General features: G+C 35.3%; 1 protein-coding gene across 1 annotated transcript; it reads left to right on the top strand.

The window, feature by feature from the left end:
- The first annotated feature begins 124072 nt into the window (after positions 1–124072).
- LOC145679209 (adipokinetic hormone/corazonin-related peptide receptor variant I-like) lies at positions 124073–550907 on the top strand. Its single transcript, XM_081749797.1, has 7 exons — positions 124073–124435; positions 418354–418502; positions 447424–447529; positions 466573–466780; positions 491537–491666; positions 539575–539710; positions 550166–550907. The coding sequence occupies exons 1-7, from the start codon at positions 124073–124075 to the stop codon at positions 550352–550354; spliced, it is 1281 nt and encodes a 426-aa protein (XP_081605923.1). The 3' UTR covers positions 550355–550907.
- Positions 550908–576716: the final 25809 nt, after the last annotated feature.

The following is a 576716-nucleotide window of genomic DNA, read 5'->3' as shown; positions in this document are numbered from 1 at the left end:
AAATGCTTTGATGAATAACAATTTGGTTTATTTTATGAACGTACAGTCAAAGTTCGTGTTGGGCTAAATAATAATAATAATAATAATAATAATAATAATAATAATAATAATAATAATAATAATAATAATAATAATAATACATTTCGAAGCGTGGTATTATTTTAAGAAATGAAAGAAAATTTAGACCGGCACAAAGGAACTTCTATTTAACTTGGTTAGCATCACTGTCATAAGTTCAATAAGAAACCTTTCCTACTTTACCGATATCTCAACAAGGCCTTCTCAGTAAAAGCGATGTATTGTAAAAAATGGTTTGTTGATTGTTCTCCATCCCTAGTCTTCTGAGGAGTGTTAAAAAACACAGCGGTTCATCATTCAGGAAAAGAGTGTGTTTGATTCAAAATATTGTGAATAAAGAATGAAACATTAAGATATTGCAAATAAATTAACTCTGGACATTTCGCAGGACATTTAAAAGAAGAAGGATATTTCTCGATTTCCTAGACATCTTCGCAACACGCAGGACAGCTCTTTGAAAAACAGTACTGTACTGCGAAAATCAGTACGTCTGGTTATAGAACGGGTTAAGATAAGGGCTGCTAGAAGGCCAATCAGTGGTAGAAATGAAGTGAGAGACGTTCCGCGCCAGCCAGTCCTAAGTTGGTTTCGCTGTGTGGCCTGGAGCGGAATCCTGTTGGAAGGTCCACCTTTCTCCATGGAACATGGTAGCAGATAGTGGTTACACTATAGGTGTTAGCACTGTGTTCTGGTATACCTTGGCAGATGTTTTAACACCTTGTTCGCAAAAATACAGCTGGGTTGTGCTTGAGTAGCTCACTCCCCACCAAACCATCACTGAGGCAGCATGATGTGTCGGGTGTCATCCAGAAGTCCTAAACGGCAGAACTCCTAAAAATATAGGCACTAGACCTGAATTTTAGTACTTCTGCAGTTTAGGACTTGTGGCACGGTATGATTTTTAGGATTTCTGCCGTTTAGGACTTGTGCCGCGATATGATTTTTAGGACTTCTGGCGTTTAGGACTTCTGCCTTTTAGGACTTGTGCCGTTTAGGTCTTGTGCCTTTTTCATTCACTTGCTTTAGTTCTGAAATTCGCCACCACCCCACGAAATTGCGACGATGCAGCAACTAGTTGGCAATAATGTCACGAACGTAGCTAATTCCAACAATAACAGCTATATTTGTACTACTAAGATTATTATTATCACTATCTGTTCTGCACTTATACGTGAATTACATAATACAACTTATTTCATTCTAAGAATTAATTACATAATTAGTTAAGAAATTCGTTTCTTTCGAATGGAGATACGAGAATCCCAAGACAAATTCCTAAAACAAAAATAAATAAATAAAAAATTGAAAAAAAATGTTTAAAAAGCATATTTTACCAGACTTCTGAAAGCAAGAAAACATTCAGAATTTCAATATATACTGTGTGGAGCGAATTTTATTAAGAGTAAGACAAAAATCCACCAAAGTTTACTTAATTAAGACAAAAGCTCACTAGACATTTCACAAGTGAACATTAAATACCAACGGTATACATAAAGAACGCAGTAGATTTAAAATTGAACAAAGAACATTTACTATGCAATACATTGGGTGACATTCATAAGTTCTAAACGGCACAAGTCCTAAAAATATAGGCACTAGACCTAAATTTTAGGTCCTGTGCCATTTTTGCAGAAATTACTACATAGTCATTTAGGGTTGTAGCCTGCAATTTTTTCTAGGGGAGCTTGATTTTTATATATTAAAAGCAAATCAAAAGTTTATTTTCAGATTACGAAAGCTTCAATAAGACAATAAATTTATACATATTACACATGTACATAAATACATAATATTATTGTATTTCCAGTTACTTCCTTTTTGAAACCTGGACCTAGACAGAGCGTAAATTTAAAACCACAGCTTGTGGGAAATGTACGAATAAGTTAGTTATAAGAAATCGGAAACTGTTCATGGAAGTCCATTTGTTTGACTGTATTTGTCTTCTGTACTCTTATATAAAAGAGTAAAGATGAGTGATTTTTGGGCATACTGCTACAAGTAGAGTCGATAAATTTTAGTTATAAAATATAATTTTCTTATGAAAGCAGTACATAAGAAAGAATTTTTGGAAATAAGTATCGTAAAAAGGGTGGGGTAAGATTTTTTTAAAGGGTAGTGTATCTCGCAAGTTTCTAAAGCTAGTAAAATAAAACTTGGCATATAAGCTTTCCTATTAAAAAAAAAACTGAAAATTGAAAATTGAAAATTGAACACATAAAAGGGAAAGAGCAAAGGGAGCACATTTTTTTATGTTCGATTTCCCCATTACTTACTCAGAAAATATGTAAATAAATTAAGGAAGGATTTGTTTAAGCTAGATGCGTGAAACTCGGCATTTGAACTTTTAACTAAAAGTAATAAAATACTATATGTTTCAGCGTCTTGGAAATTACACTTCTAAGCGAAAGGAGGGTCAGTTTCTATAATATTAAAATATCCCACTGCTTATGAGATTTGGGCAGAAAACTCTTTTTCCTTTAGGCCTCGGTTCATCCAGTTAAGCAAACGAGAGTACAAAGTGGCTGATTAATTAGGTTCTTTTAATTATTTTAACATGTTGACGTAATTTAGTTCTTTTAAAACTGTATTCTTTCACATTCTATTATAAACATATTTCATTTGCTGTAATTATTAAACACGTTTAATAAACATAAAACAGACTAACCTCCGGTCCCGGCCAGAATATGTTTTTGGTGTTAAGCCATCATTTGCCGTCCGTAACATAACCTTTGATTTAAACTTCACGTACTATCAAGACTCAAGTCTCAGAAATGTAGCATATATGAAATATACTACTTCTACTACTACTACTACTACTAAATATTAATAACAATAATAATAATAATAATAATAATAATAATAATAATAATAATAATAATAATAATAATAATAATAATAATAATAATAATAATAATAATAATAATAATAATAATAATAATAATAATAATAATAATAATAATAATAATAATAATAATATGTACTTCTGAAATACATATGTATCTATGTGTTATTAATTCTTTCATAATCTTGAAAGAAACTTTTGATTTGTTTTTAGTTTGTAAAAATGAAGGCCCTCTAGAAAAACTTGCTGGCTTATTATTCCATTATTATTATTATTATTATTATTATTATTATTATTATTATTATTATTATTATTATTATTATTATTATTATTATTATTATTATTATTATTATTATTATTATAGGACAACAGTGATGGCTTATTGCTTGCAGTGCCTAGTAGTAGTTGTTTCCTTTCATCTTCTCAGTTAGAACTTCAGACTGCAGGTCAAAGTGAGCTTCATGGATCACCTGCAAATGCATCTAAGAAGATAGTGTAGAATCCTTCAGATGATCTCCTGAACATGTATGGTTCTATCCAAAATCTGGAACTAGAAAACTGACAGCTCGGAAAAGGAAGAGATGCTATTCTCACAGACACTCTAGAAAAAAGTACTTTCGAAATGAAAAAGAAGCATCTAAAAGCAACCGAAAACGTAAAATCATCAGCTGAGAAGAATTTATTCTCAAGTCGACTGTTTGGTTTCTGAAGAACCGTACGAAGAACAGGATACAGAAGAAGACTGGGTACAGTGTTTATGTTGTGAGAAGTGGTCTCATTGGTCGTGTTCCGAGAGAAATCCGTACTACATCTGTATAGATTATAGACATTGACTGCCACAGTGAAAATGAGTGAAGCGATGTTCAAGCTGTAGATTTGATAGCATTAAATTTCTGAATCAAGTCCGATTGTTGCAACTTACCCCAGATGATGTTGCAATTTACCCCATGGGTGGGGCAAGTGTCAACAGTCGGACTTAGTTCAAAAAGTGGATGCTATCAAAACTGCCGTTCGATGTTTTGCACTTCTCTTTTTTTGGTATGTAGTTAAGGCATGTACCTTTTAGTACAATCAATATAGTTTTTATATCTTAATAATTTTCGAGTAAAAAAACAGACCTGAAAATTGTTGCAACTAGCCCCATCTTCCCCTACAATCACTTTTTCAAAAAAAAAATGTATAAAGCCAGTAAAGCAATTAACATGTAGGTCTATTTTCGAAGATAATATAGGAATTTTTCGTGCTGCTAATTATTTATTTTTAAAAAAATCAGATGCTGAAACCAATCGATATAGCGCAGTTTAAGCAATTCAGTTTGTTTTATTTAAAAAGAAAACAATCTATTTACAAATTTGATTGTTCCTATATATTAGAGCAGTCTTCGAAAAATCAGTGCCTATTGTATTTCTAAAATATAGCTGGAGCCGCGGTGGGTCAGTGGTAGAGCGTTCACCCCTGGTGCATGGGGTCTCGGGTTCAAACCCTGCTCCCGCCAAGTGAACTTTGTGGTCGATAAACGCCGTGTGCGAGGATATTCTCGGGGTTCTTCCGTTTCCTCCCACTTTCTTCATTCCACCATTTCATTCATTTCTCATAATCACCGTCTCCTTCAGCCTAACCGGCATAACCGTGGGACGTAAAACTCAAAGATTTCATTTCAGTTTCTAAAATATAGCTGTATTGATTTATTGGTATATATTTACCTTCAGTTTGTTTGAGAGAAAATTATTACAAGAACTAAAAAGTGTTTCTCTAGTAAATACGTTTTCATAGTTTAGCTATTTACGTTACTAAACAAATTTGGTTTTTTTAATACATAAAATGGCGCCCGTATATATATAGGGTGTAACTTAATTAATATAACAAACGTCGTTAGGTGATTCCTGACACCGAAATAAAACAAAAACTATACAACAACCTGGGTGTAACACCCGAAAATTTGTCGGAAAAATGTATAAACCGCCATAACTCATGAACAAAACGTCGGATTGAAGTCGGGCAAAAGACTGTCCATTGTTTTTAGTCGTAGATTCGATTAGTGTACAGTGACGATGCAAGGATGACTTCCAAAGAAACTGGAGTATTCCTTTGAGTATTTTATCAAACGTTGAATGAAGAAATGATCAATCAAGTACAAGATTTAACATTAAAAAATAATAGTGCATCGTTCAAGTTAGAAGAACACTCAGAATTCGAAAGAAAGAGAGATACACATGTGTGATTCATCTATTTAGTATCAGTACATAATGACGTCTCGGAAGAAGATTTTAAATGGAACGAAGTCTTTAACGTATCACACTTATATCTTCTAGGCTAATGGTAACGGATGATAAATGAACGGCTTCCTGTCCAAGAGTGTGTGAAAAAGGAAAAATAACTTTGATCCAGATTAGGTTTAAAACGACTGTGCATAGGACAGTCAGGCGGCATGTAAATAAATATAACATCGAAAAATGCAAAGATCATATGTGATGAACGAGTGTACAAGGAATTCTCCACATGACCCAGGGATTCCAAATATTGTGTGAATAGATATGGGGCAAAAGTAAGCTGCATTAAACGGTTTCTTCCTCGTAATATGTAATTCCGTGGAATATGGTACTTCTGTGCACAGAAGCAACAAAAGTGGAGAAACAAGGGATGTTGTACACGTTGCATAACGATACCAAGAAGTGCGCTGGAATAGTATACTTGATTTATCCGTTAGATGAATCTTCTCCCAGGAATACTTTTGATGGCGTTTTCCCCTTCCTTCGAGTTGGCAAACCTCAACTTTTCCCTGAGCTATGAAAAACTTCATTGCTATTGTGAATATACCAAAATACTATGCTAGTGTAGACCACTTACATTTTGATTTTATCATTGCCGGAGAAATTTTCTCAAAGGAAGCTCGTTGAAAGTACATTTTTAAAAAAGGATAGTCTTTTTTCGACATTCTAATGTACATACCTTAGAGCTGTATGGAATACCTACACGGAGGAATACCTACGGAACTATCGTCCCTTGTGTGCCAATTGCGAGTGGCTTACAGAAGGCTGTCTTGAAGTTTTATTGTGGAATGGCTTCAGTTAGCATGGCTGAGTTGTAATAAGCATCTACGCAACTTGTGAGTGATATACATAGTCAGATGCTCTACTGTTACACGTGTAATTGCTGTATAACAGGATGGGAAATGTTGTGTTTAACGGTAGAGGGTTGTGTCCAGGTATTTAAGGTCGTGTAAAAGTGTAGACGTTGGTGTTTAAGTAAAATTGATTGTGTTAACCTGTACACGCCTGCGCGATGGAAGATTACCCTGTCCACGAGCTGGCAGATATGCAACTCATTTATGGAGTAGCAAAGGGCAATAGCCCAGAAGTGAGGCGTTTATATCGTGACCGTCGCCCTCAAAAGAGAGTAACTTTCCTTGTATTTTTCCACGCCTCCATATTCGACTTCGAGAGAGGGGTCCCTTCGGTTTCTCGTACGTGAAATCGGAGGAAATAGCCCCATATGGACAGCTGAACTTGAAGACAGCGTACGTCGAATGATCAAAACCGTCTTGAAACTATCATGTGTATGGCGTAAAAACCCACATGCAACTCTAGTAAACGATCAGCAGCAGAAATTTGGTGTGGTGTGGTGGATAATTTTGTGGTAGGATCTTATTTATTATCGGTCTGCCTGTGTGGGAGTACGTATCTTTTATTTTTACGTAATTTTCTCCCAAAATTGATAGAACATGTGCCCTTGAACATAAGACAGCAGATGTGATTTCAGTATGATAGTACACCTGCACATTTTGACAGGAATATGCAGACTTACCTAAATGAAACATTCCCAGATTGGGAGAGAAAAACCTGTGTTATGACAACCTCGTTCATTCTACCTCACGCTGCTTGATTTTTTATTTCGGGGATACGTATGAAACTCCGGCCACGACAGTCGAAGAACTTGTAGCTCGATGTAATATAGCTGCGGCTATCATCTACGAAATTTCAGATGTGCTTGATCACACGCGGAAAAATTTGCTTCGCCGATGTCATCTTTGCAATGCGGTCAACGGTCGACAATATCAGACTGTGAACTGTTATTCTTCATAGCTGTCTCGTGTACACATACTGCATTGCACAAATACTGTACAAGGTACCTCTGAGTATTTCAGTTATCCTACCTTCTCCGAAACAGAATAAATCGATAATTTGAAATTGTATTTCTTTCTTTCCTTGTGCAACACGCGCAAAACCTTGAGTATCGTCGAGTTTCATTCCTTCTGTACTCGTAGTTATTATCTTCCACGAATTTACGCATTACGGGGAGGAAATCTTTTAATCTAGCTTACTTTGGCTCAAATTATATTCACATAATTTGTGGGAATCACTGTTGTTATGTGAAGAATCCCTTATACTCTAGTTCATCGTACATGATCTTTTGCCCCTGACTGTCTTATGCACAGTCGTTATAAACCTACTCTGGATCAAAGTTATTTTTTTCTCATTTTTACACACTCTTAAGTTGAACAGGAAGCCGTTGATTGATCATCCGTTACCATTGGCATAGAAGTTATAATTATGATAAGCTAAAGACTTCGTTTCATTTAAATTCTTCTTCCGAGTCCAGGAATCACCTCCAGACGTTCATTACATTAATGAAGTTACACACTATATATATAATGATAAAAAATAATACCGATATTAGTGTCGATGAAATAGTGTTTGGAGTCACTCAGACGAACAGTAACACTCCCGATGCAGTTTAAATCCATACTCAGATTCCATTGCCCTTTATGCTCAAAATGAAACTATTCTCCCCGTGCGAAGAACGGGTATTCTGTTAATAATTTATTATTAAACATCACACCATAAAATACAAAGTGTATCACGTAATGTACACGTTATACTGTTACTTGCTTAATGTATAAATGGAGGATGAAGGACTATTATTGGATCAAAAGATCCAATATATTTCAGACAATAAATTTCTTGTAGGCTTTATATCTGGAGAACAACATATAGTGTACCCAAACCTAAACTATGACTGAACTCAGTATGATGTGCTTAGTGCCTGAATAAAACGAAAGCTCGATTTAGGGGACATTCAAAAATTCTGTTGCCCTTGATCCAAAAAATCTAATATATTTCATTCAATAAAAAAAAAATCTTGTACGTCTTATATCTGAAGAACTACATACAGTGCAGCCAAACCAAAACTATCACTTAGCTCAGCATGATGTGCTTATTCCGAAAGTAATACGAAACCTTGATTTAGGGACCGTCCAAACGTTTGTAGCCCCTGATCCAAAAAGTCCAATATATTTCATTCAATCAATAATTTTATTGTATGTCTTATATATGGAGAACTACATATAGTGTAACCCAACCTAAGATATCACTTAACTCAGTGTGATATGCTTATTGCGTAAAAAATATGAAAAGTCGATTTAGGGACCGTCCAAAAATTTTGTGGCCCGTTATAAAAAAAAATCCAAAATATTTAATTAATCGAAATTTTTCTTGTACTCCTTATACCTGGAGAACTACATATCTGGAGAAAACTCGATTTAGAGACCGTTCGAATATTTTATGGTAACTGATCCAAAAATTAATATTAGCCAAGATCATAATACTTTGATCCATTTTTTAGATCATTCCTAAAATTCTTGTTTTTATTCAATCTTTCTTTTAAACAGTATCACTCTCTTTGTTCTCAATTTGAAATTTATCAAGCAATTATAAAGCATTGCTTATTATCCAATTTGTATTCGGTGTAGAGCTTCAATTTTCTCAAAGTTTCAAATAAGATAATAAAATATGATTTACTATCGGAATTCGTGTCAGGTATTATTATTACTTTTATTGGTGTTTTCCTTTCTTTCAATTGTTAAAACAAGAAACTACCTTGCACTGTCATAAAATATGTGCTCTTTTCCAATAGCATAATAAGTGCTCATATAATTTTGAACTTTAAAATTAAGGATTGAATCAGTACAAGAAGTACAATTTGGATAACGAATGACTTATAATTGATGTTTAGTGGCGTACTGAAGTAAAGGGATTAAGGACTTTGAAACCCCCCTTGAGCAAGGTATTATGCAAAATTAAGCACGTTTATCATATTAGCACGTTTATATATATAAACACTTGATATTATATAAACTTGTGTTCCTAAAGTCCCTGAACCCCCTAAACATTTGCGTAGAGTACTGATTGTGTTTCTCTTATTATTTTAACCGTTTTATGCTTTGAACGAAATTTGAAGTGCAGGAACCCTGTGAAGGTGACCACCTTTACTATAAAAATTTCTTTAATGGCTCTTAGTTTTTCTTCAAAACAATCAATAACGAACGAAAAATAAATGATTGAGTTTGATTTTAAATCGAAATTTGAAATACCACCAAAAAGTTGGCCCACCCAACCTTATTTTGTAAATGACACTTAATAATTTTCAAAACAAACTATTTCCTCTTCAAACCAATCAATAAGAAAGGAAAACATGTTATTAGCTTGAGTATTGAATCGATATCTAAAAGCAGAAAAAACAGTATGAAGTTGACCACCAAATGTATCCTGGAAATAGATATATTTTACTGGTTGTTTTGAAACAAGTGATTTTTTCTTCAAAATAAGCAAACCGCCCCGAAACAAATCACCTTCATCAACATTATTTCTTAATTATATTCTTATGTTTTTCGAATCAAATTACTTTTCTTCCAAACAAGCAACAACAAATCCATATCAAACGATTGATTTTGGTCTTGAATCGAAATTTGTAAGTAAAGGAATCAGATTGAATTTGATCACATTCTAAATTTATTTTGTAAATCTCTTTCTCTATTTTTTCGAAACAAGCGATTTGCTCTTAAAAACAACCAATAAGAAACGCTTGGCTTCGGTTTTGATTCGAGACTTTAAAGTGGAGCCAATATGAAATTCCATCACCCATTTCTCTTGAAAAGACTCTTTATGTTTTTCGAAACAGACTATTCTTTTTCAAAATAATTAGTAGCATACGCATATCAAACAATTGATTTTGATTTTCAATCAAAATTTTACGTGGAGGAACAAGGGTAAATTTGGCCATATACCAACTTTATTTTGTAAACATCTCTTTATGTTTTAAGAAAGATACGATTTTTACTATTTTTCTTCAAAAAAGTCAATAACAAACGAAAAACAAACGATTGGCTTCCGATTTCAATTCGAAATTTGAAAGGAGGCAACTTAACATAGGTGCATTGCTTCGCTTAAAAAAAAAAAATCCAAACGCAAATTCTAAGCCTACAGTTTTAAAATTGCAGTTACATGTACATACTTCAACTTAGTATACGTAAAAAATTACAGCATTATAAAAATATCAGACAAATAATATTATTTATTCGGTATTGAAAACCTCGAATCAACTATTGGAGTTATTTAGCGTATTTTTTTTTTAATATCACAAAATTAAAGGTGTATTTATTACGGCATGGATATATTACGCACAATATTTTTATACAATTTATATATATATATATATATATATATATATATATATATATATATATATATATATATAATTTTTTATATCCACAAATTCAAGGTGAGGGATATGCGATATTGATATTTTCAGAAAGTGTTGACCACCCTACAGAATGTCGATCCTGTGCCGTGTCGATCCTGTGCCGTGTCGATCCTATGCCGTTTCGGTCCTGTGCCGTTTCGGTCCTATGCCTGTCGGCCCTGTGCCGTTTCGGTCCTATGCCGTGTCGATCCTACGCCGTTTCGTTCCTATGCCGTTTTGATCGTATGACGGTTCTCTCCTATATATCCTTGAGAAAATAATTGTTACTTAATATTGCGTAATTATAAAATAATGTATTTTTTATTATTTCGATCGTATGAAAGTTCTGCTGTCGATCCTATGCCGTGTCGATCCTGTGCCGTTTCGGTTCTGTGCCGTGTCGATCCTATGCCGTGTCGATCCTACGCCGTATCGATCCTATGCCGTGTCGATCCTACGCCGTGTCGATCCTATGCCGTGTCGATCCTATGCCGTGTCGGTCCTGTGCATGTAAACCGAGATTCAGAGGGTATCATTTAGAGGGATCAGGGAGGAACAGTTATCCCTCCTGGGTTAGAGATTTATATAGAATTTATCAATATAATAGTAGCACATAAGTGAAAGATTGCTATTGAAGGTGACGAAGGAGGGGCAAGCGGAGCGACGGCTCCGGGCACCGAAGAAAGGGGCGCACGATTCGGGAGGGAAAAGAAAAGAAAAGAAGGAAAGAAAAAAGAGGGAATGAAACACATGTGCACATGTGGGCATGTGCACATATATAAAATGAAAGGAAAAAGTAATAAAAGTGCTCAAAATCAAGGAAAAGCAGGGTTTATTTTTTAAAATTTTCTCACCTTTCGCAGCTGGTCTGTGAACCTCACCCATATGTACGGGGGTGCCGTCGTATACTCTCGCCCCAAGCGCTGACTTTCCACGACACGGAACTAACCCTACTGAAGATTTCGTAAACTACACTATTGATGTGTATGCAGTGAAGAAACCAAGGCTAATATACTTGATTTAGAATCAGAAGTGTGAGAAAGAATATTTACTTTTTTTAAGATATTCCTATGTATGTTTGTTTTAGGACAAAAAATATTTAAGTTAATTTAAATCTTTTTTAAAAAACTTCTACATTAGTAACAAACAGGAACTACTGAATATAGGGAAAAAATAACTAAAATAGCTACTGTAAATAGACGTTAAAGTTTAGTCTAAAATATTTTTGCCAGTCTTTATTTAATGTTTTAGATAAAACTAAACGATTGTTTTTTTTTTTAAATATAATCTCACATTGAATATTTATCAGCAATTAGTCTCAATATTAGCTAAGATGTGCATGTGAATGGAATTGTTAAATATGCTGCTTTCTTGCAGAAATACAAAAAAATCCCCCCCCCCCCGAGGAGTTCACAATCCCCCCGAGGGGAAATGTCTGAATTCAACACTGCTGTAATATGAGTGTGTAAAATCAACTTCTCAGTTAATTAGTAATTTTGCGCAAGTGTGTAGGTACCATTTAGTCAAAAATAATATTCCAGTCGATTGATGTTCGTCCCCGAATTCAATTTAGACACTGAGATTTATGTAAATTGGAACATAAAAAAATATTGTTAGGGTTGGAATTTAGCATCCCTTTCAGCATCAAGGGTATATGAGACGTGGATCTATATTTAAAATTGAATCCGAAATCAACGTACCAAGAATGAGCAAAGTGAGTGGATGAAATTTAATCCACGTATGGGTTATACATGGGCGTCGCCAGAATCTTTCGCAGGGGGGTCAAGAACAAACGCTAATAATACACGCAAACACACACACGCACACACACACACACACACACACACACACACACATATATATATATATATATATATATATATATATATATATTAAACAAAATCACAATATTATAATTAGAAAGTCATGCAAGTACATATACTATGTTGACTTTAGAAGAACTTTCCGAAGAGAGAATCGTATGTTCCCTCCTTAATACTTCATAATAATTCTTGTTTTCAACATCTCAAACGTTAGAAGAATTAAGGAGATAGGAAGAGAGAGAGAAAGAATGTATGTTCGTGACTATGTTGCTACCGTATGTGCCTTTGGTGTGGGAGATTCGAGTTAGATTCCCGGTAGAAGTTGAGCTCATGAAGTTTGCATTCCATATGAAGCTTTAGGTCCACATCTCACCCTCGGGACTGTAAGGGACACTAAACTCAGAATAAACCAACCCAAAAAGAGAAAACTTTATAACAGTACTGTGTTTCTTGATGTTTATTTATCAGTCCTTTGCGAAGGCATGCAACAACGAGACTCTCGGGATCTCGATAAATACAAGAAAATATTTTTTGTGCATGAAAATCAGAACCTAATCATTTCACATAAATAGAAATTTTTAAAAAATAACACATGCAAAAATGTATTTACGAAAATATTACGGTTTTACTTTCCAAACAGGAAAAGATCAGATTTTTAAAGATAAAATCGTCGTCATCTTCGTGTTTGTAAATAACTAAGCCACCAGGTAGAAATAATTCCTTGTCTTGTTTCATAAAGTTCACACAAAATGCACAAAATCTTTCTTTCTTCCGTAACCACTTTACAAAACGCAGAACAATCAAATTATATTTATAAAAAAAGCGAACACACAATATAAAGGAAAGTGCACATAAAAAATTCTATATATAGATAAGCATTATTACGTGTCATATAGGTCTACTTCTTGAACAAGAATTGCATACGCCTTGGTTCTTTCCCAAAAGCATCCAACACGTCTGATATGAATTGTGTTTTATTTTTGTTTATAAGTTCCCAATGGAGACACATCATACACAATCCTGTCAATCTTTCCTCAGAGATAGTTGACCTTAACCACGTTTTCACACGTCTTATGGAGCGTTTACACTTAGTCGATTTAGTCGCACGACTAAATCGACTCGCTGCATTTGCCACTAAATCGAAGCAACTAGGCCGAATCAGATTGATGGATGTGTTCAATTATTTCAACCACAGAAAATAGAATGTCTTTTAATTCAGTTGCCAGTCGATTAGTCGCTTTCGATCAACAAGCGATTAAGTTGAATTCCCGTTTACACGGTCGATTAAGTTGAAAGTGACGTCAATTCAACTGAATCGAACGCAAATCGACTAAGTGTAAACGCCCCATTAGGGTGCTAATACTCCTCTCAACACTACACGTTGTAACGAGGAGGGTAACCATTACTTGTATTCCTTGCTTTATTGCCGGATAAAATGTGGCGTGATCCATCAAATCAAAAAGAGAGAGTTTCTTTAAACTGTCTGCATCTAGATTTCTGTGTTTACATAAATCGTACCAGCATTCAGCTTGAGGAAGGAAATTGTCAAATTCATAAATTTCATTTATTTCATCATCATCATCATCTTCATGAATTGTAGTTTAGAGGTGTTTTTTTTTTTTTTTTTTAAATTTACGGGGATGCGGTGTGAAGAGTGAAAAGCCTGGACTATGTTCTTCCGAAAATTTATTATTTAGCGACTGTAACAAAGAATCTATGTACGGTATAAATATGGTTCGCCGATAACATTCTTCCGCATTTGTGTATGGAGGACTAGCACGATGAACTTGTCGAGATGCAAGTCTGGGAACTGACAGCTGAATATTCAGTTCATCAGCAACATGAATACACTTTTCGAAGATCGAATGAAATTTAACTTCAGCTGTATCTATCTCTCTGTTCTTTGAACATACAAATCAACTCCGAAACGTGTGATTTCGCCGCCATTAAGTTCAACTGAACTCCATGCAAAATTTGTGCTACTGGCTCAAGGTACGAGGAATATTGACTGATAACTGACAAAGAAACAACAAAGGCTCCTGTTGTTCCGGCACAAAAAAGACGATAAGCATTGCTTCTAGTTTCAGAAACTTTAGAATTTATTGACAGTTCTTCTAACGCACACACTATTTCTATGAAATGTTCAGAAAATTTTCTGATGCTGCTGTATTTGAAAGTCCAGCGGGTTTCAGAAAGAAGTGGGATATTTGGAATATTTTTTCTTTCTAATGCGCTCTCGCGAAAGAAAATTGGGATTTCTTTGATAGTATCCACTCTGTTTCGTATGTAAGAAACGGAGCATAGCTTATTAACGACAAGATTAAGCTCGTGTGATGCACAATGGTAAAAAAACGCTTTTGAGAATTGTCTGATAATGCTTTGTACACCGTTACTGCATCCAGCCATGGTGGAACAACCATCGAAACCCTGCCCTACAAATTCACACTGAGATTATTCAAGTTCTTCCAATACTTTTAGAGTTACTCTAGCAATATATGCGGCGTTTAACTCTCCTAAAGGAATGAAACGTACGAAATCTTCTTGCATCTGATTTTCAACAGTGTCATAAAACCGAATACATAGAGACAATTGTTCTACACCTCCAACGTCAGCTGTCTCATCTGCAAGCACATTATAATAGTGGGAAGAAACAATTTTAGGCTTTATATACAGTTCATATAAAGTGTTGCCTGCAACTGATATCAATTCATTTTGAACCTGGACAGATAAGTATTTTGCATTTTGAGCAGCAGTTTAAAAGTGATGCTTTAATGTTATATCTCCTGAATCTACTTTAAATTGGAGAAGATCGTAGAAATTGCCAGATTTAGTATTCTTTCATCGTAAAGACAAACCATGTGTCGCACAAAAGACAATTGTCTCAGTGATTGATGACAGTTTTTTTCGGTTTTCCTCAACTTGCTTCCGAGCCGCTTCATCAATTTTCAAATCAACGGGCAAACTTTTCGTAGACATAACATTTGAAAATAACTGAGCACGTTCTGTGGACTCCCGATGCCATTCAGCTTGTTCGTGCTGTCGAGCAAATGAAAAAAAATTGTATTTACTAAACGGTGTTAATATAAAAGACCCTTGCAATCCTCTTTTTACCGGAGATCGAAAAAGAACACACTGCTTGCACAATCCCCCTCGCAACTTCCTAGAATATGCTAGCCACGGAAATTCAACAAACCAGTTATACAAAGAGGGGCGTTTTCCTGGCATAACATCTTGTTTAAAATCATATGTTTCGGTCTTGTGCCACGGCGACATCAATATTTCATATCGACCAGTGGCCGACAAACTTCACTGCAAATTTAAGTCTACATAATTGCCAATGTCTTTTGCGTCACAGGACGTCTCCTCACCTAATAAAGTTGCACAAGGGGACATTTAGGGAGAAGGCACTTTAACGATATTGCCCTCCGGTAACTCTTTTTCTTCGATCAGATTTTCAACACAGAATATCACGTTTGGGTATTCCAATTTTTGAGGACACTTGCTGTTTTAGAAAAACATCGAGTTTCATTTGCTTATGCTTATGTATGATTAATTTTTAAAAAGCAATTCTTTCTAATTCACTCACCTACACATGAAATATTAAATAAATTATAAACTAAGGGGAAAATACCCACTAAACTCTGAAAGAGACCAGAGATCGAAAACTACACACATTTATCACTTTCCGACACTCCCGAGCAACTTTGAAGTTTTGAAAACGAAAACCGCGTATATGACACACCAGAAACAATGATTTCCAATAACTGCGCACAACCAACTATGCAAAACTAAACCTTTCTCTTCTTGAAAAGGGTCAATCTCCATCCTCCCCGCTAAAAATAAGATTGTATTTTTAAACCGCGAGGTCTCATAAGAAAAAAAAGCTCAATTTATTTCTGCTCAGAACGCTACTAAGAACAAGGAAGACAATGTTCAATAGCATTAGAATCATTGTCCCTGCTGCTCCATTTGCAGTTTTGTCTTCTAGACCCCTTCTCTGTAATCCATCAAGATTCTTGGTTTAAAAGGAGGCCGGGTCATTCAGGATCACCTTGCTACAGCCAGAGGGAAAACAGGTGCAGAGGAGTCGGTGACATTATTGCCTTCACAAACAGGATTCTTGGGTTATTTTAAACATCAATATGTGTTAAATGCTCAAACTTTTCCGAATGTTGCAAAGGTCAGACAAATGAGTCAGAGAAACATTTTTATTCTGCTTTACAAAGGAAACCACTGCAGAAGTATTAAAAGATGTGGCTCTTCATTTTCTATGGGAACGATTGAGGATAACTTGCTTGATTCTTTCAACGTTTGAGATTTTGAAAACAAGTATTATAGTGAAGTGCTACGTAGAGAACATACGATCATGTCTCCGGAAACTACTTTTAAATTCAATATATATACTTGATTACTTTAAGATCAAGGTAATATTAACTAGATTTCCAGGGGGTCGACCGACCCCTTCGACCCCCCTGCCGATGTCCATGGTGTTATATGACTATATAGAAACTACTACAATATCACAAGCCGTGGTAAATCAGTTTGATTTGAAGCCTTCACGTGCAGTAATCATAATTTTTATACATCGTGACATCGAATTAAATAAACGTTAAATGTGTTAATGAAGATTCGTCTGCCACGATGTTTGTATGCCAGTCCTCAATATATATTGCCATTGTTTACTGGAGAATCATGACGAACAATATGGTAATGAACTATACTCCATACTGTTTGATGAACAAGAAGCGGAAAACAGTACACTCGTTCAGCCTAGGAGATCAACTCTATAATTCGTAGGCTTGATCATTGCAGAATGGATATGGTCGTGCGCTGTCCTACTGATGTAAGGTTTCCCAAGTTGTCTGAAGGAATGGCATAATGACGACCTTCAGGTTCGCAGTCAGAAAAAATAAATAAATAAATAAATAAAATAAAAAATAAATTTAAAAAAATAAAAAAAATTAAGAATGTGGTATGCAGCACAAATGTGTTAGGTCAGAAATAGGCAGAAGTATTTCGACTAAATATCCGTTAGGTAGAGCTACACCTTTACCAGCTATAGTCCAGATTTTACATTAATCTTCGTAATTCACAGATTTAATTAAAAACCCGCAGTCGTTTTCAACTTGAATAGTTATATCCAAACCTCTGAATCATCCCACACATATTACTAAAAGGACATATATCTATAAGGAGTAACATACAAAATGGTACTAGCCAATACTTAGTGGTAAATTAGGTATAGATATTCTACGTCCATAAATTTACAAGGGTATAAAGATTTAAGCTAAAATCAGCTAATTCCAAAAATCAGACCAAAACATATTAAATTTAATCACTTGTGTTCAAGAAAGAATATATTTAACAAGAATCTTAATTGACATAAATCTTAATTGAAAAGAAGTAAATTTATTTTATCTTGAAACATGTAATAATTGAAAGTGAAAATGACGAGCAGACGAATGAAGGAAAATATGAATCAATTCGAACTTCACAGTATGTACTTGTCAACAAATGTCTGTGGGAAACAGTGTTTCTTCCAGATATGTTTTTTTTTGGGGGGGGGGCATTGCCCGCCCGGAGCTCTGAGAGTGCCCCTCCGGAGAAGACCAAAATAATAGTTTATAATATAATAATAAGTAGAATTGTATTAGCAGTTCCCCCAGAATACCAAGTGTGCCCTCGCGGAAGATTCTTTCTGAGAGAAACACTGGTGGGACAACAGATGGAAATATATAAATATTGGCGAGATATACAGGGTGTCCGGAATAGCACTGACGTTTTTTTAAAGTGTATAGTTTTAATATGGTCAGAGATACAGAAGAAAAAGAAACATTCATACTGAAGGAAAACTCAAAAAGTTTTGATCAGCAAATTTTCATACTTGAACAACTATCGGTGATGGCGCTAGTATCGCCGATAAACAGAAATGACGTCGGCAGTCGTAAAGGAACAATGCGTGTTGTGGTTTGCAGAGACAAAAGTATTGTTCAAGTTCAACGAAACTTGCGACGTGTTTACCGCAAGGATCCTCTATTACGCAACAGTATCCAGGCTTGGGAGGATCAATTTTTATCATCGCGGAGTGTAGTGAAACAACACAGCGGTGCTAAATCGCGTGTGTCAGAGGAAAATGTGGAAGGAATAAGAGAGTGTTTCTCACGTAGCCCGAGGAAGTCAATTCGGTGCAGCGAGCAGGCAATTGCCAATTCCAAAGTCAACAGTGCACGATGTGGTTTGCGCACGTATAAGGTGCAATTGTTGCAAGAAATTAAGCCCAACGATAAGCCACAGAGAACAGCATTTGCTACTGGAATTCTGGAGAGGATTGATTATGACAATAATTTCCTGTTGAACGTTGTTTTCTCTGATGAGGCAACTTTTCACTTGTCTGGCTGTGTTATCAGACACAATGTTAGGATACGGGAATATGAGAATCCGCATGTGTACATAGAACATTCTAGAGACAGTCCCAAATTGAATGTTTGATGTGTTTCAACACATAATGCAGTTGTAGGATCCCTCTTTTTCATAGAGCAAACCATAACAGAAAATGTGTTCTTAAACATGCTTCAACACTTTGCTGTTCCCTAGTTATAACATTTCCAACCTCAATTGATATTCCAATTGGATGGTGCCCCATCACATTGGAGTTTGCAAATGAGAGAGTACCCTGATACTGAATTTCCTGGCAGTTGGATAGGCCGTGATGGGTCAATTAGGCGGAATCCACGGTCTCCTGATGTTAACCCCCTGGATTTCTTCCTGTGAGAGTATGTGAAAGCCTTGTGTATCTTGATGAAAAACTGCATAACTTTGATGAACTGAAGAACCGTATTAGGAATACGATTGCTTCAGTAGCACCTCAGATGTTACAGAATACGTGGAGAGAGATTGAGTTCAGGCTACATATTGTAAGAGTTACAAATGGTGCTCACGTGGAGTTACACTGAGTTAGAATGACTTTAAATAACACAAAATAAACGTTTTGATTTTTCCTTTAAAATGCATGTTTTATTTCTTCTGTATCTCCGACCATATTAAAATTATACACTTTTAAAAACCGTCAGTCCCATTCTGGACACCCTGTATTTCTAGCTTGTTTAATGCACGTGGCGTTCTGCCAAAAAGAAATCTTGCTAGACCAAGTAAATAAAGGATAAATATGAAAACAAAAAAGTTATTACAATAATTATAATTGAATGCTTTTGCACAAAACAGAATCTCATAATTAGCAATTGTTTGTGTAATCAATTTACTTTGAGCTCCACGAATTGTAATGTTTAAACATAAACTAGGTATTTGATTAATCTAACATAAATTGTGAACTTGTGTACATTATTACAAAGATCGTTGATCAATATATTCATTTGATACTATATTAGAAAAAAAGTTTTACAATAATGTTAGCGTATAATGACAAACAGAGTTTAGTCTAGCAATATGACTTATATCAATCGATAGATTTGATTAAGCTGATCAAAATGGAGTAAGTGTAAATCCTTGTGCGTAGAAGTCGAGAAAATGAAGAAATACAAAGTTTTATTTTCCAAACCTGTTCGTGAACTACGCCAGCCTGTACGTTATAAATCGATGCTGTACGTTAACCATCCTATGTTGTACTTTATAAATTGACGCTGTGAGTTAACTTCACCATTCTGTACGTTACAAAGTCATGTTGTTCGTTAATTACTTCATCTTATACGTTACAAATTGATGTTGTACATTAACCCCTTACCGCATGCCGTGCCATATATGGCACATACTCTTTTTTCACTTTAGATTTTTTGTGACTTATCAAAGGCACCAAATGACTGTTTTGTCTGCTGTGTGAGGTATTGTCGTGTATGGATAAGAGATTTTGGTGTCATCTGGCATGTTCATTGTAAGTTGTAAGTGTGTCATATATGACACTTACTTATTTCTCGTCGGAATTAAGTGAAAAATCTAAAATTCAAGTTTTAATTCATTTTTTCAAGTTCCCATATGAGGATTTCCAATACTGATTATTTTGTTTCGCTAAAAAAAACACTCATGCAGAAAGGGGTTAACTACACAATGTTTCACGTTATAAATTGATGCTGAACGTTAACTACGTCATCTGTAAAGATGAAACTGATACTGAAGTATACACTAATCATATTTTTTATATGACATTTGTAATGCAACAATATCAGTATCTTCCATGATATACCGGTAGTCTAAAATTATTATTATATATTAGACTTTAAATTTTCATTGAACTATGATATTATGAAAAGATGAGACGTGTAACAAGCGATAGATCAAGCTGAATAAAATGATATGCTTGAGTTTAAATTCTCATGTGTAGTATCCGAGAAATTCGAGAAAATGCTACTTTTGCGCCGCTGAAGGGTATGTTCTTTGTTGCCAATAACAATTTACAGTTGTTATTCTTCATAACCAGATTAAGAATACTCTACTGTTGTTTATCTTCAACTATTAATAACTCATATATTACTATCAATGGCATACAGTACATACAACTTGTGAAGTTTCCAAAAGTATGTTACAGATGAATATTATCTCTCACAAGACTAATTTTCATCTGCAAAACCACAAAGAAAAAGTAATATAGAGGATTGTGTATAAGACATGTACATACAAGACTCGTATAAACCTTGTTTTGATCTATCCAAACATTGCGTGTAATATCCACGAACTGTCTTCAAAGCGTTTGTCCTATGGATGAAAAAAGACAGCCGTAAATAGAATTGAAAAGCTAGAAATAATACGGTGTTATCCGCGGACATTCGTGCGTTAAAAAAGAAGAAGAAGAAAGAAAGAAAGAAAGAAAACCCCTTCTCAGGAGAGATCGATTACACACGTCAGTGTCTTTCAGAATCCCAGCTTGGAATTGAAACTGTATACTTTTAGTTTGATTCAACATATTTTTCTATAGCCATAATGTAAAAAAAAAAAAAATCCTATTCAATAGTATGTATTTAAAACATGTATATAACCAACAACCAACATGAATAAGCGTTATTAAATCATATTTCCAGTATGATCCATGTTCCCTTCCTCGTAAATCCTCCACGCTGATCTAGTGAATTGGACACATGTCTTTGTCGCGTGGGTTACATTTCATGCTACCCTGGTGCTGACAACGGAGACTGAACTTCAGCAAGAAACAACAACAACCACCCTCTGTAGTAAATAAGATAATTATTAGATATTAAGCAATTCATGCGTATACTGTTTATGCTTTCGATTCGACAGAATTCAAATATTTCCTTAAGATTTTTAAAAGTTTTGGGAGATATTTTCCATTGTTCGCACAAACAAAAATATATATCTGCAAATATTTCTATATTTCTCTTTTCCTTAAAATATTGTCTTACGCCTTTCGTTTACAGCTGATTCTTTATTGGTTCAGTGCTTAAGTATCTGTCCATTTTAGATACTTCATGCCGTGTTTTAAATATTATAACGTTTTAAATATTATTAGGAAGTAATACTTTTATTTGGGAGGTTTTATTATAAGCTTTTTGAGGACATTTGTAACGTCTCTTAAATTAAGATCTGTATGCAATTCAGATTTGTTGGATCGTAAAATAGTAATTATGAAAAAAAAAAGTTATGCCGTTTTTTAACTAAAGGTTCGTGTACGAATCAGGATATTTGTTTGTTAGCAAAATTATGAAGGTGGACGTTGATATCCATAAACGTTAAGGACAACATACAGTACAGTTACAAAAATATTAATAATTAAAGTAGTTACAAGTTCCAAAATGTTATTCTGAATACAAACATTGATTATCGTCTATAAAATGAAATGTTTTAAATTTGAAGTCCATACACAGGACGTGATTGTAATTAAGACCAAACATTTTTTCTTCAATATTTTTTAAAAAGAATTCTCCAAGTTTTTGCACCATCTGTTGTATGAAATTTTCGACAATAGAGCAGTGATTGCATCTCGGAGAACAACTCCATGACTAAATTGCAAACTCCAAACTGAGAAGTTTTCCACTTCACGCTTCAGCTGGAAACTTCGAACTTATTTTCTCTCTCTCTCTCTTTCTTGCTCTCTTCTTCTCGTCCGGAAATCTTCTTTCTATAATGTTAACATTTTGCTTTCTCAAATAATTGTAAATATTGAGGTGTTAAACTCTAGGTTTAACAACCACTTGAATAATTACACTGTAAGTCTACGTCTTATATAGCATCAGTGCTCTAGAGAGGCGTTTAATTTCAACCAACCAACTTACACGTATTTACCTTATATGTAAAGTTTTACTTTAGGAATATATTTCTTCACGGACTCACTTAGATGAAAGAGTAAAGCAATTCGTGAACTTCCGAAACTAAAATGCGGAACCACGATACAAGAAGTGCTTGTTACATATATTGTTTAGTTTACATGCTTTCAAGGACTGTATTATACATAACAAAAATGAATAAATCTTAATTTTAAAGCACAGTGGCTTAGTGGTAGACCGCTTACCTCTGGTGTCATGGAGTCCCTGGTTCGGTCTCTGGCGAAGTAAGTTTGTGGTAGACAACATCGTATTCCTGAGTTTTCTCGGATTATTCCCATTTCCTCCCACTTTGTCATTACACCAATTCTTCCATCATCATTAATTTGCTTTAATCATTGTCTTCTAAAGGATATAATCATGAGGCGTTAAACTCAAAGATTTCATTTTACTTTGTTTTAAATTTTCAAATTAATTTTACAATATTATTAGCATTTAACGAAAAAAAGAAGAGTTTAAAGATGACACATACTCCAATTGATATTTCTTATTGAGCCGAGGAATATGCGAGTGTAAAACCTGATGCGTGGTTTTCGTAAAATTGAAGAGATACGAATTTCTTTGTAAATCTAAAGATTCTAGACTACGCGGGAGAAACAGTATAAGTTAAGAAATACAGGTTTTCAGGAGGTGATTTCTTTATTTTACCAAGCATAACTATGAATTACTTATACGAACAGTACCAAGATGCGATTATTCAACTCACGTTTAGAATTGACTTATACCAAGTTAACCGGAGGTGGAGCATGAAACATAGATCTCAAATTTTGACTTATGTCATTTTGGCCAATTTCTGACTTTTACTGTTTCTCCCACGCAGTCTAGAATTGATGCTGTTTCAGAAATATGGCTCTTACCAGTGTGAAACCGATACTGAAATATACCCTCATTGTGCTCTTCCTTATAATCAGGGTTTGGATTTTTAGGAGTAATTTTCATACTAAAAAGCAAAGGAAAAGATTCTAGAACTAAGCAAAAAAGTGCAACAAAGTGGTATAGCTCTTTACGGTTTTACTATATTATTTACTTTAAAGAAAACTTAATAGAAACTATTTACATCTATATAATGTAATATATGTTCTTCATCTACGTATTGACTAATGTGACGTTGGTAGTAATGGTATTTATTATAATATTAGAAGATGATTACATTAGACAAATGTAATTAAAAAGTTACGTTAATACACGAGGAAGTAACAGAAACACTAGATGTGGATCAAAGTGGAAATGTAGATCTAGAACCATTCTAATATTAGATTCCTCATGTCTGAGAGGAAAAACACTCTTACTTTTCACCTCAATGTGGAAGATAACTCTTTCAAATATACATAGTTATTGGTTTATCGAATATGCTCGTTCGATCCCAGCCCCCGCCAAGTGAACTTTGTGGTGGACAAACACCGTGTGCGTGGGTTTTCTCGGGGTTCTCCCGTTTCCTCCCACTTTCTTCATTCCACCATTTCATTCATTACTCATCATCACCGTCTCCTTTAGCCTAACCGGCATAACCGTGGGACGTAAAACTCAAAGATTTCATTTTGAATATGCTCGTTCGGGAGTATTTGTTTTTCGCCCTAATGGAGTGTGGGGGTCTATAATATTGAATAGTTAGGCCCCAAAGACGCAGGAGCAGGTTCTATTAGCAGTGACTGGATAAGTGTACATATACATACTACATATATTTGAGGTCTTAACCTTCATTGTTAGACGTTAGTATCGTAATGAAACACAATTCTCAACATTATCTCTCTTCTGATATACAAATTAAATGTTTCGCGCAAATGTAAGTAATTTCCTTACTCATTATTCCTTCATTCTGAACTATGCGACTTTACCATCAAACTTCACAGCTCCATATTATCCATTTTCATTGGTTTGCTATTTAAACAACTTTAGTAATTTGAAATCGCATATGCAATTCCAGCTACTGAAGTTTACATTATTAGGTATTGTGTAGCGCATATATTGAAATTGTGTTATGGCAAACACGAATTCAACAAACAATCATAGGTTCTTATTATTCAGACTAAATCTGTAAAAAGTGTGTAATATGTTACTTTTCTTCTATATATTTCCCATGTTCTTAGTATTGTAAGTGTAATAAACGAGAATTACTGTGGTTTCCTCAACTGTGGTATTGTGGTTTTAAATTTCTCTTTGGAACTGATTGTCAGCCTAGGAAGGCACCTGTATTTTATTTCAATTTCTACACAATTTTAACGGAAATATCAGTGCAAATACAGTAGTTTTCACATTTCTAATGAACAGACTCTCCACTTCCTTCTCTACCACCTTTTGCATGCAATAAAACAATAAATGCGCTTATATTGCTCCCTGTGTCGGCCTGTGTCCGCATCCCATTAACTTCCTCTTCTTGAGGAGAAAAAAGTTATCCCTAGAAACACGAGGTTAGATCATGTTCAACCATCCTTTTATATGGTTTCAACAATTAACTTTTCAAATCTCATAAAGTGTTTTTTAAAAATGCAAAATACATTTTTTCTGTATCTCGATCTCCTTCTAAAACAAAATATCACAAATTTCTACTATTTTTGGGGGGCGCACTCTCTTCTTTGTTCCATATACAGATTCACATAGTTGGCATTGCATACCTCAAGGACATTGTTGGGAAGAGACACACTCTAGAAGAAATCATAGACTATTTATATTTTTTTACGTATCTTAGTGAGGAAGGGAGACGGTCCTAGATGGTGATTAAATATTTATGATAAAAATTCTTTGGTGTACATAATTTAAGGAATTAGGGAAAGGGAGTTCATATATATATATATATATATATATATATATATATATATATATATATATATATATATATATATATATATATATATATATGATATTTATTCTAAGCTTTAATCTTTCTATGCTAAGATTTGATGTTTTAGCTAGTCTTATATGATGTTTAAAGCTGAATACTTGTTTGTTTGTTCCATATACAAATCCACGCTGTTAAACTGTTTAAAATGAATTTTGAAACATAGAACATACCTCGAACCTGATCGCAGGCGATTTAGAATCAAACAGAATTTTTATCGTGTCATTTTAATTAAAATGCGTGTTCTAAGAAAAGAATGCATGGAATTTAAGCAAGAAATAGATTATCTCGGGCACTCGTATAAACTCCTCATTCTCATAAAAGTAACATGATTCATGTCAGAGGATTTTCTAAGCTTTCACTTCTAAGAGGCAAAGGGTGACATTGCTCATTCTCTGCACATTAAAATCAACATTGTCTGTCTCGTCAACACGGGAGGTATTATATTCGTTTTCATGTTCCTTATCGAATCTTTGTTTAGATCTGCTCGATTCAGATCAGAAATTTGTACCGAGATTTTGTTTCTGTGAAGATGGACCTTTGTGTATTATTAAACAGATAGATAGTTTTATTACTCAATTCTGAATAACTCATCGAAAACATGCAAAACTATAAATGAAATAGTAAAAATTATGTAAACTTAGATATATAACGTTGTTACGTTTTTACGACAAGAAAGATCCCAAATAAAGTTTTGTTTGAAAGACTGAACGCTTAACACTTGAAAAACTACGATAGTGATGAGCATCATTAACGATTTAAATTAGGTTATTTGGAGTTTAGCACCCCGTCTAGTAGCGAAAGTGTATGAGACCATCATCCACAACTTAAAACATGATTTTGTTAGAATAACTGAATTTTAACACAGGCCAGTAGTTTCAGCATACCTGCCATTTTAGCGTGTTATTTTAGCACCAAGGGGCCGGTGTTGTGAGTAACACATGCCTGGTTTTACTGATTTAATACAGAGATGATGTTGAACGATGTAAAAAAAATAAAGCAGCGGCGTTTCAGAACTACGTGAATGAACGGAGTGTTACGATACTCCACGTCTGAGGCTCTTGGTTCGATTACATGGACAGAACTTTGGATTTGGATTTCATCTACTTCAATGGATTATTGTTATTTTTATAGTAAACTTTGATTATGTATTTTACTATATTAAAGTAAGTGCAATAGCAGATTCCTTCAACCATAATAATATTTCAATATCCTTGCTTATTACTTTCACCTTTGTGCAATCTATTAATTTTCTAGTTGTGTCTGGCTACGTTTCATTCCTTCGCCTTGTCACTATATTGCGTTTGAGGACATTGCTCACGCATCCAGCTTATCTGTAAATATTTTGAACGTCCAGCTAGCACTCCTATAGTTTTCTTAATTGATTTCTTCAGTCTCAAGAAATTGTCACATAACTACCTCTGCGTTTATTTCGAAGTTTTAATTTGTTGATTTCCCCTTTCTGCTGAGGTTTAGCTTCGAACTTGAATTTCCTCAGAAAATTACAACTCAAGATCATTAGGTGATTACTCCAGCTTTTGAGGTCTATGATTCACGAAACGACCTGTCATTCTTTGACGTCACAAACACATTGTTATGAGGAGGTCGGAGTATGATGGGTTTAATATATTTGATATTGAAGAGGACAGGAGGTGTGGTTTGTGTCTCTGTCCGGGGAACAAAACTGGATGCTTGGAGTATGTTGGGGAACGACGATTAGGATTGTCAGAGGAACAACAAAGTTGACAGAGAGGAGAGAATGAAAAGTCATCTATTGAAGAAGGTTAAAGTAAAAAGTCGAAACATATAGTGACAACGCCAGACATCACTATTTTATCTTTTACCTATCATCAACTGCTGCACTTTAAAATATGAAATTTACATCCAAGTATTAATTTTCATTACCTATGAGCTACATTTCCAATATTCATACTTTTGGTAGAATTGAACTTTTTAATGAATATTGCATTCTTAATCCAGCTCTTAAAGCTGGTGGTTTAGATAAGTCCCCTAAGCTGAAAGTCTAGTGGTTACCTAATAACAAAAGAGATAGACTTAATCAAGCAGAACACAACAGCAATCTAGTCATGCTACACGGAAATCTAAGCAGCACCCTTGATCTTTTTATATAAATAATTTGTGTTGTTAGTAATATCACAGTTAACCTGTCCAACGAAGGCCAATGACATACTAAAAATAAAATCAATAACTGTATTGTTCGTCAGTGGTGAGCGAATTTTTTTTATTTCCTGAAAGCAATATTTAGAAAATATATCATCTAAAACTCATGGTATCAGATTGAACTATACTATCACTTAAAGCTTCTATATTGGCTATCATACATATCGAGTAAATTGATTTGTTTTGCTATGAGCGAAGCTTTATATGGTTTATTTAACATTTACACTTAGTAATAAGTATTGTATTTTATTTCTTGCAATTTTCCATGAAAATAGTTTTATGACTATGAATTTTCTAAGAACATGTATGTCGAGTAGAAGTGCTATCATCTGTTATTCCTACGATCTTTATGTTCCTCCTCGTCCCCGACTATATTTCATACTTTGAACTGTTTATGAATAATTAGTGTCATACTTGAATATCCCTCATAAGAGTCATGAACGTTTAATAAGAAAGAAAACACTTTAATAAAATAATTGTTTAGCATTGTATATAAAACAACACTAACGACTCTTCATCATGACATGCCATTCATTTAACGACTGTTATTTTAACAATTTATTGCAAAGTTGAAGTAGCACTAGATTTCTGCCCAAATGTAACGTATAACTTGGGTAACATAGAGTCATTGCGTTGAACTGATATATATATATATATATTATTGTGAATTGGTGAATACCCCGCCCCAAAGGGATGTTTGCTAACCGTACAACCAAGAAGGACCTCAGCTTTAATAAATGGTTCATTCTACTTGACAGTCAAACAAATGTGAATCATATCGATATATTCGTGTCCGGTTATGCTTAAAGCAGTATTCCACTATGCTACGCGTTTTAAAATATTCCTGTACAATACCTTAATTTCAATGGAAGTTAGGTATTTGGATTCAATAAAATACCGGAAATCACATATTTCCGTTCCTTGTCATTTTTTCTATGTGAGTTTGGGATCAGACTGTAGGATGGAAGTGATGGTGATATTACACGTCAATACTTTCACTTGAAAACTGCTGCAGGGTTCCTATTGCTTCCTGTTGAAGGAATGGGAAATACAATAAAGTAAAAAAATAGCCAATAAATATGTTTCAATCCATGGAGCTGTCGTTAAAAGTAGGGTGAGAATGGATACCTCAACCAAGATAGGATTTCATGCTTCCTGTCTTCGGAAGAATCTCAATTTCCGTCACCAGTCCTTTCTACAGGCAACAACTGCGTATGTTGGCAACAACTGCGTTAGATAAAGAAGTGATTGAATTGCCAGCTCAAAATATTCGATCTTCTTTATTTTTTTCTTACAACTCCCTTGGAATATATAAAGATATTCAATACAGTTTCACCGCCTTTTTCCTCTATTTATTCAACTGAGTCTAAGGCATTCATTCATAAGATATTAATAAAAGAACAATAAGATAACACCAACAACTCATTTATACTCTAATCTGATAGTTTGGTTATTGCATTTGTTTGCGAATATGCCATCATTTTAGTGCATTTTTTTGTTTCAGTCCTGGATTTGGTAACAAGTGGGGTTGAAGGTTATGTAAATTATATGTGGGATTCTACATCCACATTTCTGTGTTTAAGAAAAACGTTGAATTCTGAAACCTACACCATTCCTATATCTGATGTTATGATGTAAGGTTGCATTGGATTTCGCATCCGTTGGAACATAGTGCACGTCGCCAAGTTTTTAATTACCTGTGCATTGTTAAATACAGTTGTGATTCCTTTCTGGAGACATTGCCAGGCGCCACTTTTTAAAGGGATAACATATGGCAGCATGTAATAGTCAACCTCCTACATTTCCTAGATGGTCACAATGTTCTACTTCACCTTGGAAGGGCGGGTCAAATATGTTACAGACGTAAGACTTGCTATATCCCAGGATAAGAGCTAAAATAGTATTTCCTCTTTATGATTCGTCGTGTCCCAGCCATTCTGTACGCCCATGTTGAACTTATGCCCTAAACCCGCAAAACGTCTGCTGAACTTTTCCAGTAAATCATATATAGTAGTAAGGATAATCATTTCACACTTGCACCTTAAGCTATGTCTCTCATAGTTGGGAATGGTACCTCTATATGTTGATTCTCCACGTTACAGGGACTCACAATTTAGGCCAAATACTGTTTTCTCATTTGTTTTCATCGTTAACAGCATCATAGAAATGCGTATCCTAAAGGAAAAGAGAAACTTAAAATATTCTCCATGAACGTCATATTCTAGTTCGAAGAATGAAGATTTCATGAGATTGCAAATAAAATAATGACAACTGTGCATGAAGAATATCATGTTGCACATTGGATATATAAGAAGTTAGGATGTTTCTAAATTATGCACAAAATAGAACTAAAGCTATGCTTGTGAAGCAATTTTTACACTTTTTTATATATATCACGGAGTGGAAAATTAGAATCAGCCAGATAATTTGACTTGTAGTGTGTTAGCTAAAGCAATATTATACACGCACAGGATCTATTGACCATACTAAAGTAGTTACAAATATCCCATGTAACATACCTTCCAATAGCCATTTTCAAACGGTGTGTTCAGGCATAATAGTGTACCCTCTGGTATTACTAACCGTCCCATTTCAATTCGACAGTTCGGTTTTAGTATTTGTTATCCGGAGCCCGGTTCATTATTCAGATCAGACGGCTTTTGTTCAGTTCTTGTATTTGCAAGAATTACATTTTATATTTCTAGCTAAAGGTATGCTGATTAGCTAATTGATTTTGCAATTATATAGAAATTTTATATGCATGTGTTACAGAGACTGAAATCTCAATATAATTAATTTTGTGCATCAGCATTTTACTGTTCCACCAAGCAACGCATAAGTAGAATGATTTCAGTAGGATGAAACACGTGGGATGAAATAAGAGAAATAAACTGATGACATTTTAATAAATTTCCATATTTCGATGGCAAGTATTGAATTTTTAGATTATGTAATAAAGAACCAAATAGGTATTTTACTGTTTAAAATTTACTATATGAAGTGTATGATTTTCAAAAATAATTAGTGTTGCCCATGAGACGTTGTCCCATCTCGAATTTCGTCTCGGAAACGAGACGAGAAGTGCATTTTCAGATTCAAGACCAAGTGAAAAATTTCTTGAGTCTCGTATGCGACATTAATTCACCGAAGACTTAGTTCTCAAACATCGTTTACTGTTACATGAATCATACTATATAAACTATAAATTGATGAAGTTTTTGTACGAAAATAGTGAAGATATCAAGTTTAAAGATACACAACTCATTTCACAATATTCTCCAATAAATAAATAAATAAATAAGGTTTCAATGTTGTTATAGCACACTCTTAATTGTTGTTATATTCTTTTCGTGACACAAAAGGATTTTCATACATTTAGAAAATATGAAATTAAATATGAAATTTAGAAAATATCAGGGTATCAATTTCGTATATAAATTTTGTAAACGAGAGAAGACGAGTATTTCTTTTTTGAAAATCGAGATGAATCAGGAAAGAATTCTACAAATATATAAGAGATGAGACGAGAAAGAAGTCTTCGAGAACCGATACGAGGCGAAAGTTCTACAAAATTTACGATATAATTTTTCATCTCGTCTCGTCTTGTGGGCAAAACTGAAAATTTACATATTAAAATCCTAGGTTTGTATGTTTGTGTAAAGTCCTTTCGACAATGAGTTCTCGAAAACCACAAGTGCTAGAAACATACGGTTTTCCCTTGTCGATTCCCAATTTTATGTAGATTGTCCAGCTTTAATTAAATATTTAAAAAAAATATGGCCGTTATTTCTTTATTATATTTTTAGGGGTACACTGGAAGTATGGAAATTTTAAAAAAAATATATATCCTAGGAGTTATACATCCCAACATCACATAGTTGCATACAGTTTTGCATTCTCTCAGGCATTTGTTTCATGTGCAAATTATAATAAAAACTAAGGATAACCATTTCTATAGTCTAAGATGAATCTTCATTGTTTTGTATGTTTGCCTAACGAAACACCATATATCACTGACATTATAATTAACTGTATGTGTAATGTATTTTGCTTATTACATACTGCATGCAAGAATAAAAAAAAAACACTGCATACATGAATTACAAACTAAAAATAGGTTCAAATCTCGGAAACGGTGTAAGATATTGAAAAATCTTCCCTTTATGATGCCCCTTCCCGATTTTTATCAAGATGTGTTTGACTTGTGTCTCTAAAGGAACATGTAAAGATTTTGTGAGGAATGACAAGGAGATTCGTCTGAAATCGAATGTTATTGACAAGCAAACTTTGAAGGCAGTGTGAATGTCTTCCTCATCTTGTTTATCTAGGCAACTTTAACGAAATTGTGACCCTTTTCTCCATTGAGATTTGTGTAAATAGTGCTTGCAAATGATGGCTAAGTTGAATTGTTTTTTCATCAATTACACTTCCCAGTAATGTCTTTACCGATGGAAATCCGATGATGTCAGAACGAAGCAAATGGAGAAGATGAGCAAGACAACCCAAAGATACTATGCTAGAGTTCTTCTGTTTTACTAATTTAAAACCTGCTCTCATATTGGACGTGTTGTCGCCTATGAATAGGGCCTACTAAAAATTTTTCAGGGTTATATTTTTACAGAACTTTCATAATCTCTTCAAACAAGTAATGTGCATCTTGTTTATCTTCTTTCGACAACGAAATCAACAAAAACAGGTTCAGGCTTTGAAATCGCAAAATAAATGATAGATTAATTTCTCAAGTTATTCCAACCATCCCATTGTAAATGTAGGTTTCTTGATTCCTCTAACTTCATTTTAACTTCCCCTTGTATTTCACTGTATTGAGAATCCAAGTAACTCGTAGCCAGGCGATACCTTGGTGGGAAAGCATACGAAGGACGAATTTTCTGTAAAAATTCAATCCACAAAGGGTTATCAACAAGTAACAGGGGACACCCACTAACCAAGATCGCTTTGGCAAGGCTTTCGTTCAACACTTCCTGTAAGACTTCGTTATCGTTCTATACGTCGGTATTTGTTTTAAGAAATATGAACATCAAGATTCTATCAAAAGTCCTAAATAGTAACGTTGAACGTAAGAAGCCATAAAATATTAAGAAAAGTCTGTATTTGATGGAAAATGATGTAATGTTTTTTCTTCATCGTTTTTTTCATATAATAAATGCGACTACACCAAATATATCGAACTCACTTTCTCCTTTCATGATAAAACTACTCTAAAATTTTCTTTTCAGTTCGAAACTAGTAGACATAAGGCACAATCTTTTTCATGTAATTTGAACTCCACAATGTTTGACTCGGAAAGATTTTGATAATTTTGGTCGCTTTTATCCAACTAGTTGTAGCCTCTGATATGTAATGCTTTGGATACATGATCCAGCTTTCGTTTATCTTTTATTTGTGTGTCGGGTGTGTGAATTGTTTTATGAGAATTTTAAAATTTCAAAATTTCACATTTCGGGAAAAATTGTTGAATTGAAGGAGTCTCAAAACATCTGTTCTCAAATGAAAATACACAAAAACTTGATAGGGTTCTTGAAAATCGGTGGCGAATCGAGACTTTACATTTAAAATTGAGGCTGTCTCCTAAAGATTAAAAAGAAAAAAAAACAGGGTTTATATATGATTTCTATGTTTGGACAATCTCAGGCTTGAAGTCATATTACAATTTCTTATTTTTTTAAAGTCTTGGTGAAACTAATTCAAGTTTTAAAACCGTTCACACTAAGGTGGAGAAAGGACATAGGTGGACTAGTAAAATAGCCGCAGATCAATTTTGAAACGACAAGTGGGTGGTAATGTAGGTACCCCGAGGAGACAGTAATCCCTCAAGTTTCAACTCTGACTCTGATTCTCAACTCTGATTTGTTCGTGAGTAATGACGTAAAATCGGAATAGTTAAGTGAATTATTTCTCCCGATTGGCTCTATCGATCTTGTTGAAACTTAGATGTATGTATAGGTGCACACGAGGGCTTCGTCTGAAAATTGTAACAGCTCACCCCCACTATTTCCCCCTTTTCCCATTTCAATATTTTGATCTCATCTTTACCTATGATGATTATCTCCGAGAAAAATTATTTTAAAAAATAGGGTTTAGATGTCTCTTTAACCTAGAATAACATATAATATCCAAAGTTGTACCGCGGGTGCGGCATGGTCAAAGTTGCCTGCAAAACCGCACCGCACCTGAACGGGATCAATTCGTTATTATTTTGCATATTTATAGTGAACGAACGAGAAATCACGCTCGAGAGACCCCCAAAATATAGAAAACCTTCACCGGTATGGTTAACAATTCTTAAAACTTCATAATAGTTGTACTTTCATAAATACACATTTTTGGGTAAGTAAATACAAAAGGGGTAAATACCCGGGTAAATACCGATTTTTTATTTATCTACCCACTGAGTATTTACCCGACCCACATCTCTATTCCATATGAAAGACAGATTGCAGAGCATCTCGCGAAACCTTGAAAATTATCCCTCTGTTGCATTTATTTAATTTGCATCAACCTATATAGAAGCTTAGGAGTCACAGCCACGTGAGAAATTAAAGTCCAAAGACTCGCTGTGTAGTAATACCTGTGAAAAGACATTTGCCTTTCTGTCTACATGTACAGGGTTGCCTATCGTGTTTATTTTAAGTTGGATTTGTAAGTGACAGAAACAGACCGCTATTTCTTCTTATTTGCTTTTATTTTGAACCATCTTTTGAGTTCCCTCTATAAGATGTTAAAATTGTTATAACGTACCCTTGAAGAACATTAATATATATATTTTGTCCCTATGTGTCTCCAACATCAGAATGGGAAAAAGAAAACTTTCCTAACCAAAAGTTGGGATGTATTAGCAATTCTATCACTTCTTTGTTGGCAAGTGCGAAATTCAAGCGATATGATGACGGCTAGCTTTTCTCCCTGTGTTCGTATGTGTGTGTGTGTTTATAAATTATTTTGTTATGTGGTGGTGGTGTTTACACATCTGGTCACTAAATCGGATTTGACAAACCTGATTTTAATTCTGCAGCTTATTTGCTGCATAATAATTTCTCAACGTTGTCCTTTGAGCCAAAACCGAAGCTAAAACGATAAATAAAGATACCACATTTGGTTTGAGCCAACAAGATGTAAACTGCATTCATAAGTTTTGAAATTCATGGTACGGCAAATACGAATGGCTTTGCGGGACTGTGATAGAAGTACTTTCGAGAACAAAGCAAAGAAACCTGCAGCTTCTCAATCCCACATAAGGTGTGCAGGAAGTTTTCCGGGTTGACATAGAGCATGCGTTATCGGAGGGTTTTAGATTGAAAGCAATTAATCACAAGAACTCCTTCCAAAGAACAGACGAATTGTGAGCAGATTAAATGATATTGTTTGCCTTGACTGGGCAAGAATTTCGATTTAGAGATGACAGGGAAGGGTTAAAGTATGTAAATAAAGGGAATTATTTAACAAATTTGGACTAGTTAGCTGTTTAGGATAATTCATGACTGATCACTTAGCGTCTGAAAACATGTTCAAGGGGACTTCTAGGGACATTCAGAATGATTTGATTCAAGTAGTAACGAGTGCAATTTAAGAACACGTAAGAAACGAAATTGAAAGTGTACAGTTTATATCTATTCAGGCAGTAGAAGCAACAGACGCATCAGTTAAGTCTCGAATGACCACAATTTCTCGCTGTTGTCTAAATGACAAGTTGAAGAAAGATTTTAAAGATTTTATGGTGTTTCTGAAGATGAAGCAGCCAGGAACGCACCCATGAGAAGTCCACCGGGTCCAGACCCCCAAAATATCTTAAGTCGACTAACTTCTATAGATTTTCTTAACAAAACTATTCTTGTTTAACAGAAAAATGACTAATGTAGCCTCAATATTTGATTTTACATCTCATCCGTACTTTTTCTTTTCTTATAAAAATAATCTACTTCTATATTTTTTTCTAAAATTATAGATTGCAGTAATTAAGAATTACGTATTGTCTTTATGGATGTAGAATAAGACCGGTTCAATATTATATAGACGTATTGGATCCTCCTGAAAATGTTGGACACCTCCCAACAAACATTTCTTGATGTGCGCCTGAAATAGCTAATAATGCCTTAGCTTCTCTAATTAGTACTCTATTAAGAGATTGGAACATATCGAGGTCAAAACTTATGTCAAACATATAACGGCTAGAGTGTAAGTCCTGTCATGCACGGAGGAGGGGGGAAGGCTATTATTCAAAAATCTTACCCATGAGCTATTTTTAGCTATGCTCATCAATTTAATTCTTCTTCATGCGGCGAAAACAAGTCTTGATTATGTAAATTACATTTAAGATTTTAAAACATGAAGTGTCTTAAGGGTTCCAAGTACCTCATCCATCTCCTACACAGTGGAACTATCATTCACGAACAGTACAGACAATCAAAACGCACTACAGTGAGCTTTGCAATGGATGCAATTGAGCACATTATAACAGCTGATGACTGGTATCCTGAGTCAATTCAATTTGCGATTGGGTTAAACAATATTTTTAAAATTCCACAATTTTTATTCTTGCTTTATTTGCATAGAAAGATCTTCATTTTAGTGGTCTTATATCAATTTGTGCGTAAACGAAAGTTTAACTGAAGTGAGGATCTTAGAATCCTCAAGATGTGATAATACTGTACAGCAAATTGAAAATGAAATTTCTGTTCTTTGCTCAGGAACATGTCTTATCTCAAAATCAAAAGAGAGTTTTATTTAAAATTATTCCCTCAATAAGTGTGCTTACGAAAAACAGATTTGGAAAATATGAAAGTCTGGTCATTGTAGGACTAAAAAATTATAGCAAATTTAGTATGTATCAACAATTTTTTCCACAGGACAAACTGAATGACTTGGTATCCATCTTCCCTAATACTTCTTCCTCAAAACAGCTTAAGAATGAACTTATCAACTTATATTCCGATAGTAACAAACACGTTTCTCTTCCTGAATTCTTGAAATATATTCTCAGTAATGAGCTTCAAAGTTGCTAAATATGGTACTGAGCATTCCGTCAACTTCAGTTTCTTGTGAAAATTCAATGTGCCCTGAAAAGAGTGAAAACGTACTTAACGAACAGCATGACATACAAAAGAAAGACTTTCTAAATTACGGACGGTTAAAATAAAGAACTTGTGAGGAAGGTTTGTAGGATACCTGAATTCAAAGACAGAGCTATTAATATTTTCGCAGGGTATGGAGCTAATTTACAAGACTGTGATGTAAGGTATTTGTTTTTTACTTCCATTTTTAGTTCTGATATTTCGTATTGTATAAACGATGTTGATGTACACCAATCACTACATTAAATAAGATGATCTCTAATAATTCATAAATATGTGTTAATGTTTGAATTTTCAATATTCTTTGCAATATATGTTTACTCTGAATTTCATAATTAGTTAAATTTGGCGTATAGTATGTTTTTTCTTCAGAAATATAGATTCTTGAATGGTACCACATTTGCTAGAAATGGAGGGCATGAGGGCACTACTTCCCCACATCCTCTTCAGATAGACACACATACACACACACACACAGATATATATATATATATATATATATATATATATATATATATATATATATATATATATATATATAAAAGAGAACGCACAAATCCTTTGTGAACTCATCACGCTAATACGGCTGAACCAATTTCTTTCATTTTTGGGGGGTTATTAGGATTTGGACCCTAGATGGTTTTTATCATATCACTTTAATTTTTAATTACCAGTGTCTTGAGATAATTGACCATTCAAGTGTCCATACGTACAAATCCTTTGTTATTAGTTCATCATAGGTAAAAATAAACGTATTTATATGCAACCCGCATGACCATGTGACTCGGCGGGTTAACATAAATGACAGGCGCTATAATTTTAACATTTACTGCAATTTGAAAGCGAAAAAGTAAAAATTATCTAAGTAACAAAGTTTATTGCGTTCCGGGGTGACCGCAGCGAAGCGGGGCGGGTTAACATAAATGACAGGCGATATAATGTTAACATTTACTGCAATCTTCTATGGTTTTTATCATATCACTTGAAAGCGAAAAAGTAAAAATTATCTAAGTAACAAAGTTTATTGCGTTCCGGGGTGACCGCAGCGAAGCGGGGTGAACGCTGCTAGTATATATATATATATATATATATATATATATATATATATATATATATATATATATATATGTGTGTGTGTGTGTGTGTGTATGTGTGTCTATCTGTCCACCCAGGTTTTATGGCACGCTTCGCCACTGATTATAATATTGTTGAAAGATACAACTTCCAAATCAATCCATAGGTCACATTAAACTGAATAAAATGTCGTGATTGAAGCATAAGTTTTAAAAGAAGAAACGATTTTTTTATGTCCATAAAAGTATGTTGTTCCCTGATAAAAATAATTGATAATTATTTTTCTGCAGACACAGCTCATTTATATATTTGTAGTTTTCTACAGTACAATTAAAATAAATAAATTGTTAAATAGCAGACTGTTTCTTTTGTTGTTCTTGCTCTAATGGCGACCCATACTTCTCAGAGTGATATATATTAATAGTTCTAACAGTGACACCTACACTCAATTGTGATAAAACAAACTCCTAACAGTGACACGCATAACCTAATTGTGACACATACACTTAACAGTGACACATAGTCCTAACAGTGACACATATATTCCTAACAGTAGCACACATACATCTACAGTGACACAAACACTTCTAACAGTGACACAGATAGTACACTGCTGTGATATTCATACTGCTAACAATGTGGCATACTCCTAATAGTGACACTCGTATTTCTAACATTGACAAATACTCCTTACAGTAACACATATTTCTTACAGCGTCACACATTCTCCTAACAGTGACACATACTCCTAACTTTAACACATACTTTCCTAACAGTGACACATACAGCTAACAGTGACACATATACCTAACAGTGACACATATACCTAACAATGACATTCATACTTTTAACAGTTGTAAATACTCCCAACAGTGATATACATAAACTTAACAATGACACGCACCTAAAAGTCTCACATATAATCCTAACGGTGACACATACTCCTTACAGTGAGGAGGCGCGGTGGCTCAGTGGTAGAGCGTTCACCTCCAGTGGTTGGGGTCCCTGGTTCGATCCCAGCTCGCACCGTGTGAACTTTGTGGTGGACAAACAACGTGCTCGTGGGATTTCCCGGGGTTCCCCTTTTTCCTCCCCTCTTTCTTCATTCAACAATTTCATTCATTTCTCATCATCTCCGTCTCCTTTAGCCTAACCAGCATAATCGTGGGACGTAAAACTTAAGATTTCATTTTTTCCTTACAGTGACACACACATTCCTAACAATGATGCTCATGCTCCTAGCAATGACAGTCTTAAAAGTGACACACATTCCTAACAGTGACCTATACATCTAATAGTGATACACACTGCTAACAGTGATACACGTGTAACAGTTACACACATAATCAACGAAGCATACTCCTAACATGTGTCATGCTCCTGATCGGGACATACGTACACCTAACAATGACACATACTTATAACTGTGACACATATAGTTCTAATAGTGACACTTACTCCTAAGTGACAAAGATACACCTAACAGTGACACGTACTGTTAGCAGTGACTCATAGTCCTACAGTGATACTTCTCACAGTGACACATATAGTCTTAATAGTGTGACGTACATCTAACAGTGACACTGATACTCATAACAGTGACATATATACTTCCAACAGTGAGACAGTATTAACAATGATAATCAACTCCTAACAGTGACACATATAGTCTTAACAGTGTAGTATACTCCTAACAGTGACACATACACCGAACCTTGACACATACTCCTAAGTGCTACACATATACCTCACAGTGCCACAAACTAATAACTGTGACGGCTATAGTTCTAACATTGACAAAGCTAGTCTTAACAGTGGCAATCATACTCCCGGCAGTGACACATACTGTTAATAGTGATACACATACTCCCAAGAGAGACGCGAATACTACTTGTAAATTGTACATTTTATTTTAATAAATTTTCGAGAAAAAAAATACTCGATCAATGTAGTGTTTGTCCTAATCTTATATTTGAATATTTCATTATTCTAAAGTTACCAGAAGAGTCTTTCTAATTGCTCAACCCCTACTCAAATGTTTATGTTAAAGTTTCGAAATGAATTTTGGTTCTCTTCCGCTATTATAATAGTGTTTAGTTACTAAACGAAAAAAAAATCAAATTTTAAAATTGTCTTAAATTACAAACTAAAGTTAGAGGCGGAAATTCATTAGCAAAATTAAACACAGTTTCCACACCTTTTAATTTATTCTCGCTTTCCTTTTGTTTTGAAAACTCTTCTAATTACTCTCTTTAATTTAAAGAGGATAAAACACGAAGGAAAACAAAAAAGTTCTCAAAACCGGTGATTCCAAACAAAAAACTGTAACTTGTAGTAAAATGATCAGCTTACTTTCTGCCATTGTTTTATCTAGAGGAGAAGTAAAAACAGAGAAGAACTCATGTTTATAGGACTTTCAACATGAACTGAATAACTTTTTCTACTGTCTCATATGCATTAATTTTATTCATTCACCACGTAAAATCCATGAAAGACCTTATATATATATATATATATATATATATATATATATATATATATATATATATATATATGCCTGTGCATGAAACGATACATTTCATTCAATACATGGTCAACAAGAAAGGAAACTTTTGGTTCAGAATGTTTAAAATGAAAATTTATTAAACGGTATTGTTTTCCTTAAATTCTAATATTGCATAAACTCGTTTGAAAATTAGAAAAAGACTTATACAACCCTCGGTAATGTGAAAGAAGGAAACAAGAGAAAACGACGAAGGATGTTTCTCATGACAAACGTACTTGAACATTGTAATTTTATCATTTTTTTCTAATTTATCAATGACGCTTTTCCTATCTTTCTGAAACTAATCTATTTAATCTCATTGAAATTCAGGAAAATTCCAGTACACTAATATTTCCAAGGAAATGAATACCTGGAAAATAGAAGTTATTAGTTTTTGCTTTATCGAACTAGAAAAGTGGAATAAATATGCTTAGGAATACGAAGAATCTCAAAAGAGAAAAGTTTCACTTTTCCTTTCTTAGAAATGCCGAATGTTCTTTTCAACGTTGGAAGAATACATGCAGATTTCTAAGTTTTCTAAGCATCGTCTTCTTCCTTTGATGTCCAAACTTTCACTGGATAAAATAGTGTTGGATCATTATTTACAACGGATAGACATGCATTTACTCGCACCCAGTTGAATGCCATATTTCAGATACTGATAGAAAGGATGTAATATATAAACTTTTTATTAATTCACTTCCTTACTTAAAGTCAAGAAAGGATTGTTATTTTCATAACGGTGAGTATGGGAGGAGTTCTGGGAGACTTTAAACTTTTTTTTAAAAAAATGAATAATATATTTTGATAAAGAAAAGTTTTCATTCAAGTGTATATCGTTTAAGTTATATTAATATAAAGATACAGTACTAGGAATCATTGAATAGTCCGATTAGTAATACTAAGTTCGAAATATGAAATTCTGAGAATACCTACAAACTTTTATAATTAAAATTGAGTAAAGTATTCTGGTATACGAAAATAGCGAAGCTCAGGGATGTATAAACACCTCCTTTATTTAATCATATTAGAGTAAAATTCAATCACAGAACATGAGTCTGCACAAGTTATGCTGATTTAAAAATGAAGATCCTAACCGACTGTATTATGTAGAGTGTAAGTTAATCTAGTGTGTAGAGAGAATGTTACTTGTAGATTGAAGGTCCTTTCACAACAAAACGAGGGACGTTATGTGTGCGTACACGTTAAGTGTGGATCAGGCAGTGTCTGCAATGTCATAACGATGCGACAAGCGACTGCTCATTGTTTCTTAACCAGGTCTCATAATGTGGCTATGACATTCACCCGGATCAGCGGTCCATTGATGGTGTATCCAATGGAAAATAGATAATTGTTATAGTAGATATGCCCGTAGTTGGTATATACCCACAATGCACCAATATGATCCTCGAAATGAGAATTGAGGTTTCACAGAAGTTAAGAAATGTTCTGGATTTTAAACGATAGCTACAATACATTAAAGTCGCCGTTACCTGTGGAGATGTTTCTATACTGTGTTAATTAACTCGGCCGAATACAAGTTCTGTAGCTATCTCTAACGAGAAGTAGAATTTTAAAAGAAATTCTTCCCTTCAAGAGTAATCGTAGAGAGTAACGGACTAACAATACAATCAGCACAAGCTCCATTACGTAGCCCTAATCAATATAAATGAAGATAATGAACTTATTAGTAGAACAAAGAAAATGGAAGGCAACGGGAGAATACCAAAGAAATACACATAGTTACAGTTGTTTACTACATACTTACATGATTTTGGATGAAATCAAAATCTTCAAATCAAGTATGATTAGTTTTACAAGTGTTTGGCGTTCAGCACTCAAATGCCCAAAAAATTTTCAAATACGGAACGGTTCAAAATTATTCGAAACATAAAGCAATAATCAGAAATATGTGCTTTATGAAGCAATGTTGCCAACGGTTCATCTACTTTACTTATGACGTTGTCATGTCGTCAAATTCGTTTTGCTTCAGCATCTTACGGAGGTTCCACATGATATATCGATATATACTATTGTTTGTTTTGTTTTTTATTTTACCTATAGAATAGTATTTTGTCGTCATAGTTGCCAATTTTTTGAACACCCGATATATATATATATATATATATATATATATATATATATATATATATATATATATATATATATATATATATATATATATATATATATATATATACCCTTCGTTGCACGTATATATATATATACGTGCACCTGCCCCCTTCGTTGTAAATATACACTACCTAATGTGAGTACCTATCAGTGAGTTTTGCAAAATCAATAGTTTAAATCGATTTTCTGAAGGTTGAAGGAAAAGAATTCATCGAGAGCAGACACTTAGCATTTCCATAGGAATTCATTATTCACACCACAGATGCCTAAAGGCATTTAGAAAACTCAAATTTAATTCAAATGTACTGGTAGTTATTGGTGCACCCCCTCAGAGAATCCTGGATCCGGCCATATATATATATATATATATATATATATATATATATATATATATATATATATATATATATATATATATGTATGTATGTATATACAGAAAATGGAAACACCTGAACGAAATTGCAACTTATCAGATTAATATGGTGTCGGGCCACCTTTCGCCTTCAGAACAGCATTGATTCGACGTTGGAAGGAGGCATAGAGGTCGTGAATGGTAGCAAGTGGAATTTTACACCATTCCTCGTGCAGGGCATTGGCCAGTTCTGTGAGAGAGGATGGAGGTGGAAATCGTCGCCGGAGTCGTGTTTCCAAGACGGATCACAGATGTTCAATTATGTTGAGATCTGGGGATTGGCCGGGCCAGAGGAGGTGTTGAACTTCATCCCGATGTTCCTCAAACCACGCTGCAACAACGCCAGCTGTGTGAATGAGTGCATTATCATCCTGGAAGATGTCGTCATTGTCCAGGAACAACATCCTGACCATAGGATGCAAGTGGTCTCCTAAAATTGCGATATAATCGTTGGCAGTGATTCGTCCGCTAAGTGTGAACACAGGACCCAATGAAAACCATGATATTACGGCCCACAGCATCACCGAGCCGCCGCCATGTTTCAGAGTTGGGCGGAGACACTACAGATCATAAGCTTCTTTGGGCGTTCTCCACACATAAACACGGCCCGCTGGGAATAGGGTGAAGGATGACTCATCCGACCATATCACACGTTTCCAGTCCTCAACGGTCCAAGTTGCATGGTCGCGGCACCATTTGCGGCGTGCGAAAGCGTTATGGTCCCTGATGAGCGGTTTGGCCAGTGCAACACGACCCCGTAAGTTGATGTCATGTAATTCGCGGCGGACTGTGATTGTCGAAACAGGGTGGGGGAGGTGCTGATTGAGTTCCTCCGTCACTTGCTCCGCAGTGGCACGACGGTTCTGAGTGACAATGTGCTTTAATACCCGGCGTGACCTGTCACTCATGATTTTCTTCCGCCCACTGTTCCGCTTCCCCGATGTGGTTTTCCCGTGTGTTGTGTAGGCCGTCATCACCTTCGACACTGTCCCACGCGACACACCTAACACAGTAGCCACTGCCGTCACACTCACTCCTCATAACCGCGCACCAACAATCTGCCCTCTTTGAAACTCTGAGAGGTCTCCTATTTTACACCACCTCCGTCTGCTGCAGCCACTGGACACTGCTGTTCCACTGCGCCTGACGTAGTATGGAGACCGACCTAACACACCACCACCAGCGGTCCGGCGCTGCAGGCGCCACGTCAACACTGCCAACTCATACATCTGACGTGTTGCCAACTACAGGTGTTTCCATTTTTCTGATCACCATCTGTATATATTACAGTGCTTTCACTTCATTATGAAATATTTCAGGGAGTCGAAAATTGATTTTCCTCCAGAGAACTTTATTTCAGCCGAGCTCAAAAGACAGGCAAATGTATAAGCATCAACAGAGTAAACACCCTTGCGACTGATCTACATATACATGTTCTATTGATGCTTATTTGCTGGAATAATAATGTTTCTGAAGTGATTGAAGTGATGTGAATTCTGTTGCACGAAGTTTAAGTTTTTACAGGGTTACTTAAAATTCATACTAAAGTTAAAAGTTAACAAAAAATCTAGCTGATTCTTTCGTAATATAACTTTGACAAATTCAAGATTCTCCCTAAATGACCATTAAAAGTTTACAAGTAAGTACATTTCAATATCGAAAAGATTTAATTGCTTTTCTTCACGGCTCCTATTTTTATTGGCGGTCATCTCATAGGCGACGAAGATTTCAAGACAAGAATAATAAATTATTCTGTATATTTTAACTGAATACTAATAACTCGAACTTCATCCTTTGTATACACGAAGACAAATTTTGCATTAAGATAGGCAAGAAACTTTGAAATATACTTTCTAATTTGAAAAGGCTTTTATACCGTACACCAAATCAGATTCTTTCCTAATCAAAAAAAAAACTTAAATTCTATTAGCCACTTTATTTTAAATATAACTTTCTACTTTAAATATTTGACACTTTATTTTAACTATTTTAAACATAACTGTGTCAGGCCTTAATTTTTTTCCGATCATATACTACATTGTTATCTCAGTATATATATATATATATATATATATATATATATATATATATATATATATATATATATATATATATATATATATATATATATATATATATATATATATATATAAAGTGTGCAATTGTATGTTGGAGTAATAATTACGTAATTATTATTGTTTTTGTTGCGATAAGAAAATGCATCTTTTCTTTACTTACAGACAGGGATTAATAGTTTGTTTTTCCAAATTTGTGTTTAATATAGGCAAAGGAAGTTACTTAGAATGTGTTTTATAAGAACACACATTTCAGTACTTGGTAACCAGTACAATAGAAATTAGATGAACCTTACATTAAAAAATCGTAATTCAGGCAGACAAGTCACCTTACTTAGAATTTATTTTTTAGAAATTCGTATATTATTTCTCGGTAGCCAGTAAACCAGAAATTGGAAATATATAAAACCCTAAGTATATTATTATTTGTTTACTGCTAATGGATTGATAATTTCTGAAATATTGTAAAGATAGAACCTCCCACTGACATGTTATTTTCCCTTCCATTCTCACAGTAACCAAGCATTATTGAAATTTATTGTCAACCTACAAATTCCTATTTAAATATAAGGTTGCGAGATCTGTCTCTTCTTTTCTTTAATATTCCCACTCAATAAGTTCAATAAAATGAACTAAACTAAAAGATTTTATTACTTACTTTCAATAGTGCTGTTTTCTCCTTAAGATGTCACCATAATGCAGTTAATATTACGTTTTCAAGTATACACTGTAATAGCAGTAGCTCGGATGAGATATTCGAATTTTATTTAAATTTCACAAGGGTGGTCCAAAAGTATGTATACAGTCACGTACTGTATTTTATATAATTTCTTATTGTTATGAAACAGGTAGACCTAGTTTCTTTATTATTTGTTCTAATCGTCTTTTTAGTTATAACTTAAGACCGGAACAGTCGAAACAAATAAATCCATAAACTAGCATGTTATACTTGATCAATGCAGGGGTGTATACCTACTTTTGGGCCACCCTGTATTCTTAGCTTATAAAAGGAAGAAATAAAGATCAAACGTAAGAAAATGAATTAATATGATTGAATTAAAGAATATTATGTGAGTGAGTATAAATCACACAGGCAGTTTGCGAGAATTCTTTTGAAATGTAAACATTAAACGATTTTTTCTGTAAATTTACAACTTAATACTGTATGACAACAACATCACTTATTAATATGACACTGATACTGAAGTATCTCGTCATCAAATTTTTCATTATGTTGCCAGGATTACAATGTGAAGTAGCTTACACTAATAATGTGAAGTAGCTATAGTTAATGTAAAGTAGCTTACAATTACTATTATTTTAGAAATAGGATTAACTTTAATTTTTTAATTAACTATAATGTGCAAATATAAACCATATGACTACGTAAACCAAATTGAGAGTATCGTTTGGTTCCAATAATATTTGATATATTTTCTTCTGCTGCAACAGGATGGTTATTTATGTATTCTATAGTTTGTGTAAACAATATTAAGTAACATATTATATTTATTGTTGTTTCTTATCTTCTAATGCTGATACGTGGGCTTTAATAGTGACACACATAATTCAAAAGCGAATCATATACTATTTGCAATTTAACCTTTTAACTGGCACAGTTTTCGCGAAATGTATGTTCTCAGATGGCAAACATAGTACTACGTCGTAGCCACAAGAACCGTAGAACTATGAAACAATGATGTATGTTTCACACAAACAACAATAGCACACAACAATGAAGAAAAAACGTTACAAATACGTCTCAGTGGCACCAAGACGTTTGCTACTGTTTTGAAGTGCAGTTTCTGCTTCTTTTATTACAGTAGCAGCAATGCTTTTCTTACGAGCAACAATGTTCGTTCGAAGTGTTACCACTTCTTATTTCAAAAGCCAATGTGGTTTGCTCATTATGGGCATTGAGAGCTATCTATCGATCTGTTTGAGATTAAATATAAGGAGAAATTTTTTTAAGAGAGACCTTCGTCATTGCTACTGAACATTAGAGATTTTTAGTTAATACGTAGTACTACGTCGTAGCCGTTTGCACTGCACATATGCCATGACGTAGTACTACGTCATAACGAGTTAACGGACTAAACTCATTGTAACATAATAATTAGATGTTAGATTTTAATAAGTATTTATTTGGTGGAAAATGGTTGTGTTTCTTAGATCTACAATGTATTGTTTCTTATAAAACAAGTATTGACTATTGTGTATCAAGTAACTATCTAAAAGCTAGAAATAGCATTATGCATAGTATCTGAATTCGCATAGCGGATGAATTTAGATTTAAATAGCATCTTGGATGGCACAATTCATCTCAGGTATACCAAATATAATGAATGGAACACGAATATCGGTCGTTAATTATCATTTTTACATGTCCTTCCTTCGCCTCCTTATCAAAAATGTGCTAAGATTTGAAATTAAGTCACGTTTCATCTATGTACCAAAATCTCTTAATATCGGTGCAGCAGTCTAGAAGGAGTTGGTCATCAAACATATACCGGTATTTGATCTCCCTCCTCACCTTCACCAAAAATTTGCTAAAATTCCAAGTTAGCATGGGGCACACTCATGTACCAAAATCATCAAAATCAGTGGAGTGGGATAAGAAGAGTGAGCAAGCAAACATCGTTCCATTTATTTTTAATTATATAGGTTATAAAAGTAACCTGAGTTGATTAGGTTATAATTCAAACCAGTGACAAATTGTTACTATATTTTGCAATAATGTATTTATTGATTTTGGTTGATCTTACAACTTTGAAAACCTTAAATAATTTTACATAATATACTCACTCGTACTGATTACCAAAGATTCTTCAAGGTCCAATACTGAAAACTTCTGCTATAAACTTCATCACATTTTACTGGCGTTAATTCTCAGAATTTGTGAGTTTCAGTTAAGCAAATTTCCGTTTTGACTGTAAATGTTAACTAATCAGGAAGCGCAAGAATAATTACAACAGATTGAAACATTCAAAGTATTTCTGGACAGGGAACACTATGGCCTACGCATAAATACTTTCAATTAATAACGTTTGATCCCATTCCAATCTTGTATCGGGTATTTTAATTTATATTATTTTCCACAATTCTTCTCAACTAAAGCATTTTAGAAACGCCAACTACTACGAACGCGAACATGAACTTAAACCAAAGACGCCTACGCTAATCATACAGATACGAGAGAGTTCTTATGCTTGTTTACATAGGAACTTCTAAACCCTTGCTAATCCATAAATATGAATGGAGTTGTTATTAAATGCCCATGATTAATTGACAATATATATACATCAAATCCTCACATCAAAATAAGAGAAAAAGTTCATGTGGATCTGTGGGGAAAAGTGAATATTTTCAAAGCTAAGGGCTGTCCAAAATCGCGGAAAAAACAAATTTCAAGAGGCCCTATTTTGAATTCGAGAAACTGTGGATGGTGGTCCTTATCAGCGTAAAGGAAGCTATACATACGAAGTCCAAAATTGCTCATTTCATTAATGGTCAATGGATGTACAGAGCAGGGTGAAATTCCCATACATGCTATCAACTGAATGTTGAGATATGCTCTGACTTTATGATTGGTCCAAATTAGGCAAACGATAAGTCTTGATAGCAGTAAACTCGGAACCCTTTGGCGCGATTTCGGAAGTGTTAAGGAGCGTCAGCAGCACGGTCTCTCATACTCGGAAAAATTCATACTACGATGTTTTATTTCATGTTTATAAGTGAAGAAAACGTGAAATATACCGTGACAAAGTACATCACGTCACACGTTATTCTGTACACAAGAAACATAAAGTTGCTTGCTCCTAACACTTCCGACTTTCCTCCGAAGCCTTGGATGTCCACTGTTGTCAAGGCTTATCTCCTGCCTACTTTGGTCCCTCCTTGAAATCAGGGTATATCTGAAAACTCTACTGAGAGCATATCTGAGAATTACACTCTGTAGGTAATATCCTGTACGCCTATTGAAAATTGATGAAATATGCACTTTGGATTGTATATACGTGGCTTCCTTTACGCTGATAAGGATCACCATCCACAGTTTCTGGAATTCGAAATAGGTCCTGTTGAAATTTGTCTTTTTCGCAATTTTGGACAGCCCTAGCTCTGCAACTATGCACTTTTTGCCATAGCTCCATATGAGCTTTTCTCTTATTTTGATGTAAGGAATCGCCTCTTACAGTTTGTCAGTATAACTCATTAATACTTTGTATATACCCCTCTGAATTACTACTATCATAAAGTGCACATTTAAATTAATTTTATTTTTCTGTATATTATTTTCTAGAGAACGACGATATAAATTCTTGAAATCACACAGCATTGTACTTATATATCATGGAATTCAAATGCATATGTTAACGTAATATAGGGAGCTAGCTTTAATGCGAGGCTAAGGAATTCAGAGTTGGTTGACAGATGCCCCACCCACGTCACCACGAAACGGCCACTCGACGGTCCTGGGCAGGGTTGCCAGTTCGTTGTAAAAAAAATCACCTAATACTCACTTAATTCAAAGAGTTCATGCAATCGCTATCGAAAGGTTTTTTTTTTTAACTCATCATTTACAAATTTGCATAAGCAGTTACCGTATTTGGGTACATTTTGCATATTATTCACTTCTATATTTTATAGCCACTCGCTTGGCGGAGTGGTCTAGCATTTTAGTCTTCGATTCCAACATAAAGGGGTCAATTCCACTGGGGACAGCTGAATGGAATGGTTCAAATCCCACTTTATGCAAGAAAAAGTGTAGGTTCTACATTTAGAAGCTTCTAAGCTCGTTTAGAGCGTTAATTCTTATAAATAATTAATAATAATAATAATAATAGTAATTTTAATTCTTATTAATAATAATTATATCTAAGAATATTCCGCTCTTTCGAAGATATTTTGTTGGCTCTAAAAATAGCATTGTCTTTGTATAATATACAGGGGCAGATCCAGGACGGACTTCTGGGGGGGGCGGTCTGTAGTAATACTGCTACTTTTAAGAGCTCCAAACTTTTTATGGATGGGTTTATTTATATATAAAATAAGAAAGTTACCTCTTCTGGGGGGGCGATCGCCCCGATCGCCCCCCTGGATCCGCCCCTGATAATATATCTATTTACAACCTAATCACAGAGCTTATATATAACACTTGAAATAAATAAATTATATACATTCCTATTAACACGTAACAATTTACAAGTGCAATGAAGAATATACCGGTATGTTTTATGTTTACGTTCAATTAATCATTATCACTAGAGACCAGATGTTTAGGCATTAAAAACCTGGAAAATAGGTAGGCAAATAGGCACTTAAAATTTATAAAATAGGCACTAAAATGTAACTCAAAATAATGAAGATACATACTCAATACAATTAAAAAATAAATTCAAGTCATAGATAATGTTCAAAGAATAGGATTTGATAATAGATTTGAAAATAGTTAGGATTTGATAATAAATGTTTCAGTTTTTTCTCCCTCGCTTCTTCGTCGCACTGCACTATGACCTTCCTTATTACTTCCCTAGCTTTGCTGTGTATAGTTTGCCCTCTCTTACGCTGTGAAGCCATTGTCAAATGACTAATAAGCAATAAAACTGCAACCACAACAGCACTCAATAAATAACCAACTCACACGAACTCTTCAGAATGACATTCACGTGACAATTTTCTACCCCTGGCAACGCTGACATATAGAAGGAAGGTAAGGGAGTGTCGCAAGAGTCAGGCAGAAAGCATGTTGGAATTTCCCCCCTCTACCTCAGCCCCCGCTGGTAAACAAGCTAGCTCCCTATAGTACTGACTTCTGAACAATTTTTTACTTAATAATTACTTACCATAACTTTCTTATGATTTTTTTAGGAGTCTACGAAATATAATGCCATCCAGAAAATAGTCCAAAATGTTTGATGCCATATCCATGAACTTGTGCTCAACATACATACCTTTCATTACATTCATTCACATTTGAGGTAAGTGAATTCTACATTATTTTAAATATTCATAACTAATAGTTTATGAGAAATGGAAATAATGGATATCAGTGAGAACTGCGGATGACCCAACGTTTTCAGAAACTACATGCATAGCCTCATTTCTGACACTTAACACTCTCCGGTTATAGTGACATTAAATACTCTAGCTAACAACACTATTCTGTCAATCAATCGAGGAAAGCAATTGAAAATAGTTATTTCTCCAGCACTGTACTATATATATATATATATATATATATATATATATATATATATATATATTAATTTTCTTCAATTAAGTTATAACTAGTACCTTTCTTATTTCGATTTTGAGTTGTAGTTTTCTAAACTATGCTTCGTTTACTTTCTAATAAGTTTTATACCAGTACTTTCGTTTCTTTACTTACAAACCAAATAATACAATTCTTGGCGGTAACTGATTGGGATACTTCAAAGAATGCGTTTCTATGAGTTAAAATGAGATTTTAAAAAACTATTCGTTCCAATAACATTAACTTTATATAATATATTGTGATGAAAGACGATTCTCAACTAAAAATGAAGTTGATTATTTGTTTTGCCTTCAGTCATTGTGTTATTGTTTTGTTATGAAGTTTTTAATCATCTTAGCTACCTCAAAGTTCGGAAAATGGAAATCAACGTAGTTGTAAGTCTTTTTCTTCAGGATAGCTTTTGGGCAAATGTCTATCTATTTTATATGTATATAACCTAAAGAAAGTTTCATAGTATATTCTTCAACTGGTATTACATTAAGAATTTTTCCCCGTTTGGTATAAGATTTTCCTTAGGCGACGCCAAAAGCCACTATCTGTTCTGCATAATAACCCATCTCTTGGATCTTTTTCAATTTCTAGTATATTCTAATTTTTATTTAACGTTAGTAATATACTAAATACTTAAAAGCATTTTGTTCTATGATATATTTTATTTTCAGTACTTTTAGTTTCTCTTCTGAAAAAAAAACAGAAAAAATAAAATGTATTACTTCTTCACGAATTAAAAACCACCATTGATAAAAACATTTTAACATACAATTAAAAGAATACATATTCAACAATTGTAATTCGAAACAATATTACTTACTACCACCATATATTATAAGCATTCAATTCACCCATGTTATCATACAACAAATATTTATATCTGTATATCGAGAGAGTGTAAAAGTACAAACACGAAATTTTCAGATCAAGACCTTAACTTTTTGATCCCGTTGTGTTAGTGGGTTTTGTTGACAATGGATTGTTGTTCATTAATATTTAAAGTACAATCCATTAACGAAACGAGATTTTTTTATAGCGTTGCTCTGAAAATTGTGTGTTTGGACTCGCTCCTCTTCTCCCCAAAACCACATGTATATGTTGTTTAGTTTTCTACTAATTTAAAAGTTGTTGACTGGCTAAAACTTTAATCATTTTTATTCAGATAATTATATTTAACTGGAACAAATAATTGAACAAGTACTAGCTTAGAACTGACTCATGTTTTTTGCCGGTCTAATGATTCTATGATGTGAATTGTTGTGAGACAAGCAATGATAGCAATTACATAGTTTACAAAGTGGAAATTCCTCATTAAGCTTAATAGTAGCTTTGAAATAAGAAAGCCTAATATTTATCAGATCAAAATAATAATTCAATCATTAAACTATTTTTCATGATTTATTTACAATTTATAGAGATCGGATTTTAGGATAAATGAATTATTTTTTGTATCTTGTTCTTAAACATTATGCAGTTCTAAAATAATCTCTTACGATCTCGTTTACATGAACATATACAAAATAAATACATTTATAATATATTGATGAGTAAAGCGTTGAATGACTATAATTTGTTCAAACGTATTGTCCATGTCATTAATGGAGAACAGTAATGAAAATAACAACATGTCATTTGAAGACTTTATGAGCTCACCACTATTGATATGTAACTGGAAATAATTTATTGATTCCAACATATCATTAGATAGTAGAGGGTCTTAAAGGATTTTGGGTACAACATACAGTTCGCTTAGGTTATTCGATACGTATCTTATATTTAATCATTAAAACAGTTTCCGTTATGGTAGTAATAGTAAAATCAAATACAGTACTGATCAGAAAAGATTGGTATCAACCAAAACAGAACAGAAAGAAAAGAATGTATATATTTGAGATATTTAAAATAAGATACGTTGTGCTTAGCGGAAATAATTGGGTACAAACTAACAAATAGAAAGATGTCTCTGTCATGCCCATAGATAGGATCTTCACAAACAACCAATACACTTGAGGAAGAAAGCAAGGTAAAGCATTTAGTAATTGTGTTTATTGGAAGTGCTGAACAAATGAAATATTGGGTATATGTCCTTGAATGAGACCCATGTGAGTCCTCTCGTTTCATAACCTTTCAGTTGTTTTCTCTTCTTTATTTGTTACAGTTGCTTGTTAAAGTTGTTGACAATGAACGTGGTGCTATTATATATAGGTTCGTTCTTCTTTTTTACCAAAATGCTTTTAGTATTGCGCAACCCCATAAAATCATTTTGATAAAACAGTTGAGCGTATCGTCAAGGTTATTTCAACCAGACATTTCTACTGTTTGTCTCACTGCAGCAGCCAGTAGCAGAAAATAGAAGAAATTATTCTTTCAACAGATATTCTCATCAAGTTTTGCATAAGCTACCATATCAGACATTTAAGAATCACTTTTTTTCCTTTGAAAGTCCACCTATAGAATGCATTTTATATGCCGACAGAGATTTTCACAATTTAAATATGAATAAGTATAACCAGACGATAACAATTTTGTTACCGTCCTAATATTTTTAAATCCTGTAATTACTAATCAATGCTTTTAATTTTCGATCACCCTGTATAATGTTGGAAAATATTACTAGTGTTTACGATATTAATTTTCTCTATTCTACATATAAACCTGCATTTTGACCTAAATAATAATATTTTGGGATTATTAGGATTTTGAGGTTCGTAGGTTGATAAAAATAGTTTCCTTTCATTTATTCATTATTACTGCAAAACAGCAAACTTAAGAGGCAAAGTGATTGTAAAAAAGGTTGTATTTTTCGATATTGTGACTTTCTGTTGAATATTTTAGCAATGATAGGCAGTTAACTACTAAAAAGAATGTACCAAGTAGATGTCGAAAATTTCATCTCCTTTTGAATATTAATAGCTTAGAAATAATAAAATTTAAATTTCGCTTTCGTGCTTAAAAGCAATCAGCTAATCTCGAGTGGATTTAGCAGTTAAATATTAGTGATTATTTGAACCATGACGTCAACCCAGTAGTTGCATGCGAGTGTTGGTGATTTATGAGTAAGATATATAGTAGTGCAGTCATCGTGTTAGTACGTTGAACATGCCGGATAGCTTTTCCAATACTAAATTATTATTATTATTATTATTATTCCGTACCCGAAAAAGTAGCTGTAATAAAAGTTAGCCACAAATATTGTTGACATTTTTCAAGTGTAGAAATTTCAAGTCGCGATTCAGTGTAGAAGTTTTGTATATCGGTAACAACTTTTACTATCATCGTAAGCAAATAAATAGTAATGAATTTAATCCCTGAATATGACATAATCAGGTTCCGAAGCATAAACGTGTAGGACTGTTAGTACTCGTATTTCAGTAACGTCAAGTTTGAGCAGTTTCGAATCTTTCGTTGCGTAAGCCAGTACTTAACAAAATTTTACTCAAGGTTTAGAATTTCTAGTCATCTGTTCTTTGGAAGAACGACGATTACAAATTGTAATAAGTAGTTTCGAATACTAAATACTAAAATACAGTGGCGTATGTAAATGAGAAGACATTAATGCGTTAATGCATGAGTGTGTAGATGCATGTGTGTGATGAAGAGTGGTTAAACATTGGCTCGTGGCATCGAAAGTCAGTTTTGAATGTGTTAGGTTTATAGTAGGCTGCGTTTACACAGTGAAGTTTTGATATATCAATGCAACTTCCAGTAAGTAGCGTCGTGAATGAAACTAGTGTGACATATCTTAAATAGAATGACAGTGTACTGGGACCAAGTTTTTTTTTCTTTTCCTTTCGTTCTGCGTATATGCGTAGTTGTCATTAGGTAAATTAGGTAACTGAATGCATATATATGTTAGCAAGTCTTTTGGCTCGACAACATTCACGGTGTAATGTTTATTTATTTATTTAGATAAATGAATACTACAGGTAAAGATACCCACTTACAGTATTCACAAAAACTGATAAACATAACAACAGTAGAATAAACAGGCAAGTGATATCTTTAATGAGTAGTTAATCATCGATTCTGACACTTAAAGAATTTACTACTTTTTAAAGTTTAGTGAGGGACATTTTGAATATATCAATACTTGGGTCAACCACACACAGTTTGTTGTAGAGTTCAAATATGCTCCAAATAGGTGAGCTTTTCATCATATTTGTTCTTAATGTTCTACAGTGAAATAAGCCAGCTTTTGGACGTCTTCTAACATTGGGAACTTTAAATTTCAGAAGTTTAAGTAATTGCGACACTTGGATTTTGTTATTTAAAATTTTATATAGAAGACAGAGTAATCGCACTTTTCTTCTGTTGTCGAGTGATACAATTTTCAGTTGTTTAATTAAACATTGATATGTTTCAAATTTAGGATATATGCCTGTTTCCTTGAAAAGTAAGTACCTTGCGAATTTTGATTGTATCATTTCTATTTTGCAGCTATATTTCTTAGTTGCAGGGTTCCAGGTTTCGGTAGCGTATTCTAGTTTCGATTTAATGATTGTGTTATATATCGATTTTAATGTGTCTTGTTTCCAGAAATCCCTTCCAGTTCTTATCGTATACCCCAGATTTCTATAACTTCGCTCACATTTTTTTACAATGTTGACAACTGTATATTTGGATTACATTAAAGTAAACTCCGGATATTATAGATATTTGCTGAATCGTTGAATGGCTTGAATGGTTGTGCACGATCAACAAGCGACTTACGCACATGGTAGTTTCGGTCGTTTTCTCTCTCAATGTAAAGATATTGATATTGTATACGTATATATGAAGAAGCGTGATACATTTGAACGATGTATCGTTTCAATGTGAGCGATGTGCTTCGTCAGTTTCCCTAGTAAGTTTCCACCCGATTGTGCGTTTTGCTGGTATATTAATGTGCTGCTGATATTTGGGGCGCCTAGTATCAAGAGCCGACAAAACCATTTTTACCGAAATTGAGTTACATATCGCTTGTTATATGTTTGATCTAAAGGAATTCCATGGAAACAGAATTTTGTTTAAAAACTTAATATTTCATAATAAAAAATTAGTTGAAACATGGGACTTTGTACCCGTGTGTATGGAGCTTCACTGCATGTTTTGCGAGATTACTCGAACCTAAGTGAAATGGATGTGGCAGATTTTGATACTAGGCTCCTCATTTGTTGATGAAATGTATAGAGTATACGGCCAGTGTGGAAAAATTTGGATTTTCTTATTTTTGTGACGTATATATGTTTCCGAACACTGTGTACTAACATTTACTAAAAGTATGTTGGGATAAAGTTGGTTAGCAGGTTACCGCGAGATATTTATGAACCTTTTCATAATCAAAATGTTATACTGTATAACCAGTATTCTCAGAAAATAAACCCCCCATCTCCTCAGTTATTACAGAATCTCCTTAATGTGATGGTTTGTCTCTCGTTGGTGTAAACCGAAACTTAAAATGAATATTGAAATAGCAGTGAATTACATTTGATAACGTAGTTGAAACTTCAACAACAACAACAAAAAAAAAAAAAAAAGAAAAGAAAAAGAAATCTACTCGAGGGACTTTTGTGATGATATTTTATTTCCTTAATGCATCTCATCATATAACCGTTCGTCTCTTTAGATCATATTGAAACCTTGTACTATTCGAAGCTCTCAATGATTAAGTTGACAAGTATCTACATCGGCTATTACTCGAGAATTAAATAAATATTTAACCAATTTGGAACTAGAATCCCCGAAAATAGGAAGTGACAATTTGTTTACCTGATGTGTGACTAATTCAGCTATTGTGCTACTTATATTAGTATAAACAAGTACTAGTGTCAATGTTATGATTGCACGAGAATTAAAATAATGAATATACGTATTAAATTAGTGAACTCCAAACTGCACATGGACGCTAGCACTAGAGAGAATGTGAACAAAATATTATATATATATATATATATATATATATATATATATATATATATATATATATATATATATATATATATATATATATATATATATATATATATAAGATAACAGGATCTTCAAGCAAGTTGAACTCGTATAAGATTTTCTGTTTTACTCTGATAGTAACCAGACCATAAAAAGGTCTCGACTTAGTCTCGGTTCAAACGAGCAGGAAAGTCTGCTGCAGGCCCGCAGCAGAAAATTCTGTTGCGGACCCGCGTGAGCCGGAAATACATTGGTTCTTATCATTCATGCCACACGAGCAGACTTTCCCGCGCCCGCAGAAATGGAAAGTAAAAAAACTGAACGTAGAGCTTTTGATTAACGAAATACAAAAATATCCCGAGATGTAGTATTTAAAGTGTGAAAAATATCGAAACAGAAATAAAAAGAGAAAGACATGGAACAAGATGTGTGAGATCAGGCCTATGTGAAAAACTTAATGGAAAAACAAAGAAAAAAAACAGCATTGATATGTATTGTTATTACTTGTTAATGTGAGAATCTAATATTCATGTTGTGTTACAAGTGACATTGTACCACCTTAACACTAGAGGCAAGATATCGTTAAGTCTTAATTGTGTTGTTTTTCATTTGTTTGGTTTTCTTTTTGCTTTTTTTGTTTTTGTTTATTAATCTCTTATCTGTGGTTGTCCTTGACTTTCTCTTCCCTTTCCTTTTTTCTTCCTTTTTCATTTATTTATGAAATAAAGGTCACGAAATTAAAAATAAATAAATAAATATTCCCAATGATGATACCTCGGCGGTTTTGAATGCTCAAGGCACAGGCTGAGTGAATCTAATAATAATAATAATAATAATAATAATAATAATAATAATAATAATAATAATAATAATAATAATAATAATAATAATACATTCATTTAGTATTTACTATCGTTTAGTATCTCGTTTCAACAGCGAGGTTATGAACACTTTATTGTGATATCAACATCAATAGACCACAAATAGGTTTGAAGAACGAGCCTCTATTGATAATGCAGCTTCTTGATGTATTTCTTATATCACTCACTCCAGAATGAATGGCCACTTGTAACACAGTATTATACTTTAGGTCGAGATCATGTATTATATAGCCTCTGTGCTGAAAAGGGACGCTGATGTCCAAAACAACCATCAACATAATAGCAGAACAGAAAAGAAAGAATAAAACATCGTTTTTCTGCCGACAATTTGTCGTCCATTGTTAATATATTTAACACGAAAATTAGTTCAACATCAGGGTATTCATGAGGTAAAAGAAAGCGTGCTGGATGCGTAAGAAAAATATTATTGGTTCTCGTATAATTAATAATATTGTGCACATCGTTGCTATTTTAGAGATAGCAACTGAATGTTTCCATACATAAAGAACAACTTAAGACTTTGACATGAAAGTGTACCTATGTAGCTTCCAAAATAATAAGCCCACCTTTTTCTGTTTTCGTTTGCTGCATTGCCTCCTTGTGATGTGCTAGACATATTGGGGATTTTCTCAAATCCTTTTATAGTTATTCGTAAAATATTTGAGCCACCTTCCCTCTGATGATCGCATTTCAATGAAAGTATAATTACAAAACCCCATTAAGTACTCTATTCCTGCCATAGATTTTGCACTCCCCTGTCCACTTAGACTGTAAATAAATAAGTATAAATTTTGATATTATATAAATAACCGCCCTTCCTCTTTCAGCAGTGCAATATACGAAAGCCTTGAAACATGTTCCATTGCTTTATGTAAGAGTTCATATTTGGAATTCACATCTTTAACTTAAGAGACTCTCATACACGGCACTGTGTGAATAAATAAAGCGAAATATTACAATTATAAGAATATTCCCCTTTTCTCACCTTAGAAGTGGACTATTCGGAAACACTAAATCCAATATTTTTATTTAAGAGTTTACATTCGGAACTTCACATCTCCAATTTAAGCGAATCCTCACATTGAACACTTTCTCAATATATAAAGGGAAATTTCACTACTATAGGAATGAAATGATATCTTTTAGTTTTTACGTCCCACGGTTTTGCCTGGTAGGCTAAAAGAAACGGTGATGATGAGAATGAATGAAATGATAGAATGAAGAAAGTGGGAGGAAACAGGAGAACCCAAGAAAACCCAAACACACGGTGTTTGTCCACCACAAAGAAACTTAACGCGAGCTGGGATCGAACCAGGGACGCCACACGCCAGAGGTGAACGCACTACAACTGAGCCACCGCGACCCCACTACCACAGAAATCCCCCTTTTCCTCTTTAAGAGAAAAAAATCAAAAACGCTGGAACCTGTGCTCCATTATTTTTATTTAGAAGTTTACATTCCGAATTTTACATCTCTAGTCGAAGTGAATTCTCACATTCGGCTCCTTGTGAATAAATAAAGGAAAGTATTACTGTTACTTAAATGCCTCTCTTACCCTCTTAGGAACGGAATATTTGGAAACGCTCAAATAAGTATCTAATTTTTAATTTAAAGTTGACAACAAATACGAAAAATTGTATCATAATTAGTCACGCGGTAATTAAACTACGCTGGTGGACGCTAATAAGAACTGAAAATGTCTATGAATAGGTCCCCATTTTTTTTTTTTTTTTACTTTCTTTATTCATACAAACGATAGTTAGTTAACATTATTATCTTACATTTAATGTAAGAGCTAACACTGGAATTGGTGGTATCAGAAGTCTTATGGCAGTACCTTCTGCTTCAATTTTATCACTTAACTTATTATCGTTAAGAGTTCTTCAAAAGAAGTGCTGAAGTTGCGAAAATAATTTAAAGAACTTCTCTTCGTCATTGCGTAAATCAATAAACATGGAAGATAACTGCAGCTAAAAATAAATAAACTGCTTTCTATGTTGGACTGAAACGCCACCCGAGTTCGCTGCGAGCCTGCAGCAGACTTTCCTGCTCGTCTGAACTCGTTGATCTGTGATACCTGCAGCAGACTTCTCTGCTCGTCTGAGCCGAGCCTTAGTTGTTTTTACTCAAGATTGTGAAAAACAAAACGAGAATTCGTCTTCTTGATCTAAACATTAGATGCTAAAACTCTTTGCTACCTTCAGTAGCTTAATATTCTGATATTGTTGTTTAAAAATCAGTTCTGATATTGTTGAAGTAGAAAATTCTAATAAGCAGATTTCGAATAACTCAAATTGTTAACTTATCACTATAACATAATCACTAAAATTATCACTATAACATAATTAAATGTCTAATAATAACACTGTAATATGTAAATGGAATTAACTTCCTTACTCTCTTTTTCCCTTTGTTACTGATTGTAATAAAAATTTATATAACGTAGTTAGTAAATTTTTCTTCTTAACTATGGTTAACCTAATATAGACCTATATGTATCTATCTTATCTTCGTGTGGAAAGAATGTGTGAATCTGTGGATGATTATAGTTATAAATAGTTTGTTCAAAATTTTGTACAGTTCAGTGACTCACTCAGTAAATGTAGTAGTTTGGATACAATTACTTTATTTACCCGTTTATAGTATATACCCGTTTTTTTACATTATATTCATAGTTTCATGGTCTTTAAAATCATGCTTTTCTCCGGACGCACTAAAGTACAGACATTCTTGGTCTCCGAAGAAACTCCGCACGACTAAAGTAGAATTACACGCGGGACCGGGCATTGTTACCTTCGTATATTTTTTCTTGCTAAAATATAGATTCGTTCCTAAAAATCTTTATATTATGCAGTGAAAATATTACTTCTGAAAAGTTAATACAGTAAATGGAGCGAATTTAATCTGTCGGCAAATTTTGATATATATTGGGATGATAATAGGCAACTAGCCAAATGTATAACATGAATATGCTTAAAAAAAATCCAAGTCGTGGTTTATGATATAGTATTCATAAAACATTACCTTACTGCACACTAATAATAAAGTGTTAACTTTTCTGTAACTACTGAAACCGGAAAGCAAGAACACTTCATGAAAATACAGTAGAGAACAGTCTTCAAAATATAATTAACGTATTTTTGCAATGATAGCAATAAAATTACATTCATTACTACATTTCGGAATAGAAACACTATTCACTCTATGAAACAATATATAAATGTAAATTGCTTACAAATTACAACACTTCCATGAAGAAGTGTGTGTAAACATTAAGAAACAATAGACAATAGTAGATACAAGTGTCTAGTTAACAGTTAGTTTGCTATGTATGAAGTACATAAATAAATAACAATTCTTCAATCAAAACAAAAATTGATTATTATTGTTGGCAACGAACGACATAACTTTCAGCGCCATAAATGTTAATTTTCGTCAATTTTGTCGAAATCAATGGGTGAGAATTCATCCTCAATGTGATTTTATTCACCTTATTTGGAGCTATCAATTGATATATGTATCCTCTTTGGACCATATTTTAGGTAATAGAGATTAAAATTTAAGGGTTAATGACAATTTTAGACTACATTTTATAAACTGTACTCTATGTACTTTCGTCTTGCTAGTGTCATAACAAGAATCGTAATGAGGGCATATTTCAGTATTAGTTTCATATTAATAGGTGGTTTGATTTTCTACGGCACTGATTTTCAGGTTTGAAAGAAATTCATTTTCATTTATTGTTTTCAAATACTACACATGAAGGTTTAATTAGGTGCAATATTCATGAATATTATCTCAAATGGGAGACTAACTTGTCCTATTAGGTAAGGAATTTAGTGGAATCTCAGTAGTACAATTTGAGTCAGTTGGGGCTTGTCTCAAGGTTTCTACCAGAAGAGGGTATTATCTGCTGTTGACTGCCGGTCATACTTCCTACATCAATCACTGGCACGGTAATATAATGAGTACTTCTAGTATAAACTTAGATAGACGGTGGCTAATATTCTGCCGCCCCTCCAGGGAGAATACTATTTACAATCCTAATTCAAAATACCCATCTATGCGCGCCACTGAGTAAGCAAGAAAGCTATGGCCTTAACATGTAAAAGAGAGATAGTACCGCTTTGCGTGGAAGGGTACACCAGTTGGCAAAAGCGTATGAGGGAACCCAAATTACGTTCACTGCGAAAGCAGTCCGATCTACCTCAGTCATCAACTGCAGCAATGTACGGCATATCTTTACCAAAATTAGAATAAGTCCCTATTTCTTAGAAGATCGTACCAAAGAAAGGAAGAAAGAGTAATTACCATTCCCGGAGATAGTAGGATGCCAGTGGGTAAAGGATAAAACCGATCGTAGTGGTGGGTAGCTATCCTCAAGTAACGTTATCTTTCCGATCAATCCCAAATGATGACTTTACATGTACTATTGAATCCACGATGAGACGCGGAAGCATCTCGACGCATTCACTGTACCTCTAAGCAATTGGCAGTGAATTTGAAGGACAGAGGTAAGGAGGCCTGGGATCTGTGACCCTGGTTTCCAGAGGTTCCCAACGATCCCAACACGGAAGATACTGGAAGACTCCTACTTGCTATTGGCGTCTTCTGAATCAATAGGTATAACTGGTAGGTAGGACTTTGATTCTGCCGCAAATGGGCGTATCCTATTACCCTACATTCGTTATATGCAACCCCTTGTTGGCGAGAGATTGCTGTGAATAATGAACTAAAATTGGATTGGTCCCACCAGATATAATCTGGGAGGGAGACTATATGTCTCCCACGAATCAAGCACATCATGATTAATCACCTCCATCTCCCAGTGCTTGAGTTTCAACACGAAGAAATTCAGATGGAATAGTTAACGGAAGAGTAACCAATGGATGGTGGTGATATCATAAGTAATAACCAAAGGTAATAACCAAAGCAGAGGGACAATGCATTTTCACCTCTTCGCAAATCATTTCAAATTTTCACCTATATCAGTCCGTTCAGCTCAATAAGCTCTATCCATTGTAATTTGTCTCATCATTCGACAAACATTATACGGTCAAATGCTGTAGAATTTCAACTACCCGAATTTTTGTAAGTTATTTCCGGAAAATCTAAGAAAAAATGATAACGTAGTAATTATGGCATTGGTAATATTATACGCTAATACATTAAGTAAGTGCGTCTTTAATACATTTGTACTAAAATGTTCATACTTTCGTACTATGGGAAGCTTATATGCTGAGTTTGGATACCAAGTGCCCTAAGCGCAAGAACTGATTTGCAAGTAAGTTCAAGCTTAACTTTGGTATGGGTGCATGAAAAAGTTTACCTGCCCGGTAGTTTCATGTAAAATTGTTTAGAATCTGATTATAATCTTTGAAGGTAGGCAAAGATAGGAATTTCACTACATTTCATGAATTATATCTTTTATGAACCACATTCCTACAGCAATGATGGAAAAACGTATGAAGGTGACGATAAAGTAGTCTTTAAAATTGCTATAAATTAACAGATATGAAATTTGACATTATATATTCTAATTTGCATGAACCCCATTCGCTTATTGCCGTTGCTACGACGTATACAGAAACCTTTCTCCTCAAGAGAAAGAGCTTATCTATCCAATAGAAAAAATATAAGAAGGATTACAGGATCAAACGTTTCTCTAATGTCAAATAATTGGGTTAAAGAAAATTAGGTTATCTGATTTTTCAACTGAAAATTTATCTCAAGGTGGACTAAATAGATTTATTGTTTTTGACGAAGGAAAATTCCTTTTGTTCGAAGTGAAGACAATGCAAAGCGGATTACTTAATAATAATGAGAACATGTCCTTCTTCTTCATTTCAACCTTTCTTTTTATTGGAAGTGTAACCTAGAAAGGAGAAAATAATGCAGATCTTTTTTAATTTCATTTTTAGTGGCATAATACATCAGAACTCACTTAGGATATGAATTTAGGAAGGTCAGAAAGTCAATATAATCTCATGTTCATTCCTTTACATATCGATTATATTAAAAAAATTAAACTTTCAACTGGAAATATTTTGAGAAGTTGAGAAGTTCTAATTGATCTTAGCAACTCATAAAACATACCCAGAAAATAATCAATAGGCATTAGTTCAAAACAATTAATGGTATTTCTGAGTTATAATATAGAAGGTTATCATATATAATGGGAGCTCATTCCGAAGTTTGTTTTGTCCCACCAAATGGAATAAAATTTGATAATAATTGTAGAATTCTAATGGTAACTTATCGTGTTTAGAAAATATACTTCAAATTTTGCTATAATATCCTTTTATAATTCTGAATATTCATTCTTTCTTAATGTATATCCTTACGTTAAACGATATAACGTGGCCGCTTTATTTTTTTACATTAGTGTATTCTTTATTTCTCAAACTACTGATGCCATATTTGATTCACTCCGTCTAACTCAATGTCACGTAAGATTGCTCAGTAGTTACGAGATATCATAATCCCCTCATGATTCGATGCTTCGTATTTCAACTGTCCGTGCACATCAGTATTAAGAAAACACTTTTTCACTACGCAACTGTGCTTCCCTTAAGTTTCTGTTGCTAGAAGGCACACTTGAATAACGGTCCACTTAAAATACCACGCTGTGCACATTCTGCAAATGAGTTACTTTTTTTTAGAGTTTTAATATTAGCAACTAGTCTTGCACAATATCTTTAGTAATCTGGAAATGTATTTGGCTGTCATTTTTTCACAGAATCGACTTTATTATTTGGACCAAATTGAACTATGAAGATGTGTGTAAAATTTACCTGAGATTACTTGAATCAAAGTCCAAATTTGATCCAGGATAAACATCAAACATTGTTATAAAAGTTTAATTTCTAATAAAGCCCTAGATCAATTTCAATCAAAATTAGTTTGGAAGTCAGTTCTGATTTGTTTATGTTTCCAGCAGAATTTGGATGACATCAATCAAGAGCAAAAGCGAAATTTCGTCAAAGATATATCACGATATTTTGAAAATGACCTAAAAGTAGAATCGATATTAGTTAAGAAAACAGAAGGGTTTAATACAGGGATGCAAATAAGCAACAACATTTTACTCGCTCAAGAAAAGGCTACTAGCCCTCATCCCGCAATAGAAATCATTTACTTACCTTCGGTATCATATTAAATATTAGCCCGCACTAATGAACCACTCTACCCGGGCGAGTGGTTATTTGCATCCCTGGCTTAACATCACCAAAGACACAGATTTGTCTAGAGAAGAAATACATGATTACGATCGAAATCCGAAACTAACATGAAGTTTTATTATAGGTATGGCTAGATTGATTTGGACTAAGACTGATATAGGGTCACCATGATCTATTTAAATGACCTTAATCATGCTGATTTTATTTACATGAGTTCAAGCAGTTTGACATAGAAGTATGTAAGTTGATACACGTGCATGCATATATAGTATATAGTATGAATCTTCTGTCAAAATAATTAGTTGAGTTTGACCAATGTGTAGGATATAATCCGATACATACCAAAATTGACTTAGAAATGTAAGATGTCTTAACAGCTATTGTATAGTAGAAAATAATTTAATTCAATATTCTGAAAGCACAGTTGTGCTTACGGAGTCATTTTCTTCCACTACGAGACCGGGGATGTCTCCAAGAGGTATAAATACGGTGTATATATTTAAACTTGATGACGTACGTTCAAACTTATTTATGAAAAGTTTGTGAGATGTGCCAGCTTCAGATTCCAAACTATGGGAATTATTCTCGTTTATACCTCTCTTCATTGCATCCCCGATATAAAAATAGTCCTGGTAAATGAGATATGAATATTTTGAGGGTCATATTCAAATAAAAGTTATGTAATATTTAATCAAGAAATTTTCCGTAAATAATAATACACTTCTTGTGTGGTACTATTACCTTGAATGATCCTTTCTCAAAGTACGAAGTAAAAACGTAATAAACAAATTACGGAAGATTCCTTTCCTTAGTGGAGCTCTTTCAATTAGTGATATCTCATAGGAAAAAAGAGCAACTTATTCTGGAGATTGTTGTTCATTGTACATTTTTACACATGGAAATTTAGCATTATAGAACTCTTTGGACTCTTTAACACCATATCCTCGATCTCAGTATCACTTCCGAGATTGAGACCTCATTATTTGTGGAAGATTCTGCAATATTGCTTTGTTTTGGCATCTTTCGCCACAAAGTATCGAGTGTTTGCTGTACTACATTATGGTGTCGTCCTTGTAATTGGAAATTGCTTAGCTAATCGTTCTAGCATTGTGACTGAGAATTTGCAACCGATTTGGTGTAAGTATTTCAGCAGGAATATTCTCTGCTTAATGGAAAGTTAATTGAAATATAAGAACTGTAGTTTGCCAAAATTGCCTGCTGAATTATGGTTTGCTATTACTTATTATTAGGGCCCGGAAGGTGAGGAGAAATCCTCCTTTTGACGAGTGCCCGAAGATGAGGATTAACATACTATGTGTTTATTTTGGGTCCTTTTGGTAATAAAATGGTGGATTTTATTTGTCCGTTTTTGCCTTTTTCTGTGCTTTTTCCTTTACTTGTCCTTTTAAATCTTTTAATGGGCCTTAACGTCTTTTTTGCACTTCATCGTAGGGCAATAAATTTACTGCCCATTAAATCCCATTAGAATCGCATTAGAACCCTTCTGAACTCTACCTTCTTCTGAAAAATGGCTACTAAATTATTAACATCACTGTAATAAAATGTAAATCATAGGTTAGAACTAGGAAAGGAGCAACAAATCTCTTTCCTCAGGTGAAAATTTATTTCCGTACATCTTGCTGCTCAACGAAGCAATTTTTATCTTTAAATACAATTAAAAGCATAAAATATTTAAATATATATTTTATTACGTGAAACTGATACACAGATCAATTATAATTTCAGAGTATTACAGGCCCATGTTGTGTGCTGGTCTTCTCCAAAAGTGTCGGCTTCTAGCTGTCCTCCAAAAGTGTTCAAATTGTAGGATTTAACTTGGACAACAGAAACAATATAACAAAAATGCAAATTGAACGACGGAGCAAAGTATTTCATTAATAAAGTTTCTTTCAGCTGTATATTATATACTACCAGAAGCTTGTATTACTTGAGCATTATATTCATTAAATATGTAATTCTAAGTAAATTGGGCCTTGTTTTTACGTCCTTTTTTCCAGTTTTAGGTCCTTTTTGTAGATATTTTAGGTCTTTTCATAGGTCACTTTTAGGCGATTTTTAGGCCTTTTCGTAGGTCCTTTTAGGCGATTTTCGGGTCTTTTCGTAGATCCTTTTTAGGCGATTTTTAGGTCTTGAACTTCCGATCCCTACTTATTATCTTTAGGTAACGTAATTGTCAAATGTACTTTTTTAATTAGTTCTGAATCTATTACCTCCATAATACCTTTTGCCTTCTTCCAAATTTCTCACTGTATAATGGTTAATTTTATGGAGAGCTCAATTGCTTGGAAGGCGAAAAAAATAGTAAAATAAAGGAATGTTTAAAACGTGGAGTATTGCGTACCATGTGGACTATCTACTATAACAATGAATGTACTGTTATGTTTATTTTTTTATGAAGTGTTCAGCATATATGCATGATATTTAGTATATTCGACAGAGAATTCTTTCTTTAGAGAATACGAATTCAACTCATTTTCCAAAAGAGGAAAGGAATATTTTATTGAATCACTGAGAGCACATGCACAGTATTCGACTTATCGGGATTTTAATCATTATTATAAACTAGATAGATTTCTTCTCCTTTCCACTTCTTAATAATTTATTTATTTATTTATTTCAGAAAAACAACAGGTGAATGCCTAATTATAATCCATTATATTATCCATCATGATAATATACTTTAAAATATGCATATGATAACATAATAATACAATAGCAAAATACTTTAAAATACATATACCATGATATACACCTTATTTATTTAAAATAAAATTCTGTCTATAAGTAAAAATGTCTATCTCTGGGGGCTCCCTTGTGACATCTTATTATACAATAAACACATTTTTCTGACAGGCAATACATCCAATGCATTAGTCCTTTGCGCTGAGAGATGGAATATGCCATTATAGGATCTCGTTGCTCTATGTGGTACGTGAAGTTTGATTTCTGATAACAAATATTCTGAATCTACCGTTATATGAATTATCTTATGTAAGAAAAATAAAATGAGTCCTCCTGCTTTCAAGTGATTGTAATGAATATTTGTTTCGAAGATTTTCACACTTCTCAAACTTCGGATATATCCGTGTTCCTTTATATGTTAAAAAGTGCACCAATTTATTTTGAATATTTTTGATTTTGTTTATATATTTCTTACTATCAGAACATATTATTGCTGCATATTCCACCTTAGACCTTACATAGGCAATGTATAGTGTTTTGAGAACATTGATGTTAGAGGAATCACCTCCTAATCTCATCACAAAGCCAAGGTTCCTAAAGGGCTCACCAACTACTCGGTTAACATGAATATCGAATGATAGGTTTGACTGCAGAGTGACTCCAAGATCAGTTATATAATTCACTTCTCTCAATTTGTGTTTGATTAAAAGTATACACATTGTGCACATAGTTCATTTTCCTGGTGTGTGATACTAGTTTACAATTTAAAAAAAAATACTTAACAGCAATTTATTTGATTCACACCATTGGAAAATTGAATGTATGTCGCTTTGCAAAGAAATAGCGTCTAATTCCGTGGAGATACTGCGATATGTTTTTAAATCATCAGCAAACAATAGTTTGTGGGAAGATGTTATTACAGGTGGTAAATCATTAACAAATAATATAAATAATACACTTCCTAAGTTCGATCCCTGAGGCACACCAGAGTCTAGGACATATTCCTCAGTTAAAATATTCTTGTCCTGAACCCGATGTTTGCGTTGCCAAAAAATAGAGAAAGGTACAAAACTATGTATATTTCTTCTGAACCATAGAACATACAATATGACATGTGAGGGTTCTCGTAGACAAATATGTAATTTCAGTATATTCCTTTCAATTTATTTTGTACATTCCATTCCGAATAGACAAGGAAGGGAAGCTTTACCGTATATTACACGTCTGTTCTCATTTGGCATGAATACCGAGTCATGAGATTTGAAATTGAGTATTGTTATATCAGGTAATCTAAAAAGTATTGAGTCTTTTGACCATGAGATGGCGTTAGTGTTTCGAATCTCAAGGTCTGAGTCGCACGGGGTAAGGTCTAACGTCATTTGACAGCTGACAGTCGAAGCTAGTAGATGTGCAAAAAATGTTGGTATTTATATAATCAAACCAAGATATTGAATTGTGAATCTATGTGAACTTTCTGCAAAATTGCATTATATTATACAATTTTATTTCTAAAATGAAGTTGTCCTGTAGTGGTTAAGATACGTTATTACATCAAATGTCAAAAAATTGTTCTGTCACTTACGTTCAGGAAAATTCGATGTACAACATGCTCCTCGTAATGGGCGAACAATGACAATTAAAATGGATGAGATTCTGACAAAAATAGAGCACTAACAGCACGTAACCAATCAGGGTCACCAATCACCTGGCCAATCAAACATCGCCAATCACCTAGACATCCGTCACTAAACAATATTAAATCGATTGGAGAAAACTGGAGCAAAAAAAAAAAAAAAATACTTAACATCTGTAACATAATTTGACTCACAAACAATTAGTTGATCGAATTTCTATCTTCGTGTCTCTACTGAAATGTAACAAACTAGAGCCATTTGTGAAGCTGTTGATCACAAGCTAAGAAAAGTTGATAATCTATGACAAGAATGTGAGTAAAAGATCGTACTCAAAGCAAGAAGGAGCTTCACAGTCTGCGGCAAAGCCCACACTGACGCCCAGGAAGGTTATACTGTGTCTTGAGTGGGGTTGGAAGGGCATCCATCATCATGAGGTGCTGCCGCTAGATTCGGATTTGTACTGTCGAGAACTAGTACAAGTACACTTACCAATTCAAAACAAAGTGTTGGAACTAGTCAACAGAAAAGCGTGTCATATATCATGCCGACAACACAAGACCACATACATTTTAACGACCCGTTCAATGATAATCTAACGGTAAGAGAACTTGGCTAGAAGTTTTGCATACATCCACCGCATAGCCCAGGTCTGACACCGTTAGATTATCATTCGTTTCAGTTTTGCAGAACTTCTTGAATGTTAATTAGGTAGTTTAAAAAGAGTCCTGTGAAAACTATCTGTTTTAAGTTTTTGACCGGAAACCATAGCTCTATAGCGACAGATTTATGATGTTAATGGAAAAATATCAGAAGATAATCAAATAAAACGGTGTATACGTGGTTTCATAATGCTTTTTCAATTTATAATAAATGTCAGCCCACTTCATGCCCCAGACCTTTATGCCCCAATACATTTAAGACACCTGGTATAAAATGCACGCGAATAATCCTTCAGCTAAATATTTTTTTTTGAAAAATCTTATCATGAAAGTTTGCAGAAAGATCTAACCTGATTTTCATACGCAGATACAGAGGAGGAATATATACTTTAACTCTGAATTTACGGGAGCCTTCGTGTAAAGGGGGTAGTAAAAAACTTATGCTTAGCTCGACCCGACGAGCTTTTCTAGCTAGAAAACAGGTGTATGTATTTGTTTCAACTTATCTTGTGTCTATTATTTCTTTCCTATTATTTTCAATTTGACGTTAGAATCGCTTTTCTTTTTAAAAAGCCAAGAGATCTTCCTTAATTATTTGTTCAAGAAATAAGCAGATTTTGAATAGAAATTTTTGGTTAAAATCTAATGTAAACGACGACACGCACAGAAAACAAAAATGTAGATCTTAGAAAAGTAAAAGGTGTTAGCGCCTCATTCAATATATAAGGCATAAACCTGCAGTTTAACCTATGATCCGAAGCACACCAGTTCCCACAAGAAATTGAATCCCCGTCTTCCACCACAAAGATGAGTACATAAACCATATAGCTGCAATGGAGCTTCAAAACAATGAAAACTTTTCAAACATGTTTCCAATTATGTACATCCAGTATTTTTTCTAAGAATTAAGACAAAGATAGCTGGCATATTTGTGGTTGAGTTATTATTATGAGAGAACAGGAATATATATATATATCTTATGCAGCAATTAGAAGGGTATTAATGTTTGTAGTAATAGTAGGGTTTAGCAATGAGTCGTATTTTCTACGTTTCTTGACAAAGCTTCAATCATTTCAGCAAGAAGCGTAGATCATATGACATAAATAGTATAGCTGTTTGATTTCAAGAATAATCAACACGCAGCAGGATGAAATCCAACTATTCAGTGGTTGTTCAAAGGTGATCTGCAAAGAGAGGTCATCAATAAAGCATGAACACATATGCTTAATCATCCTACGAAATATAACGAATGCATCCACACAAGATGGAAACAAGTCACTAGTTCATTACTTATTTGCATTTAACCACCTCAAGAGATCGCATACAAGAAAAGATTTTGAAGGTCGTAAAAAAAGAAAAGAAAAGAGAAAGAAAAACCCTTCACCTCAAGGGAAATATACTGAGTGGCATCGGATAGAAGATAATATTTTTATTTATTTATTTGTAGTGTATGTTTATACTGCTGTAGGTAATGAACTCGCTAGAGACGAAGACCTTGGTTATTCATGTATCTCATCTCAAATAACGAATAAAATTTTCAGAGATACAATTTCCCCTTATGCAATGCCGAAAGAAACCGTATAGAGAAACAAACCTCATTAAATTTCTGATGTTTAAATTAGCGGAAAGTTTGAAAACCCAAAGTAATTTACTTACTCGTTGAATTTCTTCCATTCGACAATAAATGAGCATAGACTATCAACCATAAATGTTGATGAGGAACCGAATTAAATCGATGAAGTACTGGTATATGCTCCTTTCCTCTTTTAGTTTTTCACTTTCCAGAAGAAAGTCCTTCACTTGCAAAATAAAGAAAAAAAGGACCTCGAATCCAACATTTATACTTTTTCGTGGTTATTAGTTCCTTTAATATGAACCATCCTTGTGAAAGCAATCCTACAATTGAAACCAAATGTAAAAAAATGTACATTTTTCTTTAAGTATACTCTTGTCTAATTAAAGAACAAGTAATTCTTGATTGAAAGTTTGGTTTATTTTAATTATGAGGATAAATCACCTGTGACTAAAAATCGAAATGTGTTATGGAGTTGAGAATGTAAATAATAATTTTATCAATCATAAGTCAATATATCACTATTTATTCTCTTATATTTCAATGTTCATTCTACTCAAAAAATTAGTCAATCCCTACGATTTTTGTTTCACCTGATAAACATTCTCAAGTGGCCTAAAACCTTAAACAATATCAGCTTATAGGTATAGTCGAGTGAGCAGAAAGAAATCAACACAAAAGCAAAAAATTAAACATCAAGAGTAAGAAAATCGATATAAAACTAATTGCTATAGTATATTAGAAACGTAAATGTAAACATTGTTCTTTTCAAATGTGATGAAAGCAAACACTTTCAGTTGACATTGTGAACCATATATAAATCAAGCAAAAGATATTTCGAAGAATTGTATGTGTGTAATCACTTATAGTATGGCTGTGTTATACCACAGTATATTATGCTGTATTGCAGATTGTAAATGAATATTATCTCTCTGACTTTCAATATATCTGTTGGCTAACACTTGAAGTCTCATTCGGTATTTATGAATTACGAAAGTTTCTTAATTGGTTTCTATATATTTTTCGATCTCCTGTTATATGCAGTACGAACGCGCCTCTGAACAATACGGTTACCTTGTTCGTTATTAAGTCTGTACTACGAATTATTTATTTTACTTTCTGCGTGTTTGTGTTCATGCGTACATGAAGGATCAAAATGTAACATGATCCAAGAGAAGAACTAGTTGCCTGAAATGTGGTGAACAGTTAACTCAAGTACAAGTTTGAAGTGATTATAATTGCCACTCTACCCGACGCGTGACAGCGCCATAAGAATCTATGTAGAAATACAGAGGCCGGTGGGATATACCAGGTTATCATAAAATAAGTATCGCTGTTCAGAGAACTCTGGAGACGTAACCACTTGATAGAATGCAACCAAACTTGGTAGGAGTATATTTAGGAACATACACAAGCGATTGGTGTAGAAAACAAAATTAGTTCCAATTTTCGCCACCAGAGGTAATTGTGGCGCTGCCCAACGCCAAGTAAGTGCAGTACGGGAGAAAAACGACACTAGTGATGCTAACTGAGAAGAAAGGCTGTAATTACCTCTCCTGTGGATCACGTGGCATTGATTATCAATGCTATTAATACAACATGGTCAGAGACGGATTTCAGACTTTTGAGCTGAAGCTCCCCTTTAAATTACGGGTCGAGCATCGGCATCTGCGGGACGCAATTGATGTTTTATTGTTACCTTGTGGGGATACCAATGCAGTACTTTGCGAAGAATTTTCCATACAGTTGCGTAGGGCACGTACAGATGTTTTGACACTGTCTTCGCACTTACCACGCCACTGTTACTCACGGATTCCTCCACGACGACACGGATTTCTCCACGAATATTTTGAACTTCTTTCTGTGTTACACTCTTACGACCTCTTCCTGGTCTCAACCCTAACATGCCGGTCTCCTCAAACTTTCTCACCATTTTTTTTAAATGCGCATTATGTAATGGGACCACGACGTAACCCCTATCATCGGAGATATTCACAAATGGTGCCAGCATTATTGTTCAACGTATAGTAAAGTTTTACTAACAAGGATCTTTCTGGCAACTTCAATACATTGGTTGCTTTCTTGGTACCCCATTCGTAACCAGGTCTTGAGCTACACGACAACTCAGGTGCTTACCCACCCCCGCATGTGTTTCAGTGATACGGGTTCAAACCCCAATATGTACTGTCCTCTGACCTTACTAATGTCCGATGTTTGCTTCTTTTTCTTCCCACACTCTTTGTCTTGTGATCAAGAGGTCCTAGGATCGTTTCCGGTGAAGACACGTGAGTCGGATCCCATGTTAACCTGTAGGTCCCATTCCTTAGAACGTCATCATCATCCCATACGGTACTATTTGCCATGGGTTTTCCTTGCCCAGGGTCCTTCACGTCAAAGACTTGCCTTCAGACAGAATTCCACATCACCATCATCGCCCATAACACATCACTACACCACGGGGTTATTAATAGGAGTTGAAATCAATGCCACGCTTTGCACGGGGGGCATAATTTACTCCTTTCTTTCATTCAACATTAATAATAGCATTTGTCTTCCATATTGCACCTACCGCACTTAACACTGAACAGCAACACAATAACCTCTGGAAGTGAGATTTGACATTAACCTTTTCCTAGAATTTTGTGGGAAGCTTGCAGTTTATGAGCATAGGAAACACTAATATTTGACTTCGTTTCTCTAAGATATCCAAGAATTTTAAGGGAACGCTTCAGCTCAAAAGCCCTCGTAAATCAGTCACTGACCACGTTGTATTATTAGCATTGATAATACCACGAGACCCGCAGGAGAAGAAATTACAGCGTTTCTCATCAGCTAACATCACTAGTGTCGTTTTTCTTTTACACTTCACTCACTTTGCGTTGTACAGCGCCACAATTACCTCTGGTGGCGAAAATTGGAACTAATTTTGTTTTCTATACCAATTGCTTCTGCATATTCCAAAATATACTTCTTCCAGGTTTGGTTGCATTCTGTCAAATGGTTACGTCTCCAGAGTTCTCTGAAGAGTGATACTTATTTTATGATAACCTGGTAGATCTATTATGGATGATTGGAGCGCTTGCGAAAGGGCATGGAATAAAGACAAGAAACCATGGATGTTTTGTATGGCATATTGCAAGCTGTATGTGTATATGGATCAAGTACATGCTTTCGAGGGAGCTGTGGAACATTGTGTCCATAAAAGAAGTATGAAACGTTTCGTTAACCTGTTAAAACTGATTTGGAGGAGGATGTGCAGTAAAGATACCACAACTTCAAACACTTTATCGATGTACCGATGGTTTGTCAAAGAATTGTCTATCCCTAAACGACGCGAGTGAGTAAGGAATATAATTGCATCCTATATCATAACGTCTGACCACAACAGTGTAGCGATGCAGTACACCAGCTTTGCCCCAACTCTTGCCACGGCTCCATCAGACATTCATGATACAATCATGATCCCGCAAAGAGAAATGGAATTCGTCTGAGGAAATTATGTTATGCGATTTAGCTCTTCATTCGTGACACTCACTCCACTATTGAATCAACAGACGAAAAAGGAGCAGCAATGGGCACTGTAGAAATACATTCCACTCCACCAGACGACGCCAAGACTTTAGTGGAGCATTGGTAGTTGCGCATCGCCTGAATTTCTGTGTCAGTGTTTAGGGTCAAGCTCTCATAACATACGCACAAGAATACTGTCCTCTCTGGTCATAGTATGACGCGGCCATTTAGACTGTACAAGTCGTTGTAAATACCTTCCAGTAACATTTTATTTTATGTTTGCGTTCCTGTGGCTGCAGTCAGTCCAATATGAGAACTAAAGTTTGGGGAAAAGTAATAACATCATTCTTCCGCCATGAAAGGAGGAAACCTTTTCAAATCTCTACGATGACAAGGAATTGTTCGACCTCCCTAACAATTAGTCACTCCCACATCCAACCACTACAAAAGTGTGCCTTTCCTATCTACTTGCAGTTGCTATTTCCAGATAGAAGGGGGCGTCAGAGGGATATATTGCTACACATTTAGCTTCGTTGCACTGGAACACATTCTGTATATGTGAGGTCAATATGGTGGCTCCTTCTTAATGTTGCGCTTTTAACGCCAGTAGCGTATAATGTGAGGAAACACGATAAAGTCCTGCAAAATGAAAATATATATATCAGAAACAAATATGGAACAATTAATAAGTTCCTTTTCGCCGATGTGGTGTCGCAGTGACTCTTGTAAGCTGGATACTGTTCCTCACGACACACTCAGCACACTTGCCACCTTCGTCAAGATTGCACCTCTAAACCAAGGGCCAATAATTTGCCCTCTTTGGAAATCAGAGATGCCGCCCATTTGATATCATTATCATCTGCACAGTTCCCTGCACTTTGCCGTTCTACTGCTAACTTCAGATGTCTCCATTAAATTAATGAGATTTGTATGCTCAACACTTTAAATAAATTTAGAAAGTAATTAGTTAATTAAAGATTGAAAAAAGTAATTAGGTAATTGAAGTTAGTTTCTTTTTTATGGATTTCTCTATAAGTGATATTATTTTCATTTTCTCAGAAGTACAAATTGTCTAATATTAAAATAGTAATTTATGACTTTCGCAATAGAAGTAACAACAGTAAAATTTTAAGTAAGATCACAAAATAATAAAAGATTTGCTGAAAGTTACAACATATTTTACACATACACACATACTCATATATATACAAATATCCTCAGGTTATTAAAGTGGTATGGCACCCCAGTTTGCTACACACAATCCTAGAACTTTGTCATAAACGAAAATGATATCGTAAAATACGATGCATCTATGATCATAGTTACTTTAGAAGCTGCAACTTTTTTTTAATAGAAAACAACCACCATTGTGTTTCCTTCATCATAGAATTGTTTTCTTTCTATTTTGAGTATAGTTAAAGGTCAGTGACGAATCCCTTCGAAAATCCAATGTTTCTCTTTGTGTCAGTTAGGCTCTCAAGAAACAGAATCTACTACGAACTATATATCAAATAATCTGGAAACTGTCAATGAAACTGACGACAGAAACCATATCTGCTTCCATACTTTGTTATAACTGCAGCAAAAGTGGCTCAATAAACTTTAGAAATCTAACACCAGAGTTTACTTACTAGATATGGTACTAGATACGGATACTAGATTACTAACTAAAATTTGGGAGTATTTCTTTAAGTTTAACGTCCCACGGTTATGCCGGTTTGTCTAAAGGAGACGGTGATAATGAGAAATGAGTGAAATGGTGGACTGAAGAAAGTGGGAGGAAACGGGAGAACACCGAGAAAACCCACGAGCACGATGTTTGTCCACCACAAAGTCCACAAGGCGCGAGCTGGGATCGAACTAGAGACCCCAAGCACCGGAGGTGAACGCTCTACCACTGAGCCACCGCGCTCCCTATTGGGAGTATTTTCTGTCCTAATTGTTTCATAGTATTGGCTCTCAAATACAATACAATTTTCTGCGCTCTCAGATTGTGCGCTGAAATGATAAGAGAAAATTAATGTTCAGTTTAAATGTTTAAAATAGTAATAACTGTACAGCCTTATTAGCGTTTAACGAAACATAATGTCTTACGACTAAACATTTACCAATAGGTAGGTCTCACTGACAGAAACAATATGATGTGTGTCAGTGTAAAACCTCATGTGTACTTTTGGAGAAAATTAAGAAAAATGAATAATTGTGTAATCCTAAAAATTGATTATGAACAAATCATGCCACCTGTTAAAATGAAACTGGTATTCTCATGAAGCTGTTCATTATGACACAAGAGAAAAGGCAGTGTGAAGTATGGTTAATGAGATAGAGCCCCAAATTATTATTAATTATGAAACTTTATTTATTTCTTTAACTACTAAAACGTTGTTCAATGATAAGACATAAATTAGTTGAAAGATCACATCTACCTAAACAAAATGGCATGCTTAGGTAAACTCTAACGGGTAATTTCTGAGGCAAATTGGCAAAAATGAAATTATAGCTCTGAAATGATGTCGTTCGTTACAAATAATAGTTGATAAATTTGTGGAAATAGATTGTTTATAGATATATTTTTGTACTGTATATATAAAAAATCCGATCGTGTTAAACATCAGATTGTGCCTTCTCCTACAGTGATTCATGCACCCACAGCAGTTATACACATACCCTTAACAGTTACAAACACACTAGTGTAACATCTTGCAAAATTTGGTTATATTAATTCGATTTTCACCAATATTCGTGCATCTTCTAGAAAAATGGAAATCATGAATAAATATTGACAGAGTAATCAAAATTTCGTAATGTAGGTATTGTAATGTTAGTTAGTATTTCGTAGTAGTCACCAGTTTGATTAGTTCTGCAGTACATAGTTTAACAACCAATCTTTTATTTATTAACTTTAAAAATATGACAACATAAATGCGTAAACGGTGTATTAAAATGAATAAACTATTAAAATTATTTCTAGAATATCATTGAAAACAAGAAATTATATAACATGGAATATATAAATTTAAATTACGTTAATAAGACAGATTAACATATTACTTTCAAGATAATATCTCAGGGAGAAAGTTTCATGAAATGAACGTGCTGTTTTACATCAAATATTCAGATTTTGTTTGTTCTGATTATACTGATCACAAAATTTACAATGGATTTTGTGTGAAAATAAGAAATTATATGCTTTACAGTGCATTTTCTGAAAATACTCTGTTCTAATTTCTGAGATGTATTGGAGAAATATGATTTTAGTTATAGATTCTGATTCTCAAGATAAGTTAAGCTTCTAAGAAGGAAGTGTACTTTATATATAATAGCAAAATGCAGCTAACAATTTGGTGCGTTAAAAAGTAAAGGAGAAATCTCGTACTCATCAAACCATCTTCCAGTTAAGCACTCGATGTTCAAAAATGTTATTAGCATTCACCACCACCAACAACAAAAATCCGAAGATGAAACATAACAATCGAAACGTTTCGTTGAGTTGAACAAAATAATGTGACTGAATATAAGTTTAGATGCGTAGTTTTTGAGAAAATCTTGAGAATAAAACCAAGTTTCTTTTTTCGTAAATCTATAAATATGCGTTGTACGACAATCACGCTATTTGTTAAAATGATACTGATCCTGAAATATGCAGTAATCAAGTATTAGAATCCTAGCAGGACAACAGTCTATAGTATGGGAAATGAGATGAAGGCCAGAATTATAATCAACTGTTACCCTTTAATGACTATGATATTGTCCAAACGTAAGAAATATAAATTGGTAAATCACATCGAAATGAATAAAATGACGAGCCTGAATGTGAATTCTCATGCAAAGTTTTTAAAAAAATAAAGTAAAATGAATGATTAAGTCTAATTTTATTTGTTGTCAATCCGACGTTGTTTGCTAGCTCGTATTCTGGTATAATAGTCTCTTTTTATAGCATGTACTATATACAGGGGTAAGTTAAAAATTATCCGCAATGTAAGCTATAACTTTTCGTACATTGTTCATACTGACTTCTGTCCTCGTTTATTTTATTGTTATGCTGTTGTGATCATGCCACGAAAGTTTGATCCTAATTCCTCCATTTATCTTCCTTTCACTGCTCCATTAGAAATTTGCACCGAAGAGGAACCACAAACAGTGATTTGTTTTTTGTGGTCGGAAGGTATACCAGGAACCATTACTAATTTGCAGACGACCTGCGCTATCTTTCATTAGTTTTCCGAAGTCTAGACCAATAAATACACTCTCTTTCAATTTTACTTCTGAAAATCTTGTAAACCTTTCAGTCAAATGTCGAAAATATAATCTCTCTGTTGACAGAGCTCTTATGAAGTTTATGAAGTTTAATGTGAAATGGTGGGAACAGGATTATACTAGTGTCGACTAAGATTTCCCGTATTATATTTTTAACTCCAGGCTTTACGAATGCTGGAGGTGGCAAAACTTTCTGGCCCAGTGTTGAGCTCCATTCCTGCTATCTCATTCGGACAGGAACCATGGATATTTGATGAAAACTGCCTGTGGCCTAGAATCATGTAAATAACTTTTAAATCATCTCTTATCCAGGCACATTACTTTAGGATTAGATAGGTTTTCGTAACTTTCTTTTAGAAACACAAAGGGAGCAACTGGAACTGAGGCGTATCTACTGCGATTATGTAGCAACAATGATTTAATGCTTCTTTTCGAGGAGTCGATGAACATTCTCCAGTCCTTAATCTCACATGGTATAATCAACTTCTCTATCAATCCAGCAACATTGCAACAATATACTAGTCTTCCTTCACAAAAAGTAAGGAATGAAATATCTTTCTCTTTTTCTAAACCAAGAAAACGAAGTACCCGGTGCCAACATATTTTTTCCTTCAGTCGAGAACCCAATAACTCTGCGCATTTCCTTGGTAAGGCCCAAATCCCTGACTAAATTATTAAGTTCTGCCAGTGAAAATTGCTCAGACTCGTTGTTTACTGGAATAACTCGTCTGTATTCTGATCATATTCCTCAGAACTTAAGTTGGTATCCTCTAATGTTTCTGGATAGCATGGAGTAGATATTTCTGAGGAATGCAAACGGGGTGTCTTGCTAAAGGTAGATTTGGATAAACAATGTCCTTTTTTGTTGAACCCTTGTATGTTGCACAAACAAAATAAGTCATCGGTATGATTTCGAGGTCCTCATAGGAAGACCAAAACGAAAAGATTTTTTTATGCCCTTCCACCACCTTCGAAACTTCTGCGCATGGATAACACGCGTTGTGGGGAGCCCCGGATATGTCTCAGTCACCTAGGTTTACACCAAAATAAGTGCAATACACTTTTTGACAAAGTTTGTTATTTTCTGCTGATATTTCTTTACTATATATTCTCCACAAATGTAACAAAACGAATCTGGTGAATTCCGACAATCCATTGGAACCATTTAGAGCACTTCACAAACACTATGGAGAATTTATAGTGCAAAACCAAACAGCATTTACATTCAGACTTAAGTCAATTCACCTAACATGGGTATACTTATAAACAAACTAGAACTAACTGTGAATCCTATCATAAGGAGTGGCCTTCTTTGCCATTACAATGGCACAAAATTTAATTTAATAAAGAGTGGTGCCTGAATTTTGCTTAACAAGTAAATTTAATTAGCAAGAAGTATATTATATTTCCTATACGTTTAACTTGTAAATTTGAAACTAAATTATAGTTAGTCTTTCTGGCATCTAGCGAGATAGTATTTAATATGCTCTCTGCTCTCTACAGATCGTTCAGAGAAAGAGCCAAAACGTATAGCAAGATGTTTGTTTGTGACAAAACCTTACGTGATAGAGTTTTTTCGATTATTCCGTTGAAATCAGCACCACGAAATCTATAATAATCTTTTATTAGTTTCTAAACCCATTTTCCATCGCAGGCTAGTGTTATCAGTCATAGAAAACTACAACTCAGTGTAATATAAGTAAAGTTTTAGAAAGTAGTTGTGTGTGCTTGATGTTCATGTACATGCCTTGTAGCTTGAATACTGAACTACGAATTATGCAATCTTCGTCATGGATGAAAACATTCTAACAATGAGTATTCATATTAATTAACGATAAATTACTAAAGTATCTGGCCCAGTTGATGGTTCTAAATCGTTAGCTTCATCTCCCGTTTCATTCCTTGTGGGAGGTTAGGTGGTTTAAATCCTACTTAAGATGTAGGACCATGTTTTGTAATAACCTCGACGCTGGAAAAAAAAAACGCAAAATTTCGAATCAACTAAACCTTCGTTGACAAAAAATAAAATAAAATAAAATATCTGCATCTAACATTGACACAATAATCTTGACTAAAATCGGAAATCTGTCTTTGACACAAGTTTTCTCAAACGCTAGGCACCAGATTCGTATTTACAGTTTTCATAGCAGCTTGAATTTTTAAAACCCTGACCTAAATCTCTTCATCTCCAGCAAATAACGACAAACGTGTAATAATCGTCAAATTTCTGGTTGTTCCTCGTTTCTTAGAACGAAACTTATATGAAAAGTAAAAATATAAACAAACAAAAAAGGAACTAAGATGTGTTTCTTCGATAATTTTATTATATATATCAAACATCTTCGTACACAAAGTTTCCTGCTTTACAAGCTCTGGCGCAAGAAGGCTGCTCTTTTTTCTTCTACTTTGCATTTAGTTTAATAAATTGGTTCGGCAATACCTCATGGTGGACTTTCGAACATTCATGAAAATTATTAAGGCATTCGAATTCTACATATTGGTTGTTTGATTAAAATTTAATGCGATTTTCAGTACTGGGGCTTCATCATACCCACGTAACTTTCAAAGTAGTTGTTCGGACAGGATTTTTCAGCTCGATTAGTTTTACTTCATTGCTCACAAGGTTAGATTGCAAAAAGTATTCGCTCTTCCACGGAAACAGAAACTATTTTATTCTCGTGTTATTATGGGTGAAGAACATAATACCGCAAACTGTAAAATTTTCCATGTTCACTTCCTAGATTCGATCCGAAGTTCTTTGCCTCAGGAGTTCGCTGTTTAGACCGCTTCACTAAGTTTCACTAGTATGTATCTTGATGGAAAATCGATTTGAAGTGCATGTAGGAAGTGGAGCTCATTGATTGTGGCCGTTCTGAGGCAAACGTTTCCTAAATTCAACTTCGGGTATCTTCGGGAATCTGTAAAGATGCCAGGTTAAAGCTCACAAGCCAGCCTTTGCAATCGAAAAAAAATTCACATGTGTTTTTCTTCTTTTAAGTGCAATATGTTGAAATATTTCTACTGGGTAGAGTGGAGAAACAGTAACATTCATTGTAATACTTAAGGATACAGTATTTCGAAACTACGTATACTTGTGAGCACATGGTGGCTTTATTATTCTATATGTATAAGAACAATTCCAATGAAAGAAAAGACAGTGAACATAGTTTAAGCAACCATAGTAGAATAACAAAAGGAAAAGGAGAAAAAACACAACAGCATATGTAACGGAAATTAATGTCTTGTAAAGTTAATTATATTATCAGGAAAGGGATTGCGAAAGTATTCTTGGTAGCTCAGTAGTAAACCGCGTAAATTGTAATCATACGATCCTGAGGTCAATTCCCGATAGGGTTAACATTTTGGAATTTATCCCTATATTCCTTGAGGTATGAATGCTTATATAAAGTAACTACCACCAATTACTCGCTTTGCTGAGTTAAATTAAGTAAAAGTAGTAATATGCCCTGACAGTTAGTCACTTTTTATGACTAAAATGTTCTCTGATATTGGTTATTTTCGTGGATTTATATACACAGGGCCTTTCAAAACAACACTGACAACTTTCGGGAGGTGATTCCTGACACCAAGATAAGACAAAAAGTATAGACCAACCTGGATGCGGAAACGCTTCCTTTCGGAATTACAGGCTGCCTAAAACATGAAAAATGAATTTTAAAGTCCTATAGCTCCAAAACTATGAGACCTACCGTACTCAGGTGAAGACTTTACTTAGAAACAGGTATGTGCCCTATCCAAATATCCAAGTTTCAGAATCCTGCGGTACTTCCGCAACAATTTTTATAGAGGTAGTTGGTGAGTACTTCAAATTATATGCCCGTAGGAAAACTCCTTCTATAAAAATTGTTGTGTGAGTACCACAGGATTCTGAAACATGAATTTTATGATAGCACACATATTAGTTCTTAAGTGAAGTCTTGACCAGACTACAATAGGTCCCACCGTTTTGGAGCTATGGACCTTTAAATTTCGTTTTTCTATGTTTTTGGCAGCCTATAACTCCGAAAGGAAGAATTTTTGCACTCAGGATTGTCTAAACTTTTCGTCTTATCTTGTTGTCAGGAATCACCTCCCGAACGTTGTTCGTGTTGGTTTGAAACACCCTATATATATATATATATATATATATATATATAGGGTGTATCAGGTCACACGTCTCAGGTATTTTTCTCAGCTCGTAGTGCACGTAGACATTTCAAACAAAAAATTGAATTACCAAATTTTATGTGAAGAATCAAATGGTGAAGCTTCCATTTCCAGTGCAGTAGCGGGAATACTACCACGGGAGTCAACTCCAAAATTTCAAATGAAAGCGGTATCAATTTCGGTTTCTCTGGAAGCAGTATTGAAAAAAAAAAACTTTTACAGGAAACACTTTTCGTTAAATTCTACGGTTTGGCAACTACGTCTTATTTGTTGTAGAATTGCTATTATCAGACCACCCGTCCCACGCATTTTTCTCAGCTCGTAATGCCCGTAGACACTTCAAACACAAACTTGACTTACCAAATCGAATGTGAAGAATCAAATGATGATGATTCCATATTCAGTGGCGTAGCGGGAATACTAGTACGGGGGGTCAACTCCAAAATTTAAAATGGATAGTGGTATCAATTTCGATTTCTCTGGAACCTCTATTAAAAAAGAAACAACTTTTAAAGGAAACACTTTCGTTAAATTCTACGCTTTAGTATCGACATGTGTTACTTGTTCTTGTATTGCAGATACAGAACAAGTTTTATAGTTGGCAATGACTCCAGTAGAGCACTAGACAACACATGTTCTTTCAAATAGTACTGTTTAAAACTCTTTACAGCGTTCAGTATCAAATTTTACGACAGATCTCGTGCACGAATCAACAAACGAGAACAATATAGCAGGACAATACGTAGTTAAAATTCCGGTATCATAACCAATATAAAACAAAAAAACAGAGAAAAACTCTCTTTGGTTTTAAGTAAAACTACGTATGAAACAATTTTGAATGTAAAGTCCCAGCAATAAAGCATCCAAAGAAAACCAAAAGTTTCAAACTCATTGCATTTCGGAACTCATTGCACAAATAATTATTCAAGAAGAGTACAAATAAATAAACTGAAAATAATAAATAAAATAAATAACGTTAACTGCAAGTTCTGAACATTCTTATCAATATATCGCACTTGGACTTAAAAAAATATCAATAGATGTTCAAAGGATCGCCCAGCACTTGCGATACACATGCGAACGTGTACCGTGACATTATTGAGTACTCTTAACACTTCATTCGCACTTGGTCCATGGCACACATTACGGATCCTCTCCATTATGGCGTCCCTTGTAGTAGGACGCCCTTGGTTAGACAAACTCCTTGACACGTCTCCAAAAGAAAAAAAATCGAGCGAAGTCAAGTCTGGAGAACGAGATGTCCAGGAGACCGGTCTACTCTTCCGATCCATCTGTTTGGGAATAAACGAGCAACAGATCGTCTAGCAATTCTCGCAAAATTGGCAGGGCAACCATCTTTATGTAGACACATCATTTCACGAGTTGTTAATGGGACGCCTTCCAAGAACTCACCAAGAACATCTCTCAAAAAAGTTGCGTATCCTACCCCAGTTAATGTACTTTCGAAGAAATGGGGACGGATATTATTTGGCCTCCCACTATACCACACCAGACATATAGATTCCAGATATGTTGATTGTCAACTTCACGTACCCAGTGATGATTCTCGCTGGACCAGTAGTAAGCGATGTGTCTGTTAACATCTCCATTAACGGTCGCCTCATCCGTCCATAGAGTATTCTGGTAAAAACATGGGTTACTGGCGCTCATCCACTGACATAACCCCAGACGGTTATGGAAATCTTGTTCTCGAAGTTCCTGATGCAGATGAACATGGTAAAAATGGAACGCATTATTGTGCTGAAGCCTCCAAACCGTCATGTGGCTAATAGCTGCATCCCTGGCTAATCGTCATGTTGAGATTTGCTGATTCATATACACTGCGACAAGGATGTTGGGAGACAGTTTATCCTGAACACGGCACCTGATCTGCTGACATTTGCTGTGGTGAGGATGGACGTGCCCACTCCTCTGCACACGAAGTGCCAAGAGCCGAAATACTTTTCTCGACTGCCCAGAACGATCGAGGATCTGTTCACCATATAGCCGCGCGCTTGCTATGATTCTGCTGACATTCACCCAACACCATTAACATATCAAAAGATTCGATATTCTAAAATATCGTAATGGTTCCGACAAGCACACGCAATAATAGGCTATAGGACTGAAATCAACTAATATTCAACTGTTTATCTATTAACTACAACAAATATTCAATTGTTTTATATTGGAACTTTTCCGTTTCTTTTTCTATTTGGTCATGTGGCACCAATTAATATGTCTTTTCGCCACTAATGACCATCATACGAAAAATTTCTCCTTTCTCTCTCTCTCTCTCTCTCGTCTTTTTACAGCTTATTTTTTTCTTGATCTGCTTCTTCACCTGTGTCTCATTCTTTTTCTTCTAGACCCCTTCTTAACTTGTGTTTGTTTTAATTCTTCAGACTTCCTTCCATCATTCTTCCTTTTGTGCCTTTTTCTTTCAATTCAATCTCTACTTTTTTCTTCCTTGACTAACTAATTCTTCCATCTCTTCGCCTTCTCTTTTATCTTTACACATCTTTATTGTTCTACTCTCTACTTTTCTGTATTGTTTTCTTTCTATGTTTCTTTCTTTCCTTACTTTATTTTCTACGCTCACCTGCTTACTATTTGCTTTCGACTCCTTCTATTATTAATATTCTGTCCTTTTCTTCTATTATTGTTGACCTCGTAGTTATCTCCGGACTCATATTAAGATGTTTCTTTTCTTCTACCAGGTTGTCGGTGTTGCGTCTACAGACCTGATTCCTCTAGTATCAGTTTTCATGTTCAAGATTTTCGTGTTTTACCTCTGAATTTCTTTTTTCTGGCTGAATTTGATTAATGATCAGTAGGCTTGTTTTCTTCTTTCTATTGGCTACCTGAATTGAGCTTAACATAAAATCTCCATTGAAGTTTTGTTCACCTTCTACATTCGTATTTGCTTCTATGTCATCTAATGTTTCTTGTAATTCAGTAAGGATGAAGGTCTTGCCTTTCATCTGAACGTCTTCATCAGATAATTCATATATTCTTCTTTTGTACCTATTCGTGTCCTTCTTTTGGACAATACTGTGCAAAAGGATTATATTCGTTGCAAATCCTACATTGTGCACCCCTAGCTGGACATTGATATCTAAAATGTTGTTTTCCGCATGTTACACAACCACATTGATAACGTCCATATTTTACATGTGACATTGTTTTTGAACGGACCCTATTGATTTCATGTAGTTTGTCTTGGTACGATTTTTGTATCTTTCGTTGATCTGTTGCAGCATTCACTTGTAGCGAGAAAAAACGCTTTTGTACACTGATTTAACAATGCACATCGCATACATATAGCAAATCAGATAGAATTGATGGAAAAGGAAGTAACCACATTTTATAAATTGGATTCAAGAGTAGAACAAGTGATGCTACAACTCTGACCGCATTATTGACCTTTATTCGGGCCTAATTATCTGTTCCATACTGGCAGCCTGTGGTGAACGGATACAAAAGTTTTGAAAACATGGTCAGGCCTAAACATGGTTGCGCAGTGGCATAACAAGACGGAAGGCGGATGTATGGGGGCATCGCCTCCCCTAATTTCAGGTGGAGAATTTAATGCGCCCAACTTTTTATTTTGTAAAAATTACTACTTACCTGAAGAGTCCAAAGTATTTTCCGAAAGTAAATCTAGCAAGTTAAACATGCGAATAGTAGTTCACATTCTTAGGGCAAAAGAAGTAACCCAAGACAATTTAACACATTCAGCTACCTCTTGGTAATAAGATCTAAAATTGTTCAAAAATAAGCCTGAAATATTTATTTATTTGGAATGTGAACTTTATTAACAAACGGAAGATATCGACATAAATGTAAAAACAATGAAATAAACAAATGACAATACAAATCGCTTGTAATGTGCCATTACAGGTAATTAAATTTTGTTTGGAGGGGTCCAATAATTTTTGAACGCACTGTACTACGTGATTTTTCAAACTTTAACTTCGGTCCGTATAGTGTGTTCACTCGTTCTTTATCCAAACCAAAATTAATATAGGAGCTTTGAATAATTTAGTAGAAATCATATTTTGGGGAATAATATCTTTATTTATACATTATTTTATTATGAATCCCGTATATGGACATTTCAGATGGATAAGCATCGAAATTATCATCTTAATGCGGTACGAAAACATAGGCCCGCTATTGGACAGAAATTCTTGAAATTATCCACCAATCTGATTTTTGGTAGAATAATTTAGACCCCTTCATCCCTCTGAGATGCCCATATCCTACCAAGATCCGGTTTTATTCAGTTTTTGCTATTTTTCATTCGTTTTATAATTTTTCGCCCCCAAAGCACTCTTTTCTGATTGAACTATTTTCTGACGCTCTCATATCAAGGCGCGAGAATTCTCATTTCTAGAACCAGAAACGAACCACGCAACACCAGACTACTTCGGCTCTTGCAAAAAGTGGAATTTGGTGGCATTATTAAGGTAAAATCAGTTTCATTTCACAAATAAACCTGTTGGAAGTAGAAGATAGCCCGAAACAGTAAACTTCAACAGTGAAACAGACTGGAAACTGTAAGATACAGAATCCGACTGAGAGACGAAATGTTGCTGCACGATAGTGAGTGATTTTCAAATGAAGATTTAGTGAACTCAACGTTCAATCTCTTTTTACCTCTCCCAAGAATTCAGTTTAAGATTACGTTTGTCCTAATATAGTTTATATTTGTGTATGTAGTAACTGTGAATTTTATTACTAACAGTGAATATTATTACTAACATGGCGGTACACGATTTCGTGATAGGGTAATTATCATTATGGTAGTGTAAACAAAAGAAAGGGTCTCTCATTTAATCCTAAGTTGATCAAGCTTCCAACCAAAATGGGTTAAACGATTTTTTTTATTAGAGTTCTTTTCCCTTCAGGAAAGGGACCCTCAAAATTAGCAATGTTGATAGATCTTTTCAGTGACATTAATAGTACCTTGGAAAACATGAGTTAGGGTGCAGAAGGGCTACTTGGCCCTGATCATTTCGTCTTCCCTTTCCCAGTTCATAGAGCCGATTGGTGAATTTAGATAATCTTATTTGGTTTATATATATAGTTGAGTGGTATAATAATATATGATATGCACTAGCATGTATAGTTATATGTATCAGTATTTACTTTCTTGGGTATGTGGAATGTAATTTGTGTGTGTTAAGCGAGTTGTGTAGATTTTAGAAGTAAGGTGCGAGTGAAGGTATGAAATATTCATCGTTGGACAGTGTATTGTGGTTTGTTTATTTATCTTTTTGGTCCGTCATATGAAGTAAATTATTCTATAGTAAAGAATTTCGTAATAGTTCGTACCATAATTACCTAATACATGACTTATAATGAATAATAATAGTGCAAAACATGATTAACAGTGCAAAGATTATTCAGTTGTGCACAGATTGTTTTCATATTAGTAGCGCCACCGCGTCTGAATTTAGTATTGCCCCTTGCTAGTGTCCTGTTACTCAAATACTTAGTGATCTGGTCAATACGAAAATGACCCTTTTTTCGCTCTAAATAATAAGTAAATATTAGTTTAAGCCCATAAGAATTGATTTCTACATAACTCATATCGCAAGCTACCTTCCTCGAGAAGCACGATCATATATATATAACTTAGAAATCAAAATATTAATAATAATAATAATAATAATAATAATAATAATAATAATAATAATAATAATAATAATAATAATATTCGCGTTTCCACTTAGCTTGAAGTTGCTCATATAATATTGTTTTTGTTGCCAGCTACATTTACGAACCCTCTTTATCCTTTGCTTGCTGCAAGCAATTGTATTGTTGACATTTTCTGATATATAGTTGCATGCTATTTAGAACATTGAACTTTCATTGCATAGAAAATAAATTTCGAAGCCGTGAAGTGAATTATACCGTAGTTTGTTACGAAAGAAATTCATGTTCAGTGCATATAGGACCACACGTGTTAATTAATGGAGCATGGTAATTGTTGATTTTAATAAAATTAATTAGACTGCTTTGAACAGTCTTGAGCTTAACGAGAAAGTATAGGGTGTGTCAAAAAACCACGTAGTAGAGAAAAGTAAATAAATAAATGAATACGCAAGTAATGGTAATATTATTAGTATATAAATGCGTATAATAAAGAATGTTATTAAATAGCAAGATTAAAGTGTATATGTGCCCAGTGGTAGAGTTTGCTACGAGGTATTGATTATATATCCATATATATATATATATATATATATATATATATATATATATATATATATATATATATATATATATATATATATATATATATATGTGTGTGTGTGTGTGTGTGTATTAAGTTCCGTAGTTCATTAATTTCACTTCAGATTTCTATGTGAGGGTACTGTGATATGTAAAAAACGATGGATGGTACTTTTTAACTTAGTGGCTCGACTTTTCCATAGTAAATCACCGGTTACTTGATCACCCAGCCTGACAATACAAATAATACCAATATGGCAAACGGTCACTGATACCTAGCACTTAATTACATAACAGAATAGCTGTTTGCAGAATTGATGCAGTCTAGATATATGCGTTTAGCTTGTATTTATGATAATACCCGGCAACTTTGAAATTCTTTCCACGTCACCTGACCAAGCTAAGTTTATTATTGTGTGTAGAGGTGACGAAGTGGACAGAATTAAATAATCTAGTAAATCTATTACAGTAGAAACTAGTAATACCGTACTAAGGCGTTAAACTCCAATACGCATGTATTTTCACAACTTTTATTTCTAATATATAGTATTTGAAATTAGTTGACACACCAAGGTGGGCACCCTTGAGGTTTGGAAGCCACTAGTAAAATTTGACAGACAAGTTACTAGTACAAAATTGAATTTATTTAATTTTGTTTTTATTTTTTAGCAAATCCCTGTTTTTTTTCTAGTTATTTACTTTAGTCTAGTTTTCCATACTTTCCTTGGAACTCTTCTCAGTTTCTGAGTGAAAGGATATTTTTTTATTATTTTAGTAATTCCAAATTAGAGACTACACTGACTTCCCGATAGTGGCGGAGTCTCCAAGGTCTCAGTCGAATTACAGCTAGGAGGGGAATTTCCCTAAAGCTTTTCTCTTTTTGAAAATTCCCTTGTGGGCACGAACTTGCTGTTAATTTGCAGATATCCATTTTAGGCTATGCATTTTAGTAGTCCAACCATTTTCTTCATATACAGGTATATTTTTTGTGGATTGTTGTATGTTGAAATTCAACCACTTGTCTTTGTAGTTTTAGTGTCTTAGTTATTCCTTTTTCTCTCCCTCTTTATCTATTCCCCTAATCTCTTCAAGATTTTTTTGAAAAATTTTAACCTTCCCCCCTCCGAGTTTTGAACTTTACAAATATCTACCATTTAATATATAGAATTTAAAAGTGACTTACCAACTGAGACGTCGCGAGACACGATTCGTAGAGGTATTCATTGATGTGAAGTATAAAGTAAATGTTTCCACCATATTGGGAAACAGCAGTAGCGAGCAACTGTCCGGTCTACGATTAAATTTTACTTTCGTTTCCTTGTATCAATATCGGCTTAGAATCTTTGGTCAAGTTATTAGCTATTCCTACGTTTGTTTTCACTGGTAACTCTGAATGTGAAGGTTGTTGTAGTTGTTTGGGCCCAATAGTATTATCGAAATCTTTAACTTTATCCGTATCTATATATTTAGTGTTTACGTGTCTGGCTTGCACATTGAATGTCTACTAATTAAATAGAATATTTGAAAGTATGAATTTTATCTTTATGCGCGGGAAATTAGTTGAATTTATATATATGCGATATATCGGCTTTGAGATGTAAAGTGTCACAACCGCAAAATTCAATTTGTCGGGGTTAATAGTTTGGAATATTGAATAATTAATAAATATAGATATATGTTGAGATATGAATATGTGTTGAATATTAATATAATACTGAAGTAAAATGTATATTGAATTGAGTAAATGAATATAAGTATAAAGGGTCTTGGTACCTTACCCCGAAGAGTTCTTGGTTGCCACGGTCACAGAATATCCGATAAATATAAAAATGTAAATGTTAAAAATAGCGCCGCATGTAGTATATTCTTTTCAAACTGTGGGATGTAAGTATGTTTCTAAAAATAACATGTAAGAACTAGCATTATTAGTACTACACTAACCGCATGTAGCATGGGTTTAATGCAGAACGGCGTAACTATAATTTATTACTAAATCTATCCTCAGACCAGTAAACCGAAATCCTACTGTATGAATTACATTTGATTCCATCCCTCCTGTATAAATCCTAAATCTCAACGAGTGTTTTCACCTTTATAAACGTGTTCTCATCGACGAAGATCCTTCTGAACTCGGAAAATTCTCGTTCTTCTATAAGTTGTACAAATGCAACAATAAATGTGATTATCTAAAAGTATAAGGTGATAGTGACTCAAACCTAGGCAAGGAACTAATAAATCAATCGAAATGACCAAAGAGGTAAATTAGTTGCAGTGATGGTAGAGACGAAACTTTGCCCTTGTTATCCAGAAGTGGGAGAAATGCATTCCTAAGTATATTTACAGACATAATATGTATCGGTTACAATTAGTGACCAAACTTCATGTGTGTATACGAAAAGTAAAGTTAAGGATATGTTTGGACTCCGAAAAAGGTGCTCTGATATTTATTGTAATATTAATGCTCATCGCTAACTACGAGACAGGACTCGTAAATTTACTTAAGATCTTTATATATGAGAAAAGACTCATTTAAATCTTCATATAAAGTTTTTTCGTGTTTTTCCTTCTTTTCCTCTAATCGGCTATGATCTTGTAATATATGTTCCAAAGATTTAAGAGAATATATATATATATATATATATATATATATATATATATATATATATATATATATATATATATGTGTGTGTGTGTGTGTGTGTGTGTCATCAAAGTGCTATTGTTCAAATTCATATGTAGATCGATATATTCATATGTATGTTGATTGCATGTTCATAATAATTTGTGTCTAATTTTAAAATAGATATAATGAATGTTCGCCAAATTGTAGTTCTTTTTCATTATTTTCATCCATGTCGATACGCTGTCTTGTATGTATGTGAGTGTGCGTGAATGAATGATTAACTTAGTTTTTAAGTGGTAGCATTAATATTGATTTAGGATGATAGTATCTGTAGTATATGTCTAATAAGATGTTATATGTATTTCTGCATGACGGAGGTCATGAAGGAATAACTAATTCAAAAGTACTCAAAATCGGTTCTGTGAGAAAAGCCAAAATAAACGGATGAGCCAGACTAATGACAGTCTTCTCAGATATCTCAAAACTTAAAATTGTGAAGATATATACGAAACTTTATTTTTTTTCTTTCCTAGCCGATTCAAATATGTGGTTGATCCCCATTTTGGGAATTCAGATACTAGACACGGGTTATTATTTTTTTACATTTCAAAATTACAGATAAACTAACTAAATTAAACTTTCTCAGTCACCTGGGCTGGGTTAGGGCAACTCCCACTTGTGCATGTCCTGGATTGAGGTCAGGGTCGTATGAGGGAACATGTGTCTCTTCCGGATCACCTCAGCATTGATCATCAAGTAATAGCATTTGTATATGAATTATCTTTTAAAACTATTCGAATTCCTTCACCATATTCTCATATTCATCCAATAATTCCTTCTCCTGTAACTTCCTCTACCTTTCCTCCTACCTTCTTCTTCTTTCTCACTCTTTGTTTTCGTATTCCTAATAAAGCTGAAGAGGAGTCGTGACTGGAAGTTGTCGCTATTGACACGGTCACTAAATTGTTTCGATGTTTCTCTTCGGAAGTACGATTTGAATTAGTAAACCCTAAAACAAGCAACTGAAGCTAGAATATTAAAGCTCATTTAGTTTAATTTTATATTTCGACTAAATTATCAAAATTACAAGAGATTTCAATTCACAAACTAGCGATCGTATTTTCTCTTTATCGATGTGGTAGTTCATTAGCTTCTTGCGACCTTCCTTCGGTAGTTCGTTTGCTGAAGTCACTTTTTTCTTTCAATTTGCGTCTTATATGATGAAGTTATTAGTATCGCACTTCTTTCAATTCTTCTGGTTCGTGACGCTAAACGTGTCTTGCGATTTTCCAGTAGTGATAATAACTGTTCACTAATGGAGAGCTCTTTACTAGTTGATGGACGAGAAGATTCTGATTCCTCGGTCATATGTTGAAAACGTGGATCCACTGCAGACGGCGAAAAGGAAGTAGCCCCCTTTTCCTCAACCACTGCCGAAGTTGAAGGTTGTGGGTCTTCACAGGTAGACCTAGTGTAACATCTTGCAACACAAATCACGTTTGCGGACGGATAGTCGGTGTCTGTGAATATTTGAGGGTTCAGTGAATGTATTGCGGTGCACGCAAAATCATTTGAGAGCCATGTCCATGCGACACATCTTTCGGTATGCCTCTGAAACAAGTTGCACTACATCGTATGTTATCTTTACTCCAGCATTATTGCGCATCCACAATTGTATGCGCCTTTAAACGGTTTTATAAACCAGCTGTCAATGGGTTGAGTCTTATGAGTGGTATGGGGCGGAGTACTGAGCAGTGAATAATGTGACCTCTCCCATATTGAATCATTTTCAGTTCTTTATGGCTGTCATGTTCATAAAGAATTAGCAGAACTGAGTTCTGAGGGAAAGGATGACAGAATTTCATAAGAGTTGCAGAGAAATGATCCCGATGAATGCCTTCAAATTCGGAGCATTTGATGACAATGGAATAAAATATCATTGGTAGCGATCAGTGAAAGAGACGAAATTCTTTGGGTTAAATTCTAACCACTTAATCCCCTATTCTACAACTGATTCAAGTTCGAAAACGTTATTATTTCCCTTGTTTACCTCCGTTTTTAATATTCCAGCGTGCGCGTTCCCTCATTCCTCTCATTTTCATACCTTCATTTTCACCATCTTAATTAATCCGATTGAATAGAAAAACTGATTAACTAACAATATAACCAAACTTATCATCAACACGCCGAACACGTATTGATCTTCTCTGATTTTCAAAACGCTCCTGCGCATAGTATGTCATTACTCGGCACCTTGTATATAATATCATCATTAACAAATAATATATAATAACTTTCCTTAAGTAAAAAGTAAAAATTTCTGACTCTTATTGAAACGTTTGGATTGCGAGCGGAGCGGTCAAGAAAATTTTCAACAAGTCTATTTCTTTCCAAACCTACAACAATACCTATTGATTTAATAGGCCAGCAATACTTTTCCGGGATGCCGCGTTGATTACTCATTTCCAACACTTTTTCTTTCTTTTTGCTTGTTTGACGCCCTCTTGCTTTCAGCGCCGTCCGCTCCGTTCGACCCCTGGCTACGGCTCTGCTCATACTCTCTCTACATATACACCTGTATATTGCAAGAGCCATCAGGGGTCAGGCATAAGAATATTTTCATCTTGGACGTATGGTTTGATGTTATTATTCAAATCAGAAATCTGTTCTCATTAAAACGAATGTGGTATTAACGTTAATAAGAAGTGTTAAAATTCCTCATTTTAGCGTCTTAGTATATAGCCTCCTAAATGATGAACATGGACATGATGGAAATGCGACTGAGCTTTGAAAGGTGACAATCATCTGATTTTGTTTTTTCAAGTACTTCAAAATAGAACTTTGTATTTTAAGAAAGTGTTTCCCTATGTTTAAAGAAAAACTTTCCCCAGCCAAATTCGAACTGCCGTCCTTCGATAGTAGAATTACAAAGCTACTACTAAACCCGCTTGAACACCGAAACAACTTACGAAAGAACACGTTCTAGTTTTGCTAATAGATCACTCCAAGCGCAAGTACACACTTGAATTTTTAAATAGTAATTTTCTCTCTTTTCAGCAATATCAACTGAAGATATTGATTGATTTTGTATATTGAAACTGTGCATGAAGTGTGAAGTGTATGTTGTTCGCATAAATACGTACCGATAGTTTTCTGTTCAATAACTTTACATGTTAGTAAGTGTTCCTAATACCTGTGCACTGTGTCGAATAATTTTTCTCTAATTTCCCCCGGGATATTCTTCGCGTAATTATTTGACAGACTAAGGTTTCATAAGAATAAGGGTCTTTTGCTAATAATTTTCTTATTTTGCTTTATTTTTTCTCCATAATTATAAGTAAGTGTTTATTACTACGCTGCTTTGTTAAGGAAAGCACAAAGAAGTAATAAGATATAAAGAAAACGTAGTTATTAACGAAAATGTGGTAGTTAGAGTATATGCAAACTTTTTTTGCGAAGGACAATACTTGGCATTTTTATCATAAAATGTATCACCTCCAGATCTCTACAGTAAAGTTTCAACATATTTTTTCGAGAAATGTTCGTGCGTATATTGCTGCATATAAATTTAATAACTATGAACAATATTCTCCTACTGATGATGGTCACATTATAGCTATAGTAATTAATAATTAAACATGAATATTAGGTGACACTTCCCATACTAAAGGTGTTTCTTTTACATATATTGCAGATATACGAGAAGATCCTCGATGATATCGTTAAAATTTGCCCAAATAACTTAAGGGAAATTTTACTCTACTGAAACACATCTTGTTGAACTTAATCCATTCATTGTTAGATATAACATCATTTCCTCAACATTTCAGCAATGCTAAACTACCACATCAATGCAGTACTTGAACTTCTTAGTAGTTCTTTCTTGATCTGATTTAATAATATGAGCAATACCATGCCGTGAGGGGGCGAGCGGGGTGACGGTCCCGGACGCCGAAGTAAGGGGCAGCAAAATTCGGAGGAAAGAAAAAAAGGAAAGAAAAAACAGAGAGGAAAAATTACTTGTAATTAAGTAAATACTAATATGTACTTAAATCCTCTTCCTGCTTTAGGAAGTGGTCTTATAATTAGTGATGAGCGCAAGAGTCTTGGTCTTGCAGTTTTTGCAAGAGTCTTGCATGCAAGACCAAGACCAAGACCAAGACCAAGACCACGAATAGCGGTGCAAGACCAAGACCAAGACCAAGGTGTGCAAGAACAAGACCAAGACCAAGACCATACCTGCAAGACCAAGACCAAGACCAAGACTCTTGCGCAAGAGTCTTGCACAAGTACTGGTACTACTTGAATTTTTTTTATACAATATAAAAAAGGAGAAAATTCATTACATCTTTACTTGAATATTTTGAATTCAGTAAAAGTGACACTAGAGTGAATGTGTTCCCGGTAGTATGATGCAATCCGTGTGAGTCGATCTGCCCCTGTAGCATATAGCTACAGTATATCGTTTCCTGAATTGGTTGTTCGCGTTTTCTGTAGATATTGCTCGTTCTCAAGCCACACAGGTGTTATCTTGCGCCATGTAAGCTATTTTAGTGGACAAACATCGTGTGCGTGGGTTTTCTTAGGTTTTTTCCGTTTCCTTCTAGTTTCTTCATTCCACCATTTCAGTCTTTTTTCATCACCACCGTCTCCCTTAGCGTTGGTGCATTACTGTGGGACGTTAAACTAGATACTTCATTTCATTTCAAAGCATACTAGTGGTGTTCTTCTTCCAAAACTGAAGAGAAATGTAGTATTGAACATCGGTAATTCCGTACACCATAGGTGCTGACTACATGAGTATGGCCTTGGCTATGAGACTCAAGCATCCGTTGTAAATTTTTAATGTGTGCTCATAAAATTAATATCGAAATAACATTTTCATGACATTGACAAAAACTTAGTGCATGTGACCGCAAGTTTGATTTCATGGGCAGATGCTTATACGTTGAATAATTGTTTATTCATATAATTTTTAGCCTCCTTAGGTATACGGCACATCGGGGATTGAGCGATATAACATTACACAACAACAGTAAATCTATATTATAAAATTGAAAGTGACTATGCTTGTGACTCCCAATCTCTTGACTCTTGAACCACCAGCTCGAGATCGATCAAATTTTCAATATAGATCAGGTTTGGGCCTGGAATGTTATTTATCAGTTCACTTTGAAGGAGCAACGTATGGGAGGAGGAGGAGGGGGAGGTATACAAAAATCAAAATAAATAAAAATAAAAGTGACTAAGTTTGTGACTTAATAATTCTTGAACCACCAGACCGACCTTAATCAAATTTTTAACATGTATGAGGTGCCTAACTGGAAAGTTTTTTATAGTTTCATTTTGATGGTAGAACCTAGGGGAGAAGGAGGGGAGGGGAGGTATATATAAAAATAAATAAAACTTAATAACTCTTGAAACACCCGACCGATCTCGATCAAATTTTCAACATAGATGAAGCTCAGATCTTTCACGATTTTTATCATTTTACTTTGACGGTGCAACATAGGGGATGGGGAGGAGGGAGATATATGTAAAAAATAAAAGTATAAGTGACTGTATTTGTGACTTCATCACTCTTGAACCAGCCAATCGATCTTAATGAAATTTTCAACATAGATGAGGTTCGGACTTGGGGTGTTTTGTATCATATCACTTTGATAGTAGAACTAAAGATAGGAGGAGGGGAGAGGAAGTGTACAAAAATAAATAAAACTTAATAAGTCTTGAACCACCCAACCGATCTCGATCACATTTTCAACATAGATGAATTTCGGACCTGAGATGGTTTCTGTCATATCACTTTGACGATGGAGCTTAGGGGCCGGGGAGAGGAGAGATATTTAAAAATGATCGAAAATGACCGATATTAGAGTGGAGTCTATAGTTTTCGGGGTCGCTGAGATAAACAATGACACTTCCGATGCTGTTTAAATCCAAATTTAGCCCCTAGCTTGGCGGTGGGAGGAGAGATATCTAAAAATGATCGAAAATTAATATTAGTGTCGAATTCATAGTTTTTGGGGTCACGAAAGTGAACAGTGATACTTCCGATCCCGTTTAAATGCAAAGTCAGCACCGCAACTTGGGGAAGGGGGAAGAAGAAGATATATAAAAATTATTGAAAATGACCATTATTATCAATGTCAAATTCATGGTTTTCGAGGTCATTGAGATGAACAGTGACACTTCCGATGCCGTGCCTTGCAACATGGGGGAGGAGGAGATATATAAATTTATTGAAAATGACCGATATTAGTGCCGAATCCATAGTTTTCGGTGTCTCTAAGATGAAGAGTGATGTTTCTGATGCCGTTTAAACCCAAATTCAGCCCCGCAACTTGGGGAGGAGGGGGAGAGAAATATAAAAATAATCGAAAATGACCGATATCAGAAAGCGCTTAGTAATAATGAAAAGTGACTGATTAACGAAACATATTATTATTATTATTATTATTATTATTATTATTATTATTATTATTATTATTATTATTTAAAATTTAACCCAACGAAGTGGGTAATTGATGCTAGTAATCCATATTCACAAGTGAGACTGATTTTATACAGTTATTTTAAATAACTTGTAGTTTGATGTCGTTATTTTGTATTTCTAATATAGGTCAAAAGTATTTATACAAATTGAGTTTATAGAAAAGACATAGACAGACAGACAGACAGATGAGTCGTTTATAGTTTTCACTTAAATTATTCTAAAATATTAAGTTTTGATTATAATAATTATTTTATTTTTTCTCTCTTTTTTGTCGATATGCTAAACATATCATCATAACCATCACCAAAGCTATTCTGCCATTATCGGCTGGTTGCTTGCTGCAACTGAGAAACCTCGATATACAGTGGTCCTCAGCTAGTCTCTTCGTCTTAATGTAGCAATTTTCTTAATATCTTCCTTCAACTACAATTTCCTTTTCTCTCTCTCTCTCTTTCCTTTCACCATACCCTCTAGCACGTCCTCCACAGCCAATATCCCAACCAGTTCCTCTTTCTCCTCTTATCAATATCTAAAATTCTTCTTTTTTCTCCTACTGCTAACATTTCTAACACCTTCTCATTCGTTTTCCGTTCAACACAGCTAATTCTCTCCATTTTTCTCCATGCCCAGGTTTCGAAAGTCTGTAATTTTTTCCATCGCTTTTGCGTAATGTCCATGTTTCTGCCCCATTGGAATCAGTAAAACAAAATCTCAATATTTAATTATAAGTTTGTTTAACACAAAAATTAGTTAATGTGGTTGAAAAGAAAAATCTGACGCCTTTAGAGTGTAAAAATAATTTTGCATTTCATGGTATTTCAATTATCTGTACCGTTTTGATTTTCTTTCATTCGTCTCAGGGGTAGCCTCCCCAGTTTCGGAACCTGTGGAGTGTTGGATCTGTTAAAAAAATGTAAAAAGATTAGCGAAGCGTGGGCACCCAATAAAAAAATAAAGGTCATCACTTATGTTGTACACTATTATCATACTTACACCAAGATAAAGTATGTTACATTTAAAAACATATATTGTATTTCCGTTACTATTGGAGCATTGTAGAATTTATTATCCCTTATATCCAGAGTAAAATTTACCTATGAAAAACAAGATTTCTTAAAAGCAAAACTTGCAAGACTCTTGCAAGCAAGACCAAGAGTGGGTGTGCAAGACCAAGACCAAGACCAAGACTAGGTATGCAAGACCAAGACCAAGACCAAGACCGAAGGTTCCAGTGCAAGACCAAGACCAAGACTGAGTGTGCAAGACCAAGACCAAGACCAAGACCACCCCGGTCTTGGTCTTGGTCTTGCATTTGCTCATCACTACTTATAATGTTACTCATGTTAGGAAAATGCATGTGCACATATCCAGGGTGTTTCAAAACAACACCGACAATATTTGGGAGGTGATTCCTGACACCAAGATAAGACGAAAAGTATTGATCAACCTGGTTGCACAAATGCTTCCCTTTTGAATTAAAGCCTGCCCAAAACATGAAAAAATAAAGTTTAAAGGTACATAGGTCCAAAACTATGGGACCTACCGTGAAAAGGTAATATGGACACTATTAAAAGATACGTGTTTCAGAATCCTAAGGTACTCATGCAACAATTTTTATAGAGCCAGTTTAGCTACGGGCATATAATTTGATGTACTCACCAACTACCTCTATAAAATTGTTGCGAAAGTACCGCAGGATTCTGAAACATTGATATTTGGATAGGGCTCAAACTATTTCCTAAATAAACCCTTAACCCGACTACGCTGGATCCCATTGTATTGGAGCTATGGACCTTTAAAGTTCATTTTTTAAAAATATTTTTGGCAGCCTATAATTCCGAAAGGAAGCATTTGTGCACCCAGGTTGGTCTTTTCGTCTTATCTTTGTGTCAGAAATCACCTCTCAAACGTTGTTGTGTTGTTTTGAAACACTCTGTATAAAATGGAAGGAAAAAGTAATAAAAAAGTGTTCAAAATCAAGGAAAAGCATAGTTAATTTTTAAAAATTTTCTAAAGCTTCGCGGCAACTATGGTAGCGTTTCGCCTTTGGTCTGTCGACCTCACTCATATGTACTTAGGCGACGTCGTATACTCTCGCCCCGGTTGGTGATTTTCCACGGCACGGCACTCAATATTAGTAATCTTATTTTAAAAACAGATCCACTTGGTTAGTTTTTGTGACACTTGATAAGTGTTCATTAATTTTGCCAGTCGAGGCAAATTTAGCCAATTTTGCCTAAAGATAAATCAATAAAGTTTATCTTAATTGAAATCTGTTTCCATATCTCATTTACGAAACAGAACAATATTTACGATTTCCTTTTGATTTAAAAATGCTGTGAGAAAATACAGAGACATAAAAATTTAACACGCATAAATAAACGATTTCTTTAATACTATGCATTAATAATTCAAACCTAGAGACAAATAATCATTTACTTAATGTATACACGTACTACAAAAGTCGTCAAGGTTACGTGCCTAAAAGTATAAATACAAGAATACGGTAAAATAAACAACAAGAAAAGAAAATACTAGAGGAATTGTAGAGCTTGTGCATATTAAGATAAATGAACCTCATGATAAAACATGTTTTGGTTTCCAGGTCCCACGAGATAGCATCTAACTAGGTAACAGCATTCTGCTTTTAAGTAGTATACACTTTTACTAAGACACTGAATTAGAACAGGAATAATTTGTGGTGTGTGTTAAGTATATACTAGTATATAGAAAGTGACAAAAGTATTGTACGTACACAGAGATAATATTAGCAACTTTGCAGAATTTGCGACTCTTTAGCAAGATGTTCAGTATTTATAAAATGCACCAGGCGTTGTTTGCATGATCATTAAATTCCAAATAATGCAACATATCTAAATGAATATCGATTCTACAATCTTGTAAATAAATAAGTTTCAAAATGCGTAATTCAAGAAGACTGCTATGATGTACACAGAATCATTCAACGTAGTTTTCACACCTATACCAAATTCCAGCATTTGCTTTTCGTCCTGTCCACGCATCTCTTTGTTACTGTCTGTTATATATTAGTAATATATATATATATTACTAATAGATCGAATGTAAAACATAGCTCATCTTATCAACGGATGACGATGGGTATGAGTACATATTCTTATTTGCAAGAATATTCAAGAAGCCAGAATTAAAGTGTAAAAATATGCCCTTTTTTGTTTTAAGACATATTGTAGTGTGCAATATATCGGAATTCAAGATAGTTTCCGTGATGGACACACTCCCAAACAATACAGTTTCACCAATAATACGAATTGCAGCATTTGCTTTTCCTCCGTCTACGCTAGTCGTTATTACTGCCCTGTCCGATTACTTTGACTAACCCTGTATAGATATCCTCATCTAGAAAATGAAATCTTACGTCCCACGATTATGCCTACTAGGCTAAAGAAGATGGTCATAATGAAAAATAAATAAAATGGTGGAATAAAGAAAGTGAGAGAACGGGAGAACCCCGAGAAAACCACGCATGCGATGTTTGTCCACCACAAAGCTCCCGTAGCGCGAACTGGGATAGAACCAAGAACTCCATGCACCAGAAGTGAACGCTCTACCCTGGAACCAATTCACATGTATGCTCTTACAACAAAATTAAACAAGTGTTCACCACAGAATATATTTTCATACTAATAAGCATTTTTATAATTTGATCCAGGGGATGAAAATGGAATACCAGAACAAAGAAGATAGTCATTAATGGATATAGTCTGATGGGTCTCTGTCACAAGAATACAAACACAGGGAGACTAAGGCGCAAACAAATTTTCATGAAGAACCAACTTGCAGAACAAACATCAATCTAACAAAATCACAATTACCATTCATGTTTCCTATTTGTTATTAATAGTCACTGATAATCTTCTTTTGGACACATACTTCAGCTTACTAAAGGGATGTCATCCCCCGTTCTCTTTTTATTTCCATTCTGCTTTGATCTGAGACGTTTTGAACGCTGGATCGTTTTTTACAAGTCTTTCTGTGGGCCTTTTAGGCGGGATCGTTTTAACTTGGGCCTTTCTGTCCTCGCTCTTTGTCCGGGCCCTTCTGAACTAACATCGTATTTTTCATAAACGTTATTCTTCCCTTGCTAGGAATAGAAATTCGGGTAGTGTATTTAATTCACGAAACAATGAGTTTGAACACAGAATAAATGGATATACAGTTGGTAATTATGCAGCCCAGGAATTAAATGATGGTGTTGAAAATTACTTGAAGAATACACTAGTCGAGGTGTCCAATGAAAAGAGCAAGGTTTTTGGATAATATGAGTTTTATGAAAATATATTCGTAAAATTTATATTCTTTTTCTGTTTTTAAGATACTTGTTGATGAAAGTTTGACTTTATTAGAATTACATAAATAATCACACAATCACTCCTAATACCCTTATAACATTAACCCCTTCAGTGCGCAATTTTCAGATGCGAACCGCTGTAAAAAGTATAGTTTTTTTGAGAACTTTGGATGTTGATTCTAAATCTGTTTCAAAAGCACTTACATCAGAATCACTAATTAATAACTCTCCCTCGATGTCAGCATCGTTGAAATATCGTTTTGAAACCATTACTGTGCTGTCTGCTCTCAAACAAAACAAAGAATGAAAACTGTATTTGACGAAGCACAAACTCTATTTTAATTTCTTTCTTTTTCCTCTTCTTCTTTTAATTAAGCAACAATTGAAACCAGCTGAGCGCAAACTCGCTAAATATTGTCGGGATAACATTACTCATACTATGGGCAAGTATATTCGCCCTACGCAATACAAAATAGCCAAAGCAAAATGAAAGCGTATATATACGCCATCCGCACAGCAGGTGCGTTCTGAAGACACGAGTTAACTCGCCACCCACACTGAAGGAGTTAAGACGAAATTGAACTATTTACACGAAGCTCATTATTCCGAGGTCAATTTTTACTAGCGCCCATAAATATATTTTCTTAAAAGTTGACCAAATTGAATGGCCTTTTTGCGCTCAAAATAAGAAAATCTTGGCTTTTCTTGCAAAATATTACATACAATTTTTATCCACTAAATTGGATTTTGTAAAGATATTCTTAAAGTCTTGGAACTTAGGTAAACTGACCTTCTGGTATAGTATACTTATACTGAAAATGTCAAAATACACTATAATGTACAAATTTTGTCTGTCGCTCACTGTTTCAAAAGTAATTTATTATAATAATTGAAAACTTAGTTACAGTTCCCAGTGGCAATCCCCAAACCTCACTCTTAGCGATATAAAGTACTTCTATACCATTACTTAAAGGTAATAATATTGGAGTAATGTATCATTAGAAACTTACAGAGAAGAAAACGGTAATAAACTATAGAAAGTAAGTTATTGAAATCATAAAGGTATTTTCCACAAACTTTATTTTAAACTTTTTTTTTTCGTGCGTATAAACTGTTTTAGCCACAATATTTGTGGTAATTGATATTACTCCCAGAATGAAACTATATACCATCGTCACCACAAAATTAAAAAGAAAATAAACTCTTATTTCGTTTTGAGTTGTGCTTTTGTTTTTGATGGAAAGGCCGTATATCTCGCAAACGAGTGAATGACTTCTGTTCCATAAGATTCTAGGTTTCAATTTCGCTATACGCTACTCTGTTTACCAGCATTTTCTCTGTTCCCTAAATAGGAAATGTTAGAATGGTTCTTTTCCTAAGATTTTTTTTTTTATAGACAATTCGTACATTACAACTCTATCTTAAACCTTGTTACAAAAATTGTTTTAAGGTAGAACAACTCACCGTTTATAAATTTTAGTTTAATTTTTTACTTTGGAAGGTATCTATTAACGAAAATTACAGCATTGAGGAAGTTCGACATAAAGTTTTGAAGAAGCAAAAATAATACCGTAATCGTAAAATGCACTCATACTTAGGTAAACATTTACTTCCTTTTTACAGTAACAATACAAGCATTTCTCGTTAATCTTGTCCTGATGTTTCCGTATTAAAAATAGTCTGTAAAGTTGTGTTTGCCTTTGAAGGAAGTTACAAATTTATCCAAACTTTGAGTCTTCCCTTTCGGTCACTGTTTTCTTCGTTTATGTGGGAAGCTGTTTATTGATTACCTACTGTTTCTAACTTTCTCAATGAAAGTAATGACTCTAGTGCTAATTATAGCTCTCTGGATCGAGTAACTGAAAATTAATCACTAGGTAATTCATTTTGTTAATTGCTTTTCTGAAAGTATTCAAACTATAACCGCTACTTTGATGTTCAAACCAAAAGGCAGCCACCAGTCTTGTGTTATGTGGTTATGTGTTGATTATGTTGCATAACAGAGAACAGACTTTAGTAACCTATACATGTTCTAAAGCTGTTCTTACGCAAACGAAAAATGAAACTTACACGCAATGTTTCTTCAAATTAACAGCAAATCTGCAATATATATATATATATATATACTTGAAGAGTAGCTATGAAAGAGCGCTTATCGTGTAAGTGTTTGTTAAGAATATAATATATAATCTCTTATCTATTTTCTGGCCTTAGAAATCATGAAAGAAATGCCTTGAACAAGACGACATCAAGTTAGGTTGAATAGATTTTAGTGTAAAAGTATTGATATTAAGAAATGTTTTACAAGTTTAATTTTTATTAACAGTTACAAATTTAAATTGCAATAAATGTTAGTTAATTATATTATTTATTACATAAGTGTAAACTTCAACAACTACAATATTACAATAATGTAATTGTGAAGTAACTTTCTAGAAATTACGTCATCCAAAACATGCTGAATTTAATATAGAACACTTAGACAATTACAACTTAGATATTATACAATTAATATAGAAGATACTAACTTTAAAGTAATAAAGAATGGAATATTTTTCTCGGTTTCTCAAAGTGATACATGTCTAACAAACATTAAATGATATACATTTTTATGATTTAGGGTTTATTGTTGACAAATGGAAGACTGACAATATTAAATGCAAGCAATAAGAAAAGACAAGGATAGACATAAAATTATTATTTATACAAAATAGAAACGGAAACCAAGAACCACTGAGAAGTGCGTCTTAGACATAACTGTCCGCGGTTGAGAAAATTATATATATATATATATATATATATATATATATATATATATATATATAATATGTGTGTTTGTGTGTGTGTTTATGAGATGGAAAGAAAATATATTTGTTGATGCAAAGAGTACACATGCAACCTGGCAACTTTCATCATTTTCAATAATTTTAATCAGTTCTTAAGGAATTAAGGCTTACCAGAAATGTTTTTCTATATTTACTTGATCGATGTGTCCCTCCAGAAATAAACACAAACTCGAGAACTACTTGAGTGACCATCATCAATTTTGGATAGAATGCGGAGTTCAAATATGGAAATTTAGTTCTTTGAAGTTTGTGATCGATCCATTTGATATCAATATATGGATGACAAAAATCAGCATCCTGTGTGTTCTAATGGGATTAATATGCATATTATCTCTGCTCGATGGACTATCAGCAATGCTGTTGAGATTAGCTGGCAAGTATAATGTTCAGGATGCAAAATACTAATCAAAATAGTAAAATGCAAAATACTATAAACTTCCCGTGGAATACAACCCTAGAATAATTCTACTCAACAAATATGAAAATACTTAAATATTTTATATTTTCAAATATTCATACATTTTATAGTCTACTCCATTTAATTTGAGGTAAAATGCTACATTCTAGACTGGGCTTGGTAATATTTAGCTTGTTGAGGAATTTCATCAAAACCCGAACCAAACTTCTTCACGTGCTGTACATTGGAACACTATTACTTGTTACATTAAATGTATTTATTATGAAATAATTATCCATAACAATGTTTACTAATATAAATGACAAGACATCTTCATAGCCTGCATAAAAGACTATATTTACGTTATGAAAGAACGAAACCTTTGTTTTGCAATAACTTACTAAATTTTGACGAAATTTATGTTATTTTTCTACTCGAAAAGAGTATGGGTTAAATTGTATTCTCTGACTGAGCGGAACATAATGGTAATATCAACAAGAAGATTATATTGATATTATGTTAATCTTTCCACTACCAGTGGAGTACATGTGTCCCATGAAAATAGTTCAAATGCCACTGAGATTTTTTAAATTCTAAAAAGAAACATTGTTGTCCCATAGGTTCAGATTCGATCATAGGAAGTATATTTTCCAAGACTACGTTCAAATGTCAGGAATTTCACATTATCAAAGGAGTCTTAAATGTATATGTAAAACAATCCACACATGGACAAGAAAACTATACTAGGGCAAGGATTAAGAAACTGCTCTCTTCTGAACGCTACTGTAGTCGAAACGTGTAAATTGTTCTGTAAAAAATATTTTACATATAATTACATTCGTTTTTATAATTGTAAGTGAATATTTCCGGTTTTCATATCAGGGAAGGACGGAGATGGAGGCTATGTGAGGATTCAATACTTAATGTATATATACCAGTTTCGAATTCAATACAAAGCACTCTTGTGATGTTCAGCCCACTTCATAAAAATTAAACATGTAAAAAGAACTTGGTATAACGATTAAAAGGGAGAAGGCTAAACAATGATAGTTTGTTTTGGAAGTTTTCTACTATTTTCATGCCACAAAGACGTTACTGACACTCCGGTAGTCTACTTTGCGAAACGTCTGAGCTTTTAAAGACTTCATATACTATAAGAATAATTAAAGCCTTTCAGACCAGAATATATACACTTACTTATTAAAATTAAAATACAGCGTTACGGTCTCGACGACTTAACGACATTTTCATCAGACACTAACTGAAAGAAATATCTCCAGAACATAGAAATATATATTGAAAAAAGTGAAAGGTCTAACATTCATGGTATGTTTGCGAAGCCACCTGAAGTCACCTGTGTCTCTTTTTCGAGCCTCCACTTGTTGAATCGGTTACTTACCTGGACTTAATTACCCTTCCCTTGTGTCTATCCTTTTCTGCACCTGTTGTTTACAAGTGTCCATCTTCCTCGATAATACCCGAAACCTCCCTTGATGCATATTAGACATAACCTTGAATTGTAACTGTACCAAAAATTTGCTTAAAATATTTTCCGTATAAACGCAAATTCTGCTTTTGTGCATTATGTGACGTTCATCTGAATTTGTACACTTTGTGTGGTGTATGCTTCCCGTTGATTGTGCTACCACCTGGTGGTACCGAAAGTAAGGGAGTAGAGGAAGAGGAAGAAGAAAACAGAGAGAACTGCTGACTTGTAAACCGAAGTTAGTGTAAGTGTGTGTGTGTGAAGCGTGAATCAGCAAGTTTTGCTGATCATAGTATTATCTCGACGCCAAAATTCTTTTTAATGATTTAAATTACGTTATGTTTTAGAAAAACTAGAACTGTCTTCGAAATTCCAAAAATGATCTGTGAGAATAATAATGCAGATACTAGTGTTTTTCGCAGGTGTTGTGTAAGTCATTATTAAAGTAAATCAGCCCCAAGTAGTACTTTATAACAAAGGGGGCGTGATCGAGATTAAGAGTGAAACAAAGGACTCGGCGGGTGGTACTTGAAGACAATGGAGATATAGTAAGCGACTAACACAAAAACTGGTCGAAATAATTCTGTTCTTCAACGGAAATCACCACATAATGCTGTCACTGTGTTCGCTTGGAATGACTGTCTGTTAAATTCTCAATATCGGAAGAAAGGACGGTTTTCGTGAGTGGATTCGACGGATATACAGTTTTTCAACTTAAATTGTGATCACACCTATCGATTAGCCATGGCGGACAGAAAATATTGAAGTGAGTAGTAAAAGTATACTTACGAATTCATTACGAGAATGGGGCGATAAATGTATAGAAAAACTTGTTTATCTCAGGTACGTTTGTTCATTTCCAATAAATAGCACTGCTATACGTAATTTTGTCAGTTTTTCTTTCACAGATTGCATGACGTGACGAGAACGTGATTGTTGGATAACTTGTGTTCAATTCATGAAAGTAGGTGATGCTCTCGTCTATTTTCGTAATACGCCTTAGGTCTTCGCCCAGGTGATCCGTCCGAATCTGGACCGTAACGGTGAGGTGTGTCGCGCCTCCCTCGAACGATCGTCGCGGGAATAAACTTTCCGAGCCCACAAATAAAATGGTGCAAAGCTGTATTATTTGAGGGCGAGGAGTAGAGAGTTCTCCGCGGAGGCCGGTTGAGGATGGTGTGCACCATGCAGCACTATGCTGCTTGAACCCAGAACCGTAATAGAATGGCATTTCCCTCCAGGGACGGATCAATTAATAATAATTCACGTTTTTATTAATTGATTCGTAACGGATGTAGCATCTGGGAGAAGATCTAGGTGTAATATTCGACAGGTTTCATTTCTCATGATATGCTATATGCGCTAACTTGAAGATATTATTGGTGTTTTTTGTGTTTGTATATTTGTAACTGGTAATCATGGCAGAAAGTGAAAATTTGAGTTTGCAAACTTTGCTTGAAGCTATTAATAAAATTAACGCTGCTGTTAACGATACTAAAGAACAAATGCAATCACTTAATGGTAGTGTAAATGACACTAAGCGACAACTCAATGATGTCATTACTCAGTCGAAAACTGAAACTCAAGCTCAGATAGAAAAGTTCTCTAACGACCTTACAGGTAAATTAGAAATGTTAGAACATAGGATGGATGGGCAAATTCAGATACTGTCGACTGAGTTAGTGCAAATGAGAAGTGAAATAGACAGGGTTAGTCGTACTTGTGCGGATAACTTTGAAAAACTGTCAGCACGGTTTCAGGAGAAATTAAATGTGCAAGAAACAAAGGTTGATGAGGTTAAGCTCGCCGTGAAAAATAACGAAGACAAAATACGTTTTGTCAATGCTAAAGCCAATCAGTTAGGAGATCAAGTCAGGGACACTGAGGAACGTATTATAATGATTGGGAACAACGTTAAGGATTTAAGTTCCGATGTCAATTTAGTAAATGATAAAGCTGAGCGAGCGCAGGAAAAAGTGGGAGAGCACGAAAGTAGAATCATGAAGTTAGACCAAAATGTTCGTGAGATTTATGATGTAAGTATTGCAACACGAGAGATAGCTCATCACACTCAAACAATGATAGACGATGTTAAGGGTGAAGTAGAAAGTAAGTTCGAGATAGTGAATCAAGAGGTTAGAAACTTACGCGTGAGTATGATTGAAAGTTAAATTATGTCATCAACTCTCGTGGGAAATGTAAAGTCCGAGGTAGAAATTAAAGAAGAAAAAGTTGATACCAGTGTACGTAAAAACACCAACCCTTTTCTCGACTATGATGTTAGTCCGGTGTTAAGTGAAAGTGATTCTTCGGATTCTCACAGTGATAATAGCTTTGTTGGGGTAAAGACTATCAAACGGAGGAAAAAGCGAGAAAGAAAAGTAGCTATAAAGTTACGAGATTTAGATTCTTTCGAGAAATTCTCTAGTCACGAAAATGAATTGACTGCCACTGCATTCTTACGTAAGTTTGAAGATCAAGCTTCGCTTATGTCAATTTCTCGTAGCCAATATTTAGATATTATCAAATTTTTGTTGACTGGTTCTGCACAAAATTGGTACATAAACAATTGTGGGTTTTTCACTTCTTACGATCGTTTTGCCGAATTGTTCAAATTAGAGTTTGAGAATGAACAGGTTCGTGCTAACAAATTAATGGTACTGCAATACAAACCATATGATGCAAAAGTCGACGGAAGTGTGTACAATTTTGTGTCATATAGATGTAATAAGATTCAAGAAATTAATCCCGACATAAAAGAATCGTTAGCTATTAGTATGATTCTCAATTTGATTCCACCTTATTACCGACGTCAGTTAACAACTTTGTCCACTATGAATTTGTCTTCTGTATTGTCCGTTATACAAAGATTAGAAGCAATTCCCAGGTCTGATAACCGTAATAACAGCAATAATCATAGATTTCTGAAAGTCAACCAGGTGTCTGTTAATAAGAATGGTAAGCGTGAAAGTGATCAGAATAACGTTAATGATTGTGATGAATCAGATCAGGTACATTCGAACGAAAGTTCAAACAATAGAAATAATCGGAAAAGAAAAAATTCCTTTCGTAGAAACAAAAAGAAAAAATGGAATAATAATAGTAGTTCTGACAGGCATGAAGAAAGTGTGTGTTTTTGCAATCATGGTTCAAATGTAAGTAATAGCAATGCTAATGTAAATCAAAATGAAGCCACTAGTGATGTGACTAATAGGCCAGCGAATGGTAATTCCCAAATGAAAAATTCGCCTCAGACCGGTTACAGTAATGGAAATTTTGTACATCCATCGAACTTTGGTAATCCTACTGGCTTTAGGCCACCAAGACCGAATTTTACGAATGTCACTGCAGGTAATTTTGGGTTTCAAAATAGATTTCCTCCCCCAAACTAGAAGCACCCTGCCTGAAGAGTGCTCATAGCAGGGAATTAATTCAAACGTGTAGTAATGAGTTAAATAATGCACTCCTTCCAAATGGTCAGACTGTTTTTGTAAAGCTTGATAAAAATTTAATAAACTTAGTACAGTGGGATGATGTTTTCTCATCTGATGAAGAGGAAAGTAAAGATTTTTGTAAAACTAATGTAAATTCATGTGCCACTGCTGAAATTCTTGTCAAAATCATGAACGAAAATCTGTATGCTCTGTGCGATTCAGGTGCTTCGGCTTGTTTGTTAAGCTACAATGCGTGGAAGAAAATATCTAATATAGTGTCAAAGGCTGTATTACAACCCGCTCCTCAAATTGTTCTGGTAGATTATAGTGGAAAAAGAACGAAATCAGTTAAGGGTGAGGTTACCCTCTGTGTAGAAATTGGACCTGTAACTTGTGATGTTAGATTTATTGTTGTCAGTGACCTTAATTGTAATTGTCTGCTAGGCAGAGATTTCTCATCGCTAGCTAATGCGAAATTAGACTTTGGCGAGAAATCCGTTACTGTAGGTTACGACCCTAACACTTGTAAGGTACCAATGAAAGAGTATGAGCACGGATTTGGTAGTGACCCCCTTCTGAGTAATGAAAGTAATGGTAAAGTAAAAATACTTACTAGAGAGAGTGTTAATAAGGTTGGTTTTCATTTAAATAATGCGAATTGTGTTGACACTAATTCTGCTATTGAAAGCGAAAACGAAGATGTAGTCGAACCTGTGCTAGAGTGTCCAATAGTTAAGAATTTAGAAATGCATAAGAAACAGCTGACGCAGGAATGGATGGATAGTTTAACAGTAAAGCATTTGAACACGTAGATAAGTATACTGTCAACAATGATTTAAATGTAGAGCAAATAAAACAAGCACGTTTGAACGAAGCTGCTGAAGTAAATTTTTTGTATCATTTTTATGGGGAACAAATTCATAAATTGGATGAGGAAATTCTAAAGTCTCATAATAATGTAAAAATAAATCAGGATGTTTGTAATACAAGTAAAATTACTCGTAATACCCAAAGTCACTTTCCTTCTGTTACTGAAATTAGAACAAAAGTTCTTGAAATTGAAAATTTATCTAATGTTCAAAAACAGCAACTATATGATTTATTGTTGAAACATAGATTGGTTTTTAGCGACTTGCCAGGTAAATGTAATAAATTTGAATACACCATCGAAGTTGAAACAGACCAACCGATTGTAAAACGTCAGTACCCATTACCTTTTAAGTACAAAGAAAATATTGAACAGCAAATAGCTGAATGGTTAGAATGTGGCGTAGTGGAAGAATGTATTTCTGTGCATTGTCATCCTTTGTTGTGCGTAGCTAAGAAAAACACTAGTAAACTTCGTACTGTCGTAGATTTAACTCAATTGAACAAATTTGTGAAATTAAAGCAGTTAACAGTTAATAAGTTCAATGTTCAGTTGTTGTTGAAAGAGCTATTGAAATGTGATACATATTTGCAATATTTAAACGATAAGCTAGATTGTCGGTATCGCACTCTTATGTTAGCTTTAAATCATTTGGTGAATCCTAAGCTAAACAGACGTGACGTGTAAAAAAAAAAAAGTCACGGACATAATTATTTCCTAAATGCTAATATGTATGAGAATGTTGTTTATTAGTATTCATATGTAAAGGAAACATAAAAAAAAAGTTTACATGAATAATTGTATTGTCTTGTTGATGCTTTGCGATAAGTTATCAAGACTAACTGTAAGATCTTAAACCACCAAATGTACGAGGTGAATTGTATAGCATTCATGTGTTATTAAGAATGTAAACGATGATATGCTCTGATGTAACCAGAGTGAGAGTAAGTTTTTATGTGTCAGTGGAACACTGTGACACGAGTATTGAATTATGAATGGCAACTCCCCCCCTCATTTATTTTTGACCTTTGGGTTCATTTTTCTATGTTGTTTTATATTCCTACCTCACTAGAAGGTCTTGTTGCCATTCCAAAGGGGTGGGATGATAAGATAAATGTAATGGGGAAGGGAGACTTAAAAATTTAAGTGGATAGGCGCTTATTAGCGTAAAAGTGTGGCAGACTTACTTCTATCCGGCCTCACTCTTGTTGTTACAGTACAAAAGAGTGGTAATAAACTTATTTCATGTAATTATTATGTTTAAGTGATGTGTAATCTTGTATTTTTGAATAACAATTTTGTTTTCATAATTTCTTTGTCAGAATAGCATGAGAAGTGCAAGTATGCTTCGTCATTTATGCAATTTAAGTATAATGTGTGTAGAATAAGCTTGTTCATTTCCTTTTGTGGAATATTGAAATATATTATTCAAATAATATTTGTTTTATCTATTTGTTGAAAAGTTGAGTTGTTCATAATAATTAATTCTTTATGTTTTGTAGTTTTTCGTATAATACCGTAAAGTAAGTAATGTGAATATTTTACCTCTAAATAATGCCATGATTTCGTATAATGTTTGTGTTATTTTAACAATAAGAGCGCATATAGCAATATTGTAATTCGTATATTAAAGGTATATCATGAGAATTATTTGTATATTAATTGTGAGTCATGCACTTATAAATGTTTAACTTAGTAGCAGTGCCGAATGTAAAAAAAAAAAAAAAAAAAAAATTTTAAAGACTTTACATATTAAACTTTTGCATTAAAGACTAAACATATTAAACATATTAAGCCCCATGAAACTTTTATGTAAGCGTACAAATGCCCCTCGCGTATGTTGTTTTTCTACGTTAAATGAAACTTAATGAAACTTTTTCATCTGATGAGGTGTAACTCGACGAAAGTTCTTATAAACTTCCTTGTGAATTAGTGCTCGTCTTCACTTTGAAACAGTGATGATTGTTGAAGTGAAACTACAGTCAGGGTTCTTGAACGTTTACCATTATTCAATGGTGCACGTACATTCCTTTCGACCGCCAATGTAACTGTACCAAAAATTTGCTTAAAATATTTTCCGTATAAACGCAAATTCTGCTTTTGTGCATTATGTGACGTTCATCTGAATTTGTACACTTTGTGTGGTGTATGCTTCCCGTTGATTGTGCTACCACCTGGTGGTACCGAAAGTAAGGGAGTAGAGGAAGAGGAAGAAGAAAACAGAGAGAACTGCTGACTTGTAAACCGAAGTTAGTGTAAGTGTGTGTGTGTGAAGCGTGAATCAGCAAGTTTTGCTGATCATAGTATTATCTCGACGCCAAAATTCTTTTTAATGATTTAAATTACGTTATGTTTTAGAAAAACTAGAACTGTCTTCGAAATTCCAAAAATGATCTGTGAGAATAATAATGCAGATACTAGTGTTTTTCGCAGGTGTTGTGTAAGTCATTATTAAAGTAAATCAGCCCCAAGTAGTACTTTATAACAAAGGGGGCGTGATCGAGATTAAGAGTGAAACAAAGGACTCGGCGGGTGGTACTTGAAGACAATGGAGATATAGTAAGCGACTAACACAAAAACTGGTCGAAATAATTCTGTTCTTCAACGGAAATCACCACATAATGCTGTCACTGTGTTCGCTTGGAATGACTGTCTGTTAAATTCTCAATATCGGAAGAAAGGACGGTTTTCGTGAGTGGATTCGACGGATATACAGTTTTTCAACTTAAATTGTGATCACACCTATCGATTAGCCATGGCGGACAGAAAATATTGAAGTGAGTAGTAAAAGTATACTTACGAATTCATTACGAGAATGGGGCGATAAATGTATAGAAAAACTTGTTTATCTCAGGTACGTTTGTTCATTTCCAATAAATAGCACTGCTATACGTAATTTTGTCAGTTTTTCTTTCACAGATTGCATGACGTGACGAGAACGTGATTGTTGGATAACTTGTGTTCAATTCATGAAAGTAGGTGATGCTCTCGTCTATTTTCGTAATACGCCTTAGGTCTTCGCCCAGGTGATCCGTCCGAATCTGGACCGTAACGGTGAGGTGTGTCGCGCCTCCCTCGAACGATCGTCGCGGGAATAAACTTTCCGAGCCCACAAATAAAATGGTGCAAAGCTGTATTATTTGAGGGCGAGGAGTAGAGAGTTCTCCGCGGAGGCCGGTTGAGGATGGTGTACACCATGCAGCACTATGCTGCTTGAACCCAGAACCGTAATAGAATAAACAAAAATATACTAAATACACTGATACTAAAGCTTACAATATAAAAGTGTATAGAAAAAAGTTAAATATAACATAAAATAAAACTCTATAAAAGAATAACAATATTAAATAAAGATAAATATATGGAAATAAATTACATAGAAATCCTTCTAGTCCTGTTTTCTTTCTTCAATTTGTTCCAACAATTTTACCCATAGTTCATGTATATACAGTCAATTTGTCCAGTTCATTACTTTATTATTTCCTTTTTGCTTTATCATTCATACTCCTTCCATTTTCTTATTATTGTTCTTTTCTTTCTTTCCAGTCGTTTGACACCCTCCCAATCTGTATCATACCACGTTTCTTTAACATCTTTGTATATAGCAATATTTTCTCTCTTAAGCCTAACATAATCCCTATATTGTTTCATTATTTCCTTCAGTTTTTCCCTGTTCCCCAATGTATATCATGTTACAATCCTTACACTCTACTTCATACACTACACGTTCATCTTCTTCACATGTGTCCTTCTTTCTACTTCTTGCCTTCTTATCTACGCCTAGAATTCTCTGTCCTCCTTTTCTGTCCGTCTTTACACCACCTCTTCTTAATAAACTCTTCAGTAGTTCTGTCTTCTCCCCAGTGCTTTCTATCCCGTGCCATTTCTTCTCCTCCTCTTCCTTATTATTTTTCCCATTCTCTTCATTATTTCTTCTATTCTGTTTATCTTTAAATTTTCTATTTTGTACCCGTTCTTTTCTAGAAGGCTCTGAAGCTTTTCTATGATATTTTTCTTGCTCTCTTTTTCACTATCTATTTGTTCTATTCTTTTCTTCATATATCATATGAAGTTTATTTTTGTGCTGTAATCCAAATAACTTATTTCATAACAGTGAATCCCTGCCATGCATTGTTTCCTATACCATCTTGTAGTCAATCATCCATCTATTCTCTCCATAGTCAGGTCTAGTTTATAAATATGCCAGTTTTGTACATAACTGTATCTGGACATGTAAATAATCGTATTTATTATACTAACATCAAGAGATGGTAAATTTACAATTAAAATGATTGTTCTGATGACGTTGAACAGGTGGTATTTACTGCCAGATTAGTCAATTAGAGCATAAAGCAGAAGGAACTAACGCTATTATTCCTAGCAAAATCAAACTTTCCGAGTCTGCGCACAGTTGTTTCACAAATCAGATGATCATTCTATTAGAAATAACTTATGAGCTTTCCAGTACTATCAAAACTCCATAATAGTTTACTATCGCGTATTCTCACTCTCAAATATTAAGTTTGAGTACATTTTTATAATTTCTTCATTTTCTAAAGAGTTCACCCTGTGTAAAGTAAGTTTCGAAGATATCTAGGAACTAAGTGTAAAGAATTGAACTTTCTATATAATAGACATTTTCATTCCATGAATTTCACCGTATATAAATATATATACAGGGAATGGTGGAAAGTGAATAGTTTTAGAGCTAGGGCTGTCCAAAATCGCGAAAAAGCTAAATTTCAATAGGCCTTATTTCGAATTCCTAAAACTGTGGATGGTGGTCCTTAGCAGCATAAGGAAAGCCACGCTTATACAATCTAAAAGTGTATATTTCATCAATTTTCAATAGGTGTAATTCTCAGACATGCTCGCAATAGATTTTCCAGATATACCCTGATTTCAAGTGGGGTCCAAAGTAATCAGGAGGTAAGCCTTGACAAAAATGGACATCCAATGCTTTGGAGGGGAGTAGAAAGTATTAGGAACAGGCAGCTCTATGTTCTTTTGTCTTCAGAATAACGTGTGATGCGATGTATTTCGTCAAGGTATATTTCACGTTTTCTTCACTTATAAGCGTGAAAGAGAACTTCGCATCATGCGTTTTCCCGAGTACAAGAGACAGTGCTGTTGACGATCCTTAACACTTCCGACATCACGCCAAACGATTACGTGTTTACTGCTATCAAGACTTATCGTTTGCCTACTTTGGACCAATCATAATTTCAGAGCATATCTCAAAATTCGGTTGATGGCATGTCTGAGAATTTCACCCTTCAGGGATTACTCTCTACACCCTTGAACATTAATGAAATGTGCCATTTTAGACTGCGTATGAATGACTTCCTTTACGCTGAAAAGGATCACCATCCAGAGTTTCTCGAATACGAAATAGAGCCTCTCGATATTTGGCTATTCCGCGATTTTGGACAGTCCTAGCTCTGAAACTATACACTTTTCCCCACAGATCCATATGATCTTTTTGTTTTATATTAATGTGAGGAATCACCTCTTACAGTTTGTCGATATAGTTCATTAACACCCTATATATATATAGGGTGTTAATAACAACATACGTATATATATATATATATATATATATATATATATATATATATATATATATATATATATATATATATATATATATATATATATATATATATGTATGTTGTTAAAATACATATTTAGCTCAGAAACTAGTAAAATCTTGCCACATACAGAACGGGAAAGGAAAACCTTTATGTAAGACACAATTATATACTTCATATTTTTCTACCTGGTATTCTAAAAGTGAGATCTAAAGGTCACAAGAAAATTATTCTATTGGTGTCAATAAAAGGAATGTACAGTCTTGTACTCCCAGAGCCTTCTTCAGATCAAAAATTGGATAATGTGACAACGTCGCAAAGAAATACTAGGCCATAACATTAATGTATTAATAATTTAAATAATTACACTGATTCTTTCAGGATTGTAGTTAAAATATGTAGATGTTGATATTAACTATTCTATTGCCAATTGTGAAAGTTATGTAAGTGTAGAGAAAGTTATGTTATGTAGAACTAAACACCTGAACCTACTAACAGAGGAGCAAACAAATACATATACACAAACTGCTAAAGATGTGACTTTTTTTGAGCATTACACACATAAACCGTGTTAATTATTAGTGTGATCTCAATCAAAATAATCCACGTGGTAGATTGGTATTTGTTTGGCTACAACAACCATAATGTCTTCATCCATAGAAAGTAGATCCAATTTTGGAATTCATTATAAACTACTAAATACGCTCTTCATTTATTCCTAAATATTAACATTCAAACATTTAAATGGCAGCATTGTCTTCTTACATCATTAGAAGGAAGTAAATTGAAGAGAAATTTCCGCAATCCTGTATTACGTCATTATATATTATTTCATTTCTCATGATGCGCTATCAGATGTGCTATGTGGCAATCAGATTTTAGCGACAACTTGTGGGACCTTCCCGTGTTACTATATACAGTATATTAAACGCTAAATTTTACTTGAGTTGAGTTGATTTTGCGTTTTACGTCTCGTTCAGCAGCGAGGGCTATATGAGACGTGGACCTACTGATTAACGTGGAATCCGAACCACATGAGCTCTCGCCGGGAAGATAAATTTTACGTTGCGGATGATGGTAAAGTATATTTTGTCATAACAGGAATGTATTTCATCTCAAGCACGATCTCTCTCACTTCTTCCTCTTTACTTTCACACGAACTTGTAGAATTTTCAAGAGAAAATTGTGGGAATTTGTCGACAAACCATTGTGAAAGATTCACAACCAAATCCTTGAACTCCTTTTTAAATTCTTAGTTACTCAAAACAATTTCTAGAATAAAAAACAAGCAAGCCATCTGATAGTTGGTAACAAAATTTGAACTAAGTTAATTGAAAGAGTTTTACAATACTTTGGCCATTGACAGCGCCACACAAACCATGACGGTATCCAATTTCAGTTCACACCCGAGCAAGAAATACCAGGGTAATGATGTCAAGCGCTACTATGATTCTTGCTTTGAGCGGCTGGTTAAAACTTTCAACTTTTTGACTGTAAACCTGCTTTTGATGTGAAACCATCAGAAAGTTTGTAGCTCTCGAATGTTTTCTCTTCACCTTTCTGGAAAATAAGCATCTAACGCATACCGCATCTAACGTATACAAAAGCTTGCGCGTAAGTTTCTTTTTTTTTTTTTTTTCATTTTGTTGAACGAGAATCATCTTTAAAGTAGAGGGCTGTATATTCACATATAAGCGGCTTTCTCTAGTTCGGTACGCGTAACATTTTATATGTATACCATAATTCTCTCCCTATTAGAACGCAATATTGTTATTATTATCGGGGGACAAACTTGAGTTGTTTCATTTCCCTATAATTACTCCCATCCTGGCGTTGACTCGGTCGATACAAATCATATGAAGGAATGGCTAAATCAAATAGAAGAGGATGAGGTGTAACGTACATTTACAACAACCTGAACGAACTCCATCGTTTGTAATTTTATCTTATAATATAAAATAAACTAAAACATTTAATTTATGAATGTAAACTCCCTCTTATTAATTTTTCGTTAGTGTTTTCAGGAGGCTCGTTCTCACGACATTTCAAACTATTATGATGTGTATTTGTACTATATTTCTATAAATAATAAAACTTTAGTGCTTATCCCTGAGTTCCTGCGGCAGTTTTTTTTTTTTTTGTGTAATGTATGTAAATGAATATGTGTATGCATATATGTTCTAGGATAACTGGACGCCTGCAGCAATTTCAAACAAACTTGGTACATATATGACTCACAGTCTGGAAAAAAAATACTGTTACATAAGATAGCACCTCATAGAACGCCCTAAGTACGGAATGCAAAATAATCGAAAACGACTCACATTAATGTCGATTTTATAGTTTCTGAAATCATTGAGGTTAATAGTGACACTCCTGAAACCATTTCAATGCAAGTTCATCCCTCAGTGGGTGTAAAATCATCCTTGGTCCTCCTAGAAGGGAGAAGATGACATTTAAAAATAATCGAAAACGACTTTTATGTTGAATTCATAGCTTCTGGGGTCCCTGATAAGAATAATGACACTATCGATGACGTTTAAGTTCCCATTTATCCTGTGTTAAAACCCTAAGGATAGGAAAGGGAAGGCATGAAAAAATCGAAAGCCACGTCATTAATGTTAAACTTTTGATACGACCGAAACAGGCGAGGCATGCAACGATTATTATCGTAGTTTCTCCTTTTTCCTGAAAAAGTCACTATCAGAACATCTTTGAATCTCTTCTGGAACTTAATAGTCTTAACTTGTCACTAACACTTTGACGTTACAAGATAGTTTATTTGAAACTAACATTTGTTACAAGTTCTATTTGGTCTTAGCATTTTACCAGAATTTGTTCAATTTAGCGTAAAAGTATTTCTTTATAAAAGAAACGCCTTCAAACACAATCACAATGAACTTTCTATAATTATTGCCCATTACACTATGATTACTTTCTGCATATACATTCTGGATCTATTTTCTTTTAATATTGATGAATATATTTTGGAGCACAATATATAAAATTTACTACAATAGATAATTAAAATATAAAGACATTATCTAAGTACAATTTGAAAATATATTATCAACTTTCCCAGAGCATTAGGGCTAACTTTCCCAAACGTAAAGGTCATATTGTATAAAATTAGACAAAACAGGGGACAAAGTTAGAAAAAGTTATATCCTAACTATACCGTATATAAAACTACATGACCTGACTTAAATTATTGAGCACTTCTCTAGGGCTACAATGATTACATTTGGCATGATTGTAGCTTTCCGAAACTAACCGACAGGAAAATTGCCAAAAGTGAATATTTTTAATTTTTAGGGAGTATAAACAGGGGATGAAAACTTTCCCCATGTTATTTAAATGGGCCTTTTTTTGGACCTATATTCTGATGTTTTAGGTACTTAGAATGGGAATAAAAACTTGAAATTCGTTAGCACTACCAAAGTAAATCAGTAAAAATTTTAAAAATCCAACTTTAGAGTGGTTTTATAGGGAACTGAAAAATCTTTCCCATGTTATTTATATGGGACATCTTTTACAGCCCCAAATTATTGAGAACTTCCTGTAGGGTTGCAATGATTAAAGTTGACATGATTGTAGCTTTTCGCGACAAACCCACAGAAAAATCGCCAAAAAGTGAATAATTTTAATTTTTAGGGTATCTAAAGATTGGATGAAGAATTTCCACATGTTATTTAAATTGACCTTTTTTGGACCTATAATATCCTGTTTTAGGTACTTAGAATTGGAATAAAAGCTTGAAATTCGGCATGATTCTACCTTTTCATTAGCGTTACCTAAGTGAATCATCAGAAATAAAAATTTCCAATAGTAGAGTGGTTTTATGGGGAACTGAAAAATCTTTCCCATGTTTCCCATTTAAAGGGGATGTCTTCTACACCCCAAAATGTTTAGGTACTTCCGGCATAATTAGAATGCTGAAATTTGGCATGATTGTAGCCTTCCAGGACTAACCGCCAGGAAAATTGCCAAAAGTGAATATTTATAATTTTTTAGGGGTCTAAAGGGAGGTGAAGAAATTCTCATGTTATTTAAACAGGAGTATCCTTGGAATACAAAATCTTATCTTTTAGATAGTTGAAATAGGAAAAGAAACTATAGAATTGTGGGTTCAAGAGGTGCGAGGTCGTAGGCCGAGCAAAGACAGCGTGTGGGGGCGAAGCCCCCGGATGTTAAGATTCACGAAATATGAAGGGCAAGTTCACGAAATTCATTGTTGATGCAAAGGGCGATAGATAAGAAATGCGAGGCCGTAGGCACGGCAAACTCGGGGATACTAGTATATATAAAACTTAACAATCTCTTACCTAAAACAACGTATTTCCAATAATCGCCTCTCAAAAAGAGAAAAAGTATCACTTCTGCTTTCTTCTCTCCCCAGCCACAAAATAATTGACAAGTTTAGAAACAAGAAAGCTCACAATTTCGCGTATTGTTAGACGGTAAGCACCACTTATGTACAACAATTAACTATTGTACCAAAAGTTCTCAGCTTACTGAGTTACACTCTAATCGGACTACAGCTGTGGAAGTGAGAGCGATTGGCCATCTCTCCTGTATAGCCATCTCACCAAGAATTACCCTAACAGAAACGGTAAGAGATGGCAATGAATGAATATTGAATATTACTTCAGTGTCACTAGAAAGAATCCAATCTCAGGCCTTATCTCTGTATTATAACTGTAAGTTATAGATCTCCTACATTCGTTTTTAATTGATTTCGCATAGTTTACAACTCTACCGTATTTTCACAAAGTGAAACAAAAGCTCACTTGCTTTCTTATTCGAAATGTGTTTTGTTCAAAATGCATTATTATGTTATAAACAGTAGCAACTACCAATATGGAGCGAAATATTTTATTTTGGTTGCTTCATGAGATAAGAGCTGTTCCTTTTCCTTATTTCATCATGGTGGAGGTAAGCAAAACACTCAAGACTTTCTGTGATCAATCGCCTGTGGTTTACTTGAAAACAAAATGTCACACAAACAAGAGCCTTCGATACGCCTTATAGTCAGGATTGAGCGTACTTCTCTCTTGTGTGGCTTGGGTAACAGAATACTTTCTTTCGTTTCTCTACAATAGAAAATATACATATATAATAATTCGTTTATAAAACTTCCTCTTGTAGTCTACTATGGGACATTTTAGGTTGGAACAATTAGCAACTTACAACAGTAGGAAAACGAGTGGCAGAAAACAATTCAGGATTTTCTGTCAGGATACCGACTGAGGACCAAGAAAGCTATTTATAAACGTATGAAAATAGAACTTTGTATGGTATTATGGATGCAGAGGATTACACATCTTCAAGTTACCTTAATTATAAAATTTCGCGTCTAGAATATATATATATATATATATATATATATATATATATATATATATATATATATATATATATATATATACGAGAACATATAAGCTAAAATGTTCAACATGCTTTATCTGAAACTATAAATATAACTAAATTAATAAATAAAACAAAATATCAAAACATTGAAAACTGTCTTAACAAAATGCAACTTACCTTCTTAATATGGACCACAATTACCTTTTAATTCAGCTTGTAATTGTGACGAAATTCAAACATATAATTCATCAATCGTCCCCAGATAAATAGTGGACCATTTAGTTGGATCAATGGTGGTGAAGGAGGAAATTAAAAACTATAGTCGATGCTCGAAAAGAGAATTTCGATGTTTAATAATATAAAACCATGTGGATTGAGCGGAGGACCACTGGTTGCAAAAATTCGTCCTCGCGTTCCTCAAAACGCCTATCTGATATGTTTACCCATTATCGATTTCAAGCATTGCAACATTATTAGGGAAAAAGTACGAGTAACTTTAATTGTAATTTTAGCAGTACGAGTTTACCAAGATTGTATAATATTTGGGATGCAGTAAAGTTATTGTAGCTGTATCAGTTCAAATACTGTATCAGCAGTATATAATTATTAGTTACTTTATTTTTACTATATCATTTTAAGTTTTGGAATCAAATGCAATGATATAAAATTGGTGTAATTTGAAGTAACTAATTCTTTTGTTTCTATTGTCTATTTCAGGACTTGTGAACGAAATCGATTAAAATGGAAGTAGCTTTAGAGGAGCACACATTCGTAAATTCCCCTTTGGACTACGAAGTAAGCATAGTGGATGATTCCATGAAGCAAAAGCCAGTTCTTTACTGGAATGAGTCCACCCCCGTGACATTACTAACAGATACCAATTTCACGTATGAATCAACAATGAACATTACAGGTACTCCAGTACTACCCTTGGAAATGACATTTAATGCTAGTCATATGATTGGTATTGCTGGTTATAGCGTCCTTTTTGTCCTGTCTGCGGTGGCCAACTTAACTGTCTTCGTTGTTATTTTAAAGAGAAGAAGGAAGAGTAGGTCAAGAATTAATAATATGTTGCTGCACTTGACCATTGCAGATCTATTGGTAAGTAGATTCATACTATTTATCTTTATTTATAATTCGTTTTTTCAATTGCGTTAAACATTGAAATATGATATCCTTTTCTTACGTCAACGATCTCTCGACTAGTTTAACATATTGTTCTTCTCTTTCCTGAGCTAGGCTTCATTTTATTGTAGTATTTCTTCCCCAGATGTTCTATTATTTATTTCATGTATTTCAGTCACGGCCTTTTTCTATTTATTTTAAATTCTGTCATTCGCCATAGCTAATAGCGTGACTCCTCCATATCTCATAATGTATTCAATTGTTCAATCTTTTTTGAAGCTATCTTTTGCATAATTTTTCTCCCTCCTACAATTCCTGCAATTGTTTGATTTGATACATTGATGGGTCGGAGTCTGCTGGGGGAAGGGGAGGGCAGATCTCGCGTACAGTCTCGCAAATTTTGACAGGTCTTGGTAGGTGGCCATCCTATAGGTAGCATTCTTATATTTTGTAAAAAGTTGGGGGGCAATGCCTTCCCATGCCCCCAGAGCTCCGCCCTAACCCGCGCAGCTCTGCTAGAAGCTCGACTTTACTAGAAGCTTTATACACAAGCTAGAGTTTAAATTCCTCTCGCCCCAGCTAGCGTAGTTGCTAACGCTCTCGCCTTTGGTGGGAGCAGTCCTAAATTCGATACCAGGGTATTTGGTTGGTAAGGTGTAAAATACTTTCTGAAACCAGCCGTTTTGAGTGGGGCTTTTCCTTGGTTTTCCTTGCTCACACCAGGTAAATGTAAGAATGGTACCTCATCTAATGGTCTTAGGCCGCTTTTTTTCTTCCTCATTTCTTTCTTTATTTCTTCTCTAATTCCTCTGGTAGCGTGGTAACCGAGGGATATCATCCATCATACGTGGCGGGCTACAATGGCGAAATATGCCGAAAGCCCAGAAATACAATCCCTATTCCTAGTCCTAATCGTAAGATATATTATTGATTCATTTGATACATTATACTTTTGATCTATTTTTTATTATTCTCCTGTAGTACCGCGTTTCTAAAGCTTCTATTCTCCTCTTTTTCTCTTCTTCTAAAATTAATACTCCACACCCGTACAATGAAACACTCCACACATAGGTATTTATAACCCTTCTGTTCTATATCAATATTTCCTGTCCAGAAGCTTTTGTTCTTCTTCGAATGTCTACTTTTGCTGAGCTATTCTGAATTTTACATCCTGTTTGCATATTACATAACCTAAGTATTCAGTTCTTGGAACGGAAAACAAGAGCATATTCATAGGCGGAACTAGAGAAAGGTTAGGGGTGCCGCCCTCCCCCAGAAGCAAAGCTGGTCCTCCCCAGAATTTTTCTACTGGACGAAAATAATGTTATTAATTTACTTCAATTTATGCATAACAATTTTAGTTATACTTGTGTTCGACATAAGTGTCTATACTCGTCCGCCCATCCATTTTTTTATAAATATGTTCTGGTGCCTGGAAGTAATAAAATCTCTGGACCAATGTGATAGTGGACACTATAGCGACTTCTCAATTTGCACTATATGCGTTTCTTTAATTTGATAGCTTTATTATGTAAATTATTTTTGTATTGACGTAGTAAGTTTTTCTTGTTTACATATGTATGAAAAACCAGTCTGCAGTCTTATTGTTATTATTTTATTTATAGCATAGTAATGTTTGAATAGTTAAGATTCTCAGAGCAAGTTATTAAGGTACACTAAAAAAGAAGCCGAACTCTTGAACTTCTAAACTCAAGCAATTCCTTTGTACATACAAGCATATAATACCCATTCAAAAGTCAGTATTCAATATCGTTTGTTGCTTTTCCTTCTTCTTCTTCTTCTTCTTCTTCTTCTTCTTCTTCTTCTTCTTTATTATTATTATTATTATTATTATTATTATTATTATTATTATTATTATTATTATTATTATTATTATTTATGAATTGAAGTTTGTAGTTACATTCTTAAGGTATAAACTGCAATTAGGCGCGGATCTAAAAAATTTTGTGCAGATGTCGAAAGTTGGGAGGGGTACAATATTATGACACAGACACGACGTTATTTTGCCACCGATCCGAGTAAACCAAGAAGCGGAAGTTGTGCACTCCAAGAAAAACTTTTATATATTGCTTTTGAAAAGGGAGTAACCTATATTTGTGCTATGCTAAAGAAAAGAAATATGTTCATAATAACCTGATATTTTAGTTTCATGCTGTAAAAGTTACATGGGTATCGCAGCAATAGCAAACAGTAGTTTGAGGGAAATTTCCCTAATCTAGAGAAATTTCGTAGGTAAATTTAGCTAAAAGGAAAAAGGGACATTTTTCGATATAACGTGAAAATCCAGGGAAATTCTCGCGCTTATTGATTGGCGAATATAATTTTTTTTTTTGTTCTTCAGAAATAAAACAATAATAATTTCACTGTTAAATCAAGTATAGTTTTATTAAGGAAGTGCATACATGTCTGTCAACTTCCTAAGATTTCATGCGGTCCAAATCGGATGGACTTCTCATGAGTGCTCCCTGATACAGACAAAACACAATCATCTTTTAAGAAATAAGATTTTTTGAAGGTCCGGGTCCGGTAGACCCCTTCTTGGATATCCCCTGCCTGTAATCACATTTCCCGACGGTTGACGCTAACGATGTAACTACAGCAATACGCTAAGAAAGCTCATATGTAATTTAGGAATGTTACAAGAGTTGACATATATTCTCTCTCTTCTTTCTCTCAGTTAAAATGTTGGGATCAACATTATTATCAATCAATTCTGCTGGTTCAATCTTTGTTGTTTTAAATTTTACAATCACTTCTGCTTGTCCATCAGGGCCACTAATCATACATCCTCCCGAAAATTTTAAATTGTAAGGTGTGTAATTTAATATTTCATTGAAAAGGTAATGGGCTCAAGTCCGTCTACAATTCTTCTCCTCCCGTATTGTTGACCTGCTTCTCTTCAATTGTATTTTTTTTTTTAATATTTAAGATTTACGGGAAGTCAGCCAATTATATTTCTCCGATTCGTTAGTTTTATGTACCTTGCTTGTTTTTCTTTTAAGTTAAAAATGTTTTGAGTATAAAAATTGATTTATTCCTTTGTTCGCAAAGATTTGTGTAATTAAGCTGCACCACTAGTAAACGACAACGATTTATTGTGAAAAGATTTTACACTATAAATACAGTGAATAAATATTAGCCCATGACTGATTTTTAAAAAGTTATAAATTTAAATTATGTCATTGCTTGTATTTCTTTGTTTCAATTATATGTAAGAACAGCGGTAAAAGTAAAGGTGAACGCTGGAAGACACCGTTCTCCCACTTCCAAAATTATCTATGGCGTCCCTCCACTTCCTAAAAAAATACAATGGGCAAAGATAGGCACGGGAGACGACGTGACGTCATCCGTCCCCCTACCTTTCAGATCCACCTTTACCCCTGTGTAAAAGTAATTTGAGAGCATGACGGGTAATGTTTACGAATAACGTATTTTCCCTCAGAATTGCACGACGTATATACACACTGTGTGATCAAAAGTATCCGGACATCTGGCTGAAAATGACTTACAAGTTCGTGGCGCCCTCCATCGGGACTGCTGGAATTCAATATGGTGTTGGCCCATCCTTAGCCTTGATGACAGATTCCACTCTCGCAGGCATACTTTCAGTCAAGTGCTGGAAGATTTCTTGGGCAATGGCAGCCCATTCTTTACGGAGTCCTGAACTGAGGAGTGGTATCGATATAGGTCGGTGAGGCCTGGCACGAAGTCGGCGTTCCAAAACATCCCAAAGGTGTTCTATAGGATTCAAGTCAGGACTCTGTGCAGGTTAGTCCATTACAGGGATGTTACAGTCGTGTAACCACTCCGCCACAGGCCCTGCAGTATGATCAGGTGCTCGATCGTGTTGAAAGATGCAATCGCCATCCCCGAATTGCTCTTCAACAGTGGGAGCCAGAAGGTGCTTAAAACTCAAGGTAGGCCTGCGCTGTGAGAGTGCCACGCAAAACAACAAGGGGTGCAAGCCCCCTACAAGAAAAACGACCACTTCATAGCACCACTACCTCCGAATTTTACTGTTGGCACTACACACGCTGACAGATGACGTTCACCGGCCATTCGCCATACCCACATCTTGCCATCGGATCGCCACATTGTGTACCGTGATTCGTCACTCCACACAAAGTATATCCACTGTTCAATCGTTCAATGTTTACGCTCCTTACACCAATCGAGGTGTCGTGTGGCATTTACCTGCGTGATGTGTGGCTTATGAACAGCCGGTCGACCATGAAATCCAAGTTTCCTCACCTCACACCTAACTGTCATAGTACTTGGAGTGGATCCTGATGCAGTTTGGAATTCCATGAGTGATGATGGTGTGATGGTCTGGATAGATGTCCTGCGTATTACACTTTACGACCCTCTTCAACTGTCGGCGGTCTCTGTCAGTCAATAGAGGAAGTCGGCCTGTACGCTTTTTTGCTGTACGTGTCCCTTCACGTTTCCACTTCACTATCTCATGAGACACAGTCGACCTAGGGATGTTTAGGAGTGTGGAAATCTCGCGTACAGACTTCTGACAGAAGTGACACCCAATCAGTTTCCACGTTTGAAGTCCGTGAGTTCCGCGGAGCGCCCCATTCTGCTTTCTCGCGATGTTTAATGACTACTGAGGTCGCTGATAATGAGTACCTGATAGTAGTGGCAGCACAATGCACCTAATATGAAAAACGTATGTTTTTGAATGTGTTCGGATACATTTGATCAAATAGTATATATATATATATATATATATATATATATATATATATATATATATATATATATATATATATATATATATATATATATATATATATCATAACAAGGTCTTCTAAAAAATATTTTTTCCAATTTTCAGAACTAAGGAGCCATGGCTCCTCCTAGGAAGTTATCCTAGTTACGCCTATGAGCATATTGTGTAACAAGGAAAAAAAATTGGTATTATATTTGGGTCGACGGCAAACTAAACCTAGTAATATTTTTCTTTTGAATTTCGTCTGGCCGACCTCTATAGTATCTGTAACTTTATTCAATTTTTGATGAAGGAAGGAAGTCTATTATTTGGACAGAACACTGTGCAGTATTTCTTTTTCACATTTAATATTTTTCTTCGAAATAGATCCTAAAGATCCAAATTTATAGCATATTTACGAGACAAATCTTCTTACTACTTCAGTGAGCATCTGATGAAGAATCATGTTCAGTTGTTGCCCTTCACTTTACAAATTAATTCTTTCTTGGAGATGGAAAGAACTGATATTGAAGAGATTACTCAACGCTGAACATTCCATTATTCCCAATTTATGCTTTTGCTTCAGATAGGAGTGTGTATTTTTTATATTCAATACATCCCACCTATATAGCAAGACCTGTATTCTCTATACACAATAGTTCACATTCACAAAGAGTTTCATTGTTGATCGACCGTAAGGATCAATTTGAGGGATGCATTAATGATACAAAATATACAGAGTCCTCTAGTTTAGCCTTTAGCCACCTTCATTAAAGCACGGAGATACTAAATTCAACTTGTATACAGAGTGTACATTATATATATATATATATATATATATATATATATATATATATATATATATATATATATATATATATATATATATATATATATTTCAAAAAAGTATGTTTCTATGATAATTCCTCAGGGCTTTGGTAATAGTCTTTGGAGTAAAGTCATGAAACACCGCAAAAGCTGACTGTTAATTTGATAATTAACCGACTTCCTTGTGTTTAGGTTCATGAATGATTTCCACATTGGTACACCGATCTTGATGGCCCTCTTTCGTATGAAAGAATATGTTTCTGCAGTTGTCCATGTAAATTTCATGAGAATATAATTGTAGTCTTTGAAGTTTATACATGAAACTCCTCAAAGTATGACAGTGTTAATACTGTAATTGTATTTACGTTCGCATGTAAATTCAACACAGATTAGCATATTTTATTTGTGCGGGTTTGAAATAATATCCTTCCCTACTAATATCATGCAAATAATTTAATAAGGATCTAATGATTATGAATATTTTCAAAGGTTGAAATTACTAATACATTTATTGTGTGTATTCTCACGTACAACACTGTCACATATAAACGGATTTGAAAAACAAAACTAAATTATTTATTCACACATGTTTTGTGTGCATATATATTTCATAGGAACGTTCCTAAAGTCAATGCTTTGTAACACATCTTATCTTGTTAAGATAAATTAATTATTTTCTGCATTTTATCTCTTGTTTATTGTCTTCTGCTCCTTGGCCTTTATATTATTTCTGCTTTTCAGAGCTTATTATATATGTTTGTTTCATCAATACCATATTTCCAGTTATTGGGTGACTAAAAAATCTAAAACAATTTCAATTTATTCATGTTTATTTCAATCAAATTCACAAAGTATATGTGTTTGTGTATGTGTGTGTAGGTGCTCGTGTGTGTTTGTAGCTGTCATTGATATTTACGAAGAAGTTTCTGTTTGTTTAAAACTTCCATTTTGAAGAACAATACTATTCGAGTGAATCCAATGAAGTACAAAACTGAACTTTTATCCGAACTGAAAGTCAGAAAATTTGTCAAACTTTCTTCTCGGGAATAGCGCTAACGTAAATAGCTAAGCAGATACTGTAACTTGAGTAAAATGTCACCCGTTTACAGATCTACGTTTGCAGTTCTTCGTGGCTCAATTTTTAAAATAAAGAGTGTGAAATTCTTGTATTACGTAGATCTGTCAAGGAGGAAGATAAATACCTTACAAAACAGAAACGTTACTGTTGACCAAATCGCATACTTAAATTAAAGTTGAATCCGATGACGGCCTTTTCTTTATAACACAATTCACATATGTTCAATAATAACTTTCTCCTAGCCAAATGGTCAGTGGTCTCACTTTTGGCACTGGAGATACAACTTCGATCCCAGATAAGAGTTTAGGCCCAGGTTAAACTGCAGGTTCACGTTTCATGCAACCTTTGTGAAAAGTTCAGTCAACTTCAGTCAAAATAAACGTAGATAGTATGCTAATGGTACCCATGTTATGTGCATACTAGTAAGAAATTAAAGTCAACTTATTAACCGTTTATCGTCATTCTTAAATGCTAGAAGTAAATATTATGAGGACCATGATTCATTTTTCATCTTTCATCATCACCTACCATTTTCATCAATTTAACACCGAATTTACTGAGATACCAGATAAAGTTTATTAAAGACAGTAAAAAGTTTCAAGCGAAGAAGTTTTAATTTTGTCCGGTACATATTAACTACTGGAGTAGGTTTGCTGCCATCTAGTTGCGGGATGTGTAGCTTCTAGGATTCTACAATTACACATCTTTGTTTCAATAGTAGAAAATGTAATATGGATAGCCACGGTAAAAGCCACCATTTCGCTTGAACTTGTTAACCGATTGTCTCCATTAACGAACTCAGCCAAGATATTCAACCAAGCTAACTATTGCAAAAAAAAAAGGAAAAGAAAAAGAAAAAGTAAGAAAGAAAAAGAAAAGAAAGAAAAAGAAAAGAAAGAAAAAGAAAAGAAAGAAAAAGAAAAGAAAGAAAAGAAAATTGAAAAATTCAATTTTGTCCAAGAGTTATCGTTTAGAATGTTGAACGTTACGTACGTACGTAATAACACGATAATGTAACTAGCTCCACTTGCGTGATCATAACGATTAAACATTATTCAGTGATATACAGGTAGGTAACTGTTTGAAAGTTAGTTAAATATATGAGATGGGAAGATAAAGCCTTTATCTAAGAGGTATAACACCTCAATTGAGATTCTGAAAGAAAATGTGTGTTGAAAAATCAAACATTAAGCATTATTATTATTATTATTATTATTATTATTATTATTATTATTATTATTATTATTATTATTATTATTATTGTGGAAAATTACTGTACTTAGAAGAGAAAATGAGAGTTGGAAATTTGTACTACGCTAGATGAGTACACACGGATTTGAAAGAGAAAAATACAGAGTTCTGGACATTAAGAAAAGTGATACTCGAATGAAGCCCTAAAATTTTGTATCTAATGGCGTTCTGAAGGCTCATAGGGTGGGGGTGTAGTGGGATAAAATGCCGAATATATACGTATGAGGTATTGAATACCGAAATGCAATACCAGATTGATGCCTTGTAATATAAAGATCCTGGGTTCGATTTTGAGTTCAGCCTTTCTGAAGTATTTTCTACTTTCTATTGATTTCGTCAATAGTCTTGTATCTTATTCCTTCACTAATACACAATTTAGATTACAAAGTGCATTTTCGAATTTTTGTCCACAAAACTTAAGCAACCCGAGAGAACGTGGTATAAGTGACGTGTGGGGCCCATTCAACACTGGTTAGTGGCATGCACATACACAGAGACACACAGGCAAGGCGAGCACCCACTCTATCGCATAAGCAGCACCGTTGCAAGCGCGGTGTACATATGCCATGAGGTGTACACCACAGCCCAGTAGTGTCCGAGGCTCCAAGCATTTTTTTTTTTTTAGCAAGCATTGAGTTAGTGGTTCATGTGTGGGGTGCACACACAGCTTGCAATGGCTGGTAGACGACATTTGAGTGACTTTGACGGCGGGCGAACAAATCGGCGGTTGGAATTGGGCCGATCGCAAGTGGAAGTGGCGCAGAAATTCAACGTGAACAAAAGTGTTGTGTCGAGGCTGTGGAGTCGCTTCCAAAATGGAGGTGAAGTCAGTAGACGTCATGGAGGAGACCGTCCGAAGAAGACGTTGGCCGTCGAGGACCGATTTCTCACAATTTCTGCCAAACGTAACCGTCAAGCTTTATGCTCTCAACTGGCCAATGAGTTGTTTCAGGCTACAGGACAAAGTGTGAATCGTGAAACTGTTCGTCGGCGGCTCAATAGAGCAGGACTGAATGCAAGAAGGGCTTTGCTGTGTGTGCCATTGAAACTGGAGCACAAACGTTCGCGTTACACATGGTGCCAGGAACATGTAGCATGGGGGAACACCAGTGGGTGCGTGTCATGTTCTCCGATGAGTCAGATTCAGCCTGTCGTCTGATTCTGGTCGGACATTAGTGCGGAGAGAGCCAGGAACACGCTATCATCCAAACTTCATTGCTGAACGGCCGTCCTATGGCGGAGGTTCCATTATGGTGTGAGGTGGAACTATGCTGAATGGGAAAACGGAACCATATTGTGCAACATGGCACTCTGACAGCACAACGGTACCGGGATGAAATTCTCAATACACATGTGCGCAATTTCCGCGGAGCATTTGGCCCAGACTTCCTGTTCATGGATGACAATGCCCGCCCACACCGTGCATATCTTGTGTCCAAGTATCTGGAGAGCGAAGACATTACGCGTATTGCATGGCGTGCATATTCACCGGACTTGAATCTCATAGAGGATGTGTGGGATGCTCTTGGGCGGCGAATAGCGTAGCGCAGTCCACCAGCGCGCACTCTCCCTCACCCACAAACCGCTCTCCTTGAGGAGTGGTGCCATCTGCCGCAAGACTTGATCAACACTCTGATTTGCAGCATGGAGGCCAGATGTCGTGCCTGTATAGCTGTTCGTGGTGGTCACACGTCATATTGACTGCCTATGCCCTCGCACAATTCAGCTTCATCTGTTGAGGTATCGTTGTGCTGAACTTTTTGGTCACTCTGTACATCCTAACTGTATTGAACGTCTTCACTTGTGTTGCATTGTGCATCTAGACCGTCTGTTTGTTCATTATACTTGGTGCAGTGATCGTGTCGTTTTATTTTCTGACACTTTCTTCGAGTTGCTTAAGTTTTGTGGAGCAGTATATCTATCTATCTATCTATCTATCTATCTATATATATATATATATATATATATATATATATATATATATATATATATATATATATATATATATATATATATATATATATATATATATATATATAATTATATATATATATATATATAGTGTATGCGGCGTGGAGTTGGCAATGCTTTACCTCATTTTACTCGCTTATCCTTTAATAATTTGAAATGTTAGAAAACGGATATAAACGGGAAGAGATAATAATATCAAAATCTCTTTCAGGTGGATTCTATATTTGGATCAAAATACGAAAACTCAAAAACTCAATTTAGGGTCTGTTCAAAACTTTCGTGGCCCCTGATCCAAAAACTAATTATTGATCAAGATCGCAATCTTTTGATCCATTTTAGGTATTGTAAAATTCTTGTTAAAATGTCTTTTATCACATGATGCTAACGTGAAAACTTCCAACACGTGCTCGATTTTATACCCCTATATTCTTTACGTAATTCAAGTTCAATAAGAAGCTCATTTACGGAGATCTCAGGACGCTACGTGTAAGTTTAATTAATGTCGAATATATTTAGGGAGAATAATCGTGCAACAGAAGCAGACAGATGGACAGACAAACAAATGCAAGATGAGCTAAATTCTAGAAGCAAGTTTACGCTCGCTTCAACTGACTGATTCTATAAGGCTAACTATAGCATAAGCGAGAGTAACTGGTGGTTTTCAGTTCGGGGATTTCAGTCCGCTTATCTTTGTCAATTTCAATCCCGACCAACAGCAATAATTTTAATGGATTGAAGAAAACTAGCCTTTGTTTTTTGAAAATTTAATTTACTTCTTTGACAGAAGTTACTGTAAAACATCATCTTAAGTTTGTGGTAACTTGTCTATTAAAGTTAAATCTGTTAATTAGAAGCAATGGAAAGACTGAAAGAAAGAATACGAATTTTTACATGGAAATCAATTAATTGAGGCAAGTTTGGATAAGATAAGATTGCTTTCACATAATATACTGAGTGCACCCTCCACTAATTTCAAGCTCGAACAATAAGTTTCTAATCTCTAATAAAACAGACATTTTGTTTCATTAAAGTTCGATATTTTTTTTACGATTTTTCTTTCGCGCATCAACTTCTTTTAATCAGAGGGTGAGAAATTCACTTCTTCATTACTGAAAGTGGCCGGTGCGAAGAAATATAGAGAAGGGCAAAGTCAATTCAGCGAATGAAATTTCGCTTGTGCTAGTTTCAGGAAATAGAAGGTCAGTCTCGGCGCAGGAGACCTGGATTCTATTCCCATTAAAAGCTCAAGTGGTACAGATTTCACGTTAAGTTGTAGGTCCATGTCTCATATACTCTCGCTGATGAACAGTACGCTAACTTAAACTAAATCTATCAATCTTGAAGACAACCATATTTCAAGAGATATTCTTAAAAATCACTTTCATACCGTAACTGAGAACATTATTTTTCTTAGAATGGTGTAAAAGTTTGGAACGATAGACACATTGAAAATAGTAGATTGTTTAAGACGTTCACTTGTTTCAAATAAGTGTAATGTGACAAGTTCCGATGTGCTTGGACAGAACTTTTCAAGAATACTTTCCTTATTGTAACATCGCGTATCAACGTCATTGATCAACGTGAGTATTTCATTTTAACACAGCGCCAGTGCTCACCTCTAGTGCGAGGAATTACTGCTTCGGTCCAAGTCCATCTGATATTGTGGAGAAGGCCAGTTTCTTATTCTATCAATTACTTTATAACCAGTAACATCCATTAATCACCCATGTCCTTTACCCTAAAGAGCATAGAGTGATTGGGGGGGGGGGGAAGTGACCATAGGTGTGAAGTGAATAGAGTTAAGGTTAATGATATGTGGCAACAAAGCATGATCGGCCCTGACCTTGCAAAGCCCCTGTATGTACAGTATTGAGTCTGAAGCTACGAAGAAGGTAGTATACAGGGGAGAGAAGCGAACTATTGAATGCAGCGAGCACGCAGAGCAAGGTAGGTGAGTAGATTAAGATGGAACAGTAAGAAACTAGACCAATTCTATACTGAAGTAATCGTGTTGTACCCAATATTTCCACAGCAGCCATAAGGCGATTATTAGGTACAAGTGTATATGGATGTACCTCAATTTATTGCGAACATAAAGATACAAAGCATGTTTTAAAAAAGATGACGAGATGGAGTGAAGTGACTAACATATTTTGGGGTGATGTGAATAGTCCTCTTAATCATTCCATGTATACAATATGAACTAAAGAACATATTTACATCTAACTATTTATTGTCTGTTCTCCAAACCACAGCCTCATATAGGAGAAACCTGGGTTTAAGTCCTACTGGGAACTCAAATATTGTGTCGTGACGGGGACATATAGCCTCGTTGCTGACGTCCCCATTAACCCCCATCCATTCATTCATTCATTCAAATATTGTGCTCTTCTTTGTATGGTCAAACAACTCAATGCTCCCGAGACGGTACTTTGGGCACGATCTCGGACTGGTAAGTCTAATTGCTTCTTAAGCATTTCTACAACAATAACTCATGTACCTTTACATCATGTAGGTGTTTCTCGTTAGCGGTATACTCATTATTTAGCAGTTTATATCATGCTATATACATTATGTCAAGGACACTTCTTCTCACCACTTCACCCCATATCTCTATTCACTTCAGCCGCGCGTGTGAGGTGAAGTGAATAATCTACCTTGTACGATTCATTTCTTTCTATACACGTTACTTGATACACGGTATGAACCATACTTGTATTTTCAGAATGCAGAAGGTCTGTCCTATTCATATATAGTTATCAGTTAGCCGTGCTACCATTTCTGTGTAAGACTTTATCACTTTCATGCTTACTATGTTCATTCTAATTTAGTCGTTATTTAAAGATTTTCTGTCATTGCCGTATCCAAAAGCTTTCTTCCTGCTGCTTCTGCACGTCATGTTGCTACCTTGAAAGTTAGCAAATTCGCACCTGAATAATAATAATAATAATAATAATAATAATAATAATAATAATAATAATAATAATAATAATAATAATAATAATAATAATAATGTAATTCTAATACCAGGCTTCATTTAATCATGAATTACTCGTTTTAGTTTGTATGAATTAAAACAAAGCCACTAACAAGGACGTATTTCTGCTAAATGACCAAGCAACTGTATTATTTTGCTTTATATTTTTATTATTCATATTTCTTCCTAATCAGAAGCAGTACTACAATAGCGTTTGTTCTGAAATATTGTGCTTTCTTCAGCTGAGTGTAAATTTTTCAGTGGCATTGTTTTTCATTTTAGTAGAATACAACGTTCCCGATGCAAATGAAGACTTTTGTACTCAGAGTTCCTGACCCGTATATTTCACTATAATAAACACATTTTTCCATTGTTTCTTTGTTATGGCCGACAATGTGATGATATGTTTCAGTTCTATGTAATTGTTTATTTCATATAGCCCCAATACCACGCAGGTAAGCTTTCCAAAGTGAGGAGTAAATAATGAATTGTGGTGGGTGATGTATCTCAAACAATTGTTTAAAGCCGATATAATAGTTTTATGCTGACAATAAGAGAGACCGCAACTGATACAGATAAGTAATGCAGTAATGAATTAACTGACGCAAATAAATCCGAGCTCTGGAAGGGGAGTTTACTAGAAATAAAAGTAATTACTACGATATTTGAAATCAGTATTATCATTTGAACCTTCAGACTGGGGCAAAAATGATCCGCAGTTGACTGCACTAAGAATATTTGAACCAATGACGTCATTTAAGAGTCTGCTTAGGGGTGGGAACAAAGTTCTCTCTTGACATTTTACCTTCATTTTTTCTAGTACACTAATATACAATTGATTAAATTGTTTGTATTCCTCAAGCTTAGGGGAGCAATTGTCCCTTTGGCTTCCCAAAATGATGCTACTGTTGGAAATTCAAGCCGCAATTCAGAAATATTTAAATGACAATTGCAACACACAACAAAATTATTGTTACCTTTGCCTAAAATATCCACCATTAGCTATACACATCTTCTGTTATGTACTGGCTAAGTTTATGGACGGCGCGGCGAGACGTTAAGTCCATATTGAAATGGTAGATATTGAAATGGATCACATACTAGACGTTTCAATTTCGTCCGGAAGATGTCAACTCGTGAAGGATGTTTACCGTCATCTAACAGCGAGATCTGTAACTTCTAATACCTCTGTTTCTGTAGTGGAAAACGGAATATGAATAGCTAACGTTAAAGAAGTCACTGTTAATGGATTAACAACATTAACAAAATTAGCTGAGATGATGATTCTATTCGTGTATATTGAGAAGTTTTAAATGATTATTTCTGGTGAAGAAAAGACAATGGTGACATTTACGCAGGCCGGTAGCCTGCCCTAAAATGTAGAGGGGACCCGATCCATCCATATTATAGTTCATCACCATATTATAGTTCATTTTCAAGTCTATCGAGAAAATTTGTAGGAGGACAAGTAAAAATTTAGGGGACCTGGCCGCCTTTGAGCCCCCGTGGATATGTGCAAGCATCTACGTAGGATTGATACTTGTTAAATAAAGAATATCACACAAATTTATATAAATCTCCATGTCACATGAAAATGGAAGCTTTAATACTAATACAAAATAGTGGTTTCCAAGTGAAAATATAGCATGTGAATGCAATTTTATTCACAAACGTATTGTACGTGAAGCTGAGCCTCATAGTTTCAGTTAATAAGTCGATTATGCTATAAGCCTGTACATCTTTTGCATCATCCTGTACACTGAAAATATTTTTCTCACGACGGTTAATGAAAGTAGAGTTCATCCCACATTTAAATACATTCCTCAATTTATATATATATATATATATATATATATATATATATATATATATATATATATATATATATATATATATATATATATATATATATATATATATGTATATATATATATATATATAACTTACTCACTGATCAAGCAACACCTTCAGTGAGAGATAATGTATGTAGTTTGGATTCTGTTTATATTTAGTTTCATTAGTAAGTATCAAGGGCGTATGCAGGGGATGGTCCCTGGAGGTCCAGAGCATCCTCGAAATCTCATCTTTTCTGTAAATTTAGTCTAATTTTAGGAGATGTTTATAAATTTTAATATATTTATCCTCAAATTGAATTTTTAACTTCTCAGGAAGCACTGCACTCCTGAAAATAAATTACTGTGTACGTTTCTGGTGATTATTATTACCTTCCCCTCCAAATCCAGTTTTATATTATCTTCTAATATTCTCCTTTGTTCCTCATAAGAATTATATAATTCCAGAATGAGTGACATTTTGCATTCAGAATAGAAGTACAGATCTAGGTTTCATTTCTTTGATATTCCCTAATAGATATGAGTTGCATCTAACGTATATTCAATTTCTTGTTTCAAACGTTGGAGTAATTTAGCCGATGTAAATAGAGTTTGCTGTCATTTGACGATAACAATATGCTCTTTTAAGTAACATACACTCAAATATTTGTCTTCAGTTTGAATTTATTGGCGGAAAGGGATCACATAGCCGAGCATTTACTTTTGCAGTTGTATCTAATGGTCATGTTGAAGAAAGCTGATCATGCATCCTATTTTGAAAAGCAATGTATTTTCACTCAGAAACAGATTTGTGCGAAACAAAATGGTAAGCCTCCTTATAACAAAATATTGTGAGTAGGAAACCTTTCAAATAAATGTGTGATCATTGTTTCAACTTACTTTTTAAAAAAATCCACAACGTGAGAATTATTAAAAAAACTAAAAAAAAAACCTCTTATACTGCATATGAGATTTGAAAGTCACTATCCACCATCAATACACAATATCTCTTCCACACTTTACTTTAAATGAATAATCAAACCTCGAGCTTCTAACTAAACAAATTCGTAAACATGAGATTACCTCCATGAACCATAGTTCTGCACATACAGTGAGGAACCTCGCGACCATGCTGAGCGGAGAACATTAGGAATTAAATAGTGAATACAAATCATCAACCACATTGGTTGTTAATACAAAACTGTTTTAACATTTTGACTGCCATTGGTCATTTTTGAGGATTAACCATGGCGCCAACGTCTGTTTACCTTATGGTCACCACCAGGCCACGAAACGTACCCAGAGACCTCAATATTGAATATTCCAGTTTTTTTTTTTTAACCAGATCTGGCTCCTGGCGGGAATAAAAAGCGTAAGACACATGTAGTTCACCGGGCCTCAGAAGAACTTGCATTTCTTTTTGCAATTTTAATGGTATGCAACAATGTATTATTAATAATAAAAAGTGTCAATTTCCTTGTTTTTCATGTGAGCCACACGTGTCATTTGAGTTGAGTCATTTGAGCATGACATTTGAGTCTCTTAATGGTTAGAGCGGTGGTCAACTACGATGTCTGATTGAAAATCATAATGCTTTCAAATTTGTAACACGGATTCTCATGTGCATCACTGAATGCATCGTTCACCTAAGTTCAATCTTCGACAGACTTAGCCTCTTCTTCAACATCAGATACATCGGAATATTTAGTGCTACTACATTCACTCTCCTCTTCCTGCGGAACATAATCTGACGAACAACCCTCCATATTCTACTGCTTTTATAATACAAAATACACAAAAAAAAAACACGTTTCATAAATAGCAGGTGTTCGTACTCTCACCAACAGATGGCATAATTATCGTTTTTTATTTATTGCTTACAAAGGCCACGTGCTCTAATGATGTTTCAGCTACATGTAGACGTCGGTCGTTCCCGACCAGAATCAATCGTACATTTTCGTAGCCATTACCATACAAGAATATTTCCTCTTCAACTGTTGGAAAGACCTACTTACGTTCCGTACACAGTGGTAGGGAATAATACAGGCTCGACCACATACCGGCTGTACATAGTAGTAGTCAAGCGGTTAAACTCACATGAATTACGGAACTCTACTAACCCAAAGTCTCATCTCAATTCAGAGGTTTAAAGAAAATTTCGTTGTATAGATATTCTTGCATTTCTTCACCCTTTTAGTGTCGACTTACTTAATACCTTGTAACGGAACGACTATACATTTTTAGAGTAGGTCACCACTTCTTCACCCTCATCGCCAATATCGAAGACATTTTAAAACAAAAATAGTGAAGGTAGTAAAATATCTATTATCTGATTATGAAAATACTCTATTACTTTCCTCCTTGACGTTACATACAGGGACTCAAAAATAAATCACGTAGACTTAATATTTCCTAAACCACTTGGGCAAAAGTCTTTAAGTATGTGCAAATAAACCAAATATTTCTCGCCTCTAAATCAAACATACTCTTCTTATAGCATCGCGTCTTAAACATTGCGATCTCGAGGATCCCTTAGATATAAATGTGCATTTTGCCAGACCGCTAACAATTTCTTTAAACAATGAAACAAAATATGATTATGTGTATGTTCTATTTATTTTTCTCTTTACAAATTGTTTCTGACTTACTGTGCTTTCAAATCAGATTGCCAAAATCAGCTTTATTAATGATATAAAATGTCATGATTATATTACACAGCGTCATTATTAGACTCATATTTTTCATAATGAAGTACTAGTTTGTCATGAGGGGCCACGACTATCAGGGTTCGTGGGCCAAAGTTTAGGGAGACTGTCTTATATAATATAAATTGGCATCAAAAAGTAAGGTGAATTTTAGATTTACTGAAAAATGTGCTGAGATAAATATCTGAAGCTGTATAATGTTTGACACATGGTATCACACTAACATTGTACAGAGGAACCATTGCTGTCCAAACATGCATTCCAACGTGACATCAAATCGTCCATGCCCTTTGCAAAAGAAATCACTCCAGGTTCATTAACCTTCGTACTTTTTGCCAAACATTACACATGAATAACACCCTGACGGTCCAAAAATGCAGTAGCCATTGCTTTTGGCAATTGTTGTGGTCTTAAATTTTTTGGCCGGCTGTGACTACGGGTGTTTTCATCCCATACTTTGGCGTTTCAGGTGTTCATAGGAGCATTGGGGTTTGATCGCCCGTTATGATGCGATGAAGGATTGAATTTCCGTTGTGGTCATATCGTATGAGGTGGGCGGTAAAATGCCCATTCGAAGGTGTTTTTGGTCCTCATTCAAATGTTTTGCGTACAGCACACACACACACACACACACACCTAACGCCAAGTTAGCCTTGGACAATAATCGTCACTGAACTGTATCAGATTTGTAATTGCATCTGCAATGTCATATAACCTCACTCTTCTACTTTTACGATTGATCGCATCGACTTCACACATATTCTTGTCGATGATGACCTTGCTCGTTTAGCATTTCAGTCATCATCTGTCACAGTCCTCCTATTCTTACAAATGCGATAAAACACAACACAGAAGTTTCTGCAACATAGCTCTCTCTCCACAGACCTTCACCAATTCTTGATGAATGTGAGATGATTTCTGTTACTTAGTTCATTAAAAAAAATAAAAATAAAAAATAACAACCCACACCTCCTCATTATAGCAATGTTCAAGTTGATATGTTATATTTAAATGTTTCTAGGTACCGGACTAATTGAGTTAGAATGTTGTAATTGCCGTCAGACTTCTCTTTTCTTGGTATCTGCAACAAACAAAATAATTACCTTCATAAAACATAATTAGCTAAGGTGAGTTTTAGAGACAAATTCACCTCATTATTTAATGCACCTTGTATACAGTATTGCTCCCTAATCTTCAATGATTCAAAATAATAAAAAAGAAACTTTCACTTACGTCTTCCATATTGAGTTTGTTTCTCATCACACCCAATGTTAGATTCCAATGTTTCAGAAAATTAGTGAGGCACACATATTTATACAGGAGGCATGCATGCATCAAAGTTTAGATATGATATTCTTATGCGGAATAAAAATAAAATAATAGATAGCTTTCAGTTGCTCTATTCCCTGTAGATTAATATTTCCTATTTTTGTTGCCAGTGAATATACTATTTATATTCTACTGGTATGTATATAGAAAAAAATTAACTTTATATCCTTGTTCATATGTTCTGCTTAAAAGCACTTGCTGTTGTATCTAACACATAATAAATGCCCTTTATAAAAAGTGATGTGGTGTAATATACAGAGTAGTTTGGAGAGAAAACTAATTGCGGTGTTACAAGCGGTCTGAAAGGTAATTTAAGTTTCTTTTATTTTAAAATTAAAAGCTATCACTAGGAAACTTTTATTAGGTTATATACTCAGTTTACTTTTGTTTTTAAACGAATGAATATGATTTAATGGAGTTTCAGGCGCCAAACTATTTGTTCCCGTCACGGTAAGAGTAATGGCCAAACACACAAGCTGCACATTAAAAGTTCATTTTTTTAAAGTGTAGTTCAAGTACTGCAAAATAAAATATTAGAACCAAAAATTATAAACATTATAACAGATGTCGTGAAAGGAATATAAAACAGAATAACAGAATTATATATATATATAAGAAGAAAATAGTTGAAACAACAACACCATTAACACCACATAATAAGAGAAAACCCGTTAAGAAACCTCACAACACGAAGGCTATCCCCTATTTCAAGAACAAATTGAAAATGCACTCATTAAAGACCAAATTATCTTCCAGAACCTGACTAAGATTTTGAGGCATTTCTAACCGTTTTCTGAGATCAAGGCATTCTGGCATTCTACATGCATGTGCCGAATACTCAATGGGACGATACAGTCTTTGCAATACAGTTAGTGCCGCGCACTAAATAGGAAGCGTGCGATGTTAATCTCCGATACAAAAGTATGCCAGCATCACTTCATCTTGACGACTGGAACGTGACAGTGTCTGTACCGCGCACAATTACCCAAGAGAGATTTAACCGAATGTAGCTTATTTTCGTTGCCCTAATTTCACTCTGCTTGCAAGTGAGAGCACATTGTTTGTAGGAAATAGCTTCTAAGATCATATCACTGAATATATTGCTCCAGTGCAACATATAGTAATGTGGCATTCTTGGCTTCTGTGTCAGAATATTCGTTCCTCGCCAGCATGTTCTAATACCCAGCAGATAACTGACAGAGTTATTTTGATGAAGTTGATAGTATCTCACAAAAATACCTTAAACTATTTAATGTTTATTAAAGACATTACGTACAGTATGACAGTATGTTTAGTAAAGACAGCTTATACTAACGCTTTGTAAGTCGGCGTAGACAAGGATACGGCGCACAGTGGAGAATTTGACAATAAAACCGTGACAAAAGTCGAAAAAATAAAATTCGAAAAATGTATGAAATAAAGTTTATTTCTTGTTCTTCGATAACTGGCGGATCTTGTAAGCATAAATTCCATTATTTAAATATGAAATGAATGTAAATAATAATTGATGAAGTCATTTAATTTTTCTGGCCATGCGAATTTAAATTAGTGTGGCCGCGCGTACAGTTTTTGAGGTATTAATTTTCGTAATTGTATTAAGGTTATTATCAACAAAAGGTGTATTGTTTTAAAAGGCATTGATAGAAGTTTTAATTTTATATGTTAACATTTTAGCTCTAAGTCTTGGGGGTTATATATGTAATGAAATGTCAAGAACTTTTTGCAGTAAAAATATATATTTTGTCCGAAATTGTCCCATTAAGATAAAAATATATTTTATAAATTATATCTAATTTGGTTTTTACGTGACTTCAGAAGGCCTTACAGCAGTTTCCTGACATAAAACTATGATTTCAATCTTTAATTGATTGAGTTTATACAAAAAAGTAGAATTAATATATTCAAGTACCGTTTCATGCAATTAATTCTATAATGAATGACATTTACTGAAACTTTTAAGTTCATAAACTGCACCATGAATTATGACGCATGGAATTTGTTGTCTGTCCTTTTTTAGATTGTCTGTCCTTCATACAAGAATCAAATTTTTCGAATCAATATTACACTTAGCCTACAAAATCCCTATTAAACGATGGCAAAGGAAATCAGAAGAAGAGAAAACCACAGTTAAAGAGACGAAGAAAAGAAATTCAAACCAGTTTCAGAGAAGAGGTGGGTTTGTTAGTGGACATCCTTAAGCAAGGCTATGGCAATACGAACGATGAGAACACTTCAAGGTTTTTTGTTGATCATGAAATTGCTACCCGAATAACTGGTGTGAATTTAAACTTGATAATAAATTTCAAGATTGTTCTGTAGGCAATTTCTAGTGGCCATGAAATAGATGTGGAGAAATTTTAGAACTTCGCTACTGCCACTACAGAACTTTCTGTGAAACTATATGATTAATACCCAATGACTCTAGCCCTGTATAAGTTTTAATTCATGGCCCAGCAATTATAAAACACGCTATTTTGCCTATTGAGCGACTCTGAGAAGAGACAGCTCAGGCTAGAAACAAACATTTTCGACTTAGAAGACGCAGTTCAGTAATATTTATAATAGTAGCCGTCTTCAATGAACGACATCCTAATCGCGTTCTCCAACCAAAAGAATAATTTCGATTCTTTTCTCTCGAGTTAACATCCCATCCTACCTACAAGAAAAAAAAATGGACACAGTCAGTTTCCGTCCATACAATGCTCACACATAACAAAATTTAAATTTGAAAAATAACATAACCTATCCTAAATTCATTTACACCTTCATAGAAAAATAACTTTACTGTTAGATTTATCTTTGAACGGGGACGTTGTTTAATATGTCACATGACCATATTGTCATTTAAAATAAATAAGTTGATTCCAATATGGCGGCCGCCAAGATGGCGGACGACAACCTTAATCACGTCATAATGTTTCTAGATACCACCAACATTGATCCCAATTGACTTTGGATTGACTACATTTACAGTTTCTTAAATATTTAGCCCGGTCCAGACTTTTCGCCACACCCTGTACAGTATATCTAAAAACAAAGTGTATTGCTGTTTCTATTTTGTTTGTGTTACTTTTTTATTCATTATTTGATGTAGCAAATGTTAATTAATAGCAAAACTAAGAATTTTATGTTAAAATGTTTCAAAGAAGTATTTACCACAGACTGTTTAAAGCAATAAAAAATAATTAATACACAAGATAACATACTGTATTTTTTCTGATTTTCCTGACTGTTCAAAACTGCAGGACCAAGTTTTGGCTATAATGTATCTTTAAAACTGTAGGTAAACACAAATCAATTTAATTTAATCGATTATTTTATGATACTAAATGGTGAATATTTTTGTCTGGGCTTCAAGACTAAATACTCCACTGTGCGGCGTAGCGAAAGCTGAAGAACATGACCAAGGGTAAGCCTAACTCTTGTTTCTTTAGCAATAAATACTGAACACAGGCGATGCAGAGCTGACCTAGTCCCTGACGTAGGTGCAACCAACAGAATTATTACTTTTCGAATCGTCCATATAAAACACATAAAAGCCAGGTTACTGTTTTATTTGTCTGTGAAATTGTGTGTTCTGTAATGTGTGAAGACAATCGAAGGTCAAACCTTGGTAGGATGAACTCCTATGATGGGATAGCACAAACACGTAGCAAACAAGATACAAGGCCACTCAAATTTGTAAGTAATGAGAGTGTTGTAATCTCGAACGTACTATTAGCGAGTAGCTCAAGGATATATTGAATACCGATCGAAATCTGGCCATCACGCAACGGAAAAATGCACCGGAAAACACCAGTTGCTTGCCGACTTCCTAGGTGTTGAACGGTGTCAAATTACTTCAGCAGAGGTAAGCGAACATATGAATGAGCAATACAACGGTAGTCTAATTTGGACCGAAATATAGTACGGCATAATTGCAATAAAACAATTCGATCAGCACTCCAGGTGCAATGGGAAAACATTCGATGCAAGAACATAGCTCAGAAATAAGAGTACTTAAGATTTCAGGGAACCTATGAACAATGGAAAACGGGCAGTGGTGTGTTGATGCTCAAGGGTCATATTTCGAAGACTTTCAGTTTGCTATCCAAAAATGTGTAATACATTTGTTATTCTAAGACCAGTCTTCAAACTTTGAACTTTGTGAACGCACCCTGTATACAATATTTAATTTATGTTTCTCCATGTTATTCCAGATTATATTCCTACATAGACGTTTTTTATTTCCTCTCTTGTATATTATGTTATTTTATTTTATTTTTTTGTTTTGAAGTATTTAACTGTTTTTTAATTATGTAGCATGTTCTTTTTTGGTTGATATACTTTTAATTTGCAATTCTTAATATTTTCTATGTATTTGTGATTTTTCAAAACAATACAATATATGCACCTGGAGTACTCGGAGAAGGCTACAGAGCCTTAACTTCCCCACGTGCAAGAAGTCATAAATAAATGAATATAAATAAATTTCATCAAATAATTACAAGTCATTTAGAATGTGTACGCTGGTGTATAGTTTTGGCAAAAACTGAAGGTGGTTTGTACCTCTGATGTACGATCAAAAATATTCTTTGATTGAAATGCGTAGCACTAACTATTTCAGCATATTCTCCAGAAGCCATATCCAAGCTATTGTATAGTATACTACTTTTAAAGAATCAACACAATGTATCAATTATACATTGTTTATATAGATATTTCTTGCTTGAATACAGTTGCAAGACCTTCTGTAGGTTCAGTTAGTTTTTTAGAGAGTTTTAAGCGAAATTGAAATAACTAAAAGTTTGAAATACCAAACAAAATATTGTTTTTCAGACATGACGTTAGACAGTCCTCGATATACAAATTTCTCTATGTCGTATATATTCAATCAGATTTTTCAAACAGTTTTACTTTTTTGTATTGATAAGTTCTCAATTCAAAGATATAAAGATTTCATAGCTATTCTTTTTAAATGTACAGGAGTACATTACAAAGACATAAAAAAAAAAATTATTTTTCGTATTGGAATTCTTCTGGAGAATACATTCAACTTCTTCTTTTTGACTCCTCTGAAGCTGAAATATTTAAAGAGCATACTTTTTGATCTTTCACTAAAAGTCATAAATCATATGTTGAAGAATTGGTAGAGTCAAACACACACATTCATACATATAATGTCTGATGCTTAATGGAAAGCTGTCATGTGCGATAGATATCTCTTTCAGGTATCAAATTGTCAATAATGAAAACTGTGCGGGAAGGGAGATTTTTACATAAATAAAACAAGATTATTTTTGCTTGTCAACAGAGAGATTATGGTTTGATTAATCTTTTCATACATTGATGTTCGATCATTACTAGAGTTACATTTCCAGCTTCGTTCGGGAAACTGGGTACTCAATTATACTGCCAACAAATAGACACTCTATTTTGTTTTTGTTAATATTTTGTACCTTACAGTCATTTTCCATTTTAATTCTAACAGATCAGATGAATAGACAATACTTTTTACACACATTTTACTTTCTATCTCGTTGGCTAGCTTGAACTTATGAACTTTCCGTATTAAAGTGATCCGATTTGGTTTCTGCATTAGTCTAACGAAGCCACGTCGCTTTCTTGTAACCCTCCGTGCTGGTCTGGCTAGCACGCACCTTTGAACCATGTGGTTCCTGGTTTGATTCTCGCTGATAAATAATTGAAATTTGAAGCATTTTGGTGGCTCGCACTGTACCTTAAGTAGTATGTCCACCTTTCATATAAATTCAGTGCTAAAAATAGATGTTTAGGTTCAATAAAACAAGCATTCTTGCGTCGTTAATGTATGACATTTCAGTTTGAGATACTGGTAATCTCCCAATAGTCTAAGTGCGAATCAAACAACCTCGTGGTTGTATAGCGAGAACATTATCACAAGCCTACAATACTTCTAGAAACATAAATAAAGTTACAGATTAAACTTAATCAGCCTTCTCTTGTAGTTAGCTAGATTCGATACACATACCCAAACAGTTTCATATATTAAGCTTAGATGTTATCTCTTCATAACTTCTTACTTGCTTTGAAAGAAACTAAAGGGGATTTATCTTGTAGTAAGGTGCATTTCGTCAGCCCCCCCCCCACCTTGGAGTTTCGAAAAAAAGCCTATGCCAATCGTTTGTGCTACGTTTGTACCGGAATGTACCGCAAAAATTTTCGTTTGTACCACTTCCGGTACGAAGTTATAATAGTTTTAAAGTGGGGGGCTGGGGAAACGGCAGCCCCCCCACCTTGGAATTTCGAAACGAAACCTATGGCAATCGTTTGTGCTACGTTTGTGCCGGAATGTACCGCAAAAATTTTCGTTTGTACCACTTCCGGTACGAAGTTATAAGGGTTTTAAAGTGGGGGGGCTGGGGAAACAGCAGCCCCCCACCTAGGAATTTCAAAACAAAACCTATGCCAATCGTTTGTGCTACGTTTGTGCCGGAATGTACCGCAAAAATTTTCGTTTGTACCACTTCCGGTACGAAGTTATAAGGGTTTTAAAGTGGGGGGGCTGGAGAAACGGCAGCCTCCAAACTTGGAATTTCGAAACAAAACCTATGCCAATCGTTTGTGCTACGTTTGTGCCGGAATGTACCGCAAAAATTTTCGTTTGTACCACTTCCGGTACGAAGTTATAAGGGTTTTAAAGTGGGGAGGGGGCTGGAGAAACGGAAGCCTCCAACCTTGGAATTTCGAAACAAAAGGTATGCCAATCGTTTGTGCTACGTTTGTGCCGGAATGTACCACAAAAATTTTCGTTTGTACCACTTCCGGTACGAAGTTAAAAGGGTTTTAAAGTGGGGGGCTGGAGAAACGGCAGCCCCCCACCTAGGAATTTCAAAACAAAACCTATGCCAATCGTTTGTGCTACGTTTGTGCCGGAATGTACCGCAAAAATTTTCGTTTGTACCACTTCCGGTATGAAGTTATAAGGTTTTAAAATGGGGGGGCTGGAGAAACGGCAGCCTCCAAACTTGGAATTTCGAAACAAAAACTATGCCAATCGTTTGTGCTACGTTTGTGCCGGAATGTACCGCAAAAATTTTTGTTTGTACCACTTCCGGTATGAAGTTATAAGGTTTTAAAATGGGAGGGCTGGAGAAACGGCAGCCTCCAAACTTGGAATTTTGAAACAAAACCTATGCCAATCGTGTGTGCTACGTTTGTGCCGGAATGTACCGCAAACATTTTCGTTTGTACCACTTCCGGTACGTAGTTATAAGGATTTTAAAGTGGGGGGGGGGGGCTGGAGAAACGGCAGCCTCCAACCTTGGAATTTCGAAACAAAACCTATGCCAATCGTGTGTGCTACGTTTGTGCCGGAATGTACCGCAAAAATTTTCGTTTGTTCCACTTCCGGTACGAAGTTATATGAGTTTTCAAGAGGGGCTGTGGTAACGGCAGCCCCGCACCCAGTAATTTCGAAATGAAACCTATGCCCACTCTTTACACTACTTTTGAACAGGAACGTTTCGCTAAACTCTTTTCTGTACCACTTCCGGTACAAAGATACGAGAGTTTCAAGCTACGGGGCTGCCGTTTTGATGCCCCCTCGGAATTTCGAAACGAGACCTATGCAAATCGTTTAACAACATTTGTGTCGGAATGTATCGCAAACATTTTTGTATGTATCACTTCCAGTACAAAAGTATGACAGTTTTAACTAGGGGGCTGCCGTTTCCAGAACCCCCATCTTGGAATTTCGAGATAAGACTATGTCAATCGTTTGTGGTACGTTTTTACCGGAATGTACCGCAAAAAAAATTACGTGCCTGAAGTTGGCCCCCCACCTCCCCCAAATCACACCAAACGTTGCACATCGTCAATGCATCGTTAGTGCACGTTAGTGCATTTAGAACTAATGTTAGTGCAATCAGCGTTTACGAGATATTGAAGATTTTGGTTTGGGACCTACTTCATATGAAGTTAGCCCCCCACCCATCTTTATGCAGACAGATTTTCACTAAACTTAGCGCATCGTTAGTGCATCGTTAGTGCACTTAAACACACTAAGCACTACCGTAAGTGCTACCATATTTTGGGATTATTCAAGATTTTCGGTGGGGGGGCCAACTTCAGAAATATCAAATTCTATACAAATAGAGGTAGAAACATGGGGTTGACGGTAATCGTTAGTGCATTGTTAGTGCACTTAAACGCAATAAGCACTAACATTAGTGCTACCATATTTTGGGATTTATTCAAGATCTTTGGTGGGGGGGCAACTTCAAAAATATCAAATTTTATACAAATAGAGGTAGAAACATGGAGTTAACGTCAATCGTTAGAGCGTGATTAGTGCACTTAAATGCACTAAGCACTAACGTTAGTGTTACCACATTTTGAAATTTATTCAAAATTTTTGGTGGGGGGTAACTTCAGAAATATCAAATTCCATACAAAGTGTCAGTATTTTCAGGAATCAGTAACGAATGCACTAATTACTTTGGTGGTCAGCGTGAATTTGCGCCCTCTTCAAGCACTAACAAAGATATTTTACTTGTAGCACCTACACTAATTAAGCACTAACGTTAGGGGTTGGTGCACGAAGAAGCACTAACGATGCACTAAGGATTGTACTGGAAATGATCATTAGTGCTTTTTAATTTGGCAGAAATTTGACACAGTGAAAAACTCCCCTTAAATTTCTTATGTGAGTTTTCTGAGATGTAACTGGCCATAACTACACTAATAGTGAAGCACTAACGAAAACAGCTCTAATTTTTTCGTTATTGGTTGAAGTGGGGCGCCAAGTTCATGAAAGCTTCCAAAGGTTTTTTTTACTTGTAGGACCTACATTAATGAAGAACTAACGTTAGGTGTTAATGCACTAAGAAACACTAACGATTTCAGTAGAAGAGGTCATTAGTGCTTTTGATTTTGGCGGAAATTTGACGCAATGAAAAATTCCACATGAATCTCTTATGGGATTTTTGTGGCATATAATTGGCCATATCTACATCAATAGTTAAGCATTAACGGAACTATGAGTGTTTTGCAGAAGCGCTAACAATACATTAACGAATGGACTTATTTTTCGTTACTGCTTGAAGTGGGAACCAAGTTCACGCTGGCCCGCAAAGGTTTCTTACTTGTAGCACCTACACTAATGAAGCACGAAACTTAGGTGTTGGTGCACTAGGAAGCACTAATATTACAAGGAAAGAAAACTTTCGAATTTATCGTGAACTTAGCCCCCACTACAAGCACTAACGAAAAAATTAGTTTTATACGTTAGTGCATTGTTAGTACTTCTAGAAGATACAAGTAGTTTCGTTAGTGTTTCACCATTAGTGTAGAAATGGCCAATTATATGTCTCAAAACTCCCATAAGAAACACATGGGGAATTATTCATTGTATCAAATTCCCATCTCATTCAAAAGCACTAATTACCTCTGTTAGTGCAATTGTTAGTGCATCGTAATTGCTTCTTAGAGCACAAACACCTAACGTTAGTGCTTCATTAGTGTAGGTGTTACAAGTAAAAAAACCTATGGAGAAGTCAGCGTGAATTTCGCACCGACACTTTAAGCATTAACGGAAAAAATAGTCCAATTCGTTAGTGCTTCTATAAAGCACTAACAATTTCGTTAGTGCTTCACTATTAGTGTAGTTATGGTCAATTACATATCACGAGACTCACAAGAAATTTAGGCAAATTTTTCATTGAATCAAATTTCCGCCAAATTCAAAATCACTAATGATCTCTTCTAGAGCGATCGTTAGTGCATTGTTAGTGCTTCTTAGCGCATCTACACCTAAGGTTAGTGCTTCATTAGTAAATGTGCTACAATTAAAATACCTTTTGAGGCCAGAGTGAACTTAGCGCCCCCACTTCAAGCACTAACTAAAACTTAGTGCCATTCGTTAGTGCATTGGTAGTGCTTCTGGAAAACACTAACAATTTAGTTAGAACTTCAATATTAGTTTACTTATGGCCAATTACATGTAACGAAACACATAATAAATTTATGGGAAATTTTTCATTGCGTCAAATTTCCGTCAAATTCAAGAGTACTAATGATCTATTCTAGTGCAATCGTTAGTGCATCGTTAGTGCTTCTAGAAAACACTAACAGTTTCGTTTGTCCTTCAATATTAGTGTAGTTATGGACAATTACATGTCACTAAACTCCTATAAGACATTTATTGGGAATTTTTAATTGCATCAAATTTCCGCCATATTCAAAAGCACTAATGATATCTTCTAGTGCAATTGTTAGTGGTTCTTAGTGCACCAACCCCTAACGTTAGTACTTCATTAGTGTAGGTGCTACAGGTACAATATCTTTGGAGGGCACGGTGAACTTGCGTCAACTTCAATCACTAACAAAAAATTAATGCCATTCATTAGTGTATCGTTAGTGCTTCTAGAAGGCACTAAATGTTTGTATGAAATTTGATATTTCTTAAGTTGGTCCCACCAGAAATCTTGAATAAATCCCAAAATATGGTAATGCTAACCTTAATGCTTAGTGCATTTAAGTGCACTAACGATGCAATAACGATTGTCTTTAACTGCATGTTTCTACCTCTATTTGTATAGAATTTGATATTTCTGAAGTTGGCCCCCATCTAAAATCTTGAATAAATCCCAAAATATTGTAGCACTAACGTCAGTGTTTAGTATTTTAAGTGCACTAACGATGCACTAACGATTGCCGTTAACTCTATGTTCCTATCTCTATTTGTATAGAATTTGAAATTACTGAAGTTGTCCATCCCACCGAAAATCTTGAATGAATTCCAAAATATGGTAGCACCAACGATAGTGCTTAGTACGTTTAAGTGCACTAACGATGCACTAACGTTTGCCATTAACCCCATGTTTCTACCCTATTTGTATAGAATTTGATATTTCTCAAGTTGACCACCCCACCAAATTTTTTGAATAAATCTCAAAATATAGTAGCGCTAACGTTAGTGCTTAGTGCTTATAAGTGCACTACCGATTTCCGTTAACTCAATGTTTCTATCTCTATTTGTATTGAATTTGATGTTTCTGAAGTTTGCCCCCCACTTTAAAACTATTATAACTTCGTACCGGAAGTGGTACAAACAAAAATTTTTGCGGTATATTCCGGCACAAACGTAGCACAAACGATTAGCATAGGTTTTGTTTCGAAATTCCAAGTTTGGAGGCAGCCGTTTCTCCAGCTCCCCACTTTAAAACCCTTATAACTTCGTACCGGAAGTGGTACAAACGTAAATTTTTGCGGTACATTCCGGCACAAACGTAGCGCAAACAATTGGCATAGCTTTTGTTTCGAAATTCCAAGGTTGGAGGCTTCCGTTTCTCCAGCCCCCCCACTTTGAAACCCTTATAACTTCGTACCGGAAGTGGTACAAACGAAATATTTAGCGGTACATTCCGGCACAAACGTAGCACAAACGATTGGCATAGATTTTGTTTTGAAATTCCTAGGTGGGGGGCTGCCCTTTCTCCAGCCCCCCACTTTAAAACCCTTATAACTTCGTACCGGAAGTGGTACAAACGAAGATTTTTGCGGTACATTCCGGCACAAACGTAGCACAAACGATTGGCATAGGTTTTGTTTTGAAATTTCTAGGTGGGGGCTGCCGTTTCCCCAGCCCCCCACTTTAAAACTATAATAACTTCGTACCGGAAGTGGTACAAACGAAAATTTTTGCGGTACATTCCGGCACAAACGTAGCACAAACGATTGGCATAGGTTTTGTTTCGAAACTCCAAGGTGGGGGGGTGGGCTGGCGAAATGCACCTCTTGTAGTACCTAGCGATTACATTCTTACATGTTGAACAGTCAAGTTTCATTGTCTACCTAAAATTTCTTAAATAGAATCTTCCTTATACTAACATTTCAATCATCTCAAATAAATTTCAATAAATTGTTTGAATTATTCCTGAATTTCCTAAACCTATAGAATTGCTAATTTCATAGAAAAAACTCTTTAAATGTTTTCTATTAGAACTTTTCAATAGTTTTCTAGTAGTTGCTCACATATGCATTAGATGGGGCCAGGCAGAGGTGGAATTGGAAATAAATTAGACTACTACTGATATACTCGTATGCATAATTGTGTATATATTTCTAAGTTTTCAAACTTTCTTCTACTTAATACTGAGAGTCACATTATTAAGCACAATAATAGCACGACGGGCACTTTTTAAATATATTTTCTGCAAAAATATGAAAATGAAGTTGATCTACGCACTAAGAATTGGCTGTATGAACTCAGGACAATAGGTGTGTGTTATCCGAGTTGAGTTGAATTTTGACACAAGCTCAGTTCTGCTTCAACTTCAACTCCATTGGACGTTGTAGTTAACTGTTAAATTGGCAGTCGTTAAATCGATTAGCTGACGTGATGACGAGAAATTTTACAAACACGTCATAAATATTGTTTTATATACAGTTGCCAAACAACTACTTATACAGTAACATTTTCTTTCTTATTAAACGGAATGGACTGTTATAAGGGATTTTAAAGTGAGGCATAAATTATTTATAAGTTGCTCGATTAGCAAACTATAGTCGACAACAAAAAGGAGTTAGTGAATATATATTAACAGTAGATGACAGCAGATATATTCACGTAGATGTTGTCAAAAATCAATACTCTTACAAAGCTAGTTTCATGAAAGATTAAAGGAAAATAATACGTAATTGCTTGCTCGGTATAACTGCCAAATATATCGCGTAAAGCATTGCTCATAGTAAGGAATAAAGTCGAATGCGAATTCTCAGTTTCATTACTAGACATTTATTGTATCCTTGGAAGGCATATTCACGTTTCAAATTACTATTAGGTGTATCTTTCTGCTAGCGACAGAATTTTGAGGCAGCTGAGATATTTTTTCTAAGTGACTATCTTTACAAATGATGGGTTTCGCTGACCACTAACAAATAATACAGTTATTGATATTAGTAATCAATGCAGACTTCATCATGCTAGCCAAGATATTACGAACAAAATAAAATATATAATAGAAAGATCACTGCAGTGCTGGTCCTACGTGTTCGTTCCTTCGTTCGTCCACTTAGTTTTGTAACTAAGTCGTGGTTTTATTTTCACATCACTCAACACCGTCTCTGTGTCAAATGAGTAACATTAGATCTGTGTTACTCGCAATACCGGAACCTGAGTGTGAATTAATACATTATAATGGTAACCCTACTGAGACAGTTGGCCTGTGTTAAAATCAAGCTGTCTTCACACTATCATTGTTTTGATATGCAGGTGCAAAATATAAGAAGAAATTACGTATATTATGTTTAGGTTCCCGCATCTCATCCTTATATCTCTCCCCGTGACACAAAGGGTGATATCAATAAAATGGAGAAGTTACTCATTACTCCCAATTTTGCAGTAGTTACTCGCATTGGTATCAATAAAAAGAGAACTGAACACTACTCGTCTCCGCTGACCTCGGAGAAGCCCCTTCCCTTTGGAGTAACCACACCTCTATTCTCGAGCTGAGTTACTACTCCGCGTTTGATATCAATAAAATTCAGAGACTACTCTGTGGTGCGAGTAACTTCTCCAAATTTATGTTCAAAGCTCAGTAGATGACTCCGAGCGAAACATGACAGAGTACATGATTGTTTTGCAGCGTAGGAAAACTTACAAACTGCAAAGAAATGTTGCAGATGGTGATTACAAAACACATTACAGGTTCATGAAAGAAAATGTAGAGTGGTTAGCACAACATTTTTTAGGAGAATCAAAGTGAAACTCAGGGTGGCGCACTAAGTAATGATGAAAAATGTGAGGTTTCTTGCGTTATGTGAGTGGACCGGGATTCCAGGTTGGAGTGTTAGAAGATTCTGCTGTGGCTCAAAGTACTGTGTCTATCACTGTTACAAGTGTAATGGATGTGATTATTGCGAACTCTGAAAACAGGGTTAACTTTCCGGCAAGTGTGCGTAATATGCAAGCAGCAAAAGCAGAGTGGTAAGAATAATATACATTTCCGGATACTATCGGAGCACTTGACTGACACACGTGGCAATGAAGAAACCTAGTATTTTTGTAGACGAATACAGTAATAGGATGGGTATACACGTGTATATGTATTTTGACTGTCAAGGCGAAAGGAGACACGTATGGTGTGGAAAACGCAATCAGATGGACGTGCTTTATGACGTGACTGGCTGGGCTCTTTAAAAAAAAAAAAGGTACCAAGTGTCTGATTTCATTCTTAAAGCCAAACAATCAACAAAGACCTTGGACAACACCTGATATGCGCTGGTCGGGTTAATCTTGATATTGCTGGATTGAAATCAGCATCCATCAGCTCCAATAGGTCGTTCCCAATGTTTGAGTATTGCTTTCTTGTTTCCCGTTTTTTTAAAGTTAGTTGTTTGTTTTATTCTCGCTCGAATATTAAAGATTTTCTTTTGGACTTGTGTCTTAGTCGTTCTTGTATTTGATATTTTGTTGCATTTCATTGTAATTGCTTTGAAAGCTTGGCTTTCCTTCGTTTACTTTCTGATAGCTGTGAGTTTGAAAGTACCATTGGAAACTCTTTTATAATATCTACAAATGCACTTTGATTGAAACTTTCGTTGCCACTGGTCTCTTCCATGCGGTTTAGGATACTGTGCCATAGGTTAACCACAACAAAATGACCTCCCGACAGATGGGAGAAATGAGAAACCACTCCTTTTATTGAGATGACTCACTGCTACGCGCAGAGTAAACGCGAGTAAACGTTCATAAATTTGGAGCAGTCTCGACCTGAGTAGTGGCTTGTTTTATTGATACGAAATTGAGGGACGAGATTACTTCAGGTGTAGTTACTCCGATTCTCGAACAGGACTTCTCAGGAGTAGTTACTCATTTTTATTGACATCACCCAAAGTTAAAATATAAATTTTTAGTGCAAAGAGTTTGACCTGTCTTACTTTTTTCCCTACATATGTTCGTGTAAAAGCTTACATCTTACACTTACGCCTTTTGCAACTTATCACGACTGACCGAAGAAAATAGAAACTGAAATAGCCATATTGAAATGACATGTCTATGTTAGTACCGGTACCATATATTTTGTATAGGTTATGCCACGCTTGTGTCGAATAGACTGGATTGATCAATCTAGTAAAATTTTCGGAAAGATAGGTAACTCCTCCGTATCTACCATCCTCGTACCCCATGGATTCGCGACTATTACACAGAGAAAAAAAACTATCTGGCGTACGTAAAAACGTAGGTTACAATACGTAAATCCGGTAGTTTTTGGGCTTATCGAAAGACTATAGGTATCCTGCAGTAAAAGTATAACTGAAAACGTATGTTTTATAATACTTTCCGTATAAGTGTGCCATTTATACGTACATTCCGTATGAAACAAGAAATATACATAGGTGATCAGGATCTCACAGACAGGTGGGTGTATATAACATATAGCAGAAGTATGTAACGTACGTATACGTATATAATATATAGAAAATTGTTAGATGTCAGACATCCTGCAGAGACATGATGTAACATCTAAGCGGCAAAAAAGGCAGTACCCATGTAGAATATGGATAAGTATGCTTCATACAGATTTCCGTAGTAAACTTATGGATTGCGTATATTTGTGCAATATACCCCTGTCCAGATAACGGATTTTTCTCTGTACTTATATAACTTTAAATAAATTTCTGATATACTAATTGTTCACTGATTTATATTACATAGCAGTGTCCAGTTCAATCACATAAGATTGTAAAGAATCGAAGAAACGGAATCCATCCAAAAGAACTCCTCGTAACAATCAGTAATGTGGAGATCATAAAACTAAAGAGGATAGAGAAAAACAATTTGAAGAGATGAAAATAAAATAAAAAATAAAGGAAGGTGCGACTGTTAGTACGTGACTCGCCAAATGTAATGCAACATCAATGACGAGGGGAGAAGATTGGACTCAGAATATAGACATTATTGCAAAAGTCTTCTGAAATAACCTTGCAATTCTCAGAAGTAAGGGCCACGCTTTCCGTAAAAAATAACATAATCACACCAATGGCGTTTACATAATTACAGTATCCACTGGCGTCTCTGGCATGTAAAATTTGGGGGCACATCAAAGAAAGTGATATACATAGTACTGCCTATCCCAACCTGTTTATTACCTTCCATTCCATTTGTTACCTTTTTGCTTACCTTCACGGACCCTCTGAGGTATACCAAGAACTGTTATAATCGTTTAACGGCCTGAATATTATATTCCAAATATATATAATTATTATTATGTATATGTTATTATGTCGTTAGTAAATAAATTAGAATAAGATGTTGAATATTTTGTACTGCCGTTCCCCCTCGTTTCCCCCGCCAAAGACGCCCATGACAATATCTATAAGCTTATGCAGTAAAATGTTTGATGAACGGACAGCGGTGGGACGTGATAATTTGTCCGTAACAATCGATAACTTAATATTTTGAGAAGCGGTGATACTTGGGAAGCGGTGATATTTTCGCGGTGGCTCAGTGGTAGAGCGTTCACTTCCGGTGTTTGGAGTCCCTGGTTCGATCTCAGTTCGCGCCGTGTGGACTTTGTGATGGATGAACACTGTGCTCGTGGGTTTTCTCGGGGTTCTCCCGTTTCCTCCCACTTTCTTCATTGCACCATTTCATTCATTTCTCATCATCAACGTCTTTTTAGCCTAACCGGCACACCAGGCATGACGTAAAACTCAAAGATTTCATTTCATTTACTTAGGAATTTTGTTCGCATCTTACGAGTAATCAGTATAGATGGTGCCCCTCCTCCCTCTGTTGAAAAGAAACCAAATAACATTGGCTTGCAACCAGTCCAAACACACTAATGTAATTGAAGTTGTAATATGGGGTTTTAAAAAGTCCGTTTCTTAAATACCTTCTTTTTAATGTAATTCGTAAATAAGGTAGAATACACGTCATTAAATATAGTAAGAATTTATTAGTAAGAGAATGTGAACAACAGCTGGTTAAGATTCCCAATATTTCGCCAGAGCAACTTGCAATCCGTCAATTTAAATAACAATTCATTTGCACAACTCAAGATTAAAGTAACAATAGGCTCAAGCGACTGAATTAAATTGGTCTTTAAGTGCGGCAATCCATTCATACGCTATAAGTTTAAGTTTGAAACAACCGAAATGAAATGAAATATTTAATTTTTACATCTCACGGTTATGCCGGCTAGGCTAAAGCAGGCAGTGATGATGAGAAATTAATGAAATGGTGGAATGAAAAAAGCGGGAGAACCCACGCACACGTTGTTTGTCCACCATAAAGTTCACTTGGCGCGAGCTGAGATCGAACCAAGGACCCCATGCACCAGAGGTGATTGCTTTATCTCTGGGCCACCTTGACCCTTAATGTGAATTGAGTTCAGTTGAAATATTTACTGGCAATTTTAATTACTGTAGATTTAGAGGGAGTGCAGAAGTTGTTTATTCAAATTCAATCCAAGTAATTACTACCAATACTTCTTTTAACATGAATAGAAAAAGTACACAACATTTCCATCCAGGAAAGATGGGTAGAGAAAATGTTTACCAACCAACATAAGTCCTTGGGCCTTGTGCAATCCATCGCTTTCATTCTACGTACTACTACGTTAATGCCAAGTTATTACTACAGTATTTTAGTTAAAGTACTAACAATGATCGCTTAGAAAAGAGTTAATATGTTGGTAAATCACTTAATCCTTTTTCAAACATAAATCTATTTCAATTTTAGGACTTGTTTTAATTAGAACATTTAGCTCCACATTCCAAATATTCACATTAGAACAAGTTACAACAAAAAGATCACATCGCACTTTAATTCTAGTTTTAATGCAAAAATCGGTAATTTAAAAAAAAAAATGACACTTTAATCGATTTAGCAATTATCATTTTATTCAAAAACAATAATTCACTTACTCCTATAAACAACCCTTTAACACTATATTTAAACAAGCACAAAGAGAGCATACTCCAATAATTCTTTTGTTCAATTTCGATATTTAATTGAGTTATTTTTATGTTACATTCACTCGAAACAGCGATATAATTAACTTTTTTTTTTTTTTTTTTTTGTTAGTTAAGGAGGAAGAGACATTATAATTACTCTTAGAGAGAATTCGAGTCTGTGGGTAATAGATTTTATCCTCCTGCCGCTCAGAGGGTTACGCCCTCTCTTTGGCATGTGATTCTTATATACAAAAATAGGTGCAATAAAAGGTAGGGGATGGGCTATGAGGTATTCTTTATTATCAGCTGAAGTGGAACATCTATTAAGAGGGTTGTGAACTCGTCATCATTTAATTTCATATCAACATTTTACATTTATTTTTATTAATGCTAATAAACATAATATATATAACTAGAATAACTGTAACAGTACATAATGATATAGTGCAAAAAACATATATATATGATATAGTGCAAGAGAATCAAAGATAAGGAATAGGTGCAACATGTGGCCAGAGAAATTGTAAAGTAATGAAGATGAGAAATGAGATGAAGTGCTAGAACGTCACAAACATAAATGTGTTAATCAGACAGATGCAGGGTTATATCTTCTGTCCCGGGGCGACTCGGGACTGATGAACACAGGTGGAAGCCCTTGTTAATGGTGAGGATCTCTGTGCAATAATGGAAAAAGATGAGGAATATGATCACCAATGAAATAAATGTCGTAGATTTCTCGTTCGTCCGGTGTCAGGTGCGTGTTGTTGATATATATAGATATAAATATATTTAATGGTGAAAGTTTGTACCGAAAGGTGGAGTCGGTGAGAGCGTCGGAGTGAAGGATGTCTAAAAAGAGCGGATGACCTGTGTGTATGCGAGAGTTGACGTATCTAATACGTAGTTCTGCCAGATGTTCAGTAATTTTCGGAAAGGAGATGTATTCATAGGTGAGCCATGTGGGATATGGTAGTTTAAGGCGATAGGCTAGACGGATCACGTGTCTCTCCAGTATGGAGAGCTTTTCGTAATATGAAGCAGAAGCATTGCACCAGGCCGTATGTCCATAAGTGAGGACGGGGCGGAGAAACGCCTTATAGGTGTGAAGCAAGACATCCGCTTTGAGGCCCCAAGTTGTTCCAGTGAGTCGGCGTAAGAGATTCAATCTATTTTTAGCCTTATCTGTTAGTCTCTTCAAATGGGCGTTCCAGGTGAGCTTGGAATCGAAGACCACGCCTAAGTAGGTAACAGTTGATGTAGGATGTATAAGATATCCATCTACGGTGACTCGGAAAAGAGTTGGGTTCCTGTGAATTCTGGAACGTCTTTTAGGTGGCAAGAACACTATTGCTTGTGTTTTTTCTTCGTTGATAGTTAGATGCCACTTCTTACACCAGGTGATGAAATTATTAAGTGTAGTTTGAAGAGCAGTATTAAGTTGATGTACAGTTTTGCCAAGAGCAAGGAAAGCCGTATCGTCCGCATATTGAAAAGTAAATACATTGTGCGGAGTTGGAGGTATGTCGGAAGAATAAAGTATATAAAGTAAGGGGCTAAGAGCTGATCCCTGAGGAACTCCAGTAAACGGAAATATAGGCCAAGAGAGCACATTACCAACAGTGACGTAAGCAATACGATGTGTAAGAAAAGAATGAATGAGCCTCAAATAGCACATAGGAAGGTTGAGTGACTGAAGTTTTTGAATTAGTCCATAATGCCAAACCTTATCAAAAGCCTTTTCTAAATCCATGAGTATAAGACATGATGGGAATGCTTTGTTATACTGGTTTGTGATTATAGTGCTAAGGCGAAGCAATTGGTCATTAATTGAGAAACGTGGTCTGAAGCCTGCTTGATGAATAGGTAGTATGTTGCGTTCTTCCAGATATGAATGAAGCCGGCACACGAGAATTTTCTCTAGTAGCTTACTGAACACTGAAGTAAGTTGGATTGGTCTATATGAGCTGACAGAATGTATAGGCTTATTTGGTTTGTGAAACATGCAGACCTTCGATACTTTCCATTCCAGTGGATAGTAACCAGTTTGTAGGATGAAATTGAAGATTGCAACAAGGAGGACCAGTAATGATTGTGGAGCTTCTTGGATATGACGGTAAGAGATGTTATCTATTCCTGGTGCTGTATTCTTTTTCCTCTTTAGTACGGTGTGAAGTTCAGCAGTGGTGATAGGTGCTGTAAGAGGATGTTCCGGATCTATGACATGCTCTGTGGAGGGCTGCAGAGCAGGGATGCTAGATATATTTATCCGTTCTGAACGTGTGGAAGCGGCAGAGGGAGTAAATACTGACTGTAACTGAGTAGCAAAGGCGTTTGCTTTATCTTGATCCGAAAACAGAGGTGTGCCATGGTCAATGAGAGGATAGGTAGTTTTGGTGTTCTTTCCAGAAAGTTGATTGAAACGCTTCCAATATCGAGAAGGATGTGCATCCTCAGATAAGTTGGTACAGGTTTTAATCCAATTCCTGCGTTTATATGCATCCAGATAGTTCTTAACTGTGCGTTGCCATTGACGGTGGTGCTGAAGAGATTCACGGTTTCCTGTTCGATAATAATCGCGAAGATGTTGTCGCGCCTTCTGTGCAAGTGCGAGGTAGCTTGGAGGCAATTTCGGTTTATAAGGATGAACTTGTTCTATTGGAATGTGATGTTGAGAGCTATGTTGTATTGCAGTAGTTATAGTATTGAGACAAGAAGCGAGGTCGATATCATTCGTAGGTGGTGTTACATTATGAAGAGTATCCTCAATTTCTTGTCGGAATTCAGGCCAATGAGCCTTATCGTATCTCAAGACAGAGCGAGGCGCAATAACAGGACGAGCTGGAAGTCCATATGTTAACGTTAGTTTAACTGGATGATGGTCACTACCAATAGAATCAAGCACTTCAAGCTGGCACTTATTTATGAGATTCAGAGATGTAATGACAACATCTGGTGTAGTTTGGCTTATAGGCCTGGTGTGCTTAGGAAGAACATGCATATAAAGATGATGATCAGTTATATACTGTTGAAATTCATCTTTCTCTCGAGCACTCCGACTGTGGATATTAATATCTGCCATGATAATGATATTGGAAAGGGTATTCGCTATGTATCTTAAATATTCTAACGGTATAGGTTGGCGTGGTCTAATATAGATTGTGCTGAAATTTATGGTTATTGATGGGAAGTATATGGAACAAAGAAGGTATTCCGGGATATTATCGAAAGCTTGTGGGGTATATGTTCTAATCGGATATTTTGGAGAATGTCCTATTGCGACTCCACCTTGGGCACGAGCCATGTGGTCATGATAATCATGACGTAGTAGTAGATATCCAGGAATGCGAGCTAATATATTTGGTTTCAACGCTGTTTCATTGAGTGCAAATACATTGATATGTTCCTCGAGTAACAGAGCTTCTAATAAACGTCTATGTTGAAAGAATGATCGAATATTAACAAAGAGAAAACTAATCTTCATAATGAAAAGTATATATATGAATTTAGACTGCAGTTTCCAGAGATCCAACATGGAAGTGAACATAATTGTTGGAGTAGGTGGCATGAAGATTTATGTGAAAAATTGACTTTGCGGCAGAAATGATATGTTGCGTAATATGGGCTCTCTGGAATGGAAAAATGTTTTGAAGAACTAAACTGGTGAAGCGGAGAAAGTCTTCTACTGTGAGTGGAGGTAATATGGACTGATTGGGTTGAACTGTAGTGTCTGTTGTTTTTAATGGCACAGTTAATTCTGGACGTTCAGGTGCTGGTGCTGGTTTAGCTTTGCAACGGTAGCTGTACGTGGGATGAAGTCCACTACCACATGTGTTGCATTTAGGTGGCCCTTTGAGATTAGGACAAGTTTTGGTGTCATGGAGCCCCGAACAATAGCCACATTTCGGTTGATTAGGACAGTTGGCTGTATTGTGGTCATTGTATATCTGACACTTTTCGCAGCGAATCGGTAATGGTCCGTTAGTCTTAGACGGTTCAACCCGATGGATTCGCTTATATATAGGTGCACCAAAACGAAGAAGGTAATCAATTGTGTCTTGTCGCTGTGACAAAACGCGGACTAGATATGTCGGGCCATTATTATTTCTTATGCGAATGCATTTGTCAACTGAAATGCCTTCTTGTTTAAGTTCCTCCTGAATTTCTGCATCTGTCAGATCGGGTGAAACACCTTTGATCACAACTGATAGAAAAGGCGGTTTTCTAGGTGGCGGAGGCTGCTTCTGTCGTTTGTCCGTTAGTTTTGACAGTTTAGCATTCTTACCAAAGATTTCGTAAGAAGCTTTATTCCGTATAGTTATTCCAAAATTTGGATCCTTCGATTTAAGAATATAGCCATTTTTGGTCTTAACTATTTGAGCTAGGGTGTCTCGTACTCGAGGAACGTACTTCATTATTTGAAGAAAGATCATTTTTGGATTTGTGTATTTAACGTCGTAGTCAGTAAGAAGGAAGTGATGAAGTTCGATATTAGCTTGTGTTGAAACAAGATTTGAAGACACCGCAGTAGTGTTGTGCTGTGGATCGACCTCGATATCCATTGAAGCGAGAGGTGAACGGGACCGTATACGTTTCGCAGATTGTGTAGACTCGTTAGATGGATGCCGATCTTTAGATGCGTTTGGCAAAGGCTCGTTTCCCCACGAGAAATGCCGGGTGCGAGTGGATGGTCCTCGGTATGCCGGTTGTGATAGTGAAGTGCTTGGATTAGTATGAAGAGTTTGAGGTAAGCCAGAATGTCGACCAAGATTCGATTGTCCAAGTGAATTGCCAGAGTCCGCCATAGTGATGATGAATCCTAGGGCCGAAGCCCAAATGAAGATGAAAATGAAAGAAAAGATTATTAATGAGATTCAAAAAGCAAGTTTGCCCTCCGAAAGTGAAAACTTCCGTCAACCCTCTAAGTGTTGTACGTGTGCTGTGCTCACAAATGCGTATGCTACACTTGGTCCTAGCTAGCACATTAACATACACAAGAGAGGTTAGGCTCCTTGGATCAGTATGGGTGTAATTAACTTCAGCAACATTTACGTTTCACAAAACACTTATTTAAAGCACTTGTATTTTTTTTTTTTAAGTAGAAATGTTTCATTATTCCACTCAAACATCGTAACATCCCAGTAGATAGAGCTCTGTCAAAGTAGATACAACCGCTTCTAGTGCTTTCAGAAGAATTCAAGGTTTGTCGGCCTTAAACACTCTTAAAGACCCCCGGCCACTGGTGCTACCACCTATGGAGCGAATTCCAAACTACTTGAGTTATGCACACTATTGTTCTTGGCCTTGCAGATCAAAAGATATTAATCGATTATCAAAACAGTTATACAAACTTAATATTCTTTCATGTTTCTTCCTTTGAAAAGAATTATATTTTTAAAAAAATGGACACAGAAACCAAATCTCTCGAAATTTCTCTTTGTTCAATCCAATACAAGACTTTCAAATACCTAAGGTGTATGTGTGGGGGGGGGGAGGCGTACGTCAAGAAAATGAGAACTATCCATAAGAGAGAGATTAGGGTCTGCTCAAATTTAGGTTACTCGCCAGTCATGCGGTAATTGCATACAGCATTCAGAAAACACATTAGTAACAAATGTAAATATTGCTTAATATCTAATCATTGAACCCAGAATTCAAATTACGAGGGAGAAATCCCTGTCTGTAAAGAAGCAAAAGTAATCCTGTGGAGTGTTTATATGTTCGTGTACTGCTAACTACCAGATTACTACAAGTGACCCGATTCCATAAATTCACAGTAGCTTCATTTTTGGGCATATTGTCACAAAACGTTGCAGACGTGTTGATAAAGTCAAACATTTGTGTGTGTGTGTGTGTGTGTGTGTTGCTGGTTCGCTTCTGATTCCTGATACGAGCATTTATTCAAGATGGTGACAGGCGCAGAGAAAGCTTAAGCTGTGTTTGAGTTTCAGTCCTTAAAGTTCAACCACGCTTCTGAGCGAAGTTCAATAAAGATCCACCAACGGCCAAGTCCATTCGGCGATGGTATGCATGTTTACAGCTTCAGAATGCCTCTCAAATGGTCGGCATACCGCTCCCGATGGATGAAAAACCGATGGTCGATCGTGGTGAGAATTATGATCAGCAATTCCTGTTATGGCCTCCACGTTCTCCGGACCTAATCCCATGTGAATTCTTGTGTGGGGTTATGTGAAAGATACAGTGTTTACGCCTCCTCTACCAACAAACCTAGCAGAACTGAGAGCTCTCATCAGCAGTAATTTCCGCGTGTTGATAATTATATGCTGCCCCACATGTGGGAAGAGTTTGATTATCGAATTGATATTTGCAGAATTGCTATGAGAGCGCAGATAGGGCACTTGTAATATATTACTAAAACACTTTTAGAGCTTTTCAATATATCTGCAAAGTTTCATGATAATACGTCTAATACTAAAGCTACAATGAATTTATGAAATCAGGTCAACCATTTGTAATAACGCTATACTGTATATTGCATATGCAGTATTTGTTTTCTCAAGTGAATGTAATCACTCTGAAAAATCCATTACTTCGCATATTGGCTAGACTTAAAGTAAAAACAACTCTGAAAGTTTTCTAGGATCCCTATTTGAAAGAAATGTGTTGAGAGAAGAAAGAATTTTAACTGCAACTTGCAACTGGTGTGTGTAGTGGTTTACAATGTTGCCAGTGCGTCTTATGAGACACACATTATTTTAAGGAAGAAATGATTTTCTGTCTACTGCACTGTGATTTAGATATACTTATATTAAAGCTGCCGATAATAATGTGTGTACTCAATTCATATGAACTGACAATAAGTATTGTTAGTTATGAGGAGGTTAGTAAAACACTGTTGAGGAGAAAGGGGAAAGATTTCTCGTGGTTCTAACTCAGAATGTCTGTAAAAGGAAGAATTATGTCTCGTAATAATATATATATTTTTAGCGGGACAAAAAGTTGTCAGTATTTATGGGATATCCATTATTGATAGATATTCGAGGTGTCAGTGTTAACTCCCTCAGTGGAGCTGATCTCGGCTAATAAAAGAACGTATAGTAAAATTATCGTAGTTGCACATGCATCCAAAAAGTTCCGTGTTTCCCTCAAAATAAGATACTTGACGATACAAGAAAAGATATTACTACGTTAGTTTTCTACATATATCGCTTCCAGCATAACACACTGATGGAGCCGGTCTTAAGGAGCCCATAGACGATCCACGGTTTCTGCAAACACTATGTTTGCGCAAACATTCGGCTATACACGATTCAACTGTTTGCACAAACTTCCGCTCAATTTTGAGTTTGATCGCGTAAATGTCCACTGAAGCAACTTGTTCAGCGATAATAATTGCTTGTGCTTTGGAAGCGGAAAGACCCGCGAAACCAAAAAGGAAGAAGGTGGTGTGAATACAAGAGTGGTTCAAGAAACCGTCTAGTTTAGTAATCAAAATTTAAGAGCCAAGCATGAGATAACTTCGACTGTGGACTTATTTACGAAAGGATTCAACTACAGTTGATGAAATACTGGAAATGGTTACACCTTTTATTCGAAAACAGGATACAAATATGAGGGATGCGATGCGGAAGTTGTTTGCCACATTGCGTTATCTTGTGTGCGGAAACACGTACGAGCACTTGAAATTTGAAACAGTCATTGCACCCCAGACGCTTGGACAAATTATTATAGAAACATGTGAGGCCACATTTTTCAGATTCTTGTTTTCATAATATTCACTTTTTACCTTCCACAGCAGGGGCTAATCCAGAGGGCGATCGGGCGATCGCCCCCCAGAAGAAGAAACTTTCTTATTTTATATATAAATAAAATCTATCCCAGAGTTTGAAAGTACCTCTTAAAAGTACCTCTAAGTAGCAATACTATAACTCACCATCCCCTCTAGAAGTCCATCCTGGATCAGCCCCTGTTCCACAGTTCAGGTAAATTTCGATAAAGTTCAATAAATTCTCGCCAGAATTCTTGAATCTTATTAATTGACGTCATAGCGCAAGAAATAAGCGTTTGTACACTAGGTCTCCTATTCAGAAATAAACCTCGTGTTCGCACAATAATGTCCATACACGGTCCAAGTGATTGCGTAAACTTCATGTCCGTGTAAACAATTTTCGAACGAGTTCGATGTGAAAAATGTTTGCATAAACGTTTGCGCAAACAGTTCATACAACACCATACACAGTCAAACTATTTATACAAACAGCCTTGTTTCCACACACCGTGGACCGTGAATGGGCCCTATTAGAGAGGAATCTCCGAGGAAAATCATTCATTGGAATGCTTTCAGTAGCGTTCTCACATTCTTTTTTTTTCTTAGATGCATCGATTGTGTTCCTTTATTCGTTGTGATTGTTGAGCACATGGAGCAACGGGCTGTAATCACGTTTTCTGTTAAACGCGGTAAAACAGTAATTAAAATATAGAGAATGATGAAAAACGTGTATGAACATGATTGACTTAGTTAAAGCAATGATCAAGAGCTTTTGTGTTAAATAATGGTCGTGAATCCCTAGAAGATGACTCTTGCGCCAGTAAAATTTTTGCAGAGTCAAAGAGAAAAAGTTTGAACCAGGTACGTGTGGTGATTCACGGTATCCGACGAAAGAGTATCAAAGACATCGCAGGTGAACTCGGTATTGCTCTAGGCATAGCCCACAGCAATTTAATTGTGTATCAGTTTTTTTTTTTTTTTTGTCCAAAGGAAGGATTAGAGTCCCTGAACTCCCCCTTCCACATACCCACCTGATTTGGCTTCAGAGTATTTCATGCTCTTCCGTTAGTTCAAATCTGACCTCAAGGGGGAACATTTTGAGTAAGGACCCCGAGTTTTGAAAATCAGTCGTGATGCTCTCACATTTCACGGAGTGTGCAATACTTCTCAGATTTCGAGACTCGAGGGTAAGAGGCTTGTGTTTGTTTTATTTTCTTCACAGTGGAAAATACTGTATATATTCCTAAATGAGAGTATTCTGTAACCAAGGAGGTACTATAGGGTTCTAACTGCAATATAAGTTCTTGTCACGCAATTCTGAACATCGTCCATTTATTATATAAGAAAACTGAAAAAATTCAGCTGAAAGTAACATGAGAAAACACTGGTTTAATATTTCACTTTAAAAGCACATTCTCAGCGCTACAATTCCGAAATTTTACGTTTTTCCATCCCCGGTAAATTCTACCCAAACTTCATATCCTTCGTTCTATGAAAATATCGGGCTCTATCGTTTAGGAAATATGGTGAAATTTTAGATTTTTCATCTTTTTTCTATCTTATTCTACTTTTAATTCTCTCTTTATATTTTTCTGCTCATTTTATGTGGTTACTGAGTGCACCAACAAGAACTTTAGTGCAGACTTGAACACTGGAACATTTCTGGAGTCGGAGCCATGATTTCCAGTATGTCTATTGAAGTGAATGTGAAATCGATGCTGAATATCATTCCAGTGGATGACTTTCCTAACACGTTCCAAAGGCTATTCAACCGGTCTCGCGAGTTAATGATGCGGGAAAGGATGTATACAGAAGACTAACTTTTTAATATTTTCTTCTGGCACCATTTAATATTTTATTTTGAGGTAGTTCCGGAACTGAAGGCATTGGATATTCAGAAAAAAAATGTATTACGTGGTGCTACAGGTCACAATTTGACAAATTATAGTGCTCCGTGGCCTACAAATTATATTATTACAATACATTGTAATACGTGAACTTCATATCATCCCCGTGAATATTTTTCTTTGAAATCTGGGTTATAGCCGATACAAAGTAATCTCAGTATATTTTGTGACATAACAAGTAATAATAATAATAATAATAATAATAATAATAATAATAATTTGGAAAGTCACCATTCCAAAGTATCATTAGTTGAAATTTTGTCATTATGTCAAGTTCTATCTTCTTCAGTTCATCCTTTATCTTTTGAAAATGAAAATATATATATATATATATATATATGAAGGAATCATGTCTGAAACAAAAAGAAAAATTGTCAAGCGAATAAGAAGGAAATTTGAGGTCATACATTTCGTCTTTTACAAATTGTAGCAATTCAATATATCTTATATCAGCCTGGGAGCAATTTTCAAAACAATTCGTCTAATGTTCGGTATCATTTGTCTTAAATACACTGACAAATAGTGTGACCTATCTACACAATTTGGTTCAAGTGATATCATTCATCAATTGCTAACTTCTATCTTAGTGAATCGTAGCTCGTTGGGAAAGTTGCTGACTGATTGCGCTCTTCTCATTCAAGATTGGGAAAATACATTTATTTTCTTCATCTGAATACAGTCCCTTCGTAGTTTTCGAGTTATTATAATTTAAATTATTATGAACTTTTAACAAAATAGGAACTATTATAACCTTTTACCATATTTGTACTATATGGTTGCGAAGGAAGAACACACGATGAAAGTATCTGAAAAAAAATAATACAATCCTGAGACAATAATATTCGGAACCAGGATGGATGAGAATGGAAAATGACGGAACTTTCACTACAAAATGAAATCTTTCAGTTTTATGTCACACGGTTATGCCGGCTAGGCTAAAGAAGGACGGTGATGATGAGAAATCAATGAAATGGTGGAATGAATAAAGTGGGAGGGAACAGGAGAACCACAAGAAACCTCACGCGCACTCTGACAACCACAAAGTCCACTTGGTGCTAGCTGGTATCCAACCACGGACCCCACGCACCAGAAGTGAACTCTCTACATTAAGCCATTAAGCCACCACAGTCCCTGAAACGAGGAGCTGCATAATTTATACAGTTTACCTAAGATTATTATGCTCATTATATCTAGTAGATTCACGTAGGCAGGTCACATAGTTAGAATGGAGAAAAGTAGAACGCTTTCAAAATTTTAACTGGAAACTCTATATCGGGAAAGGGCAGTTAGGAACACCTAAGTGCAGATGGAAGGCAATATTATGATGAATCTCATACGAATACGAATACGAATACTCAGTACTAACTGGATCCAGCTGGCTATGGGCAGGAGCAATCAAAGCTTTCTGAATACAACATTGAACCTTCAAATTCCATAGACCATAAAATGAGTGAGTGAGTGAGTGAATAGATGTTACACTTTCAGACACATTTTGGTAGTATAGTCTAAGGCTTACACATTTCAGAAATGAGAAGTCACTTCTAACAACTAATAAGAATATACCAACAATCACTAATACTACCAGCTAACTAATAACAATAATATATTGTTGTTTCCATCAGACACATTTTGGTAGTATAGTCTAAGGCTTACACATTTCAGAAATGAGAAGTTACTTCTAACAACTAATAAGAATATACCAACAATCACTAATACTACCAGCAACTAATAACAAAAAACACCTTTTCTAAGGACCAGAATATTATTGGATTTTGGATGTCATTCTCTCATTTTCGGAAATAAAACTGTAGGTTCATAGCACACTTTCATAACATCTATGATGAATACAATGGTGTATTTCCGAAATTATAAATGAGATTAGTAACAATATAGTTTTCTTTGGTTACAATGTATTATTTAAGTTACACATTACTCATATGTTTTATTGTTAATTTGAACGTTATTATAATGTCCAAGTAGTTGTATTTATCTCCAAAATACTATATTAATTGATTTATTTTGCATAAAATCATACGTAACCTATTGATAGAGCCTGCATTAAACACTCACAAATAGTGGCTCATTCCTGCTTAAACTTCGATATCTTTATCAGCCACTACCCACTTTCTCATGCTTTCCCCACATTAAGAAGCTTTCAAGTTCTACAATCCTTATTGTTATTATCTTTATTGTTAAAGCACGTCTGCTTGGTTAATTGTAGTTTGGCGCTCCTTCTCAGCACACAGATTATATAAGAGTTGGAACTAGAGTTTAATATGTAATTCGAAGGATCGTAATAGATTCAAATTTCAGGAGTAGAGGAAGAAACGGGTTCTTCGCCATTGAGCTCGTACCCTTTTCGTCAGTCCCGCCTGAAGCAGAGAACGACTTTCCCAGTGCCGCCTGATACGCGATGTCAGACGACTCAGATACGAGTCGAGAAATTGAGTTCTTTGTTATAGGGATGTATTTGTTCCCTTTTACGTCTCCTTTTTAGAGGTGAAATTCGTTTCATTTTATGAGCACTTTTTTCAACCGCTATTAACATAGCACATATTACATAAGACTATAAACACCTATTTTCGCAACCCCCTATGTATAAAATAGTATGGCCTATTTTAACCACTATTTAACATAGCACAGATTACAACCCCTATGTGACATAGCAGATCTGATAAAAGACAATGAACACATTTTCTACCCGCCTATTTAACATAGCAGAAATTAAGTAAGACTATGTAACATAGCAGAGCTAATAAAAGAGTATGGCTTATTTTTGACCCCTATTTTAACATAGCAAAGATTACATAAGGCTACGAGCACGTAGCAGAGCTAATAAGAGAGTTTGGCTTATTTCTCCACCTCTATTTTAACGTAGCAATAATTATGTAAAACAATGAACACAGAGATTAGAAACGCATATTTTAGCAGCACTCTTATGTAACCTATGAAAGACTACTAACATAAAAGAGAATAATAGGGGGTGTATGACCACTTTATTCAATCCCTTTTTTAACATAGGAGAAATTACACAGAGATTACGAACACCTATTTTTGCAACCCTTTATGAATAAAGAGCATGGCCTATTTTCTAACCACTATTTAGCAGCACAGATTATAACCCTTATTTAATACAGCAGAGAATATGAACCAATAGCAGGAGTGTACTCGTTCCCTTTTATCAACACCAATGTAACATAGAGGAAATTACACAAGCATTCATCTAGTACTGCATATGCCAAAAGTACTGAACATCGAGGCCAAAGTCAAAAATTTAAACCCAAATAAATCGTAAACGAAGAAACATATTGAGGCGCTGTATCCACATTTACTAATAGGTCATCAACTACTACATGTACCGAAAGTACTGACTATCGAGGTCAAAAATAGAACAACACTTAAACGGACTCACATAATGAGGTGCTGTTTCCACATTTAGTAACTGGTCATCAACTACTAGATGTCCCAAAAGTAGTGACCATCGAGGTCAAACGTTAAATATTTAAACCCTAATAACTCGTAAACGGAGCAACCTATTGAGGAACTGTTTCCACATTTAGAAATAACTACTACTTGTCCCAAAAGTACTGATCATCGAGGTCAAAGGTCAAATATTTAAACCCGAATAGCTCGTAAACGGAGCCACATATTGAAGTGGTGTTTCCACATTTAGTAATACGACATTTAGTACATGTTCCGAAAGTACTGACCTTGACCACTTTTAACTGGCTTATAATTCTACACCTTTTGTAATATTTAGACAAATGGAGGAATAACTTTATACCAACAAGAAAAAGCGAAAAATGATCAACTAGCTCAGAATTTATGTACCCTTCGTACTACTCCAGTAAACGAAAGAATAAATTTGGATGTTTCACTTTTACACCTTTTGTATTATTTAAATAAACAAAGGAATAAATTTCTACTGGCCAGAGAAAGTGAAAAAGGACTATTTTAACCAGCTGAGAACTTATGTACCATTTTTCGGCATTTAAAGAAATGAATAAATAAATTCAGGTGTTCTATTTTTTTGGTACCAACGAGAAAAAAACGAAGAAGGACTATTTTCAACTTGCTTAGAATTTTATACCTTTTCTAATATTTAAAGAAACGAAAGGATAAATTTATACCAACCAGAAAAAGCGAAAAAAGCATTTAACTAATATTTTAGGGTGACACCACAATATACAAAATAGTACAAAAAAGTACCACAAAAAATAGAACACTCAAATTTTTTCCTTCGTTTATTTGAATCTACCAGAAAGTTATAAAATGCTGAGCTATTTAAAATGAACCTTTTTGCTTTTCTTCTGATTGCTAGAGAATTGAATAGGTTCCTAAAATTTATTTCTTCGTTTATTTGAGTAGTGCAATATGCTATGAAGTGGTGAGCTAGTTAAAATGGACCTTCTTTGCTTTTCTTCTGATTGGTACAAAAATAAAATAAATCGCGAAAATTTATTTCTTCGTTTATTTGAGTAGAACAAAATGGTACAGAAATATTGCACTAGTCAAAATGGCATTTCTCATTAGTACAAAAATAAATACTCCATCCAAATTCATTTTTTCGCTTATTTAAATAGCTCAAAATGTTAATTCTTTGCTTTTTCTGCTTGCTACAAAACTGAATAGGTCACAGAAATTTATTATTTCGTTTATTTGAGTATTACAAAATGATATAAAATTCTGAGTTAGTTAAAATGAAACTTTTTTGTTTGTTCTGGTTAGTATAATTTATTCCTTTGTTTCTTTAAATAGGACAAAATGGTATAGACATTCTGAGTAAGTTAAAATGGCATTTATCATTGGTACAAAATTGAATAGAGCACTCAATTTATCCCTTTGTTTATTTAAATAATACAAGAAGATTTAAAATACTCAGCTAGTTAATGACATTTCTCGTTAGTATAAAATTGAACAGGTCACTCAAATATATACCTTCGTTTGTTTAAATAGTACAACATCGTCTAGAATTTCTGAGCTAGTTAAAAAATGGCATTTCTCGGTGGTACAAAATTGAATAGACTACTCAAATTTATTGCTTCGTTTGTTTAAGTAGCACAAAAAAGTGCAGCATGCAGAGCTAGTTAAAATGGTCTTTCTTTGCTTTTTCTGGTAAGTACAAATTTATTCTTTTGTTTATTTGTGTAGCACAAAAATTATTAGTTAGATAAATGGTATTTCTTTGCTTTTTCTGTTTGGTACAAATTAATCCCTTTGTTTGTTTAAATATTACAAAAAGGTATAAAATTCTGAGCCAGTTAGAAATGGTCATTCTTCGCTATTTTCTCGTTGGTAAAAAAGGAAATAGGGCACACCAATATATTTATTCAATTTCTTTAAATGCACATTAAGGTATGAAATGCTGAGCTTGTTAAAATGGACCTCCTTTGTTTTTATTCTGATTCGTACAAAAGTAAAACAGACCACTCAAATTTATTCCTTTGATTATTTGAATAGCAGAAAAAGGTATAAAATGATGAATTAGTTAAAGTGATCCTTCTTCGCCTTTTCTGGTAAGTGCAAATTTATTCCTTTGTTTACTTGATTAGTAGAAAATGTTAATTCTTTCCTTCTTTTTGCTTGGTACAGAACTAAATACACCATCTAAATTTATTTCTTCGCTTATTTGAGTATTAAAAAATGATATAAAATTCTGAGTTAGTTACAATGGTCCTTGCTTGCTTTTTCCTTCTTGCTACAAAATTGAAAACCTCACTCAAATTTATCCCTTTGTTTGTTTAAATAGTACAAAATGGTACAGAAATATTGATCTAGTTAAAATGGCATATCTTTGCTTTCTTTCTCGTTAGTACAAAAATAAATACTCCATCCAAATTCATTTTTCGTTTGTTTGAATAACCCAAAAGGTATAGAAATTCTGAGCCATCTGGCCGTCAACAAATCCTCAGGAGATGGTACAGTTGAAACGAGACTCCCATAAATTGAATGTGTTTTGTGCCATATGGCGGAAACTTTATAGGCCTTTCTCGCCTATCGACTAGATGTGTACCGTGTGACGAATGAATCTCACATCGAAACGCTTGTAGCAAAGACTGTTTGAGGTGCTCTTTTACTTGAAGCATTGCTTGTGATTGTACGTAAAGTGTAATAAGTACTATGAAGACTTAAAACCCCGATATTCATTTTGAGACACCCTGCATTTCTCACCAACAGTGTTGGAACTAAGATGTAAAAAGGAGAGAAAATTTTCCTTATAAAGTTATTGTTTACATGAACGATATTATTATTAGTCGAGACTATAACTACAACAACAACACGGATCAGTAGTCAAAGAAACGTAATAAAATATACACTAGGTGGCCCAGATGGCCAAAGTGACACACACGGGTGTGTCACTTTTTTAATTCGTTCCTGTGTGAATACCAACTATGATATCGGGATATCATTCTTGCCAAATATAGTTGGACCATAGTTTAGCATATTAATTTCTTTTTCTTCTGGTGTCGAATTCTTTTCTCAAATTTCACCCCAGTCAAAAATTCGAGAATTTTCTAATTTCGAATTTCATTTATTTCTTTTTTCCTGTAGCTTCCTTCGTTGTAGAAAGACCTCCTTAAGACTTTGCCAGATAGACAGTTCGCATGGATACCTAACTGTTGACATCAATTGGACGGGCCTGCGCGTAGTGTTGCCAATTAGGGAAGTTAAAAGTTCCCTAAATTTGGACGAAAACTTCGAGATTTTTGTTTATAAATCCGTACCTATACGTCCGAGTGCAAGTCAGCTTACTCCAATCGAACATTTGTCCTTACTTAACAAATACAAGTACAGATCGTAACAATTGGGTAATTAGGAGGCGCACGAAAAATTCGTATTTAGGTTCTAACCATTGATTTTTCTAGTTTTTTCCTACTTTTCAGTTTACCGTAATATATTTTTGGTTATTAGAAGCTTTGTTCCTCAAATATCGCCATAATACTTGTAGGATATATTAGTGGTGTACCAATGTTTAATTTAAGATAGTTTGCGTCTGTCTGGTAGCAGTGTTGCCAGCTACAGAAAATTTTAATTCGATTTTAGAGGGAAATTTTGGGAAAATTATTTCCCTTTTCCCCTCTATTATTACCCTCTTGCTGGCTACATTCAAACACTGAAAGCTTCCTCTTTGCCCTACAGTACGCACCTTAAAAAGCTTCAATAGGATAATTAGAGAAGCTGTAGCCCCGGCATATCTGTTGATTTTTGCTTTTGAGGCATAAAAAGTGTCAAAAGTTCATGTGTATGATGACAGAGAATTTTTCTTTCCCTCTTTGAATGAAATCCAGAGACTTCAAGATTTCACTGTACCTTGTCAACACAACAAAGAATTTTTAGGTGACTTGAACCCATATAACAGCAGTGGTGCTAGATGAAAAAAAAACTGTTAGGGATTTTTTTTTTCAATTTTTACCCCTACATTTCCCTCAATAATTTCCCACCCGTTGGGAATACTGCAATGCAACTTACACCAAAAAATAGCCACATCCATTTTCTAAAAAACAAGGTCTTAACCGTATCAATCGAATGAATGGGTTTTGAACAATAAGTCACTAACTGAAAATGTAGGAAAACGCAAAAATGACCAGAGTCCGAAGGAATAATCACACAACTGTGCTCGTATAGATAAAAAGAAACAAACGATTTGTGAGTTACGAGGGCTTCGACTCAAGTTCTGTTGATTATTTCAATAATCTGCAACATAAATCAATAAATAATAGTTGCCAGAAAAACAGACTTTTGAAAAAAAAACATGAAAAAGAACGATGTTTTTTTATTGAAAAAACTAGCACAGAAAAAAAACGTTTTTTACCTCACTAGTTGATAACCTGTTACTAAATGTGGAAACACCACCTCAATATGTACCTCCGTTTACGAGTTATTCGAATTTAAATATTTGACCTTTGGTGTCGATGGTCAGCACTTCTAGGACATGTAGTAATTGATGGCCTATTACTAAATGTGGAAACAGCACCTCAATATGTGACTTCGTTTACGAGTTATTCTGGTTTAAATATTTTACCATTGACGTGGTTGGTGGGTACTCTTCGAACATGTGGTAGTTGGTGACCTATTACTAAATGTGTAAACAGCACCTCAATATGTGACTCCGCTTACGAGTTATTTGGGTTTCGACCTCGACGTTCAGTACTTTTGGGACATGTAGTGGTTGATGACCTGTTACCAAATGAAGAAACGGCACCTCAACACGTTGCTCCGTTTACGAGTTGCTCGAGTTTAAATATTTAACGTTTGACCTCTATGGTCAGTACTTTTAAGACTTGTAGTAGTTGATGACCTGTTACTAAATGTGGAAGCCATATCAATATGTGGCGCCGTTTACAAGTTATTAGACTTTAAATATTTGACCTTTGACCTTGATAGTCAGTACTTTTGGATCATGTAGTAGTTGATAACCTATTACTAAATGTGGAAACAGCGCCTCAATATGTTGCTTCGTTGACGATTTATTTGGATTTAAATTTTTGACTTTGGCCTAGATGTTCAGTACTTTTGGCATATGCAGTACTAGATGAATGCTTGTGTAATTTCCTCTATGTTACATTGGTGTTGATAAAAGGGAACGAGTACACTCCTGCTATTGGTTCATATTCTCTGCTGTATTAAATAAGGGTTATAATCTGTGCTGCTAAATAGTGGTTAAAAAATAGGCCATGCTCTTTATTCATAAAGGGTTGCAAAAATAGGTGTTCGTAATCTCTGTGTAATTTCTCCTATGTTAAAAAAGGGATTGAATAAAGTGGTCATACACCCCCTATTATTCTCTTTTATGTTAGTAGTCTTTCATAGGTTACATAAGAGTGCTGCTAAAATATGCGTTTCTAATCTCTGTGTTCATTGTTTTACATAATTATTGCTACGTTAAAATAGAGGTGGAGAAATAAGCCAAACTCTCTTATTAGCTCTGCTACGTGCTCGTAGCCTTATGTAATCTTTGCTATGTTAAAATAGGGGTTAAAAATAAGCCATACTCTTTTATTAGCTCTGCTATGTTACATAGTCTTATTTAATTTCTGCTATGTTAAATAGGCGGGTAGAAAATGTGTTCATTGTCTTTTATCAGATCTGCTATGTCACATAGGGGTTGTAATCTGTGCTATGTTAAATAGTGGTTAACAATAAGCCGAACTTTTTTATTAGCTCTGCTATGTTACATAGTCTTACTTAATTTCTGCTATGTTAAATAGGCGGTTGGAAAATATGTTCATTGTCTTTTATCAGATCTGCTATGTTACATAGGGGTTGTAATCTGTGCTGTGTTAAATAGTGGTTAAAAATAGGCCATACTATTTTATACATAGGGGGTTGCGAAAATAGCTGTTCATGGTCTAATGTAATATGTGCTATGTTAATAGGGGTTGAAAAAATAATGCTCACAAAATGAAACGAATTTCACCCCATAAATGAGTCTATAAGGGAACGAATGCACCTCTATAACAGAGGACTCAATTTCTCGACTCAACATAGTCTTTGTGTTCATAGTCTCATGTCACATAGGAGTTGAAAAAATAAGTCATATCCTTTTATCAGATCTGCTATGTTAAAATACGGATTGAAAAATATGGTCATAAGAGGGAACGAATACACCCCTATAACGGAGGACTCAACATAGTCTCTGTTCCCGGCGGGAGCTCATGTGGTTCGGATTCCACGTTAATCAGTCGGTCCACGTCTCATATAGCCTCACTGCTGAAAGGGACGCTAAACTAAAATCAACTCTACTCAACTCAACATAGTCTCTGTGTTAATAGGGGTTGAGAAAATAAGTAATATTCTTTTATCAGATCTGCTATGTTAGTAGCCTTTTTGCTATGTTACATACTTGTGTTCGTAGTATCTGTGTTCATAGTCTTATGTTGCATAGGGGTTGAAAAAATGGTCATAAAAGATTAGGAATACACGCCTAAAACAGAGGACTCAATTTCCAGACTCGTACGTGTAATTTCTACTATGTTGATATGGGGTTGGAAAAAGTGCTCATAAAAGAGAACGAATACACCCTTAAAGGAAATGATTTTTACAGGCGATGTTCGATTCTCCATAGCTGGGCAATACGTGCAACATCTTACATAGGTGTTCAAAAATGGGGTCATAAAATGGAACGAATACACTTCTAAAATGGGCTCGTAAAACGGAACGAATACACCCCTATAATGGAGGACTCAATTTCTCGACTCGTACCTGAGTCGTCTGACATCGCTAATCAGGCGGTACTGGGAAAGTTGTTCTCTGCTTCAGGCGGGAGTGACGAAATGGGTACGAGCTCAGTGGCGCAGAAACCCTTTTTTCCTTATACTTCAGGGAAATTGAACATGGACTTCCTTTTACCAGAGTTGCGTTCACTAGCAGTTGTTGAACTAGGATTTTTTTCTTTATGGTATTTACCATTTTTGGCTTCCGTTCTCCTTTCTTGGTATTAATCCCATAATGTTATGTAGCATGTACTTCGCAATGACATTTCTCCTCGAACAGTGCTCCAATTAATAAAAGACAAAATAACTTGCAGTGTCCCATGAACGTTTGGCCTGGTTATATAAAATTGCTGCATTTTTAATTTGAAAGTACAGTACATTTGTTACCTACAGAACCACTCATGCAACGTTAATGAAAAGAAATAAAATAAAAATAAAGTACAAACGATTTGAATAAGGAACAAGTTTGATATGATAAAAAAACATTGAATTGAAATATTGCAATAATTTTGAAACCAATATTAATGATCTTCACATTATCTTAACTTTGACAATCTTTGACGCAAATACATGAGTAAGATATGAAAAAAGGGATAAATATGAAAGCATTAAAGAGAGAAAACAAAATTATTGTTAATAAGGAGCATGTAAGTAACAGGACTCCTATAGCAGTCTACCGTACAAGGAAAAGGAAAACTGGTAACACATCTTTCTTTGAAAAATCAGTTTTAAATGTTATTTAAGGAATTGAGCTCTTTTCCCATAGGTTAAAATATAAAAATGCCTGCAAGTTTGGTTGGGGGGACATATTTTTTATGCTTTTACAATACAGGTGCATTGTCAGGAAATTTTGAACAAAATAGTACGTTGATTATAATACTATATAATGTATTTAAGTTTATCACAGTTTGTTACTTTAATGAATAAATTGTATAATCATGATAATTAAAACTAGTTAAGCCTAATTCATAATTGCACTTTCAACACTATTATTATTAATATTATTTATTATGCTAAAATTTACCCAGTAATTCTGAATTCTTCACCATTCATTTTATCATTCAGTCAGACGTCGGCAGAATAGGGGAGAATTATTACCTAAAAGTGTGTTTTCTTTCCACTTCGTCTTTATAGAGACACTCAGCGGCTTTACAATTGACTAATTGAGTTAACTTTCCCTTTCGAAGAATAGAAAGGAAAACTTACTTTTCATGACGTAATGTATTAAGTATTTAAGAAATATGGGTTAATTAGGGAATGGGTTAACAAAGATAGTTGTTCTTGTTGAATTGGGCGTGAGGCTCTTAACATTCAGACTATGTAAAACGTTAATCTACTGGTTAAAGTAGAATTTGAGATCCTTTGTGGTTAAGCGGTTAGCATATGCCTTTTACGTAGGAGACCCGGGTTCGATTCCAGGTTGGAGCTCATGTGGTCTGCATTCCAAGTTAATCAGTAGGTCCTGTCTCATATTGCCTCTCTTGTGAAACGGACGTTAAAACTCAAAATCAACTCAACTCATTAAAGTAGAATTTAAACCTAACGAGCTTTCTTCAGGGAATGGAGCGCATGTCTTCTGTGACAAAAAGCAAGCACGCTAATCATGTTTGCATGAGGGAGCTCTGAATATTTTTTTCTAAAAAAAAACTCTATCTTTACAATGTATTAAATATTAATTTCAAATCTTCTTTGCATGGTTTTTCTAGGCGTGTTGAAATATTATTGACTAATGCAATATTTGATATGGTTGGTTACAGTTGAGAAATAGTAATGGTCAAAGTTTTAGATGTCATCATTGGTTTGATGGCATACTGGAATCTTGAGAATACTAAATAATAATAATATACCTAAGTATTAGTAAATTTGATTTTTAAAATAAAATTTGGTCTTTAAATTTTACAATTATTTTTAAAGATAATTTCAAAAAGTGAACACAATTATTAGACAAATGACGAAATAAAACTTTGAAGATTGTATCTAATATTGATATAATAATTTTATTTTTTTTTTAAGTTGAAAGGCCAATATCGAAATTTTAATTCACACAATAGTTTGTTGCTGTATTGTAAAAGCTGAGCCTCTGTTGTCCTTTTTGTTGGATACCCGCTATGTCATACCTCAATATGGTATAATGCCTGCGCATGAATCTCCATCCTACATATAGATCACTCCTTTTCTCATACCTCAATGTGTGGCCTCGTGTAGCGCAGTTGCTCTCATCTTTGATGCGAACAGTCTTGTGTTCGATTCTTGGAGGAGACACTCGCTCGAAAAAGTGTAAAAGATTTTTCAGGCCAGCCATTATGGGTGATTTTCCTGGATTTTCCTTATATATCAGGTAAATGCCGGGATGGTACCTAAATACAGGTTCCAGACCGCTTCCTTCCTTCCATTTCTTCGGATAGTATGATCACCGAGTGACGTCATTCCTCATTTGTGACATGATAATAAATGCCGAAAGCCCAGAAATCTAATTCCTAATTCTAATCCATACTTCAATGTGAATTCTTCAAGAAGTTTTAAAAAATTATCTTTGTGTTAAATTATTAAAATACATAACATTTTGCCATAAAATAAATACATGAAGAAAATTATTCGTTTTGTTTGGCCTAATAGTTGAGTAGTGGGTGAACAAATCTATATCTTCATGTATTTATTCTATGTTTACCAGATGGTATCATTTGGTAAACACACTGATACCAAATTAAAACAAAATTAACGAAGAAATGAAGAAATATAAGAATGTGAACCCCGTATCCCTAATTAATACAAAACGGTTTGTTGTGAGTAAGCGTAAGATCGCTCACCTCTGATTTGTGGGGTTTCTGGTTCGATCAAATATCTCGTCAAGTAGGCTTCCGGTGGACAAACACCGGGTGTGTAGATTTTCTCGGGATTCCATACATTTGTTCCTACTTTTTTCACTCCACCATTATCATTCCACAATACCACCAAATTGTCAGTACTTAATAGAAAATTGTTTTTTTTTTATTCAATAGGCACTACGTGAAGTTATTACAAACTTCATATTTGCATGTCTAAAAGAATACAATACTAAATTTATTATTCAGTGTTATCAGCTAAAAATACTACAGTATTACAACATTTTAATATAGAACTCGACTTTAGTAATAACGCAACTGAAATAAACGTGGCAATTCACATTGAAAGGGAATTAGTATTGGATACAATGACCATGATATAATGACAAGGAATTAAAAGTATGGGTTAAAAAAAGAACTTGTAAAGAAAAAGCATTAGGTAGATAACATGTCTGAGTTAATATGGTACCCAAAGACGAAAATTCATAATGCCGTTTATAATACAACTCCCGCTTGGAGCTATAGTCAGCTGCGAAGTTCTCACGGTTACTCAATTTATGAACTAAAGTGATATTCAACCATTTGAAATTCTTCGCTAATTGATTGATGCAGGAAGTTTTGCAGCTGGTCGTACTAAAATTCACGAAGAAGAAAGGAACTGAAAATAATCACTTCAAGACAGTCGCAAAGATTGAGTATGCCAGTCACTATCATCTGTTGCCTAAGTTAAAAGAATGTTTGGCCCGAACCTGCTTCTGCAATGACGAACGAGGTGAAAGACGTGGTTCAATGCTTCGTCAAATACATGACAGCGATCTGATATAACGTGGGTATACCAAACACTTCTAGGGCGCCGACAAAAAAATGCACCTACTGAAATGACGAACGTCCAGAAGCGTAATGGGAACAACGATGAGATGGATGTTGGAAATGAGGAAGTGTGTAGGAAGTAGTAACACAAAAACAAAGATGTTGCTATTACTGTTATGTTGTACGTGTATTTTTATAGTGATGTAATGTTGATACTCATGCGTGGTACTTATATTACTATTTCTGTTTATCTTACGTATGTTGACCACCTGCTATTACATTCTACTGTGCTATGCACTTTTGTTTTCATTACACGATATATACAACCCATGGCGCAGTACTATCTCGCTCTCTGCCTATATGAACGGCGTTTGCATCCTCTCTGTGTGTTCTTTCATCTTCGTGCATTGAGGTGAATCAGCGTCTCTTTCGCATACGGGTGACGTATGAACCCAAAGCAAAAACAGAGCTCCTTCGTGGCTAAGCGGTCAGCATACTCGCCTTTGGCGTGGAAGATCCGGGTTCGATTCCCGGCGGGAGCTCATGTGGTTAGGATTCCACGTTAAACAGTAGGTTCGCGTCTCATATAGCCTCGCTGCTGCACAGGATGTTAAACTAAAATTCAACTCAACCCAAAGGGAAAACACGTATTTTCTGTTTTCGTTCCTTCTTTCTTCCTGCTCCTTACCACCCTTTTTGCTCATTTCTGTAACACATTATGACAATGTTGTACACGTAATTGGTCCATTACCGGATGTACTGCTTCCTTCGCATAGGTGTGTTCTACCTCATTGCCTTGCGTCAAGAATGGGTAGTATTTCGTGCATTTAAACTTTTCCGATACCTCTTCTCGTTATCGCTATATTTCACATAATCTCATTTTGTCCCCATTTTATTCCCCTATTTGAGTGACTCTTTCAATGCGCTTGTTCGCCGATGTAAAAAAATACGTGTCGCTTCTTTTTTGATGATCTTTATGTCTGTGCAATCTTATCACAATCGGTGTTTTACACCAGAGTACCCTGCCTTCTAGGAAGAAATAGGAGATGTTACTTTTTATTACCCTGTTAGCATCAGCTAACCACTTCGCTGGGTTAAATTAAGAAAAAATAGTAATATGTTTCGTTAGTCATATCCCCTCTCCATCCGCATGTTGCGGGCCACGGCACCGGAAGTGTCATTGTTCATCTCAGCGACCCCGAAAAGTATGAATTCGACAATGATATTGGTAATTTTTATTATATATACTGGGGTGGACAAAAAATCTAAAAACACTTCATACAGGACACGTAAGTTTGGCCCTCCATTGTACAACGCCCTCCATATATATATATCCCCCTACCCTCGCACAATTTTCGCGGGACTCCATTTGAATTTAAATGGCATCAGAAGTGTCACTGTACATCTCAACGATCTTAAAAACTATAGATTCGACACTAATATCGGTCACTTTTAATCATATGTAAATGTCTTTCCCCTCCTTTAAGTTACATCATCAAAGTGACATGACGAAAATCATCTCATGTTCGGACTTCATCTAGGTTGAAAATTTGATCGAGATCGGTCCGGTGGTTCAAGAATTATTAAATTTTATTTATTTTTATATATCTCCCCCTCCTACCGTCTCCCCTAAGTTCTATCGTCAAAGTGAATAGATAAATATCATCCCAAGCCCGAACCTCATCTATGTTGGAAATTTGATCGAGATCGGCAGGTGGTTCAAGAGTGAAGTCACATAAACAGTAACTTTTTTAATATTTTTTACATATATCTCCGCCTCCCCTCTCCCTCCCCTAAGTTGCGCCGTCAAAGTGAAATGAACAAAACATCCCAGGCCCGAACCTTATCTATGTTGAAAGTTTAATCGAGATCGGTCGTGTGGTTCAAGAGTTATTAAGTTTTATTTATTTTCATATATTTCCCCTCCTCCCCTCACCCTCCCCTAAGATATACTGTCAAAATGAAATGATAGAAAACTTCCCAGATTTGAAGTTCATATATGTTGAAAATTTGATTGAGATCAATCGGATGGTTCAAAAGTAATTAATTCACGAACACAGTCACTTTTATTTTTATATTTATTGATTTTGAATATCTCTCCACCATCCCCTTCCCTACTTTGCTCCGTCAAAATGAAATGATAGAAATCATCCCAGTTTCGAACCTCATCTACATTGAAATTTTGAACAAGATCGATCGGGTGGTTCAAGAGTTATTAAATTTTAATTTTTTTCTATTTCCCCTCCTCCCCTCTCCTAAGTTGTAACGTCAAAGTAAATAGCTAAAAAACACTCCCAGGTCAGAACCGTATCTACGCTGAAATTTTGATCGAAATCGCTCGGGCGGTTCAAGAGAATAAGAGTCACAAACATAGTCACTTTCAGTTTTATAATACAGATTATAATTATAAAATATGTTGTTTATGCCAAAAATGAAATAATTATAAAATTTATCGTATCGTTATACATAATTCCAAACTGATGATGTGAAAAGGATATGGTAACCCAATGATAAAGTACTCATCCCTATTGCGATGATTTTCTGGTTATGTCCTAGATTATTTGATGTTATGGCGGTTGTGTCATTTCCGAAGTTTTTCTTGAGGTTCTTTCGTTCTCTTTCAGATTCTAACTTCACCAATGCTTTTATGCTTATTCATTTTCATTAATCATCTGTCTCGTTTATCCCTAAAAGGTATATCTCTTAAGACTTAAAACTTATATATGTTATTTTTATTTTATTTTTAAGCAAATGGTAAGTATACAAATATTTTCTGAATGTATAAGTACAATTTTTATATACAAATCCTGAATTTTACATAATGTTCGGAAAACACTGCTCAATATATTATTTCTTCGCTCTAATACTGATTGAACTTCGTAAAAATTTAAAGTGATTAAAATGACATGATAAAGGCATATATTATAAAAGATAATCATAAGAAAATGTTTCTGCACATGATTAAAACCTTCCAAACAAATCGATAAATTACAAATTGTAAGTGAAGTATGCAGAATGTAAGACAGTTCATTTTAAAATGTGTATGACAATTATCACTGAAGTTGAGATTATAATTGTCAAATAAAATTTAAATACGAGTATGTTTCTACTCCGAGACTCAACATACGTTCATTTCAAAAGGTTTTAATGATGGCTGGTATAAGAATATGGATATGTATTAATTTTCTAATAAATATTATTCACTGTTTTGATATTAAGATATATATTACTGTAGGGGATTAATTCAGAATAAAAATATATTTATAGTCTCCTAGCATAAAATTACTAGTAACATGTTTTTCTTTCCTTAAGAGATGTGAAATTTTGGAAGCTGTTTTAAAAAACAGTAAAATTTCTACAGCACAAATTTCTAAGTTTGTTCTTGCTTTATTTATTAACTGGTAAAAGTGACAAAATTAAATTTCAAGTTCAATATCATACGCTTAAGCCTTTTAGGCCAACATAAAACGATGATTTTGGAATTGAATATGAATGCGACAGGAAATGATAAACAAAAGTCAGGGACAGATGTTGTTCCGTGACTTTCTATCATTCCCATAAACTTACATTTCATATGACCATAACTTCATAGGACCTAGGGTTGAGATAGGGGGACCCTTCGCAGTAGGGTTGAGTGTTTTCCCATTGTGCCACATGTCTTCAAAAACTGAAAATACTGTATGTAATGATTACGAAATATATTGTGTTTGCCGTTTAAAGATGTTCTTTCAAACCAAAGAACTAAATTATCCTTCGTTTGCTTGTGAAAACTTTTTTTAAAGCAGTAAATGTCTAGCATTATTGTTGACGACGATTATTACTAAGGTTCGGATGGGAGTTTAAAAAATAATTACTTGAAACATCTTTTACTGTTATATGGTTATGTAAAATGTTATTATGCTCACTTGAGTTTAGTTAGTTATTGAGGTACTTTGTTGTTATCAGCATTTAAGCAAGTGTTCAACAACTTTTACAGTTCAATAAACAAACAATACCACACATTTTTATCTAACATTGAATCTCTATAGTAACAGAAGATTACTTTGAACTCATTTGTTTGCTTATAACAGTAGCAAATAAATAACAAGAGATTTGGTCCTATTGGCTCTAGCAACGTAAAAAAAATGTGGTTTCTATCGTCAGTCAGTTTGCAGATTTGTGATGTTTTCAGATGTGGACAGCTGTGGATATTACCACACAAGAGGAAACATGTTCATTTAAAAAAGGGGGGGAAGAAAACCTGAAATCCAGAAGCATTTCACGATAGTTATTCACCCACACACAAACTGAGTTTTGAACAAATATTTCCGGCTCTATTCCCTTGAATCTATTACAAGACTTTTTAAATACCATTTGCTTTTTTCCGCTTGAGGCTATTGAAAGTGAGATTTGCGCAAATCCCTTTTAACATTTTGAAGTGGATACTTTTCTGAAAGTGAAAATACCACGAAAAAAGACTAAATAATCCTTTGAAAGTGGTGTTGCAAGTAGTAGATTTAAATGAACATGATATATTCGAGACAGTATTTCTAAATGAAAAAAGCATGGCATATTATCTTCCCACACGTTTACATTAAGACTACTAGTTCACCACTCTTCATGATGCTTTGTACTGTGTTTCACAGATATATTTGTTACAGAAATGGTGAGAATTCACATTACTTAACTATTCATAATAGGAAACTTTATATGTAAAATTTTTGCAGCCTTACCTTAGCTTCAGCAATTACATTATATATATATATATATATATATATATATATATATATATATATATATATATATATATATATATATATATATATATATATATATATATATATATATATATATTCAGATTTCAGCTGTATAATGATATGTATAAACAGAAAGCTGTATAATGTTAAGTATAAACAGAAACATTAAAGATAAAATATCCTACTCTCCATATTCTTCAATATTTTTTTAATTCACATATAAATTAATATAAACTGTATGACAATTATGTCGAATTATGCAGTAAATTTTATGTTTTAATATTCACAATATACATATGTGAATAAGAATTATATCATCAAATTATATGTAATTTATGTATATCAACTAGAATAGAAGCAAATAATAACAGACCATAATGTTTGATAGGCCCATTTTTACATGAATAGATACGTATATGTTGCCATTTTTTCCTTTAGAAATATAATAACTTTGCTTTTGAAGTTTAGACTATGTTTGATTCTTCTCCCGCAGTAATATTTTCTCATTTCCGAATAAGCTTAACTAATATGCGACATTATCTTCTTTCTGCTTATTTTGTGATACGTTACGTTTAATAATGCAAATGCAATTAGTAATAAATTTGTTAGATGTATTCGTTTTCCATACGTTTCAGTTTAGCCCAAACAGTCCCAAATTTATAATTTCTGCTTCCCTAAATTGTTCATTACTCCAAATATCCCGATCATTTTTACAACAAGAAGTTAATGTACGAGAGTAAATCAATAAGTAACTCCAATCAATTTTTACCATTTATTACCACGAGTACAATGTTTTTATTAATATAATTTTTCATATAGTCACTTTGCTCTTCAAAGTACCTAGTCACTGATGTGCAAGCTTTCCGATACCCTCTGCAAAAAAGGTTTTTGGATGTGCAGCAAGCCACAAATGAACCGGTTCCTTCACCTGATGATCGGAGTTGAATCGATAATCTCTGAAGGCATTTTTAAATGGATCAAACAGATAGTAATCCGAACAGCAAGATCGGATCTATATGCAGGATGCACCAACACCTCGAAACGTAACGTCTGTAGAGTTTGAACAGTGGACGGTAGTGTGTGGAAGCACATTGTTCTGCAACACAAGAACAGCTTCCGACAATCGACTTCTGAATTTATTACGAATTTCATTCTTCAACTTGCTTACCAGCATATCACTGTACCTTCTACTGTTTATTGTTAATCCTTTTTTCAGGTAATGTTACTGGGTTGGCCCTTGTGAGTCTCAAAGCGCTGTGAGCATCATTTTCCCCTCCAGAAAGTTGACTCTAGAATTACTTCTTCCTGAAAGATCCTATGTGCTTCGATTTCATACTCTGGCGTTTGCTCTCTGGTTTAAAGTGATGAATTCCCTTTTTATCTCCAGTGATGATTCGACTGAGAAATGCATTCATTAGCATAACGGTCTATTAGGTGCTGGCAGAGTTTCCCATGGTTTCGCTTGTGCTCTTCATCGAGTTTCTTCGAACCTATCCTGCACAGGCTTTGTGAAAGTTGACTCTGTCATGCATGATGTCATATGCACCACCATGACTAATCTGAATATGATTTGACACTTTATCAACTGTCACTCGTCTGTTATTCAAAATTAAGACATTGCAACACTGTAATCTACCACATGAGAAGCAAATACCGACACCTTGCGTTTGGCAAGCACACAAGAGTGAACCTGAAAAGAAATAGAAAAATATTGCAGTTCCTTATTGACTTACCCTCGTATTTCATGTGATACTTTAAATCTTACGCTTTTATTAGTCAATGTCACTCAACAGCAGTAGTCTACTCTCTGTCACTCATATTCGGTGATTACTTACCTGGGTAATTCTGATATTTTAAGTAAGAATTGAACAAATTATCATTAATAAATATTTGCCTTTTGCACAGTCTTCCTACCACCGTCAGATCACAGAACTATAAAATGTTATAACTGTAAAAAGACTATATATAGGTCTACTCGTACATGCAAGATTTACACAGTAAATCCAACCATTGTTTGAAATTCGACAACGTGAGCATTTGATTGATCACCATTTGATTTCTCCAGACATCTTCTTCTTCATGTAGCAAAAGAGTAAAATGTCCTAATAGCGATATTTTTAAATGTTTAAAAGCGTTCATAGACTTCACGCAACAACGAAATCCAACAATGGTATATTGCTTCCCAAAGATCTATTTATTACCAAACTTCTCTACCTGCTCTTACTCGTACAGAGTTAAGAAAACTTACCGAAATAGAGCCTATAACGGGTTTTTAATTATGGCTAAACAAGTCTTGAATAATATTACAATTTTCGTGATTTCTCCTCTACATTAACATACGAATGATATACTCTGAGATATGAAGCTGCACTTCAGGTCCTAAAAACCCAGAAAAAACGTTTATCAAGTCAAGATTCCCCTATCTGGTAGTCATAATAAAAGTTATACCAATCGTTAATGCTACGTTAGTAGGAGTTAGTGCTAAAAGCACAATGTTAGTGCTCCTACGTTCAGATACAACGATATGTTGTATATTTTTACTAATAACAATTATTAACTTGTAATTTTGGGCTATAATGTGTTTTAAATATTTTAAATATATACTAGGCAGGTTCTGCTAATAGAAGAAAAGAAAGAAAAAGAAATAATATATTTATAATGTTAATATACAAATATTATTCAAATGTTTTTATGTAATCAAAAATCTCAATGTCGTCGTCATGACAACATAAAATAAATAGAATTGTTGTGAGAGTTAAGCAGACATCTTAAAAATATATATATATATATATATATATATATATATATATATATATATATATATATATGTGTGTGTGTGTGTGTGTGTGTGTGTGTGTGTGTGTTTCAGGCAACTTAGAGTAAAATCATTCCTTTAAAAATCTTGCCTGTGGTCTTTCTAGTTAAGGAAAGGATCTTCATTTCTCAGCCACATGAGTACCCATAAAGTACTACTCGATATCCTGTATGGGAAACATTTGCCAGTTACGTAACTAATCATTTGTACACAAATTCTAGGTTTAGATTGTGCTTAATTCTCAAATATTTAATTTTGAAGTATTGAGTTATAATTTAACCCTAGGAACACAAAGGTATTTTTGGATTACACGGAACATCCATGGGGGCCTCTGAGGTCCACAGTATAAAGGTCATTATTTCTCACGGAAAATAATTTATCTTGCCTGATATGAACTTGGGATATCTGAGACATCATATACTTCTATTCCCTATTATTACTAGGATTCTAAGTACAGTGTTGCCAACTATATATGTGTAATGGTTTAAGTTACCATTTTTATTTGTCAGTAACTATGACGTATTTATTTTATTTATTTCTGTAGAAAAATTATCAAACAGATCAATAGCAGCTTAGTACAGTGTAGAGTGTGTACAAAGGAGGCTTCTAAAAGCATCTTGGCGGTGGTGCAGTAAAGTGGGGTACAATGGGGAAGAGTGGGGTATACTTCAGTATTCCAATTAATTCAGGATTAATCTTTTGTAATTCCATCCCGGCTCTCCTTGGAATGACGAAATTCTTTCAAATGTTGTTTCCGCGAAAAGAAAGACAGGGTGACGGACGTTCATTGGACACTATAGTGGATGTCACCAGAGAAGAAGTGTTGCCAACACAACATAAGTTACAATTTTTCTAGTAGCACAATGTCAGATTTTTGCACCTATGGAATGAACGTGTAAAACGTAAGCAAACAAGCTACGACTTGCCTGTCTATTTTGTAAACTAACACCACTACAACATCATGAATGTTACAAGGGATTCATTGCAAGAAACGTACCACTGCTTCCATTTGTTCAATTTGCATTGTCAAATAAAATGTTCAAATCACTCTCATTTGCATCAAAATCTGACAGGGTTATTTCCACCTTGCTATATTCGAGCTCACTACCTTCTATGACAGAATCATTTAAAAGTTCCTTAAGTTCGTTCTCAATTGAACTTTGGCGAAGAGCGCGATTTTCCATTTCCATTCACAGTTTTTTTTAAAACAGAATATAATACTGAAGATGTGATTGAAATCTTTAGTGAAAATTCTCAATGTCATTGACTTGGTTATATCCGAATGAATGAACGACTCTAGTAAATAAATTGATTTGAACAAAAAGATTGTTCTCTTAAAGCGACACGTGAATATGTTGAAAATAAAGCCAAAAACTGGTGAATAATGAACTTCTTTACACAATTTCTCCTTTGTTTCTGACCTTGGTTTTCTGCATGTAATTAATGGTTTACTTCAACAGATAATGAGGTTCGGCTCTTAAAGCTGTGACTATCATTGGATGAACTCATTAGACCAATGTGTAATAAGTTTCACTTGTGATGATAAACTTTAGTGAGTAGTTAGTTATCTAATGAGACAGAACGGTCTTTTTAGGAAAGGTATACTCTAATTAACGAAGTCTGTATACAGTTAGTTCAACACCATGCAGTACATTAACTATCTGTTTGTTTTGTACCATTTCCATAGAATTCTGTTGCGTTTGAAGTGAAAATACTACGAAATTAAAGGTTGTTATTAATAACGCTGTTCAGTTAGATTACAGTTGATTGCATAATAACAGCAGCTTGAGTTACGTGAAGTCATATAAAATGACAATCTCCAAGCGACAGTTTACTATAATTTTCTACACATATGTAAACGTGTTCCAGACTAGAGCGGTTTCACTCTCTATACAAACATTAAAGTGAGATAGAATACTTGGAAAACTCTGCTGATTACTCTTGCTACCGTTTGGGTTACCCTGGTGATCTTTAATATCCACTCGACTCATTGCAAAATATTCTGTACATTGTTTCATCAAACATTGTTTAAATGAACGCATAACATATGAATGAATACAGAAATATAAATTTGAACTTATTGAATGTAGACTCCATTCTCATAAAAGAAATTAACCCAGATGCTAAACCCTAATTATCTGGTTTACATTTCCCTTCCGTTTTCTAAACTTGACAACTCTCTTTGTTCTCAGTCATCATCTACTTCGAAAAAATGAAATGAAATTTTGAGTTTTACGTCCTACGGTTATGCCGGTTAGGCTAAAGGAGACGGTGATAATGAGCAATGAATGAAATGGTGGAATGAAGAAAGTGGGAGGAAACGGGAGAACCCCGAGGAAACCCACGCACACGGTGTTTGGCCACCACAAAGTTCACTTGGCGGGAGCAGGGTTTGAACCCGAGACCCCTAGCACCAGAGGTGAACGCTCTACCACTGAGCCACCGCGGCCCCCCATCTACTTCGAGTTTAAATTATAGCATAACATGTACTTGTGTTTATCAACTATTCTACAATTTTTCCTCAATTTGTGAAAATCATTTTGATTTTTAACCGAGATTTTACAATTAAATTTATATTATCTGTGAAGTACGTAATCGATCTAACTCATTCAGAAATATAGCGTGTCCATAAAAATACTATCATATTTCAAAGTGGTATTGCATCCCTTTGGATAATCGTATTTAAATGAAATTAATTACATTTCAAAGAAAGTTCAAGTATTTTTTTTACTATATCTCATAGAAATTGAATGTGGGCTCCACAAATGGCGATGCAGATATCAAGACGATATTCCCATTCATGCCACACACGCTCCAACATATCTGATGAAATGCACTGAATGGCCGCACAGATACACTTCTTGCAGGTTTTGAGGTAATGGGGCTACATAGACATGTCTGGCAAGATAGCCCCTCACTTTAGAAAATTGAAACAATGACTAGGTCATTCGTTTATACTACGTTTGTACCGTTTGTACCAAAAATATTTTCGTTCGTATCATTTTCCTTATAGGGTTACTTGAGAGGTCAACTTGGCTGACTATCTTGGCGAAAAGATAGCCCCCGTATCACAGAACAAAAAATTGAAATACACCATTCGAAAGCAAATCGTTTGTACCGTTTGTACCGAAGAAAGTGTTGTTTGCACCCTGATAGTATTCGAGAAACAGGGGATGACATTTGTACGCAAGATAGGCCGCCTAATGTGTACTTCCATGCCCATTAATAAGTATTATGTGTTTATTGATGTGAATTAATATGTATTTAGAATTCTGGTTGTGCATATCCAAATAAAAAAATTCGGAAATAACTCAACGTTAGAGTTGGATCGGCGAGTGGGAAAACAGTGTGAGTCCAAAATAAGCTATTTTGAAGTAAAGGCAAAAATAACACTAAAGATGTAGAACTACAAGTTGTAATGAAGAGCAGTGCAATTTGCAACACCTCGCACGTTATAACAGAATGCTATAATGGCGACTGTACCTTTGTGGCATTAACAAACCAAAGTTCTTTTCTCAAATATATCAAAATGCGTTTTGTGGACTAGTAGTGTTTTTCCACTCACCGATTCAATTAAATTTTCTCTATTTCTGACCTTTTCCGTAAGTAAATACGTATTATTCAGCAATAACCTACTCCCTTTCGTCTATTGTCTATGAAAGTAGCAAGCTTCTCGAGCCGTTAATGTGACAGACATAAACAGTTAATTTCTTCAGTTGGTGTAAAGCTGAAACGTGGAAGGACGCAGTTTAGGTGAGCAAACCTTTCATTTTTTTTATGTTAAAGATTATTTCTGTAAATCCAGTTTCTTTCTGAACTTGTACTTATTTTGTTATTCTTTTTACGGATTTTATTTACGGAAAAGGGCACAGATAGAAAAAAATTAATTGAATCGTTGAGTGGAAAAACATTACTAGTGCACAAAATTGATTTTGAGGTATTTGAAGAAAGAACTTTCATTTGTTAATGCCACAAATATACAGTCAACATTACAGCATTCTGCTATATTGTGCGAGGTCTTGAAAACTGTACTGCTCTTCATTACAGCTTGTAGTTCTATATCTTTAGTGTTATTTACCTCAAAATGGCTTTTACCTTTCACTCAAAATGGCTTATTTTGGACTTACAATGTTTTCCCACTCGCCGAATCAATTTTAATGTTGAGTTATTCTCAACAATTTCTTTTTTATTTGGATTTGTACAACCAGAGTTCTAAATACACAAATTCACATGAAAAACACATAATAATTATTAATGGACATGAAAAAAGTACATATTAGGGTGCCTATCTTGCGTACAAGATAGCCCTTTAAATGTCATCCACTCTTTCTCGAAAATTATCAGGGTACAAACAAAACTTTTTTTCGATTCAAACGGCACAAACGACTTGCTTTCAAATGGTGTATTTAAATTTTTTGTGCTGTGATACTGGAGGGCTATCTTGGCGCCACAAAGGTTTTCATTAAGCCAAAAGCTGACGAAACCCCCAAGGACATAAGGAAGACCCTGACGCAGGTTCTTGATCTTACAAAGGACGCCATTAAGATCAGAGCTGTGGGGGACGCAGGAAACAGTGTGGTGATAGAGACTGAATCGGCGTCAGACCTGAGGAAAATCCAGGAAAATCAAAAACTTTCGGAGAAGCTTATGGTTGAGCTTCCGCGTAAACGGGATCCACTGGTCATCATCTACGATGTACCGTAGGGCAAAAGTTCCGAGGAACTCATTGAAAAGGTGCACAGTCAAAACTTTCTTGAATACTTGCCCATCTCTGAGTTTAAAAAGAACTTTAGGCCGAGGTTAAAAGTTGGACCAAGGAGAAAGCCAACAGTTCATCACGTGGTCGAGGTCTCGGCCAAAATGCACAACCACATTCTGGGCAAAAATGCAAACGTATTTTTATGGGCTTCCAGTCCATGGCAGTCAAGGATTTCCTTGTTGTGCCTCAGTGTTATAAGTGTCGGGATCTAGGTCACGTTACGAAACACTGTAGGTCACAACAGATATGCTCCCATTATGGTGTTAAGGACCACAAGAAGGAAGCATGTCCTCGCAAGGACTGTGCAGCTAATTGCATTCCTTGTAAGAAGTGTAAGCGAACTTGCTCCGGGAAGGACAAGGACTGCGCCACGTACAAAGTTCTGTTGCAGAGAATAGTCGACCACACTCACTATGGCCTGTAATGTGGCTAATACTGCAGAACAACTGGTAAATCGAGTGGTCGGAGCACGCAATACCTATAATGTATTACAATTAAACTCAATGCTATCCAGATCAGTTATGCATTATGTCCGCAAACTTGTAGAAGACATGTCACTAGACATCATCGCTCTGCAGAAACCCTATACAGAGTATGGGAAATTATCGGCCTTGCTTCTCATGCACAAGAAGTGATAAAAGGACAGCAACCAAAAGCTGCACTCGTACTGCTGAACCGGAATCTTCGGATGACGGTGGTCTCACAATTGTCGGATAAGCACACTATCTGCGCAGAAGTACAGAGCCCGCAAGGGACGATAATTTTAGTGTGCATGTACTTCCAGTTCAGCCATCCAATCGAGGCGTTATTAGACAGGGTGCGGGAGATACTATCGGTATTTCCTGGAAGGCAGGTAGTCATCCTGTCTGATGCTATTGCCAAGTCCCCCCTCTGGTACTCTCGAGTGCTGGACGACAGGGGAGAGTTGGTGGAAGAGCTCATTCACGAGTTTCGGCTGACTGTGGCAAGCCGGCCTAGTCATGTTCCCACCTATTCTAATAGAGTGGGAGCAACTGGGAATATTGACGTTACTCTAGTCAACGAACCAGCCGCCGGTGTGGTACAGAATTGGAATTAACAGCATCACACATAACGAGCACAATGAAGTTAGTTTCGTCCAGATGGAGTCCAAGGGGTAGAAGTTCTAGAGAGACCAATACAAAACCCTAGCTCCCATGCCCTACTGGACGTGACACCCCTCAAGGTTGAAAGCGACCAGCAGTAGGGAAAGGAGGCTGTACCAGTCGGCACCAGACCTGGACGTCCGACGGGGCAGACTAGCAAGGTATAGGGCAGCAAAGAGAACTTTTGAAAAGGCTTTCAATTACGCTAGGACTGCCTCATGGGAGAGTTACGTTCAGAGTAATCTGGAAACTGATCCCTGAGGTGTGCTTTTCAATATTGTCAGCAAAAAGATTAGAGCGCCGGAGGTTATGCAAACCCTCCAAAAAAGTGCTAACGCGCTGAGGGAGGGAGGGCAGGAGACAGGGGATCTCCTACTCAAAGTGGAGTCAGACAGGGGATCATGAAATCACCAACGACTATGACGCAGAAGAGGACATTCCCGTGTTCTCGGAAACAGATATACAGGAGGCGAACTCAGGACTGCGGTCCGGACGAAATCAGGCCCAAAGCCCTTAAGCAATGTTTTAATGAACTTGCTGGTACACTGACAACCCAGTACAATGCGTGTCTGGAACAGAGGAGAGTGTCTGCTATCTACAAGAACGCAGAAATGGTCATCTTCATCAAAAGGATCTTCAAGATCCGAAATCGTACAGACCAATTTCCCTATTGAATGTGCTGGGCAAAGTGCAGGAAAAGTTGCTTATCAGCAGGTTGACTCTGCACCGCCAGAGAACTGGGATGGTCGACGATCAGTACGGCTTCCGTCCGCGGAAATCAACTGAGGATGCTGTTAAACATGCTCTCAGGATGATCAAGAGGACTCCAACGAAGTATGTCGTAGGCATATTCCTTGACATTTCTGGGGCCTTCGATAATTTCTGGTGGCCAACCCTCTTTGGGTGCCTCAGGGAGATGTGATGTCCTAGGAACTTGTACGAGATGTTCCTTGATTTCTGGAGGAACGGGAACATATTGTTCCAGATCGGAGGTGCTCGCATTTCCTAAACTTGCACCAAGGGCTGTGCCCAGGGATCTGTGTGCGGACCAACATTCTTTGATGTAGCAACTGAACCACTCCTAATGGAGTTATTGGGAGTGCCGGAGACAATTGATCTCGTGGCATTCGCAGAAGACTTGCTCGTACTCCCTTGGGAGACACTCCCGCAGAGGAATAGAGGTAAATGGGAATGCTATTTTAGCGCACCTCGATACCTGGTGCAGCAGGAATAAATTGACTGTTTCAGTCAACAAGACGGTCTATATGCTGTCCAGGGAAAGGCTCCTTCTGGACCCAATCCTTAAAATCGGCAGGCAGATCATCAATAGGGTTAGGCATACAAAATACCTCGGAGTGATTCTGGATGAATCACTCAATATGCAGAAACATATTGAGTATTCCCGCAACCGAGCGAGTAGTATAGCACAGAGGATCCTCTCTCTGGGAGGAAGTAAGTTCCAACTCCAACCTGGCCTCTTCAGAAGGTACAATGATGGCTTGTGGACCTCGGTGTTGGCACACTGCGCTAACAGTGGGCACACAAGCTTGTCGTACGCGATGACAATATCCGAAACGTGTGCAGAGTGTAACGCTCGATCCTCTTGCGGTTGAGGGAGCATATAGGACGACTCCTGGAGATGAACTATCTGTTGTTCTGGGGATAGTCCCTGTGCATCTGAGGATTCTTGAAAGAGCTGCTAACTACTGTATCAGGAAGTGATTTCCTGAGAAGACAGTAAATCTACTCGGCTCTGCTTAACAAAAGCGGAAACAAAAGCAGAGTAGTGAGCAAGTAGCAGAAGGAATGAGGCGGTTCTGAAAAGGGAAGCAGAACCTATGACGTGCCCCCAGATGTGGCTGAAAGGTTGCTGATCTGTCGCTTATGACCAGGGAAAGGTCTTGTACACTTTGCAACAGGACATGGCCCGTATAATACTAAGCTCCATTCACTGGGCTTAGCTAGAGCGACGCAGTGTGACTGTGGGGAATCCCCAGGCACCTCATGACATACTGTCTTCGAGAGCACGGTTGTTCAGCAGGTTTATCCGGCTGAGCGAGCACAGTTGCTGCATATACCGTTGAGGGATGCCCTGCGAACCGAAGCACTATGCGATGACCTTCGAAGGCTTACCACCGCAGTGTCTACCTTTTATAAGGAAAGATACTGTGCGCTTCTAAGAGAGAGGCGTGGAGGTCTCCCACAAGAACATTATTGAATTGACGAATGTCTGCAGAAGGAGTGAAACCTTGTAAATAGTGTAAATATCGTGTACCAACGAACTCCAACTCGGAGGGATCTGGACGAGCTCCTATGCACAAGCAGGCAATTGACAAGGAATGCCTGCATTCCGCTGAGGAAAAGACTCCCCGAGTCTTTTTCCTCCCCCAAATCTGCCAGTGGATGAGGGATTCCTGCGGGACTCCCGCTGAATCCCAAATGGAAGCCTAAAGCGTCTCGTTGGGTCTGGTAGCGTACGTGGTACCTCAACACGATAAAAAAGAGAGGTAATCCTCTTTACAGCCCTACCGGGGGAGAGCAGTGGCCACCGTCCTTCTTCCAAATGGCGACTTACACGTGCTGTTGGGTCCGGGAAGTAATACTGAGTATCTCAACGTGTACGTGGTACCTCAAGACGTTAAAGAGAAGTAGTCCGGTATAGCATGATGATCCTACCGGGAGGGGAGTGTCAAATACCTGCCTACTAGGGGGACTAAATGGAGGTGGGGGAGGGGCCAATCCCATGCATCTGGGTAACGGTCTGATCCCGCGGAAGGGAGGAAACTGTAGGATATGGGCCGGCACCAAACTTAAATGGTGACTCAACATGTACCATTGGATCCGGGATGAGATGCGAAGCATCTCGACGTGTGTGGTACCTCTACACACGGCGATTGCCAGTTGAAGGATAGAGGTAGGTAGGGTCGGAGTTCGAACCCCCTCGGGCATTGCCTGGGGTTCCCGGATTGGGTTGGACTCTGCCGGGTTGTGGTCTTGCTGTGGGATTTGGTAGCATATGGGAGCTAACCCCAGGAACCTGGGTAACAGTGAACATGTGCGGGAGATGAGCTTGCTTTATAACGCTCGGGCATCTTGCGTGCATAGTATGGTATAGCCTGATTCGCTAGCACTACCGCCTCTACCAGTAGGTTAACTGGTAGGCACTCAGGACTTCGGTCTGGCCGCGCAGTGGGCGTATCCCACTCCCTCAGTGAATGGCGGTTACACGCTAAGGCGTCAAGGTTAGGGGGCAAATTTTGTCGGTGCACATCGTGCACGAGGATTCATATCCAGGCACGAGCAACTACGGGCTCTGTGCCTTGTTTGGCGGAACCCGTCCATCAAATAGACCGAACGGTCGCGGCCATGCTCTCCATTCATGCAACTGAGTAGAGCAAACTATGTTAATCTCCTCTCTAGGAACACAGGACCCTCCACAATATTACTGTGAATTGCACACCACACATTTATACGAGGGTCTTCTTGATTATGGAAAACTTCGGCAACATGAGGGTTGTTGTCTGCCCAATACACTAGTTATGTCTATTTCAGTTCCATTAAGATGAAATGTAGCCCCGTCGGAAAACATGATGTTAGCCGAAAAGTTGGGTTGTTTATGTTGTGTGTGTGTGTGTAAACCATTCACAGAATTCACGTCGTCGGTCGACATCATCTCAATGCAACTCCTGCACAAAATGTAGGGTACCTTGAAGGGATGAAAATGATACTTGCGCAGAATTCTTCGGACAGACATTCTACTAGTAGTACTCTTTTGGGCCACGTTTCGTATCGATCGCGTTGGGCTGCACGTAACTTCAGCCAGAATGTCAACGAGTCTGCAGCCATCGTCGATTACGGATTGCGGTGTGCCAGAGCGAGATCGGTCCTAGACATTGACCGTATCCTTGAAGCGTGTCAATAACTTGTCAATCATTGTATGTTATAACAATTGGAGATGGATGGTGGTGATGAAACTGTTCCATAGCCGCATGCATACTCAAACCGGATGTGTAAAGGACCGTTCCCGCTTTACAGTCACTATTCTTCATACACACGGAAAAGTACGGACGCCAATTCAACACATCACTTGAATGCAACACACAATTCAACATCAAATCAACACAAAACGTCACAAACAGAATTAAACGGGAATTGAAAGGTGAATGATGTGTTGCTCGTGCTTGATTACGTGAGACACTGCCACTCGGGCAAAATAGACGTATTATGGCACTATGATCATTTAAGAAAATCGCTAAGCAGCTCTTTCTGCAAAATTTGACGATTTCCTCCCCTCTTGATTCTGTTTACCTTCAACGGAATTTCCAATCAAATAACGCACATTCGGACAGTTACTATGTTCCAATTCAGACATTTTCTTTTCCTTTCTTCATTTATTTCATTTCGACTATTTCCCAGTTCCTATACACTTCACCGTAGCTCAGTCAGAAACGCGTCTGACTACGATACAGGCTATTCATGTGGTCATGGTTCCAACCTTAGTCAGGAAAGTTCATTTTAAGCACTCTCGCGTCTGGCTACATTGAGTTGAATTCAGTGTTTTTTAAAACCCTTTTGAGACCCACTTTTTAAGGAAAATTTTAGGCTTTCAGTCAAACATCTAGTGCGTCGAAACTATTTATTGTAAGACCATGGTTTATATCTCATTTTGTTCGTAATAAAGCAGTGTTTCCTTCGTACCAGTCAGATTTCCCTAATATGGACCTAACGCAATTAAATTTCCGTCCAAAATTGGAAAAAGGACTTATTTTTAAAAAAAAACCCGTTACCCTCGGATTTCTCCTCTGTGATAGACATGCGAATTTTACCAAAAAGATTTGCTTTATTCCTAACAAAACGAGGTATGAACCATGATCCTGGGGTAAATAGTCTTGGTGCTAAAATTTATTTACTATTTTTTCCCGACCCATTTTTTCCTAATAACTACTAATCTATTGTTATTCAATAAGCTCTAGTGTAAAGATTCTTTGTCGTAGGATCAAAGTTCGTACCTCATTCTATTCAAAATGAAGCAATGTTTCCAACTATACTACTCAAAATTTTCTATGGTGTACCAGAAGTGGAAACATCCCGCTCAAATTGTGAAAAAGATTTTTTGTCAGAAAAAATACTTTTTTTCGGGAATTTGTTTCCCCAGGTAGATACTAGCACCATGTGAGTGGTACAGTTTGAAATGTTGCTTCATTACAAACAAAATGAGGTACGAACCATAATACTACAACGTACACTCTTGAGGCTTGAACTTATTGAATAACAATATATTAGTAATTACTACCCAAAAATGGGGAGCGGAAATTTAGTAAATCAGCTCTAGCAACAAGACTATTTATTCAAGGATTATTGTTTATACCTATTTTTTTTCGTAATGAAGCAGCGTTTCCAATGGTACTACTTGCGTCTCATATCATGTACCTGAGGGGAGGAATTCTTGCCCAAAATGTATAAAGAAGTAGAGGGAAGTTCAAATTTCAAAAATTCCTTTTTTCGGAAATTTATTCCTCACGTACATGACAGCGCAACTGTGGTGGTACCGTTAGAAACGTTGCATCATTACAAACAAAGTGATGTGCGAACCACGATCCTACGTCAAATAGGGACGATACTGTAGCTACTTTACTAAACATATTGACTAAAATGTGTAATAGGGGAAAAATGAAGAAATGTTTTGAAAAATCTCTATTTACCCTATGATCATTGTTCGTACCTCGTTTTGTTTGGAATAATGCTAGGTTTCAAAGGTATCACTCACATGTCCTTATCATGTACCTGAGCGGAGAAATTCCCGGAAAAAGAAAAATCTCCTGAAAAATCCCCTTTTTCCATTTTGAGCGGAATATTCTTGCTTTTGATACATAATATTGAAATTTCAGTGGTAGAGTTGGAAACATTCCTTCATTACGAACGCAATGGGATACAGATATTTATAAAGCAATTTCCGAGGCTTGACGCCATGCTACAGATCTGTACCAAAAATCCCCAAAGGGTTAAACCAGTACCCTCTTCATGTTCTTTCATTAATTTAGCAAGTAGATGACGAGCACTGGTACCCCTTGCATGACTTTTTTTCTTGACGTCATTTATTTGTCAGAGGAACAAAAATGGTATGCCATTATCGCCCATCAGATGAATTCTCGGATGGTACATCTCAAATAGCTGGCTTCTACATTTTTGGATCCCTTTGCAGTAAATGGAATAATTTTTAATCTCCTTAAATGGTCGCAGCACCGGTTTAACTTGCATAGCAATAACTCATGTTTATCGACTTGTCTTTGGTTTTCGAAATGAAATGAAATTCTTGAGTTTTACGTCCCACATTTATGCCGGCTAGGCTAAAGGAGACGATGATGATGAGAAATGAATGAAATAGTGGAATAAAGAAAGTGGGAGGAAACGGGAGAACCCCGAGTAAACTCACGCAAACGGTGTTTGTCCACCACAAAGTTCACATGACGGGAACAGAGTTTGAACCCGGGACCCATGCACCAGAGGTGAACGCTCTACAACTGAGCCAACGCAGCTCCCTCTGGTTTTCGAGTTTTGTCACTTAGGCCCTTTGTAATTTTATTCAATTGTCCTCTAGTCTCGTTTCGTTGACATCATTAAGCAATTAATACCAGTTTGCCGTGAAAAATTCAATTTAATTTCTTTTTCATATCTGCCCCCTCCCATTCTGACAGTGCCGCCACTGCCTTGGATTGACGTTGGTTGTGATACTTCTTCATATCCTTCATTGTGGCCGCCCCTTCTATTCTCCTTCGTCCAGGATACTTCAAACCACGCGCACTTATCTTCATTTTTGGCCAAAGATGTGACAACGTTGCATTTGTCTTTACCATTGGGTGCTATACCAGTGTAGAGCTCAGACGGGTGGTCCAATTCCGAAAATTCCAACATTTTAGATTGAAAATACATACTTTCCAACAACATTGCTATCTTATCATTTGTACGTATCTCCAATAGTTACCGAGATGGCCTATGCAAACAGACTTATGGGACGATATATATATGTATATATGGGAATGGACCGTTTCTCAATGTTGAAAACAGATTCGCGTAGTTGGTCCCTATTGCGATCCTCTGTGGAATTACTAAGTTGCATGACATGAAATGGTGAACCCAAGTTATGGTAACGTTGTGTATTTATAGAATGCTTTGCTGCTCCAGTATGCATGCAATTAATTATGAGTAATTTCTTTTCGCTTTTCTTTATATGTAATTTTTAAGAACCATTGCTTAAAATACGAGGAGCATACTGAAACTCATGGCCAACATTTTTTCACAACCGTAATCTTTATTTCTAAGTAAAATCAAATATATCACCTCAATCTACAGACCTTTCTTTCACTTTCCCACATAGTCCCAGATTTTTTTGCACACATTTTCCCATCGTTCTGCAATTTTGAAAATACTCTTCCGATATAATCCCGTTTCAGTTACCCGTAGACACTGATGCACTGCTTGCTGAATATCCTCGTGTCTCGTACCGATGGCTTCGTATCTGTTCCTTCATAAAACCGAAAAAATACTATTCTCCCTTGGAGCATCTTCGATATTCGTGTTTCTATCCTTAAAATGTTTCTCCCACCTCCTTACACTGCTGGCACCCATGCACACATCTCCATAGGCACGCTGCAGTCTGCTGTGAATTTCAGAAGCAGATTGGTTGTCTTTAACAAGGAATTCAATCTCAGCATGCTGTCGAAACGAAACATCGCTGTTCGTCATTTTTGAAAATTGTGCCTGTGATCACGTGCTAGCAACAAATAGCGTCAAAGTCTGGAAAGAAAGGTCTGTAGATTGAGATGATATACTTGGTTTCACTTACAACTAAAGATTACGGTTGTGAAAATATGTTGCTATCGACTTCAGTATGTCCCTCGTATATGTGCATTTTAATAGATTAAACATTTTGACGAAGTTAATATATTCTAATTTATAATGAGGTGTATGTCTTCAATATGTGCCTAATTAACTCATTATTAGATATAAGGAATACAGCAATATATTGTTGTTAGTAACATAAGAAGGAATAATGTAGAATATTCCATTACACGACGTAATGAAGTACTGAGGTTTATACAAAGAGAAAAGTATCCTAGAATTACTGGTTGAAGATGTATCGTTGTCATCTATATTTGTCACGTTGAATGATTTATCTCAAACAGTATGTTATAACTAACATGTGCAACATGATACGTATGGCATAGTTGTGAAATAGTAGCCACATAAATAACTCACCGAGCGGAAGACATAGGATTCAGCCTTAATTTTGTCGATGCGAAGACGTGAAACGCCACCCTGAAACACCAATTACAAAAGCCTAAGGGGAGGCATCTCCAGCTCAAACGAAATGCGATGAGATCAGGAAAAGAAGGATCACCTAAAGACCCAGATAAACAAAGAATAAAATGGAATCTGTACGTGACACGTAAGAAGAAAAATACATTCTCTCTTTTGCTGCTTCTCGGATATTCATATACGTGCGGTGTATTAGGAAGCTTAAGGTGACATTTTAAGATATTTACTGAAAGCACCGCCGTATATTTTGTTTTTAACTGATAAAACTACATCTGTAACTACTATGGATATAATCTTTAAAATATTTCTTTAAGTTATTGAGGTTTCCTTTGTATTCTATCTGAATGCATCTCGTTTCTAGTGGGATTGTGAATCTTCTAACCTTACAGGATAGTCCAAGAGTATGGAAGAACCGGAACAACACAGAAATGTGTACAAATAACATCATATTATATTGGTCCCAAAGCATGATCACTATAGAAAGAAGACCTTTCCATTGCTTTCCATCATGTGCCGGCAAATTCACTTCGATTGTTATGGCTCATCTCTCTAGAAAGCTACCAAATTCTATTCTTCCATAATCTTGATCAACCAAAAGTGGCTTTTGCGCTTTGTTTTGCTACTAAGACTTTGTGTATTACACGTTGATTACTCATGGAGGTAGCGTAATCTGTCCATGTTAGATGTTCCAAGTTTATTATACGTATGATATTTGTCAAATTGCAACAACAGTAAAGTTCCGTATGTTAAACTTTCAATGTTCCTTTTAATCTATATTGTCCATTTCAATATTTTATTCTTTGGTTGAACTTAAGTGTTCCTTTTCATTACCGAGGATATATGAGAGGCAGACTTACAGCTTACGTGGAATCCAAACCAAATGAGTTCTTACTGGAAACTGATTCCAAGAAGCTCTACGCTAGCCATATGGCCACGGAGAGTTCTCAATGTTTTATTGTTTATGTTACTAAAAGTTAAAAAGTGGTAACATTATTTCATTATTTTAATTTTGACAATTTTTGATCCAATGTGTGAGGAAAATACATTTAAAAGACATAAAAAGCCTACTTTATTCGAAAGCCTACTTTATTCAGCACTTTCGAATAAAGTAGGCTTTTTATGTTTTTTTAATGTATTTTCCTCACACATTGGATCAAAAATTGTCAAAATTAAAATAATGAAATAATGTTACCACTTTTTAACTTTTCAGCTCATGACTAGGACTAGTCGTCATAACCCCTTTTTACTTTTAAGACAAAGAGAGCCAAGCTCGAGCTAGATTCGAGTCGCGTAAAATGTTTGTACGTTCCCTGCCGCGTAATGCTGATTCTATCCATATATCCTTGAAAAAGCAACGTTTAGAATATAACATCTGTTTTACCTTGGTCCTACTGGGAAAGAATAGTAGCAGTAGTAGGAGGAGGGTGAGGAGGAGGAGAATAGTGGTCATGTCCCTTTTCCCAAATAATGGCTTGCATGTACCATTGCACTGGTTAGGTAATTCAAATTGCATGAGATAAAGCAATACCTAAATACCTTAACGATAGCAAGTTCAGTATTGCATGGAGGGACCTGCTAAGGAAATTTCTTTCTCCCAAATGACCATGTCTTTAGAAGAAGATAGTCTATATCAGTCATTGGCTCTGGAAATGTATAGTGTAAATCTAACGTAATTAGAAGAAGTGCTGTATTGTTTGGATGATGGTACCTGGAGATGATCGTTGGTCTACTGTCTGTGGAGTGATTGAACGCCGACTGGGAAAAGATATCTACCGCAGAAATTTGGACAAAGGTTTCCGATCCAGGGGAAACCAAATGGTGGCCTTAATCGTCTCATTGGATCTGGGATGAGGTAGGGAGTATCTCGATGTATTCGCTGTACCTCCACACGGAAGATGTAGTGATAGGTAGGACCGGGGCACAAGCCCCAGAGTTTGCCTGGGGTACCCGGGTTGGGATGGACTCTCCTCGGCTATGATCAAGCTGTTGGATTTGGTAGATGCTGCTAGCACTAGAGGGAGATCATCGTGCCTTATAAAGCTCGCGCGCCATGTCTGCAGAGCATGGTATGCTTTGGCTCCCTAGTAAAACTACCTCGACTAGTAGTTTTTTTTTTTTTTTTTTGGCCGCGCATTGTGCGTATCTCTCCTCTCTCTAGTAATATGGAGTGAAAAGCTTCAAACTCATGAGTTTGAAGGATACTGTTAAAGGGCGCACGTTCAAAAGGACATTATCTGTCCAATTATCGAGGAAACAAGATAGGGGTGGTAAATGGTACTGGTCCATCAGAAGAGGCAAACAGAGTACAATTAGGGACCATGGGAAATACATGGTGGTAGACCACCCCATCCCTAATGTTTTCGCCTTAAAATAATGTCAAAATTGGTTTACAATATGTCTTATTCAGAGTCACCTTTAATGTTAAGAGTTAGATTAAAGTTTTGTGCTAACTTTCGTGTTTAGAAACATGTTAGAGAGAATTATTCACTTACTTTGATTTCTACGACAAACGTGCTTGGACAACCCTGAAGAAAAGTCGTGGCTGATTTCAAAAGATTTTCTTCGGGTGGGGTATCAATACACTGAGGATGAAAAGTAGTATTACAAAAACAATGAAAACTTATATTGTTCAAGATATTATATATGTCCCAAGGGGAATTCTGTGGCCCCGGGAATAATCCTCCCCGCTCATTACCTGAAATCATTAGTGGGTAATATATAAAATTTTTAAATTTTGTACGATTTAAATATAAGATCAATTCTCTTCAATACTACCATATGAATACGGTAAAGATCCGTATATAGTTGTAATTTTTCAATGATACTATGTCAGATTATTACATATTTTAAACTTATATTTTAAGCGAAAACTAACAATATCACATTTATTACTCAGTAGTATAAAATAAGAACACTACAGTACAGCAAAGATCAAAACTTCGGAGTGCTCGACAACAGTAATAATGCAAATGAAACGAACGGGGCAATGCATATTTACTGTAAAGTACCTTAGTGTCCAAAGCTCATGATATGATGTATTTCGAATAAATAGAAACAGTTAAAATGGATTTAAAATTTGATGGTTTAAAAAGACTTTATTTCGAATAATTACTTTGATAAGTATCCCCAAACAGTCACGTAGATGGTTATTAAAAGACATAAAATTATAACAACTTTTAAAGTAATTCTATATCTTAAATAGTTCCGATTATATTAATAAGATGGATAGAGATTGTTACACCGCTTAAAATAATGAACACGAATTTCTTATTATTACTGATGCTTTCCTTTTCTTTGGGTCTTGCATTACAACAATACTTGTTGGTAATTGTAATTACAATTTAAGGATATAAGTGAGAAATGTACCTATTTTCCTTCACCGATCTTAATTCTAAGCAACTGGGATTATCGGGAAGCTTCAAATAAAGTATTCAGTGTACTGCTCAAACTCAAATCATTCTTACTAAATCGTGTTTTCATATCATTTGAGTTTTATGAAGAAATACCTATTATGAAGAAATGTTTCTTTTTAGGAAGAAACTGTTGAAATATATTACAGTAATAAATACCGGCAAATGGGAATGTAGAAATTCATGTTTAAAAGAAGAAAAGGAATTCTAGGCAATGTAGTAAAAGTTGGAATATCTTTTACTGGGTTCTTTAAGTATTTTGTTTGATATCTTTCAAATGTAAGTTTTATACGTATATCTGTTGAAATACTACTGGTAATTGTATTAAATTATTCTTCTGGTATTAGTGATTGATAGTGATTTACGTGGTATACGGTGTATGTATCAATTATAAACAACGAAGTTTTGGTTTCGTTAGGTCTAACAATTAAGTCCAACATCATGAGTGGATGATACTGCTTAAGTAGCTACAAAAGCAATCGATCGTTAGAAAGGTTTGAGTTCAAATTTATTCCATTCATCCCCTTATTCTTGAATCATTTTGACCTCAAACAATATGACGACTGGAAAACTGTAAAAAGACCATACGTTATCCTGTGTGAATGGACTATTTTAAACCAAACTTATACTAAGCTTTTGGTTTGTAATCATAGGAAAAGAACTAATACCCATGCTACTGGTAAAATTTTCCAATAGATTTCGAATGCCACTTTTTTTAACAATTTTAAGACGCTGTATGAAAATAAGCTATTTCTAATCGCACTCATCCATGGAATTAGAAGCAAATGGCCTTAAAATTCGTATGTAAGTAAGTATAAATATCCCAAATTTGAGGACATTTTTCCAGTGATACTATGGTCGTACATGATTAAAAATAATTTAATTGGATTGAACATTCTCAAATTAGCATAGATAGTACTATTAGTATATACAAGCGTTAGCACATTTTTACCAGTGACATGGGTGTTATTAGTTCTCTGCACTTACGAAAAACTGCCTCCTTTAAAGCATTATTAGTATAAAACTCCTTACAATGAGATCACTTTCTTCATTATTTTTATTTAGTTTTAGGCGTAAACAAATTTGTCACAGACTGAATAATAGCATGAAATGCTATAAGAATACTTGAAGTAAGATATATAGCTGAATTATAAAGGGATTATAAATCACATACGTCGAATAGGTAAAATAGACACACAACTATGCGTTGTATGCACTATATCAAGTTAATTAACCTTGATGTTAAAAAGAAATTATGATACAAGAATACAAAATAAACAACAAATGGAAATGCCTTTTTCTTGTAGAAAATAATAACTACTTTGAATGACTCTTTTACTTCCGTGCTTGGTATCATATTTTTAAAAAACTCAAGAATTTATGAACTTGTTGTTCAAGTTTCGACGACGTCTCGAGAATTCTCAGCAGTTCATAGATGAGAATCCACTTGAAGTTGGCGACCGTGATTTCTGGTTTTATTTTTGAAAGAGTAGACGCAGACGTTATGACTTGAGATGAATTTTACTCAGCGACTTTCTAGACGAACTTAGCTAGAGTAACATACACATATATATATATATATATATATATATATATATATATATATATATATATATATATATATATATATATATATATATATATATATATATATAGATAGATAGATAGATAGATAGATAGATAGATAGATAGATAGATAGATAGATATGGGGTTACTTCCACTTTTTCATATTTATTCATAATTTTATTCAACTTTATTCTATGAAACTGTTAAGAAGATTGAGCAGTGAGAGGTCAGTAGTAATCATATTATTTCATTAATAGGATTGCTGTTAAAATTTCTTTATTAAATAACGTGTACATAACTTTATTTTAAATAACTCTGGAAATTTATTTCGATAAGCTTCACAGTATTCTCTCTTAGCACATTCAGCAGAATCGTCGTCTGGTTTTGGATACGATTACTTGCCTATAAGTTTGAATTTACTTAAGGAAAAGAAATTAAGCGAAACTCCGTTATATCTGAGAGGCTCTTACAGTGAATCTCGAGTTAGGCTGCTCAAACCTTCATGGTAAAAGTTTGGTTCTCTTTACCACATCAAATTACGTGTACGTGCAAACTTCTAAAACACAGTTATATCTGCCTCCTTTTTCCTTATTCTTGAGGATTTCAACCCCAAACAATACTTTTGTAAGTAGTATATGCGTTACGAGAATATGCGATTCTCAGAAGTATTCGTGTTACTATTAGGAGATATAACCAGAGCTCTTGGTTAACAGCGGTTTTTTTCACTTTGCAGTACATAAATAAATAAACAATCTGTTAGAACAGAAGGAAAATGTGAACTGTTGTAGGCGACAAATAACATATTTTTTGTATCATAAAATTCTTTTGTATATTTTCTCAATAGCTACGCATAATAATTTAAGCTTATGCTAATCCTTATGTTCAGTTTAATGTCGTTTATAAATTGATTTAATGTGTGCTACCTTTAGACCTGTTACAGTTAAACAGAATTGAAATACAAGAATTAATGATAATTTAAAATTACAACTCATTAACCATATTCTATGTCGTCACTTTGTTAGTGTTGTTGAGAGTGTATTTCAGTGTAATTCGCATATATTAGGTGTGTCATAGCTATGTATCACTAATTTTAAGTTTACGAAACAATTTCTTTCTCGATTTCCTCCACAACTACGCATATGGTTTTAAATTTGTATATATTGCTATTCTGTAAAGAATACTAACCTCTTGAATGTCAACTGAGAATCGAACCCTTGATTGTAGGTTTCCAGTCTATCCAAATCTTAGATTGATTACTCACGGAATTAAAAAGAAATGAATTTTAATATTCTAGCTTCAGATGCTTGTTATAGGATTTACTAATTCATATCGGACTTCCGAAGAGAAAACATCAAAGCAAATTTCATGACCGTGTCTATAGCGACAACTCCCAGTCTCGATCCCTCTTCAGTTTTATTACGAATAGGAAAAGAAAGAGTGAGAAAGGAGAAGAGGTAGGAGAGAAGAAGAAGAAAAGGAGGAAAATAAGAAAGGTAGAGGAATTTAGAGAAAATGGAATTACTGGATAAATATGGGAATATGGTGAAGACACTCTAAAAGTTATTGAGAGGTAACTCATATCCAAATGCTATTATTTGGGGATCAATTCTGAAGTGATCCGAAAGAGATACATGTTCCCTCATACGACCCTGACCTGGATCCAGGCAACTATGCAAGTGGGAGTTGCCCTAACCCAGCCCAGGTGACGAGAAGTTTTAATTTAGTTGTTTCGAAATGTTGAATAATCTATATCCAGTATTTGAACTTCCAAATCGGAGATCGAACACGAATTTGAATCAGCCAAATGGTACGGTAATACAAATGTCTACTGTAATAGATTTACTAGATTATTTGATCCTGTCCACTTCGCCACCTCTGCAAACAATAATGAACTGGCTTTGGTCGAGTGACGTGAAAAAATTTCAGAGTTCCAGAGTCTTATCATAGATGAAAGCCAAATGCATATATTTAAACTGTACCAATTCTGAGAATTAATGCACTGAGAAATTTATTATATATATATATATATATATATATATATATATATATATATATATATATATATATATATATATATACTTAGTAGCAAACTTTACCACTGGGCACATATACCCATGGGCGTAATACTATTTAATCATACTATTTATTATACATATTTATATATTAATAGTCGGTTTATTTTAGACACCCTATACTTTCTCGATAAGCCAGAAGGCTGTTCAAAGCAGATTAACCAACTACAATAAATCAGCAATTACCATAATCCATTAATTAACACATGTGATCGTATATGAACTGAATATGAATTTCTTTCGTAACAAACTACGGTATAATTCACTTCATGGGTTCAAAATTATTCTGTAGGCAATGAAGGTTCAATGTTCTGAATATCATGCAACTATATATAAGAAAACTGTCAACAATGCAATTGCTCACAGAAAGCAACGGATAAAGATGATTCGTAAATGCAGCCAGGCGACAAAAATAATGCCATATAGAAATAACTTCGAGTTAAGTGGGAACGCGAAGTTTATTATTACTAATACTCTTATTACTAAGTTATATAAATGATCGTGGTTTTCCAGAAAGATATCTTACGATGTGAGTTATCTAAAAATCCATTTTTATTGGTCTAAACTAATATTTAGTCATAGTTAATTGTAAAGGAAAGGTCAATTTCGTGTAAACCATATCAATAAGTAATAGAGTAACAGAACACTAGCAACGAATAATATTAAATTCGGACGCAGTGGCGCTAGTAGTACGAAAACAACCTGTGCACGACTGAATATTCTTTGCACTGCTAATCATGTTTTTGCACTATTATTGTTAAATATAAGCCATGTACTATGTAATTACGGTACGGACCTACTATGAAATTCTTCACTAAGGAGTAACGTACTTATTATAACGGACCAAAGAGATAAATAAGCAAACATCAATACACTACACTGTCCATCAATAAATATAACATACTTTCACTCACACCTTACTCCTAAAAATCTACACATTCAATTATACACATGCACATTGCATTCCACTACCCCACAAAGCATATACTAATACATACTAATACATATTATCACAACATTTAACTATATATGAACCAAACAAGATTTTTGAATTCCACCCAATCGGCTCTATGAACTAAAAAGTGGTAAACATATAATCAGAGCCCAAGCCCTTCTACCAACTAAATCACGTTTTCAGGATACTATTAATGTCACTGAAAGGACATATCAAAACTGCCAATGACAAGGGCCCTTTCCTGAAGGGAAAGAACCCTAACGACAAATCGTTCAACCTATTTCGGTTGGAAGTTTGAGTCAATTCAGGAGTAAATGAGAATCCCTGTTTTAACGTTCACGGACATTGTGAAATTTAACTTAACTACACAAAAACCTAAACATATTGCAATGTAGAAAAATATCACATAAGCTACATACACAAAATACGTCTATAGATGGATAGACTACCGTAACCCTAAGCTGAACTTTTGGAGGGTGAAGGAAATTTCAAAGGGGAAAACACTAGTTTCCAAACCCTTAGTTTTAAACATCACTTAAAAAGAACCAGAAAATCGATGCACTTCACTCTGAATCCTGACTTCCATAGTTACTTGTTAATGGAAACATGGCGTCTTACTATTTTCCAACTGATTCAGAGTAAAAATTTCACTCAGGTGAGACTCTCAAGTGCTCTTCACTATTTAGTCCTTAATTGAAACTGATTTTACCTTGATTTTACTGCTTTCTCGTGACAAAATCCAAATTTTTCGAGAACCGAATTTACGTGGTAAGGCTTGATGCTTTCCCAAGTAGAGAATGAGAAGAATCGCGCCTTAATACTAGCGCTTCGCAAATAGTTCCAATCATAACAAAATGTTTTGGCGGCGAAAAATTATAAAACGAATGGAAAATAGCAAAAACTGGATAAAACCGGATCTTGATAGGATATGGACATCTCAGAGGGACGAAGGGGATCTAAATTATTCTGCCGAAAATCAGATTGGTGGATAGTTTCAAGAATTTCTGTCCAATTGCGGGCCTATGTTTTCGTATAGCATTAAGATGATAATTTCAATACTCATCCATTTAAAATGTCCTTATACGGGACTCATAATAAAACAATGTATAAATGAAGATATTATTCCCCAAAATATAATTTGTACTAGTTTATTCAAAGCTTCCACATTAATTTTGGTTTGAATAAGGGACAAATGAATATACTACACGAACCGAAGTTTGTTGGGCCGCTCCAAACACAAGTTCTATTATCTGTAATGGTACATTACAAGACAGACATGAATTGAAAAGAATAGGAAACTGATAATTGAGTCAGAAAATATTCATATGAAAAAGGCATTTACATTGTATTCCTTATGGTAGTTTAAGTAAACTCGAAGGCTCCACTTCTTCTTAACTTACGTAATTTATGTAGCTTGTAGGCGAATGGCAAGTCTAGAACTGAAGTGTACATATCAAGTGTGTGTTGAGTGGTTCTTTTTTGTACCTGTAAAACTGCGGAATGCAATGCGCATGTCTTTCATATTTCTTTGTCTGGAAGTTCCAAGTGTATGTGTGATGGAACAAAATAAGTTTTGGGCTTATTTCTACAAAATTGATTAGATTTTGGAAACAGCCCTGACCTTATTCATTCAACTTAAGACACTTGATGATTTGTACTCAAGCCATCTTTGAATTGTTTATATAAATTTTACCAAAAAATTAAATATTTACAATAATTTCGAAGCTTTTGAATTTGACATACTACAATATACATGATTTTGTCAAGCTTATTGAGGTCTACTGGTTGATATATGTATTTTTTTTTTTGACATTTTAAAAACATTGTGCTAATAATATTTTAGAATTTGCTTATGTTTGAAAGAAGTACAAAATCTCATTCAATCGGATAAATTATCAACCTATCTCGGAAGAGATAATCAAACAGGCGGACGGACAGATAGTCAAAACACAGGTGGACACTCAGAAATATTTATTGAATGGCATCCAAAGATGAAGGAAGAGGCCAATACTACAAAATCTACGTCTATGTAGGATTGAAGTGATGATATTCTGCGCCCGACAAACGATAATTAATTTCCACCTATATTTTCAGACAAAAATATAAAAATAATGGAAAATTGTGAGAATAAATAGTACAGATGTAGTTTACAACGAAATCTTTGTGCTACATCAATGATTTGCCTGCTAAATCAAATACAGTTATAGCTTAGCCTGTCATGTTAGCAAAATGGGACGAAGGGATCCGAGTGGACCACATGTGAATGTCCCCCGGTGGAGACAAAACGTCAGTATATTACTCGTATTTTATTTTTTTTTAATGGAGTTACGAGGTTTTGAAGAAATCCGAACTTGAGGGATCCCTTCATGAATTGAGCCCCTGGACAAACATATAATAACAGAAATAGGGGTAGAGATTAATGGTGAGAAGTGGCTTACATTTACCGGTGTATCTAACATGTCATACAATGTTATAACAGAACATAATCGATATTTGTACGTGTCCTGACTAATGCTTTTATATGTATATGTTCAACATTTTATGTAAAGTTTTATTCTGTAATAAAATGCATGAAATAGAGTAAATAAACGTAAAATGTTTACAATTTTTCATCACGTTCACATAAATACTTTCATTAAGTTTCTTTTCTCTTCCTTGCTCCGAAATTCTGCACATGTTTAATCGCCATAATCGTGAAATTTAAACACATCCAGAGCTTACTAGTGCTTTATAAATAATGAGCATAATAATAATAATAATAATAATAATAATAATAATAATAATAATAATAATAATAATAATAATAATAATAATAATAATAATAATAATAAAGGATTCCTTTTTTAGGATTTAGGATTTAGATTTCTGGGCTTTCGGCATCTAAGGCCATTTAGCCCGTCACGATTTGAGGAATGACGTCCCTCGGCGAGCACACAATCCGGGGAAAGGGAAGGAAGATAGGATTGGGGAAGGAAGGAAGCGGGCTGGGACCTATAAGTAAGGTACCACCAGGGCATTTGCCTGCTGGTGTGAATGAGAAAAACCCAGGAAAACCTCATTCAGGGTGACTGGCCTGAAAAAGCGTGTTACATTTCTTCGACCGAGTAACCCCACCGGGAATCGAACCCAGGACCTCTCGCACCGAAGGCGAGAGCGTTAGCGACTACGCTACGCGGGGCCACTAGTACCTTTTTTAAAATATGGTTGAACACCAGTATTTGAATGAAGAATACAACCTATGGCTTCTGGCAGTAATCCAATGTACGACTGTTCCATTGATAATGCCATCATATAAATCAACGAGCTGATACAGAAGTTCATTTATAACAACTCACAAACAATGAGTGGGACAAGGAAAAATATTATTATGTTACAAAGAACTAACATATAGACTTTTGAAATAAACATCTGAGTTTCTGCTTCAAGCTCTTTGCTGTTGGATTTTTTTACATAAAGGAACTTTTCGTGTTTTATTTACAACTAGTATTTCATATATGAGTCAACATTAATGTATATATGTGAAAAGTATGTGGTCTACCTAACGACTCATAAGAAATTCATTTTACAATTTCTATATATCCATTATGAGAATACTTTTATTTTTTTCCGAACTATGCCAGCACTGTAATAGCTCCGTATTTGGTTTACCATTGTTCACGAAATGTCTTCGATGTTTTCATTTTATTTACATAATTTCCTCATTTTTAGGATACTTCTTTTTTATATTCCTTCATTATTTTGTGATATTAACTGGAATACCCAACAGAGTTTTAGTGATTCCCGATTTACTTTTCAAGCTTTCTCCGAATATTATTCTCTGTGAGCTTAAAATACAATGATGTGAAAACCTTAAGGACAAGGTAGATAAAAACATTAACTATTGCGTAGTTAGTGGAAATGAATGAAAGGCAGGTAACATATTGCCAGAGGTCTCATACTCGTACACACGGAGCAAGACGTTGCGTGACTGTCAGCCTGACCGTAGCGCTGATAAATATACTCTACTACACGAAACAGTAGAATGAAAAGGACGAAACACTGTGTGCTGTTAAAGTGCGTTGTGCAGAGGTTACTCACAACTTGGCCCAAAGACGTTTGGATGACTTCACACGAATAAGCATCATCGGGATACTGGAAGAAGGACAAAGGTGTGACAAAAATGGCTTAAGAGTTTGGTGTTGCCCACAGCATTGTTTCACTTGCATGAGGAGCATCCCGAACAACGTACAGCATTGTGCGAAGAAGACGTGGTTCTCGACCATGCTCAACTACAGGAGAGGACTACCGTTACATTATGCAACAGACAAACAGGGGGATGTCAAACAGCAGATGGGATTCCAAACATATTTAATAACACTGCAAGGAGCCCAATCTCTCGCTTTTCAATAGCATGTGAATTCCATTGAGATGGTCTCTTTTTCTTCAAGGGCCATTACGTAATGTTCTATTGAAACCCACACATCGACGACACAGTTTCAGTTGGTGACAAGAACATCAGAACTGGACCAAAGAAGAATGGAATCACGTTGTCTTTTCAGATTAGATAAGATTCAACCTGAGTAGTGATTTTGACGTAACTCGCAATTAACCCAGGAACATTGTCGAACATGATCTTGTGTCGGCATAATGTTGTAGTTACATAATCATACCGAATTCATACGAGAGTATATTTCTTTAATGTGGTACACTCACCAGTCACGTTATTGTGACATTGTCCTCCTTCTACACGTGTGTCTATTCAGACATACAGCTGGCCCTGAAATCTTCTTGGATGGTAAAGCATGATTGCATCGAAGAGAGTAGGTGATGAACCTCTTGAAACAAGAGTATGTTCCTGCTCGCTGTTCCTGCTCGGAAGTGTCACTGTTCATCCCGTGTGAGTTTTCTATAAAAAGATGTTTTCCATCACGTTCTGATTAGTGTTGTGAAGGCCTGGAAAGAAACCGGAAATTTTGGGTAAAAACAGTTTTTTTTACCGTTTTTCCCCGAGCTTGAAAAAAACGGAAAAATTGGGAAAAATTGAAATTTTCGAATATGATTTTGAAATGAAAACTAATTTATATTTACTAGTTTACAGTTAAGATCATTGGGTATTTATGTTTCTTTTATTAAAATAGAGAAAATTTGTGTCAAAAATGTATGTGCACCTCTCTTTTAATGTTAACACCATGATAGAATGGAATTATGGCTACAAAAGATACTGAAATAAAATTAATTAAGATAGATGCATTTAAATTATCTTAAGTAATCTTATGAAGTTCCCGCTTTATGAGAAGGAAGAATTAAAATAACGGAGCCAGAATCGTTAATACCGGTATGTTAAAATGAAATATATATTTTATGGAGATATGTATATTATGTGTGCTGTGTAAAATTTGCGGAAACTTTGAATCCATTTAAAAAAAAAAAACTTTCGGAAATATCGGCAAAAACCGCAAATACAATTTAAAAACTATTTCTTCGCCTGATGTTAATCTTATTTGCTGTAACGTGTCTGCAGCATATATACAATGTATTTAGATAGCAGGAAAAGTACTTAAAGCAACAGGTTTTAAGTTTACTTTTTAGTTTTCTCATTTCTGGTAAAAAAAAACTCTTTATTTTTTGTATATTTTTAGAAGAACTCAGAAGGAGAGATTATCTTATTTACACATACATATATCCGCATACGTGTAAATTTGAGCAGCAAGAAATATATTAAAAACTTAACATGAGAAACTTCCCTTCGTTATTAATAAATACTAGCAAAATAAAAGCGTTCTTCGCACGGGGAGAATACATTTCATGTTGAACATAAAGGGCACCAAAACTGTCAATAATGTACTGGTACCCCAAAAACTATAAATTTGACACTAGTGTCAGTCATTTTCAATTACTTTTACGTTACCCTCCTCCTTTAGGAGTACTGATGTTGGCTTAATTTGGATTTACACGGCATCGGAAATGTCACTGTTCATCTCAATGATCCCGAAATGTATGGATTCGACACTAATATCGGCCATTTTCGGGGCACTCGGTCAAAAAAGTGTAAAACGCATTTTCAGATCAGCCACCCTAAATGAGTTTTCCTGGCATTTCCTCATTCACACCAGGCAAATGCCGGGCTGGTACCTAACTTATAGGTCCTAGGCCGCTTCCTTCCTTCCCTATCCTTTTTTTCCCTTTCCCCGGATTGCGTGCTCGCCGAGGGACGTCATCCCTCAAAAAACGTGAAGGGCTAAATGGCCTTAGATGCCGAAAGCCCAAAAATCTAAATCCTAAATCCTAAATCGGCCATTTTCGATCATTTTCCCTTCTCCCTCCCCCAAGCAGCAGCGTTAAATTTGGATTTAAACGGTATCGGAAGTGTCAATGTTCATCTCAGTGACCCCAAACACTATGGATTCGACACTAATATCGGTCATTTTCGATCATTTATATATATACATCTCCCCTTCTCCAATTTGCGGGGATGAATTTGGATTTAAACAGCATCGAGAGAGTCACTGTTTATCTCAGCTACCCCGAAAATTATGGATTTGACACTAATATCAACCATTTTCAATCATTGTTAAACATCTTTTTCTCCCTAAACTTGAGGGCTTGAATTTAGATTTAAAGAACGTCAAAAGTGTAATTGTTCATCTCAACGACCCCGAAAACTAAGGATTCGACACTAATATCGATCATTTTTCATCATATATATATATATATATATATATATATATATATATATATATATATATATATATATATATATATATATATATATATATATATATATATATATATATATATATACTTCTCACAATTTGCATTGCTGAATTGTGTAGTCCTTCTCACAATTTGGATTTAAGCGGCATCGGAAGTGTCACTGTTGATCTTAGCAACCTCAAAAACTATGGATTCGACACTAATGTCTGTCATTTTCATTATGTATTCCCCCTTCCTTCCTCCAAGTTGAACCTTCAAAGTAAAATGATAAAAAACATCCTAGGCCTAAACCCCATCTATGTTGAAATTTTTTTCGAGATATGTCTGGTTGTTCAAAAGTTGTTAAGTTAAAAATGTAGTCATTTTCATTCTTATAAAATTTGTCACACTAGAAAACAGGTATTTGTTTACATACAAAATATTGTGCCTAAAGTTTATATAGAAGTCCATATTACAATATTAAATAATAGTAATTATATGTTTTAGTGAATTAGTATTAGTGAACTTTTGCATACTGCTGTCTCTTTTAAGAAGTAATTTGGTTAAAATTAACAAAATTTCACCAGACCGAAGAGCACATTAAGAACTCAGTTTCATTCAAGAGCTCTATTTGTTGCAACAGAAATCCTTCATGATGGTAGATGTAGATGCAGCTGTTAAAGTCCTGTGATTAATGCACAACCAGGAATAAACGACTAAAAAAGCATATAAAGGAAATGAGTTCAGATTATTAATTTTCAAAAGAATGATTACAGCAGTTTTATTTTAGATTGCTTCTTTTTTAAATAGTTGCAATCTTGAAGTTTCTCAACTAATAACTTTCACGCATTTGAAGAAAAAGGATTTCATTAATAGTAAAATTAACCTGATACGAAGATTTTTGTTATTTTCCCAAATTTTTCGGAAAGAAACCGGAAGAAATGGTTTTTTACCAATGGGTTCAAAATTTCCGAAAATTTTACAACACTATTTCTGATACACCATGGACTATGCAGTAGTTGTCAACAACGCTGGTGTAAGAATAAAACTCCATACCAAAACAACTCATTACCAACTTTATGAGTATTATGAGAGCACATTGCAGAGCTGTCCATGGTATCACACACTCTTCCAAGGACCATTTAACTTCTTGTGTAATATCAGGAAGCTACAAGGAGTCGCAGTTAGTTCCTTCAGTGTAACTTGCTGTCTTTCTCTAGAAAAGTGATATTTTTGTTATTCTAATCACATGGTTTTGTCTCTTGTTTCTTGTATCATACTATAGCACTACTTTATATGTATGATTCAAGTTTCACCTATCTATGTCATTAGGAGTAACGTAGTATGGGAAACTTACTTTCGTCCTTAAGTTTTGTATAGCAGTGTATTTCGATTTTGACATTTTACAGTAAATCCAGTCAATTGAATTTCCATGCAGTTTCATAAAACGCCTGCAGTGTTCTGGAACCCACTTAGCACCCTAATGTTTATGCGCTGCATATGATGTAGGCGTTAAGCTTCAGCAACATGTAATTCATGAACAATATTAATTAGTTGCGTGTTATTTTATTTTCAATTTTATTTTCTGTACATACCAATATATATATATATATATATATATATATATATATATATATATATATATATATATATATATATATAACTTTCTAATAAATATAAAAATTTTCATACAGTTAAATTAATTTGCTAATCAATATGTTTAAACATTACAAAACATATATGTTTGTAACAAAACAGATCGCCATCCTTATGTGTTATATATCATAGTTTGAAGTGCGTACAAAAATAATGAAAAGTGATGTTGAAAGCAGCTGCATAATTTTAATAACTTTCGCAAATGCATAAAGTGAACAAAATACAAAAGATTTCTCAAATGTTCGTAATATAAAATGCACATGGTTTATTTCTTGGAATGCTTACAATTACTTGTTTTCAGACGAACAAAGAATATATAGAACTTTAAAATATCTCACTTGCATGACTTCAGTTTCTTAACTATAATATTGCAAGAGACCCTAGTTTGATACCATTTAACGTGAACTTGTGGTGGGAAACATCGTTTGCCAATAATATTGCAACGAAAACTTCGATCCCTTACTCCATTTTCTATTCATTAACTCTTCTATCATCAGATATTTTCGTTCATATTGCTTCTCGTTTTTGATACAGATCATAACATGAATCATTTAACTAGTGAGTTCGGACTTGTCCTCCTGGGCTTATGTAGTTATGCAAATTCCATTGTTAAAAGATTACTTCATGTATTAACCCTTTAAGTCACGAATTTTTGCTATATGGTAAATATATATATATATATATATATATATATATATATATATATATATATATATATATATATATATATATATATATATATATATATATATATATATATATATATAAACTTGTTTTATAACGTTATGTGGACGTATTAAACGTAAAATACAGGAAAGTTTTAAATTTCACTTACAGGTTGCAAGATTCGGAACGTGCAATATATAGGACACCGTGACTACCATTACCTCGGAGAGTCCCATATAGGACATCGTGACCAGCACCTTATATTATGTATTTGTTGCGTAATGTGATACAAATATATAAGTATACATATAACTAAAGCATAAATCTTCATATTATACTCAGATTATAACGAAAATTCTCATTCGACCATTACTTTCCATGGAAAGAACTGAAATAGTTTTTGACTTTTGCAATACATAGTGCTTCTTTGCACTTGGAACATACAATATATGTTTTACCTTGTAAAATATTCATTGTAGCTTTGGAAAATTCAACATTACTAATAAAACTCCAACTGACCAAATCAGTATATATATTTTAAAATTATATATTTGTGTTACAGTTTCGGCTATGTAACATAGCCTTCCTCAGACACATTATGAGAGAAATATCCAATTTTGATAGCTTATATACAATCTGGATGCAAGATACGCAAACTTTCTCTTTTGCAAACCATAAACTTTTAATTGGCTCTAAAAAGTACATTTTGAATTATTGTAAACGTAAACTTTTAATTGGCTCAAAAAGTAAACTTTTAATCACTGTAATCACCTACTCCTCTTCGTATAACCCTGTCTTCCAGATAGCATGAGAACTTCAACATACTGACGAAAATGAATGAGATCTATCATCTTCTTTTGGGGAATTTTTGATTGTTTGCCTTTCCTCCGATATTCGAGCCAAGAATTACTAATGACCATATCGCATGCGCAAACAAACGTAATGTCCACTTTCTAGACCGAATGAAGGAACGCTATAATGCAATTAGAAAATTAAATTTATCCCCTTCTCCCCTGCTCATTTTATAGTGTTTTGCCCCCTCTGGTTTAGGAACTTCAACATATTGGTCTGCTTTCTTGTCCCATCTTCTGCATGTGCCTTCGTTTGTAATTCCAACAAAGTTATCTACGATAAGTTAATTTCGAAACCCTGGCACCCAGTACACTGTAACCCGAGGATGGCCAGAGTTTCCCATGATAAGATGTATTCCAAAAATAGTTTCAATTTCATCAATATTCGTGGAACGCGAATTCACAACATTCTTTGAACTGCGAACAAGTTTGTGGCAAAAAGCATATCCTCAAGGATATCTGAAGTAAAATACCTTGAGTTGGATATCGTAACTTCACGGTATACACACAGATTCCACAGGCGGTGTCTCAAAGCTGGATACTTGTATCCAAGTAATATAATTTTTCTCGGTCAGTCCTTTGGAACAAAAACACTGCTTCCGAAATTCCTTTTCAGTTAGACACGTGTGGACATTGTTGGTAACACTTTCGCTAACTGATTGCTTACTATTGACGTTCACATAAGCAAGATAATTGAATCGAGACCCGGATCGTTGTCTCGTACAGGATTTGATTCCAATACTTCGACGTGCAGTAATGATTCAGATTATTCCCCTGGAGAATAAGCTTTAAAAATCCTGGAGCTCGTCACACAAATCTTTTAAATCTGATATATCGCCAGTTTCCATCAATGACAGAATTTCATCACAATAGAAAAATGAAATGTAATCTTTAAGTTTTACGTCACACGTCTATTGCCGGTTAGGATAAAGGAGACGGTGATGATGAGAGATGAGTGAAATGGTGGAATGAAGAAAGTGGAAGGAAACGGGAGAACCCCGAGAAAAGCCATGAGCACGGTGTTTGTCCGCCACAAAGTCCACACGGCGAGAGCTGGGATCGAACCAAGGACCCCAAGCACCAGAGGTGAACGCTCTACCACTGAGCCACCGCGCCCCCATTCATCACAATTGAGTTTCTTTCTTTTTGCTCTAACTCCAGGTTTACCTTTCCCACAACACCTGAAGTATTGTTCGTCCATTTTTGAACGAAAGATAAAACCCTTCAAATATGTAGCATGGAACTTAGCAAACTGCGTACACAATGCTTCGTTCACGTGTAAATCATTTTCGGATTCCGAGCCGAGCAGGTAAATAACAGTCACATTGTCCTATATCTAGCACGATTTTTAAGAACACTTTGAATGAAACAGTTAGAGTATAAATATCTCAAAACTAATTGATTGGTATATTTTGTATCTAATTTATCAGGAAAAAATCAAATTCTCCAATTTTCTTTAGTTTTAAGGCTTTCGACCTGTTTTCGGCGGAGCACTTCTTCGATTTCATTGTTTAATGAAATCCGCTTCCAAAGCATCCATTACAACAATTACAATTTCGTATAATTGTTGTCAGAACTTCAAAATACTAGAAGACAAACCTTTAAAGATACGACGGGATCAATAATAGTATGTGCAATGAAAATTTAAAAGAAAAAGGTTTATATTCACTGTCCTATTTATAGGACAAGGTGACTGAAAGAGTTAAAAAGAGGTAAGCATTTCAAATACCGATTACATGGCACACAAATGTTTAAAGTTTCTATTTTAAGATGAATACAGCATTTATTAATATTGTTAAGTTCAACTGTTTGCTATTTGTTCTTCTTGTATTACTACAGAAAAAAATAATAAAAACTATTTCTGGAACGAAACATTCATTTATGTTCGTCGTCGAAGTATACAACTAAAAATGTTAACAGCTTTCAGTGTATAAGATCTTGATAAAATCATGGCAAATAATGTTTTCTTTTCAAGGTCAGAGCGAATAAGTTTCCAACACAACCGAGAACCGACGACCATCCTCGGAAGATATCTCAGAGACCTAATCTATATTCGAACACCATCAGGTTGCATTAATAGGATACTACGAATACTAGTCTCACTTGGTATGAAAAATGTTAAAATATTTACTTTGAACGCAGTACATTAGAATTCGTTTTTTAACGTCAAATAACTATTTCAGGATTATTGATAATCAGTTATATGGTCTAAGTGTCGAGATGACTATTTTTCTGTGTAACGAATTAAATGTACGCCAGCAGGATAGATAATATAATTTCGTAGGAACATCTGATAAACGAATTTGTAGGAACGAATCAAAACAGCTGACGAGTTTAACGCTTATGTGAGAAACTGACAGAACAATTTGTTATTGGTAGTGTAACAGAAATCAGAGTACTCTAGGCGGTCTATGTTGTTAGCTAATATTAATAAAATTAGAATGCATTGCAAACGGGACATAGAGTCAGTCAGCGTCGACACCAAGCCAGTAACCTCCAATCATCTGAATGGCAAATATCTACCCTTCCAAACCTGCCAGTAACATCTCAACCTCTGCTTACAAAAGAACAGATGATTCGAGACAATTCCCTAGTGCAGCCGACAAATCGACATCGTTAGACTATTTGTACTCTCCGTTGAAAGCTGATTTTGCCAATGTTTGTAAAACAATCGACAGTGAAGTGTCAAAGCTATTGACAGAGTACAATATCCTTATCTTTCGGTGGAGCACAGGAGTGTAAGTGTGATGGTGTGGAGTACAACTTGGATATGTGGTTGTGATAATCTTATTTCTCCGATGAGGACATCAATGATGGGGAATTCGTTAAGTTTTGTAAGTTGGATAACTAACTTCCTTTGAAACGTGGACTGCACAGAAGACTTACAAAAGGGCAAATCTGAACATTCACTGAGAGAGACAAAATCATGTTCGACTCTGCCGTGGTCCAACCAATCTCTGACATGAGTTCTATAGGAAATGCTTTACATCTGCTACGAAAAAATCTCCACAAGTAACCACACAGACTAGCGAACAAACAACAGATACTTGGATCACTTTCTAACGCTAGGTCAACTATTACATGATACTATCAATGATTAATGGAAGCAATTCGACTTAGTGTTGAAGTTTTAACATGCAGCCAAGTGTGTCTTTATCAAATAAATTCTCAGCATTTACAAATACAAAATACGAGTACTCTATTATCAGAGTACCATCATCTGTGTACTGGTGTACTCTATTATCTGTGTACTGGTACTTAACAATGACCATATGTTTATCTTTTTGAAGGTATATTTACTTGTGCCATAGTACTATATATACATCTCCTTGCTTTGGATATAAGATTGAAATAATAAAAGATTGAACTATTTAACATCGGAACTTATAAATTTTATAAAAGAACAGTGTGCCAGTAATCCCTATTCCTACACGAATACTCTATCTGTGCCCTTTCTTGGCTAAATGTCTAACCTCATATTTTCTAAGTCCGTGAGAGCTCCCTCGCGTTTATATATGGTTAGCGTACTGAAGTCTATATATGGTTCCGAAATCACGAGTTCGTTTCTCACTTGGAGCCCAGGTGATTTGGATCTTAATTAAAAATAAGTTGTACGACTTATATAGCATTGCTGCTGAATGGGATACTATATTCCTATTCCACCAAATTTAAGTGCGTAGTCCATCATTCGAATACACTTGAAGGTTATAGCTCTCATAAAAGTACCAACAGTTACCAATTTAGAGAACAGTTTAAACGTTTCGAGATTGAAAAGGAGTTGAGTTGATTTTGAGTTTAACTTCCCTTTCAGCAGCTATTTTATATGAGACGGGACCTACTAATTAACGTGAAATCCGAATCACATGAACTCCCGCCGAAAAGAGACAGAAAAGGAAGTCTAAATCCAATCAATCAGTAAATTACTATGTTTTTCATCCTTAAATGTTACAACCTATATTCTGTTGTGTGTTCTTTATGGTAGTATAATGTATGATATTACTTACAAAGGCATATAAAAGAGTAGAAATTTCTAACTCACCGTCGATGAATGCATATTACTGTAGGAAGTAACGAAAAATTTGGAGAGAACAGTTCTTTCGTCACGAAGTAAGATATCTAAAACGATTTTTGATACACTTATTCTAAACTAGGATGAAGGAAAGGTCAAGTTTTCAGCCGAGAATATGAAATAAATCTCTGAATCTAAGAAGATAGAATTCGGTATATCCTAATGAAGCTCTCCATTAACAGTAAGGTAACAAGTTTTCTACCATTTGAGAAAATTCCCCTCTTCAAGGGGATAAAAGAGAGTCCTTTCTGTAATATTCATATTTTCCTTAATTTACTTAGAAAGTTATAATGTCAGGATTTGTTTAAGAACGATGGAATCTTATCTATAAGGGGAGCGCCGCTTGACTTTTAAGATTGTGATGTAAAATTCAGTATAGAGATTTACAACTGAAAATAAAGAAATATGTGTTTTAGCGTTTAGAGAATTCCGCTTTTGATGGATGAAAGAATGGTAATTATATATTAACCATATTTCCCTTTCATTATCCAGGAAGTGCGGAATGTAAGGATTCGCGTAAGATGAATTTTGTGATATTAAGTGTAGAAACTCTTAATAAAATGTAATGAAATGTTTCAAAAACTCCTCTCCAGAAGAAGGAAAGTAACACATTACTGCAGTACCCACATTTTCTTTTTTAATTCAGAAGTTTCCAAATGTGAGGATCTTTTTAAGTTGGAGAAGTGATATACAGTATATAAACTCTTAATTAAAAGTGAAAGAATATCCGTTTAAGTATTTTCGAAGTTATAGGTGGAATGTAGTCCATTACTGTACTATTCAAATCTCTGTTCCTTTATTCACAAAATGCCAAGAGTGAAAATTCGCTTCAGTTGGAGGTGTGAGATACATTATGTGAACTCGTAAAGGAAATATATATTCCAGTGTTTTCAAAAGGATTGCTACGGAAAACGGATTATGTTATACAATATTGAAATTTTCTTTCTCTGTCCTAAAAATTCACAATGTGAGCGAACATATATTTAAGCGTTTACAAGAATTCCACTTCGGAAGTGGTAAAGGGATAATTACTATAATATTCAAATTTCCTGCTTATATTTATTACAAATTATTCTTTCATAGTGAAGAAGGATACTGTTACTAGTATTTAATACTCACAGTAACGAAATGGTGCATCTCTATATGATAATTTTAGGACTTGTATATTTAGATATTTTTGTATCTAACCTAGCAACTACAAAACTCAATTATTACAATTGCAATTGATAATAATATTTAATGAAAAATGACCAATTACAAATCAAGAATATTGTAAAATTAAATATTCTTAGTTCTTGTTCAGAAAACATATTTTCCATGTATTTACCTAAGTGTGAAACAACGTAATCGTTTTCAATTCTGTTGGGTTTGGTGTATTAATTAAGACTTTCGCCTGTAATTTCCATAACATTATAAAAATGTGTCAATAATATAAGAAGACATTATTTATGTATTATCCACAAGCAAGCATGCTTCTTTCCAACTGAGTGTAGCTACTTTTAAGGGGGATTTTCCTGATTTTGATAAGAATAAACGCGATGAACGAATACGTATTGCTTAGACAGATGCATCATGAGAGACGCCGAACTAACCGAGCCTCACTCCAGTATCGATTATCTGTCATCAACGTTACTACATCAAGTGAATTTTTTACGCAAGATAAATTTGAAAACTTTATATTGAGATTTCACCTGGAACCAGATTTAGAAAACATGAATATTTATATCCTGTTGATTTACAGAGTTCGATGATGATTATTTAAAAGGAAAGCATTTAGCGTGTTATATGTTTCACTACCGGTAATTTACATTTTAGCCTTTCATGTGGCAATATCTGTATATTAGAAGGCAAATATCAAGACTGAAACTTCTATAATACCAGGAAACTGTTTTGTTATTGACAGATATCTAGTATGAAATACAGTATGAAATATGAAATATATAGTATATAGTATGAAATACAGTATCTAGTATGAAATACAGTAATGCAAAAGTATTTTCTAATATTGATAGATCACTACTTCGTTTGATACAGGCGATACATACCTACATTCCTATTTTTATTTCAACAATCGTTCTCAAGCTTGAATAAAATCTTTACACTTTGTTAGTGACATTATCATATGGAAATAAAAATACAAATGTCAATATAACTCAATCTTTATAGTAAAAATTTGTATTTTGCGTATTGAAAGTTTGAAGTTGTATCACTCTCATTTGTGGTTCGTGCTAAATTAGTTGCAAAACTTCTAAAAACAAATTTTCAGTGAACTCCGTTGAATTTGTGAAACATACATATGGGTGATTCTACTGTCCTTTCTACATCGAAGAAAATTGTCTTATTTAAAATTTGTTGACCTTGCATGTCTACTTTTCTGTTGATTGTACGTGCTACACTTTAAATTTACATTCCATCTAGCCTAGATAGCGTCAAAAGATGTTAAGCTCCAGAGTCACACAAAATATAACTAAAGTATTTTCTTGTGGCTAAGTGGTAAATGTGTATGTTTCTAGTGACGAATTCTCGGATTCTATTTTCAAACGAACTTCATTTTTAAGCACTAGTCATTGATTCAGAATATAAGGGAGATTTTGGTAGGAAGTTTGCTTGTTTCAACTCCAATAGCCCGAATTGTTACAATATTAAAAACTACAATAAAAGATAATACTATCAATTTATTTTATTAAAGAAAGAACTATTTTTGCTTAGTTAACTTGCGTATATAAAGTGGCGTTAAAGTCCAAACCAAGTTTCAATTTGTTATAAAAATTGAGTGTGAATAATAAATATTGTTTATTGTTTAATTTAAAACGTTTTCTTGGTTACTAAGTATCTGTTTCTATCCACTCTCAAAGAATTTACATAAACTAAAGTGAGGTAGAACTATTCCCTCCTATTGTTTAAGATACGTGACTTTGTTAGTGACAGTATCATATGTGTTTTCCTTCCATTCTGGATTCACTTCTCTCTCTCTCTCTCTCTCTCTCTATATATATATATATATATATATATATATATATATATATATATATATATATATATATATATATATATATATATATAGGGTGGTAGGTAACTCCGCCGACAAACTTTGGGAGGCGATTCCTTATACCAAATGAAAGAAAAAAGTTCTAATAAACATGGTCCGAAAAATGCCTCCTTTCAGAGTTATGATCCAATGAAAATTCGAAAAATCATTTTTCAAAACTCCCTAACTTAGAAACTATAGGACCTATCCCAAGCGGTTTAAGGAATTATACAGGAAATAGTATGTTCTCTATTTCAATATCCATGCTTTACCATCTTCCGTTATCGGTGAAAGGAACTGTGGAAAGGAAGTTGAAGTATAGGGATACTCCTTTAAGTACTAATGGTGCGTTCGTTTCGCTGGTACCAGTGAATTCTGAAACATGAATATTTAGATAGAGCGTATACCAGATCCTGTGTAATTCCTTAAACCGCTTGGGATAGGCCCTATAGTTTCTAAGCCAGGATGTTTTGAAACGTGATATTTCGAATTTTCGGTAGTTCATAACTCTGAAAGGAGACGTTTTTCGACCAATGTTTATTAGATCTTTTTTCTTTCATTTCGTATAAGGAACCGCCTCCAAAAGTTTGTCGGTATATATATATATATATATATATATATATATATATATATATATATATATATATATATATAAAAGATTTTATGTTGCCCAGGATATTGTTTTAGATTAAGAGTCCTATAACGTAAAATTAGTTATTTTCAAAAGTACTAAAACTTCACAATAAAAATTTAAGATCATAGCTTTCTTAAACTTTGAAAATAATACAAAATCTTTTAATAACCGGGAATTGAATTGAGTTTTACGTCTCTTTCAGTAGGGAGGCTATATGAGAGGGGACCTACTGATTAACGTGGAATCCAAACTACATGAGCTCCGCCGGGAATCGAATCCGGGTCTCCGACCTGATAAGACTTTTCTAAATTGTACTTATAAGTGAAGATCAGATTTATCGTGTTATGATCTCGTGTGCGAATTTTGCGAACTTCTCAATCTTTCGATAATTTGACCAAAGCTCGTATAATTTCACTTTATAAAGGTAACCAAGAAAATTCTGTCGCTTTTTGTGGGGGTCTGTGTTCCGTTGACCCTCACAATGTGAGTTGAATGCGAATGGAGAGCAGAAGGTCAGTTGTTGGTATGGGTATATCCAACATATTACCTGGTAGTGGCAGCTCAGTTACGCCGTGAACTTGCTTAAGGACAGAGTAAAAACACACGACCTCCACAGAGCGTCGTAAGCGCGTGTATGCTTACGAGTTCAAACAGGGATCAAACGCCGCTGCAGCGGGGCGGAAGATATGCCAGGAGTTTGGTGAGAGTGTTATGACTACACGGTCATGCACCGGTGGTTTAACAAGCTTAAGGACAATGAAGAAACATTCGACGACGCACCACGTACCGAAAGACCAAAACATGTCCAAAATGAAGATCTGCAGGCAGCAATTGAGGCAAACAGTAGCCAGACATGTATGGAACTGGGACTACAATTCAGTGTGAGTGGAGAAACCATTCGGGAACACTCCATTAACTTGGGAAGCACTACAAGTTGGGTCGATAGATCCCACATGACTTGACTCCGGGCTAGAAGGCAACGCGAGTAGACAGTTGTGTTTCTTTGCTGTGTCGTCTGAGGAAGGAACCACTTGTGGACAGAGTGTTGGTATGTAATGAGAAGTGGGTCCCGTACGAAGCTACACGGCGCCGTCATCATTGGTTAGTATCCCAAGAACCGGTTTCAAAACAGCCGAAACCAGCACTGCACCAGAAGAAGTAGTTTTGTGGACTGCTCCCAGCATCGTGCATTGGTAACTGCTACCAGCTAGTCAGAGCATTAATGCAACTGTGTAGTGTCAGTAGTGAGCAATGTTCAAGAAAAACTCAAAACTCGGGGGACAGCACTTATGAATCGCAAAGGGGTCCTCCTATTACAGGACAACGCTAAGCCCCACGTACCTCACTATTCTACACCTTAGATAGGAAACACTATTGAATCCACCATAAACCCTGGACATTGTAGCGTCCGATTATCACTTCTTTCATTCCTTGGACAATCACCTTTGAGGACGCCAGTTGAAATCCTTTTAGAGGTGCAAAGTTTACTTGATACATTTTTCGTTTCACGGCCTATTATGTTCTACCCTAATGAAATCTATAGCCTTCCAGAATTTTGGCAGACGGTCGTCGATGCTGATTGGGACTATTTTTGATCTTCCAGGTACGTCTTAGTTGACATATCGATGTTTGAAATTGGTGGGGGGGAAAGCGACAGAATTTTCTTGGATACCTTTATAGATACTTCCATTAGTTGCAAATTAGAAATTCAGAGTTGATTACACGTGGACTGCTAACGTGATACGCTGAACAAACTCTCTTGAAGGTGAGATAGTGTGGTGTGAAATTGCTTACTGAAAAGAGCTCTATGCCAAGATTAGTCGGTATGCCCAGCAATTATGCCATATTTAAGCCTTGGTCGTGTGTCGGAGTTTATGTTAATTGTTGGTCGCACAATTCTTAACCTCGGTATTGTATAAATACGCAAAACATAAAACCTCAATTCAACAATCCCCTGTGCTTTTCTAAAATGCTCTGTTCTAGGTGTTAAACCCTTAGTATTAACGGGCAGTGTTTTTACAGTTTTACAGTTTTGCGGTGGTATTAGTGTTTTACAGTTTTACACTAATATATTTCGCACATAATTCCAGTAATATTATTAGATTGTAATATTTTTAAAGTACTGAGAACTTAACGTAGAAATTTGAAATATTGTATTCTTGATCGTAGCTTTTGAATGTGGTGTAGCATTCACCGTTTATTGAACAATCTTATTTTGGTATGCGTGTTTCAGTTTGTATTTTTTTAAAGAAAATGTCATATATTGTTCCGAGTTAAGAAAGAGACAAACATCTTAGAAAATACATCTTAATTGTTTTATTTTAAATATATTTTCATGAGTGTTGAGTTATTCACTTGAAGAAAATATTGTAAGAAAGATGAAAATCTAATGTCTACTAAGGTCGATTTTTCTTTGAAGATGAAAGCACGTAAAATCTTTACGTTAGCAATTAACATGCGACTTAAGACTATTACTTTTATCAGCTGGATAAAAATTATGTTCTTTTTATTATTTTATAGCTAAGTGTTACCATTTTGTTTCAGAGAAAAGGACTACTTTATTGGGACTCTTTCTACCAGTTGATATGTTTGTCAGAAGGACGCGTATAGGTAAGAGGGTACACTTCTTATTCAGAAACTCTCTTGGACCCTTTTAACCGCCGCACTGAAGTGTTAAGAATCGATTTCATGCCAATGTAATCTCTTTTCGGCTGACTGGCTGATTGACGTGGGGAACCCAGTTGCATTCATGCAATTCGATTACGTTAACCTTCACTGGCTGAAATCATTATTATCTTTTTATATAGCAGCCTTTGAATACACTCCATGTGTTTTCCGGTAATAACATATATTTTTGTGTAAGATAATATGCATTCTAATACAAGTAACTTAAAGTACTTTGAAAATACGTAATAAACAAATACGTTAGATTTACCCAAAAAATCCATTGGCAGCAAAATGTGGATCAAGATACGTACATTTCTTTTGTAATCTTCCAGAATATTTCGCCCTGAGGAAAGTGAAATTCATTGAATATATTAGTTAAATATTTTTGGTTTGCTTCTTTGACGTATAATAATTCGTTCAGATCCAACTATATTACAGTAGAAGTAGCCTACCAAAGATCAAATCTATACCTGTACGTATTTAACACAATACGTTCCAGTCATGTAGTTGAAACCTCGAAGTTTGCCTATAGTTATTCATTATTATTATTGTATATACGTACTTCCTTCTTAACTTTGATGTTTAAAGTTCTTGCTGTTAATGTAATTTACTATGTGAAGCTGATTTACCTCCTGATTCTATTCGAATGACAAATATACCGGTACATGAGCGATATTTTAATAATTTCAGTTATATTTTTTGATAATATGTACTAGAAGGTACCTATATAGTTTCTTCTCTCAAAATTATATGCCTTAGAAGGGAAAATAATCATTTAAAGATGAAAACAAGTCAAAGTCTTTGCGTTATAGGATTAAGCACTAATGCCTTAATAAACATCTTAATTTTCAAAATAATTGACTTAATGCATGTCAGATTAGATTAAAACTTGATAAATAATTTCCCATTAATAATTTGATACAGAACACTTTTATCAGCTGAGCCTTTAACTTTTATAATATATTTTCGACAATTCCAGAACGTTAACGAGAAACATGTGATCCAACGATGAGATATACACCAAACGATAGATCTTTTTAAGCGGAACAAAATGATATACCTGACTATAAAACGTCATCTGGAGATCTGGAAATCTGGAGAAAACCGAGAAAAATAAATTTCTTTTCAAATATAACAATTGGTGCTGTACGAGAAACGTGAAACTTATTGAAGTAAAAGGAGTGATGTGTATCTACGCAATAGGAATTCATACTCTACGTTTACACGTAAACAATACGTAGATAATGTAAACAATGTACACTATGTAATTGATGTCATCATCAGAGGTATTCTGCCATTATTGGCAAGTTACTTGCTGTAACTCAGAACATCCATGCTTCACGGTATTCCGCTAATCTCTTCTTCTTCACGTATGAGTAATCAATGAAGACAATGTGTAATCTATTTTATATCCAACTTTCGAAGTTTCCAATAATATAGAACATCTAGTACTTAAAAATAGGAAAGAACACGTTTTTGTGGTAGAAATTAAGACGAGATACTTGCACTCAGAAATATACTTCTGTGAAAATAGTGTTACTTTTCATTTCCTAAAATAAGTATTAGAAATAAGATCATAGTCATTAGGAAACTGTCATGTGATTATTGTCACTCGTAGACGATGTTATCTTATATATAAAAGAGAACGCACAAATCCTTTGTTCCCTCATCACGCTAATACGGCTGAACCAATTTCTTTCATTTTTGGGGGGTTATTAGGATTTGGACCCTAGATGGTTTTTATCATATCACTTTAATTTTTAATTACCAGTGTCTTGAGATAATTGACCATTCAAGTGTCCATAACGTACAAATCCTTTGTTAGTTCATCATAGGTAAAAATAAACGTATTTATATGCAACCCGCATGACCGTGTCACTCGGCGGGTTAACATAAATGACAGGCGATATAATGTTAACATTTACTGCAATCTACTATGGTTTTTATCATATCACTTGAAAGCGAAAAAGTAAAAATTATCTAAGTAACAAAGTTTATTGCGTTCCGGGGTGACCGCAGCGAAGCGGGGTGAACGCTGCTAGTTGTTAATATGTGATAATACTTGTTTTTTAGTTACTGTATAATAAGAAATGTTTCCTACTTCGGAAAATTGCAATACAAAGAATGTTTCTTTTAAATAATAAAATAGGGACAAATGCGCAGTAATCATATTTTCTTTGCGCCACATCTTTCGGAAGAAATAAAAGCGTTTCGGTAAAATAATTTACTATTTCTGACAGTGGCGTATTTAAGGGGAGCTTCAGGCCTTAAGCCCCCTGCCGAAATTTTATTTACTACATTAAAGTAAATGAAAGGTCTTGCAGAATTTTCACATTTCAAGGAATCAAGTTAGCAACGTCCCCCCGGAAACAAAATCGTAAATGTGCCACTGATTTCTGATTAACGTTATTTGTTTCATTGCTTTTTAAATTATTTTATTGTATTATTATTTTGTTATTTTTTATATCGTTCGACATACTTTCAAATTGCGAATATAGATTCATTATATAAAGACTTGCATATACAGAAGTAATATTGCATATTTGGGAGAAGTATAAAATAGTTCCGAAATGTCTTCAGTTTTTTTTTAATTATTCCTTAAGTTCTTATTAAGTCTTTTCTTATTCCTTTAGTGCCACCTATGGAACGTTTAGTAAGCTCATCAAGTATGTTGTATTTGTGCTTCTGTGCAGTTGCGGATTTATATTGGATTGCATACCAAATTATATTAAGGAACCAGATACCTTATATTACTTTAATTTATAATCTGAAGGGAAATAATATATTCTTATTCCTTTTTCTTTGTGAAATACTAGATTTCACCATAATTTTTCAAACTTGTGAACACATATATTGTAGTTATTTTCATGTCGATTTTTTCCTGTCTGTGTAAGAAAATGGCATTAATTATAATCTATGTTGTTTACATATCTACATTAGGGATGGTACCGAGACCGAGACGGTCTTTTATATACCGAGACGAGACCGAGACCGAGACCGAGACGGAGCTCTATAAATCGAGACGAGACCGAGACGAGACTTAGGTCAGTCTCGAAAGTCTCGGTCTCGTCTCGAATATTGATAAAGATACCTATTAAGATTGAACTTTACTCAAAATTTATTTTGTTGCTGTGTTAGATAATATGGGAACGGTTGACTAATGTTCAGTGGCGTATTTAGGGGGTGGCTATCGGACTTAGGCCCCTCCCGAAAGAAATTTGTGATCATTTTTTCGCATTGCACGTACTACCCAAATGTTTCTTACTCGTTCTCAAGTCTCTCCCGAAACAAAATCTACTGCTGATGTGTATAGCCTTCTCCCTCTCTCAACACACACACACACACACACACACATATATATATATATATATATATATATATATATATATATATATATATATATATATATACCAGTGGATCCAGGATATGATCGAGGAAGGGGCTAAACCATAGTTTGACATTTTATCAAGTGTAAAGAAAGAAGTAGGATTGAAGCCCATTTTATACAGTGTATAGCTGAGCGTCAAGGGTAACTATAACCCCTTCAACCCTCCCCTGTATATCTTATCTAATATAAGTAAAAAGAAGAGTTGGTTTGTCTGTGTGTCTGTGTGCCTGTCTTTCTGACTGCCTGTGTGCGGCCTGGGGACCAGACGAGAGTCCAGGAGTTACCAAATTTGGGTGACGGGTATCATGGCCTAGTAATCAGACCAAGAAGAAGCGTTTTTTTTTTAATTTTGGACCAGGGGGTCTTGGGGGGGGGGTTTCGGGACTTGTAAAAATAACTCAAAATGACCGATATTAGTGTCAAATACATAGTTTTCGCGGTTGCTGAGATAGTGATATTCCCACAGACCTTGGCTTCCAAATACTGGTCCCAGGCGAAAAATGGGTATTTCATCTAGTTATATATATATATATATATATATATATATATATATATATATATATATATATATATATATATTAAAATGCTGAATTTTTTAACATGCTGTGTGAAATATGGAAGGGGAATTTTTTCCAGATACTTTGCAATACCACTAGATAAACAAGCAGGGTTGCCAACGCAACATAAAGTTGTAATTTCTCAAATTGCACTACGTATGATATTACATATTTCTGTTCAGTTAATTGAATTTAACGTCTCTTTCAGAATAGAGGCTATATGAGACAACCTACTGATTAACGTGGAATCCAAACCACTTGAGCTCCCGCTGGGAATCGAACCTGGGTCTCTCACGCCAAAGGCTAACCGCTTAGCCACGAAAGAGCTCTACGTATTTCTAATTTAGATATTAAATAAAAGCAGCAAAGCACATATATTATTCAGTATAACAAAGGACAATACATATCACTAACATCAACATTTTGGAGATCTCTACTAACTCAAATGGCTGGAACATTATAACATTAGTGTTCAGTAGTTTTAATTACAAGTCGCAGTTACTTTATTTTAAGCAGTGTTGCGAATTTAAATAAATTGCTAAATATTATTATAAATATAGTGCAAATAACTTAGCTAAACTGCAAAATATTTTAAAATTACTCGTAATTTAAATTATGGTGCAAGAATGTTTTCAAAACACGATGTTTTTCATAGTCTTTGGGCTACTTATAATGTTAATGTCAAAGTTTTCGTTCCAGCAATACATGTAAAAGCAAATTGTAACTGAAATTAAATGTAACTGATAACTTTTCAGTAACACTAGTTGTTCTTCCTAAGCCTTAGGCTTGGCGTATTTTTTAGATTAAAACAATGCTTTATTAAAATTTTAATTACACTCTAACTGCATTTCATTTGTTATAGTTTGACCACCGACCACCTCAAACTCGATCCATACCATATAGCTATATGCAATTATTCAAGGATTTACAGTTAGTATTACACATTGTGTTGATTTTTGCTTTGGTTTGTTTTAGTTTAACGTCTCACGATTATGCTAGGTCGGCTAAAGGAAACGTGGAGTTACTGATCACAGTAGAATCCGAAAACTTCGGTCGTTGAACATTACCGCCACCGGGAATCGAAGTCGGGAGCATGCGAACCAAAATCAAGCGTGCTAGCCACTAGAGCAAAAGGGGGGTCCTTACATTGTGTTGATTTAAGTAATTGAGTTAGTGTTGCCAGATCCGAAGATCAAAAAGTAGCGTGTCTGTGCTCCAAAAGTAGAGGATATGAACTATTTGTAGGCCAAATATATAGAAATGAACTATTTGGCAACTAATGACTGGTACTAATGAAATAATTTTTAAAATAGACTGGAAAATGTGATGGACATATTGGAAGACGAAATTATGATCGATAGACGAAAACTATTCTAGACTGGATACTCCGTGACAAAAACAGTCTAGGAAAAGTCCACATACAAGAAATTGTGACAAAATCAGGAACCACTGGGCAGTAACCTGGAAAAGAATTACCCAAGTTAGATATTTGTAGAGAAAACTTGGGAAGATTTCATCCAGAAGTGGATTGATAATGGTTGATTATGATGATGGCGATGATTTTATATCGAGACGTAAGAGGTAAACTAAACCAAGTCATAATTTCGTAATTTTACAGGAGAAGCGAAAAACCGGTTCTTTAACTAAGATCTATAGTACTGTTTTTCAAACTATACTAAGTAGTTACAAAGTAGTAGTATGCTTTTAGACTTACATTATTACCACACTAGAAAGAACATAGTCTATTTAAAAAGTATTCTAACTCAATTTGACTAAAAAGTGACTTAGCATAGTCTACCACTAATGTTCAGATTGTGTAACTTTTACTAGGTAAGGTAGTAAAATTGGATCCAAATTTAACGAAAGTCGTACAGCGAAAAAAAATAAAATATTTTTGACTATTTAATACTTCATGTTGCTGCAAAACTACGAAAGTTAATACAAAAGAAAAATAGAAAGTTATGAATCACTTGTTTTGGCGAGAGAGAGAAAATAGATACAGATAGCTCGAATTACCTATATACTTATATAATATGTATGTTCATGTTTCACAAGTAATTTTCAATCAATATAAAATTTCAACGTAATGAACGCACGATTGGTTTTCTCGAATAAGGATCACATGCACCGCTAACAGCTCAGGAATAAGCTTAATCTATGTTACGGCATTGGATATATGGTATGTAATGCATTACAACTTTAGGAACTTGAACTTGTATAAGAAACAGAATGTACTTAAATTTAGACGCGAACTATGCGAAACATCTGACTTTGAATCTAACTTGTTTCGTGATGCAACCCGAGACCACACATAGCAAAAATGAGTGCCGTAGCTCCCACTACAAATTTCACGAAGTTCGTGTTATAAGGTGTCAATTAAACACGTATATGTGAAACGGTAATAAAGCATTTGATCAATTTTAAACAAAATATATTGTAGTAATACTTTACTCTATTTGTTAAGATAATGAACGTTATATTCTGTTTTTAAAATGACAGTCAAAGCAGATTGTATTGGATAATAAATGAGAAATTGTAGAATTTCAATTTCGGTAAGATTAAATACATTCGTCCTGCTATGTGTTGCGTTATCCGTTAGGAGATATTGAACAATTCTGATTCAAAGGAAGGAAATAAACTACTGTATAGTACTGGAGTTAATTTAATAGACTTTAATAGTATAGGCAGTACTGAGGCCATATGAGAAAGTCTTTTGCTGAAACTGAAATATTGGTTACTATTAGGGTTTTATTCCAGTCATGATATACCCACTGTTGATTGAGCCTGGAACACACGCATGGAAGGCATTAGCGTAAGCAAATTAGCTCTGAAGAAGTACACCATACTATAATTCGAAGTCAAGAATAAGGACAAAAATAAAAAGCAGAAACGACAGACTTTACGATAATAATACTTTTACAATTTTAATTTCACCTATTTATTTCGAGACTTTTGAGACGAGACCGAGATTTGGCCCTCGAGACCGAGACCAAGATCGAGACAAGCATTTGTTGACCGAGACGAGACCGAGACCGAGACGACGATTTTTGACTCGAGACGAGATCGAGACCGAGACAGCTATTTTTCAACCGAGACTCTACAAAGTCTCGTCTCGTCTCGTCTCGATACCATCCCTAATTTACATGTTAAAGGGTATGTCGTAGACTACGTACAAATTACAGTAGGGGCAGGCGTGGATGTAAAATTATAGTATACATGACATCACTGGGTGAAACTGATGCAAAATTATGCAGTAATCAATCTGTTCATTATACCATTAGGAAAGTCAAAGTGCGAGCCAGATATAGCCTAAGATTAGTATAATTAACGTTTAAATTTCGATTTCTGTTTAACTCAAATAATCGACAGATCACATTGAGCTAAAAAAAATAACATGCTTGGACGTAAATTCTCATAATAATTGACACTTTCTATTTTGCTGTAAGAAAGGAACTTTGTTTATGTGCTGTAGATGCAGCAAAATCTACTGTTAACTACCACATTGAATATATTGTTGTTTGTTTTATTAACGGTACCACGTTAAACTAAAAAGTTTTCTTAACGATGCACATACTTCCTTACGCACTTAAAATGTTAATGCACTATCACGTTAATCTTTAATTATTAAAAACTCTATTTTTCATTTTTTATAATACTTCAACATGACATGACATTTTTATACCAGTTCACTTTTTATATACCATGGCAAAATTATAACTACCAATTCAACATATAACCCATTTTGTTAATAAAATTTAAATTTTTTTTTCGATTTTGCTCCATATTCAGCATTAGCAGCTGGTGAGGCAACGATACTGTGACATGTCACTTTCTTAGAGGCATTAAAATAAAGGTTGTCGAATTCATTGTTATTAAAACTAGCGTAAACTGTTAAATAACGTACTTAAATATCATAACTTCTTTCTGAATAGTTTTTTTTTTTTTTTTTTGCTAGCTTTGTCATCGTCTAACTGATGAATTTAGCTTACGGTAGCAACACTGCTTCTGTTACTGTCACTGCAGACTCGCTGAAATGACATTTGGAATGTATAGCAACACTAGTTATACGAGGGAAACGGAGCTTGTCACTCACCATTACGGAAGTACCTGATACTTTACGATCGTTGTATTCTGCTACTGTCGATTAAGAAAGAAAACCGTAAATCTTCTGGGACTTTCCTAAATTCTTACCACTCTACATCTTGGTTGAAAACCAGCACAGTTTGCATAAAAGCAAGGCAAAATTTGTGTTTTAGCTTGTGATAGTCGGTATGGTAGTTATAATTACTTGTTGCATTATTTGAAATGCGTTACACAAATCCGCAAATTTTGCATAGTCCGTAATCGATTAAAGTCCGCGAGTAGGTACTAATTATAATAATGTTAAGATCACAAGCAGAGAGATGTTTGTCCATGTTAAACAGAATTAAAACTAGAATTTTGACGCATGGAAAAAATATAACATTTTGTGTTATTTCAACGAGACGTACCGACAAGAGTATTTGTTTTCGTCAAAATGTTTGACAAATATCGTGGTCTCAATCTATTTTTACTACAGAGTACAAAGAAGTTAAATATCCCATGTGTTACCTAGAATATTTTTTGTGTTACGACTCTTCATCCGTTTATGCAATAATTAAGAAATATAGAGCCTTAATCGGTACCAAGCTTTGCAAAAATTGCAGAGTATAACGCAACGCAAAACTTATAAAAATCAATTATAACTGTTATGCCTATTATCGCAAATTAAAACTAAGATTTTCCATAGTGTTGGCTTCTATGGCTTAACTTTGACAAAATGTAAAATTATTTTTTCTGTAAAGTGAATGAACAAAAGATTTCCCAGTATTGCCAGATAATTACGTTTAAAAACTAAAAGCAACGAACTTCCAATTTTATTATAAGGAGGTTTTTTTATAGTCTGTAGAACGGAAATTATAATACAGTAAGTTATTAAATAATGTGTATTCTTTTCTGTTATAGTTCCTTTTAAATTTACTGGCACCACTCTTGTTCCAGAAACCCTGAGGGATAAAGAAGCATAGTTTAGAGGGGAACTTCTCCTGCTAGATTATTAATGTAGGTTTGAAGTACGAATTTTTAACATCAAATAAGAATGAAGTAATGCAACATTTTTTTTTATATAGGGCTATAAAGAGTTGTTTTATGGGCGGTCACTCCTATACTCCCCATGGATACACCAGTGTTCAAAATGATCAATTTAGTGCTTGTCCTGTTCTATTTCTTTTGTAGAATAGGAGTTGTCACCGACAGGAAAGTAAGATATCTTCGAAATGCACATATACTCTTCACTTTCTAGCGATGATAGAAGCGAAGAAACTAGGGTGATTGTAAAAAAAAAAAAAAAAAAAAAAAAAAAAAAAAAAAAAAAAAGGTCGAATTCAAAGTTTCAACGGATTTACACGTTTCATGGTCCATAGATATGGGAAAGTGATCTTCCGAAATTTTCTTCTCTTTGCTCGTTCGTTCATTCGTCCTGATGTACATGCACCTGGAGAGTAAACCGCTCAACGTATCTCAACAAACTTCAAAGGTTTTAATGTGAACCAACTCTAATTTATTGGAGGAGTCTAGCGAAGAGGCATAAAAAGTACAGGAGGGCAACAAATTTCTGTATATGGAAAAGAGTCACTTTATATTATCTCATCTACATTAGTATACAATGTCTACGAATGTAGCATCGTCACCTGGCGCAAACACTCGCCCTCCTGTCCCCCTTCTGGCGTTGTAAGGCTTCACTTCTTCATAAATCATGAGCATCGCAAACTAATAGGGCATAAAAAATAAAGAAGGGCACTGCTAAGCGGATGTGGTGGCTATAAATCTTCAACTAGGGGAACTACAAGAGTAAGAGGAGCAAAAACAGTCAGGGAATTGTGTGCAGTTAAAAATGTAGTATAATATGAAGTTCAATAGTGCGTTAGTTAAACAGTGATAACATACCAATGATAGATTGTTCGTAAAGTAAACTTTTAAAGACATAAAAACATTTTCAATAATTACATTTACAAAACTTTCACGCATGATACATATTTCAATTTTTTTTTTTTTTTTTTTTTTTTTTGAATGCTAAGTTATACACTGAAAGAATGTATGCATCGGAGGAACAGTTCTTCCTCCGAGAGTTTATTACGTACCAGTGTTGCCAGACCAGTCAGTTGGAAAAGCAGGAGTTTGGAAGATAAAAAACAGGAGAAAGCAGTAGACACATACAGTGGTGGTGTTTGAATGTAAATCCGGGGGAGGGAGGCAATAAAATTTGCCATTATTAAGGGGGCAGTAGTCGAAACAAGCAGAGCAGAATTCATTTCCGATGAACTACGTTGAACAAATGAAAGGGAAAAGTCCTGATTTATATTAATATTATTTGATACACACGTGTGTGAAGTAAAACGTAGTGAAATAGCAAAGTGGACTGGGAAAATGTCTTTTCATGCACGTAACGATAACGTAGCTATATGGTACAGTCACACGTGATCGTGGCGTAAGACTATTTCTTATTGACGATCGTGGAGAAATGATCCAAGCCACTCTTTCAACCCAAGCCCCAATCTAAACAACACTTACTTGTAAATCTTACAGAGTCATAAAAACGCTAACCATAATGCATATAGAAGATGACGTACAGTTGTATTCTTTGGATTCATATTATATACAGTAAAGCTTTATAACTATATGCTCTACAGAGCTTTGTGTATTATAACAGATAAATTTCATCTTTTTATGGAAGGAAACATTGAAAATTCAATATTAATAATTAATCATCTCGAAGTAAGGAAAAAACGGGAGATTGTTCACTATTCATTTTCTTTCGCAGTAGATCAGTAGAACGTAGAGAAAGCAGGAGATCTCCTGCAAAATCAGTATATCTGGCAACACTGTTACGTACTGATACAAAATAGATCAATCAAAGATCTGTATCTCTTCTTTTTTCTACAAGCATTTCTACACACATGTTGGTCTAAGCTCTTTATTTTATCCTGGTGTCAGGAATCAATTTCCAAACGTCGTCAATGTTGTTTTGAAATTTCCTGTATATTGATGATAGTACGCGACTGACTACATCATGATTAACAAGGTGAAGGTGAACAAAGACATCCTCTTCTCGTAAAATGACATGTAGATGTTATGGAAACCAAAGTAAAGACCGGTGACTAAGCGACTTACTTATTGTTGTTGGTACCGATCATATCATCTTTGTTTGCCCTTTTCTGTTTTGTCTGTAATTAGTGGTTTTCTTCTATAGATAACGAGGCTGATTATTACTCTTTGGCAGTGGATTGTTAGAAATATGATTATCCTCAGATGCACTCAATAATTAGAAGAACATGAGCTCTTATTCAGTTTAATTGAAAACGTAGCTCGCAGGAGTAGTTCGTTGTCAAACGAGATAAAAAGGAAAGAGAAAAAGCATATCCTAATTAACTTACAATGCATAGAGGTTAGATTAATGTCACTGCTATGTTTTGAATCGTTTTTAAAGGGACAAGAAATTTAAGGATAACAAAGCATTTCATTCTTTTAGAATTCTACTGAGTTGAAAATGCTGGTACTGTAAAGTGCCATATTATTATTATTATTAGACGTGCTGTTAAGTTAGACTAGAGTAAAAATAGTAGATTGAGTTACGTGATCTCACATCAAGCATAAATCTTTATACAGCAATTTAAGTGCGATTTCTACGTGTATATAAACATGTTAAAGAACAAAAGAGCTTCATACTCTGACCACTAATTAAACTAAAATAGGAAACTGGAAAAATTTTGCTGAAAACTAAAGTAATCGTGCAAGTTGAGCTAGCGCCCTCTAACTTAAACGTATAGCAGAAAATTCTTTACATTACTTTATCAAATTCTTTTGAACGTAAAACAGATGTATAAGGAATTTTGTGTTTGATTCCCTATGAGTAGATTTCATTTTGAAACTGCATTGTTCAATAATAAATGGTCTTTTTCGCTAAAGGAAATGAATCTGGAAATCTTAATTGCAATATACAACATAAAATAGCATTCTACCGACAGAATAACAATATATATAAGTTTCTGTGAAGGGCAGACCCAGCGGGAAATGAATCTACAAACATCCCTCTCCAGATTTCCCGTCTGATAGTCAGTAATGTAAAATGACCCTACGATATGTACAGGGTTGGGTAATCTTATTTTGCGGCGGGATAGAGCTCTGAGTGCCAGCTAATTTATCGTCGTTGTTGAGAGAAGTAGAAGTCATGCAGCGAGTGGTATCCTCAGAATTAGGCAAGCTCATCTCCTGCCAGTACAAGTACCAAGTACCAGCTACCAAACTGGTAGCAGTCTAATCACAGCCCAGTAGAGTCCAACCCAAACCTGAAAGCCTCTGGACAACAGATGAGCCTTGTTCCCAGTCTTGTCTACCTCTATCTTTCAAATGAAAAGCCCATCACCTAGACGTACTGCAAACACATCGGAATACTCCCGTATCCTATTCCTATCCAATAGCAATCGTTAAGTCTCCATTTTGGTTTATTATTCGATCGGTTTACCCAGAGACCTTGCCTTCTCGAAGTGAAAATCTTTACTTGTTTGCCAGGGATCAGCACCTTTCCCCAGTTTGGCTCAATGGACTCTGGGATCAGAAAGCAGCCTCCAACAAGCAATAAAAGAACTACTTCTAATTACGTTAGGGATTAGCCACACATTAAGGGATTCAATGACTGATTTTGGGCCAGACTGCCTTTGCAGTCAATGTCATTTGGGAGTCCGGGTATGCTTCATTCTCCGGTAAGCTCGTCCAAGCAATATGAGGTTCCTTCTCTTTTTACGTGTTGAGCAACTACGTACACGTAGAAGCAAAGCATCGTCCAGAATCCAATAGCACGTGTAAGCCTCTATTTGTGAGAAGGGCCGTAAACACTACCTCTCTTGGTAGGGATGAAGGGATTTCAACACTTGTATATCTCTATATACGATAGAGGTACTTAGTACATTACCTGTCCTAATTACTGGTGTAAGCCGAAAAGTGAATGCAATCAAAGTCATTTATGACATATTAGCTCCTCTGGCAAAGACGTTGAGGCGTATTCCAACTACGTGGACTTATAATGCTGAGGTACCACCGCTCTTCCAGACCCAATGACACAAGTTATGTGACCATTTGGAAAGAAAGACAACGGCTCACTCTCCCGGTAGTTGTCGTACACTGTGGATCACTAGTGGGCAGTTTACATTACTGTCGAAGCCAGTTTGAGAGGATGAGTCATTGCCAATCCCCCAAGTTACCTTGGATATTTTACAGTAGGCTATTACAGCCCACCACATCTCGAATCATCCACATGATTCATCCTCGTTTGGTCAGCAAATTCTTTCTAACGTTACCATGCTACATGAATTTTTCTTTATAACACGTCTGAACTTTGGGTATCAGGTAATCTCTTTGAGTTCGAAACTTTTTGCAATGATCTCGAAATGCTCTCCAGAGGACAGTAGGTTGCATTGCTGAGGATCCTGAGAACAGTTCTTCTTTCTTCCTTAATAGTATGTTTTCGATTTCCTACAAAAGAGTGTGTTATGATGTGGCAATATGAATTAGAGGTTATAATGTCACTATTAGGTTTGATTGTAAAATCTGTTCTTCACAGAAATGGATCGAAGTTTTATGATCACCCGGATATCCAAAATGACCCAAAGTGTTCTTGATTCACTTGTATGTTGAGCGAGCAATATGTACTAACCAGTTCCTTTTCGTCTTATTTTTAGTCCGTCATTGATTTTGTTCCGTGAAAAAGCAAACACACTATACGTACATCGTACGAGTTCAACTGGACCCACCCGATCTGGATAAATCTTGGCATAGTCATAAACCTTAACTTCCTATAGAAGCGTGTGGAATATTAAAATATGCAGTCCTTTGGTATCCGAGCTAGGGACATCAAATTTTTTATCACGTTTTCGAAAACATTAACTGGAATCATCCAATCTGGATGAAACTTGGCAAATCCTAGAACTAGACCTGCTATATAGATTACTGAGATATCATGGTGCGCATGCTTTTTATTTAAGAATTTCGGATTTTGTTGAAGTTTTCAAAAAATTTTAATAAAATTTTGTTTTAAAAAATCAATATAAAGCGAAATTTGACGTTGAGAAATTTACGGTTCCCCTCTGGCTAATTTCCTCTTTGATTGAAACCAAGTTCTTTTGGCTCCATTTCCTGTTGATCTTTAAAATAACAAATAAAAGCTAAATAATGGAAAGGGGTAATACCGATAGCATTGTCCCGTCTATCTTATTCTATGTTTATGAATATAATTGATATATTTTATTATAATCTTTTTAAAATACTGATTAAATATTATATGATCGTAGTCGTTAATACTATTGAAACCTCATATTATCATCTCAAATTATAATAACAACATATTCGTATGTTACATAACCTCAATTGAGACTTTATATCTTCAGAGTTAGGTGCAGATTTACGTAATAGTTACCTATATCACTAGGTAATATTATTAATAATTATTTTATTTCATGGTAAATTCAAATTAAAAGTTGACGGATATTACTGGTGATGACATATGAATCTCGTTGACTTTTCTTCAAAAGTCATATTCACCTCACTATCAGTAACATAATCTTAATTTTAATATATGCAATAACCTGCTTTATTTCTCTTCAATTGTATTTACCTATATCGCTTAACTTATTCCTCAATCGTTCGTCAATAATAATTAAAGCGGAGCAGGACGTTGGGGCGCGGCCATCTGGGCACAGATAATTTGGTGCAGACGTTTGGGCGCATGGCCGTATATCTAAATAATTAAGATTTTCTACTTAAATGGATTATAATGTATTTCATAACGAGAACCCGATGTTTCCGCACTAAAAGCCTTGAAAATAGGCACTAATATCACAAAACATCTATTATAAAAAATAACGGCACAACTTAAGAAATTAAGAAAGATGAAAGTCGACCCCAATTTTCTTTTAAAAATCTTCAAGAAATAAATTTGCGTTACATTGTAGTATTCCCTGTGGCAAATAGTCACTGAAAGTCTCAGTTGCATTAAATGCTTAGGCCTAGCTTAGTTCTAGTAAAAATTTCCATAATGCAGAAAGAGACAAATCTTATATTACGTTTACTATGACATTATCATTACATGACGGAATTATTTGCCAAACCTAGCAAATATTCTACAATATCAACAGTTTCAAAATTCTGTACAATACAGTGAATTCTTTCATCTGCCTGAATATATTTTCTTCTTTCCCTAGGTGGGTCTTCTCCTCGAAGCATTGCCTCATACACTAAGTCTTGCCTTTTTGTGCCTTTCGAAGTGCATCAATAAACCGCCAAGTCGACCAATATCGTTTCTTTACATTATGTATATTATAAAGGACAATAGTTGATTATGGAGTGTGACAGGCTGCCTACAGTAAATTTTATTAGGCTCATTCTTCCTATTTCAATGTATAGTTCGAGCCTATAATTTCCTCTTTTTATGAAATATGAAATAACTTTCCTAATACTATAGAGTCTTAACTATCCGGCCTAATGGACATATCGAATAACAAAAAAGCATTCAATAAATACACATTCCTGAACCACCCATACATAGCATTAAAAACACATTTTTATTACAAAACCAGCCCTTATTGACTTTTTTACCTCTTGGTACAGGCCAGAACTTAATAAACATTTCTTATGTTTTGTAACATGTGTTTCAATAATTTATTATAGAAAAAGAAAGTGCAAAAATGAAAATATATACAGTATTGTACACATTTTAAGTCACATCTTGAAAATAACTAAACATTAACCAAAAATGTTTTTACACAAATCAAATGTCCTTATTACATATGTCTTAATTTATTAAAAAGAAATAGTCTTTCAAAACTAAGCCGCATAGTACGGAGATCAGATACTAGCGATTAGGATGGTCAAGAGTCTGCTGCAATTCCTTCCCTTCTTTTGAACTGGTAGAGATAAATTGTGCATGACGTGCAGAAACTTTGCTGTATTCAAGATGGTATTTTTAAAGTTTGCTAAATTATTGTGAAAGGTTTTCGAAATTTCCAGTCCCTCCTTTCATATTTTAGTGCTTAAACATCCGGGTTCTAATTATGAAATTCAGTATACCTAAGTAAGTAAATCTATTTGTACTGTATAAAAGGTTTCGCGTCCAAATGTCTCGCGCCCAAATGTCATGGACCCTAATTAAAGATCGGTAGTCCAACATCTCCCATGAACAATCACACTTATTTTTGATACAAATAGACTTGAGATAGTTGTAGATCTGGTATGTCTGGAAGGTTTCTAGAAATAATTTAAATAATTTTTCGGATTGAGTATAGCCCGCTCCCCCCAGTGATTTTTAACGAATCATAGTAATTCTAACGATTCATATTAGTTCATAATGAATCGGAATCGCATGTTATAAAGATTTAAGATGTAAATCTTGTGGTAAGGAAGCTTTAGTATAAGTAGTAGTGGTAGTAGTAGTAGCAGTAGTTCTAGTAATAGTAGTAGTAGTAGTAGTAGTAGTTAGTAGAAATAGTAGTAGGAGTAGTAGGTACGGGTTAGAAGCCCCGCAGGGGTGGGTTGGGTTCTGTTCTCGATATAAGTAGTAATAGTAGTAGTAATAGTAGTAGTAATAGTAGTAGTAGTAGGAGCAGCAGCAGCAGCAGCAGTAGTAGTAGTAGTAGTAGTAGTAGTAGTAGTAGTAGTAGTAGTAGTAGTAGTAGTAGTAGTAGTAGTAGTAGTAGTAGTGACTCTTCCAGTTCCGGCGACAAAGACCTGGGAGGAGCAGGCTATACACAAGCCAATTTTTCTTTACTTTTCATTTTCAAATTGAACACTGACACAATTCTGATTTTATATAAAGGTAACCAAGAAAGTTCTATCGCTTTTTCACCCACCACATTAGAACATCGATATGTCACCTCAGACATACCTGGAAGATCAAAAATAGTCCTTATCAGAATAGACAATCTTCTGTTAACGTTCTGGAAGGCTATGGATTCCATCAGGGTAGAACTTGGTGGGTCGTGAAGCGAAGAAAGTATCAATTGCACTTTGCACATCTACAAGATATTTGAACTGGCGTTCTCTAAGGTGATTGTCCAAGATATGGAACAGGTGATCATCGAACGGTACAATGACCGGGGAATATGGCGGGTGCAATAGTGGCTCTCATCCAAGGCGCAGAATAGTGTTCTGGGTCATCCGTCACGTGGGGCTTAACATTGTCTTGTGACAGGACCCCTTTTCGATTCATAAGTACTGGCTCCAGTTTTGAGTTTTTCTTGAACACGGCTCAACTGCTGACACTAGACAGTTGCATTGATGCTCTGACCAGCTGGTAGAAGTTCTTGATGCACGAGGCCGCAAGCAGTCCACCAAACACAGCAGGACCTTCTTCTGGTGCAGTGCTGGTTTCGGCTGTTTTGGAACCGGTTATTAGGATGGTAAACAATGATGACGTCGCCATTGACCTTCGAACAGAACCCACTTCTCATTATATCTCAACACCCTGTCCAGAAATGGTTCCTTCCTTAGGAGAGATAGCAAAGAAACACAGGTGTCTTCTTGTGTTGTCTTGTGGCCCGGAGTCAAACCACGCGGGACCCATAGACCCAATTTGTAGTGCTTCCCAAGTGGACGAAGGAGCTCTCAAATGTATTCTTCACTCATACTGAAGTGATTCCCAGTTCCTCACATGCCTGCCCACTGTTCGCCTCAATTCTGACCGAAGATCTTCAGTTTGTACATGATGTGTTGGTCTGCCGGCACGTGGAGCGTATTTGAGTGTTTCGTTACCGTTCTTAAACTTGTTAAAGCATCGGTGCATGTCGGCGTAGTCACGACACCATTACCAAAGGCCTGGCACTGCAGCGGCGTTTGACGCCAGTTTCAACTCTTGCAGCATGCATGCCCTTATGACGCTCTGTGGAGGTTCCTTGTTCATTCTGTACTTACGCAAGTTTACGGCGTAACAGAACTATCACAACCAGGTAGTATGTTGGCTATATTCAGACCAACAACTGACCTTCACCTTATCTCCATTCGCGTTCAACTCACGGTGTGAGAGCCAATTGAACAGAAACCTTCAAAAAAGCGACAGAACTTTCATGGTTATATTTATACTACCCTGATTTACAGTATAATATTCTGATTTCCTTCATAGATTCGACTATTATACATCTAAATATATATTATCTTTTTTCGTCTCTTTACTCTTGTAATAATTTTCAAGTGTAGTGCCTAGAACAGATAAGTGCACAGCTATGTATATGATGTATATGTAAGGTAATATGCAAGTTGCATGTTATAACAAGTTGTACAAATTCCGTAATATAAGCTGTTTAATTATAACAATAATTACTGTATAAATGTAATTATAAAGTTTACGAAACTTAAAACTAATTTAGTTAAACTAAATACGAAATAGAAACCGATATGCTAAACCTAATACTTTTATGATTGTAAATCTAACATGATATAGGGGAATATGAAGTAGAACGAGTAGTTGGATCCAAACTAGGTACAGCACGTTTTGTGACATTCTGTCTCTTTCTTTTTCAAGAAGCAAGTAATTTAACTTCTAAACACAAGCGTCTTATCATGTTTACTTCTTAAAAAAGGACGAGACAGAATGTAACGAAACGTGACCTTATTGATGAAGAAAAATATTACGTCATACTTCTCTTAAACGATGTACATAGATTGCAACTACATGAGCGATACAGGTGTATTCAACAAATGCGGTTAATCATCAGCAGGTGGTATATGGAAGGCCAGAAACCCAAGTTAATTATAACAAAGGTGTCAAAGATAATGCAGTTTTAGATTTTGATTTCAAGAGCATTACATATTCCTTATTTATTCAAGTCTTTACCATTTCTCTTAAAAAAACTTGCCCAATTAACTCTACTCTAATGTTATTTCAAATGGGATAAATTTTGCTTTCAAACAAGTAGCTGCAATTGTGAGTAGGTAGCTAACAATTGCTAGACCCACTATGGTTTAATTAAACAAATTACTATTACCATTATTATTATTACCTAGTTTTCAACATTATTATTTTTTGTTTGGAGTATCGAACAGAAACAAAGAATAAATCAAAAAACTGATTTAATGTATCTGATACAAAATATTTTTTCACTAATTTAGTAAAGTTTTTATACTAATAATTTGAACGTAAAAATATTTTAAATCTTTGCTAAGCAAGCTACATTATTATAACAAATGCACTAATTTCACGAGAACCGTTATAAATTAACCACAGTTATACTTTTGGATTTTTAACAGCTTATAAGTAAGGAATTATTTTTTAATAAAAATGGTAATCACGGTAGCGGACGGGTTTTGTCGGAAATTGTCTGAGAGGGGCAATTAAGGTGTCAATCGATTCAGTAGGGTCTAAGAAATGTTTTATATTCGGTCTCATCACTTGCTGATGAGCAGTTGCCGACATATTTAAGATTAAGGTGAAGGGCGGGTTTTGTCGGAAATTGTTTGAGAGGGACAATTAAGGTCTGAATCGATTCAGTAGAGCTTAAGGAGAGTTTTAAAGTTGGTCTCGTCACTTGTTGATGTGTGGTTGCCGAGATATTCAAGATCAAAGTATAAGGGGAGGGCGCCATAGAATAATTACCTAGGGGGCGCGGTGGCTCAGTGGTAGAGCGTTCACCTCCGATGCTTGGGGTCCATGGTTCGATCCCAGCGCGCACCGTGTGGACTTTGTGGTAGACAAGCACCGTGCTCGTGGGTTTTCTCGGGGTTCTCCCGTTTCCTCCCACTTTCTTCATTCCACCATTTCACTCATCTCGCATCACCACCGTCTCCTTTAGCCTAACCGACATAACCGTGGGACGTAAAACTTAAAGATTTTCAAATAGTTTTTTATCTGAACGTTTTTTACTGTAATTCTTTCTCTTGTTATAGAAAAAATACTTCAGAGATTTCTCCTTTTATCCATAAAGGCTAAATTGTTATTTTTGATACTAATTTTCGACTGCTGAATAATACTTTTGTTCTATTAACTACCATTTCAGCAAGTGAATTCTATGTGAAATTACATATCACAAAAAAACGTTGACCTTCCATGCACTGACAGGTACACGAAGTTCACCACACAGAACAAAGAAAGGCATTCGAAGCACGCAACAATTAGGTGTTGACGTTGCCGTGTTCAAATACATGTAGTCGCTACTGCGCTCAATAATTTCGTTTACTGCGAAAGTTCTCTGTAGATCGAACGTAAGATTGGTCTATAACGCCATACAGGGAAAGAAACTTTAAACTTCGATTGGAACTTCACGAATCTTCATGATTGATGACTTTGTTACATAACAAATCAAGTACATGATCATGACATATTAATGTAATTCTTTCGAAAAAACAAGAATTTCTTTTCAGAGAAAGAGAAAAACAAAAATGTAAGTTCTGGCCAATAAAGTGAATGGAAATAAATTCAAATAAAAAGTAAATAATAGTAATGAAAATATCGCACATTATAGTTTCTGCAGTTGTGAAACACGATGTATATATAAAATGAAGAGATATTCAACATTATTATCATTTGTTTTAGATCTACGATTCAATTCCTTAAACCATATTAAATTTCCAAGCTATGTTCATAAGTGTCGGCAGTTTATAAAACGGCATTGTCCGTCTGTGGACAGATATCAGAGCAAAAACTGTCAGATATATCTAGATCCTTTTTGCAATCGACTCTGCGTCCCAAGGATAGGTTCCCTCTCGTCCCTTAATTCTCCACTTAAATCCTAAGTGGTTAAAATCAATCATATCCAGCTGTATCATTTAGTGCCATAGAATAAAAACGGTAACATATATGGAGAATGATTTTTCCAAAGGATTCAGCGTTTTAAGACAATGTACCATAATTATCCGAACACTCTATCAAAACCGGGAGTGATTCAAATTTAATATTACTTCCTGTTATATACTCATTTCCATAGAGCACGAACAGTAAGTGATACCAAAATAAGGTTTTTCACAATTAATTCAGTTTCCCAGGAATAGGCCTCACCTTTTCCACTTACTCTCTATTCAACCAGAAAGTGGTTCAAATTAACGATTTCTAGTTTTAATACTTATCGCCATAGAACAAAAATAGTAATATATAGCGACAAGTCGTTTTCTACTATCGTTTCAGGATGCCAAAGAAACATTACCATCACAATTCTCAACACTGTACCAACACTGGAAATGTTTGAAATTTAGTACTACTTTCGGTTTCAATACTGATTTACGTAGATCAAATAGGTAAGATATATCGACATGTAGTTTGTTGCAATCGGTTCAGCTTCCCAAGAGTAAGTTCTATCTTCCCCTTTAATCCTCTATTGAATTCAAAAGTGGTTGAATTCAAAAGTGATTTAACGATTTCGTACTTCATCCTTTCCATAGAAAAGAAAACAGGCATAGCGAGTAATAGTTGTCCACTTGTTCTTGTTTGAAAGCCATAACGTTGTATGGGCGTACTGGCTTCCAATTTCTTGAAAGCAGTGCATTCATATAACAACGTTATTGCCAAACTGTACTAATTTCGCTCGTGGAACTTTTCAGAGGTGTACTCGTCCCGAACTTCATCTTTATAGTTGACAATGTGCGACTGTATCGATCCACGCAAGTGCATTCAACGTACAAGGAGCACGTTCTATCTTTGATATTATTGATCTATTCGAACCAATACTTACAGATATACTACTTCAAGTTGGAGTATTCAGCTCTCAAACTTTCACACTGTGAAACAAAACTAACTTTTTTGTATTAAAACTAGAATTACTTAATTTAATGGTCGATTTCTTGCATGTTAGTATGTCAGTGCATTTGTTTTTGTATATCATACAGTCACTGGAATTCCCAGGCTCCACAAAGTATATTGTGACTCATACCAAAACTGGCAAGAATTAATGTTTATCAATTCTTTTAATCATCCTGATTCAATTCTATATGTAACTGTAGCCTATATAGAAACATTATAAATCCAAGTACCCGAGTAATAAATTGTAACTATAATTCGGAAGTGGTCAATTACCATCAGTCGATTTGTTTCGTCATCACACATCAATTGATGACTGTCGATATGCTGTCCATATATCGACAGTTCTTGTATATATTGTCTGTTTGAACGAGTAGATATTCTTAGGTCGCGAAAAGTAAATTATTATCTATCATTTCTTTTGTTCAAACTTGAGGACAAAAGTAGCTCCCGTATACTGTGTCATTCCGAAGTGGCATAAGTCAGTGAAACTTGAAATATACATAGAAAGACGTGCTGCAGTACCATACGAGAAACAAGACACAGAAAGATATGACTAGAAGAACAAAAATTACACTGTTTATAGAGACAATAACTTACGCTGAAGAAACTGCGACTCATGGTGTTCTCCCTGACATTACAGAAAGAGTGAAATGGTTCTTTGAAGGATGAAGGACAGCGTACATGCTCTGTACTGTGCTTCAATGCTGCTCACAATTTTGGTAATTAGTTGATTTCGTGTAGAGTTGAATTCCTTCAACAACTATGTTGACAAGTGCTGAATGGTCATTTGTTCATCTGGACATGCTGTAAGATATCTCCACACAACATCCCATACATGTTTTGATGGAATGATGTCGGAGGAACAGGACGGCTAGTCAATTAGCTGAATATCCTCTAGTTCCAAGAGCTATGCAATCTACGTTTTTGATACAGTCGCTTATTATCAGCTATAAAGATGGAATCTGGGTCGACTGCACCTCTAAAAAGATGCGCGAGGGAAAAGAGTACTTTCGCAATAATGTCTCTTAAGTGTACTGCGTTCAAAAAACTGGAAGTCAGTATGCCCATGCAACATTATGGATTTCAAACAAGATCAACTGGACCACCACAATAATGTTTGACAACGTTCCTGCTTTCATTGTATATTTCACCTTTCGCCAGATTCACTACTCAGATTGATAAGAAAAGAGAACGTTTCCTACTTCTCCTTGGTCCATCCTAATTTTCTTGGCACTACAGTATAAAATGCCGCCAATGATGTCAACAAAATGTAACGTAATATGCGTCGAGCAAACAGACTGCACAAAGCAGTCAATGTGCCAATGTAACGTATAGTCGTGTTTGACGTCGATCCCTTCTTCCTTGTTGCACAATGTAGTGGTCGTTCTCTGCTACGGCTCATCGTAGTTGACCACCAGATTGCCTTCGCACAGCTTTCCCTGTGGTTCGGAACTCTCCTATGTACCAGAAACAATGCAGTACCAACTTTAAAACCATACTTGTCACACTTTGTCCTTCTTCCAGTTTCCCGATGATTCCCTCCCTCCCCCCCCCTTCCCGTAAAATTATCCAATTGTTGTGTCTGAGTCAAGCTGTTGTGAATAATGCCAGTATAATGCACCTTGAAAGTCCTCTGGTTACCACAGTGTCTTGTTCTTTCAATCAACTGCTTCCTGTCGGGAAAGCAGAATCGTTCGGTGTTATGGTCACACTGAGCCACTCTATGGATCTTACTTTGTGTGTATGTGTATGAAGCCTCTGACAACAGGTTGTGGCGTTTTCATTCATTTCTAACGAATATGAAATATTTTGTTTCGTTTTATTTATCCTGTCCTTAAGTTTTGCACACCAGTGTAGTTTCATACATGTTGATATATTGTAGCTTGTATTAAGTTGCTGTGATTTTGAAATATTAAATCACTACTTCAATAAGCTACGTGTTTTTAAAATGGATGGCATAGTCCTGATTAATATGTTTAGAAGAAACAAACGAATCTTTTCTGTCTTCGAAAAATCTATTTCATTATCAGAATACTGTGTTTTACTTATTATAAGCTTACATCTTTACGTTTTCTTGGCTTAAAAATGTTTCTTGATTTAGAATGGATATCGTTAATACGACCATTAAAGTGGGCGATATGTTTTATTGAAGTAATAGAGAAACAAATCTTGTATATTAGGGTGTCCCTTATTTTGGCTAATTTTGTGTTGCGATACGTACCCCCCCCCCCCAAATGTATTCTATATGACCATAAACATTCATTAGTGAAACAGTAGCTCTGTACGAGAACGTTAACCCGTGCCGACTTAACGACGAAGTCATGAAATTGCGTTTTCACATTATAATATAATTAGAATTTCCATCCGTGATAACGGAGAAACTGGAAGAGACAGAGAAACGAAACTTTGCACGAAGCAACTAGAGAAAGAGCTATATATGCTCGTGTATTGAAAAACAGCACCGGATGAACAGTGTTGCCAACCCAAGACAAACTTTTATTGTAAATAAAATGACCTAAATTGAATATCATCTTTGGGAGTAGCAATGAAAATAAAGATAAAGTAGACTGTAAAGGCAGATCAGTGTTGCAAACTTTTCGAGAAATAACGTGTAATATGTGCTGGCGCACTAGGGAGTGAGGTACTAACGATTTGTACACCTTAATCAGATATTGACAAGAATTACTTGCGTTGACTCTAAGTCTAGAAGCATCCGCTGAACAGTGTTGACATCAACAGAAGGGAGAAGAGCATGAGGAGTAATGCCGAGTATATATATCACAGTCATGTAGCCAGGATTTCGTAAAGCCATGGGTCCGTATTTCATGTAGCCAGGGGTCCGTGACATGAAATACTGTGATCATCACACCAGGGGCTCGATCATTCTAAACTATTTTACTGGAACGTATATTGGTTCCTTTAGCCAGGATTTCGTAACGGCGGGGAGGGGGCGGGGTGATATGAAATTCTGAAGGCTCAGGAGCTTGATCAATGTAAACTACTTTACTATCAACGTATATTGCTTTGTTAGGACAATAAAATGAGGATACGTTGGTAAGTATTTTAATAACAAACTATGAAGAAATCTGGAGTAAAATAATAAAAAAAAACGTTTTGAAAAAGATTTTGCAATATCTGCGTTCCTTTTTCTGTTGAATCAAATGTTAACAGAAATTTCTTTCCACATAATTTTTTGTTTTTATTATTCCGTCAACTACTGTCTGTTCCAAATGACAGGTTAAAGGAGCAGTAGAAAATTACTTTTGAAATAACATGTTTGATTCTGCAAGGATGCGATGACGAAAAATTATGATAAAAAATGTTCACGCTGTTACTCAACGGTACTATGCTTTGGGAAGCTTGAAATTCCCCTGACTAGTAGCAGAACTTCTGAGAATTCCGTAACTTTTCTAGAAATTTCAAATTCTCTGACTCTTTCAGTATATCTTGCTCACCTCGCCACCATGTATTTCAAATAATGCAAATCTCATAAGAAAGAGTAACCAAAAGCTTCCTGTAGTTTTTTTTTTTTAATTTTTAACGCTGATCCTTCTTTTTCTCATTTCATTTTGTTTCATCCTTCCTTATTTTTTCATTTCTGGTCTCGAAGAGGAGCGTCCGGCCCCCCTTGGCTACGTGCCTGTCTATCACCAGAAGCTACCATAAATAAATTTTCGCCATTGAGTAGATTCTGACTATCTTGGTACCTAAGGGACTTGTGAAGCAAACTACACGTAATATATTGCATATGTAGACGTAGAATAATGATGCATGGAAGACTATTCAAGAGAAATCGTCGGTCTAGCGTTTGAAAAGTTTTTTGATCTTGAATTCGCTGGACGGCACAGAAGGTGATGCTCTATAGAAAGACAGTGATGATGATATGAATCATTTGCTGGTGATGACTATTTAAACAATGGAAGTAAAGTGGCAGAAATTTTATTCCTTATGCTTTCAATGCTTCATTAATAGAGGCAGCTTATAATGGTAGTCACTACAAGCTTAGGAAAGATAGCTGTATATAAAATCAGTATATTTCTAAGCTTTCTTTCCTTAGATTGTGGCGAGAAAGAATATATTTTTTTTTTTTACCGATGTGACTTCCATCAAAAGTCACAAGTGTTCATTATTATTCCACTAGTTTTTTAATACTTATTTCTTTCTGGGAAGTACACAGGTTTATAATGCAATAAATATGCTACCATATTTGTCGATCTCGTTGTATACTCGCCTTGGATAGATTCTGCATGATATGGCGTGCTCCTGCTTTAAAAAATCTGCATCTCCTCGCTTTTGGCTTTTCCGAGTTTTAAGCTATTGTACTGTTACACAAAAGGAGGAAAATGCAAGCACAAAGAGAAACATTGAACATCATTATTGTTGCTGACTGTACGACTAGATATATTAGATATATTTGAAAGCTAAGGATAATTGTATGTCAAGTCGGTATACCACGTCCAGTTACAGTAGAGGAATTCGATTCTCGGTGGCGAAACTCGGTCAAAGAGTGTAAAAGTTTTTTCAGACCAGCATTCTAGAGAAACAACAGGAAAATGCAGAGATGGTACGTACCATGTAGCTCTCAGATCATTTCCTTCTTTCCCCAATCCTTTCTTCCTTCCCTTTCCTTGGATAGTGTGATCGCCGAGGGAGATCATCCCTCATACGTGACGGGCTAACATCGTCATAGATATTGAAAACCCAGAAATCTATTTCCTAAATTCTAAATCCTATAGAAGTGGGATACAAGTGAGGGTGAAAACTATTCTGAGACATTTTCTCCATATTAAATTCGTTTTCTTACTAGTTCTGACACAATTTGCTATAATAGGGTTCATATTGAAAACGGAAAAGGTTAAATTTATTACACCTAGTTGCAACAAAATGATAAGGAGGGATAAGAAAGCTAATTGTTTTACGCTCAAACTACATATATCAAAGAAGTTATATTTGTTCTGAATTGTTAAAATACCGTTAGTTCAAAAGGGGAAGGGTTCAATATTGTAACTGGAAGAGATTACTTTCACTTTTAGTTCCAATGGATGGATAAAATAGAAGATGAAATATACTTAGATTATTATTGAGTCCATATCGGAAACAATTTCAACTTTTCTTCTTTAAGTTTTAGCTCATATGAATCCAATATTAAAACCAGAAGTAGTAACACGAAGGATAGGATGTAGCCTATATTCTAGAGAAACAATGAGATATATTTTAGAGAAATACTGAGCTTATATACTAGAGAAACACTGAATCTGCATTCTAGAGAAACACTGAGCCTACATTCTGGAGAAATACTGAGGTATATTTTAGTGGAACACTGAGCCTATATTTTAGAGAAACAATGAACCTATATTCTAGAGAAGCACTGAGGTATATTTTAAGAGAAATACTTAGGTATATTTTAGAGAAACACTGAGCCTATATTCTAGAGAAAAACTGAGGTATATTTAGAGAAACACTGAGCCTATATTCAAGAGAAACACTGAGCCTATATTGTAGAGAAACACTGAGCTCATATTCTAGAGAAGCACTGAGCCTATATTCAAGAGAAACACTGAGCCTATATTGTAGAGAAACACTGAGCTCATATTCTAGAGAAACACTGAGCCTATATTCAAGAGAAACACTGAGCCTATATTGTAGAGAAACACTGAGCTCATATTCTAGAGAAACACTGAGCCTATATTCTAGAAAAACATTGAAGTCAAACGTTTCCAATCTTTCCTCTACAAGTATCAACTATTGAAACTGGAAGTGATTAAAATTATCACTTTTGATTTTAGGAAAGAACTAAGTGTTTTGATATAATCTAATACCCGCCACCTCATCCATGTCGTTCTGTGAAGAATACTTAATTTTGGGTTCGTAAACTGAGAATCGAATCCTTGACTTTAGGTTCTCCTTCTATCTAGATCTTAAGTCGATTTCTTACAGAATGTTGCGAGAGATAGAGGAAACATGGATTGAAGACAATAGAAACCTGATAATTAAATGATAAAGAGGTTTTAATTTCATTACTCGTTCTTATAATGAGAATAAAGGCTGTGCTTGAGATACGAAGTAAGAAATCTGAAACTATCAGATAAAGATAACATGAAAAAGGCACTTACATTATGATCCTTCTGTAGCTGTAGTAAACCTCGAATACTCCTCTGTAGCTTATGTAACTTCTAAGGCGGATGACAAGTCTAGAACTGAAGTATAGACTTGAAGTGTTGTGTCAAGTGAACGTTGGTGGTCCTTTTATATAAAACTGCGAAACGCAATCCACATGCCTTTCATATTTTCTTGTCTGGAAGTTCCACGTGTATGTCTGATAGAATAAAATAAGTTTTGGGCTCATTTCAATAAAGAGGACTAGATCCTGGAAACAACTCTGACTTAATTCATTCAATTAAGACAATTAATATTTTGTACTCTAGCCAACTTTCAATTATTTACATATATTTTTTAGAAGAGTTTAAATATTTACAATAATTTCGGGGTTTTTAAAATTTGGTATATTACAATAGAATCTTCGATCTCTTTCAAGACCTATTTCCTACAAGCCATTCACTCAAGATGGATCCATTATATAACGCTAAAATAGTTATACGCGAATGTATGATCTCTTGTTGAAACGTTAACTCTATTAAAAAAAAAAGATTCTCGCTATCTTTAACCGAATTAGGTCTATGTGGATCCAATACTGAAATCCAAATTGGGTAATTAAATCAGTTCTGGTTTTAATAGACATATATGGATACATTAGCAATGCTATATCCTATTTTCTTTGTTCTATTGGGATACATCATCGACTCCTGAATCGTCTAAATGACGTTATCTACAGTATTTTTATTTTCAATAGAGAAATAAGGATGAAAATTAAACTACTCTTTTCTTACTTACTGTATTACCACTTTTACTCTATGAAAAATCAGTATTGACACTCGCATTGGTAATAGTTTTTTCCCTTATTATTTCTTTATTCCTAATAAAATATTTTATTTTATTTTTGTAAACAAACTTTCGGGCAAGCTTCGTAAATCATACGTTCCGCTCTGTTCCGCATAATTATTTGTTCTTGTTATTACAGAATTATTACTAATTATTCCTTTTGAGCTATTTGTTTTTTTTTTCTTTAACTAATTAAGCAGAAAGACTATATTCGTATATTGAGATAGTTTTAAATGAATGTAGTAAAGAATGATTAGAACTTGCTTTACATGCCATTGTAAATGTAATATGATAGTTATGCACTAGGGATGGTAGTGATATCGTCTCGATAATTTGAGACGACACCGAGATGGACTTTATATAACGAAACAAGATCGAGACCGACTTTTTATAACCAAGACGAGACCGAGACAGGCCTCTGTAAATCGAGACGAGACCGAGACGTCAGTCTCGAAAGTCTCGGTCTCGTCTTGAATATTGATACTGATAGCTATTAAAATTGGCTTTACTCAAAATTTGCTCCATTGCTGTATTAGATAATATGGACACGGTTGACTGATGCACAGTGGCATATTTTGGGGGTGGCTATCGGGCTCAAGCCCCTCCCGAAATAAATTTGTGTTCATTTTTCGCATTGCACGTACAACACAAATGTTTTTACTAATTCCTTACAAGATCACATGCACCGCCGAGAGCTCAGGAATAAGCTTAATCTATGTCACGGCACTGGATATATGCTTATGTAATGCATTACGACCTTATGAACTTGTGTGAGGAACAGGATGTACTTAAAGTGAGACGCGAACTGTGCGAAATATCGAAATTTGAATCTGACGTTTTGGTGATCCAACCCGAGACTGCATGTAGCAAAGATGATTGCGTAAGTCCCACCACCAACGTTCAGGAAGTTCGTGTTATAAAGTGTCAATTAAACACGGAGATATGAAACGATAAATAAACATTAGATCAATTTGAAACAAAATATATTGTAGTAATAATTTACCCTATTTGTTGTGATAATGAATGTTATATTCTGTTTCTAAAATGACAGGGAAAGCAGATGTATTGGATAAAAAATAAGAAATTGAAAAATTTTAATTTCCGTACGATTAAATACATTCGTGCTGCTGTGTTGCGTTATCCGTTAGGAGGTATTAAACAATTCAGATTCAAAGGAACGAAGTAAACTACTGTATAGTACTCGAGTTAATTTAACAGACCTTAATTTTGTAGTGAGTACTGAGGCCATATAAAATTAAGTCTATTGCTGAAAGTGAAATATGGGTTAATATTAGGGTTTTATCTAAGGTATTTTATACACACTGTAACCATATAGTCCAACTCATCAAATGTTATTTAAGAAAAAATTAATTTTTTAAGTGAACCTTGTATAAAAGCACTTTTAAGAATTTTTCTCTCAGCAAACAAACAAATATATATATATATATATATATATATATATATATATATATATATATATATATATATGTGTGTGTGTGTGTGTGTGTGTGTGCGTCGCGTATGCGACGGAAGTCTTGGTGGACCCCTTCGCTTCTCCAAATAAGGTGCTAGAATCCGAAATAGAAAGCAAACTTCGTCTCCAAAACATTCCCTTCGATAGGTTGTCATAGTTATTTTTAGCTCTGCCATCAATAGGTTGCATTGCGAGCATCTCCGTTGGGTAGAAGAACGGGAAGTCGCAGAGAAAAACTAACTCAGTTTAGCTATGGACGGGCAAACGAACAACAAGCCAATTCACGTTTGAATCTCCGTAACCTATAGTTTTAGTTTGGCTTAGGTACAACAACGACAAACACTCCGCGAACTATGGTACATTCGTAATGACAGTGTTTAGCTTATCAAAAGTCTGAATAGTTCAACGATGAACTAATACTAAGTATATGGTGCGTTGATTACGACGAAAATGTTGCCAAGAAAAGAAAATCTAAATTTGAAACATTTGTTAGTAATTGTTCCTTATAAAGTGGTCTCGACGCCAAGGAGCTAGCCGCGCAATGGAGAAGACTCAGCTGATCCAACCGAAAAGGAAGAAATTTGACATCATATTAAATGGAATGTCGTAAACAAGGATTCCTACAAGCAACTACAACTCTGCATGGATTTGCCAAGAAATCTTACTCTTCCCTTCCAAATTATCCAAGGAGCTAACAAAACTGAGGCAATCGTGAAGTGACAGTGAAGTTCAACCGGTATCCCGCGACTACCGCGGCTTCCGCGATCGTAGTAAAAATTATTGGGCCAAATATTAAATTGTGTTATTATATTTAAATTGATCAAATCAAAAGTGCCAGTATGTAATTTAATTTGTACTAGTGAAGTTTCAATGTTATTAATTAAAATCAAGAAATTATAATTACATGTATCCTTTTATAATAATTTACTGAAATAATTAGAATGACCTAAATTTATCTTTTAGAGTTTAACAAAATTTTAATTTACTTTTCTTTCCAGCATAAATAATTAATGCCTCTACAACGTAATATTTTTTGTATTATTAAATTGTATTGGCATTAGAGATGCAATTGGAATGAGTCGTTACGTCAGTTTCTCAGAGTGATCTGACCCGTACTCTGAACCGTATTGTCCAGTGGTTATATGGTCGGCTTAAGTAAAATCTCCAAACTGCTATTAAAGCCTAAAGGAGACGTTCAGAACATAGAGGATCGAATCGCGGACTATCATAAACGCCTAAGCCTTCATAAGAATCCACAGAACTCGAACCATGAAATGTCTTTCCGAACAGGGTCTACAAGGTTCGAACCCAGGGTAATCATAAATACAGTCATAATACTGATTATTTAACCTGAAACACAAGTATGGAAAGCATTAGCGCTAGCAAATTAGGTATGATGAGGTACTCCATACCATAATTTTAAGTCAAGAATGAAGGAAAAAAATAAGAAACGACAGACTTTACGATAATATTACTTTTACAATTTTAATTTCACACTATTTATTTCGAGACTTTCGAGACAAGACCGAGACTTAGCCCTCGAGATCAAGACAAGCATCTGTTGACCGAGACGAGCTGGCGATTTTTGACTCATGACCAGATCGAGACCGAAACCGCAATTTGTCAACCGAGACGAAACCGAAACTGCACAAAGTCTCGTCTCGTCACGTCTCAATACCATCCGTATTATGCACTGGACGATCATATAATGAAATTAGGGATCAAACACAAATTAAATACAAAATAATGTTTCCGGAAAATGATCGATTTGTGCCAGAAGGTTGTTCATGAAAAACGAATCGCGTATTTTACATATTTCTGATTTTGTTAAACATCAGCTAATTATTTTATTTAGAAAATCAAAATTAAACACAGATCAAAGCTAAATAAATAGTTCCTAGTTAAACGATGTTAAAGGAAAACTAGCTCAAAGTCTGGAATTTGATTTACTGTATTACACAGTAAAGTTCCAGGTTAGGAATGATAAGTTGCGTTTTTCCTTGGCTACTGTTGCCTTGGGCTTATGGGATACTCACGAGTAGACTACAGCAATGCCTGGACCACTCTTAGCTAGCATATGTGAACTATGGCAGGATGAGAAATGAAGAATTCTTGCTTTTTACTGTATAAGCTAGAAACACCTATACACAGAACATAAAAAAGTCATAAATTGACAACGTGTAGACAAAAACAAATGTAATTTATTTCTAAATTCAAGTCTAAGACTGAATTAGCTCCTCCCTATATTGGGTAAATTTTACATGAATACTTTTATTTTTCATTTGGTACTTATGCAAATTGAATTACTAGCAGTTCTCTTGAAGTCCTTTGATGTGATGTTTCTTCCAGATCCGCATATGGAGTTTTCAGCGACTCCCGTGAGGCCAAGTTTCAGTTTTGTTGAATGTCTGTCTACTAGCAGAAATTGTTATATCTGCTGCTAGCTATTTTGTACTTCTCTAAGCTTGATTGAAACACATTTTACTCGTTTTAGGTACATTCAACCTCGACTAATATTTAATCTTAACTAATCTAATGCTTATATCCATGATAAAATTGATATTGTTTGTTCTTCAGTTGAATTACTGTGTATGAGCAAATGCATTCAGCCCATACACAAGTTATTTGTGGCGCATAAATAATTAACATTTCTTTATATAAATTAGAAACATTATCTGCATTATGTTATATCAGACACCTTAAATTGAAAATTTGTTATTTTTAAGATGTACCGGTAAAATACAGGAACAGATGATTATTTTATGAACATACGTAGAACATTCTGCTACGTTCTTCCAATTAAGAAGCTCGGAAGTACAGAGCGTCCAATATACAATGCAACCCGAAGTTTGGGATAGTAGAACTTTAGAACCGGAAGTGGTACACAAATAATGGTTGTACCAAAATGAAGCCTTGCTTATGCATATATTTTAAACTAGGAAGTAACGATTGATGTACACTAGGAACCACACAGTGTTGCCAGATGTAACCGAAGGTGTAAATAATTTTTTTACCATACACGTAAATTGCCTCATATGTATAGATGTTTTGTCGTTAATTTTCAGTTTGTATAGTTGGAGTAACTTGGAAACTATGGAATGGAGAAAAGAATTTTTCATTTCCACCGATAACTAATCGGATGAGGCCTCTGTAAGGAGTTACTATAGAGAACGTGGTTTTCATAAATTAACATTCTGAATTGGCAACAGTGATGATGCTTCTGTGCTTTAAAACGTGTGTTAAGAATCTGTCTACATTTTGCAATTCCTGAAAACAATGAAAAAGAAACTTTGAAATTATCGTTATAAAACTTTTACTTACATGCACCCGGCAACACTGCTATTCATTGAATCAAAACGGGGGCACTTCCAGAACTCGCCATAGAACTGACAATTCAGTTCGTGATGAATTACAATGTTGCCGGTTGCATATAAGTAAACATTTTATCTTGATAATTTCAAAGTTTCTTTTTCATTGTTTCAGGAATTGCAGACAGATCCTTAACACACCTTTTGATGCACTGAAACATCAGCACTGTTGTCAATTCAGAATGTTAATTTATGAAAACCACGTTTTCCCTAGTAAGCCCTTACAGAGGCTTCATCCGATTAGTTATGGGTGGAAATGATTTTTTTCATTCCATAGTTTCCAAGCTACTCCAACTATACAAACTGAAAATTAACGACAGAACATCTATAGGTATGGGTTATTAGTCAATTTACGTGTGTTGTAAAAACAAATAATTTACACCTTCGTTTACATCTGGCAACACTGTGTGCTTCCTAATGTACTTCAATCGTTGCTTCCTAGTTTAAAAATATATACATGAACAAGGCTTCATTTTGGTATAACCATTACTTGTGTACCGCTTCCGGTTCAAAAGTTCTACTATCCCAAACGCCTGGTTGCATTGTATATTGGATACCCTGTATTTCGGCAAGAATTTATATGCCTCCTTAATCAATGTATGGCAATACCACTTGAAACCTGGATCCTCCGTGGTTATATATGGTTTATTGTATGATTTCTCAGTGCGGAAGACCGGGCTTCGTTTCGGATCCCATATTCGGCTATTGGTCCATGTCTCATACACCGTCGCTGCTGAAAGGGATGCTAAACTCTAATCCCAACATCCAATCAATTTGAAACTCGACGTGGCATATCTACCACTTTTGCTGTAATGTAGGAATAAGGTCGGATATTGAACTTTTCTTGGGACGCTGAAACCATACGAAGAAAGGAATTCTCGCCATTTTTAAATTTGTTTCTGGTAGGTATGCATACTCAGAGTCATTGTGCAAAATTTCCCATTATTAATGCATGTCATACTTTGGAAATATAAAACACGGCATTCGAATGCATTAGTTTCTTCTTGTGGAAATACTTCGTTCTTAAATCTTGAACGCTTGTTTCTATAAAACAGGAGGCCCACAGTGGCTCAGTGGTATAGCGCTTACCTCTGGTGCATGGGAACTCTGGCTCAATCACCGGCGAAGTAAGTTTGGGCTGAACAACGTCTTGTTTGTGGGTTTTCTCAGGATACTCTAGTTGTCCGCCACAATTTCATTTCACAAATTCTTCCATCACCATTGACTTGTCTTGATCATCCGTCTCTCTTAGCCTAAGAGACATAACCTGAGACGTTAAACTGAAAGATTTCATTATATTCTTCTTTGATAAACCTTCTACTTTTCTCAGCATCTTCTTTTCTGTCTATTTATTGACGGTTCCCTTTGCATAGAACCAATCACACCATTGAAGATGATCCTAACTGACTTTTAGAAACTGTGTTGTGTAAATAATAAGTCCTATTAAAATATTTGAATATCAATACGTTGTAAAGATAATTCTAAAATATTTTTTCTATTTCAAATTATGTAATAGTTTTCTACTTGGAACAAACATGTATCTAAAACGGGAAAAGAAAACAAGCACAAAGAATTTAAAATATCTCGAGTTAAACAGCATAATAGAGTATGTCGTGTTAAACCACAGTTCATTTGTATATCGACATTTAATGATCATTTCGAAATAAATGTAATTAATAAATGAATATAATTTAAACGAAGAGATGGAAGATCGTTTTTGTTAATACAAACTGTGTAGAATACAACGGCTAATACCAAGTGTTACTGTGGTACTTACAATCGTTGCAAAATTTGAAAAATGATTCTTGAATTTCTGTCAAAATTACTTTCTTTTATCATTCCTTGGGTAAAAACACAATAGTTGTAAAAGAAATTGAAAAGGTAATGACACAATTAAATTGTTTCTGTGTATGTCATAGGCTATTTTAAAAGTAATACTCACGTATTGTTCTTATTTAAAATCATTCAGTTGAAACAAAACACTGGGACACCAGGGAACTGGACCCTATCTATCATTGCTTGCAAAGTAGGACATTTGTGTTAACTACTTTTTGGTGACACTCGTGCTATTACAATCCCTTTCTAACAGTGAATTTCAAGCACTGTCATACTCTTTCCTCAGCCAGTATCAACTGAAACTAGATTAAGTAGTAATTGTAGTAATTTCTTTTGTTTGAGTTAGTTTGAGGATTCTCAATCGACATTTTTCAGTTCCAGTGAGTCAGTAGATCATCAAGGAGCTAGGCCTTACCTTTAGGGCCTTAAAAAGTAGAGCATTTTGACTAATCCATTTTGGAGCTCGAGTGAACTTGATATCGGGTTTACAAAACCATTTACTTTATTTCAATGTTTTTCTCTACGACAGATTCGTTTCGGATTACCAGTTAGAACTTGGACCAAAACAATAAAATGAAATCTTTGAGTTTTACGTCCCACGGTTATGCCGGTTAGGCTAAAGGAGACGGTATTGGATCAAAACAATCAATAATACCGGTAAACCCATTCGGTGTGTGTCACAAGCTTTTAAAAATATTTTACTTCTAGTGCATGATCATTTGAAATATTTGAAATTAGATAGGACTTTGTGCAAGAAAGAAAGAACAGGGCTTTGTGCTAATTCAACTTGTTGCTTATATGCAATAGCACTTGTGTTGTTTTTATCCCTACAATTCTGTGGTAACATTATAATTCTATCACCCTGTATATATGTATATATTCTTCCCGTAAATGTATGTATATTTTCGTATTATATGTATGTGTGGAGATTTAATTATCATAAGTAAATCGCCTTACTTCAACTGAATGAGCAAATATGTAGGGACAAAAGCTTGGCGAAACTTCTTTGCAAGTAAACGCTAACTCAGAAATATAAATGACCCAGTAAATTCCACATTCGAAACAGGAACAAAAACAGTATCCAAATTGTAGCTTTTGAGCTTAAAGCAGAACATGTCTAGCAAACACAAACATTCCCAAGTTCGTGAATTTTTAAAATCGGTCGAGTTCGAAATTCCGCGCTTTGAAGCTTGGATAGCCAAGCGGTACTAAAAATAATAGTTGCTTTCCCTGGGAAGTTCATTAAATATTCTCACTGCGGAGGTGGCAGAACTGATGGATTAGCCCTTTCTGTGACCAGAGGAAGACATCTCTTCTCGTTCGTGCAATTAGCCATTTCATAGACGTCAGAAAAGAGATAACGACTGTGGTTCACGTAGAAATTTGCAACATCTACAGCTTTGCTTCTATTAAAATCCCTTTATTCTAAACCACATTCTGCCAGTGGTTGCTCTAGTTGTATTTTTATCTATTTCAGTGTTAATTACCTACTTGAGTAGTCCCAGTACTAGTTCTAATTATATATATATTTCAACATTATTTAACCGACAAAGTGATTAATTAATATTTGACAAACTTCTTGTGTTTAGTGTAAAAGTACAAATTTCAGATCTCAAATTTAAAATTTTAAAACACACTAGTACTACTTCTTTTAAATTTAATATTTCATAATATTGAGCTACGTAAAAAATATATTTTAATGTTCAACTCTTTTATATTATTAATTAAAATGCTCAAAACCACACTACTGTTGCTCCCGGTAATTCCAATTTCAATATCGTATGTATATATATATTTCATTTTCTCTTTACCAGTGTCTTTTTATAATTTGTAAGAACTTTAATCATAAAGAAATAAACTTTTTAGATTAAAATATCAGGAAATCAGTATCAGCACTATAAGCTATCTCGTGGTTTAAAATTGTTTTCATCAAGTCGGAAAGTCACCGCATGCTGCGAATTCGGTTCATTAAATATGGAATCAAAAATACAAGGTAGAAACTATTATTGCTATTAATTATACGTTTACCTAGAACTACTGTGCGTAGAGATACTACGTTTAATATGGTGCTTTCTTATACAAAAATACGAATATTATATTTAAAAGTACTCGAATCCAAAATGGTACGTAATAGATATTTTTTTAATGTTTAATTCTTTTGATTCACTGCTTAACTTATTTGAAACCACACTGCTGTTGGTCACGATAATGCTAATTCCCGTCATAAATTAATACAATGGCGATAAAGACATATTTAATGCGTAAGCTAGTCTCATTTTTCCGAAAAGCCGACTTAATGAATAATAATAATAATAATAATAATAATAATAATAATAATAATAATAATAATAATAATAATAATAATAATAATAATAATAATAATAATAATAATACGTAGTAGTAATAGTAGTAGAAGTCGGATTTTTCACCGTCACCGTAGTCACTAAATTTCTTTTTTTCTTGTTTTCTTTTTTCTTTTTCTTTGTTTTTCTTTTTCTTGTTTTTTTTTTGTTTTTTTTTGCTACATACTGTATAATATTAATATTCACTAGTTTGCAAAAATCTTTTAAAATCTTGAAGGGAAGAGAGGCAAATGCTCTTCCCCTTTTATTGTATGTTCCTCTCGAACGTTGGGGTCACGAAAATTTGTATATAAAGTCTTTTTGCTTTAGAGAGTACACACATGTATATTTACTTGAGTGAGTTCAATATTTGAAACATTGACTAAGAAGGAGATTCAAACAGCTATCTGCGGTAATACACAAAAACACTTCCTTCAAAAAGCTTAATAAATTGAATAATATTATGTTATTGCGCGAGGATCAGATTCTAATATTTCCAATAGCGTAATGGGATATTTGTCCAGCATCCTTCTGACATGCTGGTTCAAAAAGAAATATAACAAAATATTTTTAACTGTCCTAGTGGCTAATATCCTTGAGATCTGCCTCATTTCTGTGTACCTGGTTCGAGCTCAAAGCGCGGGTAATGATTTAGATCCAACTTACATAATTTTGGTGTTGATAACAGACATTAACCTTAATAAGTAAATAAATAAATGATAAACTAAATTAAGAGTGAAGAAACAAGTACTATTGAAATAATTTCTTTCTATCTCATTTCCTTTCTAATCAAACACCTCAATTAGCAAAGAAAGAGGAAATCATATTGATAATGTATACTTCATATTAGAAGTGGTCATCTTGTCATAGTGTACTACATCCACTATGGAATAATCATACAGACTAACTCAACTTGTATGGGAAATCTGACAATATTGACTATAGAATGTCTGTGTAAATATGATAATGTTTTATTTAATATTTGATAGTTTAGTAGTGCACTATAAAAATTAATGAAAAAATGAAATTAAATCTTCTACTTTTACGTCCCATGTTATGCCGGCTAGGCTAAAGGAGATGAAAATGATGAAAGATGAATGCAATAATGGAATTAATAAAGTGCGAGGAAACAGGAGAACCCCGAGACAACCCACGAACACGGTATCTGTCTACCACAAAGTCCACTTGGCGCGAGCTGGAATCGAACCAGGGACTCCACGCTCCAGAAGTGAACGCTTTACCACCGTGCAAAACTTAATGCTGTTGCAACAAATATGCGTACCTATTAATTCTAAAGCAATTAGCATGTTACTATTATATGCACAATGTTACAAGATATTACTCTGATTTTGAAGATAATAATTATTCTGTTCATCCGAATTATATAATTTGAAACTCTACCAAATGGGGATTATAGCACGATTATTCGTAAAATATTTCACATTTATTTTACTTCTAATACTAGAAACGTGAAAAGAAACACACATTTAAAATCTCAGTTCCCCTGCGTTCTAGAAAGTGTAATCCTGAACTTGGCTTACTCTCTGCTTGTAACCAGAAGTTCGTCACGCTGGTATTCTTATTTACAATCAGAAAAAAATTCAACTCACACAGAATAATCCCAACTGTATAATCAGCTTTAGGAAATTTGCAAAGTGGATATAATGGACTTTTAAAGATGTAACTTTTTGCAAAGTTCCAGTTGCTAATGAACGCAAATGACAAAGTTGTTTCCCAACTAGATTTTCGAATCGTTAAGTCAGATATTTTTGTTTCTTTTTTTTAAAGGGAAATAAATCCAGAAGTTATCATGTATATATGAGAAGTCAAATACATATGTTCTTAGCATAGTTTATAACATACATGCTACTTATAAGATGGACCACTTATTTCACAAGTACAAATGTATATAATAAGAAAATAGACACATATTTATAAACTTTTCCCTTTATTGAACTGTATCAACTTGATACAGAAACCAAATGGTAATCAAAGAATACATCTTGTTGATTGATCTTTAGCTTAAAACAAAGTCTTAACCTGTTGTGACATGATTTTGATCTGGGGGATATTTGAAAATTCTTTACGCAAATATTTAAGGAGTTCACCACATTAAGCGGGTTTTGGGAACGTCTACTAATGGTACATTCAAACTCAGACATGTGCTCCTGGATACATATCTGGAGACTGGCTGACCTATTGTAGTTTCCAATAGCAATGTGTTGAAATGCTCCACAACGCTGTATAAATTGACATATTACAGAGGAATCTGCCTTTGATATTTCCCACTGGTTTGGTTTAAACAATAATTTTGTTTATGGAAGATGTCATATTTTGTTTGTCAATTTGGATGTCAACAATACGACATCTTCCATAAACAAAATTATTGTTTAAACCAATCCAGTGGGAAATATCAAGGGCAGATTCCTCTGTAAAATGTCAATTTGTCCAGCGTTGTGGAGCATTTCAACACATTCCAGCAACTCACAATGTCCAGAGCTCTAGATAACTTTCCACATCGTCGGTGAAAACCCTCCATGTTTGACCGTGGGTTGTAAGCGGTCCAGGTGGAATCCTTGAAAGACTTATCTAAAGATCAATGTGCATCCGCTGGGTGAAAATTTGGGAAAATATGAACTCATTAGAGATGATTGCCCGGCGACAAAATTAACATCGTACCGCACCCGAATTCTTACCCATTATTGTTGGAATCTGGTTTGCCTATCACATTTATTTTAATGTATTTTAAAATGGATAATATCTTGACTGGTAGAATCTGAAAGTTTTAAAATATTTCGATATTTCGTCTTTTGCTTTTGCAGCGTTTGCCATTATCCCACTACCCGACAACATTCGAAATCACTCAGCTCTTTGGCTCCTTTAGGTAGTGCCACCATTGTTTCCCTTGTGGTATCTTTACACTGTCTACATCTAAAATAATACCAAATTACGATTACTAACAACTTTCAACTGATTACATTTTATTACATTCCAGTGTGTTTATTTACTTACGATATGCATGTCTCTCTGGTACAGTGTTGCAGAATCGTAGCAATTTATTTCCATTAGTCTAATCATATACATTTATAATGCCTATATACAGCGTGAACCATAAGTTGCATGGTACTAGACGTTATTGAATTGTCATTGAGTAGAATAGCATTATCTGATTGAATAAACATTAAGCTATGATGTGATTTGTAAATACAAGATGGTTCATCAATAATAACTTGTAAGAAATGATTTTATAAAAGTATTTAACTTCTGTCTTTATATTTGTAATTGAATATATATACAATCAATTGGATACAATCAAAGGATAAATGTGTATATGCAGTTGAAAAGTGGAGGCACCACTCAATGACCAGCAATCAATAGATCTCAGTTGAATGGACTTTTCCTTCTAGGAAATAATGAAGACTAGTTCTTTTCCTGAATAGGTTGTAGATCAAGAGCGGGCGTTCACTTAAAAGAACGTATATTATTCCTTAATTTGATAAACTATCATCCAACAGCATTAGCTTCGTAATATGTTCTTCTGTGCTTGAAAAATATAATTTGGGCATTGATATGATGGTGGACATTGAACACTAGATTTGGCTCCTAAGGGAAATCATCAGAAAAGTTAGTTTCATCGCTTGAAAATAAGAGTAGATAGCCTACATTTTTAATGTATTTATTGTTGTATAGAAAGATCATACGCGAAGACGAAGAGGTTAGCGGAGGACCGTGGAGCATGGAAGCTTCTCAGCTGCGGCAAGTGACCTGCCAATAGAGGCAGAATACCTATGATGATGATGATATTGTTGTATTCAACATTTAACACATTACATAATCTTTATTCGCATAGGTTATTCATTTATTTATTTATGACTTATTTTACGTGGCGAAGTTAAGACTCTGCAGCCTTCTCCGAGCACTTAACCACGTGCATACATTTTTTTAAAAACAAAAGCACCAATACATAGAAAATATTAACAATTACAAAAGAAAAGTATTGAACCACATAAAAAAGAATATACTACTTAAGTAAAAAAACAGTTAAACACTTCAAAACAAAAATTGAAAATAATATACAACAGAGTAAACAGAATAACATGGAGAAACCTAAATTGCATATTCCAAATAGCGGTACTAGAAGTATGAATATTGACAACCCAGCCACTCAGTGCCTACTTGGGGATGCAAAGTTGAGTGCAACTGGATGCCTTCCACTCACCATCTAGAGTAAGTGGGATGAACTTTGATATTAATTTGCGAGAGGTTTCTCATTTGGGGATAAATCAAATAACAATACGTCCACTTCATTAATTTAATATCACTGAATTTAGTTATGCTTATGAGTGTACTGTAAGATTTCAGAACGCTAGTAACGACGGATATTAAGAATCATTTGCCAGACGGGTACAGAAACGGTCAAGTATTGAGCTTTTGAACCCTGAATCGGTGCCACACATACCTGGATGAACTGGTGTCTTTCCCTCGTTGCTCCGGCGTTGAACTCGGCTCCTTTAAGCTGAATCTCCTTGCTGTTGAAAGACGGAAACGAGCATTAAGGTATGGCTCCTCTCAATGCTACTCTCTGCGTGATGTTCCACGTCGTTAGAAAGATTTGAAATATGAAGTATTTTCTCCTCCTATCATCTGGCTGATTCTCGGATAGAACTTGGTTCTCCAAACTCGAACCAACGAATGATCACTGTAACTTGATCATAGACTCCACTATGGACTTCCTTCTAGGATTCGACCTCTAGGACACAATTTGTGGACTCCTCATGGACTTCCCATGAACTTCCATGAACTTCCATCAACTTCTCTCCACTTCTCTTTCAAAACATTTCCGTCCTCCAGTTTTGTTTAGCTTTGTCCAACCTCCGTCGTCTGCTTGTCGTCTGCTTGCAGCACGTGCAACACCGTTTTCACATGGAGAGACAAATTCCTTCCATGTTTCAAGACTCAAAATTGCAATCCTCGACACGTTCTGATTTCCCGATTCTAAGCAATTCTCCGCACATCCGTAATCTCATGAAATTCGTGAAATCTTACAGATTCACTCTATACAATTTCTAGAATCTGGCTAATGTGAGGATAAACACATTGTCAACATTTCCTTCCTACATTGCCAGACTCTCAACGAAGACATTCTTATACACATTTGTTTACAACAAACTGCTGACACAAACATTTGCAACATTGTGCAGCTTGCACTTACTCACATATACAACATTTAATTCCCATAACCTTAATAAATGATTTTGTGACATAAACATTAAAATAGAATCAAAATATACAAATTACTTTACTCGAAAATCGAGTACTGCCACATGACCCCCCTTAAAAACTTGGTTGCCTCGCAATCCAAGGTAGACCTCGTAAGAGGGCGATTTTCCATAAACACCCTGTACATCATATAAACTGAATCAATATTGAAAGATAAATATAAACTTGAAATAAAATAAAATATGTATTATTATGCAGAATAGTTATATAAACAGTAATCAATATTCCTTCACCTAAAATTATTAAAAATATATATTTGAATCTTTAATCTTCTTCTTTTTTCCTTAATTCCTATAATTATAAAATACAAAAACTTCAAATGTAATCTGGCAAAGTATATGCTCACGACATCTAGTGAGTTTTCGCTGAAATACTTGCTCATCACATTTGGTCAAGAGTGAGTGTGCATAATTACATATATGTTCGTTTGCAAGTACTCTTGAATTATCTTCTCTTCGCAACAACGCTTTTAGAGTCTCATGTTACCAAAAATTTCCACTACTCTGTCTGTCCATACGTGCCAACCAATAAATTTATTGGCCGTATCAGTGCTGGTTCAACTTCATTTATTTCCACCGCTATGTGATTGGAAATCTAAAAACAAAAACTTGTGACATAGTTTTAAAACATAGTTAGTTAATATTTTTACATTAGCACTGTAAAACTAGAAAATATAATTGTTTTATTTTCAACATAATTTTATTCACTGACATTTTAGCATGAACAGAAATAAAATCTTGCCGCAGGGCGTTGGATATGCTGTAGATACTTCCAGCCTAGTAACTGCAAGATCAACACTTTTCAATCAAGGTTAACCTGACTTCCTTTTCCTGCCTTTCTGTTCGCGCGTCACTGTTGAACGGGTAACATCGAGTGTTAATATTCACTAGCAATTATTTCGCTATTAGTTTTAAAACACTGTATTTATAGAAGAACCACGTCGCACGATGTCTGTGAATATTCTTATCCGTGCCGAATGTTTATTGGATTCACCAAAATTGTTCCAATTCTTGACATTTACTTGCGGGATTTCGTGCGGGACCTCATGCACTGCAGTAGTGTTACCAATACTCAAGGCTCATGCTAGTACTCAACCTTTACTTTACCAATCTGGCATATCCGTTTGTGATCAAAATATTTAAAATGTGATTAAATATTAAAAGTGATAAAATATTTAAAAGTGATAATGTTATTGGTTAATACGTGATATATACTTAAATGGATATAATTACTTTATGGACATTACACAGGATTACACAATGGACTATTTACTGGATTAAACATCTATATGGGTAAGTACAAACTAAAATTTACACGCGAATATATTTATTTAAATACTATGAATATTTACTTATTCTTAACCTACAATTATTATTATCCCTAACACTTGTTAACTGCATACAAAAATTGATTGCGATTCAGAGACAATGATGGATTTTACATTTCCTTAAAATCCTAAAGGCTTTGGTTGTTAAATACGGCAACCTGACTTGCCGTATCATCACAATCAAGATTTGGCTACAGCTAGCACATTTATTACTATCTATATACATGGTTTTCTAAAAATCTGACCGGTTTTCAAAATTTTAAAAACTTGATTCTTCTTCATACTTGAATTTAATATGACTATCATGACGTGATTCTTTTTTTTTCTTTCAATCTTGAAGACGTGGCTATTTATTCTCCTAGATCATAACAATAGACTACTTATTTATTATATTATTTACTTATTTATTTACCTAATTACGTTATCTAGGATGGCCATTTCCACAACAATTTCACTAGGTAAACAATTCATTTTATTATTAATTACTATTAATCTTCTTATATTTATTAACTTATTACTCTCTCTATACTTACTACTACATTAAAATATTAAATTATTAAATTATTTTAACAATGCCGACAGGGCCTATAGCTTGTGAGAAGGATTTCTTCCGAAGAAAGTTCAAAACTGCTTCATATTTCCAACTCAAATACGTACTAAATCTGTTCAGGGCTACACTCGTGCAGGAAAAACCTCTGCATGTCCCCGATAACATTTCTTTTTTCTCTCTATTCTTGCGCTTTATTCATATATATTCATCTACTTATATTCTCTTAGAGTACTCTTAGCGCTAACATATGCATACATATTCATCTATAAATCTATTCATCGATGCATGCTTTATTCTATAAACTCATTATTTACTTCCATTTTCTTACTCTTATTTGCTTATTAAACATTATTCATTATTTATTATTTCACTCTTCTTCTCTCTATCCACATTTATTATTAATTTAGTCTATGTTGTAAATCTACAATTACTTATTCCTTTACGTCTAACGTCTTTAATTGATTACATTTTAAATCTATCTTCTACTAAAATTTCCTTCTTCTCAATACTCACATTCCTAAAACCAACTCTTTTCCTCTTTCTTTCTAACTAACACAAATGAAAAGATTAATCTAGACAACTCTTACATTATAACTAGAAGAATATAACTATATTCTTATTCTACTATATTTTAGATGCCCTACTTACATCTATTTCTCTTCTGACTATCCTACTATTCCCTAGGATATCGAATGAATTACTCGCTAATTATTACTATCTTAATTTTAATCTTACGCTAAGGGACTGGCTAAAAATGAAGGATATCTCCACCAAAAAAAATTTCACTGCTTTACACGTGATGTACGAGTCAACTCCTGTGTCTCTTTTCAACAATCACGGAAGACTTATGTGGTTCAATAAATAAAATATTCTCATCGACGTTCGGTAATCGCCCAATTTCAACTCGACGAGAATGGGATGTCCTTCCTGATTAGAGTTTCCCCTAATGAAAGGTTTCGCCTAATTTACAGGGTTTCTTAATTTTAACTTATGTCTAGATTAAATCTACTTCAATTGCATCATTCATTTCTTGTTTTTTTTTTCATTCTTGCCTTTTCTTACATCTAAAATCCTAATGCAAAACTAATCACAAAATCATTCATGTTTTCATGTTCTCTTTTCTTTTTTCTCCATAGTCTTTTCCTACTTTTATTCTATTTCTTACGTCACTACATCTAAATAAAATACTATATGTCATAAAGACATAGTTCAACTAATAAAACAATGGGTCAGATTTCTATTTCTTAAAACTATAATTATATCACTAATTATACTCATATCATGCTTACTTCTACACTTATTTTACTAATTTAACTGATCACCAAACTAAAATTAATAAACTGGAATATGTGTACACTAAAAATTATATCCTATATCTATATGTCCCTTTAAATACTAGTAATAATACTATTTACCAAATTTCCTACTTTCTTGGTCATCTCTAGGCCGATAACCAAGATGTCCTCTCCTTGAAAAATGTTGCGAACGCAGCTAAATCCAATAAAGATTTATCACTCGCTACAACTATTCTTGCTTGTTTCTCGAACTGTGCTAATGTTGTTATGAAGTCAGAGATTCTGACAGCCTGTGTACAATTAAATCTATGCCTGAATCTTTCTAGCCATCTATTAACTACATCCTGGCTAGCACCACTTGAGAACAATGCACATATTTTATACTTTATCTGATCCTCTTTCACTGCAAAAAATACAGCGTTTCTTATCAACGTATTGGTTTCAGCTATTCCTGTCAAAATCGACAAAAAATGTCTTCTGAAACCTAATTCTACCAAATCTTCTATACTAAAATTTCTCTCAGAGAACTCTATTAAATAATAATGCTTATATGCGTAACCTAACACATTGCATCTAAATGCTTGTTCTTTGTTATCGCTATACGTCGGAGAATATTCTGTGAAATGTTTTAGTACTCCTAGGTCTAAACAATAATATCTAGACTTAGAAAACATAGACGCTGGCTTTCCGTTGTCTTTTAACACTGGGTAATGAACCCTGTGATTATTCTTTAAAGATAACATTGTAAGATCTTAGTGCTATTTTCTACTAATTGAATACTAAATTGTTTACTTTTAAGATTAATATAGGTTATATTTAATCTATTACACAGTAACTGCTTTGTCTTTGTTATTCTTCCTGCTCTGCTCGTAACCTTGAAACGGAGCAAATAATTCGAGCGGATCTTGACGTAAAATGAACAATCGTGTGCCGTCGTGTCTAATCGGCCACACTCGTGTTTAAGCGCTTGCGCCACAATCGTCGTTCGCTGTGCAGATCCTAACTGAATCATGCATCTCGTTCGTAACAACAAAATTATTTCACTACTTTTCTTTTCTCTTATTATTATTATTCTAAACTTGTAATATATTATCACTATATGTGTTACTATTATATCCTTGAATATTATAAAACAAGCTACAATGAAATTACTACGTTTGGTGAACGTAATACGTTATTTAATTTAAAATATCACTGAAACACATTCCTGTTATACAACCGAGAATCGAACTCAGTCGTAACACTTGTTATACTATTATACTTGATCGAAGTGAGGGTGGGATGGGTGGGTTTTATTTACGTAATATAATATCATTAAAATGAGGGTTTAATTTTACTACCAGTTAAATTACCCATTTACTGAGACCGATACAAAGGCGTAAGCCACCAGCTTCTCCAACATGAAAACCCCAAAATGGGGATAAATCGAATAAAATATGTATACTTCATTAATTTATTAAAACTGAATTTAGTTATGCTTATGAGTGTACTGTAAGATTTCAGAACGCTAGTAACGACGGATATTAAGAATCATTTGCCAGACGGGTACAGAAACGGTCAAGTATTGAGCTTTTGAACCCTGAATCGGTGCCACACATACCTGGATGAACTGGTGTCTTTCCCTCGTTGCTCCGGCGTTGAACTCGGCTCCTTTAAGCTGAATCTCCTTGCTGTTGAAAGACGGAAACGAGCATTAAGGTATGGCTCCTCTCAATGCTACTCTCTGCGTGATGTTCCACGTCGTTAGAAAGATTTGAAATATGAAGTATTTTCTCCTCCTATCATCTGGCTGATTCTCGGATAGAACTTGGTTCTCCAAACTCGAACCAACGAATGATCACTGTAACTTGATCATAGACTCCACTATGGACTTCCTTCTAGGATTCGACCTCTAGGACACAATTTGTGGACTCCTCATGGACTTCCCATGAACTTCCATGAACTTCCATCAACTTCTCTCCACTTCTCTTTCAAAACATTTCCGTCCTCCAGTTTTGTTTAGCTTTGTCCAACCTCCGTCGTCTGCTTGTCGTCTGCTTGCAGCACGTGCAACACCGTTTTCACATGGAGAGACAAATTCCTTCCATGTGTCAAGACTCAAAATTGCAATCCTCGACACGTTCTGATTTCCCGATTCTAAGCAATTCTCCGCACATCCGTAATCTCATGAAATTCGTGAAATCTTACAGATTCACTCTATACAATTTCTAGAATCTGGCTAATGTGAGGATAAACACATTGTCAACATTTCCTTCCTACATTGCCAGACTCTCAACGAAGACATTCTTATACACATTTGTTTACAACAAACTGCTGACACAAACATTTGCAACATTGTGCAGCTTGCACTTACTCACATATACAACATTTAATTCCCATAACCTTAATAAATGATTTTGTGACATAAACATTAAAATAGAATCAAAATATACAAATTACTTTACTCGAAAATCGAGTACTGCCACAATATATAAGCTGTACAAATTAACGTAGGTTACCTATTGGTTGTGTGTTCAAATATGGGTTATTAATAATTTGGTAAAACGAAGATGCCTCATGTGCTACCAGTATCCTTATTTTTACTTAAGAGAAGAGAATTTACAGATTTTTTAAAATCTGTCAACTGTGGAAACGTTGCGTATTAATTGAGGTAAACTGTTCCAGAGGCATGTAGTACTTACTGTGAAGGGTTATGAGTATGAATCAGAATTATGACTGGGTATGTAGAGCAAGAAATTATCTTGTGATCTTCTGCTTCTAGTATGAAAGTCTGATAAATATAAAAATCTATGGGCTAGGTACGATGGTTCTGACGTAGTAAGTATTTTGTACAATAGGGTAAGATTATGTAAATTTATTCTTTCAACTAACGTCAGCCATGACCGTTTTTTTTTATAAAAAGATGTGAGATGTTCCCTGTAAGTTAAATTGAAAATAAATTTAATGCAGGCATTTTGCACTCTTTGCAAGCGCTTTGATTGATTTTCTGTTAGATCAGAATAGACTGAGTCGCAATAGTCAAGATGTGGAAACACCAGTATCTTGACAAGTTTGATCTTTAGAGATATTGGTAAGAAATTTATTAGTGGATTTAACGTAAACAGGGCACCAAATGCTCTCTTACAACTTCATTTATTTGATCTGACCAGGAGAGATTTTGATTTAGTATGACTCCCAAATTTTTGACAGTTGTAGAGAATGGAATAACAGTATTGGACAATTTTATATTTGGGAACTGATAGACATTAATAGAAGAGAGAATTCTTGGGGAGCCAATTAAGATGCACTGCGATTTTGTTGCATTTAATTTTAACCCGTGAGCCGTAGACCAGTCGCTCGGTCGACTAGTTGATTTAGTTTAACTCGGTATTTATTTTTTCAATTGCATTTTTAATATCTTGTTGGGGAAAAGAAGCATATAACTGAAAATCATCAGCGTAAATATGGTATTTACAATATGTGATCATTTTAGGGAGATTAGTAATGTAAAGGGCAAAGAGAAAGGGACCTAGTACGTTACCCTGCGGCACTCCACTGTTGATACAATGCCATGTCGATGTGTGATCCTGATTGATCACTACTCTTCGTTTATGTTCGTGAAGGTAAGAATGAAACCATTTAACCACTGATTCAGAAAAATTAAACACTAATGATAATTTCTGAAGTAAAATCTGAAAATCAATCGTTTGAAATGCCTTACGATGGTCAAGTAGAATAAGGAGCGTCAGTTTTCTGTTATCAATAGCCCCTCTTATATCCTACGCTACGTTTACTAGTGCAGTGCATGTGCTATGATTACTTCGAAAACCAAATTGAAATGTATCCAATAAATTATTTGTTGTTAACTATTCCCGAATTTGATCATTTACAATATATTCAAAAACTTTTGAAAGCATGGGAAGGACACTGATAGGACGATAGTCTGCGATATTGTCAGCGGTGTTCTTTTTTGAAGTGGGAGGACCTTAGCGAGTTTCCATACTGTGGGAAAAGTGCCTGTGACAAGAGAGTAATTAAATATGTCAGTGATAGGATTAAGTACGTGCGGCAGGGTTTTCCTGATCATGGTTATTGAAATATCATCTGTGCCATAATCTTGAGATTTAATTCTTTGGATTGCTTTTAATACATGTGCAGGATGTACGTGAGAAAACGAGAACAGAGTTAATTTCCGAAGCTACAATATTATTCATTGTTTGCAGTTTCATGGAGGCTGGTATCATACGGCTTTGACAGAAAAAAATGTTCAATTCATCTGGCGTATAGTAAACTACGTTCTTGGCCATGTTTCTCACAACACCTAATACTTTTAGCCGTTTCCAAAGAACTGCTCCATTATCTTCGAATTCATGTATTTCATAGGCAAAGCGTTGTTTTGCCTTCCTTACTTAATATTAAGTGCAACAGTTTCTTAATATTCTATAGTTTTCGAATTTTGCACTGGGATTTATAGTGCTATCACTAAAAGGATCACTATTTTTAACATGTCTCCTGTATGCTGTATAAGCTTTATCTCTCTGCGCCATTAAAAAACGTAATCCATCGGTTAACCATGGTGATGGAGGTCGCGAAACGCGTTTCTTAACTACAGGGACGTGTCTATCGTACAAATTTATTATTAAAGAATTTAGAGTATTTACCTGCTCGTCAACTGTAGGGAGGCAGTTTATTGAGTGCCACGGCAAGTAGGCAGCGTCGATGTTCAGGTCTACTTCATTCATGCACTTAAAGTCTCTGTATGATGTGAATTTAGTTTTATATTGCGGAACTCGGAGTTTGTAGGATATATATAACATATCATGGTGCGAGGTGCCGGGATGTGGATTTGACTGTGGCTAATTACATGTTCTTCCTTGGATACCGGTATCACATTTATCCATGATTCTGAGTTCCTTATGTGATGGGTTGGACCAAGAGGACAGATAGCAAGATTAAGGCCCGAGATCTATCCCGATATTGCGAGACTTCGTCTTTCGTTGTTAAAAGATTCCAATTTGTATCACCCATCACTATGGAATGCTGGTAATTGGGTACATGTTTTGCAATATCGTCAACAAAGTTTGTGAAAGATGTACGGGGGTACGATACATAACACTCAAAAGCAATGTCTGGTGACCTACAGTGACTTCGAGTATAATATATTCTGAACTATTGTTATATACACTAGCTGACTGAGACAGTAGTTTGACCTGGAAGTTGTCTCGTAAGTATATTGCCATACCCCCGCCGCGTTTACCCTTTCTATTGTTTGCAAAGAGATGGAAACCTGATAAATAAACGAGGTTGTTTGAGAGGGAATTCTGTAGCCAAGACTCAGAAATAAGTACTGCATGCACATGTTTAAAAGAGGATACAATGCTTTCAATATCCACGAAATTTGAAAGAAGGCTTTGTTCATTGAAATGAATAGCGTTGAAGTTCCCTTCGGCAAATTCTGGTCTCTTGTCATAGGAAGTAGTTTCCAAAGGGGAGGGAGGAGGTTCATTGTCACTTTCTATGAGGGTGGAAGTGTCAAGCCCACTGAAACAGTTAGGAATCAAGGTTGCCATATTTAAGTTTGCGAATGTGTCATTCATTGTCCTATCCTGAGAAGATAATCAGATGCGATGTAATGTATAATTGAAATGTTTACAAGAATCCCTTCCCTATACATACGTACAAGATAATCGGTAGTTCTACTTACCAGAATGTTCATCAAAAACAAAAATAAGACGAAACACCGACATATTAGCAGTAAGAACACACACAGAGAGAACAAAGCGTCTCCTGCCGACACTGGATACATAAACAACACAACAACACACACAAGATATCCGACATATGAGGAGAATGTTGTAGGCGCTGCACAAGAAAAATATATGTAACTTAGACATCCCTAACTTTGCAATATGAAGTGGAGTACAAATACGAATTAAAAAAGTTATTGATAGATATGTTAAATACACTGAACTATAAAAATAATTCACGATACTAGCAACAAATAAAAAATAAGTTGAATAGAAACATATTGCAAGAAAGTGTTCATAATTATTCACAGAAACGTGCAACCAGGATTGCACCTATATGTTGTCCATCCTAGCAAAGCTACTAATATAATGCTTAATATTTCCATGTCTCACTACAATTTGTAGTTTCAAGCAATAAAACTAATAATAACTAACACCATGACTTCTGTCACAAACCGCCTCTGCCCATAAGTAATTTCCTAGCCTAATTTATGGTTATGTTACAACTTGTAATCCCTGTATGAGGTATAAAAGAAGAATTCTGTTGAATTTGTGATCATCGCCTAACACAAACCATTAGCCAAGCTTGAAACTTGAAATGTGTATAGTACCATAAGAAATTTGCTGCTTACACTAAGCAAGGACTTCTTGAATTGTGTGTGGACGGAAAGAGGACTGAGGTGGAATTGCAACTATTATAATAAGGTAAGATGTCCATAACATGGAATTCCTTAAAACTAGAGATGTGAACTTGGGTATTTGGACTTTCCATTTAAAATATTTCTACACACACTTCAGTATTTTTAAATGTTTGACGTAGAAAGGAAGGGAAAGACGCATGGATCGGTTCACTAAAAAGCCTGAACGATGTGTCTGAATTTCGTGCGGGACTTAGAGTTCAGGAGAATTCTATACGAAAATTTTCGAAGAAAGAATGCAAGAATTCACACAGGAATACATAGAATCACTTGTTAGTAATGTCATAATTTTGTGCATGATCAATAATTCATTTCAAATACATGTTGTCGAATGAGTTATAGCCCACCCTATATAGCGACTAATACAACGAATTGTCTTACTTGTATCGTTTTAAAAACTTTGAAAGCAAGGCGAGAAGAAGTATTTCTGAGGATTGTGAAGCAAACGAGCAAAGCTGATTGACCTTAATAGAAGTGACTCCGAAGAGAATCACATTAGTCTCACTCACACTAAGTAAGTGCCGTTCTAGATTGTGAACCTCCGATAGAATCATCCAATATAGAAGGCGGAAGTTACATATATACACATATATGAAGTAAACTGGGAAATAAGGTTCAACATTCCCGTGCACTTCAATGGAATGACACATACCAAACAAGCTACCTTTGCCATCTGAAGGAGGCACGGTGGCTCAGTGTTAGTCCCTGGTTCAATCCCCTACCAAGCAAGTATGTGGGGGAACACATCTTGTTCGTGGGTTTTCTTGGGGTACTCCTGTTTACTGCCACCTTCTCTTAAACTGAAAGATTCCATATTCATTTCGTACTTTGCTATATGAAGGTACATTTCCCAAATTAAATTACCTACATACTGTTCTGTGGTTCGACCCCAATTCATTCAATCTAATAACTCAATTTCATGGAAAAATGGCACTTACCATTATGTTTTCCCGAGCCGTTCATATATTATTATTTATCGACTCCCTTATTTAATGACCCTTATTTATCGACTCCCGTGGATTTGTTATTTTAGTCTCACCCCCTAAAATTGTACAATTTTCTGATTAAGGTAATCCATGAAGAAAAATATATATCTCAATTAAATAATATTAAATTATGCTTCAAGTGACATCAAGTTTTGAATACATTTGTAAGTAGAATATGTGACAAAGGCACCTTGTAAGTTTGGAACGGCTATAGGGAGTTTAGGAGCTAGTGATCTACATATCAGGCTTTACGAGCGCTGGTAAGACATGCTGCAGTTGTTCGGCCTATTTGATGGACTGGTACCGTCAACTTAGACACCCGGCCCGTGTTTCCTCTGTCTGGACTATTAGTTCTCGTGCACGAAATGTACCGTCAGTATTTTCCCCTTAACCTTGACTCGCATTAGCAATGTAACCCTTATTCTCTAACAGAATGAGATACGCCCACTGCGCGGTCAAACCAAGTTCTGAGTACCTACTAGTTACTTACTGTAGAGGCAGACTGCTAGCGAGCTAGTCATCTCATGCTCTGCAGGCAAGCTTACATCCCGTCCATGCTCGCCGTTACCCAGATTCCAAGTAACACCGTATCTTGGATTCTTATAATAGAGGTACAACTGCATTATTTACTGTTTAATACTATAATGGCGGCCATATTAATTGCACCATCGATGATACGGTCCAAATTGACTCTTAGGAATGATTTTGTGTGACATTTCGCTTCCGGATAGCTTTCACGGCAAATACAAACCTTACGTTATATACGAAGATTTCAATGTTCATATTTTAAATTATCCGTGGAAGTAAACATGGAGAAATTAGATATCATATTATACACACATCAAAACATTATGGAATGATAATTCATCTCAACGTTGCTGTATATTATTTATGTAATTCTCATCTTTTCATATTATATGAATAATTGGAGCCCAAGTTATCATATTTAAGTTATCGTTCTTAAGAGGGCTCTAAAGACGTAACCAGTAACAAAATGCATACAAAATTGGTAGGATTGTGGAGAAGTAACCAGTAACGAAATGCATATAAAATTGGTAGGATTGTATTTGGGAGTATGCAGACGTGATTAGTGTGGTAAAATACATTAGTTCCAATTTTCGTCATCAGAGAAGTTGTGGCACTGGAGAACACAGATTAAGTGCACCGTGAAAAACGGTATTATTAATAGCAAACGATAGGGAAGACCATAATTATCTTCTCTGTGTATCTCATGGCGTTTATTAGTAGTGGTATTAACACTTCCATAGTTTAGTGACTACCATGCTTGTTAAAAGAGTGACAACAAGAATAAAGTAACTGAAAAGGAAATTCAGGAGTACAGTTTGATAATAAACTTGGCAGTAAACCCACTGTTCACTGTTCCATTTAGTTACTAGTGAGCTTAATCATTCAAAGAACATTGCATGGCCAATCACGTTTACTGCCCGAAATATCAGTGCGAATGTCATGCAAACTTCTGTATATGCGTGACGCACTTGTAGGATGCTATTATAAAACTTTCCGGAGAATTTTTACATAGTTCAATACGGCAACTACACATATTTTAATAGTGCATTTTCTCTAACTGGTACCTCACAATTTTTCTTTTCGGATTTCTCCACAATAGAAGCAGCAAAGCTACTTTTCCTGGTTTCACACATAAAATATCGATTTTCTCAAACGTACTTGCCATTTTCTTCAAATTACATGGTGTAATATGACTACAACGTAACCTTATTCGTCTGTTAGTTTCAGTAATAAGTCTCGTCCTATCATGGTGTGCTACACAATTGATATCCCATCAGCGACTACTGTCTTGGGCGACACAGTAGACACTTGTGCATGTCTCTCTGTAATACGCACCACAGCGCCATCAAGCGCTAGCAGTGTAGTGTTGTGGCTTTGCGAAAATAAGTACCATGGTTCAATGCATTTCCGTAACCAGTTGCTATCGAACCTAAACTACCCCCACTCATAATAGTGGTAGCAACTAGACCATAGTTATAATAATACCATTACTAATCAATACCACGAGATCCACAGGGAAGATAATTACGGTGTTAACATTATGAGTATCAGTAATATTGCTCTTCTTCCGTACTACTCTTAATTAATGTTGTCCAGCGCCATAATATCCTCTGGTATCAAGAATTGGGGCTTTTGTTTAACAACACCAATCTCTTCTGCATATTTCCAAATATACTCTTACCAAGTTTAATCACATTCCATTCACTAGTTACATCTCTATAGTCTTCTGAACAGCGTTACTTCAATCGTGATAACCTGATGCAATTCGTATAGGGAACTCCCTCTTAGCTGTATGATTAGGCTACAAGTATTCGGCGCGTGGGATCCGGGTTCAATTTACCATAGGAGCTCATATTGTTCGGATCCCACGTTAAGCTTCAGATTCACATCACAAATAGTCTTGCTGCTGAAATGGAGGCTAAATCCCAATCCAACCAACTAGCTACAACTCATTATGTCACTTTGTAATTTGATTCAGTTTGATAAACTTTATGGGAACAGCATTTTAAGTAGTTAAGAAGTCTTAGAAAATCTGTAGGATTACAATGTACGTATTATTACTAGTAACTGGAGAAAAGTTTCTCATAAACAAAAGAAAGCTTGTGTAAGATTTATTCATTTAGAAATTTCTTTAGAGTGGGTGAATTGTGAAATTTTGATACGAGTGCTAAGGAAGTTAGGATGGGATGGGAATGTCGGAGACTGATATAAAACTTGTTCATGAAATAAGAAACAAAATTAACAATATGGTAGAAAATCAAAATAGTAGTAAAATTTGAAGGTTAATTCAACAGGGATATTATCTTTCACCAAATTTATTCAATATACTGTACACCTAAAGATATTCATAAAGGGTCATGACTGTGAGACATAATATTTTGTAGAAGGTGGAAGAGATACCGGTAAGTAAATTTGATTATATGGCTCTTGTCGCGCAATCGAAATTAAAAATTTACAGAGTAACATTAAAACACGCTATCAAGAAACGATAGAACTTGAAGGACAAAATTACAAAGTAGAACTAATTTTCGATGACTATATATTGTGAGTGAAAACATGAAATGTGTAGAGCAAATAAAAGACAGAAGAGAATAGCGAATGAAGTATTTTAGAAGAAAAGTGTATTTTGTAAATCTCTAAAAAGATCTCATCAAATGTTTCGTATGAGGTATTACTTTATGTAGTACCATTACGCAACAATCTCATAAAAAGGGGTAGAGTCTTTGGAAAAAGTGAGTGTGAAGAAGAGTATAGAAAATTAACTTCATAAACCGTTAAATTGATGAAAAACGATTAGGGAAAGTTGACGAGAACAATTAACTAGTTAAGACGTTGAACCATTGGAGAGGAAACTTAATTCTAAGAGGTGATAGGAAAACGAATTCTGGTGAAAGGAAACTAAGGAAAATGGAAAATACATTTCAATTACTCGGCTTTGTTAAAGCTGATGATTCCTATATCGAGACGAAAATGTTGGGTGACGGTAGTGGTGAATAGAAGCTTCTCACAATCACTTTGAAATAAGTGGTCTGAGAATGATTTCAGAGTTATTATTATTATTATTATTATTATTATTATTATTATATTATATTATATTATATTATTATTATTATTATTATTATTATTATTATTATTATTATTATTATTATTATTATTATTATTAAGAGGGACATACTGAAAGTTGTGAGCAACATTTTTTCACACCCATAATCTTTATTTGTAACTGAAACCAAATATATTATCTCAATCTACAAACCTTTCTTTCACTTTTTCACATAGTTTCCGCGAATATCTTCCAGCAAAACTCCTTCGCATTTGCTCCTTCACAAAACCGAAAAGATGGTAGTCGGAGGGCGCCATGTCGGGGCTGTAGGGAGAATATGGAACTGTTTCCCATCCAAATCTCCTGATCTGCTCCATAGTGGCACATGCAGTATGGAAATGCGTATTATCTTGTTGAAAGATGATCTTTCCAGGACGTTTATCACGTAATGCACAATGGAGCTTCAAAAGTGTCTGGATGTAGCGAGCAGAATTTATGATTTGTCCAGGTTTAAAAAAATAAACTAGAATGCAACCCTGTGCATCCCAGAAGACGTTCCCCATAACTTTCCCTATCGATTGAACTGTCTTCGCTTTCTTATTCGGTGGCGAATTCAAGGGGTGTATTTCCATACTTTGTTGTTTTGTTTCGGGTTCATAATGATGGAACCATCTTTTATCTCCAGTCACAACACTAGTCAAAAAGTTATCACTTTCATGTCGAAACCTCTGAAGTAGGGTTTGGGCAATGGTTAGTCTATGAAATGTGGTTCTCGGTTTAAAAAAGTGGGACCCAACGGGCACAAACCTTCCAATAACCTAAGCTGTGAATCATTTCTTGCACCACACTATGTCCAATATTAAGTCTTGCAGCGATTTCGTTAACAGTGATACACTTATCTAACCTAATCATTTCATCAACCTTTACCTTACTGCGTTCCCTGGAAACAGTTCGAGGTCGCCCGCTGCTGGGCTATTCTCCGATTGTTCTGTTTCCATAATTAAAATGTTTCACCCACATCCTAAAACTGCTGGTACCCATGCACTCTGCAGTATGCGGCATCTTTGTAGGCACTCTGCAGTCTGCGGTGGGTTTCAGAAGCAGATTGGTCCTTTTTAACAAGGAATTCAATCACAGCGCGGTGTCGAAACAAAACATCACTGCCCGCCATTTTGGAAATCCTGCCTGTAGTCACGTGATAGCAACAAACAGCATCAACGCCTGGAAAGAAAGAATGAAAGAAAGAAAGGTCTGTACATTGACATTATATACTTGGTTTCATTTACAACTAAAAATTATAGTTGTGAAAACATGTTGCTCACGACTTTCAGTATGCCCCTGTTATTATTATTATTATTATCATTATTATTATTATTATTATTATTATTATTATTATTATTATTATTATTATTATTATTATTATTATTATTATTATTGCAAGAAAATCAAAGATTGTAACATTAACCAAACTATAAACTAGAAGAAAATATCAACGATTGTAGTTATCAAGCAGCTCCACGGATATTTTTCTTTCATTCCACATAATACGGCTCGAACAGACAGCTCAATTTTACAGAGTTTGTGCAAGTAGTTTCGTGTAATGGAATCTGTGAACCGAGTCTGACTGCAGACTATAGAACAGACTATGTATATTTACTCTCACAATTTTTCATTTCCATTTCTATATAACAGATATTGCTTGTAGTTGGTATTTAAAATTAACAAATGTGAGAGAAATATTTTAGTTGTATTACGCAGAAGCGATTGAAAGTTTGTTAAATTGTTCTTGAAAATTCATACTGTTTATTGAAAAATCCTGGTGCACTGGTGCATTAGAAATTCGACCAATGCCCAAATCAATTCTCCAGTTCCAATTACACGCTTCGAAAGACTTGAATATTGCGTATATTGCTATTGCACTACATTTATTAACAAAAGCTCCTTTTTCCTACAAGTGGCCCGTACGTGTGTGCATGAATGTCTGCAGGAAAGTATGAAATTGAACGAGAGAGAAACCCAGTAACAAAGAAAGGAACATACATGACTTTTGCTTTATTAAAATGCTGTTGAAAAGAGAGAAAGAGGGGGAGGGAGAGAGAGAAGAACTTTATGGAAATTCTGCTATTCAAGATAACTTCCGCGAATTTCTTCTTCATTCTATCAATGACATCAGATTTTGAAATCATGTTGCAAGCAAAGAATATTTAAAAAATTATTGAGAAGTACTAATTTCTTTAGTAGTCTTTTAAAATTATATCTTGTTGTTGTTATTGGTAACGTAATCCATAATTCTTAATTATGGTATTCATTTTAGTAATCAGAATGCTTGGATTTACCTTATTTCATTTTAAGGGATTCATAATTCATCATGTTCAAAGATAATAGTTTAAAACTACAATACAGAGCGAGTGCTGAAAAGTTAGGTTTGATCCCTCCCATTCACATGAAAATATGATTGTAGGTTCATATGAACTTAACTGCAGCTATAGATTTCTTGTTATTAATGTAACCTATTTTAATGCTTGCGACAGTGATGATGGAGATTCAAACAAGTTTCACAACTTTGGAATGTCGGACCGTTATAAAGTTTTTGTCTCTCCAGGAAATGTCTGCAAGGGACAATTGTCAGAACCATCGAAGTTTTACACCTAGAAATCAGCAAAATCATGTCGTGAACTTTCTGGGACGAAGAGGCTATTATATTGTGGAATACTTACATTGGAACTCTAGTGTCACCAGCGAGTATTATTATTGGACAGATTTACGAGGAAACCAAGATGAAACAAGTTATGCAATGAAATTACTATTTTGCGTGACAATTGTCGAGCTCACACTTGCCGTCTTATGGCTGCTAAATTAAACATCTTTGGATTCCAATTGGTCTTCCGTCCTCTCCCTTTGCCTGACCTGGCTCTCTATTATTATAATTTGCTCCCAAAGTTGAAGAAATTTCTGAAGAAACATTTTTTATGACATTCTTGTCATTCAACATGCTGATGGATCTAGTTGTAGGTCCAATCGAAGGAATTTTATCTGCAAGGGTTAGAAAACCTTTAGCATTGCTTTACAGAGTATATTAGTCATATTGCGGAAATATAAAAAATATAACTGTTTCTTCATCCCTCTATTTCTACTATTTCTTGACAAAGCCACGAATTTTTCAGCTTCCATTTGTATTTGATAACATGTTTTATTTTTGCGAAATCTGACCAAAATATATATATTGGCCTCATAATTTTCTAACTATTCAACATAAATAATTAAAATCTTGGATAATGATAAACTATTCTTAAAATATAATATTTATCAATATAGTTTTCATTCAGAATGACGAATTTTCGATTTTTGATCTCAACTCTGAAATTTCGTTTAGCAAAATTTTTGTTTGTACTCCTTTAGCCACTTCTTTACGTCCACGCCCACATCACCCAAAATGTTTCGAGACTAATTCTGTTTACGAGAAAGTGCTCTGTTTACTTAAAGGAGCAGTTCGAATTAGAAATGCATTTTTTACAATTTATTTCCATTTGTAGAGTTGACAATTCTAAAAGGAATGGTGTTTGTTTGATGGCGATACGATCAGTCGTTAGCGAGTAACAGAGGAAGAAAGATTTTTGTGATGACGTCATAGGTGGGCAAGAAGCGAGAGCAGGCTTACATACTACACAGTGCCAACCATTTCGTTTGTGAGAGGTGCGGTGGCACGTTTTAAGTGCGGTTTCCTTTTCGAGAACTGATTGCAAAGACTTACAAATATCATCTGCATGTAGAAAATGATCTCTGATGGTGGGTGTACAAACGTTTTTATAGTATTATAAAACGTATCCTATAAAGCATGAGTTCAGCGTTTCAAAAAAAATCGAAACCAATATGTAAATAGATGGCGGACGAGATTGCTGCAACACCTAAGTACCTTTTCTTTAATCATTCTTCCGATTCCCAGACATAAGTATGTTCAGAACCCAGACTATGATATGTATATCATGTTTACTAAAAACTTTCAAAAATATCTAAATAATAGCTTAAATCAATTTTGTCACTCACAAACTGGGGGGCCTTAGCCCCCGGCCCCAGCCTAGATCCGCCACTGGCATTAACTTTCCTTTCAGTAAACCTGACTTCTAGAAGGCAGGCTCTTCAAGATGTTTGGAACACGAATGATTTTATTTGGTACATTTTTTCCCATTGATTTTCTTGGGCCATAATTTATACCGATCTCGTGATTCCTCACGACTTAGAAACGTAAGAAAAGGTACTTTACGTCCTCAGCTTCAATTACACAAGAATTACAATCGAAAACACAGAGGTGTTAGGCATTTCTACTTTACTTCACAGACACAGCACGCGCTGTACTAACACGTGTTTTCTACTTCACACTAGTGTGTCTTTCAGGAAAAAAATCCGGGGGAGGGACACTTAGTATTCGGAGAGGCACATTATTTTTACACAGTACTATTATATTTATTACTTTATAGACGTATTATTTTGGTCTCCTCCGGGGGAATCTCTCAGAGCTCCGGGAGACAGTGCCACCCTAAAAACATGTTTGGAAGAAACACAACAAATGTAATTACTGCTCTCTCTCTACTCTTTTTTATACTAATGCTATAGAAAAAACAACTAACAAAAACTTCCCTCAAGAATTCAACACAGAGCAAGACTGCTAACAAATCCAAAACACAATCTATTAAATCCAATGCACTATTAAGGGTTTATCAGCTGCGTCCAAGGGAATAGTTGCTGACTCACATTGAGTTTCTCGCGTATCCCACCCATGACGTCACCATTTACGATTCATCAAAAACAAATGCCTATAGAAGCTGATCGAGACGGCCTATCAAGATATAAAAAATACGGGTCTCTTATTTTTTGTTTCTCTTTCTATTGCACCAAACTTGTTTTTAACTCGAACTGCTCCTTTAAGTTTACACACTACCATCTTCAAAATAGTCACCTTGTAGAGTAATACAATGCTTTCATCGTTTGTGCCCTGCAGGAATGTGCCCTGGAAAACTTCTTATTGGGGCGTGTAAAGCACCTTCTGCGATTCGCGCAGGATCTCCGCAATTGTGTCCAAACGCCGAACTTTGAGCTGGATCTTCAGCTTCGGGAAGATATCGAAGTCCACAGGGACAATCTTTTGTGAGTGGGGTGAGTGCGGAACTGCAATCAACTTGTTTGAAGTGAGTAATTCACGCGTGAGGAGAGCACGGTGATAGGGTGCATTGTCGTCGTGAAGCAGCCAGTTTTTCGCGCGCCACAAATCCGATCGCTTTCAACGAACGCTCTCCCTCAGATACCTGTGGGATAGCCTTAGAATACAACATTTAAAATCAGCAATAAATGGTACATCAAGAAAAGTTCATACTCTTCCTTTAGGCAAGTCCATACGCCTTATTTCACAAAGACAATGCAATATGTATCCCGTAATGTGCTAACCTTCTTTAAGGAACGATCGGTATCACTACTTGCATAACCTGGACGATCGCTGATATGTCTCGAATTGAATATGTATGCGATATGGGTTTCTTGGAACATTTTATCAAGGTTCTTATGCAGACAATGTCCATTTCTTGTGGGACCTTATACAAGCAACGTTATAAGCAATTTCTCAAGAAAACGCTCAAAGTATTTGATTCGATGTCATTACATGTAGAAGCTCTGATTGCAGCAGGTGTAGACTTCACGCCAAGATCTGAAGTATACAGTAAAACCACATTAATCCGAACTATTTGGGGAATAAGTTGAAAGCTTTCTTTTGAGCTTTCTTCCATAATAGACTAGCACCAACAGTAGAAATTGGATGATAATGGCCTCCGGCAGGAATTATCGTATTTACGAAAGTCTGAAATACCTGAGACAATTAAAATAATATAGAGAAACTGCATTAAAATTCTGTTTATTGCAACAAAGTACGTTTATTATGGTGTATTTAAAGGATATAGACTAAGATACATATACTACTACCGTACTGCAGCAAATTGCCAACTGAATTATATACATACACATGTAATTCCCAATAATGAACAAACACAGTACAGCACTTTAAAATCCTATGGATTTATGTTTTGATTATGATTGTTGACTTCTACATGATATATTTAAAATCATACATTCTGACCTTTTTTATCCTGTCCGGATTGATCGAAATCAGACACATCGGAGTCCGAATTAACGAATTTTTACTGTATTGTAGAATTCTGGAATCATATGTATTTCTGTACAGTCATGTAATGAATCTATGGTATCAATTTCATTTTCCATGGAATTTGGAATGTCTTTCTTCGTATTACAGCATCCTCAAAGAGGAATTATTATAATTATAATATTAAAATTAGTATCATGATTCATTACCATTTTTGTTGTTATATTGACAAGAGACTTGACAATTGGTGATTGCAATTAACACATGCAGTCAGTAGAGATTAAGTTGCACCTGAGAAAATAATATTAATTTAGTTAATAAGTAAGAATCAGATAGTATCTACTTTTTACTGGAATATAAACTTTTTATTGGAATATTAAACTACTAGCTTTAAGTTAGTTTAATAATTATTAAAATCGAGCCGTCTAAAGTGCACGCACATGTGACTCACATTGCTAGTACGCGTATCGTGCATAGAATTCTAGTCGAAAAGACTGCGGAAAAGAACGCTTTAGACAAACGAAAGAATAGTGTACAGTCAGGAACGTTATTTCAGATTTTGCAAGACTCAATATTGGTCCAAGTAGTGTTCCATTTGACTTTTATTAGTAACGTTATATTCAGTGGCAAAGGGTGTAAGTTTCAAGAGGATAGGCTCAATGTTCTACTACTACTACTACTAATAATAATAATAATAATAACGATAATGATGATAATAATAATAATAGTAGTAAAATGAAACAGATTAGACATAAATATTTTACTACAGAAATACAAGGAGACGAATTCACATAAATTTAATGCAATTGTAGTTCATCGACAGTACTTATTCAATCCGGATCTCAATTTTCATAATGAAATTGACGTATGTAACTCACAGATGATCTTAATTCGCCATAATGCAATTTTATTGTTTTAATTGGCGTGATCGGGTGGGGAAGATGACTATCACATTATCTGCGCTTCACAAGAAATATATGTTGTTTAGTCTACATGTACTGAAACAAACTCTGCTTGTAAAATTTTGTCTTTAATTATATTGTTCAAAACACATGACAAGCATTCAATCAAGATATTTTGTGTGTCACTTAATTCCCGTTTAAAAACAGAATCAGACTTAAATAATCATGTACCAATGCATGCAGAACTCTCTTGCCCTCTGTTTGTTCTATTTTCAACACAGGCGTTAGTCTTCTTTCCTTAATAACACATTAATTTCCAAAAGACCACTCACATAGAAGGTTCTTTAATAGGAATTATATTACGTATATTCATATTCTCCACATAGCCTACTGACATTTTCTCTCATTCACTTTTGCAAATGTAAGAAAAAAATCACTCCATCTCAAAAACACATACTCTTTCTAATGAACTCAACGAGTCTGATTTCGTACAGGTTTGCGCCAACGCAATGGAATAAAGGGGCATTAGTTTGCGATAATAGGTGTAGCGCCTTTAGAATTTCTTATTCCAGTTTTTGCGTTGCGTTTGAGTCCGCAAAATTAAGTAAAGTTGGAACGGAATGGAGTCCACGTTATCTTGCTCTTTATTTGTTTGATATATCGAATCAAAATTGAAGGTCTCGAGAGAAACTAGTAGATAGAAACGAAAGTCGATAAGCGCTGAGGCCGGTCTCTTTCGCAGGTTATACGCTGGTGAAGTTAACGTCATTACCAACACGTTCTCTCGCGGGATTTTCTGAGTAGCTTGGCGGTAGTTCTACTGCGCCTGAGACACTGCTCGGTGAGCCTCCCAGCAGTGGTGCCTACCACGATTTCTTTATCGAATCTTTTTCTTTTCAACTTAGAAAATATCAAGCATTCTGTGCAATAAAATGAATTAATTATAAATTATAATTTCTGAAAGTAAATGGGTAGGCCAGGCCTCAGGGCCTCTTACCACCCTTCGCCACTGGTTATATTCATATATACAGAGTGTACCACAATGGGTTTACACTATTAATAACAGAGGAGGTTGTTATTATCTGGCGCTCTCATGACTAGTAAGTGTAGTCATTCATTTGTTTTGATTTCTTTCCCATTCATTTGGCTTATTTTTCTTTCATTTTAGTTTAACTATCAGTAGCAACAAGTAATTGACAAGATGATTGGAAACCACTTTTTTTTTTTTTTTTTTTTTTTTTTTTTTTGAGAAACGGAAATAAATTTTTCTCACATGAAAGGAGTGCAGGGACAATGGCTGGCAGAATTTGATACTGTGACACCGTCAAGTGTAACAATTACAAAATTACGCGACAAGTTTGAGAAGGAAGGAACTTTGTGTGATCTGAAGAAAGAAGTCAGAAGCGGTCGAAAGAAGTGTGGAAACAGTGTTAGACGTTCACAAGATCCACTCAGAAGTCCATACGGCAAGCATCGCGCGAATCATGTGTAAGCAAATCAAGTGTTTACCGCATTTTAATGCAAGCAAAGTGGAAAACCTACATTCCTAAGTTGCTTCACGTGATCTATGAGAACGATCTGGATAGGCGCCTCCAATTTTGTGAATGGATTTGCGATAATGAACAGTTGATTGGTTCCATTGCTTGGTCTGATGTGGCAACTTTTAAATTGAATGGAACCATGAATTGCCACAATTATGTGTAGTCAGCAAGATATAATCCCATGTTACGGAGAAACGAGCTCTTAGTCTTTCTGGCTCATCAGTGTGCTGTGGTATGTCTGTCAGAGGACTTGTCGGACCATTCTTTTTTAAAAGAACAGTAATAGGGGTAGATTACCTTAAGACGTAGAATGAAAATAATGTGTCATCTTTCATGAAGTGTACCAAGACTTTTCAATAAAACAGTACATCGCTACATTACTACCAAGACATAAGGTAATTCCTGAATGAAATATTTCTTGAGTGATTGAGGCCGAAGAGGAAGTGTCAAATATCCACCCAGATCTCCCGATGTAACGTCGTTAGACTTCCTTCTGTGGAAAACTCTGAAGAACGCTATCTACATTACAAAACCACGTACGTTGGATGCAGAGCCGTCGCGTGCGTTGTAAGCGCCCGGGGCGAGGATTCCCAGGCGCCCCCGGTTTGTTATTTAAAAAAATAACCAGAGTTTATTCTGTACTCCTAGATTTAAATATGATATGTAAAGTCATAATGTAAGATAAAAGAAATTGGTATTACGTCATCTTTTAAGTGAATGACTTTTGTAGTTAAAACATAAAAGTTAATGAAAACATGGTTTTTGGATTATTGAAGTCGAGTGCTATTCTTGTTTACTTTGTACTTGATACACATCAACACAGTAATAGCATAGAATATACAAATAACGATACAAATATTAAATTCCAAGATTTTAAAAAAAACTCTTCTCACAGAGGGCTGGAGAGAGCTCCAGTTAAATAATTCTAAACGATGTTTTACATTACCGGTAATTTTCAAGCTCAATATTCTATCAGGAGTCCCTCAAGGATCTAATATAGTTTCCCTCTTGTTTCTTCTTGTTATTAATGATATTTCTCTCTGTATTAAAACTTCTCAAGTTCTTCTTTTTGCCGAAGATCTCAAATTATACTCCAAAGTAAGTTCAATTGATGACTGCTTGAAACTTCAACAGGATCTACAAAGAGTTCAAATATGGCTTGATGATAATAAATTAATCCTGAATGTGTCCACATGTAAATCTGTATCATTCACGAGGAAAGAAACTCCAATTAACTTTACCTATACGATAAGTGGCACTTCCTTGTCTACACCAAATACTATGGAAGATCTAGGACATATTTGATAGCAAATCAAACTTTGCTCAACACGTTGACACAATAGCGAATAGTGTCAATCCAGGTTTAATTTATACAATAGGACAAGATTTCTACAAAGAATCAACATTTATAAGGTTATATTTTTCGTATGTGAGATCAAAATTAGAATACTGTTGTACTGTTTGGACAATAAATTTCACTAAATACTCTGATGCAATAGAAAATACGCAGTTTAAATCTTTAGAAATGTTTGAAGCCAGTTTGTACCCAAAGTATGTCCCATATGGAAACAGTATTGAATTTTAGTTTTCAAACATTAGAAAAAAGGAGATGGTTGTTTGATCTGTTGTTCTTGCATGAATTATTAAACGGTAAAATTGACTGTCCAGAATTAGTTTCAGAAGTATTATTACGTGTCCCAATAGGTAAGACTATAACAGCAAACACTGAAACATTCTACTATAGAAAAGGAAGAACGGACATCTTACATAAGTCTCCTCTGAGGAAAATGTGTGCTTCATATAACGAAATGATTATATTTCATGTAGTAGGTGTATTTAGTATGTCCGAAAACAAGTTTAAAACAACTGTCAGGCAATAACTTCTGCATAATTAAACGACGTATATTTGTGTATATATAATAATGTATGTATAATAGTGTATGTTAGATAATTATGTACACGACACAATAACTGGGGGTTAAGCCTGATGTGTTGTCCTTATGAAATAAATAAATAAATAAATAAATAAATAAATAATATCTGAATTAACATTATTTTTAAAAATAAAAATTAATTTACCAACATAATCTGAACTCTTTGAATTTTATTGATTTGTCGTCCCGGCGCCTCCCTTGGCCGCGGCGCCCAGGGCGATTACCCCGGTCGCCCCGCCCACGTGACGATCCTGATTGGATGCCATGAGAGAGGCGATTGAGACTGCCTGTGAATCCATTCCAATGAAAACAATATGTTTGTCGGTCTGTTTCACAGCATTACTGACGATGTATGTGTTGCCACATTGTCATATTTTCAAAATATTCCACATTAGAACATCAGTAATATCTTTATGATTCAAAAAATTATATTTTTTGGCTCGAGTTATTTAAATTCAAACATGTAAACCTCTTTCCGGGACACCCTCTGCATATATAAATACATATGTATACATACATACTGTATATACATACATAAATATGTATTTATATTTCAGCATAACTCTGGAATACCTCGATCAATTTCAATCAAAGTTGGTGGACACATTAGTTATTTAAATAAATACTTTGGGGAAAGATACTCCTAGCACCCCTAGAGTCTGCTAGGAATGAAATGTAAAATAATCAAAAACGAGAAATATTAATGTCCAATTTATAATTTTTGGTGTCATTGAAACAAATATAAATCCGTATAAATCCAATTTCATTCCCAATGGGATAAAAGTCTTCCTAGAATGAACTTAGGGAGAAGAGGATAATAAGTAAGATAATAGAAAATGACAAATATTAATGTCTAATCCAAAGTGTTTGGAGTCCACAGCGACGTTTCCAATGACGATTATCTTCAAATTCAGCTCCATTAGCACCGTAACGGGAATGACATATGAAAATAATCCAGACAACCGGTATTAATGTCGAATTTATAATTTTTGGGATCGCTGAGATTAATAGTGGCACTTCCTATACCCTCTAAATCAAAGTTTAGCCCCCAACGAAAGTAACATCTTTAGTGTTTGTAGTAGGTAGAGGTTATATATAAAATAATCTAAAACTATAATGTTATTGTCAAATCCACAGTTTTCCCCATCGCTGACATAAATAGTGACAGACCCGATGCCGTTTAAGTTCAAGTTCCGAACTCATCTGGACGAGGAGTCAGAAAGAATGAAAAATTAAATGTCCAAAATTACCGAGATTTGTGTCGAATCAATAGTTTTCGGAATCGCTAAGCAGATTGGTGACCTTTCCGATGACATATACACCAAGTTTAGCCAAAAATGGGCATATTAACCTGCCTGAGAATTGACAGGAGCAATACCGAAGGTGTTTCTCATCGCCATTTGTTTTAGTCAAATTTTTATTGTTTAATATTGTAAGTGATGAATAATTCTATGGAAGATGAAAGCTGATTTTGTAAACTAGAATGCCAATTGAAGGTGTATCAAAATTCAAATACATCTTGTTCGTTCAAAAGTCAATACTCAAGTCTCTTTATCATTTTCAATTCTTGAATTGTTTGCTTCCCGCTTAATGCACAGGACACAACGGGAGAAAGGTAGTGAGTTATTGTGCCATTAAGAAAGAAAAATCACATTTACTCACTGTTCACGGTTTTAGAAATATTGATAATATGGAATAGACTAATTCTGACCTTCCATACGTCCATCACGATTCTGAAATATCTATTTTTAATAGGAAAATCCATTTTTATGCACTGTTCATCTAGGACCACTCAAGTAAGTCCGGGAAAGTTTTATCTACTTTGCTCTATCGAGAGTAGATAAATAAAAAGATACTTCTAGAAATGAACCAATTATGTAATTAGCTAACTTTTAATTGTACGCAATCATACAATAACTGTTCTTTTTATATATTGATGTTTTATAGCAGCTCCAAAGTGTCATAAGAAACAGAATTGTCCATTACCTTTCGCATAGAAGGGTATAGTCATAGAAGATTAGATTAAATACTTCATTTACGCTTATATGAGAATATAATTGAGTACTAAATAGTTGACGTTGAATAACCAGGTCTTTAAAACAACTGAGACTCTGTAACTTACACAATTTGCCAATTGCTGTCTTACACGCATACACTTTCATATTTCTGCGTGCATTCAATATTAGATTCCGATTGGCTATTAGAAATTGCTAGTTAGTGATTTGCAATTCACACCTTGAAATTCCAGCAAACAATCCGCTCAAGTTTAGTTCATCTGAAAGATCGATCCATTACTGAAAAAGAAAAGCGTGAGGAACTTGATTCATGTCATAATTGGATTATCACGGTCAAATTAATCCCGAAAGTGACACAACAACACGAAATCATTTCTGAAGTGAATTGCATCGTGCAGAATGGACTACAGGCAATTTCAATTTCAACAATGAAAACATATATAATCTGGGCCTGCAGCATTTTCAGTGTTTGTATGGTAAATGGATTTTCACTTAATATATTGCTAAAATCAAGGAACGATCATCTTATCTTTGAATAAATCAGTATGTTATAATTTACCTTGCACTTTCTTCAAACTGGTCAATGGACTGAATTAGTTTATAAACCCACGGGTGCTAACATTGTTAGTTTAAACTTCAAATTACATTGGTTCATTAAAAATTCTAAATGTACAAAATTATATTTATACCTCAATACAGAAAGTATACCTAAATTACACCTGTAAAATAACACTATAATAATACACAAGCATTATTTACAAAATACAAAAGAAAATGGAAATTATTCAATGGAAATTCGCTTTCGCTCCAGTTACAATTTAATTTTATCTAAGTAAAATCATAATTCCAGATTTTCCATACTAATAGTGTATAACATACACAATATTCCAAGGAAGATAGGACTTCGTATTTCAGAACTACATCTTCCGGTAAATTAATTTCATTACTTAGTAATGCAATGCGTCTCTTTCAATCAAGAAAAATATATGGCTGTAGCCAAAATAGGTAACTTAATGATTTTAACAAATAGACAAATAGATAATATACTTTTCAGTCTTAAAAAAAAACACATGGCGATAGAACATTATATGTAGCCCTTAAGAGAAAGGTATAATATTTTTTTTTTTAGGAAGAAGAATCCAAAAATAAAATAAAAAGTATCAAACAACATGTTACATAAACAAAGGAAATCATTTAAATTTCAAGCTACTCTCCCCTACTAAACAAGAATCGCAAACAAAAGTAGCGTATTCCGTAATTAGTGAAACTTTGTTATGCAACTCATAGAGAATAGGAATAAGCAAAACAGCTATTCTAATAACGCAATTAGGAAGCAACATTCTGCTTATGCTTTTACAACACTAGAGCACTCAAAGGACAAATGCTAATGTATAAACTTTCCATCTTAACCTTCAGGATGTAAATCGACCATCTAAGTATAATTTGACTACAACTTTAACTTTTCACATCTGGTAATGTTTATGAGATGATAAATCTGCTAATTTAATATACAAGTTGAACGTCCAAGTATATTGTACCTTATTAGGTTTGACACTTAACAAAATTTAGCTCTTTTCTGATTAAGATTTGTAAGTCAGAAAGCACTTTATTGATGTATTTTTCTAAACACATTTTATGTATTAATACTATTTGTTACTCTATTAGTATATTTCACAAATATGTATAACGATAAGAATTAAACACCTGTTGAAGATATTTTGAAGTTTCTAACATTTCATTCTGTTTTCAAAAAGCTCAGTATTACCATTGTTTCTTAACCTGTGAACTGGGAAGTTTCCGAATCAGAAAGTTGCATCTGAATAGTATTTTAAAAACACGTATTCTGAAATGAAATGAAAGCTTTGAGTTTTACGTCCCACGAAAAATACGTATTAATTCGTCACGCTCACTTATTATGACGAACGTAGTCGTCAGACTGCAAATACAAGCGAAATTCTCATGATGAGTTGTGTCGTCATTGGCACTCAAGAGGTTAAGAGAAATCTGACATTTTTTTTTCAATCAGCTCTCTGCTTTAAAATAAAATATGAAATAATTCCTAGTATTTGACCAAGTTACTAAGGTAGTTGTATTTTCATTTGCACTTATGTACTTTCCATAAGGTATTGAAAACTTAGTGAAAAGACTAGTACAGAGAGGAAACTTAAAAAAGACTCAGTTTTAAAGTAAGCACCTAAAAGTAAGCGTTGTATATTATTTTATATTAGAATAAATACGGAAAATGAATTACAAGAAGTATGAGCGTAAATAATACGTGTCACAGTTAAGAAAATACCAACAATAATAGATATAATATACTAGTCAACATTGTATTTTGCTTCATATACAGTACATAAATATATTTATGACATTTTCTCCCAGAAAAACGATAAATGTCAATTATTATTTGGAACAAACAACATACTTTCTGGCGCAGCACATGTTCGCTTTCTTGATGTTCAGTAGAACTACATATAAGAATTTTTCATCTAAAGCATGTTATTTTGATCAGCGCAATGCAATTGATGAACTGATGTATGTCTTATCTTTGGATAATTTTTGAGTTACAGAAACAGAAATTCACATTTAAGGTTGGGGGTGCGGTGGCTCAGTGGTAGAGCGTTCACCTCCGGTGCTTGGGGTCCCTGGTTCGATCCTATCTCGCGCCCTGTGGACTTTGTGGTGGACAAACACCGTGCTCGTGGGTTTTCTCGAGGTTCTCCCGTTTCCTCCCACTTTCTTCATTCCAATATTTCACTGGAGCTCCTCCGTGGCTAAGCGGTTAGCGTACGTGCCTTTGGCGCGGAAGACCCGGGTTCGATTCCCGGCAGGAGCTCATGTGGTTCGGATTCCACGTTAATCAGTAGGTCCACGTCTCATATAGCCTCGCTGCTGAACGGGACGTTAAACTCAAAATCAACTCAACTAAACCCCAATATTTCACTCATTTCTCATTATCACCGTCTCCTTTAGCCTAACCGGCATAAGCGTGGGACGTTAAACTTAGAGATTTCATTTCATTTTTCAAATTTATGGTTCATTACAATTTATCCTATACCTGTTTAACCATACAATGTAGTATCGTCTTCGTAGTGTCATAAGGAAGAAATTGATTATGTTTTATTTCAGTATCAGTTTCACCTGAATACATGGTTCCCGTACTGTATCGGTTTTGAGGTTATCAAAATTAATAATTTTTCATATGTTGCCTCGATGTAGAACTGGGCCTAAGGTTCTATGCTCCAGATGTCATTTTCTTTGGCTCAATAAGATCAATCGATTAGTAAATGTCTCATCCTTATACAAAATTTTCTTCGCCAAACGATAGTTATATCGTAGAATTGATTTTTGAAATATCCAGATTCGTCATTAAGATACGTAAATTTTATTTATTTTTTACAACATCTCAATAAAATATCGATAGGTATCGTTTTAGCAAAACAATGCTCGTCCGGTACCCAGCGTGCTCTAGAGTACTGTTGGATTATCATTTCCAAATGAATACCATCTTGTTTCTAATTTTCTATAAAAAAGAAAATATTATTTATATCTTTAATGTCTGTGTATTATTCATTTACTTCTACTTTTAACTTTTTAAATACGAATGAATTAATGAACTAATACAGAACGTAAAACATTTGCAAGAAAAAAGTATTTATATTCTACACGTGCCACTTGATTCTTAATTACAAGTGGCATGAAATTCAAGTTAGTAGAAATATATGCTGTACAAGTATTAGACTAATTAGAGAATGAAAAGTGTGTTGATGATAAACCTGAAATATGCAGTAATTTGGTTAGTTGTCATGTACTAAATCGTAAATTGAGATAACATATTGCAAAGAATTACAGTGACGCTTCGCAATGCTAGAGGTTTCGGTGTGTGTGACTATTATGGTTAATATAGCTCGATATTAATTAGTTCCGTTCTCGTTTTGTTCACATATTAAGCTTAAAATATTTCAAGATGGTGTGTAGTACATTGTAAAATCGGTCACGCATACCGTAAATAAGATAAGCTAGAGCGTTTAAAGTGGAGTGTGACTTGTAAGGCATAATATTCTGAAAATTTCAATCTCTTATAAAATTGATTGCTAAAATGCATTCAATCAGGATACTAGTTATCATACATATCACAAAAAGATCTTATAAATTTTGATCTCGACATGAGATTGTAGTTCCGAACTTTATTCCAGTCACATTCTTTAAAAAATTTGAACGTTTTGGCAGTTAAACTTGAAATCAAATATTATCCCTAAATATTTTGCACTAAAATTGGCATTATCTGAACTTTGTGAACCTAAATATTGATAAATATAGCATTGCTTTCTACACAACTGTCTGCCCTCGGTTACAAGATAAATAAATCTTACTACTATTGATCTAGAGTTCCCAGCAATTACATCAGACAGATAATTAATCTGTTGCGCGATGCAGCTTTGTGTTGATTGTATTTTCATTCCTCAATGTAGTAGAGCAATATCATTCTCAAAAGTGTAAGTGAAAATATTGTTTATATCACACACACACACACATACACACACACACACACACACACACACACATAAGCAATATATATATTTGGCTTATGAATTATTTGTTAACTACCATAAATTACTCAAACAAATGGATGTAAATCACGATGAGAACTGACAATTCACACGCAAGTAGAAATATGAGAGGTTATGCTTCAATGCAGAAATGTAACTCAACAGTTTGGAATTATAGCGACTAGATTAGGTCGAAAGTGAAAAAGGAGATAGAAGAGAAGAGATAAAATTATTAGGTTAGGAAATGGAAGAAAAAAATAATAAATTTTGTCCTCCTATTCTCTTAGGCTAATAATCTTCCAAGTATGAATATCTATTCCGTATAATTAGCGATAACAGCTAATTACTTTCTAAATATTCAAAAATTCCTATCTACGTCCTTACAATAGTATCTGCTCGTAATGTCTAGGGTATTAGGCTCATATCAAAGAATATTAAATGAAATTTCGAGAAATTAAATAGGAGATTATTCGTTTATTTACAAATAGATTACTCTAATTTAAAGGTAGGTTACTAACTTTAACTCAGGACGCCACTCCGCCCTATATGCACTCTATCTTCCTTCTTACCCTTCCCCAATAACTAATGGAGAAAGGAAGTATTTTAATCTAAACTCTAGAAATCCTAATTTCCTTATTAATCAAATTACTCTCTATTATAGCAGGGACCTGTGGAAATACGGTTTACAGAATTCAGTTACTTCTGGACCGTACTCCTTGCTTTTAAAGACGGGACCTTGACTCAAAGGTCACTGTCTGGCCTAAACCTGTCTCTGGGACTCCAAGTTAAGTCCACAAAAGGATTCTATCTAGCTTAAGCAAATAATTTTATAGGATAGGTTTGGTATTAGGGATAGGATTGTCAGCCTTTACTCACGGCTCTAAATTTCCTTACACTCAAGGAAATAAAGGAATTTGGTTAAATACTCACTCTAACACTCTCTTAAATGAAAGTTGCAGTGAGAAATCTCTAATCTCTTACAGCACCTAAATATGCTATAATTACATAAGCAGGGATCGAACCCAAACGCATTTGGAATTCAAAATAAATGTTCCTCCACCACTAGGACGGAACCAAAACCTCGAGTCTATACGTGCGTCACTCACCTCCGCCATAGACCCTTAGGAAGCTTATATACTCCCATTCTAAACAAGCAATAGTAATCCAATAGCCTCTGTTATAGGCGTAGGATTAAGCATCTAAAAATAACAACTTATTTCCTAAATCCCTATCATTTGAATATCCTATCTAAACGGCCAAAGCTCAATTGCTTAAGCGGGCATCTGTAATGTAGTAGAACCACTATTCTCTCTACATACAGTCTCTAACTAGAGGGGACTCTCTCCAAACTGCACTATTCACTTCCAGTGCAGCGGACTGGCTGGCCAAGATCCTACATTCAGGAATCCTCAAATTGCACAGCGACGAAGATAGGGGAGGCAGCCTTTTTATACGTTTTGACCTGCTAAAAAAAATAGCAACAAAAATTCTTTAGAAAGTTTTTTAGCGCCAACTTCTGGAATAGAAAATTCCCAGTAAGGGAGACTGAAATACAATGGATTTAGCAGCTAGCCTCCTCGACAGGCTTCTAAGAGAAAAAGTTAGCATGGAAAAAAAGCAACGATAGAACTAGCTAAACTGTAAATAATAATATGGTTAATTCTTAAATAATAGGGGATGATGCTCTAATATATATATACATAAATATACAACATAAATTGATTAAATATTTTTTTACACTAATAATAATAAAATAAATGAATAGATATATATATACCAATAAATTAATATATTACCAGGCCTGGATTTCTAACTTATAAATAAACACAATTATTAAATAGAGCAATATTTAAATTATATCAGTTATATTTGAATATAATATCAGCAAGGTCGCAAGACGTACCTTGCATATAACCCCATCACAAAAAAAAGAAAAAAAAGAAAAAAAGAATATTATTCTCACTTGTTACTTTGAGTATTCAGTTTATAGTCCGGATCAGTCTTATATTTCAAAAATTTTTCATCACAACACTATCACAATCACAAAAAACAAAAACAAACAAATTTTTCATTTAATTTCGTAACGACTTAAAATTTTTTAGGGAGAATTTCCCTTCAGTTCTTAGTCTCGTGACCGTCTAAAAAAAAAAATAAGCAAAAAAATTAATAATTTCCAATTTAATTCAGTATTTGTTCACTTCACTTGTTCACTCACTTCCACTGATTTTTTCTGTTTATCTGCACTACCGACTTGCAGATTTCTGTTCACTAGAAGTCCAACTTCCTTTTTGCCGTCTCGACTCCGTTCACAGTACCTGATAAATCTAAGTCCTTACCTGGTGTTAAGGGAAGGTTATCTAATCCCTCACCATCAGTGATTAGATCCAAGAAACAACCATCCTCGACAATAGCATCTGGATTACTGGAAGAATCTTTCGAACTCGGTCCACCAAGGTTGGAGTCCTCTTTCGTGAATAACTGCTTATTAAACTTTTGCAACGATTCTTGATTCTGAAGTGCTCTAATGTCCTTCAGAGTATAACCTGGGTCATTTACTCGAACTTTCTTAATATTACTGTTATTTAACTGTGAAAAACGCATACGACGCTTATTGTTTCGTGAAGCATCTACGTGACACAATAATTCAAGTTCAAAACCTGCATCTGCTTTAGGACGAGCAGCAACGTACACACTACGTGTAGGTTTCTTAAATCCGTTCGACATTTTTTCAAAGCTTTTAGACTACAAACAACGATGTTTACAGTAAACGACGAGACGAGAAGCTGTGATCTTGGCCAGGCTTGTTCCCTAAACTAGCTAAATTTCTCTAAGAAAGAAAAAAATAACAGCACAAAGAATCTTTTTTAAGCTTAAATTACTACGTCTGTGGGATGTTTTATTTTCCCCCCAACTTTACTTTCTCTTTCGTTTGGAAATAGCGTTTTGGCAAACTCTGGCTGTAGTTCACGGACCTTCTTACAAAATTCTGGGGCCATAAAAACAGGTTTGATCATATCAGCGTTTGTCTTGACTGTTCTACCACTGTCTTGATTCCGAATTATATAAGTATTTGTAGCTAACTGCTTTTCGATCTTCCAAGGACCGCTGTATCTCGGTAAGAGGCCTGCACTCACTTTATTAGTGGGGGAAGAAAGCCGTATTATCCGCCACCATACCATCTGACCGGGTTTGAATGGATTCGGTCGTCGACCTCTATTGTAAATTTGTTTTCTGTCAGCATGTTTTCGTCTCTGTACCTCATTCGCGCGTTTGTAAGCAGTCTCCATTCTCAGTTGGATTTCCCGAACATATTTACAATAATCTGGCTCCTCTTGAACTTCTTCTTTCTCTTCTTGGGTTTCATATAACGGGTGTTTAAAAGACCTTCCAAAGAATAGAAATGCTGGGCTGTATCCCGTAGCCGAACAAACTCTGGAATTTATTGCAAATTCAATAAGTTTAATATCTCTCGCCCAATTTTCATGCTTGTTAGCATACATGCCGAGTATTGTCTTTACATCTTTTATCATTTTTTCGCTTTTATTTCCCTTTGGCCTATAAGCGCTAATAAAATGACATCTTGTCTTAAGCAGACTCATTGTTTCTCTCCACAATTTTCCTGAAAATATTGAGTGATTGTCACTAGATATCTGAGAATAAGGTCCAAACTCCGAGAAAAAAGTTAAAAGACAGTCTACCATTGTCTTTGCAGTAAGCCTTCTGACAGGATAAATCTTTACCAATCTTGAAAATCCATCAACAAGGACTAATCCATATCTATATCCTCCTATTTTACTTGGCACTAAGGATCCAAAATTATCGACATACAAGATCTGGTTAGGCCTAACAGCTAATGAAGATTCCATAAACCCATACTTAGTATTAGTATTTTCCTTGTATAAACTACAGGGAACACAAGCTTTGCAAAAATTTCGTACATCGTCACGCATACTTGGCCAGAAGTAAGCTTCCCGCAACTTTCTTAGCGTTTCTATCCATGAAGGATGACCTGATTCTTTAATTATATGAGCCATCACACAGAGAGTTGCCCTCAATGAGTTTGGGATCCAAGCCACATCCCTAACTTCCTCATTTACTCTCAATCTTCTTTTCAGAATTCCATTCTCGTCTATAAAACAATTTCTCTTCAGTCTCTTAAATTTTTGTCTCAGCTTACTTGAAACTGACACCTTATCTCCCTTTAAAAAAGCAATGAATTTCGAAATAAAAGTATCTCCATTTTGATTTTCTCTAAGTTTATCTAAATCTCTGATTTGCGAGAAGTCTGCATAATTATTTTCTTCCTCTTCTTCTACTAACATGCAGTAAGGTAATTCTGATAGCATTTCTCTCTTTTCTTCTAGAGAAAATTTTCTAACTTTGCTCACGATTAAGTTCTTTCTTCTCTTCTTTTCCTTCATTTGTTTCTTTAATAGTTTTACTTCCCTAAAACTATTATAATCAATGAGTAAAACCTCAGACGTTGGTAGCTCCTGTACGTCTACTACTTTTCCTTCGCTTGTCTCTATCTTTAGAAAACCAGAATCGTTTTCAGCTTCTAACGGTAATAATTCATTAGCCTCGTTGCTCCCCTCAAACTCTGGACCTTCAGTGTGCGAGTTTTCGAGACGAGACAGAAAATCTACGGGATTTCTCTTCCCTTGCTGAAATCTCAGCACAACTGGAAATCTCATTATTCTTGTTAACCACCTCTGTACAAGCGCTGGTACTTTCATAGATTTTATCAGTGATAAAATCGGTCTATGATCTGTATATACATAAATGACAGGAGCATGAATTAAATATAATTCGAACTTCTCAAGTGCAATAACAATGGATAAAAGCTCTAGATACGTAGAACTATATTTACTCTGAGTGGGAGATAACTTTCTAGATCCATACGCTACTACTGCTAAACGGCCCTTTTCATCCTTTTGGCAGAGGGTGTACCCAGTAGCCACCGAGCTTCCGTCCACATATAAATAGAACGGATCATCTAACTTCGGTAGAAGTAATTCAGGATCTTTGGCTAATTCCTCCTTTAGTTTCAATAACGCTTTCTCGTGCTTCTCTTCCCATTTAAATTTTGCATCTCGCTTCAACAAATCTGTAAGCGGTGAAACTATCATAGCCATATTTGGTATCCGAAAGTGAAAAAACTGGAAAAATCCCAAGATCGCTTGAAGCTGTTTTACATTCTTCGGCCTAGCGATTTGCTGCGCCATCTTTAATTTCTCCGGAGTGCATGTTATTCTACCGGGAGTAATAGTATATCCCAGAAATTCTATTTTCTGCGTAAAAAGAACTGCTTTATCAGGGTTAAGGGTAAGTCCTGCATCGCTAATTCTCTTCAACGTTTCTTCCAGAGTTTCAATTAACTCATCAGGTGTTTGACCGCCCACCACTATATCATCATAGAATGAGATGACCTTAGTATAATATAGTTCCTTTAAAACCATTTGCATTAACCTGGCTAAAGCAAATGGGTAATTACATAATCCATAAACTCCTCTAATGAACTGATACGTGCCCAAATGAGTTATAAAACCTGTATACGGTTGACTTTCTTCATCTAATTCAATCTGAGCGAAAGCATATGACAAATCAAAACATGCATAGAAATTCATCTTTCCTAAGTGAGTTAGCGCTTCCATTATACTTGGCAAACCTACTTTTTCCTTCTCTGTTAGTTCGTTAACTTTTCGACTGTCTAATATGACCTTGAAACTACCATCCTTTTTCTTATGCAAAATCGGGCAGCTTACGTACGGAGTACTCGCCTTTTTTATAATTCTATCTTTTTCCATTTGATTTAACACTTTCTCCATAATCTGCCTTTTCTCTATAGACATAGGTCTAAGCCGGCAGGAAAAGGGTTTGGGGTTTTTAATATTTATATGATGTTTCATTAAATGTGTAACTCCTGGTTTGTCTGAAAAAACGTTCTTATATTTTTCCAAAATATTTCTCATTTTATTTTTTCTCTGTGGGTCTAAACTAACATTGTTTAACATCTTTTCTGTAAGTTGGCTGGGGGCATTCTCAATGGCCGCACAAGGGACATTTCCCTCCCCTCTACTTTTATGAGGTTTGTCATACTCGCATACCGCCATCCCTCCGTTCTCAATACACCATCCTCGGAGCGATGTACACAAAACAATCTTTGCCCTTGCCAGGCAATCTCTTCCTGCAATTATGGGTTTCAGAAGGGAAGATACCACGTGGAACCGTTGCCTAATTTTATGGCCGTAAAATTCAACTTCTACGAGCACACTCTCTAAGGAAGTCGTTGACCCACTCGCTAGACTTAAATACAATGGATCTTTCTTAAACTTCGCCCCTCTCTCTTTCCACAAATTTGCTTCGTTTTCGTCAACAAAGCTCAGTAGGCTGCCAGAGTCGCAAAACAAGAATACCTCTCTATTTAATATTGTCGCTTTTATTAGTGGCTCTGTTCTCCACCCTTGAGATTCCTTTTTTCTTTCGATGCAATAAAAAAGAATTCTTTCTTTTTCCTGACGCACCATCGTTTCCCTCTTTACAAAGAGTACCGTTATCCCTCATTGATGTTGACAAACTTTTTGAAGTTCTCTCTCGATCCTCTGGAATTACGAATCTCGTAAGAAACGACTCATCGCTAAAGCACCATGAATTTTTCGCAAGGTAAAGATCTATCTTTGCTTCTGATAGAAAATCAGCACCAAGCACTAATTCAATAGAAGCGTGAGAAAGAGCATAGAATTTATGCGTAAATTTCCTCCTTTTTATGAAAAAAGTTGGCATAACCACAAGACTACAGCTAGCTTCACCTGTAGCTAACAAAATCTTTTCATTTACTTTTTCCGACTTCGCTCCTTTCTCAATCCATTTTTTCGCGGTCTTAATATCAATTAATGAAATAAATGATCCACTGTCCAAGTAACAGTCTTTAATCTGTCCGTAAAATTTCCCAAAAAGATAAGGAGGTGCCTTTTTCCCTCTAGCAAGTTTTCTAGGAAATCTAGTGACCGTAGCTGCAATATTTTCCCGTTTCCCATGGTTCTCAACCTTTTTCTTGCTGGGGCAAACATAGCTTTTGTGCCCAAAACCTCTACACGCATGACATTTAATTTCAGCCTTACTTGGTCCCTCTTTTTTACTTTCTCTCTTTTCATTTGTTTGCCTGCTAAAATATGCTGGATTTAATGCTTGCGGCCTAATCGGGGGGACTGACTCAGTGCCTATCTCTCTACTACTCACTGCAGCCAATTGGATACTTTCTTCCTTCCCTGCGCTATGCTGCTTAGCATAGTTATAATCTTCTAATAAATACGCTTGAATTTTCAAGGCGTATTCTTCCAACTCCCTTAAGTTAGCAAATTTCCTATCATGAAGAAATTGTTTATACTTAGGGTGTGCTTTACTTACAATCTTGGCTATCTGTTCTATCTCCTCGACTGGATTTTTCATACAAGAGAAAAGCAATGCCATTTGTCTAATAAATCTTGAGAACGATTCGTCCGGTCTCTGAATTCGTGTCGCCAATTGAGCTTCTATTTCGCTTTCATAATTAAAGCTAAAATATTCCTGCAGTAGACTATGCCTGAATGCAGTAAAATCTGTAAATTTCGACTTGAAATTAAACCATTTACGGGCGTCAGAAACTAAGGCATTTGGAATAACTTTCTCTAGCAATTCATTCATTGTCATATTTTTGCTCTTGGCAAAATCTGTCAACTCATCGAGGAAATCGAATGGATTCTCCGATACTTGTCCTGAGAACTTCGGTAACGGTAGTTTTATTTCATCCAAATTACTACATTTACAATTTCTGTGCTCATTATTTTCTTGATTCCCCTCTCTAAGCTTACGTATTTCCTCTACTATTTGGTCTATTCCTAGTTCAACATCCGAATCTATCCCTAAAGCGGATTTTAACAAGTCTAATTCAATTACGTTCTCCATTTGCCTCCTACGTCTGTTTCTCGGTTTCATTTAATTTCTATGCCGGACGAGAATTCCCCACTTTTTGGAAGAAAAAAATAATAAATTTTGTCCTCCTATTCTCTTAGGCTAATAATCTTCCAAGTATGAATATCTATTCCGTATAATTAGCGATAACAGCTAATTACTTTCTAAATATTCAAAAATTCCTATCTACGTCCTTACAATAGTATCTGCTCGTAATGTCTAGGGTATTAGGCTCATATCAAAGAATATTAAATGAAATTTCGAGAAATTAAATAGGAGATTATTCGTTTATTTACAAATAGATTACTCTAATTTAAAGGTAGGTTACTAACTTTAACTCAGGACGCCACTCCGCCCTATATGCACTCTATCTTCCTTCTTACCCTTCCCCAATAACTAATGGAGAAAGGAAGTATTTTAATCTAAACTCTAGAAATCCTAATTTCCTTATTAATCAAATTACTCTCTATTATAGCAGGGACCTGTGGAATTACGGTTTACAGAATTCAGTTACTTCTGGACCGTACTCCTTGCTTTTAAAGACGGGACCTTGACTCAAAGGTCACTGTCTGGCCTAAACCTGTCTCTGGGACTCCAAGTTAAGTCCACAAAAGGATTCTATCTAGCTTAAGCAAATAATTTTATAGGATAGGTTTGGTATTAGGGATAGGATTGTCAGCCTTTACTCACGGCTCTAAATTTCCTTACACTCAAGGAAATAAAGGAATTTGGTTAAATACTCACTCTAACACTCTCTTAAATGAAAGTTGCAGTGAGAAATCTCTAATCTCTTACAGCACCTAAATATGCTATAATTACATAAGCAGGGATCGAACCCAAACGCATTTGGAATTCAAAATAAATGTTCCTCCACCACTAGGACGGAACCAAAACCTCGAGTCTATACGTGCGTCACTCACCTCCGCCATAGACCCTTAGGAAGCTTATATACTCCCATTCTAAACAAGCAATAGTAATCCAATAGCCTCTGTTATAGGCGTAGGATTAAGCATCTAAAAATAACAACTTATTTCCTAAATCCCTATCATTTGAATATCCTATCTAAACGGCCAAAGCTCAATTGCTTAAGCGGGCATCTGTAATGTAGTAGAACCACTATTCTCTCTACATACAGTCTCTAACTAGAGGGGACTCTCTCCAAACTGCACTATTCACTTCCAGTGCAGCGGACTGGCTGGCCAAGATCCTACATTCAGAAATCCTCAAATTGCACAGCGACGAAGATAGGGGAGGCAGCCTTTTTATACGTTTTGACCTGCTAAAAAAATAGCAACAAAAATTCTTTAGAAAGTTTTTTAGCGCCAACTTCTAGAATGGAAAATTCCCAGTAAGGGAGACTGAAATACAATGGATTTAGCAGCTAGCCTCCTCGACAGGCTTCTAAGAGAAAAAGTTAGCATGGAAAAAAAGCAACGATAGAACTAGCTAAACTGTAAATAATAATATGGTTAATTCTTAAATAATAGGGGATGATGCTCTAATATATATATACATAAATATACAACATAAATTGATTAAATATTTTTTTACACTAATAATAATAAAATAAATGAATAGATATATATATACCAATAAATTAATATACTCCAGGCCTGGATTTCTAACTTATAAATAAACACAATTATTAAATAGAGCAATATTTAAATTATATCAGTTATATTTGAATATAATATCAGCAAGGTCGCAAGACGTACCTTGCAGAAACAAGCATTTGCGTGCATTATTCTTTGTTCTAGACGATACCGTAGTGTTGCAATTGATGATAAAACTCTCCGAAGTTGCTGAGTATATAAAGTGCAACCAATGCTGAACTTGACGATTTGTTTGGATATCCAGTCAAATCTGTTAGGGGCGATGAGTGGATTGTCATAATTCAACTTAATGACGATATCTATATGGTGGCCTGGACTTCGTTTATGGGCTCCTTCTGTTGTAATGAACTCTTTCAGGTCCCAGCTGCTGGTCAGCCTGGAGGAGGTCCTGGTCTACAATAGTGGTTGCTCTAACGATGCACCTAACTGTACTTCGAACAATACAATCCATTTTGAGACGTTTGCCCCAATAGTTTTGATAGGAGAGAACTATTACATCTTTGGTCATACAACTTGGGAGGCTTATGGAATCCAAAGGAATGTGGCGTGATAGTTGAAGGAACACTAGTCTATCGTTTATTGTTTTTTCTTACATAGTGATGGAAGAAATGTAATGATTTTACAAATACTTAGATGAGAATTAGCAAAGATAATAAAATGATTCGATTTTAACAGTAATTTAAATAATCTTTTGATAATGTTATCGTAGTAACTTTACAGTAATTTTACAACATTGCACAGTACTGCACAATATTATGCAAAGTAATAAAGCTGACGCAGATATTTGAAAAACACTTTGAATTCAAAAATGGGTAGGATAAATTGCCATATGAGTTATTTCTTTATACAGAAAGTGATATATGAGTCAGTGGATGAGGAATACAGTCACTACTACCAATAAAATTACAGGATGGCGCAAAAGTCACCATAGAGCTGATGTTGCTTTTTCTTTTGCATTGCTAAGTTTAGTTATGTTTTCTCTTTCTTTTTAGTCTGAAAGATACCTCCATGCACCGTACGTAGCTATCTCGTTTATGTGTATAGATTTAATTCTGTATTGTTGTTTATTCCCAGTTTGAAACATGTCACTGATGATCCAGGAGAAACTTGAAGTAATCCTTCTTGTGGGCGGAATTGTTAGGTTACCCAAAGGTTCAACGAACAACACCCGAACCGTGATCCCACCACGTATGACACTTTTGCTAAGTTGATAGATAAGTTCAAGGAAATGGACGGTGTGGAACACAAGAAAACAACATGATGTCCGAGGACAGCAATTCATGAACAGACGTCGACGTTTATCTCTGCGCCCATAGTTAAAAGTCCGAATGGGAGTACTCGTCGACTTCCAAAGGAGACATGCTCAAGTCGCCAGAGTATACAGCGCATAATTAAAGTGAATAAATGACATCCCAACAAGATACAATAGCTCCATCATATAAGTGAAGATGATTCTGATCGCAGACTCTAGTTTTCTGAGTGGGTTGCGGGAAGACAGATTCAAAACCTGGGTTTCGCAGGAACCATTCTCTTCTTCGACGAGCCTGTATTTTACGTTAGTACTGAGATCAGTAAGTAAAACATGCAATATTAGAGCAATAATAATCCTCATTGGACCAAGGAGGTGTGACAAAGTTATGCTGTGATTCGGAATTTTGGACATGAGGATTATAGAACCAATATTTGTCGATGGAAACCTCTACGCGAAAAAAAAATACCTGGACATGCTTGAACATGCTGTAGTATTCTTGGTGACCAACCCTGATGGAGTCGCCCCTACCTTCTTCCTGCAGAACGAGGCATCTCCACACTTTGGGATTGACGTACAAAAAATCAGGAGTTTGGCTCACCATAAGCAGCGCATCGAAGCAGAAAGGGATGCGGTTACTGTGGACACCATACAAAAGGTGCATAATGGTTAGATAGACCAGAATCACCTGTAAATAGAATTTGAAGGGGCCCGGATCGGTCGCACCTAAGACCTTTATTATTTTCATTCAAGCACTGTAAATTTTGTAATACATAACAGTAAGAAACATAAATGCCTGAGTCATACGACACGCCATTGAGGAAATACACCCACCAGCACAGGACCATTTGCAAACCAACACGGCATATCCTAGTCCACTGTAATGTGTCAACTTTATTAACTACAGAAAACTATCAGGAGCCGCCGCAGTTTAGACCATGAGGAAGTGGGATGTGTGCAAATCCGCTTGATGTGGCTTAACTAAAACGAATTTCACGTGCGAAGAAAAGAGATTTTATAAAATCTCAATAAGGTAAAACAGTGGTTGAATAAGGACATAGTCTCTGAATCGGTCGTCAAACATGGCTGTCTCGAGTATGCATAAAGTCGTACTTTGTGTGTGATGGAACTAGAAGAAGGTAATTTACTTCCAGTGCGTTTCTAATGGTAATACCATCAATGCCGAAAGCACGCCCTGCCACAACAAGATAACGCAAAACCACACTGGCTCGAAAAACGGAAAAAAGTCCAGATATTTTACGGCCCGAAGTATTCACATCCGCCATATAAACTTGATATTGTCCCTACGAATTAATACCTATTTCAATTCCTGATACACTTCCTGAAATTAACGGAGCACGGTGGCTCAGTGCTAGAGCACTTACCTCTACCGCGTGAAGTCCGTGGTTCCACTCCCGAAGAAGTAAATTTCTGGTGGACAACATCGTGTCCCTGGGTATTCGCGGGCGACTTCCGTTTCCTCCCAAATTTTCATTCCAGCAATTCTTCTATCATCATTCATTTGCCTTAAGCATCCTTCTTCCTTAGTGTAAACGTGCGACGTTACACTGAAAGATTTCATTTCATTTCATTTTCATTTGCTGAAATCACAATGCTTCCTATTCGTGACATAGTCTCTGAATCATAGCAACAACCAGCAACAACGAAAATAGCAGTGAATGAATTCTTTGCCTCTAAGAGCAAGATGTGAATCGAGAAACTGGCAGGAAAGTGACTATAGATAATCCAACAGGAGGGACTGTACTTCGTATTTTAACACGATTTCATTGTCCTGTAATCAACACAGGCACGACTTTGTGTTCTTGACTTATCCTTGTATAAAAATGGATACTCTCTCAAATATCTTCTTCTAGCTAATCAATTGAATAAACCAGACAGCTGTAAAGATTCCACTTGCATTTCTAATACTACTATACACTCCGAAATTCGCAGATTTCTTTTTCATATATTTTATTCATGGTACACTGAGCACTTCCCAAACTATAGGACTTTTCGTGCTTATTCATGAGTGAGAACTGTCTACAGTCAGCTGGGAGTTTGATACAGCTGTGAATCTACTTCTGTGTCATTCAGCAACAATATCACCAGAATTCAAACTGCTACGGTGGCGTTGAAAAGAAACAAAAAATGTCCTCTCTTTCTCTCTTTTCCATTTTTCTCATGAGCAGACTGTTTCAAAGAAAGTAATGCCATTTGTTAGAAACTATATGTAGGATTTCGTGAAAACGTTATAAATGAAGTATGCTTTCTACTATTTGTATGAGCCATACAAAAAACTTTCCACGTTGTAATCATCCTGATTCTAATCTAATGTTTAGCGCCCGCACCTTTAGTGTACAGATTTCCGGTTCGATTTCTGGTGGGAAAGCTTTGATATTCAAACGGATTATATTAATTCGGAATCCACTTTTAAACTATAGAACAAGGTTTCATACACCCCTGGTGCTGAAGAGATACTTAATCCAACAACCAGTCAACCAATTTTCATATTGTGTAGCCTACAACAAGTAGACATAGCAATCTAATAAACTGCTGAGTTACGATTCTTGGCGTTTTGCTCTCTATATAAAGGGCGATCATTGAAGATAATAAAATAGTGTGTGAATGTCATAAGCTTCTTGCATATAAAGGAAGGCACGGTGACTCACGTCAGTGGTAGAGTGCTACCTCTGGTGCATGAAGTTCTTGGCTAGATCTCCGATAAAGTAAGTTTGTTGTGTACAACATCGTGTCCGTGAGTTTTTGTCGGGGTACTCCCCTGTCCTCCCACATTCTTATTCTACCAATTCTACCATCATCATTCGCTTTCCTTAATCTTCCTCTCCCTTAGCCTCAAGGACACAAACGTGGGACGTTAAACTAAAAGATTTCATTCCATTTTATTTTTCTCGTGCAAAAGGGTTCTGTAAAACATGAAATTTTATAGATTTTCACTAAATGTAATCGCGTATGAAGCCATTTTTCTTTCAATTTTCTGCTCGGGGTTCAAAATATGTAAAAATACCCACCGGGGTTCAAAATATGTTGGGATTTCTAACATCATTTTTTTCCATATGCAACCAATATTATATATTGGTTATGTGAGCTTACATAACAGCATATGGTACTATATATTTTTATATATATATATATATATATATACCCGCAATGGAACACTACTCGCACTGAAAATGAATTACTACCAGCATGCTCCTACGAACAGAGCAGTCCTTGTCATACTTCAGCATATCAATTAACAGACTCACTCCTAAAGGATACCTACTAAGTTCGGACCTCCACTACGATATATACAATGATTTTTTAAAAAAAGTACTCATACACCCAAAAATTTAGTCAAAGGTGAGTTATATGTGAGACCAGAAAATTAATAGTGTTATTGCAAAATAAACAGAAATGTACTAATAGTTGCATGAGTTGAAAATCCGCCAAGACTATAAGGAGACGAACATAATATGAATCACGTAATTATGATACTAAAAAGAAGTATTCATACAACGGGACTGTTATCCTGTTCTATGTATTGAATACTTGCATTGTCCAACTTGAGCAACCGTACTGTTTCCTCAGCAAGGGTTCATTGAATGTTTGTTAGTCTGTTCTCGTTGGGAGCGCTGGTGGTCAACATGGGGCGCAAGAAAAGTGAACTTTCCTTAATGCAACGTTTCCTTAATGGGTTGTTTCTCTTTATAAAGAAGGTAAAAATTATCGTGAAATTGCAAAGACTTTCTCAATTAGTTTTGGTGATGTTAGTTCCATCAAAAAGAAGAAGAAATTGGAACAATAGAAAATAATGACGATTAGGACACCCAAAAGTGCTTACACGCCGCTACCAAAGGGAAGTAGACAATTTAGCACTAAAGCACCATTCAGAAGTGCTGATGTCTTCGGTTGAAGAAACCGCGTCAACATCTACTTGCAGTCTGAATTCTCAAACTATACGAAATGTGTTACATAGTGCAAATTTTCATGCTATGGCAGCCAGAAAAACATACATCTCAGAGGTAAACCGAAAAAAGAGCCTAAAATTTGCTAACGAATACCATACTAAACTTAAAGAATTTTGGGATACTGATGTATTTTCCTATGAATCGGAGTTTAATATATTTGGATCACATGGCAAAAGATGAGTATGGCGAAAGCCAAATAGTGAATTGTAATCGTAACATATCATCCCTACAGCAAAACATAGAGGAGGAAGTGTGATGGTTTGGGGATGCGTCGCGTCTTCTGGAGTGAGAAACTTAGTTTTTGTTGAAAGGTTCATGGATGCTAATAAGTATGTTAGTGTGTTGCGCTATCACTTGTGCAGAAGTTGTCTTGACAGGGTCTTTGTTTTCCAACAGGGAAATAACGCTAAGCAGACCGCTTAGAAAACTCGGAAGTGGTTACTGTACAACGCTCCACAACGGATTCTGACTCCTCCACAAAGTCTAGATGCCAATCCTATCAAGCAGTTGTGAAATTATCTGGGCAAAAAAAGTACTGAAACGCCTCCTTCGAGCAAGAAGGCACTACAAAAGATATTTTTGACGAATGATCTAAGATTTCCCCAGAAATGACCAAAACGCTCGTTCGGTCCATGACAAGGCGTCTCGAGGCAATAATTTGTGTTAAAAGTATGCACACAAAATATTAAAATCTTCATTTTCTAATACAGATTGTTAGAACTAGTCGAAAATTGTAGTTCGTGTTACTGTATGAATACTTTTTTGAGTTGAGAAGGAATATTTATTTACTTTTGTAATGTAAAGATATTTTCTCTTGATAGTATTTTTTACCAACAAACGTAGTTAATTATGTATATTTTCAGATGATTGTAACATTGTTTTTATTTAACCTTCATATGTAATCCTACGTCGAAAACTTTGCGTGCATGAACATTTTTTTAAGTCACTGTATCTCTCTTTTAATAATATTTTGTCTGCATCAAAGGCCATCTCAACGGGGGTCTACCCGATTTGGATCCCCTCCAATCTTCGGTTTTGAAGCCCCGAACAAGAAGTTCTGAGTGCGCACCTCCTCAAGTATTATATTCCTACACATCCTAAGCTGTCAATGAGACAACCTCACTGATGTGGAGATTGTGGAGGTATTGAATCGAAGTTTCGTGATCTACCACGGATTCTGGAATCAATTGATGTGTGCGCATATGGAGTATCGCTTGGTAATTAGAGCAATAGTGGTCATCCTGTGTATTCGTGGCTCCTACCACGTCTTTTCAATACACCATTAATAGGTTGGAATTGACTCCACGAGCCTGTCAAAACCATTTTTAAACGTTTCCGTGACTGTAGATACTTCTGACTGTTTCTGGAATGCCTCAATTCGACGAACTATTCTACATTTAAGAAAGATCTAAATGCTGTCTTTAAGCCATGCAAGATCAAAAGTGTACAGTACCAGTATAATGGGACAGTTTATTCGCCATTTACAAGTATTATTCCCCTTAGAGTGTGTGACTGCTTAGTATGGAGAAGAAACAGTGGTCACATTGTCATCATTGCAACTCCGCCAACTTTCCACTGACTTTCGTGTTTCTGCAGGGTTTTTTTTTTTTTCATTCGCAATTAGACGCACTCTTGAAAGTTTTGTGCCTCTCAAAAAGCATGCATAAAAACTTCCATTTCTTAATTTGTATATACATACACACCTACACACGACTTATATACATAGTGACTACGTACATAGTTTATATTAGAGAGACTTTATATTAAACGTGCTGTTTGTTTCTCTGTAGTAAAAGAGAACCACGTTTTAGTCACTATTTAGTATGTTTTGGGGTAGCGTCTAAAGGGTTAAGATGATTAGGAACTTAATGTGGGAACAAGTAAAGGGTAGATTGAGGACTTTTAAATATCTTGGCCATACTAACACATTTTTTTAAAGTTGTACAATTAAGAGCGTCATATTTGATTTTTATTTTTCGTTTTTCATATATGGAAATATCTACCAACTTCTTGTTGAAAGAAAACAAAGATTTTAATGTTTTGATTTCACTTAAGCATTTATTCTGATGCCGCCTCCGTATCGTAAATGAATTTACTTTGTTATAGTTCAAAAAGTTTTATGTTTATTGTAAAATATTATTACTAACTTCCTTCTATTACTGAGACTTTGTATTAAAATCTACTGTTTGCTTCTCTGTAGTAAAAGTTTTCTAGCAGTGAAGCTGAAAAGAAGGCAAACAAAAATTAAAGCAAATACCCTTGTTAGCATATTTTCAAACTTTCTACTTGTGTAATGTATTGCTTTTGTTGCTAAAGTTTCCAGACTTCTGATAAAATCTAGAAGAGAACAGCAATGGACAGCTGGTATAAAATTTATTAATGTTCCATATTACTTTCCGTTTCAACAGATTTACATTATATCATCATTAGTTTAACTGAATACGTTGAAAGAAAGAGAAAGCTTAACATAAAAGAAGTTTCCACGTATAAGACTTTGATAGTATACAATACAATAGTATAGGTTATTTCGTTTCTGTTATAAGACGAACTAATTTTAATCCATTTTTCATTGCAAGTAGTACCGGAATGCACGTAATAGAGTACATTAGTAAGTTTGTCATCAGTTGTTATGAATATTCAAAGAGATTACATTTTAGATAGGTAATCTTAGTATTTAAATACTTTATTATTGAAAGAAACAGGAAATTAGAATTATATTTCATTCAACTTAGTATAGTATACCACTTAACAAAATAAAATGATTCGAGAAAAATGAATAATACATATTATGAACGAATACTTATTTATAAATTTTTAATTTGTATTTTAGGCAATTTCGAAGCCAGAAAGAATATCCGTAATATTTAATAGTAGAAAGATGCCCGTTTTTCACACGGGAAGAGTAAGGGAAGCAAAATAAAGTATTGAACACGAACATAGCAACTATATAATCAGGAAAATAGTTCTCTCACTCTTCAAATAGTATGCCAGGCCAACTGTGAATTAGTATAACAATCAAACATACAAACATACAAGTAAACGTGACTAGTACATGAAAGAAGTTCATATGAATGAAGAATGAACATTTATCGTGAAATGCCTAGTTTTCGAGTAAATTGTAGAAAAGGAGTAACTACGAAAAACACCACGTACCTATTCACCGACTTATTACTAGTAGTACCATTAATGAAAGATGGTGAACATATTTTGGTGAATATCCAGTGGTATGTTCTGAAACGTAGGTGATAGTGTCTCCAAAAACTGAAGGAAAGTCTGTTCATTTAGGTTGTTGTCTAGAACGATTAGGCCATTGAGTATGTCATTTACCGCAGCTCATTACACATTTATGGAGAAAATGTGCTGGAAATTTGTTGGGATGATGACATACGAATTGGTATCACACCAATAATGCGAAATGTAGCTATTATTTATGACATCTTGCTTAAAAGTAGGCTCGTCGGTGAACACGATACACGGGATTTAGTGCTCATGTTGCGTTACCCATGTACAAAAGGCTACACATTTCTTTTACTCACCATCATAAGGACTTTGTAAGTGCTAAAAATGGTACGGATTCAGGTATTTTTCCGCTAATGTTCTCTACACTGCCATATCAGACCCGACTTCGAGTCGACATGCTATGTACCTGGTACTTGTTGTGGGACTGCGTTCCACGGATTGCAGTATACGCCGATGTGCCGCACAAGGCAGCCTTCTATCCGTCTCAGTATGTCTAACAGTAGGCACTGTGAAATGGTTCCTGTTAGACTGGTATGTGTTGGTAAACACACGGATGTTTGGTGTTCGACGGTTTGGAAATCAACGCCCGTACTCGTATACTGCCAGATGACTATTGCCATAGGCAAATATTATGTCTGCGTATTCTGCATTTGTGAACACGGTGGGCATGTTGGCCCATTCAACACCCCGAACTGCAACTGTAATACACGCCCTCAACTGCACCTGTCGGCACTCACTACACTCACTCACACAACTGACGCACAGGACGTGGATCTGGAATCAGGGTCTCACTACTCGGTGCGGAGCATAGGATCTAGGCTCACTCGACAGAAGTACACTTTGCACACTCGGTAGAAGTGCCGTTGTACACTTTCGTATGCATTAATAGTACTACTAGTAATAAATCGGGGAATACCTACGTGGTGTTTTTCATTGTTCCTGCTTCTCCCCAATTTAGTCGAAAACTAGGCATTTCGCGATATATGTTCATATGAGCTTTCCTCACGTACTAGTCATGTACAATCACCTACCACAGTATTTGCATTACCTCCCGTTACACCTTATATATATATATATATATATATATATATATATATATATATATATATATATATATATATATATATATATATACAATATGGCTACCGATAATCATAGTTGATCGCTTGGAGTTTAGCGTCTCTTTTGAGCACTGAGCCTACATGGGACACGGATCTATAGCTTAAGGTGGAATCCGAACCATGTTATTGCTTTCAAATTTCAAGAGATTCCACACAGGGAATCGAATCTCAGACTGCGGTTAATAAAAAAGATTTCGAGATAATAATAGTGCTTCATTCCAGAACAATTGGCATCGTGTTCGATAATATTTTGTAAATATTACTTGCAAACTATTCTGAAGAAAACTCGTAGTATTGATCAATAATTTGCATCCCATCTCCTTTCGGTTCCTCCGCCTATGTCACCCATTTTGCATTTATGGAAGTGAATAACTGATTTTATTCTATGGTACAAAAGAAAAGTTATTACGTAGAATTAATTCCTTTGTGTCTAGTACGTTACAATAGATTTGAAAAGACTGTAACCTTTCAGTTCAGTTTACACCTTCGAAATGAAAGTTCCAACATTCCTTGCAAGTGAATGATACACTTTTACTATGTGTGTGTGTATCAGTGTATATCACGCGTACTAACAATGTGTATTTACTTACAATAAATGTGTTTGGTCATAGCTTTATAAATATGAAAACCAATCTATAAAAGCTAATCAATAACTTTTTTTCCCATTTGTATAGGATATGAGAATTTAAAAAATATATTTTTACTTAAAAGAACAGCGTGTAGACTAAACAAACGTTTCTTTCTTTTATACATGCAATGTTAACTAACTAAAACTAACTAACTCTATGGCCTATGGAACCCGGAGGTTCAGTGCCGCGTTCACAAAAGCTCTCCACTGACTTCTATCCTTAGCTAATTGCATCCAGTTTCTACTTTGTGTTCCTATCTCTGCGAGATCCATCTTAATATTATCCTCCCATCTGCGCCTAGGTCTTCCTAATGGTCGTTTTCCTATGGGTCTACCAGTCAAGACTTTGAAAGCGTTTTTACTTTCTTCCATTCTAGCTACATGACCTGCCCACCTAAGCCTCCTAGACTTGACGATCCTAACAATGTTGGGTAAACCGTATAAACTATGTAGTTCCTCGTTATGAAGCTTCCGCCATTCCCCATTCTCGTTCCTCTTGGGTCCGAATATTCTTCTCAGGATCCTGTTCTCAAATACTTTCAGTCTATGTTCTTCCCTCAGAGTAAGCGACCATGTTTCGCAACCATACAGAACAACAGGCATGATTATCGTTTTATATATTTTAAGCTTCAAATTCCTCGACAGAATTCGCGACGACAAGAGATTTTGAACCGAATAGTAACACGAATTCCCTGCTTTTAGTCGACATTTAATTTCTTCGTGAATATGATTTTCGTCTGTTAATATTGATCCTAAATATTTGAAAGTAACATGCAATGTTAACTAAGTAAAATGGACTTTCAGAAGTCCTTGAAGCTACGCTCATTGAAAACGACCTCGCGCCATGTTACTACGAAAATGATTATGTAAGTAGTGCCCCAGAACTTATCGGAAGGCTAAGGGCTTATCTGCATATTCAGTAAATAGAGGGGTTATGAAAGATATTTTCAAATTTGACGACACTATAAAACTGCGCTGTGATAGTTTTCTTTTCACCACGTACGTTAAAGCAAATTCATTATTACAGAAATGTGCTTAAATATGTTACTATACTAGTTACTGAAAATCCTGATTGTAGAGAATATTTACCAAACGAAATTTATTACTAACGATTCGGTAACAAATTTTCCTTGCACTACCACAGCTAATATATATTGACTACCACTGTAAGCTTTTATTTCGTGAAATATAATTTAAATAATAAAGTCTTCAGTTACTTTTAGTATATAGGTATCAGTTTACATTACGCATAAAATGTACCGGGCAAATACACTATTTCACTCTCACACCACACATGTCTTTCACATTTGGAACACATGTAAATGTCATATTTAAATTTTCTTGAAATCAACCTAATTAACGAATCAAACAAAAATTCAAATTTGTCTTTTAATACTTATTACCCCAGAGATTTTAAATAAATAAGGTCGCTCATAACATGAATTTAAAGTTGTGTCTGAAGAAATTCTTCTACAATTTGGAAGTTAACTTACCTTTTCGGATTTTCTCCTTTTATTTCAGTTAAAGATGTTTCTTTGTTAAAGATGGTAAGGATGTTTCTTTCTTTCAACAAATATATCATGATATGTCAATTGTATGATAATGAAGTGAAAGATTTGTAGTAGAGGTTCTTGGGAGACAAAAATTGATATTGCGATAAAGAATTCAAATCTACAACAAACTTAATCCGTTTTCAGAAATACTTGTTCCATAACTACCTATTTAAGTAGATATCAATCTTTGAAGTTTTGTGTAATGCTATAATTATGCCGTATTTCACAATATCTATGTTGGGCAAAGACAGATGTCATCTGCGGACACTTCTATGATGTCATTTTTGCGGAAAAATAGACGATATTTCATACTCTAACATCTTAAAATAATGAAAAGGGCTTAAAGAAATACACGGTGAGAACAAAGTTTCTTTCGTCAAAATGTGAAGAAATAAGATTTAAAAGTAGGTGGTGTGATTATCTTTATTAACGAATACTGTTCAAACTGTCACCTACCATGTTCAATGCACAAGAAACCGAAAGTGGTAGTGGATTTCTACTAATTAATTGATTTCATTGAAACCGCTTCTATTTATGTATTACCGTTTCCACCCCATAAGGATCAAAAATAAAATCGGAAGTATTTCATTTCTTCCAGTTTTAATAGAGAGAGATTAGAGTGGAGATGGAATATATATTCTTGGGACGCTTAACAGATTGCAGAAAACCGCATCTCCCAATCGATTACTGGTTTGGCTCTAAAGTGATCAAAGTTATAACGGTAATGATTAATATTTACCATTTCCGATTTTAATACCGGCTTCAGAAAGAAGCTTAGTACATAACTTTTGTTCCTCTATATTTTGACTGGAGTTATTTATGATTGTATAAATATTTATTAAGATTTTTGCCTTCTGGAAGGACAGATGGATGGCCAAGGTAAATATATAATGTAATTTTGGTAAACCAAACTTCTAACCGAAAACATTTTTATATGTCTGATCATATGAGAAAACTAATTAAAATGAATTTATTGAATATAGTTAGTGCCTGCCTAGAGCTGGGGGGTCTTATCATGTCATTTTGATTATCATGCGTTTCCCAAGGGGCAGAGTTTTTCTTCAAAATGTATGTCAAAAGTAAATTATCTTAAAACCCCCAAAGTTAGGGAGATGACAGATGATATATTAACTTCTCATTAGAAATAAGTGGACTAAGGTCCCAGCCTTTTAAAAAAAATACTTGTTTTGAGAGGATAAAGAGGAGATTTTACATTATTTTCTCAATATATAGAAATGACATGAACTTTGTCTGTTTCGTCACGACGGAAAAACGAAGGAGCCTTTTCTAGTTAATAACTGAACATGGCATTCGTATTAAGCCAGGTTTATGTACTGAGTTCATAAGTAATTTCTATAAACCTATTCTTTCCGTGTGAATAACTGGAATTTCAGTTAGTATATTACCTTACGTTACAAATTCCATTATATCGACACTAGAAGAACGTTATAGGTGTAATTCATTTAGTGAGTTTAAAACGTATCATTTGAGAAACAATAGAGAGACGACCAATTCAGGAAAAAGAAAAACAAATACGATCATTCAAGAACCAATTTCTTTCCAATTTCAGGCTCGATCTTGTCAAGCTTAAGAAGTAATTAATGTGGTGAAATTAGAACTGTCGTTTACATTTGAGGTCTAAATCTCCCTTGTGGTCTCCTTTCATTTGCACTTGAATTAATAAAAGAAAATTGGAAAAGTCAGAAAAAATGACTTAAGAGACTTCTGAACTCTCTCTCTCTGAATTCTTCTCTTTCTTTCATGAAAGGAAAAAGAATGAAAGAAAGCCAAGATGCATCTTCGTTAGGATCAATATTGACGTTAAAGGTAATAACAAATTTTCTTCACAATTGTTCTTACTTTCTTTGATATACAAAGTTGATTGACAAAGAGACTCTGTTAATATGTGTCGTTTACCGTATTTTTGTAAATAATTTCGGATGAAAACGTTATTTCATTGGAGTTTATATCCTTATTAATAACGAGTCTGCCAAAAATTACAGTAGAGGCACTCAATTTAATCGATGGTATCTGCATATTGATTACAAATTTGAATTACATTACATTAGTTGGAGTATGTCGTTCCCTTAACAAACTCCATACTTCTATGATGTAACATATGACTTATCGTAGTGATACAAAATGGAGCACGCTTGAAATTTGAGGAATAGAAATACATTTATAAGTGGTATTTCGAAATTTAAAATATAGCTGAAATTAAAATATTAATATGCGTCTCAAACTTGTAACAAGTCATGTAATTTTTAAGCATGTACAATTTTATACTCGCGCACCCACTGGCTTTGAACTCCAGGGACATTTTTAAACTAGAAAACTCTACTTTAAAATGGACTTCCGTTCCTCAAATGTCAAACTTCATTTTGTTTCAGTATTACACGTCATATGGTACATGTTACAATCATTAGAGTACCAGGCATCTATCGAGGAAACACCACAACACAAGTTGTAATAAGAATAATTTCATTTAACTTCAAAAACAATAAGAAGCCACAATTTATTAATGACAAGACAATATGTCAATTTTACAGGAAAGAAATTTTCAACATTATGAATTCAATCTATACGGGGATGGCAAAGTATAAAATGTCACATTTTAGCCATTTACATATTTGTCGCTTCGGTAGTCGGTCACATTGAAATGCACATGCTGGAAAAATTTGGTAATGGTTTAATTTAAAATTCCCTATATAGCAATATCATCTATGTATGTATATATAGTGTTCACCAGTGAACTGAAAGTATTTTAGATTTAATACAAAAATTCTGTAATTTGCTCTCCAGTGAAAATGTACATGCCTTGTTTTGACATATTTTTATAGATATAGTCTTCTTGTTTTTTTTTGTTTTTTTTTGTTTGTTTTTTTTTAGGAAAATAAATGAAGGGCGGAAATGAAATCGATGTTCTTTGTTACATCATAATGGAAAACCGGTTGAACCTTTTCCAATGAATTTTTAAGCATATTTGCTGGATATGAACTGGGATTTCACAATTCGTTTTTATTAAAATGCGTAATCTAAGGAGAAAGGGGAGACTTGGTTCGATATTCCTAAGGGAATGGCCAAATATGATATGTACAATTTTAAGGATAGCATATTTCAACTTTTTGAATTAAATTTGATGTACTTCCACTTCTCTGCGAAAACGAAATGTATACTGCTATTTTTATTGAGAAATTTTTATATAAGTATTTTTTAACTAAATTATTATCAACTTTTTCAAGCATATATCAGGTTCTCAAAAAACTACTAAGGCTCTGTAGGACAAAGTTGAGAATACATTTCTTGTGATTTGAGAATAACACTATGATACCACATATGCACCAGTTTATTCAATGACCTTTTACCATTTTTCCTGCAACACCATAATATTATCGCAAAAGGACTTCTGTGATTCCTGGACAAAAAATTATGATATATATGGTTTTCACGGATTTCTTTTCGAACTAATTTAATACCATTCAGGAAATTCTGCGGAGAACAACACAAGTAATAGTCTGATGGTGTTAAGTCCGGGATATGCGGCGGATGCATTAAAACTTCTTAGCCAAGCTCTTTCAAATGCTGACGTGTAGTTAAAAATACATGCGGTCTGACATTGCCAACGTGGTATTCTACAACCTTTCTGTTTACCCGTCTTTTGAACTGCTAGGTTCACTCGCACTAATTGTTCAGAATACAGGCCCAAGTTTATCGTTGTGTTTGGTGACAGCAGCTTGTAAAGTACAATCCTCTTTCAATCACAACAAACATATATATAACTGTTTTGGGCGTCCGTGTGGACTTTACTCCAGACTATGGAATTCCTTCTTGTCCCTACCACGATTTTTAAGCACATTGTTGTCGTAGATCATCCACTGTTCATCGTTCGTGATCGACCGTTTCAGAAATGGATCGAGTTCGTCACGTTTTAGTAGAAATTCGCAGATGTAAATTCGATTGAGTAAATATTTTTGAGTCAGATCGTGTGGCATCTAAAAGTCGAGCTTCCTTTTGTACCCAGCTTTCTTCAAATGCTTTAATACTGTTTGGTGATGGATGTTTAGGCCATTGGCAGTCCTAGGACAGCTTATCATCTACATTTACTGCGATTGATCCTCCACTGCAAGGAGCATTGTCGACACTGAAATTTCAAGAACCAAAGGGACTAAAATATATTTTCGCTGTTCCTTTTGATACTTTATCTTGGATTTCTTCACGGTTCTGTGCAGCACACAGTTTTACAGAAAGGCAAATCATCTTCACGTCGTAATACCTTACGTTTGACTATAAAAATTCCAAGAGTTTTTGCACAACTACTAGCTAAAACTGTCCGCTGTCAAATTATGTTACATCTAATCAGTTGTTTTTTTTTTCATATGAGCTGATATTCGAGACACTATCGCCACCCTGTACACAAAATACTCTATACATTTTAGAATGTCTGAGGGATCTCAGTGTGATGAACTATTCAAGCGAAAAATCTGAAAATGGACAAAAAGCAGCATATTTCGTTTTGCCGTTCTCTTATAAAAATTACGTATACTTTTTCTTGCCATGCTGCACTTTGTATTTACAATAAGAAAATCCATATAAAGTTGGGGTTATTTTATCTATTATTTTATTCTGAAAATAAAGAAGAAGAAACAATAAGTAGTTGAAAAACTGACAGGAAAGATGAAAAGATCAACAAAATACCAGAGGACTACAATTGTAAATGTGCTGTACACGTTGACTGCAACTATGGTGAGAAGTTTAGAAGCAATGTATCCCAAACTTTCTCGGTATCTATTTTGTATTATTATTATTATTATTATTATTATTATTATTATTATTATTATTATTATTATTATTATTATTATTATTATTATTATTGTTGTTGTTGTTGTTGTTGTTGTTGTGCAAACTTTCCTTGTTGCGGACATTGGTAACGTATGTTTATCTGTGTATTTGATCCCAGCTTCGATTCCCAGATTAAGTACGCTATTATGGTGTTGCCAAGTAGAAACTCAAGGAGAGTAGTTTTTTTACTCCACTTCCAGCATTTGCATTTGTATCATATAGCCTCGATGCTATAAATAATTGCTAAATCATAACGAAAGAAAAAAACACCACAGAATATTACTTAAATTGATATAAGAAAACACACCGATGGTTCAATATGTTCTTATTGCATATGTTTTCTAAACCTAGTTTCTAGAAATACTATTTTCTATTGCGAGATACATTAGAACCAAACGCTGTAACGATGTATTAATTTTCCTTTTCAATATTGCTAATTCATTAATGTTCTCTTGGTCGTCCCCATAAACAATAGTAGCAGGAACTTAGGATAGGTAGGTAACATGCACAAGCTGTCAATGCACTATAATAACTCTGTTATCTGTAAAGTTTTATCAAAAGGACTAGTTGTGTTTGCAATGCAATTCGATGTTGGTAGTATATCTTTGGTAAAGTAGTGTATCTTTGGTCAATGTTGGGAAAGTAAAGATGTGAAGACGAGGAATCAACTAAGTTAAGCAACATTTCTCAATACTTTGGAACAATGATAGGAAACAAAATGATATAATAGACGAATTTAACCCTCAAAGAAAAAAAAGAGCGGATTCAGCATAAAAGAAACCGCATCACTTTCTATATTTTTGGTCGTGATTTATATATATATATATATATATATATACTACAATTAGATACAATATAGCTTTCGAATCATTTGTTTCAGCACTCTCTTAGCAGGAGTTGGTTAATACGTCATACTCTTGTATCTTTTAATTTCTTGAGTTCTCTTTTTGTTGCTGAACTTTCAGTTGATCGCATTATCATTGAAGTTGAGAAATATGATACAAAGTACAGTATTTTTGTTTGCTTCCGATTTCATCTTTCCCCTTTAGCCTCTATAATCTGAGTTAGCGCATGATGATAGTCATATTTGTTTCTTTTGGATTTTGAGCTTATGTGATTTTTTGTCTTTCGACTTTGTTGTTCAGTTACGAGTTATCTCTAATCTAGGATTTAAGTAAGGAGAAATATATATATCTGCATAAATATCCTATTTTAATCTGTTCCTTTTATTTGGTACAGGGACGTCTGTTTTTATTGTTCGTGACTCAATTGTATTGCTGGTTTAATCTAGAAAAGAAAGAATCTAGTGGGATTATTTTCAGTGATACGTTTATGTACGTATGTTTCTTATCTTATTATTCGTCTTCATTATTCACATTTATTCGCAGTTATTTTTGTAGCATTGTTTTTCCGAGTTGAATGCATGACGGTTTGCTTTCCTTGTTGTTTTGTTTGTTTACGGGCGTACATAAAATGCAATTAATCTTAGGATCATTCCGTTTTCGTTTGGCGATCATAGGCTTATCTTTGCTTCTCTATTCCTATAGTAAACTCAATAAATCTCACATTACCTTGCCTTTCTCCATCCCTCTCTATTTATTCAGATTATTATGATCAAAAATAATAATTAACAAGATTTACTCTGGAATTTCTTCCCTTGTTCATTTCCATCAATTATCTTGATGTTCATGTGTCCTGACGGTGAGAGTACGGAGTGCTTGAGAGACAAATCGTAATACATACTTTATTAACCCTTTTAGCTTAAATATTGTCAGGACTCACGTACTTCATTATATATTGGATTCATATGCTACTACTTCATTCATTTGTTGTTATTATTGCTGATCATTCAGTATGCATTCATCGTAGATTGATTGTTTGCACCTGAATACGACTTTTTGTCAGCCAATAGATACTGATCTATGTGAACTGTGGTATAAGGGTTCATTTATAGATTTGGAAATATCAGGAACTTATATACTGTATTTCACAGCTAGACTCGAACTAGTGTTTATTATCTGTGGAAGGAGACATCATTTAGTTTGCTATCTGTAACAGTTAATTTTATGGCCCAGTGTTATGTTTGATGGTTAGTGATAGTTATCATATTTTTAGTGTTTTAATACAATGATACAACGCTATTCTTCTAAATAACACTTCGCTTCTTTGAATCCGGAATAGCAGAATGTTACACATATCTTGAAAGAGCCAGTCCTAATTAGGAAGCAGATGGATTCCCAGCGTTAGTCAGCAAAGGAAATCGAAAACTCAGAAGAGAACGTGTTCGTATTTATCCTTCAATGCAAAATACTGTATTACTCTTGTGTTCTTTCAATGACACAAGCCGGTAATAGTATTGTTTCTGTTAATAGGTTAGACCAATAATTTGATCGCAGTTTATTGTCATTACGATCTAACTCATATTCCCAAATACTACAGCAAGTAACATCTTACACTTGCTCCTACTCTTTCATGTTTTTGCACAAGAATGAAGAGATGCATATTATAAAAATTGTCCAAGACGTTTTCCATGGTGATGGGGCCTTCATCACAGTATCAAAGTGAATAAATATAAAAAATTATTGAATTGCCAGACGTAGCCAATCCAATCGCATTGGAAACAAATAAAGCAAGAGACTCCAAAAGAAGATTTACTCAAATTTTAAATTGTGCAGAGATCTTACAAGTTATCAAACTGTTGTAAATATATTCAGTTACAAAAAAAATGTAATTTTCTCCAGGTACCTCCTTTTAAAACGTCTGACGCCGCTCCTGTTTCACTAAACCTTGTTTTAGCTAAAAGCAATTTTTGCTTGTAGATGAGCAATTGGATGGTTCTTCTGTCCTCTATTTCATTTGAAATTATCAGGATCCGTGTGAAATGCTCATATTCTCTTCTTATTTTAGAGTGAAGATAGGAGAGAGGGGAAGTATAATGATCATGAAAAAGAAATCAAATTCGAGATTTGAAATATTTTATAGCCTCTACAATCCGGAAAAGTTATTTATTATATCCGTTCGTCCGTCCCAATCTAATACACTCACTCACTTAGAAATCATATCGTTCAATGAATTCACACCAAATTTAAATTTAAGATCTCTAGAAGAGTGTCTCTGATTTCTATCCGAAAAATAAGCCTGATGAAAATTAAAAAATATATATATAAACAGCTGTAACGATTTTCTTTATATTTCATGTAGTAATATTCCATTAACATATCTATGCTGTGTCGTAAGTCATATTTCTGAAACAAATCAAGGAATGTAGTTTCATCTTGACAATGAGTGGTTTTTAGATGATTTTATCAAATATTTTTGTTTATCTTCCGTAAATATAATTTCATAATAATCTGACAATATGATATAACTGGTCTTGGCAAATCTAATAAGGGTAATGGTTTTGTTCGGAAGATTTTTCCCAAAAACGACTCAAGTAATTTTGTTCAAATTTAATAATAATTCTTTCATTAATACCTTGACAATACGACATAACTCATTTGTCCTAGAAGACAGTCCATTGTATTCTATTGCTAGGGGTGAGTGTTTTCGAATAATTACCTCAGAAACAACTTAGGTGATTTTGTTTAGTTTTCACAAACACATGTTTAATTAGTTACTTTATAATGCTAAATAATTTTTTCTTACGGAAATATCGGTTATGGGTAGTTTATTCTGCGCGATAAGTGTTTATTTTTTTGATGTTTTTTAAATACAATTAATGTCATTTTTTAATATTTGATAAACAAATATTTCCTTAATAACTTTAACAAATGAATAAGTAATTTCGATGTGATGTAAAAAAAAGTCAGGGGAGGAGTTGGAAAGGGATAACATGTAAAAATAATATGTCCAATCAATAATATTCGTGGTTGCTGAGATTCATAGTGACACTTCCGATGTCGTATAAGTGCAAATTAATCCCCCTTGCATAGCATGAGAGCGGGTAACGTAAGAGGAGGTGAGATTATCATATCTATTTCATCGAAATGCGTATTCTAAAGGTATAAAGGGATTCAAATAAATTTCTTAATCTGACTCTCCCCGTGCGGGAAACAGGTATTTCAGTTAGTACAATCAATAATAATAAAATCATTGTGAAGATTGAAAATAATATTTAACTACAATGTTATCGATGTTTTTTAAAGTTTAGCATCATATGCTTTGTAGGCCCGAGTCCAGCCCGCGGGCTCGGCCCGGGACCTTGCAGCCCTCTAGTTCAGACCCACCGTAATGTATTTAAATTTCAATATTTTCCTACCGGGAACGGAACGAAGAATCTCGTGCAACAGAGTCTCACTGTAGCCGCTTTTCTCTAAAATCCGCTCCAACCAGTACATTTGTCTCTTAGCCACCTATTTAATCGAAAAATGAAATGAAATGAAATCTTTGAGTTTTACGTCCCACGGTTATGCCGGTTAGCCTAAAGGAGACGGTGAAAATAAGCAATGAATGAAATGGTGGAATGAAGAAAGTGGGAGGAAACGGGAGAACCCCGAGAAAACCCACGCACACGGTGTTTGCCCACTACAAAGTTCACTTGGCGGGGGCTGGGATCGAACCTGGGGTCCCAAGCACCAGAGGTGAACGCTCTACCACTGAACCACCGCAGGCCCTCTATTTAATCGAAGGCGAGAGAGATATGTATAGGGAAACTTCGAGAATGTTAAAATTTCGACCATGCTTTACATAGGTACTCGAACCCGTGATTCATTTTGCTTGACGATTGTCAGCTTAACGCGTCAGACCGCTGAACTACCCTTAGTAGAATGTCAAAATTATTTGTTCACACGCTATAATTTCAATGTAAATATTGAACATTGTGTAATTAATATATTAGTATTAGTAATTAATATAAGAGTAATTGATCTTATAACGAAATACTTTAGTTTGTATAATATTTACCTGTACCGTGGGCAAAAAGTGCTCATAAATATGTAATATACTTAGTGGAATGTTCATTTTAAATTAACAGAAAAGAAGAATGTTTTTAATATATGTAAGAGATTATTATGGGATAGTTATGGCTATGTACATGTTATGTGTTGACCTAGTCAAGTAAATTTATGTATTTTACGGTCTTAAAAACAATATTTAAGACATATCAAGCAATAAAGGTGAGACTAATAATCTTTGAATATCTGAGTTGATTTGTGCATAAAGAAAAAGTAATTATCGCTTCGTAACTGATATTTTACAAGACGAACCAGGTTGACGACGTTTTTCTATAGAGTCGTTATAAAAATTTGGTTTACCAAACCCGGGACTTTTGAAAATTCAGTTCCCGAAGAAGGAAAGTAGGGCTGAATTTACTTGGATATTACCATTTATGAATACGAACTTAACCGTATTACGAAGCGGTAAGGTCATCAAACGAAAAATGGATAGTGAAATAGTGCAACAGGAATCTAATACCAGTAATCCAGGTGAAATGAGTGCAACACCAAGTTTGTCATCTGAGGATCGACTTTTGTTAGCTGTGCAGCGACAAATTATGCAAATGACGACTGAGATAAAACAAACCATGGAACAGAAGCTCAATGAATCTAACACAAACATGGAACAGAAGTTCTATGAAGCTAACCAGACCATGGAAAAGAAGATAGAACTGAAATTTAACGAAGCTAGCAAGCAGTATGAAGAATTAAGTAAACGAATAGAACGGATAGAACTGAAATCTGACGATACGAAACAAACAATTGTCCAGGTGATGAACGACATATCCTCGCAGTTTGAAGAGAAGTTAAAAAGGTTAGCCGATGAGTGTCAAGAAAAGCACGATCATCAAAATCATGAAATCTGTGCTGTAAAAAAGGATTTAACGTTAATAGAATCTTCCGTTAAACATCAAAAGATCCAGTTGGCTACTATGCAGGAAGAAATTAAAACGTTACAGGCTAGAGATAACATTTATCGCAATAATCGGGGCAGTGATCGCTTCGAGTTTCCCCAATCACCGGATATAAATACGCCTTCGCCGGAATCTGAGGAGGATATTATATTAGAGGAAAATTGTCCGAAGATCACTGATGAACGAAATATAAATGGTATCATGACACAGCACGCTACGGACCGGAACAATTACACCACAAGAACAAGGAGTGAGAAAAGAAAGGTAAAGTTAAGTGTCAAGATGAGCGAAATCAAAGCCATGAGTAAATTTAGTGGTAAGTGCAATGAAAATGCTAGTTCTTTCTTAGAGAAGTTCCAAGACGAATGCAGTATAATGTCTATCGACCGATCACAATACATGAAATTAATACCCCATGTATTACTCCCACCTTTTTCCTTATGGTTTAAGGCAATACGTGATCACATTAGTACATATGAGGAATTTAAAGCGGCATTGATCGTGAATTATGAAAATGACTTTTTGCTGGCAAACAGAGATGCCACTCTTAGAAATCAACATTTCAATCCTCGATTGCACAAATCTATTGTAGAGTTTGTTGTAAATGTCTATAATGAATTAAAGGTCGTTAATCCCTTGCAATCGGAATCAAGAATAATTGCATCGATTCGCAATTTGCTTCCATTTAAATTACAGCAGATCTTATTTTCCACACAGTGTACGAGTTTCAGTCATTTATTAATGCTTGTACAATGCTACGAAACTCAATACCATGCTATGAATCTAACACAATCAGGAATGGGTAAAAATAAGAATAATTCAGATCATTTGGTCCCTGTTCGGAATTTGAATATCCGAAGTGTGAATAATAATAATGAACCGAACCTAAGACGAGTATACTCTAGCAACCAAAATGAACAAAATAGACAAGGTTATGTAGGGAATCCGCCTAACCTAATTAATCGTAATAATTCCTATGTTAAACCATATAGTCAAAATAGGTTTAAAAATAGACGAAATGTATGGAGAAATTCCACCAACGCAGCGAACTACGTGGATAGAAGTAATGGAAGGATAAGAGATGGCACTTCACATCAAGATCCAGGTATTGAAGTAATTTCTGTACAAAACAATAATACAGGACATAATCATGATTGTGCTGTACAGTGTACCCTATTGGAACCCTACTCGAGTATGAATTTAAACTAATTGCGGCTGATATGGTAGGGGTTAAACACATGTCAGCTGTAAGTTCTCATGAGCATTTGTCTAAAAATTTAAGCGATAATTTCTATAAACATTTACTTCCATTTGATTATTCAAACGTAGGTTATGTTTAATTTTTTTATTCTTTCTTATTAATGTGAAGAATCATAATTCAATTTATAATTAGTTAAAGGCAAAAATTATTTTATATCAGATTGATTTGTGTTTAATTATCAAAGATTATGTTAAGAATAAGATCCATTCTATAAAATCAATTATTCAATGACTACCTTGAGTGAAATTCTTCTTTATTTTGGACATCTTAGTGCTACTATGTATACATTACAATTGCAACATCTAACTTATTTGTTATACAATGCGCCCGAAAAGAACAAATATTATTTGTCACATCATCGTTTGTAATAATGATCGAAACTAGTAATCTTGATAATTTGTGTTTCACCCTCGTTAATTATATTCCTAAGCGACGATGTTTTTTTAATGATAAAGAATAAATAATAATGTAATAAAAGAGAAATATTAATGAAATCAAAGATTTATTGTAAATGTATTTATGTGAATGATAATAACTAATATTTTATATATATATGAGGGATAAACAAAACAAAAAAAAAAATAATGAAGATATATACGAAGTGTGATCAAAATATAAAGAACATATGTAATGTACGAACATTAATCTAATCAGACCAGTGGTTCTTGAATATAAAAGCCAAGCCTACTCATGACTTTTATATTCAGTCCCTTTGGCGGGCGACATTTTCTATAACGAAATACTTTAGTTTGTATAATATTTACCTGTACCGTGGGCAAAAAGTGCTCATAAATATGTAATATACTTAGTGGAATGTTCATTTTAAATTAACAGAAAAGAAGAATGTTTTTAATATATGTAAGAGATTATTATGGGATAGTTATGGCTATGTACATGTTATGTGTTGACCTAGTCAAGTAAATTTATGTATTTTACGGTCTTAAAAACAATATTTAAGACATATCAAGCAATAAAGGTGAGACTAATAATCTTTGAATATCTGAGTTGATTTGTGCATAAAGAAAAAGTAATTATCGCTTCGTAACTGATATTTTACAAGACGAACCAGGTTGACGACGTTTTTCTATAGAGTCGTTATAATCTGATATTTGAATTTAGTAAACTAATTACGGTAATTAATTAACTTTCCAATTAACTCCAACAGTATCTTCCATTTGTAAAGCAGCGGTTTGCATTTACGTGTTTACTTTAATCCCAAGTTAATGTTCTACTTTAATTTTTGTCTTACTAATTTCTTCTACGTTCTTCAAGGCTCAAGCAGGAAACAGACTGAATTCACATACAAAATTACAACTTCTGCTCTTAAGTTGAGAAATAAACTAAGCACTATTCATAGAAATCGCTGTGAAGCAGTATACAGGCATGTCTTCTATATTTGAGTGCAGGTCAACTTCCTTAATGTGCTTTTCAAACGACTAAAGTAACACATTTCTTTCAAACTGAAGTTCTAACTTTCTGTCGCGTAAGACTTTAGTGACAACCAAGAAACTCAGAGTCCCAACTGAGAAGGAAATGGAATTGCTTCAACTTGTTTTTAAAGTTGAGCACATGTTACGTATACAGAAAGTTTATCCTTCACAGCATTCTTATTAACTGATTAAAAGAGAGCAAGTTTACTGTAATTTTGAATAAAGCTATTCCCCCCTCTGGTCAGAGAAATAATTTCTATGCTGTTAGCAGACATAAAATTCAGCAATGTTTTGAACTGAAAATCAAAAACAACAACTATAATAGTGGTATCAGTAGAACTATTTGTATTAGTACTAGTACATAGTCTAATCATAGATTGAACATCAAATTTCTTAGAACAAAGGTCTTTAATAGCTACATTTTGATAAAACGTTATAAGTAATAGATATTTCCGTTCGTAAACGTAATACCAGAAAAGTGTCAATATTTAAATTATAAGAACACAATGAAAAATTAAAGGTTTAATCGACGAGGATCGGTCCCATTACACGCACATTACTCCTCTCCCATATGGATGTAATAAGTTGTGTTTAGTTAGCACTTTATTTACAGCCTACAAACACACAAAACATGTATAGTTTGGTTGATTTTAAGTAAACATCATATTAGCTTCCATTCTACTTAATAATTCTAAACTATTTTCTAATATATAATAGTTAGTAAAGTTCTTTGTTTGATTTGTAATAAGATTTTCAAACATTCATCTAGGTACGTATGATGGACTACTTAATATGCCGTTACTTGTTCACTGACTTTCCAACAAAAATCCAATCTCAATTTGATATAATGCTCTACCGTAAGGGATGAGAAAGATAACGAAATGAAACAACCTTCTTTAACTATATATTTTCTTGCCACATTTCTTCTGCATTATCTCAAGTTAAGACGAGTCAGTCGAAGATGCATCATCGCAAAAGGCCAAAAAATGTTAAAACTATGATACCTAGTTTATTAGAATAGTCAACGTCTCCAACCTCATGTTTTTCCTATTGCTCAGACAACGATTGTCATATCATCCTTAAAATTAAACTAAATTTACAGATAAATCGGGATTTCAGGGGGACGTCCGGAATCGATGACACATAGAGAAGACTGGAGCCTGCGATGCGAATAAGTCCTGAAGTGCACGATACACCGTTTGTTCTTTAAAGGAAATCTTCTACTCTCAAAGTTAATTGATATGCTGGGAGAGATGGTAGTCGGGAGAAAACGGTGAATAAGGAATGCTTCATACTGCTGCTTATGGAGAGTCTGCAGCTGCTTTCAGTAATATTTGAGAGTACATTTTGGTACAACACGAGAACATAATGTATTTTGAATATTTCTGGATTCTTGCTGCAAAGGTTACTGTGCATACATTGGCACTGTAAGATTCCGCAACAATGTTTATCTCTACTGAGAAAAATGTAATCGATAAACTCATCATAAATCACCATACTAGCAACAACAACTTCTAGGGATTTTGGAAACATCCTGAATGTTAGTCAATATCCATCCACTGTCTTGGCCATTTACGATTGTCATAGCAATTCCATTTTTTTTTTTCATCTGAAGTGTAAAAATTCGCTGGAGAAAACATTCCCTGTTATCCATTATCCTCAGAGAACTGCACATTCCCAGATGGCGTTGCTTGATGACCGGCATCTACTCATGGGGCACCGTTGATCTTTTTTTTGTTTGTTTGTTTATTTGTTTTTTGTTTGTTTTCATTTGTAATTATGAGGGAACAACAAAAAGAATTAATGTCATAGCCACATATTCCCTTTTACTATCGTGAGACAATAGAGAGAAGGAAATATGGTGATATATTAAAAAAATAATTTCGAGATTACAATTTATATACGATTTTCACCGCCTTTCATATTCAAAAAGTGAAAATCGTTTGATTTTTGAATACCCGTTTGATTGTTTGGGACTATTTTCTAATAAACGATTTGGGTGGTTTAGTTTGTCTTCAATTAATAATGTAAGAAGATGATATAACTTATTTGTTCTGAACAAATAAAGGAGGAGTGGTTATTCTTTGGGATGAGGTTTTGTTTGCAAGATTTTTCAAAAACGGCTCAAACGATTTTTTCATACTTCATAAAGAAATCTTTCTTTCATAAGCTAACAATATAACATATCTCACTTACCCTATAAAAACGTCCATAAGGAGTATTTTATTCTTGAATGTGGACTTTTATCGCACGATTTCCATTAAAACTAACTCAGACAATTTTGTTCATATTTCATAAAGAAAATTTTCATTAACAACTCTATAATTCTGAGGAAAATATCCACAAAACGTAGTTTACTCTTGGAGGGCATGACTCAAGGTATATAAAATAACAGGTAGCCCCAGTTCGCGATTAGCGTTCTGATTGGCTCCCGGTCTGTGACGTCATATGGAGGTGCCCGTGAAGATTTTTTTTCGCTTGCCTGTTTGTTACTTCGCGCTTTACTCGTAAAAATGGATTCAGAACATAATTATGAAGTTCCTTGTCTTTCCAAATACAAGTAATGAGTTTTTTGTACTCACAGATGAGACAATATGATTTAATAAATAAATAAATACCATCAGTAACGATTAATTATCTATACAAATAAAAATGAATATAATGTTTGCTCGCTAACTTATCCTAGACCCTTGGGCCGATTTTTATAATTTTTAGTACATGAGTTGAAATGGCCTGACTAAAAGTTTTATCACGTTACTTTGATTAAAGGGCGAATACTAAGGGGAAGAAGAGGTTCAAAATTTGCGCCTAAAATATAGTATTTCACGAGCCTATAAAGTAAGAAGATGAAACTTGGTATATAAACTCATTAAACTTAAGGGAAAACATGTCCCATTATTTTGAAAATTTCTGTTTGAAAGGAAAGAAAGTGCATTTTCTATTCATATAAATTAAAATCATTATAACAATGTTTGACTGCTAACTCCTCGTCGACCAACTTAAAGTACCAAGTATTTTTGGTACTTTAATAAACCCAGGCCTAACTCAGGATCTTATCATTTTTCAGCTCGGGGGCGAGAGGAGATAGGAAAGAGACAACAATCGAAAACAGCCGAAATTGGTGTTCAGTTCATAATTTTCGGTGCCACTGAAATTAATAGTGACCCTACCGATACCATTTAAATCCAAATTCATCCTCTTTCAGCGTGGGGAAGGGGTGACATTATAGATTTTTGTCATTACACTTTCATTGAAACGTGAATTCTAAAGGGGGAGGAGTTCAAATACTTTCCATAAACCAATCCTCTCCATGGCAGCATTTCAGGTAGTAAAATACATAAACAAACATAATTCAAAATATTCAGAGATTTCGGGTATGTAATAACAAATTAGGTTAGGTTGTGTAAGGATAGATTAGGTTACGTTAGAAATGTAATCTACCCTAACCTAACTTAATTTGGTAAGGTTAAGTTAGATTAGGTCATAAATCTAACCTAACCTATTGTATTTCGTGTGTATTAATCGAACTGTCAGGTATCACTGCAAAATATTTCCTTTATATCACTAATATTCGTTTATTACTCAATACAACACACTTTACATTATATATTACAGGTTACAAGTTGCACAGATATCTATAGAGTGGTATATATACATAAAAGAACCACCTTCACAAGGGAAAATCTGCAATTATTTGTCCTCCTCTTTACCCTTCGATTTCTTGGAATTTAGTTTCCGTGGCTTAGCTCCCTCTATAGGTCAACTCTTCAATTATAAAAATAATGGTAAGAGTGCACTTTGAGCATTGAAGTGATTTTGTCTCATGATGTGGCATTGGAGGAGAAATAAAATCAATGTAATTTATGCGTAACAAGCACGGTTCGTTTAGACAAGATTAGGTAAGATTATGTTAAGTTCGGTTCGTAATAGGTTCCTATGAATGTTCTGCTCAACGTGCACTTTGAGTACTTTGCCAGAATAACGATTGATACTCAACAAAATTTAAGAATGTCATTTAAACTAAAGAATATATGAGAGTATATATTTATATTCTCGTTGGTACCCTCTTCCACTTCGCTTTACGTACATAAACTCCTTAAGTTTCAGACCCTCAGAAACAAATGTCAATAAAAGCAAAATAAATTATTGTTGTTACACACCTGTTTTTCAACTTGACTAGCGTCTAGCTTATTTTTTCCTCATGCCAGTTTGGTATCAATAATGATGAAACAGTGTCAGATCTTAAAAACTACTTTTGCGGGAAACCTACAAGCTCATTTTTCAAACCAATTGATAATCCTGTGATGAAAAGTAAATAGAACATATTTGTGCGTTATCTATATTAAACGTGTTCTTTTGCTTATAGCGGGATATCCATCTTCTTCGGTTCATCATTTTTAGGGAATCGATGGAACATTAATTCATTTGTATTGCTTCCTCTGTTATTTCAATAAGCTAATGCACAATTATGATTTTCATCCATCTTGAAACAGTAAAGTACTTGTTCATGCAGTATTTCACTTGTTCTGTTGAAAAATACCGCAATACTTCCACGTGACGTCACCGGCCTCAAAGTATGCTGGGAAAAACGAGAGCATAAAAGCTGAATCAAGAGTCCCCTGGGAATGACTTGCAATTTTGTTGATATTCTATAAAAATATCAAATGTCAAAGGTTATTTATTTTGAGAAATTCACAAACACTAGTATACATTTAAGGGTGTGTTTCCTTCAGGCAATGTTTTCTGAAAATGGCCTTTACCTTAATTCCTATTTCACAAGAAATAGTTTGGTTAGTAACTGCAGCATGACACTCCTGACATAACTTTTGCCGATCACATTGCAACGCAAGAAGCAAAACATGCAATCATCCCTCTCACGACAAAATTTAATTTGAGCTCGTAAGTTATATAACTGAAACGAAGGAGATGAAGGTAAATTTTTAAAAAAAGACGATAGAATAAACGAGAAAGGTTTAAACTTGTCCCCTGAAAAAGTGAAGAAAATGAGATACGCCCTTTTGTCTCGAGAAGGGACGAATTGTAAGTGCTATATCGATTATCACAAAGTGAAACACAATTTTTGCGTTGCGTTGAAGCAAAACCGTACGAAAAGACACTGTATTTATATCCCATCTCAACTACTTCGTTAGGAATTCTTTTGCGCATCCTTTTTGTTCTGTATTCTTCGTACCTCGACCACTTGGCAATCATTGTTGAAGTCTTCGAAATTTACTTACTCAAACCCGTCCCCCTGTAACATTGTTTACCTTAGTTGTCTAAGTTTTTTAGTTCAAAGAGTCTGGGTAAAAATAAGAACCGCATTGGAAAGCGGAGAAAACAATAAGAATTTTCGGTCTATACCAGGGATCGAATCTGACCTTCCTAGTTGGAAGGCAAACGGTAAGTTTTTACAATAGGCATTTTACTCAGTGAATCGTTCAAGGAATCGATTGGTAAAAAGCTGAATCATCAGAACAGTTTTATAAACGTTCCTAGAAACCAAATCTGCCGAGATCTAATCGGTTAGAAGTCATTATAGTTCCGGTAATAATTTTCTTATAATATTTTAACATTGGTTGTTTGAAGTACTGATAAGTTTAGAACCATGCCAACTTCATCTCTTATCATAGTGCTAAAATTATCAAAACTTCAAATGTGCAATGTTTAAAAAAATAACAGAGAAAGGTACACCAGAAGCACATTTTCCCATTCCTGAAAAATATAGAATATATAATAAGAACCAAGACTAACCATTGTGTCGGAATCTTTCGAACAGAAACTAGTTTTGTATTTTAGAATTTAACATTCTACGAATATACCCTTTAAGCTAAATGAGACGGATAAATAATGATCGTGAAATTAAATTTTTGGGGTGTTCTCCTACCGGGAATCGCACCCAACCACGCAATAAATACATTTATAACAAAAGAATTCTCATCACACGAAAACATAAAAGTTGAATTAGACCACGTAATTGCCAAGCAACACACTTGTCACCACACAGCACATAGTACATGAAGACCTGATAGTAGTATGAGTCCACGTTACACCAGATTTAACTTATGATTAACTTTTATTTAACATCCATAACGAATATAGCGGACAAGATATGCTTTCATCACAAGAAACAAACGAATCAAACCACTGAATCAACGAATGGAATGTACGAATCAAAAATGAATGAAATACCTAAAGGAAAGACTTCCTCAGGCGTATTTCTGAATATTCTTCTATGGAATAGCAGTTGATGAACTATAAGGAGATGTGACTGTCAAATTTGAATAACATGCTATAGCACGGCCAACAAGAGATGGTCTCTGACGTTTCATACCAAATGCGGTGGGATATTGCAGCCCCTACTTTGATACCAGTGTTACCAACCACGATCACTCTGTCTTATACCATTAATTAAATTGCCACTACAGTTGCACAGAAAAAAACCTTGACACGCGAGGAGTGGCAATGTCACTGCGAGCTGTCAGAGACCTTCTCTTACTGGACGCACTATAGTTTAATACAATTACATCATTAAGGCGGCATTTAGTCCTTGTTTTCTATCCCAGCAAAAAGAACCTTGGACAGAAAGTTTAGGAAGTTGAATATTTTGTGTGAGGTTGAAATCCTAATATTCACGTCCTAATAAATGTTTGGGAATGTTTCTTTGATTCATCCACTGCTTTGAAATTTATGCCCCTTCTTTTATGCATCATTTATGTAAGTTCTCCAGTTACTGCTTTCTAGCTCTTCTCACAATGGTTTGCACAGATTTTGGTATGATGTTCTTCGCAGGAACAATATGTGTATATTTACGTGTGGTTTACCAAACCTCAAATTAAAGCTGTCAGTGACGTAATTTTTATGAAAATGATAAATAACATTTTAGCTTTATTCAGCGAGTACAGTTTCAACACAGAAAATGTAGCTGAAAGATATTTGACTACATTGCAAAAGTTATGTGCTCTGTTACAGGTATCTCATTCATATGAAGATGAATTTTCAGTAGTTTCTCCCTTTTTTCTTCAAAACAGGCATGCTTTCCCCGTTGGCCATGTAACCTCCTATAAGCTCTTTACGAGGTCACCTAATCCGCTTCTCAGTTACATCAGTGTTTTCCAAACTGGTCCTTGAGATATGTTCATATGGGCCTCTTACCAGGAAACCTATGTTTCTCAACCGTGACATAGATTTTGCACAATAATAATAATAAAAAAGATTTATATATTCTCTCGAAAAACAATATATTCCAAAGTTATAGGTAGTACGAATGAGAATAAACAATAAATTTGTGGCACAATAACAATTTGAGAGACGCGAACCCATAAAATAGTAAACTTTAAGAAAGATTCAAATAATTTTGAATTTAGTTTAGCAGTCTATAAAAAATTTCAGTAACATTATTCATATAATAGACGCTATTCAAAAGCATTGTCATTAAAACTTTAATCAAAGCAGTGTTGCCAATTCAGTATGCACATCTTCTAATGTCAATGCATCACGTTATTACAAACACAAAGAAGTGCGTAATGTTGAACAAATATATTCCTCTATTACTTAACACTGTTATAAACTTTAAGAGACATTAAGAAAATGTATTGTTACAGTTTTGATGTGTAGTTGGGACCATACATGAGAAAATATAAAGGTTTCTGGGGAAAGTAGTTCTAAAGACAGTTATACTAGCCTCAAATAAAAGAAATATGTGTAACAATATATTTGAATAATTTTGTGAATAATTATTCAGGAAGGAAGCATTTGAATACAGCTTCCAAACTAATACAGCACATTTGTAATATCAAAATATTATAGCATACAAATTATAGAAAAATATATTATATTATTTGCATTTAACGGAATAAAGTGTCCCAAGTTGAAACAAATGCAAATCGATATATGTCATGGAGGTGAACAAAGTGTACGGGTTACTGTATAGGCTCATGCAATAAGAACTACGTACACAAAAGAGTCGCCAAATGACAAAGTAAACAACATCCAGAAATATTACGTAGCCGCGAAATAGTGATTATATTCACCAATATGAAGTCTGGATTCATGTGGATAATTAACTGAAAATCAGACGATGATTCGATGTAAACCAAGGCAACAACTTTCTTTTAAGTTAAACACTTTACATGGCATATAATTCATGGCAACGTAGTACACAATGTGCGCTTCAATACATGTGAGCAAGCACTAAAACCCAAATCTAACAGCTTTATGGTACTAGTGGAAATCTCAGGAAGTTTCAGGGTTTGGAATTGACTCTTTTCCAAATCTCTTCATTTTATTGTCGAGTCTATGAGTCAAAAAGAAGGATACATTTTTGTGCTTTCTGTTGATACAGGAATTCGCAATTCAAAAGCCAATAGATTTGTTAGTAAATTTTCTGAGTGTGATATGAATAAGCAATATGTTCTGCAATTGATCATCTAGTTGTTTAATTTCTTTTAATACGATGTGATGGAAAATTCCAGGTGGTTCCTATAGATACATAATATATCTGACTAGATATCAGTGAACTAGAATATATATATATATAAATGTAGCTTCAAAGAACATCAAAGAACAGTTTGTCGTTAATGTACATAGACAGCATGAATATTTATGGAATCATTCTTTTCATTTAATCAGCCGTGTTGCCAATTCAGCAGTGTTGCATTGCATATATCAGCATTGCTTTCAACAGAAAGAAAAAAACATCACCCACAACAAGGAACTAATATTCCGGCTCCGATTTCATTGATTTTTTTTTTTTTTTTTGATAGAGGACATGTATGTATTATTTGTGATGACAGAAATTTTTACCATGGTGTATGTTTTCTATTTTGTATAGTTTTTAAGATTTGTGTTGTACTTATTAGAGATTATTGTAGAAGTCCCTTACTACTCTTTTAACCGGAGTGTTAATGAAAAATCAACCATGTAGATGCATATAAGGCCTAGGGGAAAGTCGTATGGTAGGTATGACCTTGACGGCAACCATCTTGAAATCCGTCATTTTGAATTAAAGTGAAGTTTGAAAAATGAAAACCATAGCATGTATAGCTCGACACAGAAGTCTCTGCCGCGATACAAATGCTTCACACCCCGCCCTTCTTACATGCATTTCTTCGCCCCCTTCTTTCTAGCACCTGCTATGTTGCCACAATAGTCAGTTAAATTCTTGACACCGAGGAGGAAAGATAATTTAAAAGTCCTATGCGAATTTATGTTCCATATCGTTCTCTCTCCTTTTCGCAGAAGTAAGTTTGGCAACTGCGCATGACACTTTTCATTATGACGCATATTGTTCTTTCCATGCTGAACTATAATTCGCTGAATAAAGTGTAGTGTTGCCAACGGCAGACAAAAGCAGCAAAAATATATCTTTCAGAAGCAGGAGTATTCTGCAAGATTTCTTTCTAGAAAAATCATTGTTTTAAAAAAACTTATTAGCATACGACAATAGAGATTAGCGGTGTTGAAGTGCTTTTTTCTAAGTGCGAGCGTTTTTCAAACTGTGGTGAAGACAGGCTTTTTTTTTTAAAAAAAAAAAGCTCGTTTTTTTATTATTATTATTATTATTATTTTTTTTTAGTGTTGAAAGTTTTGTAGATAGCCTATTCCTAGTTTTTAAATTTTACGCTTGTAAAAACGTTTATTTGCACAATGCCTCCAGTGTTGTCTAAACTGAAAACAAAGACTTTACATAACCTAGCGAGAGAAATTGTGAGTAATGTTCATTCATTTCTCAAGATGGAAGCTAGTGAAGGTGTTAATATTCCAATTAAACATTTTGGCAAAAGAGCGGCAGCTGCAACCGGGGTCCCGGAACGAACGATTCGAGCAATTGTGAAGGAAAGAGAAGTTCTTGAGTCGTCAGAAGGGCCCTCCACATCATTCTCTACTCCTGGAAAGAGAAGACCAAAACCACACCTAAATCTTCAGTGGACAATTTCAATGAATGTGTCATCCGTAGATGTGTGTATGACTATGCTATGCGTGAAAAGCAAGTGCCAACACTTACCAAATTGCACACGACATTACAAGAAGAATTAAATTTTGCGGATAGTAAAGAGAGTTTGAGACGCTTACTGCATAAGCTGGGTTTTAAGTGGAGGAAGACACCAAATAATAGAACCATTTTAACCGAAAAGCAAGAGATTCGTGCTCAAAAAACGTGGTTCTTGAGACAAATAAGGCATTTTAGGCGGGAAGGACGACCAATCATATATGTAGATGAAACATACTTACATAGTTCCCATACTCCAGAATATGGTTGGTCAGACGATTCTGGCAAATGTTTTCGGGTGCCTATGTCCAAGGGACGACGTCTTGTGATAGTTCACGCCGGAGGTAAGGATGGGTTTGTTCCTAATGCTTTACTAATGTTTAAATCTAATTCGAAATCAGGGGACTACCACGATGACATGAACAGCGATAATTTCATGAAATGGCTTCGAGAAAAACTAATTCCTAATCTTTCACCCAGATCTGTTATTGTTTTAGACAATGCCTCGTATCACAACGCACAATTAAATCCTGCCCCCACTCAAGATTCTTTAAAAAAAGATATGCAGAGATGGCTTCAAGAAAAGGGGTTACCTTTCACGCCTGACATGACACCACCTGAGCTGTACGAATTAATCAAATTTCACAAACCTAAACATGTAATCTACAAAGTTGACTCCTTGCTAAATGAATACGGACATTGTGTAATAAGACTTCCACCATATCACCCTGAATTAAATCCAATAGAAAAAATATGGGCACTAGTGAAGAACTGGGTGGCATATCACAACACAACCTTTAATTTGAATGCGGTCATGCAGCTCGCACAATGCAAATTTGAGAGTGGCACAAGCGAAGAATGGGGCTCAAGGTGTCGTCTTGTGGAAGAGATCGAGAATGAGTTTATGGAGCGCGAGGGTCTGATAGATGAATATGAAGATAATGCTGCATCGGCACCTTTCGTAATTTACGTGGACCCTGAATCAACTGACACAGCCTCGGAGATTGGGGAGGACTTGTCAGGAATAGAAGAATTAGACTAATTAATGCGTGAAGTGTGCCATCAGTCTTAGCCTTAATATGTTTCTAGCCATTGGAATAAGGTAAGCTCTCTTTATTAATAGGCTATACATGTTATTCATTTACGTTAGTGTAATTTTTTTGTACAATGCTTGGTAGTTATTCTTTTGGATATTTAGATTGCAACACTGTGCTGTGCAACGATCGCGGCAGAAACAAGTGTGTTGGACTCTAACACCTCATTTTAATAATATTTTTTTCCCAAATTGCCAATGGTATGCTTATTTTTGTTCTATAGTTAACCAGTATGAATTTAGGACTGCTTCTAATGTGCACCAAACGTAAATTAATCGATCTTTCAAATTGGCAACACTCCTAATTTTCACCGCATGTTTCAAGATTCCAAGTGGTACTTTGCGATTGTAGCCATGGCTCATGGTTTCTAAATTTATTACATTTTTAAGAGTTGCGTTTTGTCAGTTCGTGAGTAGTGTTGGGATAAGCATCCAGCAATCTTTCTGAATTTTGAAGACTTACAATATATTGTTTATTTTAAACCAGAATACATGAGGAATCTATGGACCTATGTGATGTAAAGAAATACAAATGAAATTATAACAAGTTGGTGTTATACGAATACAAAATTATCAGGAAATGTAGCCTACATTTTGCGCAAACGACAAACAAAAATATATTTTAATAAATACAACTCTAAAGAAACAACAGTAATGATAGAAAATATTAAAGAGGCATAATATGGCTGTTCCCAACACGCTGTCTGTACCGTGAACAAAATACGTAAACAAATAACTTGTTTATAAAGAGATCAATACTGATTATAAATTTTACAAACATGAACTATCGACAACAATTGCTAGAAAACGAATTACTTTTTTGTCTCACTAGCTAAAACAATTGCCATAGAAAATAAATAAATAAATATACAATAAAGAAATACATATAAAACAAAACAAAAAACCATTGATTTACATAACAATCATATTTCGTTTTTCTTTTTGAAGTGAATGTTCATTTGATTTCTCGTCTCATTTACTATCCATTACAAGCTACGTCTTCGGTATTACCTGAATGGAAAGTTGGAGTCGTTTCGTTGTGCGATGATTCATGTCACTAAACGAGTTTTTGAAGGGCAGGTACAGGAAATAAATAATTACATTGCATAAGAAATAAATAATTATATGACAAGTCTTCAAAATTCAGAAAAATCGGTGGATGCTTATCCCAACACTATTCATGAACGGAAAAATCGCTACTTTTAAAAAATGTAATAAATTTAGAAATCTTGAGCCATGGCAACAATTGCAAAGTGCCATTTGGAATCTTAAAGCATCTGAAAATTAGGAGTGTTGCCAATATGAAAGATCGAATAATGGACGTTTGGTGCACATTAGAAGCAGTCCTAAATGCATATTGGTTAACTATAGGACACAAATAAGAATACCGTTGGCTTTCTGGGAAAATTTACTACTAAAATGAGGTGTCTCGTGCTATGGTTTTCATTTTTCAAAACCACTTCAATTCAAAATGGCGGATTTCAAGATGGCCGCGGTCAAGGATACCCTTACCGTAACACTTCCCTCTAGGCATAATATGTATTACCGAAGCTTTTATCCACTTATTATCATTAATACGCGGGTTATAAGCGGATGTAAGGTACTTACGCACGTAGTAAATATAAACAATTAATATGCCTGTAACTTTTCCCCAAATGGGCGTATATTAAAACTAACTTCACCGTTGTCTTCCTGATAAATTCTAGCCCGAAATTATGTATCATATTACCCTATTCCTATTTAAAAATTTTGACCTTTATTCAAAACGGCGGATTTCAAGATGGCTGCTGCCAAGATCATACCTAACATACGACTTCCCGTAGGCCTTATATGTATCTACATGATTGTTTTTTTCATTAACACTACATTTACAAAGGGTAGTAAGGGACTTCTACAATAATCGCTAATAAGCACATCGCAAATCTTAAGAATTATAAAAAAAATAGAAAACATGCACCATGGCAAAAATTTCTGTCATCACAAATAATACATACGTGTCCTCTATCAGAAAAAAAAAATTGAAAGCGGAGTTAGACAATCGGGTAATGTCCCTTGTAAGTTCCCTATTTCATTGCAGTCACATTCCTTTCTTCCACATGTTATTTCGTTTTACGAGAACAGATCGCCAAAGATTATTGTTCGGTCGATGTAACCATTATTCTATACAAAACCGATCCTCCAAGGCATTCGTGATTAATTGTAGAATGACTTTCTGTATTGTCAGCATCGTTGTGGCATTCCACTTTGCAGACAGTATTAGTCTCAAGGACGAAGGGCTATTGAGGAGTTCAAATTTAGTTAATCGCCTAAGACACATCATCACATCATATGAGCCAAGCAAACAACCAAGTTTCACCATTTAAAAATGTAATAGCATAAGTTACGTCGCAATTAGAAATTTTAAGGATTCAGAGTCAGACATTATAAAAACTTCACACCACTTTTCTTTGGAAGCCAACTACCCAGTTAAAACACTACATTATCAATCTCCACGACGAATTACTGAGGATCTCAGCAATCAACAGGTACTCTGTTCTGTCCTATCTTTCTTAACATATTCTTCTGTTACCTTTCAGACGATCTAGTATGTTTTCACATTTTAAAACTCATTTATTCATCCTTAAGGATTATTGTTAAATTTACAATAGTTAAAGTTCTTCTTCTAACAGTGGATTTCCTCCCAAGAAAACTTTCCCTTGCTCTCTTCTTTCATATTAAAAGAATATTGAGGAATATTATTTCTGTTGTTATCAGATTACCACATAAGTTAATTATATTCTGGGGTAGTGGTGATATATATATATATATATATATATATATATATATATATATATATATATATATATATATGCAGAGGTGGACTGGCCAGGGCCGCTAGGTCGCAATCGCGGCCTAGGCCCTCTCTTCTAAAAGAATTAATGAAAACAATACAGAAAGAAAGAGAAAAAGAGAAAAGCTAAAACACAAGAAAGGTAAATAATTAGGTACAACACTGGTTATTATGATACCAAAACAGATCCCTCTTCCACCCTTCCATCAGCAAGTTAACTTTTTCAATAGGGCCCTTTTGTTACTGAATATGTGGCTAGTTTCATCTTTCACTATACTCTTTTATTATTGGAAACTGTGATTTAGTTTGTGTCTGGGACCTTGGGACCTTCTTTCAATTTATTGGGCAGTTGGGGCCTTCTTTTATTACAATAAGCAGTTGGGGCCGTGGGTCATTTTTCATTGTTGGGCAGTTAGGGCCCTGGGCCTTTTTTCGTTATGTTGGACAGTCTTTCATTATATTGGGACATTGGGGCCCTTCCTTCATTACATTGTGCATTTGGGGCCCTGAGCACTGTTTTCATTATCTTGGGTAGTTGGGATCGTGGGCCCTTTTTCATTATGGGGCTGAGAAGTTAGAGCCCTTTCATTCTTGAAGAGTGGGCCTGGTTTGTAGCTGGGCTCATATTTAACCACAGGATGATTGGTCCTTTATGGATGTTAACACATCCTGTAGGTCTATATTTGATAACTCAAAAATGGAAAAAGAGCTCATTTTTTTAAAAAAAATTGTTATTTACTTTTGCCTAGTCAAAATATGAAGTTCATTTAGAACAGAAAAATACCAAAAAAAAAAAAAAACAATTACTCTACTTCCGTTATTGAGGAAACAGAAGAACAAATCTGTCGGATGATTCCAGTCATATGACCAAACAAAGGGAACGCTTGGTGAAAGTGAACGTTCCTTCTTCATACCACGTCGTGAACCAGATACAGTTATTAAGATCACATTTTTTAAGTACCATCCGATTCAGCCGAGGAGCGATGAAATTGAACTGCCATTGGATGCTCAGAAAATGTATTACCAAGAACTACCAAATGGTGAAAAGGTTAAACGACAGTGTGTACATCATTTGGAAGCAAATGATTGATACAAGTCACGAGTTACATGACACTACGAAAACTTTCAGAAAGTTTATGCAACATGATGGTCGAGCAAAAACAAGGCACTGAATGTGATAATCGATACTAACGAGTTTCGCAACGAAACAGGAAGCCAAGACGCGAACGACTGCCCATCTTCATCAAGATTTCTTACACTTTTATTGTCTCTCAGTGATGTTGTAGAGGATAGGCGCTTTGATGCGAAATCAAACTTTCAACCTGAGACTTTGCGGAATAAATGGACAGAATTTAACATTTTAATGATGCACTCTGTGTATCAAGGCTTGTTTATAGAAATGGAGTCTGTTTCAAAATGCCTACAGTCTCACGGATTGGACTTTCTTACGGAATGGAGATTTGTAGACAATTTGCAGCAGCAGCTTCAGAAGAAAATAGAGGCAAAAGAAGATGTCTGTTTAATGCTGTACGAAAATACAAAAATATTTTGTGAGAAGATAAATCAACAGCTTGCGCAATCTGGTGTAGAGATAGAAATGGAAGAAGACTTTCCTCTTAGAATAATCTCAAAGAAGAAGAAAACGACAGGAGAGCTTGCCGCAGATAAACTGGGAAAGAACTTAAATGTAAGTGAATATGATTTATTCAGAATAAGAAAGAACAACGAAATTCTGAATACAACTGCTACATGTGTCAGTGATAGATTTCAGCAGAGAAAGATTTACTGTATGAACTTCAAATGCTGGATCCCAAGCAATTTTCGGAAATTGGTGTGCTTGCGGAGCTTTCAGAGTTCTTGCGAAAAACACTAAATATAAAACAGGAGGAAATATGCAAACAGCTCCAGTAGTTCTCTGTCGTGTATGACATTCTGTCATAAAACGCTCTGCTTTTTGATGATCCTGAAGAGAATAATGCCCCTGAATCCGTAGTAGAAGATGATGATGATTATTACGTATATGAGCCTGCTATGCGGGATGCAACATCTTTGGACGTGATTCACGGCAAGAGTAATAATGATGCTGCAAATACCCTGTGTAAAAATTGTTTGTCATGTGCAGAGAAAATTTTGTATCAATTATATGTCAGTTTAGTTGTTTTAATAATTTATACATTGTATACAAATATGCGTTGTGTTTACCATACACACAAGTGACATGTGAAAGGTGCTTCTGAAAGTTAAAGTTGGTAAAAACAAATTTCAGAGCTAGTTTATCAAAAGACAGTTTGGACACATTTTTCCTAATGAATATGGAAAGAGAAATGTTTAATTTAGTTCTGTGAAAGAAGTTATTCAGGAACTCTGCAATTCATCATCTGAATTGAAAAGAATCTTAACTTTTTAAAATTATTGGTTGTTTAGTGTTTCAGTAGCGTTTTCCATTTTCAGTAAAACTGTCGTGTTCATTGAATCATCAAAAGTTATTATTAGTTGTTTAATATTTCAATTTTCAGTAACCTGTCCTGTTCATTTCACAGCAAAAAGTTATTGGCTATTATTTGTTTAGTGCTTCAGCTACTATATGGCAAAACAATAATAATTATAAAATATTCTCTCGAGAGCTTATGTTTATGAAAATACTGTGCTTTTCTGTTTGATTAAAACTTGCTATGACATCAAATTTCCAATGACCAATGATAAATCATAGCTTGCAAAAACTACCAAGTAATAACGAATTTACAACTGTCCAACACGATGGCTCATCGCAGATATTCATTGTATATATACACTATGTGATCAAAAGTATCCGGACACATGGCTGAAAATGACTTACAGGTTCGTGGCGCCCTCCATCAGTACTGCTGGAATTCAATATGGTGTTGGCCCACCCTTAGCCTTGATGACAGCTTCCACTCTCGCAGGCATACTTTCAGTCAGGTCCTGAAAGGTTTCTTGGGAAATGACAGCCCATTCTTCACGGAGTGCTGAACTGAGGAGAGGTATCGATGTAGGTCAGTGAGGCCTGGCACGAAGTCGGCGTTCTAAAACATCCCAAAGGTGTTCCATAGGATTCAAGTCAGAACTGTATGCAAGTCAGTCCATTACATGGATGTTATGGTCGTGTAACCACTCCGCCACAGGCCGTGAAGTATGAACAGGTGCTCGATCGTGTTGAAAGATGCAATCGCCATCCCCGAATTGCTCTTCAACAGTGGGAAGCAAGAAGGTGCTTAAAACATCAATGTAGACCTGCCACGCAAAACAACAAGGGGTGCAAGCCAACTCCAAGAAAAACACTACCACACCATAACACCACAACCTCCGAATTTTACTGTTAGCACTACACAGGCTGACAGATGACGTTCACGGGGCATTCGCCATACCCACACCCTGCCATCGGATCGCCACATTGTGTACCGTGTACTGTGATGCGGCATATCACAGGAGCGAGCAGATCATATTCTGATGATTGAGCTTGGTTTATCAAAAGTTTCTCCTCGATGGATCACACGTCTTCTGAATCTTGAACAAAAATGCACTCAGTACCTCCTTCCGTGGACAATTTGAAACTGTTACAACGTGATGTGTACGATTTTCTCTGTCGATTCAACACTATGGACGAGTATTGGGTACACCACTACCAGCTAGAGAGAAAACAACAATGGAAGCACCCCTCCTCCCCTAATACAAACAAAGTAAAGGTGATCCCCCTCTGCTGGCAAAGTGCTGGCAAAGTTTTGGGGGGATTTCCAAGGTGTGGTATTCATTGCACACTTGCAAAGGGGTCATACCATCACAGGACAGTACTATAGTGACCTTTTGAAGAAAGCTTCGAGTGAAAATTCAAGAAAACGCTCACAAACGGTGTCCAGAGGCATTCTCTACCATCATGACAATGCTTCCGGCCATATATCTGCAGTTGTCATGGATACTATTCACGAATGCGACTTTGAGCTCGTTCCTCATCCACCCTATTCTCCAGATCTGGCCTCCTCAGACTTCCACTTGTTCCGTAATCTAAAACACGCTCTAGCAGGACGACAATTTGCAAGCAATAATGACGCATGCTTGCCAATTTTTCTTAAGGAAAATCGGGACGGGGCAATCGGTGTTGGAGCTCCCTCCTCCTCTTCCGGACGATTACACATCCGGCGAGTGGTTGAAAACAATGTAAATAATTAGCTGAATAACACAAACTTGAATCAATGTGGCACCTTATTTTTTTTTTAATTTTCCCACCGACTTTTCATCACTAGATATAAGCAATGTATCCAACAAATTCAAACCAAAACAACTACATTTTATTTAATATAAACAAAGTTTAGAGAGAAAACTATAAAGATTTTTTTTATCACAAATGAGTGCATAACATTGTTAAGGACTTACTGACAAAATGTATTATAAAAATCAAGTCTTATTCTTTGGCGATGATCATACAACAAATTCAAACCAAAACAATTGTAATTTGTTTAACATAATCAACGTTTAAAATAAAACTATAACAATGTTTGGTTTTTATCACAAACAACTGAGTTACTTTAAAGAATAATTGAAACAGACTATCTACTAAAAACGTCTTTTCTTTGGCTATTCCTTTTTGGAAAACTTAAATTGACGACTTGAGTGCTAATGTTAACGGCACTGCGGTAGCAGTCGCTTTTATGTGGAAGTTGCAAAAACAATATTTTTAGCGCTGCATGAAATATACTATGATCATAATCCGTTGGATTGTTAACTCAAAACAATTAGAGAATAATTATAAATTAAAGATGAGCTGCTATCTATTTTTTTTCTGAGTCAAATTAAAAAACAAATTTGTTAAATTGATTCCATACATAAAACTGTGCGTGTAAAAAAAAAAAGTTGTTCCTTTGTAAAAACAATGGCCCAGTAAAATATTAATTAACTTTGAAAATCGATAAATTGGGAGAATATGCGTCCCGACGAGTGTCCGGGCGGGACGTGGGACAAATAAGTCAGAAATCGGTACAGTCCCGACAGAATCGGGACTGTTGGCAACCCTGAATGACGTCATGACAGCCGTGGAGGAGTTTCTGTGCTCACAACCTAAGCTTTTTTTTCCTACTGGGATAAGAACACTGCAGCACCGTTGGAGTAAGTGTGTTGCTGTCGAAGGGGATTATGTTGAGAAACAAAAGGTATTACCAAATCTGTACTTCTTAGAGTTTCCTCAAGGCTCAAAACATTTCAGTCACCCCTCGTACTTAATCGCCTTCAAAAGAGATACTTTCAGAGCAGACACACACACACACATTTTTATATAGGGAGTTTGACTACGGGTCTATGATATAAAGTACTCTCGAACTACCTCCATAAAAATTGTTGCGTGAGAACCTTAGGATTCTGAAACATGTATTTTTGGATAGAGCACATACTAGTTCCTAAGTGAAGTCTTGACCAGACTACGGTAGGTCCCATAGTCTTGGAGCTATGGATCTTTAAAATTCTTTTTTTTTTTCATGTTTTTGGCAGCGATGGGGTTTTCTCCCTATGTTTATTGGAACTTTTTGTTTGCTTTACTCTCAGGAATCACTCCTCTGCTTTTGTATAACGAATTTAGTGCCATACTGTAAAGTCTAAAATTTGTATCTCTGAAATTGGAATGTAGATACAATAGAAAATAGTTAATATTAAAAATAGCACTCTTATTCCAACCTTGTTTAGTAGTTGAATATGTTATACTGTTTTATTCTTATCAAAACATTTGACTAAAAGGAAAGATTAAATTTCCTTATAAGAGAGAGACAAAAAATCAAAGAATACTAACAAGACACAAATGATTAACTCATTTCCGTTCCTAGCCAGCGGAAGTAGAAACAAAGCAAAATCTATATCCTTCCACTTCTGTTCCCATTGCTGTTACTGAGAGGACATTTTCTTTCTCAGAAGACAATGCTTTTTTCTGAACAGCTTGATAAAACCAAACTTCACTTACAACTTTTACTTGATCGAGTAACTCAACCGAATCCTCTCTCACAGAGAAAGACGAATACGTTAAGAACACGAATGCGCCATTTAATCCAACCTAATGCGCGACCATTAAGAAATCTTATGCTCATGCATGGAACGAGAATCTTCTCACAATAGTATGAAAGGAAAAGTGTAATTTGTACTAATATTTTATGAAGGAACATTACCAGATATTGTAAAAGTCATTCCCAACAAATCATATGCCATTTTAATCAATAGTGAAAGTACAATTTCATCATGTGGGGAAAATGTTAAAGTGGAATTGTAAAATTCTGAAGCTAAGACAATATTTCGCCGTGTCGTTTCGAACTCTATTAATTGAATGAAATTGTGTTAGTAAAAATGAACTTAGCAGTTCAGTTATTAACCCACCAATTCAGAATTATTAAAAGTGGTCCTCACACGGCAATAATTGGCCAAGGTTTTCATGCAAACCAACTGCATTGTTTATAAATGGTAAAAACGTACTCACTTTTGTAAAATTTCGTATTTTATGTAAGATCATTACCACCTCCTATTTATTATGGAGTAATTTCTTAATATATTTATAACATGTTACAAGCAAACTATCTTGTGAAAATATTGTTATTTTAAAGCCAAATTCTTCCACTTCAGTTCCCTGTAAAATGTGCATGATTTAATAGGCTTTCGGAACATTTTTCATTGCAAATATAAAATGGAAACTCAGGCTGCAATTCTTCTTAACAAAACAGTTGTTTATGAAATGAATTTTGTCACTTTCATTTTTAACCCCATCAATTAAAGACCACGCCAATTTGCCAAATAAAAATTACTCGGACAAAATTGTTATTTCTGTGCATAAATTTAAATCAGACTCTCTTCCTGGAGGTTATGATGAAACAACGTGTTAATATTTCCTCTCAACTGAATTCGCACAAGAGAATAATTATTTAGGCTTATTGAAGAGTTCCATGGCAGCTTTTCATAGCATTAACTTAATCTTGGCTGCGCGACTGGCTTTGAACATGAATTTGAATTAACTGATTAAAATCCAATATGAAAACCCTAGTATTCGATTCCGTATCATCCACGAGATTGGGTCAAACAATTAATGTTTTAGTAAACTATTCGAGTTTCCTTCCAGCCCATCGAGTTCCCCCATAATGTTAATGAAAATGAAATAAATAGAATTTATACAAGATGATCGGTTGATCAACACTAGAATCATACCCAACAAGTTCTTTTTGATATAGGGTGTAAAAACAAGATGTATTTACGAAACTATCTTGGTGTAATTTTCTTTGCAATACTTGATTTCTTTGGAGATTTTTCAAATGCAACTTACAGACAATCTAACAAATAGCACTTACTCTATAACAAGCATTATGTATTCCTACTTTTTACCAAAGGATATAGAAACAAGGAATAGCGACTTGAATCATTTAGTAAAAATAGCAACGAAATGCTTCTTTAATGACTAAATATTTGCTTTTGTTGACGATTTTCTGGTGATCGGATAATTTCGAGAGGATTATGCAATTAACCAGAATGTTGTCCCAAAGGATTAGAGATAGAGATCTAAAATTTTACCAACAAAAGAAGTTTTATTTTTCATTAAATATTCTCAGTCACACAGTTAACAAACAAGGTTTATGAAATTCAAAAAATGCCACAGATTAAATTAGCGATTAGAAACGTCATAAAACGAAGAAAAATGTGGAAAGTATTTTTAAGGCTTGCTTCCCTCGTCTTCTTTTTTGTCGAACTCTAGTGAATTGGCAAAACCGATTCTTTGTTTAAAGAGGATGCACCCTTATGTTGGTAAGAACCTCATTTAACAAAAAGAGAGGCTATAATATATCATCCCAGTGTTTGAAGAGATATGGAACAGATTTTTTTTTTAATTTTTGATGCCAAAATATCAGTTTTATCTGGAATAGTTAATGAAACTTTAAATTCTAGAGAAGATGTAAATTTTGTTCCAATATTGCATGATTCCAGTCAAAGTGAAAACCGCAATCACCTGTACGAATTTGAATTTTAAACACTAATATATTCTTTAAGATCGTTCAGATAGGATCTTTTCGGCCGTCATTTTTATCTCAAACTTCAAAGATCAGTTTACTTAAGTCAAACGAAAAACGTAGGAAAAATTCTTAAGTACACATATGAAACCGAATCTTTATAATTTCACTATTTCACATTTCACTTGTTAAAGTAGCGTAGAAGCAGATAATATTTCACGTTTCAATAACCTTCCAGAGATCTTTTGAGTGGGTAAAATGAAGAAAAATTCGAATATTTTTTAATCACTAAAACTTCACTTTTTATGGAAGAAGATAGGAGTTTAGGAAGTAAACAGTGACAAGATCATTGTTTTACAATGATGTACTTTCTTGATTAGAACTGATATTTATCAAGTGTTACTAATATTTATCAACTTAAACAAAAATAGAAAAAATCTCCGCATTGGAGAAGATAACGAGATAATTACATCGGAGAAGATAATTACATTGGAGAAGATAATTACAGATAATGAGGAGATAATTATCTATAGTATAAATATACAGGACATGGTAAACATTTTACTGATCTCTTCTAACGAGACTTTATCTGCATTAAAAATCACAGAAGCTGCAGTTCAGGATGCAGCTAGTACCAAATTTATAAAGAATGTTTGAAGATTCCATCATTAAATACAGAAGAAGCGAAGATTGAGAAAGAATATCCAATCACAGATAGCAAAGTAGTTTTCACTTAACTCGGAATTTCAGACAATAAAATTTGAGTGTTAGCTATAAAAATTGTTTCGAAGTAATGTAAGGTAATGAACTAACTATAATTATGTTTCTATGAATAAGTACTTTTAAATTATCCTAACATAAGATGGACGAATTCTCCACAGCCCTTGCTGAAACACGAGTATTTTTAGAAGAACAATTGGATAATGTCAGGCGTAGTGTGTTTTCTTTATTTGTTAAAAAGAACTAACTTATATATATATATATATATATATATATATATATATATATATATATATACGAGAGTAAGTCAACTGAAAACCATAAAAGTAGAAATAAAAATCCCCATATGGCGCCAGTGAGCTGTAAGTTGGCATGCCTGTTTACGATAGTATGCCGAATGTCTCCTAGGTGGCAGCAGCCGGCAGATGCACAAACAGCGGCGCAACAACAGTTCCAAAATGGCAGCCCCACTAGCCACATGCACCGTTGAAGCCATCGTTTTGGAAAACCGCCGTGTGACAACAGACGAAATTGTAGCATGTGTACACATGAGTCATGGATCGGCACATCATATTGTGAATGATGTTCTCCAGTTTCATAAAGTGTCTGCAAGATGGGTGCCCCGACAACTGACGCCTGAACTGAAACAGCGACGTGTTGATGCGTGCGAAGACCTTTTGTGGCGTGCTGAACGTGACGGTAATGCCTTCCTGTCACGAATCGTCACTGGTGACGAAACATGGGTGCATTACCATCAGTCTGAAACAAAGCGAGCGAGCAAGGAGTGGCGGCAGGAAGTTCCACTCCGATGAAGAGGTACGTAACGCGGTGCACGTGTGGTTGCGCCGTCGCCCAAAAGACTTTTTTCCTGCAGGTATTCAGGCTCTTCCGAAGCGCTGGCGGACTTGCATTGAACGAGGAGGGGACTATGTTGAAAAGTGATTTACTTCTGTACCCTGTGTGACCAATAAATAATATTTGACTCACCCTCGTATATATATATAGTTATTTTTATATACATACGAATGTACATAATAAAGTTTCATGGAAACTTATATTCTTGAAAAATAGAATATTGTTAGGATCATCACGCAGAAGGTACAAGCATCTATTTGGTACTGGCCATGCTGAAAATAAATGAGTCATTGCATTTGAATATTACACACTTTAAAACATTGTTGGTTACTTCAAAAAACATATTTTTCAGATAACAGAGTATTCAACGACTTATGAGATTTTGTAGAAGAATATTAAATCTACCAGTACGGCTCTTCTTAAAGCCATGTTTATGCACATCGTCTTCGTATACAGCATTGTATTCTACATCATTACCTTTAGATGCATCATTAAGAAGATCACTACGGAATATTTTCATGCATTAAGAGTTCATATTTTATATATATATATATATATATATATATATATATATATATATATATATATATATAAACATATATTAAACACACACACACACATATATATATATATATATATATATATATATATATATATATATATATACAGGGGTGGATCCAGGATATGATCAAGGGAGGGGCTAAACCATATTTTGCCGTTTTATCCAGTGTATACCTGCATATAAGCATTTTACACGCTTTCTTTCTACATTTTCCTGCACCAGGAGCGAAATGCATACTATTTATACTGTTACTGAAATTTAAAAATGATATATTTATGTACAGAATGGAGAAAATATAGTTCGCTATTTTCTAGACAAAGTCTTTAACGTTAAACAGCATTTGTGACATGCTTCCTTTTTATATTTATGTTCAAGTTTTTCTTTTTCAAAAATCATCCTTGTTCATTGGCTGCCAAATGTTTCCTATGAATGTCTAAACTTACCACCGAATTTTGAAGATATTTGGATTTTACAATAATCGTGAGCAACAAGAAACATGAGTACTTGATTTTGGTGGGCTTCGAAAACAATCGGAGATAACATTTTGGGTCCTTTTTACGTTATTAGAAAAGGACGTAACGTTTCGATGTGAAAAAAGAAAAAACTAAGAGTATTTTGAAGAATTTTAGTTCGGAAATTAGGATTTATGAGTTGACTAATTCCGTCGTGCTTAATCGGAATTGTGTAATCTACGGATGCCAGCATATCGAGCATTAGGCATATCATTTTGAGACACTCTCCCAAAGTTCTTCAAACACTTTGAGCTCAAACTTTGTTTTCACACATATGAATATGTACCTTACTGTGTGTCTGTCTAACTTTTCCTTGCTTTGGGTAGCTAAATAAAATCGAAAGTTTGTTTCACGTACATTTTTTCAGCAGCGCATTTTGTTTCTCGGAAACAATTAATATTTAGAAGATATGTACTGTATGTAAATTTAGAGTCTATTATTATTATTATTATTTCATTTAAAATAAGTATTTTCACATTGGAGAACAGGTATTAAAATAAATACATCATACTCTTTTCTTTTTTTAAAAAAAATCCATATATATATATAGTTATATTACTTTTTTGCTTTATATACTACATATTTGGTTACGACGGTGCCTGGGTTCGGGTGGCGTCATACTCGTGAAGGAGGCTTAGCTTAGATAGGGATTCCAGACCGTGTATCCACCTTCACTAACGTGTCCACGATACTGTTATTAATGTAAATTGAACTTCCCTCAGCAAAAGTATCATATATCTTTGTTCGATTATCCAGAACGTCTCTTATATCTTCGGGAAGGGAGTTCGTAGGGTTTGTGCAGAACGTTAAATTGTGCACCCAAGGTTTGAATAGAAAAGATAGTGATTCATGGTACTGCACTAAACAAATTGCACGGTAAACAAATTGATATAAAACGCATACAAATATATATATTTGCAGCTTACCTGAAATATCAATTCCTTCTTTCAACAAAATATCACGTATAGATTTCACATCAATATAAAATAATCTACGAACCACAAATAAATAATTATTTTTTTAAAAAAAACATATGATACCTTAACCTATTCAATTTCACTTCACACGTAAATTTTGATAGAACGAAAGAATCAAAATAAAGTGGGATATACAGATTTATATTCTGGACTATTAACTTTATAAGCACAGATATAATTTCTCTAAAAGAACATATCATAATGGGTGAGGATAATAGCTCATTCGTATTACCGAAAGTCGTAGTCGAATATAATGCGGTTGCGAAGCTTAGGTGATCACCATTTACACGCATTTTTCACAAGGGGAAATGAATTATTTTCGAGCACAATTAGGGAATTAGAACTTCACCATCGAGTAACTTCTCTTCCTTGGGCTTTGGGATATTTCCCTCACTCCTTCCATTGGTTTCGTTGTTAAGTCAGGCTCCACTCCTCACACATTATTATTCTACCATTCACTGTACTCAATGTGAACACATTATATGTTAGTTAGTCTTCAAAAAATGCTGGTTATGATTATTAAACCATTCGATAGCGAAAATTTTCCTTTTTCGCTATAACTTTACGATTGGCTGGATAGATTGTCTAAAACGTTGCATCGGTCTTTCAACGTAACGTTATGTCTTACACAGTACTTTAGATTGACGAATCATATAAATAGATACTCAGCACTTTTAAAATTAATTTTCTGCTACTTAAGAAGCATTAACACTTAGTAATAAACCTTATGTTAAATTATTATTTAAATTTTTACATTTGAGTGAGACAAAACACACTTTGATCCGGGTTATATCATACTTCAAGTCTCACTGCCCGCGTCCTGAATGTTGCTTTCTGACACAGACAAAGAGTGCGTATGAATACACTTTTATAACAAAAAGTACTTCCTGTATAACATTTAGTTTTAAGGTAGTTGCTCCTCTGATAGGAACTAATTGATTAGTTGTTGCGTTGTTAACAGTACACTTATACACTTCTACAGGTAGTAAAATGAATAATTATTGTTTATTGCAAAGTATGCAAATTATAAAATGTAGTTCGTTGCTTTGTAGTACAGAGGTGAGGAGAGAGCCATGCTGTGACGAATTATTTTTCCAAATTAGGCTATGCGAAGAGGGATGTGAGCGATAAAGACACACATATACAAACACTTGTGAGACAGGAATTTTGAAATTTTGCGTTTGCAAGAATTCCGTCTTACTGAGTAGAGATTCAAAGAAATTAATCAACATATATGAGGGTTGTTCAAGGGATGTATAACGATAGCGTTATATGGTTTGATCCTTTAGTTCACTTGACAGTCACTACTTCATTACTTTGCAAATTATTAATCTTAACTTCATTATAATGCATACATATTATTTACATTTGAGAACTCATACTTAAATTCCTGACAATATATTTAAAAAGGACAGTATTATACATTATACTTTGCATTAATTATTATATAATAAGTGTTATCCTTTAAATTACATCCCCTCTACAAACTAGTCATTTTCTTTTCCTTTATGAGTATATTTCTCTATCTGTAACACTCATCATGATTATGTTGTATTAATAGCTTTTCTTATCGTCTTAGAGAAGCAACAGACCTTGTAACCTATATCCAACAAGATACAGTAGAGTATTGATTATCCGAGCTAATGTGGACCGGAGATAACTCGGATAAGCAAATACTCGGTTAACACGGATGGATACATAGAAAATTTTGTAAAGAATTTATTGTTGTTTATTGACTATTTCTCTTCATTAGATTATTTATTATTACTGTATTTATTATTTTTATTTGACATACAGTACGGTACATATAATTACACATACATAGATAAGGAATTAGCCATAATACAGTAAATAAAATGCAGTTTGATATTGATATGTACGTAAGTGAAACACAATACAAAATACAACACAAATAAGGTGCACATTTTTAAAACAAAACTCTTTCATAGTTCTTTGCTTCATTAAGCTGTTTCATATTTAACCCTATGTTACACAGACGTAGCAACATTATAATGTCAACAAGTGTCCGTCGTCTTGCTGTTCAACGTTGAACAGTGTCTTCTCAATGATTAAAGCTCACTCCCTTAATTGTATCAACGTCGGGTGGGGTCGTTATCTTTACTTTGCATTATTTTGCTTTGTTACTGAAAAAGCCTGCAGACTAATCATCTTTCTAACTGGATTAGTTTTTAAATTTTTGTTCAGTGTTCAAAGTGGGAAAAAAAGCAAAGGCAGTATGTTTCATTACGAAAGTGACTCTACATAAACGCTATCTAAATGTTAAAACGCAATGTGAGTACGTTGCTTTAAGGATTGTATTTCTATTTACGTAATGACTGAAAACCAGCTTCTCTGTAGTTACGGGGAGGAAGCTCATGGGGAGACTTTGATCTCCAGCCAACAACTTTACATATATATGTATTGTATTATAGAGAATTATATATCAAAATCCTCAAAAACTGAGTCTTTATATTAATAATTTCCTGTGGGAGGTATTACAAACCCCTGGAAGATCCGCTCCCACAGCAGACAACCCCTAAATTCGCCCATGCTCAAAATATGACATTTGTATGCATTAAGGCAAGAAAGCACATGCACATATAAGAAAGAAAATATTCAATATGACAAAACAAAATATAAACTAGATGAACTTCTTTGAAAATACCTAATTTTTAAAAACAAAAGGTAGGAAAAAGATAAAAATGTAAGTGTTCTCAACTTAGAAATTATTTCTATACGAGAGATAAAATCTTTTTACGTGCAAAGCTATTCGTCAAATACTGTGTATAAAAATGGATTTATTAAAGGTATTTAGCATCTACTCTCCAGTGACTGTATGTCTTGATCACTGAAAAAGTAGCGGCGATACGCCTTTATCACTGAAAAACCAGAGGCGACTATAGTTTAAACATTATAGATATAGTTTAAGAGTGTTTAAACTATTTACATCAAAACCAGTTAATTCACCTTTATAATTTGTTTCGTCAGATGTAAGAACTTCAGAAAGAAAACAACATACTAGGTTCCCTATTCAATTGCAATTATATTTCTTTTTCCACACCTCTTTTCTTTCAGAGAACAGACCTCTAATGTTATCATTCGATCGACCTTAATATCGCCCGAAACAAAACCAATCGGCCAAGGCATTCGTGGTGGATTATACAGTAATTTCTTGAATCTTGTGGATTCGTTGTGTGTCAATCCACTTTAAAACAAGAGTTAGTATCCAAAACAAAAAGTAGTAAAAAGTTTTAATATGATTTATCACCTCAGACGCAAGTGCTCATCATGTAGTTCAGGCATACACCGAAGTTTCAACATTGAAGTTTGTAAAAGCATTAGTTACGTCGGCATTTTCAGTTTGAAGGCTACAAAGTTACATTTGTTTCACAACACTTTGCTTTGAAAGTCATCTGGTCAGTCAAACCACTACATCATCAATCCTCATGAAGGGATACCGAAGAACAGAGCAATTAACAGGTACTGCACCCTGTCTTATCTCAAGATAACTTTCCCTCTTTTACCTTCTTTCCAACCATGTTTTTTTTATATGGTGTCTGTTCTCATGTATAGACCCCTAGTCATTGCTGTTAAATTCAAAAGATTGTCACTGCTTGAGAGATATTTCAGCTATTCATCCCATTTCATCCCATTGATTTTAGAAACTAACATTGAGCAACATCAGCTGATATTTCTTCTCTACACAGTACTTTTACATAGCACATTCTTTTCTACTCGCACAAAATTTGAACCATATGACACAAGTACATATTCATACTGGAATGTTTGTTTAATAATTACTTCGCAAGTTCACTTGATCATACACAATTGTGAAAGAATGATAAATTCACACAAGGTCTGTTCAAAGCGAGCATATATTTCACACTTGTTAATAAACTAAACAGAGCGCTATATCGCTCCACACAGCGAACGCCGTCACAAGATCACTACAGACTTCAGTTTGTATATATATATATAATGATTTTGAGTTCAACTCCTTTCCATCCCTGATCCTTCAGTGATTATTGTGTTTAATTCGCTCCGATAGTCTGTGGGCTGTATGCTTTAATTATTTTGATATGACGAACGTGTATTAGTTTAGAAACTATACCGCTCCTAATATTCTTCTCAAAAAGTTTTTGTAAAATAATGTAGTACTTAGTGACGTCTGTGAAGTTGTCCCGCCCACCTAACGAATTTTTCTTTCTCTTATCTACATCGTTAGTTTATCGTTAGTTTACGTTAGTTTTGCTAAAATTATCGTTAGTTTGGAAAAAATAAAATTTTTATTTAACAAATAAATGGGCAGGCCAACTTCACGGTTCCCCACCCACAAACGAATTTCAAAAGTTTTTCATATCACATCGTTAGTTTATCGTTAGTTTACGTTAGTTTTGCTAAAAGTATCGTTAGTTTCGCAAAATAACGATTTTATTCTAGAAATAAAGTTTCCCCCAACTGTGAGTTAGCCCGCCCATATTGAATTCTCATAAAATTCCAACTCATATCGTTAGTTTATCGTTAGTTTACGTTAGTTTTGCTAAAATTAACGTTTGTTATGCAAAAATAACGCTTTTATTTGAGAAATAAGGATTCCCGCCAAATGTAAAAGTAGCCCGTCCATATTGAATTCTCATAAATTTGCATCTCACATCGTTAGTTTATCGTTAGTTTTACTAAAACTATCGTTAATTGCGGAAAAATTACGATTTTATTCGAGAAATAAATAGGCAGGAACTTCACGGTTCCCCGCCCACAAACGAATTTCAAAAGTTTTTCATATCACATCATTAGTTTATCGTTAGTTTACGTTAATTTTGCTAAAACTATCGTTAGTTTCGCAAAAAATAACGATTTTATTCTAGAAATAAAGTTTCCCGCCAATTGTGAATTAGCCCGCCCATATTGGATTCTCATAAAATTCCAACTTATATCGTTAGTTTATCGTTAGTTTACGTTAGTTTTGCTAAAACTATCGTTAGTTTCGCAAAAATAACGATTTTATTCTAGATATAAAGTTTCCCGCCAATTGTGAATTAGCCCGCCCATATTGAATTCTCAAAAAATTCCAACTCATATCGTTAGTTTACGTTAGTTTTGCTAAAACTATCGTTAGTTTTGCAAAAATTACGATTTTATTCTAGAAATAAAGTTTTCCGCCAACTGCGAATTAGCCCGCCCATATTGAGTTGTCATAAAATTCCAACTCATATTGTTAGTTTATCGTTAGTTTACGTTAGTTTTGCTAAAATTAACGTTTGTTTTGCAAAAAAAAAAAAAAAAAGATTTTATTCGAGAAATAAGATTTCCCGCCAAATGTAAAGTTTCCCGCCCATAAAGAATTATCATTAATTTCCATTTCACATCCTTAGTTTATCGTTAGTTTACGTTAGTTTTACTTTCCTGAGGGACATACTGGACACATTCTAGTGTACCTGACGGATTTAATTTCAATTTAAAATTGTACTATTGTATGCGTTCACTATTTTCAATTTTTTTTCTATTACTTCATTATTTATGACCATCGGAATAGATTAACCTTAAGAGAAACTATCTAAATATGTTTTCAGATTCAAAACCTACTATATATTCACTATATTTATTCAAAAACCATTTTAAGCTGGAAAGCACTCTTGGTTAGATTGATATTTAATTCTCTCCTGGCTACGTGATAACGTACGCGACTTCAGCACAAGAGACTTGATTCTCTGATAGGTATTCATGTTGTTCGGACCTCACGTTGAAGCTGGAAGTCCTGTCTCGTATACTCTTTGTGTTAAACTGAACAATACTCCCAAATCAACATTAAACATTACTTCAATAGTAAAATAGAAAAAAGTGCATATTACTTCTTATGTAAAACCTCTTTATAGTTTAAAGTAATTTGCTTTTATTTTTTTAATAGGACTATTTATATATGTTATGTCTAGTTGATACTGGTAGGTACTGCGATGAAGGTCGTATTATAATTAAAAATGTCTCGTATATTTCTTACTAGCGTCAATTACCCGCTTCGCTGGGTTAAATTAAGAAAAAATAGTAATATGTTTCGTTAGTCAGTCACTTTTTACTATTACTAAAGCGCTTCTTGATATTGGTCATTTTCGATTATTTTTATATATCCCCTCTCCTCCCCATGTTGCGGACCACGGCATCGAAAGTGTCACTGTTCATCTCAGTGACCCCGTAAAGTATGAATTCGACACTAATGTTGGTAATTTTTATTATATATATCCCTTCTCTCCCATAATTTTTGCGGGGCTGAATTTGGATTTAAATGGCATCAGAAGTGTCAGTGTTCTTCTTAGCGACCTCAAACACAATATATTCGACACTAATATCGGTTATTTTCTATTATTTGTAAATGTATTTCTCTCCTTTAAGTTACATCCTCAAAGTGATACGACAAAAATCATCTCATGTTCCAACTTCATCTAGGTTGAAAATTTGATCGAGATCGGTTCGGTGGTTCAAGAGTTATTAAGTTTTATTTATTTTTATATATCTTCCCCTCCAACCTTTTCCCCTAAGTTCTATCGTCAAAGTGAATAGATAAATACCATCCCAGATCCGAACGTCATATATGTTGAAAATTTGTTTAAGATCGGTCGGGTGGTTTAATCGTGATGAAGTTACAAAGATAGTCACTGTTATTTTTACTTTTTTGACACATATCTCCCCCTCCCCCTCCCTTCGTTGCACTGTAAAAGTGAAATGTAGAAAGCATCTCACCCCGAACCTTATCCATGTTGAAAGTTTGATCGAGATCGGTCGGGTGGTTCAAGAGGTATTAAGTTTTATTCATTTTCATATATTTCTCCTCCTCTCCACCCCTCCCCTAAGATCTACTGTCAAAATGAAATTAGAAAATCTTCCTAGGTTTAAACTTCATATATGTTGAAAATTTGATTGAGATCGATCGGTCGGTTCAAAAGCGATTAATTCACGAACATAGTCACTTTTATTTTTATATTTATTGATTTTGCATATCTCCACCCCATCCCCTACGTTGCTCCGTCAAAGTGAAATAATAAAAGTCATCCCAGTCCCGAACCTCATCTACATTGAAAATTTAATCAGGATCGGGCAGGTAGTTCAAAAGTTATTAAGTTTTATTTATTTTTTTCTATATCCCCCTCCTCCCCCTTCCCTAAGCTGTATCGTCAAAGTAAACAGCTAAATGTATTCCCAGGCTAGAACCGCATCTACGTTAAAATTTTGATCAAGATCGGTCGGGCGGTACAAGAGATTAAGAGTCACAAACAGTCACTTTGTAGATAATTGATTTGAAGAGTTGGACGTTCGGCCTCGAAAGGTTTGTATCACTTTATTCTTGCGTAAAAGTATGGAAGGTGTAAATATTTTAATGAGGATTCACAAAAATATTTTACTGATGCTAATAAAAGAAGAAAAATGTTTAATTTTAGTAGTTTTGGAAAATAAGAATATACAAATATGAATATCAGGACATATGTAAACAGCTAGAATATTGAAAATGAAATAAAGATAATTCCAAAGGTTATATTTCCAAGGTCCAGGATTTGCATCTTCATGCTTACGAAGTTCAATTGATTCAAGAACTAAAGTGTACTGAAGTCTAAGGTTTATGCCAGCAAGACCACTACCATCCACATATTGAAGAAGAGAATTAAGCGCTGTTTCAAAGAAACTCAGCCACATTTAAGCAAAACGTTTATTGAAAATTTCAACAAAAGAGTCAGCAAAATAGTGGAGGCTATTTATTCGATATGCTATTCCATACATAACCCTATACTGTATACTTTATGAATCAATAAAAATTATAATTTTTAATTATAAACCTGTATTTTCTATCAAAATTACTTCTTGCATGAATTGTGAGACAACTCTTTATATATGACACTCATTAGACAACACGCTCCAAATTATACTGAATATTTAACTGGAGGTATTTTTCGTGCACCAAGTCCACGGGAAACGCCTGTTTCAGTGATCCACAAGGGTAACAACTGTCGTTGGGTGCTTGAAGTGTTACGTGTAAGTAGCGGCGCAAATCTGTCTTCAACTTTGGGGGGGGGGGGGAGGGACGAATAAGACCGTTCCCATAATCTTTTTTTTTAAGCAACGTTCAAAGTATTTATGAAGTTTAAAAACAAGGCTGTGGAGGATCGGGGGAGCAGAGTTGTCTTCAACAATGGGAGGTGGGCAGATTTGAGGCTTATTCTGGGAGGACATCAATTTCATCTCACTTTCCTTTGTGCCAATCGGACACTGATAATTGCATTTCTCCCCAAAAGTCATATTTCAAATGGAATTATGGAGGGAACAGTCCCCCCAGTTCCAAGATTGTAGGGGCCGTCCCCCTCAACCCCGCCGGGATTTGCGCCAGTGCGTTTAAGTTGAGATGTGTCTGTGTAGGCTTTTGTGGCAGCAGTAAATGTACTGGATACGACCAAATGGAGTTAGAGCAATGAGGTGTGGAGCTGAAAACTGTACAATTTGAGCAAAATGTGAATGTCATATTGCATTATAGAAATTTGTTCCAATATTTACGAATTTGTGTGTGGAATTGATGGAAAAGAAATAGTTTTAAAAGCACGTTAAAAATTGAATATAATTAATTCAGTATAATACCAGAATATCCTATATTAAGTAAACGTCCACCAATAAGCGTGAAACCTTGTTACGTTTTAATTTTCCTTATTTTATTGGACGTGTATCATAATATTCTGGAGTTGCCAGATACTTTCTTTCATATTATTAACATTTCCTTCCAGAAACTTTCATTTTCGTTTGATTAAATGTTTTCATTATATACAGGCCTCGAAGGATGTTATGCTGCATCTCTAAAACAAACTGTCGTCTTATGGTAGCCTATCATTTGTAACATGAAAATATTTTTTCTAATTTCATGTTTCTCGTACTTAATAAAGCTGTCAGTTTCCTGTCTTATTTTCTTAATTTCAAACGCCATCAAAACTCAGCACAAACTATATATTCAATGTTGTTTCTATTTTACAACTTCTGCTTATGTATCAACGGTAAAAAGAAATTCGTTAAAGTGGAAGATATATTTAGTTATGAATAGTATTAGCTACACTACCAACATACAAGGTCTGTAAATAAATTAATTACACCTCGCAAAAAAAAAAGTCATATTTATTTACAACGCATCTATTTTTGTACTCTGTCGCTCTCAAAATGCGTTCACCTGGTTGGTTACAGCCGCATTGATATTTTCCGTCTTCTGACCTTTGAGGGTAGAGATAACCTTTGAGTTTTTTTTTTTTTTTTTTTTTTTTTACAATTGGAGAAAGAAAGAAAGTGAAAAAGACTCAAGTCAGGCAAATGCCGAGATTAAGAAACGACAGGGATTTAATTCTGTATTTCAACGTTTTCGAAAATTCTGCTTGAAGGGGACGGGGTTAAAATGTGCTATTGTATGTAAGAATCAAAATGATTCACTGAAAGTTTAAGTCATGTTAATATATGTAGAAGCGTGGTACTTGAACTGAAAACTCGTTTTATTACGAGAGTTACGAATAAAAATTGAATTTTTTAAAATGTGTATGTTAACTGACGAATCTGAAAGATAAAAACTGTTGAGGGGCATTCAGACTATGGTAGGTATATCATAAGTTTATCATTTCAATTTGGAATCCGTTTATGCACTTCGTTAACAGGAAGTAGGAATATCTAAGGTTCCAAAAATTATTCAATAAAGAATAAAATATAACACTTACTATAAACTTTCAAAATATATAAATAATACTTCAATTATTTTTGGCACTCAAAAAACTGAGGGGCCCTATTCCCGCGGCCCCGGGCTAGATACGCCACTGGGTAAAAGTGGAAAAGTAATTCAAATGTTTTGCCCAGAATAGGGTACCACATAAATCAATGAAGTTAGGAGGAACTCAGTTTTTTTAAATTTCTTTTAAAGAGGCCTTATCACTGCGAAAGTAAAATACCGCAAATTTTACAGTAATTATGTGAAATCTTCAAATAGATAAAAAAAAGTAATCTAAAAGAGGAACAAGAGCTCCCAAGACAATATTATTTTACATGGGTTACCGTTGTCATGACTCACTTAAATCCATTCGGTTTCCAGTCATTTAGAAACGCAGCCATTTACAAAATAAATGCCAATTTTCAAAATGGTTGGAAATTGAAAGCAGATAAGTGAGTCGTGATAACGGCATCTTATGTAAAATAATATTGTCTAGAGCGTTCTTCTTCCACATTTTGATTCGTATTTTATGTATTTGAAGATATTACATAATTACTGTAAAATTAGCGGTAATTTAGTTTTCCCATAATGGACCCTCTTAAAAAAAACGCACATTTTCTGTTATCCTTATCCGTATTCAAAGAAACGTCTGTTAATGTGTGATCGCAATAAGGGAAAATGGCTGAAAAGTTTCAAATTAATTTTGGAACATACTTATTACATACTTCGAGCTGGATTTCAATAACTACTTTGATTAAAGAGCTTTCCTTATAGGGGTATGGAGCTAAAAATTAGTAACGAAAATGCAGTATCTTATGAGCTTTTATAATTACAATTTCATAAAATGTATCTTAATGAGGAAAGTAGTTGAAATATTTTCCATAAATCTATTTGCCAGATCAAAGAACGGGATTTTAGCTAGTTTCCTTCTAAAGTTTTAGCGACACAAGTGCTTCTTAGATCCTGTCGTATATACAAAATATCAAAACTATATATAGTGCTTCAAAGTAATCCCCCCCGACAAACTTTGTCGGAGGGGTTCTGCCACCGAGATAAGGCAAAACATTTGAACCAACCTAGGTGGTGCTCGAATGCTTCCTTTCGGTGCTATAACCAACCGAAAATTTGTCGGAAAAATACAGAAACACCTATAACTCGAGAAGAAAATGTCAACTTGAAATCAGGTAAAAGAGGAAATCCATTATTCCTAGGTTATTTTATTAAAAGTTGACTGAGGAAACTTGACTAGAATCAAGTACATTACGTCCCTCCGATGGGCATATTCTTTGACTATATGACTTATCATTTATGGAAAATACTAAAATATGTATATTGCATGGGAAAACGCAGCTTTTGCAAGTGTAATTACTAATTTGATTGATTTGAATTTGAGTTTAACGTCCCTTTCAGCAGCGAGGCTATGCGAGACGGGACCTACTGTTTAACGTGAAATCCGAACCACATGAGTTCCCGCCGGAAATCGCACCCTAGTCTCCCACGTCACAGGCGAGTACGCTAACCGCTTAGCCACGAAGGAGCTCGTGTAATTATTAAGAATGTATTAAGAATGAGTTGCATTTACATACAATTCAATAATTTAATTCCTCTCTCATCTTTCTTTTTTATGTTCTAAAATATATACTTATTGTGTTTACATTCCTGAATTTTTCACTATTGAACTTCCTATCATACGACCTGTTAACTTCCTTTATTACACATTGTATAACACCTGATGGTCCTTTCCGTCTTTCTACTATAAAGTCTCGTAGTAAAACTTTCATAGACACATTTTATTTATAGTGCCCTTCCACTTTTCATGCCCTAATACATTAAGTTTATAATCAATGACATCACTAGTGGAGAATAGGAGGACGAGCGTCCGCCCTCAGATGACGACGCCTGGCCAGCATATATATTGCATTGAAATATAGATAAAACAATATAAAATTACCCTTTTCTATACAAAAAATTTGCTGTCTCTCAACATTTTTCTGTTCTTCGTTTGTCCTCACCTAAGAAATTAAAACTGGTGTCATCAATGAGTTCTTTCAAAACTAAAATACGTTTCACTGAACCTTTTTCAGGGTAACAAATGGTTACAGACTCAAGGAAGCAAAAGATATAACTTAGTTCACTATTATTGATTAGATAGGTCTTGTAGAAATGATCTTAAACTGACATTTACTCTTTTTTTTTTCGTCTACCTTTATCAGTGTAGATATTTTACTTCTTTTCGCAATTCGTATTCATTCTGCACAAATTAGTTTTCATTTCATATACAACTCACTGAACCCTCTCTAACGGTATACATTGATTTCTAGATTTCCACCTCCCAGTTGCTTCATTCCCGTATTAGAGCAATGAAACCTAGGAAGTTGTCAAATTTGTTGGCTTTTGTTGTAGACGATTCTTTTACAATGAAGCAGGTGTTTCTTGATGTAGATTACGTCATTATGATTTTTTAAAATTGTTTACTATACTCTTAACCGTTAATACTTTGATCCTTTACCACATTTCTTTCTAAAAAGAAAAAAAACTTTCGTAGGTCGTTCGGAGTTTTCAAACTATCAACTTTGGGTTTTATTATTTTTGTGTTTTCCGTGCAGTTTAACACTCGACCAATTTATCACTAAATGGTTTTCTCCCTTTGCTAGTTCATGTAGAAAGACCGGAGCGAAGTGATCATTTCTGTTTGTTAATACTATTTACTCCATACACATGCAAATCCATTTTATGATATTGTTACTACGATACTTCACTATTACATCTAAGATAATTTCATGGCTGAAAAAATATTAAAAGCAATAATCAAAGAATGTTAAAATGTTAAAAATATGATGTTAAAATTTTTAAGTTCGTATGATACAAGAGTTGAAAACTATGTTTTGAATTCATGCAGTCCTATACATTGAATTAAGTTGTGCAACATAAAGAAAGTATGATGTAGATACCTTGGTCTGATACAATTTATCAAATAAAGATAGCTGTTAAGTTAAACATGAACGCAATTGTGAATTTATTTTAATATTGGTCTACCTGAGTGGAACAAAGGAAAAAGAAGCAAACATGCAAAATTTCTTATTTATTTTTATCGGCGCAAGTGGGATCGTTATTAGGTCTAAGTGCGAAGTGGGGTAAATATTCACAAAACCGTAGCTAGAGATTTCGGGGCCCCGAGCGAAGTAGAATTCGTCGCCCCCCACCCCTGCACTTGCCTTACAAAGGATTTTTTTACACATAAGAAAAGCAGCATTTTTATATACTACGCTGATTTTTTATTAATCTGTATGGAAAGACTATTGCGACAATCAAAAACGATCATTATGCATTCTTCTACAAATAAGAGCTGCTTTCACTAGTCTTATTTTGGACTTTTTGTTAAACGTGATAAAACTGCCTTCTGTTGTATACAAATCCACTTGGAGAACAGTTATGGAAGTTTACTACTAACTACAACGTTTCGTACTATCGATAAGGGATGACATTTCAATACATTAGAAACTATGTGCTTTTAAATTGTTCGAAATGGGTGACAGCATTAATTTCCAGTAATTATTGTAAACTTTTGTAATTTTATTCTGTATGCGACCACATCAATAGCATTTTAATTTTGAGATTTTTACGGTAAAAAATATTTTATGAAATGTGACGGAAATTCAGGAGCCTTCTTTGCGAATTTCTCAATATTGTTCGATGGAGGCGAAAAATATGTTTAATGTTTGTACTTAAAATCCAAAATATAGTTTGACTACAACATATGTTTGGAATTATAGTAATTTCTTAATTTCTTAATGAATGAAAGTTCTGAATTTAAGGTACTTATTAGATTAACATTTTAAAATGCACTATCACGTACATATATAAAGAGTGTGTGTGTTTTGTACGTATGTAGATAGATAAAACTATCACACAACTTGACACGTAAGCACAAAAAATATCCTGGCAATACAAAAAATTGATGAAAAAATCATCCCAATAAATTCCTTCAAATTGGAGGCATTTCATATGTCAATAGAATTTAAAAATAAATCAGTGTTTGAAAAAGTTGTCAAAAGAAATTATCATTGATACACTAATCATCTACAGGCGTCAGTTTGACAGTAACAAACTAAACATTCTTCAAACACGTACATATCATACTTTGTACCCATCACGTGACATCGCTTCTCGTTCACTACTTTCATCGCATGCGCATCTCTTCTTCCTTTTCACATGATATTTTCTTCTTCGTTGAGTACCTTACACGAGGTACAATTAATAGAATGCTTTCTCTTCACACATATAATCACACATCTATCACATTACATCTTTAGTAGGTAGCTAAAAAAAGTGTCAGAACTTAAAACAAGTGTAAAAATTTCTAACAAATACTATACGACGGACAATAATTTTTTTCAAAGTAAAAAATTTAAGAGCAGGATTTTGAAACAAAATTTTAACTCAATTTCTTTCGAAACTAATATTTTGAAAATAAACAAATTTGATTTCTAACTGATAATTAGAAATATTTTCAAATTTAAATTTTAGTAAAGAAACTTTTGGAGCGAAATTAACAATAATTTCAAACTTTTTAAAAATCGTTTTGTTAAATATAAATGTTCAGGAAAGAACAAAAAATTGAAACTAAGATGTTTAACAAACAAACCCTTTCTTATTTAAAAATATATCAACAAAAAGTGTTCAAGCAAACTTTTTAACAAACAAGAATTTTTTAACTACATCGTTTCAGAAATATTTCCTTCTGCCCCAGCAAAGTGATGAATATACACGAAATTGTCTCTAGTTTTCATTTATGTCTGATGGGATATCACTACCTTTTGAAAAACTTCTACATTGATTTACCTAGTATCTAAAGTGACAAATAGACCATTAGTGTGTTAAATAGTGATAGTGATAAATAATCAATCCTTATTTTCCCCTCTCAAATTCCAGGTTTTCTCGTTTATAGAAATGACCTTATAAGATTTTATTGAATTTCAATGATAGCAACTCAGAAAAGTAATAAGCAATTCTAACGTATTGTGTTCATATTATTCTCCATTAACTGGTAAATTTGGCATTATTATAAGTGTTATCGTTGCTTACACCAAATACTTACATTTGTGTGAATTTCAAATTCTTTGTGTAAAGGAAATATCGTACTATATGTGTTTGAATTAATACTTCTTAGATATGAAAGTTTTCTTGTTTTCAGGAAGGATGTTATAAGTTTGTAATTGTCTTTACAAGTAGATGTTAATATGTGATTTTGCTTTTATCCCTTAATATCCCATCTTGAAGAGAGAAACTATGAGGTTTTCGATTCTTTTATTCATTTGAAGCTTATAGCTTCCATTGGTGCTAAACTTGTAGTTTGCGTGTTTGTACGAAGTACTTTACTGATTTTGAGTCGTTTTAAGAAGTGATGTTGTAATATGTAATGTTTCATTTTTGTTCCTAAATTTCCTTCACGAAGAGGAAAATTTCGAGTTTTCAGACTTCCTGCTTAACTTGTACCAGAAATCCCACATTTGTGCCAAATCTAAAGCTTCCATGTCTACAGGTAGTATTAGATTTTTGACCATGGCAATACAATATGTAAGTTTTGCTTTTTCTTCCTAAGTTTCTACTATAGAGAGGAAATTTCGCGTTATGGTTTTCTCTATTTCTAGTACAAATCCTACGCTTGACACAAATTTTACTTCTCCATATATACAAGAAGTATCTATAGGTAAATCATTGTCATAAGTGACGTAACTATTTATATATGGGATTTTGAACACAACTCTAAATTTTCCTCTTTCCAGAGAAAAATATTTAGGTTTTGAAATGTTTCCTCTCCTTGTACCAAAAATCCTACATTTCTGCCATATTTCAAGTTCCCATCTCTACAGGAAGTACCGGTACCCTATAAGATTTAAATCATGTAAAGTAACTATATGTACTCGTAATTTCCCCCTGCCCCCTAATATTCCTATTTGTACAGGGTAATTTGGGATTTTCCTTCTTCATTATTGTCACAAATCCTAAATTTGTGTCATGGTCAGCTTTCCATGTCTAAAGGATGTCCCTTTAGAAATCGAATCATTCTAATAAGTGCCATAACGACATGCCATTTTGAACATGTTCCTTAATATCCGTAATTAGAGAGCGAAAGTTTTAATTTTCGAATTTTTCCCTTTACTTGTATTTCAAATCTTACATTTGTGAAAAAACATTCAATTTTATATGCCTACAGGACATAGGTTTTGAATAAAATGACTACTTTTGGCTTTGCTCCCTGAGTTTGCTCCCTCTAGGGGGAAATTTCCTATTTTTGGATTCTATCCTTTACTTATATTATGAATCTTGCATTTTTGCCACGTTTTGAACCAAGCGATGTAATTTTGGCCTTGCCCCTAATTTTCCGCCCTTGAATAAGAAAATGTTTACTTTTCAGAATTTTTCCCTTACTTGCATTACAAATTTTACGCTTGTGCCAAATTTCAAGTTTCCACGTCAAGGAAGTGTCACATAGACTGTGATGAGTGAGTGACTACCAAAAGGTAAGAGTTTTTGAGGATTTCACGACTCTCGATCTCGTAAACTGTTGGAGATAACACATTGACATTTTTGGTCTAGTAAAGGTAAGTAATACAGCCAATTTCGTTCCACTATCTTGATGGAAAGTGATGTTATGGATCTTTGAAAAATACGTACCACACCCACCCACACCCATGCATATATATATATATATATATATATATATATATATATATATATATATATATATATATATATATATATATATATATATATATATATACATGGATTGAGAACACGTACATCAATTTCTTTATGAACTTATTATGGGATTTGCTATTGTCACAGTTGTGTTCACTATTAGTTGTGGTGTGAACAACTGAAATCTGTTTTCAAACAGTATTTCCTAAATACCAAAGCTGCAACATCATCTAATGATTTTTAGCTATCGATGATACACAATGTAAGTGAAATTATGTTAAGTGTGCAGTGACCATACTCGTTCAAACATTTGTTCCATTGTGTGACCAAGCTACGAAAGCTTCCTATGAAGCATTAGGAAGGTTAGCATTCAAACTATTGACATACAACGTTGATGTTATCAGTTGAGTGTAACTTTTATTCTTTTAACGCCTTCTTGAGAGGACGAAAATGTGATAGTTACAGGATGAAATGTCAGGACTATAGGGAAAATTTCCCAATTCAATCTTCGAAATAAATTTTTAAGGTGACGTGCATCATGAGGATGGAGACTATCATACAACAAAATTACGTTAAAAGTGCATATCAAAGTCTTTTGTTTTAAATGTATGTGTGGGAACGAGAGAAAGACGCACAGTAACGTTTTGGCACAATAATTCCTTCAAGCAAAATATGATATTGCTCCATTGAAATCAAAGATCATCGTAACTATTACTTTTGCTACAGATGTTTGTGATTTGAATTTCTTGGAGCATGCAGAGGTAGAGTGTTTCCATTATATGCTGGAAAATTTTGAACTTGCTTCAAATGGTGATACCAGGATTCTTTCGCAAAGAACAATATACAGAAGAAGTTACCCTCTCTAACTAGAACACAACAAATGTTCAATGGAACACATCATATATCCAGACTTTTGTTCCTTCATTAACATCTTGGGAACCCACTGCATGAAAACTTTGTGATGTCCCAGGTGTTTCATAATCTTCTCAGTAGTACCATATCTAACGTTGAATCACTCTGATATGAATCGAATACTCAGACATCTATTTGGACGATTAGCTTCCGATATGTTTGCACAGTTATCCTCAGTGGCAACACTATGAGTATAACAAAACTTGTTCCTGTGCACCCTTCCGAAACACTCTTAACAAATTGAACCACTATTGTTTTTAATACTCATGAGTCGCCATAGACGCCCTTCACCCGAGGAACAGCTATTGACATGCATTAGCACAGAGAAACTGAACGACAGCAGGGTGATATTGTTTGGACGGTTGGAGATCTGGAACGCTATCTTTCAATGTTTGATCATGCCATGACAAAAAAGGGGAAAAAACAGAGAAAAGGACATGTCATGATATTCCACTATAACTACAGGGTTGTCAGAAAGCCCCTATAAACCAAAAATAAATGTGTAACAACGTAAGGTGTTAAGATATTTAATATTTGAACCTCCATTCTAATCATTCATATGGCAACAGTGCTTCTACGTGACTGCCGCGTAACTGCCACATGATTGCCCTCAGAGGGAGGAGAATAAAATCTATGCATTAACCAGTTCATTGTCGTGCCTTTGCGTGTTTGCTGAATAACAGGGCAGATACCAGGGACTTCATTTTCAAGAAGGGCTTAGTAGCAAGTGTGTGAGACCATGAACGGAAGCACAACATTTAAAATATGCCGTAGGTGATGGATAAATTCGGTGAAAGATTCAGTAAGGAGTCTTGTGTCGTTAGATATGGATCACGTGATTGAAAAAAGCTTTTCGCCGGGGATGTGTTTTGGATACTCCTTGTTTTGATCGTCCATTAACCCCATAAAGAAAGGTATGCAGAAGTTAGTGCGTCAGTGATGCGTTCACGCTGCAAATCGATCAGAAATCGTTCTGCAGAACTTGGAACTGCAAGGAGAAACAAATGAAAAGGAATGCTTGCACTCAAGCCTTCCAATGGCCATTAATGAAGTAATAGAAGATGGCTTAAACCGGCAGGAAGATTGTAGGATATTGTTGAAGGCCTTCCTCACCAATCCTGCTCGAAGTTCGTTCTTTCCTCTGACAAGTAAACCTTACGTTTGGGTGAATCGAGTTGCTGACTGAGACACATATGAGAAAGTAGTACTAAATGTGGTCAGTATTTCAGTGAAGTTGTAGGTGCGAAGCTCCAGGGGTTTAGGAGATACAGCTACCAGAACATCACATGGATGTACAGAATAGTCTTCATACAGTTGGAGGTAAAAGCTCTGTAAGACCTCTTGTAACGACAAAAGGTGAATAACAAATATATGGGTATATATTAGGACTAGGGGGAAGTCATATAGTAAGGGTATACCTGACGGCAGCCATCTTGAAATCCGCCATTTTGAATTAAGGTTAAGTTTTCAAAATAAGAATAGGGTCATGTGATACATGATTTAAGGCGCAAATTTAATCAGAAGAACAATGGTCACGTTAATTTTGAGTTACGCACAATTGGTAAAAAGTTACAGGGAAATTAAATATTGTTGCAGCATATGTATTAGTCCTTTACCCCACCTTGTAAATTTTGTTTTAATGATAATAATTAAATAAAAAGCAGGTGGATAAATATTAGGTCTATGGTAAGAGTTGCCTTGATGGCGGCCATGTTCAAATCCGACATTTTGAAGCAGACAAAATTTTTAAACAAAACGCATAACAGTGATAGCTTATTAATAGCAAATTTTACCATAACTCCAACGGTATAACCATTTTTGCTTTATCATTAACCAGCACAAAATTAAATGGACCGCTCCTTATGACTACTGCTTTGACGGAATTGTTAACGACAGATGTGTCAAGTGCAACTCGATTGCCTTTGTCATGTGTGCTCACTGTGAGCAGAGCATTTGTACAAGTCATGCACTCTTTTCTGAACTACATATTGATTCTATTAATTGAGGACTTTTCTGGAAAAAAGACCCAAGTTCCAATTATGAATCAATTCCTCTTTGGTCATTTTTCCTTAAATTAGAAACTTGTTTATGCGATAACAAATGCTGGTTTCATGATAAAGCAAAAATGGTTATACCGTTGGATTTATGGTAAAATTTGCTATTAATAAAGTGTCAATGTTATGAGTTTTGTTTAAAAATTTTGCCTGCTTCAAAATGTCGGATTTGAACATGGGCCGTCATCAAGGCAACTCTTACCATAGACCTATATTTATCCACCTGCTTTTTATTTAATTATTATCATTAAAACAAAATTTACAAGGTGGGGTAAAGGACTAATACATGTGCTGCAACAATATTTAATTCTCCTGTAACTTTTTACCAATTGTGCGTAACTCAAAATTAACGTGACCATTGTTCTTCTGATTAAATTTGCGCCTTAAATCATGTATCACATGACCCTATTCTTATTTTGAAAACTTAACCTTAATTCAAAATGGCGGATTTCAAGATGGCTGCCGTCAGGTATACCCTTACTATATGACTTCCCCCTAGTCCTAATATATACCCATATATTTGTTATTCACCTTTTGTCGTTACAAGAGGTCTTACAGAGCTTTTACCTCCAACTGTATGAAGACTATTCTGTACATCCATGTGATGTTCTGGTAGCTGTATCTCCTAAACCCCTGGAGCTTCGCACCTACAACTTCACTGAAATACTGACCACATTTAGTACTACTTTCTCATATGTGTCTCAGTCAGCAACTCGATTCACCCAAACGTAAGGTTTACTTGTGAGAATTGTGCTATTTATCAAAGTTCGCGGTATAGGAACTTCTTCATACCTAGGTATAAGCAAACAAAGACAAGATCAAGAAATTGAAAACAATCCTCCGCATTTCATTCCATGCTTTGAGCGGGAACGACTCAATAGCACATCTTTGGTCCTTATTTCTTTGAGGGTTCTGTGAGCTTGATTATTTATCGGAAGATGTTTAATGACTGGCTTCTTCCACAGCTACATAATCTGGACATCAGCAACACAGTCGTTTACTAAGTCGATTGAGCTCCAGCCCACTTCTCACTTGCTGTTCGCGAACGTCTAAACGCATTTTTCTCTGATCAGTTTATGGGGCATGGATCTCCAAATTCACCAGACTCTTACCCTTGGTATCCTCGAAGTCCGGACCTTACGACCAGGATGGTATCATCAAATCACACATCAGGAAGAAGTTTTATATGGACAATGATGCTCTGCAGGCAAGTGTGCTTTAAGCCTTCCAGCGTTTGGAGCTGCAGCTGCTAAAGCGAATGAGCAGGACAGAGGCGTATCAAGCTGTGCAGGTGTAGTAGAAGTTCACATGCGGATGTTTTGGACAAATAACTGCAAGTGTTATTAATGTAACGATGAAATAAGTGCAGGCGTAAAGGGACTTTCTGGCCATCCTATACATATTTAATTCATCATACCATATTATAGCTAATGTCACCGAATGAGTTTCATTTGATCAACCCTCATATAAAGAAATACCACTACTATTAATAGTGATATACTATTCATATTAAGATTTATTCATAAGCATGTATTTTCATAAGTACTGAAGGTAAACTATAATGTAAAGTTTAACGCTCATACCGTAGGTGTACATCGTTAGAATAGATAATTAACTATAACAACTCTTTCACCATTATCTGACATGTTATTTATCGAGGATTGTACGATTTTAACAATTCTAATGAGGTCTTCAGGTATACCTATGAGTAATATGTAGTGGAAGAACTAACTGAAAAGCGAGAAGTATAGACGTGTTCAGTACTGCATAAGTAATTCAATATAAACTGCTGCAAACATACGCTTTACTCAGATTCCATAATGCTTCTATGTATGGTTTGTAATACAATATTGGCTAACATGACAGCTATTGAGAGAAGAGAACAAAAGTTTAATGAAGCAATTGTAAATTCTACAGATGGAATGTTTAATGCTGTGAAACTCTGTTCTCCAAATATGTCAAAGAAGAAAAAGATACAATGGAACTAATATTATAGTTTCAACCATGGTTGTCTTCATCTTCTATACTTCATTCATCCGTGCAATATCAGAGCAGCATGAACACAGTAATCATTAGTAAATGTATTATTATATACACTGCGTGTTTCTTCATTCATTTAATACTCAACATAAATCCAAATGAGCAGAAGCAATTTTGTTTTACATTATACAAATCAAACAGAAAGTAATGAGCAACGTTTTCATTCGTTGCTTTCGCCAATCAATGAAAACTCAGATAATAAACCTAAAGTGGTAAGAAATAGCATGAAGCGCAGTTTAGAACACGATTAGATTCATCTAATCAATTTGTCTTCTATTTAATCAGAAGTGATAGAGATCTTTCACTAATGGTTACATTGTTGATCACCACAAAGCACCAATGGTAATATATAACAAAACGATTCTTTCCAAACCAATTCAGCGTCCAAAGAATATATTCAGATTTCACTCTTATAACACTTCCAGCCTATGTTACGCATAAGTGTCAGAGGTCTTATTGAACGAGTTTGTCCGTCCATCTGTCGATAGGTACCGGAGGGAAATCTCTAACTTATATCGAGAATCAGTTTTTTTCACACGATTCATGAAACCAAGAATAGGTTTCATCTCCTCCATTAATCCTCCGTTCAAAACTGAAGTGGTTCAAATTACCTATTTCTGGTTTCAAGCTTTATCGGTATAGGACGAAACAGGTATCCTAACACATAGCATTGCAAACGATTTAGCTTATCAAGGCAATATATCATGACTATCCACAACAATCTCCCAAAACCTCAAGTGGTTTATAGTTACTTTTATCTCCGGTTCAACACTGATTTTCATGAAGCAGAAACGGTAAGAGATATGAAGATAAGCTTTTTTTTAATCAATTCAGCTTCCAAGAAATAGATTTCATGACGTTGTATACACGACTCCAAAAGTGCATTACCACCTGCAATTCTCCTTTTCCTGCAATAGTAGGCAACCCAAAAATCTCGGTGCTTCGGTTGGTTGCGAATTCGAAAGGCGTTAGACCAAACCTCAATTTTGTAAAAAATATATTAGTGTGGCAAACTGCAAATAAGAGAATAAAACAAATTGTTAAAAATGACAACTTTATTACTGTGACGGAGTTGGATGACATCAAAAGTTACAAAATGATCTTACTTAAGCAGTTCAAACAAGATGAATGGCAAGAAACAGATATAAGAGGAAACCATTTTTCTCCTTCCATCCCGGGAGAAGAATTTCATAAAAAAGAAACAATACATAATGTAAAGGTTTAATATAAAAGCCAATCCCAAAATTTTCAAAGCTGCCACACGAAAGGCAAGAACAACTGAACCAAAGTGAATGAAACTGTGCAGAGATATTGCAGACGTAAAATTAGGGAATCCGGGTTTCGAATTTTAACGGGGAAAACGGTTGGATGGGGCACGGACGCCTCGAGACATTTGATCACGAAATATCAAACGTGCTAGTAACAGTATGTCAGATTGTGTAAAGGACATGAAGAATTGCAACGAAACTTAATGTATGGACAATACGCAAAAAATAAACGAATGCGTTTTCTTTTATTTTCTCCGGAAAAACAGTTTTAGGGCCAAAAGGCCCAACCAAAAATTTTGAAAGTTGACGCCCGAAAGGCGAATAAAAGTGAATCGAAGACAATGAAATTGCGCACAGATATTGTCGACGTAAAATGAGGCAATACGGGTTTCATATATTCCTGAAAAAAAAAGGTTGGGTGGGGAAAGGACCCGTCCAAAATTTTGATCACGAAATATCAAAAGTGCTAGTAACAGTATATCAGATGCGTGTAAAGGACATAAAGATTGCAACATGACTTTGTGTATGGACAATACGTAAAAAAGAAAAGAAAACGGGTTTCTTATGTTCTGCGGAAGCACGGTTTTAGGAGACAAAAGTCCCAACCCAAAGTTTTGAAAGTTGACGATCGAAGGGCAAGAAGTGAACCGAAGTAATGAAATTGTGCACAGATATTGTAGACATAAAATGAGGATACGGTTTTTGCATTTTCCTGAAAAAAGGGTTGGGTGGGGCACGAACCCCTCCAAACCTTTTATCGAGGAATATCAAAAGTGCTAGTAACATTATGCCATGTGTGTAAAGGACATGAAGAGTTGCAACATAGCTTTATGTATGGACAATACGCCTAAAATAAACGAATACTGCTTTTTTTATGTTCTGCGGAAAAACTGTTTTAGGGGACAAAATCCCACTCCCAAAATATTGAAAATTGGTGACCGAAAGGCAAAAAGAAATGAACCGAAGTGAATGAAATTGTGCACAGATACTGTAGACATAAAATGAGGGAATGCGGGTTTCGTATTTTAATGTAAAAACGGTTAGGTGGTGCACCGATCCCTCAAAACCTTTGTTTACGAAAAATCAAAAGTGCTGGTAACAGTATGTCACATGTGTGTAAAGGACATGGAGAATTGCAACTATACTTTGTGTATGGACAATACGCAAAAAATTAACTAATACTTTTTTTATTTTCTGCGTAAAAAACGGTTTAAAGGCAAAATCTCCTACCTAAAATTTTGAAAATTGACGCCGGAAAGGCAAAATGAAGTGGACCGAAGTGAATAAAATTCAGGGGAGATATTGTAGAGATAAAATGAGGGAATACGGGTTTCGTATTTTCCTGGAAAAAAGGGTTGGGTGGGCCTCGGACTAGTCCAAAGCTTTCATCAAGGAATATCAAAAGTGCTAGTAACATTATGTCAGATGTGTGTAAAGCACATGAAGAATTGCAACATAACTTTGTGTATGGACAATACGCAAAAAATAAACGAATACGGGATTTTTGTTCTACGGAGAAACGGTTTTAGGGGGAATAGGCCCGCACCCGAAATTTTGAATGTTGACGTCCGAAAGGCAAGAAGTGAACCGGAGTGAATGCAAGTGTGCACAGATATTGACGACGTAAAAGGAGGATACGGGTTTCCCATGTTTCTGGAAAAGCGGTTCGGTGGGGACCGGACCCCTCCAAACATTTGATCACGAAAAACCTAAAGTGCTAGTAGTAGTGTCAGATGTGTGTAAAGAATATGAAGAATTGCAACATAACTTTGTGTATGAACAATAGGGTTTGGGTACAAAACCTCGCGGCCAGAACCTCGCGGCGACAACCTCGCGGACCAAAACCTCGCCTGGCCAAAACCTCGCCTCCCAAAACCTCGCGGCCCAAAATCTCGCCAGGCCGAAACCTCGCCTGGCCAAAACCTCGCGGGACAAAATCTCGCCCTGCCAAAACCCCGCCTGGACAAAACCTCGCCGCCCAAAACGTCGCGGGCCAAAATCTCGCGGGGCCAAAACCTCGCGCCCCAACATATCGCCATACCCAAAATCTCGCCTGACCAAAATGTAAACGTTCCAACAGATGATAAGGATGACGCTATAAAAGACGCTGTTTCAGAAGAAGTATCACGGGTATTTGACCAAGTCCCGCGATACCATATGAAAATTCTATTTCTGTATTAAAGGATTTCAATGTGAAGGTAGGGCGACAGGATGTTTTTAAACTGGTTATAGGGAAAGAAAGTCTGCATAAGGAAAGTAATGACAACTAACGAGGTTAGTTTCGTGAACTTTGGAACATCCAAAAACTTAAAATTTTAACAAAAATCTAATAATATTTATGAAAATATGAAACAATATATGAGTTTTTACGAGGTCCCTTGATTATGTCCTATAGGTTAAAGAAGACGTAGATGACCAGGATGAAGGAAATGATCGAATAAAGAAAGTGGGAGGAAACGGGAATAACCCGAGAAAGCCCACGCAAACGATGTTTTGTATCTTATTATTATTATTATTATTATTATTATTATTATTATTATTATTATTATTTGTAATGTGGAATTGCATATTAGGAAACACATTGGGTAAATTTTAAAGAAAAGTTTCATTCGCGGCGAGGTTTTGGCACGGCGAGATTTTGGGCGGCGAGGTTTTGGCCCGGCGAGATTTTGTCACGCGAGGTTTTGGGCGGCGAGGTTTTGGCCACGCGAGGTTTTGGCCCGGCGAGATTTTGTCCCGCGAGGTTTTGGGCGGCGAGGTTTTGGCCACGCGAGGTTTTGGCCCGGCGAGATTTTGTCCCGCGTGGTTTTGGGCGGCGAGGTTTTGGCCACGCGAGGTTTTGGCCCGGCGAGATTTTGTCCCGCGAGGTTTTGGCCGGCGAGATTTTGGGCGGCGATGTTTCGGCCGCGAGATTTTGTCCGTATACCGAACAATAGGCAAAAAATAAACGAATACGCGTTTTTTATTTTCGGGGGAAAAACTATTTTTATTGCAAAAGTCCCCGTCCAACATTTTGGAATTTGACCCCGAAAGGCAAAAAGAACTGGACCGAAGTGAATGAAATGTGCACAAATATTGTAGAGGTAAGATGAGGGAATATGTGTTTCGTATTTTCCTCAAAGAAAAAAACTTTTGAGTGGACCGAGGCGTTGAGTGGCGAGGAGTAAACCGAAGCGAATTAAGTTGTATGTAGATGTTGGATATGTAAAATATTGCCGGCGAGGAATAAACGAATACGAATTTTTTATGTTCTGCGCAAAAGCTGTTTCAGGTTGCAAAAATCCCCACCCAAAATTTTAACGTTGACGTCCGACAAGCAAGGAAGAAGTAAATCAAGTGTGTGAAATTGTCCGCAGATATTGCAGACGTAAAATGTGGATACGGATTTCGCATTTTCCGAGAAAAATGGTTGGGTGGTGCACGGATCCCTCCAAACCTTTGATCACGAAATATTAAAGTGCTAGTAACAAGACGTCAGATTTGTGTGAAGGACATGAAGAATTGCAACATAACTTTGTGTATGGACAATACGCAAAAAGGAAACGGATACGGTTTTTTTTTTATTTTCTACAGAAAAACGGTTTAGGGGTCAAAAGCTCCCACACAAAATTCTGAAAGTTCACGCTCTAAAGGCAAATTAAAGTGAACCGAATTGAATGAAATTCTGCACAGATATTGTATAACATCAAATGAGGGAATAAGTGTTTCGTATTTTCGTCGAAAAAAGGTTGGGTGGGCACGGATCCCTCCAAACATTTGTTCACGAAATATCAAAAGTGCTAGTAACAGTTGTCAGATGGTGTGAAGGACATGAAGAATTGCAACATAACTTCGCGTATGGGCAATACGAAAAGAAATAAACGAATACGGGTTTTTTATGTTCTGTATAAGAACGGTTTTAGGTTTCAAAGGCCCCACCCAAAATTTTGAAATTTGACGCCCGAAAGGCAAGAAGAAATGCACCCAAGTAGATGAACTTGTCCACAGATACTGCAGACGTAAAATGAGGATACCGGTTTGATGTTTTCCTGGAGAAAACGGTTGGGTGAGGCACCGACCCCTCCAAACCTTTGATCACGAAAAATTAAAAGTGCTAGTAACAGTATGTCAGATGTGTGTAAAGGACATGTAGAATTGCAACATAACTTTGTGTATGAACAATAGGCAAAAAATAAACGAATACGCGTTTTTTATTTTCGGGGGAAAAACTATTTTTATAGCAAAAGTCCCCGTCCAACATTTTGGAATTTGACCCCGAAAGGCAAAAAGAACTGGACCGAAGTGAATAAAATGTGCACAAATATTGTAGAGGTAAGATGAGGGAATATGTGTTTCGTATTTTCCTCAAAGAAAAAAACTTTTGAGTGGACCGAGGCGTTGAGTGGCGAGGAGTAAACCGAAGCGAATTAAGTTGTATGTAGATGTTGGATATGTAAAATATTGTCTTTCGTGTTTCACAAGTGTCGTGTCTTCACCCGATTTCTTCAAATTTGGCAGATCAACTACACGCACAAACATTATAGTGTATTTTAAACTATTTCAGGAGGCACGTTTAACCCTTAGAATGTTTATGCGCATAAACAAAAAGAAATGTCGATTTATTTCCAGTTTGCTCTTGTCTGCCAAATTTGAAGCAAAACTGATAGGGTTACTTCAGAAAGACGAAAGGGCTTATTTTACATAGGGTCTATATAATATCTACACAAAATCATTTCCTTCGGTCCACTCCTTCCTTCGCTATTACGGTATTATTAATTCTTTTTTTCGGATAGGGCATAGGCTCCAACACTGTTTATCCGCAAAAATTAAAACACGATTCATTTATTGTTTTGCAAATAGTCCCAATACAAAGTTTCGTTGCAATTTTCCATATTTTTATGAACTTCTGACGTATGCGTATTTTTATCCTCGTCACCAAAAGTACCGTTACATCGCCGTGACGGGTATGTGACCGCGCGGTACTCCAAGAAAGGGATAGTTGTATAAGAATTTGTGATTAATTTTGAAGAGTTTTTATTTTGACTAGGGAATTAACATAGGTATAGGGAGTAAATACACAGATTTGAAGCATCAGTGCACTGTCATCTCTGTAAAGATTCGTATTCTCAGCTTTTCTATTTATTGTTTGATATGTTATGTTAAACACCACAACATGTTTCACTGATATCGTAGATCGTATTGTTTTTTTGTAAATCGTGTCTGTAACGTGTTGTCAAAACATTTTTCTCCAGACATGATGTACAGAAAAGAGAAAGAGATACATCTGCAATATATGTATATCTGATTTATGAAATAAGTGTAGGAATTACGTAGTTAAAGGACACGTAAGAGAGCGAAAAGGAGATATAGAAGTATGTACTTTCAGAAACGTCCTAGATAGGTGTAAATATAGTTAAAAATTGCAAAAGATATCACGTAATTTATCTTTCTTTTCTTATATTCTAGTATAATTTTTCACATCCAAACATCTGTATCCAGAATTACGAGATAAAAGTGAATAGAGAAACGTTTCCATCTGAAGGATTAAAAAAAAAGTTTTGACTCGGACTAGTTTCGAACTCACAACCCTTGAATCCATGAGTCAGCACTCTACCGATTGAGCTAACAACTCCTTTTGTAAAAGACTCATTTCTGCAACTACCCGTTGATGAATGGTGTGTATTAACCAAGTTGGCCGAAATGAAATTTTTGAGTTTTACGTCCCGCGGGTGTGCCGGTTAGGCTAAAGGAGACGGTGATGATGAGTAATGAATGAAATGGTGGAATGAAGAAAGTGGAAGGAAACGGGAGAACCCCGAGAAAACCCACGCACACGGTGTTTGTCCACCACAAAGTTCACTTGGTGGGGGCTGGGATCGAACCCGGGACCCCAAGCACCAGAGGCGATCGCTCTACCACTGAGCCACCGCGGTCCGACCAAGTTGGCCGAGATAATTACTCCATATAGCTATTGCTATAATAATAATAATAATAATAATAATAATAATAATAATAATAATAATAATAATAAGAAGAAGAAGAAGAAGAAGAAGAAGAAGAAGAACAGAATTTTAAAAGGCGCATTTGCTAAAAGTTTGTATTGCGGAGTAATTCCTAATATGAGTTTTTAATAAATATAAATGTAAGCGTGGTTTATCCGTGCGTATTGCTCAAACTGCGCAACTCACTACCATAGTTCCATAGGGGTTGTGCGCGTATGGTGCAGTAGCCTTGCATATTCCTCCATTTGGAGGGAAAATTATTGCTATTTGCGAGCATCACTTAGAGAAACAACCACGAGATAAATCTGTAGAAATTCTATTCACGTTAAATTCTAAGAGCGAGATATTAATGCAAAGAACGAAAATAATAATACGCATCATGCAGAGACCGAAAAAGTATAGAAAGCTAAACAAAATGGGAAAAAAGGAAAGAGGAAAAGGAAAGAGCAAAAGACATGGGAATAAATTAAATTTTAACATGCAGTCTGCGTCTTTCCCCCTGCCCCCAGTACCTGTCATAGTCTTTCTTCTTTCATAGGATAAATCTATAGTGTTTAATTCCTTGAAAGAAAATGTAATTCAGTCTGGGGTGCGACTCGAATACAGAATTTTTAGAACAACTGTTACACACGCTACCCACTTATCTACAGGTATACACGCTATATCAACTATGCTTATAAATCAGCTCTCACACGCGCTGTTATCAAACGTGTTAAATCAGTCATTGTCAGTGAGTCGGTGAGCTATGACACACGCTGTTTGTCCACCACAAAGTTTATTTCGAGGACGCTAGGATCGAACCCGGGACCCCAAGCACCAGAGGTGAACGCTCTACCACTGAGCCACCGCGGCTCCAGCTGTATTTAGAGGCTAACTCCTTTGAAAGAATCACAATTCATTTCAGCGACCGTGAAAACTAGGGATTTGACACAAATATAGGACATTTTGGATTATTTTTACGTGTTTCGGTACCCCCACCCCCGGTGACCCCTGCCCGCATACAATGGTAGCCGATTTTGAGTCATTGCTAATGGAAGTGTCACCATTGATTTCAGCGACCGTGAAAACTATGGATTTGACACAAATATCGGTCATTTTCTAATATCATTACATGTCCCGGTAATTGCACCCCTTTCCTGAGAACCCTGGTTCGAATTTGAAAAAAAAAGCTTCGTCCTAGTCTGGGGCCTGGACAGAAGTATCCGTGATCAAAATTTAGTAACTTTATGTCAACTCGTCTGATCCCCAGGACGCATACAGACATACACACAAGCAAACTCGTGCTTCATACACACAACAGATAGAACAAACAGCGTTCTTTCGCATAGAACGTTGCTATGTTGCTTCCACCCAGTTAAGCCTTCTACTAAGTGCCGGAGGGCATCAGTCTTTTATACGTAAACACGTCTGTTTTAATTTGCCTCTTCTATCGAAGTAATGGGTCGCGTGTACTCTTAACTATTTTGTTGTTATTGACCTTGAAGAACCAACAAATGTTTTTTCATGAACTCACAAGTCGCTTTGGTCCGTGAAATTGATATACAGTTGAAATGACCTATGCTTTACTCACCCGTTGTGAAATAGAAAGATTATGTTGGTTTTATCTAAACACCCACAAATCTGTTATAGCAAGAGGCCCTTCCACAACTACTTCCAATCTGGATTAAATTTCACGGCTAACTTTTTGAATTATACACAAGAGTATCATTGATATGTTAGTGTTAATAATATTTATGGGACCAAGAACAGGTTTTAAGATTCCAAACTATGCTGTGCATAAAAGTAGGAAAAGTTCCAGAGCCCTGCAAACCCAGGCCCAAAGACCGGCCCGGCCCGGCCCGGATGGATCTGTATTCAGTGCCTGGCTCGACCCGATCCGGCCCGTCCCGAATCTCGAGCCGGGTACAAACGGGCCGGACACTAAACTGGCCGGGCACGAACGAGCCGGGCTCTAAATGGACCGGGCGTAACCGGCCTGGGAACAACCAAGTTGATAAGTCAAGTCAATCCTTCGATATGCAATGGGAAATGAGAAAGGTGTCGTCATAATATTACAATGTCTATTTGTCCTTCTCGAATAGGAAAATCGTGTGAAAGGTTACCCAAGGTTTTCTTTCTATGTCCCTATTCTGTCTGTCTATTTGTTATCTGTGCTTGCTCTGTCCAGCCATGTTTATTATACAATAATACAGTTCATGGACGTAAAAGTCTTATACTACGCTCATTAGTGCATTACGAGTAACAGAGAAGATATGTAAAACTGCTACACCGTATGTGATACTAATACTACAACTACTACAGCTGATACTACTATTACTATTAGATTACAAATGCTAGTGTTAATTCCATTATTGCTGCCACTGCTACTACTATTACTACTATCACTACTGCTACTACTCATTACTATACTAATGCGACAGCGAATACCACTACTGCTATTACTAGTAATACGAAACAAAACAATGAAAATGAAATCTTTGAGTTTTACGTCCCACAGTTATGCCGGCTAGGCTAAAGGAGGCGGTGATGATGAGAAATAAATGAAATGGTGGAATGAATAAAGTAGGAGGAAACGGGAGAATGCCGAGAAAAACCCACACACGGTGTTTGTCCACCTCAAAGTTCACTTGGCGAGAGCTGGCATCGAACCAGGGACCCCATCTACTAGAGATGAACGTTCAACCACTGAGCCACCATTCCAGCAATATCTAATCGACCCTGGCATCTTGGTGATTTATTTGATCATTATATTTTGTTATATTTGTAGTATCATACTATAAACAATACAGAAAGATGTAACACTATTTGGTATTTGCCTTGCTAATTGAACATTACTACAAATTGTACTGATCTTATGAGCACGCCAGTTCACGGTTTTGGCCTCCGTGGTCTTATGGTAGCGTACCAAATTCTACTTAGTAGGTCAAGTACTTGACTTTATCATACGTTCTTTAGGTAACTACGGCTCAGGCCGTATGGATGATGATGGGATAAATGGGTGGAATGAAAACAGTGGGAGGAAGCGGGACCACCCCGGAAACTGCCAAGCACACGGTGTTTGTCCACCACAAAGCTCACATAGCACAAGCAGTGATTGGTCCGACTACCTCTAGCACCTGATGTGAGCGTTTTTCCTACTGAACCAGCGTTGTCCCTCGTAGATCAAGCATCGGTTCACATACTATGCAGACCGGCTATAATAACTAGCATTGCTCCGTTTTTTTCTCTATTTAGAAGGTAAATTTGGTACCACCAGACATGTCAACTCTGACGCGAAGTCGTAGCAATTATAGTAGTATTAGCAGTGGTCCTAGTAGTAATAGTAGAAGTAGTAGTAGTAGAAGTAGTAATAGTGGTAGTATTACTGTACTTTGCAGTCTTGAATAAAGAGTCAGCTTCCCAGACACATTACGATTAGTATAGGCTGACAGTAAGACCGTACGATCACGGCAAAGGCAGGGGTAGTGGAGGACCTTTAAAAAAAGGCTGACAAGATTAGTTTCCGATCCGTCTTTCAGAGTGGCCGGGTCCGGTTCGGCCCTATAGCATTTGTGCTCGGCCCGGAATACGCCTGGCCCGGTTCGGCCCGGTTAGGGTCCGGTCCAGTTTGATATTATTTGAAACGGGCAGGGCAGGGCCGGGACGGGCATATTCCGGGCCGAACCGGGCGCTCCCGGCCAGTGCAGGGCTCTGTTGTCGACAGATATCTGAGCAAAGACTGTGATATAGAGAAATGGTTTTGTGCTATTGATTCTGCATCCAACGAATAGGTTCCATCTTATCCGTTTACTCTATATTCAAGCCAGAAGTGGTTCAAATTAACAATTTGCGGTTCTAACATTTAACGGCAACACACAGGGAGAAGACTTTTTTGTAAACGATTGCGCGTGTATAGGGAACATATCATGGTCATCCACAAAATTGAAAAGGGTTTAAATTTATTATTACTTCCGGTTTCAACAACAGTTTCAACTTTTATCGTCATAGCATGAAACGGTAACATAGCGAGAACTGATTTTTGAAAACGAGTTACCATCTAGAGCCAATATCAAGAGTATCCAATATATTCTACCGAAACCACAAATGGTTGAAACTTACTATTACTTTCGGTTTCAATTTCTAATTTTCGCCTAATAGAAATAGTAAATGCTTCAAAATGTGGTCTTTTGCAACTAATTCAGTGCCCAAAGAATATATTTTATTTCTTTCGTTAACCTTCTACTCAAACCGGAATTGGTTCAAATTAGTCATTTCCGGTTTGAACGTTTGTTGATATATAAAGAAAACAATACCGGATATTGAGAAGTGGTTTCTGCAAATGATTTTGAGTCTAAAGACGACATATCATGACTATCTACAATACTCCAATGAATTCGGCTGTAGTTAGAATTTACTATAACTCTGGTTTCAATAACGGTTTCAACGTTTATCGCTATACAACGAAAACGGCAGCAGATAGCGAGAAGCAGTTTGAAGCAAACAATTCAGCCTCTCAACAAACATATCGTTACTATCCATATAACTCTACCAAAGCTGGTAATTGTTCAAATTTACTAGTACTTTCGGTCCCAATACTGATTTCCGTAGAGCAAAAATGTTAAAAGGTTTTGGCACGGCGAGATTTTGGGCGGCGAGGTTTTGGCCCGGCGAAATTTTGTCACGCGAGGTTTTGGGCGGCGAGGTTTTGGCCACGCGAGGTTTTGGCCCGGCGAGATTTTGTCACGCGAGGTTTTGTTATTCAAGAGATGGCACTTCGTATCAAAATCAAAACGATGACGCAATTCATGTACAAAATAATGCGGAACATGATCACGATTGTGCAGTACAATGTACTTTATTAGAATCATATGCAAGTACGAATTTAAACTGACTGCAGTTGATGTAGTAAGGGCTAAACCCATATCAATTATAGATTCTTATGAACATTTATCTTCAAATTTATGTGTTAATGTCAATAATGAAAACAACCCTTATACTCTGTACTGCTACACACTACCTCCTGATGCACTAGACCTAGAGTTACTTGCTGAATATCAAATTCATGACCATCTGCCGCTCATCTTTCCATCCTATGCTGCACAATAAATCCATCCACAACTAACATGGGCTCCCTCTGTCTTCTTCAATGCCTAGAGTAGCCCCTAGGCGAGAAGATAACTTCATCCGTCAACTAACTTTTCCCCGTATTGTGATGTGACCATGCACCTCGCCTCATCTACCATCTTCATCTCCACAGCATATAACCTATATAATGACAACTACGTTGCATCTTATACATCATGTAATTGCTCTGCCACCCTTTCCCTGCCTGATGTTAAGGCCCGCACAGGTCCTTAAGTCTTGATCGCTATAACAAGCTTTAATAAAGAACTCTGAGACCATCTCAAAATCAGGCACATCTACTGTTACCCATACTTCAGTTCCCTAAGAGAGGGCATAACCCTCTAACAGGGTTCTAGCCGGAACGGCTAGTCACTTACAAAAAAAAACAAAAAAACAACCCTTATGACTTTGAAGTACAACACATTAAAGGAGTAGGTAATGGACCCGTAGATTCTTTATTACGTCTGTTTCAATAAATGATAATTTTCAAATGATTTTAATTCTTTCTTGTTAATGTGAAGAATTATAGTTCGATTCATAATTGATTAAAAGCAAAGGTTATTTATATTATATTGATTTGTGTTGAAACTTAATTGTCAAAGATTATGTTAAGTATAAGGTTCATTCTATTAAGCTAATTATCCGACGACTGTCTACATGCGCCATCTTATATGTTACTCGAATAAGATTCTTCTGTATTCTGACGCCTCATTGATACGATGTATACATTAAAAACATCATCTAACGTAGTTGTTATATAATGCGCCCTAGAAAGATCAAACATTGTTAACATCACCGTTTTTAATAATGATTGAAACTGTTGATCATTGTAATGTGTTTTAAAATGAAATTATCTCTTACATTTTTTGACTTCCCACCCTTCGTTGATTATATTAGTAAGCGACGACGTTTTTATAATAAAAGATAAATATTAATGAAATAAAAAACTTATTATAAATGTATTTATATGAAGGAAACTTAATGAAATTATATACGAGGGGCAATCAAAATGTAAAAGGACATCTGTGGAAAAGTTCATCCACTTGGGTGCATTTCTTCTTGCCTTTCGGGCGTCAAATTTCAAAATTTTGGGTGGGGCCTTTGAAACCTAAAACCGTTCTTATACAGAACATAAAAAACCCGTATTCGTTTATTTCTTTTCGTATTGCCCATACGCGAAGTTATGTTGCAATTCTTCATGTCCTTCACACCATCTGACAACTGTTTACTAGCACTTTTGATATTTCGTGAACAAATGTTTGGAGGGATCCGTGCCCACCCAACCTTTTTTCGACGAAAATACGAAACACTTATTCCCTCATTTGATGTTATACAATATCTGTGCAGAATTTCATTCAATTCGGTTCACTTTAATTTGCCTTTAGAGCGTGAACTTTCAGAATTTTGTGTGGGAGCTTTTGACCCCTAAACCGTTTTTCTGTAGAAAATAAAAAAAACCGTATCCGTTTCTTTTTTGCGTATTGTCCATACACAAAGTTATGTTGCAATTCTTCATGTCCTTCACACAAATCTGACGTCTTGTTACTAGCATTTTAATATTTCGTGATCAAAGGTTTGGAGGGATCCGTGCACCCACCCAACCATTTTTCTCGGAAAATGCGAAATCCGTATCCACATTTTACGTCTGCAATATCTGCGGACAATTTCACACACTTGATTTACTTCTTCCTTGCTTGTCGGACGTCAACGTTAAAATTTTGGGTGGGGATTTTTGCAACCTGAAACAGCTTTTGCGCAGAACATAAAAAATTCGTATTCGTTTATTCCTCGCCGGCAATATTTTACATATCCAACATCTACATACAACTTAATTCGCTTCGGTTTACTCCTCGCCACTCAACGCCTCGGTCCACTCAAAAGTTTTTTTCTTTGAGGAAAATACGAAACACATATTCCCTCATCTTACCTCTACAATATTTGTGCACATTTCATTCACTTCGGTCCAGTTCTTTTTGCCTTTCGGGGTCAAATTCCAAAATGTTGGACGGGGACTTTTGCAATAAAAATAGTTTTTCCCCCGAAAATAAAAAACGCGTATTCGTTTATTTTTTGCCTATTGTTTGGTATACAGACAAAATCTCGCGGCCGAAACATCGCCGCCCAAAATCTCGCCGGCCAAAACCTCGCGGGACAAAATCTCGCCGGGCCAAAACCTCGCGTGGCCAAAACCTCGCCGCCCAAAACCTCGCGGGACAAAATCTCCGGGCCAAAACCTCGCGTGGCCAAAACCTCGCCGCCCAAAACCTCGCGTGACAAAATCTCGCCGGGCCAAAACCTCGCGTGGCCAAAACCTCGCCGCCCAAAACCTCGCGTGACAAAATCTCGCCGGGCCAAAACCTCGCCGCCCAAAATCTCGCCGTGCCAAAACCTTTTAACATTTTTGCTCTACGGAAATCAGTATTGGGACCGAAAGTACTAGTAAATTTGAACAATTACCAGCTTTGGTAGAGTTATATGGATAGTAACGATATGTTTGTTGAGAGGCTGAATTGTTTGCTTCAAACTGCTTCTCGCTATCTGCTGCCGTTTTCGTTGTATAGCGATAAACGTTGAAACCGTTATTGAAACCAGAGTTATAGTAAATTCTAACTACAGCCGAATTCATTGGAGTATTGTAGATAGTCATGATATGTCGTCTTTAGACTCAAAATCATTTGCAGAAACCACTTCTCAATATCCGGTATCGTTTTCTTTATATATCAACAAACGTTCAAACCGGAAATGACTAATTTGAACCAATTCCGGTTTGAGTAGAAGGTTAACGAAAGAAATAAAATATATTCTTTGGGCACTGAATTAGTTGCAAAAGACCACATTTTGAAGCATTTACTATTTCTATTAGGCGAAAATTAGAAATTGAAACCGAAAGTAATAGTAAGTTTCAACCATTTGTGGTTTCGGTAGAATATATTGGATACTCTTGATATTGGCTCTAGATGGTAACTCGTTTTCAAAAATCAGTTCTCGCTATGTTACCGTTTCATGCTATGACGATAAAAGTTGAAACTGTTGTTGAAACCGGAAGTAATAATAAATTTAAACCCTTTTCAATTTTGTGGATGACCATGATATGTTCCCTATACACGCGCAATCGTTTACAAAAAAGTCTTCTCCCTGTGTGTTGCCGTTAAATGTTAGAACCGCAAATTGTTAATTTGAACCACTTCTGGCTTGAATATAGAGTAAACGGATAAGATGGAACCTATTCGTTGGATGCAGAATCAATAGCACAAAACCATTTCTCTATATCACAGTCTTTGCTCAGATATCTGTCGACAACAGAGCCCTGCACTGGCCGGGAGCGCCCGGTTCGGCCCGGAATATGCCCGTCCCGGCCCTGCCCTGCCCGTTTCAAATAATATCAAACTGGACCGGACCCTAACCGGGCCGAACCGGGCCAGGCGTATTCCGGGCCGAGCACAAATGCTATAGGGCCGAACCGGACCCGGCCACTCTGAAAGACGGATCGGAAACTAATCTTGTCAGCCTTTTTTTAAAGGTCCTCCACTACCCCTGCCTTTGCCGTGATCGTACGGTCTTACTGTCAGCCTATACTAATCGTAATGTGTCTGGGAAACTGACTCTTTATTCAAGACTGCAAAGTACAGTAATACTACCACTATTACTACTTCTACTACTACTACTTCTACTATTACTACTAGGACCACTGCTAATACTACTATAATTGCTACGACTTCGCGTCGGAGTTGACATGTCTGGTGGTACCAAATTTACCTTCTAAATAGAGAAAAAAACGGAGCAATGCTAGTTATTATAGCCGGTCTGCATAGTATGTGAACCGATGCTTGATCTACGAGGGACAACGCTGGTTCAGTAGGAAAAACGCTCACATCAGGTGCTAGAGGTAGTCGGACCAATCACTGCTTGTGCTATGTGAGCTTTGTGGTGGACAAACACCGTGTGCTTGGCAGTTTCCGGGGTGGTCCCGCTTCCTCCCACTGTTTTCATTCCACCCATTTATCCCATCATCATCCATACGGCCTGAGCCGTAGTTACCTAAAGAACGTATGATAAAGTCAAGTACTTGACCTACTAAGTAGAATTTGGTACGCTACCATAAGACCACGGAGGCCAAAACCGTGAACTGGCGTGCTCATAAGATCAGTACAATTTGTAGTAATGTTCAATTAGCAAGGCAAATACCAAATAGTGTTACATCTTTCTGTATTGTTTATAGTATGATACTACAAATATAACAAAATATAATGATCAAATAAATCACCAAGATGCCAGGGTCGATTAGATATTGCTGGAATGGTGGCTCAGTGGTTGAACGTTCATCTCTAGTAGATGGGGTCCCTGGTTTGATGCCAGCTCTCGCCAAGTGAACTTTGAGGTGGACAAACACCGTGTGTGGGTTTTTCTCGGCATTCTCCCGTTTCCTCCTACTTTATTCATTCCACCATTTCATTTATTTCTCATCATCACCGCCTCCTTTAGCCTAGCCGGCATAACTGTGGGACGTAAAACTCAAAGATTTCATTTTCATTGTTTTGTTTCGTATTACTAGTAATAGCAGTAGTGGTATTCGCTGTCGCATTAGTATAGTAATGAGTAGTAGCAGTAGTGATAGTAGTAATAGTAGTAGCAGTGGCAGCAATAATGGAATTAACACTAGCATTTGTAATCTAATAGTAATAGTAGTATCAGCTGTAGTAGTTGTAGTATTAGTATCACATACGGTGTAGCAGTTTTACATATCTTCTCTGTTACTCGTAATGCACTAATGAGCGTAGTATAAGACTTTTACGTCCATGAACTGTATTATTGTATAATAAACATGGCTGGACAGAGCAAGCACAGATAACAAATAGACAGACAGAATAGGGACATAGAAAGAAAACCTTGGGTAACCTTTCACACGATTTTCCTATTCGAGAAGGACAAATAGACATTGTAATATTATGACGACACCTTTCTCATTTCCCATTGCATATCGAAGGATTGACTTGACTTATCAACTTGGTTGTTCCCAGGCCGGTTACGCCCGGTCCATTTAGAGCCCGGCTCGTTCGTGCCCGGCCAGTTTAGTGTCCGGCCCGTTTGTACCCGGCTCGAGATTCGGGACGGGCCGGATCGGGTCGAGCCAGGCACTGAATACAGATCCATCCGGGCTGGGCCGGGCCGGTCTTTGGGCCTGGGTTTGCAGGGCTCTGGAACTTTTCCTACTTTTATGCACAGCATAGTTTGGAATCTTAAAACCTGTTCTTGGTCCCATAAATATTATTAACACTAACATATCAATGATACTCTTGTGTATAATTCAAAAAGTTAGCCGTGAAATTTAATCCAGATTGGAAGTAGTTGTGGAAGGGCCTCTTGCTATAACAGATTTGTGGGTGTTTAGATAAAACCAACATAATCTTTCTATTTCACAACGGGTGAGTAAAGCATAGGTCATTTCAACTGTATATCAATTTCACGGACCAAAGCGACTTGTGAGTTCATGAAAAAACATTTGTTGGTTCTTCAAGGTCAATAACAACAAAATAGTTAAGAGTACACGCGACCCATTACTTCGATAGAAGAGGCAAATTAAAACAGACGTGTTTACGTATAAAAGACTGATGCCCTCCGGCACTTAGTAGAAGGCTTAACTGGGTGGAAGCAACATAGCAACGTTCTATGCGAAAGAACGCTGTTTGTTCTATCTGTTGTGTGTATGAAGCACGAGTTTGCTTGTGTGTATGTCTGTATGCGTCCTGGGGATCAGACGAGTTGACATAAAGTTACTAAATTTTGATCACGGATACTTCTGTCCAGGCCCCAGACTAGGACGAAGCTTTTTTTTTTCAAATTCGAACCAGGGTTCTCAGGAAAGGGGTGCAATTACCGGGACATGTAATGATATTAGAAAATGACCGATATTTGTGTCAAATCCATAGTTTTCACGGTCGCTGAAATCAATGGTGACACTTCCATTAGCAATGACTCAAAATCGGCTACCATTGTATGCGGGCAGGGGTCACCGGGGGTGGGGGTACCGAAACACGTAAAAATAATCCAAAATGTCCTATATTTGTGTCAAATCCCTAGTTTTCACGGTCGCTGAAATGAATTGTGATTCTTTCAAAGGAGTTAGCCTCTAAATACAGCTGGAGCCGCGGTGGCTCAGTGGTAGAGCGTTCACCTCTGGTGCTTGGGGTCCCGGGTTCGATCCTAGCGTCCTCGAAATAAACTTTGTGGTGGACAAACAGCGTGTGTCATAGCTCACCGACTCACTGACAATGACTGATTTAACACGTTTGATAACAGCGCGTGTGAGAGCTGATTTATAAGCATAGTTGATATAGCGTGTATACCTGTAGATAAGTGGGTAGCGTGTGTAACAGTTGTTCTAAAAATTCTGTATTCGAGTCGCACCCCAGACTGAATTACATTTTCTTTCAAGGAATTAAACACTATAGATTTATCCTATGAAAGAAGAAAGACTATGACAGGTACTGGGGGCAGGGGGAAAGACGCAGACTGCATGTTAAAATTTAATTTATTCCCATGTCTTTTGCTCTTTCCTTTTCCTCTTTCCTTTTTTCCCATTTTGTTTAGCTTTCTATACTTTTTCGGTCTCTGCATGATGCGTATTATTATTTTCGTTCTTTGCATTAATATCTCGCTCTTAGAATTTAACGTGAATAGAATTTCTACAGAATTATCTCGTGGTTGTTTCTCTAAGTGATGCTCGCAAATAGCAATAATTTTCCCTCCAAATGGAGGAATATGCAAGGCTACTGCACCATACGCGCACAACCCCTATGGAACTATGGTAGTGAGTTGCGCAGTTTGAGCAATACGCACGGATAAACCACGCTTACATTTATATTTATTAAAAACTCATATTAGGAATTACTCCGCAATACAAACTTTTAGCAAATGCGCCTTTTAAAATTCTGTTCTTCTTCTTCTTCTTCTTCTTCTTCTTATTATTATTATTATTATTATTATTATTATTATTATTATTATTATTATTATTATTATTATTATTATTATTATAGCAATAGCTATATGGAGTAATTATCTCGGCCAACTTGGTCGGACCGCGGTGGCTCAGTGGTAGAGCGATCGCCTCTGGTGCTTGGGGTCCCGGGTTCGATCCCAGCCCCCACCAAGTGAACTTTGTGGTGGACAAACACCGTGTGCGTGGGTTTTCTCGGGGTTCTCCCGTTTCCTTCCACTTTCTTCATTCCACCATTTCATTCATTACTCATCATCACCGTCTCCTTTAGCCTAACCGGCACACCCGCGGGACGTAAAACTCAAAAATTTCATTTCGGCCAACTTGGTTAATACACACCATTCATCAACGGGTAGTTGCAGAAATGAGTCTTTTACAAAAGGAGTTGTTAGCTCAATCGGTAGAGTGCTGACTCATGGATTCAAGGGTTGTGAGTTCGAAACTAGTCCGAGTCAAAACTTTTTTTTTTAATCCTTCAGATGGAAACGTTTCTCTATTCACTTTTATCTCGTAATTCTGGATACAGATGTTTGGATGTGAAAAATTATACTAGAATATAAGAAAAGAAAGATAAATTACGTGATATCTTTTGCAATTTTTAACTATATTTTCACCTATCTAGGACGTTTCTGAAAGTACATACTTCTATATCTCCTTTTCGCTCTCTTACGTGTCCTTTAACTACGTAATTCCTACACTTATTTCATAAATCAGATATACATATATTGCAGATGTATCTCTTTCTCTTTTCTGTACATCATGTCTGGAGAAAAATGTTTTGACAACACGTTACAGACACGATTTACAAAAAAACAATACGATCTACGATATCAGTGAAATATGTTGTGGTGTTTAACATAACATATCAAACAATAAATAGAAAAGCTGAGAATACGAATCTTTACAGAGATGACAGTGCACTGATGCTTCAAATCTGTGTATTTACTCCCTATACCTATGTTAATTCCCTAGTCAAAATAAAAACTCTTCAAAATTAATCACAAATTCTTATACAACTATCCCTTTCTTGGAGTACCGCGCGGTCACATACCCGTCACGGCGATGTAACGGTACTTTTGGTGACGAGGATAAAAATACGCATACGTCAGAAGTTCATAAAAATATGGAAAATTGCAACGAAACTTTGTATTGGGACTATTTGCAAAACAATAAATGAATCGTGTTTTAATTTTTGCGGATAAACAGTGTTGGAGCCTATGCCCTATCCGAAAAAAAGAATTAATAATACCGTAATAGCGAAGGAAGGAGTGGACCGAAGGAAATGATTTTGTGTAGATATTATATAGACCCTATGTAAAATAAGCCCTTTCGTCTTTCTGAAGTAACCCTATCAGTTTTGCTTCAAATTTGGCAGACAAGAGCAAACTGGAAATAAATCGACATGTCTTTTTGTTTATGCGCATAAACATTCTAAGGGTTAAACGTGCCTCCTGAAATAGTATAAAATACACTATAATGTTTGTGCGTGTAGTTGATCTGCCAAATTTGAAGAAATCGGGTGAAGACACGACACTTGTGAAACACGAAAGGCAATATTTTACATATCCAACATCTACATACAACTTAATTCGCTTCGGTTTACTCCTCGCCACTCAACGCCTCGGTCCACTCAAAAGTTTTTTTCTTTGAGGAAAATACGAAACACATATTCCCTCATCTTACCTCTACAATATTTGTGCACATTTTATTCACTTCGGTCCAGTTCATTTTGCCTTTCGGGGTCAAATTCCAAAATGTTGGACGGGGACTTTTGCTATAAAAATAGTTTTTCCCCCGAAAATAAAAAACGCGTATTCGTTTATTTTTTGCCTATTGTTCATACACAAAGTTATGTTGCAATTCTACATGTCCTTTACACACATCTGACATACTGTTACTAGCACTTTTAATTTTTCGTGATCAAAGGTTTGGAGGGGTCGGTGCCTCACCCAACCGTTTTCTCCAGGAAAACATCAAACCGGTATCCTCATTTTACGTCTGCAGTATCTGTGGACAAGTTCATCTACTTGGGTGCATTTCTTCTTGCCTTTCGGGCGTCAAATTTCAAAATTTTGGGTGGGGCCTTTGAAACCTAAAACCGTTCTTATACAGAACATAAAAAACCCGTATTCGTTTATTTCTTTTCGTATTGCCCATACGCGAAGTTATGTTGCAATTCTTCATGTCCTTCACACCATCTGACAACTGTTACTAGCACTTTTGATATTTCGTGAACAAATGTTTGGAGGGATCCGTGCCCACCCAACCTTTTTTCGACGAAAATACGAAACACTTATTCCCTCATTTGATGTTATACAATATCTGTGCAGAATTTCATCCAATTCGGTTCACTTTAATTTGCCTTTAGAGCGTGAACTTTCAGAATTTTGTGTGGGAGCTTTTGACCCCTAAACCGTTTTTCTGTAGAAAATAAAAAAAAAACCGTATCCGTTTCCTTTTTGCGTATTGTCCATACACAAAGTTATGTTGCAATTCTTCATGTCCTTCACACAAATCTGACGTCTTGTTACTAGCACTTTAATATTTCGTGATCAAAGGTTTGGAGGGATCCGTGCACCACCCAACCATTTTTCTCGGAAAATGCGAAATCCGTATCCACATTTTACGTCTGCAATATCTGCGGACAATTTCACACACTTGATTTACTTCTTCCTTGCTTGTCGGACGTCAACGTTAAAATTTTGGGTGGGGATTTTTGCAACCTGAAACAGCTTTTGCGCAGAACATAAAAAATTCGTATTCGTTTATTCCTCGCCGGCAATATTTTACATATCCAACATCTACATACAACTTAATTCGCTTCGGTTTACTCCTCGCCACTCAACGCCTCGGTCCACTCAAAAGTTTTTTTCTTTGAGGAAAATACGAAACACATATTCCCTCATCTTACCTCTACAATATTTGTGCACATTTCATTCACTTCGGTCCAGTTCTTTTTGCCTTTCGGGGTCAAATTCCAAAATGTTGGACGGGGACTTTTGCAATAAAAATAGTTTTTCCCCCGAAAATAAAAAACGCGTATTCGTTTATTTTTTGCCTATTGTTCGGTATACGGACAAAATCTCGCGGCCGAAACATCGCCGCCCAAAATCTCACCGGCCAAAACCTCGCGGGACAAAATCTCGCCGGGCCAAAACCTCGCGTGGCCAAAACCTCGCCGCCCAAAACCTCGCGGGACAAAATCTCGCCGGGCCAAAACCTCGCGTGGCCAAAACCTCGCCGCCCAAAACCTCGCGGGACAAAATCTCGCCGGGCCAAAACCTCGCGTGGCCAAAACCTCGCCGCCCAAAACCTCGCGTGACAAAATCTCGCCGGGCCAAAACCTCGCGTGGCCAAAACCTCGCCGCCCAAAACCTCGCGTGACAAAATCTCGCCGGGCCAAAACCTCGCCGCCCAAAATCTCGCCGTGCCAAAACCTCGCCGCGAATAAAACTTTTCTTTAAAATTTACCCAATGTGTTTCCTAATATGCAATTCCACATTACAAATAATAATAATAATAATAATAATAATAATAATAATAATAATAATAATAATAAGATACAAAACATCGTTTGCGTGGGCTTTCTCGGGTTATTCCCGTTTCCTCCCACTTTCTTTATTCGATCATTTCCTTCATCCTGGTCATCTACGTCTCCTTTAACCTATAGGACATAATCAAGGGACCTCGTAAAAACTCATATATTGTTTCATATTTTCATAAATATTATTAGATTTTTGTTAAAATTTTAAGTTTTTGGATGTTCCAAAGTTCACGAAACTAACCTCGTTAGTTGTCATTACTTTCCTTATGCAGACTTTCTTTCCCTATAACCAGTTTAAAAACATCCTGTCGCCCTACCTTCACATTGAAATCCTTTAATACAGAAATAGAATTTTCATATGGTATCGCGGGACTTGGTCAAATACCCGTGATACTTCTTCTGAAACAGCGTCTTTTATAGCGTCATCCTTATCATCTGTTGGAACGTTTACATTTTGGTCAGGCGAGATTTTGGGTATGGCGATATGTTGGGGCGCGAGGTTTTGGCCCCGCGAGATTTTGGCCCGCGACGTTTTGGGCGGCGAGGTTTTGTCCAGGCGGGGTTTTGGCAGGGCGAGATTTTGTCCCGCGAGGTTTTGGCCAGGCGAGGTTTCGGCCTGGCGAGATTTTGGGCCGCGAGGTTTTGGGAGGCGAGGTTTTGGCCAGGCGAGGTTTTGGTCCGCGAGGTTGTCGCCGCGAGGTTCTGGCCGCGAGGTTTTGTACCCAAACCCTATTGTTCATACACAAAGTTATGTTGCAATTCTTCATATTCTTTACACACATCTGACACTACTACTAGCACTTTAGGTTTTTCGTGATCAAATGTTTGGAGGGGTCCGGTCCCCACCGAACCGCTTTTCCAGAAACATGGGAAACCCGTATCCTCCTTTTACGTCGTCAATATCTGTGCACACTTGCATTCACTCCGGTTCACTTCTTGCCTTTCGGACGTCAACATTCAAAATTTCGGGTGCGGGCCTATTCCCCCTAAAACCGTTTCTCCGTAGAACAAAAATCCCGTATTCGTTTATTTTTTGCGTATTGTCCATACACAAAGTTATGTTGCAATTCTTCATGTGCTTTACACACATCTGACATAATGTTACTAGCACTTTTGATATTCCTTGATGAAAGCTTTGGACTGGTCCGAGGCCCACCCAACCCTTTTTTCCAGGAAAATACGAAACCCGTATTCCCTCATTTTATCTCTACAATATCTCCCCTGAATTTTATTCACTTCGGTCCACTTCATTTTGCCTTTCCGGCGTCAATTTTCAAAATTTTGGGTAGGAGATTTTGCCTTTAAACCGTTTTTTACGCAGAAAATAAAAAAAGTATTAGTTAATTTTTTGCGTATTGTCCATACACAAAGTATAGTTGCAATTCTCCATGTCCTTTACACACATGTGACATACTGTTACCAGCACTTTTGATTTTTCGTAAACAAAGGTTTTGAGGGATCGGTGCACCACCTAACCGTTTTTACATTAAAATACGAAACCCGCATTCCCTCATTTTATGTCTACAGTATCTGTGCACAATTTCATTCACTTCGGTTCATTTCTTTTTGCCTTTCGGTCACCAATTTTCAATATTTTGGGAGTGGGATTTTGTCCCCTAAAACAGTTTTTCCGCAGAACATAAAAAAAGCAGTATTCGTTTATTTTAGGCGTATTGTCCATACATAAAGCTATGTTGCAACTCTTCATGTCCTTTACACACATGGCATAATGTTACTAGCACTTTTGATATTCCTTGATAAAAGGTTTGGAGGGGTTCGTGCCCCACCCAACCCTTTTTTCAGGAAAATGCAAAAACCGTATCCTCATTTTATGTCTACAATATCTGTGCACAATTTCATTACTTCGGTTCACTTGCCCTTCGATCGTCAACTTTCAAAACTTTGGGTTGGGACTTTTGCCTCCTAAAACCGTGCTTCCTCAGAACATAAGAAACCCGTTTTCTTTTCTTTTTTACGTATTGTCCATACACAAAGTCATGTTGCAATCTTTATGTCCTTTACACGCATCTGATATACTGTTACTAGCACTTTTGATATTTCGTGATCAAAATTTTGGACGGGTCCTTTCCCCACCCAACCTTTTTTTTCAGGAATATATGAAACCCGTATTGCCTCATTTTACGTCGACAATATCTGTGCGCAATTTCATTGTCTTCGATTCACTTTTATTCGCCTTTCGGGCGTCAACTTTCAAAATTTTTGGTTGGGCCTTTTGGCCCTAAAACTGTTTTTCCGGAGAAAATAAAAGAAAACGCATTCGTTTATTTTTTGCGTATTGTCCATACATTAAGTTTCGTTGCAATTCTTCATGTCCTTTACACAATCTGACATACTGTTACTAGCACGTTTGATATTTCGTGATCAAATGTCTCGAGGCGTCCGTGCCCCATCCAACCGTTTTCCCCGTTAAAATTCGAAACCCGGATTCCCTAATTTTACGTCTGCAATATCTCTGCACAGTTTCATTCACTTTGGTTCAGTTGTTCTTGCCTTTCGTGTGGCAGCTTTGAAAATTTTGGGATTGGCTTTTATATTAAACCTTTACATTATGTATTGTTTCTTTTTTATGAAATTCTTCTCCCGGGATGGAAGGAGAAAAATGGTTTCCTCTTATATCTGTTTCTTGCCATTCATCTTGTTTGAACTGCTTAAGTAAGATCATTTTGTAACTTTTGATGTCATCCAACTCCGTCACAGTAATAAAGTTGTCATTTTTAACAATTTGTTTTATTCTCTTATTTGCAGTTTGCCACACTAATATATTTTTTACAAAATTGAGGTTTGGTCTAACGCCTTTCGAATTCGCAACCAACCGAAGCACCGAGATTTTTGGGTTGCCTACTATTGCAGGAAAAGGAGAATTGCAGGTGGTAATGCACTTTTGGAGTCGTGTATACAAATGTACAATTTTTGGATTCAACAGTTATCACACACTACGATAAAAATAGTAATAGATAGGCACAAACCTTTTTTCTTAATCGATACAGCGTCTCAAGAGTAAATATCATCCCGCAGCACACTATGAAAACGAAAGTGTTTTAACCTACTAATACGTCTGCCTTCAATATTGATCTTCACAGAGGAAAAACTAAGAGAAATCAAGATATGAGAAGTGTCCGAAGAATAGGTTCTATCCCCTATTTTAAGCTTATATTCAAACTGAAAGTGGTTCAAATTAACGATTACAAATTTCAACCTTTATTACCGTAGAACAAAAATGGTAATAGATAACGACAAGCGGTTCTCTTGCAATCGATTCAAGGTTTCAAGAGGACATACCATCACAATCCAAAACACTCGGCATAATCAGAGGTGGTTGAAGTTTGCTTCTTCTTCTGATTTTAATACTAATTTCCACAGAGCAAAAGCAGTATGAAATATCGAGATATGCTTTTTTGCAATCGAGTCAGCGTTCCAAGTATAGATTCCATCTCCTCGTTAAAACTATTTGAACCAAAAGTGGTTCAAATCAACCAATTTCGATTTTAATATAAAACAGAAATGATAATATATACCGACAAACAGTTTTCTGAAATCGATTCACGTTCTCAAGAGAACATATCGTCACAAGCCGCACCACTGGAAATGTTTGAAATTTACTACACTTTTGGTTTCAATACTTACATTCACACTTATGTTCATGTATTGAACAAAAATGTAACATACCGAAAAGCAGTTTTTCACATCCGATTAAAAGTTCCAGAAATAGGTATCATGTCCTCCCTTAATCCTCTATCCAAGTCGGAATTAGTTCAAATCAACCATTATAAAAGACTTGAAAACGAATCTAAAACAAACACAGTCGAGTTCTTTCTATTCCCCCCCCCAAATCAGCATAATGAATGTTATTATGATTAGCTTGCATCAAGTACTGTATACTCATACCCATCGATTTATTATTATGTTATAAACAACTTGTCTTTCGTGAGTTAAACTTTGTGCTACTGGTACAACGGTTATTTCAACATAAAGTAAGAAAAAGGATGTTGCTCTCTTTTTTAAAACTTTTGTCGCTGTTGTAGAAACAAGTTCAACTTACAACATTACACATTCACGTTCAGTAAATGTCGTAAATTTGAATTGAGTGTTGCCATCTGGTGGAGTAAACAATTAATATTCAAAAATACAAACATTGAATTCAAACGAAACCTTTTTAACGTCTATCATCATAGAGTAAAAAAAAAAAAATACGTCCACCGCACTAAAAGTTCTCGTTCTAATTTCTGAAACTAAATCATGGTAGTCTGAAATGTAATTGACCTTTTATTTGCTTACTTAAAAACTACACAATTTTCTTGCTGGTGTAAACAGGTACAAGATATTACGATGTCTAAACTAGTCAAAATTTCAAATTGAAGATGTAACTCTACAAGAAGTTCTGTTGGCTCAAGTTCTGATTAATTCATCGTTTCTTTATTTCAACCATATCACATTTTATATGTGTCACAAAAAAGTACAAAAATAGTATAGAATTCTGAGATACTTAAAATTTGAATTTGAATTTGAATCTTTTATTACAGTTCGTCAAATTTTGGTTGGGCTGCGGTTTGTTATTTACCATTTAAATAAACTCGTAGAGAATGATACAAAACTAGTTCAAATTTCTGAGCTAATTAAAAGTCAAATTTAAAGATCTTACATTTCAGATGACTATGGAATCCAAAATTTGATTCATTTCGTTAATTTCAACAACGAAAACTTTCCCTTGTCATCCAAAAATAATTTTAAAAAATGTGACCTATTTACAATATAAATTTGATTATGCTACCCACAACTGAATGAACATAGTAAGTATTTAATTGTTGAGTATCCTCCAACTCAAAACGACTTAACTAAAGTAATAATAAACTAGACGGAAGCATTGAAGGGCCCAAAGGACCAACTGTGATTTTTAAGCTGAGAAATATGTGGTTAGTACATCACAAATTCTACCTTAGTAAACAACATTTATTCTTGTTCTCAAGTGAACACTATTATTGAAGAGTTGCTCTTCCTTGTAATTATTTGGTTGTTCTTTTCATGTCATTTCAGGTGACATTCATTACAATGCCAATGGAAATAGCGTGGACAGCAACAGTTGGATGGTGGGCAGGGGACTTCCTCTGTAGGTTAATGATGTTTCTAAGAATGTTTGGTATTATTTTGTCTGGATTCATTCTCATCTGCATCAGTGTTGACAGGTAAGTTCTAACTAACATTTCTTAACTCTCATGTGAAGAAAGTAGATCCAACTGACTCAGTTTTACGTATATTTAATACATTCATTTGTTTGGAAACTTTTATAACATTTTCATGTACATATGTTTGTAAAATGAAAATTAAATTAAATACTTAGTTTATTGTACCACGATTATGTAGAGGCTAAGGAAGACGGTGATGATGATGAATGAATGAAATGGTGGAATGAATAAGAAAGTGAGAGGTTCGGAGAACTATGAGAAAATCCACGCACACAGTGTTTATCAACTACAAACCTCACTTGGCGCGAGCTGGGATCGAACCAAGAGCCCCAAGCGCCATAGGTGAACACTCTACCACTGAGCCACTGCGGTCCCTTTATGCACTTTTGCATTCTTAAAACTATTTCTAGAGCATTTTAGTTACATGCTCGGAACTTAAATAGTTTTCAATAATATTTGAATTTCCTCGCAAATAATATACCTGTCAAAATAACACATTGAATGGTTTACGTAGAAAAAAATCGATACAGCACTTTATAGCAGTTGAATAGAAAGTTTGGTCAGCTAATAGCATTGTATACTAAGAAAGCGGAGGGAAAAGGACGGATAATACGTTTTCCAAACTGACCACCAAGTAGAATAGTTATTTTTCTAAGTACGTCCATGTGTCTCTGTTGATCATAGTTTCAACATAGTCAATTTTACTCATCTATATGTGAAATACCTATGCAGAACAATAACTATATAAAAGTGTTATCTACATACACACACACATACCCTAAGAAAAACTGATGAGGTAGAGAGAAAATAAACTATACTATCATCCACCAGATGAATAATATAATCAATTATTATGTAGAAAATGTCTAAGGTTTTAATATGTTATTGAAGTTAGTGCATTTTACTAAACCTACTGTATATTATCTTGTTAAATACTTGGTAAGACGTCTAAACTTATATAATTGAAATTTTGTATTCAAATTTCTAAATTTAAAAGATTCATATAGTTGATCAAATATTTCAAATACTAAATAAATTGTATATTTAAAATTTAGAATTGGAAATTATTTTTTCTTCGCGATCGTTTGTCGTGCGTTGCTGTATCTTAGAGTACGGAAGGTATAACGTCGTTAGTTTCCCGCGAAAAGTTATAATGGCGTTTAGTGGGAGTGACCAGTTTGGTTACTCGAGGCTCATTAGACGGTTGGTGGTGATTGGATACCCTCTTACCACACCCCCAGTGACAAGCAGGTCCAAGCGCGGGAAGCCAACGACGTTATACCTTCTGGACTATAGGAAATATCACTGAATCATTCCTGTAAGGCTTACAATATATCATTAAACTTAACAAATAAAATTAAAAGATTAAAATTGATCCATGCAGACAGAAAAAGGACTGTCTGTAGTCTGACGTTGTCAACAATATTACTTTATACAAACGTTTGTTGGTAGGTATCATAAATATACTTGATGTTATTCAGAAAACCCACACTTATGAGGCTTAGTATAGTACTCAAGAAGCAATACTTTATTTTAAAAATATCGTTTTTGTAGAATCGCACAGCTTCGCTTATACCCTTGCTAGTAATAGTATACACAGTTTCCGAAAGAAGCTCTGCTATCGCTCGCTCCAAAACGCGTTTCGGGAAGTTTATGAGAATATCGCTTACAGCAAACTTTTTACTTTTAATTTTTACCATTTGGAGCTCAGATTCAGAACGTTAACATTAGAATGCAGGTTGTCCGATGCATCAAACATTGGATCATAATCCAGGAGGAATTATTTAATAGGCTTTGCACTATGCAACAGTTATGAAAAATTAGGACATGAATGTGTTAACATATTATCATATACTATATTAGACAGTTCAGCTTCAAATTAAATTTACTGCATTTTCATGGAAGAGGCAAAATAGTATCAGATTCGACATGTGCAAAATAGACTTCAGATTATAATCTTGAACGTAAAGAATAAACAGTATGTGTCAGATCAACCTTTACAGCAATAATAATTTCCTTGCAGTTTCTTAAAACTAAGTATTACTTTCTGCACATATAAGTTTATAAAGTTTATCTTTTACCGTAATTGATTTTAGCTTTAATTTTCAATACTAAGACTGACGTGATATGGACTCATAGTTGTAATTCTAACCATACATGTTGTTGGTCGCTTGGTTGGTTGGAGTTTTCGGCACCGATGCTACGTGAGAAGTGAAGCTACATTTTAAAGGTGAATTCGAACCACATAAATGTCTTCGAATTTCAAGACTTTCCCACCAGAGATCGAACTTGGTACTCCCTGCACCGGAGGCGCGTGAGCTACTCATTAGATCGGAGGGTGTTCTAATAACACATGCTTCCACCAGAAATCGAACTCTGGGCCAAGTGCACAGAAACAGCTCATGAAATCATCAGGTTACTTATCAGGCATCCGCGTGAAATGTATTATTTACGTTTCTAGCTTTTAAATCCTGTTCATTCTAGCGTTACAACTAACTTCAACTTAAATAAACGTATAATCTGATCTAAGCAAACAATTACTATTAATAATCTATATTAGAGTTTCGGCAATACATCATTAGATTCATTAGACATACATTTAGTAATAAGTAAGTATTCGCTTTGATCAAATTTGATTTCTATTTAAATTTTTTCATCCATATATTGTTACATCTTTTAAAACAATTAGATGCTTGGAATATATCTCCTTTAATGAAGTTACAAGATTCAGTGAATTATATTTCTTGTCTTTTAACCGCCGACCCATATTCGTTTTCTCCAGCAACCCAGAAGCCGATTAAATCTGAATATAACCAGTATATAACAGATGGCACTAGTGAAGACCTAAAAGAAGCAATCTAAATTAGTTCCATTTGAGTAGGAACGCTTGCCAAGTGCATGCATAATCAAGAGATCTGTTCGTAAAGAAAGTTGAGGAAGGACGAAGTCTGTGCTTGTTATAGAAGTACACAATATTAACCAAGGTCTTCTAAATGAATGGAACTTTATCTAATTAGTCTGTTACGATGACAGAACCATCTCTGGAATCATTATTCATGTTTCGTTTCTGGTTAGTTTCACATGACGAATTCTAATATCTTGAATATCGTAAAATGGTTTAGATGGAATAGAAAATTTGAAAGGAAAAGCTACATACAGATATGCCTCAATTAGAAAGGTTACTTTTTCATAAAATAGAGTAAAAATTCAAAAAAAAAAATAAAACTTGATTTAACAAATAATTCCACTGTCTCTGAATTTAAGTGTTCACTTCTCAGTTTTAAAAATAGCAGTAATACTATCTAGTAATAGAAACATATACCGTATAATTACACACTCTATTTTACTCTACTATTCCTCAAATCTACTTATGGGTTACTTTCTGCCTGAAAAGTAATCCTTCTCTTCAGCAAGGGGACAGAGTAGTTCAGTGGTACAGCTTCACATCTAGTTCTAGGGATCACTGATTCGATCCTAGGTGAGTTGAGTGTGTGGTGCACAGCATAGTGTCCATGAGTTCTCTCGTTCTCTGTCACTTCCACCAATTATTTTTATTATCATTCACTTTTAATTAATCACCTATTTCGTTATTTAAAGGGCATAAGCATGGTATTTTAAACTAGAAATTTTCTTTACCGTTTTATTTTCTATTCTTCTCATTTTTGGCATTGAAGAGCCATATCAATTTTCTTGTGAGTCAGATCACACGTAATACTGTAGATCCCCATATCATACGAACTTTTTGCTGGAAAGACATTCAGCATCAATAAACTAATCCCTTGTACTTTAAACACACAACAAGGCGATTTCCTTCTATATTCTATGAACATTTACTAATGTTGTATCGTTAGAACTAATTATCTTTATTGCTGAGGCTGCCGTAGCTCAGTGGTAGAATATTAACATTTGATGCGAAAGGTTAGCTAATTCTCAGTAAGTTTGTGGTGAACAATATAGTATTTTTGGGTTTTCACTCGGTTATCTCATTTTATCGTACATTTTCATTCTATCAATTATTTCGTTAAAAAGTTACCTACTTTAATCGTCCATCTCCCTTAACTTGAAAAACATATCGTAATACGTCAAATTAAACGATTTCGTTACACGTAACTCATTGAAACATGGCTCAGACGAAGAAAGAGCTACGTGTACTATTACATGTCTGCTATAGTTGAGGAATTGGAACTAAATTATTTGCTAATTCTATATTCACATGTAAGCACATTTTTTTGTGTAAGAATAATCTACATTTTCATCTTTACCCCGTTATATCTTCTAACTTCTACGTAAGTAACCTGAATTAAATAGTATCTTCCTTTCATGTTCAAGAGGAACAGAAGGAAATCGCTTCTCACTGAAACCACAACAGAGTGTTATTTCTTCTGATAATTCCTCAATGTTTCCATTCAATATCATTATATAATAGGTAAATTTACGAACGATTCAATTTCGCTTTCAGTTACTAGATATTCACACATATAATAAATATTTACTTGCAGCTGAAGATTCAGATATCTAAAATGCTCAAATACTTAAACAGGATGTTAGAATCTAGATCAAAGTATTCCTGGTAACCTTGTCTAGTACTAGATTTAGTGTGTTCTTAGCCATCAATTTACTGTCTGCCTTGGAAACAGCACTTTATGTTCATACCCGTAGCACGTTTAGCCCCAAGTATGCATTAGACCATAGACTACTCTGTATTAATATTGCTTTCCCTGATCACAGTTGGATATTTGTTTAGTTCAAGTTGCTCCCAAATTGTCCTCACGATGCTGATTTAGCATCGAATGCCAAAACCACTACATCAGACTTCATCTGCGCGACCGAAATATCAGCTGAGAGAAGCTTTCGTCTCGGAATATAGAGCTGGGAAAACTTTACCAACGAGATTATAGTGACTACTACAGTTGTAGCACTTCCAGCTTAATTGTTCTTTAGGGATGAGGCCGAGACCGAGACGGACTTTTATATACTGAGACGAGACCGAGACGCACATTTATATACCGAGACGAGACAGACAGACCTCTGTAAATCGAGACGAGACGAGACTTAGGTCAGTCTCGAAAGTCTCGATCTCGTCTCGAATATTGATATTGATAGCTATTAAAATTGCCTTTACTTAAAATTTGTTTCGTTGCTATGTTAGATAATGTGGGAATGGTTGACTGATGTACAGTGGCGTATTGAGGGGGATGGCCATCGGGCTGAAACCCACCCCGAAACAAAATCCAATGATGATGTATATAGCCTTCTCTTTCTCTCTTTCTCGCTATATATATATATATATATATATATATATATATATATATATATATATATATATATATATATATATATATATATATATATATATATATATATATATATGTGTGTGTGTGTGTGTGTGTGTGTAATTTATTTAGTTATACCTATACATACAAGGGTTGACTGAAAGTTTTGACCCTAGCATAGAAAATGAGAATCCAGAATACAATAATTATATGTATTAGAATAGCACAACCTTTGATATTAATATGTATAAAGCTCTTGGTTCTAAGGAATTTCTTTTGTCTTTTAATCCTCTGACGTGAGTGAGATGGCAGAAGTTGGGAAAATGGAAACAATCGAATATAGGTCAGTCATCAAGTATCTGGAATTAAAAGGAATGTTGGCATCAGAGATCCACCATTATACGGCCAATACTGTAGGTTAATCTGCTCCTTCATATGCCAGCATCAAAGGATAGGTGCAGGAATTCAAGCGTGGTAGGCAAAATGTTGAATATGAGCCGAGATCTGGGAGATCATCAAGTGCTACCACCATGGAAAACATTGGCCTGGTACCTGATATGATCATGAAAGATCACCGATTGTCAACTCGACAGATAGCAGACAAGCTGGGCATATCACAGGAGCGAGCAGATCGTATTCTGAAGAATGAGCGTCGTTTATCAAAAGTTTCTCCTCGATGGGTCCACGTCTTCTGACACCCGAAAAAAAACGCATTCGGCCTCCTATCCGTGGAAAATTTGAAACGGTTAGAATGTGATTTGGACGATTTTCTCCGTCGATTCATCACTATGGACGAGTGTTGAAACACCATTACTAGCCAGTAACAAAACAACAATCCAAACAATGGAAGCACATCTCCATCCCTGCCCCAAAGAAGGCACAGATGATCCTCTCCACCGGCAAAGTGATGGCCTATGTGTTTTGAGATTTCCAAGGTGTGATATTCATTGATTAAATGCAAAGGGATCATACCATCATAGGACAATATAATAGTGACCTTTGGAAAAAACTTTGAATGCAAATTCAAGAAAAAAGGCCATAAATGGTGTCCAAAGGTGTTCTCTACATCATGACAATGCTCCCGGCCACACATCAGTAGTTACCATGGCTACTATTCACGAGTGCGGCTTTGAACTCTTTCCCCATGACCCCTATTCTCCAGATTTGGTCCCCTTAAACTTCCCTAACCAAAAAAGGCTCTATCAAGACGACGTTTTGCAAGCGATAATGACGTCATGACAGCTGTGGAGGAGTTTTTTGTGGTCACAACCTAAGGAATCTTTTTCTACTGAGATAAGAGCACTGCAGCACCGTTGGAGCAAGTGTTTTGTTGTCCAAGGGGATTATGTTGAACAATAAAGGTATTTTAAATCGATATTTCTTATAGTTTTCTCAAGGCTCAAAACTTTTCAGTCACCGCTTATATATAAATATTGAAGTCAATTTTATCCAGTATACCTGAGCGTCAAGAGGGAGCTATAGCCCATGTATATATATATATATATATATATCGCGGATCTCGTGGGTGTATATATAAAATATATCTATCTATCTATCTATCTATCTATCTATCTATCTATCTATCTATCTATATATATATATATATATATATATATATATATATATATATATATATATATATATATGTAATGCTGAAATTTTGTACCAAGTTGTGTGAAATATTCATGGAGAAATTCTTCTAGATACTCTGCAATACCACTAGATAGTTAAACAGTGTAGCTAATATAAAATTCTATGCTCTCAAATCGCACTACCTAAGGAATGACATGTTTCTAATTTGGATATCAAATATAATCACAATACCACATACATTATTCAGTGTAACAAAGAACAATATAGTATCACAAACATCAACATTTTGGAGATCTCTCATAACTCAAATGGCTTGAACAGTGCAATGCGCATCAATTGTATCTTAGCGTCAAATATTATGATCATGGTATAATGTATTTCGAATGAATGAAGGAACAAAGTTATAAGAAATGGAAAATTTAACTTTCTCTACAGACTTTACTTCGAAAATGTGCTGACATATCATGTCTCATCATGTAGATGCTTCCAAAAGACTTAAATGATCATAATGCCATTTACAGTTGTTATTTCAAATTGTTTCAAAGATACCAAACACGTGGGTAGTGATTGTTATACTGCTTAAAATGACGTATTTGTGTTAAATTTGTATAATGATTGTTGCTTTCCTTTGCTTCTATTAACATTACAATAATAGTTTTTGGTGGTTTTAATTACAAGTCGCAGTTACATTATTTTTAGCAGTGTTGCCCACTAAAATAAATAAATAAATATTATTCTAAATATTTGGTCTAGGAATTAATTCGTGCGGTTGGTACGCACACATTGAAGCTGTAGTACAAACACAAAATACATAAATACCTTAAGAAAAATATTGTCCATCGCTAGCCACCACTTTCGCCCATCTGTCAGGCAATGTACGGATTCCGTGGCGAAAGAAGTCCTCATCCTTGGAAGCGATCCAGTCAGAGACCCATGTTTCGATATCTTCTGAAGAAGTAAACCGCTGTCCAATCAAATCGTTGTTCATGCAATCGAACAAGTAGTAGTCCGAAGGAGCAACGTCTGGTGAATACGGCGGGTGGGGTAAAACTTCCCATCCGACATTTTCTAAATAGGTTTTGACCGGTTTTGCGACATGTGGGCGAGCGTTATCATGTTGAACAATAAGTTTATCATGTCTGTTCTCCCATTCTGGTCATGTTCTGGCCAGAGCTTGCTTCAAACGCATTAATTGTCGTCGATAACGTTCTCCATTCATAGTTTCACCCGGTTGCAGCAGCTCATAGTACACCACACCTTTCATATCCCACCATATGCACAGCATAACCTTTGCACAGTGAATATCTCGTTTTGGTTGTGATGGACCTGGTTCACCTGGTTTCACCCAGGCCTTTTTTCGTTTAGGGTTCTCGTAATGGATCCACTTCTCATCACCCGTAATAATTCGATGCAGAAACCCCTTTCTGCTCTGTCGTTGAAGCAGCAATTCGCAAATGGTTTTTCGTCTTTCAACGTCTCTGTCTTTCAATTCATGTGGAACCCAATGTGACATCTTTTGAATCATTCCCATGGCTTTCAAGCGTTTGGAGACTGTTGTTTGATCAACGCCTAATGCTGCTGCAAGTTGTTCCTGCGTTTGACACGAATCCTGCTCGAGCAATGCTGTCAATTCTTCGTCTTGAATTTTTTTTGGCTGTCCAGCTCGCTCTTGGTCTGCCAAGCCGAAATCACCACTTCTAAACCGTGCAAACCACTTCTGACACGTTCGCTCAGCTAGAGCATGGTCACCATACACTTCCACCAAAATACGATGACTTTCAGTCGCACTTTTCTGCATGTTAAAGTAATGCAGCAGGACACCCCGCAAAAACACTTTATCAGGCACAAATTGCGCCATGTTCACTTAACTACAAACTGGTGTTGTTGACGCTTTAATCCACTGCCCTATACTACGAACGATACGCGATGACAGGGGTTTGCAACACATGTGTGGATACACGGAACTGTGGGACGCTCCGTTCTTTGCGCCATCTCTTGTCCACCCGCACGAATTAATTCCTAGACCAAATATAGTGCAAATAAAGTAGCTAAATTGCAAAATATCATAAAATTACTCGTAGTTTGTTTTATTGTGTAAGAATGTTTTCAAAAGATGGCGTTTTTCATAGTATTTGAGCTACTTACAATATTAATATCAAAGGTTTCGTTCCAGAAATACATGTAAATGCAAATTGTAACTCAAATTCAATGTAACTGATAAATTTTCGGTTGGGGGTTATCTCGTCCAGAGATATTTCGTCTAGAGACATTTAGTAGAAACACATTTGGTCCAGGGTCATTTGGTTCAAAGGACAATTCGTCCAAAGAACATTTCGTCCAAAAGACAATTGGTCCAAAGGACATTTAGTCCAAAAGACAATTGGTCCAAAGAACATTTCGCCCAAAAGACATTTGGTCCAAAGAACATTTCGTCCAAAAGACAATTCGTCCAAACGACAATTGGTCCAAAGGATATTTCGTCCAAAACAGAATTGGTCCAAATGAAATTTCGTCCAAAAGACAATTGGGTTGGGGAGAAGGAAAAAGGGCCCGCGAGATTTTCACTGATTCTTGTATTACTAGACGAGAGAAATCGATTAGTGAAGGGATTTTCAAAATCGGCGCTGGCAAACATGGGGAAAATCGCATTTTCATGTACCGGTTCAAAAAGGAAAAGAAAACCGGGCCCGCGAGTTTTTCACTGATTCTTGTAGTACTCGGCGAGAGAAATCGATTAGTAAAGGAATTTTCAAACCCGGCGCAGGCAAACATCGAAAAAATCGCATTTTTATGTACGGGTTCAAAATGGGGAAGGAAATCGCATTTTCATTGTCCGGTTCAAAACGGGGAAGGGGAAACTCGCGGGCCCTTAAAATCTCGCAGGCCCATTTTACTTCCCCCAATCGACAATGGTCGAAAGATATTTCATCGAAAAGAAAATTGGTCCAAAAATATTTCGTCCAATGAAATTGGGTCCAAAAGACAATTGGTCCAAATGACATTTAGTCCAAAGGACAATTGTTCCAAAGGACATTTCGTCCAAAAGACAATTGTTGTCAAGAACATTTCGTCCAAAGGACATTTCGTCCAAAAGACAATTGTTCTCAAGAACATTTCGTCCAAAGGACATTTCGTCCAAAAGACAATTGGTAATAGGTCCAAAGGACATTTCGTCCAAAGACATTTGGTCCAAAAGACAATTGGTAATAGGTCCAAAGGACATTTTGTCCAAAAGACTTTTCGTCCAAAACACAATTGGTCCAAGGGACATTTCGTGGAGGGGTGTTTAATTCAAAGCACATTTCGTCGAAAGGAGATTTGGTCCGGTAACGCTTCGGGGTCCGGGGTTTGTTTTGTAAAAAGTGATGAATATAACATTACGACTACGTTACCACCCTTTTCGTTCAGAGATATTTCGTCTAAAAGATATTTCGTCCAGAGACATTTAGTCCAAACACATTTGGTCCAGGGACATTTCTTCCAAAGGACAATTCGTGTAAAGAATATTTCGTCCAAAAGACAATTGGTCCAAAAAATTCGTCCAAAAGACAATTGGCCCAAAGGACATTTCGTCTAAAAGACATTTGGTACGAAGGACATTTCGTCCAAAACACAATTGGTCCAAAGACATTTGGTCCAAAAGACAATTGTTCCAAAGGACATTTCGTCCAAAAGACATTTCGTACAAAGAACATTTCATCTAAAGACATTTCGTTCAAAGGACAATTGGTCCAAAGACATTTGGTCCAAATGAAAATTCTTCCAAAAGAATGGTCCAAAGAACATTTCGTCCAAAAGACAATTGGTTCAAAGGACATTTCGTCCAAAGATATTTGGTCCAAAAATCCAATGTTCCAAAGGACATTTAATAAAAAGGACAATTGGTCCAAATTACATTTCGTCCAAAACACAAATCCTCCAAGGGACATTTTGTCCAGAGGGTGTTTTTCAAACCACATTTCATGGAAAGGACATTTGGTCCGGTAACGCCTGGGGATCCTGTTTTTTTTTCTATTAGAAGTGGGAAAAGTGATGCCTATAACATTGTGACTCGCATACTACTCTTTTCTTCCAAACATATTTCATCCAAAGAACATTTCGTCCAGACATTTAGTCCAAACACATTTGGTTCAGGGGCATTTGGTCCAAAGAACAATTCGTCCAAAGAACATTTCCTCCAAAAGACAATTGGTCCAAAGGACATTTCGTCCGTAAGACAACTGGTCCAAAGGACATTTCGTCCAAAATACATTCGGTACAAAGGACATTTCGTCCAAAAGACAATTGGTCCAAAGACATTTCGTCCAAAAGACAATTGGTCCAAAGGATATTTTGTCCAAAAGACATTTGATACAAAGAACATTTTGTTCAAAGACTTTTCGTCCAAAGGACAATTGGTCCAAAGGAAATTTCGTCCAAAGACATTTGGTCCAAATAACAATTCGTCCAAAAAATTGGTCCAAAGAACATTTCGTCCAGAGACATTTATTCCAAACACATTTGGTCCAGGGACATTTTTTCCAAAGGACAATTCGTCCAAAGAACATTTTCTCCAAAAGAAAATTGGTCCAAAGGACATTTCGTCCGTAAGACAATTGGTCCAAAGGACATTTCGTCCAAAAGACATTCGGTACAAAGGGCATTTCGTCCAAAAGACATTCGGTACAAAGGACATTTCGTCCAAAAGACAATTGGTCCAAAGGATATTTCGTCCAAAAGACATTTGATACAAAGAACATTTCGTTCAAAGGACAATTGGTCCAAAGACATTTGGTCCAAATGGCAATTATTCCAAAAAAAAAAAACAATTGGTGCAAAGAACATTTCATCCAAAAGACAATTGGTCCAAAAACATTTCGTCCAAAGATATTTGGTCTAAAAAACCAATGTTCCAAAAGATATTTAATAAAAAGGACAATTAACCCAAAACACCCGAGTTTTGTACGTGTCAGTGATTTAAATTTACAGTTTAAATTTACTTCTCACCCCTCCCAAAAAACTTTTTCTGTTAGGGTCGATACGCCTGTAAATAGAAATATACCTTTGTTTATGCACGTAGGAACTGTGATTTTTTTCTACTAACATGGCGAGAGGTTTTTGTGTAGTTAATGTAATGTTCGTTATGTCAGTGTAAATATACCTAAGGGGCTCTCATCTACTCCCACTGTTGCCACACTTGGTACAATTCTACCAAATTCAGCCCTTTTTGTCATTCGTCGGCCCGTTGGTACCACGCTGGCATTTTCAGCCCCTTTTGTGAAAAATTTGGTACAATTCTACCCAATTCAGCACCATTTAACAAATACTTGTCACATATGCAAAAGTGTCAGTAAGACTTTCTTTTGATGTCTTTCAGGGAAGCTTCTAGGACCCTGGACCGGTTTTACATCTTTTTACAAATGTCAGTTTACTTACCTTATATTCTTCTTACAGTTTATTATCCTCCTTCGGTAACGAAATAAGCGAGAATAAGGTGTAATAATTTATATTTTAATATTTTATTACAACGTACTATTTACACACGAACTCGGAGATGATTGATTTGTTCCTCGTTATATATATATATATATATTCATATATGGTTATAATACCGTTTTGGTTTATTGGTCACTTTGAAATAGCGTTTGGTTTCCTTACAATACGTACCAAAGATAACTGTTTTCCATTTTAATTTGCGGCCTCTGTTATACTTCCTATGCGCAACAGAAGTTTCATCTACGCCGGGTTCCTCCTACTTGGATGTTTTTTAAAAAGAGTACTTTCTTGATTTGCACTTTTAGAAGAGGGGTGGGAGTGTTCTAAAACTTCACCTCTTTTAGTTTCGTGTTATTATAGAGACATGTATTACACTGGTATAAAATGATAAATTCAGCCCTTTTTGTTTCAATTTGGTACTATTTTTCAGCCCACTCCAGAGATAGGACTGTGGCAACACTGTCTACTCCCGAACTGAACATCGTCTTAGCAGAAATGGGTTGATAAAATAGTCAGGGATCCTCTTCCTTACAGGAAAAGGGTCCCCCCTTTCCATTGATAGCAGCAGAGTTATTCAGATAGTTAAATAATGAACCATGAGTTAATTGTTAGAAGGGTCACTTGGGCCCCGATTAATTTCAATCCCTCCTCTTTGATCTGCAGAGCCGGTTTAATATAAGATCTGGATGTTGTTTATTTTATGTATCGTTTAATTGGGTAGTAGTGTTGATTACCATGTAAAATAACATGTATTAATATGTCTCTCTTAGTTTATGTGAAATGTAGCGTATATGTGTCAGTAATATAGTATTTGACGATAGTAGTAGTAGTGAGTGATTGAAATGTATGATTTAGTTAAGTAAGGACAGTTTATTCATTATTATTAAATTTTTCATCTCCGGTTAGTCATAATAGATGACATAAGTCGTAATGAAAAGTAATAGTTATTCCATATTACGATATACAGAGTGCAAGAAGTATTTCATAGTGTCCGGTTTGTTTATAAACTACTAGCTCCGCAGTGTCCGATTTCAGTATCATCCGCTGATCTCATTCCGGTTACTCCAATCTTAGTGATTTAGGTTTGACGAAATTGACCTTTCTTCTACGATTAACAATAAATAAATATTATTTCTGGACTATCTAAACGAACAGTTGGGTAAATTGTTTCCGAGTTGAGCTTTCCTCAAAATTACAACGCTCTGTGTGAACCAGTAATTGAAATATTAACAAAAATAAACTTTGCGTTCGTCATTAAACAGAAGCTAGAATATATGATGTTATTTTTTCCGTTCTTAGATTACGAAGCAAAAAATTTTCTTCTTTCTTTTATTCGTGCTGTAGTATAAAACTCATTGTTGTCATCGGAATAGAAACGTATTTAATTAATATTAGGGTTGATAATATTGTTGTTCTTTGAACTTATGTGCATTTCTAAACTGTGAAGTGGTATATAGTTTGGATTTGATTGCAAAGGATCTGGGTTCGTGAGATATTTTCGTGTATTGGTCCGTGCGTGATTAATCTTGTACTGACATATATGTCGTAATCAGTGGCGTATTTACGATTTTGTTTCGGGAGGGGCTTTGCTAACTTTCGGAGGGGGGGGGGGCTTTGCCTGGAAATGTGAAAATTCTGCAAGATATTTCATTTACTTTATATACTAAGTGATTTCGGGGGGGCTTAAGCCCGGAAGCCGCCCCCCTAAATACGCCACTGGTCGTAATTATATAATAAGACTGCTTTGAGCAGTCTCTAGTATATTTAAAGTATAATATAAAGGGTGTTCATCAGTGAATATACGTTATAGAGTGTAATGAAGATAAATAAGATAACTAACTAACTAACTAACTAACTATATATATATATATATAAATTGAATGTGAAAGAATAATAGGACACCCCTGAATATATGTCTTTAATGTATTTATGTAACGTAAGGTAAAGCGATAAGTATTTACGTATAAAGGAAAGATATTTCAGACACTGACCTCTACACTAAAACCTCTCACGCGTATGTATGTGTGATTTAGGGAATGGACTATGTAAGGACTTCGCAGTTTGGCGATCGGAAGTAATAGTACCTAGTCGTTGAGAATCGAGTCTAGCGGGGTAAATAACATCATATAATAAATCATTCAAAATATTTTACAATTAATCACGAAAGTACGATAGTTGCTTAAAAAATGTGGTGCCGTAGAACTATATGCAGTCGTCTTGAGGTTAAATTGCAACGTTGAAATGTTTTTTTTTTTTTTTTTCAAGTAACCTATTCCATCCAAATTACCTTGTTTGTAGGGGTGACAAAATGGATAGAGTTAAACATTTTCGTGAATTAATTACAGTGAACTCTGGTATTTTCGTACCCAGGTGCCAATCCTCTCTCCCCTGCAGATATGTTTTCGTTTTTTCCTAGTTTTAACTTAGATAGCTATTGAAATCATTCGACACCTCAAGATATGACGTTGTTGCGAAGAGGGAGCCACTGGTGAGATTTGGGAAATAAATCACCAGCACAAAATTCTATTTTTTTTTTTTTTTTTTATTATTTTGGCAAATCCTCAGTTAGGATTTTTCTGTCCTATTGACCTCACTCTAGTTTTCCATACTGTTCTCCAAATTCTTAATTTCTGAGGGGTCGGATATTTTTTTTTATTTTAGAAATCCTAAATTAAAAACCACATCAACCTTCCGGCTGGACCGCCCGTAATCTGAGTGAATTGGTACCGGATACAGTTAATAGTCAATCATCCCACAGGGCTTGTTCCTTGTGAGATGGTTGCCTAGAAGGCACGGACTCGTACTTAGGCACTCAGAGACCCCCCTTGGTTCGCGCATTTGAGTATGCCACTTTTTCGGCGTATATAAGTATATTTGGCTATGGATTGTTCTGTGTTTAAATTCGACCACTTATCTTTGTAGTTTTAGTGTTCTAGCTTATTCCTTTGGCGCCACTTTTTCTCACTCTCTTCCTTCACCTATCTCTCTCTTCTCTTCTTCAAGATTTTTTCTTAAATTTTAACCTTCCCCCCAAGTATTGAACATTACAAGTATATGATCATTCAGTTTATAGCTCTAGAACCTAATTTATTATCTGAGACGTCGTGACACATGATTCGTGGAGATATTTGTCGACATGAAGTATCTAGGGACTGGTTTTAATTTTTTCTCCATAGTAATTTGACTCACCGCGGGGTGAATGATGGTCTTGTAAACCATAATGTTATTCTCATTCTTTCGTAATTATTCGTTTGAAGTTCTATGTTAAACCACCAGTTATTTCTACTTTCCTGTTTTAAGGTTTAAAAAATGTTAAGGCTGTACTAATTTTGGCCCAATAGTGAAATTAACACTAGGTTTAAAACTATGTGTATGTGCCTGCCTTACATATCAAGAGTCTACTATTTAAACAGAATATATATGACTCAGTAGCTTCATATTTCTAAAGAAAATTTGAAATAAAGATTTATTCCGCAATTTTCATTTCTATAGAACAAATATATGCTGAGATATTCAGAAAAATGTAAACACCTGAAAAGAAAATGGCCACCTTTCTTTGTTTTCATTAATAGTTACAAAAATACAGTTTTAGCTTCGTTGGTTAAGGAAGTCACCTCCTCCCGAAATAATAAACAAACCATTGAAGAGCAAACTCCCACTTCATTTGAGGACAACATTGCCTCCGCATGGTCATGTGAATCATCTATTTGGTTTGAGACTTTGCAATGGATTTCTTAAATGTACTGTACTGTACCGAGAAAATTAATATGAAAGCAAAGTATATACTGTATTTGCATGAGGAGTAACACTGAAATAAAAATACAAGAAAAGTGAACAAGTCTGGTTTGTCATGTAACTCACTAATTATCTAGGAACGCCTGCCGAAGTTATACTCTTTAAATAGTCTACGAATAGAAACCGTACTTTTGGTTAACCTGAAAAGATACCTATATTCTACACGAAATGTTCCAATTTTCATCTTACATTTGTCAATCACTTATCAGAATGTTGCAGCCAAGAACGTGACTGTTTAAAAGTATTATTAACTGTTAAAAGAATATATTTCACATATCTGTATTTTTCTATTCTCAGTATTTCTTTACAGAAACTTGACACACATTATTTTTCACTTTTCTAACACAAGAGTTTTAATACCTAATATTTAACTGGACAAAACGTGCTTTGAACTAAACATCCCTGGATAAAATGTCCCTTTGGCCAATTGTCGTTTGGACGAAATGTCCTTTGCACCAAATGTCTTTGGACGAAATATCCTTTGCACCAAATGTCTTTGGACGAAATGTCCTTTGGACCAATTGTCTTTTGGACAAAATGTCCTTTGGACCAAATGCCAAATGAACAAAATGTCCTTTGGACGAAAAAGGTGGTCATCATTCTCAGTATTTCTTCAAAGAAACGTGACACACATTATTTTTCACTTTTCTAACACAAGGGTTAGAGTACCTAATGTTTAACTTACTCAAATTTAAACACCATTAATTTTAGTTACCAGTACTTATTTTAAAACTATTTTATTCACAACATTAAAATTTTAGATGTCATGTTAGCAGTCCTTGCAGCAACGTTCTTCACATTCCAATTTTTCCCTCATTACTGTTGTTCGGCCATTTTGTTTTCAGGCGTTTACGTTTTTCTGAATATCCCAGCATATACATGTTCTATAGAAATGAAAATTGTGGAATAAATCTCTATTTCAAATTTCCTTTAGAAATAAGAAACTACTGAGTCATAATGTTATAGGCATCACTTTTACTCTTCTAATAGAAACAAACCTTAGACCCCCAAGCGTTACCGGATCAAATATCCTTTGGACGAAACGTACTTTGAACTAAACATCCCTGGATGAAATGTCACTTGGGCCAATTGTCTTTTGGACAAAATGTCCTTTGGACCAATTGTATTTTGGACAAAATGTTCTTTGGACCAATTGTCTCTTGGACGAAATGTTCTTTGAACCAAATGTCTTTGGACAAAATGTCCTATAGACCAATTATCTTTTGGACGAAATGTCCTTTGGACCAATTTCTTTTGGACGAAATGTCTTTGGACCAATTGTCTTTTGGACGAAATGTCCTTTGAACCAAATCTCTTTGAACGAAATGTCCTTTGGACCAATTGTCTTTTGGACGAAATGTCATTTGGATCAAATGTCTTTTGGACGAAATGTCCTTTGGACGAAATGTGCTTTGGACCAATTGTCTTTTGGGCGAAACGTCCTTTGCACGAATTGACCTATGCACCAAATTTCCCTGGACCAAACGTCTCTGGACTAAATGTTTCTGGACGAAATGTCCTTTGGAAGAAATATCTTTGGACGAAAAGAGTGGTAACCAAGTCATAATGTTATAGGCATCACTTTTTACATTTCTCATAGAAACAGACCCCGGACCTCCACGCGTTATCGGACCAAATGTCCTTTGGACGAAACGTGCTTTGAACTAAATATCCCTGGACGAAATGTCCATTGGGCCAATTGTCTTTTGGACGAAATGTCCTTTGGACCAATTGTCCTTTGGACAAAATGTCCTTTGGACCAATTGTGTTTTGGACCAAATGTCTTTGAACGAAATGTCCTTTGGAACAATTGTCTTTTGGACGAAATGTCTTTGGAGGAAATGTTCTTTGGACCAATTGTCTTTTGGAAGAAATGTCGTTTGGACCAAATGTCTTTGGACGAAATGTCCTTTAGAACAATTGTCTTTTGGAATAAATGTCTTTGGGTGAAATGTCCTTTGGACTAATTGTCCTTTGGACGAAATGTCCTTTGGACGAATTGTCCTTTGGACCAAATTTCCCTGGACCAAATGTCTTTGGACTATATGTCTCTGGACGAAATGTCCTTTGGACGAAATATCTTTGGACGAAAGGATTTGTCACAAATTTTCAGTAACAGTAGTTGTTCTCCCTATGCCTTAGGCCTGGTGTACACTTTAGATTAAAACCGTCTTTAATTAAAAGTTCTGATTACAGCCTAATTAAATTTTACTTGCTTCAGTTTGACCACCGACAACCTCAAATTTGATCCATACCATATAGCTGTATGTAATTATTTAAGTACTTACAGTTAGTAATACACATTGGGTTGATTTTTGGTTTGTTTTGTTTTAGTTTAACTTCCCACAGATATGCTAGGGTGGCTAAGGGAAGTGTGGAGCTACTGATTATAGTGGAATCCGAACCACTTCGGTCCTTCAACTTTACCCCAACTGGGAATATAACTCGGGACCACGCGAACAGAAGTCAAACGTGCTAGCCGCTAGACCAAATGGGGGTCCTGACATTGTGTTAATTTAAATCATTGAGTCAGAGTTGTCAGACCCGAAAATCAAAACGTAGCGTGTCTGTGCTCCAAAAATAGCGGATTTGAAGTATTTGTAATCCAAATATATAGAAATGAATTATTTGGCAACTAATGAATTTTACTGATGAAATAATTTTAACGTTGGCTGGAAAATGTGCTGAAACTTACAAAACTAATTCTCACCTGTGGGCTTTCAGTCTTGAAGCTGCTGTATTTGCCAATTTTTTCTTGCATATTTTACAAAATGAATAATATTTTTCATTTTCCTTCATCAAGATGAAACTAAGTATTCGAAAGTTACTATTCGCTGGTCTAGGCATTTTATTTTGTAGGCAATTTCGCAAGGTAACGACAAAAGAAAGCTCCTTTATTGTCCACGACGCCATATTAAATTACGTGTTGTTGACATATTCTACATAGCCTACGTTGTTTACATTGTCTACGCATAGTTGACACGTAAACGTAAACTATCGTTTTTTACGCGTAGACGCACATCTCTGGTTCTAACCACTTATGACGGGCTTTGTCAGAGTTTGAAACGTCAGCTGAGAGAACCCTTTTATCTTAGAGAATGCAGCTGCAGATGGGAGAACTTCATCAAGCGATTAAACGGGCTGAAACAGTGTTGCAATTTCCAATGTCATAAAACAGGAGCTTATAGTGGTATGCCACCCGTAATGCTAACTCATTCAGTGAAACATTGTGATCCCTTGACCCCGGATCACTGACTTAAGGATACACAAGACCACCCCATTATATTTTGGCAATAGATGCTTTGAACAAACTCCAAATTTGGGGGGATACATAGGACTAATTCCTTGAATTCTGAATATTGACTAATTTAAAAATGTGATATGGTAGTATAACACCGAAGTATGTTTCTCTACCTCTCCAAGTTTGAATTGTCCAACCCATTCCTTTTATAGGAAAGAAAGTGCTAAAAGTGTAAATTTCGGAAGTTTTTTTTTTTTACCTATATTATCCCCTTTTATGAGGCCTTATTACTTTATATGGTTACGTGGGTGAGTATAGGGATTTGTTCTCTTCCATAAGACATGGGTATGTTGATACTCCTCTCTTAAATTTTGAGAGTGGAAAATAGGGCCACTCACTAAATTTTGGAATCGTCAAAAAACAAAAGTTGGTAACTGTTCTCTAGGACTCGAATATATAACTCTATAAAGGTAGATGGTCCTGCTTATCTTCTTTGTGAATAATTAACCTAATTAAGTCATAGGTCATTAACCTAATTTAGTCATTTTTTGATAAGCCTTTAAAACGATACATGATTATATTGCTAAGTACAACTCCTTATACATATAACTCCTTAAATTTGGAAATTGTCGAAAAAAATATGGTAAACGTTTTCTAGGACCAAACATATACTACTGTAAATTTGGGTGGTCCATGTTTCCCTTTCTATTGGTATACAATTACCAAAAATTCAAAATATGGGTGATTTTGACTTTTGATGAGTTTTTTTTTGGGGGGGGCATATTAAACGGTTGTATAGTTGAGTATAGGAGTCCATACTCTTTTAAGAGACTTAGGTGTATTCATGTTCTCCTCTCTAAATTTGGGAATTGTCAAGGAACAAGATTTGGTAAACACTCTCTAGGACTTAGATATATATAACATTGTAAATATGGGTGGTCCTGCTTATCCTCTTCTATGTGTAAAAATAATGCCAAAATATTCATATTACCTTGTGATCGGTTATTGATCTAATTTGTCTTCCTAAATAAGGCTTTACTACAACACATGGTTATATGGTTGATTAGCGGATCAAATGTATTTTCATATGACACAAGCACTCTCCCTTTAAATTTTGGAAGGAGTACACCAAAATTTGGTAAATATTCCCTAGATCTCAAACGTATTTATTTGTAAATTAGGTTATAGCTGTATCCTCTCTTGAGGGTAAAAAGTTGTCAAAATTTCATAATTTGGAGGATTTTGACCTATCATATCCGTTTTGATGAGGTTTTAGTGTGGGGCAAAAAATATCAAGTTCTGTATGTATACATGGTGTTTCAAAACAACACCAAAAATGTAATAGGAGGTGATTCCTGACACCAAGATAAGACAAAATCTAGACCAACCTGAGTAAACAAATGATTACTTTTGGAGTTATAGGCTGCGAAAACATGAAAAAGTGAAATTTAAGGCTCATAGCTCAAAAAACTATGGGACCTACTGTAGTCGGATCAAGAATTCACTGAAGAACTAGTACGTACCCTATCCAAATATCCAATTTTCAGAGTCCTGTGGTATTTCTGCAACTTTTATCTTAGAGGTAGTTGGTGAGTACTTCAAATTATGTGTCTATATCCAAAGTCTCTCGATAAAAATTGTTGCATGAATACCTTAGGATTCTGAAACGTATTTGCGGATAGTGCACATATTAGTTTCTAAGTAAAGTCTTGACGCGACTACGGTAGTTCCCATAGTTTTGGACCTATGTACTTTTAAAATTCATTTTTTTCACATTTTCGGCAGCCTATACTCCGAAAGGAAGCATTTGTGCACCCATGTCTATACTTTTTGTCTTATCTTGGTGTCAGGAATCAACTACCAAATGTTGTCGAGGTTGTTTTGAAACACTCTATATAACACTTTATATTCTACTGGTAATTTTAAATTTTGATTGCGGGGCCGCGGTGGCGCAGTAGTAGAGCCTTCACCTCTGATGCTTGAGGTCCCTGGTTCGATCCCAGCACGCACCAAGTGAACTTTATGGTGGACAAACACCACTTGCGTGAGTTTCCTCGGGAGTTCTCCCATTTCCTCGCACTTTCTTCATTCCACCATTTTATTCATTTCTCATCATCACCATCTCCTTTAGCCTAATCGGCTTAATCGTTCGACGTAAAACTCAAAGATTTCATTTTTTTTTCAAATTTTGATTGGAAAGTTGCTTTAGCATGAAGCGTAAGTTTTAGATGTTTTTAATATTCATTGAGATAGATTGTAACGTATGACAATATCCATGAATAAAGATCCCATCGCTTTCATTCTACATGAGTATCTTTAGATATTCTTTTTAAATTTCGAGAGGCGTACACTTGCCCACTCTTAAATTTAAAAGTTGCCAAAAGTAAGAATTCCTAATTATTCTTATATATATATATTGTAAATTTAAGTGGTTCACATTGATCACCTCCATAGGTAAAACATTACAAAATTTACAATTTGGCTGATTTTGGCTGATCTGACGACAAGATACTTAATTATATCATATGATCATATAAATGTGTAGAAGATATAGTGTAAGGTCGTTGGTGGAAAGACATTTCTGTTGAAACCTGATTGGTTGATCCCTATCTCTAATTTCAAAATTTGGGTCTAAAATCTGATATGAAATTATTGTAACATACTGATATACAACAATAATTGCGCACTTTAAATCTTAGGATTGTAATTACAACTCATTGTCTAATGTAAGTGGTAGAAATGTTGTTCTTAGTGCAGTCTGATTGGTTGATCACTTTTAAATAGAGATGCAAAAAAGCCGGCTTTTTTGAAGCGATGTTTTTTTTCACATAAAAAGCCGGCTTTTTGGGGAAAAAAACGAGAATTTTGGAAATTTTGGCTTTTTTCAACTTCATGATTTTTCTATCTAAATAGCTTTCTTATAGTATATTCTATAGTTAGAGAAGAATTACATGACCTGAATGTGATAATTCGCTCTGAAATTCACCATCAAGATGGATGGAGCACATGTTTTACGAATTAAAGCTAACATGAAGAATGTAGTATTTAAGGGTAATTTTAGAGGCTTTTTAACTTTATTTTAACTTTTGAGTTATCGACATCTTTTTTCTTCTCTAGTTTGTCATCCGTGTTTCATTTCTAAGAGCTTTTAGTACTCTAGCTTCTAGCGCAAAAGTTAAACTTGCCCGTTTTTCTATTTATCCGTCAAAGCGTACGTTTTTCAATATATCCGTCAAACCGTACTTCCACATTTCTGTTATACTGTAGCTGTGAAGTGATTTAGCAATAATTTTCCGGACACAACCTTGAATACCAATTTATACAAATAATCAGTAGCGGATGTAGAAAAGTACTTTAGGAGGGTTTTTTCTGATTGTTTCGTTTCCTAAAAAGTCCTAATTTTATTTGGGAAGTGCTTGAAGTTTATGAGTACAGGCATAACTAATATTTCGTTTCGTTTATATGTTTAGCAATAATCTTCCGGATACAACTTTAAAAATCATTTTATACTGAGAGTCAGTGGCGGATTTAGAAAAGTATTTTGGGAAGGGTTTCTTACTAATGTTTAGTTTTTTTAAACATTCGTAATTTTTATTTGACGGGAGCTTAAAGTTTATGAGTAAAGTCATAAATAATAGATATTTCGTTTGTTGCAACATTCCGTAACTTTGGGGAACGGGCTTCAGTCCGAAAAACCGCCCCCCTAACCTTCGCAAAACCATCACTGCTGGTAATTAGTAATAATAACGATTTAAAAACAATAAAAAAGGAAGTCGCCCAACTCACAGTACACGCACTATTTCTACATTCACAGATGGAATGAAGAAAAGCTTAAAACGACTCACCAAAGGTAGTCGTCAACCTGGTTCGGCTAATGATATAAGTAAATCTTGAGTGGTAGTAATTGTTTACACATAAAAATATCTTCAATAATTATATACACTATTATTCTCACCTTTTCTATCGAAATTACAAGTCGATGATCGATATTAAATGGTTTATTAGTTGATACTCTTTTAACGTATTTTCACTCAAACTGTCTTGCAAACATACATGTAGATTAGGTATCTATAAACAACTACATAGCAACGAATTATATGATAATGTACATTTCTTACATATATTAAAAACATTCTTCTTTTGTTATTTTAAATTAACATTATATCAAGTATAGTGCTTGAGTATGAGCACTTTCTGCCCAAGGTACAGGTAATTATTAAACAATACAAAGTATCTCGTTGTATAAAAATGTCGCCCGACGATGGGACTGAATATAAAAGTTACAAGCGAGCTTGGCTTTTATATTTAAGAACCACTGGTCCGTTTACAATAATAGTATTACATTACTTATGTCCTTTACATTTTGGTCGCCCCTCATATATATCTTCATTAAGCTTCATATATATATAAATACATTTATAATAAATCTTTTATTCCATTCTCATTTATCTTTTATTACAAAAAAACGTCGTCGCTTAATAATATAATTAATGAAGGGTGCGAAGCTAAAAATCGTAAGAGACAAATTACCTTTTAAAACATAAATCACAATGATCAATAGTTTCAATCATTATTAAAAACGATCATATTAAGAAAAAGATGTTTGATCTTTCCAGGGCGCATTATATAGTAATTATGTTAGATGATATTTTAAAATATACATTATATCAATAAGGCGTCATGATACAAAAGGATCTTATTCGAATAACATATAAGGTAGCTCATAAAGACAGCCGTCGAATAATTAGCTTAATAGAATGAATCTTATATTTAACATAATCTTTGACAACAAAGTTTCAACACAGATCAATATAATATAAATAACCTTTGCTTTTAATCAATTACGAATCGAATTATAATTCTTCACATTAACAAGAAAGAATTAAAATCATTTGAAAATTATCATTTGTTGAAACAGACATGCTAAAATATCTAAAAGTCATAAGGGTTGTTTTCATTATTAACATTAACACATAAATTTGAAGATAAATGTTGATAAGAATCTATAGCTGATATGGGTTTAACCCCTACCACATCAGCTGCAGTTAGTTTAAATTCATACTCGTGTATGGTTCCAATAAAGTACACTGTACCGCACAATCATTATTATGTCCCGTATTATTGTTCTGTACAGGAATTGTGTCATTATCTTGATTTGGATGCGAAATGCCATCTCTTGAATTACGATTACGTGTATCCATATAGTTTACTGTATTCCTGGAATTTCGCCATGTATTACGTCTATTTTTGAATCTATTTTGGTTATATGGTCTAACATAAGGATTGCCACGATTAATTAGGTTAGGTGGATTTCCAACATATCTTTGCCTATTTTGCTCGTTCGGATTGCTTAAATTCACTCGATTTAGGTTGTGTTCCGTATCGTTCGCATTACGGATATTTAGATTACGAACAGGTACAAAGTGATCTGAATTATTTTTAATTTTATCTACTCCCGCTTGATGATTCTGAGCGTGGTATTGAGTTTCATAACATTGTACAAGCATTAATAAATGATTAAAACTCATACACTGGGTAGAAAACAGGATCTGTTGTAGTTTAAACGGTAGCAAATTTCGAATTGATGCAATTACTCTAGATTCCGATTGCAACGGATTTACGACTTTTAATTCGTTATATGTATTTACAACAAAATCAACAACAGATTTGCGCAACCGAGGATTGAAAGGTTGATTTCTAATCGTGGCATCTCTGTTTGCAAGCAAAAAGTCATTTTCGTAATTTGCAATCAACGCTGCTTTGAATTCCTCATATGTATTGACGTGATCTCGTACTGCTTTAAACCATAAAGAACATGGTGGGAGTAATAAATGAGGGATTAGTTTCATATATTGCGATTTATCTATACACATTATATTGCACTCATCCTGAAATTTTTCTAGGAAAGAAGTAGCATTTTCGTTACATTTACCACTGAACTTACTCATAGCACGTATTTCACTCATCTTTACACTTAACTTTACCTTTCTTTCACCATTCCGTGTTCGTGTTGAGTAACAATTCCTATCTACTGCGGGATGTGTAGTTCCACCATCTCTTTTACGCCCATCTGTATTCCTTGGATGAATTCCTTCCAAAATAATGTCCTCATCGGATGGATTACTTGAAGATGATATAATGTGAGGTCCACGTTGATCTGCTACAGGTGAATGCGAGGTCATCTCCTGTGAACAAGGGAACTCCAGATGATCATTAACCATGTTGTTGTGGTATGCGTTGTCCTTAATCTGTAGCATCCTGATTTCCTCTTGTAATGCAGATATCAACTGAGTATTCGCACGTATTTTGGTAGAATTATCCGTGACCTGAATCTTTTGTTGCCGTACAGAAGATTCTATTACTTCCAAATCCTTTTTTACACAGTTGACTTCTTGAATTGTATGGTTGTAATTATCTTGGCAATCTTCTGATACTCTTCTTAGCTTTTCATCGAACTGTGATGTGATGTCACTCACCGCCTGGATAATAGATTGTTTCGTCTCTTCGGATGTCTTCTCCAATCGTTTATTTAATTCCTGATACTGTTTGCTGGATTCTTCGGATTTCCGCTCCATCGTCTGTTTTAATTCCTCATACTGTTTGCTGGAAGTCTGCTTTAATTCATTGGACATCTGAGCCAAATTTTGTTCTTGTCGCTGTAAAGCCATTAAGATTTTGTCTTCAAAGGTCAACACTTCAGGTACAACAGGAGCTGTATTTTGTTCTTCGTTACCATTGTCACCAGTTTCTTTGTCCATTGCCTCACCGATCATCATTTTTCTTGTGATTATTCTACCACTTCTAAGTACAGTAAAGTTCGTAGACATGAACCTTATTACTGAAGTAAATTCACCCCTTACTTTGTACTTCAGGATATGAATTTACAAATATCCCGGGTGAGGTAAACCAAAATTTTTAAAACGACTCACCAAAGGTAGTCGTCAACCTGGTTCGGCTAATGATATAAGTAAATCTTGAGTGGTAGTAATTGTTTACACATAAAAATATCTTCAATAATTATATACACTATTATTCTCACCTTTTCTATCGAAATTACAAGTCGATGATCGATATTAAATTGTTTATTAGTTGATACTCTTTTAACGTATTTTCACTCAAACTGTCTTGCAAACATACATGTAGATTAGGTATCTATAAACAACTACATAGCAACGAATTATATAATAATGTACATTTCTTACATATATTAAAAACATTCTTCTTTTGTTATTTTAAATTAACATTATATCAAGTATAGTGCTTGAGTATGAGCACTTTCTGCCCAAGGTACAGGTAATTATTAAACAATACAAAGTATCACGTTGTAAGCTTTGTCAAAATGGTCGAATGCTGGTTGAATCCCGGACTTCCCGATAGAAGCGCAAAAGCTAATCACTCAGTCATGTTTGTTGTGCAGTTGTATTTAGCTTAACTTAAATATATTCCGTAGTCTTTTTTTGGAAGGGGGGAGTTCCGTAATGATATGTTGAATCCCTCTTGTTAAAAATTCAGAAAACTTAAGGATTGGGTAAACTGTGATTGGGTAAACCACAAAAATAAAAAGAATGAAAAATGCGAATCGTGTGAACTTCATGGTAACGTTTCCAGATATCAAACCACCTGCAATAGTTTTATTTCCCTTTCACCTTTTAATCAAGGTGTCCCATGTTCAATTCTCGGTCGAACCACAAACCTTCTTTCATGCGTAACCCAAGTAGCGGTTCGGATGTCAGTTTAAGCGAAAGTCTTCTCCTTGATAACCTCGGTATTTCGTAAGGATGTTAAGCCTAAATATACGAAACAAACCAAATTGTATATTTCTGCATGCCTAAATGCGTGTTGTTTTATAAAGAAGCCAATATTGCTTAAATATATTGATAGAAATTGGCAAAATATATCGATTGCCTACGTAGCTTCCAACATTAGCTTGGATTGGACTTTCAATGATATCTACGTACTGGTACTAAATTTGTAATTTAATACCTCAGTTTTAGCGTACTGATTATGGTACGTTAACCTTTAAATTTTACATGCAAAGCAATAACAGGATTTTCCCGTTATTGTCTTACATTTCAAGTAATGACGGGATTTTCCCAATGGCTAGGGCGGGAGATTCTCAACTTAAGAAATTTACTGACCGCACTTCTTTAAGCTTATGGGAGTTCTTCCGGCATAACCCCGCTGTTGCATAATAACATCAAGGCGAAACAAACTTATTTCTGTGAATATGTAATATAAATACATAAAGCAAAATATCTGAGTCAGAAAAGCCTGGTTTAAACCAAAAAAGCCTGGTTTAAACATCCCCAAAAAACGGGTTTTTGGCATTTTCAAAAACAACCATGGCTCTTGCCAACTCTGCTTACTTTTGTATATAGGAGGTTAAAAAATTCTTATTATATACATTGGTTAATCCTGTGGAATTCATAATGTAAATATGTTGAAGAAAAATTGTTTGAAATATTTTTTCGAAATTCATAGTTTATTTTCGATGTTTTATATTATTATCAGCATCAACCACTAATTAAATGATTTTTTGTGTTATAGAGAAGCGATACAAAGTCTGTTTTATCAATTTAAAGCAGAATTTTCAAAAAAGCCCAAAATTTCCCAAGCAAAAAAGCAAAGCAGAAAAAACCTAGTTTTTTTCAAAAAAGCCGTTTTTTTTCCGAGCCCTTGCATCTCTACTTTTAAATATTTGCTTAATTTTTTAAACAAATATTTTAAAAAGTTTTGTTTAAATTTATTTTCGATCGGTGGTCTAAATAATTTAGTTTGTAGAATTTTGAACCATAGAATTGAAATTAGATTCAAAGTCTCAGGAAACTTTTAGGATCTGAAACCTAAGAACAACAATTTCACACATTGAACATTAGCACTTATAGTCGAGACTCATAGTCCAAGATTATAGGTGTAATTAAATAATTGGAAATCGTTTATTTGTTAATCGAATAGTTGGAATCCGTACAAAGTTTGACCGTTAACCATAAAAAGTATCAAAATATTTTTTCTTGTCAATGTTTGATTTGCTAGTGTGCAAGTGCGGGTTGTTTGGTATATTGAAATGTTATTTACTTCTAATGAACTTCTACTTAAACACGTAGATTAATTATCCGCTTTATTAACTTACTGAAGATTAAGGAACAAGTTTTCAAGAGATGTTTTCCCCTTTTGCATGTGTACTCAGATTAACAATAAAAGATTAAAGTTAATTTATGGTCTTAAATACACAATCCAATGCAAGATGATTTTATAGTTTCAAATCTACATTTGAATAGAAGCGCTTTTCTTCCCCTGACAATTCACCTTTTGTAAACCGCTTTCTCGATTTTTCTTTCGAAATTTCATTTCAATTTCGTTTGCACACTTATATTGCTTGAAGAAACGAAAAGTGAAACTTGTTTAATAAAATCTCAAAAACAACTCTTATTACTAATTAATGTAATATTAATTAATGAGTAGTAGCTTCGACACTGACCTGTATGAATCACTCTGTAGAGCGTTCATGTTTCAAAATGATCTTGTATTTTTTTCTTTGTTGTAGATATTTTGCCGTATTAAAACCAATGAATCTTCGGGATGTAGATAGAAGGGGCAAAATAATGATTACCGTCGCCTGGGTAACATCCGCAACTTGTAGTGCTCCTCAGGTAAGTTTTCAATCTATACAGCTGTCATTAATTAGTAACGCCTGGTTATATGTCGAATTTTCCTGCATGGTACAATTGTTGATTGAATTACAAAACAGATCAAGTACAATAAGAACAAATAAGTATCATATTATATTACCTCCCTAGTAGAATGACTGGGACTGTGCGGTGTGTTCGAATACGTACTGATATTTTATCGATATCTAGAAATTTATGGACGCACACACGACGTTCAACGTGTCTGACATAGAAAGGAGTTTCGTCGTTGAATACCACTGCAGCCGCTTCTTGCAACACCGATAATGTTCTCGATAGTGAAGAGCTGCTAGAAATTGTGCAAGAGGTACGTGAGAATGTATAACTCAAACAATCTATTGTGTAGTAATTAATGCGCGCAAATAAGATACCACGGTAACTTTGATTGTCCTACCGACCGTCGTTATCTCAGTTACTGCACCTTAAATTACCATTTTTACAGCTTAACCCTGTGCGTCGTGGTCGATCTTGGAAGCACGTCTAACTTAGAAGTCTTCTACTTCACCGTTCACGATTCTTGCGAGCGATAATTCTTGACAATTACCATCTAAATCTTGCAGTTTAACTACGTTTAACTAAAATGGCCTAATACTATCGTCGTTCTGGTATTAAAGGAACAAACTATGATGTACACACAACGAATTTATACATACTACTACATTCCTCGTCTTGTACGACGACTTTCAATCTATTATCAGCCTGACCTCTATAGATACATCGATCATGTTGCCCTCTCTCATGGTGAGTATACTGGAATGTTTAAACTAAGTTCAGTATGCTTTCTAGAAAACCACGTTCTTAGGTATGTATTTTGTTGCACAGTATACACTGAGAAAAAATTGTAGGTGGCGTACTTAAAAAGGTAGGTTACATGCGTAATACCTGTAGTATTTGGATTTAACGTACAACAGACGTATAATTGAATACGCATGTTTTATAATACTTTCCGTAAAAGTGTTCCATTCATACGTACTTTCCATATGAAACAATATAGGCGGTCAGGATCTCACATAGAAATGGACGTATATAACATAGATATACCTGACGAAGGCAACATAAGTATATGCATGTGATATACGGAAAACTGTTAGATGTCAGGCATCCTGCAACGGCATGATGTAACATCTAAGGACAGTGTGTATGTAGCATATGGATAACGTATGCTCCATACTAATTTCTGTAGTAAGCAAAAGGATTCCGTATATTTGTACAAGGAAATATATTTTTCTGTCATGAATGAAATTGTTACGGTACCTATTTCTTTCTTCAGAGTTTTGCAGATAGGTATGTATTTGCCTCATAATGAAACTTTTACACTATTTTAGGGAATTTTTCAACTGTGTTCTGTACAAATTGCAACACCGACAATTACATTTGTGAGCGAAATGAAATTTAAAGCACATATCTCTTACATAACTATAAAGAAATAATTACAATTACAAAACTATATAACGCATCTACCACTAATATTCTTTGCTGCTTGTAAGCAAAACACAAGTCATCAACACTGTCAGTTGGAGGACCGTCATAAACAATACCGACAAACCATGTCCAACACACATATAATGACCAAAATGTCAAATAACCGAGGTGGCAAGGAAAGTAGACGATACTACCATTCCTTGAAGAGAGTTCATGTATACATTCATACTAGTTAATGGTGCTCTTTAGAAGCTAATTTATACTAATTATACTCTCTCACAACTCTTTACACAATATACTCTGTAGGTTAAAATCATGCCTAAATAGAAGCTTTAATTCTTTATTTTTACTAATAATAAACGACCAAGCACGTCCAGGTTCTGTAACATCTTTATTCTTTTTCATCTCATTAAATTGAAACAATACAACTTTACTCAATATTGAACTTAGGAAGAAGTTGGTCAAGTGCTATATCTGGAGCATTGCCTGTATGATTCAGAGAATTAGATATTACGGAATTTAGAGAAGAAATATTTAGCGAGCTTTGAAATGTAGTGTTGGAGGAAGATGGAGGAGATAAAATGGTCAGAGAGAGCAACGAACAACGATGTTTTAAAACGGGTAGGGGAGAAGAGGACAATTCTAGTCAACATCCTTCGTAAGAAGGCCAATTGGATTGGATATATTTTGCGAAGAAATTGTCTTCTTCGTATTGCCATAACAATAAAGATTGAAGGAAAGCGAGGAATAGGAAGAAGAACACAACTGATCGATGATTTGAGAAACAGAATAAAATATTGCGAGTTTAAACAGGAAGCTGAAGATCTCGAAACGTGGAAGAAACATTTCCAGGAGGCCTAAACCTAAAATTAAAAAAAAAGAAATTTTTAATCCCAGGACCTGGCGAAAGGCAGAATACTTAATAATAATAATAATAATGCAGCTTAAGATGCAATAGTAAATCGACAAAATAGTTTCAAATCTGCAAATTACATCCATGCTATTGCTTCATGCACTGGCTTCAGACTTGTAAGTAGTACAAGTAGTGACACAATAGTTTAATTGTGTACCATTAGAAATTATCGTTACTTGCAGACTTGCATGCTTTATATAATTATTTAATATAGTAAAGTTATATTCATAGGACATATAGAAACAAATTAAATTATAATTCCTATACTCTAAAATAATAACTATTAAAAACAGTTTAAAATGTGTTCAATTCAATTACTTATTATCTTCATTTCTATACCAAAAGCAACAAAGTAAGCAATGAACCATATGCCTGATATTATCAAAGAGTAATAATATTATAATGAAACATACAGTGTTTCATAGGTAGTTAAAACTTTTGTAATAAAATTTGATTAGACAGTAATTTTCCAAGCTGGTGTGATTCTCTTTTTACTTGCTCAGACGGTGTACCGATCTCTATAACTTTTGTAATGAACACGTTTATACTGTTCTTTTTATCAAAACAAAATCTGTGAGAGTTAATTTATAGTTACCAAAACAAAACTCCTAGCTCCCTCATTGGGAGACTTGTAAATTGAGAAATAATGAGAAGTGTTACATTTATTTGCATATAGCTTTTATATATATATATATAGTACATCGTTGTGGCTATTCATCTTGCAAAACCATGTTTCACGTGAGTTTCTGAGCAAGAGGGAGAACGGAAAACAATACACAGAAGTACTATGTGAAGGAAAATAATATTTTACTCGTCGCGTTACATTATATATACAACGATAATATATGCGTGTTGCTAAGGACAATGGTTCGGTACGTAAGGTACCCTTTTATTAATAGACAGACCTGTACATCATTTAATAGCATTTATGCTATTAAATGTTGTGGCCATACTTGCACGTTTAGGCTGTTAAGATAGGCTATATAATAAGTGAGGACGACATCAAGATTAGACATAATTTTGAAATATACGAAGAAGAAATGATAAATATTAAGGAAATACAAAATTTGAAAGAAATATAAATAGTTTAATTTCTTGCAATAATTATCGAAGTGCACTTATTGACATAGTGAATAATGCATAATATTATAAGTAAAAGCCTTGTTAACGTACCTGGGCAATATCTATGTGTTATACATTAGAAATATGAGTGTACCGTCTTTTCAAGCTGTAAAAAATAATTTTACTGGATTTTCTCGAAAGATGCGAATGATAATTCACTTTCAGGAATGTCATTTTGTGTAATTTAATGTCATCTCTCAACTGATACGAGATTATATCTTTGCACAATATTGTTAAACAAAATTTACAGTAAATGTAGAGTAAATTTAAATTAAAGTAAATTAAAGTTAAAGTAAATGTAAAGTAAATTTTCCTTTATGTTTCATTAACTTTATTGTGTACTGTCATTCTGTAATGTCATAATGAATACACTTATGAGGGATCCACTTTACATACGGGTTTCACCTTAATAAGTGGCATTATAGCATCAATTTATAGGTCTATATAAGACAATGTCTTGGAAGCTATACATGAGGATATACACTGTGTATCCATATCACTTTCTTCAGCTCAATGAATATATAGATTGGTATATAAGGTCTCGTATTTCATCACACTTTCTTTCGTTAAAGGCTAACAACATTGAAGAATTTTTTCTACTAGTCATTAAAATTCGTAGGCTGAGAGAGAGAGCAAACCTGGTAGACATATATGTTAAGGCCGGTGGGGTTAAATGATAGAATCTGCCGCTGTGTGTAAAGTGATAAGGCGCCTCGTGAGCTTCCGGAACAAATAGTTTTCTATGGTGTGGATAGCCCATGGGCACCCAACACCGCTGCAACAAGGCAAACCATTGAGAGACATCCGGTATCTGAAGTATTTCGACACATCATATACTGTAACGAGAAATTTCTGATGTACGAGTCCTTGTCTGCAGACGACAGGTGAGAGGTCATATGAATGTATGGGGAAGAAAGCAGTGGAATATTCTGTCTACCGAGAATTGGTGAACATACTAGTCACGTCTAATCAGGCAGAACTATGCAGAGAATATTGCAAATTCTAGGCTAAAAGTTTTCACTTTATACTTTTGAGCTGCTGTCGTTCCCGGTTATTGTTGGTAGAATCATGGTCACTGTTCATGATGTCTAGGTTATCAGTGTCAACAGTCATGCTGAATGCTCTAAATTTTCTGCAAATGTCAGGTTGTTCGAGTAGCTAGTTCCTGATGCATGCATACAGTCGGTATCATTATATTACGAGTGCTCAAACATAGAGTAGTTAAGGATATTTGTGTATTCGAGATTCAAATTTAACCTGAAATTTACAACAGAAAACCGTTTATAAAGAAATAGCCAAATTCAAAAAAGCACTAAAAAGCAGAAAATGGTTTTTAAAACGCTGAAAGGGACAAAATAATTTTAAAAAAACACTAAAATGTTACTATTATCAATAAACAATTAAGTCTCTGTGCCAAATAAGCCAAACAAATTATTCTCAAACAAAACTGTCTTTGAAACCATAATTCTGTATTAGGCAATAATTGTTTCATTCGGCTGACTTCACAATTTTTATCGATAGTAATAACGTTTTAATACTATTATTTTAATGCCCTATTTTACGGACTATACGAGGCTACGGACCATAAAACGCACCTTAATTTTTAAGCAATTTAAAAAAAAATACTGTAACATTATTCCAGATTTTTGCAGAGTTTACGTTCTGTATATTCTAGTCTGTGATGGCGGGGCGAGAGGAAGACAGTGTTCGCAAGCTCCTGAATTCCCGCAACTCATGTTCGCCGCATCGGTGCACTGTTGCTGCCAGTTGAATCCAATGTTGCCCGATAGAGATAGGTTTCCTGTTGTATTGGACATTTTTATATTAATTTCGAGTATAAGACGCATCTGAATTTTGGAGGCTATTTTTCGAAGAAAAAAGTGCTTTTTATAGTCCGTAAAATACGGTATTATAAATATTAAATTATTAATATTAATATTAATAGTAATATTATTAGCTGTTTAATATTATGTTCTCCAAAGAGCTTTTAAAATTAATTTCTGGTTTCCAGCGCATTTTTGAATTTCTAGTATTAAAAAAAACATTTTAATACCTTGTTCGAAAGTCATTTAATACCTTTTTACAGTTTTTTATTTTATTTTTAAAATTATTCCAGCAGTTTCAAGTACGGTAGGTACCTGAGCTTCAGGCAGGACACTAACTTCCTACAAAATGAGTCAATCAACGAAGCATATGTATGAACAAATGTTTTTCTTCAAATCTGTTTAAGCGTTACTTAGTTACTTTATATTTGAACTCGTTACACTTAATTACAATATTAACACTGCCATTCCTTAACAACTTTTAGTCCAGCTCCGAATGCTAAAATCAGATTCAAATGAAATTTATATAAAACTTTGCTCTTTAAAGCAAAAACAAAAAAAGAAATCATCAAAATCGTTGGTCCTATCTTGTAGTTATGCATGAGCATATCCGCGAAGTCTATTAAACAAGTAATATGTAACGGAACTCTATACAACGAACCCTTAAAATATGTAACAGAATTATAATCTATAGTGAATTCACATTGCATTTTGGCCTTTCCATTAGAGGGATTTAGTTCTATAAAAGTCCATTGTAGAGCAAATGTTCTCTGCGTGTGGAGAGCCTATGAAAGCACAAAGTTCGGAAGTAAAAGCAGAAAAAATATTTTTTCTGTCTCTGTACATAGTTACCATAGAAACTAATGAGTGTGGTCGCGCACATATATGTATTCCTTAATAAGTTCACACCGAAAGTTTGTGAATAGAGTGAAAATTGAAATAGGTACAAACATTAAAAGGGAGAGAGAAAAGAGCTCCACTATTAGTAAACAGAATCTAGTCATAAACACAATTCAATTTGTTATGTTCATCAAACAGGTGTTGGAACAAAGTTATCAAAAGATATTCTGCATCTCTCTCTCCCTATCTGCTGGATTCTCTTTTGTATAACAAGCTGCTGCAGAGCTCGATTAAAGTGCAACTAATGTATATCATGAAACAATTGAATTTCCTAATTATAATAAATCTAGTAAATGTTTGAATATCTAGTGAAACCCGAATGTGTGTTTGTACTTTTGTCCGCTATTTAAATCCACATGATGTTCTAATTTGACATGAAGTTTTCAACACAGCTAGCACCTGCTTTGGGCCTAGTTTTATCATATCTCTTTAAATAAAATACAAATACTAAAAGGGAAAATATGCAAAACGTATGTTAAACATAGAATAACTCACGCGTTCCTCGAGTTATGTAGATGAAACTTGGTATGTGAATTGTTTATTAATAATAAGCTGGAATCTATCTAAGTGTTTCCAGAAACCCCACTTTTATAAGGATTTCCAACTGTTTCCAATTTTTACATATTTTAACTTTCCATTTTACGATATTCATAAAATGAAAATGTTAGAAAACGCTTAAAACGTTTAAAATCGATTTTTAGAAGTAGTTTGCTCCTCTTGAGTCGAACTGTTTTTTTTTTTTTTTTTCAATTATTGCACTTTAATTGAAATAAACCCTAGGAGAAAACAATGTCAATCAGTGTTGAAGTCAGAAACCTATCTTCCTCAACCCTTGTTTCATAATCCTGAGCCAACGGTCCCTATTTCGGATACTTAATCGTATATGTGTAGACAGAGAACAGAACTCCTTCCTGTACTAAAATCTTTCTTTAGTGAAATCATTTCAGTATATTCTAGTTGTACATAGCTGACCTCTAACAGCATTCAGCTATATTGCTTAATTTTTTATGATATATATCAAAATGAAATAAAATTAAATTTTTAGTTTCACGCATCATGTTTATGCATTGTAGGCTAACAGAAACAGGTGAATAATGAAAGGGAATTATTAAGTATAAAATCAAGAACTTCTCCCACCAGAAGCGAACGCTCTATCATTGAGCCAATATGCATATCAAAACGTTTTAAAGAGAGTAAGATTAAATAGAGTATTTCGTTAAATACGGTTTTGTCATACGTAGGTTTGATTCTATTAAATTGTATCGAAAAAATAATTCTTATGTCTTCTAATCACATCTAGAATTTAAACGAAAATTCATAATTGTGATATGGGAAAAACAAAGATATGTTTATTAACGTACGGAAATGGTTTAATGTATACGTTTCTAACGAATGCAAATTAATTTGCATATTGTAAACATCATAAACAGGCTTGCTGGGAATGCTGTAAGTGATTTTGACAAGTGATGACTTATCGTTCTCATTATTTCTATTTGCTAGCACGAAAACGTTTTGATAAGAATCTGAAAGTACACGAAAGGATAATATTGAATTCTCTGTTGCGTTTCTACTTGATTGAATATTCTATGCATTTACTTAGTCAGAGATGAAAATAAAAAGGCAACTTTTCTTGAGGTTGTTATTATCTATCACCTTAAATGATCTTCTAGAAAGGTCTTTCTCCTTTCTAATCCTCACATTGATTTGTGTTTGCTTTCAATCTGTTAGAGATTCCAAGAAACAGGAAATCGTTTCTCTTTTATCTCATCCTCTTTGATATGCGCACGTCTTACCAGCTACACGCCACCTACCCACTACTCTTCCACCTCAGCAGTATCGAAAACCAATAAAAAACGCAGTGCGAAGAAGATCCAATACGTACTGTTTTAATGGAAACTAAAACTCAACCTTTAGCATCTCCATGGCTATATTTATAACACTTCGGCTAGAATTTATTTTACCTCACGATTCTTAACTGTACAAAATAAGGATTTATATATATTTAATATGCACCCAGAACATTTCAAGGGCAATATGGATATATTCCCATAATATCATTATGTTCCTGCTACTTCTTTAGAATATGTGAAAAATCAGGACAAATCTGTCATGCTCTGTATACAGGGTATCCGGGGAGAAAATGAAAACACTTCAAGGAATATTTTCCAATGTGACAATGTGTTGCGTAGGAGCAAACTTCTACTATTAGAACCAAGAGAAAGAGAAGAATTTGAGCAAAAAAGTAGAAGGAAGGAAGTAGGTGGAATGGAATAAAACAAGTGTTGTCAGTGTTCGATTAGTCATGAATTAACGAATATGTAGTCAGCGAAACCATCCACTTCGCCTCATTTGCCTGTCACCACTGCCTTCTACAAACGCTAGATTTGCTGCTTTCTCCTCGATCTCTGTGAGTAATTCATTGCGAATCCGAGCTGTAAATTGTAATGTTGCAGAACATCTAACTGGAAATAACTGCCGCAGGAGACAGTAGGTGAGATCATTCTAAGCCAAACGGTCTTATATATATATATATATATATATATATATATATATATATATATATATATATATATATATATGTGTGTGTGTGTGTGTGTGTGTGTGTGTGTGTGTGTGTGTGTTTCCACACGGTTTCCAAGCTGAAAGGTTTCATTTTGATGTACCTATAATTATGTTTCAAAAATTTTAGCACTCTCCGTATTTGCCATAATAATACAAATTATGCCTCATTACAATGGTGATAAAAAGAGCTTCCTGTGAATATCCAGCAATATAGGGTATTTTCTACAAAAGGTTAGTAATGGGCGGATAACTTGCCGTATTCTCTTCCATCACTAATTCAAGAAATACTTAAGTTCGGATTTGGATTTTGGATTTTGAGTTTGACGTCCTTTTCAGCTTAATATGTAACATTTGCTATGTGGAATATGCTGTCTACCGAGAATTGTTTACGCAGATCAGAAGCGTGAACGGGTGGAGGCCAGTAAGTCAGTTCTATCCCATTTTCAAGCGAATAAGGTGGATTTTTTCCAAGGCTGGTAACAGTGGACGAAACCTGGTTATATTTCTACGATCGCACGACGAAATAGCAATCGACAGAATGGCGACACATCGGTTTTCTACGTCCGAAGAATGCTAGGACACTGCGCTCCTCTGCTACGGTCTTTTGGGATTTTGAAATAATTCTATTGCTGGATTATCTGAAATCGGGTGAAACCAGCAATGCAACGTATTATACATCTCTCTGGACAAACTGAAATCAGCACTAAAGGAGGAGAGACTTGGAAGCTGTCAAAAGAAGTAATCTTCCTCCAGGACAATGCGCAACCACACAAGGCACGTCTGACATTGCAAAAATTGGATGACCTACGGTTCCAAATACAGGAACATCTACCTTATTTGTCTGATTTGGCTCCACCAGATCTTTGTCTCTTTCCTAAATTGAAAATGCTTTTAAAGGGAACGCATTTCAATAGCGCCAATGACGTCATTTCTCAAACAGAGGCCTAGTTTGCAGAGCATTCATCCGACTTCTATTTGTCTGACCTGCAAACACTGCAACAGCGATGTGAAAAGTGCACTGCCCTACAAGGAGAATATGTTGAATAAAAATACCAAGCTTCCTATCCTTTTTTTTTTTTTTTTTTTTTTTGTGAGGTTGAAAACTTATCAACCCACCCTTGTAGAATCCGGGTCTCCCACACCAAATGCGCATAGTCACGAAAGAGCTCACAGGAAAGAATAGATTTTTAAATATACTCTCCTGCAGTGCCCCTGAGTGGGGGAGCGGAGCAACAGGCCCGGGCGCCGAAGTACTCGTAAGAAGGTGCAAAATTCGGGAGAAAATAAGAAAGAAAAGAGAGAAAGAAATTCCTTTAAATATTACTAGTATGTACTTAAATCCTCATCCTGTTTTAGAAAATGGTCCTATAATGTTATACATGTTAGGAAAATGCATGGTCACCAAATGCAAGGAAAAAAGTAATAAAAAGAGCTCAAAATCCAAGAAAAGCACGGTTTATTTTGTAAAACTTTTTACGCTTCGCGGGCACTCTGTTTTGAACTTACTCATATTTACGGGGACGCCGTCATATACTCTCGCCCCGGGCGCTGATTTTCCACGTCACGGCACTGCTCTTTTACTTGAGGTTCATAATCGTTGAACTGGTGTTGATGTGGATGTGGGAACTAAAGAGCTACTTGGTGGGTAAAGAATTCGTTTTACTATGACTTTCGTTCTTGGAACTTGTACTAATAAATAGAACTTTATATATATATTTAAATCAATAGTAAACACGATGCAAGTTTGTAGACTTTCAAGGATATACTTACACAGCGTTTAAACCAGTGCTCTCCAACTTTATTCTATGACTGGGCACATCTAGCTGATACCTATGGATGTGCGGACCTCTTTTGCTGCATAGTTGTCTGTATAAAACGATCATGGATCACGCTAGTGTTTAAGAAAACAGTTTTTTCTGTTGAAGATTTTTTCAATAAATGTGATATTTTTTTACGTTTTTAAAAGTACAATAATTCCTTTGCTTTTTATAAAAATAATGCTTAGCCTAAACACTATTTGAACGTTGTTTGGACGATTAGAAAGTATTGCGTCCTAAGTATATTATTCACAGTACCGTGAAATCTTTCTATATTTGTCACCATCGGTTCCATTAAAAAGTAGTCACGTAGACAGAAAATCAACTTATCTCACGTAGACAGATAAATGTATTTTGGAGCAAAATGTTCAATGTAAACTATAATGTGACAACTTCTAGTGAAATAACTAATTATCTACATATTACATACAGAGTGGACGGTTTATCTTTATATGTACTTGCAACTTTTAACCTAATAGACAAAAACGCTTACATTTTATTGCTCTACAAAATGTGCTCAATGTGCTCTCCATGCTCACGTAAAGACATCCGTAAGCGAGTCCCCCGTGAACGGTGAACATTCACAAGAGTTTCTGGAGTTAAACCGTCAGAGCTCTCAGTGTTTAGTTGACGAAGATGACATTGGAACTGCATAAACCATGACCTTTAGATGACCCCATAAGTAAAAAATCAAGGGAAGGTTTGGGGACCTGGGTGGCCACTCCATTGGTCCTCTTCTGCCAATCCACTTACCAAGAAATTGGACATCAAGGAGTTGCCTACGCATGGTCCTGTAATCAGGTGGTGCACCTTTATGTTGAAAAAATTGTGGGAAATACCCATCCGGAATACACTCTGAAGGTAAGATATGATCGCGTAACAAGTACAGGTAGGTGTCTGCATTCAATGTCTCCTCAATGAAAAAAACTGACCTGTGATAGGGATATCCCATATTTCACACCACACCATAACTTTTTCTGCACCAATCACGTTTCCCGGGATTAGCAGTATGAGTTCTCCGAGGACCAATAACGCATGTTCTGTAGGTTGACCTCACCGTTGGTATTTAAAAAAATGCCTCATCGCTATGCAAAATGTTTCTCCCGACGTCAGGGTCACTTTCAAATTGATCGACACACCACTCAGAAAACTGGTGTGTCAACTATTAGGATCATTCTCACTGAGATGTTGTATTTGAATATTGTATGGATGCCACTTTTGTTCTTGTATAATCCTGCGAATGGAACTCTTGCTACACCATATTGGCCGGACAGTTGTCGAAAACTTTTTTTTTTTTTTTTTTTGGCTATAACTTCACGAATGCTATCAAAATTGACGTTGTTGCTTCATCACTGGCTGCTTTTGGCCTTCCAGATCGACGTCTATCATGCACTCCACCCATTTTTTTAAACCACTTAAATACATTAGCAACACTAACATGTGGGACTGGCATCCTAAAAGGATGTCTTTGATTGGAGTAATTGGCAATGTCTCTCGAACTCCTTTCGGCGGAAATAAGGATGATCTCAATTCATTCCTCAGGGGATAATATCGTTTTCTTCGTGACTTACATTTATAACAAAAGAGATATGATATCAGTAATCAAAACTTCAATACGTTATCATAAGTCATCACTTATTCAAAATTGCAACAATAACTTTACAGAGATTTAGCACGCTTGTCTGTGGTGTGCGTGCTCCCGGGTTTGATTCCCGGTGGAGAAACAGTTGAAAGTGGTTTGGATTCCACCATAATTAGTAGGTCCACGTTTCTCTTAGCCACCCAGGCATAATCACGGGACATTAAACTCAAACAAACCAAATCTCAAAAAATTTGTAGAGATTAAATATATCTAAAATTTCGTTTCATATTAGTGTTTCCGGTGGCATTCTAGCCTAAAATTATATGCACACACACACACTTCTCTTCAACTATAGGATTCAAGTTATTGCTTCTCTTACAAGGGAACTTGTTCTGGTGTCACACAAAATGTGGAATGAGACTATGGTCAATCGATTTGTGTTAGTGAACAAGATAATAAATAGGCGGGAAAAACCCTCGATCGCAACCGTTTCGTACTTATGGCGGGAGTAGGCGCATTGGTAACACAAACATGTGGATAATGAGACAAAATATCCACGAAATGAGACGAGTTTGATGAAAATATGCATAGAAGTGCAATTAAACATATAATACAATGTGATAGGACATTCGACAATACTCTGACAAGTATGAGCAGAGGCATAGCACGTAAAGACAGAGGAGGAGGCGGTAAGCGCAAGTGAAAATGGTCATATAATTGAGAGAAACGGAGAAGCCAGACGTCAGAGAAATGGTACAGTAATAATACATGTACGTCAAGTAATCAATCTCAAACTATAGACAACCTGTAGACGACGCCGTGAAACAGAAATGGAAGGAAGAGAGGTATGAAGAGGATGTCGTTAGGGTCCGGACCCCTCCCCTCGTTGTATACACGTAGGCATTCATTTACATATGTTTGTCGATACTGTCTGTATATTCCCTCAACATTGCTAGGATGCTCCCTCCCCCACCCCCAAGTTCTGACTGCTACGTGCCTGGTTGGAAGTATATTTTGAACATGAATAAGAATGATTGAGAGGTATGACTAAAAATATAGGGTACAAAGAAGGTAGTGCAACATAATGGACTGCCCACGATAGATGGTTGTGGAGACGGATTGGAGAGACCTTCATCCAGCAGTGGATAGACAATTGCTTATTATTATTATTATTATTATTATTATTATTATTATTATTATTATTATTATTATTATTATTATTATTATTATATAAAAGTAAGACAGCAATATATTCCCCTGTGTGAATGCAGTGCAAAGCACCAAAGAAACACAATATACTGCAGATAAATAACACAACTGTGCATATGTACTATGCTGCGATAACGTCTAATAAGAAAGTATCGTCTAAAGTATCGTCTCTAGGCTGACTATCGATTGTGATTTATTCTATTTGCATGGCTTAATTGATTAGTGCTGGCCAATGCTGACAGTGGGGGGGGGGTCAAGGCAGAGAAAATCCAATAAACCACTATATATTGAAAGATCAGTTCAGGAAGGTGGGGGTCCGTTGCCCTCTTGTCTCTCTACTCTCCACCCATGTACTTGATCATGTCCATGATATATTGCTATGCTATTCATCTCAAGTTCGGCTTGTATGTGTTCATACTGTCTATGGAACTGTTTCCCTTCTCTATACTCCAAGCTTACCGCCCTTCTCCACTGTCGTTACGTTCTACGCCTCTGCCCTAATTTGTCAGAATATTGTCATGTAATATCACATTGTTGTATATGTTTAACTTTGCTTCTATGCATATTTTCATCGAACTCGGTCCATATTTCGTCTCATTATCCACAACATGTTTGTGTTGCCAGTGGCCCTACTCCCTCCATAAGTACGGAACGGTTGCGATCGAGGGCTTTTCCCGTTTATGGAATATCTTGTTCACTAAAACAAATCGATTGACCATAGTCTCGTTCCATATTTCGTGTGACACCAGAAAAGGTCCCTTGTCAGAAGAAATGAACTTTCTGGGACTCAGATGGCACGCATGAGTATGTATCTATTCTAGAATGATGCTCATCTTTTCCATATTTTCTCTCGATCATTGTCGAACACACATATTTTACTTGCTTATGCTCAACAAATCTAAATAGATAGCCTCCAACATTACTTCAACTAAAAAATGAAAGGAAATGAAATCTTTAAGTTTTACGTCCCACGGTTGTCCCGGTTAGGCTAAAGGAGACGGTGATGATGAGAGATGAGTGAAATGGTGGAATGAAGAAAGTGGGAGGAAACGGGAGAACCCCGAGAAAACCCACGAGCGCGGCGCTTGTCCACCACAAAGTTCACTTGGCGGGGGCTGGGATCGAACCCGGGACCCCAAGCACCAGAGGTGAACGCTCTACCACTGAGCCACCGCGCCCCCACTACTTCAACTAAGGTGGAGCAAAGTTGCTCAATGGTAGAATCCCCACCCTGCTGCGAGAGGTCTCTGGATCAATCCCCAGACCATGTGAGTTTGTAGTGGATAACATCCTATCCACGGGTTCTATCAAGGTTCTTCCGTTCCCTCTCGTGTTAACATTCCACCAGTTATTTCACAATCATTCTATCGTATCCAACAAGTCTCTTTTAGCCCATAGGATATGACCATAGGACTTAAAGATTTCATTTCCTTTATTTGAAGCACAGCCAAAGCCAAGTTCGTGGATTATTCTAATACATTGTTCAAATTTTTACGTTTGTTACTTCCCGAAGCCAAATTATCTAGCCATTTTCTCTACTAAACCGCTGTTAGAGTCACTGGAATTTCTTTCAGCCTATTTTCCCACTTATTGTACGGAATACTGAAAGACTTTGGTATTTAGTAATGGGTTACTCATCCATCAGCACTCAAGTATGTCTTGCTAACTTCAATTGCACCAGGCTCATGGCGATATTCACTACATCTATAACTGTAAAAAAGAAACACTAAGAATTACATATTAAACATGAAAATATGTTTCTAAACGTTGATATTTACATGTGACAATCAATATAATCGATCAAGTGTCAATAACCGGCTTTATTTACACTTCACTATAAACATGCCTATCTTGCAAAAATGTTAAAGATATTTGTAATAATAGTTACATTGCCAATTTGCTTTATTGAATTTGAGTATTAAACGATTAACTGTTATAAATACCAATATTCTACCAGTTTCCTTCTTGAAGGTACAAAATAAAGAAATATATGTACGGGGTTACAGTCGTAATTACATTAATTAATAGAACAATCAAATATGCTGCTATCTGTAGTAATCCCTGGTGAATGATGTTGTACTACTAACAAAATACTGATCGTGAATCAATGGTCTCGAGTTCGATGTTTATTCAGGACTCTAAATGCTGAATAATGATACTAGTGGTATGTGCTTGGCACTAATTTGGCATTTATGAATAAAATGCTGAATTTAAAACGAATTCTAATTATAATGTCAAGAGGCTACAGGATCGTTTCTTGCAGGCAAATCAATTTTCTTATAGAGAAGATAATTGCATGACATGGAAACATATACAGTTCGACATTCATGGATAAGAGATGAAGTGATCACCTCTTTGCGAACATTTATTGCAACCTCTATCGCGAGAAAAATATATAGACACAAACATTTTTACTGAGTAGATAATAATGCAAACATTTCTAAATATTGAAATTGGATTATATTTAATTTCCCCTCTCTGAAATCACTACTTTCAACACTATTAGAATTTCATCCTTGCGTGCATCACTTCACTTCACACTTGGGGAAATGGAAGGAAAAGTAAATCATCCAGTTATGAAGTCAGCTGCTTCATTAATTTAGTAAGGCGAATTCAGCGCGGGAGACCCGGGTTCGATTCCCGGCGGGAGTTCATGTGGTTCGGATTCCACGTTAATCAGTAGGTCCACGTCTCATATAGCCTCGCTGCTGAAAAGGGACGTTAAACTCAAAATCAACCCAACTCAATTAATTTAGTAAGAAAGTCTTTGATTGTGTAAGTCGAGAAAGAAATATTATCCTTCATACTAGTATTCACTTGATGTGCAAATCTTGACATCTGAGAAATAACTCCAGTTTCATTTTTAAGATTTCAAGATGGAAAGCATATAAGCAGATATGAAATAGTTACATAATACTTAAGACATGCGCTTGAGCATTATATCCAAATTATGCAGAGTTGCGGGTAGTGTAATAAAGTTGCAATCCAGGATGAGGCTGGTTCAACGTGGTACGGACGCGCATTAAAGAAGGAAAACGCAATTTACCGAAGTTTGAAAAAGAGTTTATCTCTCTCTTTGTTTCGAGTCAGGGAAGAACAAAGATTTTGCACATGGTTTTGTTAAAAGTACTCGTGTTATGTAAATCACTGTCTGCTTGTTTAGCATATGAGAAACACTTGGATTTCCTCAAGTAGTCCTGGCAATGATGTTTTTTAAGCACATCTCTGATTGCCATTATTATCACTAGTATTACACTCTCACGTAGTTACAAATGGTAAATCCAACTCATTTTTTGTTAAAAGTACAGTACAGGCACTGAAAATTTTTATGTGAATTATGCCTAAAACAGTTCAGACAAATAAACTTATATTTAATAACTCTGAGTCAGTAACGACAGCGTGGTTTCTCAAGCACCTGGGTAAGGAAGTAAAATAGCGCATTTTGTTTATAAATAAAGAATTCTTCGTTTCACTGCTATCTGTTATGAGAGTGAAAGTTTGCTTGTAATTTCCTGGCGACGATGCATCTTCAAACCATCTGGTTATCTTTCAGAAAAGAAAAAGTATATTTTCCAATATAGAGAAAGAAAATTGAATTCAGTCTTTCCGTTATTTCCAAGGTACGAAGAGTTGCTATTATATAATTCAGTTACTCCTGCTATTACTATTAGTTTTACTTCTAGAAACATGTCTGAAATTTTACCTTAAACAATAGAGGAATTACATACTTTGAACTTGCATCAAATGCTTCTCACCGCCACAGCCAATCTCAAAGTGAACTTTCTGTGTCAAACTGTGTAGCGAGGTCTTCCATATATTGGAAAATTTCAACCTGCTTTGAATTAACATTCCTAATTTTACAATAAGCACAAATATTTTTGCAAAAAAAAAAAAAAAAAAAAAAAAAAGCATGTTGTGAAATGAATACAACTTTACCTTATAGTTAATCCATCTACAGTAAATGATTTTATGTACATATATTTAACTTTGTACAGCAATATGATAAAAAGTCTTAATTTTCGCTTTAAGCCACAGAACTTTCAAGCTACAACGAACAAAAAAAAAGGAAATGGGATTGCATAGGTCCTTCAAAAAAAATACACAGTTAGAGAGAAGAAATATTTTTTTGTAAAACGGCGTGAGAAGAATTATTATGAAATATAACATGATGTTAGAGCAATATGTTCCAGGTTAAATCGAAGAAATTATGTTACCTAGCTTAAATTTGATGCAATTTGAAAATTGTTTCGTCTTTTGCTAAAAATAAATATCTGATGGGTGTATTGCACAACTGGCGTAAACAGTATTTCATTAAGAGGGAGTTCAAATACTCAATCTTAAATCATTTTACGGCATGCGCAATTTTTACATACATACGTCAGTATGGAAATCTCTAAATTTCTCATCATATCTCATTCAAAGGGGTTAAAACCTCGAGATGTCTTTTAGTCTACGCCATTACATTACACAATATAATCACACACTGAAAACTGATTTTCACCATTGACACTTTCAGCGAGTTGAAAATAATTACTACATCTTCCGACAGAGAAAACTCTCCTTGTTTTCATAATAATTGACGCGAGAAGAAAAATACCATGTAAATTATGCAACCCACGAAAATGTTATGTATTTAAATAAAATGTGTTACCAGCGTAAACAGTGATTTTATCATTGAGACCGAGAGCGCGGTGTATTATTAGCAAGTTCTGTAGGAATTGGCTAGAAATCAACCCAGTTAGATTTATTAGTTTTGAATCTAACGTCTTATTTAGTACCGATCCTATATGAAACACAGACCTAGATCTATAGCTTAACGCGAGAGCAGACTCCCACCGGGAATTGAATCCTGGTATCGCACGTGCAAGATGCAAACCCTAACCATGTAGTTACGACAGAGTTCTGTACTGTTAGCTTTACCAGAAAAATGATACCAGAACTGCTATACATAAAAAAATCGTCTTCATAATTAAAAATGAAAACAATGAGTAAATAAACTTTAACACTCTTATCTTTTTTGTCATTCTATTGGTAGTCAATCCATACATTGTAGAATACGTGCATTGAAATTGTATATCAAATAAATACACATAATGGAATTGAAATAGTAGCAACAACACTTCTACCACTGAGAAACGTATAGTACCACGTTGCGTACTTCCATCAGGGGCTGAGAATATAGCTTTTATCGTATTCCACATTCTATATGGAGCTTCACTATAATATTTCCATGACTCTTGGCTAACAGCAAGAAAAAAATAAGATGCTTGTTTTTCATTTATTATTATTATTATTATTATTATTATTATTATTATTATTATTATTATTATTATTATTATTATTATTATTATTATTATTATTATTATTATCATCATTATACGTATTTCAATTCCAGCTCCAAGGAGAGCCGATGCTTAGAAATGTTATTAGATTAAATAAAACATAAGTGCTAAACACTGCTAACTTTCATTTCTTCTATCTACTGATGCAAACTGGGCTGATGGCCAACTGTCGTAACATTTACCAATGCTTATGAACCGTGATCAATGCCTAAAGCTAAAAAAAATGTTGTATTAATGTATAAGGGGTACGTCATTGACGTAAGGCACAATGGGTACGTCATCAAAATAATTATATTGTTATTTATTTATTTACAGATAGTTGTCTTTCACACCATGGCCCATCCAAACCATACGTTCTTCGAACAATGTGTAACCTTTGGCTCATTTAGTACACAAGCACACGAAAACGCATATATTGTATTTGGCTTCAGTGTGATGTACCTGTTACCGATGATTGTCATCATATTTTGTTACGCATCAATTGTTACTGAAATATTTCGCCGATCCAGAACGCCACTAAGTGGTAAGTATTAATATGTTACATGTTTACGTAGTAGGTGTCTTAGTTTACGTATATGTGTATATGTGAATTATTTAATAAATTTTGCATGTATTGAATTTTAAAAAGTCTGATTTCAAAACTACTTGTTTAATGATGTCTTTTATGTAAGGGATGTTCATTCTTATATTTATGCCTTTACTTATATTTATTACATGACAATATTTGATAGATTTCGTAATACTCAAGGTCTAGTATTTGAAATATTGCCCAATATCACACAAAACGTACAACCTACGTTTCCTAGGTCTATATAAACCCAGGTTTTATGGTCATTCTAACAGAAGTTTTGCATTTACTTTAAAATGTTTAAGAATACTACATTCACAATTGTCCATGTCTCACTACGCTTTACTGTATTTCTAAGGACTTTCCTATTCATACATTTATATATTCTTGAAGTTCCGCAACTGAAGTTCTTTTAGCCTTCTAGTAAGAAGACATCCATTATACACTGAAAAATTGTAATATTTGCTCATTTCTATCAAAATGCTGTCTCTTGAATCTTCTCTTAAGTTTGCGAACAAAATATTGTATAAAACATGTTACCAAGCCCAGTGAATACAAAAAGTATGACAATACTCGCACTTTACTTCCAAACAAGAACTCAACTATACGAATACGTCAGGTATTATTAGAAGCAGTTTCCGCGAGTCCCTACTTCTGGTTTGTTTGGCACAATTCTAAATAAACCTGGGAAAGAAATACAAATGTACTAAAATCCAATCACGGTCTTTCGTGTTTCAACGACAATCTCTTCCACTAGATATGGCCTCCAGAAAAAGCATAACTATGTTATTCCCAACACTTCGTGCATGTCGAACTTTTCGTAGACTGGGCTGTTTTAATTGTGCCAGAATGTCGATCGTCGCTTACTTTGAGGACGAAGTAGTATACCTCATCTTTTAACCATCGACTTGCAATCCATCCAACGAATCCAGATTTTCTTGAAAGCTCTCCCGCGTATAAGGAGATAATGTGCACAATTAGAGAATAGAATTTACTATGGAGGTTGCGTGAGAAACTAGTATATATTTTGTGCCTAGAATTCATTAACGTGAAAGTTGAATTTCCGATATTTTTTCAGCGCGGTGTAACTTCGAATTTACGAATTTCTGAATCCATGTAACTTTACTTTTTCATGTTTTCGTGTGTGGAGGATTTCGCAAATCTGAAATTTTTGCACCATACAAATGCTGGTAGGGAAACATTGTTTGAAATACTCTGTGATACCTGAAAGTTAAGAGTGTGGTCAATCCAACATAAAGTTTTGTGTTTATATACCATTACGGCAGGTTATTACACATTTCAAATCTATGTGTTAAAAGCAAACTTACAGTGTTACAAGTATTATTCAGTGCTGCAAGCTGCAAACTAAAAACGGTACTGTATCACAAACATTTAAATTTTGGTGTCCCCACAGCAGTAATACCGCAAATGAAACAGACGAGTCAGGGCTCGTCCAAAGTTCTTTGGTTTCTAATACAATGATCGTGATATGCCGAACGACGAAACAAGCGAACAAAGTTACAAGAATTTGAAAATTTGATTTTTCAAAAGACTTTATTTCGAAAAACTACTTAGATAAGTACTTCTTCCAATTACAAAAATAGTTTTGAATAGATGTGAAGAGCACAATGCCATTTAGCAGCAATTTGATATCTCAAACCATTTTGGAGATATGGTAAAAACTATTATAGTTCGTCACACTGCACTGCTTAAAAGTACATAATTCCGAGAACTTATTGTAATTATAACTATTGGTGTAATATTATAGACGCAAAGTAAACCAAAAATTGTTTCGAAAGGTTCCCACAAATACTCCCTTTTAAGCAATATGAAAATTCGTCATTTTCTTCATATCTCCCGTATGGTTTGCGATATGTTGCTGTATACTGAATTATAATCTTTGTGTATATGGGAAAACAATCTGTAATTCAATGTGGTACTAATCCAAACATTTTTCTTTTTCGAAATAAAGTTCTTTGAAAATGATCAAGTTTTAAATTCCCTGTAACTTTGTTTTTACTTGATCGAAATATGTCATATGATGACCGTAGTATTAGAGATTAAGTTAGTTTGTAGGTGAATTATCCCGTTTATCTTCTTATTTGCGTTACTACTGTTATATAACCATTCAATATTTGGTTGTCTTTTAGTGTTTGTGTTACTGTAGCATCATTAATTTGCAACGCTGCATGATAAATGTGATATTGTATATTTTCTTTTTATATGTGGATTTGAAATATGTAGTGACTTGACGTATTGCTATTTGATAGAATACAATTTTATGTTAGGTTAGCAATACTGCAAAGTTTCTGGCATCATAGAGTGTGCTAAACAATGCCTCCCTGTCTATATTAGTGTGGTACTAAATTTCAGTAACTTCTGTCCGTTATTTTAGAGTCACAAGTATGTATCAAAATAAATGAACCACCCTGTATATGTGTTAATTATTTTTAGTATTGTAGAAAAATTCATCTTTGCGTTTCAAAGATTATTTTTAGGACTATCAGAATTAATTTGATACCAAGAAGGAAACATATTTAAAATAATGTATATAAAAATACCACTATAATCAATTGTAAAAAGGGGAAGAAAAGAAGGAAGGAAAAATTCTTGATAAAAATCCCCTTGAAGAGATGTAATATTAAAATCCAAAAATACAGCTTAAAAAGGTCGTGGAAAGAAGACAAATTGTCTAGGAGGAAAGAAGCAATAATTCGTTGCTGACATTGGATAAGTATTATCACAAAATCCGACGAACACAGATGCACATGTAGGTAACTACGTTTTCAGAAACGTAGGCATTTTCATATTAGTAAAGTATCGCAAAGAGAAAGCTAAGAAATATGGAGAGTAATAAATACGTCACAGGCAATCTTGACTAGAGAAAAGAAATCAGTGAGAGAGCCCAATTCCTCAAGAGAAAACACTTAAATGAATTCTTACTGTGAAGGAGAGCTAAGTAAAATGAATCTGGTAAAGAAAGTTTCTGAGTAAAAATATCCAAAACTGAACTAATATGAAAGTAATTTTTATAAATATTTTTTGATGGTGCTGTAAATTCGTATGTGTTTCATTTAGGGCAAATGAATCATGAAAATTCTTTGATGTCGGAAGGGTAAACAATAAGGAGGAATGCCCTATGGAGGAATAGTCTCTCATTGGGAAATTTCGTTTACTGAGATGATTTGTGTAAGCATTGTTTAATATTGATAGAACTTTGTGATGTATTGTTTGAGGCTGAAGAATCACTAGGGTTGTTTGAGTTTGAATTGTTCACGGATAAGTGAGAAATCCACTCGCATTGGAAATCTGCATGAATCCTCAATTACATTATTGTAGGTCACCTGTTGAGTGCTGGGTTCAATCCGGAACAGAGTAGAGTCTAATTCAATGCTCGTTTGAATTATTGGCCAAGAGAGAAGCTAGGTTAGTTTCTGTTATGATAATGTTACATTAATTCAAAGCATTCTCAATTTGCTTGCTAATATCTTATCAATACAAATCCTCGTTGGTATGGTGTGTCTCTAAACGATTAAATGTCATTACTAGAGAGGTCTCAGTACCAAAGAGGAAGATTGTATGAATCAAAGGATCCAGTAAAGTAGATACATTAACCCTAATCAGAGATGGACAGACCTTTGCCTTCTCGTGAATTCTAGCCATTACCAGTTAATGGGTCAAGCTCTACTGGAAATTTCATATTTTAAACCATTCCTCGTACAGCAAATAGAACATATCTTAATGCTTATAGTATGTATAGGTAGAATCGAAAGAACATGTTTTAATATTTTAATTTCATAATATTTTGACAAAATTGTTATATTTAATTCTCCTTCATACTGTAGTGACGTGATCCTAAACTGATCTGTAACTTAGTTGAACCTAGTGACTTTGCATCACCTTCACTGTTAGGTCCGTTCCATGTCCTCTATGTAAGGAGACATTTCTTTCTTACCTTACCATCGAAGCCCATCTTCCAGTTATACCTACTGGTTGAAGCATTTGAAGTTGAGTAATTGAGAGTCGAAGAACAAAGATATTTATTGTTGAAATTGTAGCGTTTTAAGGCAAAGCTACATCTTATTTTCTTGAAGGAAATGTCACAATATCACAAGTTTCCCAACTCCACGTTATGGTAATAATCCAGAAGAGCCCAACACATCATTTGTGAAATCCTCGTATCCATAGAGAGTCTACAATATCAGCCCCTGTCTACCTCAGATTAGAGCAGAGATACCATGTACAGTACTGAAACAAATGCCTTATTTGAGAGCAGAACGGACCTCTTCCCCTTCGCCAGGAGTCTCTTGACATTTAATTCACTTTATTTCATGAGAAAGAATGGAAATATCAGCGTAAGATTTACTAGTATTACCAATATATTTTTAAAAAATTCCGTTATAGTTGGCAGCCGAGACCTAAACCCGAAGTTAGAGTATTAAGTTTTTCTGTTTGCATATTCTGAATGATGGACATGTAGACTTTTCAAATTTGAGTGATACCCCTTGGCATCCTTAAGAAAGTCTGGCAGTGACGTCATAAATTGCGTCATTGCAAGAATCATTGAATACACTAGGACACATTTCAAATACTAGACCACAGCTCCTATAATTTTTATCCCATTTACATCCTATATGCGTCATTGCAAGAATCGTTGAATACACTAGGGCACATTTTAAATACTAGACCACAGCTCCTCTAATTTTTATCCCATTTACATCCTATAACTTTCCGCTGATAGATAATGAATTCATGTTTCACTAATTGTATTACTAATTATTTATTCCTTTCCATTACAGTTAAAAATAATTTGAAATATTAAAATGGTATGTACTTTTAAAGAAAATTTGCATATATGAAATCCATTTAATTCATTATATACGTACCAATTAAGCTAGAAGCTATTGACATAATTCCAAATCACGAGATCAGTAATGTAAAACAAACCATATTATTCGAATGGGAATCGAGCCTACGATCCCTGGCATTAGAGGTGAGAGCGTCAGCCAACTTGAAAATATATAGTATATTTACTTTCGAGTTAATTTTATTCCGAATTTTAGTATTGTAGAAAAATTTAGGACAGACAAAATAACATTGTAATCATTAAGGAATATTTTGGATGAAAAATGTATATGTTTTAAAATGTGTAATTTGCGAGTATTAGTGAAATGGTACTTGGAAAAACATTTTCTTAGTTTGTCGAGTCGAGTCGATTTTGAGTTTAACGTCCCTTTTCAGCAGCGAGGCTATATGAGACGTGGACCTACTGATTAACGTGGAATCCGAACCACATGATTTTTCTTAGTTTGTACCCGCTCTGAGGATGATTGCTTAAAACTTTTGAAAGTAATATTTGAGTCAAATGCTTGCAAAGAGGGAACGAATTGCTGGGTGTTCTGAAGGACTTATCAAAAAAACAAGTAAAAAAAGCTGTGGGTTGGTGTGTTCTCACAAAGCCTGTATTAATTATGATGCTATACATAAGAGCAGAAAGAGAAAATGGCTAGCTTCTGTACATAGAAGTTGTAAATGTCATGATGCTATATTTTTCTGCATCTCATAACCATGCCAGGTATGGTTTGTTTAGTTACATTCCATGGACAAAATGTCAAAATCTGTCCAAAAATATTTCTTTCGTGTTAACTATGTTATGTGTCATATACCTGGTATTTGGAAGGTATTTGGAGGACATGTGGATAGAAAGGACTTGGATATCAAGGGTGGAATCGTTGGAATTACGCTACGTTCAGAGACCTTGAAAACATAGGCATTGAGCACGGATTGTTGTAAGAAAGTTGAGAAGCATCTCACGAATGTAAGTGAAAACACTGACTTTAAAGAAAAGCAAGCAACGTATAGAGAGGAAGCAAAATCAAGAATACAAGAATATCGGCTGATGCAGGTTGGTAGGCATGAAATTCGTGAAAGGCTAACTGCCTTCATTGACCCACTGATCCTGAAACACAACCAGAAAATCTCGTAAACATAGCTACAGACAAAGTAGCGCCGTAGGCAGCCAACGTTCGTAAAGTTGTTGCAATTGACAAAAAATGATGAAAGAATTTCAAAATAATTGGCCACCAAGCTTTTATAATGCAATTCAGAAGAAAATTGTAACAATATTCGCGAAAAAGAAGAAAGGGACAACTGGGGCTTCAGAAATCTTGGACACAAACAGAATATATTCAACAGTCATTGGTCTTCAAACAAGTTCAAGTGATATAGATCAGGTGCTGTTCTCTAAACTTCCTCCAATTCCAACTTCAATGGTTCCAGAATCGGGTGAAATGAGACTATACACAAGTAAATCAAGCATGGAAAAGCAGTTAGAAGTTACTTGTTCCCAAAGAATTAAACGTCAGGAAAAACGAACAACAATAATTGATGGAGGAGTACTTATGTGATGTATCAAGTAGCCTGAAAAAGGCACAGTGCGTGATTTCGAATTTGCCACCTCTCCCTCCACAGAAAGTTGTACTGGTGTGACACAGAACCAAAAAAAAAAAATCATTCATTTGATTTGCTAAAATCTTTTACAAAATTTCGAATTACATCGTAATACTGGATGACGGTTCAGAAGATATTCCTCTCGAAACTTCCTCGAAAGGCGTAGCAAAGAGACATGACATGATCACTTCACATGAAGAGGCTAATAACACCAGTGCAACAAGCAATGAAAGTACCTCTGGCTGGAGACTCTCAAAGTTACTGTAATGTCGTGTGAAACAGATGTTTTCCTCTTCCTTGTTCATTTCTACTTCCTGGAAAACATTACAACAGAAATGTTAATGGAATCACCAGTGCACGGACGTACTGTCATAGATATTGACGCAACTGTATTGGAGCATAGGAAAATAATTCCCAAATTTTGGCAGCTTATGATCTCAGTGGTTGTGACACTACAGCTTCATACTTTAGTATCGGTAAGGGAAAAGTTGTTAATACCATTAAATGGATAAATGGATATACTCTGTCCTTACTGGACGACCATACAGCACCAATTTCTAGTGTTATAGAGCAAGCTTTACCATTCCTTATAATATACTATGGTAAAGGAGGTTATACGGCTACTATAGAGCCATGAATAAAACTGTGGCATGAAAAAACGGGAAGAAATTGTTCTCAAGAACCACAGATTTCCTTCCTTCCTGTGATGAATGATGCTTTTGCAGAAAACGTCAAACACGCGCATTTGCAAACATGTGTGTGGAAAAGTACGTTGTTGCCACATCCACCTAAACTAGGACTAACTATAAAGGTAACCAAGAACGTTCTGTTGCTTTCTCACCACTACATTCGAACATCGATATGTCACCTAAGACGTACCTGGATGATCAAAAATAGTCCTCATCAGCATCGACGACCTCCTGCCAAAGTTCTGGAAGGCCTTGGATTTCACTGGAGAAGAATTTGGTGGGCTGTGAAACGAAGAAGATATCAAGTGCATTTTGCACCTCTACTAGGGATTTGAACTGGAGTACTCTAAGGTGATTGTCCAAGTAATGGAACAGGTAATAATCGGACGGTGCAATGTCCGGGATGTATGATGGATGCACTAGTATTTCCCATCCAAAGTGTAGAATGGTGTCTCGGGCCGTCTTAACCACGTCGTTTATGCGTTGCTCTGTAATAGAATTACTCCTTTGAGATTCGGAAGTGCTGGCTCCAGAGCTATGAGTTTTTCTTGAACACGGCTCACCTGTTAATAGTACACAGTTGCATTGATGCTCTGCACAGATGATAGCACTTCCCGATGCACGATGCCACGAGCAGTCCATCAAAAACATAGAAAGACCTTCTTCTGGTGCAATGCTGGTTTCGGCTGTTTTGAAACCGGTTCATGTAATGCAAACCAATGATGACAGCTCCGTGGACCTTTGTACAGAATCCACTTTTCATCACATGTCAATACTCTGTCCAGAAATGGCCTCTTCCTCAGACGAGACAGCAATGAAACACAGGTGTCTGCTCGCGTTGTCTTATGGCTCGGATGCAAATCATGGTGGACCCATCGACCCAACTTGTAGTGTTCCCAAGTTGATGGAGGTGCTGCCAAATGGTTTCTCCACTCACACTGAATTGCAGTCCTAGTTCTTTACATGTCTGGCCACTGTTCGCCTTAATTGCTGCCTGAATATCTTCATTTTGTACATGTGTTGGTCTTCTGACATACGGTGTGTCTTCGAGTGTTTTGTCACCGTCCGTAAACTTGTTAAACCACCTCTGCACTACCCGAGTAGTCACTACACCCTCACCAAAGATCTGACATATCTTCTGCCTCGTTGCAGCGGTGTTTGACCTCAGTTGGAACTCGTACGGCGTACACGCCCTTGTGACACTCTGTGGAGGTCCCCTCTTCACTCTATCCTTACACAAGTTCACGATGTAACTGAACTGCCACAACCAGGTAGAATCTTGGTCATACCCACACCAGCAACTGACTTTTGCCTTATCTCCATTCGCGTTCAACTCATGGTATGAAGGCCAATTGAATACAGACCTGCATAAAAACGACATAACTTTCTTGGTTACTTTTATATGTGTGGATACTATAAAAACAATGCTCAGAATACTTAATGCCTTTAACTTTGTCAGAAGATGTACCCGTAGCACCTTCGGAGATACTAAAAACTGATTAATTGCTCGTGTGAAAGAGATGAACCATACAAAATGTATCGTTGTAATTGTACAAGTATTTCTTCTTTAAGTAATTCTTCTTTACCACGTACCTTGCTCTGTGGCTGTATCGATATTAGATGCTACAGCTACACGTTGATGAAAATATAGTGGAATGTTAGATATTTTATCAAATTTTGTCTCATTCTTTGTGAAAAGTTCGTCAGGAAGTTTCAGTTGGTTAATAGGAATTAAAGATCTGAAGATCAAAAAATGTTAATGTCAATTTTCCAGTTGTCTGAAGAAAATCTCCATTTAAATAAACGAAAGAAAATATTCAGGTTTATTTCCATTAAATTGTACTATTTGTGTCGCATTTTTGTATATATATCGGGTGTTGCAAAATAAGTGTTACAACTCTTGGAAGGTGACTCCTAACACTGAGACAAGAAAAAAAGTTCTCTTGAACTTTCGGCTATCGAACATAGTTTCGGATCTACAAGGTGCCGAAAGCGTGGGAAAATGACATTCAGACGCCAATAGTTCGGAAACTATCCAATGTAAAGAGGGCGGGTAAAGAATTTACTGAACAAGTCATATCTGCTGTATTAAATTTTTCATGTTTCACAATCCTACCATGCACGTGCAAGGGATTCCCCAAAGGAACGTAGAGAGTCCCGGATAATCTGCAAAATGAAAATTGGTCTAAATGGATATGAATTGATATTGTTTCTACCAGGTAACAATAATTCGTTTGTATTAAGTCGATATCTGGAACAAATACAAAATGGCGGATACCTTCATTTCCGTTGTGTGTGGTTGCATAATCGCCAGGTACGGATGCTAGACATTTACGTTCTGAGTATTAAGTCTTGCGAATTTGTTCTCAAATGCTCTAGAAAGACATCTGGAGTGTCGGTAGAGCACAACAAATGAAGCAGGGTGATTCACATGTGTGGAAACACTTAACGAAAAAAGCCCAGAGATGCACTCATACTAAGTAAACGTGAGTTCACAGTTGTGGAAATGTAAAGATTAGCGTCAAGAACTTGAAAGCCATTGCCGATTTACCAATAATATTCCTTTAATCCGATGCAATATGATGTACATTATTGCATACCAATAAGGATGCAACAACTGAGGCCAAGTTAAAATTGTGCAAGGGGACTCACAAAAAACTGGGTAAACTAAATGAATGTAACAAGTGAGATCGCATGATCGATATTGAAATGTGACCAATATGTGTGTTGATATCAATATGTATCTAATGAACAAATGTCAACATGTCTCACTACTGCTGGGACACCGTCCCAAGTGCGAAAACTAGGAAAATAACGTTATATATTCTGCTATTACATCTTGTGCACTTCTTTGTAGAACGTAACTAGAACAAGATTGTATCAAGTCCCTCTTTGTTTGGGACATCGTCCCACAGTCGAAACATATGAAAATAAATCTCTTAATCCATGGTTCAACATCTGATAGAGCGTGAAAATAACAAACTTGTATCATGTCCCACGTCTTCTGGGACATATGATGTACTCGAAATATAGGAAAATACCTCTAGAAATTCTTATCTTACACACAGTGCAAATGCCAAGACAAAGATGAAAATGAACCAATTTGGCACATGTAACACTACTGCTGGAACACCATACATATGGAAAATAAAACGACATGATAAATAGGAAGAAACGTCTTAAAGCTCTGATTGTTTACAACTGTGCAGTAGGAGTAACAAAATGAAACACACAAGCATGTCGAGAGGCTTTACAAGAGCGCTTGCCAAACAAAGTGGGTACTCCTCAAAGAAATGAATACAGAGAAAGTGAGGATCCATCGAAGCCTCAGGGCTAGGGCGGTCGCTTTCGCCCGCGTGGTTGCAGTTTCCAAACCTACTGGGAGCCCACGGCCTCAGATTCAAGACCCGAATAGTTATTTACCTATTTTTCGTACGTGGGAAAGTGTCCCAGCAGTAGTGGGACATGTTGACATTTGTCCATTAGATACATGTTGATATCAACACACACATTGGTCACATTTCAATATCGATCATGCGACCCCACTTGTTACATTCATTTAGTTTATTCAGTTTTTTGTGAGTCCCCTTGCACAATTTTAACTTGGCCTCAGTTGTTGCATCCTTATTGGTATGCAATAATGCACATCATATTGCATCGGATTGAGGGAATATTATTGGTAAATCGGCAATGGCTTTCAAGTTCTTGACGCTAATCTTTACATTTCCACAACTTTGAACTCACCTTTACTTAGTATGAGTGCATCTCTGGGCATTTTTCGTTAAGTGTTTCCACACATGTGAATCACCCTGCTTCATTTGTTGTGCTCTACCGACACTCCTGATGTCTTTCTAGAGCATTTGAGAACAAATTCGCTAGACTTAATACTCAGAACGTAAATGTTGTCCAGCATCCGTACCTGGCGATTATGCAACCACACACAACGGAAATGAAGGTATCCGCCATTTTGTATTTGTTCCAGATATCGACTTAATACAAATGAATTATTGTTACCTGGTAGAAACCCTATCAATTCATATCCATTTAGACCAATTTTCATTTTGCAGATTATCCGGGACTCCCTACGTTCCTTTGGGGAATCCCTTGCACGTGCATGGTAGGATTGTGAAACATGAAAAATTTAATACAGCAGATATGACTTCTTCAGTGAATTTTTTACCCGCCCTCTTTACATTGGATAGTTTCCGAACTATTACCTTCCGAAAGTCATTTTCCCACGCTTTCGGCACCTTGTAGATCCGAAACTATGTCCGATAGCCGAAAGTTCAAGAGAACTTTTTTCTTGTCTCTGTGTTAGGAGTCACCTCCCAAGAGTTGTAACATTTATTTTGCAACACCCGATATATATATACCTGAATAAACTACATTTTTCACGTACTGAAAGTAAACGTTTCTTATTCATATGTAAATAAACATGTATGAGATATATTTAATAAAGATGAATGATATAAATAAGCATCATTTATATTTATACACGAATATGGAAGTACAGTATGACCTTCATAATCCAACAGTTTTGGATATATTCCTCAGCCTTTCTTCAACCGATTTGCACCAAATTTTGAGGGTACGCCTCTATGACTATTTAGTCGTGTCTCTGAAAATTTGGAAAAGAGGCCGGTAACTCTTATATCGTCGAGATCGTACTGTATATTAAAGCTGAAAGTTTAGTAATTTTAACTTGGTAAAGCAATTTTTAACTACAATAGAAGTAAATAAGCAGATAAATAATGCGTTGTAGCAAAGATGAATTCATTATCTATTGCAATTAGTTATAAAATACAAATCAAATAACAATTACTGGAATTATCGTCGATTATTTACAACTTGTTGTTTTAAACTTGGCGATTATTAAGATGCCGCAAAAATGACGTCACCGCTCGAATTCCCAAGGAGTGCCCAGATGGCATCACTCAATTTTGATGAAGCTTTCATACCCATCATTCAGAAAATTCAAAGAAAGAACTTAATACGTTAATTTCGGGTTCAGCTGATTTCAGGCTTTTGGTTGCCGGGCAATTATATTCCACAAGAGACAAGGCTATGATGCTAACTACGTACGTATATACTCAAGAGAGCGTTTTGTCATTATTACAATATAATTTAGAAAAATTATTATATTTTGCAAGAAATGTATCTTCCTATAAATGAATGGCTGAATGGAAAAACAGTACTAGTCCAAAGGATTCATATTGAGTTAAGTCAAACTGAACTTTGAAGAGACATAAGACAAATTCAGTTTGTTTTTCAATGAATTTTGTATTTCAGAGATGTTGTGCTAAACCTTACAAACACGGTTTAAAAGACAAATATGATTCTAGCATTAATCATAATATTTATTAATTAAAATAAGCGCTGTGGATATATATATATTCTTGCTGTACTGTACTGTGGGGTTACAACCACAGTTTTGCTCAATTATAAGTTCTTAACTGAAAGAATGTGGGGATAGCATTTCGCATGGCAAGAGAGAAAGTACGTGGGGATCTGAGCAGTACAGCGCTGAAGTAATTAATTGGGGATGAATGAAATGAAATGCATGTTTTCTAATAGAAGAAATCACAGAGACGCAAAGGTTAGGAAAGGAAAAGGTTTACTGTACCTCAGCCATTTCGATGTGATGAGCCTCTTCAAATATTGGGTGAAGCCTTATCCTCCAATCCGTTGAGTGGTTCCGTCTGGTATCGATCTTGGACCTCACGTTCGAGAGTGAAGAACCTCTCGACCTCAGGGCAACAGCTCCCAGATGTCCTGGCCTCTTTGGAATGACACCTCTGTCATGCAGTGGATGGTGAGGGCCCAGGCGTGCCAACCGTCTCTCAATTGCTGCTACGACGACTCTTCTGAATAGGGGTCCAAAGTGTGTTTCTGGCGGCTCCTGTCACACTTCTCACCTCGAGGGTTCCGTGTCCCCTGGTTTTGTTCTACTTCCTAGCTTTCGCTTCTTCCTGGTGCTCCGCACGTGGATAACTAGATCATCACAATTATCTTGGTTAATAGAGAAGTTTAATTGCTGAAACGGCGTGGCTGAGTTTGTTTTGGTGAAGTTACGGAAACTAGGAAGAGAATGGTAAGCATGAATTTGTATTGGGATGAGGTGACAACATAGGGAAGCCTCTTCTTTATTATTTAATAATTACAATTTCTTGTTTGAAAAACAAAATAACTACATACAGGGAGAATTCAAAATAGGCGCTTAGCCTGATATCCTCTACACTCCCTGCTCTATTTCTCCACGACGATTTTGAAAAAAATTCGGAGTGTTCTCCTGGAGAAGAGTGTTGATGACCCAAAGATGCTGTAGTAATTCTCCAATGTCCTTAAGATGGCGGTCAGGTATGAATTAATTATAATATGTTGTCGAAGGTTGCCCTCTGGCGGACGCTCCCTTTACTACGTAGAAACTGAAGATGTAGAAGGATAGAATTCAAGGTTGCGCTGATTCAGATTTTTTTTTACATGAAAGAAAAATAAAACGAATTAGTTAATAGTACTTCAGGAAGTGTGGTGTTATGCAATCTTAATGGGAGGTAAGTGTAATAATTTTAATATGGGATTATTAATATAGATTATGGCTGAGATACAAGTGAGGGGTTAAGTGGGAAGGAAAAAATGACATTTGAAAGAAAAATTAATTGTAACTTGTTTATATACAATAATTATATGATTCCTTAACCTAATTGTGATATATAAAATAAATATATGAATATATGTAATATAATAAGATAAATTATAAATAATGAATAACATAAGATAAATAATATATATATTATACATATGGAAAGTAAAATCTCTCTAAGTTTAGATATTCGTATAAGTTTGTGTTAGTTAAAATTGATATTCGTGGGAGTGTTAGAATATGGGAGGATACAATTAGATTAACTAATTTGGTTAGTAGCATTTCCTCTACTAAGTGCCTGAAAAGTCCGATATACCGCGGACTACTCGGTAACGGTATATGAAGAGTAGCACTATTCCAGATTAGTTAAATGACTGGGATACCACGAGATAAAATACGTTACACATAAGGGATATAATTGTTTAAATACGATGCTGAGATATTTCTCGGAGTGAGTTCTAGCGGGGAGTGATGCAAGTCCTCGCGTGTTTCTGTCGAGACGTTGTTTCTAGCAGTAGCAGGCAAAAATCTTGGAAAAGTACGATGAAGAGATGATGGTTTCTTTTGTAATAATCCTAAGATTTTTATTAACACAAATAACATGAGAACTAGGGTTATAAAGATGAGCAGGTCAGTAATCCCTAAAAAGCTTTGAAACGCCGAAGATAATTCCATTGCTCTTACAGGCTTGGAACAAAATGGCAGAATTAACATTTTGTTTTGTTTGAGAATGTAAATTACGTAAATGGTGAGTATTAATTGCCAAAGAAAAATGATTCCGGGAACAAACCAGTCATGTTCAAAGATAGGACGTTCAAATGATGTTTCAACCAATGCAAAAGGTGTTACATTCATGTGGCTAACAGATGAAATCCATAAATCATTCACTAATGTATTGACATTAAAGAAAACATTGGGTTTGAATTTTTGTCCAACGAGAAATAAATCATTGTTTACAATCATTGCCGGAAATAAATGTAGAAGTTTAGGTTTTGATAAATCATTATCGAAGCAGGGAAAATTTGTTTTTACGAAGAGATGCTGAGTGACTTCCAATTTGATGTTACACGGTAGAGTTATTTGTACAGCACCAAAATTCAAGTGATCAGGTAATGAGAGGTTGGTTGGGATACTATTATTCCATAGGGTAACAAATTTTGGAGGGTGCGTTAATAAGTATTGGTGGTCATCTAATTCCATTATTTGAACTGTTGTGACTGATTCACATCGAAAATCGCAAGTAGAAGTAATATCCCTTACAGTTTGTCCTCTATATCCATGCGTAATACATTCTGTTTGGCGAGAATTTGTAATAACGTGGTTGGGAATTTTACATAAGCGAGTAGTTCGAAACTGGCAACCAAGCATATCAGATCCTATTATGGGAATTATAATCTTTTTGTTTTGAACGGCTACAATGACAGGTTCCAAATTGACGACACATGTTTGGTTTCTAATTGCAAAGGATATACTTCTTACAGAAAAAATATCAAAGCTAGAATCTTTTTCCAGAATAGGAATTTGCAGTTGCAAAAATATGTAATTTTCTGTTATAGAACATTACAGCGTTGAAATAGTGTAATAAATTTCTAATAGGTTTCTATCAATGGCTAAAACGAACCCAGATTTAATAAGAGTAGATTCTAAAGCTAATAGTTGTGCATCAAGAACATCATATGGTATAGTATTGGCATTGAGTTTGCCATCTCTACAGCTTTCTACTAATAAATCATATTTATAAATTTCCAAAAATTTCAAAAATTGTGCCGTGATTTCATAAAATTCGGAGATAAAAGCATACGATTCAGCCGTCACTTTAGAATCTAGCGTGTTAAGATATTTGCCTAATCTTTTTTCTTGTTCTACAATGTGTTGGGAAAAATTTCTAATTCTCTGGAAGTTGTTTTGAATTTGAGCCTGAAAATTTGAAAGTTCTTGAGATGAGTTCTGTAAAAATATGTTATTTTTCATTAATTGTTTTTGAACTTGCAATACAGTTTCTTCTAACTTTTCTTCCTTTTGATGCAAAGCATCTACAGTTGATGATTCAGCTACATCACAACAATATCCTAGAAGATTGCCAATAAAACCCAATAACGCTCTCTTAGATTTCTTAGGTGCCGGCTTATGAAACATAGGTTTCGGTATATGCAAAAAAATTTTCAAAATGTGATCGTGTAATTGTTTAAGTGTATCTGCGGCTTTACATACATCAATGTGATAATACTTTTGTGTATTGCAGTGTAAAAATTTATACAACGTAGAAGAGTTTAATTTCTCCGGGAACACAAAACTGATATTGAAAGTTAATGGTACTGAGTGTTGATAGGTGACCATATTACTTAACTTTTTAAAATAAAATCCAGACGAAATACTGAATTCTAAAGTTGCTACTGTAGTGACAGCAGTTATCGTCACAAAAAGCAGAATGAGATATTTTGCCTGCAACAAAGTGAGAAAAGTGGCACATTAGAATAGAAATCATGCCTAGTTCTACAATTAAATATAGATTTGAAGCAGTATTCCTGTGTTTACTTCTTAACTTCATGGTGAAGAGCTATGAGCAATAATAAAACAATATTAAAATTATCTACTATATACAGCACTAGAAACATTTGAGTGCTTCTTTCGTCTAATATGTACATATATATATATATATATATATATATATATATATATATATATATATATATATATATTTCCATGTTACCTTGAAGGTTCACTGACAGTGAAAAAAACGACCAACAAAAGGTCAGGAAAGAATATGAAACATATTCAAAGAACACTTGTCATGCAACCCAGTACTCATACACAATAAATAATACTCAAAATAAAAGGATTATGAAAATATCCCACAGAAACTAAAAAGTAGTTTCAAAATTATCAAAAATAGAGTATCAATACTTCACTATACATTACTAACGTATCGTAATAACAAGATTAGCTTATTCACTCATATGCTCAAGCTCACTTTTTTTTTTTACACAGGAAAATATTCATACATCAAATGTTCGTAGATTCGTTTATTCTGTACATCGTAAACACAAAAAATAATTTTATCGATGGAATCCAAATTTTCCTCCAAGAAATTTCTCACAGTTCTTAAGGCTATGTGACATGCTGGTGTTTTAGGATATAAAAATGCACCTGTTGAAATGGTGGGCAATGCAACTGTACGAAAATCATTGTTTAAAACACTAAATAAGATTTTCTCGTAACAAGACTGTAATGATTTGCTATTTTCACCTTTAAGTCCACAAGTGTGTATTACGTGTTTAGCTGGAAGATTGAAGCCTTCTGTAATTATGCACGAACCTTCTTTTAATTTCCCAATGCGTGCACATTCTTGAGTTAATTGTGGCCCTGCTGCTAAGTGTATTGCCCTGTCTGCGCTCCCTATGGGTAATAAATCCGTGTTGCTTCGGTTTACAATGGCATCACCCTGGAGTTCTACAATGCTTCCATGGTACAAAGCTACTTTAGAATTGATCTCAGTGTTCACACCAAATTTTGAAGGAACTTTAGGTGCATTATGTAGCGTACGTTTGGTTGTGACATCCCACGTCGGTAAATGGAGCATAGAAATGGCATTAACGATATTTAGGCACGTGTAATTGTCAGTTTGATCATCTTTTTCTTCCTCTCCCTCTTTCCTTCCAGTAAATTCAATGATAAACCTAGATGTTGGTAAGCCTGTTACGTCTTCATCATTCCGTGGAGACAGCTGATTCCGTTCCTCCTCATCTTCTGTACAGTTCTCTTCAGGGGGTACGATCTCTCCTTGAATGGCTGAGTCTGTGGCTTCAATATCCTCACTGGTGTGAGGCTTCTTGCGTTGATCGTCGTGATTTCCTAACTCGTCCAGAGGCGACGGAGGGTAATATTTCTTAAGACGGTCAACCGTAATGGAGTCTATCTTCTGTCTTCCTGTGCCAGTAGTGAATTTAACGAAGTAACTATTTTCGTTATTCTTGCCCTGTATCTCACCTGGTCCAATGTATTTCCCAGTGAAAGCACGTGTCTGGCCCCGTTTCATATTATCTACATATATCTAAACAAGATCTCCCTTCTGAAATTGCACTTGTTTATGACGCTTGTCATATGATTTTGCAGAAGTTTGGAACCTTTTGAATAATTTTTCAGCAGCCTGCTCTCGAATATCATTAAGATGAGAAAGCCTGACTGCGTTGTCTTGAAATTGACACTGTGTGTCAAACATAGCTTGATGTATTAACCTTGGTTTGAAACCATGGAGTAATTCAAAACTGGAGTATCCCATACTTGTGTTAATAGAAATATTATGGCTGAATGTAACCTTGGGAAGTAACTCCACCCAGTTTCCTGAATTATCTGGGTCAATGTTGAGCTTCAATTTTTGTTCCAAATTACGTATTGTTACTTCAGCAAGCCCAATAGAAAAATGTGCTTTCACGTCTGCAAATTTCAACGTAACACCACAAATATTGCACAATTCCTTAAATATGGCGCTTGTAAAAGCAGCTGCCCTGTCTAGGCAGAGTTCATAAAATAACCCATATTTTAAAATGACGTCATTAAAAAGGAATGATGCCAAAGTATTGGCAGTGGTGTCTGGAATACTAGCTGTTATACAAAATCTTGTGGCTTCATCCACACAGACTACAAAATATTTGTGTTTCAAAATATTGTTAGTGCAATAAGGCCCAGCTACGTCCAAATAAAGCCGGTAAAAGGGCATAACACTAGGGTGAGTTTGCAGCTTACCATAACTCAAACCAACTCTTTTCTTTAATATTTGGCAGTGAAGACATTCTCTACAGCGTCTATATACAAAAAGTTTCATGTCAGGAAAATATACACTGTTAACTAATAATTTATATGTTTTACTAAAAGCAGAGTGATTGGCTCCCAAAATCTCCTCATGACACTTCTTAAAAACTGTTTCCTGCAATGACAAAGGAATGGCAAGCAAGTAGTTCATACCCATAGGTGTTTTGTTTTTTCTGTAAAGAATGTTATTGCGCAATTCATAACAGGAAGCTTGTCTTTCATACTGATTGTCTTTAGATTTGCCCTCAAGCCAGTCAATAATGTGCTTAAGAACATTATCTTTTCTCTGAGCTTCGCTAATATTAATATCGGTGTTATCTTCTAGAAAAAAACACAGGGGTCCTCTGAACTTAACTTTTCATCTTCGAGATCTCTTTTATTGGAAGCAAAACGACTGATATTATCGGCTTCTATATTGGCGGTTCCTGAGACATGGGATATTGTAAAGTCAAATTGCTCCAGTTGAGAAAGCCACCGAGCTAGCTTGCCAATAACATTTTTAGATTGTTTGAGAAATGTGATCGCTCTACAGTCCGTTTTTAGAAAAAAATGTCTTCCTATGAGCCAGTAACGAAAAGAACGTAGTGCATATAGCACCCCAAGAAGCTCAATCTCATATATTGAATAATTTTTTTCTGTGGCGTTTAGAGACCGGGAACAATACCCAATAGGAACTAATTCACTGTCAGGGTTATCATCAATTGGTTGCTTAGCAACCGCCCCCACCCCAGATTTACATCCATCCGTGTACAGAAATAATGGTCTGTTGGGGTGATAGTTCATTAAAGTTGGTGAATTTATTATTGCTTCTTTGAGTTTTTCAAAAGCATCCTGTTGTGGCTTTTTCCAGCTATATGTAGCATCACGCTTAAGTAATTGTAAGAGAGGAGCTGAAATTTCACTGAAATTCTTTACAAAGCGTCTCACAAAACTACAAGTGCCGAAAAATGATTTGAGTTGTTTTTTAGTTTTAGGACGTTTGTAACATTTTATAGTGTCAATCACTTTGTCAGACACAGAAATACCATATTTATTTACTTTATGTCCAAGAACAACTACAGAAGTTTGTGCAAACTTGGTTTTCTTTGGAGACAGTTTTAAACCTCGCTTGCGAAAAGCATCAAAAAGTAATGTGCATAATTCTAACATTTCCGGTATGGTGTCGGATACTATAAAATAGTCATCTAGGTAATTCAATATATGGGGCGATGGAATATCGGCTAATGTCAGTTTTATGAGCCGGTTCAACGCCGCAGAAGAACAAAGTAATCCTTGAGGAACCACATTATAATGAAAGGATCCCTCCCCCGGAACAGAGAATGCTGTGATTGGTTTGCTATCTTCTGTAATGCGGATTTGGAAGAAGGCATCTTTTTGGTCACACATTGTAATAAATTTCTTTCCAGAAACACGATTTAACACGTCCTCCATGCTAGGAATCGGAAAAGAATCCACCCTACATTGGACATTTACAGCCCGAAAATCAGAAACAAAACGATAATCACCTGTTCGTTTTTTTAACTAAGAGAATAGGTGAGTTCCATGGGGATATAGTTCTCGAAATGATCCCTCTTTGTAATAAATTATCCAGCTGTTTTTTAACTAGAGCGCGCAAATGATACGGTATAGGTAGGGCTGGTTTGCATATAGGCGTGTTGTCTTTGAGCTGGATTTGATATTCATAATCCTTAGCAAAAGAAAAATCTTGATCGTGCCACATAAAAATATCACTATAACGATAAGCGAGATCATAAAATTTCTCTTTATCACTTTCAGAAAGTTCGGGGTTAACCTGAATTTGTGACCTGTCAAACAGTTTTCTTTTTTCTAAAATTTCCGGTGACAATTCCTCCTGAATTTGATCTACTAGATAAGCAGAGTCTTCCTCTGATATTTCTTCAAATTCTTCGGCTAATCCTATTTCTTGACCCTCGTTTAACGTTATGTCTTTAACAGTAGGATTCGTAATCCATACACAAGGCTGAGATGGTGACAACACACAAAAAGGAATAAAAATTTCTAATTTATTCTGCAAAGAAATATTTGGCACTAAAAGGTTCTTATTCCCTCCTATGTCATAACGTTTAGTGACAGAAACTCGAGTATGCGTTTTCGCTGGAAGCACTATTCGTTCAGAAAGTGTGTAAATAGCTTTAGAAAGAGACGCTAATTTCTATTTTAAAGTTTCAGAAATTACACCCTCATTGTTATTACGTGGAAGCTGGTTTACAGGTGGCTTCCCAAATCTATTAACTGAAAAAATATTGTTTTGAAAATCCAGGAAAACATTATGGGATGTTAAGAAATCCTGACCAAGCAAAGGCTTAAATGGAAACCGAGGAATTATTCTGAACGGATGCGTAAAGCTCTTTTTTCCTATGAAGAAACGCAAAAAAACAATATGAGATACTTCAATTGTGTTGCCCGTCACTCCCTTTAATTTTGTAGTAATTGCTATTTTCTTTGCTCCTTTAGGAATTAAAGTTTCAGGGAGACAAGAAACTTGTGATCCTGAGTCGATTAACAATGGAGTGTACACGCTCCCTGCTCTAATATTAATGTATGGGAGTTCTGATTCCTTGAATATAGGGACTTGTAACACAGAATGACGAATAGTTGTGTCCCGACCAACTATTCCGTTTCTTCGTTTAAAAATGCGCGACAATCTCGGGCTATATGATTTAATCCTTGGCAGCGCCAACAGACAATAGGAGAACGTGGTGGTTTAGAAGTTCCCGCAGTGGGGCTTGAACCCTGGTCACTTGAGTTATTGTCAATCGCGTTACCCCTGTCACCATTACTCCCTTGATTTTGAGCATAGTTGTTGTAGTAGCGAACTTGGTTTCCCCTTCTACCTCGACCTCTTCTTACTCTGTTATTACCACGAAAAGATGAACTTGCATTTCCTGTGTTTGTCGATTGACCTTGATTTGCAGTGAGAGACGTAATGTTTAAAGAAAGTTTCTCTAACTGTTGCTGTATTTGCTGCAGTGCATTGGAGTCAGGGACCTGAGAGTTTACATGCGCGTCAGCATTTTTCTGAGCAGAAATTTTCTCAACAGCTCTGGACTGTGTGGTAGGCTGAGAGCAAGAATGCGTATTCATCGGGTCAACATTCGTATTACTAGAAACTAATGAAGACTGCAATATTGACGAATTGCGCTTAATGTATTTCTCGATGGTTTTCTGTTCTAATAAGATCTTTGTTTTTTCCTCAGTTATTAAGTCTGATATCAGTTTTTCAACTGAATCATATTCCTTGCGAATAACGGCCCTAAAATACTCAGGTTGCAAACATTCTATGATTAATTGTGTTTGTTTCGCTGGGGGGGCTCGAGGGTCTACCCTCAAAATGAGGTTGAGTTTAGAATAAACATAATCAGATATGCTCTCAGTTTCTCCTTGTTCGCGAGCACGCATTTCACTTTCTGTCAACTGAGGCATGGTGTTGCTCCCAAAAGCTTCTATTAATTTCGCTTTGAACTCATCGTATGTCCAATTAGCAAATTCGGGTTTTTTGGAAGTATTGTCCATCCAAAATTCAGCCGGACCTTTCATCAATGTACACAGTATTAGCTTTTTTCTTATGCCTGTCCAATTATTGATGGAGGCAATAGACTCGTATTTCTGCAAATACCGCCTGATGTCTTCTCCTAACTTAGCATAAAATGGTTCGGGTCTCACTATCGTATGAATCGAGGTCAATGAACCTTCTACATTCTCACTATTATTCTGGGCCATGTTTAAACTGTCCGGTGTGAAAGAATAAGAAATACTTGAAACTGGGGTAGATAAATGCAAATTGTCTTTAAGATTGGTATAAAAATTTCTAGTAACTGGAATGGCAATCGGTGATGAACAAATTATAGGTTCAAAGTACTGCGTAGTGGAAATATCGTTTAGATCATCAAAAGGCTGTAGATACTGTTCAGCTAATAATCGAAACATGCAGAAAATGCTAAGTAAACATGCACATAAAATCAGTGTCAACACAACATACTTAAAGTTAAAATAAACCCAATATTTGCGTCACTTCAAAAAATAAATAATAAGAAAGACATGGTTTGATGTAACAGAATTGTAACAAAAAAATGATATGATAAAAATCGATGGATTGACGTTAATTTAAAAGTCTTATGGTTCGGAATTTATAATAACAATGTCTCACAGAAGCTGCATTTCTATATTAGTAGAAAAAAATCCTAAATGCTAGGCAAAGGCCTCAAAAATCTTCACAAAGTAAAGGTCCACATCTCCACCATCTTGCTGTACTGTACTGTGGGGTTACAACCACAGTTTTGCTCAATTATAAGTTCTTAACTGAAAGAATGTGGGGATAGCACTTCGCATGGCAAGAGAGAAAGTACGTGGGGATCTGAGCAGTACAGCGCTGAAGTAATTAATTGGGGATGAATGAAATGAAATGCATGTTTTCTAATAGAAGAAATCACAGAGACGCAAAGGTTAGGAAAGGAAAAGGTTTACTGAACCTCAGCCATTTCGATGTGATGAGCCTCTTCAAATATTGGGTGAAGCCTTATCCTCCAATCCGTTGAGTGGTTCCGTCTGGTATCGATCTTGGACCTCACGTTCGAGAGTGAAGAACCTCTCGACCTCAGGGCAACAGCTCCCAGATGTCCTGGCCTCTTTGGAATGACACCTCTGTCATGCAGTGGATGGTGAGGGCCCAGGCGTGCCAACCGTCTCTCAATTGCTGCTACGACGACTCTTCTGAATAGGGGTCCAAAGTGTGTTTCTGGCGGCTCCTGTCACACTTCTCACCTCGAGGGTTCCGTGTCCCCTGGTTTTGTTCTACTTCCTAGCTTTCGCTTCTTCCTGGTGCTCCGCACGTGGATGACTAGATCATCACAATTATCTTGGTTAATAGGGAAGTTTAATTGCTGAAACGGCGTGGCTGAGTCTGTTTTGGTGAAGTTACGGAAACTAGGAAGAGAATGGTAAGCATGAATTTGTATTGGGATGAGGTGACAACATAGGGAAGTATCTTCTTTATTATTTAAGAATTACAATTTCTTGTTTGAAAAACAAAATAACTACATAAAGGGAGAATTCAAAATAGGCGCTTAGCCTGATATCCTCTACAATATATATATATATATATATATATATATATATATATATATATATATATATATATATATATACCGTTTTTTACTTCAAAGTAGATCTATCTACCAAAATGCATAGGAAATAACGATTTAACACTAAAAGAAAACATTTATTATCTTTTAAAGGCACATTAAGTAAACAAACAATATAAAATGTGTGATACATAAAACGCATTGTCAGAAAATGTCGACTAAACATTAACAAAATTGGATGACAATTATTAAATCAGAAAACACAACGAATGATGATGCTTTCTTTTTCACCTGACTTGCAGTTTTTCACTGTGAACAGTAGTAGTTTCGTTTATCACATATCTAATCAATTTGGCGATATATTGTATCTTTTTCACATTGATTGTCGTTGATTTTCTATAGACTGAGTCAGTTAATAAAATTTACTAGGGCTTCTTCACCATCTAAATATTCGAAGACAATCCATCAATATTGTCATAAGTTTTCACATATTCTGGAAGACCATGACGTAAACTAATATTCTGCAGTTTGATGCATTAAATGACTAGTTGCTCTCGGAATAGTTATGCGCATCATGTCAATTATTGATACGCATAACAATCAACTGATTCACAAATAACATAACAACAATGAAAACAAGTTAGTTTTATCAAATACATGTCACAGTCAATCTCTATTAAGTTCTCTGTACGAGCTGCTTTAGACATAAGATGCTCAAAGGTCTAATCCGGTGCGAGTAAGTGGAGGAACAGTACAAGTCCAGGAGTATGTACTGTTCTTTCACCAATCGTAGAGAAAAATCTTCCTGTTTTGAGTTCAATATTGTGCAGTTTTCAGTTTCAGCATATAGTCTCTGTATTCAGCGTTGATTTCCGTTTAAGAAACCGAATATAGACGATTTTGGACTAGTACTCTTTTTTCCATTTACTTGTTCAAATAGTCCTGGCAAATACTTTCTTTTGTATAACATACTTTAATCAATGTCTTTCTTCTAAATTAAGTTCTAATTTTTATCTTTCAGACTCGGACAGATTTCGTCGTTCAAGTTTGGGGTATCTGGGCAAAGCCAAAATACGAACACTAAAAATGACAATTGTTATAGTTGTAGTATTTTTTGTCTGTTGGACTCCGTACAACGTTATCAGTTTGTGGTAAGTATTAGTTTTATAATAATAGACATTTAAATTCACGGTGAATTCTTAGAAAAGCATAGATATACACATTCAATTATTCAAATACAGAGAAAATATCACAGATGGAGAAAAGAATATGAACTTTTTTTTAATTACTAATTTACTACTATTTTTTATGCTTCGAATATAACTCGAATATTTTATTGATATCGGTTTTGAGAGATTTAATGTGTTTCTCATTTCCCGTTGAACTGTATAAGAGGAAGTGATATTTGGATCAAAAGATCCAACATATTTTATTCAAAAATTTTCTTGTACGCCTTATATTTGGAGAACTACATGTAGTGTAGCCAAACCCAAACTGTTACTTAACTCAGTATGATGTGCATATTCCGTAGAAAATACGAAGACTCTATTCAGGGACCGTTCAAAGTTTTGTGGCCCCTGACCCAAAAACTAATTATTGGCCAAGATCGCAATATTTTCATGCATTTTTTGGATCATTCCTAAAATTCTTGGCAAGATCACAATGTTTTGATCTGCTTTTGGATCATTTCTAAAATTCTTGTTAATGTTCTTTCGTCGTTTTATTGGACCTACCCTTTCTTAGCTCCAATAAATAAAATAGGATTTCTTCAAATTATTTATAAATGTGTTAAATTACACGTAAATTTTAATTCCTGAAGAACTGTTGTCTCAACATTATATTGTAAAATTGTCTTGATAAACATTTTTAATACAATGTAACATTTCACGCTATTCTTACAGCTAGTTAGTAAGGAATAATGACAACTTACTAGTTTTTGTATAGTTTTTAAAAAAAATCGTCCTTCACTGGTTTCTAACAATTTTTTATTATAAGTGCCCACTATTTAGCAGTTTTTAAAATCCAAATCCAACATTTGATTGTCTGTAACTAGGGAACCATAGGTCTGTACTTAAACGCATTTAAAATGATAGACCATGATAGGATCAGTATGCGTATGAAATATTAAGATATACTGTTCCCTGTTTTCTCTTTATTGGCCATCAAAGTTCAGAATTAGGAGAAGTCGAAAAGAAGTACAAATTTTCACTTTGATTGTCAATATCTCGGAGACGAAAGATGTAAATCATAACATGTAATGTTCCTACTAATGCTAAGTTCTACCCAATGTCAAATGAAGACTGAATTAGGATACTTTTTTTTTCAAGCAAATAGTGTCTTTTTTTTTCGAAAATTGGACTACTTGGAATAAACCTGAACTTTCATTGCTAATAGTTTGGGAACCAAGAAGGTTACCATTTGACCATATTTTAAGTGGAAGTAGATCTTAACGAGTTCAGTGTGATATGACGAAACTTGGTTCACATTTTATTGACGAATAAATTTTAGATTTTTAATAATCGATAAACAAGTCCGAACTCTAAATTTCATGACCAATAACTCGGGAGTCAAAGGTTTACGTACTGCAATATTTCAAACGCTTACTTGTTTTGTGCAAATGTATCACTATTCCAAATTTGGTCAAGATCGAATGTGTTTCAACAACCGTGCAAGATAAATACTGTCCTTTTATTTTTTTTCAATCAAATGATAGACGGTAATTAGTTATAAAGCGCACAAATCAATTTTGTTGTAATTCTCCACCAAGTGCACCATTACACTTGTTTAGCTAAAGTTTTGTTTATGTTTAGTAATTTTATATTTAAGTTTCCAAGAAACATTCAGCCTATGACACAATAGGTAACACAGCGGAAATGAATTTAATTTGGGTCCATAAAATTTCACGCAAGAAATTAGTTTTAACTGTATAATATAAATATAACTGAAAATCTACCACTTAAAACGAATTGAAAAGTAGAATCAACGGAATTTTATTGAAAATATATGCACCGAAAGTAAGATTCATCTGTTTTATGAAGACTGACAGTTTGTATCAATTGATCAAATAAAAGGAAAATTGTCGTATATTTATTAGGGACAAATTCGTAATTAATTCTGAAAAGCTTAGATTGCTATATCACATAGTAACTTGTTATCTGTATTTAAGGCATCTAACAAGGGACATCACTCAATTGTCCGGCTCCGATTTCAATGAAATTTTTCTTGCTGATAGAGAACATATATTCATTACTTGTGATGACAGAAATTTTTACCATGGTGCATGTTTTCTATTTTTTATAATTGTTAAGAGTTGTGATGTGGTTATTTATTAAAGATTACTTCAGAAGTCCCTTACTTCCCTTTGTAAACGGAGTGTTAATGAAAGAACAACCATGTAGATAAATGTAAGGCCTAGGGGGAAGTCGTATGATAGGTATAACCTTGACGGTAGCCATCTTGAAATCCGCCATTTTGAATTAAGGTCAAGTTTTTTAAAATGGGAATAGAGCAATGCGATACTTAATTTCGGGCTAGAATTTAATCAGAAAGACAATGGGGAAGTTAGTTTTAAGATACACTCATTTGTTGAAAAGTTATAGGCATATTAATTATTTATACTTATTTTACTATGTGCCTAAGTCCCTTACCTCCGCTTCTAACCCGGGTATTAATGATAATAAGTACATAAAAGCTTTGGTAATATATATTATGCCTAGAGGGAAGTGATACGGTAAGGGTATCCTTGACAGAAGCCATCATTCAGAAGCCATCATTACAACACTTATCGGACACGAATACTGAGCAGTGCATTATCAATTGTACCGGTAATGTAAGCGAACCTAATTTCAGAAGCAACAGAAATATTAATCGTAGAACATTTAGGAATCAGTCAAACAATAGATCTAATTTGCATCGAATTTGATTTCGTAATAGTTACCTAGATGGCAGAAATTCTCGAAATAAAAACCAAAGTACTATTGAAGTAAAGGACACGCCGTACTGTATTCATGATTGTGTAATTCAATGCAACCTAACCGAACTCTTTGGCAATGTAACTTAAGCTAATGTTGTGGCGTCCGACAAAACATATTCAATTGACTTTTGTTTTATTTCACTTTAAATAGTTATAATTTCATTTGCCATTCGTACTTTGTTTAAATTTTATACAAATAATAAAAATTATGGATACTAGATTTCAGCACATTGAGATATGAATACGAATATTGTTTACTAAAAGTTATGATAGATATGCTTGAAGAAATGAAACATGTTATACGGTATTCTAACCCACCTAAACTTTGCTGATTCTTAATATAATAATTTCTTTATTTGTATTGTTCCTGATAATGATATTGATCAAGTTTCGTTTTATTTCAATTTGAATATTGTTATAATTTCTTTGTAATTCGTACTTCTGAATTCTATGCTATTTACATCTATGAATCGATACAAATATTGTTTATCAACGCTATGTTAATTATGCCCAAATAGAAGAAATAAGTTATATAGTATGTCAGCATATACTGAGTTGATTTGTCAATGAGCTCTCATAATATTGATTTAAAGAATCTATTTTTGGTCCTAAATAATTAAAAAATTGATAATATTTTTTCGAATTAGTCCTCTTCCTCGATAATTTTATACAATTAAATTGGAATTAATTATTAAATAAATATAAGAATGAGATAAAATGAAATTAATATATATATATATATACAGGGTGTTTCAAAAAGACACGGCAAAAATTCAGGGGCAGATTCCTGATGGGTAGACAAGTAAAAAAGTTCATATGAACATATGTCCGGTTATGCATCGTTACAGAGCTATAGCCACTGACACCACCTGACAGTGTGAAATAGGCACCTTCTGTCCGGAACTGTTTCCCAACGTATTACCAGAGTGTCTTGTGTGAAAGAATATGCAACACAGGTTCGAACGAAATTAATTATGCCGATTGCGCGTTGAATGGTACAAGAATCAGAAAAAAACACTCGCAAATAATGCATAATAAGTGGTACTTTTAATGTCCGTATTGGAAAGTGCAACACTAATACAAATGGCAGTGAGAAAAGCAAAACGACACAGGGATAGTCATAAAGTCCAAAGAACCAGCATCAAACAAGAGTTACAACCACAAACAATAAATTGTGTGCATCGCCAGCGCTACAAAATCGATACTGTAGTACCTTACAGTAAGTGCTGAAAATGTCCTCCTTCTGCCCGAATGCAAGCTGCAGCCCGTCGCCGCATGGATGAACGAATGCGTGCCCAAGTACCAGGGGTGTTCCGTAGTCGCTGGCAAGCTGCTTCGATACGAATACGAAGCGTCTCCTCAGTATCCAAAGCAGATGCGTAGACCAACGACTTTAAATGTCCCCACAGGTAATAGTTCAATGGATTTAGATCTGGTAAGCGTGAAGGCCAAGCAATGTACACTTATGTTTCACACCACTACTGTCACTTCAGCTCACATTGTACCCAGCTCCAATTACAGTACATTTTCTGTCTTCAATACCTTCGAGATGTTAATGTTGCAATGGCCTCCTACACCTGAGAGTGCGTCCAAAGCTTTATGCACCTTTCGGCAAATGCTATGTTTTAACTTGTAACTAATCTAATTAGAAATGCTGTCCATCAGCAATGATTCTTGTTGTCAGCCATGGTACTCCTCCACACCTACTCGCGAGACATCTTGCGTTGAACATTTCCCTCCTTCATTCCTTGGGTTGTAGCTCCTGCACGATGCTTTCGTTATGGTATTTTCTTATGCCTGATGAGCATGTGTAATTGCATTTTTGGGTGCGTTTTTCTCACTGCCATTTGTATTGGCGTTGCACTTTCCAATACGGACATTAAAAGTACCACTTATTATGCATTATTTGTGAGTTTTTTTTTCTGACTCTTGTACCATTCAACGCGCAATCGGCATAATTAATTTCGTTCGAACCTGTGTTGCATATTCTTTCACACAAGACACTCTGGTAATACGTCGGGAAACAGTTCCGGACAGAAGGTGCCTATTTCACACCGTCAGGTAGTGTCAGTGGCTATAGCTCTGTAACGATGCATTTCCGGACATATGTTCATATGAACTTTTTTACTTGTCTACCCATCAGGAATCTGCCCCTGAATTTTTGCCGTGTCTTTTTGAAACACCCTGTATATATATATATACCGGGTGAGGCATTTAAAACTGTTTTTTGAATATCTGGAAAACTACAAATCGGATTTTGAAAAAGTTGTAATAAAAGTTGTTCGTCTCGAAGGGGGACATCCAATGATACCACACTCGACCCCTGCCCCCACCCCCCGGGGGCGGGAGGGGGGGCAACTTTGAAATCTTAAATAGGAACCCCCATTTTTTATTCCATATTCTGATTCCCCGTGAAAAAATACGTAACTTTTGTATTGAACATTTTTTTCGTTGCGTGATAGATGGCGCTGTAATCGACAAAAATCAAAATGGCTGACAAACATTTGAAAAATGAGGCATTTAAAACTGTTTTTTTGAATATCTGGAAAACTACAAATCGGATTTTGAAAAAGTTGTATCAAAAGTTGTTCGCCTCAAAGGGGGACATCCAATAATACCACACTCGAGCCCCTTCCCCCACCACCGGGGGGGGGGGAGGAGGGCAACTTTGAAATCTTAAATACGAACCCCTTACTGCAATGGGTGAAGTTGGTACTGTTGCAAGAACATAACTTTTAATTTAACAGTTGTGGAATTTGAAGTGCCATTCATTTGGATTCTTCATTATTTCTTACGATACTTACTTCCAGTTGTACAAGGCAGTTTCGTCAAACATCTCGATTACTATTTATGATTACGGAACACTTTAGCATATCCTTTAGGCTGTATCATTGTATCACGACCCTTAAGCTCAAGCTCAATCCTATTATAAAACACGATGAGAAGTGAGATAGGAGTGTCCTGGAGAAGTTAGATATAGTGCATTCATTCAGCCAATGGAACATGATGCAAATCTTGGCAGAGTTCTTATTTTGCCTTGCATATCCATCTACAAAGTGTCGAATTTCTGATACGCCTTCACATGACGTGTTTTGCAGACGATGAAACACTACTGATGCAATTTCCGATGATCCTTTGGCTACGTGTGCTTCTGTCCAATAATATACTGTGTAAACAATTTGTTCTTTGTTTGCCTATCGGTTGACGTTCCTTCGTAAATCGTAAAATTAAACAAGTAAAATTGTGCTGCTGTAATAGGCGGTTTGATCTGGAACTCGAGGGAGAACATGATTCTTTTGCGAATCGAATAATAAAGTGATTGCATCATTGTTTCTACTTTTCATTAAGGAATGAATGGCTTCACCTTTCTCTTATGTATCAAAAATTCAGTTTCACAAGAGGTATTCCCTGATTGAAGTCTCAACTCAAACTGGATACATTTCGAACATTTATTTACAGCAGGACCTCCAAAACTTATATTGTATTCAGTTACAAATAAGAGTATGGAACCCGAAGATCGTTTTCCACATCGTTATTGTACAGTTGGTGAAGTTTTGCTACAGACAAATAACTTGGCAGCTAATGCTTCTTTCCATTTTCTCGTCTGCAATAATGTTTCTGTACAGGAATCAGTCTTTCACAGGCCCGTTTTTATAATATTGTGCGCCTATGTGCCCTTTTGCTGCCTCCCCGCACAATTTTGCCGCCCCCTCAAAAACGACCAATATTATTATAGTTGAATTCAGTTATTTGGGTGGGGGGTCGCTGAGATGTATAACGACAGCTTTAATACATTTCAACTTCAAGGTCATATTCCACTCCCCAGGAAGGGGGCGAGATTTTAAAAGTAATCGAAAACGACAGATATTAGTGTTGAATTCATAGTTTTCGAGGTCGCTAAGTTTAACGGTATCATTTTTCATGATGTTTTAAGTTCATCCTCACCGCTTGGAATGGGGTTGGAAAGGATGACTTTTTTAACATATTTTCTCGCCCTTGCGCGGGACTCTGCAGATTGCTAGTTTTAAATATTACTTTATTGTGAATCTTAGAGAAATTCCAAAATTTTGCCGCCCAATAAATTCTGCCGCCCTGTGCTCGAGCATAGAATAGCACTTACCTAAATATGGGCCTGGTCTTTCAATGAATGTTTTAACAGTTTTCTTCTTGGCTTCAAACATATGGGACTTATGGTCTCCTCCTCTGTTTTCTGATGCCAGCTATCCACTTTCAAAATTCCGTTTACATATTAGCTTAAACCGTTTCTCAGATACTCCTAACACACAACAAAAAAATTCTTACACGCTATCAGCAGTGTTTTGATGTCACTATCACATTTCGGATCGTAATATCGAATACAAAGCTGTGTTGCTTCTCCCCTGTTGTTCTTTGGTCTTTTTCGTTGTGGTGTTGAAAGTTTCGTATGCTTTAATATGAAATTGTCTTGGATTATTTTATTTTTAACCAAATAGAAGCATTGGTGAAATTTGCAAATATCTTGCATACACATTTCTGTACATCTAAGTCTTTCCTCCTACATGGTTACAGTTAAAGTGTTTCGTGCAAACATTTGGGTGAATAGGTTGACTCTTTTAATTTTTACATTTTGCGTTTCCACTTGTCAGGATTACGCATTTTCTTCCTGCCGTTTCCAGGTGGACTTGGTGTAATAATAACATCCTCCTCTTTCAAATCTTTTAATCTTTCCATCTCCGTGGACATTTACGCCGGAAAGCTTCTTTTTAATAGGACAGAGTGATTTCATTACACTCTTCAAGCTACTTTTGCTACTCCAACAATGGCGTCGTAGTAAATAAAACCAACCTTATCGTTAAAACCTTATCAAATTTTCAGTTATAGCCGGTGATAACACAATATTCTTTCTTGAAGGAGAAATGTATGTAAATCCCGTGAAATTTAATTGTTTATCACTATTAACAACCTTCGTCCGTCGTGCCTAGTTTGCATGGGGATGAAATGATAATTGACGGTCGAAGATCGCTGCTACTCACCATCTAGAATGAGTAGGTTAAGGGTAACAGAAGTAAACCACGTTAAATTAACTTTGAATGAAATCTTTGTATTTCCATAAAATTGTGTATTACTGTAACTGATCGAAGACTGTGTATAAACGCCAGATCACATATCTTTAAGCATCTAAGAATGGAACCACGAATAACTCGACATAGCTGAGATACACGTACCTTTGAAGTGATGATGTCTGAAACTGATGTCGATGTTCTGGAAGATGAATGTCTCGCTGAAATAGTCTATAGTAGCTGACTATTAGTAAACCATAATCCACTTTAATGGTTTACGGTCAAGTAGTGGATCTCCTGATCTAACCGTAGAATAGAATCACAGCTAAGTAACTACTGTGATATAAGTCGCAGTGGATCTCTATGTATATACTCGATGTATGATGGTCCACTTCTGATCCCAATTCTTCAAGACCATAAGTTTTTATACTAGGATTCCAGACATCCTGGAATTCATTGTTGTTGACTTTCTGTATATCTCAGCTATTGGTAAAACATTGGTTTCACCCGAATTACATCGTGATCAAATTCTCAGACTCACAAATTTCTGCAAACTCAACGATTATGCCACAGTCAAAGTGTGTCAATGTTATAGTATTACAACTTGATGACAATTCATTCTTGAATCACAACATTACAAATTACACATTACAATAGCATACGAACTGACGATTAAGCGTCTAGCCGTAGCGACACATAACATTCATCACATATACAAAACATTGATGTAAACACATAAACATACACATGTGTTTACGTTACATGACGACATTGAGTTTCTTTAACATTCAATAATTAAATATGTTTCCTTTCCCAAAAATAATATATTCCAAACTAATATTAATCATATGTATCAACATGCCCTTCCTTCAAAATGAGAGAACTCCGTTCTCGAATCAATTTCTTCCTTGAAATTGACCATAAAATAATTGAGTATATTTATCCATCACCCTGTATATAGTTTTATATTCATCTATCACATTCAAAAGAAATCATAAAAACATCATTTATTTACATTCATTGTTGTTAAAACAAAATACTTGTCAGGAGTCCTCATAAAAGTATGGGCTCCTGCCATCTGTTGAGTTATATACATAACTAATTGTAATCGTCTAACATCTCCTGTGCTCGGAACTGCACATACATATACTTTCTTGTTCTCGTTCTCGGAAACTTTCCACTTCATTCAGTCGCAAAGTCCAAACCAGTGTTTATTATCTTTGCATTTGTGTCACTAGTATCAGTGTCCTTATCACTGATGCTTTCCATAAATATAATACACTTTATAATACACTACTTATGTTGTTATAGTACACTAAACAACGTCTCTTGTCGTTGCATTATTTTTCAACACAAAAAATAAAACTTGAAAAATATTAATCACTTCACTAATGGTAAGTTGGCTATATGTAGAGTTAGCAACTCTGATGCACTTCCTTCCGCAAAATGTTGTGTCAGCAACGTTGACACTGACATTGAAAAAAATCTCCACGTCTCATCCTGTTTGTCGCGTCGCTTCAATAGTTAAAGTTAACTTTGGAGACATGCTCCGCACTTTTCGTGAAAATTTCGGAAAATTGTTCACAGTATAACCACGTCACAGGGACGAATGTAAAGTTTTTCACTTTTCGAGTTTGTGTGTGAAAGTCTATCCGTGTTTTCCGTCTCGAAATTGGATAATTCCGTGATTTTTGGTGCATCCCTCTTGGTTTTCGTGCAGTGCAATCTCTCTTGTGTATCACCAGTGTCTGAGTTATTTTGTGATTTTTCTATTTGCTTGTGATAGTGATCTGCATTTATTTTAGTGCTAAAAGTGTGCTTTTTAGTGTCATTTTTGTCTACTTCTGCATAGATTGGAAATAATCCGCAGTTTTCTATGTTACTAATATCGTCATATAGCTTTTTATTCTTTACACTTCCTTCCTGTTCTTTCTTTCTACTAAATCTACGTAATTTAATAACTAAATAAATTATAATTATAGACGTCGCTAGTACTAATACTGTTAAAGATGTTAATGCAATAGCAAGTACGATAAACTTCTTCTCCATAATGCCTGTAAATATAAATAATCTAAGTGTGAAATCGCGTTTCGGTCTATTACTCTCTTCTGTAAAAATATTTACATACTTCTTGCATAGGCCTAGTCCAAATGTTCATAAATCGTTCATTATTCTCTATAAAATGCATAATCGATGCATATTCTAAATAATGACTAGTGTTCCCATAGTTATGTAACCTATTCGGATACAAAAATGCTATCCTCCTTACATTTTCACTCGTTTGACGCTGTCTTTGTCATTTTTTTTTTCAAAGTCGTAAAATCCTACATTTTCGTGCATATTTCTGTTCTTAAATACACTTTACTGCTAGTTTTAACGTTGTCTGTAGGTACTATTATCTTTATTGATGTTTAATCTATCTTACTTTAACATTCCAACATTCTCTGTACTTAGAAATCATTCATAAAGCCTCAAAATCGTTGTGAATGAGAGTGACTCGTCACAAGTAGGAGTGGCTTGTTGCTAGCCGGCGGCCATCTTCTCGTAAGTCACGCCCCTTAGCAACCGATCTCCTCTCGCACGAACGCAAGAAGCGAGCGCCAGAATTCCGTCGGGATTCAGCGAGTAGTATCTTTTAGAAGACAGAAAATCTACAAAACTGAATCTTGTATTTACATGAATATTGAAGATATTCATGGACTGAATACTTTAACTTATTATTATACAAATAATCCATATGCCAATTGATCATTTTATAATAATAATAAATCAATAATTTTCCTCTCATTTTAAAAAAAACTTGAATTTAGAAAATGAATTTTGACAAAAATAATGTGTTTACATATAACTTAACGATGATTATAAATATGATGCTTTATGACTGTATTCTATTTTTGACTATTTCTCGTCTATTATCTATGATTTTCGTACTTTTCTATTCAAACTATTTACTTCTTTTTAACGACTTTTTCATACTTTTTCCGTACTTTTTACGACTTCTTATTCTAGATGTGTAAGCTTACTGTACTAGTTCATATCACTAGCATCTACGTTATCTATGATTTGTCTATTTATCTAGCCTTACTAATAGACAATTATTTCTATTTTTTTCTTCTTTTCGCTTTTGTTTTCTATAGCTTGAAGCTACTGATTTCACTAATATTCTGTTGTTATTTAACCTAGCTATTATCTATTTACACGCTTGTATCTATTTTCATCTATGATGATCTATTAACTATTCTTATTTTCTATTGCTTATTTTTTCTACCAAAACTAAGAGTTTTGCCGTATTAGTACTGCGTATCCATTTTTATTCAACAACTTATTCGTTTCACCAAATCAAATAGACCAATCCTAGTTTTATCTAGGATGACATAACCAAAGGCTTCTCAACTCACAACTACCTCATGCTGTAGGTAAGTATCTTGACATATTACCAATTGTTCTAAATGTTAATCCGATATTCCTTTTCAGGTTTTATTGCAACTTAGATTTTTTTAAATAAACTCCATTCTTCTTCATACTCAAAAATGTAAAAAAAAAATTTTTCATAACCCAAGGCACATACAATATTGATTTACATACTACGCTTACTTTATTATTACTTTTTGATGATTATTATTATTATGATTATTATTATTATTATTATTATTATTATTATTATTATTATTATTATTGTTCCTGATTTTGAATTTTATACTTCCGTATTGCTCTATAAAGCTTACAATATAGTACCAATAACAATATTGTCGTCAAAATTAATGATATTATTACTCCAAAAATTACATACATGATATAGTCTGTTTTTAGATGTAGTTCTGGGATTGACGTATCGACTTTCAATTTTAACAATTTTTCAGTTAAACTATTTAGCTCTTGCGTATGCAAGGTGAAATTTATTTGTCTCTCAGTCCAATTACCGATCAATTTAATATTTTTATTCTGAATTTGAATTATCCTCTTGGTTGGAATGACCAGTTCTCCAATTATTATGTTATCAAATTTATCATAGTTTATGAAATTTGATTTAGCTTTAGTTTGATCAAGTTTTGTTGAAGTAACTTCTTGATGTACACCCACTTTTGTCATGTACGCTTCTTTTTCAACAGAAGAATACATCACACCAGCGTGCGTATATCTGAATATCACATTCCCCAAAAATTTCTCAGAATTCTGCTGGCATCCTTCCAAAGAATTATTTAATACGATATTATTCAAACATTTCGATTCACGATCCATAGTTATGCTTTCACAAAAATATAGAAAACTTTTAAATTCGCATTTACTTTTGTCTAATGAATGAAATTTACCTTCAGCCAAATAAACTGCTTCCGGTAATTCATAAAATATCCGGGTATTATTTATTAAGTAGCCCATTGATGTTACGTCATACATTATTGAAATACTAGTATCATATATTATCGGAGTTTTTATTATGAAATCCACATTATTTTCTTCGTAATGATATTTTACTAAATATACGCTAGACATTTGGTAAAACATCCCAATGTCTGACCTATAAATAGTATTTTTCAATACGTCATGAAGACTAATTAACCTTTTAACATCAGCATTAGATAATATATGATATGTTAACTGATTATTTAAAATGCTATTTACTATTTTATTCACTCTCTCCTGTACAAGATGAGCAAACAAGTTCGCCATTATCTTGCGTTGGGATTGATGCAAATAACAGTATAGCTCCTGAATTTTATTTTTAAAATCTTGCAATACATGTTGCACTTTTACGACAATTCCATGGACTACTGCAATTTCATTATTAAACGATTCTTTTAGATTTTTAATTTCATTAGTTAATACATTCTCATGTTTATTTAATTTATCAATAGACTGAAACAACTGTTTGTTATGTATTAAGTTATACGTCGATAAACCAATAGACGATAATCCCAGTAACCACGAAAATATAAATCTTTTATTTCTGTGATTATTATTACACCTAGTTTTACCATTTTCATAGACAAAATGGCAGGGCAATAAATTTACTATGTTCTGTCTGAATTCTCTCTCTTTTACTGCATATTCATTTAAAATCTCGTATGCGTCAGTACATTTATCATGTACTGGCACCGATTCTTGGAAATTTAAATGCATTTTGACAGTCGTAAACACCATATTCGTAGCATGAACAGCATAAGCATTCTGTGTCAAAGCTAGTCCAATCTCTGATAATGTTATTTGTTGATGTTCTTCCTCTGCTACCCCAATACAAATCAATAGTATTAGAAAAATGCAACTTTTGAACATGATGTTAACTGTAAACAATTAAAACTTAGAAATACTATCTGAATTTACTTATTTATTTTAATTATTTCTATATCTCTTATTTATTTAATACTTATGTTTTTATTTATTTTGTTCGCTTTGTATATGTACCTTGGATTATTCAACAATTTAACCATATTTACTAGATATCTCTAATTTTAAAAAAAAATTTCCTAATTTCCTAATCACTTTACGCTCTGTAAACAATATATTTTTACCAGTTAAGGAATTTTCAGATGGAAATCAACATTTACTTTGATTTCGGGACACGGACTTTTGTTGATAAACAGCGGTCCACCTCGCTGTTTCACTGATAAAAACATGTTGTATACAGATACCTACCAAAAAAATACAAACTTGTATACTAAAACTTATTCGTGTTTTATCGTTGCAAATTCATTTTAACTTTTCGTGATGTAGTCCTTTGAGTTTTAAAATCTCTTGGTTTTCCACGCGTTGTTTTTTTTCTTTTAGACATCACTGTCTAAATCCGACTCTTCGTCTTGCCTATCCGAATCTTCCTCATTTGCGCCAACAAATGGTTTTAAACGTCTTATATCCACGGTGTCCGTCTTCTCTTGTCCTTTCTTATTTTCGTATTTTACTTTATATGAGTTATTATTCATCTTTTGCACTATTACTCCTCGAGTGTTGAATCGCTTTCCAAAACAAGCTGGAATGCCTCTTCTTGGCATTTCACGAATCCAAACTTTTTGTCCTACGTCGAAGTTCGGTTGAGAAAACTTCTTCTCAATCTGCTTCTTTTGGGATTTAAACCGCTTCTGCAAATTCTGGTACGCGACCTTCCTTGCTTCTTTTACAGTTCTTATTCGCTCTTCGTTTTCTACATACTCACAAGGTATGTCCAGATCCTGTTCCAAAAACGTTCTGGGTTCACGCCCTGTAAGCAAATAATATGGCGAGTGTTTTATTCCGTCATGAATCTGTGTATTCATGGTAAACACTATAGAAGGTAAGATTTCGTCCCAGTTTGTAAATTCACGGTCTATATAGTGCTTCATAATCTGTTGGATTGACCCTATAGCTCTTTCCGATGTTCCGATGTTGTAGTGGGCATCTGTATTGGCAAAGTTTAACCTCATACCAAACCGCTCCGCCATCTCTTCCATGACTCGGCTCCGGTGTGTACTGTGCCGGTCCATAGCAAGAATCTCAGGGATCCCATGTTTTGTAATCAATTCTTCAAAAATTACTTCTGCTATAATTTCTGAAGTTATAGTGGGAACTGCCCTAGCAATTACGTAACGAGTGGCACTGTCAACGAACACAATAACGTATTTATTCCTATGATTTTTTGATCTTTTAAACGGTCCAATCTCATCCATAGTTACATGCTGGAATGGCATATAACTAGGGTATGTTTGCGGATGCAGTGGTGTCCTACCAGCTTTACGTTTCTGAATTTGGCAACTGATGCACTGGCTGACCTTCTCTTGGAAAAATCTTTTCATATTCGGGAAATAAATGGATTTTAATGCTCGATTATAACACTTCGTGTAGGAATAGTGTCCACCTCCATATATCGAACAATGCAAGTTCTGGAAAACTTGTTCCCTTAAAGAAAAAGGAATGCATAATAGAAATTTCTTTCCATTAGCCATCTTCTGAGTTCTGAAAAGTTTTCCGTCCTTAATTTCATACCAGCGAGCTTGCTTTTCCGCTTTTTCATCTGCTTCTTCTGGATGTTCTATTGCCTTCATTATTGACCCGAAGAAAGAATCTTTCCTCTGCAACTCAGCTACGTCCACATCTTCGTCGAACGTGATGTTAACTTCGAGGTCTTCGGTCTTTACTGGTAACGCATCTAAATCAATGTCTTCATCGGTTGGTTGGATATTCGTGTTTCTTGATAATACATCACTAGGGTTTTTCTCACCTGGACAATGCACTGGCGTATATTGATATTGAGCCATCTCTAAACTATACCGTAATAATTTTGGTGATAATTTTGGCGTTGTCTGTAAATATTTTATACATCCGCAATCCGTGTATAATTCAAATTCTTTATTATACAAATAGTAATTGAATGCTTTAAAGGCACTCACCACGGCCAAAATTTCCAATTCCACTATATGTCTTCTCGTTTCATTTGGTCTTAACACTCTGCTATAATATGCTATAGGTGTCCACTCTCCATTCAATTGCTTTTGCATGAGTACAGCCCCTATTGATTTTGTAGACGCATCGGTATACACTCTCGTTTCCAGATTTTCACGGAACGGTGCTAATAACGGTGCATTCATCAACGCTTCCTTTAATTTTTCAAAACTAAGTTGGTGTTCCTCGGTCCATACGAATTTATGTTTTTTTCTTCATAATTGCTGAAAATTAGATGACATTTCTGCATAATTTTTACAAAATTTTCGTACATAGTTAGTCAACCCAAGGAATGACTTAAGTTCTTTTGCGCTTGTGGGTGGCTTACAAGCTTTTATTGCCTGAATCACTTTAGGACTTATTTCATAACCAGCTTCGCTCACAATGTGACCTAAAGCCATTACTTTCTCTTCCATGAAGTGACATTTTTCTACCGACAACTTTAAGCCATATTTTCTTAGTCTTTGAAAAACTGAATGTAATACCGATACCATCTTCTCCTGATTGTTTACGTATAGGAATACGTCATCCATGTAATATGACACCGCTTCCGGATGAACGTTAGCTAATGTCATAGCCATGATTTTCGTATATATAGCGGGCGATTGAATGTAACCCATCGGCAATTTAGAGTATTGATACGCCCCTACGCCAGGAATATTGAATGCCGTGTACTTCCTAGATTCCTTAGAAATCGATACCGTGTGGTAAGCACTCCTAATATCAAGCACACTAAAGAATTTGTGACCACCCATACATGTTAAGATCTGATGTATAGGCGGCAACGCCACGGAGTGGAACTTTACGTGCCTATTCAGCAGTCTACAATCGAGACAGGCTCTGATAGATCCATTTGGCTTCTTTACAAATAGCATGGGTGAGTTATACGAGCTATTACTTTCCTCGATGATGTTTTGTTCGAGTAAGATGTTTATCTGTTCTTTAACTTTATCTTTCATAGCTATATGTATTGGATACTGTTGACGTCGAAACGGTACTTCCGTTTCCAACTCGATCTTATGTTCTACTCCCTTGACTCTTCCTAATTCGTTCTCTCTCCACGCAAAAACATCTGCGTAATCATAGCATAACTTCTCTAATTTCTTTTGAATTTCTGGTTTAGTCTTATCGCCAAATTTTAACCGTGTTTTATCGTAGTTTTTCCTCGCTTCTAACACCTCTTCAATTTCATCGTCTGTTAATCCTTCTTGTCTTAATTCTGATTCACTAATACATGCTTCTGCATCCCCCATTTTCAAATTTCTCGTCAACATGATTGTCTTATTTGATGGATTGATTACTTCTAAACACCGATTTTCTTTCGACAATATCACTCTAGGTACAAATATGTTATATTGAGACTCTAACAATTTATCTGGTTCTAATAAAAATTCGTTGTTCGCCCAAGAGTTAACTAGGTTAACTTCAACAGTTGTCCTAGTTCTTGGTAACAACTTTACTCTATGTCCAAGGACCCATTTCGGCTTTAAACTTGTTTTTATGCTAATTGCTATATTATCGGAAACTGTTCTGGTTTCCTGATCATTTCTACAAATTTTGATCGGTTTCCCGAACCTTTGAACTATGATTTTACCAATTCCATAATCAATTCGACAATTTTGTTTCTGCAAAAAATCATTCCCAATCAACATTTGATATGGGAAATCTTTTATTAATCTAAATTCTTGGTGAAAAGTTTGATTTGAAATTTTGAACTTGATTACAGCTAATTTATTAATTACAAGAGTGTTTTGCGTGATACCTTTGATCTTAGTTTGTCGTGGGATTATTTTTGCACTCGGTGGCACTAATTTCTCATTAATAATCGAAATTTGTGACCCACTATCGAGTAACGCCTTAATCTGTCTATCATCGATCTCCAATGGTAAATACACCATATTGTTTTCTAAATTAACTGAGGCAATTATTTCTCTTGTTCGTACATTTCGATTGCCTGTAAATGCGCCTCGCCCATTTACAGATGTGTTCCGTTTAAATTACTCGGACCTGCTGTTTGATAGTAAGTAGTACCATTTACTTGTGCTGGTACCACTTGCACAAATCTCTGCTGATTCTGATTCTTAAAATTATAGGATTGGTGACAACACGAATTCTGACAATTCCCTTGCCGTTTCCCTGTTGACCACGTCCTCTATTATTTCTCCAATAACCACCACGATTACCACGCTTATTGTAAAACCCGTTATTTCCTCTACTGCTGTTTTGACTTCTGTTACCATTATTATACCAATACTTATTCTTATTTCCATTTCCACGGAAATTATTTCGGTTATTACCTCTATTCTGCTTATTATTTCTATAATACTGATTTTTTCCTTGTTTTCGTCCGTTATTTTCATGTTTCTCTTCGTCTTGTGTTTTCGCCGATAATGCAAGTTGTAATTTGTCTATCTTCTTCTCTAACTCCGCGATCTGCGTAATACTCTGCGGCTCTTGTTTTATCTTATTCTCTTCTTTATTTTTCCTTACGACTACATGATCTGAATCAGATCCACTTTCGTCATCTTCTACTTGCTCCCTAATCTTTTTAACAAGATCTTTAATCGTGACTTTACCGGATTCTTTGTTCACGCGTTTAGCAATCTTACATTTATTCTTTTCTATCTTTTGCAAATCCTCAACGAATTTGTCTAGGCTAGAGTATTCTCGCGTTCCTACTTTTTCCATATAGTATGGATGTAATCCTCCAACTATAATACCTATTTTCTTAATGTCAGTCATATTCGAATCTAATCGTTCACAAAGAACGAGCATGTCATATACAAAATTTATGACGGCTTCGTCTTCATGCTGTACACGCTCCCTAATTTTATCTTCAATGTCTATCGTCACATTAGATTTAGTAAACTCTTCTACTATTTCTGATTGCAAATCTTTGTACTGTATTTCTGCCGTATTTTTCCGTTTCAGGAACAATTTAATCCATTGCCTCCCTACTCCTTTGAAAATATTAGGCAGTAATTCCTTTCTTTTGCTTTCGGCGATACCTGCCATTTGACACGCATCGTCGAATTCATCGAAAAACGAAACGATGTCATTATCGTTCTTCAGATCGAATTTAGGTAGTTTGTTAATATCTGCATAAAACGTAATGTTAGATGCCATTTTAAACTTTTTATTGTCACTATTTATTAATTTCGGATCTAAATTTATGATTGAAGGAAAATCTTCTGATACGGATTTAGTTACCGGACTACTCGGGAAATTGAAAACTGGTTCTCTACTCAAAATAATTTTAGGACTCGCGACCTTGTCCTGACTACAAGAAGTATTTCGTCTTTCCGGTGTCCTCACACCAAATAAATTATTCACATCAATGTTTATTCCCTTACTCGCTTTCTGTGCTCTAGTTAACACAGTGTTTTCATTCATTTATCTAAATACTTAATTCAACTTTGATTACGAAGTGAGGGTGGGTGGTGAGGGTTAACGTAATTACTTATTTTACTTGAGTCAATTGCCTTAGTCATTCGAGATCCGAACCAAATCTCGTATTCAATTGGTGAACGATAATATTATAAAATCTTAACATACTAAATAACTTAAACTATAAATATTTAAACCGGACTTAAACCATAACCTATTAAAACGTATTCTTGAAACTAAAATTATTCCGTTTCGGGATTCGAACCATAGCTATTCATCACCATAACAATGGTGAGAACTACACTTAGCACTCTTCGGGAATCGACCCAAAGTATCTCCACCATAAGACAGTGGATTCTACCCTAGAATCGTTACCAAACCAGCAAATCTCCACCATAAGTCTGGTGAGATTACTCTTAACCCTAAAATTGCACCAGCGCGGGATTCGAACCTCAGCTATCTCCACCATAACAACCTTCGTCCGTCGTGCCTAGTTTGCATGGGGATGAAATGATAATTGACGGTCGAAGATCGCTGCTACTCACCATCTAGAATGAGTAGGTTAAGGGTAACAGAAGTAAACCACGTTAAATTAACTTTGAATGAAATCTTTGTATTTCCATAAAATTGTGTATTACTGTAACTGATCGAAGACTGTGTATAAACGCCAGATCACATATCTTTAAGCATCTAAGAATGGAACCACGAATAACTCGACATAGCTGAGATACACGTACCTTTGAAGTGATGATGTCTGAAACTGATGTCGATGTTCTGGAAGATGAATGTCTCGCTGAAATAGTCTATAGTAGCTGACTATTAGTAAACCATAATCCACTTTAATGGTTTACGGTCAAGTAGTGGATCTCCTGATCTAACCGTAGAATAGAATCACAGCTAAGTAACTACTGTGATATAAGTCGCAGTGGATCTCTATGTATATACTCGATGTATGATGGTCCACTTCTGATCCCAATTCTTCAAGACCATAAGTTTTTATACTAGGATTCCAGACATCCTGGAATTCATTGTTGTTGACTTTCTGTATATCTCAGCTATTGGTAAAACATTGGTTTCACCCGAATTACATCGTGATCAAATTCTCAGACTCACAAATTTCTGCAAACTCAACGATTATGCCACAGTCAAAGTGTGTCAATGTTATAGTATTACAACTTGATGACAATTCATTCTTGAATCACAACATTACAAATTACACATTACAATAGCATACGAACTGACGATTAAGCGTCTAGCCGTAGCGACACATAACATTTATCACATATACAAAACATTGATGTAAACACATAAACATACACATGTGTTTACGTTACATGACGACATTGAGTTTCTTTAACATTCAATAATTAAATATGTTTCCTTTCCCAAAAATAATATATTCCAAACTAATATTAATCATATGTATCAACACTATTATCTTGCTTACTGATGCAATGCATAGCATTGGGACAAAAGACAATTTGAACCGAAAATGGCAACTAGTCATTCAATGGTTATAGAAAAGAGCCGTTTTGGAATTAAAAAATCCTTTCCTTATCAGTGCGCCATGTTGTTGTGGACAATATCACTTATGAACAAAAACCTACTTTTCAAATTACTTTTTTTTAAATGTTTTAGACAGTTTTGGCAAGAAACCAATTCATAAACAGAAAGATACGACCCCAAAGATTTCAAAGCTACTGATATCTCAATTTAAAAAAGAAAAAATGGACAAGATCCGTTTTGAAAATAAACTCGACAATTAAAACTACTTTTAGCGTTACCCAGGAACAACGACGTGGACGTAATAGTAATTTGTTCCCTTCGGGGTGCTTTTTTAATGTGAGTCCCCTTGCCTCTCACCATGGGGGTGCTTGTTTTAGGTGAGTCCCCTTGCCTCTCACCATCGGGGTGCTTGTTTCAGGTGAGTCCCCTTGCCTCTCACCATGGGGGTGCTTGTTTTAGGTGAGTCCCCTTGCCTCTCACCATCGGGGTGCTTGTTTTAGGTGAGTCCTCTTGCCTCTCACCATCGGGGTGCTTGTTTAAGGTGAGTCCCCTTGCCTCTCACCATCGGAAGCTCCATATTTTACCGAAGCAAATGTTCAAAATGGTGTCCGTTTTCTGCAATACACATTACAACTCTGTTTCTGAAGGACAATTCTACTGCTCTAAGTGTCTCTTCGCTAATGTTTGCACATGCATATTTTCTGGGGTTGTTGGTTCTTCCGTGTAACATTTTGCTTTTAGCGTTCCCCACAGGAAAAAGTCGGAAGAAGTTAAATCAGGGGATCGTGCAGGCCAATTTTGAGGACCACCTCGTCCAACTCATCGATCAGGATATTTTCTATTCAAAACCTCACGAGATATCCGTGAATAATGCGCTGGACATCCGTCTTGTTGAAACCAAATATTCATTCTTGTTTGAAGTGGGACATCTTTTAGTAGTGTTGGCAAAATATTATCTAAAAAATCGGCATACATTTGACCATTCAAATTCCCGTCTATGAAGTATGGGCCAATTATTCGAGTGCCTAAAACACCGCACCAAACGTTCACACTCCATGGACGTTGACGCTCGGCTTGCCTTAACCAATGAGGATTATCTACTGACCAATAATGCATATTATGCCGATTCACTTGACTAGTATTCGTGAAAGTTGCCTCATCAGAGAAAAGTATCTGTGAAATAAAATCATCATTAATTGCTAATTGCTGTTGTGTCCAATTGCAAAAGTTCAAGCGGTGTTGAAAGTCGTCCCCATGTAGTTCCTGATGCAACGAAACGTGATATGGATGGAATCTGTGTTCATGCAGTATGAGCAGAACACTTCTTTGCGACATTCCTGAACTTCGTGCGATTTGCCGAGAACTGATGTGAGGATTTGCAGCAACTGCAGCTAAAACATTTACTGCGGCATTTTCGTTCGTCACAGGCCGTGATCGGACTCGTTGTCTGGGTTGCATACTTCCAGTTTCAATAAATAATTGAATAATACTGCGAAAAGTCGTTACAGAAGGAACATTCCTATCAGGGAACAGGTTAGCATACCTTAAACGTGCTTCTTCTACTGTCTATTTGACTCAAAGTACTCCTTAACTTCGTCACCTAATGTTACTGATATCTTCAATTGATCCATAATAAGAATTTTTCTGTAACTAATGAACAACTATTTTCATCATTATTGATCACAGACTCTAACTACATAGCAACGTCCAACTTCATCATACGATATGGACTATTGTCTTGTTGCCCATATTCTTTTCCTTCAGTTAACATCCCATTAAAAGTGAAATCCACAATCGAACTCCACTCAATAGAATTACATCAAGAAACTAATCCTTGAAACTACAAGTTATTCTCACCAATACAAACAACGACATAACCCTGAATGACATGTGAACGTACTTTGTGAGTACGTTATGTAACATTGTCTTTCTTGGCGCTGTCTAATAGATGGCGCTCTAATAGACAACAATCAAAATGAGTAAACACCGCTGACAAGTGATAAGAAAATGTTCGAAATTGTGACTATTTTTTGCGATATATTTTGCATTATTCAAACTACCGTCTACGAAGCAACAACTGCTACCACGCGTAGCAGTCCATGGTTAGATTTCCTGTAGGTGTAACACTTGCAATTAGGGATGGGCACGAGCGAGTTCGAGCAAGTTTTCTTTGAAACTCGACTCGACTCGACTCGAAAAACTTCCTCCAACTCTACTCGAAATTCTACTCGAATTCGGGTTAAGTTTCGAGTCGAGTCGAGCCAATTCGAGCTAAATCCTGTGTGTAGTTCCAAATACTCTTTTCAAATATCCTACGTAGATAATATAATTATCAATGATATTACTAGTAATATACTACTACTACTACAACTTATTATTATTATTATTATTATTATTATTATTATTATTATTATTATTATTATTATTATTATTATTACTATACGAAAGATAGGCGGTTTGTATCTGAATACTAAAATCTAGTTGACTGTCTATCTGCGTAGTCGACAAGTCTTTAGAAGGCAAGGACATCGGTCATGAGGTTCTGGGTTTGAGTTCCGGAGGAGCAAGCCAAAAATTGATAAAAGTTATAGGGCGTCGGTCAAACATGTTCAAAACTGCTTGGTCCGTGTTTAGGATTGTCATCGGCTCAAGCGGTCGGCTCACAGCTTATTCACTATCAAGCCAAACAGAAAAGTGAGCCAACAGTTTACCCAAGCGAGCCGGCTCAGCCATAGGCTCAGTTAAGCTGAGTCGAACCGAGTCGATGGGCTGCTTTTAATGGAGCTGGCTCGAGCCGATGGCTCACATGAGTCGAGTTGGTGGCTGATCCGAATGGAACTGGCTCGAGCCATCGGTTCAATTGTGACGAGTCGCTGGCTCGTCCCAACCAAGCCGGCTCAATTGAACCGAGCCGATGGCTTTCCATCCCAACCGAGCTGTTCGCTCAGTTGAACCAGCCGAGCCTATTGACATCACTGTACGGATTGGGCTTCTTCTGGGACTCAAAAAGTCGACCGTGCAGGTCTAAGCCTAGACGGTAAGAACTACAGTATATACTTATATTGGTGCTCACGAAATTTGAAGCTGTCTCGTTATAAAAATCTATTGTTGTCTCGTTTTCGAGATGAGATGACATATACTAAACGTACCCCCACCAGATGTACCTCTGTCGTGAGAAATATTAAAAGTATTCGACATTACTGCTTACATTTCTCATGGCTTTCGCTTTCCAGCCTAAACAGGCCATAATTTAAAAACGAGCTAAAAAGAGCCATTTATCAAACTCGACTCGACTCGAAACTCGAGCTCAAAACAGTGACTCGGCTTGTAACTCGACTCGAGAAAATTACCTTTGACTCGACTCGAATTCAACTCGAGTCGAGTTTAAGCTTGACTCGCGCCTAACCCTACTTGCAATGTGTAGTCTATTGCAGAAAAGGGGGACCATTTCGAACGTTTGTTCGTTTGTTCAGTAAACAATGAAGATGTGTGAGAGGCAAAGAGACAACCCCAAAACAAACACCCGAATGGTAGGATGCAAGAGGCTCAACTAAAACAAACACCTCGATGATGAGACTCAAGGGGACTTACCTGAAACAAGCACCTCCTTAGTGAGAGGCAAGGGGACTCACATTGAATCAGCAAACCAAACGCAACAAACAAATAAATACTACGTCCACGTAGTCCAATTGAAGTAAATTTCACCTACATCGGTAACAGAAATTACACCAAAAATTTGGGCAAAGTAATGAATTATGTTCTGGAGAATCAAGTGTTTTGCTTAAAACATTACAGTTTCTCATTAAAGATTTTAGAATAACCACCTTTCAGAATAACTGAGATAGCGTTATGGTAGTCAACTATGGTGTCATTTGATAGCATTTACAAAGATATCAAAACTATCTACTTTAATTTTCTTAATCTGATGCGTATTTCTTGGATATTTTTCAATTGTTCGTAACAAATTTTCGTCGATTACAGCGCCACCTATCACGAAACGAAAAAAATGTTCAATACAAATGTTACATATTTGTTCCCAGAGAATCCAAACCTTTATTAAAAAATGGAGGTTCTCGTGTAATATTTCAAAGTTGACCCCCTCCCATCCCCGGGAGGTTGGGCAGGGGTCGAGTGTGATATTGTTGAATGTTCCCCTTCGAGATGAGTAAATTTTTTTAATTTTTTTTAAATCCGATTTTTAGCTTCCCAGATATTTTAAAAAAACAGTTTTAAATGCCTCATTTTTCAAATGTTTGTAAGCCATTTTGATTTTTGTCGATTACAGCGCCATCTATCACGCAACGAAAAAAATGTTCAATACAAAAGTTATGTATTTTTTCACATAGAATCAGAATATGCAATAAAAAATGGGGGTTCCTATTTAAGATTTCAAAGTTGCCCCCCTCCCGCCCCCGAGGGGTGGGGGCAGGAGGTCGAGTGTGGTATCACAGGATGTCCCGCTTTGAGGCGAAAAACTTTTATTACAACTTTTTTAAAATCAGATTTGTAGTTTTCCAGATATTAAAAAAGAAACAGTTTTAAATGCCTCATTTTTCAAATGTTTGTGAGCCATTTTGATTTTTGTCGATTACAGCGCCATCTATCACCCAACGAAAAAATGTTCAATGCAAAAGTTACGTATTTTTTCACGGGGAATCAAAATATGGAATAAAAAATGGGGGTTCCTATTTAAGATTTCAAAGTTGCCACCCCTCTCGCCCCCGGGGGTGGGGGCAGGGGGTCGAGTGTGGTATCATTGCATGTCCCCCTTGGAGACGAACAACTTTTATTACAACTTTTTCAAAATCCGATTTGTAGTTTTCCAGATATTCAAAAAAACAGTTTTAAGTGCCTCATTTTTCAAATGTTTGAGCCATTTTGATTTTTGTCGATTACAGCGCCATCTATCACGCAACGAAAAAAAATGTTAAATACAAAAGTTACGTATTTTTTCACTGGGAATCAAAATATGGAATAAAAAATGGGGGTTCCTATTTAAGATTTCAAAGTTGCCCCCCCCCTTTCGCTCCCGGGGGTGGGGGAGGGGGTCGAGTGTGGTATCATTAGATGTCCCCCTTCGAGACGAACAACTTTTATTACAACTTTTTCAAAATCCGATTTGTAGTTTTCCAGATATTCAAAAAAACAGTTTTAAATGCCTCACCCGGTATATATCGGGTGTTGCAAAATAAGTGTTACAACTCTTGGGAGGTGACTCCTGACACTGAGACAAGAAAAAAAGTTCTCTTCAACTTTCGGCTATCGGACATAGTTTCAGATCTACAAGGTGCCGAAAGCGTGGGAAAATGACTTTCGGATGCCAATAGTTCGGAAACTATCCAAAGTAAAGAGAGCGGGTAAAAAATTCACTGAAGAAGTCGTACCTGCTGTATTGAATTTTGCATGTTTCGCAATCCTACCATCAACGCGCAAGGGATTCCCCAAAGGAACGTAGGGAGTCCCGAATAATCTGCCAAATGAAAATTGGTCTAAATGGATACGAATTGATAGGGTTTCTACCAGGTAACAATAATTCGTTTGTATTAAGTACATATCAGGAACAAATACAAAATGGCGGACACGTTCATGCCCGTTGTGTGTGGTTGCATAATCGTCAGGTACGGATGCTGGCCAACAGTGACGTTCTGAGTATTAAGTGTAACGAATTTGTACTCAAATGCTCTAGAAAGACATCTGGAGTGTCGGTAGAGCACAACAGATGAAGCAGGGTGATTCACATGTGTGGAAACACATAACGAAAAATGCCCAGAGATGCACTCATACTCTGTAAACGTGAGTTGAAAGCATCGGAAATGTAAGGAATAGCATCAAGAACATGAAAGCCATTGTCAATTCACCAATAGTATTACATCAATCCGATGCAATATGATCTGCATGGTAGCATACCAATTAGGATGCAACAACTGAGGCCAAGTTAAAATTGTGCAAGGGGACTCACTAAGAAACTGGGTAAACTCAAGGAATGTCAGTAGTAGTATCGCATGATTCTTATTGAAATATGGCCAATGTGTGTTGATATCAACATGTAGGTAATGGACAAATGTCAACATGTCCCACTACTGCTGGGACACCGTCCCACGTACGAGAAATAGGAAAATAACTACTCAGGTCTTGAATCTGAGGCCGTGGGCTCCCAGTAGGATTGCAAACCGCGACCACGCAAGCGAAAGAGAGCGCTCTAGCCCTCAGGCCTCGACGGAGCCTCATTTTTTCTGTATTCACTATTTTGAGGATTACCCACTTTATTTGGCAAGCGCTCTTGTACAACCTCCGATATGCTTGTGTGTTTCATTTTGTTACTGCTACTGCACAGTTGTGAACAATCAGAGCTTTAAGGTTGGTGTAAAGTGACAAGTTTTGCCAATAGGTGTCACTACAGTCTTCGTATCTTTCTCGTGTATTTTTTACCTTTCAAGAAAATTTACAATTTTTCTTACAAATTTCAACCTAGAGACTTCAAATTTTTTTAGAAAAAGAACTAACTATCCTATCAAATACAACAGTCTGTGCCGATTTTTCATTTAGAATTTTCTTCATTGTTGAAATAGTTATATTTATAAAGGTTTGGATATAAATTTCAACAATCCAGCCATTTCAACAATGAAGAAAATTCTAAATGAAAAGTTGGCACGGACTGTTGTATTTGATAGGGTATGGAGTTCCATCTCTAAAAAATTTGAAGTCTCTAGGCTGAAATTTGTAAGGGAAATTGTAAATTTTCGTCAAAGTTAAAAAATACACGAGAGATACGAAGACTGTAGTAGCACATATCGCCAACCTTAAGACCAACACTTTAAACCAACCTTAAGACGTTTCTTCCCGTTTCTCATGTCGTTTTATTTTCCATATGTATGGTTTACCAGCATTAGTGTTACATGTGCCAAATTGGTTCATTTTCGTCTTTGTCTTGGCATGTGCACTGTGTATAAGATACGAATTTCTGGAGGTATTTTCCTATATTTCGAGTACGTCATATGTCCCAGAAGACGTGGGACATGATACAAGTTTGTTATTTTAACGCTCTATCAGAATTTGAACCATGGATTAAGAGATATCTTTTCATATCTGTCGACTGTGGGACAATGTCCCAAACAAAGAGGGACATTGATACAATCAGGTTTTAGTTAGGTTCTACCAAAAAGTGCGCCAGATGTAATAGCAGAATTTACAACATTATTTTCCTAATTTTTGCACGTGGGACGGTGTCCCAATAGTAATGGGACATGTTGATATTTGTCCATTACCTACATGTCGATATCAACACACATTGGCCATATTTCAATAAGAATCATGCGATACCACTACTGACATTCCTTGAGTTTACCCAGTTTCTTCGTGAGTCCCCTTGCACAATTTCAACTTGGCCTCAGTTGTTGCATCCTAATTGGTATGCTACCATACAGATCATATTGCATCGGATTGATGAAATATTATTGGTGAATTGACAATGGCTTTCATGTTCTTGATGCTATTCCTTACATTTCCGATGCTTTCAACTCACGTTTACTGAGTATGAGTGCATTTCTGGGCATTTTTCGTTACGTGCTTCCTCACATGTGAATCACCCTGCTTCATCTGTTGTGCTCTACCGACTCTCCAGATGTCTTTCTAGAGCATTTGAGTACAAATTCGTTACACTTAATACTCAGAACGTCACTGTTGGCCAGCATCCGTACCTGGCGATTATGCAACCACACACAACGGGCATGAACGTGTCCGCCATTTTGTATTTGTTCCTGATATGTACTTAATACAAACGAATTATTGTTACCTGGTAGAAACCCTATCAATTCGTATCCATTTAGACCAATTTTCATTTGGCAGATTATTCGGGACTCCCTACGTTCCTTTGGGGAATCCCTTGCGCGTGCATGGTAGGATTGTGAAACATGCAAAATTCAATACAGCAGGTACGACTTCTTCAGTGAATTTTTTACCCGCCCTCTTTACGTTGGATAGTTTCCGAACTATTGGCATCCGAAAGTCGTTTTCCCACGCTTTCGGCACCTTGTAGATCTGAAACTATGTCCGATAGCCGAAAGTTGAAGAGAACTTTTTTTCTTGTCTCAGTGTCAGGAGTCACCTCTCAAGAGTTGTAACACTTATTTTGCAACACCCGATATATATATATATATATATATATATATATATATATATATATATATATATATATATATATATATTGTAATTTATATATGCACGAGGGCTATTCGAAAAATAATGTAACCTTATATGTTAAATTATGTAACGGTCCAGGATTCTTTCTTAAATTGTAACCAATTTAAGAATTCCTCGACAGGAGCCATTTATACAACGATATTGTATATCTATTTTGTAATTCCTTCTATTTTATATCTTGGTTTTAGGAACGGTGCATAAAAATACACAATTTGTCCTGTAGAAGAAGAAGAAAAAAGAATATATATGTTGTTGATTCTAAATAGAAAGAAATAAGGTTTAATTTTGATAGTTAAAATATATGTTGGTTTTATAGGTGTAATCTGCATTTATAGTTATCATAACAGAAGACAGTTGCTTGTTTAAAAACGTTGCTATGACAACCGAAAAAGAAAAGTATAATTAATGAAGTTTTTAGAATAAAGATAATAGTAATATAATTTGTCGTGCCTGATTTAATGTAATTGGATCGTTTTGACATTTCTTAAAACTTACACGGACTGTGGGCTGAAATGTAACGTAAAAACATATGTATAATATAAATTGATCGTTACATTTTAAATGGTGGTTCCTATATATATTATAAGCGGTATGCGTTGCTCTCTATCGGGTGCTGTAAAACGCAGCAATTGCAAAATTGTGGATTATAATGTTCTTGCCCCACATCCTTCAAATAAATAATATACGAAGTGTACGTAAGTTTAAAATATGTAGAAAATACTGAGCCTACAAACATAATAATAATACTAAAAATACTCGTAATAATATATCTAATGAACTTAAATTAAAATGTGATTAGTAAGAAGATATAAAGAAAAAACAAATTAGTAAATAAAGAATACTATAGCTGTTGAGTATACTTACTGTAAAAAGAAAACATAACTGTTACCTAGCCGTCTTCAACTATACACAGAAGATTAAGAAATATCTATTGAACTATTGTACTTTCATAGCTAACCACAAAATACTTGGTATTGATATATGGCTAATACTTACTATTTTCTATTCAAATCCTACTATAATATAATTTAACCACAATATACTTTACTAACAAACGAATCACTATTGTGCTTTTAACAACTAGTGCAATTATAATTATGCTCCTTATATTATTGTTATTATTAATTATCATTGCTAGTTTACTTATAACTACCGACTATTTACTACTAATATTAAGTTGATGTTAAATCTACCGTTACCAATGTCTAGCTAATCTCGAAATACTTATTATTCCTAATGCGTGAGGAGTGCGCAGGAGTTGTTATCCTACCACATACCGTGCCTCTATGAGAAGGGACACGGGAGCATATGGGATATACCTATCTCCCCCTCCCCAATGCTCAGGCACCACAATGCATGCGACCAAGGAAAGTTAGGAAAGGCCCCTCTCCTTTTCTCAGCATGGGTTTGGGACTGGCCATTTCCCAGTCTCATCTAGCTATGGCTCTGTCCGGCAGGGCGTAATTACAAAGCACACCCCCACACTTAATACCGTTAAAGATCAAAGTATCCTTGCCAATAATAATTGCGTAATTACCGAATAATAGACTCCAATCGTATTAAATAATTTTCCAGTAATTAGCCTCAAAAAATCAATACAGATGTAAGAAAATTCGGTTAACATAAAATCTGTAATATGAAACCCCAATTTGATTATTTCTTAAAACTTCCAATTAATGAAAATAATAATATACCCACAAAATTCTATTGAAATGGTAAATTTTATAATCAATACATCTCCAAAAATATGTATACATATATCTACTTCACAAAGATAACTGTAGATAATTACACTCAAAACTAAGCACATTTGATATGTTATAACTATACGAATCCTAAAGTTATACGTGCCATCGGGCAGAATATCGAGAGTTACAATATATTTGTAATGTAAAAGCTACAAAAATACCTGGGAGAATAGTTTGACTCGAGTCATCTTTTTCGGAAACGGTTGGCTAAATGGAAAACTTGGAAAACACATATCCCATCATTTTCAAGGACACACTTTTTGGGGTAAGAAACTTTGCCCCAGGTCTCTCGCAGGGTCACAAACGGGGTCCAACTCAAAATTTTCAAATAGCAAAAGCGGTTAAGTAGCACATCGTTTGAAAGCTGTTGTAAAATGAAAGCAAATGGAGCAAGTCTCGACTCTTTATGACAACCCCGTGCAAAATGGAGCAGTTCAGAATGTAAACAGAAACTTAATTGAAAAGTCCATGGTCACCCCTATAAATCGGAAATGATTAGACAAATGTGAAACAGGAAAGGAAATGTGGCATTATTTTCAAAGTACAACTATTTAAGTTAAAACGTCTTGTCCCAGGGCCATCACAGGGTCCCAGTTGGGGTCCAACTAAAATGTTTCAAATGGCAAGAGAGCTTCAGTAGCACATCGTTTGAAAGCTGTTGTTAAATGGAAGAAGATGGAGTAAGTCTCAACATTCTACGACAATCCTGTGCAAAATGGCGGCGGGTCAAAATGCAAACAAAAGCTTAATTGAAAATCTATGGCCACCTTGAATCCGAGATGGCCACTTAAAACCTATAGGCCTGTCGAAAGGATAGGCATACTAAACTGCTGAAACTAGGAAAAACGAATTTGGCATGAATGTTTATCAGTATGTGACGAAAATATGTAAAATGTTCAAAAACGCAACATCTTGAGTTCAAAATGCCGCACTATGTATCGAACGCATGTCCAGCTCAAACCACCGGTGTTGCAGAAGCGAAATGTGATATTTACATTTATGGTTAGAAGCAGATATCCACAATATGTCAAAGAGTATCATCTGGAATATAATATGGGTGCCAGAGTGAAAAATGATTTTGTATATAAATATGCTATTTTTGGAATAATGTGACAAACCAACAAAGTTTGCGCAGCTCAATGCACTGAAATGATTGACACGTGGTTTGGTATTGCTCGCAAATCTTGTAAATATTTTTTATGTATATTTGGTTCTGCTTGAAATATGGCGATCAAATCAACGAATAGCATACAAATGTAACCATCACGAATACCTTACAATAAAGCTCCAAACCTGACTAGTGCAGCAAGTCCTTTATGTATGAACTACGTATGACAAAATTTAAAAAATACCCGAAGGTATTCAACTATTGTTTAGCAATATGAATAGGAAGTCAGAGTTGTGTGTTCATCGCATATTCGTTATATTCACGTAAATGATATCGAGAGAACCGTGACGATCTTGCATTAGGAACTGTTGTTGTGTTGTTACGGAATGAAATAATAGTTGCAGTGAATCGAAATTCAAGTTTTCTTTTGTTTCTAAATACATAATAGAGAAAAAAAGAGATTTAAATTTGTACTGGTATGAAAGACATGCGTTTCAATCGGCCAACTTGGATTCAAGATGGCCATAGATGTTCAATTAAGCTTTTGTTTACATTTTGATCCGCCGTCATTTTGCACAGGTTTGTCGTAGAAAGTTGAGATTTACTCCATCTTCTTCCATTTAACAACAACTTTCGAACCGTGTGCTACTTAACCCCTTTTGCCATTTAAAACTTTATAGTTGGACCCCACCTGGGACCCTGTGTGGGCTCTGGGACAAGACATTTTAACTTAAATCATTGTACTTTGAAAATAATGCCACATTTCCTTTCCTGTTTTTACATTTGTCTCACCGTTTCCGATTTATAGGGGTGACCATGGACTTTTCAATGAAGTTTTTGTTTACATTTTGACCCGATGCCATTTTGCACAGGTTTGTCGTAGAAAGTTGAGACTTACTCCATCTTCTTTCATTTAACAATAGCTTTCAAACGATGTGCTACTTAACCCTTTTGCCATTTGAAACTTTTTAGTTGGACCCCACCTGGGACCCTGTGTGGGCTCTGGGGCAAGACATTTTAACTTAAATCGTTGTACTTTGAAAATAATGCCACATTCCCTTTCCTTTTCTCACATTTGTCTCACCATTTCCGATTTATAGGTGTGACCATGGACTTTTCAGTTAAGTTTTTGTTTACATTTTGACCCGCCGCCATTTTGCACAGGGTTGTCGTAGAGAGTCAATACTTGATCCATTTTCTTTCATTTTAAAACAGCTTTCAAACGATGTACTATTTAACCGCTTTTGCCATTTGAAAATTTTGAGTTGGACCCTCTTTGGAACCCTGCGAGAGACCTGGGGCAAAGTTTCTTACCCCAAAAAGTGTGTCCTTGAAAATGATGGGATACGTGTTCGCCGAGGTTTCCATTTACTCAACCGTTTCTGAACAAATGACCTATTCTGCCAGCTTTGTAACTTTTACATTACAAAATATGTTATAACTCACGACATTCAGCCCGGTGTCACGTATAACTTTGGGGTTCGTCTATTATAATATATCAAATGCAAACACAATTGTCTCCTTCGGATCTCAGCGGAGCCACTTCGTGACCCTCCCTTGTCAGAATATTCAATATTATCTGTAGTTAACCACAATGATGATAACTTATCTTGAATTCCAAATACAATTTGGTTCATTTACAATGATTTACTAAACTCAAAGAAACCAGATTTTACTGGTTTGATAACTGGTCTAAAAGTAGCACTAACCATTCCCTCTGTCCATATGCCTGTTCTGTTGAGAAAATAGAATAAATTAATAACTTTACACCACCAATAAACAACTGACAAGACGTGACACATGAACGGCCAATTCAACGGAAATCATCCTATCTCTTGCTTAATCAGTATACGACAACGTTTGAAGACAGTTAATAGTCGTTTACTGGCGTCGTACTAATATTGTAAACACAATGCAATCCACACTTAGGTACACTTCTCTTGTTGTCTAGTAACCTTTCATATTACTAACAGAATTCCATCTGTCTGCCTTTCTCGGCGGCCAGGATCTCTGTACTGGGACCTTTAAAATAAGATTAGCATATACTGTATAAACACACATTTTATGGTTCCGATTCTGTTCGAATGAGGTAATGTAATTCTTTCCCATAAGTCTTAATTCACATTCAACGCATCAAAAATTCAGTTCCGAATATAATATATTCTTTGAAGTAAAAAGTAAGAAAGTTGAACAGTTTAGATTTGGAAAGAGGCAGCACAAAGATGCAATTAGTAATGTTGTGAGATGGAAAATTTTCTGCTATATTTTTTTCGAAAAATTTTCCTTTCTAAACAAATATCAGTGATCAAGTAACATTTCCTCACTTTCCATAAACTTAATTGAATTCATGTATAGAAATGTAAAAAAGTGAAAGATCGTTTAAAGAATCTGAAATTTTTTATGGCTCAGAAAATTTCCAGTACTATGTAGGAACAAATGAAACAATTTTTCATGAATCGAAAAATTTTCTGTCGTGTATGGGAAAATTGAAAAACTCTTTATGAGTCGGGAAGTTTTCATCGTTTTGAAGCAAAAAGTAAAGCAACATTTTGTGAATCGGAAGATTTTATTGCTGTGTAGAAACAAGTGAAAGGAATTTTCATGGATCAGAAAATGTTCATTACGATGTGGAAACAAGTGGAAAAACTTTTTATAAGCCGAATAATTTTGAATATTATGTATACTGATGTTAGTTGGAAAATTTTCTACTATGTTTGACTGCACATTGAGCTATAAAATTGAATTGCTAAAGAAAAATTTAGATAGCAACAAACTATAATTCTCCAATTAGCATTCGGACAGCGAAATTTTCTAATATTTCGAGTTGGCAGGTAAAAATTAACGTAGTATTTCTCTCTGTCTATCTGTCTCTCTCCCTCCCTCCCTCTCTCTCTCTGTGTGTGTGAGTGTGTGTGTGTGTGTGTGTGTGTGTGTGTGTGTGTGTGTGTGTGTGTGTGTGTGTGTGTGTGTGTGTGTGTGTGTGTGTGTGTGTGTGTGTGTGTAAACTGCAGGAAATATAGATCGAGTTCGTAGACTACAAATATCCCATCCCATTATTTAAAATGTAATAAGAAACCTTTGAGAATTTATCAATTATTTCAAAAATAGAAAAATTCCAGTATTTCTTCACATATAGACCTGCCTATGTAAGGATAATGAAATAATTACAGAAAAGTTCCTTATCAAGATTATTTTTGTAACAGAAATGCTTTGATTTTATTGTGTTTAACACTCGTGAATTATAACTTGAATGTTGGAATTTTGTGTAATCAATATCAGAGCAGATATTTTGCATTGTAAAACTACCATTATTATGTATAAAAAGTATTAGAAATAATAACTATTCGATAGAACAAATACATATATAACAAAAAAGAAATCTGGTTTCTATTTTGTAAATTGAAACAAAATTACTTGTTGCTTTTAGAGCGCAGCGCTAATAGCGCAGCCTTTTACGTTTCTTATATTATTTTATTGGAAGAATAACTGCACAAGTCAGCTTGCTTATTAGTTACATTTTACCTGTCCTTCTGAATGAATATATGAATAAGTATATGTTTATTTACAGAAAAAGATCTTTATTTGTTTTCATGAGTTACTTAAACTGGAATTTTTGGTAGTCAAAAATTTACAGTAGGTATTTTATATTATCTCTACTCATTTATATATGTTGTAAGTATTTAAATCTAGAAAAGTAGTAACGATATGAGGAAACTTCATCTTACGCGTATTAAACTAACTTAATATGATTTTGTAAGATCAAAGGTAACTTCTGAAGAAAGAAGACATTGAAGTTTTTGAAACATTTCTGTAGAAATAAAGAATCGTTAGATTTTCACTTCATGGAACCTTTTTCAGACAATATTAATTACCAATAAATTTTACGGCTAAACAACGATGTAGGAATAAGTGGAGTATGTTCTTATGAATCGGAAAGTTTTCATTACTGGCAATTAGCTATCATTGGATAAAGTACAACGGCAAGGAATACCATAAGCTATGACTTTGAAATCCGCAATCAACACACTTGAAAGAAACAGGAAATTCTAATATTATTGGGAATTGTCACAACTGTGAATTAGAGTTTGCTGATTTGATGCATATCTGGGAAGGAATGACAAACACACTTGAATCAAACTGCAGCCTTCCTTTTCTCATCTTCATTTAGAAGGATCCGAAAAAAAAAAGTAGCGTACTTATTGAATAAGATGTGAAAGTGTACGTTAAAGGTTTTCTTATTCTGTTATTTTTTCCTTCTTTTTAAAAATGTGCATGGTGATCATAAGGTAAGTTAAAGTAAGTAAAAATTATATCACATAACACGACCTATATTTGTAATATATTCATTCTGGGGAACCACGACTCATGTCCTAGTCTTAAGAAAATCTTGCCTACACATCTGTCAACTCCCTCCCCCTGATGCAAGGAAGGTTGTCATTTTCGCTGGTAAAACACAGTGGTTCTATTGGTACTCTCCCTCCCGGTATGGTAATTTAAGACACAGATGGGGACGTCTTCAGAGACACATGAAGGAATCGAACTGGATGAAGTGTTCTTGTTTTCAGTAAAGTGTGGTATTCTTTGCGAATAGTTCTGTGCTGCTTTTATTTGTATTGTGCGCTAATTTGTTCCCATTTTATGATAATGGAAGGTAAGAAGAGCAGAAAACTTGGGAGATCGAAAGTTATTCACAGCCAAAGCAGAGACATTTTGATTAATATTTATGATTTTATAAAGAGAGAAGCTGACAGTGGAAATCCAATTAACGTAAAACAAGTAGAAAAGCTGGTATCTGAAGCCTTCGGTGTTCCAGTAAGTACATTAAAATGTGTTTTGAGTGAGCGGAGGAAAAAACAAAATCATGGGAAAGAGCTTTTCTATTCCGAATAAGAAGCGAGCACAATGAAAAACAAAAATCTCACTGAATGATTTTGACAAATGCGTTATTTGTCGAACAATTAACGATTAACCTTCTGTAGAATCACTTTTGTGAGTACTTCGAGAAAAGATTAATTCTAATGGAAGCACTTGTTCTTTACGAAAATAATCCGTTCCGTAGTGTTTATCTGGATTAAGGCTGAAAACAAAACAAATCGATGAATTTTACTCAAAGAGAATGGCTTATTTACGAGCTATAGATCATTACAGAAGAAAGGACCGCCCTATAATTTACATGGATGCATCGCACGCAAAATAAAATGCGTGGAGCAATAAGAATACAGGTTTACCCACACCTATTTCCAATTGACAACGTGTAATCATCATGCATGCTGGCGGAGAAAACGGTTTTATTACAGACACGATAGTAATATTCAAATCTAGAACGAAAGCTGGTGAGGGGTATTACTTCCAACAAATGGCCCGAAAAGATTGGGGTGACTTCACATGGGAAAGAATCGTCTGGAATCTGAAAGAAGGAAGAAGTGTGACGACTGTGGATCAGGTGTTTAGTACTTCCCACATCCTCATTTCACGTGCATAATGAGCATTCCGAGCCACTAGGAATGCCATGTGAGGTAGAGGTGGTGGTTGACCACGGTCACTACAGCAGAGGACTACAGCTACATTGTGAAACAGACAAGAAGAAATCTACTTCAAACAACGAGTGCAATTGCAAGCATATGTAATAGGACTGCAAGCTGCGCAATCTCACGCTCTAAAATGGAACGCCGATTGCATGGTGTGGTCTTTTTACCCCACGGCCATTTCGTTGTATTCTGTTGACAGCTGCACATCGAAGAGACTGTTGACGGTGGTAACAAAAACATTAAGGCTAAGCCGAGGAGTAGTGGAGTCGCGTCCTCTTCTCCGATAAGAACAGATTAAATCTGAGTAGTGACTATGAATGTATACTTACCTGGCGAGAGGTGGGTACATGCAATAAACTCAGGAACATCGTTCAACATCACCACTTTGATGGTCTAGTATTCTTGGTTTTGAAGTATAATGTTTCATGGACAAACCGCACTCTCAATTGAGGAGAGTATTTCCAAAACACGAGAAGTCCGTTTGATAGAATTCTTCAGAAAGGGCAGAAAAATATAGCTTTTTATATTGAAACACTATGGCAAGTGATATTTCAAACAGAATTTACAACAGAAAATAACGTGTTTTGACAAGAAATAATTACAAAATTTAACGTAAGAGGTTCCATAGAATACTCTTCCATTCAATTTAAAATCGGACATTTTTGGATTTAGCATATTTTGGAAATACGTTTCTCAATTTTTGAACTCAGTACACTTACCTGTCAACATAGTTGTCGCAATGTACTCCTCTTGCTCCTGTGTCCTCTCAGATGTGCAGCCAGCCCCAACATTTATGGATGATAATGCACGACTGCACTGAACAGCGCAGATGGCTGAGCTCTTGAAACATGACTAAATTCGGCGAATAGATTGGCTTGCCCATTTTCCTGACTTAAATCCTATTGAGTACGTTTGGAATGCAATGGGAAGACATCTTTCAGCATGTCTAGACGCACCAAGGACTATACAGCAGTTGTCAGCAGCTTTGATAGAGTAATGGAAGTCCAAAATCCAACCTTGTGAGCATCATGGTACTAGGGTGGAGACATACATAACTGTCCGTGGTAATCACAAACCGATTTTAGTTTCATTTTAATCCTTATGTATATCCAAGGGATATCATGGGTGGTAGTGCTTTCAGGCTAAGTTATAAATATGCTTTTCTTATTCTTCTAATCACGTGTTCAGTTTTATTATCATACAGAAGCATTATTATCTATGTATGGTTCATCTTTAGCCAATCCACGTCACTTGGGAACGACACAAAATGGGAAACTTATTTTTGTCCTTAAGTTGTTCGTGCCTGTATATATTTTTGATATTTTGATTTCTAGTATCTATTTCAATCTATAACCGAATGAAATAATCAAATGTGATGTAAAGTTTGTTTCTTATTAACGCATTCGTTAATTGTTAAAGTGGACTGTACTTAAATTGAGAAAAGCGTTTCTGTGTATTAAGGAAAGCTAATTTACGTCTCACTATTTTTACTTTTCTATTATCACTATAATGTTCTATCGATAATGGACGTATAGTTACTTTAAAAAATCAATTCATAGCTTTGAGAGACAATTATTTTGTGTGTGTGTGTCTGTGTATGTGTGTTATTGCTTTTCTTGCAGAGTGGCTAGTATTGTAGATAACTATGACAGTTGAGTATACATGGATGTTTAACAGTTTAATGGTAACTTTTGTGAAAGTTTCCGGTACATTATTAGTCCATCATGAATTCAATTCCATTATTCAGTCAATTATTAACCCATTATTCAATACATTATAGGTCTGTCTTGGTTTTATTAGTTACTTCCGCCCATTATCGATTCCATGAGTTAGTTCATCGTCATTATTATCGTTCGTCTCTCTCAGTACAAAAGAATAAGCCTTGTCTTCGCTGCTACAGTTTCCTATCTTTGGCAGCCCTTTTGATTAACCTGTAGAAAATATGCCTCACCTCATGGTTCTCCACATCCTTTTAAAGGATATTGTCGCTTGTCTGCTTGTTTCCTTTTTTAAAAAAAAAGACCTTGCCTTCGAAGCTGTTTTGTGGGGGGGAAAAATCATGTCTAAATAAGGGTCGAGCTAGTTTTCCTTTTCGCACGGTACCTGTAATACTTTAAGTAGCTGTCCTTCCTCAGCTATTTCTTACAGTACCATTTTATTGCTCTTCCTGTCGACCCACTTAATTATAATCCTTCTCCAAAACGACATTTTCTCTGTCTCAAGTCCAGGTCTCTCTTGTTTTGCTAATGTCCAAGTTTCACACTCATATGTCAAGGCATTTCACACAAAGTTTCCCAGAAATTTCTTTTTAATGTCGATGTTCATAGACTTATACCAAAAAAATGTTTTTACGATATGCGTTCAAAGCCAGTGTTATCCTTCTTCTCACTTTGATTACCATTCTTATCCACTTATAATTCCTTTACTGATTGATACAAGACATACGCATAGTACACTCAAGGTGCTCATCAGCTTCGTTGCCCCTCTTATAACTCATAATGAGTTTCGTTTACCAAAACTAATTTATATATTTACTCAGAGGAATGTCGTTCTCCCGCTTTCCAAAAAATATCAATGGCATCCCTCCACTTTCTAAAAAATTACAATGGGCAAAGATAGGCACAAGGGACGGCGTGACGTCGTGCATCCTTTTCCTTTTACCTTTTCAGTTCTAATTTTACCCCTGTATTTACTCCGTCGTCCGTCCGTCCATGAGATGCAGAAATACTTGAACTGTCATCACGAAAATTAGTAAAGATATAGAGGATCAAAAGTTAGGAATCAAGTTAATTTTTGAACCGATATTCAAACCGGAAGTGTAGATTTTAGCCATTTCCGGTTTTAACATTTATCGCTATAAGAGCAAAAACGGTAATAAATAAATAAAAATGATTTTCTGCAATCAATTAAGTGGGCCAAGAACACATAACATACCATTCTTAAGTCTCTACCAAAACCAAAAATCGTACTAATCCAATACTACTTCTCATTTCAATATTAATCTACATGAAGCAGAAACGCTAAGAGGTAGCGAGAAGCGGTTTTGTGAAATTGATTTACCGTCCTAACATTATGTATCATCTTTCTCTTAACTCCCTATTGAAACCAGAAGTAATATAAATCAACCACTTCTGATTATTACTTTAATCGTTATAGAATGAAAACAGTAACAGAAAGCGAGAAGCAGTTTTCTGCAATCAAAGCGTCTGAACAGCATGTCCTATCTCCACCTATTTTTTTCTACTGAAACCGGAAGTGACAGAAAATCAATGCTCCCCCTTTTAACTGTGATCACTATTAACTAAGAGCGATAATATTTACAGAGAAGCGGTTGCCTGCAATCGATTATGAGTCTCAAGAATATGTTTCATTTCCATGTCTAAGTTTCGACTAAAACCGGAAGTAGTATAAACGCACTACAACTTCCAACTTTAAAATTGATCTGCATAGAGCAAAAATAATTGAAGATAGCAATATTTGTTTTATAGAATCAATTTAGCGCTCTAATAATAGATACCATCTTTTCTCTTTGCCCTCTATTCATTCTAGAAGTGTGGGGGACACGGTGGCTCAGTGGTTGAGTGCTTACTTCTGATGCGTGGAGTTCCTTGATCGATACCTGGTCAAGTAAGTTTGTGATGGACAACATCGTGTCCGCGGGTTTTCTCCAAGTACTTCCGTTTCCTCCTACATTCTCATTCCACCAATTCTTTCATCGCCATTATCTTGCCTTAATCATCCGTCTCCCTTATCCTAAAGGACCTAATCGTGTGACGTTCAGCCGACTGTTTGAAAGTCCTTCTCTTTGTGAACGGAGTTGTGACAATACTGAACATAGACCAACTGTTTCTTCAGTAGCTCAATCGAACCCTAACGCTGTTTAAATAATTGACACCACATGTGATTCTTATTATTTCATGTTTCACTCTCCCATTTTTATGTTTCAGTGTGTTCAGTCTTCGTTTGAATAATTATATTTTTCAAACAACGTCAAAGAAAAAAGGACGTTATCAATTTGAGGACCAATAGTCGTATTTGGATCAGGCTTTCACTAAGCAGATAATATATTTCCAAGGATAATATATATTTTTAATGATAAAATTTGTTCCATGTAATGTAAGCTCCTGTCACCACGGCATGGCATGTCCTCAGGTTGCGGATCGAGGAGAAAGCCTGTATATATAGAGGTTTGCTCAGAATATATTGAATAAGCAGTCGCGGACCGATGACAAGGGGTGGTCCTCCAGCTTGAGAGTTTGGCATGAGGCTACCAACCTCATCTTGTAAAAAGGGTGTTTGTTCAGAAATTTTCACAGAAACTTCGGACCAGGACTGATAACTAGCACGACTGATAGGCATGACCTCGGCAAAGTAAAATAGACATAAGATTTGGAATAGGCATAAAATATGGAATATTAAAAGTCTTCATAGGATAGGTGTGTTAAAATCAGTAACGAGTAAGACAAATACAGGATGGATCTAGTAGGAGTTCAGGAAGTTAGATGGGAGGAAAAGGGAGCAGTAAAGTTCGGAAATTGTACATTCTTTTACGGGGAATGAAATAAAAATCACCAACCAGAGACAGGGTTTTTCGTTAGTAAATGAATAATATCACCAATTGAAGACTGAATATAAAGTCCGTGGTAAGTGCCGAAACGAAAATATTGAGTTAACAGCCCAGATGTTACTTCAGAACTGATGGAACATATATTCACACGTATTCTTCTGGGGGTTATTTAAACTACTTCTACAGCGAATACTAGATAGCCAATTTTACACTGCGTAGTGTTAGGCACATAGGCCACATTTTTACATTAAACCGAACTTTTCCATTCTGGCATTTAACACGGATTTTATATTCAGTCTACAATTAAACAGGTTCACTTTGTTAATGATAGACTTTCTTGTGTTACTTTTAAGGGTCGTTGTCGTGATATTATTGTTTTAAATGTACACTCCCACAGAAGAAAAAGATGACGATACAAAAGCTTTCACGAAGAAGTAGAACGGATATTTGACCAACTTCCGCGATATCATATGAAAATTGTATTAGGGTATTTCAATGTGAAACTAGGATGAATATTTTCAAACCAATTATAGAGAATGAAAGTCTGCATAATAATAGTAATGACAACAACGTTAAACTCATGCAACATTCAAAATCCTAACTGTGAGAAGTACAAGATTCCCAGATCGCGACGTTTATAAATACACTTAGACCTCACCAGATGGAAAAACACATAATCAAACTGATCACGTTATAGTAGACAGAAGAAGATAGTCTGGCATAATTGATGCGTTAGAGAAGCTGTGTGATACTGACCACTACTTAGTAGCAGCGATAATAAGAGAGAGATTATCAGTGAATAAAGGAAATATTCAACTTCTCGAAACGGAGAGGTTTAATTTAAAGAAATTAGAGGAACCTAGCGAGACGGGAGCCAGACGACGAATATATTTTTCAGTGCTTTCTTCTATGTCGAATCTAACATTACCGTCCAAAACATAACATTTCGTCTCAAAAACCTGGTCCCTCACATCGAATTGTAGACTTCAGTTTGCTTAGTGTGCGACAATAACATGATGCATTGATGGTCCCTGCAGTGACGAAATCATGTGAAATGACACTCTTTGCGTCCCAGAACACTGTCAGCATAATCTTCCCTATAGACTGCGACACTGAATGTTTTTCGTGACGACTGAGCTGGCATGTTTTCTTGTCACTGATGTGGACTTTGTCTATGGAACCAAGTTCTTCAACCAAGTCTCATAAGCTGAGATGATGCTGAGCAGCAAATCATTGCCCTCGCGGTCACATTCCAGGCTTGTTGCCATTCGTGTAGTCTTGTGAACATGCATTAAGTCACTGGACACTCATCTTGGCGTCACCTTCCGATATCCCAACAAGTCGTGAATCATGTCGCAGACTTGAGCATGTCCAACACAGAATGTGGATCAATATAAGTCACAGTTGAGTTCCTGTAGGCTAACACCATTTTCTGTAGTCTTTCCACATTTGTTGCAGTCATGGACGAGGAGGCGAGTCCCATCTTCTACACTCAGTTTTCCTTCATTGAACATCATTGCACACTATCACCCTACTATTTGACGTCCTCTCCATAGACGCTCTACAGGCATCGGTGAATATCTGAAAACTAGTTCCACTCGTCCATTCATAATGCACGATAGCACGCACTTCCATTTGCGACCATATTACTAGCACACTTCTTTCTGCCGTACCTGTTTGCACTCGACTGTTCTCGAGCACACAAATCTTATTTCTAATGCTGCTTATACTTGATCATATAACGGCTCTGCTGCTTATCTCTAATCCTCGACACTCTGGCCATGCATCATTTTCCAGTGCGCTCGCTTCCTTCGTGCTGACTTTAGGAAAAATCGTCTTTTGTTGTGGCAATGTATTTTTCCAGTTTACATTACATCTTCTTTGTGAAAAAAGAAATGAACAAACTTATTTTCGGATTGTCCCTCGTATATGAGGATGTTTAGTGGGCACGCTTCATATTAGTAGATTTCAGATTGGGATGTACAACATTTGATACATAAAGATAAGTTCTATAAGATAAGTTCTACGAGAATAGTGAATATTAGTGAACAAAGTTGTATAGTCTGCATCATTAAATAGCAATAATAATTTCTTAACTTGTAAATATATTTTAAATTCAGAAAAAAATTGATATAGAAACTCACTGAAGGATTCTTAATAGCAATGACGCCAGCTTTACTTTCCTGGGGGAGGTCAAGCGGAGGGACAGACAAATTTTCGAAAGTAGGAAATTCTTGTATACCGAAAAGAATAGTTTTATATGATGTTACTTGACCTAAATTATAGTAATGTGTCGGAGGATGCAGGCGTCCTCAGCGGTAATATTAAAACTGGAAGTAGTTAATTTCTGCCACTTCTATATGAAATATATCATCAGGACCATAAGTGATTACAGAAAATTGTTTCTTGCTATCTATTACGCCTTCCATTCAAGATGATCAACGTTAAAACCGGAAATGGTTGATTTTACTTACTTCAGGTTTAAGTAGATTAAAAGAGAAGATAATACATAATTTTAGAGCGTCTAGTGGATTCTAAAATCACCGTTTCTCACTCTCTATTATCATTTTTACTCTAAATGTAAATCAATATTGAAACCAGAAGTTGCAGAGGATTTCCATTACTTCTCATTTTAGTATAGAGTTAAGAATAGAGATGTAAAATATTCTTGGGTCATTTAACCGATTGCAGAAAATCACAGCTCTCTTATAATTTTTGCTCTGTAGCGATCAATATTAAAGGTAGAAATTGTTGACTTTTACCACTTCCGTTCTGAATATCTGCTTCAGGAAAGAACTCGGTTTCTAACCCTTGACCCGATACTTTTTCACTAAATTTGGTCATAATTGGTAAGGAAATTCTTTATTGTTTTACTCCCGGCAGGCCGGACGGACAATGTAAATATATAATGTTGTTTTTTTGCAAACTAAACCCCTTAAAAATTTATTTCAAGTGGCTCGTTTTCTTTCTCATGACGACGAGACACCTAATGTGAAGAAAATTAATAAAAATTGCTCCTTCATGCCCCTGATGAGTGAAATTTTCGAAAACACTTAAACATGTATTTTTAATGAGGACTTTAGACACCAAGTTCTATCTCCCTAGCATCAAGGGCTCCTGACATACTCTACTTTTGAACATGCATTTCGAATCTCCCTTCTTCACCCATTAGGATACGCATTTTATTCAAAGGACATGATATAAACGCATTTCGAGCTGTCTAGTAACTACAATATGTAACAGTTAAGTCATTCTTCCATTATGATGTTAAGAGGCAACGCCGATTTCATTTTTACACTGATGTGCAACTTTTAAGGCCGAAAGTAACTTTCACACGCTGCGTAACTTTCAAGTGACATAGATTGCTGATTGTTGAACCATACATAGAAAGTAGTGCTACGAATGATACAGGAAACAACATGAGGAAATACGTGATCAAAAAATGGAACTTCTATACAGAATCAATAACTTACACTGAAGCTACTGTTACTTATGAGCCCCCTCCCTTTACATTACAGAAGTAGTAAAATGGTCTTGATAAGAGTGTGTGATCATCATGAATAGCGATATATGCTCCCACGTTGTTCACAGAGTTGGTAATGTGTTGTTCCATTTCTCCCCTTGATAATACAAAGGGGAAATACATTAGTGTCGAATACTACTTCCAACATATAACGTATTTCTAGAAGAGTAAAATAATAAAATAAAGTTACAAATGATTGATAATATGGTTTTGGCTTCGTTCAAAAGGGTTTGTTTTGATAAGTATCAAATCCAATTACGTAAATGGTTTTCAACAAGCTTAAAAATCATAATGGTGTTTACAGAAATTTAATATCTCAAACCGTTCCGAGATATGATGAACATTGATCAAATTTTAAAAATTGCTCCTTATTATCTAATTGCAAGTACATGTTATAGTTACAAGAAAATATTACTGTAATGTTATAGAAGCAAACCAAAGCAAAACGAATTTTAACAACTTCTCCCAATTACGTAAATTAAAGCAGTATAACAATCTCTACATATGTTCTTCAATTCTTTGTAATGGTCTGAGGTGTTAAATTGCAGTAAACGGCATAATGATCTTTATCGAAAATCTTCTACGTGATAGTGATTCTTACCTAACATGTTACAGATATTACAGATTTTATTTTATTTGCAAGTAAGTCACATTTGCAACTCCTGAAAACATTGTTCCTATTTGCCAAAAACATGTCATACCATAGGCATGGTATTTGACATTTTATATTTGTATTACCACGATATGTCGTACTGCCCTTATTGTTGTTTTAGAAGTCTCCATGTTTTTTTTTCTATTTTCATGGATGTTTCTGATACTATAGCTTCCTTAGTTTTTAACATTGAATAATAAATATGATATTGTAAGTTTTCGTTTATTATATAGATTAGAATTATGTAATAACAATTTAGTACTATTTGATAAAATATTACTTAATGTTGCATTGGCAACAGTGTTAACCTGGTCATATTGAAGAACACGTCAAATAATGTCCCTCTCATTATATTTGCATGGTTCAACATTTCATCGATTTTTTTTAAATTACAAGAGCGTTTCAAGATAAATAAATCATCATCTATACACACTAGTGCGGAGAACTTAAGGAATATATAAATAAAATATTGCGTAATTGGTGACAATGAACAAAAATCAAGCAGTGTGTTGCCAGAGGTCTTCTATGCGTGCACTTGGAGCAAGATGTTGCACGGCGTGGCGTCAACGTGACCGTAGCGCGGAATGAGCAAACTCTCGTAATGAAACAAATGAATGAAAAGGATGAAACACTGTGTATCACTCGGAGAGCTGTTAAAATGTATTATGGAAAAGTTACTCACAATTTGGCTAGAAGACAATATAGAAAGGATTATTGGGAAAGTAGAAGAGGGACGAAGTGTGACGAGTATGATTCAGGAATTTGATATCGCCCAAACCATTATTTCACGTGCATGAGCAGCGTTTCGAACCACAGAAAATGCTTTGCGAATGAGACAGCGTAGGTGGCCACGGCAGTTGTAAAAGAGATGGTGGTCAAATACAGCAGTGGACGACCGGTACATTGCAACATCCCGACCGACCATTGTCAGGCATTGTCAGGCTTTGTTTGTAATCGATGACAATGGAAGCTTTAACTTTTAAGGAACTAGTGAAGGGGCAGGGATAATTTGGGGGCAAGCCAAGAAGGATAGTTTTCTATTACTTGACTTACATTAAATTAGATAATATGTGAGAAGCACTGAGGAAGGGAAACTTTCGGGGAAGATCTCACTCCCTTCCCCTTTTGGTGACGACACTGGGCGTAATTGAAAACACATTTAACAGAATTGCTACAATCCGAACTCGTGCTCTACTGTAGCATCTCGACTCCATTGAATGGTCTCTTTTCCCGACAACCATTATCTTATGTTTGTTGACACCACTCATTGGAGGCAGTGTTTGTGATAGGGCCAAGAACTTCAGAACTGGAACGATGAGAAGTAGGGTTGCGTTCTATTCTCAGATGTGAACAGATTTACTCATCTGTCGGGAAGTGGCTACATGCAGTGAACTCAACAACACAACAATACGATCGTTTTACTGTTTCAGGTGTTCTTCTGTGGAACAGCATATCTACCTTCAAATTTGTTTACGCGGTGTATTCAACGGTCAACGCTATTGTGATATTGTACTCTTTCCTTACTTGCGTATTTGCTGGTATGCAATCGTCCGCAGCTTTGTCTTTATGGATGATATTTACGGAGCCGCATTTATTAGCGCACGTTGGTGTCTCTTAGTCTGCGGGTGCATTCGCAATTGGCGGGAGATATTCGGTGAATGGAGTGGTTTACCCGTTCTCTAGACCTGTATCCCATAAAGAACAATTAGGATGGTCAAAAAGGACGTTTTGCAGTACATCTATATGAAGCGAGAACCATTCAGCAATTGTCAATAGTTCAGGTGGAGGAAGTTAGCTCCTTATCACAATACATTATCAACTTTTGTGAGCAACACTGCAGCACCTTACAGAGGAGACATTGCTGTCCGTTGTGACCCCACACCCTTCTGAAGACTATTTCGCTGCTTTTATAATTTTTCAAAATGTCCGTCATGAGCCGAATGACTTCAGTTTAAGTTATTATTGCTGTATACAAGTAACGTTATTGTCCTTGTAATCACGCGTTACTTCCTGTTGACTCCTCTTTCATATGTAGCACTACTTCTGAAGTATGGTTCAAGTTTCACCTATCTATACCACATGCGAATGGCACAACAAACGAAACTACTTTCGTCCGTAAGTTTTGCATATCAATGTATATATACAGGGTTGTTCTTTTATCTTTAAGAATACTGCGTAAATGTGTGCAAAATATAAATGTCTCATCTTGTAAATTTTACACCAAATTCTCTGGAATTAGAATTTTAATTGAAATTGATGGGCAAAACGTAAGTTGTTAGAATAAAAATGTATATTTTTTCAAGTTATATAAATGGTATGATTTTTTTTTAAAAAAAAAGATGTATTTACTACTAAAACAATTCTAATTTGTTGATGGTTATTCAAAATTAATTTGAAGTAATTTAATGTTGAAATCTTTCAGGTTCATATGGGATCGGAAATCTGTAAACGACATGGATCTCCGAGTTTCCAAAGTTCTGTACCTGTTTGCCTTCACGAATTCCTGCATGAACCCTATTGTCTACGGTGCCTACAACATTCGGCCACGACGGTGCCAGGTGAGGACGCCAACAACCACAAATCACCATTCTTGTGAGATGGTGGTCTATGTACATTGAGTCCTCGGTAAAGAATGTTCAAGTCCTCATATGACACCCTTTTATTTTATCCCTTTAGAGTAGATTTGACCGTTAAAAAAATCACTGGCCGAGTATTTATTATTAGTTCTTTTGAATCTCTAATTAGGATATAGCATTTTATTTTACGTATGTCATTTATAACCAGTGTTTTCATCGGAACGAAATGACCTTTCAATAAATGTTTGTAGTTAAGTTACTTTTTTAATTGAAAATCTTTGTGTTCAGATTGAAAGAAAATTGATGTAATTTTTCACCAATTGTTTGAGTTTGCAAACATTGCAAACTGTCAACATGGTGATATGAGTTGGCAGTTTAATCAAATTTTGATTATGTATTGTATCATGACTCTTACGCAGCGCGAGCATTAATTGATATAGTTACAGTGACTGAGTTTTGAGAGATTTGGTGGATTTACTGACTAGCATTTGGAGATATAATTTGTGTTAAATAAATGCTTTAAAGCAGCACAAGTCATATTTGTGGGAAATATTTGACGAAATGAAAAGTGTAAATGATTCGTTATCCTGATAAATCTGAAGAGTCTACATTATATGCTAAGCATTTGTTGATATTTTTTAAACGTTGATTTGATTTTGGGTTTAGCGTTCCTTTCAGCAGCGAGTCGAACCCAGAACCTCTCACACAGAAAACACATGTATTTGACACTCCGTTACGAATAGTTAACCATTAATTTTAGATATTTACAAGATACCTATATATATCTCTTTGTCCTTCCGGTAATATCAATGTTACAATTATAATTTAAGAAAGTGCAATTGAAGGTGGTGAACTTATTTGTATTTCGTGAAAAAGTATGTATTGTGTGGTGTGTATAATCTTGTTCTTCTTATGTGTTTCTGGATTATACTCCACTTGAATCAAACCACACCATCGATATTGTTTTCTATTTTACTTTCTTTCTGTGGAAGTAGGTCACCGCAAAAAAATAACATCTTGAGAGCCTGTGATGATTTAACTGTCGGAACATACATTAATCTTTCATGGATGTCATGTAGCCCAAGGTTGTGTGCCAGTTGTAAAACCACAGTTGCTTGTGTAAGGATTATTAGGAGAGCCAGACACAAACTGATTCCTCACTCAACACATCTTACCAGTGTTGACTGAAACAAAATCATCTTTCATGCACTGTTGTGACTGTGGATATGATCCACTATTGTTCCATGTGCAAGTATCTAATCTTTGATGATAATGGATTTTTATGTATTTGGTCTAGGAATTAATTCGTGCGGTTGGTACGCACACATTGAAGCTTTAGTACAAACACAAAATACATAAATACCTTAAGAAAAATATTGTCCATCTCTAGCCACCACTTTCGCCCATCTGTCAGGCAATGTACGGATTCCGTGGCGAAAGAAGTCCTCATCCTTGGAAGCGATCCAGTCAGAGACCCATGTTTCGATATCTTCTGAAGAAGTAAACCGCTGTCCAATCAAATCGTTGTTCATGCAATCGAACAAGTAGTAGTCCGAAGGAGCAACGTCTGGTGAATACGGCGGGTGGGGTAAAACTTCCCATCCGACATTTTCTAAATAGGTTTTGACCGGTTTTGCGACATGTGGGCGAGCGTTATCATGTTGAACAATAAGTTTATCATGTCTGTTCTCCAATTCTGGTCGTGTTCTGGCCAGAGCTTGCTTCAAACGCATTAATTGTCGTCGATAACGTTCTCCATTCATAGTTTCACCCGGTTGCAGCAGCTCATAGTACACCACACCTTTCATATCCCACCATATGCACAGCATAACCTTTGCACAGTGAATATCTCGTTTTGGTTGTGATGGACCTGGTTCACCTGGTTTCACCCAGGCCTTTTTTCGTTTAGGGTTCTCGTAATGGATCCACTTCTCATCACCCGTAATAATTCGATGCAGAAACCCCTTTCTGCTCTGTCGTTGAAGCAGCAATTCGCAAATGGTTTTTCGTCTTTCAACGTCTCTGTCTTTCAATTCATGTGGAACCCAATGTGACATCTTTTGAATCATTCCCATGGCTTTCAAGCGTTTGGAGACTGTTGTTTGATCAACGCCTAATGCTGCTGCAAGTTGTTCCTGCGTTTGACACGAATCCTGCTCGAGCAATGCTGTCAATTCTTCGTCTTGAAATTTTTTGGCTGTCCAGCTCGCTCTTGGCCTGCCAAGCCGAAATCACCACTTCTAAACCGTGCAAACCACTTCTGACACGTTCGCTCAGCTAGAGCATGGTCACCATACACTTCCACCAAAATACGATGACTTTCAGTCGCACTTTTCTGCATGTTAAAGTAATGCAGCAGGACACCCCACAAAAACACTTTATCAGGCACAAATTGCGCCATGTTCACTTAACTACAAACTGGTGTTGTTGACGCTTCAATCCACTGCCCTATACTACGAACGATACGCGATGACAGGGGTTTGCAACACATGTGTGGATACACGGAACTGTGGGACGCTCCGTTCGTTGCGCCATCTCTTGTCCACCCGCACGAATTAATTCCTAGACCAAATAGTTACTGTGTCGTTTATAAAGTTCTCGCACGAAAAATATTTTAAAAGCAAACATGAAAAACATAATAAGGCACCCTTAAACATTTTTCAGTACAGTTTCAACTCAGAAAATTTGTCAAATAGTAGGTACCTCAATCGAAATGAAATGCACAATAAGAACTATATATTCTAAATAAATATGATTGTGAAAAGATTGCATATATATATATATATATATATATATATATATATATATATATATATATATATATATATATATATATATATATATATATATATATATATATATACCCTGTTTCTAAAAGAATATACGTATTTCGAATGCATACATTTATTAAACTTTAAGATATACAAATATGAAATTTTACACACATAATTATGAACCTCTCAAGTTCAAATTACAGATGTTCAATATGTTCTCCATCAGCGACACGAACATCGATACTCAAATTCCTCCCATACTCGGGCATGCATGTCCTGCGTCACTGATGTTATGGCAGTACAGATCCGGTATTTCAACTCTTCCAGGTTCTGTGCGAGTGGTTGTACATAAACGTTGTCTTTAACGAAACCCCACAAGAAAAAATCACAGGGTTCCAAATCCAGTGACCGTGGAGGCCAGATGAGACATGCTAAGTCGCCAGCTCATTGACGACCAATCCAACGGTTCGGTAGGGCTTCATTCAGATATTCACGCACTTGGCGACTCCAGTGAGGGGGTGCCCCGTCTTGTTGAAAAATGAAGTTGTCTTCGTGCAGCTTCGGAAACAACCAGTTTTGTAACATAGCGAGATACTGCTGACTGTTAACCGTGTTTCCATTAAGGAAGAATGGGCCGTAAACAGATGATCGAGATATCGCACAAAACACATTGACTTTGGGCGAATCTCGTACATGTTCAATGACTGCATGTGTGTTCTGTAGTCCCCAAATTCAAACATTTTGTTTGTTTACCTGACCACTAAAGCGGAAAGTCGCTTCATCGCTAAACACGATGCGTTGTGCAAAAGTGTTATCATTGTCAATAGCATCTAGAATCTCGTTACAAAATGCCACACGTTTGCGTTTGTACTCAGGACGCAGAGCTTGTAACAGCTGTAACTTGTACGGTTTCATAACCAACCGACGTCTCAAAATACGCCAAATTGTTGTTGTCGGCACTTGTAACTCCTAACTGGCACGACGAATTGATTTTGAAGGACTACGTTGGAAAGCAGTTTGAATTCGTGCAACATTTTCTTCAGGAACACGAGGGCGGCCAGGACTCTTTCCTTTACATACACATCCTTTATTTACAAACTGTCGATACCATCTGCTACTGTTCCACCCATTCGGAGGATCAGTTTGATACCTGAGCCTGAAACGTCTTTGCACTGTAATCACGGAATTGCACTTCACAAACTCAAGAACACAAAATGATTTCTGCTTCGGAGTAGCCACTTTAAACATATGACGGTTACCAAGCAAAACAGAAGACAACTGACATCTAGCGGCTATTAATATAAACTAGACTATGTATTCGTTTCTCCAATATCCGAACCGGGGCGCAGCGATCGATAGTTTGGACAAAATAATTCTTCGTAATGCGTATATTCTTTTGGAAACAGGGTGTATATATATATATATATATATATATTAGACATTTCGATTATTTCTATTATTAATTTTCCTTCGACAGTGTGTTGAATCTTTGACAAACGAAGCAGAATAAACGTTTATGATTCACTTCTCATAACTAAGAATGAAAAACCCATCTGGTGTGTTTCAGTTAATTTTGTAGTAGGAGATTTAGAAAGACCGAGCAGAAGGCAAGCATGTGGCAGAAAGAACTATACGTCCTTATATACACATTAAGAAAATTCAGGTATTATCTTCTTAATAGAAAATTTAACCTTTATGTTGACGCCAAGTGCCTAATCAATTTAAATACACAACCTGATAAAGTAGGAAAAAATACCCGTTATAAATTAGTTTTGGCAGATTATAATTTTGACATCCAATATCTGCCTGACACCAAGAATCCAGCCAATATTATCAGCAGATTAGAGCAAACACAGGATATTAAAAAAAGAACAGAACGAAGAAAATGAAAAAGAAAGGGTGAGGACTGTTATGCAGCGCGACCCCTTACCGAACATAGCAAGGGAACAACGCAAGAATGACAATTATAAGGACAAGGATGACAAATATGACTCTTCTGTCTTAGAAACGAAATACTTTACAGGAAACAAAATCATTCCGAATATGGTGTCATATCTCTTGTGTATACCGTAATCATTAGCTAATTTGTGGTTTACATCCTTTCATAGAAAAACAATAGTAGCCCATTTCGGATTCACAAAATCGTACAAAACCGCCATAAGCAAGTATTATATGCCACGTCTTCAAAACGATTTGTCTTACAAGATGCGCATGTGCCCTGACTGTTAAAGACTGAAAAACTACCAGAAAAGAGACAAGCTGAGCTGTTAAAATATCCTGTTAAAAAAATTGGATCAGCATGGGCATATGAAGCTGTTGGGCCATTTCCAAACAAAAATGGACAAAACAAATACATATTAGTAGTTATAGAGCTAGCCACACGCTATATTATTATAAAAGTAGTTGACTCAATAACTGCTAAAAATATAGAAATCTTCTTAGAACAAGAAATTATTCTAAAATTTGGAGCATTTAATATATCATACCTAGACCAACATCCCGTCTATTCAGCGACAAGGCTCCAGTAATTCGCACAAAACATAATTTCACTTATAAATTTTCTCCAGTACCAACCACACTTCTATTGGATTGGTTGAACAAATGAACAAAACTATACAGGGTTGTCTAAAAATTTTCGTTCAAGAACCTTACACCGATCGGGAGAAATGGTTGCCACACATCAGTTTTGCAATTAACAATTTTGTAGAGGCTGGAACAAAATATTCATCTAGTTTTCTTTTGTTCGGTTACGAACCTCGTACACCAACAGACTGCACATTTGAATGAAAGCATACTACACAAGTCGGTAAGGAGAAACTAACAGAAATTACAGATAAGGTTAAACATCATCTGGAGCAAGCGTATATGAAACAAAAGAAGAATTACGATAAACGGCATAGATAAACGACCTATCAGCCGGGAGATTCAACATTAGTCTACTTTCCTACAAGGAAGCAAGGACAGACGGAAATTTTCATCAGGTCATATGAGGGACCCGCAAAAATATTAGAGAAATTAAATCCAAATTTGTACTGTGTGGAACTACTTTCCAAATTTCGTATAATAATACAGGATATCTCGGTGGATCGTTTGAAGCCATTTTACAAGGATCAAACAGAGTAAACATAAACTTAGAAGACATATGCACAAATAGAAGAGGAATAAACAAAAATTACAAGTACTTACCAGCAGCAGAAGATGGAGCAGGACCAGAAAAAAAAGAGAATAAAAACAGATGAACTGTAATAGCAAGGATAAATCGCATATCTTTATATCACCTTAACAATTCATCTCACTCTATTATTTAACTTCGCTGTATCAGTATTTCCGTTCAGTTGCCAATCTGCAAACTCAACATTTTTTACTCTTTTTTAGTTCCAAAAGTCCTTAATCCATGCAAGGTCGAAATATAATACTTTCTTGTTTCTAACATCGATTCTTCAATGAGAATTACATGCTCACCTATTACTTCACTTGTCTTTTCATTATACAGGATGTTCATATAATCACGCTTCTACTAATCTTATACAGAGTGACCAAAAATTCACATTCTTTATTTCCTTTATTTTTAAAAATAAATTTCAGGATTCTAATTTCGATCACTCTTTTTCCTTAATTCTTATAACAGTAACCACATATTTGTGTCTTATCATTAATAAGTCCCTTTATAAGAGCCAACATCTACAAACACGCCCACCCATTTCACTACCGCTCGAGAGGATTACATCGTCGGCTCCTATCATTGCAACGGACGTACAACCATAGCTGACAAACAACACCGTACTCGACACAATAATACCTACCGAATTTAGTGAACAACAAACTCGTACTGTTCCCACAATTAGTGACTTAGTATATATTTATTAACTACAGTCATTACACTTTCTGACCTCATTGAAGGAAATGATAAAGTGTTAATCCTGCTAAGTTGGAACAGATAATATAGTGTTATTGCCATTTTATTGTGTTTATATCTTTCAATACAACTGTGCTTAGTGCTTTATGGTATTTTTACTTGTCTCCAAACTACAACAGCATGCACCTTACTTTTGCGTGTATCAGTGTCTCTTCTGTCACCGCATCCTAGTGCATTAATAGTGTTACTTTCAAACATAATCTTGTAAGATTATTTTCTCCAGTGTGGGGGTGTAAAGATCCCCACCTGCAGCGCAAGCACAAATTCCCACAACACGTGCTACATTTACAAACAAAACATGCAGACAAGAAACTACAACAAGGAAGACACGAAACCAAGACGACGGAGCCCAAAGAGGACCAGGAGACCATCTATAAAAGCGCAGCCTGAGGAGGAACTAGCTATCAGTTTGACAGCTGATCAATTAACCAACACCCGCTCCTGAGGTCGCCTTGCACTAGGAAATCGTAACTACAATCATACCTCGCGAAGTCTATTTGGGCTCAGGAGGTTTCCCGCAAGACTCATCTAAAACCCTGTAGGAGCTCTGGAGGCTGCTTTGAGTAAAACAGGCACGGTACAAAACATCTTTCTTCTTCATCTTGGTCGCTTAGAAGGACAGACTGAATTAAATTGTTCTTTTTGAATTCAAAGATATTTGTATTTAAGTTTTGTAATAAAACTGGCAAAGAGGAAACACCCGGACCCTTATTGACTCTACATCAAAGACATTACAATGTGCACGTATTATCTACTACTTATAGAAACAAATAAGTAGGTATTAGCAATTATTTGCGTTCTGAAACCTATTTAAATATATTATGGTATTTCCTTATTATTTACGTACATCTAAACTAGCATTTCATGTATATTATCCTAATAACCAATTTTGTTTAATGTGAACCGAACTGATTTCTTTTTCTGCATTCTGAAGAGCTCAAACTATAACAACGTAGATTAAACTAATCTGACTCCCAATTATCCATAGCATAATGTATAAAGTAGATGATTTAAATATTTAGAAAATATTCTACTAATGTACAGACATATTTAATAAAATCGGTATCAATCGGTATCGGTATCGATGACTAACAATAAACATGTAAGATTATAAATGGTATCTGAAAATAAATACGTAGTAAAGATTAACATGTACTGTAAAATTCCTGCTCTTTGGGCTAATATTATTGTTATTATAATCTCTGAAAAAAATTGAAGATTTAACATTTGCGGAGTCCTTAAATATTGACTATGCTCAATCCCGTGGCCAAAACTTATATTCCTAGTATATCAGCAATATGTATGTTGAATATTCTGACGCAAACCAGTTTAGAGAAATGTATCATCCGAATTCATTGTTAGAGATTGGAATGTATCATCACCGTACTTCCATAGGCAATGTTTAAGACTACAAATCACAAAAAAAAAAAAAAAAAAAAAAAAAAAAATGCGTCGTCTTATCATCTCCATTAAATTACAGTGTAGAATAACATTATATTAAATCAAAATTTGCCATATCATCAATTAATTATATTTTAATAATACAGTATTACTTTATTACATTCATTTAATTTAAGAGTGGTGTGGAGTATTGTAATTGTAAGTAATTTCTTGTAATTTGTCTGTAAGACCTTAAGAGTCCATGATCAATACATCGAGGTCCTCTTTTGATTTATTATTATTATTATTATTATTATTATTATTATTATTATTATTATTATTATTATTATTATTCTCGTCCAGTGAATTCTTTGCACTACTCTAGGAATGACTACAAGTAAATACTTACATAATTTATTTTAGTTTCTTTTTTATATATCCGCGTACTCACCTATGAAATTGTAGTTAGATATTTTCGTTACTCTTGCATGCGTTGCTTCGCTACTTTTACATAAATTTAATTTATTTTATTTTCTACGACTTATCTGATTGATGAGCGAACAGATTATTTAAGATTTTCATGAGAACTGATGCATTCATTCTTATTTAGAATATATTTTTTTATTAGCTGTATGTTGTCTTCTAACTTTAATTAGAATAAAATTTAAGCCGACAATAAAATAATGTAACACACAAAATATATGCACAAAATATTCGTTATTATTACTGTAAATCATATTCAGTGTATATTTATTTCTTGGGAGAATTTTTACATAATTAACCATAATCTTATTACTATTCAAGATTAATGTTTTTCAGTTGATTACTTAGAACTGTTATCCTATTTATCACACATTATTTTCCATTTAAAGTCTTAAACATAAAATTAAAATGATAGATAATTAACATATCTCCTTACGAGAAGTTAGTGAGATTATGGAGATTTGCAACATTTTGTTGTCATGATAACTCTCCAATCTCTTCTCACTCTCTATATTTTGTGCATATAACGTATGTATGTATATGTATACAAGGTGGTACAAAAATGTCACTATATTTTGTAAACAGATTCCTCACATTAAAACAAGAAAAAAATTCATATGGACCTGTGCTCAAAAGTAAATAGTTTCGGAGCCATGGGGGTGCCGAAACCGTGACATAAGTAAAATTTAAAAGTTCATAATTCCACCACTATGGAACCTATCGTAGTTGGGTCAAGACATTACTGATCACTGACTAAGATGTATGTGAACTATCCAAATATCCATGTTTAAGAATACTCCAATACTGGCACACCATTTTTTAGAGGTAGGTGAAGAGTGATCAAATACTCCCAAACAACCTGTCTAAAATGATTATGCAAGTACCGGAAGTTCTGAAAGATGGACATATTATTTCCTCAGTGATGCCTTGACTTGACTACAATCGGTCCTATAGTAATGGAACTATGGGCCTTTGAAGTTCATTTCTTCATGCTTTCGGCACCCTCTAGCTACGAAACTATGCACTTCTGACCACAGGTCCATTTGAACTTTGTTTTTCTTGTTTTGATGTGAGAAATATATTCCCAAACAATTGTGACAAATTTTTGTAACACCCGGTGTATATTACTGCTGATTATCATTTTCTTCTAATTCTATCATAATAAATAATAATCAAATTGCATGTAGGAATAGCATGCTGTATTGATATGTGCCCTAACGAGATTCGAAAGAAGAAACTCAAACTGTATTGTCCAAGTCAAACTTTAAAAATTTAGATAAGTTTACGAAATACAAAATTTGAGTATTTACAAATTACAATAGTTTTATGATATCAATTTTGGTGTACTACAATATGATATATAAAAATTCAATTCAAAAGGTCGTTAGAAAGGATTAGTCTAGTTTTCTGTTGTTATAGCAAAGAATAGTGAATACATAATATCATTGGAATATTCAATTTTCATAAATTTAAATATATTTATTTCGAATGCCAATGTTATAACAATTTCAAACTATATGTTTGTGTTATCATATTGTGTTAGTGATACATTACTTTTTTCTGTAGAACCTAAACTTTTAATTAAAGTTAATAAAAGCGATCACTATATGTTGAACAACTTAAAATGTATGTGGATTAAAACCAGTCTTGTAAGATTTTAGAAGTTTTAGTCTAGGATTAAATTATTCTTCATTAAGTCTCAATATTTCATTTTCTACGACTCTTACACGTATATTGCATTTGAAGAATATTATAACAATGCTACATAATTAGTTTTTTACAACTTGAAGAGACTAGTTATTTCAGAACGTCTATTACTTCTTTATTAGATTTAATAGTTTTGCAATGTTAATCTATTGTCTTTAGTTTCGGCTTCTGTTCCAGAGGTTCCAAAACGACGAAACCGTGAAGGCAACGAGGGCGAGTGTCCGCACCACCAAAGACATCGAGTTGGAAATAGTGTGCCGCATCAGCTGGAAGAAGCCTGTCGATGCCAAGAAGCATGCAATTCTTTCCGACTCACGAGGCGACCTGTGTTACACGTGCGGAGACGCAATTGGAAAGAGCATGTGAGGACGACCGCAAGCTGAGCTCTCGTCGAGCAGCGGTTATGGAAGTAGTGCTTTCGACACGAGCTTCAGCTACGAAGAGGACATCCTTCGGATACGTTGTCCTTCAAGAAGTCAGCCTCCTCCATCCGCCATTAGAATATAGATTTGTATCTCTGGTTGGAAACAACGTAGGCAACAACAACATATTTTATATTATTAATTCTACTTTCAAAGTTGCATAGAAAATATTACTGTTACAATAGTCCCTTAGTGCCAATCTGTTTTGGATATTAAATTGTTCCATCACAGGATGAACAATAACGTTAGAGATCTTTATGAAGTAATACTTATTCAAGCATCTAAAAAAGGAGGTTTGAAAAGAAATGCAGCTCTTCATTCTTGTAACTGTACCTCCGAAGTGTCCAACTATGTTTCGTAATCATCTTAAAAGTTACTTCATACTTTCTTTTTGTATCTATTAAGTGCAAATGCTGTTTCAGAGTTAATACTGAATTTTAAATCAATTTTTAAGAACAGAAAGTTCACGCTCAGACTTGGTTTTCGAATTAAAGAGAGTAAACCGTATATTCGTGCTGAGTGTCCAGTTTAAAGTTAACTTACTTAAACTAGTTTATTATTAAATGCTGATTAAAAGTTACAATTGAGGAATAGTTAAACAATTGAATCATATTATAGTCAATTAAAATAAAGACATCTAAATATTATGCTCTTCAAGCTAAACCAGAACTTTTATGTGACTGACAAGTACATTTCTGAAAGGTAAGTCTTGTTACGTTGATGCTGTTAATATTATACACGCTTACAACAGAAAGTTGTGGGGTTACGTTTCGTTATTTTTCTCAACGTGAAAAGCTTAATGTTACTTATATTATAATTACGTTTTTTTGCTGAAACTTGATTTCTACTTGATGCATTTGAATAGCCTGTGGGGTTCCTTATTTGAGCAGCAGACAGTATATTTAGGATTAGGAATTGTTAAGAATTGTTTAGCAAGATTTCTAATCTGTCTCTCATAATAAACATAATCGGTTACCTCAAAGACAGAAAATTACTAGGCAACCATAAATCAACTTACGTCAGCTGTAATGTAAGTAAATCTATCCAATTCATTTTTTAATAATGTTAAAAATATGTGAAATATCTCTTCTTGTATAATAATGTAATAAATGTGAATCATACATGTTGAAATTAATTTTCCAATTTCAGGTGTAAACGTGCATATTTAAATTTATATTTTGTCGGTTTTACTAAGTTTGTTTGAGAGCAAGTTATCGAATGTTGGCCATAAATTTCATTTCTTTGTTTTTGATTTGTTTCCCTATTCTATAACTATTCCGATACTATGTAAAGATTTGAGTTAATATAGCAATCTATTAATCTAAGCAATTGTATACACAGCAAGAGAAAAAGGTGAAAGCTATCTAATAGTATGGCCTCAGAAACTGAAATTCTATGCTATGCTATGAAATTATGAGCAACTGCTTAAATTTCAATTTTTAAGGTCATATAAATTAGACAGTTACAATTCATGATTGCCACTCAAATACTTTTAAATAGTTAAATCTTAAAATGCATACAACCAGCATGGGTAATTTTATGGTCATTATATAAATTAAAATTACATCCAAGATAGATGACCAATAACAAAAGATTTTAAATCATGAATTTATAAATAGTGTACTTGAATTCATTGGTATGTATTAAGGAAAATCACTGAAATTTCTCGAACCCATTTCTGAATATTTACATTCAGACCTGAAGACAAACTTGACGCTGGCAATAGATTTCTGCTCTATATGTAATACTTCGGTGTTTTCTGTTGATATTGTGTCTAAAGTTCATTTTTTTTCATATGTCAATGTTGTTAAAAATTGTTAATATGCCATACAATTAATTTATATGTTACATTTGAAATTACTAATATCACTTTGTAGTTTTAACTTGTATCTGAATAAAGAGAGACGTCATATGTTTTTGTCGACGTTAGGGACCAAACTGTGTATCTAAATGGAAGTATAATTTGTTATTCGATATATCCATCTATCAAATTATTACATGTAGTACAGTTAATAGTCGCATGTGTATTATATATAAAATTAGCAGATTTTAATAAGGCTGTATCAAGAGAAAACATTTGAAGGCTACTTCTAGAAAAAGAACCTTCATATCAAAGATAAGATCCATTGATTAACTATAGTTCAATGCACTTTCCTTCACTAATCTGCATGAGTTTGGACCTACCGTTTATACTGGGATCATAATCATACTTGGGCTTTTATCTGAGGCAAGCTTCCACGGGAATCGAACTCAGGGCAATTCGTACATAACAGAGACATGAATGTTATTTTATATTTACAAAATTAAAGAATTTCTAAAGAGAGTTTTGACCTTCAGTACAACTCTTGAATCTTATTATAATTATTTTTACCTCAGCAGCTCAAATGTTTCGTACTCATTTTTTTTTAAAAAAAAGTATTTTGTGTACCAGTCATTGTAACAGTTTTGCTCATCGAGTACAAATACAATTAATATACATATTATACTTACATGTATACTATTTCATATTAATGTATTTAGCATAGTTATTTATGCTACTTCTACTTATGTCTTTATAAAATATCACATATTGATATGTTCAACTTAACTACTGTGTTTGATAGTGTACTTCAATCCATGCACATTTTGGGCATGTATGATGTGTGTGAGCCAGTAGCACAGTCAAGAAATGAGTTTAAAGAAGAGATGGAAAAACCCTGAAAATTAACCGTTGATAAATAAAATAAATCCATATTTTTAAATTATCTTAAAATGTCTTATGTTATAAAGAGAACTATTTAATTGTATTGACGGTAACATAATAATATAAAAATCAAAAGCAAAGAAGTATGTAATAAAACTGGTCTGAGAAATGCGGAGAGGCCAGTCCTACTGGTCTACCCTGCTGCTGTCATATTGATTAAAGAAAGCTAACATTTGTTTATATACTTTTACTCCTTTATGTTTCGCACAAACAAACGTATCCATGTTTAATGAGTTAGTTGTTGATGTCTACACTTTACAAAATATGTGTATATTATATTTTTCAATAAAAGAAAAGGATATGAGAAAATAACTATATTATGTTTATTCCTTTGAAGATGTACAAAGTGTCCTGTGCTCAATAACTAGTTACGCTAATAACTCCTGCAAAGGCATTAAATTAAGTTGCATTAGATAATTGATTACATAATACGAATACAAATAAAATTTGTGAATCTATGTTCTAAAATGTATAGGAAATAAATAGGAAAGCAAGTTTGTTCATTAGCAATTTAATATTTTCTCCTGTATTTCAAGAAAATACGAAAACAACAATTTAATGTTAAATTTCAACTACATATCAAATTTATAACCATGTGTCAAGAAAAATCCTACCGACTGGGAAGTTTTAAACTAAATAGATGGTGGCATTATTAAGTTGTATATTTTATTATAATATCTAAAATTTACGTGCATGGTTGTCTCTTGTTTCTCGCCCCATTTGGATTTTGGCTACTAGATGTTACTACATGGCTATTCAGTGCTAATATCTATCTAAGAATCTGTTCTCTTTTTTTATATACTGGAGGAAGTCAGAAGCCTTTCATACCAGAGGAATATAAATTAAATTTTTCATATGCATATCAGCTTAATGAAATCGTAACAAATCGTCTCTTATAAAAGAAATAAAGTGTAATGCACACATGCATTTTTAATGTGTACATGGTGTTTCAAAACAACACCAACAACGTTTGGGAAATTATTTCTAACACCAAGATAACACAAAAAGTATAAACGAACTTTGGTGCACAAATGTTTCCTTTCGGAGTTATAGGCTTTCGAAAGCATGAAAAAATGAATTTTGAAGGTCCATAGTTCTAAAACTATGAGATCTACCGTAGTCGGGTCAAGGTTTTTACTTAGGGACTAATATGTGCAATATCTAAAACCACAGGTTTCAGAATCCTATGGTAGTCACGCAACAAGTTTTATAGAGGGAGTTTGGCTACGGGTATATAATTTGGAGTACTCACCAACTACCTCCATAAAAATTGTTATTTAGGTTTTGACCCGACTACGTTGGTCACATAGTTTTGGAGCTAAGGACCTTTAAAGTTCATTTTTTCATGTTTTCAGCAACCTATAACTCCGAAAGGAAGCATTTCTGCACCCAGATAGGTCTATACTTTTTGTCTTATCTTGATGTCAGGAATCACCTCCCAAACTTTGTCAGTTTTGTTTTCAAACACCCTATATATTTTTCAGTTCTTAATTTACCCATCTTCCAGTTATCCAGATATCCTCACAACAGATCACTATTTACATTCTTTGTCTTCATTGTTCTTTGTTACTTAAAATTTATTATGTAGGCGATTTAATACATTCTCGTGAATAGGAATTAAAATCTGTCAGATACTGTCTTTTATATCCTTTTTAAAGGATATATATGTATGTGTTGTTAATATTATAATTTATTAAGTTGATATTAACTGAAGAGTATTTTATTATTTTCTTCGCACCTGATATACGAAATAACGAAAATTTTGTTAAGTATTCACGAATTTAATAATTAATATATATTTTGATATAAATGTAAATTAGTATTTACATATTATTAATTGTCATACTTTTCCATATGCACATATAAGATCATGGGGCCGCGTTGCCTCAGTGGTAGAGCGTTCACCTCTGGTGGTTGGGTCTTTGGTTCGATTCCAGCTATCGCCAAGTGAACTTAGACAGTGGACAAACTCTATGTGCGTGGGTTTTCTCGGGGTTCTTCCGTTTCTTCCTACTTTCTTCATTCCACTATTTCATTCATTTCTCCTCATCACCGTCTCCTTTAGCCTAGCCGGAGACATAAAACTCAAAGATTTCATTTATACTATAAGATCCTACTATCAAACTTACAACAAATATTCTATTATTCTTAATAACAATTGAATTGCTTATTCTAAAAGTCCGTTTCTTTATTTACTACTAACCAGTTACATATGAAAAGTTTTCTATCCCCATATGGGAACACACATTCTTTCTTGTGCAGTCACAACACGATGTTAAATTTCCTGTGTTCTGTTAGAGTTTGTGTCAATTAAAACAGTTCTGTTTTTATATACGTGTGTGATACTGTTTTAGAACAAAGAGTGTTCTAGAAATGACTGATTCAATTAAAATGAATGTAAAATTTCGTTAATAGGTATTGTATTTCTAAATAGTTCTTTGTGTCATTAATCTTTACAGAAAGACTAAACAAATAAATAACTTTAATAAGAGTGCTACAATATAGCCAATCCCAATGTTGGTTCAGCTAAAAGTAACAGTGTGTAAATTCCCCTACGTTTCAAACTTTGTCATTAAAACTGTGGATTCAATCAGTGACAAATGTGCTGTAGTTGTATTGCCTTTAAATTACAATTTAAAGTAACTCTGGAAATATATTTGATATTAAAAATCAATAATAGATGTTCACAGACATAACGATGAATAATAGTGTTGTTCGTTTTTATTTTAATGTCAACGGTATTAACGTGATTATAGTTTAAGAACATTATTTTTGGCGGTAACTACTTGTAAATAGCGTTGTCCACGAGACGAGGAATAAGAATTTCTCGTCTTGTTTCGTAAATTTCGTAGAAGTCTCGTCTATTCTCGATTCTTGAAATGCTTTCTTCCTCTCGTCTCATTCTATGAGCTAAATTTATACTCTATTGGTTTCTTAATTTCATCTAAAAGTTATCAATGTCATTCTACATCAAGAAAGGTGCACGAACGGTGTGATATGCCAATAGATAATCCATACTTATTTTGACGTTTATTGTAATGACTTTTGATAAATGTTCTTCATTGTACTGATACAAGTATTTTATTAATTTATGTTCTTTTTATTCTATGAATCACGTAATACTAAAACAGTGTTTAAGATCTTAGATTGAGTATACTAATGACTTGTGAAATTTTACGAGACTTGTGAAATTACTTACGAGACTTGTGAAATTTTTCGTCTCGCCTCAAAAAAGAGACGAGACTTTTCATGCTTCTCTTCTTGTCTCGAACTTAAAAGAATACTTTTCGTCTTATTTCGAGACCAGATGAAAAGTTTCTTGTTTCAATGGAACAGTATTTATACATTTATCGAAACCTTCTGCAATATATCGAAGAAATACAAATAATGTCAAAGTTTGTTGAACTAATTTGAATAATATGATTTAAATTCGTTATCTTCGCAACAGTCATATTCAGATATTTCACCTTCTTAAACAGTTTCTACTCATACTCATTACTAACCTATTTTGATACAAAAGTCTGTAAGAACATTATATAATGAAGAAACATATGTATAATTGGTACAAATTCGTAGTAGAAAAAGACTGCAAGGGTTCCAAACGAGAGATGAATTTGTATTTTTGAATTTAAGTACATTTATATCTTAATAAAACAATACTATATTAGTGAGTTAACTTTGATTGCATCAAAATTACAACTTGTCTCGAGTTACAAAGTATTATTTAAAGACCACAGGGGAGTAGAAGGTAAGTCAAAAAATGTTCGAAATTAAGTTAACAACAGAATTATGTAGCCTGAAAACTGTAGTTTGCATGGACTAAATCCTACAGTAAGAAGAGTGTTAGTCACTAAGGACTTCAATGCTAAAGATTTCGCCTACAGGGGAAGAAATAGGTAAGTCAGTGAAAAACAGAGCAATTGTGTAAAGTTATAGAAAACTGACTAGCCTCCTTTTTCTCCTGTAGTCTTTATTTATATAAAGCAAAGTATTCAAGATAAATACATTTGTCCAATTTTTTATATGACTCATCTGGACATGTTTCAGTATTTTTGTTTCAATATTTAATTTATTGTTAGAATTCTCTGTCATACTAATTCTTTCGTAGATCCCCTGTCAATCTGTATTAAAAGTTTAGAGAACGTCTATTTATTTCTTTTCCATTTTGAAAAAAGCAAACTTAAGATTTAGGGAATAAATTTTATGTACAGCTTCGACTAAAGAAAAAATGTTCTATCTGAAGACGATAGTGCTGACGGCAAGACAGAAGTGCTAAAGAAATCTAATCCATAAATACCTTTTTCGGACTGATATACTTCCAAAATACAAATCCTGGATTTCGATTACTGAAATATCATCAATATCAATAACATCATCTTTTGACGTCTTGATACCATGCTCATAACCCTAGGTTTCGAAAGTTCTTACTGAAACCCCGATTTATATCTATTCATGTATGTTAACAATGTAAACTGAATTTGTGGTCCCGGTGTTAGATTAATTTAATAGTAGTTTCAAACGTTTGCAAAGCACTCTCTGATTCCTTTCCTTACCTTTCTAAAACTATGTTGTCAAATTCTACTGACTACTTGATCGAGATTTCAATAAGTCGACGAAGTTGAAATTTCACTACACGTACACACTACATGCTCTATCAGTATCGCAAAATGTACAAGATGTCATGAATAGAATGACGTTTATCTCTATATATCTGAATATATATAGAGAGTCTCGAGTGTGTGTGTGTGTGTGTAGCAAACAGTAGTTTTTCACTTTCTACTGTATTCAAGTACGATGTTGTCATTCGTAAAGAAAGTAAGGTTTAATGAAGTAGGAGGCAGAAAAATATTTAATTCTTTAGCTTCCCTTACCCAAATCACACAAAATGCTGATCACATTATTTAAAGGAATCAAGCTACTTTTATAATGTATGCCTGAAGCATATTATACAACCGGCAGAAGTGTACCGTTAATAATAAAGAAAAAATGAAATAATGATTATTTTTCCCTTACAATGATATTATTCGTGTATTCCATTATACAAACATGTTTGTTTAGTTTGATATTTGAATCATGTCTTCTTCAAATTTGATGTATTTCTGATTTATTATATGACTTCACTATATTTAACCTTAATCTATATTTTCTTTTATTGTAAATGCTGGGAACCTTAATCATCCAATTGACGTAGAATCGTGAGCAATTTTAAATTTCATACTGAGACTAAAATGGGTTTCATTTATAAGCTAGTTTGGTTGTCGAACCCAGAACTCCTTTTTTCAGAATTTGGAGATAATTGTCAAAATTTTATTTCAAAGTAAATAATTTGTAAGCAAAACCATTTATCATAAAATTAGAAACATGCTTCTTTTTAAAAATACATGTAAGTTAGTCGGGCAAATTTCTCGTGAACGATTAAAAATATTTATACGTTGTTAATATTCACCTGCAAATGGAACTCCCTTATAATTATCAATTACGTTTTTTTATGTTGTGTTGTCCCATGTTTAAATTGATCAGATAGCTATTATTACAGGTATATGTAAATATTAGCTTAAGTCATTTAAGCAGGATTCACTGACTTAGTAGTAGGCACTCAGCTTTGGTGCTAAGGACATCTGATTCTATTCCAGGTCGTCTGAGTTCGCGATGCACAATATCGTAACGGTGTTATTCACAGGGTTCTTCAGTTCCTTCCTACATTCACATTCTATCAATTCTTCCATAATCATCACTTTCATTCATCATCCGTCTCCTTGATCCCACAAAGCATAATCACGTGACGGAAAACTAAACATTTCATTTCATTTAAAACATATATATTATATATATGAAATTAAAAAGCAGTTTAAGAATCTGAAGTTCAAACGGTAAGGATTTTTTTTCTTAATATCCTAAATAGTACATATTAATCTTATGTTACTACAAGCTTAAGTTATCGAAATATCTTTAAAATATCTATGTCCTTATTGATCTCACAACGTAAATATCGAAATGGTGTCAGTTCATAACAAAATTGGATTCACTTACCTTAGTTGCTACTCGTAATATATCATTAGAATCCACATTACTCAATCGATTCGGAGTGATTTTTATTTAAAATTCACCTAGACACGGCATAATATAATTCGTCGTGCGAAGCTAAGCGCAAATTTCTTACTCGAAAAAATGGCGTAATTTTTGTCGTAGAAAAGATATTACTACATACAAACTATTTGAATTGTATCGAAATGAGTATCTTGTTTATCAAGAAGGGAATTCTATTTGAGTATTGTAGTGCATAGAAAATTACCAATTTGCAGCAAGTGGAGTGCCAATCACCGTAGAATGTTTATGATGGTGGGGATGATGATGATGAATGCTAAAATGGTTTTTAATATGCAACTCTAACATCTTTTCTGGTTACGAATGAAATATTATAAAATGTCAGGAAGTAAATGTTATCTAATTAATATCGTAATAAATGGTCAGATTCCGAATATGAAATCACTGCTTCGATATATCGTTTTGTTTTCAAGGAATCAACCTTGCAGATGGAGAGAACAAACAAATGGACAACATATTGCAACATTAAAAGAGGTCAGATAAATCGAACTGTCGATTCATGTTGGAAATAGAATTTTGAATGGATCTTCCTTGTATAACGGAATTAGGTCACGATATTAGAAATTATAAGAAACATCGAGAATGATGATTCCAAACTGAAGTATCCCTTTTTGATAACTGTCTGTATGTAAAATATACAGGCTACAAACAGACAGACGAAAATGTAACGGATTACATCATTATAAACTCCGAACCTGAGATATGGAACAGTACAGACTTTCAAACGAGACAGGTAGATAAACGTTATAACTTTCAAACAAAACACCCCTCTCTTTGAATAAGCTTTCCACATATTAAACCATCTAGACTAAAAAACAAAAGAAATATATTTGGTTTCAATTTTAAAAAAGGAAATTATATAAATCTTTACAATGAATTAGCGAGAATAGACTGGCAATATCTAAACGAGGAAAAGGATCCAAATAAAGCAGTAGAAGATATCTATAAAGTAATTTATGACATATTTGAGAAGTGCATTCCCATGAAAAGGCCTACGCGAAAAATCTTCCCTTTGCTGGTTTACTCACAGTATAATACAAGAAACGAAACTTAAATGGCAACATCGCATAAAATGGCTCAAGAGGAGGAGAACGACTAATCACCAATATCATTATAATGAGTACTGCAGGCTACATAGAGACGTGAAACGTAAAATAGCTATAGTACATAGTGACTTTATCTTCAATGCTGAAAATAATATAACCCAAGACTCACAACATTTCTGGCCCTACATTAAAAGTAAACCCCGACATCTTTCTACTGAGTCCATGACCATTGACGGACCGAGTCTGACTAGAAATTATGAAGTTGCAAAATCTTTTGCTCAACACTTCCAGTCCATTTACAATCAATCCTTCTCCTTAACTAAAAATTGTATGAACTCACATAACAAAAAATATTTACATGAGGAATGCCATAATTTATTCCATATCACTGAGATTAGTATAAAGGACATTGAAAATGCAATGAAGAAACTGGGGCCTGATAATATACCACCTTATATTTTGAAGGGTTGTAGTAATATTTTGAAACATCTGTATACCTTATTTAACATCCCAACAACGACAAATGTTTTTTCGGATATATGGAAAGGATCAATAATATGCCCAGTCCCGGAAACCGGAAATAAAAATAATATAAGAAACTATCGTCCAGTAGCTATATTGCCAAAAATTGCAAAGATATTTAAAAGTGTCATTTATGATCAGCTGATGCATCATGTTAAACCTGCAATTTCAATGTATCATCATCACTTGCTACAGAAAAGATCCACGATGACTAACTTCACTACAATTTCAGATTTCATAACTTCCTTGGATAATAATGGACAAGCAGACGTCATATATGCGGATTTTAATAAAGCATTTGATACTATGGATCATGATATAGTAATTCAAAACCTTGTCATATCAATTTTAGTCCCCCAATGATATTTTTTAATCTTATTTACGTGAACATAGACAATCTGTCTTGCATAAAGAATATAAAACCACAAGCTTTCGCGTAAATTCTGGAGTTCCTCAGGGATCTAATCTTGAGCCTATTTTGTTTTTATTATTCATTAATGATCTGCACCGTTATATTCAAAAATCTCAAATAAAATACTCTTTGCAGATGATTTCAAAATATTCGTAGATGTGAAATGTATAGATGACAGTCTACTCTTGCCACAAGATCTGACTAATATACTAAAATGGTGTACTAGACTTACAGTAAATAATAATAAATGTAAAACCATGACATATAGTAGACGTGAGGAAATGCATGACTTTCCTTACACGTTGAATGGAATGGGTTTAGAAAAATTAGATACAATTAACGATTTAGGTGTGATATATGACAAAACATTAACCTTTTGGCATCACGTGGCAAATATTGCTAAGGATGCATATAGAAATCTTAGGTTTCTTATCAGAACAACCAAACCATTTGCGAATGTTAACTCTTTGAAAACGCTTTACTTTTCTTACCTAAGATCCAAACTTGAATATGGCTTACTTATTTGGAACACTTCCGTGAAAACACGCAGTCAAAAAATTGAGCATTACAAAGCAAATTCTTACGTTTTCTCACTTGACAACTTTACACTTCAGACACTTGAACAAAGACGGACGTTGAACGAAATTATTTTCTTATACAGCCTTTCGCACAACAAAATAGACTGTACAAACATAATTTCAAAGATAATGATCCAGGTTCCAACTCTCAAGACACGCAAGGGAAAAAATGGCCTGTTCTACTGCGGGAAGCCACTTACAAATGCACTGCATATGTCACCTACATGGAGAATTTATGCTACATACAATAAAATCAGTAAGGATTATAAAGATGTAGATATATTTAATAGTTCTGAAAAGTTGTTCAAAAAACTAATACTGCGAATTTTGTAAAAAAAATATCAAGAAAACTGTATTATTTCAAGTCTTAATATCATTGTAATATAAAATTATATATTATATGTAGACACTGTAATTGAGCAGTAATGCCTGTTCTGTCGATAAATAAATAAATAAATAAATAAAATTATCGGAAAATCGGCGCCTTCTCTCAGATTAAATATTCCCATTATACACTGCTCAATGGTAGAGTGTTCGCCTCTGGTGCAAAGGGTTTCTGATTCGACCTCGAGTCAAAGTGATTTTGAAATAGGGGACATCACGTTCGAGTGTTTCTTCGGAGTGCTCCGCTTCCCCCTACATTCTTATTGAACAAATTACTTCATATTCATTTCTTTTTCAATTCAACATTCGTTTTCTTTATTCAAAAGAGCGTCATCATCAGTGTTTTATTTTAGTGCTTTTGCTTCATAATAATTAAAGACTTGTTTTCAAAAAAGTTATAAAATTTTAAATTTTATAAAACTGGACTGTGTTGTAATCGCTCGTTTTCCCTTCTATAGTTGACATGGTTCCTTTGTTCCTATTACTATCTATGTCTTCATTCTACATTGTATTTTCACCTCATTTTATTTATAGCTTTTTTTTTGTAAATCTCTAAATACAGCACATAATGTGTTGATGATAGGTATGACACCATAATTAACAAGCAATTCAATCACGCTCGGATAAGTAACGTATCAAGGAAACTACCCACTTCATTTTCTAAAAACCAGCCCACTACGAAAATCAAGTTATGAGTACCTCTATTGTTTCTTAGTTATATTAAAGAGATCGTAACAGAAATACGACGAATACACATAGAAATTTTCTCTTAAGCATCTACATTTTCCAGTAATTAATTTCTTTTGTTCCAACCACATTCCTTGAAAGTTTAAAACGTTCCGAATACTGAAACCAAAATATTGATTTCAGTTTCAAGCTTACAATTTCTTTACACTTTTGAAAAACTTTACTTTCTTTATATTTTGCACTAACAAGCTCTTTTGTCCCTTTTCATTAATCTTATAATTTCAAGACCGTTAGATGTTAGGTATCCTGCCATTTCCAGATCTCGCTCTCTCATTAGGAAATTATATTTTAGTTTTAAGACCACCGCTATTCATGTGTACTGTATTGATTGCCACTATGTACACAAAGGACCTGCTCCTTTACGCTGTGTTAATCAATACGTCATCGTTCTTTGTAAATATGTAATTTATCAAGAGTAAAACCGAGAGAAACATATAATGGTATGTTTGAGTGTGCTAATCTACAAATTAATAAAAATGAAAGAAATGTTTTAACTTCCAGCTGTTAACAAAGTAAACTAGATTAACGGTTCCTCAAAAAAAATTTAATTACCTATTTGGAAACAAATCAGTTCTTTAAAGGAAAAAGAACTCTCAATATTAAAGCGATCACCTTTGCTGCTAAAGGTCCCTAGTGAAAGTGTTTTGGTGCACAATATCGTGTCCGTTTTTCGACGTTTCTCCGTTTTCTCCCACATTTTTTATTCCCCTGTTATTTTAAAATAATTCACTTTTATTTACCACCCGTTTTCTTTATCCTAAAAGTGGAACCACGGGATTGAAACTAGAAATTTTGTTTCATTTCGCTTCAAATTAATTATTTCTTAATCTCAGATAATTCATTTTCTAATAATATAAAGGTTCCTTACTCTGATACTTCAGGTAAAATTTCAAAATTACGATTAGTTTAGTTTAAAGTTGATCTTTCTGTAATTTTACCTAAACTACAGTATTTTTTATATTGAATGACTTGAGCAGAAAAGAATTTAATTATGAAAAGTTAAAAATTGAATTATTTTTCTAAAATACCAACATAAAAATATTTATCTGATTTTTGAAAAATTCACAACTCCGAAGCTATGTGCTAGTAATTAACTTAGATCCTACACAAATGTCCACATATTTCCCTGCCAAACTTTGAGATCTGCATATAGGTGTCTCATAGGATTCGCTGTCCCTTTACCAGTGCACTCTGCTACTTTCCTATAGGTAGCATGACCACAGTAGAAGATTACAGAAATTCCTGTACCTATCAAAAAATGAACAGGTGTAACGTGCTATAGAACTAAAAATTTCGTTAAAATTGATGAATTTGCTACCGAACAAAGTATGTGAAATGGTTAGACTAGAAACACTTCACTTGTGCTCAAACACATCTACTGAATAAAACACTCAAACGAAAGATGATTCAGAATGTTGCATTCAAAATGTGTCACTAATAACGCATATTACAGTGAAACCTGTGAACATTGACCATCCGTGAACCATCTGTTCCATTATAAATTGGTGAACTTACTAACTCAATTTAAAAACTTAATTAATTAAAAACACATTTTGAAACAATAACTACTATGAATAAAGAAAATCTCTTATAATGTAGTAACCATATTATTTATGACATACACAAGTATAAACGCTAATCAATGACAGAGATAAAACGCAAGGAAGAGTTCAATTTAGTTGCCAATATAAGAAAAGAAAGATAATATTAATAACTTAAGAATTAAGTTTTTCCAATGCTATTAGTTTCCAATATTCTCAAATTAATAAATTCGATTAATGTGTAATCCATGACATATGAAAAAAGAATATATTATTTTCCACAGAAATGAGGCCTGTTTAATAAGGCGAGCAAACTAATAAGTTTTATTGTAACAATAATATTATGGGATATAATAATGAAACTTTGAAGTGGAAATCCGACTATATAGTACAAGAAACACCAAAAAATTTTGCTAATTAGTTGCTTGAGGGTTTAGTATCTCTTTCAGCACTGAGGCTATATGAAACGAGGAAATACAACCAGTGGCGGATCCAGGGGGTGAAGATGACGTGGATGACAGTCCAGTCGAAAGATTACTCTTTTCTTATAAAGTTCAGCCGTTTTATTCTATTTTATGTAAAACTCCGTATTTTGAGTTATGTCATCTTCCAGGAAATGATCTTCCCCCTTCAAACTACCCTTCTGGATCCGCTACTGCATACAGTTTACTGATCAAAACAAGTTTCCACCGAAAGTTGAAGGCGAGTCACTCTGCCGATGTATACTAACCATGTAGCAACGAAGGACTTCTGAATAGATTTAAAAATCATGTGTATGTGGTCGACGGCACAGACAAGCCCTATTACTAATATCGACGTTGAGAAAGATTGTTCAACCTTACATTTAATTCAGGCATGCACGGCTAGGGTTATGTGTACTTATAGTTGGAAGCTTAGTGAAACTTCACTCACAGAAAAAAATAATGTATTGTTTTTAGTAATCGGTAAGTTTTAGGTTCGAATCCCGGGCTATGGTTCTCCAATATTTCTTTTTATTTTTATCTGGTCAATTCAGGTATAGTACCTGTAAATGTAGACTCTCGCATTTACTTTCTTATATTTGTTGTTAATTGTTAATGATTCCGTTGTAAATTGACCTTGCGGATCGTATCTGGAATATTGTTAAATAAAAATTCATCATACCGGATTAATAATCGTGGCCACTCTTTAAAAATACAAGACCAAAGAAGACAATCTAAAAAGAATTACAATTTGTAAAACTGCACTAAAATGTTACGTATTATCTATCTGTATGTATATAATGTGAAAGCAGGAAAATGTGTTCTGAACTCTATCCTCGATTTGGATAACTGCGTTAACAGAAAATAAATTTACTGTTAATGTACTGAAATGCTGGTGAATAAAGTTTAAGTAGAATTATTCATTTCACAACTTCCGAATTGTAACGGGTATAAAAAATATTTGTCTGTAAGTTTATTTCTTCTGGGATGCTTTTAACACATCATTTCTTGTCATTATAAAAATGTAAACAAATTAATTAATGAGTAAGAAAAATTTAAAAGGTGTACATTAAGAACACATTCTTTATTTAGAATCAAAAAGAATGTGTTAAATGTGCTGAGAATATGTTTCGTTGTCAAGAATTTCTAAATGTTGTCTTTCAATACTTTACGACAACTATAACATATTTACGTAAAGATGTTAGCTAAAGAAGGAATACAGACCACATTATAAAGTTTGAAAAAATCTTTGTACAAGTTATTAGTTTAAAAAAGACGCTTGTTATATATTTTCATGTTACATGGAAATTTTATTTTCAAATAAAATGCTCACAAATATGTAAGATAGTTTTTCGACATTCATGTATATGTTCCTTGTAAAGATTTTTCAACGTACATTTTTTGTGAATAAATTTTAAATGTGAAATGAGAGTTTTAATTGATTATTCTACAGTGTAATTTCTAAAATCATCAATGTAAAGTGTTGTGTAAACTTTAACGCCACACGAACACAAACGAATGTCAATCGGTAAAGTGCCCGTGTTTGGGTTCTACTGTATCTAGGTACTAATTTCCAGAAAGCAAAATCTAATGAAATTATTGTTAAAAGTATCCGTCCAAGGGTTTACACAAGAAAATCCTCAAGATTGGATCGTAAGTTCGCTTCTAACTCATATATTATTCATAATAGTTTTTTTAAAGAGAAATATTCCTTACCAACTAGACAAATCCTGGATAGTTTAATTTTTAAATAAAGCTATAACTTAGAAAAATTCAACAAAAGTAATTAAAAAAGCAAAACTCTGAAAACGTGCGATTACATTTCAGATAAAGTGAGTTGCTAAATGATACAACCACTGCATATGGGCAGTAAAATATATGCAGTAAAAGTGTATTTAAAGAAGAAAAAACATGATTAGATATTTAGTGTAACACTGACAATGAATCAAAGTAAATCAAACAATTACTAAATGCATTTTTTAAATTTATTCAATAACTTTATTTTTAAATATCTCTTAACGTTTTAACAACCCTCTCTTTTTATCAACTTGTGAAAATACATATAGGCTAAGCCAATTGTACAATCTATATAACAATAGGCTGAGCAGATAAAGAATTTTAGTGCGTTCATTTCGCCTTAATGCAATACTGAAAGAATAATTGGATACACATATGCTTGGAGTATTCTGTTTAAAATCAGGCTCTGAGAATATCTGATTTGCTAAGGCGATCTCTGTTCAAAAACTGCCTGATAACACTGCGTGAGGATTCAATGACAAAACTTAGAATCGCATTTAACCGAAAATGAAAATCACTTCATTATTACAAACATTGCAACATAGGTTCCAAAAATACATTTTATATATTATTAATTAGCAGAAATTGCGTGAGTTTGGTGAGAGGAGGGTGGTTACAGAAGGAAGATTTCTTCCAATGCTTTTCCCGGTGGAAGCGTTCCTAGCATCGCTGCTACGTTTCCTCTTTGCACAGCCATACTTAATCTTTGTATAAGAAAGGCTGAAGCTCGAGTGTCGTCTGTGTTGAGAGATATTCGGCGTCCAACTTCTTTAATAAAGTTTAGTTCTTCATGACCCCAGGAGCCACAAGTTTCGATGGCGATGGTAACGAAGTGGTATTTGTCCAAGATGTTGTTATATTTTCGTCTCTTTTCAGATTTTCTACGAGTTGCGACCATCCCAGCTTTTATGGAAGAAGTAGGAAGATTAGAGGGGCACAAGTGAAATCGTAGAGTATCGGCACAAGTGAAATCCCATATTAAAGCCTTCCCTCGTTTCCATGGCACCAAAGACATACCGTCAGGTCTCTTGCCATCAGAACGACTACACCCCATTGGCTCTCTCACGGAAGGCGTTCCAGAAGAGATGAGGGCTCTCATGATGAGGTCATTAACATCGGAGTGGCGAGAGTATCTGCCAGCACTGTGAAGACATGATAGGCCATGTATACCTTTCTTATCCACTAAACTTCCGCAAGCAAGGCACCGGTGTTATTCGCAGACATCTGCTCCCAAATGTAACGCACAAACGATTCGAAAACTTTCGTCGGGAAGATGCAGCCCTAGGATGGAGATGGAATAGCCTGTACCCAGGCACCTGCTTCAGTGGATGAAATAGCAAGAAGACGTGCCTAATCTTCAGGATTGGTGGAGGACTGAAGAAGAGAAGAAAATCCGGAGTTTATAAGAGAAGCGTCCCATAAAGATTGTAAACTTCTCTTATCAAGATCAGGTAGAGCAAGTCCAACGCACGATGTCCACTGGGAGATACAATCATTAATCTCAGCTTCAGAATCTTGATGAATATCCTGGCGAAGAAGAGAAGTGATCAATGGCATAGAGCTATGAATGGAAGAAAGGAAAGATGGAGTGGCCAAATCGAGGGCTCGATGAATACCTAGACCTCCGTGATCCACTGGGAGAGATGCCTGCAGCCATGATCTATCCGTAAGAGAGCAGTTGGAAAGAGATTCTAGGCCAAGTCGGATGGATTCATCGTATTGTTCCAGAAGATCTGTCTCGCGCCAGGATGGAGAACTACGAAGGAAATATAACTGTCTAGATATTGCTAATGAGGCCCGCAAGAGATAGACAGCTGAGTGTGCAGAAATCTTAGATAGGCTAGTGAAAAAGAAATCTAATTTGGATATTTTGTCCAGTAACATGATGCGTCGAGTGTCAGTGTTTAGTGCTGCACCTAAAAGGGAAGCTCTGTCTGGTGATATAAGTTGAATTCCAGGTGCGACTTCGTTGAAAATGGTGTGAAGGGTGTTACCCTGTTCGTTTGAGACGCCAGGAAACCGACTTCACACTTGCTGAAATTGAGATTTAATCCAATCTCGCGAGATCGATTATGAATCTTTGTCAAAGCTTCCAGGACATCTTCCTTGTCTCCAGCTATAGTTCCATCGTCGAGATACCAAATGTTTAACTCAGTATTGATGTTGCTGACAATAGATTGAAGTGTCAACGCAAATAAAGCAGGTCCTAGGGGGTCGCCTTGTTGAACATCTCGCTGGGAGAGTATGATGTCTTCACCAAAGAATAGGTAACTAGGCTGTGAATAGCACTGATGGATGAAATGAAGTGCGTTTTTACAGCTGTAAGCATAGAATCTCTGTTGATTTCGTTGAATTCATTCCGGAAATCAAGTTTCAAGAAAATTTTATTCATTATATGCCGATGTGATTAGATATAGGAGAAACAATCGTTAAACGGACAAATGCACTGTTGCAAAATAATATGACAAATGTGCTTCATATCTTATGTATGAACAAGTTTACACTGTTAGTTGAAAAAACATGATCAAACATGATATTCGAAAGTTTCTGTAGGGTTCGATTCCTGGTGGGGACACTCGGTCTAAAAAGTGTAAAAACCTTTTTCAGGCCAGCCATCCTGAATGAGGTTTTCCTTTCTTTCCCTCATTCACACCAGACAAATGTCGGAGTGGTACCTAACTTATAGGTCACAGAGCCGCTTCCTTCGTTCCCTTTTCCCGGGTAGCGTGTTTGCCGAGGGACGTCATCCCTCGCACGTGACGGGCTAAATGGCCATCGATGCAGAAAGCTCAGAAATGTAAATCCTAATTCTAATCAATAGTTTCTGTAAGTGCAAACATTAGTTCCTTCCATGGAGCAATTGGATAATGTAAATTATAAAAGTTTAGGTTGCAAAACAATCATATCTTAAGCTACTAAATGTTGTGTAAATGATAGCAACTTATCAACCTCTCTTTCTCTTCATGTATATATTGAAATACATAAGAGCAAATACGACACATCAAAAATATTTTTTCATTATTCATTGTCAACAATGTAATATATACCTGGCAGATACCTAAATGTTATCAGGTTTGAGAACTCCCTCGTGTCTATATCATTAGGGTACTCCACTTCCGTGTGGGGCCAATCCTTTTGAAGTGGTCCAAAACTGGTGAAAGTGGTTGCTCGACCATCTCCAAAAATTATGAAAAATTGGAAAAATGAAATGAAATCTTTGAGTTTTACGTCTAACGGTTATGCCTGTTAGGCTAAAGGAGACGGTGATGATGAGGAATGAATGAAATGGTGGAATGAAGAAAGTGGGAGGAAACGGGAGAACCCCGAGAAAACCCTCGCACACGGTGCTTGTCCACCACAAAGTTCACTTGGCGGGGGCTGGGATCGAACCCGGGACCCCAAGCACCAGAGGTAAACGCTCTACCACTGAGCCATGATAAGAAAAATTGGAGTCTGATGAACCCTGTATATAAGAAGATCGATAACACTATTCAAGTTGTCGTATGTACAAGTGTTCCTGAATGGCGGCCATCTTTGTTGTCGCAGGACACACCAATCAGACGAACACTAAACAAAAACGAATGTTTAGAGGAGAGACTGAAGCACATGGAGAATATACAGGGGTAGACAAAAAATCTGAAAACACTTCATACAGGACACGTAAGATTAGCCCTTCACTGTACAACGCGTGTTGCAATTGCCGATCGTTTTTTGTTTTCAATGTGTCATGTGGACCTTCCTCTTCCGTCAACAGTAACCAGTTCACCTGTGAGTGTCGGGGTGTGAAAGTAGTGCGGTAAAATGGGCGACCTGACAGACTTCCAAAGAGGCATGATCGTTGGTGCCCGTCTGGTTAGAGCTAAAGTGGCAACAGTGGTGAACATTGTGGGGGTATCGAAAGGCACTGTGTCCAATGTCACGAGGGCACACACAATTTATGGGCAAACGACGTCTGCAAAGCACAACAGTAGTCGAAAGACAATCCTCATTAAGAAAGATTGAGGAAGAGGGCATTAAGAAAGATTGTAGCAGCTGAAAAGAAGATCACTGCAACGGAAATTACGTCTGAACTCAATTCCGGCCTACAGAATCCGGTTTCATCGAAAACAGTGCGACGGGAACTTCATAAAATGAAAATTCATGGCAGGGTCGCTTTTGCTAAACCCCTGGTCAGAGCAGTAAATGCGAAAAGGCGTATCCAATGGTGCAAGGACCACAAGGCGTGGACTCATGAGCAATGGAAACAAGTAATGTGGTCCGATGAATCGACCTTCACCTTGTTTCCAACAACCGGTCGTGTTTACATATGGAGAATACCGTCGCAGGCCTATGATACTGACTATCTGCTCCCAACTGTAAAGCATGGGGGTGGTTTGGTTACAGTATGGGCAGTGATATCGTGGTTTTCCGCAGGTCCCATCATAGCCCTGCATGTAATGATGAATGCTAAGGCGTATGAGGCCATTTTGGGGGACCAGGTTCTACCCATGGACCAAATATTGTTTCCTGATGGTGATGGCATCTACCAAGATGATTTGGCACCCTGTCACGCTGCGAAAATGGTGAAATCATGGTTTGAGGAGCATGACCAGGAGCTATCACACCTCCCCTGGGTCCCACAATCACCAGATCTGAACATCATTGAACCATTGTGGTCTGAGTTAGAAAGGCGTGTTCAGTCTCATTACCTCCACCAACATCCCTTAAGGAACTGGAGCATGCTTTGGAGGAATAATGGTACAAATTTTCACACATCACGTCTCAGGAGCTATATACGTCCATTCCACGTTGGATCCAAGCTGTTTTGGACGCAAAAGGAGGCCCCACACCATACTAGGTATGATTTTCACACTTTTGCAAACGTCTTAGATTTTTTTGTCCAACTCCTGTATATTCTTGCTTCTAAATAAATATGCAGGGTTGCAAACCACTACATTAAATCACCAGAAAATGTATAGAAAATTACACTTTTAAAGGGGCTGTGTGTTGGAGTGGCATAAAGTGGGAGGTTTATATGTTTTTGCTGAATACTATTGTATGTAAAGAGTCTACAGAAATATCCACAGCTATAATGCTACTGGCACCGAAAATTTATGGGGTTCCGAAAGTTGAAGTTTGTAATTTTGATGCCAATTTTGGGGCACAATATATCAGAAGGGCAAAGTGCTAAAACAAAATTGCTGCTTAGGCTACAAAGTAATTCTGTGTGTGAATAAACTGTTACAAAAAAATCAGGACTCATGTTATGTGAAGGAAAAAGTGAGGACATGGTAAAAACGGGAAGGAAGCAGGTGAATGATGATGGTCGTAGCCATGTCGTTCCGTCTTTTTAGCTCCATGATTATTGCCACCTCTATATGTGGGAGAGGATTAGCTACCTATTTGCATTCACGACACCCATCGTCTATCTGTGCCGCGGAATTGAGGCACTCAATGTGTCAGCAAAGTGTCATTGAAATCCAAACCCAGTTACGGAAGTAAATGTGTTCACAAGGTTGGTTTACATCTATCTATCCTATATAACGCAACCTTAGTGCGAGTTCGGCGGGAGCTCATGTGGTTCGGATTCCACGTTAATCAGTAGGTCCACGACTCATATAGCCTCGCTGCTGAACGGGACGCTAAACTAAAATCAACTCAACTCAACTTAGTGCGAGTTAAACAAATGTCACACGCAGGCTTTTGCACAACTCAACGCAAATGAAAGCGGGCCTAATTGCTGCATCATTTGTAGTTTTTGAGATCTAGCACGAAAAATATCCTAACATTTAAATTTTTCCGGGCCACGACCATCGTCACGCACGTGCTTTCTTCGCGTTTCTACCACGTCCTCGCTTTTTTCTCCATGTAATATCAGTCTTGATTTTTTGCAATAGTTTATTAACATACAGAATTACTTTGTGGCCTAAGCAGCAATTTTTAACACTTTTTTCTCCTGAGATATTACGCCGCAAACATGGCATCAAAATACAAACTTCAACTTTTGGGCCCCCATAAATCTACAGTACAATTAGTATCATAGCTGTGGATACTTCTGCAGACTCTTTAGATACAATAGTATTCAGTACAAAACTTATGAACCTCCTACTTTATGCCATTCCAACGTACAGCCCCTTTAAAATGTAAATTTCTGTACTTTTTCTGGTGATTTAATGTATTGGTTTGCAATTCTGCTTATTTATTTAGAAGCAAGAATATATATTCCCCATGTACCTCAGTCTCTCCTCTACACATTTGTTTTTGTTTGGTGTTCATCTGATTGGTGTGTCCTGAGCAACTAGTTCTCGTATCCGCTTGCAAATGCAAAAATTGACACTCCACCGACAACAAAGATGACCACCATTCTGGAACACTTGTACATACGACAACGTGAATAATGTTACTGACCTCATACACAAGGTTCATCATACTCCATTTTTTATAATTTTCGGAGATGGTCGAACAATCTGCTCTGAAACACTTCGTATGGATTGACCCTGCGGGGACACAGACTTGATGCTCGATGGGTGTTCATGTAGTTCGGATTCTTCATCTTATATAGAAATATTCTCGGTATTAAGAGGGTTGTTAAATTTCAAATTAATCAAGGAATATGACTCTCTATAAAGCTAACAAAAATTTCCGTTAATAAAACTATCAATACAATGTGGAAAATTAAAATGCCATTAGTAGTGCTGAAACATCATTTTCGTTAACATTAGTTCAAGAATAATATCAATCCCTTGTTACTGACTTAGCAATCTAAAACTATCTAAACTAATGCATCTCATATGACGAACTCATTTGAAGAGTTATAAAAGTATATTAGTATTGAATAAGATGTTTCGGGGTACGTTTGCATAGTAGTTTTTTTCATCGAAAATGCAACAGAATATGTAAAACAGAATTATATTTCTAGCTTTGTGTGCCACGTTTGTATGCTTTAAGCTAACGTAAATGAATAATTAATGAAAGCGTATGATCAAGAATGAATTTGTGGATTAACAATGTAGGAATAGACGGGAAAACACAGACAAAATCCACGGGTACGATGCTGTTCAGCACAAATTCTTAAGATCTTGGATAGATCCAGAGTCCCCTAGCTCCAAATGAGCGTTCTTCAACTTTTCTCTCAAACAAACTCTATTTCCCATTCTTATTTTTTTTCTTTTCGTGAGTACTTCACTCAATAGTGACATAGCACAGAAACTTTGAAGACAGTTAATGATAATGCTCTTCAGAGAGACTTGAATTTCCAATGGGTTTCACCTCATGATCAACAGCCTATCGTCTCAGATTTGCTCGACTACAGATAGCGGCTTACTAGTGGGCCACCGTTCCCGCAAATATCCTCGATGTTTCTGTGTTTGTGTCACTGTCGAGTCCGGTAGAAGTTCATAAGTGTAAAATACGAAAGCGTCCAAGAAGTTAATTTTTTTTTTTTTTTTTTGAAAAAACTAGATTAGCGCTCACCCATAATGCAAGAGATCTATTGCCTAATCCTAGGCCATGTAAATTTCTGAATAGATACATAGTGTGGTGGGTTTTCTCAGGGTTATTTCGTTTCCTCCCACCTTATGAATCTACCAAGCAAAGGACGCAAAACTAGAAATTTTACTTTCGATTATTATTATGCCCTCTTTCATTGAAAAAAGGAGCATCTTATTTCATACAAATATATTTTTTGCACTTTTAAAATTAATTTGTCATGAACTTTTCTGATAACAGGTAAAAATAAAAATGAAATCTTTCAGTTTAACGTCCTACGTTTATGTCTGTTAGGTTAAGGGAGACGGATAATTTAGGTAAGTGAATGATGGTGGAAGAATTGATGGAATGAGGAAATGAGAGGAAACGGGAGTACATCGAGGAAACCCATGGGTACGATGTTGTTCACCACAAACTTACTTGGCTGGGGAAACAACCAAGGACCTTAAATAATCACTCGTACCACTAAACCATCGTAACCCTGTCTTCTGCCCACTCGTATCTGATACTTTATGCCAAATATATTCAGGGATCAAAGTCAGTAATTTGGCTTCCATAAGAAATGAATAATAATCTCTGTAAAAGAAAATAATGTTTCACAACTCCCAGTGACATTTGCATTTCAAACATTAAATTGACATTTAAATTATCACCACAAATTTCTTTGTTAGCCTTAAAACGGATTAGATTCCTTGATCGATTTAGAATTAAAAATCTCTTTTAGCACCGAGCACCCGAAATGACACTTTGAATCCGAAGTACATAAAATCTAATATCGAGTCACACCCGTGTCTATCGCACTGAAGGTGTCTATCGCGAGAACGCTAAACTTATAACCATGAGAGGAAGTTTTATAACATGTTAGTATATATAAACAGATGTGTATATATATATATATATATATATATATATATATATATATATATCTGTGTGTGTGTATGTAGTAGTTTGTTTATGATACAATGAACCATAAAGAAAAAAATACTTTCTACTATTTACTATTTGTTTCTCTGTATTTCAATATATACAGACAGAGAGAGATTGATAAATGGTTCTCATCTTTATTTTGTTCCCTAAACTTTTACGTTAACATTATTCAACTCGTCACTTGTCTACTTCAAACAACAAGTTCAGCTGCGTTGTAGCTTCAGCAAACCCATCCACTGTTTTTCCGCGTGTTCCTCTCTATTCGCTCGCCAGAGACAGAGAACTACAACACTCCGGGCAGAGGCTAAATATCTACATTACGTATGTTCTCGCTTGAATGCACTGCGTGAAGCTTGATTTCATTGTTTATAGTTTCTGCGTATAATGCTCCTCGACTTGATTTCTAAAAGGTTAAGTTTTATATATATATATATATATATATATATATATATATATATATATATATATATATATATATATATATATATATATATATATATTATGTATGTATGTGTGTGTTTTACCTTAGAGTTATACCGCGTATTCATTAACCTTTTTCAAACGTATGAGATGCCAATTTACAATATAACACACTATTATAAAAAGGCAGGTTCAAATATTCTGAGATGAATTGAATATCTGAATTTCTGGAGTTCGAGGATGAAACTTAGTATATAAAATCTTCACTAAAATAAAAGAATAGGTGTTCCGGTATTGTCAAGAATTGTGCTCATAAGAGCGAAAGGATATTTCTACAGTATAATACTTAAATTATCCTTTCTTTATTCGAAAAGCGCCGAATGTAATTCACTTACGTCAGAAGTATAAAATTCAGTATATAAACTAAAATTTAAAAATAAGGAAATACATTGTTCAGAGTTTGCAAAACTGGCGATGGAGTGTCACTGCAATACACCAAATCACCATCCTTTGTAAAATTAGGAACTATGCTCACCTCTCTTTTCCTATACATCGATATATTCACATCTTGATTTAGTAGATTCCATTGTTGAAGTCGTGATGCAAGCAACAGGGCCTTAGACTTGAGAAGGTTTAAGTCTCTGATGAAATCATTCACCTCTTCCTGACTTATCACATGTGGTTCATTAGTGTCAGACACTGGGGCGTAATTAGGATCTGACTGTGTGCTCGAAGATTGTGCAACATCCTCACAAGCAGCAGGTTCTTCATCGGATGAAACACTGCACAGGGTGTATGAGTCTGGTGGTACGGGTACAGGCAGACAAACATCATGTTTCACAGGTCTCCCCGCGAAATCCAAGTTAGGATACTGTATTTTATGCTTCATGTTTTTTGAGAAACCTTTTATATTAGTCAGGCAGAAGTAACAATCTGAAACATGACCGCGGGGCTCGCGCCAAACCATAAGTACGGCGAACGGCATCGATTTATGTGTACCTTTCAACCATCCTGTGAGAGTACGCGCACAGGAGTTACAACTTTGTTTCGGAGCTCAAAGGCGATCCTGGTCGCCAATTTTACACCCGAAATACAGATGATAGGCTGTCTTCAGGAACGGTGACAAATAGCCTACTTTGTCCCTTGAAAATCTCTT

This window comes from Thermobia domestica, chromosome 2 (genome assembly GCF_964235325.1).
Source record: "Thermobia domestica chromosome 2, izTheDome1.hap1.1, whole genome shotgun sequence".
Classification (NCBI taxonomy): domain Eukaryota; kingdom Metazoa; phylum Arthropoda; class Insecta; order Zygentoma; family Lepismatidae; genus Thermobia; species Thermobia domestica.
This window is presented reverse-complemented; position numbering and strand designations above follow the sequence as displayed.

What these genes read in the sequence shown, in the direction of transcription:
- LOC145679209 (XM_081749797.1), top strand. Translation starts at nt 124,073, where the DNA reads ATGGAAGTAGCTTTAGAGGAGCACACATTCGTAAATTCCCCTTTGGAC. An exon ending in ATCTGCATCAGTGTTGACAG is followed by an intron (nt 418,503 to 447,423) that starts GTAAGTTCTAAC and finishes TCTTTGTTGTAG; the next exon opens with ATATTTTGCCGTATTAAAAC. An exon ending in TACAACGTTATCAGTTTGTG is followed by an intron (nt 491,667 to 539,574) that starts GTAAGTATTAGT and finishes GAAATCTTTCAG; the next exon opens with GTTCATATGGGATCGGAAAT.